Source organism: Homo sapiens, chromosome 17 (genome assembly GCF_000001405.40).
Source record: "Homo sapiens chromosome 17, GRCh38.p14 Primary Assembly".
NCBI classification, from domain to species: Eukaryota; Metazoa; Chordata; class Mammalia; order Primates; family Hominidae; genus Homo; species Homo sapiens.
In genome coordinates, this window is record NC_000017.11 from 77058376 (window position 1) to 77545962 (window position 487587).

General features: G+C 51.2%; 2 protein-coding genes, 9 long non-coding RNA genes, 3 other non-coding genes and 2 pseudogenes across 31 annotated transcripts, besides 127 other annotated features; 8 read left to right on the forward strand and 8 right to left on the reverse strand.

Annotated features, from left to right (window-relative positions):
* Positions 8412-8706: a silencer, noted in NCBI's record as "tiled region #11385; HepG2 Repressive DNase matched - State 12:CtcfO, and K562 Repressive DNase unmatched - State 12:CtcfO". NCBI's record gives its function as "represses a minimal TATA promoter and a strong SV40 promoter by Sharpr-MPRA in HepG2 and K562 cells {active_cell/tissue: HepG2 | K562}" and the evidence as "EXISTENCE:reporter gene assay evidence [ECO:0000049][PMID:27701403]".
* Positions 29674-30873: an enhancer, noted in NCBI's record as "P300/CBP strongly-dependent group 1 enhancer chr17:75084131-75085330 (GRCh37/hg19 assembly coordinates)". NCBI's record gives its function as "activates an origin of replication core promoter dependent on BRD2, BRD4, P300/CBP, MED14 and CDK7 cofactors, with strong dependence on P300/CBP, by STARR-seq in HCT116 cells {active_cell/tissue: HCT116}" and the evidence as "EXISTENCE:reporter gene assay evidence [ECO:0000049][PMID:35650434]".
* Positions 29674-31304: a biological region, named in NCBI's record as "P300/CBP strongly-dependent group 1 enhancer GRCh37_chr17:75084131-75085330".
* Positions 30140-30449: an enhancer, noted in NCBI's record as "active region_12820". NCBI's record gives its function as "activates an Ori minimal core promoter by ATAC-STARR-seq in GM12878 lymphoblastoid cells {active_cell/tissue: GM12878}" and the evidence as "EXISTENCE:reporter gene assay evidence [ECO:0000049][PMID:35858748]".
* On the forward strand, positions 30268-36611 carry SNHG20 (small nucleolar RNA host gene 20). Its single transcript, NR_027058.1, has 3 exons — positions 30268-30574; positions 30778-30896; positions 34869-36611. It is a non-coding gene; the product is annotated as a small nucleolar RNA host gene 20 (long non-coding RNA).
* Positions 30310-158726, forward strand: SEC14L1 (SEC14 like lipid binding 1). Of its 7 annotated transcripts, NM_001204408.2 has the most exons (20): positions 30310-30574; positions 30778-30896; positions 34869-34972; positions 84271-84375; positions 85192-85284; positions 132428-132577; positions 132806-132937; positions 135046-135174; positions 136302-136536; positions 137827-137936; positions 142109-142298; positions 145195-145283; positions 146901-146971; positions 147854-148025; positions 148353-148487; positions 150967-151101; positions 153575-153826; positions 154939-155117; positions 155543-155644; positions 158174-158726. In NM_001204408.2, the coding sequence occupies exons 5-20, from the start codon at positions 85222-85224 to the stop codon at positions 158187-158189; spliced, it is 2160 nt and encodes a 719-aa protein (NP_001191337.2). In that variant the 5' UTR covers positions 30310-30574; positions 30778-30896; positions 34869-34972; positions 84271-84375; positions 85192-85221; the 3' UTR covers positions 158190-158726. The 7 variants fall into 7 exon arrangements, with proteins under 7 accessions (NP_001191337.2, NP_001191339.2, NP_001034662.3 ...); NM_001204410.2 differs by having other exon boundaries at positions 155543-158726; NM_001039573.3 differs by lacking the exons at positions 30310-30574; positions 30778-30896; positions 34869-34972 and adding an exon at positions 82594-82732.
* Positions 30370-31304: an enhancer, noted in NCBI's record as "H3K27ac-H3K4me1 hESC enhancer chr17:75084827-75085761 (GRCh37/hg19 assembly coordinates)". NCBI's record gives its function as "activates a minimal SCP1, AML or CMV promoter by ChIP-STARR-seq in primed H9 embryonic stem cells {active_cell/tissue: H9 hESC(primed)}" and the evidence as "EXISTENCE:reporter gene assay evidence [ECO:0000049][PMID:30033119]".
* Positions 30640-30749: an enhancer, noted in NCBI's record as "active region_12821". NCBI's record gives its function as "activates an Ori minimal core promoter by ATAC-STARR-seq in GM12878 lymphoblastoid cells {active_cell/tissue: GM12878}" and the evidence as "EXISTENCE:reporter gene assay evidence [ECO:0000049][PMID:35858748]".
* SCARNA16 (small Cajal body-specific RNA 16) lies at positions 30932-31118 on the forward strand. The gene has a single exon (NR_003013.1).
* MIR6516 (microRNA 6516) lies at positions 31042-31122 on the forward strand. The gene has a single exon (NR_106997.1). It is a non-coding gene; the product is annotated as a microRNA 6516 (primary transcript).
* Positions 48277-48326: an enhancer, noted in NCBI's record as "active region_12822". NCBI's record gives its function as "activates an Ori minimal core promoter by ATAC-STARR-seq in GM12878 lymphoblastoid cells {active_cell/tissue: GM12878}" and the evidence as "EXISTENCE:reporter gene assay evidence [ECO:0000049][PMID:35858748]".
* Positions 48389-49053: an enhancer, noted in NCBI's record as "NANOG hESC enhancer chr17:75102846-75103510 (GRCh37/hg19 assembly coordinates)". NCBI's record gives its function as "activates a minimal SCP1, AML or CMV promoter by ChIP-STARR-seq in naive H9 embryonic stem cells {active_cell/tissue: H9 hESC(naive)}" and the evidence as "EXISTENCE:reporter gene assay evidence [ECO:0000049][PMID:30033119]".
* Positions 49167-49496: an enhancer, noted in NCBI's record as "active region_12823". NCBI's record gives its function as "activates an Ori minimal core promoter by ATAC-STARR-seq in GM12878 lymphoblastoid cells {active_cell/tissue: GM12878}" and the evidence as "EXISTENCE:reporter gene assay evidence [ECO:0000049][PMID:35858748]".
* LOC105371901 (uncharacterized) lies at positions 65372-83064 on the reverse strand. The gene is made up of 5 exons (XR_934988.3): positions 82981-83064; positions 78144-78369; positions 67315-67442; positions 66305-66463; positions 65372-65680 (listed from the first exon to the last, which is right to left on the reverse strand). It is a non-coding gene; the product is annotated as an uncharacterized LOC105371901 (long non-coding RNA).
* Positions 65604-66377: an enhancer, noted in NCBI's record as "H3K4me1 hESC enhancer chr17:75120061-75120834 (GRCh37/hg19 assembly coordinates)". NCBI's record gives its function as "activates a minimal SCP1, AML or CMV promoter by ChIP-STARR-seq in primed H9 embryonic stem cells {active_cell/tissue: H9 hESC(primed)}" and the evidence as "EXISTENCE:reporter gene assay evidence [ECO:0000049][PMID:30033119]".
* Positions 69365-69414: an enhancer, noted in NCBI's record as "active region_12824". NCBI's record gives its function as "activates an Ori minimal core promoter by ATAC-STARR-seq in GM12878 lymphoblastoid cells {active_cell/tissue: GM12878}" and the evidence as "EXISTENCE:reporter gene assay evidence [ECO:0000049][PMID:35858748]".
* Positions 74556-75057: an enhancer, noted in NCBI's record as "H3K4me1 hESC enhancer chr17:75129013-75129514 (GRCh37/hg19 assembly coordinates)". NCBI's record gives its function as "activates a minimal SCP1, AML or CMV promoter by ChIP-STARR-seq in primed H9 embryonic stem cells {active_cell/tissue: H9 hESC(primed)}" and the evidence as "EXISTENCE:reporter gene assay evidence [ECO:0000049][PMID:30033119]".
* Positions 81878-82087: a silencer, noted in NCBI's record as "silent region_9031". NCBI's record gives its function as "represses an Ori minimal core promoter by ATAC-STARR-seq in GM12878 lymphoblastoid cells {active_cell/tissue: GM12878}" and the evidence as "EXISTENCE:reporter gene assay evidence [ECO:0000049][PMID:35858748]".
* Positions 82238-82447: a silencer, noted in NCBI's record as "silent region_9032". NCBI's record gives its function as "represses an Ori minimal core promoter by ATAC-STARR-seq in GM12878 lymphoblastoid cells {active_cell/tissue: GM12878}" and the evidence as "EXISTENCE:reporter gene assay evidence [ECO:0000049][PMID:35858748]".
* Positions 82458-82907: a silencer, noted in NCBI's record as "silent region_9033". NCBI's record gives its function as "represses an Ori minimal core promoter by ATAC-STARR-seq in GM12878 lymphoblastoid cells {active_cell/tissue: GM12878}" and the evidence as "EXISTENCE:reporter gene assay evidence [ECO:0000049][PMID:35858748]".
* Positions 83072-83366: a silencer, noted in NCBI's record as "tiled region #40; HepG2 Repressive non-DNase unmatched - State 1:Tss, and K562 Repressive DNase unmatched - State 1:Tss". NCBI's record gives its function as "represses a minimal TATA promoter and a strong SV40 promoter by Sharpr-MPRA in HepG2 and K562 cells {active_cell/tissue: HepG2 | K562}" and the evidence as "EXISTENCE:reporter gene assay evidence [ECO:0000049][PMID:27701403]".
* RNU4-47P (RNA, U4 small nuclear 47, pseudogene) lies at positions 94186-94299 on the reverse strand (annotated as a pseudogene).
* Positions 104980-105481: an enhancer, noted in NCBI's record as "NANOG-H3K27ac-H3K4me1 hESC enhancer chr17:75159437-75159938 (GRCh37/hg19 assembly coordinates)". NCBI's record gives its function as "activates a minimal SCP1, AML or CMV promoter by ChIP-STARR-seq in primed H9 embryonic stem cells {active_cell/tissue: H9 hESC(primed)}" and the evidence as "EXISTENCE:reporter gene assay evidence [ECO:0000049][PMID:30033119]".
* Positions 127424-127925: an enhancer, noted in NCBI's record as "H3K4me1 hESC enhancer chr17:75181881-75182382 (GRCh37/hg19 assembly coordinates)". NCBI's record gives its function as "activates a minimal SCP1, AML or CMV promoter by ChIP-STARR-seq in naive H9 embryonic stem cells {active_cell/tissue: H9 hESC(naive)}" and the evidence as "EXISTENCE:reporter gene assay evidence [ECO:0000049][PMID:30033119]".
* Positions 127926-128425: an enhancer, noted in NCBI's record as "H3K4me1 hESC enhancer chr17:75182383-75182882 (GRCh37/hg19 assembly coordinates)". NCBI's record gives its function as "activates a minimal SCP1, AML or CMV promoter by ChIP-STARR-seq in naive H9 embryonic stem cells {active_cell/tissue: H9 hESC(naive)}" and the evidence as "EXISTENCE:reporter gene assay evidence [ECO:0000049][PMID:30033119]".
* Positions 140926-141168, reverse strand: CYCSP40 (CYCS pseudogene 40; annotated as a pseudogene).
* Positions 153690-153799: an enhancer, noted in NCBI's record as "active region_12825". NCBI's record gives its function as "activates an Ori minimal core promoter by ATAC-STARR-seq in GM12878 lymphoblastoid cells {active_cell/tissue: GM12878}" and the evidence as "EXISTENCE:reporter gene assay evidence [ECO:0000049][PMID:35858748]".
* Positions 154140-154189: an enhancer, noted in NCBI's record as "active region_12826". NCBI's record gives its function as "activates an Ori minimal core promoter by ATAC-STARR-seq in GM12878 lymphoblastoid cells {active_cell/tissue: GM12878}" and the evidence as "EXISTENCE:reporter gene assay evidence [ECO:0000049][PMID:35858748]".
* Positions 159420-159943: an enhancer, noted in NCBI's record as "H3K27ac-H3K4me1 hESC enhancer chr17:75213877-75214400 (GRCh37/hg19 assembly coordinates)". NCBI's record gives its function as "activates a minimal SCP1, AML or CMV promoter by ChIP-STARR-seq in naive and primed H9 embryonic stem cells {active_cell/tissue: H9 hESC(naive and primed)}" and the evidence as "EXISTENCE:reporter gene assay evidence [ECO:0000049][PMID:30033119]".
* Positions 162670-163171: an enhancer, noted in NCBI's record as "H3K27ac hESC enhancer chr17:75217127-75217628 (GRCh37/hg19 assembly coordinates)". NCBI's record gives its function as "activates a minimal SCP1, AML or CMV promoter by ChIP-STARR-seq in naive H9 embryonic stem cells {active_cell/tissue: H9 hESC(naive)}" and the evidence as "EXISTENCE:reporter gene assay evidence [ECO:0000049][PMID:30033119]".
* Positions 163172-163671: an enhancer, noted in NCBI's record as "H3K27ac hESC enhancer chr17:75217629-75218128 (GRCh37/hg19 assembly coordinates)". NCBI's record gives its function as "activates a minimal SCP1, AML or CMV promoter by ChIP-STARR-seq in naive H9 embryonic stem cells {active_cell/tissue: H9 hESC(naive)}" and the evidence as "EXISTENCE:reporter gene assay evidence [ECO:0000049][PMID:30033119]".
* Positions 174848-176047: an enhancer, noted in NCBI's record as "BRD4-independent group 4 enhancer chr17:75229305-75230504 (GRCh37/hg19 assembly coordinates)". NCBI's record gives its function as "activates an origin of replication core promoter dependent on BRD2, P300/CBP, MED14 and CDK7 cofactors, and independent of BRD4, by STARR-seq in HCT116 cells {active_cell/tissue: HCT116}" and the evidence as "EXISTENCE:reporter gene assay evidence [ECO:0000049][PMID:35650434]".
* Positions 177172-177466: an enhancer, noted in NCBI's record as "tiled region #14112; K562 Activating non-DNase unmatched - State 7:EnhWF". NCBI's record gives its function as "activates a minimal TATA promoter and a strong SV40 promoter by Sharpr-MPRA in K562 cells {active_cell/tissue: K562}" and the evidence as "EXISTENCE:reporter gene assay evidence [ECO:0000049][PMID:27701403]".
* Positions 188739-188914: a silencer, noted in NCBI's record as "fragment chr17:75243196-75243371 (GRCh37/hg19 assembly coordinates)". NCBI's record gives its function as "represses an EF-1alpha promoter that drives an FKBP-Casp9 reporter gene in an ReSE screen in HepG2 liver carcinoma cells {active_cell/tissue: HepG2}" and the evidence as "EXISTENCE:reporter gene assay evidence [ECO:0000049][PMID:32094911]".
* Positions 188739-189650: a biological region, named in NCBI's record as "H3K27ac-H3K4me1 hESC enhancer GRCh37_chr17:75243257-75244107".
* Positions 188800-189650: an enhancer, noted in NCBI's record as "H3K27ac-H3K4me1 hESC enhancer chr17:75243257-75244107 (GRCh37/hg19 assembly coordinates)". NCBI's record gives its function as "activates a minimal SCP1, AML or CMV promoter by ChIP-STARR-seq in naive H9 embryonic stem cells {active_cell/tissue: H9 hESC(naive)}" and the evidence as "EXISTENCE:reporter gene assay evidence [ECO:0000049][PMID:30033119]".
* Positions 195439-200970, forward strand: LACAT1 (lung adenocarcinoma-associated transcript 1). 2 transcript variants are annotated; one of them, NR_188629.1, is made up of 4 exons: positions 195439-196146; positions 196706-196775; positions 199249-199391; positions 200829-200970. It is a non-coding gene; the product is annotated as a lung adenocarcinoma-associated transcript 1 (long non-coding RNA). The 2 variants fall into 2 exon arrangements; NR_188630.1 differs by lacking the exon at positions 196706-196775 and having other exon boundaries at positions 199287-199391; positions 199958-200970.
* Positions 195751-196950: an enhancer, noted in NCBI's record as "P300/CBP strongly-dependent group 1 enhancer chr17:75250208-75251407 (GRCh37/hg19 assembly coordinates)". NCBI's record gives its function as "activates an origin of replication core promoter dependent on BRD2, BRD4, P300/CBP, MED14 and CDK7 cofactors, with strong dependence on P300/CBP, by STARR-seq in HCT116 cells {active_cell/tissue: HCT116}" and the evidence as "EXISTENCE:reporter gene assay evidence [ECO:0000049][PMID:35650434]".
* Positions 199198-199855: an enhancer, noted in NCBI's record as "H3K4me1 hESC enhancer chr17:75253655-75254312 (GRCh37/hg19 assembly coordinates)". NCBI's record gives its function as "activates a minimal SCP1, AML or CMV promoter by ChIP-STARR-seq in naive H9 embryonic stem cells {active_cell/tissue: H9 hESC(naive)}" and the evidence as "EXISTENCE:reporter gene assay evidence [ECO:0000049][PMID:30033119]".
* Positions 199856-200511: an enhancer, noted in NCBI's record as "H3K4me1 hESC enhancer chr17:75254313-75254968 (GRCh37/hg19 assembly coordinates)". NCBI's record gives its function as "activates a minimal SCP1, AML or CMV promoter by ChIP-STARR-seq in naive H9 embryonic stem cells {active_cell/tissue: H9 hESC(naive)}" and the evidence as "EXISTENCE:reporter gene assay evidence [ECO:0000049][PMID:30033119]".
* Positions 207606-208107: an enhancer, noted in NCBI's record as "H3K4me1 hESC enhancer chr17:75262063-75262564 (GRCh37/hg19 assembly coordinates)". NCBI's record gives its function as "activates a minimal SCP1, AML or CMV promoter by ChIP-STARR-seq in primed H9 embryonic stem cells {active_cell/tissue: H9 hESC(primed)}" and the evidence as "EXISTENCE:reporter gene assay evidence [ECO:0000049][PMID:30033119]".
* Positions 208108-208607: an enhancer, noted in NCBI's record as "H3K4me1 hESC enhancer chr17:75262565-75263064 (GRCh37/hg19 assembly coordinates)". NCBI's record gives its function as "activates a minimal SCP1, AML or CMV promoter by ChIP-STARR-seq in primed H9 embryonic stem cells {active_cell/tissue: H9 hESC(primed)}" and the evidence as "EXISTENCE:reporter gene assay evidence [ECO:0000049][PMID:30033119]".
* SEPTIN9-DT (SEPTIN9 divergent transcript) lies at positions 215409-223522 on the reverse strand. Its single transcript, NR_136503.1, has 3 exons — positions 223237-223522; positions 215815-215965; positions 215409-215666 (listed from the first exon to the last, which is right to left on the reverse strand). It is a non-coding gene; the product is annotated as an SEPTIN9 divergent transcript (long non-coding RNA).
* Positions 221206-221853: an enhancer, noted in NCBI's record as "H3K4me1 hESC enhancer chr17:75275663-75276310 (GRCh37/hg19 assembly coordinates)". NCBI's record gives its function as "activates a minimal SCP1, AML or CMV promoter by ChIP-STARR-seq in primed H9 embryonic stem cells {active_cell/tissue: H9 hESC(primed)}" and the evidence as "EXISTENCE:reporter gene assay evidence [ECO:0000049][PMID:30033119]".
* On the forward strand, positions 223124-442221 carry SEPTIN9 (septin 9). Of its 11 annotated transcripts, none has more exons than NM_001113491.2 (12): positions 223124-223179; positions 248766-248822; positions 343684-344328; positions 423769-423960; positions 429049-429177; positions 429865-429946; positions 430352-430489; positions 432367-432484; positions 434246-434341; positions 434605-434701; positions 438940-438991; positions 440148-442218. In NM_001113491.2, exons 1-12 carry the CDS (start codon positions 223161-223163, stop codon positions 440281-440283), a joined length of 1761 nt encoding a protein of 586 aa, NP_001106963.1. In that variant the 5' UTR covers positions 223124-223160; the 3' UTR covers positions 440284-442218.
* Positions 223455-223618: a silencer, noted in NCBI's record as "fragment chr17:75277912-75278075 (GRCh37/hg19 assembly coordinates)". NCBI's record gives its function as "represses an EF-1alpha promoter that drives an FKBP-Casp9 reporter gene in an ReSE screen in HepG2 liver carcinoma cells {active_cell/tissue: HepG2}" and the evidence as "EXISTENCE:reporter gene assay evidence [ECO:0000049][PMID:32094911]".
* Positions 227073-227637: an enhancer, noted in NCBI's record as "H3K27ac-H3K4me1 hESC enhancer chr17:75281530-75282094 (GRCh37/hg19 assembly coordinates)". NCBI's record gives its function as "activates a minimal SCP1, AML or CMV promoter by ChIP-STARR-seq in primed H9 embryonic stem cells {active_cell/tissue: H9 hESC(primed)}" and the evidence as "EXISTENCE:reporter gene assay evidence [ECO:0000049][PMID:30033119]".
* Positions 227073-228639: a biological region, named in NCBI's record as "MED14-independent group 3 enhancer GRCh37_chr17:75281897-75283096".
* Positions 227440-228639: an enhancer, noted in NCBI's record as "MED14-independent group 3 enhancer chr17:75281897-75283096 (GRCh37/hg19 assembly coordinates)". NCBI's record gives its function as "activates an origin of replication core promoter dependent on BRD2, BRD4, P300/CBP and CDK7 cofactors, and independent of MED14, by STARR-seq in HCT116 cells {active_cell/tissue: HCT116}" and the evidence as "EXISTENCE:reporter gene assay evidence [ECO:0000049][PMID:35650434]".
* Positions 227638-228200: an enhancer, noted in NCBI's record as "H3K27ac-H3K4me1 hESC enhancer chr17:75282095-75282657 (GRCh37/hg19 assembly coordinates)". NCBI's record gives its function as "activates a minimal SCP1, AML or CMV promoter by ChIP-STARR-seq in primed H9 embryonic stem cells {active_cell/tissue: H9 hESC(primed)}" and the evidence as "EXISTENCE:reporter gene assay evidence [ECO:0000049][PMID:30033119]".
* Positions 245347-246234: an enhancer, noted in NCBI's record as "H3K4me1 hESC enhancer chr17:75299804-75300691 (GRCh37/hg19 assembly coordinates)". NCBI's record gives its function as "activates a minimal SCP1, AML or CMV promoter by ChIP-STARR-seq in naive H9 embryonic stem cells {active_cell/tissue: H9 hESC(naive)}" and the evidence as "EXISTENCE:reporter gene assay evidence [ECO:0000049][PMID:30033119]".
* Positions 248672-248816: an enhancer, noted in NCBI's record as "145 bp enhancer 212 fragment used in the MPRA reporter construct; PK_construct_1709". NCBI's record gives its function as "activates an SV40 promoter by MPRA in HepG2 cells {active_cell/tissue: HepG2}" and the evidence as "EXISTENCE:reporter gene assay evidence [ECO:0000049][PMID:23512712]".
* Positions 248737-248750: a transcriptional cis regulatory region, noted in NCBI's record as "HNF4 motif; enhancer activity is reduced when this motif is scrambled". NCBI's record gives its function as "necessary for full MPRA enhancer 212 activity {active_cell/tissue: HepG2}" and the evidence as "EXISTENCE:site-directed mutagenesis evidence [ECO:0005528][PMID:23512712]".
* Positions 250261-250805: an enhancer, noted in NCBI's record as "H3K4me1 hESC enhancer chr17:75304718-75305262 (GRCh37/hg19 assembly coordinates)". NCBI's record gives its function as "activates a minimal SCP1, AML or CMV promoter by ChIP-STARR-seq in naive H9 embryonic stem cells {active_cell/tissue: H9 hESC(naive)}" and the evidence as "EXISTENCE:reporter gene assay evidence [ECO:0000049][PMID:30033119]".
* Positions 251686-252187: an enhancer, noted in NCBI's record as "H3K4me1 hESC enhancer chr17:75306143-75306644 (GRCh37/hg19 assembly coordinates)". NCBI's record gives its function as "activates a minimal SCP1, AML or CMV promoter by ChIP-STARR-seq in primed H9 embryonic stem cells {active_cell/tissue: H9 hESC(primed)}" and the evidence as "EXISTENCE:reporter gene assay evidence [ECO:0000049][PMID:30033119]".
* Positions 255978-256813: an enhancer, noted in NCBI's record as "H3K27ac-H3K4me1 hESC enhancer chr17:75310435-75311270 (GRCh37/hg19 assembly coordinates)". NCBI's record gives its function as "activates a minimal SCP1, AML or CMV promoter by ChIP-STARR-seq in primed H9 embryonic stem cells {active_cell/tissue: H9 hESC(primed)}" and the evidence as "EXISTENCE:reporter gene assay evidence [ECO:0000049][PMID:30033119]".
* Positions 258486-259321: an enhancer, noted in NCBI's record as "H3K4me1 hESC enhancer chr17:75312943-75313778 (GRCh37/hg19 assembly coordinates)". NCBI's record gives its function as "activates a minimal SCP1, AML or CMV promoter by ChIP-STARR-seq in primed H9 embryonic stem cells {active_cell/tissue: H9 hESC(primed)}" and the evidence as "EXISTENCE:reporter gene assay evidence [ECO:0000049][PMID:30033119]".
* Positions 262264-262476: a silencer, noted in NCBI's record as "fragment chr17:75316721-75316933 (GRCh37/hg19 assembly coordinates)". NCBI's record gives its function as "represses an EF-1alpha promoter that drives an FKBP-Casp9 reporter gene in an ReSE screen in K562 erythroleukemia cells {active_cell/tissue: K562}" and the evidence as "EXISTENCE:reporter gene assay evidence [ECO:0000049][PMID:32094911]".
* Positions 265209-265382: a silencer, noted in NCBI's record as "fragment chr17:75319666-75319839 (GRCh37/hg19 assembly coordinates)". NCBI's record gives its function as "represses an EF-1alpha promoter that drives an FKBP-Casp9 reporter gene in an ReSE screen in phorbol 12-myristate 13-acetate-treated (for megakaryocytic differentiation) K562 erythroleukemia cells {active_cell/tissue: K562(+PMA)}" and the evidence as "EXISTENCE:reporter gene assay evidence [ECO:0000049][PMID:32094911]".
* Positions 266669-266938: an enhancer, noted in NCBI's record as "active region_12827". NCBI's record gives its function as "activates an Ori minimal core promoter by ATAC-STARR-seq in GM12878 lymphoblastoid cells {active_cell/tissue: GM12878}" and the evidence as "EXISTENCE:reporter gene assay evidence [ECO:0000049][PMID:35858748]".
* Positions 267049-267358: an enhancer, noted in NCBI's record as "active region_12828". NCBI's record gives its function as "activates an Ori minimal core promoter by ATAC-STARR-seq in GM12878 lymphoblastoid cells {active_cell/tissue: GM12878}" and the evidence as "EXISTENCE:reporter gene assay evidence [ECO:0000049][PMID:35858748]".
* Positions 267550-268468: an enhancer, noted in NCBI's record as "H3K27ac-H3K4me1 hESC enhancer chr17:75322007-75322925 (GRCh37/hg19 assembly coordinates)". NCBI's record gives its function as "activates a minimal SCP1, AML or CMV promoter by ChIP-STARR-seq in primed H9 embryonic stem cells {active_cell/tissue: H9 hESC(primed)}" and the evidence as "EXISTENCE:reporter gene assay evidence [ECO:0000049][PMID:30033119]".
* Positions 271502-272079: an enhancer, noted in NCBI's record as "H3K4me1 hESC enhancer chr17:75325959-75326536 (GRCh37/hg19 assembly coordinates)". NCBI's record gives its function as "activates a minimal SCP1, AML or CMV promoter by ChIP-STARR-seq in naive H9 embryonic stem cells {active_cell/tissue: H9 hESC(naive)}" and the evidence as "EXISTENCE:reporter gene assay evidence [ECO:0000049][PMID:30033119]".
* Positions 272080-272655: an enhancer, noted in NCBI's record as "H3K4me1 hESC enhancer chr17:75326537-75327112 (GRCh37/hg19 assembly coordinates)". NCBI's record gives its function as "activates a minimal SCP1, AML or CMV promoter by ChIP-STARR-seq in naive H9 embryonic stem cells {active_cell/tissue: H9 hESC(naive)}" and the evidence as "EXISTENCE:reporter gene assay evidence [ECO:0000049][PMID:30033119]".
* Positions 295817-295886: an enhancer, noted in NCBI's record as "active region_12829". NCBI's record gives its function as "activates an Ori minimal core promoter by ATAC-STARR-seq in GM12878 lymphoblastoid cells {active_cell/tissue: GM12878}" and the evidence as "EXISTENCE:reporter gene assay evidence [ECO:0000049][PMID:35858748]".
* Positions 298148-298649: an enhancer, noted in NCBI's record as "H3K4me1 hESC enhancer chr17:75352605-75353106 (GRCh37/hg19 assembly coordinates)". NCBI's record gives its function as "activates a minimal SCP1, AML or CMV promoter by ChIP-STARR-seq in primed H9 embryonic stem cells {active_cell/tissue: H9 hESC(primed)}" and the evidence as "EXISTENCE:reporter gene assay evidence [ECO:0000049][PMID:30033119]".
* Positions 305283-305941: an enhancer, noted in NCBI's record as "H3K4me1 hESC enhancer chr17:75359740-75360398 (GRCh37/hg19 assembly coordinates)". NCBI's record gives its function as "activates a minimal SCP1, AML or CMV promoter by ChIP-STARR-seq in primed H9 embryonic stem cells {active_cell/tissue: H9 hESC(primed)}" and the evidence as "EXISTENCE:reporter gene assay evidence [ECO:0000049][PMID:30033119]".
* Positions 305472-305766: an enhancer, noted in NCBI's record as "tiled region #9876; HepG2 Activating DNase matched - State 1:Tss, and K562 Activating non-DNase unmatched - State 5:Enh". NCBI's record gives its function as "activates a minimal TATA promoter and a strong SV40 promoter by Sharpr-MPRA in HepG2 and K562 cells {active_cell/tissue: HepG2 | K562}" and the evidence as "EXISTENCE:reporter gene assay evidence [ECO:0000049][PMID:27701403]".
* Positions 305942-306598: an enhancer, noted in NCBI's record as "H3K4me1 hESC enhancer chr17:75360399-75361055 (GRCh37/hg19 assembly coordinates)". NCBI's record gives its function as "activates a minimal SCP1, AML or CMV promoter by ChIP-STARR-seq in primed H9 embryonic stem cells {active_cell/tissue: H9 hESC(primed)}" and the evidence as "EXISTENCE:reporter gene assay evidence [ECO:0000049][PMID:30033119]".
* Positions 314574-315073: a silencer, noted in NCBI's record as "silent region_9034". NCBI's record gives its function as "represses an Ori minimal core promoter by ATAC-STARR-seq in GM12878 lymphoblastoid cells {active_cell/tissue: GM12878}" and the evidence as "EXISTENCE:reporter gene assay evidence [ECO:0000049][PMID:35858748]".
* Positions 317262-317951: an enhancer, noted in NCBI's record as "H3K4me1 hESC enhancer chr17:75371719-75372408 (GRCh37/hg19 assembly coordinates)". NCBI's record gives its function as "activates a minimal SCP1, AML or CMV promoter by ChIP-STARR-seq in primed H9 embryonic stem cells {active_cell/tissue: H9 hESC(primed)}" and the evidence as "EXISTENCE:reporter gene assay evidence [ECO:0000049][PMID:30033119]".
* Positions 318054-318113: an enhancer, noted in NCBI's record as "active region_12830". NCBI's record gives its function as "activates an Ori minimal core promoter by ATAC-STARR-seq in GM12878 lymphoblastoid cells {active_cell/tissue: GM12878}" and the evidence as "EXISTENCE:reporter gene assay evidence [ECO:0000049][PMID:35858748]".
* Positions 319077-319687: an enhancer, noted in NCBI's record as "H3K4me1 hESC enhancer chr17:75373534-75374144 (GRCh37/hg19 assembly coordinates)". NCBI's record gives its function as "activates a minimal SCP1, AML or CMV promoter by ChIP-STARR-seq in naive H9 embryonic stem cells {active_cell/tissue: H9 hESC(naive)}" and the evidence as "EXISTENCE:reporter gene assay evidence [ECO:0000049][PMID:30033119]".
* Positions 324172-324709: an enhancer, noted in NCBI's record as "H3K27ac-H3K4me1 hESC enhancer chr17:75378629-75379166 (GRCh37/hg19 assembly coordinates)". NCBI's record gives its function as "activates a minimal SCP1, AML or CMV promoter by ChIP-STARR-seq in naive H9 embryonic stem cells {active_cell/tissue: H9 hESC(naive)}" and the evidence as "EXISTENCE:reporter gene assay evidence [ECO:0000049][PMID:30033119]".
* Positions 324710-325247: an enhancer, noted in NCBI's record as "H3K27ac-H3K4me1 hESC enhancer chr17:75379167-75379704 (GRCh37/hg19 assembly coordinates)". NCBI's record gives its function as "activates a minimal SCP1, AML or CMV promoter by ChIP-STARR-seq in naive H9 embryonic stem cells {active_cell/tissue: H9 hESC(naive)}" and the evidence as "EXISTENCE:reporter gene assay evidence [ECO:0000049][PMID:30033119]".
* Positions 329005-330377, reverse strand: LOC124904062 (uncharacterized). Its single transcript, XR_007065918.1, has 2 exons — positions 330014-330377; positions 329005-329437 (listed from the first exon to the last, which is right to left on the reverse strand). It is a non-coding gene; the product is annotated as an uncharacterized LOC124904062 (long non-coding RNA).
* Positions 331040-331770: an enhancer, noted in NCBI's record as "H3K4me1 hESC enhancer chr17:75385497-75386227 (GRCh37/hg19 assembly coordinates)". NCBI's record gives its function as "activates a minimal SCP1, AML or CMV promoter by ChIP-STARR-seq in naive H9 embryonic stem cells {active_cell/tissue: H9 hESC(naive)}" and the evidence as "EXISTENCE:reporter gene assay evidence [ECO:0000049][PMID:30033119]".
* Positions 333232-333961: an enhancer, noted in NCBI's record as "OCT4-NANOG-H3K27ac-H3K4me1 hESC enhancer chr17:75387689-75388418 (GRCh37/hg19 assembly coordinates)". NCBI's record gives its function as "activates a minimal SCP1, AML or CMV promoter by ChIP-STARR-seq in primed H9 embryonic stem cells {active_cell/tissue: H9 hESC(primed)}" and the evidence as "EXISTENCE:reporter gene assay evidence [ECO:0000049][PMID:30033119]".
* Positions 333962-334692: an enhancer, noted in NCBI's record as "H3K27ac-H3K4me1 hESC enhancer chr17:75388419-75389149 (GRCh37/hg19 assembly coordinates)". NCBI's record gives its function as "activates a minimal SCP1, AML or CMV promoter by ChIP-STARR-seq in naive H9 embryonic stem cells {active_cell/tissue: H9 hESC(naive)}" and the evidence as "EXISTENCE:reporter gene assay evidence [ECO:0000049][PMID:30033119]".
* Positions 334693-335422: an enhancer, noted in NCBI's record as "H3K27ac-H3K4me1 hESC enhancer chr17:75389150-75389879 (GRCh37/hg19 assembly coordinates)". NCBI's record gives its function as "activates a minimal SCP1, AML or CMV promoter by ChIP-STARR-seq in naive H9 embryonic stem cells {active_cell/tissue: H9 hESC(naive)}" and the evidence as "EXISTENCE:reporter gene assay evidence [ECO:0000049][PMID:30033119]".
* Positions 338609-338679, reverse strand: MIR4316 (microRNA 4316). Its single transcript, NR_036200.1, has one exon. It is a non-coding gene; the product is annotated as a microRNA 4316 (primary transcript).
* Positions 339552-340270: an enhancer, noted in NCBI's record as "H3K4me1 hESC enhancer chr17:75394009-75394727 (GRCh37/hg19 assembly coordinates)". NCBI's record gives its function as "activates a minimal SCP1, AML or CMV promoter by ChIP-STARR-seq in primed H9 embryonic stem cells {active_cell/tissue: H9 hESC(primed)}" and the evidence as "EXISTENCE:reporter gene assay evidence [ECO:0000049][PMID:30033119]".
* Positions 346799-346848: an enhancer, noted in NCBI's record as "active region_12831". NCBI's record gives its function as "activates an Ori minimal core promoter by ATAC-STARR-seq in GM12878 lymphoblastoid cells {active_cell/tissue: GM12878}" and the evidence as "EXISTENCE:reporter gene assay evidence [ECO:0000049][PMID:35858748]".
* Positions 347719-347838: a silencer, noted in NCBI's record as "silent region_9035". NCBI's record gives its function as "represses an Ori minimal core promoter by ATAC-STARR-seq in GM12878 lymphoblastoid cells {active_cell/tissue: GM12878}" and the evidence as "EXISTENCE:reporter gene assay evidence [ECO:0000049][PMID:35858748]".
* Positions 350839-351343: an enhancer, noted in NCBI's record as "H3K27ac-H3K4me1 hESC enhancer chr17:75405296-75405800 (GRCh37/hg19 assembly coordinates)". NCBI's record gives its function as "activates a minimal SCP1, AML or CMV promoter by ChIP-STARR-seq in naive H9 embryonic stem cells {active_cell/tissue: H9 hESC(naive)}" and the evidence as "EXISTENCE:reporter gene assay evidence [ECO:0000049][PMID:30033119]".
* Positions 358809-376999, reverse strand: LOC112268199 (uncharacterized). The gene is made up of 2 exons (XR_002958141.2): positions 375904-376999; positions 358809-372927 (listed from the first exon to the last, which is right to left on the reverse strand). It is a non-coding gene; the product is annotated as an uncharacterized LOC112268199 (long non-coding RNA).
* Positions 361226-361893: an enhancer, noted in NCBI's record as "H3K27ac-H3K4me1 hESC enhancer chr17:75415683-75416350 (GRCh37/hg19 assembly coordinates)". NCBI's record gives its function as "activates a minimal SCP1, AML or CMV promoter by ChIP-STARR-seq in naive H9 embryonic stem cells {active_cell/tissue: H9 hESC(naive)}" and the evidence as "EXISTENCE:reporter gene assay evidence [ECO:0000049][PMID:30033119]".
* Positions 363898-364563: an enhancer, noted in NCBI's record as "H3K4me1 hESC enhancer chr17:75418355-75419020 (GRCh37/hg19 assembly coordinates)". NCBI's record gives its function as "activates a minimal SCP1, AML or CMV promoter by ChIP-STARR-seq in primed H9 embryonic stem cells {active_cell/tissue: H9 hESC(primed)}" and the evidence as "EXISTENCE:reporter gene assay evidence [ECO:0000049][PMID:30033119]".
* Positions 364699-365503: an enhancer, noted in NCBI's record as "H3K27ac-H3K4me1 hESC enhancer chr17:75419156-75419960 (GRCh37/hg19 assembly coordinates)". NCBI's record gives its function as "activates a minimal SCP1, AML or CMV promoter by ChIP-STARR-seq in naive H9 embryonic stem cells {active_cell/tissue: H9 hESC(naive)}" and the evidence as "EXISTENCE:reporter gene assay evidence [ECO:0000049][PMID:30033119]".
* Positions 367466-367555: an enhancer, noted in NCBI's record as "active region_12832". NCBI's record gives its function as "activates an Ori minimal core promoter by ATAC-STARR-seq in GM12878 lymphoblastoid cells {active_cell/tissue: GM12878}" and the evidence as "EXISTENCE:reporter gene assay evidence [ECO:0000049][PMID:35858748]".
* Positions 368188-369096: an enhancer, noted in NCBI's record as "H3K27ac-H3K4me1 hESC enhancer chr17:75422645-75423553 (GRCh37/hg19 assembly coordinates)". NCBI's record gives its function as "activates a minimal SCP1, AML or CMV promoter by ChIP-STARR-seq in primed H9 embryonic stem cells {active_cell/tissue: H9 hESC(primed)}" and the evidence as "EXISTENCE:reporter gene assay evidence [ECO:0000049][PMID:30033119]".
* Positions 370316-370375: an enhancer, noted in NCBI's record as "active region_12833". NCBI's record gives its function as "activates an Ori minimal core promoter by ATAC-STARR-seq in GM12878 lymphoblastoid cells {active_cell/tissue: GM12878}" and the evidence as "EXISTENCE:reporter gene assay evidence [ECO:0000049][PMID:35858748]".
* Positions 375496-375645: an enhancer, noted in NCBI's record as "active region_12834". NCBI's record gives its function as "activates an Ori minimal core promoter by ATAC-STARR-seq in GM12878 lymphoblastoid cells {active_cell/tissue: GM12878}" and the evidence as "EXISTENCE:reporter gene assay evidence [ECO:0000049][PMID:35858748]".
* Positions 376078-376891: an enhancer, noted in NCBI's record as "H3K27ac-H3K4me1 hESC enhancer chr17:75430535-75431348 (GRCh37/hg19 assembly coordinates)". NCBI's record gives its function as "activates a minimal SCP1, AML or CMV promoter by ChIP-STARR-seq in primed H9 embryonic stem cells {active_cell/tissue: H9 hESC(primed)}" and the evidence as "EXISTENCE:reporter gene assay evidence [ECO:0000049][PMID:30033119]".
* Positions 378633-378892: an enhancer, noted in NCBI's record as "active region_12835". NCBI's record gives its function as "activates an Ori minimal core promoter by ATAC-STARR-seq in GM12878 lymphoblastoid cells {active_cell/tissue: GM12878}" and the evidence as "EXISTENCE:reporter gene assay evidence [ECO:0000049][PMID:35858748]".
* Positions 379334-380147: an enhancer, noted in NCBI's record as "H3K4me1 hESC enhancer chr17:75433791-75434604 (GRCh37/hg19 assembly coordinates)". NCBI's record gives its function as "activates a minimal SCP1, AML or CMV promoter by ChIP-STARR-seq in naive H9 embryonic stem cells {active_cell/tissue: H9 hESC(naive)}" and the evidence as "EXISTENCE:reporter gene assay evidence [ECO:0000049][PMID:30033119]".
* Positions 382853-383142: an enhancer, noted in NCBI's record as "active region_12836". NCBI's record gives its function as "activates an Ori minimal core promoter by ATAC-STARR-seq in GM12878 lymphoblastoid cells {active_cell/tissue: GM12878}" and the evidence as "EXISTENCE:reporter gene assay evidence [ECO:0000049][PMID:35858748]".
* Positions 383303-383412: an enhancer, noted in NCBI's record as "active region_12837". NCBI's record gives its function as "activates an Ori minimal core promoter by ATAC-STARR-seq in GM12878 lymphoblastoid cells {active_cell/tissue: GM12878}" and the evidence as "EXISTENCE:reporter gene assay evidence [ECO:0000049][PMID:35858748]".
* LOC112268198 (uncharacterized) lies at positions 386542-388790 on the forward strand. The gene has a single exon (XR_004837547.2). It is a non-coding gene; the product is annotated as an uncharacterized LOC112268198 (long non-coding RNA).
* Positions 386799-386888: an enhancer, noted in NCBI's record as "active region_12838". NCBI's record gives its function as "activates an Ori minimal core promoter by ATAC-STARR-seq in GM12878 lymphoblastoid cells {active_cell/tissue: GM12878}" and the evidence as "EXISTENCE:reporter gene assay evidence [ECO:0000049][PMID:35858748]".
* Positions 387399-387658: an enhancer, noted in NCBI's record as "active region_12839". NCBI's record gives its function as "activates an Ori minimal core promoter by ATAC-STARR-seq in GM12878 lymphoblastoid cells {active_cell/tissue: GM12878}" and the evidence as "EXISTENCE:reporter gene assay evidence [ECO:0000049][PMID:35858748]".
* Positions 387819-387928: an enhancer, noted in NCBI's record as "active region_12840". NCBI's record gives its function as "activates an Ori minimal core promoter by ATAC-STARR-seq in GM12878 lymphoblastoid cells {active_cell/tissue: GM12878}" and the evidence as "EXISTENCE:reporter gene assay evidence [ECO:0000049][PMID:35858748]".
* Positions 388954-389454: an enhancer, noted in NCBI's record as "H3K4me1 hESC enhancer chr17:75443411-75443911 (GRCh37/hg19 assembly coordinates)". NCBI's record gives its function as "activates a minimal SCP1, AML or CMV promoter by ChIP-STARR-seq in naive H9 embryonic stem cells {active_cell/tissue: H9 hESC(naive)}" and the evidence as "EXISTENCE:reporter gene assay evidence [ECO:0000049][PMID:30033119]".
* Positions 390553-391460: an enhancer, noted in NCBI's record as "H3K27ac-H3K4me1 hESC enhancer chr17:75445010-75445917 (GRCh37/hg19 assembly coordinates)". NCBI's record gives its function as "activates a minimal SCP1, AML or CMV promoter by ChIP-STARR-seq in naive H9 embryonic stem cells {active_cell/tissue: H9 hESC(naive)}" and the evidence as "EXISTENCE:reporter gene assay evidence [ECO:0000049][PMID:30033119]".
* Positions 391461-392367: an enhancer, noted in NCBI's record as "H3K27ac-H3K4me1 hESC enhancer chr17:75445918-75446824 (GRCh37/hg19 assembly coordinates)". NCBI's record gives its function as "activates a minimal SCP1, AML or CMV promoter by ChIP-STARR-seq in primed H9 embryonic stem cells {active_cell/tissue: H9 hESC(primed)}" and the evidence as "EXISTENCE:reporter gene assay evidence [ECO:0000049][PMID:30033119]".
* Positions 392368-393275: an enhancer, noted in NCBI's record as "H3K27ac-H3K4me1 hESC enhancer chr17:75446825-75447732 (GRCh37/hg19 assembly coordinates)". NCBI's record gives its function as "activates a minimal SCP1, AML or CMV promoter by ChIP-STARR-seq in naive and primed H9 embryonic stem cells {active_cell/tissue: H9 hESC(naive and primed)}" and the evidence as "EXISTENCE:reporter gene assay evidence [ECO:0000049][PMID:30033119]".
* Positions 393355-393654: an enhancer, noted in NCBI's record as "active region_12841". NCBI's record gives its function as "activates an Ori minimal core promoter by ATAC-STARR-seq in GM12878 lymphoblastoid cells {active_cell/tissue: GM12878}" and the evidence as "EXISTENCE:reporter gene assay evidence [ECO:0000049][PMID:35858748]".
* Positions 394182-395089: an enhancer, noted in NCBI's record as "H3K27ac-H3K4me1 hESC enhancer chr17:75448639-75449546 (GRCh37/hg19 assembly coordinates)". NCBI's record gives its function as "activates a minimal SCP1, AML or CMV promoter by ChIP-STARR-seq in naive H9 embryonic stem cells {active_cell/tissue: H9 hESC(naive)}" and the evidence as "EXISTENCE:reporter gene assay evidence [ECO:0000049][PMID:30033119]".
* Positions 395324-395663: an enhancer, noted in NCBI's record as "active region_12842". NCBI's record gives its function as "activates an Ori minimal core promoter by ATAC-STARR-seq in GM12878 lymphoblastoid cells {active_cell/tissue: GM12878}" and the evidence as "EXISTENCE:reporter gene assay evidence [ECO:0000049][PMID:35858748]".
* Positions 395997-396903: an enhancer, noted in NCBI's record as "H3K4me1 hESC enhancer chr17:75450454-75451360 (GRCh37/hg19 assembly coordinates)". NCBI's record gives its function as "activates a minimal SCP1, AML or CMV promoter by ChIP-STARR-seq in primed H9 embryonic stem cells {active_cell/tissue: H9 hESC(primed)}" and the evidence as "EXISTENCE:reporter gene assay evidence [ECO:0000049][PMID:30033119]".
* Positions 396904-397810: an enhancer, noted in NCBI's record as "H3K4me1 hESC enhancer chr17:75451361-75452267 (GRCh37/hg19 assembly coordinates)". NCBI's record gives its function as "activates a minimal SCP1, AML or CMV promoter by ChIP-STARR-seq in primed H9 embryonic stem cells {active_cell/tissue: H9 hESC(primed)}" and the evidence as "EXISTENCE:reporter gene assay evidence [ECO:0000049][PMID:30033119]".
* On the reverse strand, positions 398163-402517 carry LOC105371903 (uncharacterized). The gene is made up of 3 exons (XR_934990.3): positions 402472-402517; positions 401948-402007; positions 398163-401846 (listed from the first exon to the last, which is right to left on the reverse strand). It is a non-coding gene; the product is annotated as an uncharacterized LOC105371903 (long non-coding RNA).
* Positions 398460-399073: an enhancer, noted in NCBI's record as "H3K4me1 hESC enhancer chr17:75452917-75453530 (GRCh37/hg19 assembly coordinates)". NCBI's record gives its function as "activates a minimal SCP1, AML or CMV promoter by ChIP-STARR-seq in naive H9 embryonic stem cells {active_cell/tissue: H9 hESC(naive)}" and the evidence as "EXISTENCE:reporter gene assay evidence [ECO:0000049][PMID:30033119]".
* Positions 399074-399688: an enhancer, noted in NCBI's record as "H3K4me1 hESC enhancer chr17:75453531-75454145 (GRCh37/hg19 assembly coordinates)". NCBI's record gives its function as "activates a minimal SCP1, AML or CMV promoter by ChIP-STARR-seq in naive H9 embryonic stem cells {active_cell/tissue: H9 hESC(naive)}" and the evidence as "EXISTENCE:reporter gene assay evidence [ECO:0000049][PMID:30033119]".
* Positions 399113-399192: an enhancer, noted in NCBI's record as "active region_12843". NCBI's record gives its function as "activates an Ori minimal core promoter by ATAC-STARR-seq in GM12878 lymphoblastoid cells {active_cell/tissue: GM12878}" and the evidence as "EXISTENCE:reporter gene assay evidence [ECO:0000049][PMID:35858748]".
* Positions 401532-402145: an enhancer, noted in NCBI's record as "H3K27ac-H3K4me1 hESC enhancer chr17:75455989-75456602 (GRCh37/hg19 assembly coordinates)". NCBI's record gives its function as "activates a minimal SCP1, AML or CMV promoter by ChIP-STARR-seq in primed H9 embryonic stem cells {active_cell/tissue: H9 hESC(primed)}" and the evidence as "EXISTENCE:reporter gene assay evidence [ECO:0000049][PMID:30033119]".
* Positions 402146-402759: an enhancer, noted in NCBI's record as "H3K27ac-H3K4me1 hESC enhancer chr17:75456603-75457216 (GRCh37/hg19 assembly coordinates)". NCBI's record gives its function as "activates a minimal SCP1, AML or CMV promoter by ChIP-STARR-seq in primed H9 embryonic stem cells {active_cell/tissue: H9 hESC(primed)}" and the evidence as "EXISTENCE:reporter gene assay evidence [ECO:0000049][PMID:30033119]".
* Positions 403172-403291: an enhancer, noted in NCBI's record as "active region_12844". NCBI's record gives its function as "activates an Ori minimal core promoter by ATAC-STARR-seq in GM12878 lymphoblastoid cells {active_cell/tissue: GM12878}" and the evidence as "EXISTENCE:reporter gene assay evidence [ECO:0000049][PMID:35858748]".
* Positions 403312-403371: an enhancer, noted in NCBI's record as "active region_12845". NCBI's record gives its function as "activates an Ori minimal core promoter by ATAC-STARR-seq in GM12878 lymphoblastoid cells {active_cell/tissue: GM12878}" and the evidence as "EXISTENCE:reporter gene assay evidence [ECO:0000049][PMID:35858748]".
* Positions 404012-404211: an enhancer, noted in NCBI's record as "active region_12846". NCBI's record gives its function as "activates an Ori minimal core promoter by ATAC-STARR-seq in GM12878 lymphoblastoid cells {active_cell/tissue: GM12878}" and the evidence as "EXISTENCE:reporter gene assay evidence [ECO:0000049][PMID:35858748]".
* Positions 406890-406949: an enhancer, noted in NCBI's record as "active region_12847". NCBI's record gives its function as "activates an Ori minimal core promoter by ATAC-STARR-seq in GM12878 lymphoblastoid cells {active_cell/tissue: GM12878}" and the evidence as "EXISTENCE:reporter gene assay evidence [ECO:0000049][PMID:35858748]".
* Positions 407550-407679: an enhancer, noted in NCBI's record as "active region_12848". NCBI's record gives its function as "activates an Ori minimal core promoter by ATAC-STARR-seq in GM12878 lymphoblastoid cells {active_cell/tissue: GM12878}" and the evidence as "EXISTENCE:reporter gene assay evidence [ECO:0000049][PMID:35858748]".
* Positions 407550-408382: a biological region, named in NCBI's record as "H3K27ac-H3K4me1 hESC enhancer GRCh37_chr17:75462088-75462839".
* Positions 407631-408382: an enhancer, noted in NCBI's record as "H3K27ac-H3K4me1 hESC enhancer chr17:75462088-75462839 (GRCh37/hg19 assembly coordinates)". NCBI's record gives its function as "activates a minimal SCP1, AML or CMV promoter by ChIP-STARR-seq in naive H9 embryonic stem cells {active_cell/tissue: H9 hESC(naive)}" and the evidence as "EXISTENCE:reporter gene assay evidence [ECO:0000049][PMID:30033119]".
* Positions 408383-409135: an enhancer, noted in NCBI's record as "H3K27ac-H3K4me1 hESC enhancer chr17:75462840-75463592 (GRCh37/hg19 assembly coordinates)". NCBI's record gives its function as "activates a minimal SCP1, AML or CMV promoter by ChIP-STARR-seq in naive H9 embryonic stem cells {active_cell/tissue: H9 hESC(naive)}" and the evidence as "EXISTENCE:reporter gene assay evidence [ECO:0000049][PMID:30033119]".
* Positions 410281-410833: an enhancer, noted in NCBI's record as "H3K27ac-H3K4me1 hESC enhancer chr17:75464738-75465290 (GRCh37/hg19 assembly coordinates)". NCBI's record gives its function as "activates a minimal SCP1, AML or CMV promoter by ChIP-STARR-seq in naive H9 embryonic stem cells {active_cell/tissue: H9 hESC(naive)}" and the evidence as "EXISTENCE:reporter gene assay evidence [ECO:0000049][PMID:30033119]".
* Positions 412389-413588: an enhancer, noted in NCBI's record as "BRD4-independent group 4 enhancer chr17:75466846-75468045 (GRCh37/hg19 assembly coordinates)". NCBI's record gives its function as "activates an origin of replication core promoter dependent on BRD2, P300/CBP, MED14 and CDK7 cofactors, and independent of BRD4, by STARR-seq in HCT116 cells {active_cell/tissue: HCT116}" and the evidence as "EXISTENCE:reporter gene assay evidence [ECO:0000049][PMID:35650434]".
* Positions 412389-414181: a biological region, named in NCBI's record as "BRD4-independent group 4 enhancer GRCh37_chr17:75466846-75468045".
* Positions 413468-414175: an enhancer, noted in NCBI's record as "H3K27ac-H3K4me1 hESC enhancer chr17:75467925-75468632 (GRCh37/hg19 assembly coordinates)". NCBI's record gives its function as "activates a minimal SCP1, AML or CMV promoter by ChIP-STARR-seq in primed H9 embryonic stem cells {active_cell/tissue: H9 hESC(primed)}" and the evidence as "EXISTENCE:reporter gene assay evidence [ECO:0000049][PMID:30033119]".
* Positions 413552-413691: an enhancer, noted in NCBI's record as "active region_12849". NCBI's record gives its function as "activates an Ori minimal core promoter by ATAC-STARR-seq in GM12878 lymphoblastoid cells {active_cell/tissue: GM12878}" and the evidence as "EXISTENCE:reporter gene assay evidence [ECO:0000049][PMID:35858748]".
* Positions 414052-414181: an enhancer, noted in NCBI's record as "active region_12850". NCBI's record gives its function as "activates an Ori minimal core promoter by ATAC-STARR-seq in GM12878 lymphoblastoid cells {active_cell/tissue: GM12878}" and the evidence as "EXISTENCE:reporter gene assay evidence [ECO:0000049][PMID:35858748]".
* Positions 414176-414881: an enhancer, noted in NCBI's record as "H3K27ac-H3K4me1 hESC enhancer chr17:75468633-75469338 (GRCh37/hg19 assembly coordinates)". NCBI's record gives its function as "activates a minimal SCP1, AML or CMV promoter by ChIP-STARR-seq in primed H9 embryonic stem cells {active_cell/tissue: H9 hESC(primed)}" and the evidence as "EXISTENCE:reporter gene assay evidence [ECO:0000049][PMID:30033119]".
* Positions 415567-416067: an enhancer, noted in NCBI's record as "H3K4me1 hESC enhancer chr17:75470024-75470524 (GRCh37/hg19 assembly coordinates)". NCBI's record gives its function as "activates a minimal SCP1, AML or CMV promoter by ChIP-STARR-seq in naive H9 embryonic stem cells {active_cell/tissue: H9 hESC(naive)}" and the evidence as "EXISTENCE:reporter gene assay evidence [ECO:0000049][PMID:30033119]".
* Positions 416068-416568: an enhancer, noted in NCBI's record as "H3K4me1 hESC enhancer chr17:75470525-75471025 (GRCh37/hg19 assembly coordinates)". NCBI's record gives its function as "activates a minimal SCP1, AML or CMV promoter by ChIP-STARR-seq in naive H9 embryonic stem cells {active_cell/tissue: H9 hESC(naive)}" and the evidence as "EXISTENCE:reporter gene assay evidence [ECO:0000049][PMID:30033119]".
* Positions 416646-417486: an enhancer, noted in NCBI's record as "H3K27ac-H3K4me1 hESC enhancer chr17:75471103-75471943 (GRCh37/hg19 assembly coordinates)". NCBI's record gives its function as "activates a minimal SCP1, AML or CMV promoter by ChIP-STARR-seq in naive H9 embryonic stem cells {active_cell/tissue: H9 hESC(naive)}" and the evidence as "EXISTENCE:reporter gene assay evidence [ECO:0000049][PMID:30033119]".
* Positions 438052-438601: an enhancer, noted in NCBI's record as "H3K27ac-H3K4me1 hESC enhancer chr17:75492509-75493058 (GRCh37/hg19 assembly coordinates)". NCBI's record gives its function as "activates a minimal SCP1, AML or CMV promoter by ChIP-STARR-seq in primed H9 embryonic stem cells {active_cell/tissue: H9 hESC(primed)}" and the evidence as "EXISTENCE:reporter gene assay evidence [ECO:0000049][PMID:30033119]".
* Positions 438602-439149: an enhancer, noted in NCBI's record as "H3K27ac-H3K4me1 hESC enhancer chr17:75493059-75493606 (GRCh37/hg19 assembly coordinates)". NCBI's record gives its function as "activates a minimal SCP1, AML or CMV promoter by ChIP-STARR-seq in primed H9 embryonic stem cells {active_cell/tissue: H9 hESC(primed)}" and the evidence as "EXISTENCE:reporter gene assay evidence [ECO:0000049][PMID:30033119]".
* Positions 444013-444513: an enhancer, noted in NCBI's record as "H3K4me1 hESC enhancer chr17:75498470-75498970 (GRCh37/hg19 assembly coordinates)". NCBI's record gives its function as "activates a minimal SCP1, AML or CMV promoter by ChIP-STARR-seq in primed H9 embryonic stem cells {active_cell/tissue: H9 hESC(primed)}" and the evidence as "EXISTENCE:reporter gene assay evidence [ECO:0000049][PMID:30033119]".
* LOC400622 (uncharacterized) lies at positions 468626-478223 on the forward strand. Its single transcript, NR_148967.1, has 3 exons — positions 468626-468770; positions 476080-476312; positions 477865-478223. It is a non-coding gene; the product is annotated as an uncharacterized LOC400622 (long non-coding RNA).
* Positions 469251-469751: an enhancer, noted in NCBI's record as "H3K4me1 hESC enhancer chr17:75523708-75524208 (GRCh37/hg19 assembly coordinates)". NCBI's record gives its function as "activates a minimal SCP1, AML or CMV promoter by ChIP-STARR-seq in primed H9 embryonic stem cells {active_cell/tissue: H9 hESC(primed)}" and the evidence as "EXISTENCE:reporter gene assay evidence [ECO:0000049][PMID:30033119]".
* Positions 469752-470252: an enhancer, noted in NCBI's record as "H3K4me1 hESC enhancer chr17:75524209-75524709 (GRCh37/hg19 assembly coordinates)". NCBI's record gives its function as "activates a minimal SCP1, AML or CMV promoter by ChIP-STARR-seq in primed H9 embryonic stem cells {active_cell/tissue: H9 hESC(primed)}" and the evidence as "EXISTENCE:reporter gene assay evidence [ECO:0000049][PMID:30033119]".
* Positions 476684-477185: an enhancer, noted in NCBI's record as "H3K4me1 hESC enhancer chr17:75531141-75531642 (GRCh37/hg19 assembly coordinates)". NCBI's record gives its function as "activates a minimal SCP1, AML or CMV promoter by ChIP-STARR-seq in naive and primed H9 embryonic stem cells {active_cell/tissue: H9 hESC(naive and primed)}" and the evidence as "EXISTENCE:reporter gene assay evidence [ECO:0000049][PMID:30033119]".
* Positions 477186-477685: an enhancer, noted in NCBI's record as "H3K4me1 hESC enhancer chr17:75531643-75532142 (GRCh37/hg19 assembly coordinates)". NCBI's record gives its function as "activates a minimal SCP1, AML or CMV promoter by ChIP-STARR-seq in naive and primed H9 embryonic stem cells {active_cell/tissue: H9 hESC(naive and primed)}" and the evidence as "EXISTENCE:reporter gene assay evidence [ECO:0000049][PMID:30033119]".
* Positions 478224-487587: the final 9364 nt, after the last annotated feature.

The window sequence follows — 487587 nt, forward strand, 5'->3', positions numbered from 1 at the left end:
GTCTGTGGGAATCTCAGGTGTGTGTGTTACCTATGTGTGCAAGTGCCTGCGTGAATGTGTGTGTGTTTCCCGTGCTTAGACTTGCCGTATAAGTACTCATACTTCCTAGGAATCTGTCCAAAAGAATTGAAAACAATAGGCCAGGCATGGTGGCTCACACCTGCAATCTCAGCACTTTGGGAGGCCAAGGCGGTAGGATTGCTGAGGCCAGAAGTTCGAGACCAGCGAGGCCAGAAGTTCGAGACCAGCCTGGCCAACATGACTAAACGCCATCTCTACTACAAACACAAAAATTAGCTGGGCGTGGTGGCGTGTGCCTGTAGTTTTAGCTATTTGGGAGGCTGAGGCAGGAGAATTGCTTGAACTCTGGAGATGGAGGTGGCAGTGAGCCGAGATCGCACCACTGCGCTCCAGCCTGGGTGACACAGTGAGATTCCATCTCAAAAGAAAAAAAAAGGAATTAAAAACAATAGAAACAGCTGGGCACAGTGGCTCACACCTGTAATCCCAGGACTTTGGGAAGCCAAGGCGGGTGGATCACATGAGGCCAAGAGTTCAAGACCAGCCTGGGCAACATGGTGAAACCCTGTCTCTACTAAATTACAAAAATTAGCTGGGCATGGTGGTGTGTGCCTGTTGTCCCAGCTAGTCAGGAGGCTGAGGCAGGAGAATCACTTGAACCAGAGAGGCAGAGGTTCCAGTGAGCCGAGATTGAGCCACTGCACTCAGGCCTGGGCGACAGAGTGAGACTATGTCTCAGAAAAAAAAAAGAAACAAATACATGTAATATATATGTAATAACCAAAAGGCGGAAACAACCCAAATGTCCATCAATGAATAAAAAGATAAAATGCAGTATAGACACAAAACAGAAGCTTATTCAGCTATAAAAAGGAGAGGCTGGGTGCAGTGGCTCACACCTGTAATCCCAGCACTTTGAGAGGCTGAGGTGGGCAGATCACGAGGTCAGGAGATCAAGAAGAGCCTGGCCAACATGGTGAAACCCCGTCTCTACTAAAATACAAAAATTAGCCGGGTGTGGTGGCGCGTGCCTGTAATTCCGGCTACTCAGGAGGCTGAGGCAGGAGAATGGCTTGAACCAGGGAGTTGGAGGTTATGGTGAGCCAAGATCATGCCACTGCACTCCGGCCTGGCAATAGGGTGAGACTCCGTCCCCCTCACCCCCCCAAAAAAGAGAAAAAGATGGTTAATGTTTTTTATACAGAGACAGAGTCTTACTCTGTCACTCAGGCTGGAGTGCAGAGGTGCAATCTCAGCTCACTGCAGCCTCGAGCTCCTGGGCTCAATCATCAATCCTCCTACCTTAGCCTCCCAAAGTGCTGGGATTACAGGTGTGAGCCACCGTGCCTGGCCCAAGAGGGCTAATTTTATGTTATGTAAGTTTTGCCTGAATTTAAAAAAAAAAGTCATACTAATGGCATCTATCAAGCCAGGCTTTCACACAAAATAGCCCTTTATAGTCAAATTATTATTATTTTTTTAGAGACAGGTTCTCACTCTGTCACCCAGGCTGGAGTGCAGTGTCGTGATCATGGATCACTCGAATCTTGACCTCCTGGGCTCAACTGATCCTCCCGCCTCAGCCTCCGGAGTAGCTAGGACCACAGGTGTGCACCACAGCACCTGGCTAATTTTAAAATATTTTCTAGAGACAGGATCTCACTATGTTGCCCAGACTGGTCCCAAACTCTTGACTTCAAGCGATTCTCCCGCTTGTTCGTGTCCCAAAATGTTGGGATAATGGGCGGGAGCCAGTGTGGCCACTGATGGTCCAATTCTTTCTTCCTCTTTTGCTGCCCGTCTCTCACAGCCTGCCCCTTAGCCTCCGACTGTGAAGTTTAGACCCGAATTGGTCACACGGCACCTGTTCTCATCATCCCATTCTCTCCCCTTCCTTCGCTTGGTCCATAATCTGTATTTGTCAGAGAAAGGACTTCAGTTGCCGTGGGGATCTGAATGGACTTTGCTGAGGATTTTGGACCTTATTTTTATTTTTCAGACCATGTCTAAAAGAAACAAACGGCCCCAAGGCAGGGTTTGGGTGGCAGCCAAGCTACTGTGAGGTTCAGCTCTCCTGCTCACGCAGGACAAAGGGATGCACACACGGGTGGAGAAACATGGGGGTACTTTTTGCAATGGATGTGGGAAAGGGAACCACCAAGACTGTTATTGGCTGGGCACGGTGACTCACGCCTGTAATCTCAACACTTTGGGAGGCCGAGGTGGGCGGATAACTTGAAGTCAGGAGTTCGAGACTAGCCTGGCCAACATGGTGAAACCCTGTCTCTACTAAAAATACAAAAATTAGCCGGGTTTGGTGGCGCACACCTGTAATCCCAGCTACTGGGGAGACTGAGGCAGGAGAATCACTTGAATCCGGGAGGTGGAGGTTGCAGTGAGCCAAGATAGCACCACTGCACTCCAGCCTGGGCGACAGAGCAAGACTCCATCTCAAAAAAAAAGAAAAAAAGACTTCTATTTGGTGGCCTGTTTGCCTTCCCCATTACACTTTCACTGTGAGCTCATCAAGGGCTGGGACAGTGTTCTTCACTCCATTTCTCCAATGCCTGGGTCGTATCACGGACTTGGCACATGGGAGGAACCTCGTCAGTGTTTCATGAGTGAGTGAAGCCCACTCAGCGTTTGATGATGGATGAATGTTTGGATTCATTAACGAATGTGAATCACACCTCAAGCCGAGCTCCACATTAGATTCACCTGGGGAGCTTATCAACAGCCCTGTGATGGCTGCACCTAAAAGCAATTAATTCTGAATCTAGGGGTAGGGATGGGGCCCAGGCCTTAGGATTTTTTTTTTTTTGAGACGGAGTTTCGCTCTTGTTGACCAGGCTGGAGTCCAGTAGCGTAGTCTCAGCTCAGTGCAATCTCTGCCTCCCAGCTTCAAGCAATTCTCCTGCCTCAGCCTCCCGAGTAGCTGGGATTACAGGCACCCACCACCATGCCCGGCTAATTTTTGTATTTTTAGTAGTGATGGGGTTTCTCCATGTTGGCCAGGCTGGTGTCGAACTGCTGACCTCAAGTGATCTGCCCACCTCGGCCTCCCAAAGTGCTGGGATTACAGGCGTGAGCCACTGTGCCTGGCCCAGGCTTCAGGATTTTTAAGAGCCTCCCAGGTGATCTCAAGGTGCAGCCAAGGTTGAGAACCACTCACAGACAGAATGGGACATCTGGGACCTTAAAATTTCACACTAACATTTAGACACCGAAGTCCATGCAGAGGACATGGAAACCAAATAGAAACTAACAAGAAAGACACGAAAAACGACGGAAGCTGTGAATCAGGGCATAAAGATACAAGATATTGAGATCATACATAAAGAACCAGCGGGCATGGAACCGAGGGAAGGGCTAGCGCCTGTCCCGTGGGCCAGCACTTGCTAAGAGCCTGTTTTGTTCATGACACTCCCAGGAGCTGTGCTGTCTCAGTGAAGAGCATTACTTAGGAAAATCCCATTCTTCCCCCTTGACATCTCAATGACTTGGCTCCTGCCCAAACCCCCTGCTCAGGGTGGCTCTGGCCTTTGTTTTTCTCAGATTTGGTCTAAACAGTGAGGTTCTGGCGCCAGCTCGGACAGGCTCCCAAGGCTGTTCAAGTTTCAGGACGTTGGCAAACCAATTGTTCCATGGGACCATTATTTAAAAATAAATTATGTAAACTTAGAGTTACATCAATTACATAAAAAGATAGTAGATGCTCAAAACATCACTACTAATTATTTTACTACATTTTACTGCTATCTATGCTCTTTTAAAAATTTTAAGTGGGGACAGTTTCATTTTTTTTACTTTATTTTATTTATTTATTTATTTATTGAGATGGAATTTTGCCTTTGTTGCCCAGGCTGGAGTGCAGTGGCACCATCTCGGCTCACTGCAACCTCCGCCTCTCGGGTTCAAGTGATTCTCCTGCCTCAGCCTCCTGAGTAGCTGGGATTACAGGCCTGCGCCACCACGCCCGGCTAATTTTGTATTTTTAGTAGAGACGAGGTTTCTCCATGTTGTTCAGGCTGGTCTCGAACTCCCGACCTCAGGTGATCTGCCCGCCTCAGCCTCCCAAAGTGCTGGATTACAGGCATGAGCCACCATGTCTGGCCTGTTTATTTAGTTTTTGAGACAAGATCTTGCTCTGTTGCCCAGGCTGGAGAGCAGTGGTGGGATCATAGCTCACTGAGGGCTGGGTGTGATGGCTCACGCCCCTAATCCCAGCACTTTGGGAGGCTGAGGCGGGTGGATCATTTGAGGTCAGGAGTTCAAGACCAGCCTGGCCAACATGGTAAAACCCGTCTCTACTAAAAATACAAAAAATTAGCTGGGTAGGGTGCTGCACACCTGTAATCCCAGCTACTGGGGAAGCTGAGGCAGGAGAATGGCTTGAACCTGGAAGGGGGAGGTTGCAGTGAGCTGAGATCACACGACTGCACTCCAGCCTGGGCGACAGAGTGAGACTCCACCTCAAAATAAATAAATAAATAAACAAACACATATATACATACATACATACATACATACATACATACATACATACATACATACATAGCTCCTTGTGGCTTCGAGCTTCCAGACTCCTGCCTGAGCCTCTGGAGTGGCTGCGATTACAGGCTCAAAAGGTCCTCGGCTCCAGCCATCTTGCTTCGGTCAGACCTGCATCAAATCCCAGTCTTTCCCATCCTTTCTCAGTTGGTGACACATTGATGAACTTCCTATATGATCAGGATCCACCAGGGATGGCGCACAGCTGCAATAGAGCAGTATCTGTCAATTGCCATTGAACCCCAAGGCCAACCCTGCCTGTTGAAGTGTGTGTCACTTGGATGCTGGGGAGAAATTGTGCTTTATCTGTAAAGCTGGAACACCTTTCCTCTAAACAGCAAATGATTGTTCACGATACCCAATTATTTCTTTCTAAATAATTATTTTTTTCTAATTTACTTTTGAAGCATAATGTACATACATTGACATGTACATATCTTTTGTTGTTGTTGTTGTTGTTGAGATGGAGTCTCAGGCCGGGCGAGGTGGCTCACGCCTGTAATCCCAGCACTTTGGGAGGCCGAGGCGGGCGGATCACGAGGTCAGGAGATCGAGACCATCCTAGCTAACATGGTGAAACCCTGTCTGTACTAAAAAATACAAAAAATTAGCCGGGCGTGGTGGCGGGCGCCTGTAGTCCCAGCTACTCGGGAGGCTGAGGCAGGAGAATGGCGTGAACCCGGGAGGCAGAGCTTGCAGTGAGCCGAGATTGCGCCACTGCACTCCAGCCTGGGCGACAGAGCCAGACTCCGTCTCAAAAAAAAAAAAAAAAAAAAAAGAATCGCCTGAACCCAGGAGGTAGAGGTTGCAGTGAGCTGAGATCATGCCACTGCATTCCAGCCTAAGGGACAGAATGAAACTCCGTCTTGAAAAAAAAAAAAACCGGGTGCAGTGGCTCACACCTGTAATCCCAGCACTTTGGGAGGCTGAGGCGGGCAGATCACTTAAGGTCAGCAGTTCAAGACCAGTCTGACCAACAAGGTGAAACCGTGTCTCTACTAAAAATACAGAAAATACAAAAATTCGCCAGGTGTGGTGGCATGAGCCTGTAATCCCAGCTACTCAGGAGGCTGAGGCACAAGAATCACCTGAACCCCAGAGGTGGAGGCTGCAGTGAGCCAAGATCGTGCCACTGCACTCCAGCCTGGGCAACAGAGCGAGACTCTGTCTCAAAAAAAAAAAAAAGAAAAAAAAAAGAAACAGGGTCTTGCCGTGTCATCCAGGCTGGAGTGCAGTGATTCAAACATGGCTCATTGCAGCGTCGATCTCCTGGGCTCAAGCAGTATTCCTGTCTCAGCCTCCTGAGTAGCTGGGACTACAGGCACTGACACCACAGCCAGCTAATTTTTTTATTTATATTTTTAGTAGAGATGGGGTCTCGCTGTGTTGCCCAGGCTGACGTTGTACTTTTGGTCTCAAGTGATTCTCCTGCCTTGGCCTTCCAAACTGCTGGGATTACAGGTGTGAGCCACCATGCCTGGCTGGCTTCTAGATTTTGAATCTCTATGTTGGAATTCAAAATAAACTTCGTTTGGCCAAGCAATTATTCTCTGCCTGTCTTCCTCTGGCTCCAGGTTTCAAAGACCCCTGAGGACAGAGAACTTCAAAAGGACCTCTGAATTTTGACCCTCAGGCCTCACCTTGGCACTAAGGCAGAGAGTGACAGGCCCTGAGGGGAGGGCCAGCGATCAGACAGCTTTGTCTAGGACATGGGATTGGAGAAAAGTCATGATATGTGAGTATAGTAATTTCCTGTTGCTACTGTAACAAATTGGCCACAACTTCAGCAGCTTAAAACAACACAAATGTATTAATTAGTTCACAGGTCGGAAGTCCAGGTTGGCTTGGCTAGTTTCTCTGATCCAGGTTTTATAAGGTCAAAGTCAAAGTGTCAGCCAGGCTGGGTTCTTATCAGGAGGTTCTAAGAAGAATCCATTTCCAACACCATCAGTTCCTTGAAGTGGCAGGATGGGGATCCTCTCTGTGCTGGCTGTGAGCCGGGGTCACTCTGTCCTAGACGTAGGCAAGCAAGCCCAGCCGCAAAGAACCCCGCTGCACTTTACTTAAACTACAGCTTCCCAACCCATTTTAGCCATGGAGCTCTTTTTTCACATAACCTCTCTCTCTCTCTCTCTTTTATTTATTTATTTATTTTTTTGAGACAAGGTCTTGCTCTGTCCCCCAGGCTGGAGTGCAGGGGTGTGATCACAGTTCACTGTGGCCTCCCAGGCTCAAGCAATCTTCCTGCTTCAGCCTCCCATGTAGCTGGGACCACAGGCACGCGTCACCACACCCAGCTAATTTTTATATTTTTTGTAGAGATGGGGTCTCGCCATGTTGCACAGGTTGGTCACAAACTCCTGGGCTCAAGCAATCTGCCCTCCTCAGCCTCCCAAAGTGCTGAGATTATAGGCGTGAGCCACCACGCCCAGCCCATAATCTTTTTTTTTTTTTTTTCCAAGATGGAGTCTCGCTCTTGTCGCCCAGGCTGGAGTGCAATGGCACAATCTCAGCTCACTGCAACCTCTGCCTCCCGGGCTCAAGCGATTCTTCTGCCTCAGCCTCCAGAGTAGCTGAGATTACAGGTACCTGCCAGCACGCCTGGCTCATGTTTGTATTTTTAGTAGAGATGTGGTTTTGCCATGTTGGCCAGGCTGGTATTGAACTTCCGACCTCAAGTGATTTGCCTGCCTCGACGTCCTGAAGTGCTGGGATTACAGGTGTAAGCCATTGCGCCCAGCCCATAATCTTTCCTAAGGTTCCGAAAGATATTAATATTTGGGGAAAAGTGAAATGGGAGCTTGTGCAATTTTTGTATCCCTAAAGTTTCATTGCTTCCTCTAAACTCTTTCTCACGACAATTTTAGCTCCCCTTCTCTTGTCCTAAGGTTTGGCTTTTGCACAGCTGGAGGGCATTTCTTGTACAGGGTGGGCTAACCAGGCCCAGGTCCTGCTTCAGCCCTGACTCCAAGGCTCTGATTCGTGACATCATGCAAGTTTCTGAGCCTTTCTGAACTTGGTTTCTTCTTCATTTTGTTTGTTATCTCAAGGGTGGTTGTGAGAACTAAATTGGGCAATGCACGCAAAATGCTTGGCCCATCATTTGCGATTGATAAATGTTACTCATCATTATGGGTTTTTTTTTAAGAACTAAAAAGTCTTCACTAACCTTCCCCTTTGCCTTTTTATCGCTGTCAACATCAGGTACCAAGAGCCTGTGAAGCATCTTACAAGGTGGCTGCAATTTTGGCTCAGGGAAACTAGATGTGGCCAGACTTGCACATAAATGACAATGGATGCTTCTCCCAAAGTTTCCAAAAATCTGGATGAACTAACCCAGAAGGATCCTGTCTGAATAAAGAACACTGCTCCAAGTGACCAGGAGGCCTCGATCTCTTTCTGCACTTATGGAGAGGGAAGGCTGTGCAGAAAGCTGCCCGTGGAAGGGACACACAGGTCCCTAATCTGACCCATAAGCATCCCACCCACCCCAGGGACCCACTGCAACCTGCTGCTGTGGCTCCCCACACACCTCCCTGGGCCTCCTTGACCTGACAGGTGAGCACTGCCTGACCCAGCAGCCTCTGGCCAGGTAGCCCCTGTGGGGAAGAGCTGCAGTTCTGGACAGCTGCCTGCTTCAAAATGGAGAGCCCAGGTGGCCTCCCCAAGGGCACCTTCTTCCTCTTTCTAAGTCAGAGCCAGCTAAGATGAATTTCTCTTGTACATGGTGGGCAAACCAGACCCAGGGCCAGTTTTGGGCTCTGTGTCCAAGACACTGATTTGTGACATCAGGTAAGCCTCTGAACATTTCTGAACTTGGTTTCTTCTTCACGTGAAAGCTCCTGGGCTTTCAAACCTCCATCCTCCCTGAATAGTGACTTTTGCCCCTGCCTTGTCCCTCACAGACACAGCTGGCTGCGGCGTCCTCCCTTTCCCCTCCCAAGGGGGCCGCCCTGCCTCTGCCCACCATGGGCATGTGGCCATTGCCGCTGGTTTAGACTTGGTCCAGCCTCAGTCTTGACTGCCATCTAGTGGCTCCCAGACTCCTGCTGGGATTCAAGTTCTCTGGTGAGAACTAAACTGATTTTTGTATCTTGCCCAAATTCCTAAGGGGTCTGGGAGTCATGACCTATAAATCAAAAATTCTCATCAGATGGGTTTTATTTAACCCTATATATTGTGATTTACTTTCCAACCTGACTCTGGCATAACATTACGAGACAAGGAAGAAAATCAAAATACTTTACCCCAAAACATGTTTCTTTGCCATATCTTGAAATGGCCCTGCAAAGCTGTCCTTTGTGGGGGAAAATTTGCATCTGTAAAGAATCTCTATTAACATAGCTAGCTCTTTTTCTTCCAGGCCCTCCCAATCCGAAACAGATTAACTAAAGCATCTTTTAGGTCCGGCGGGCATGATGGCTCACACCTGTAATCCCAGCACTTTGGGAGACCGAGGCAGGCAGAGCCCTTGAGGTCAGGAGTTCAAGACAAGGCTGGCCAACATGGTGAAACCCCGTCTCTACTAAAAATACAAAAATTAGCTGGACGTGGTGGTGCACGCCTGTAATCCCAGCTACTCAGGAGGCTGAGGCAGGAGAATCGCTTGAACCTGGGAGGTGGAGTTTGCAGTGAGCTGAGATCGCGTCACTGCACTCCAGCCTGGGCAACAGAGACTCCGTCTCAAAAAAACAAAACAAAAAAACCAAACACTATTTGTTAGATTTAGGGCCCACCTTTAGCATGACCTCGTTGTGAACCCAGAAGTACCTGAGAGACATCTCAATCAATTTGGAAAGTTTATTTTGCCAAGGTTAAGGACGCACCCGTGACACAGCCTCAGGGGGTCCTGACAGCATGTGCCCAAGGTGGCTGGGGCACAGCTTGGTTTTACACATTTTAGGAAGACATGAGACATCAATCAATATGTGTAAGATGTATGTTGATTCGATCTGGAAAGGTGGGACAACTTGAAGCAAGGGGCTTCCTGATTATAGGCAGATAAGAGAGAAACAGTTGCATTCTTTTAGCCTCTGATTAGCCACCTGATTACTGCATACACCATTTACCTGTGAGAGTAGTGTAACGGAATGGTCACTTATACCAGCGTCCAGCCTGGCTCAGTGAAACGATGGCGGCAAGGAAGCAGATATGCGTTTGCCTCAGGTGAGCAGAGGGTGACTTTGAGTTCTGTTTGTCCTTTGTCTACCGAATTTTCGTGTGGGAAAATTGTGAGAGAGGTGTGTAGCTTTTTTTTTTTTTTTTTTTTTTTTAAATCTTTGCAGTTCCCAGCCTTTGGCTTAGTGATTTCAGGGTCCCAAGATGTATTTGCCTTTTACATCATCTTTTTCTTTCTTTCTTTCTTTCTTTTTTTTTTTTTTTGAAACAAAGTCTCACTCTGTTGCCCAGGCTGGAGTGTAGTGGTATGATCTCAGCTCACTGCAACCTCCGCCTCCCAGGTTCAAGCGATTCTCCTGCTTCAGCCTCCTGAGTAGCTGGGATTACAGGCTTGCGCCACCACATCCAGCTAATTTTTTATATTTTTGGTAGAGATGGGGTTTTACCATGTGGCCAGGCTAGTCTGGAACTCCTGACCTCAAGTGATCTGACCACCTTGGCCTCCCAAAGTGCTGGGATTACAGGCGTGAGCCACTGTGCCCAGCCTACATCATCTTCATTACAGCTGCAAAGACCCTTTTACCAAGTAAGTCACATTTACAGGTACCAGCGATTAGGACTTGAACATATCTTTTGGAGGATACTGTTCAGCCCAAATCAGCCCTAAAAGACAGACCACTCAAGCCCCTCAGCTGAGTGGCACCTCCTCTTGGGCAGTGGATACGGGAGAAGATGCTCTCACACTGGCCTCTGAGGGACCAGTGTCCAGACAATTATTCTGAGTGTGAAAGAATGTTCTAGAAAGCCAGGCTGTCTTGGGTAAAGTGGTTAGCCTTAAATATGTAAAGGAAATGTTTACCAGATTAGCTCCAGAGCCCCTGGGAAGACAACAGCCAGGCAGTCAGGGATGTGCTGGCCAGGGGAAGATGTTGGATTCATCCAGGGCATTGGGGATAGCCAGAGCAGGGCCCCACAGTCTGGAGGATCTGGTGCTGAATGAGCAGTACCAGAGGGAAGGCTGCTGTCCCCTCCCCAGTCTCCCGGCCTGCTGCATCCCAACAGGTATGAGTCAGGTGGGTGGGGTGGATGCTAGAAGAAGCATGAGAAATCTTGGCCGAGTAAAGCTCACCCTGTTTCAACCTCATCTCTCTTAAACCAAGGTCATGCTCAGCCACACTGGGGAAACTGAGGCAGCCTTCTGCACTCTCCAGACCACAGGGGCTTTTTCAATAACTGTTTGGTTTCCTGTGGCTGCCATAACAAAGTAACAATAACTGAGTAGCTTACACAACAGAAATTTCTTCTGTCACCACTCTGGAGGCCAGAAGTCCAAGATCAAGGTGTCAGCAGGGTTGGTTCCTTCCACGGTTTCTGAGGGAGGCAGCTGCTCCCCGACTCTCTCTTTGGCTTATAGATGGCATCTTCTCCCTGTGTCTCTGCACATCAGCTTCCCTTTATGTGTATAACTGTGTCAAAATTTTACTTTTTTTTTTTTTTTTGAGACAGAGTCTCCCTCTGTCCCCCAGGCTGGAGTGCAGTGGCATGATCTTGGCTCACTGCAACCTTCGCCTCCCAGGTTCAAGCGAGTCTCTTGCCTCAGCCTCCCAAGTAGATGGAATTACAGGAGGCTGCCACCACACCCAGCTAATTTTTGTATTTTTAGTAGAGACAGGGTTTCACCATGTTGGCCAGGCTGGTCTTGAACCCCTGACCTCAAGTAATCCACCCGTCTCGGCCTCCCAAAGTGCTGGGATTACAGTGTGAGGTACAGTGCCTGGCCCAAATTTTACTTTTTTTTTTTTTTTTTTTTTTAGACAGAGTCTCGCTCTGTCGCCCAGGCTGGAGTGCAGTGGTGCGATCTCGGCTCACTGCAAGCTCCGCCTCCCGGGTTCACGCCGCCATTCTCCTGCCTCAGCCTCCCGTGTAGCTGGGACTACAGGTACCCGCCACCACGCCCGGCTAATTTTTTGTATTTTTAGTAGAGACAGGGTTTCACCATGTTAGCCAGGATGGTCTCGATCTCCTGACCTTGTGATCCGCCCACCTCGGCCTCCCAAAGTGCTGGGATTACAGGCGTGAGCCACCACGCCCGGCCTAATTTTACTTTTTATAAGGAAACTGGTCTTTGGATTAGAGCTCATCTTGATGACCTCATCTTAACTTGATTACTTCTGCAAAGACCCTATTTCCAAATAAGGGCAAGTTCTGAGGTCCTGAGGGTTAGGACTTCAACATATGAAAGACAGCAAGTGACACCTTTTCTCTGATGAGAACTGACCAGGAAGGTACAGGTGCTGCCCTCCAGCCAAGCACCACACCGTCAGACAGGCCTTCCACGAGGCTCTCATGAAATGCTGATCTGTGAGAATGTTCCAGGCAAATTAAATATCCAGCACCGAAGAAGCCAAGTGGCTTGGAAAAATGCATGTAAGGCTTCAGAAAAGACGGAGCAGTTGGACAGACAAGTGAGACAGCGCTAATTGGCAGCCACGTTTTGTTTTCTCCCCACAGCTGCCTCATGAAATTGTCAAACAACCGTACATGTTGAAGCCGTGAAATTAAAGACGTTAAAAAAACGGGCTAATGTTCTCAGAGACCACGCTTTAAAGACAGCTTTTGTTCCATATTCTGGGTTTTCTCAATCAGCAGAAAACACTGTGTCTCCAACTGACAGGGGCACAAAGAGATAAGAGGGAGACACCGTCATGAACATTTCTAGAGCAATTTTCTCTTCTATCTTATCACTGCCTTCAAGACACATTATTTTCATCTGAAGTGTGGTTCCAATTTGGGGAGTAAAAAAGCCTTTTCGTCTCTCTCATTCCTCTTTTTTTTTTTTTTTTTTTTCCTCTCTGTCTCCTGAGGGAAGCTTTGGGGAAGAACGTTCCTCCACTCTCCATGGTTTTGGAATCCCATAAAATATGCCAATGACTGGAGTGTTTTGGATTGATAAACGCCTTTCCAACCCACCATGCGGCTCCAGTACAAGCTGTCATGGCTACTATGCAAACCTGGTGCGGGGATGACCAACGTGGCTCACAGAAAGCAGGTGGGAGATGCAGACATGAAGAGGAGCCTGTCTGCCACTCTCTTTCCCCACTCCTCCCACCTCCCGAAAGCTGAGGGTGCTAAGGGCTGGGCAGATAGCTGTGGGGGTCCCATGTATGCCATTTTTTTTTTTTTTTTTTTGAGATGGAGTCTTGCTCTGTCACCCGGGCTGGAGTGCAATGGTATGACCTCAGCTCACTGCAATTGTGAGCTTCCCAGGTTCAAGTGATTCTCCTGCCTCAGCCTCCTGAGTAGCTGGGATTATAAGCACGCACCACCGCACCCGGCTAATTTTTGTGTTTTTAGTAGATATGGGGTTTCACCATGTTGGCCAGGCTAGTCTGGAACGCCTGACCTTATGATCCGCCCGCCTGGGCCTCCCAAAGTGCTGGGATTACAGGCGTGAGCCACCGCGCCCGGCCTCCATGTGCGCTTTATCCACCATTCCCTTCTCAGGCATTCCTCGCTTTCTCAAAGCCAAGGCCTGCATTTGTGTTTTCATCCGCCCATCACCAGTGACATCTGTGAAGCCAGCTTTATCATTCTGGCTTCAGAAGCGCCTTGTTCTTTGAGTACTTTAAAAACAGAAGTGGAGGGCCCGGAGGCCAAACCTTCCCTGTTCTTTTTCGTATCTGCCCCTGCAAAACCGGATAAAGGAGATTTCAAGAGCAATTTGGTGGGTGACAGCAACGGCCAGCCTCAGGGATGGTCTGAGCTCCTGGGACCTGGAGGCCACCCAAACTACTTGGGCAGATGAAGACAAGATCAAGATAACTGACTGCAACCTGGAGAAAGCACTTCTCACAGAATAGAAAAAAAAAAAGATTCTGGGTCCTCTTCTTGTTAGGCTTTCTTCAGATGGCTCTTGAGATCCACCTTGATGGAGTGGTTCTATCTTCCCTTCCCCTTCTCTCCCCTTTCTTTCCCTTCTCCTTCTTTTTTCTTTTCTCCTTCCTTCTTTCCTTCCTTCCTTCCTTCTTCTTTCCTTCCTTCCTTCCTTCTTCTTTCCTTCCTTCCTTCCTTCTTCTTTCCTTCCTTCCTTCCTTCTTCTTTCCTTCCTTCCTTCATTCCTTTCTTTCTCTCTCTCTCTTTCTTTCTTTCTCTCTCCTTCCTTCCTTGCTGTTCTGCAAATGGAGCAGGTTCTATCTTTCTGACTTTGCCTGAAAGGACTGAAGCAAGTGAACACTAGGGATAACATTTTTTCCTTGAGTAAAATCACCCTAGAAGGAAGATAACTGTGGTTACATCTAACTCAGGGGAGTTCCAGAAATAAATAGTGCATGCTGGACTTAAGTGTGTCCTTGAAAATAGCCATGACACTGAGCTTTTCTTTCTTTCTCTCCCCTCTTTCCTTTTCCTTCCTTTCTTAAGCAAAAGTGTGAAACCAGCTTGTGACATTTTCCCACTGGCAGGGGAGCTAGGGAGATGGGGTGAAGGGAAAACATGAGGATTGTAATCAAATGTTTAACTGGTTTATTGAGCAATCTCAGACTCAGGGGATATAAACATAAAATGGTTTTATATTTTCTCTAATCAATGCCTTCAGCCACACTCTGTCAAATTCCACTTTCTATCTCCAAATGACATTTTAAGCAGATCCTATATTTTTTTCTGATCATTTTCAGTTATTAGAAAGCTTTCCAGTTTTAAACCACAACCCCATGTCTAATTCAAAGCTCTGAGGTCCCATTCCCCCTGCAGCAGCCCAGCTGTGGCTCTGAGATAAGAATGGAGGTGCTCTCCATCTCTCTCTGAGGCTCTGGTACCACCTGCCCCCGGGTGGTCTCCATGGAGATGGTGTGCCCATCACTCCCCACCCGCCATGTTTCCTGGAGTGATGTTTAGACTGACACTGGACTTCTCCATTACTGAAGATACCTTCAGAAAGGGATGTCCAGCCAGGTGCGTGGCTCACGCCTGTAATCCCAACACTTTAGGAGGCTGAGGCAGGTGGATCACCTGAGGTCAGGAGTTCGAGACCAGCCTGGCCAGCATGGTGAAACCGCATCTTTCCTAAAAATTAGCTGGGCATGGTGGCAGGTGCCTGTAATCCCAGCTACTCAGGAGGCTGATGCAGGAGAATCGCTTGAACCCAGGAGGCGGAGGTGGCAGTGAGCTGAGATCACGCCATTGCCCTCCAGCCTGGGTAACAAGAGCAAAACTCTGTCAAAAAGAAAGAAAAAGAAAGAAAAAGAGAAGAAAAGAAAAGTAAAGAAAAGAAAAGAAAAGGGATGTCCATATTTCCCTTCAAGCTCTGCCAGTGGTCCATGCCCTTACCACCTTCTCTGGGTGAGATGTCCCTCACTGAGGGCACCCTGGGCGGGTCACGGCTCCTGCTTCCCTTTGGTATCATGGTCGTTCACACGGAGCCACAGGTATCAATGAGGTCCTCTGCAATGTTTTCTAAGTGCTGTAAACATATGGGTGGGGGACTCCCTATCCTTTTCTCCTGGGCAATTGCATCACAGTCCCTACCTGCGCAGCCATCACCAGCTGCTCCAGTCGGATTCTTTCAAGATGGGAAGCAGACCCCGGTCTCTACGCTCACATATACACTATACTCCTGGGAACCCAGGCCAAGCTCCTGGGCACACCTTCTCCATACCCCAGGCTGTCCTGAGAGCAGGAACAAAGGAGACTGCAGACTTGGCAGCTCTGTAAGCATCTGGCAGGGAGTGAGCTGCCCATGGCCTCTGCTTGCCGGCACCCCCAGTCTTGAAGAGTTATCTTCCTGGAGCCCCACTTGTTTGACTTGGCTGAGAGGGAAACACAGCCTCAGTCGACTTAGGTTTGGGGGAAGAACTCCTGTCCCCTCCCTCTACTAGAATGACAGTATGTAGAATAACACCATAATATATTAAACATCTATAATTAAAACAATTCCTGTACATGATTTCATTTACAATGAGAATATTCTACTGTTACCTCCATCTTATGATAAGAAAGTTGAGATTTAGCCAGACATGGTGGCTAACACTTATAATCCCAGCACTTTGGGAGGCCAAGGCGGGCAGATCACCTGAGGTCAGGAGTTCGAGACCAGCCTGGCCAACATGATGAAACCCCATCTCTACTAAAAATACAAAAATTAGCCCCACATAGTGGCACGTGCCTGTAATCCCAGCTACTCGGGAGTCCAAAGCAGGAGAATCGCTTGAATCCGGGAGGTGGAATTTGCAGGGAGCTGAGATCGTGCTGTGGCACTCCAGCCTGGACAACAGAGTGAGATCAGTCTCAAAAAAAAAAAAAAAAGAAAGAAAAACAGAAGGAAACTTGAGATTTAGGGGGGGATAAGTAATTTGTTCAAGATTGCACAAACAGAAGGGTATATTAGTCAGTTTTGCTCTGTAACAGAGAAACCTCACACATCTCAATGGCTTACAGCAAGTCTGGGCAAACTACTGCCACATCTAGCCCACTGCCTACTTTTCTGTAGCCCATGAGCTAAGAATAGTTTATGTTTTTAAATGGTTAAAAAAAGAATCAAAAAAGGAATATTTCCCGACACAAGAGAATTATGTGAATTTCCAATTTTAGTGTCCATGAATAAAGTCTTATTGGGCCCAGCCATACCCATCTGTTTCTGTGTTGTCTGTGGCTGCCTTTGTACCACAGGGGCAGAATTGAGAAACTGCAGCTGAGACTGTCTGGCCCTTTACAGAAAAAATTATGCCAACCCCTGTCAACATTTATTTTTCTCACGCACAGCTCTCCGGGTTGGCCGGGATCATCTCCAGGTTGCAGGTTGGGTTCAGGTTGGCCCCATCTTCATCATTCTGGGCCCAGCGGCCACCCAGGGCATAGTCTTCTCGTGGCAGATGGAGGAAGCACAGGAGAGATGAGCAAGAACACGTGAGCCCACTGCAGGCCAGGCGCGCCGTCGTTTCCTCGCTCACCACACACTCTGCACTTTCTAGCAAGAGTCACTGCAAGATCACGTTTGGGAGGATGGGAATTTATCATTCATAGACCAGGAGGGAGTAAAGGATGGGAAGTAAGGATCTCAGGGACTGCAGTTGGGGGATTCAGGACTTGAACTCAGGGCTGCCTGACTCAAGAGTCTGTGTGCTTGTTCCTCTGCTACATGGACTTCTGTCCTAGGCAAACTGTTAGGTTAAGAAAAAAAGAGTGGGCTGTGTGCAGTAGCTCATGCCTGTAATCCCAGCACTTTGAGAGGCCAATGCGGGAGGATTGTTTGAGCCCAGGGGTTCAAGACCAGCCTGGGCAACATAAGGAGACCTCCTTCTCTACAAGAAATACAAAAATTAGCTGGGTGTGGCTGTGGTCCCAGCTACTCGGAAGGCTGAGCTGGGAGGACTGCTTGGGCTCAGGAGGTAGAGGCTGCAGTGAACTATGATCACACCACTGCACTCCAACCTGGGTGACAGAGCAAGAGCCTGTATTTAAAAAAAAAAAAAATTGCCAGGTGCAGTGGCTCAAGCTTGTAATCCCAGCACTTTGGGAGGCCAAGGCGGGTGGATCACGAGATAAGGAGTTCAAGACCAGCCTGGCCAAGACGGTGAAACCCCGTCTCTACTAAAAATAAAAAAAAAATTAGCCAGGTGTGGTGGCGGGTGCCTGTAATCCCAGCTACTCAGGAGGCTGAGGCAGGAGAATCTCTTGAACCCAGGAGGCGGAGCTTGCAGTGAGCCGAGATTGCACCACTGCATTCCAGCCTGGGCAACAGTGAGACTCCATCTTGGGGAAAAAAAAAAGGGGCCGGGCACAGTGGCTCACGCCTGTAATCCCAGCACTTTGGGAGGCTGAGGCGGGTGGATCACAAGGTCAGGAAATCGAGACCATCCTGGCCAACATGGTGAAACCTAGTCTCTACTAAAAATACAAAAAAATTAGCCGGGCATGGTGGTGCATGCCTGTAATCCCAGCTCCTCGGGAGGCTGAGGCAGGAGAATCGCTTGAACCCAGGAGTCGTAGGTTGCAGTGAGCTGAGATTGCACCACTACACTCCATCCTGGCGACAGAGCGAGACTCCCTCTCAAAAAAAAAAAAAAAAAAAAGAAGAAGAAAAGAAAAGAAAACAGTGGGAAAAAGAAGGCAGAGAGATTCTCCTGTCATTCTCTACCCGCAAAGTCTATTCCTGGACATCCTGGGCATCATCCCAACATATCACCATCTCCAAGTCACCAAACAGGCCAGCAACTGTAAACAAATCAAAATGGATTCGAAAGACCCTGGAAAGCCCCAGCAAGTGCTTGCAAGAGCAATATATTCTTCAGGAATGCCACCATCGATAACTGCATAGTGATAGAAAGTTGAGCAATTCTGAAGAGCCTCATTTCCATCACCCAGCAGGCATCCTTGGAGAAGCTTCTTTCAGAGTCCGACTATCAGTAAGTTATGTGTGTCTGGAAGCCCTTACAAATGAGCAGAAGAAGACAGGAGAATAAAACTTTACGATTATGCCTCTGCCGGTTTTTCTGCAAACACAGGGAGGAACAGACCCACTACAGACCATAGCCCATCGAGTGTGAAATATGAAGCCTCACGGAAGTCGGGAGCCATTAAGTATTTGTTGTGCTGACTGTCAAGGCTAGAAGCAGCATGGGAGGGGATGATGAATAAACGCCCAGCCATTACAGCAGCTCGATGAGCCTCCCGCGGCCCAAAGTTGATTCTCCATGTCATAATGAAATCAAACACTTGCCAGGAAGTCAACAGGAGAGAGAAAGGAGTTATAAAACACAGGCATGCGACTCCTTCTGTAGCTGCTGTTTTTAAAGAAAGATGCGAGAAGAAAAGAACTGTAATGAATGGCACAGTGACGCTGACATGTTGTAGAATGTGCTGGGATGGAGATTTTTCTTTGCAAGCATCACTGAGCATCCAAGAAGCTAAGAAACAGTAGATGTAGAGAGTCTTTGAAGAACCACATGCCCTAAATATCGTACTTGATGACATGTCTTCTGGGTTCAAATCCCTATATATATTGTCCTTCTGAGTGACGCTCCAGGTACAATCGAATTTTTCTGGGCAAGTATCTTTGCTTACATGTGTAAAGGTATAAAAACTACCATTTGGGCGGGGCACGGTGGCTCATGATTGTGATCCCAGCACTTTGGGAGGCTGAGGCAGGCGGGTCACCTGTGGTCAGGAGTTCAAGACCAGCCTGGCCAACATGGTGAAACCCTGTCTCTACAAAAATACAAAAATTAGCTGGGCGTGATGGCAGGTGCCTGTAGTCCCAGCTACTCAGGAGGTTGAGGCAGGAGAATCATTTGAACCCGGGAGGCGGAACTTGCAGTGAGCTGAGATTGAGCCACTGCACTCCAGCCTGGGTGACAGAGTGAGACTCTGTCTCAAAAAATAAAAAAAACCCACAGTGAATTGGGTGCTGATGAAGTGACCTGGGTAATCCATGCTGGTGACCCATGGGGCGAGGCTCTCCAGAAACATTTATTGAGCACCTCCTCTTTCCCTGACCCTGGACCAGGTGCAGTGAATACAGACGTCACAAGACCTAACCAGCAGGATGAAGTGCAGGTTCCCAGGACCCTAGCGTAGCTGGGGAGACAGTACTGTGTGATAGAGCCACAGCCAGGTGGGGTACCGGGCACGGAGGGTTAAGGAGGAAGGGGCATGGCTCTCCCTGGAGGGAAGCCAAATGGTACTTTTCAAAAAGTTGCAAACATGGCTTTCAACTATAAAATAAACGTGTAAATAATTTCATTCAACTTGTGAATTAATGAGGGAACCAATGAGATGTGGAGAGCAGTTGAAAACAGAATTTGAAAATCAGCCATATACAGATGCAGTTAGGAATGCTAGGATGGATTTGCTAATAGATACCAAGTGGGTCAGTGTCCTACGGGGCAATAAAATGTAATGTTTACAGTCATCTTTTCTATGGGACGGACACCAACTGTATCTCTGTGGGACAAAATCCATTTACATTGTTATGGACAATCATTATTTCCATTTTCTACCATTTAATGTCTCCCCTATCAGAGAATTAAAAAAGCCTGGTCAGGCTGGGTGCAGTGGCTCATGCCTGTAATTCTAACACTATGGGAGGCCAAGGCAGGCAGATCACCTGAAGTCAGGAGTTTGAGACCAGCCTGGCCAAAATGGCGAAACCCCGTCTCTACTAAAGATACAAAAATTAGCCGGGCGTGGTGGCACATGCCTGTAATCCCAGCTACTCGGGAGGCTGAGGCAGGAGACTCTCTTGAACCCAGGAAATGGAGGTTGCAGTGAGCCGAGATGGTGCCAATGCACTCCAGCCTGGGCGACAGAGCGAGACTCCATCTCTAAATAAATAAATAAATAAATAAAACAGCCTGGTCAACAGAAAGACAGCAAACAGAGTCCTGTGTAAACAGGCAATCCCTGAAACCCGGCCCTGAACCCCATGGGAAGCATGCCCAGAATCCCTCTTGTCCATCTCCAAGTCTTGGACAATTTCTCCTGACCGGGGACTATCCCAGTCTGTTCACACATCTGCAGGACCATGTAGGGCACCTCTAATCTAGCACACTGGAATCACCCAGGGAGCTTCGAAACATCCTGCTCCCCAAGCCACACCCACACCCATAAAATCAGAATGTCAGTACTTGGTACCCGGCTTCGGTATCTTTTTTTTTTTTTTTTTTTCCTTGAGACAGAGTCTCACTCCGTTACCCAAGCTGGAGTGCAGTGGCACAATTCCGGCTCACTGCAACCTCCACCTCCTGGATTCAAGCGATTCTCCTGCCTTAGCCTCCTGAGTAGCTAGGATTACAGGTGCCTGCCACCATGGCCAGCTAATTTTTGTATTTTTAGTAGAGACAGGGTTTCACTATGTTGGCCAGGCTGGTCTCGAACTCCTGACTTCAAGTGATCCTCCCAAACTGCTGAGATTACAGGTGTCAGCCACCACACCCAGCTGGCTTCAGTTATTTTCAAGCTCCCAGATGATTCTGATGTGCAAACAACGTTGAGAACCACAGCTCTGAGGACATCCAAGCAGGAACTCCAGGCTGTCCTCTACCCTCCTCCCCAGCCTTCCCACCTCTCCCTCCTCCTCGAAAGGCTTCCTTTGTGTCTTAGGGGGTAGTCACTGCAGCCTCTTCGGGCTCCTGAAACGTCCCTGCTATTTTGCAGAAGTGACTGATGGGGCAGCCCAAGGGCAGCTTTGAAACCCCCTTTTGAGTCCCAGGAGATAGCATCTTGTGATTTGCTCCACAACACGGAAGGAACCCACAGCTTGAGAGCAACAAATGAGAAGAAATCTATCATCCTCAGAAAATTGGCTCCTGGCTGTCCCGCCGAGTGACAGTAATCACAGAGGCCTCTTAAAGTGCCCGGCTAAATAAATAGTTTTAATAGTAACGAACCAGCTGCCAGCCTGAAAGCTTGTAATCATGATGCAGGTGGGCTCTGGGGCTGCCTGTATGTGCCCGCCAGCCCCTTTTGCAAGAGCATAAATCCAGGCACCATAAGGAGACACTTAAGCTCCCAGCTGGATCTTTGTACAGAAAGTATAACCGAAGATGTCTGCTTTCAGCTGCCCAGGTGAGTTTGCAGCCTGGGGAGAGCTGCAATCACAAAACTCCCCAGGCCTCCTAGTCTCACCCAAAGAGCAGCCCCAGGGAAATGGTCTGGGAGGATAGGACTGGCCATTACTGGAATTGGCCAGATATCCTGGCAGCCAAACCCCTGAGCAACCTGTAATCCCAGCACCTTGGGAGGCTGAGGCAGGAGGATCGCCTGAGCTCAGGAGTTTGAGACCAGCCTGGGCAACATAGCAAGACCCCATCTTAAAACACACACACACACACAGACAAACACACAACCTGAGTAAGTTGTTGGGCCAGAAGCCAGGGGGTGGCAGTTGGGAGTTGGGAGGAATGTGTTACAGGTAGAAAGGAATGGCCAGCTTGGAGAAATGGCCACTGGGATGACTTTGAGGACATCATTGATTCCAGCAGACCATAGGGAGCAATCAGGGATTTGGAAGCTTAAAATCTTTTTTTTTTCTTTTTTTTTTTTGAGATGGAGTCTCGCTCTGTCACCCAGGCTGGAGTGCAGTGGCGCGATCTCGGCTTACTGCAAGCTCCGCCTCCCAGGTTCACGCCATTCTCCTGCCTCAGCCTCCCGAGTAGCTGGGACTACAGGCCCCCGCCGCCACGCCCAGCTAATTTTTTGTATTTTTACTAGAGACAGGGTTTCACCGTGTTAGTCAGGATGGTCTCGATCTCCTGACCTCGTGACCTGCCCGGCTCGGCCTCCCAAAGTGCTGGGATTACAGGCCTGAGCCACCGCGCCTGGCCTGGAAGCTTAAAATATTGACCATATTTCTTGTTTCCTGGGTGGCCTCAAGCAAGTCACTTAGTCTTTCTGAGCCTTTAAAACATGGCCAGGTGCAGTGGCTCACACCTGTAATCCCAGCACTTTGGGAGGCTGAGGTGGGAGGATCACCTGAGGTCAGGAGTTCTAGACCATCCTGGCCAACATGGTGAAACCCCGTCTCTACTCAAAACACAAAAATTAGCTGGGCGTGGTGGCATGCACCTGTAATCCCATTCACTTGGGAGGCTGAGGCAGGAGAGTTGCTTGAGCCCAGGAGGCGGAGGTTGCAGTGAGCTGAGATCGCACCATTGCACTCCAGCCTGGCAACACAGCGAGACTCTGTCTCAAAAATAAAACAAAAACAAAACAAACAAAAAAAAACATAAGCACAGGGTGCGCGCAGTGGCTCATGCCTGTAATCCTAGCACTTTGGGAGGCCAAGGTGGGTGGATTGTGTGAGCTCAGGAGTTCCAGACCAGCCTGGCCAACATGGTGAAACCCCTCCTTTACTAAAATACAAAAAAAAAAAAAAAAATTAGCCAGGTGTGGCAGTGTGCGCCTCCCGAGTAGGCTGAGGCAGGAGAATCACTTGAACCTGGGAGGCGGGAGGCGGAGGTTGCAGTGAGCCGAGATCACACCACTGCACTCCAGCCTGGGTGACAGAGCAAGACTCTGTCTCAAATAAAAATAAAAATAAAAAATAACAAACTAAAACATAAGCACAACAATACCTCATCCCTAGGGTTGCTTTGAAGTTAAATGACATACTGCACAGGAAAATAACTAGCACAAAGCCAGATACCTGGCCAGCCGAGGCGATCATGCCAATTTCCTCCCTCCCTTCCTTCCTTTATATCCCAAGATTTCAAGGATTGGGCTTGGGGAGACAAAAGCTCCTAGCTCTGCGCCATCCACTGTGGCAGCCATGAGCCCCATGTGGCTACTAAGCCCCTGACCTGCGGTCAGCGTGAATTGAGAGGTGTCATAAGCAGGAACCACACACCAATTTCTGACTTAATACAGAAAAGAAAGTAAAATTGGTCTAACAGTTTTTATATGATTACATGTTATGATCATATTTTTATCTCTTAAATAAAATAAAGTTTAAAAAAAATTTTTTGAGACAGAGTCTTGCTCTGTTGCCCAGGCTTAAGTGCAATGGTGCAATCTTAGCTCACTGCAACCTCTGACTCCCAGGTTCAAGCAATTCTCATACCTCAACCTCCTGAGTAGCTGGGATTACAAGTGTGTGCCACCATGCCTGGCTAGTTTTTGTATTTTTATTAGAGACGGGGTTTCATCATGTCAGCTAGGCTGGTCTTAAACTCATGGTCTCAAGTGATCTGTCCACTTCAGCCTCCCAAAGTGCTGGGATTACAGATGTGAGCCACCTGTTTCTTTTTCTTTTCTTTTCTTTTTTTGAGACAGAGTCTTGCTCTGTCACCCAGGCTGGAGTGCAGTGGCATGATCTTGGCGCACTGCAACCTCCATCTCCGAGGTCAAGCAATTCTCCCGCCTCAGCCTCCTGAGTAGCTGGGATTACAAGCGTGTGCTACCATGCCTGGCTAATTTTTGTATTTTGAGTACAGATGGGGTTTCACCAGGTTGCCCAGGTTGGTCTTGAACTCCTGACCTCAAGTGATCCACCCACCTCAGTCTCCCAAAGTGCTGGATTACGGGTGTGAGCCACCATGCGTGTCCTTAAAATTAACATCATCTGTTTCTTTGTATTGTTTACTGTGACTACCAGAAAATCTAAAATGACTTATGTGGCCTGCATTATATTTCTATTGGATGGGGCTGCCCCCACTGGAATCAAATAGATCCATCCCCAAAGCCATGATGCAGGCTCTTAATGGGGTCCCATGAGCCTGTGATGTTGAGGGCTTTTCTGAACTGTGAAAAACAGTGACTATTTAACCAGGGCACCCCAGAGGCTCCTGTCTACCTCCCTAGGAGAGCCAGCACTTCTCACATGACTTCTGAGTGCTTTACACGTCAATCCTCACTGAATCCTCAGAAATCATGTGAGATTATGAATTATGATTCCCATTTTACAGAAAAAGTAACTGAGGCAAGAGGTTAGTAAACTTACTTTAGAAGAGGGAGGGACGGAGAGAGAGAACATGCATGAGTGGGAAAGCTGGAGATCTGGGGGATTTGAAGCCAGTCCAGTGCTCACTTAGTGCTATGGCCTAAATATGTTCCCCAAAAGTCATCTGTTGGAAACTTAATCCTTAATGCAACAGTGTTGTGAGGTAGAGGCTAATGGATTAATGTTGCTATAAAAAGGATTTAAGGGCCAGGCACGGTGGCTCATGCCTGTAATCCCAGCACTTTGGGAAGCCGAGGTGGGCAGATCACCTGAGATCAGGGGTTCAAGACCAGCCTGGCCAACACAGTGAAACCCCACCTCTACCAAAAATACAAAAATTAGCTGGGTGTGGTGGTGCACGCCTGTAGTCCCAGCTACTTGGGAGGCTGAGGCAGGAGAATGGTGTGAACCTGGGAGGCAGAGCTTGCAGTGAGCCAAGATTGCACCACTGCACTCCAGCCTGGGTGACAGAGCGAGACTCCGTCTTAAAAAAAAAAAAAAAAGACTTAAAGAAGTGAGTTCCCCCTTCCATCTTTGCCTGTGAGGACACAGCAGGAAGGCCCTCACCAGATAGTGGAGGCTTGAACTTGGACTTCCCAGCCTCTAGAACTGTGAGAAATAAATTTCCCTTTTTTTTTTTTTTTGAGACAGTTTCGCTCTTGTTGCCCAGGCTGGAGTGCAGTGGTGCAATCTTGGCTCACTGCAACCTCTGCCTCCCGGGTTCAAGCGACTTTCATGCTTTATCCTCCTGAGTACCTGGATTACAGGAGCACACCCCTACTCCCGGCTAATTTTTGTATTTTTAGTAGAGACGGAGTTTCACCATGTTGGCCAGGCTGGTCCTGAACTCCTGACCTCAGGTGATCCACCTGCCTGAGCCTCCCAAAGTGCTGGGATTACAGGTGTGAGCCACCATGCCTGGCCTAAATTTCCTTTCTTTATAAATAACCCAGTCTCAGGTATCCTGTGATAGCCGCACAAAACAGACGCAGACACCTGGACAGAGGCCCTCCCCATGGTGTTCCCTGGCACAGCTTGGCTGCCCTCCTGCAGTGCTCCCTTGTGGTACGTAGTTACCATGGCTAGAGGCTCTAACAACGTGACCTTATCGAGTCCCCATCTGTAAAATGGAAAACTATTAGTGGCAGCCACCTCCTGGGTTATATGAGGACTCGATAAGGTCACTTAGCATCAGAGGGCAGGGGTGGTGCATGAGCTTTGGCCTCAAACCACAGGAGGCTCCTGCACACAGGTGCCTCTGAGAGTCAGGTTCCTGCCTGACAGCTGTAGGCACAGCTGCAGCCTGAGCCCAGCACTACCCAGAGCTATCAGGGCCAGAGGAAGGCCTGCTTCCTGGCCCTGGTTCCTCAATGGGTCCTGCCAGCCACCACCCTGCAGAGCTCAAAACGACTGTGGAATGGTTAGCACCACACACTGTAACCCAACCCCCCTGCTCTCCTCTGCCTCCCCTCAAAAGCATTCCAGATGCCAGGCAGCAGCCCCGTGGCCACCTCTGCATAGGTGAGCAAAACATCAGGAGCTGCCAGCCACAGGCTGCCAAGCCTTTGCTGTGGAGGGCTTGTGGCTGGCCCTAGGACTGGGATGCCTGTTCTTTAAAATGGGGTCCTGAGGCCGGACGCAGTGGCTCACACCCATATTGCCAGCACTTTAGGAGGCTGAGGTGGGAGGATCTCTTGAGCTCAGGAGTTTGAGACCAGCAACATAGTGAGACCTTCTTGTCTCTACTAAAATAAAAATTAAAAAAAAATAAAATAAAAAATAGGCCAGGTGCAGTGACTCATGCCTGTAATCCCAACATTTTGCGAGGCCAAGGTGGGTGGATCACCTGAGGTCAGGAGTTCGAGACCAGCCTGACCAACATGGTGAAACCCCGTCTCTACTAAATACAAAAAATTAGCTGGGCATGGTGGTGCATGGAGGCTGAGGCAGGAGAATCACTTGAACCCAGGAGGCGGAGGTTGCAGTGAGCTGAGATTGTACCATTGCACTCCAGCCTGGGCAGCAAGAGCAAAACTCTCAAAACTCTGTCTCAAAAAAAAAAAGAAAAAAAGAAAAAACATTAGCTGGGCATGGTGGCACGTGCCTGTAGTCCCAGCTGCTGGGGCCAGGGGTGGGGTTGGGTGCTGAAGCGGGAATATCCCTTCAGCCCAGGAGATCAAGACTGCAGTGATCCCTGATTGTGCCACTGTACTCCAGCCTGAGCGATAGAGTGAGACCGTCTCAAAAAAAAAAAAAATTAAAGTAAGTAAAACATAAATAAAGTGGGTTCCTGAACCATGGGGACTTTGAGGAATGTCTTCCACTAGCTCTGCACATCTGCAAACTGCCGGCACCTCTCCTGCCCCCACCTGCTTCCTCTCAGCCCTGTGCAGGGGGATACTGTGGCTTTTGCCTTGCAATTAGGGCTGCCAGATAAAATATAGAACACGGGTTATATTTGAATTTCACAAAATCAACGAAGAAAACTTTTAGCGGGGCGCGGTGGCTCACACCTGTAATCCCAGCACTTTGGGAGGCTGAGGCAGGCGGATCACTTAAGGTAAGGAGTTCAAGACCAGCGTGGCCAACCTGGTGAAACCCCCATCTCTACTAAAAATATAAAAATTAACTAAGCGTGGTGGCGCATGCCTGTAATCCTAGCTACTCGGGAGGCTGAGGCAGGAGAATCGCTTGAACCCAGGAGGTGAAAGTTGCAGTGAGTCAAGATCGCACCATTGCACTCCAGCCTGGGTGACAAAGCAAGACTCTCTCTCAAAAAAAAAAAAAAAAAAAAACCCAAAAAAAGAAAGAAAGAAAATGTTTATATAAGTGTGTCCCTGACTCCCTGCATACAAAATTGTAACAAAACTATTTATTTATGTATTTTTTGAGACAGAGTCTTTCTGTGTCACCCAGGCTGGAGTGCAGTTGCACAATCTCAGCTCACTGCAACCTCCGCCTCCTGGGTTCAAGTGATTCTCCTGCCTCAACCTCCCGAGTAGCTGGGACTACAGGCGCCTGCTGCCATACTCGGCTAATTTTTGTATTTTTAGTAGAGACGGGGTTTCACTGTGTTGGCCAGGCTGGTCTTGAACTCCTCACCTCAAGTGATCCACCAGCCTCGGCCTCCCAAAGTGTTGGGATTACAGGTGTGAGCCACCATGCCCGGCTTCCCTATGCTTTCTTTTTTGTCTTTTTCTTTTCTTTCTTTCTTTTTTTTTGAGATGGAGTTTCGCTCTTGTCACCCAGGCTGGAGTGCAATGGTGCGATCTCTGCTCACGGCAACCTCCCCTTCCTGGGTTCAAGCAATTCTCCTGCCTCAGCCTCCTGAGTAGCTGGGACTACAGGCACCCACTGCCACACTCAGCTAATTTTTGTATTTTTAGTAGAAACAGGGTTTCACCATGTTGGCCAGACTGGTCTTGAACTCCTGACCTCAGGTGATCCACCTGCTCAGCCTCCCAAAGTGCTGGGATTATAGGCATGAGCCATCATGCCTGGCCTCTCACCACATTCTCTCTGGCAGCAGTGCCAGGACCTGCTGGCAGGGTCTGTGATGTAGCAAGCATCTGGCCAGGAAGGAGATGTGTATCTCTGTTTCCTGCAGCCCTCCCAGCTCCGGGGGATTCATCCTCTCTCGTCTGGGGAGGTGGGGGCAAAGGTTCCTGCTGCAGACCTCATCTTCCCGATAAGGCTGAGGATGCTGACAACACCCTGCCTTTAGAGAGAACAGCCCCACTCAACAGAGACCAGATGTGTTCATCGAAAGGTGTGTAACAAATAGCCCAGGGGACACAGGATATGTCAAACAATTGGCACCGGAGAGCATGTGAGAAGAAACTGTCACCTGGGACCAGAGCTGGCTTCAAAGGGCAGGTGTGCTCTGCTGGAGTGCGGATGCGCGGAGTGTCTGGGAGCTGGGCTGGGCAGAATGGCTGGAGCAGGGGTCTGTGTGGGCACCAAGGTGATGAAAGGCGGTCAGATCAACAGGGCCAGGACAGGTAAGGGTGATTTGTTGAGTTTTGTTTTTTCCTAATGAAGCAGAAATGGAAAAAGAGGGGGAAAGCAATCGTGTGGACTCTATCCTGCAGGTCAGACAGGCAGCCCCGGAGAAGACCTGCTAGGTGCACGGCTGGCTTGTTTCTAACATCACCTGTGGTCAGCAGCGCCACCAAGAGCCACCACCAGGGGGCAGAGGTAGGGCCATGTAGTAGACGCCTGTAGTTTTCGCCTGTCCAGGACGCCTTCACCCCTGCTTCCTTTGAGAAAAGTCCCTCTCCCACTCCAAGTGGTACTGACGGGGATCACCCACACAAAAGAAACCTGGAGGCTCCCCTCCTGGGGCACCCGGCTTCTGCTCCAACCAGGTGAGCCCAATGCCTGCCTGAAGCCACTTGCGTTGTTTACAAACCTGTTTACTCCAGTTAAGCTGATTATACAATTATATCCTTTCATTCTTATGTAAACTCATGAAATATGGTAAAACAAAACAGAACTGTAGCTCCTCCATCAAAACAAAAATGTAAGTTAAATATTTCCAAGTTAATAAAACTAACAGTATGTATTGTTGAATGTGAGTGAGACAACTCAAAGACATTGTGAAGGAGGTGCGGTCATAAAAATCTCGCTCTGTCACCCAAGCTGGAGTGCAGTGGCACGGTCTTTATTTTATTTTATTTTATTTTATTTTTTGAGACGGAGTTTCTCTGTTGTTGCCCAGGCTAGAGTGCAATGGCGCAATCTCGGCTCACCGCAACCTCCACCTGCCTGGTTCAAGCAATTCTCTTGCCTCAGCCTCCCAAGTAGCTGGGATTACAGGCATGCACCACCACGCCTGGCTAATTTTTTGTAATTTTAGTAGAGACGGGGTTTCTCCATGTCGGTCAGGCTGGTCTCAAACTCCCGACCACAGGTGATCTGCCCGCCTTGGCCTCCCAAAGTGCTGGAATTACAGGGTCGAGCCACCATGCCTGGCCTCAGTGGTGCAGTCTTGGCTCACTGCACCCTCCGCCTCCTGGGTTCAAGCGATTCTCCTGCCTCAGACTCCCAAGTAGCTGGGATTACAAGTGTGTGCCACCACACCTGGCTAATTTTGTATTTTTAGTAGAGATGGAGTTTCACCAGGTTGGTCAGGCTGGTTTCGAACTCCCAACATCAAGTGATCCATCTGCCTCGGCCTCCCAAAGTGTACCTGGCCTTTTTTTTTTAATGGTTATTTCTTGGTGATATGTTAAACAAGGGGTGGATTATTCATGCCTCCCCTTTTTAGACCATGTAGGGTAACTTCCTGACGTTGCCACGGCATTTGTAAACTGTCATGGCGCTGGTGGGCGTGTACCAGTGAGGGCAACCAGAGGTCACTCTCATAGCCATCTTGGTTTTGGAGGATTTTGGCCGTCTTCTTTACTGCAGCCTGTTTGATCAGCAAGGTCTTTATGAGCTGTATGACCTAGCAATGCATCCAAGTAGGTCTCAGCTTTATTTTACCCAGCCCCTATTCAAGATGGAGTTGCTCTGGTTCAAACGCCTCTGAGACAAGGTCCAGCAATTCTTCCTTGGTTGTGGGATTAGACTCAGAGCAAGATTCCTGTTCGTTGCTTCCTGTGCCCACAGACAGTGAACTGTCGGGAATCTACCAGGTCTTTTGGAGCAATAGGCTTTTCAGGGGGTATCCCAATAGGCCAGGACGGCCTGCATCTTCACGTAGCCCCTCTGCTCTTGAGCTTTCTCCTTCCTGCCACCTGGGGTGGTGGAAAGGGCATTGGGTTTGGAGCAGAAATGACTTAGGTGTGAACCCAGCTCTGCCACTTCCTGGCCGGCTGTGCTTGGAAAAGTAACCAAGCATCTCCGGAGCGCCCCACTTCTCATCTACAAGACAGGAGTGGTCTTTGCACTTAATTCAGAGGGTTGCATGAGGAGTAGAGAGATAATGCTTTCACGGCTCCAGGAACCCAGCGGGCTTTCAAGAAATGGGATGTTCCTTCTGATTCCCTCGCTCCAGGGCCCTCCCCTCTGGCCCAGGCTCTAGTCCCCATTAATCACACCGCGCGGGCTGCGACCCCTTTAAGTCCGGCTTGGATGACCCAGATCCAAAGTCATCGACTCTCTAGCTGCTATCTCTATGGTAAGTTATCACTTCCGGCCGGAAGTTGCTGACGGAGCTACTTCCGCCCAGGGGAGTGGGAAGTAAGTGGAGACACGTGCTTTGGCCTGTTGGAGGGGAAACCCGCTCTCGCCTCCTGGTGGTCGCCGACTCGCAGTCCGCAGGATGACTCAGGGCAGCCCTGACCACAGTTCCGCCGCCATCGGCCCTAGCCTGCGGAATTGGGCTCGCCCCGGGACGATAACAGAGCTCTGCCGGGGGCTGGAGGCACTGACCGGGTGACCAGAGACCCAGAGACCAGACCCCCTCCACGGCGCCCGGGATTTCGGGGACGGCTTCTCCCATCGCAAGTAGGGCTTGGACGGGAGGCGACAAAAGAGAACTTGGTCCGCACACAGCCACCGAAATTGGAATGAGGAGCTGTAGGGAGGCCCCGTAGCCAGCAGAAAAGCATTGGGGTCCCTGGCTGGGTTAGCCCAGGTTTCTAGGAGTGTGGTAAGCGTCGAATGACTTTTGTCCTTTTAAAGCACATTATGTTACTTTTTCCCCCAAGGTTTCAACAGAAAATGAGAAATATCCCCCGACGATTGGCTGAAAACATGCAGCAACCACTATTTTCTTCCTGCCCCTCGTTGATGAGAGCATTCGAAGTGACCTCAGCAGGGCATCCAGGTATGTCAAGCATGGTGACAAAGTGTTCAGGTCAGACGGTCTGGGGAAAGGCTCCTGTGTTGTTGAGCCTGCCAAGTTGTGGGTGCAGCATGGTACCAGGCAGCCCAACCCTGACCTAAAGTAAATTCCCGGAAGAAGTCTTTCCTGGGTTTTGAATTTGCAGTAACAGGTGTGAGCATTCTAGCAGCAGTTTGATGATCATGTATGATACTGCAAACAGGACCTACGTTTAAAGAAAATGGTTGTAGTTAGTATCAGAGAGCCCTTGCTTTTCAAAACTTCATAAACAATGTTACTGTCATGTCTTTCATTCAATAAACATTTGTTGATACATTGGCCTGACATCATGTTAAATGTTACGGATACAGAGATGAAGAAAACAGTCATGGCCCTTGTTCTCTGGGAACTACAACCCAGTTAGGGAGACAAGGTTAAATGATCACACTTAAGAGGGCATAATTCAGCCAGGTGCAGTGGCTCATGCCTGTAATCCCAGCACTTTGGGAGGCCGAGGCGGGTGGATCACCTGATGTCAGGAGTTCGAGACCAGTCTGGCCAACATGATGAAACCCCATTTCTACTAAAAATACAAAAAATTAGCTGGGCATGGTGGCATGTGCCTGTAATCCCAGCTACTCAGGAGGCTGAGGCAGGAGAATCGCTTGAACCCAGGAGGTGGAGAGGTTGCAGGGAGCCGAGATCACACACACCACTGCACTCCAGCCTGGGCAACAAGAGCAAAACTCCGAGAAAAAAAAAAAAAAGTCATAATTCAGGCCGGGCACCGTGGTTAATGCCTGTAATCCCAACACTTTGGGAGGCCGAGGCAGGCAGATCATCTGAGGTCAACAGTTCAAGACCAGCCTGGCCAACATGAAATTAGCTGGGTGCAGTGGCATATGCCTGTAATCCCAAGAGGCTGAGGCAGGAGAATCGCTTGAACCCGGGAGGTGGAGGTTCCAGTGAGCCGAGATCGCGCCACTATACTGCAGCCTGGGTGACAGAGCAAGACTCCATCTCAAAAAAAAAAAAAAGGGCATAATTCAAGCCAAAGTGAGTGCTCTGAAGGAAGGGAACGTAAGAACATATATCCCAAGGATCTGGCGGGTGTGGTGGCTCACACCTGTAATCTGAGCACTTTGGGGTGCCAAGGTGGGAGGATCACTTGAGCTCAGGAGTTCGCGACCAGCCTGGGCAACATAGTAAGACCTCATTTCTATGTTTTTTAATTATTAAAAAAAAAAAAAAAAAAGATCCGATGGAGACTAGAAGGCTTTTCTGAGGATGAAACCCTCGAGCTAGAATCTGAAGGATGGGTAAAAGTTTGCTGGGCACAGTGCCCCAGCAGGTGCAGCTGGTGAAGGAACTGAAAGAAGGCCTTTGTAGCCCAGAAAGCAAAGTGGAGAATGGTGGGAAATGAAGCTAAAAAGGTGAAGAGCTGGGCGCGGTGGCTCACACCTGTAATCACAGCACTTTTGGAGGCTGAGGCTGGAAGATTGCTTGAGCCAAGGAGTTCAAGATCAGCCTGGGTAACACGAGACCTTGTCTCTATGCAAAATCAAAAAAGTAAGCTGGGTGTGGTGACCCATGCCAGTGATCCCAGCTACTTGGGAGGCTGAGGTGGGGGGCTTAAAGCTGCAGTGAGTCATGATGGTGCCACTGCAGTCCATCCTGGGTGACAGAGTGAGACCCTGTCTCAAAAAAAAAAAAAAAAGATAGGGAAGGCCAGGCCATACAGGGCCTTGCGGCTCAGGCGAGGATGTTGGTCTTTGGCCTAAGAATAATGGGATACCATTATGGGATTTTTGGGGTTTTTGTTTTGTTTTGTTTTGTTTGAGATGGAGCTTGCTCTGTCTCCCAGGTTGGAGTGCAGTGGTGTGATCTTGGCTCACTGCAACCTCCACCTCCCAGATTCAAGCGATTCTCCTGCCTCAGCCTCCCAAATAGCTGAGATTACAGGCGCACGCCACCATGCCCGGCTAATTTTTGTATTTTTAGTAGAGACGGGGTTTCATCACGTTGGCCAGGCTGGTCTCAGACTCCTGACCTCTGGTGATCTGCTCACCTCGGCCTCCCAAAGTGCTGGGATTACAGGCTTGAACCACCTTGCCCTGCCCCTTTATGGGTTTTATGTAAGAGGATGATACAGACAAATCTGTAATTGCAAAAGAGCACTATGTGCAGAACATAGATGATGTGCTGTCCAGCAGCACTTTCTGCAATGATGGAAATGGCCTATCTGACCATTTTATGCTATCCAGAGCAGCCGCAAGCCACATGTAGCTGTTGAGCATTTGGTGACTGTGAGTCCACATTTTTTATTTTAACTGTAAATAGTCACATGTGGCTAGTGGCTGCTGTGTTGGTCTACAGTGCATTAGAGGGAGCAGTGCCACCTTTCCGGGAGTCGTGGCACACAGAACCCTTTTGCATCTCCTGCTCTTCCTCCCGTCTTGGCTGAAGGTTGAGATTATGCTTCTGGGAGAACCTTCATGTTGATTTCTCCTGGAGGTCTCCAACAGAGACAATAACAGTTTATGAAATTTTTTTTTTTTTTTTGAGAAGGAGTCTTATTCTGTTGCCCAGGCTGAGTGCAGTGGTGCGATCTCAGCTCACTGCAACCTCCGCCTCCCGGGTTCAAGCGATTCTTCTGCCTCAGCCTCCCAAATAGCTGGGATTACAGGCACATGCCATCACACCCGGCTAATTTTTGTGTTTTTAGTAGAGACGGGGTTTCGCCATTTTGGCCACGCTGGTCTTGAACTGACTTCAGGTGATCCGCCTGCCTTAGCCTCCCAAAGTGCTGGGATTACAGGCCTGAGCCACTACACCTGGCCTGTTTATGGAATGTAATATTGATTTTCTCGGCTGTAGTTTAGCCTGCTCCTTCATGAAGCAGCGTCTTCCTTCTGTCTTTGCCTGTTTTTTGTTAGCACACAGATTGAGAAGTGACATCATCAGTGCAATTAAGTACCTACAGGGGTAAGCACATTGAGTCATACGCCGTGGAGGGAATATAAAGAAAAGTATGGTCCCTGGTGTTAGGGGCTTAGAATCTAGCGATGTCAGTAGGCACTATGGAACAACAGGAAAGGACATTTTCTGTTGAACCCTTCAGGGGATGGGACCCTCTCGGGGAAGTAAAGGCTGTTTCCATCTGCTGAAATGTGACAAAAGGCGGGAAGCATGGAAGAATGTGGGGAGCTCCCTAGTGAGAGCTGTACTGAGTAATATGTGGCTGGAGGGAAGGGAAGAAAAGTAAAGTTGGAATATGTAGGTTGATAACCAGGTTGTAGGGCCCTTGAATGTCAAAGTTCAAGTGGCTTTTTTAACAAGCAGGTTTCTAAGGGCAACGTGGTGGTCTACAGATGACAGCCTGGAGAAAGATGGGTTAGAGCCGGGCGTGGTGGCTCACACCTGTAATCCCAGCACTTTGGGAGGCTGAGGCGGGCGGATCACCTGAGGTCGGGAGTTCAAGACCAGCCTGACCAACATGGAGAAACCCCGTCTTTACTAAAAATACAAAATTAGCTGGGCGTGGTGGCACATGCCTGTAATCTCAGCTACTCAAGAGGCTGAGGCAGGAGAATTGCTTGAACCCGGGAGGCGGAGGTTGCGGTGAGCCGAGATCACGCCATTGCACACTCCAGCCTGGGCTAAAAAGAGTGAAACTCCGTCTCAAAAAAAAAAAAAAAAAAAAAAGAAAGGGAAAGATGAGGTTAGGAAGTCCTTGTGATGTCTTTGAGTAGGAGGTGACCAGCCCTTGGCTCAGTGGTACCTGTAGACTTGGAAGAATGAGGGGTGGCTGGGGGCCCATTCCCCGCAGGGCAGAATCCCAGGGTACCTCCCATGTCATGTTCTAGGTGGAAGGTGGATTTTAGATTTTAGAGAGTATCTCATGGAGCTCACAGTTTTAAATATTCAGACTTGGTAAAGTAGAATAAGAACTGATGCATATACTTTTCTTTGCAGGTCAGTTTCTGGAAGACTTGTGTGTGTGATGAATGAATATCTGGTTTTGTCTCTGCTGGGCCTGTGTGCCTGGAAAGGAATTGTTTTGGCCTAGGATCATCCAGGTTTGTTTGGTTTAGTTCTTGACCACATATTTTTTGAATGGTGACTGCTTAAGACCCTGTTGTGTATGGCTATAAATAGATACACGCCAAGGTGACCACATACTCTGTGGTTCCTGTGCCCGCCGGCCATGTGTCTGAGTGTGTAGCCTCTCATCATCTAAAGGAACTTTGGCTGCAGAGGGGAGGCCTGGTCCCATGGGAAGTTTTGGGAGCGCAGCAGCAGGTGGGTTCAAACGACCCAGCAAGTGCCTCCTTAGCACTTAGAGGCGGAGGCCACCACGTTGTCCACGTGGGGTTTCTGATCCCAGCTCCCCACCAGCCTGCTGGACCTCGGGCAGGTCCCTCCCTGTTTGTACCTCCATTACTTCTTCAGTAAGATGGGGACACTGAAGATGACCATGCCTCCCACCAGATTGGTGCTTTTTTTGTTTTAATAAGGGACAGAGTCTCACTATGTTGCCTATAGGCTGGTCTCAAGCTCTTGGCCTCAGTTTTCCTGCCTCAGCCTTCAAATATGCTGGGGTGACAGGCATGAGCCACTGCACTGGCCCAGATTGGTACATTTGAGGGTTAAATGAGCAAATCCTATAAAGCACTCAGGAGAGGGCTGTGGGGTTTGGGCTGGGGCCTGGGAGCACTTTAGACGTGGTAGCTATGTTGTTGTCACCTTTCTCCTCTTTCAAAGCATTTTTTGTTTGTTTGTTTTTGTTTTTGAGACAGAGTTTCGCTCTTGTGGCCCAGGCTGGAGTGCGGTGGTGTGACCTCGGCTCACTGCATCCTCCGCCTCCCGGGTTCAAGTGATGGGATTACAGGTGCCTGCCACAACGCCCAGCTAATTGTTTGTATTTTTAGTAGAGACGAGGTTTCACCATGTTGGCCAGGCTGGTCTCGAACTCCTGACCTCAGGTGATCCACCTGCCTTGGCCTCCCAAAGTGCTGGGATTACAGGTATGAGCTACCGCGCCCGGCACAAAGCATTTTCAGCTGTGAAATTCCCTGGGGTGCTGCAGTAGAGGAAGGTTTGGGGTCTTGACGGGTGCTATTTGCCACGGAAAGATGCCTTCCTGCTCCCAGGGCAGGAGAGCCGAGGTAAGACTTACTGTAGGCTGTCGTTTTTTTTGTTTGTTTTTTGTCTTTGCGATGGAGTCTCACTCTGTCGCCAGGCTGGAGTGCAGTGGCATGATCTTGGCTCACTGCAGAACCTCCACCTCCCAGGTTCAAGCGATTCTCCTGCCTCAGCCTCCCAAGTAACTGGGATTACAGGCACATGCCCCCACAACCAGCTAATTTTTTATTTTTAGTAGAGACAGGGTTTCACATGTTGGCCAGGCTGGTCTTGAACTCCTGACCTCAGGTGATCCGCCCGCCTCGGCCTCCCAAAGTGCTGGGATTACAGACATGAGCCACTGCGCCCAGCCAGGCTGTTGTTTTTTTACCTCCTTGTTTGCACAATTTGGGCCACTCACAAGAGTGTATACCCTGTGATAAACAGTTACCTACATTCTCCTCTGCATGCTTGTCTTTAGAGGAAGGAAATGTATTAATTGCCCAAAGTAATATATTGTGTTAAGATGTGATATATACTGGGGAAAAAAAAAGTGTATATTGACATTTCTGGAATAAACCACTTTGATTCCCAGTTACTGACTCGTTCTCCTGTGTGGTGTCTTTCCTGTATGCAGAAGGCCGGCTTCCCCACAGGGGCTGGGGGTGACTTGTCTGTCCTTGGAATATGAGTCTTTGCAAGCAGCTGCTGCCCATGTGCACAGTTCCTCGAGGAGTTGGTTCAATCTTGGTTTGGGAGTTTGATTGGAAGGATTAGATCCTAGGCTCCCCTGAGCAGTAACATCTTATTTATAGCGTGGAAAATGGACAGAGCTGTTGATACTTAGGAGAGCTTTCCTCATTATCACCCCGAGGAGAGTGCCTGAGTCTCCAAGAGGTCATTGTTGGTCTGCAAGCTCTTAAGGCAGAAGAGTCTGCCAGTAACAGGGAAATCAGGACAGGATGGGAATGAGTGTCCCAAGGCAGTGACAGAAGCTGAGGCTGAACCTTCCCAGGAATCCTCCACCTTCAGGGTGCCACCTTGTCTCTGCATGAAGTGTCTGCAGACACACTGCCTGAAAGTGGCTCCTTAACAATGAACCTGCTTGCCTTTTCTCTGTCACTAGACCCCAAGACAATGAAGAGCCTTCATTGGCTGGGCATGGTGGCTTGCGCCTGTAATCCCAGCACTTTAGGAGGCCGAGGCGGGTGGTCAGGAGTTCGAAAGCAGCCTGACCAACATGGTGAAACCCCATCTCTACTAAAAATACAAAATTCAACCAGGTGTCGTGGCAGGCACCTGTAATCCCAGCTGCTCGGGAGGCTGAGGCATGAGAATCAGTTGAACCCAGGAGACAGAGGTTTCGGTGAGCCAAGGTCACACCACTGCACTCCAGCCTAGAAGACAGAGCAAGACTTTGTCTCAAAAAAAAAAAATTAACTAATTACTGAAATAAATAAACAGCCTTCACTAATTCTCCTACACAGTAATGGGCGCGCTCCTCCTACACAGGACTGGCATGCTGGGCATCTTTCTGGGTGATGGGAGGGAGGCCTAGACTCCATGGGTGGAGGCCTAGGAAGGTTTTGTGTGGCTGTCAGGAACATTCCCTGGCCTTGGCTGTCTCCTGCTGTCATTCAGTTCCAGCTCCTTGCAGTCAGTCTTTTTTTTTTTTTTTTTTTTAAATAGAGATGAGGTCTCACTGTCTTGCCCAGACTGGTCTTGAACTCCTGGGCTCAGGTGATCCTCCCACCTCAGCCTCCCAAAGTGTTGGAATCACAGGCATGAGCCATCACGCCTGGCTACAGATGGTGCTTTCAATATTAGCAATGGATAATTAAATATGTGGTTAAGAAGTTGTATTTAAGGTTAAAAATCACTATGAGGCTGGGTGTGGTGGCTCAAACCTGTAATCCCAGCACTTTGGGCCAAGGCAGGCGGATCACCTGAGGTCAAGAGTTCGAGACCAGCCTGGCCAACATGCTGAAACCCTGTCTCTACTAAAAATACAAAAATTAGCCAGGCGTTATGTTGCGTACCTATAATCCCAGCTACTCGGGAGGCTGAGGCAGGAGAACCGCATGAACCTGGGAGGCAGCGGTTGCAGTGAGCCGAGATAGCGCCACTACACTCCAGCCTGGGTGACAGTGAGACTCCATCTCAAAAAAAAAAAGTCACCGTGGGACACAAGCCCTGTATCAGAAAAGGTATAGAAATTAAAGAACAGTTAAGTCAAGATTTTGAATTTCTCTCTTCGTCCACTAGAGGATGTAATCCAACACCAGACTGTGTTCTCTGATGTAACTTGGTATAGAGTTTGGGTTTTGGGGCTTTTTTGTTCTGTTTTGATTTGTGTAATTTAGCCAAGACTTTCTGTGACCAAAAAGTTATGTCTGTTGTAACTTGGTACAGAGTTTGGATTTTGGGGTTTTTTTGTTTTGTTTTGATTTGTGTAATTTAGCCAAGACTTTCTGTCACCAAAAAGTTATGCAGAAGATTCATCTGCGGGGCTGGGCTCTTAGTTACGAATCTGTCCGGTTGTCCCAGTGGAATCAGTCCAGGTGTCTTGGTTCGTGATAAGTGCTTTCCTTGGAAGCGTTTATCATGTCAGGAACCAAGCACAGGCACTGCACGTGGAGATAAGAGCGTGTTCTAATACATTTCTCCGTTCCAATGTACTCCCAGTGCCAGCTGGTGAGAACATCGGGAAAGATTTTCTTTGTAAGGAATCCAGTGTTAACACGTACCAGTATTTGAAGTCCCAGACAGTGTGCATTAAGGGTTTAGAAGTGTCTCTGGCATGAACATTGCTTATAACTTGAAATTGACAGGTACTTATCAAGACCAAACAAAGTTTGCACAAAGCCAGCACAGTTAAGAGTGCTGATTGTGGCCGGGCACGGTGGCTCACGCCTGTAATCCCAGCACTTTGGGAGGCCGAGGCGGGCGGATCACAAGGTCAAGAGATCAAGACCATCCTGGCCAACATGGTGAAACCCCGTCTCTATTAAAAGTACAAAAATTAGCCGGGCGTAGTGGCGCACGCCTGTAATCCCAACTACTCGGGAGGCTGAGGCAGGAGAATCTCTTAAACCTGGGAGGCAGAGGTTGCAGTGAGCCGGGATTGTGCCACTGCACTCCAGCCTGGCGACAGAGCAAGACTCCATCTCAAGAAAAAAAATTTAAAAAAAAGAGTGCTGATTGTTAGCTGGTGGGAAAGTGGACTTGCTGGGTGGGGGCGGGGGAGTGGGGAGAATGACCATTCTGAAAGTGTAATCTTCAACAGAGTACTGTACGTTCTCTGGCTTATTAGCCCGGTGAACAGCTTTCTGATGGTTTTAGTTGAACAAGTATTGCTGGATATGTTAAAATACAGCCAGAGGCAAAACATACTCCCTCCTCTCAGAGAACTTATATCCCAGGATAGGGGAGACTGGAAACAGGTCATTAGAATATGCAGAATAACAGATGAGTGCTATGGAGAGAAAGACAGCAGCCCCACTACGGAGGAGCACGGGATGGGGTTTGCAATTTTAGATGGGTGGCCTTTAACCAAATCCTTCAGTGAGAGTAAGTCACATGATGACCAGGAAGAGCACCCCAGCAGGGGAGGCAGCCAGTGCCCTGGCACACAAGCAAAAGGAGTTGATGAGAGGGCTGGGGGGCTGAGGCCAGATCTCATGGGGCCTCACATGGAGGAAAGTGTGGGACTTCTGCCTTTTCTCTGAATAGTGTCCGTAGCTTACATATTCTATCTACTCTTGCCTTTTAGGAACCATTTTTCCCTCTAATGGTAGTTTACGTTAGAAGTATTTCCTGTTCTAGGCCCGGTGCAGTGGCTCATGTCTGTAATCCCAGCACTTTGGGAGGCCAAGGCAGGTGGATCACCTGAGGTCAGGAGTTCGAAACCAGCCTGGCCAACATGGCAAAACCCCATCTCTACTAAAAATACAAAAATTAGTCAGGCGTGGTGGTGCATACCTGTAATCCCAGCTACTCGGGAGGCTGAGGTACGAGAAATGCCAGAACCCAGGAGGCAGAGGTTGCAGTAAGCCATCGTCGTGCCACTGGACTTCAGCCTGGGCGACAGTGAGACTGTCTCAAAAAAAAAAAAAAGTATTTCCTGTTCCTACACATTGGCCCATTGAGAGGATCCCAGGTCTATGCATGGGGACACCGTCTTTTTGGCTCATGTTGAGCCACATGTCCTGCAGTATTTGGAAGTGTTCTGGGACAGACTTTGTTCACATAAAGATCGCGTGCCCTTCACTGCAGTGATGAAGCTGGAGACTGTCTTTCTCTGTGACAAGGACCTCAGCCCTGGATCTGTCCTCTCCTAGTGCCCACCTCATTCATGGAGCTCACCCCGTGGTTTTGGAATTGTTTCCTTCCCTGTGCCTTAGCTTCCCTGAACACTACTTCTACACTAGCTCCTTGAGAGTGGGAGCCCTGGACTTATTGCTTTTTCAACAGAGTAGATATGTGTGTTTCATTTATATCAGTATTTAAATTGCTAGCAACAAGACCACAAAAACTACATTCTCATAGAAGCCTGTTTGGGTTTGATGTGGTTACATGTGATTAATGTATTTGAAATAGTTATTTGTTGTGATTTTTTTTTTCAGATCAATTATGCAGCTACAGCCAAAACCAAGTTCTTTTTATTGCAATGGTAATGAAAGGAGCCCCGTGTAAGTCACTGGAAGGTCACATGTTCACAGACTGTCAGCTGTGGAGGGTTATGTAACAGTGGTTATGCAATGCCACGTTAGAACTACAGCCCGAGCAGCAAAACATTTAGATAATTTTATTGAATTAAAATAAGACTTCCACTCTCTTTGAATGACAAATCCCTTTTAACAAAACCAAGACTTGGGTTTTAATGTTGACTCCCACACGAGGCTCCGTAAGCCACATTTTACCTTCTATGCGTGGCTGGCCCCATTGAGTAGATTTCTGAAAGTCAAATTTCTGACATGAGCCTATTTGAAAACTTTGCTCAGTTGTCATCTTCTATCAGGATGAGTTATGGACGAAGCCCCCCATAAATCCTAAGGCACATCTTGAAGCCCCTAAAATCCAAAGGCATGGCCGGGCTCACATCTGTAATCCCAGCACTTTGGGAGGCCAAGGCGGGTGGATCACTTTGAGGTCAGGAGTTCGAGGCAAGCCTGGCCAACATGGTGAAACCTCGTCTCTACTAAAAATACAAATATTACCCGGGTGTGGTGGCACACTCCTGTAATGCCAGCTACTTGGAGGCTGAGGCAGGAGAATCACTTGAACGTGGGAGGTGGAGGTTGCAGTGAGCTGAGATCACCCCACTGCATTCCAGCCTGGATGACAGAGTGAGACTCTCTCAAACAAAAACAAAAAAAATCCTAAGGTACGTGAGTCTCCTTCACTAATGTACTGTCTTTGTTCCAAGATACTTCACCCCTTCGAAAGTTAACGGGGAAGATCAAAAGGAGGTATTAAGAGATCAAAATGAAATAAAGGCTTCATGCGTTTTTTGTTGTTTTTTTTTAACATGCCCCAGCATTACAACAAAAACATGTCTTTTTGTTTAAAAAAATTTTTTTTCCCAAAGTAATACATGCATTAGTTCAAAAAATTCATAGAACTAAAAGGCTTCTAACACTAGGCTAAGCTTCCCTGCTCTGGCGCTCCCAGCGGGAGCCATTTTCCATTCCTTCAGCTTCGCTGGTTTTGTTTCCGAGGAGCGGGCGTGCTGCGCTGCTTCTCTTTGAGTCATCTGGGTCCTCGCCTGTTGACTTTCTTCCTGGTAGATGTGGACTGACCTCTTCCTGGTAGATGTGGACTGACTTCTGCCTATTCACCCTCTGCTTCCCCTTCTGCACCCTCCGAGCACTGTGGTCATCTGTACATGCGGCATTCACGTTAGTGCGCATGCGCAAAAGGTGCCTACCGCCCTGCGCTGCAGTGTGTGCATTCTGTATTGTTGTCCCTGTTAATTTCCCCTTCCTTGGCTGGCTTTTTCTTTTTTTTTTTTTCTTTTCTTTCTCTCTCTCTCTCTTTTTTTTTTTTTTTTTTTTTTTTTTGAGACAGAGTCTCACTCTGTTGCCCAGGCTGGATTGCAGTGCTGTGATCTCGGCTCACTGAAACCTCTGCCTCCTGGGTTCAAGCAAATCTCCTGCCTCAGCCTCCAGAGTAGCTGGGACTACAGGCGCCCACCACCACGCCCGGCTAATTTTTGTATTTTTAGTAGAGACAGGGTTTCACCATGTTGGTCAGGCTGGCCTCAAACTCCTGACCTCAAGCGATCCACCCACCTCGGCCTCCCAAAGTGCTGGGATTACAGGAGTGAGCCACCGCGCCCAGCCTGGGCTTTCTCTGAACCTGCTGCTAAATTCTTCCCACACTTCCTGGTGGCCTCTCAGCGTAACTTTACGTAAGGTCAATCAAGTTAATTTATCCATTCCAATTTTTTTCTTAGATGAGTGAGAGAAGACTTTTCATACAATTGATTAAAGTTTTGTTACAATATTGTATGCAGGGGTCAGGCTGTAGTAGTCCAATTCATAAGTTCACATTTAGGTAGGGATATTTTATAGGAAAATATAAGAGCTGGATTATTGTTGTTAGGCCAAATCTAGAGTCACAGGCTGATGGTTCTGACAGGCAGCTGGTTGGGTAACTGGTTTCCCAGAAAACTCCTTCCCAATCTTGCCAGTCTCTACCCAGAAGCAAGTTATGAATTTATTAATTATATCAGGTAGAAAGGGCTCTGTCCCAAGCCTGGTTTAGTGTTAAGCATATAGTCCCTCTCTTTTTTTTTTTTGAGACAGAGTCTCGCCCTGTTGCTCTGTTGCCCAGGCTGGAGTGCAATGGCACAATCTCGGCTCACTGCAACCCCAGTCTCCCAGGTTCAAGCAATTATCCTGTGCCTCCTGAGAAGCTGGGATTACAGGCGCACACCACGCCAGGCTAATTTTTGTATTTTTAGTAGAGATGGCGTTTCACCATGTTGGCCAGGCTGGTCCCGAACTCCTGACCTCAGGTGACCCGCCCACCTCAGCCTCCCAAAGTGCTGGGATTACAGGCATGAGCCACTGTTCCCGGCCCCTCTTTTTTGACCAGACATAATAACTGTCATGGTTAAATCCCTGTCTTGGTTCAGAAGGCCCACGTTGTTGCATTTTTGGTCTAAGAATATAAGTGAATTTGTTGTCTAGTTGAGTGCTTCCCAAACAATTTGCAAAGGACTCCCCTGGGGATCCCATCAAAATGCAGCTTCTGGTGGTTCTGTGGGTCTGGCCTGGGCTGGAGATTCGGCAGTTCTCACAAGCTCCCAGGCCATGCTGATACTGCTGGTCTGAGGACCACTCGGTCCTTTCTCAGGGATGGTGGGACTTAGGCGTGGACTTACTTTGTAGAACACATCATCCTGACTATTGGTGGTGCTCATTTACACGTTGATGTAATTCCTTTAAACCAGCGTCCTGTGTTAGGGAAAACGTTCCCAACAGTCCCGTTGCGGTCACCATTTCTTGTAGTTTATTCACCAGGGTCTCTATGTCATGCAAGCTGGGTTCTCTGAGGTCTCTTATTTACATAGGTACATCAAGAGGCAATGATTAACATCCAAAGACCTCTTTGCTATTTGCTTAACAAAACTGCAGTCATCTGTTGGGGAAATATAATTTAAAAACAAAATCCCCCAACCCAGAAAGCCTCGCCACAAAAGTAAAAGCAAAAGAAAACAATTTTATGATTGAATAAGCATTAAACCAAAACGCGTTGAGCATCACAGGCAGCCCACTGAAAGAACTGCAGAGACAAATCTCCCGCTTTGATACAGCTAAGTGGATACAGCCCATGCACTGTGTAAGTGGGTTTTGCCATTTAGAATCAGGTGACAGCTGAAGTTGGGATCATCCCCTCCGGAAAACAGTTATCTTCCTTGATGATTACAGTTCACGTGGGTGGCTCAGGTCCTTGGGGAAACATGACTTGAGTTGGGGGAAACTGGCAGGAGACTCATTTAACCACTTGAAAGCTGTATACACTTTTGAAAAGGACAGAGAAAGAAATTCTGAAAGGATATGGAAGTGAAGGGTATCTTCCCTTGTTTTCTTTCTCTTCTTTTTTCTTTTTTTCTTTTTTTTGAGAGGGAGTCTCACTCTATTGCCCAGCCTGGAGTGCAGTGGCGTGATCTCGGCTCACTGCAACCTCCCCCTCCCAGGTTCAAGTGATTCTCCTACCTCAGCCTCATGAGTAGCTGGGATTACAGGCACATGCCACCACACCGAGCTAATTTTTGTATTTTTAGTAGACACAGGGTTTCACCATGTTGGCCAGGCTGGTCTCAAGCTCCTGACTTCAGGTGATCCTCCCACCTTGGCTTCCCAAAGTGCTGGGATTACAAGCATAAGCCACCATGTCTGGCCTTTTTTGTTTATTTTAAAGACAGAGTCTTACTTTGTGGCTCAGGCTGGAGTACAGTGGTGTGATCATGGCTTGCTGTGACCTCGAACTCCTGGGCTCGAGGGATCCCCCCTACTCAGCCTCCCAAGTAGCTGGGACTATACAGGTGCATGCCACCATGCCTGGCTAATTGTTTTACTATTTTTTAGTAGAAGCGAGGTCTCACTATATTGCCCAGACTGGACTCGAACTCCTGGCTTCAAGTGATCCTCCACCTCGGCCTCCTAAAGTACTGAAATACAGGCATGAGCACTGCTTGGCCTGAAATGATTTTTCTTTCTTTTTTTTTTGAGAGGGAGTCTTCCTCTGTAGTCCGGTCTGGAGTGCAGTGGCACGATCTCAGCTCACTGTAACCTCTGCCTCCCAGGTTCAAGCAATTCTCCCACCTCAGCCTCCTGAGTAGCTGGGATTACAGGCACATGTGACCATGCCTGGCTAATTTTTGTATTTTTAGTAGAAATGGGGTTTCACCATGTTGGCCAAGCTGGTCTAGAACTCCTGACCTCAGGTGATCCACCTGCCTCGGCCTCCCAAAGTCCCGGGATTACAGGCATGAGCTACCATGCCCAGCCAGATTTTTCTTTTTTGTTGTTGTTTTTTTTTTGTTGTTGTTTTGTTTTGTTTTTGAGACAGAACCTCACCCCAGGCTGGAGGGCAGTGGTGTCATCTCAGCTCACTGCAACCTCTGCCTCCTGGGCTCAAGCGATTCTCCTGCCTCAGCCTCCCAAGTAGCTGGGATTACAGGCATGCGCCCCCATGCCCAGCTGATTTTGTGTATTTTAGTAGAGACGATATTTTGCCATGTTGGCCAGGCCAGTCTTGAACTCCTGATCTCAAGTGATCCTCTTGTCTCGGCCTCCCAAAGTGCTTCTCCATGGCAGTAGTTACTGTCCCCAGCCCTTGCAGTCATCCTTTCCAATAGTCTCTCCTCCTACGCCTGGATTTGTTTTTCATTTGACACTGAGCTGCCAGAAGGCCCGGCTCCATGGGGTTATGAGGATACAATGCACAGCGGGAAGACCGTGGATCCAGGCGGCACCGGGCGGGGTCCCAGTGCCACCTGCTTATGACCTGCTCCAGAGCCTGTGCACTCGCTGACCCTGCCACCTGGCACGCCCTGCCCCTGTCCTTCCCACTCCCTCTTGTGAGTCAGCTCACAGCTCAATACCACCAGGGAGGCCCTCCCTCTCTTCCCACCGTAAAGTAGGAACCCCATCTTCACTTTGTCCCAAGATCATCAAAGCAGAGACCGTATCCAAAGGACTCTTTTTTGTATTTACTTTTTTTTTTTTTTTTTTGAGACAGAGTCTCCTCTGTCACCCAGGCTAGAGTGCAGTGGTGCGATCTCGGCTCACTGCAACCTCCGCCTTCTGGGTTCAAGCAATTCTCCTGCCTCAGTCAGCCTCCTGAGTAGCTGGGATTACAGGTGCCTGCCACCACGCCCAGCTAATTTTTGTATTTTTAGTAGAGACGGGATTTCACCATTTGGCCAGAATGGTCTCAATCTCCTGACCTCATGATCCACCCGCCTCAGCCTCCCAAAGTGCTGGGATTACAGGCGTGAGCCACTGCGCCCGGCCTTGTGTTTACTTTTTTTTTTTTTTGTCTCCCTTTGTGAACCCAGAAAATCTGAGACAGTTCTCTGTTAATTTAGAAAGTTTATGTTTTTGGCCTGGTGTGGTGGCTCACGCCTATAATCCTAGCACTTTGGGAGGCCGAGGAGGGTGGATCACGAGGTCAGGAGATCAAGACCATCCTGGCCAAGATGGTGAAACCCCCATCTCTACTAAAAATACAAAAATTAGCTGGGCCTGGTGGCAGGCACCTGGAATCCCAGCTACTCAGGAGGCTAAGGCAGGAGAATCGCTTGAACCCAGGGGGTGGAGGTTGCAGTGAGCCGAGATTGCGCCACTGCACTCTAGCCTGGGCAACAGAGTGAGACTCCATTTCAAAAAAAAAAAAAAAAAGAAAGTTTTTTTTTGTGTGTGTGTGTGTCAAGGTTGAGGACACGTACCTGTGACACAGCCTCAAGAGGTCCTGAGGACACATACCCAAGGTGGTCAGGGCACAGCTTGGTTTTATACATCTTAGGGAGACAGGAGACATCAATCAATATATGTTAAGAAGTACATTGGTTCGGTCTCTGGAAAGCCAGGATAACTTGAAGCAAAGGAAGGAAGACTCAGGAAGGGAGCTTCCAGGTCACAGATTGGTGAGACGCGGTTTCATTCTTTTGAGTTTCTGATGAGCCTTTCCAAAGAAGGCGATCGGATATGCATCCGTCTCAGTGAGCAGGGGGGCGACTTTGAATAGAAGGGGAGGCAGGTTGGCCCTAAGCAGTTTCCAGCTGGATTTTTCCTTAGTGATTTTGGGGGCCCAAGATATTTTCCTTTCACGCCTTCAACTGGAAAGTCCACTCCAGGGCCATGGTGACTGTCTTGTTTACCCCTATACCCAGACAGGGCTCAAGTGTGTGGTCAGTGTTCGTGAACAAGAAAGTGACTCTAGCCTGTGACATGCTCCTCGCTGACCACCCCCCCCCCCACCCCACGTAAAAAGAGTTCAAGGAGGTCCCATTTGCAAAGTACTGGGTACCTAGTAAGTCTGTAATATTATAAATTGTGCTTACCACCCTCTTTCCATGATATAGTCCCATTCCCCCATGTTTTAGAGAACATTCAGATTAACCTCCGAAAGATTAAATGATGGTAAGGATATAGTGCAGAGATGTGAACTCCTGTGTCAGGGAGGAAAAACTTTACCCTCATGTTCATGGTTGGAGGCCTGCAAATTAAACTGACCAAAGAAAGATTCACAGGAGAAAAGACTTTTAAACATTCATGTACACCAGAGTTCACAGAAAAATGTGACTCAAGGTTAAGTGGTTAGGATCTGGGGCTTGTATACCATCTTCATGAAGCAGGGGACTCTTAGGAAGGATGAATGGGCCCAGAGGAGCACAGGTGGGATTTATGTTAGTCTTGTGACAACAGCTGTTTAGGTGATTGCTTATCCTGGTGAGGGACTGGTGAGAGGAGACAATCTTCCCTAGTGCAAAACTCCCTAAAAAGCCCCAGGGAGGGGATTTGTGACAGTTGAATTATTTTGAGAGATTCTGTTTTTAAGCAGATAAGTAGAGTTCAGAGGAAAAAAAAAAAAAGGAAAAGTCAGTCTGGATATCAGTTCGTCTACCTAATTTTGCCACGAATCAAGGAAATCACCCTGTACTTTCCTTCTCCGTGGCCAGGGGACATTGAAATTATTTGGTTCTGGCAGGGCATGGTGGCTCTCGCCTGTAATCCCAGCACTTGGGGAAGCCGAGGTTGGCGGATGGCTTGAGCCCAGGAGTTGGAGACCAGCCTGAGCAGCATAGTGAGACTGTCTTCTACAAATAATTTCAAAATTATAGGAGGCCAGGTGTGGTGGCTCACACCTGTAATCCCAGCACTTTGGGAGGCTAAGGTGGGCGGATCACAAGGTCAGGAGTTTGAGACCAGCCTGGCCAATATGGTGAAACCCCGTCTCTACTAAAAATACAAAAATTAGCTGGACGTGGTGGCACGCACCTGAAGTCCCAGCTACTCGGGAGACTGAGGCAGGAGAATCGCTTGAACCCGGGAGGCGGAGGTTGCAGTGAGCCGAGATCGTGTCACTGCACTCCAGCCTGGGCAACAGAGTGAGACTTTATCTCAAAAAGATAAAACAACAAAAAAATTATGGGAGGCTGAGGCGGGTGGATCACCTGAGGTCAGGAGTTCGAGACCAGCCTGGCTAACATAGTGAAAGCCCATCTCTACCTGGGCAACACAGCGAGACTCCATCTCAAAAAATAAATAAATAAATAAATTAGCTGGGTGTGGTGGCCCGCACCTGTGGTCCCAGCTACTCAGGAGGCTGAAGTGAGAAAAATCACTTAAGCCCAGGAAGTTGAGGCTGCAGTGAGCCCTGGTGGCGCCACTGCACTCCAACCTAGGCAACAGAGTGAGACCCTTTCTCAAAAAAAATAAAAAAGAAAAATTATTTGGTTCTCAGGAGAGAAATAGGCTGCGTTCTCCTTCTCCAGCCCCGGGCTTTTCTTTGCTGTTCACCTTGCTGACTCCCCATGAATGCTTGTATCCGGCCACCAGGGTGGCATTTTGCAGAAAAGCAGTAATTTGCATATCACCTAAAAGAGTTCACACATCCCCCATGGGGTGTAATATACCATCAAGGATCACTTAAGTACTGGAGAGAAGCAGCTGATCAATGAAGAGCTTTAATGACTTGAGAGTCTGGGGCAGGGGAGAATCTAATTTATTCAGCCAACCACCGTGGACCCACAGGGGAAAGAACAAAGAGCCACAAACAAAAACTCACTTCCACTTCAGGACCACTTAGCCCACGCCAGGCTCCGGGCTCCGGGGTCCAGGCTCCAGGCACCAGGCTCTGGGTATTTAATCCTCAGAACAGTTTCTGAGACTGGCATCCTTATCTCCACTTTAAAGACAGGGATGGAGGCTCAGGGACGATCACTTGCCAAGGTCACACAGCTATTGAGCGCTGGGTAGGAACGAAAAGAAAGAGTCTCCTTCGTGTAGTTTCAAACTAATGAAAAATGGAAAAAAATTCAAAAGTATTTTCAGTAAACAAAAAATCTATTATATATTTCTATTCTATGTTATGCTAGTTAATGAAGACATAGATGAAAAGGAGAGAGGGGGAGAGAGATTGAGAAAGTCCAAGAAAACAGGAAAGAGAAATGAGATACAGGAGTCCGTAGACCAGGTCAGAAGATCCCCACCCACAACGGTGGATGGCAGAATAAACCGCAACCTCCTCACACACCGAGGGGCTTGGGGGATTCCCGGTGACGTAAAGGTGCCCTCCTTGACTTTCTTGCAACAACAGCAAAGGCTTCTCCACAGTGGCGTTCTAAAGGTTTCCCACGCGCTGACGGCTGAGTTGGTTTTCAAGCTTTACTTGGAGCTTGCTGACACTATCACAGATGCCTGAAAGTCCCTTTGAGAAAGGAGCCATGCTGGCTGGTTTTAGCCCACAGTCTCTGAACACAATTTGGTATTGACTTTTTATTTATTTATTTAAAAACAGAGACGGGGTCTCACTATGTTGCCCAGGCTGGTCTCAAACTCCTGGGCTCCAGCGATCCTCTCACCTCCGCCTCCCAAAGTGTTAAAATTACAGGTGTGAGCCACTGCTCCCAGCCAGTATAAATGTTTGTGTCAGTTTTCAGCCCCCTGTTCCATGCCCCCCCATACCATGCGCACGCACACACACACGGACTTAGATTCTCCCCATTTGAGCAGCTTTCCTCCAGCTGTTTGGGCGAGTGTGCAGTGCTGCCATATAAATGTGCTCAATAAAGCCCATGGTGATGACTCATCTCGGCACTATCTGAGCTCCACTTTCCCCATCCAGAGTCCCGAGTTTCTGCATTAAACGTGGTCGTCATAACCCAGTTCTGTCCGGCAGGAAGCCCTTGCTACAGACCTGGGTCCAGTGTGTCTCCTCTGGACAGTTGGGAGGTGGCAGCCCTATGGTTCGTGTGGGTTCTTCCCACAGGTAACTGAAACAGAGGGCCAGAGGGATGGGACCCCAGCATAGAATATGAATGTATAGGCCAGGTGTGGTGGCTCACGCCTGTAATCCCAGCACTTTGGGAGCAGAGGCGGGCAGATGGCTTGAGGTCAGGAGTTTGAGACCAGCTTGGGCAACATGGCGAAACCCTGTCTCTACTAAAAATACAAAAATATTAGCCAGTCATGGTGGTGCATGCCTGTAGTCTGGGCTACTCAGGAGGCTGAGGCAGGAGGATCGCTTGAACCTGGGAGGCGGAAGTTGCAGTGAGCCAAGATCATGCCACTGCATTCCAGTGTGGCCGACAGAGCCAGGCTCTGTCTCAAAAAAAAAGAAACAGCTGACATGTATATATACATTCATCTCTGTCTCCAAAAAAAAAAAAAAAAAAGAATGTATATGTCATCTGTTTCTTTTTTTTTTTTTGAGACAGAGTTTGGTTCTGTCACCCAGGCTGAACTGCAGTGGCTTGATCTCAGCTCACTGCAACCTCTGCCTCCCGGTTTCAAGCGAGTCTTCTGGCTCAGCCTCCCAAGTAGCTGGGATTACAGGTGCCAGCCACCACACCAGCTAATTTTTGTATTTTTAGTAGAGATGGGGTTTCACCATGTTGGTCAGGCTGGACTCAAACTTCTGACCTCAGGTGATCATCCTGCCTTGGCCTCCCAAAGTGCTGGGATTACAGGCGTGAGCCACCGCACCCAGCCTGGGGTTTGGCTTTATAGACTAAGGGCTGAAGAAAGCAGAAACAGAACAAAAAGCATATTGGTCATTTCAAAGTTAAATTCTTTGTAAGGCAGGAAGAGATACAGGACAATACAAAGACAACAAGAAAAAGATAACCAGTCACAGTTACATCTCTTTTTTCTTATAGAGATGATATCTTGCTATGTTGCCCAGGCTGGTCTCAAACTCCCAGCCTCACGTGATCCTCCTGCCTGGGCCTCCCAAAGTGCTGGGATCATAGGCGTGGGTCACAGAGCCCACCAAGTTACTGTTTGTTGTAAGGGTTAAAACAGAGGGAACTTCATTAGCATGCTGACTTGAGACTGAAACTGGCCTCCTTGGGAAATTAGGCTGCTATTTCTCTCGCCTGATTTCTTGGGAAGTCAGATAACAACTCAGTGTTGGTTTGCTGAGCACGGGTGACTCCATTTTGATTTTTGTCTGGTCTTTTGGGGCCTAGTGCAGGAGTTTAGTCCAAAACAAGGGCCTCCTATGATTTTTGTTTAACACTCTGAAAGAGAACGAACTGAAACTAACTGTTCAAAGGTATATTTTCTCTTTGCTTTCTGTAGCTTTTATTGTTTAATGCTCAGCCTTGGAAGGATATGCCGTTCCATATGTTCTAAAAGGAACAAAACAGTCTACCAGTACTTAGCATCTACTCATTTCCAGCCACTAGAGTCCCCAGCCTCACCACAGTTTAGCAGACTGTTAGCTGTTACATTAACTAAATGCGTAAAATGCTGATATCCTAATATGCCTCTTTTTTTGAAAATAGCATCATAATTCATCATAATTTGTAGGCTCGCAAACATTTTCTTGGAATCCACTGGACTCCCCCATGCTTTTTAATTCCGTACTTTCTGTGCAAGCAACACAATAGTTGGAACTGACTTCAGGCCAACTGCTTCCTTTTAACTTTTGTCATGTTACCCAGAATAGAGGCATGGAGTTGTTTACCCGGTTTTCATTGAGGAACATTCTTTGTCTTCCAAGGAATACATAAGAAGCCTTCCTGTCTCAGAACACCAAGCTCTGAAAGGTGACTTTTCTGCTCGAGTAATTACACTGGTTGACTGAGCTCCGGAAAGGAAACGCATTCTTGGTTGCAGAGAGAGGAAGTGGCTTGCATTGTTGGACAAAAAGAAAAATGATTGTTTCCTAGGGTCACTGTCCTCAGCCTCCCTTTAGAGAGCCTGGATCTTGCAGCCATCAGTTATGGAAGTGGCTCTGGGAATAACTTTGCCCTGGGTGATGATTGTTGATGAAAAGAGTCGAAGTGTATAAAATATTTGAAGAGATTTATTCTGAGCCAAATATGAGTGACCATGGCCAGAGACACAGCCCTCAGGAGGTCCTGAGAACATTTGCCCATGGTGGTCAGGACGCAGCTTGGTTTAAACATTTTAGAGAGGTATGAGACATCAATCAAATACATTTAAGAAATACATTGGGGCTGGCTGGGCGCGGTGGCTCATGCCTATAATCCCAGCACTTTGGGAGGCTGAGGTGGGTGGATCATGAGGTCAGGAGATTGAGACCATCCTGGCTAACAGGGTGAAACCCCATCTCTACTAAAAAAAAATACAAAAAATTAACTGGGCGTGTTGGCAGGCACCTGTAGTCCCAGCTACTCGGGAGGCTGAGGCAGGAGAATGGTGTGAACCCGGGAGTTTGCAGTGAGCCAAGATTGTGCCACTGCACTCCAGCTTGGGCGACAGAGTGAGACTCTGTCTCAAAAAAAAAAAAAAAAAAAAAAGAAATACATTGGGGCTGGGCACAGTGGCTCACTCCTGTAATCCCAGCACTTTGGGAGGCCGAGGCAGGAGGATCACTTGAGGTCAAGAATTTGAGACCAGCCTTGCCAACATGGTGAAACCTCATCTCTGCAAAAATACAAAAATTAGCCGGGTATGGTGGCAGGCACCCGTAATCCCAGCTACTCGGGAAGCTGAGGCAGAAGGATCGCTTGAACCCAGGAGGCAGAGGTTGGAGTGAGCCGAGGTTGTGCCATTGCACTGGGTGACAGAGCGAGACTCTGTCTCAAAAAGAAAAAAAAAAAAAAAAAATACATGTGTGTGGTCCAGAAAGGCGGGACAACTCAAAGCCGGGGGTGGGATTCCGGGCTATACGTGAATTTAAAGATTTTTTGGTTGACAATTTTTTGGCTGAGTTTGTCTAAAGACGTGGGATTGATAGAAAGGGAATGTTGAGGTTAAGATAAAAGATTGTGGAGACCAAAGTTCTTTTGAAGTGTTTTTTTTTTTTTTGAGACAGAGTCTCGCTTTGTCGCCCAGGTTGGAGTGCAGTGGGGCAAAAGCCACAGACACTCAAGGCCAGCCAGTGCAAGCAGCCGGCAGCCGGGAGGGGGGCTGAACCCCAAAAAGCCACAGGGATGGAGCTGCCCAAGGCCATGGGAGCCCACCTCTTGCATCAGTGTGACCTGGATGTGAGACATGGAGTCAAAGGGGATCATTTGGAACTTTAAGGTTTAATGACTGCCCTATTAGATTTTGGACTTGCATGGGGCCTGTAGCCCCTTTGTTTTACCCAATTTCTTCCGTGTAGAGTGGGTATATTTACCCAATGCCTGAACCCCCATTGTATGTAGGAAGTAATTAAGTTGCTTTCAATTTTACAGGCTCATAGGAGGAAGGGACTTGCCTTGTCTCAGATGAGACTTTGGACTTGGACTTTTGGGTTAATGCTGGAATAAGCTAAGACTTTGGGAGACAGTTAGAAAGGCATGATTGTGTTTTGAAATGTGAGGACATGAGATTTGGGAGGGGCCAGGGGCAGAATGATACAGTTTGTCCGTGTCCCCCACCCAAATCTCATCTTGAATTATAGTTTCCATAATTCCCAAGTGTCCTGGGAGGAACCCGGTGGGAGGTAACTGAATCATGGGAGCAGTTACTGCCAGGCTGTTCTCGTGTTAGTGAGTGAGTTCTCAGGAGATCTGATGGTTTTATAAGGGCCCTTTCCCCGCTTTGCTCAGCACTTCTCCTTCCTACTGCCCTGTGAAGAAAGTGCCTTTCTTCCCCTTTGCCTTCCACCATGATTGTAAGTTTCCTGAGACTTTCCTAGCCATGCAGGACTGTGAGTCCATTAAACCTCTTTACTTATAAATTAGCCAGTCTCGGGTCTCTCTTCATAGCAGTGTGAGAACAGACTAATGCAGGGGGGCTATTATGTTGCCAATCACAGGTATATAATAAAAAGTTAAGAATTATAATTTCTAAGTGGTAGGATTTCCCTTAATCCTTTTCTCTTATCTATATTTTCAGAAGTTTTCCCAGGAATACACATACTGCTTTTGAAATGAGAAGAATGAAATCTCATTTATAGTCTATATTGACGTCTTTGCAATGTTCATTAATCCACCTCTCAGGACAGCCCTGAGAAGTGCATACTGTTCCTGAACAGTTAACAGTTACAAAGATGAATTGAAAAGTATTTAGGCGGCCAGGCGTGGTGGCTCACACCTGTAATCCCAGCACTTTGGGAGGCCGAGGTGGGTGGATCACGAGGTCAGGAGATCGAGACCATCCTGGCTAACACGGTGAAACCCCATCTCTACTAAAAATACAAAAAAATATGGTGGGCACCTGTAGTCCCAGCTACTTGGGAGGCTGAGGCAGGAGAATGGTGTGAACCTGGGAGGTGGAGCTTGCAGTGAGCCAAGATCGCGCCACTGCATTCCAGCCTGGGCGACAGAGCGAGACTCAAAAAAAAAAAAGAGTACTTAGGCATAATGGGTCATGCCTGTACTTCTAGCACTTTGGGAGGCCGAGGTGGAAGGATCACTTAAGACCAGGAGTTCGAGACCAGCCTAGGCAGCAAAGCAAGACTCTTTCTCTACAAAAAAATTAATCAGGCATAGTGACATGTGCCTGTAGTCCTAGCTACTTCGGAGGCTGAGGTAGGAGGATCACTTGAGCCCAAGAGGTTGAGGCTGCACTGAGCCAAGATCGTACCACTTCACTCCAGCCCAGACATTAGAGCAAGACCTTGTCTCGAAAAACAAAAAAAAGAAAGAAAAGAAAAATAATGCTTTTTACTAGGATTTTTACAATATGTGAAACGAATTCTATCTTGAGAACAGAGTATTGGTATTGCCAGTAATATTTTAAAGTTCTTTTGCTTCCAAAAAGGAAGGTCACCTTCCCTGTCTATAAGAAGTCAGTGCCACCTTGGCCCACAGAACCTCAGATTCTCACCTCTGCCTTCCCAGCCAGCCTTCCCTTCTTGGGCACTTTTCTGGGACACAGGCTGAATGCACCCAAAAATGCATCAGCAGGCTTGATAAAGAACGAGTTAAGGCTGGGCTCAGTGGCTCACACCTGTAATCTCAGCACTTTGGGAGGCCGAGGCAGGTGGATCACCTGAGTTCAGCAGTTCTAGACCAGCCTGGCCAACATGGTGAAACCCTGTCTCTACTAAAAATATAAAAAAATTAGCCAGGTGTGGTAGCACATGCCTGTAGACCCAGCTATTCAAAAGGCTGAGGCACGAGAATTGCTTGAACCCAGGAAGCAGAGGTTGCTATGAGCCGAAATTGCGCCACTGCACTCCAGCCTGGGTGACAGAGTGAGACTCTGTCTCAAAAAGAAAAGAAAAGAAAAAGTTGAAACACCAACCAAGGTAAGTTCATCTCCCTTCTAAGCCACCCATGAGACACTGCTGGGGTGAAGAAGTCACTGTCTGTGGCAAAAACCATTTAGATGAGAAGTGGACACCCTTAAAGCTTCCGCTTCCCTCTGCAGTACAGCAAAGAGTTAAGCATGATAGGTTAGTTTCTATTATTCCCACCTTGTGCAGAGATTCAATGTCCCCTACCCTACTCACAGGCCTAAAATGCTCCCCAGGCACAGCCTTCTGGTCCCAGGAGAGAGATCCCGGCTGCTAAATGCGGGTGCAAATAAAATCAGCAAAGGGCGCCCTGGATGTGAAGGAGGTGTGGGTGTCAGCCTGCAATCCCCACCTGCAGCAAGATCATTTTTATAAAACCCTTTGTTTGGCCACCTGGATATCTGTGACAAATGATCCCAGGAGCCACTGCCTTCCCTCCACCCCACCACATGATTCAAAAGGCAGGCACTGGCTGGGCAAGGTGGCTCACGCCTGTAATCCCAGCACTTTGGGAGGCCAAGGTGGGCAGATCATGAGGTCAGGAGTTCGAGACCAGCCTGACCAACATGGTGAAAATCCTGTCTCTACCAAAAATACAAAAATTAGCTGGGCATGGTGGCGATCACCTGAAATCCCAGCCACTCAGGAGGCTGAGGCAGGAGAATCGCTTGAACCTGGGAGGCGGAGGTTGCAGTGAGCCGAGATCGCGCCACTGCACTCCAGCCTAGGTGACAGAGCTAGACTCCATCCCAAAACAAACAAACAAAAAAGGCAGGCACTGGCCAGGCACAGTAGCTCACTCCTGTAATCCCAGCACTTTGGGAGGCCAAGGCGGGCAGATCACCTAAGGTCGGGAGTTCGAGACCAGCCTGGCCAACATGGTGAAACCCCGTCTCTACTAAAAATACAAAAATTAGCTGGGCATGGTGGCGCATGCCTGTAGTCCCAGCTACTTGGGAGGCTGAGGCAGGAGAATTGCTTGAACCCAGGAGGTGGAGGTTGCAGTGAGCCGAGATTGCGCCATTGCACTCCAGCCTGGGCGACAAGAGCAAAACTTCATCTCCAAAAAAAAAAAAAAAAAAAAAAGGAGGCAGGCACACACTTGAAACAAGCCATTAAGTCCCAGTAGCATTTTCTGGAGGCTCCCAGCTATAGCAGGAACACAGGTCTCTTCTCAGTTCCTGAGAAGAGAACTGTTTTCTTGTTTTGCCTTTAGTCATTTACTTGAACCACTCCAGAAAACTGCCCGTCCTGCTGCTGCCTGCCTCTGACCATGTACCAGTCACAAATAAACTGGGAAATGCAAACGTGGGTGTTTTATATAACTTGCAGCCCCTGCATCTGCAGCTGTGTATTTTGTTTAAAGCTGCAAGCCCGGCCGGGCACGGTGGCTCATGCCTGTAATCCCAGCACTTTGGGAGGCCGAGGTGGGTGGATCATGAGGTCAGGAGTTCAAGACCAGCCTAACCAACATGGTGAAACCCCATCTCTACTAAAAATACAAAAATTAGCTGGGCGTGGTGGTGTGCGCCTGTAATCTCAGCTACTTGGGAGGCTGAGGTGGAAGCATTGCTTGAACCCGGGAGGCAGAGGTTGTAGTGAGCTGAGATCGTGCCATTGCACTCCAGCCTGGGCAATAAGAGCGAAACTCCATCTCAAAAAAATAAATAAATAAAAAAGCTGCAAGCCCTTCTGCTTTTCCTTTGGTGGCAAAGTTTGGTCAAGGGTGTTTTCAACAATAATTCCACTTGTTTCAGGCCCCTTTTGGGGCTCAGACCCTTGCTCCTGACTGTGGCTGTGAAGGGGTGGAGGTCTAGGGCCTTCATTCTGGGTGGCTGCTGTTCTTCCCTGATGCTGCCCCCTCCAAGAGAAGGGATATTTTAGGCGCTGATTACATTGTGAGTTGTTGCAACCAAAGGAGCATGTTCTCTTGCTTTCAAAACACAGGAAACAAATCACTGTTTTCTAAGTGAAAAGGAACAAAATCAGCACTGAGAGAGGTCGTGGGAGCTGTTTTCCAAGTATCTCAGAATACTTGGCAGGATGAAGCAAGAAGACCTATATTTAAAATCTTCTTTATCAAGGCCTGTTTGAAGTCAGTTTATTGTTTGGTAAAGAAAAGAAGACAAAAGTTTTGACTCTCCTTTTTTTTTTTTTTTAAATTTTGAGACAGAGTCTCACTCTCACCCAGGCTGGAGTGCATTGGCACCATTACTGCTCATCGCAGCCTCCAACTCCTGGGCTCAGGCGATCCTCCTGCCTCAGCCTCCTAAATAGTTGGGACTACAGGTGCACACCACCAGGTTCAGCGAATTTTTATTTTTATTTGTAGAGATGGGGTCTCACTATGTTGCCCAGGTTGGTCTCAAACTCCTGAGCTCAAGCATTCCTCCTGCCTCAGTCCCCCAAAGTGTTGGGATTATAGGGATGAGCCACCACACCCGGCTGACATACATATTTTTAAATGCTGTAAAAATTCACATTGATTTAAACGTTTTAGGGGTCTTTGCTGTTGCAAGAAATTTGTGTGCCTGAGGAATCCCTAAATAAGGCAGCCTGTTGTGAGAACTATAATAATGATGTGAGTAAAACCCGGAGCCAGAACCCAGAAGAAGGAGAAATTAATTCTGACCCTTAAATCTCGGTGTCACACAGAGGAAATGAACCGGGAAGGATGGTGTGGGATTGTGGAGGGCAGAGGTTGGGAGAAAAGACCTTCCAGTTGGAAGAGGCTCAAAGTAAAGTTCTGGAGTGGGAACTTGGGAGGAGGCACCTGCTCCTGTCTGAACAGAGAGCCATGTGACGGACCTGGTTTTCAGCCCCTGGCTCTTGGGGCAGAGTAAAACTGAAAGGCTCATATTTTTCATCATTGTTTGCATATTGTGTTTTACAAGTCTGAGAAGTAGTACAGACATAAATTTGCTACAAAGCCAATTTGGAATTTGAAGGGACATTTTTATCAGTAACAGGATGTTTGAACAAACTTGGAATTTCATGGACTTTTCCACAACCCTCTTTCATGTCTGTAAGGAGCTTACCTGGCAGGATGCTCTGGGGTAAGTGGGACTGTAGAAGTCCCCTGTCTCATCCACCACTGCAGCTGTGAGAGGGGGCTGGGGCCATGGGTGGGAGGATTTTTGGACCATGATTCCAGGCGGACACCCCATCTTTACAAAATTAAATGGTAAGCATCCTCTTCATTTGCTGTAATTGGCTGTCTCTGGTGTTAGTTGAGTTCCATTTACCCAACAGTTTTCCGTCTTTATCTATTCCCTGCAGTAAATGCAATGGAAGGCCGGGCGCAGTGGCTCATGCCTGTAATCCCAGCATTTTGGGAGGCCGAGGCGGGTGGATCACGTGAGGTCAGGAGTTCGAGACCAGCCTGGCCAACATGGTAAAACCCTGTCTCTACTAAAAATACAAAATTAGCCGGGCATGGTGACACATGCCTATAGTCCCAGCTACTTGGGAGGCTGAGGAGGGAGAATTGCTTGAACCCGAGAGGTGGAGGTTGCAGTGAGCCAAGATCGAGCCACTGCACTCCAGCCTGGGTGTCAGAGCGAGACTCTGTCTCAGAAAAGCAGAACAAAACAAAACAAAAAAAATGCAGCTGAAGTAAGCTCTACACAGAGGCACCGTTGGGGTGCACGTAGAAACCCAATCGACATCTTTCCAAGAGATTGGTATTTTAAAAAGAAATAATAAGCTATTCTCACAGGCCAAATGAATGTTTGACAGCCTAATCAATTGCCCTGAAGCTTTTAGACAGGGCTGATGAATTAGCATAACTTCACAGATCAACTCTTAGATGAGAATTTTCCCCATGGAGTTGGCCTGTCACCAATGAATTGCTCAAGAAAACCCAGCCCTACTGACCCTGGCCAGCTCCTGCAGGAAGAAATATTTGGTAGGCTTGAGGGATAAGAAAGTCTTTCATTCCAATGAAGTTGGGCAAAGGGGCTTCGTTTGGGGACCTTTTGGTCTTTGAGACTCCCTGAATATTATCTCCTGTGCCTCCTTCTTCGTTCCCACCACTTTAAGGGAGACTATGCAGAATGACAGAATGATTTGGCCTTTTGCAGTGGGCCTCCATGGGACCCAGCATGATAAGAAGGCCCTAAAAACAAGACTGCCCTGGTGGATCCCTCACCTCCCCCTACACAAGGCTGGCACTGAAGTTCTCTCGAACCTAGGACTGGGAGCCCAAGGCTTGGACGCCAAACAGCAAAGCTTCATCTAATCTCAGTCAGCTTCAGGGTCAACTGGACAGCGGGAATCATTTGATTTTTTCCATCTGGGCATACTGACTAGGCCATCAGGCCCACCTGGCTCATGCTGTTCATGCCAGTGTCCCAGTAGCTGGGAGCATGTGCTCAGAGCCATTAAGGGTGAGTGCGGCAGGCCGCACTGTGGAAGGGGCTGGAACAGCTTTTCCCTATCGTTTATCCTGAAGCCTTCTTACCTAGGCGGTCTTTCAAGGGTGCCCATGGCCACCTGGGCGTTGTCTCCGTCCTCCTTGAGGATTACAAATCAGTGATCTCTGAGTTTATCTCCCAGTCAGGTCCCTTCGGAGAGTGAAGGAGGCCTTGTTAATTACCACCTTCGTTCAGTAGGCACATATGGAGACTGTCCTGGGCCAAATGGAATGTATGTCACCCTAATTATAAAGGATGGAAAAGGGAACAAAGGTGACTCATTAATGAGACCTTGTAGTCTCCACCGAGTGGAGGACTGTCCCCGAGCCTCATACGTTCCAAGGGCAATGGACATGCTTCTGTTATGTAATATTCCAGATGCTGCCACGTCCAATGTACGGAGCACTCCAGTTGCTGGTCTGGGAATGCGCTTAACGTAAGGAAAGCCTCGGCCCCAACCAGAGAAGATCATGCTTTTTCTAAGTCAAGGTTATAATTATGCATTTCGACAGCCTCCTTCCTGTAATTGTTCAGATGTTCGTAGCAGGCGTGCATGCAGGCGGTGCACCTAGAAGCTGCTGTCAATCACCATCGCCTCTTTACAGCATTCCTCTCTGATTATGCAGGGAGCACAGGCTTTGACTGGCAAAGTGATCCCAAGAGGCTTAGCATGGGAAAGAAATAGCTAGTACTTTCCAGAAACCATCCCACCACCTTCAGCGGGATGAAGGAAGCCCTGGCTTTGCTGACTTCCCAAGAAGCATCCCAAAAGCTTGCTTAACATCTCAGAAAACAAACCTCTGCATGCATTGATGAAGGAAGAAAAATACAGCCTGTACAGGCCGGGTACAGTGGCTCATGTCTGTAATCCCAGCACTTTGGGAGGCCGAGACGGGTGGATTGCCTGAGCTCAGGAGTTTGAGACCAGCTTGGGTAACATAGTGAAACCCTGTCTCTACTAAAAATACAAAAATTAGCCGAGTGTGGGCATGCGCCTCTAATCTCAGCTACTTGGGAGGCTGAGACACGAGAACTGCTTGAATCTGGGGGGCAGAGGTTGCAGTGAGCCGAGATTGCGCCACTGCACTCCAGCCTGGGTGACAGAGTGAGACTCCATCCCAAAAAAAAAAAAAAAAAATACAGCCTGGACAATCACTGGGTCACCTGTCCTTAGGGATTACGGGCGAATTCCAGACTCTGTCCTACCCAGGAAGGAATACCTTTCAGGGGTTGGAAGGATGTTTCAAATCACACCTGGTCCTCATTGGCGTTAAATTAAACAAAGTTAGATGGAGGAGCACCATCAAGGAGCCGGTATCCCTGTGAAAGAGCAGACGTGGCTGTTGTCAAGGAGGTAATAAGCTCTCTGGCAGGATGAGAAGCAGTATTTATTTTATCCACCTACAGGATCAAAGAGTATGTATTTGATGAAATAATTTATGCTGAGTGAATGTGAAATATCATCTCTAATTGCAGGCAATTAATATTTTCACTGATAAGGAGAGGGCCCCAGGCTGGCTTGCCTCAAACGGCCCTTACACTCCAGCAGTTCATACTTCTATTATGTACATAATCCCTGGATTACATAAACCCACCTGCACTTAAACCTACCAGCTCCACCCACCCTTGCCAAAGCTGTCACTATGAGAAGAATTAGAACCTTCGCAAATACATTCTGAACCAATGCCACAGAAAAGGCAGCAGCTTGGAATGTCAGGAACAACTTCGGGAATCTGACCTTTGGGACATTCCCCAGGCTGCCCTGACCCTCAGTCTGGATTTGCCCTAAGAATACTTTCCCGTATTGCACTGAAAACATTTTCAGCTCATTTGTTATACTGCCTGAGAGCCCATCGACTGGAGATTAGACTGACAAACATCGTCTTAAAAATGTGAATCATGGCCAGGTGTGGTGGTGCACGCCTGTAAATCCCAGCACTTTGGGAGGCTGAGGTGAGCAGATCCCTTGAGCTCGGGAGTTCAAGACCAGCCTGAGCAACATAGTGAGACATCCTATCTTTAGAAATAAAAAATAAATTTAAAAAAAGTGAATCATGAAGTGCCCATTAGACATGTACATCTAGGCATGAAGCGTTCTAACCGCCTTGTTTTGCCACTCACGTAGGAGCTCAGCTAGGGATTTCCTGGAGCATGTCACAACCACAGTGCCATCACAGAGGGACGAGGACAGAGGTCTAGAACGTCGCTGTGTGTCTGCGTGTTCTACTCCCCAACTAGGGAATGCATCCACAACCTGAGGCTGCCCCGGAGTTTCTGATCCTTCTCTCCACATTCTTTTTTTTTTTTTTAATGAAGTCTTGCTCTGTCGCCCAGGCTGGAGTGCGGTGGCACGATCTCGGCTCACTGTAACCTCTGCCTCCCAGGTTCAAGCGATTCTCCTGCTTCAGCCTCCCAAGTAGCTGGGATTACAGGTGCGTGCCACCACGCCCAGCTAATTTTTGTATTTTGAGTAGAGGTGGGGTTTCACCCTGTTGTCCAGGCTGGTCTCAAGCTCCTGACCTCAGGTGATCCACCGGTCTCGGCCTCCCAAAGTGTTAGGATTACAGGCGTGAGCCACTGCGACCGGCCCCTTCTCTCCATATTCTGATTGTAAGCATCACCTTTCCAACACAGAAATGTCAGCCCTGCTGGGGCTCCGATGTGTGACTGAGATTCAGCTAATTGCATGTCCCCACAGGAGACTTGGACTCGGAACTCACTTAGGTGAGAGAGAGGCAGGGAACAGAGCATCGTTTTGTTATCGTGGGTTGTGGCAGAGGGAGCTTGGCTCTGGAGGCAGGAACCAAGGCAGCAACATCCTGACTTGGCAGCTGCCTAATCCGGGTGAGGTGGCAGCTCCATCGGTGAGATGGTTCTTCAGTGTGATCCTGAGAGTTGGTTGTCCCTGGAAGCCTGCCTAGTGCCTGTATTGCTGGCCCTCCTGCCAGTTACATGAGCTCTCTCTATCTCTTCCTAAAGCCCTTCTGGCTTGAATTGGCTAGGCTGGATCCTGTTGTCTGCAGCTAAGAACATCCTGGCTACTGCCGACAAAGCAAAGACAACAGCGGGCAGGGAAAAGAGATGTGGAGAAGTGGTAGGAGAGGCAGAAAGAGATTCGGGAAGTTGGCAAATATTTTGAATAATGGCCACTATTTATTGAGGCCATATCATGTGCACTATCTTTTTTTTGAGACAGAGTCTTCCTCTGTCACCCAGGCTGGAGTGCAGTGGCACTATCTCGGCTCACTGTAACCTCTGCCTCCCAGGTTCAAGCGATTCTCCTGCCTCAGCCTCCCAAGTAGCTGGGATTACAGGCACGTGCCACCATGCCCGGCTAATTTTTGTATTTTCAGTAGAGACAGGGTTTCACCATGTTGGCCAGGATGATCTCAATCTCCTGACCTCGTGATCCACCCACCTCGGCCTCCCAAAGTGCTGGGATTACAGGCGTGAGCCACCGCACCCGGCCCATGTGCACTATCTTTAACCCTCACCACTCTGTTAGGCATTATTCCCATTTTACAGATGAGGAAACGGGCTCAGAATGGTTAAGGAGCCTGCCCAATGCCACACAGCCTTTAACGGTGAATCAGGAGCTGGGACTCCAATCCTTTGTGCTCAAAGCCTAGGCTCTCCCTAGTTTGTTACTTTGTCCAGGCCAACGCTGCCTGCAGAAAAGAGTGGACCCTCCTTTCCCCATTCTTTCTGCTCCTCTTGTCTTCCAACTCTCAGGGCCCAGACATTCAGCTAAGCCTGAGGAACACCACAGTTTGCTCATCTGGGCTTAAAAGGCTGTGTAAACATGCATTAGTCAGCAGCAGCCCACACACTGGAAAACATTGATATACTGGGGCAAACATTCCCAGAATAGATGACAAACTACCGAGTCCACCACTCAGGGGATGGGATTCCAGGAGCTATTTGCTTTCTGCCTTCAACAATTGTGCTATTTGAATTTTTTACACACAGTAGGTGGATTGCTTCTGTTATCACATCATATATTGCAATTAGTGACACCAAATCAGTTGTTTAAGAGAGAAGGGCAGGCAAGAAAACATAAATTGTGATTATCATTGGATAGTGAGATTATCATTAATTTTTATTTTCTTCTTCATCTTCTTTTTTTTTTTTTTGAGACAGCGTCTCACTCTGTCACCCAGGCTCAGTGCAGTGGCACAATCTTGGCTCACTGTAGCCTCAACTTTCCGAGCTCAAGTGATCCTCCTGCCTCAGCCTCCTGAGTAGCTGGGACTACAGGTGTACACCACCACATCCAGCTACTTTTTTTATTTTTTGTAAAAACAGGATCTCACTCTGTTGCCCAGGCTGGTCTTGAACTCTTGGGTAACATAGGAGCAATCTTCCTGCCTTTGCCTCCCAAAGTGTTGGGATTACAGGCATGAAGCACCATCCCCACCCTATTTTCTTCCTTTGGCATTTCTGCATTAGACATATTTCTAAGATGACCGTGTGCTCTCGTTGCTTGTAGCTGCCACGAACAGATAACCCTGACTCACCCTGGGTTGTGCCATGAGGACACTGATAAGAACACACAACTGCAAGGCAGAAGGAGGGCCTGGGCCTGGCCAGAGCAGCAACGCCACCCAAGGCCACCCAAGGCAGAGATGCTCTTTCTGCCTCTCCTCTCTGCAGTCCCCGTGTCTCCTCCATCACAGGTTGCATCCCCTCATGGGTACCGCATGTCTGCAGCAGCCTGAGAATCACACAGCATCCAGACAGAGAATCACACAGCATCCAGACAGAGAATCACACAGCATCCAGACAGAGAATCACACAGCATCCAGACACAGAAACAGGGGCTTTCTTTTCTGGTGTCTCCTTTTTTGTTGTTTTGTTTTTTTGTTTTTGTTTTTTTTTTTTGAGATGGAGTCTCACTCTATTGCCATGCTGGAGTGCAGTGGCACGATCTCGGCTCACTGAAACCTCCGCCTCCCTGCTTCAAGCGATCCTTCTGCCTCAGCCTCCCGAGTAGCTGGGACTACAGGTGCTCGCCACCATGCCCAGCTAATTTTTTGTATTTTTAGTAGAGATGGGGATTCACCATGTTGGCCAGGATGGTCTTGATCTCTTGACCTCATGATCCACCTGCCTCGGCCTCCCAAAGTGCTGGGATTACAGGCATGAGCCACTGTGCCCAGCTGGTGTCTCCTTTTTAAGACTGTGGGAACCCTTCCAGAACCCCCTGAAGTGGGTCCCAGGCCCACTCTTTTTTTTTTTTTTTGAGACAGAGCATCACTGTGTTGCCCAGGCTGGAGTGCGGTGGCGAGATCTTGGCTCGCTGCAACCTCCGCCTTCTGGGTTCAAGCGATTCTCCCACCTCAGCCTCCTACGTAGCTGGGACCACAGGCACACATCACCAAATCTGGCTATTTTCTTTGTTTTTTTTTTGTAGAGACAGAGGTCTCACCATGTTGCCCAGGTCTCGAACTCCTGGGCTCAAGCGATCTGCCCACCTTGGCCTCCCAAAGTGTTGGGATTACAGGCGAGAGCCACCACACCCAGCCACCCAGGCCCACTCTTAAGTCAGTCCCTGGCAGGGGGGATGTGTTAGAATCAGGTCCACCTGCTGGCCAGGCAGGGGCCAGCTTCCCCGGCTTGTGGAGTGGGGTGGACACCTGGACAAAGTTGGGGCCTTGGGAAGGAAGATGTAGCGAAACGGATGCCATGTAGACGGTCTGTGTGTCCTCTATGGCAGATTATTTTATAATTTTAAAATTTTCATTGATATAAAAACATTTAAAAAATTATGCTTGCTGTGTTTCGAAGCCCTGTTGAGGACTTTGGCAGGAGCCACGTCGATGGGTTCCTCTATGAAAGCTTCTGCTCCTTGTGGACGATAATCTCAGCCTGCACACAAATAAAAACCATGTCTTGGCCAGGGGTGGTGGCTCACACCTATTATCCTAACACTTTGGGAGGCCAAGGCAGGTGGATCACTTGAGCCCAGGAGTTCGAGACCAGCCTTGGCAACATGGCAAGACACTGTCTCTACAAAAAATATGAAAAGTAGCCAGGCGTGGTGGCGTGCGCCTATAGTCTCAGCTACTTGGGGGGCTGAGGGGGGAGGATCATTTGCGCCCAGGAGGTCGCGTCTGCAGTGAGCTGTGATCATGCCACTGCATTCCAGCCAGGGTGACAAAGCAAGATTCCGTCTCAAAACAAAAACAAAAACCGGAAACCACGTCTTGTTTCTGCTTCAGGATATTGTTCTCTGGGAACGTCAGGAACCAAACAGGTCCCACAAGCCCCACACTTCCTTAGCTGTGTATCACTGGGTCACGGGAGGTAGGCTGCTGAACTGGGGCCCCTGTCTTGGCTAATAACATCCCTTTTTTCAGCTGTGGTGGTTCAAAATTACGTTTTGTTCTTTGCTGTGAAAAGCGCTAAGCTTTTATCAGACATTATTTGATGTAGACCTAAATATTTAAAGGCTTGGCCAAGATAAATGAAATGATCTTAAAGGTGACTCACATTCCAGCATTGCAAAGTTGAGGGTTGGAGTGAGTGAGGCCATTGGAGGCAGCTCAGGTTTACTGAGTCCATATATTTTCTCAGTGTTCCTTTCAGCAGGTTGGAACTGGCTGCAGGAGAAATCACTGATCCCTTTCAGCATGTCGTACAGTCGCTTAACTGTTTAAAGCAAGTGACACAGAAATTAAGGTGGGGGATCTGATGTCTTCCATCAGAGAATAAGCTTTATCTTATATTGAGATCCAAATTGCCCTAGCAGCCTTGGCTGCTAGAACATAAGAATAAGTGGATTTACTATTATTATTATTATTATTATTATTTTTATTATTATTATATATTTTTTGAGGTAGAGTCTCGCTTTGTTGCTCAGGCTGGAGTGCAGTGGCACAATCTTGGCTCACTGCAACCTCTGCCTCCCGGGTTCAAGCGATTCTCCTGCCTCAGCCTCCCAAGCAGCTGGGACTACAGGCGCCCGCCCGGCTAATTTTTCTATTTTTAGTAGAGACTGGGTTTTGCCATGTTGGCCAGGCCGGTCTCGAACTCCTGACCTCAAATGATCTGCCCGCCTCGGCCTCCCAAAGTGCTGGGATTACAGGCATGAGCCACCTTGCCCGGACAGAATAAGTGGATTTAAAGAAAGAAAAGAAAAAGAAAAAAAAACTCTTCTTATTATTTTCACCAATGATGCACACCTTTTGATTCACTCAGCATTCTAAAATTTTAGCTTAGTCCTTAGATTCTGAAGTTGCAGGTTTTTTTTTTTTTCCTTTCCCCTATTATGTCATGCACATGACACTCAGGAGCTATGCTATAAATCACAGAACAATAAACGGATAGAGGAATAAATGGAACATTAAGAATCATCCAGGTTATTTGTACTTGCTATTTAAAGAATGCATGAGTCAAACCAATTCAACTGCTATACCGGGACCATATGGAAATATTTTGGAGCTGAATGTGTCCGTGGTTTGCCTGCTCAGTAGGATGTCCCAGGACACACAGGCACCTACCTCTGCTAGGCTTTCACTCGGGGCCTTCCTGTGCTGGAGGCCCCTGGCCATCCCACGTGCCTTATGTGCTTGCCACCAATAGGCTTTTCACCGTGACACCAGGATGTACAAATCTTGAAACTGGTGACCTGGAAGGAAGAACAAAAAGCCAAAGAACTGTGAGTTCAACAGAAGGAATGGGGCCGGGCGGGGTGGCTCACACCTGTAATCCCAACACTTTGGGAGGCCCAGGCAGGCAAATCACCAGAGGTCAGGAGTTTGAGACCATCCTGGCCAACATGGCAAAACCCCATCTCTACAAAAATATAAAAATTAGCTGTGTATGGTGGCGCATGCCTGTAATCCCAGCTACTTGGAAGGCTGAGGCAGGAGAATCGCTGGAACCCAGGAGGTAAAGGTTGCAGTGAGCTGAGATCGCACCACTGCACTCCATCCTGGGTGACAGAGCGAGACTCCGTCTCAAAAAAAAGAAGGAATGGGAGTGCGATAGGAAGAGCTCTGTGAACACTGGAGTCAGACTGTTGGGTTTGGATTCTCTGCTCTGAAAGTCACTTATCCTCTCTGTATCTTGGTGTCCCCATCTGCGAAATGGGCTGTGATGAAGATCATCGTGATGCTTGTGAAGTGCCTAGCACAGGGCCTGGGCCTGATACAACTGGTAGAAAATAGAGGGAACTGTGTTCGTTCTTCAAGGAAACTGTAACTGAATTCAATAGGGTGCTGAATTTAGGCATCACATGGGGAGGCAGGAACCATGAACTGGCTCCTAAGTTCTGAATGATCGGTAGGGGTTAAACACGCAGAACTCTTTGTGCCTCGGTCTCCCTGATATGGAATAATAAACTCAGGTTGCCAGAATCATAGCGGTTCCTTGCATGCTCCTGGAATTGCTAAGAGGCTGGTTCCCAGAGAAGCCCTCTGTGTGCCCGAGTGTGCCATGTGAGCCAGGTCAAGCTCTTCTCCAGGTGCACGGGAACCTTGGAACAAGGCCAGCCCTGCCAAGGACAGCAACATCCTTTGTTCTCTGGCTTTCTCAAAGCCCAGAGTCTACAACGTGATGAGCAAGCCAGCCTTGCCCTTCCCTTGGCATTATTTGCTTTGTGGGCAATGGTGATGGGTGGGTCAGGCAGGAGTGGGCACCCTCGGGGTCCAGGAGGCTGACTCTGTGGGGTGCAGGCACCTTTTTCACTGCTCTGGGCTTGACGAGGCTGATACCACTGCCGGGAGAGTGAGCAGGGGCGCCTCCCTTCCCTCCAACAGGGATTTCTTTTTTTTCTCTCTCTCTTTTTTTTAATTTTTATTTATTTTTTTTCTTTTTCTCTTTATTTCTTCTTTTAAAAAAAAGGGATACATGTGCAGAATGTGCAGGTTTGTTATATAGGGGTACACGTGCCATAGTGGTTTGCTGCACCTACTGACACGTCCTCTTAAGTTCCCTCCCCTCACCCCTCACCCCCAACCAACAGACCCCAGTGTGTGATGGTCCCCTCTCTGTGTCCATGTGTTCTCATTGTTCAACTCCCACTTATGAGTGAGAACATGCGGTGTATGGTTTTCTGTTCCTGGGTTAGTTTTCTGAGGATGATGGCTTCCAGCTTCATCCATGTCCCTGCAAAGGACATGAACTCATTCCTTTTTATGGTTTCAAGGGGTCTGTTTTCTTTTCTTTTCTTTTTTTGAGATGGAGTCTCGCCCTGTCACCCAGGCTGGAGTGCAGTGGCGCGATCTCAGCTCACTGCAACCTCGGCCCCTTGGGTTCAAGCAATTCTCCTGCCTCAGCTTCCCAAGTAGCCAGGATTATAAGCACCCACCACCACGCCTGGCTAATTTTTGTATTTTTAGTAGAAATGGGGTTTCACCATGTTGGCCAGGCTGGTCTCGAACTTCCGACCACAGGTAATCCACCTGCCTCAGCCTCCCAAAGTGCTGGGATTACAGGCGTAAGCCACCACGCCTGGCCAAGGGGTTTTTTTTCTAACCAGCTGTAGAGGGTTGAATGTGGGTCCCCAAAAGATGTGTCCAAGTCCTAACCCCTGGTACCTGTGAAGGCGATTTCATTTGTAAAACAGTGTCTTTGCAGATGTCAGTAAGTTAAGGAACTTGAGATGAGATCATCGTGGATTTAGGGTCTACGATGATCTCATTTTGGTGGCTTTATAAGAGAAAGGAGAGAGATTTGAGACACACAAGGGAGAAGGTGGAAGTGGAGACTAGCGAGAGGTGGCCGCAAGCCAAGGAACACCCAGGGCAACCAGCAGCCGGAAGAAGCCAGAACAGACCTTCCCAGAGCTGCAGGAGGGAGCACAGCTCTGCCGACACTTTGATTTCACCTCCAGAGCTTACGGCCTCCAGAACAGTGAGAGAATGAGTTTCTGTTGCCCTCAGCCACCAGTTCGTGGTAATTTCTTGGAACAGTGCGTCAACCATGGGTGCTTCCTGAGCCTTGTGTGGTGAAAAGTTCAGAGCCGTACCTTGTATACCCGGGGGTATGGAGGAAGGTCACACAGGCTCTTGGTTTTGCGTCAGCGTGGTTGTTCCTTCCTGGGGCACACCAGTTCTCCCCGCTAATGTCTAGTAGGCAGCTGGGGGTCACCTCTTAGCACCAGCACGGCGCCTGACCAGAGGCCACAGGGGTGGGCGGGGGTGCAGAGCTGGCAGATGCAGTGCCTTTTAGGACAAGTTATGCATTCACACTTGAGCATTTTATTTTATTTTATTTTATTTTATTTTATTTTATTTTATTTTATTTTATTTTATTTTATTTTATTATGTTTTTTTTTTTTTTCTGAGACATAGTCTCGTTCTGTCGCCCAGTCTGGAGTGCAGTGGCACTGTCTTGGCTCACTGCAACCTCTGCTTCTCGGGTTCAAGTGATTCTCCTGCCTCAGCCTCCTGAGTAGCTGGGATTACAGGCACATGCCACCAGGCCTGGCTAATTTTTGTATTTTTAGTAGAGATGGGGTTTCATTGGCCAGGCTGGTCTTGAACTCATGACCTCAGGTGATCCACCTGCCTCGGCCTCCCAAAGTGCTGGGATTACAGATGTGATTCACCGCGCCTGGCCACGCTTGGGCATTTTAAAGTAGAGTGAGCTTTCTGAACGTGAAGGGGTGATAGAGACTGTTGTGCCCAACTAAGCCAGATGACCATCTCCCCATGCACCCCTAGCCCCTTGGAGTCCATTTAGCTTATGTAGCTCATAATTATAGACAATGGTTTGCCAAGAAATTCCTTTGTATTTTTTTCAGCCTGTCTGTGCCAAGAGCCGTACAAATGAGCATTGGTCTTTTAATCATATTTTCATGTTGGTCTTTTGAACAATTTTCATATTGTTTTTCTGTTGGGGGAAATTTAAGATGGGGAAGGATTTATCTAAATATAGACGATGTTGCTGGCAACCAACTAGAGCGGTAGGCGGGACGATAATAATAATCTATGTGTACAGAACATTCCGGAGGCAAAGCTGTAGGATGCCTGGCGGTGGGAAGCATTTACATAGAGTCTAACCATTTACAAAATGTTTTCATCAACATTTTCTTATCCAAGCTTAACAACCCAGTGAGATTTTCTGACACCAAATTCCATCAGCATCCAATTAGTATTTTTGTTTTTTTTTCCTTTGGAGGAGGAAAACCCTAAAAGCTGCTTTAGGCTACTGAGGTGGCTCAATCAGACCCACAGGTCCTGCCAACGTGGGGAAGGGTGAGAGATGGAATTTTCACTGCAGTGTGAAGTGAGCACATGTGTGATTCTCAGCTGGAGGTCACACTGTGTATATAGAACCTTCCCGGGCAGGGCTGTAGGGTGCCTGGTTATGGGATGCATCCCAAATAAGGTATTGAACTGAAACCCTCTGAGTTCGAATCTCCTGGTGAAACAGGAGATTTGGGGGTCTGAATGATCTTCTCTTTCACCCACATCAAGGAGGACGTGGGAGAGCTCTGGCCTCTGATGACCCCTGTGTGTCTTCAGTTCTGCCCGCAGAGCTGAAGGTGGAGGAGGGTTTTCTTTTCCATGGTTAGCCTTGAGACTATTGCTTTAACTAAATGGATTGAGGCTGCTTGACTGTTTATTCTTCACCCAGTCGCGCCTTGTGATGTGGCCTCTGGTCTATACCCTGTTAGCGCGACATTCCTTCCTGGGGGTTAATTAAAAGCAGCAAGTCGAGCCTCCCTCCAGCTGTTTATGACCCGCAGCTGCACAGCCAGGGGATTCATTGCTGGACTTGCCAACCTAAGTCCTGATCCAGCAAAGGAAAGGGAGTGCCAAGCAGCTGCATCAGTCGGTGAAGTGAGGACTATATTTTGTGAAACAAACAAGCCAAAAAGAAATATGATTGGGTAGGCTATTTTTATTTCTCTGAGTGGGAAGCTGAAAGGCTTGGTGGCGCTCCTTTGTCACCCTAAATCTCATCAGATGCAGGCTGTGCTTTCTGCTACAGAAACTCACCACCTAAGCCAGGCCGCTTCCCTGGACTTGATGTCCTCGCCTGGTGACACGAGGTACAGTGCTGTCTAAAGGTGCCAGTGTGGGGTGGAGGGGTGGTGAAAGCATCAGCCCCAAGGATGCTTCAGCTCAGTCCATGTGGTGGGGGGATGTGTTTTTTATTTATTTAATTAATTAATTTTTATTTATTTATTTATTTGAGACAGCGTTTCGCTCTGTCACCCAGGCTGGAGTGCAGTGGCGCTGTCTCGGCTCACTGCAACCTCCACCTCCTGAGTTCAAGTGATTCTCATGCCTCAGCCTCCCGAGTATCTGGGATTACAAGTGCGCTACCACACTCAGCTAATTTTTTTGTATTTTTTAGTAGTGACGGGGTTTCACTTCACCATGTTGGCCAAGCTGTTCTCGAACTCCTGGCCTCAAGTGATTCACCTGCCTCGACCTCCCAAAGTGCTGGGATGACAGGCGTGAGCCACTGAGCCCAGCCTATTTATTTATTTTTGAGACAGGTTCTCGTTCTGTCACCCAGGCTGAAGTACAGTAGCATGATCACGGCTCACTGCAACCTCCCTCTCCCGGGGTCAAGTGAGCCTCCCAAGCAGCTGGGAATGCAGGCACATGCCATCATGCCCAGCTAATTTTTGTATTTTTGTAAAGACAGGGTCTTGCCATGTTGTCCAAGCTGGTCTTGAATTCCTGGGCTCAAGGGATCCGCCCGCCTCGACTTCCCAAAGTGCTGGGTTTACAGACTGCCTAGCCTGAGATGTGTGAAATGCACTCAGAATAAAGGCCTCATCAAAAGTTCATTTAGTTCAACCCAACAGATATTTAATAGGGTTCTAGAAAATGCCAGGTGCTATTAAAATAGGAGAAAATTAGTGACGATGGTACCCAAGCAACTTACAGTTCAACAGAAGACACAGATCCCATTCTTCTACGGACAGTCTAGTTTTAGCCAACATGCCTTATGATGGAATTGTGAAGTGCATGGGCCAATGGAAAGAGGCATCAGAAAAGCCTTCAGGGAGGAGCTACATTGGGCCGTTGTGGAACCGAATAGGCTGTGTTTCAACTGCTAGGTGTCTGTCCTATAGAGCAGGCTGGCACCTTGTAGGAAAATCTGCTTTTTTGTAGTGGATCTCTCTTTTTTTGAGATGGAGTTTCGCTTTTGTTGCCCAGGCTGGAGTGCAATGGCGCGGTCTTGGCTCACTGCAACCTCTGCCTCCCAGGTTCAAGCGATTCCCCAGCCTCAGCCTCCCAAGTAGCTGGGATGACAGGCACCCACCACCATGCCCAACTAATTTTTGTATTTTTAGTAGAGATGCAGTTTTACCATGTTGGCCAGGCTGGTCTCAAACTCCTGATCTCAGATGATCCACCCGCCTCGACCTCCCAAAGTGCTGGGATTACAGGCGTGAGCCACCACACCCAGCTGTAGTGGGTCTTTCTATACCCCAGTGCTCACTGTGTTCAGAGTAAATTAAGGTGCTCAATAAATGTTTGTTGAATCCACAAAGGAATGAGTAAATAAATGAATAGAGTGGAGATGAATATAAAATCATTCTGGACAAATGAAGTTGGGGACGAGATTTACAGATGATCTTGAATGGTAGGCTTTGAAGTTTAAATTTAATTCTGTAGTCAATGTACTTTTTGCACAAGGGAGTGAGTCTGTATTTTTGGGAGAGAATTCTGCTAGTAGTAGGAAGGGTGTCCTGAAGGAAGGAAGACTCTTAGGTAGATAAACCAACTAGTCATAGGGAGTTTGCCTCTCCAGATTGAAATGAAATATTTTGGAAATATTGAAGGTTGGATGATAACTTTTGCAGATCCAGCTTCTTGGCCCGAAGTTTTCCCAGGTCGGGAATGATGCACTGTGTTAGCTCAAGGCCACTGGATTATTGCCAGGGCTCAATTAGGAAATCGTGCCTGTAGGGTAACCTACATTTTCTGTACTTTTCCAGGCTGGAAACTTTGCCAGATGGCCCATGTCAGGAGTATCAGTCATGCCTTGCAAGGCTGTCTTTAACTCTTTTACCACCAAATGCCAAAGTGGTCTCTTCCTTTATTAGGCCTTTATTCTGCATGGAATTTTTTTTTTTTTTTTTTTGAGCCGGAGTCTGGCTCTGTCACCCAGGCTAGAGTGCAGTGGCACGATCTCACTGCACCCTCCAACTCCTGGGTTCAAGCGATTGTCCTGCCTCAGCCTCCCAAGTAGCTGCGATTACAGGCATGCACCACCACACCCAGCTAATTTTTACATTTTTAGTGGAGACGGGGTTTCACCATGTTTTGGCCAGGCTGGTCTCAAACTCCTGACCTCAGGTGATCCACCCGCCTCTGCCTCCCAAAGTGCTGGGATGACAGGCGTGAGCCACTGCGCCTGGGCAAGTCTGCGTGCATTAAACACAACCCCCCAGCATGGGCTCTGACATGTCTCTGTAACTGACTGAAGTGAAGCACAAATGCCAGGGCGTATAAGGCCACCAGAAAATACGAAGTAAGTGCCCCTGGGTCTCTTGGCACAGCCTAGATAATTAGCTGGCCCTGACTCTCAGCATTGTTTAAAGGCATTATTGAGCATTATCTCTTGTTTCTTTTGCTATGGTAGTGAAGGGGTTGGGCTCTGGAGGCTGAAATTTTAGTTTAAGATTGTCACTTGCCTTCCACTGTCTTTCTTGGAGTGACACTCCCCTAAACTATACCCCAATCCTCCTTTTTTTTTTTTCTTTTTTCTTTTTTTTTGAGACAGAGTCTCACTCTCTCGCCCAGGCTGGAGTGCAGTGGTGCAATCATGACTCACTGCAGCCTCAAACTCCTGAGCCCAAGTGATTCTCCCACTTGAGGATCAGCCTCCCGAGTAGCTGGGACCACAGGTGAGTGCCACTACCCCCAGCTAATTTTTATTTTTACTTTTTGTAGAGACAAGGTCTCACTATGTTCTCCAGGCTGTTCTGGAACTCCTGGGCTCAAGTGATCCTCCTGCCTCACCCTCCCAAAGTGTTGAGATTACAGGCATGAGCCACTGCACCTGGCTGCGGTCCTCTTATGCCACAGGTTCCCATGCTGCTTTTGTTATGGTAGAGAAGAGGTTGAGCTCTGGAGGCCGAAATTTCAGTGACTCCTGATATTTTGCTAAGAGCAATGGAGAAGATATGGCCTGAGGACCCAGCAACGGCCCCCCTACCTCAGGTTAATCCTGCCGGGGGCGGGAATGTGTCCTGCCACGATGCTTCTGCCCACCTGTCGGTGCCTATGCAGGTGTGACCAGGCTGCTGACACTGCGTCCTGAGGTCAGCTCGAGGCGGCCAAGTGGAACGGCAGCTTCAGACTCAGGCTCCTAATGGGGGCTTGTCTGAGCAACTCACAGTGTCTTGCTATGGACTCTTGGGAATCCTGTGCTTCGGTCCCAAGGGCACCTGGTATGTGTAGCCTTTACGCGGCACCCATCAAGGCTTCCATTCACCAAATGAGAGGCGACAACAGACAGGTGAGGAGAACTCACTAATAAAGATGCTCTGTGCTGGGCACGGTGGCTCACCCCTGTAATCCCAGCACTTTGGGAGGCCGAGGCGGGTGGATCACATGAGGTCAGGAGTTCGAGACCAGCCTGGCCAAGATGGAGAAACCCCGTCTCTACTAAAAATACAAAAATTAGCTGGGCGTGGTGGCAAGCACCTGTAGTCCCAGCTACTCGGGAGGCTGAGGCAGGAGAATCACTAGAACCCAGGAGGTGGAGGTTGCAGTGAACTAAGATCATGCCACTGTACTCCAGCCTGGGCAACAGAGTGAGACTCCATCTCAAAAAAAAAAAAAAAAAAGCTCTGGAAGCGAGGGGCACAGTCACGGTGTTTCAGAGTGCCCACTCTCGTAATTCGACTTTAAAGGGATCCTGTCTGAGGAAAACAGGAGGAGTGCTGCAAGACAAGGGCAGCAGCCTTCTCTTTCTCTGCTGCAGCGCTGCGGTCCCACCAACCTGCCTTCACTGTTTGTTACCTGATGTCACTTACCCTGCCCGGTGTTGACTCCACCCTGTTCAGCCTGTGGATGACTATTAGCCCAGAGAACAGAGAAAGGAACAGTGCCACTTGAACACAACATGCAACACACACACACTTTTTTTTTTTTTTTGGAGACATGGTCTCTCTCTGGCACCGAGGCTGTAGTGCAGTGCTGCAATCATGGCTCACTGCAGCCTCAACCTCCTGGGTTCAAGTGATCCTACTGGCTCAGCCTCCCAAGTAGCTGGAACTATAGATGCGAGCCACCATGACCAGCTAAATTTTAAATTTTTTGTTGAGGCCGGGTGCGGTGGCTCATGCCTGTAATCCCAGCCCTTTGGGAGGTGGAGGTGGGTGATCACTTGAGGTCAGGAGTTCTAGACCACCCTGGCCAACATGGTGAAACCCCATCTCTACTTAAAACAAACAAACAAAAAATACAAAAATTAGGCAGGTGTGGTGGCGCATGCCTGTAATCCCAGCTACTTGAGAAGCTGGGCAGGAGAATCGCTTGAACCCAGGAGGCGGATGTTGCAGTAAGCCGAGATTGTGCCACTGCACGCTAGCCTGGGTGACCGAGCAAAACTCTGTCTCAAAAATAAATTAAATAAATAAAATAAAATACTTTTTTTGTTGTTGTTGAGACAGGGTCTCACTGTGTTTCCCAGGTTGGTCTTGAACTCCTGAGCTCAAATAATCCTCCCACTTCAGCCTTGTAAAGTGCTGGGATGACAGGCGGTAGCCACCGTGTCCAGCTGCAAACAATTCTTATGTTCTGTTTTTGTTTTTTGTAAAAAGATTGTGTCCTGTCACATTGGCTTGAGTATTTACACTCATTGTCCTGGTTTCCATTCTCTCCTCAACCCACTGCTGCCTGTCTTCTGTCCCTGAAGCCTGGTGAATTCATGTCTAGCAAGGACACCAGTGGCCCTCTTATTACCGAAGCCCAGGAGCTATCTTATTTCTCGTTCTGTTACCCATCTTTTGGCTCTATTGACCCCATACCACTTGACACTGTTGGGGAGCAGGGCATCACTTCTCTCTCCTGGTTCTCCTTCCACCTCTCTGCTTATCAGCATCCTTCCCTGGTTCTTGTTCACATCCTGACTCTTAATAGTTGGAGTTCTTTAGAATTCTGCTCTTGGTTTTCTTTGCATCTGAGTGATACCATACTCCCACCAGTAACTTCATTCAGCCTTGGATAAGTTCCTGCCTAGTCAACTGTTTCTGTTCTGTGAGGCTTTCCTCAACTCCCCAGAGACTGGCTCCATAGCACTGTCCCTATTTCTCATTTCTAGCACTTATCACACTGTGTATAGACTTAGTTTATTCTGTAATTCTTTCTTTCTCTCTTTGTCTTTCTCTCTTTCTTTCTCTCTTTCTTTGTCTTCCTTCCTTCCTTTCTTTCGAGACAGTGTTGCTCTGTCTCTCAGGCTATCTCTCAGGCTGGAGTGCAGTGGCACAATCAGGGCTCACTGCACCCTCAACCTCCTGGGTTCAAGTGATCCTCCTGCCTCAGCCTCCCGAGTAACAAGGACTACAGGCATGTACCACCATGCCTGGCTAATTTTTTAAAAATTGTTTGTAGAGATAGGGGTCTTGCTATGTTGTCCAGGCTGGTCTGGAACTCCTGGGCTCAAGCAATCCTTCCAACTTGGCTTCCCAAAGATTGCAGGCATAAGCTATGTATCTGGCGCCTCTCTCTCTCTCTTTCCTTCTTTCCTTCCTTCCTTCTCTTTCTTTTCTATTTTTTTGAAACAGAGTTTCGCTCTGTCACCCAGGCTGGAGTGCAGTGGCACTATCTTGGCTCACTGCAAGCTCCATCTCCCGGGTTCATGCCATTCTCCTGCCTCAGCCTCCTGAGTAGCTGGGACTATAGGCACCAGCCACCACGCCCGGCTAATTTTTTTTTTTGTATTTTTAGTAGAGACGGGTTTCATGTGTTAGCCAGGATGGTTTCGATCTCCTGACCTTGTGACCTGCCCGCCTCGGCCTCCCAAAGTGTTGAGATTACAGGCGTGAGCCACTGCGCCTGGCCCCTTCTCTTTCTTTCTTTCTCTTTTGCTTTCTTTCTTTTTCTTTTCTTTCTTTTCTCTTTCCTTCCTTCCTCTTTCCTTTCTTTCTTTCTCTCTTTTTCTCTCTCTCTTCCTTTCTTTCTCTCATCCTCACCCTGCCCTGCCCTCCCTCTCCCCTTCCCTCCCTTCCTTCCTTTCTCTTTCTTTTTTCTTTCTTTCTCTTTCCTTCCTCCTTCTTTCTTTTGAAATTTTTCAAACACACATTACCACTACATTTTAATAGTTTGATTGTATCCTTGATGAGAGAGATTGTTAGTCGCCACCAATATTATACATCCTTTGCTTCTTTCTTAGCAACAGAACTCACCGTTTGTAGCTGGGTGTGTGGTCACTTGGCACAGGCTACATTTCCCAGCCTTCTTTGCTCTTGGGTGTGCCCATGTGATTAAGTTCTGGCCAATGGGAAGTATGTATGTTTGCTTATGGGTGTGCACGCATGTGTGTGCACGTGTTTGTACATGCATATCATTTCCAAGGAAGCGTCGTTCGGGGAGCAGGTTTGCTCTTCTTCACCCTTTCCTCCGACTTGCTGGCTGGAGGGGGAAGACACACTGTGGTAATGGCAAAGTAGCAACACAGAAGGGGCCCGTGTTAGGCCATTCTCGAATTGCTATAAAGAAATACTTGAGACTGGGTAATTTATAAAGAAAAAAAGTTTAATTGGCATTCTTAAGAGAAAGCAATAATTTCTTTTTCTTTCTTTTTTTTTTTTTTTGAGACAGAGTTTCGCTCTTGTTGCCCAGGCTGGAGTGCAATGGTGCGGTCTCGGCTCACCGCAACCTCTGCCTCCCAGGTTCAAGCAATTCTCCTGCCTCAGCCTCCAGAGTAGCTGGGATTATAGGCATGTGCCACCATGCCTGGTTAATTTTGTATTTTTAGTAGAGACGGGGTTTCTCCATATTGGTCAGGTTGGTCTTAAACTCCCAACCTCAGGGGATCCACCTGCCTTGGCCTCCCAAAGTGCTGGGATTACAAGCGTGAGCCACCACGCTCAGCCACAAGAAAGCAGTAATTTCTTAGTATCATTATATGTTCAAATAGTGCTTAAGAGGTTCCACAGGCTGTTCAGGAAGCATGGCGCTGGCATCTGCTTAGCTTCTGGTGAAGCCTCAGGGAGCTTTTAGTCTTGGTGGAAGGAGAGAAGGGGGAACAGGCAGGTCACATGGTGAAAGCAGGCAGAAGCTCCAGAGAGTAGGGGGAGGTGCCACCCATTTTTAAGTGAGAAGATCTCATGTGAACTTAGAGAGAGCTCACTTATGGCCAAGGGGATGGCCCAAGCCATTCATGAGGGATCTGATGACCCAAACGCCTCCCACCAGGCCAGACCTCCAACACTGTGGATTACAATTCAACATGAGATTTGAGTTCAGACTATCTCAGGGCCTACATTCCTGATCATGAGGAATAAGACCACCTGCATCCACACAGCTTAGCCATCAGGACTGAGACCTAAGATCTCTGTGTCAACATGACTTACTATTTGATCCAGGAGATTCTTGTTCAGGAATATTAGACTGTAAACCAATACGTGCTTTCACTGTTTGCCTCAACAAATTCCTGAAAAAGCATTTATTGTAACAAAAGATTGCTTATCTTTACATATAACCCCCTTCTCTGGATAACAGTATAACCACCCAAGGGGTTCACCTTCCCTGCTGCCTAGAGAGAGCTGATTCATCAGGACAGGAGGATTGCAATAGAGTCATTCACACAGAGCTGGCTGTGCAGGAGATTGGAGTTTTATTATTACTCAAATCAGTCTCCCTGAACATTCAGGGAGCAGAGTTTTTAAAGACAACTTGGTGGGTCGGGGGAGGCCAGTGAGCCAGGAGTGCTGATTGGTCAGGGAGGAAATCATAGGGAGTCGGAGCTGTCTTCTTGTGCTGAGTCAGTTCCTGGGCGGGGGCCACAAGATCAGATGAGCCTGTTTGTTGATCTGGGTGGTGCCAGCTGAGCCATCAAGGGGAGGATCTGCAAAATGTCTCAAGCACTGATCTTAGGAGCAGTTTAGGGAGGGTCAGAATCTTGTAGCCTCCAGCTGCATGACTCCTAAACCATAATTTCTAATTTGTGGCTAATGTTAGTCCTACAAAGGCAATCTAGTCCCCAGGCAAGTAGGAGGTTGGTGGGCAGGGTGCTGTGGTTCACTCCTGTAATACCACCACTCTGGGAGGCTGAGGCAGGCAGATCACAAGGTCAGGAGTTTGAGACCGGCCTGACCAACATGGTGAAAGCCCGTCTCTACTAAAAATAAAAAAATTAGCTGGGCACTCGCCTGTAATCCCAGCTACTCGGGAGGCTGAGGCAGGAGGGCAGGAGAATCACTTGAACCCAGGAGGTGGAGGTTGCAGTGAGCCAAGATCGTGCCACTGCACTCCAGCCTGGGCAACAGAGTAAGACTCCATCTCAAAACAAACAAACAAACAAAAAAACAAAAAAAACCTAAGGAAAAAAATAGCAAAAAGTAGCCAGGCGTGGTGGCACATGCCTGTAGTCACAGCTACTCAGAAGGCTGAGGTGGGAGGTTCACTTGAGGCCAGGTGATGATGCTGCAGACGGCTATGATTATGCCACTGCCCTCAAGCCTGGGGAACAGAGTGAGACTGTTTCAAGAAAAAAAAAATGGAAATAAAGTTTTTTGTGATTGGTTGATGTCTCAAGTCTGTTTTTTCTTCAAAATGTTTAACTGAAGTATAATATACATATAAAAGCTTGCAAATCATAAATGAATGTATGGCTCAACAAATTTCCCAATCTCTTTTAATCTATAGATTGACCATTCCCCTCTTTTTTTCCTTTGGAATTTGATAAAGAATATATTTGTCTTGTACCGTTTCCCACAGTCTGTACTTTGCCAATTGTTTTTCATGGTGTCATTTAGCATGTTCCTCTATTCTGTATTTCCTGTAAACTGGTGGTTGCATCTAGAAGTTCAGCAGGTCAGGTGAATTTTTTTTTTTTTTTTTTTTTTTGACACGGAGTCTTGCTGGAGTCCAGCCCAGGCTGGAGTGCAGGGCAGGTGGCGTGATCTTGCCTCACTGCAACCTCTGCCCAGGTTCAAGTGATTCTCCTGCCTCAGCCTCCCAAGTAGCTGGGATTACAGGCATCTGGCACCACACCCGGCTACTTTTTGTATTTTTAGTGGAGACGAGGTCTCACCGTGTTGACCAGGATGGTCTCAAACTCCTGACCTCAGGTGATCCACCCACCTAGGTCTCCCAGACTGTTGGGATTACAGGCGTGAGCCACCGCAACGGCGTTAAAGCGTCTTTTGAAGGTGGATGTGATTTTTTTTTTTTTTTTTGGGACGGAGTCTCGCTCTGTCGACCAGGCTGGGGTGCAGTGGCGCGATCTCGGCTCACTGCAAGCTCTGCCTCCAGGGTTCACGCCATTCTCCTGCCTCAGACTCCCAAGTAGCTGGGACTACAGGCGCCCGCCACCACGCCCGGCTAATCTGTTGTATTTTTAGTAGAGACAGGGATTTCACCGTGTTAGCCAGGATGGTCTCGATCTCCTGACCTCGTGATCCGCCCACCTCGGCCTCCCAAAGTGCTGAGATTACAGGCGTGAGCCACCGCGCCCGGCCGGTGGATGTGATTTCTACAAACAAGCAAAAGCCAGTCAGACTGAATGTAGTGAATAATGTAGGTGACCCAGCTGGAAGATGATGGTTTGACGTGGAACACAAGGGGTGATGAGGCCATGAATGATTTGCTTGTGTGTCTGGTAAACTGGCTTTGATGGAAATTCCTAAACAGGTCCAAAAACGTTCTGTCCAATGGCAGCATGAAATGTACAGCCACTCAGGGTGACTAATGTGAACGGAACAACAGTGACTTTGACAGTGAAATTGCATGTTGGTTATAAAACCAGCTTTGCTGTGTGGGTGGGCATGCGAGGTGCCCCTTTCTAGTCATGAGCTCCTCTTAAGGACCCCAAAATGTCTCAGTGGTACCGGATTGAAAATTGGGGCTGGACGGTGCTCTCCTGCTGAAATTCGGGAGCTACTTAGCAGCCCCACCTTGGCACCCTCGTTTCCGAGGGGCAGGCCCTGGGCGCGCGTCTCAGTTTCAAGCCCGCGGCCCGACACTAGAGCCGTCTGGATGTGTTGACAAGGATGCCGCTGGGCTCCACCCGGGCTCACCCGGGCCCTCCCGAGCCCTGGGCCGCGCAGCACCGGCGTCCGCCTCCTCCCCATTACTCGGCGAGAATGCGGTCGGGGCACTGGCGCGAGCAGCCTGGTGCTCCTGAACAGTCAACAAGAAATGAGGAAGCACGGGGGCAGCCGCCAGGGCGACCAGAGGCAGGCCTCAGAGCAGCAGCCATACGGGAGGGCCCCGGTGGTTTTGACCTCCCGCAAACTTCCCTTTTCCCGCTCAGCCGAACCCCTCCCCTGCACGCCGGCAGCCCCTTGGGGCTTCACTCCGCCTCCGCCCGCTACTCGCGAAGCCCAGCCCGGCCCCGCCCCCAACAAGTGACGCAAAACTGGGAGGGGCCACGAGGACCTCGGGCACATCCAGCAGTGCGACGGGGCCGGCGCCTTCTCCGAGCTCCTCCCACGCTCGCGGGTCGGAGCTCGCGCCTGCGCAGTTCGGGCCCCGGGTGTCCTCCCCCCTCCCCTTTCTTAGCAACCATCGCCCGCTCCCGCCCCCGCTCCCTCGGCCGCGGCCGCGCACGCGCGCCCCTCCCGGCGCCCGGCCCCGCCCACCCCGTCACCCGTAACAACCACAAGTGCCGTCGCCGCGCCCCTTCCCCCTCCCGCCTCCCCGGCCCCCTCCCCGGAACCGGCGGTCGAGCTACGGTCGCGGAGCAGTGGAACCGAGACTGCCCCGCGGAGCCGCCGGTATGAGCGCCCCTCGCCACCCCGTGTCCCAGGCCCGGCCTTTCTGACAAGAGGTAGGCGCGTCGTCGCGGCGGGTCCGAGTGCGCCCTCGCCCCGGTCCCGGTCTCCGTGGAGTCCGGCGCCTCTCGGGCGGGCCCCCCGGAACTCCCGGCCGCCCGCTTGCTGAGCCTGTCCCTCCCCAGCCCCGGCTGCCATCGGCCCGGCACCCGAAACGGGCCGTGCCCCCGCCCCCCTGCTCGCCCTCCGCCCCCCTGCTCGCCCCTCGCCGCCCCTCGCCCCCCTCCCCCGCCCCCACCCCCACCTCGCCAGGCTTCCAGTTCCCGGGAGCCGCTTTTTGCTGAGAGCGGAGTTTCGGGTCCGGAGCCAGTGCCCGCCCCTCTCTCCCGTCGGTCGGGGCTTTGGCCCCGTGGGGCTCAGCCGCGCGGGACCCCTGCTGAGCAGCCCCGGGCGCCGGCCGCCCCTCGAGCCTGCTCGGGATGCGTTCAGTGGGTCTGGCCTTTGGCTCCTGTTTAAACAGCGATTGTCATGCAATGGAGGCCGTCCGGCTCCTGGATGCCACTTGGTCGTTGTCACTCCGGATGCCCGCGTAGGGCGTTTATCTGGACCAGAGCATCGGCAGCTGAGACCTGGCTGTGGTTCACAAGCTCGTGAATTAGCAGGTTCTTAAGTGAGTGTAGCCAGTTCTGCCAGGCGGTGGAATCCTGAATGGATGTTACCGTTTCTTAAACGAGCATTACGCTTTTTTGCTTCTTCCCCCAACTCTTGTTTGTACCCGGTTATCGTCCTCATATCTGGGAGAGTACCCTAAAATTAATATTCCCAATTAAATTTTTAAAAGATGATTGGATTCCCACTGTGCACCAACACTGTAAGGTTTGCAAAAGAAAAAGAACGTGGTCCCAGCACATCAGGATGTGTCAGTCGCATAATCAAGATGAATATTAGAAAAGCTTCAAGTTGAGTTTGGAGAACTTGGGAGTTTGGCTCTCATTCTCATGGTTTTAGAGGTGGAAGTCTTTCAAGATCATCTCCCCGAAAACCTCATTTTACAGAGATGAAACTGAGTCCTAGGGAAGTCAAATGGCTTACTCGTGGTCACCCAGAGTCATTCCTTAGCCGTTTTCACACTGTCAGATGGCGATGTTTTCCACCATGACCTCTCCTCTGAGAGGTATGCCAGACATACCAGAGAAAGTTCCAAACCTGTTTAAACCTTAGTACTATAGATGGGAATTCTATACCAGGCGCCGTGACTCATGACTATAATCCTAGCACTTTGGGAGGCTGAAGTGGGCAGATCCCTTGAGCCCAGGAGTTTGAGACCAGCCTGGGCAACATGGGGAAACCTTCTACAAAAAATATATATGGTGGTGCGTGCCTGTGGTCCCAGCTACTTGGGAGGCTGAGGCAGGAGGATCACTTGAGCTTAGAAGGTGGAGGCTGCAGTGAGTGGAGATTGTGCCACTGTGTTCCACCTTGGGCAACAGAGAGACACCCTGTCTCAAAAAAAAAAAAAAAAAAAAAGGAATCTTGGAAGTTTCTGAAATAAAATACATCTTGGTAATTTGTCTCTCTCTTTTTTTTTTAACAGCTAGACTTCGGGCTCCTTGAGGATATTCAGTTTTGTATGTTTGAATATCCTCTCACCATGTTCAGCATAAAGTACCATTCTTAATGATTATCCTCAACAAGACAGGTAGGCTCATTCGATTTTTCTTTCTCACTTTAAATAGGGGAGACAGAGGACTGGCAAGTCCAGGTGTGTTTTTAGAGCAATCCGTGTAGGCTGGCGCTAGAGAATGATTATGCACCCATAAGGAGGGCTCCTTGACTGTGAATTAGGTGTGAACATTTAACCGATTACTTACGGATATTAGCTATCTGAGGCTAGAGATTTCAGTGGAGCCTGTTTAGCCAGAATACTTGGCATCTCTGCCACTCGAAGACAGGTCGCCAAAGCTGTAGTGTACACAGTTAGAAAATAGGAATTGACACGTTTCCTTTGAAGCTAGCTTTTGAGGAGTATTCCATAGTTTGAGATACAGTAGTATTTTTTTCCAGTTTTATTTTTGTTTTCCCAGAGCTAATATCTTAACACGAGATCATTTTTATTTGGCTTCTAGTAGAAGTTGTTTAAGAGAAAATGATCCAAGCATTAATTATATTGGTTATTAGAATAATAGAATCATAACAGTTCATTGCTGGAAAGGACTCAGGTCAGGTCATGTAATGAATGCAGAGTCCCAGTAAGCCAATGAGAGGATTGGACCCCTCTCACACCAGTACTGTTTGCCTCATTGCATTGGGGCTTTGTCTGCTTTTTCTTATTGTTTAATTACCTCCCCCTGCCCTCATGTATTTAAATATCATCTTTTCATTTTTGTGTGCATAGAATTATGACCTATTGTGGTCTCTTTCTGTCGTTAGAGTGTGGTATGATGTGTCAGTGCAGACTTACTAATAATTTGTTTCTGCATTGTGGTTACTTATCACATATATTTATGTTTTGCAGGTGTGAGAGGGTTGCTGTTGTATTGCAATCATGGTGCAGAAATACCAGTCCCCAGTGAGGGTGTACAAATACCCCTTTGAATTAATTATGGCTGTAAGTACTTGACATTTCAATTTACTCTTTGGCTTCTTATTTATAAAGTACAGTGTTAGAATTTGATGATCTATAGATTTATTGTTCGTCTCCATGGCATCACTTGAACTTACTCTGTTTTTATGCTTATGAACCGTATCTAGAGTGTGTAAAATGTTTTTAAAATACAAGCCTCTGAAAATAAAAATCTGCTTATTAAAAAAAATGCACCTCAGGGTAATGTATGAATTGAAGTTAATTCTCCCTTTGAACACACAGAAGTGGGATTCTAAGCACTTCTTCCTCGGGGTTGTGCTCTTTTTTTCCTTCGTTAGAGTAGCAAAGGGACATGGAGTGTGGTCTTTGCTGCTCGTGTGGAAGAGTGCTCTGCCTATGGGTGAATTCACTTTAGGTGGTGTTAGAACTGAGCACTGTGCGATGGAGTTTTACTCACGATTCAAATGACTCTGTTGAATGAGTTTTTCCGTTATTTACCTGAAGAATTTGGCTGAAAATAAGCATTTTACTAGATGCAAAGCAAACCTTTTCCAGTCATTTTTAGATTACCGTAGGGTATTTCTTCTTTTCCTTTCTCTTTTGTGTTATTATTAAGATATAACATACATACCAGAAAATATAATACAGACAGGAGAATGTGTCTTTCATGAGCACACACCTGATGAAAACGTGTGTCACACTCAGCACACCTGGGATACTGGCACCAAGGTCAGGAACCAGAACATGGCAACCCAGGAAGAAGTCTCCCCTGGTTCAAGTGAGCCACTGTTTTGACTCCTAATACACAGAGGACTGTTACCTGTTTCTGTTCCTTCTATAAATAGAAACGCAGGTGTTTTAGCAGCTGGCTGCTTCTGCTCAGCGTATGTTTGTGGGATTTATATAGATCAATAGTTTTGAAAAACAAGAAGTCCTCTTACGGGAAGAATTTACATGACAGGGTTTGTTTTAAAATTTATTTTATTTATTTTTTTGAGACAGCGTCTCACTCTGTCACTCAGGCTGGATTGTAGTGGCGCGATCTCAGCTCACTGCAACCTCCATCTCCTGGGTTCAAGCGATTCTTCTGCCTCAGCCTCCCAAATAGCTGGGATTACAGACCTGCACTACCATGCCCGCTAATTTTTGTATTTTTAGTAGAGATGGGGTTTCTCTATGTTGGCCAGGCTGGTCTCGAACTCCTGACCTCAGGTGATCCACCCGCCTTGGTCTCCCAGAGTGCTGGGATTACAGGCGTGAGCCACCTCTCCTGGTCTATTTTTATTTTTATTTTTTGAGACGGAGTTTTGCTCTCGTCCAGGCTGGAGTGCAGTGACGCGATCTTGGCTTACTGCAGCCTCTGCCTCCTGAGTTCAAGCGATTCTGCATCAGCCTCCCGAATAGCTGCGATTACAGGTGCCTGCCCCCGCACCTGGCTAATTTGTGTGTGTGTGTGTGTATGTATGTGTGTGTGTGTGTGTGTGTGTGTGTGTGTGTGTGTATATATACACATATATATTTGTTTTGTTTTGTTTTTTAGTAGAGATGGGGTTTCTCCATGTTGGCCAGGCTGGTCTTGAACTTCTGCCCTCAGGTGATCCTCCTGCCTTGGCCTTCCAAAGTGCTGGGATTACAGGTGTGAGCCACTGTACTTGAGATATAATTTACATACAGTGAAATGGTCACGTGTCAGGTGTACAGTTTGATTAGTTTTAACAAAAGAATCCCTCACACCTTTGTGAAAACACAGGACATTTGAATCCATCCCCCTGGTGAAGGTTCTGTGGTGCGCCTTCCCTTTCAGGTGTGAGGTTTTGGTTTGTGTGTGTGGGTAAGAAGCTCTGTGTGTTAAGATGTCTGTGTGTTAAGAAGTTACGTGTGTTAAGATGTAGTTACACATCTTAAATATGTGTAGCTAGGGCTGTTAACAGTATTTTATGTTGTTGACTTACCATGTTTGCCATTTGCATGTTATCTGTGCTGTTTTGGCTTTTGGTTGTATGAGGCAAAGACCCACTCCAGCCAGCTTGGGAAGGAGTTTGGTGAGTGGGAACATGTATAGTGTGATAGGAATCACACAGGAATCCGGGAATTCGAGCTGGGATGGGCTGAGCTCCAGAGCCTGGTAGTGGAGGGAGGTTCCTGGCTGCTCTGGGGGCCTCAGCCACAGTTTTTCTCTAGGATTTTGCCCTGTGGGACTGTGCCTGGCTCCATGTGCTGGAGCCTTCTACCCCGCCACCAGCTGGCTGCTTTGCTCACTCCTAGTTTTCCATGTGGCTTCAGCTCGAGGACGTGCTTAGCTGTCTGAAAGCCCTCTGGCCCCAGTTCAACTCTGTGGCATTTCTTGTTGCATTCTTTCAGTTTCTAAGTGACCAATTCCTGTCACATTTCATAGTTCACATCCTTGAGAGAAACTTGATCTAGTTCATTCCCCACCCCGACCCCTGCCCTGGTCCTGGGTTTGAGGATATTGGCTAGCCTGTGGATTGTTTGCCTTAGGTGGGAGGCCTGACCCTTGTTCAGTGAGCTGGGCTGGTGGAGCTGGGGAGGAGGCAGTGGGGGTGGTAGGCAGTGGGCATCGCCAGGTAAAGTAGAGTGGCTGCCCACGGCCCGGGGTGGACACAGGGCAGAGAGTTGGGCAGGGTGGGGGATGTTCTCCAAAACACTTGAGTGTGGCTTAAAAAGTTCATGCAACCCTGATAGTTTGAGGCAAAGGCTGGTTTCTTTGCCAAACGTTAGATTTAATAAAAGAGGAGGTGTTTGGATTGTTTAACGTTCAGACTTCCTTATTTCCCTTACTTCACTATTTTCAAAATTGTGACGTTTACCTTGCCAGTTCATGCAGGACTTTACAGAAGAACTCGAAATTCAAATTCTGAGCTGCCACCAAGTTTTTACAATTAAACCATTTTAAAACTATTGTTCTGAGGTAGTGGTTAATTTCCCTTCTTTTTCTTTCTTTCTTCTCCTTTTTTTTCTTTTTTTTATGATTTAAAACTTACTAGTTAGAAACTTTTTTTTTTGCCTCACCAGCTTCAGGAAATTTTCTTTTGAATTGTTAGAAAAACAAACAAACAAACACACAGACGCACACACACGCACGTATATTCTTCCACCCTGTAGTATAAAGAAAACATTTTTAAATCCGAAAATGAAATATGTTACCTTTTTCCTTCCAAAAGTAGACTGTGAGTGATGTTTGTGTGGTGTCCTTTGCCCCCATTTCTTACTGTAGTTTTATGGTATAAAATCCTCAGTATTTGCTTAATTTTTTTTGTCATTGAGGAAAACTAACAGTAAAATGAGTTAACCTGAAAATGCCCTTTTCAGTTCAGCATTCAGAGTGAGGAAAGAGGTATATATGCAGTTAAGGTGAGAACGGAACCGTAGCTTCCGCCGGCGGACTTGTGAGCACGTCAGAAAGCGAATGTGCCTCACTAGAACGCACGGTGGCGGCAGGAGTGGCCGGCAGTGCCCGGCACGCAGTCACGGGAGGTGGGTCGAGTCCTGGTTTATGTGAGTCCTGTGAGGTGAGAGAGTGGGAGAAAACGCCTCACTCAACTTAATGCCTTTGTTTGTTTGTTTTAACCAAGAGTTTACTTGTAATTTAGTATTGCCGGAAAATTGTTCAGGTAAAAAGTGCCTAGTATAAATAGGTACACAGTCAGGTCAGATATGTTAATTGCATCTCACTTGATTTAATGAAAATTTACCATTTGTTTTGAGGTCAGTACCATTAAAAAAAAAACATGTTAAAGTTCTCATTAACTCGCTTGAGTGGTATTTACATAAGCAAAATTGAAGTGGAGGTTTTTCAGTAGGCATTTGCATGGTGTTGTTTTGTTAGATATCAGCCCAGAAACAGAATGTCAGAGCTTTCAGCGAGTTGGAGCAATCACCTAGCTCAACCCTCCCTTGGAGGGCGGGGAATCTGAGACTCCGAGGTGGTGAAACTTACACAGGTAGTGCCGAGATCTGATTCTCGAGTTTAGTGTTCTTTTCTCATACTATGCTTCTTCCTTCTACCCAGGGATGTGTACCTGAAACATTTTATGAAAGAGAAATCAAAACTTCTTGGCCACACACAAACGAAAGCCTCACACCTGACAAGGAAGGCGCACCAGGGAACCTTCTGGGGGGATGGTTGCAGATGTCCTGTGTTTTGACAAAGGTGTGGGGGACTCATTTTTTAAATTGAGTTATAATTTACATACAATGAAGTGGTCACATGTCAGGTGTACAGTTTGATCAGTTTTAACCAAAGGGCTGCTCTTCCTGGCTTGCGGGGAGGAGAAATTAATCAGTGAAGGACACTGATTGATTGTGCCTTAAAGGGTTTAAGATCTCACGGGAGCATAGTGATATGATCCCACAGATTAGGAACTTAGAATGGGATGTATAATTCTAGGGTGCTTGAGTTGAAGTGTTTCTTTTTGAAATTTCTAAGATAAAGCACAAACTTTAAAAGTTAAACATTGTCAAGTGCATCTCCCCCTCCCCCTGCATGTTAATGGTTCCTTAATAAAGGCTTCAAAGGGAAAATGAAGGAGGCGGGAGGCCACCTAGTGTAGGAGGGCAGGGTGGGAGAGGTCAAGGTCAGGAGCCCTTAAGGAGAGTTGTGGGAGAGAGGGAAGAACATGAGAGGCCACCTTCTGAACCCGATTTTTGTGGTGACAGCCGCAGGCGAGATAGTGGCTTGGACTCTGGTCTTTCTTCTGCTGAGGACAGCTGTCCTCATTGTGACCAGTGGGAACACACGATAGAAGAGGCTCCATTAGCTCCTGTGCATCCCAGGAGTTGCCACCCTGTCCAGTGCCGTTTCTGTCTGGGCTTATTTCCATTACACAGCAGATGTGGTCACCTCATTCTTTGCTCTCTCCTTTCCTCGCCCTCATCCCAGTTTCACTGTGCCCTAGGAGTGCTGGCTTTCTCCAGGAACCCCTTCAGTGTCTCTGTCCCTTCAGCAGACACACCCTTTAGACTGTGCCTTCAGGAACCAAGGCACCTGGTTCTGTCCCTGTCTGTCCCAGCACTGCCATCGTTGCAGCGTAAGCCCCTCCCTTTGCAGGGAAAGACCAGGGGTCCCTTGTTCCTTTGCGCACTCACATCTTTCATCCCTTAGGTCACTTTGTGCTCCCCTGCCACACACTTTCCATTGTGTGTGTCCTGTGTTGAAGGCTTTCCTGTTATCCGTCCTCGCACGTCTCAGCTCCTGTGCTTTTTTCGGCAAGGCCATTTGTGGCTGTGTTCTGCCTGGTCCGTTTAACCTTATTTCATAATTATGCACACTTCCCAGCTTGAACTTGAACATTTGTTTCTGTCTTGTTCCCGTTGGCCCGGACACACAGTGCTGTTTCCTGCCCCCTCTTTTCTTTTTTCTTTTCAGACTTCTTTGCCTCAGATGTTTGCCATTCCCCATCTGTCTCTCCAGATCTTACCCATCTTGTCCTTCCACACGTCCCCGATGCCTCTGAAGATGCCATTCATGTTTCTCTCCCTTCCCCGGGACACATTCTTAATGTTGGAGTTGGTGTTAGGTACTTTCACTTGCAATGGGAGTTTCTTTATTCACAAAGCCTCTTGAGTGTTGCTCTCATACTATTTTGTGTGTCCTTCCAGGGCAGTGACCTTGACAGTTATTTGTCTTGTTCTCCCAAGCGCGGGTGCTAAGGACATAGTCTGTGGGCATGCAGATGTGTGTGACTTGTTCACACGAACTGTGAGGATGAGGACTTGGTGAATGGTGGAAATTCAGATCCAAACTGTATCTCCAGGGCATGATGGCGCCTGTCTGTAGTGCAGTTACTTGAGAACTTGGGAGGGTGAGTTGGGAGGATTTCTTGAGGTTCCAGGAGTTCGAGACCAACTTGGGCAACATAGCAAGATCCTGTCTCTATAAAAAAATAAAATTAAAATAAATGGTCATGGTGGTGTGTGCCTATAGTCCTAGCTTCTCAGGAGGCTGAAGAGAGAGGATCCTTTGAGCCCAGGAGTTCAAGGCTGCAGTGAGCTATGATCACACCACTGTACTCCAGCCTGGGTTACAGAGCAAGACCCTGTTTCAAAAATAAATAAGGAAATAAAATGCATCTCTAATTCTGTTTTCAGACAAGAGATTTATGTTTTCTACATGGAACAGAAGTAACATGCTATGGTCTTTCAGTTAACCAGTGGGTCACCTGGGAGCAAAGCCCTTTTGTGATAAAGTTGGCTGATTTGTGTTTTTTTTTTTTTTTTTTAATTTTCGTAAACGTTGCAAAACCTTGTTGGTAAACACTCTCCTGGCAGTTTAAGTGGTGTGCTTTTCCAGGTTGAATAACCAAAAAACCTGCTTACCAGTGTATAGGTTTTGTTTTTGTTTTTGTTTTTAAATACTGCTCCTTGCGGAGCAGGGCTGACCCACAGGCAGTGCTCTCAGAGTAACCACAGTTGTCGATTAAATGGCCCGAGTACAAAAGAATTTGTTTCGCTCTCCTGCTCCTCTTGCTTTATTTTGTTTTGTACTCTGGCATTTGGGGTTTTTTCCCCCTTTCCTCTCAGGTGTCTCATGTCTTCCCATTAAGACCGGAGGAAGGAAGAGAAAGAGATTTGCTTTGAGGCCAGGTACAAACCTGTGCCTGCCACAGACCAGCTTTGTAACCTGCTAGGCCAGTGACTAGTGTAAGACTGCTGTGAGGAGGTGCTGGAGTGAAACAGACAGCAGGGGTGAGGGTAGGCAAGGGCGACCTGGTGATGCCACAGTCTCCCCCTCTCCCTTCCAGATACCCTGCCCCTTCTCACCTCCAAATACCAGGGGAACTGAATCAGTTTATAAGTGAGTAAATGACTATGAATGTGCATCTCTGTTAGATCAAATAGGCATTTATATTGAAGCTCTTTCATCCATTCCAATTTCATATACAAAACAGGGAGACGTGAGGGATCCCAGGATGGACTCGCGACTCATATATCTTACTTCAGGGTGAGGAGACACTGCTCTTCCTTAATCAGGGCCTCCGTGGAGTGCGAAATGCCCGAGGGAGAACACTTTCTGACGGGCAGCTGTGCCCATGTTGGGCAGCTGTGCCCATGTCGTTCCTCTGGTTGGTTGGGCAGGGGGCACAGGTCCTGCTTTGCCCTTTCTCCATCTTTGTGGCAGCTAGCTGCGTTCAGAAACCATCCATCCGCCCACCCGTACCTTGCCTGAATATTCTCTGAGCTGCCTGTCCCCTTTTCTCTAACTTTTTCTTCCTCTGACTGAGGTCCTGTGCACGTCAGATTTTCAGCATTGTTTTAGTTACAGGAAATATTTTCAGTCCATCGTTCATCTTCTCAGAGCATGTCTTCTTTCTCTCATCCTGGATTTCATCCTTGGGCCTTTTTGTATTTCTGATTCTGGTTTTTTTAGTTTCTGATGGTTAGGTGTGATATTGAAATACATCTTTTCATTCATCAAGGTATTCTTAGATCTTCCAGCAGCCTAATGTGCAGTAGAATTTGTTTTTACCCAAACGAATAAGCAATCTACTTTTTGGGGTAGGTGACTTAAAACCCAACTTTGTTCAAGTCTGGAAGTGGAGGGAAATGTTCCATTTTCTCCTATGACATATAAAAGGACCTGGTCAATCAGTGGGAGACTGTGCTGCCCTCGTTTGTAAAGTTGTGAATGCCATCGCGTGAGTCCTATTGCATTTCATCAAAGCTGGGGTGGTGTAATTAGTCAGATTTAGTTGGTTTTGAAAATGGACAATTAGAGTGAGCTTTCATCACGTGCTCCTTTGTACAGAGCCAGACCTTCTCCCTTGTGTTCCGTCTCAGCATTATGCATTCCAGTTGGTTTTTCCCCATGCTTTTCCTGAGCTGTATCCAAGTGTCTTTAATGCGCTAGAGTGAAGGCAGTTGTGGTGCAGTAGGAAAATATTTCAAGCAGAAATAAGATGTATCAGATTCAGCTTCTCGCCTCTCTGATTTACCTGGTTTTTATAAAAACAAACAAACCCCAAAACCTTGTTTTATGGAAAATTTCAAGCATACACAGGTAGAGAGAATCATATAATAAATGCCATTTACCCATCACCCAGTTTCAATGTTACCAGCATCTTGCCGGGCCTGACACAGTGGCTTATGCCCGTAATCCCAGCACTTTGGGAGGCCAAGTGGGGAGGATGGCTTGAGGCCAGGAGTTTGAGACCAGCCTGGGCAACGTGGTAAGACCCTGTCTCTAAAAAACAAAACAAACTCTTGCCAATATTTTTATCAGTTGTACCCACTTTTTTCTTTCCTGGTGTATTAAAGCAGATTTCAGGTATCTTGTTAATTTGTTGACAAATACTTCAGTGTACATCTCTAACCTTTTGCTTATATTATTTTTATTTTTTTGAGATAGGGTTTTGCTTTGTCACCTAGGCTGGAGTGTAGTGGCACGATTATAGCTCACTGCAGCCTCGAACTCCTGGGCTCAAGGAGCCCTGCCTCAGCCTGCTGAGTAGCTGGGACTACAGGCTCACACCACCATGCCAGCTAATTTTTCTTTTTTTAAATTTGAAATTATATTCCTGTTGCTTAAGATTACTAAGGCAGACTTTTTTTTAAACCAAAATATTCAGTCTCCATAGAGACTGTCAGAAATGGTCAGTGCTGGCTGGGCACGGTGGCTCATGCCTGTAATCCCAGCCCTTTGGGAGGCTGAGGCGGGTGGATCATTTGAGGTCAGGAGTTTGAGACCAGCCTAGCCAACATGGTGAAACCTTGTTTCTACTAAAAATACAAAAATCAGCCGGGCGTGGTGGCAGGCAGCTGTAATCCCAGCTACTTAGGAGGCTGAGGCAGGAGAATCGCTTGAACCCAGGAGGCAGAGGTTGTAGAGAGCCGAGGTCATGCCACTGCACTCCAGCCTGGGTGACAGAGCGAGACTCCGTCTCAAAAAAAAAAAAAAAAAAATGGAAATGGCCGGTGCCAGCTCTATTGCAAGTTATCTTGTGGTATTGGGAAGTTTTCAATGAGCAATAATCACGTCTCGGGTAAACCTCACTGACTATGATGGGGCCACTGTGCAGAGAGCCTTTCTCCTTTTTAAACACAGCCGCCATGTTGTTATCCCACCTAACAAAAGTACTAGTGATGCCTGATGATCATCTAATACACAGTTCACGTTCATGTTTTCTCACTTGTCTAAAAAATGTCTTTCATAAGTTGCTTGGATCCTGCTTCAAATAAAGCCATTTGTATTTGGTTATTATGTTTCTTGGGTCTCCTTTATTCTCTAACATTCTCCCTTTCCTTTTGTTTCCTTTCATGCCATTGATTTGTTAGAGAAACTGGGTCATTTGTCCTGTTCAGTTACCTTAACCTTTTGCTGATTTAATTGTTCCTTACAGCAAATAGGCTGTAAGGAGAAGGTGTGGACCTAAATTCAATCAATGCAGCCACCCTTTAGCAGTTCTCTTTATTTATTTATTATTATTATTTTTTTGAGGCAGAGTTTCACTCGTCACCCAGGCTGGAGTGCAGTGGCGCAATCTTGGCTCACTGCAACCTCCGCCTCCCGGGTTCCAGCGATTCTCCTGCCTCAGCCTCTGAGTAGCCGGGACTACAGGCATGCGCCACCACGCCCGGCTAATTTTTGTATTTTTAGTACAGATGGGGTTTCACCACGTTGGCCAGGCTGGTCTCAAACTCCTGACCTCAAGTGATCCACCCTCCTTGGCCTCCCAAAGTGCTGGGATTACAGGCGTGAACCACTGAGCCTGGCTAGCAGTTCTGTTTAAACATTTGCTGGCAGAGATGGAAACTAATAGTTAAAACCAGCTGCTCCCCTTTTCTTCCTAGGATTGTTCTATATAATTTTGAGTTGCAAATAAGATGCAAAATATTTTTTTCCCAAATTAAACTAGGCCATTCTATTTATGGTTACTCCTTATTTATTTATTTTTGTAGTTACTTTTTAACACTGAATGGGTCCTCATTTTGTACTGAAAGCAGGTGAGAGGGATTAATTTATTGGCAGCGTTTCTATGTAGTGCATGCAGCAGGCACTTGGCAGGAGTCTGGCCTGGGGCTGAGGAGGTGGGTGGTGTTTGTGGTCTGAGGTGTCCAGTTGTGCTGGGCAGTCAGTCCTTGCCCTCTTCTGTTGTCTCTTTTATTAGAGCTCTGGATAGGGCTGTTGGGCTGCCTGGGGAAGCTTCCCCAGAGAAGTTCACTGTAGAGAGGATTTTGGTTGGCAGATGTTATAATTGATCCATCTCTCTTGATTTTTGACCTGTACGCTAGTGAAGCAGACACTTTTATATAGTTCTAGTGGAATTATTTTGCATGTTGTAACAAGAAGCATATATTGCGTTGTAATTTTCTTGCATGGTACAAGTTGATGTAAGAGGACAGCAGCCCTCTGTATCCTTGTGTTCTGCACCCACAGATACAACCAACCGTGGATCAGAAATGTTCAGGAAAAACAACAAAAATAATACAACAATAAACTGTAATACAAATAAAACGCATGCAACAACTATTTACATAGCATTTACATTGTATTTGGTATTATAAGTAATGTAGAGAGAATTTAAAGTGTACGGGAGGGCTGGGTGTGGTGGCTCACATCTGTAATCCCAGTGCTTTGGGAGGCCAAGGCGGGAGAATCACTTGAGGCCAGTAGTTTGAGACTAGCCTGGGCAACTTAGCGAGACTCTGTCTCTATGATAAACTGAAAAAAAATTAGCTGGGTGTGGTGGCGCATGCCCGTAGTCTCAGCTACTCAGGAGACTTGAGACAGGATTGTTTGAGCCTAGGAGTTTGAGGCTGCAGTGCCACTCTGGCCTGTGTGAACAGAGCGAGGCCCTGTATCTAAAAGATGTGTGTCTGTGTATATGAGAGGATGTGTGTAGGTTAAATATAAAATGTAAATGCCACTCCATTTTTATATCAGGGACTGGGGCATCCACAGGTTTTGGGATTGGAGGGACATCCTGGAACCAGTCCCCTCCAGATACCGAGGGAGGACTCTACTGGCCCCTTCTGGTTTTTTTTGTTTTTTTTTGGTTTTTTTTTAAGAAAAGTCTGTCTCTATAATTATGTATCAATATATGAAATAATTGCTATGTGTATCTTTATATGTACTGGATCCATTTTCCATTCAGACATCTGCCCTGTTTTTCAGTGATCTGTACTGCCATGTGTATCAGTAGAATATCCGAGGTACTGATAAGCGTCCAGTTTGTAAATGTCTTGTGTATTTCAGTAGATGGCTGCGTCCTTACTTCTTTTCCTTTTAGGGGTCCGGCCTTCCCCTTCTGATCTGGACTTTCTTTATTCCACTTTCTTGCCTTATTAAGGTGCGGATGGATTGTTTGTTCCTTTTCCTCTGATTTTGCTGTTTGGGGACCCCCAGTTGTATATTTTGCATTTTCTGGCAATAATAGGTGTTTTAATGAGCAGTTAATGCTATTTTAGGCATAGCTATCTGGCTCTCTTACTGGGCAGCACTTCCTGGGCAGCCCCATTTAAACCTGTGGCTTCACCTGTCACTTTATAAACTAAAGATCTCAAAGCTTTGTCTTCACCCGAGATGCCCCCCAGGAGCTTCCAAACTCCAAGCCAGGTGTCTGGCAGACATCTCCATTTCACTGTCCCAGGCAGATTTAATGCCTCTGAAACAGAGTTCATCTCCTCTTGCCTGCGCAAAAAACACACACCCCAACAGAAACAAACACACACCCACACCCACACACCCACCCCAGTAAAAACCAAACCAATAAAACACCACTCAGAAGCTCTCCCTTTCCCCTGAGCTGCTGCTTTAGATGTGTGGCCCCGCAGGTACCTTACCCTCAGAGCAGAAATCCAGGCATCCCTGGCAGCCTTCCTTCCTCACCCCTCAGTCTTGCTGGTGCCCAGATGGGAGCTGGCAGAGATGTCTCCTGGATGGGCGCTCACTTTGCTCTTCTGTAGCCTTGGTGGCTTAGCCCCAGACCACTCCTCCTTACAACAGCCTCTGGACCCTGAGTCTACCCCTCACTCTTCTGCTCGTCCTTGGGGCTGCTGCCAGAGAGATCGGTACATTGTAAACTTGACTGTGCTGCCTGCAAGTTTCAAATGATGAAGTGCCTGCACCTCATCTTTATTTATTTATTTATTTAATTTTTTTGAGACAGAATCTCGCTCTGTTGCCCAGGCTAGAATGCAGTGGTGCCATCTCGGCTCACTGCAGCCTCCGCCTCTCTCCTGCCTCAGCCTCAGCTGGGATTACAGGCGTGAGCCACTTCGCCCAGTCCACGTACCTCATCTTTAAGATGAGGTTCCCAGCTTAAGCTTGGCTCCCAGAATCCTTTGTCATTGGCCTTCTGCCTGTCCTGCAGCCTCCTCTCCATGGCGAGGCCTCCACACCCACTGCACAGTCTAATTATGTCGAATTTCTTGCTGTTTCCTAGGTATACCATTTTTTGTCATGATCTTGGTGCCTTGACCACATACTTGCCTGGAATACCTTTCCTGCTTTCTCACCTGGCTGACTCTAGCTGGCTGCATGCAGTTGCTCCTGGTGGAGGTTCCTCTCTGTGCACTGGCAGCCGCTGTAGGGTCCTGACACTCCACTGGTCTCTCTGCCTCTCTCTGTCACCTTCCCTGCAACTGCCAGTGTTCCCAGGGTGAGAATCAAATCCTCATGCCCTCAAAAATAGATTTCTCGGCCAGGCACGGTGGCTCACACTTGTAATCCCAGCACTTTGGGAAGCTGAGGCAGGCGGATCACTTGAGGTCAGGAGTTTGAGACCAGCCTGGCCAACATAGTGAAACCCCATCTCTATTAAAAATACAAAAATTAGCTGGGCGTGGTGGCGTACATCTGTAATCCTAGCTACTGGGGAGGCTGAGGCACGAGAATTGCTTGAACCCAGGAGGCTGAGGTTGCAGTGAGCTGGGATCACACCACTGCACTCCAGACTGGGCAGCAGAGCGAGACTCCGTCTTAAAAAAAAAAAAAAAAGATGTCTATGAAGAGTAGAGGGTCTTGCAGTGTATGCTTTCGTTTCTTGCATCACTTCTTCTCTGTCAGTGAAATTTTGTTTTTTGTTTTTTTTTTACTCTAATCCCATGACATAATGAAAATTTTGACAAAAGGTTACATTGGAACATAGTCGTTTGGTCGGCTGTATTTACTATTTATGGTTCAAAAGAATCTGATGCAAATCATGTTTTGTGAGTAAAATAGTTCAGTGAACTGAAGCTTATAATCCCTCTAGTTGCCTGAAAAGCGTGTCCTGGTTTATGTGTCACTTAGTGTTTTGAGTGGCTTTTCTCCTGTAGTGATGAATACAAAGTATATACAAAATCCTATTTCTTTGGTTCTCCTACAGAACATAAATTTATTTTAAGTAAAATTCTTGACTCTGGTGGAATGGTAATCTGACTTTAAGATTTCTCCAAATTTAAAACCCAAGAGTTATTACATAATTCTTGTTTTCTTAATAAATAAGTTATTCCATAGCATGAGGTAGGCCTAATCACAAAATGTGTGTGTTTCTTTTCTTTTTCCTAGTTTAATGCTTGTGTATGTATTAAAAATCAAGGCCCAGAACTAAAAGCTACAGGGTACATATTTTAAGAAGTAAATTGATTTAAGTGGTCATTGGTATGTTGCAGGATTTATGGCATTAATATTTAGAAAGCTCTTCTCCAAACACGTATTATCTTCATTTGAATTTTCTCACACAAAGTTGGTTTATAATGTAAATTCGAAGAGTTCCAAATCCTAATTCTTCACTGAGTCAGAATTTCTGGAGGTGAGTCCCGCAGTCTGTGGCTTCACAAGGCTTCCAGGTGATTCTTAACGCCTGCTCAAGCTGGAGAACCCCTGGTGTGGATTTGCATCATTTGAATTTGTAGTACATGGGATAGGAAGAAAGGAGGGTGGTTTCTATTATAACTTTTTTTTTTTTTTTGAGATGGGGCCTCGCTGCGTTGCCCAGGCTGGAGTGCAGTGGCATGATCTCGGCTCACTGCAGCCTCCACCTCCCAGGTTCAAGCGATTCTTCTGCCTCAGCCTCCTGAGTAGCTGGGATTACAGGCATGCGCCACCATCCCCGGCTAATTTTTGTATTTTTAGTAGAGACGGGGTTTCACCATGTTGGTCAGGCTGGTCCCAAACTCCTGACCTCGTGATGCGTCTGCCTTGGCCTCCCAAAGTATTGGGATTACAGGCATGAGCCACCATGCCTGGCCATAACTTTTATTTAAAAGTTTTTCAAACGAATGGTTTTTTTCAACAGGCTGTATAAATAGGCTCTTATTACATCATGTTTTCATGTGACGGATTTAACATACACTAGAAGGAGACTGTTTGCTTTATGTACTTCTCCAAATTGCTGTTCTTGAGTTTATTTAGTGATGTCCACGTTATATTAACAAGCATGTGGGCTGGGCATGAGCCACCGTGCCTGGCCATAACTTCTATTTTTGTATTTTTAGTAGAGATGGGGTTTCACCATATTGGCCAGACTGGTCTCGAACTCCTGACCTCATGATCCACCCACCTTGGCCTTCCAAAGTGCTGGGATTACAGGCGTGAGCCATCGTGCCCGGCCTGTAACCACTTTTAAGTGCAGAGTTCAGTGGCACTAACTAAATTCACATCGTTGTGCAGCCACCACCACCATCCATCTCCAGAACTTTCTCATCTCCCCAAATCGAAGCTCTGTCCCCATGAAACACTCATTCCCCATTCTTCCTTTCCCCAGCCCCTGGCAGCCACCATTCTTTCTGTCCCTATAAATTTGACTACTCTCGGTACCTCTTATGGGTAGAATGACACTTGACCTTTTGCGTAACTTGGTAGTTACTTGACCTTTTGTGTAACTGGGTTTTTTCACTTAGCCTAATGTCTTCAAGGTTCACCCATGTTGTAGCTTTAGTTTTTGGGTAGTACTTGACCTTTTGTGTAACTGGGTTTTTTCACTTAGCCTAATGTCTTCAAGGTTCATCCATGTTGTAGCATGTGCAGAATTCCCTTCCTCTTCAGGGGTGAATTGTACTCAATTGTATATGCCACATTCTGAATTGAATTGTACTCAATTGTATCTGCCACATTCTGCTCATCCATTGACTTACCGATGGACGTTGGGTTGTTTCTACCTTTTGGCTGTTGTCTGTACTATACATTTTTAAAGTTTCAATTACATTTTATAGCTTTCTTTCCTTTTTTTTTTTTTTTTTTTTTTTTTTTTTTTTTGAGACAGTCTCACTCTGTTGCCTAGGCTGGAGTGCAGTGGCACGATCTCGACTCACTGCAACCTCCACCTCTGGGGCTCAAGCAATTCTCGTGCCTCCCAAGTAGCTGGGATTACAAATGTGCACCACCACGCCCGGCTAATTTTTGTAATTTTAATAAAAACAGGGTTTCACCATGTTGGCCAGGCTGGTCTAGGACGCCTGGCTTCGTGTGATCCACCCAACTGTAGTATTTTTTTTGTTTTGTTGTTTCTGAAATAAACTTTCACTCTGTCACCCAGGCTGGAGTGCAGGGGCACAATTTTGGCTCACTGCAGCCTCCACCTCCTGGGTCAAGCAATTCTCCTGCCTCAGCCTCCCAAGTAGCTGGGATTACAGGTGTGAGCCACCACCACCTGGCTAATTTTTGCATTTTTAGTAGAGATGGGGGTTCGCCCTCTTGGCCAGGCTGGTCTCGAACTTCTGACCTCAGGCGATGGGCCTGTCTGGGCCTCCCAAAGTGCTGGGGTTACAGGCATGAGCCACCACACCCGGCCTCTTTTCTTCTTCTTCTTTTTTTTTTTTTTTTGAGACAGAGTCTCGCTCTGTTGCCCAGGCTGGAGTGCAGTGGTGCGATCTCAGCTCACTGCAACCTCTGTCTCCCAGGTTCAAGCGATTCTTCTCTCTCAGCCTCCCAAGTAGCTGGGACTACAGGTGCCCACCACCAAGCCTAGCTAATTTTTGTATTTTTAGTAGGGATGGGGTTTCACCATATTGGCCACACTGGTCTCAAACTCCTGACCTCATGATCTGCCTGCCTCGGCCTCCCAAAGTGCTGGGATTACAGGTGTGAACCACCGCTCCCGGCCCTTGTCTTTTATATTTGATAGATTCCAGATCCAAAAGACAAGTTCCTTGAGGAATTCAACCACCACTATTTTATTCCATCTGTTGAAAATACAGCTTTAATTTACAGCTCATGATTGCCATTGTTGTTAATTTTTTAACAAAGAAAGAATAGCATGTAAAAGCTGGTGTGGAATGATGAGCTGAGTGGTGACCCACTTAAATAAAAGGGTGAACTCCTGTGCTAAGGGAATGGAGGTGGTAGAGAAGATAGAGAATTCTGTAGATGACCCTACCCCCTGTTAAGTGTTCAAGTCATAGTGTTACTCCTGATTTTCTTTTCTTTGTTCTTCAGAGTGTGATTTAAATTTTAAGTGCTTCAAGGTCTATGAAGTACAACCTGCACAGTAGATATTTAATAAACAGTGAGTGATCAGTATTTTCCTGATGGATTAAAGCACTCCTATTGGCAGCCTACTGACTCTGTGGAGTTATTATTCTGGTTCATGAAACCAGATAATATTTCCATAGCTCATTGCATTCCTTTATGTGGGCAAACACATGGCATCTTTAAAAGCTGACAGCTGCAGTTCCCTAGAACACCAAATGCTTTTCTGAAGTCCACAAATTTCTCTTTTACACTCTGGAAAGTAAAACCGTACTCTGCCAAGTCCAGGCGGATCTGAAGGGGAATATGCACACTGCTATTTTGTTGTTAGAGAGAGATTTGTACTCAGTTTGCTCTTTATTAGACCAAAAATTTTTCAGATTAGGAATGGTTTTTGAATATCATGCATGTTTTGGTTTCCTTTGGATGCTTTCAGCATCATGTGATTGCTTTAAACACATGAAAAGCAAAGAGAAATAAAACCTTTCGTAGCCCTGTAGACATTCTTGTTTGCCTAGGGCTTAAGTGATTGTGGCATGCAAAGTATTTGACATTCAAGATTTATTGACGGAGACCAGGTATCTTAAGTATAAAGATTTGTATTTAAAGATGTGTATACCTCCATTTTTTTCTAACTAGTGTCTTTATAATTCTCTAACAGGGATTGGTTGTCTTTGTACTTTTATTTTGATAATCGAAAAACTACATGGATGCGTTGAGATCATCTGTATAGCATGCTTACAGCTGAGCACTATCAGCACATGGTTAGCTTTTATTTTTTGTGGACAACAAATAATACTGTTTTAATGGCTGAAAGTAAATACAAAAAGAATAGGGATGAAATTACTATGTAAGTGATGTGTTTGAGCGAACTATAGACTGGGGTGCTTACTTTGCAGATGGGGAGCTGTACAAATAAAGATTTAAATAGAGTAAAACGATGGGAGTAGTGAGTCATCAGACAGCTTCTGTCCAGTTTGAAAGAAGCTGTGCCCCTCCTGTTCAGTTCCATATTCATTTTGAAGGGGAAATTGGTCTTCAACAAATTGTCATTTTCCCCATGAAATGTATGTTGTTTACATTTTATAATTGTATGAGCTTTTTTGTTTTAGAAACTAGTTTGTTTGCACCTATTTAAGTAACGTTATAATAAAAATAACTGGCCAGTCAAGGTGGCTCACGCCTATAATCCCAGTCCTTTGGGAGGCCAAGGCAGGCAGATAACTGGGGGTCAGGAGTTTGAGGCCAGTCTGGCCAACATGGTGAAACCCTGTCTGTACTAAAAATACAAAAATCAGCTGGGCATGGTGGCACCCACCTGTAATCCCAGCTCCTGGGGCGGCTGAGGCGAGAGAATCACTTGAGCCGCGGGGATGGGGGTGGGATGGAGGTTGCAGTGAGCTGAGATTGTGCCACTGCACTCCAGCCTGGGCAATAAAATGATACTCTATCTCAAAAAAAAAGTTAATTAAAAAATAAAAATAACTGGTCAATAGACTGAGTTCTGCAAGGGGGAAAAAGTAACTGGTCAACATTAAAGGTTCAAGGACACGTTTCTCTTTTAAAAGGAGGGTTTGTACATGACTCAGGCTTCATGAAGGATTTCTTTGCCATAGAGATTTTGCTTTACTTTCATGAATCCAAATCAGCTGGGTCCTTAAATTGGTTCTTTTTTTTTTTTTTTTTTTTTTTTAAACAACCAGAGGTTAAGGAAGGGAGGGGAATAAACATCCTTGTATTTTCCTGTTTGTGTTTAACATGAGTGCCTGGTTGGCTCAAGTACTATATTTTAATTTTTGTTTGTTTCCCTTCCCTCCCCTCCCCTCCCCTCCCTTCCTTCCTTCCTCTCTTTCTCTCTTTCTTTCTCTTCTTTTCTTCTTTCTTCTTCTTCTTTTTTTTTTTTTAAACAAACCCTTGTGTTGAGGGCTGACTTTCAATAGATCGCAGTGAGGGAGGTGCTCTGCTACATACAAATCCCCGACCCAGAATTCTGCAGGTCGTCTATGAATGGTTTAGAGCCAGGTTCCCCACGAACATGGGTGGCCCAACGGGCAAGGGGGCGACTGCCTTTCCCAGGACGAGGGGCTTTCTGCACCGGACCCCAGTCCTGGCGCTCGGCGGGGGAGGGACCGGCTCTCTGAGGCCATTGGAGGCCAACCGAGGCCCCACGGGCACTGCTGTATCCGTCTGCCTGGGTGGGATTCTGACTTAAAGGCGTTCAGTCATAATCCCACAGATGGTAGCTTCGCCCCATTGGCTCCTTATTGTGGCTCAAGTATTTTTAAATATGGGCAACCCTTCAGTGCAAGGAATCAAATTAGTACTGATTTGACAGCCATTTTAATTGAAGTTGATATTGACTGGTAAGGCTGAGATGAGAATGGAAAATAGGAATGACAGTGTCTTCAATTTCTTCTGGGTGTAATTTAGATCTGTGCAAAGTAACATGATGTATATTTTGACTGCATTATTACCACATGGTGGAAAGGTTAAAAAAATGTGTTGTGGACCAGGTGCGGTGGCTCACACCTGTAATCCCAGCACTTTGGGAGGCCGAGGCAGGTGGATCACCTGAGGTCGGGAGTTCGAGAGCAGCATGACCAACATGGAGAAACCCGTCTCTACTAAAAATACAAAATGAACTGGCGTGGTGGTACGTGCCTGTAATCGCAGCTACTCGGGAGGTTGAGGCAGGAGAATCGCTTGAACCGGGGAGGTGGAGGTGTCGGTGAGCCGAGATGGTACCATTGCACTCCAGCCAGGGCAACAAGAGCGAAACTCTGTCTCAAAAAAAAAAAATGTGTTGTGGATTCTCATAGTCATGTTTTCTTTTTCATGAAGGACATTTTGGAGTGCTTTGTAGGTGATGTTAAGATCCTCACCTAAAACTATATCATGTTTTTACCTTTAAAAGCTTAAAACACTTAAAGCTATTTAGTTTGAGAATATTGGCCACGTACCAGGGAGACAGGGGAGTTCGGTATGCCATCGGCCAATAGGACACAATTCTCCAGCAGCTTCTGCCTCCTGGACTCTTGTTACTTCCTGGAGGGGATTGACGTAGCTCCTGCCGCTGTGCTTGGTCTGGAGCTTGCAGTGGCAACTGAGCCCCTTGAGTTCTGCTCTCAGCGAGTATAGAGTCTGTGAAAATCGATGATACGAATTGGACTTACCCTGTCACACCCAACTAAACTGGAGTCGAGGGACCAGGGGAGAAGAAAAGCTGGGACACAGAGCGTCTGCCCCGGGATTATCTTGAAGGCCAGCTGCCAAAGTGACCTGCTGTAACTTTAAGACCAGTGTTAACTCCTTGCTGCTGAAATGAATTACTGTGACTCTAAGACTGGTTCAGTCAGAGCTTGCCAGCTCCCAAAAACTTCACTAGTACCAATGAGTTTTCAAAACAGTATGTCACCTTTCTTTCTTTTCTTTCTTTTTCTCCTCCTCTTCCCTCCTCTTTGGTTTTATACTTTAGCTATGAAGGCCATTTACCAGAGTCAAACTTGTTGTTAACAAGCAGAATTTTTAAGTTCATTCAGAGAGTCCCTCAGACTTTTCTGAGCCTGTTCACTTGCAGAGAGCAGACGCTGTCACCATGTTCTTCGTGTCATGCATTCACATGGATATTCAGTCTTCATATGCTGTCAAGTTTCTTTAAGATCAAAGGAGCGGCTCGCAGCGGGGCCACATAGATGATGACTTTTCTCTTTCTCATAAAACCCCCAGCCTTCCGTTTTTTCTTCGCACATACCGAAGAGCACCTGGTCTTTCTCTATGCCCCAAGTTGCAATTCTCTTTTCCCAAATGAAACTGTTTTAGGGATTCAGCTTTATATTTTTATTTGACCTTGACAAGCCCAGGGTGAAGATGATACTGCTTGGCCTGGAGAGGAGCCTGGGCTCCTGGGTGGCAGCCAGGGATCCTGCCACTGAACCGCAATTTGCAAAATACTTAAAGAACATATAACAGGTCTAAGAACAACATTTAGAGAGTGCTTGTGTGGCAATATCTTGTTTATTGCCCACACTTACTTTGTGGGTAGGCTCTTTCATCCCACTTTACAACTGAGGAAACAGGTTGAAATTGGTTACTAAGTGATTGCCCTGACCTGGCTGCCTCGCCTGCTGACAGCGGTGTGGGCTGACCCGGTACCGTGCCCCCGAGCAGGCAGAGCGCCTGTGCCCACCTGGAGGCCATCAGCCCACGGCGCTCAGGCACTTGGCTTTCATAATTCCCAACAGGGCCAGTTTGCAGTCTTTGCTTTAAAAGACCTCTCTGGGAGTCACTCTGAACCAATTCTGGTTTGAGGGAGGACTGCCCAATTTGGTCAATTAAACTCAATTTTTTGAAAAACCTCCCAATTTCCCCCCACCTCTTTTCCCTTTTGCTCTGTCTGGTGTGATCCGTCTCCCTGCTGGGCAGTAACCCTTTTTCCCAGCGCTCCCCCTTTGTTGGTGGCTTTCCTTCTGTTTGCTTGGACAGGAGGCCTTTGCTTCCAGGTTGTCCAGCTGGGATTCAAATCAAGGTCCATTGACACAAGAGCCCAGGCTCTAATTTGCTCTGCCATATGCCTCCCCGGTTTGTGTCTTAGTCCTAGAATGACAGTGCTGGAGGAGTGGAGGGAAAGGACACTTGGATAGCTGAGTTGCAGACATGATAATTGGGTGGGTGCGGGTGAGGGTGGTGGTGATGCGGAGTGGGAGGAAGTTGCTAGGAAAGCTGAGCTTAAAATAGCTGAAGGCCATAGATACTGGTACAGTGTGGAGTCTGGCAGATAATTGTGTGGCAGAGAAGGCTTTTGTCCTGAGAATAGTAGATGACCTCCCAGAACTGTGGGAACAACAGTCTCATGTTTACATTTATTCAGGCCACAATGGAGCTGAGCAATTCGCTTCCTGACATGAATTCTTTCTCTTCCAAGTAGATCGTGTTTCCTTATTCTGTGGAAAACGTTAATGCCATTAGAAGCCAGATTGAGGGCTACCTGTAACCGGAAACCTCTGCAGAGAACATCCTGTTACTCAGTACCCCTTTTTCTTCATTTATTTTATGAAAGTTCCCTTTCCACTTGACTGATATTTATCTTCAGGGCCATATTTTCTCCTTCTGTCAACCGAATATAGTATACGTAGCTAATCAATGAATTAGATAACTAAATCCATATATTTCCTCTTCTTCTGTGAACCCCGAATATCTGAGACAGGTCTTAGTTAATTTAGAAAGTTTATTTTGCCAGGATTGAGGACGTGCCTGTGACACAGCCTCAGGAGGTGCTGACAACATGTGCTCAAGGTGGTCAGGGCACAGCTTGGTTTTACTTATTGTAGGGAGACAGGAGACATCAGTCAGTATATGTAAGATGTACATTGGTGCTGTCCAGAAAGGCGGGACAACTCGAAGCAGGGAGGGGGTCTCCAGGTCGCAGGTGGGTGAGAGAGGCAGCCAGAAGCATTTTTCTCAGTGAGTAGAGGGGTGACTTTGAGTGGAATGGGAGGCAGATTTGCCTCCCAGTTTGACTTTTCCTTTTAGCTGAGTGATTTTGGGGCCCCAAGATTGATTTTCCTTTCACAATTTATATGATAAGGGGAGTGTTTTATTCCCAGTGCCTGAACTGAAGTATGATCATTTTTTTTGCCATTATCTTCCTTTGGCCTTTTCTTTTCTCTGTAGAAGGCAGGAGACCTAATATGCTCCTATTTATACCTAGTTCCTTTTTTTAGTCGGCTAATTATTTACTTAAAATAACTGGTTCCTAGCAAAGTCTCATGAGATTTACATCTTGTAATTTTAGGGTCATGAGTGAGATAATTATTTTAGTTTGGTGAACACATGGATTTTATTTGGTGCATTTCCAAAGTTTAGTAGAAAAGATAAATGTCAAATGAAAATGTTTAGTGTTTTAAACTGTTTGCATTCAGAAGGTCCCCCTCCTCATCTTGTGCATAGCTCAGCTGGTTCCTGGACTGTGGGCCTGACAGCGGCTTTACTTCATTGCCAATAGTGTCTTCCTCCTTGAGAGGTTCATGTGTTGCACAGAACAGTAGCCACACTTATTGAGTATTGTACTTATTCTTTGTTTTTGAGATGAGATCTTGCTATGTTGCCCAGGCTGCTGTCGAACTCCTGGGCTCAAGTGATCCTCCCACCTTGGCCTCTCAAATTGCTGGGATTACAGGCCTGAGCCATCATGCTTGGCCCCCTACTTATTCTGTGTCAGGGCCTGCCAAACATTTTATGTTTTCTTATTTAATCTTTCAACAATGCTGCAAGTTGAAGATGATGAAGAAATTGAAGCTTAATGAAATTAAATAGCCTCCCCAAGGACCACTTTTAATGGTGGAACTGGGATTTGAAGCCAGATCTGCCTCTTCTAAAGCCTGTGCTCTGAAATAGAATGGTAACTGGAGTGGGGCAGACCTGGGTTCATATCCTGGGTTCAAATTCTCTCAGCCTCTGTTTTCTCATTTTAAAATGGGAGAAACACTTATGTCATGGAAAGATGAGACCTATTAAGGGCCGGGTGCAGTGGCTTATGGCTGTAATCCCAGCACTTTGGGAGGCTGAGGCAGGTGGATCACTTGAGGTCAGGAGTTCAAGACCAGCCTTGCCAACATGGTAAACACCTGTCTCTACTAAAAATAAAAAATTAGCCAGGCTGGGTGGCGCACACCTGTAGTCCCAGCTACTTCAGAGGCTGAGGCAGGAGAATGGCTTGAACCTGGGAGGTGGAGGTTGCAGTGAGTGAAGATCGTGCCATTGCACTCCAGCCTGGGTGACAGAGCAAGACTCAGTCTCAAAAACAAAAAACAAGAAAAAAACAAAAATAAATAAAGATTGTACCTATTAAATGCAGTAATCTTTGGGAAGCTGATTAGGGTGCATGCGTACTAGGCTCTCCATATATACATGTTGGTTTGATCATCCCTCTGATGTGTTTCTCCCCAGATGAAAGCTCTTCATGGGTAGGACCCTTGTCTTGTGTTCATGTGTCCTCAGCCCTGTGCCTGTTGGAGAAGGGAGTGAATGTTGAATAAGTAATGTTAGAAATTTTTCTAGGTTCTTAAAAGAAGCTTGTTTGTCTTTCTGTTTTCTTTTCTTTTTCCTTTTTTTTTTTTTTTTTTTGAGACAGTTTCCCAGGCCAGAGGGCAGTGGTGTGATTACTGCAGTCTCCACCTCCCAATTCATTGTTGAAGCAATTCTCCTGCCTCAGCCACCTGAGTAGCTGGGATTACAAGCACGCAGTACTACACCCAGCTAATTTTTGTATTTTTAGCAGAGAAAGGGTTTTGCCATGTTGGCCAGGCTGGTCTCAAACTCTTGGCCTCAAGTGATCCACCCACCTTGGCCTCTCGAAATGCTAGAATTACAGACATGAGCCACTGCGCCTGGCCAGTTTTCTTATACCATGAGCACAATAGGTTTTTACCTTTGGCCAATGGGTTACTTGATTGCTTTTGTTTCTTTTTTTCATGTTTAATGGAGTTTATTTTTTAGAGCAATTACAGGTTTATAGAAAATTGAGCAGCTAGTACAGAGAATTACCATATACCTTCTCCTTCCACCTTACAAATTTCCCTATTATTAACATCTTGTGTGATACTGATGCAGGATTTTTTGCTTAGCTCAGCTAGGTCTGGGTTCTTGTCTCATGACCAGGAGGAAGTAGACACACGGACACTCAAAGAGTGAGCAAGGCGGGAAGTTTTATTGAGTGATGAAGCAGTTTTTAGTGGGGAGGGTACACAGGGTTACTCCCTCTACCCAAAGGCAAGAGAGTTCTTTGTGTTGGGAACAAGTAAGCGGTGCTGAAGAGAAAAACCAGTATTGAGACAAATTATTTCTCAGCAAGGCAATTTACTTCTGCAGAAAGGTGCTGCCTGTTACAACCGCAAGAGTACACCGAGCAAAGGAGGGAAGGGGTTTTTATCCCTAATGCAGTTCCTGTCCCTGTGTCCTTCCCCTGTTGGCTAGGGTTGGACCATACAATCTAAACTGATGCCAGTTGGCTAAGACTTAAACTTTTTCTAATAGGTAAATGCGTGATTTGTAAGAGAAGGAGGGGGTAGGAGTGGTCTGTCCATTACGGTACGGGGCATGTCGGGCCACAAGCGTGGGAGGGTTGTTCGGAGGCTAGAAACAAGGGAGTATAAGGAGGTTGGGCTTCTGAACAAAGAGCAAGAACGTTACACAGTTAAACCCTTTGAAGAGGAATTCATCATCTCTGGCAATTTCCCCCTTTGTCTTTTGATAATTCTTCCTCTTCACATTTTTTTAACATGATTTGGCTCTGCTGTTCTTCTCGATCACCTAGGAACAAGAGCCTATTTGAGTATAGAGGAGGAGAGGTAGGGGAGGTTTTGTGAGAGCTGTTTCTATAAGTCCTTGCATTAACCCATGGATACAGGGTATGATGCAGCATCCTACATATGAGTACACCTGTAACAATTGCAAGAGAGGTTAATATTGAAGTCATAATCCCTTTCCATTCACCAAACCACTTTTCCATGAGACTTGTGATGGGGTCATTTATTCTGGAATTTTTGGCTAACTTATCTGATATGGAGGTAAGGCCTTGTAAAGCCTTCATAATTGTTCCATTGGGAGCTGTGTTGTTAGGGCTGAAAGTACAGCATTGGACTCTGGTCTTGACACAGACTTTGCCTTTTTTTGCTAACATTATGTTAAGGGCTCTTCTATTTTCCCAGGGCATTTGGCTGGTGGGCCTAATTGTTCAGCTATCCCTTTAATGGCATCGTCTGCATAATTGACAAACCGCTGTTGATTATAGTAAATGTAATTTATCCAGTCTACATTTTTGTTTATAGTTGACCACCAGAACAGTGCAGATTTGAATCTGAATCCTGCAGCTATTTGGTTTCGGGGTTTAAATTTATCTGGTACCTCTTGTGGGACCCCAGTAGCAGCTACATAAATGTGAGGGTCAAAAGACCCGTGAGGAGCATCTTTTTTTTTTTTTTTTTTTTTTTTTTTTTTGTGATCCTCTGTCCTGTTATGTTGACGGAATGCCAGAGTGAAAGGGCCAGTTGGACTAGGGCTCACGTGCCGCTCCAGTTTCTCAGCAGAGTGCCTAATAGTTTACCGCAGTACCACCATACATTTGCTTGAGAATAGACAAAAGGCAGCTTGACTGGTAAGCTCTTGGGAAGGCTTGGTTTGACTACACCCTGTTAGGTCTCCGAGGGACGTTAATCTTTCCCCTTGCCATGAGAGAAGACACGAGGTAAAATTAAATCAGAAGCTGGAGGCCAGATGGCCCTCGGGGGCTGACCTGCGGGGTCTTTAACTTGGGGGAATAGCAATGAGAGAGTCTTGCATGCTCTCTCCCAGGCTGTGAGATTTTGAAAGAGACTTACCATGCAGCTTATGCCCGGTCAGTCAGAAGACCATCCAAGTGGGAAGGGGACTATCTGGGCCTCTGGCCTGCCTGCCGCACAAGCCTAACAGTCAATTTTGTTTAATGTGCGAGCAGAATATTTAATCCATTCCAGCCAGGCATTCGCATCTTGGTATCCTGTTCTAAGCACTAAAGTTTGTTTTAAATCTTTAACCTTTACAGTGCCTACTATAGTTTCGTCATGGGGTATGGAAAGAACAGCTGTTTGATTGGAAGAGGGTTTAGAAGGAGAAGAAGGTGAAGGGGGTTGAGGAGTAATGAAGTGCATTTCAAAGGATCCTTTGGGGTCCTTTCCAGGAATATTAGCTCCTGGGCCATAGAAGTGACCTAGGGTAGGCTTGGTGTCGGTAGAGGTGGGGACATTAATAGAGATTTGCACAGGGTTACACTGTTGGAGTTGACAGGTGGAGGGGGTTGTACCTTTGGTAAAGTGAATGTAAGGCTTTAGATAGGTACAACCTATTGAGGAGGTCCAGCCTTGACACTTGGTGGTATAGATTACATCTCCCTAAGTATCACAGAACTACCAGTTATAGGATCGGCCTCAGTCCATGCAAAAGTCAGTTCTGTAGGCAGTTTTATTTATCCTGGAAGGGCAAAGGTACTTTTCTGAAGAGGCCAGCTGTCTTTGGCTTTGGAGATCCCCACAGGGCATAACAAGACAAGCATTAAAAGTAATGGTTTGAGGGGAGCTAGATCTGGTTATATTAATAATAAGATGTGTGGTAGCTGGGGAAAGGAAGCTAAGAAGGAAGAGACAGATTAAACTTTCTTTTTTAACGTGACTCTGGTTGGGGTGGGTCCTGGAACGGCAGTCCATGACTCTGGAGAGGATGGTGCTCTTTTGACTTGGGTGTGATGAGTGCAACCGTTTTTGGTGGTCCTGACTGCCGTTTCAGTTTTTAGAAGTACTAAATAAGGTTCTTCCCAAGTAGGTTTGAGCTTTTCTTCTTTCCAACTTCTGACGAGGACGTAATCTCTGGGCTGGTGATGATGGCCTGCAAATTCAAGGGGTGCAGTTTGTGCTAAAAGGCCTTGAGTCCTAAGAGAGGAAAGGGTGGAAGACAGACCTGATACATAGTTTTTGAGAAATTCATCCTTTGTTTCAAAAGTGGGAATGTCAGTATTAGAGTTTAAGTAAGGCAGTCCATAAAGCATTTCATAAGGAGAGAGGCCAGTGTCCTTTTGCGGGGCTGTTTGGACTCTGAACAGGGCAATAGGAAGGCATTTTGTCCGAGGTAGCTGGGTTTTTAAAATTAGTTGGGTTAAATGATTTTTTAAAGTTTGGTTCATTCTTTCTACTTTTCCTGATGAGGGTGGATGCCTTGGTGTATGATATTCCCATTTTATTCCTAGTGCTTGAGTGAGCCCTTTAATAACGAGGGCAGTGAATTGGGTTCTATTGTCTGAATCAGTGTTTTCTATAATTCCAAACCTAGGTATAATTTGTTTTAATAAGGTTTTAACTACATGTTTAGCTGTTGTGTTTGGGAAAGGGATGGCCTCTACCCAGTGGGTGAGATGATCTACTATTATTAATAAATAGTTAACATGGCCTACTGGGGGCATTTCAGTGTAATGAATTTGAATTTTTTGGAATGGCGTTAACCCTGAGTTTTTTCCCCCAAGGGCTTGCATCTTATTTGTTGATTTATTAGTTTTTTTTGCATATTATACAACTATCCACAATTTACCTAGCAAGGGTATAGATTTCTATACACCCATAAACTCCGAGAGCGGCATCACACATAGCCTGGGGACCCCAGTGAGTTCCTTGATGGAGTTGAGACAACATCCCTCTTATGAGAGGTTTAGGCAACATTTCCCTCTCATCTGGTAATATTCGTTTTTCTTCTGAGCTTTCTTTGGCTCCTATTTCATTTAACTTTTCTTGTTTGTTATGGGAAAAGACGGGGACTGTGGCTGGGGGAGGGAGACAAGGAGTTAAATGGAAAATGGGTTCCCGTTGGGGAAGAGGCAGCTTGCTTGGCTATTTGGTCAGCAAGATTATTCCCTCAGCTTCTAAAGGAAAGATTTCTTTGATACCTGGGACGTGAACAACAGCTATTTGTTCTGGCAACTATAGATTTTCTAATACTTGAATTATTATGTCCCTGTGGACTAAGTTACTGTTAATGAGGCCTTGCTCTGTTCAAATTTTTCCAAGGTGTGGACCACTCCAAAAGCATACTTGGAGTCTGTATAAATAGTTCCTTCCTGGTTTTGCAGAAATTTTAAGGCTTGATTTAATGCAAACAGCTCACATGTTTGCGCAGAGCAGGTGCAGACCCGTTATTAGGTAATCTTCCCGATTTTATTTCTGTGAGGATATCTCCGTTTACTACTGAGTACCCGTTATGCCTTTTTTCTTTTATTACTTGCCTCGATTTCCTTCTTTTGACCATACATCTGGATGGATGTATCCTTTATCTAGGGTAGTGAGCAAATTTAGGGAGGGGAGGAATTTTTCTTGGTTAACATAGAGGTCTGGGTTTAATTTTAGCATTAAATCTCTTCCTAAATAGGTTTGTTCCTGCCTCCGGGATTAACAGAAGTTTAATATTTACTGAGCGGTCCTTATATTTAATTTCTGTTTCTTCTAAGATTTTTGCTTTAAACCCCTCTTCTTTTACTCCCGAAATAAAAAGTTTTTCCTGTGAACAAGTTACACCAGGGGGAAGATAACAAACTGAGGAGCGAGCAGCTCCTGAATCAATGAAAAAGGTGATAAGCTCAGGTTTGGGTCCCACCTCTAAATTTATCAAGGGCTCTTGGTGGGACTTGAGGTAAAAAAAAGAGTGGAGCCCTTGACCGCCGTATTCTTCCTCCAAGGTCATGAGTAGAATGACTTCTTTCTCTTTTTCCCATCTGGGACATTCCTTTTTAAAGTGGCCTATTTTTCCACACTTGAAGCATTTGTTTTGCCCTTTTCCCTCTCTACTTTTGGGTTCTTTGGCTGTGCTGTTTTATAGCCTTTATATGGCCTGGAAAGTGGGGGCTTAAGTTCTTTATAGGTTTTGGCCCCTGAGTGTTCTGTTGTGGGGCGGACAGCATGATCCTTGCTTTTTGTTTTTGCTTTTCTTTTCCTCGTCTTTTCGTACATATACCTTTTGAGCGTCTCTCAAAAGCTGCTCTATAGATTTATCTTTCCAGTTCTCTATTTTCTATAACGTGTTTTGTGATGTCTGGCCAACTATTGGTAACAAAATGGAGCTTTAACATCCCCTGCCCAAGAGGGTCTTCTAAACCTAGACCTGCATATATCCTCGCTTGCTCCTTGAGCCTTTCTAAGAACTCTGTAGGTCCTTCATCCTTCCCTTGTTGTATATAGAAAGCTTTGGGAATGTTTTGGATGCGGAATACAGATTTTTGAGTTCCTTTAATTATCAGTTCTCCAAGGTCTTGCATATTCCTCCAGTAGGCTGCGTTGTTACTATCCCATTGAGGATCTGTGGCCGCAAGTTTTTGCTCAGCTGCTGGGACGTTCTGACCTGGGGGATGCTCACGTTCCCAAATTGTCATAGCAGCCCTGCGAATCATGCTCCTGTCTTCTCCTAAAAAGCGAATACCTAGGATAGACATTAGCTCAGCCCAAGTATATATCTGGGGTCTGAGAAATTGATTAATCTGGTCAGCCACTATATAAGGGTCACTTAAGAGTGGTTTGAGCTCCCTTTGTAGGTTTCGGACCTCTGAGCTAGTTAATGGAGCATTTAGCCTCCTCTGAGGGGCACTTCCCTTAAGGGGAAGAGAGTTGGAGCTAACTCTTTAGAAGTGGTGGGGAAAGGGAAGTTTTGAATATCCTTTTTACATTGTTCTGTCTCGCACCGAAGTCTTCCTGGGGGAGGGCCCTGAGGCTGGGAATGATTCCAGGAGTTAGGATTATAAAGAGGGGGCACAACGTGAGTCGGGGGAAGGGTCCAGGGCGGCTGCCTGAGGGGGAGGGAGGTGAGAGGTATCTGGCTGAGGCAGATGGTCTAAAGGATCCCATGTGGGTTGCTTAGGGGTGGGGGCCTTAGTTTCTATAGGGTAAGTAGTTTCTGGCTTATTCTTACTGGCTTTGAGGGGGTAGAGGTGGACAGGCCCCTGCCGTCAGCACAGGGCATAGCGTATCTCCTCCTGAGGGACAGGACTCTTGTTATTCACATACTCTATTAAAAGTTGACAAATCCAATCCTCATTTGACCCAAACTGTAGCCAGAAAACTGATGGTTTGAGGATAGTTTCCTTAGTCCAAATAAAACAACAGTATTTTATCATTTGTTGCTTTTTCTTATTTTTAGTCCTTTCATTATCTTTCCAGTATTTTAGCAGGAGACCTAAGGGGCTGTCCCGGGAAATTCTATTGTCTTGCTTGGGGTATTTCGCATCCTGGAGAAGGTGTTTTTTTGAGTTTGTGAGGCTCAACCTCTCTTACTAGAGATTTCTTGCACCCTTTCTTTTTTTCTTTTTTTTTTTTTAAGGTGGAGTCTTGCTCTGTTGCCCAGGCAGGAGTGCAATGGCACGATCTCCGCTCACTGCAGCCTCTGCCTCCTGGGTTCAAGCGATTCTTCTGCCTCAGCCTCCCAAGTAGCTGGGACTACAGGCACACACCACCACACCTGGCTAATTTTTTGTATTTTATTTATTTATTTATTTCCTTGGTAGAGATGGGGTTGCACCATGTTGGCCAGGCTGGTCTTGAACTCCTGACCTTGTGATCTGCCTACCTCAGCCTCCCAAAGTGCTGGGATTACAGGCATGAGCCACTGCGCCTGGCCTCTTGCACTCTTTCTTTAGAGGCCCAACCCCCCTTACTTGAGATTTCTTGCATTCTTTTGCTTCTGCTTAATCCTTCTCTGGCTGCTTCCTTTGTGGGAATTTTCAGGTCCCCCTTAGCGTTGGTGGGTCGGTATGATCCCCCGACAGGCAAGACAGGCAAGCTGTCCTAAGCTGTATGAGGTGACCACGGAACCACAGATCCGGACTCCACACTCAATTGTGCGTCTCATTCACACACTTTCAACCTCCAGGATGTCCTGACCACCAAGGAAATACTGCACTGCCATTGTGTTTTTTCTTAACCTTTGTCTCTGCACAGAGTTACCTGGTCACTGTGGTATTTGTAGGCCTTTTTCTCCCGCGTTGCTAAGCGTCCGGGTTTATTCGTCACACCAGGTGGGTCTCGATCCCTAACCCTTGAGGCCACCACAACGAGGCAGTGGGACCTGTCTCCTCACGAGTGAGGACTGGAGACCCTTCCCCAGAGGAGAATGGGAATCCTGGATGGGCCCCCAGATTGTTGGGAACAAGTAAGCTGTGCTCAAGAGAAAAACTAGCACTGAGACAAAGGATTTCTCAGCAAGGCAATTTACTTTTGCAGAAGGGTGCCGCCTGCATCTGTTACGACTGCAAGAGCACACTGAACAAAGGAGGGAAGGGGTTTTTATCCCTAACGCAGTTCCTGTCGGTGTCCTTCCCCTGTTGGCTAGGATTGGACTGTACAATCTAAACTGATCCCAGTTGGCTAAGACTTAAAACTTTTTTGAATAGGATAAACGCATGATTTGTAAGAGAAAGAGGGGATAGGAGCAGTCTGTCTGTTACAGTACAAGGTATGTCTGGACTTGTGTGAGCATGTCAGGGCACAACAAGAGCAGGAGGGTTGTTTGCAGGCCAGAAACAAGAGAGTATAAGGAGGTTGGGCTTCTGAACAAAGAACAAGGACGTTACACAGTTAAACCCTTTGAAGAGGAATTCATCATCTCTGGCGCTAGTATTGTTGCAGGATTCAGGAGGACGAGAGAGAGATCTCGGGTTAAAACAGGAGAATCTTTTATTGAGTGCACTCAGGCCCAGCAGATTCACACCCAAAGGTTGGGCTCAGAACAAAGACAGCACTTGACTTTTATACACACTTCACAGAAGGGGGTGGGCTAGCTAAAGCAAGCTTATAGTGGCGTGAAAGCAGGGATACAGAGGTGGGACAAAGACAGTTAATTAAATCGTTACAGGTTCATAACTCAGGATTGCACATAACTGTTGCTATGCAACCCAGATGTCCGTTATCTGTGTTTGCCTAGGCATGGACTTATCCTATAACCTTCACTGTGGTGCCCGGGCAGCTGTAGTTCCGGCCTACTCAGGCTTTTCATGACCTTCATTGTATTTCTTAGATAAAACAATACTTGAAGTCACTAGTTACAGAGAACAGGAATCTATAAACTCATTCTATAAAACAAAGAAAAATTTGTTTTTTCTTCTCCCTGTGTTGAGGGAGTGCTGGGAAAGTCTCCAGAGCACATTAGATAATATTATCAAGACTTTTCCTGGGTCTCGGCTGTGCCTGTTGCTGCCTCTGGGACAAATCAGCCTAATACAGGAAAACTTATTTCTCTTTCTTTTAAATTTTATTTTTCTTTAATTTCCGGCCTCCGTGTAGCTGAGCCCAGGGCTTTTTATGGGCTCAGAATAGGGAGTGTGTGCTGATTGGTTTGTGAGTATGCAAAAAAGGTTAAAGTGAAGACACCACTCAAAGGTGGGCATGATAGTGTAGAAAACCAATTAGGAGACTGGACATGGTGGCTCATGCCTGTAATCCCAGCACTTTGGGAGGCCAGGGTAGGTGGATCACCTGAGGTCAGGAGTTTGAGACCAGCCTGACCAACATGGTGAAACCCTGTCTCTACTAAAAAGGCAAAAATTAGCTGAGCGTGGTGCTGCACACCTGTAATCCCAGCTACTCAGGAGGCTGAGGCAGGAGAATCACTCAAACCCAGCAGGCAGAGGTTGCAGCGAGCCGAGATCATGCTATTACACTCCAGCTTGGGCAATAAGAGCGAAACTCAGTCTTGAAAAAAAAAAAGTAAACCAATTAGGAAAGGATAGGTATATGTAAAATAGGTGAAAGACGGATCAATCAGAGGAAACTGTGCCAAATGAGAAGGTGGGTTCTCAGTCCCGTGTGAGGATTTACCCAGGACTCTCTCCAGATTGAAGGTTGGATTTCACTGGGGACCTGCTCCTGTCTGCCTAGGCATTTGTCTGCCTCCTGCCTCTATCAGTATGTTTGTTAAAATTGATGAACTAATATTGACAACATTATTTTTTCCCCACTGGATGTCTCTTACACAATAATTATGGTTTTTTGTTTGTTCGTTTGTTTTTGAGACAGAGTCTCGCTCTGTTGTCCAGGCTGGAGTGCAATGGCAGAGTCTTGGCTCACTGCATCCTCCACCTCCCAGGTTCAAGTGATTCTCCTGCCTCAGCCTTCTGAGTAGCTGGGATTACAGGTGCCTACCACCATGCCCGGCTAGTTGTTGTATTTTTAGTAGAGACGGGGTGTCTCCATGTTGTTCAGAGTGTTCTTGAACTCCCAACCTCAGGTGATCCGCCCACCTTGACCTCCCAAAGTGCTGGGATTACAGGCGTGAGCCCCTGCACCTGGCCAATTATGTTATTTTTAACTAGAATCTGTAGTTTAGGTTCACTCTGTGTTGTACATGTCTTTGGATTTTGACGATGCAACTTTACACATCCTTAGAAATCCTTCTGATTAAGAATGAAGCAAAGACATTTTTTCTTCAACTTAAGTTTATTATTTTTTCAAATGGTTACTAAGTTATTAGGACATAAATGCTTTTTAAATTGTTTGGACATAGTAACTTAATAAATCATCAATTTTTTTGGTCTTGAGGCACCATGAAAGTTACTGAGACATCAAGGAACACATGTGACAGTGCTGAAGGACAAATGTACCCAGATGAGCTGGTCAGGAATGTCTGAGATGATTATGTTCAGGACAGTGAGCAAATTTAAAACATAGAGCCCCCGGGCTGATGTCTGAGATGTCCGTATTGAGATCGTTCAGAAATGTAACAGACAGTAGAATAATGATGGGCCTTATTTTTCTAATTTAAATTTAAATGCAAAAGATACAATTGATCAGGCATACTAGATTATACTTTGAATTTCATTTGAAAGCTCAGTAACTCTATGTCAGCCTATTAAATAGTGTTAACAAAAGTTTCCAGGTAGTCTTGGCTGGAAATTCTTGAAGAAGAATACATTAAAAGTACTTTAAGAGAAAATATTCCAGAAGACCTTGTTAAACCAGTTTTAGCTATGGTTAGTTGCATGTATGTTAGTTTCAGCAAGGAGAGAGGGAATAGTGTTTGTCTTTAACTAGAACAATCTGAAACTGACCCCCTCTTAAAACATTATATCTAATGCTAGATCTGAATAGTAGTCTTGCTTTAGCCAAATGTAGACATGCTAGTGTTTTAGCAGATGATTATTTTTCTTTTGAGCATAATTTTTTGTTTTTATTCTTGTTTTGTGCTTATAGCAGTGGTTCAAAACTTAGAAGCTGTAATCCTCTGCTGGATACTGTGAAATAACTGACATATACCTAGTTCTTTTGTATGGACCAGGAACAATTTTGACAGGACACATGGCTGTCCTATGAAGAGTATAAAATCATAGCCACTGTCATTGGGGGACAGAGTTGGGGGTGTCACAGAGCTGTCAAATTAGGTTTGGTGGGTAATGCCCTAGTTCTTTGCTAAGATTTGCTTGCCTGCCCCTTTGTACTCGTGGCTTTTTCCCTTTCTTCCCCTCCCCCCCCCCTTTTTTTTTTGAGTGCAGTGTTCATGCACTAGCACTTGTTTCTAGGACCCAAAGGTTTAGGGAAATTTATGGCAGAAAATCTTAAAGCGGATGGAGCTGTATTTAGTAGCAGCTTCTCTTGCTCTTGAGGAGGAGACCGTCGTCAGTAATTTTGGTTCATAGCACTCCCATCCCACCTGCCACTCAGAGCTGCAAGAACACGGCCTTCCAGAATAGAGTCAAACACAGTGTGGGTGTCACTAACTTGAGTTATTTTAAGAGGTCAGGAAACAAACCTACTACTGTGTGTTTTTTGACATTATTTTAAAATATAATGTGGATAAATCAGATGAGTGACCTCTCTGTGGAATTAAAACTTTTTACGTGTGAAGTTTTTAATTTTGTGGGTAATTTTTTCAAGGTCCTTTAGAATTGTGTCACTGTTGCCTGCTAATAAAGTCATGTGAAGGTCTCTGTTAAAGCAGTGGTCCCCAGCCTTTTTGGCACCAGTGACTGGTTTTGTGGAAGACAGTTGTTCCACGGATTGTGGGGTGAAGGGGGATGGTTTCGGGACGAAACTCTTCCACCTCAGATCATCAGGCATTGGATTCTCTTACGGAGCATGCAGCTTACAGAGCGTGCAGCCTCAATCCCTTGTGTGTGCAGTTCACAATAGGGCTCTCACTCCTGTGAGAGTCTGATGCTGCCACTGATGTGACAGGAGGTGGAGCTCAGGCAGTAATGCTGGCACGCCGGCAGCGTGGCCACGTTCTCAGCAGCGCACGGACCGGTAGGAGCTGGGGACTCTCTGTGTGTTAAACGAAGGTAGTCCAGGTGAAGTTCAGCATAGGCTGGAGGGTGGAACACACAGATGGTCGCTGGATGTAGTGACCTTTCCTTGTCACAGGCTTAACACCCCAGGTGGCACGGATACCTTGAAGAGCCATGCTGTTTCCTAAGAGAAAACGTGGAATTTGGAAGAGATTTTGAAGTTTCTTTCTCCTGTCCTCTAGCAAGAATATATATCATGTCTGGAACTCTTGGAGCAAAGGAGTGGGTGTACGAATGGAAGAAGCTCCGATGGGTTGATGCAGAATATCTCACAGCCCTCCCGGTGTTGGCCCATTCCCTGTCTGTTGTGTGGTATGATGTGTGTTGAAATGGCTCCTTGATCAAAAGTAAACATAGCTGCTTTATACCATTGCGTGGTAAACTGTGAAGGCAGGCATTGAGAGAGGGGTGGTAAAAAGAACCTATTCCTGGTCAAAAATGCTAAAATACTTGGAAGTGCAAATGTTTTGGTGCGTGGCATGTGAGCAACATGTTTACTGTCTGTTCTTTCAGCTATAATTAATGCCTTCCACGATACTCATCATAATCATACCTTAATGAGAAGGCCCTAGAAAAGAAACCCAACCTTTTTTGTTGGGTTACTTCGCATCTATCATGATACTTTTTCCTTTGATTTTATAGCACTTTAGGATGAACTTACTTTTCCGTGCTAAATGTTAGCTTTGGAGAAAGTGTATCATCAGAACCATGGAGTTTGAGGTCTTCTAAGATGAAGTTCATAATTTAAGCTTTATATGTGTTTGATCTCAGAAATGTCTTGGATTATGTCAAATTTTTACTTTTTTTCTTTTTTTTTGAGATGGAGTCTCACTCTGTCGCCCAGGCTGGAGTGCAGTGGCGCGATCTCGGCTCACTGCAAGCTCCACCTCCCAGGTTCATGCCATTCTCCTGCCTCAGCTTCCCGAGTAGCTGGGACTACAGGCGCCCGCCACCACGCCCGGCTAATTTTTTTTTGTATTTTTAGTAGAGACGGGGTTTCACTGTGTTAGCCGGGATGGTCTTGATCTCTTGACCTTGTGACCCGCCCGCCTCAGCCTCCCAAAGTGCTGGGATTACAGGCATGAGCCGCCGCGCCTGGCCTACGTATTTGTTTTTAGGTTTTTATTTTGTTTTGTTTTGTTTTGTTTTATTTTGATGTTATGTTTTGTTTTGTTATGTTATGTTATGTTATGTTATGTTATGTTATGTTATGTTATGTTATGTTACTTTATGATGTTATTTTTTTGAGAGGGATTCTCACACAGTCACCCAGGCTGGAGTGCAGTGGCGTGATCTTGGTTCACTGCAACCCCTGCCTCCTGGTTTCAAGCGATTCTCCTGCCTCAACCTCTCGAGTAGCTGGGACTACAGGCACCTGCCACCATGCCCAGCTGATTTTTCTGTTTTTAGTAGAGACGTTGGCCAGGCTGGTCTCTTAACTCCTGACCTCAGGTGATCTGCCCGCCTTGGCCTCCCAAAGTGCTGGGATTATAGGAGTGAGCCACTGCACCCGGCTTGTTTTTAATTTTAGTATTGTCATTGTATTTTCTTGTTTTTGTTTGAGATAAGGTCTGGCTCTTTCACCCCGTTGGGAGTGCAGTGGCGTGATCATGGCTCACTGTAGCCTCCATCTCCTAGGCTCCCGCGATCCTCCCACCTCAGCCTTATTTTCTGGTTTGATCTAAGCGCAGATTACCAGTCTGCTGTTGTGACTTGATGCGTTTATCTCACTGAAGACTGGTACCCGAGGCAGCTGACTTTGGTTGAGGTGTGGCACTTCTTTCCCTAGTTAATGTGCATGCCATGTACCATTGTGAGTTTGCCAGAAGCGGCCTTTGATCCTAGCTGTGGTTGCTCTGGGCTGTCAGTATTTGGACAAGTGGACGGGTATGCCGTAACTGCTGGGATCCTGACTTTTCTTTGAAAGGGCTCAAGTTTTTATGAATTTTAGTTTTTATAAATACCTTATTAGGTATGAACACATATTCACAAATAGCATGCAATTTGAAACCTCGGTTTACCAGTGAACTAAACAGAAGTTGTTTCTCTTGGTAGCCTTCTGATGAGGAAACGAGGTGGGGTACAGGAGCCTACAGAGGACTGAATTGTGATTACAAGTAGTCTTCCTGTGTCCTTGTCACTCTTACGGTCTAGAAGTAGCTTCGATGTTTATTTGCTTGGAGTTTCAGCAGCAGACCGCGGTGCTTGAAGCTGTTCATGGAATGACCGCTTGTGTCTGAGCCAGCGTCTGAGGAAACTGATGTTCTATAAGTAGGTCTGAGAGGCTTCTCTGGAGTTGGCCCATGTCTTGCTCCCTCTTGCTGATGCTCTCCCTGCCAGGAATGTTCTTCTCTCTCTGGGTTTCTCTTTAGAGCCCTCTGCAGACATCACCACCCCAGCAAAGCCCTCTGTAACCATCCAACCTGAAGTGGTTTCCCCCTGAATAGCTTAAGCAGATTTCTTTTTGTTAATACAGTCCAGTTGGTATTAATCACCTTCTTTCTCAGTCTTCTTTTCTATTGCTGTATATAGTTATACATTTGTTTTTGTTTTTGAGACAGAGTTTCGCTCTTGTTGTGCAGGCTGGAGTGCAATGGCACAATCTCAGCTCACTGCATCCTCCGCCTCCCGGATTCAAGTGATTCTCCAGCCTTGCCTCCTGAGTAGTTGGGATTACAGTCATGCACCACCATGCCCAGCTAATTTTGTATTTTTAGTAGAGATGGGGTCTCACCATGTTGGCCAGGCTGGTCTCAAACTCCTAACCTCGGGTGAGGTAGTCTACCCACCTCAGCCTCCCAAAGTGCTGGGGTTACAGGCGTGAGCCACCCCACCCAGCTAGTTATGAGTTTTTCTGTCTTGCCTCTCTAAATAAGCCATGTTCCTGTGCCTTCCACTTGTATATTCCTTAGAATTTTTAGTATAGGGCCTGCATGTGGTAGGCCCTCTGTAAAGAGCTGTTACTTTGATAGTGTGTGAATTATAGAATTAGAACTCTGAGGGACTTTGGTCAGTTTGCCACGTTTTCTTTCTTTTTTTTTTTAATGCAGCCTACAAAGTTGGACACATTTTCTTGATATGTTGAATACTTGTTTCTTTGAGCACTGGCAGCTTGTAGAGAGACTGAGGCCGTAGTTAGTTGTCTTACTTACTGGTTCTTTCCAGGGTAAAACCAGATCTGTGTATAAATGAGTTTGAGGGTCGTGTCTGATGCTGTAGAATATCCCAGTGGTTGCATGGAAAACAGCTGGCTTGGTGTGTTGGCTAAACTGGGTATGAACATAGCTCATGTTAAAGGTAGGCTCTTTAGGTTGAGTTTGTTTTGAATGGGTTTTTCTGGTGGAGTGCAGCATTCAGCTCATTAATTTTCAAGTTGAAATGTCGTCACAAAAATATGGCTTTCTTTAGCACAGTACTAGCTTTTAATATGTCAAAATTGCATTCAAAGGTTGGTTAAAAGCTGAAAGTGCTGTTGCCAGCCTTCCAAATTGCAGGCTCAGAAATCCCTTTTGAAAGAGGAAGAGTGGGTGTAGGAAGGTGGGAGGAAGCAGTTACCCGGGAGGAGCTTCCTCTCAGGGTCAGGTTGATGAGGCCCTAGTTTTGTTTTTATTACTGAAACAATTGCTGTGTAAAAATGAGTGAGCAAATGATTACAGTAGTTATTTGTCTTACAGAAATAATTTTTCCTTTAAAAAGGATACATCAAAGAACCTTTCTCCCTCTCTGAGGAACTTACTTCTGGGAGAGTTCATTTCGTCCAGCCTTTCTTGACTGTGTGTTTGGTAAATGTTGGGCGTGATTAGGAAATGGCTGGATGACACTGTGGATACCTGGAAATTGCTGCTGCTCTTCCGGCGCAGTGATTTGAACCTGGGAGAGTTGAAAAAGGGGTTCTTCCCACATTCTTTTAGTGCAGAGATAAAACGTGAAGGCCTGCTGATGTGGGCTCTGTGGCTCAAACGGGGTTTTAAAAATAGAGAAGCTTTCCAGAAAAGTCCAGGTTGCTGGCTTTGCTTGAAAAGCATAAGCTCCCCAGGCCGCTGCTCCTCCTAGCCCCAAGGAGCTGGAGCCAGTGCTGAGGCCCCAGGAGAAGGCCCCGTCCCGCTGTGCTGCGCACCAGGCCTGCCACCACCTCGACCAGAGCTTCGGGCAGACCTAAAATTTGTACACGTTTTCACATCTAAAACGTGGCAGTGTTGTATTTAATGAGTTATTGCAAAAGACAATAAAAACTGTAGGTTGATTTCTTGGTTTGTACCAATCTGTGTAGCCTCTGACTCTGTCATAAAAGCAGGTTTTATTTTACATGTGGACTTTCTCCCCTAAAGCTACCTTTTTCAAACTATTAATGGCTTTCCAAACTTTTTATTATGAGTAATGCTCATTTTTTAAAAAGTTGGTAGAAAAGTACTGTGAACACCTGTATGCATGTCCGCTAGGTAAATTAGCACATTTGCTTTCTCTGTCTCTTTCACAAACACATGTGCACATACATTTTGTAGAAACATTTGAAAGTAAGTTGCTTTATGTCATGACACTTTACCCCTACATACTAAAACATGTATTGCCTAAGAATAGATATTCTTCTGTCTAGCTGTGATTATTATCACAGGCAAAGAATCGTGCACCTGTGGTCCCAGCTACTTGGGAGGCTGAAGTGGGAGTATCGCTTGAGCCAGGAGGCGGAGGATGCAGTGAGCCAAGACTGTGCCACTGCACTCCAGCCTGGGTGACCAGAGTGAGACCCTGTCTCAGAAAAATACAAATAAAAAATAAAAAAGTGTTATTCAATATGAAACGCATGGTTGCATTTCCTTGGTTGTTCCCCAGATGTTTCGATAGCTATTTTTATTCCAATCCAAGAGCTAATGCAGCATTGCATTTGGTTGTTCTCTCTTTAGATGCCTTTATTCTAGACAGTTCCTTGCTGCTTCTGTTTATCTTTCAAGACTCTGACATTTTTTTTTTCGTTTAAGCGTCTAGGGTGGTTGTGTAGACTGTTCCATAATTTGGGTTTGTCTGATGATTTCCTCCCGAGTAGCTGGGATTATAGGCATGCGCCACCACGCCCGGCTAATTTTTGTATTTTTAGTAGAAACATAGTTTCACCATGTTGGCCAGGCGGGTCTCGAACTCCTGACCTCAGGTGATTCGCTTGCCTTGACCTCCCAAAGTGCTGGGATTACAGGGGTGAGCCACCATGCCCGGCCTTATTTCCCCATGATTAGCTAAGGGTCAGCCATCTTTGTCCTGAGGGCCGCAGAAGCCTGTGGTGTTTGTGTCTGCTTCCGCTGCATCACGCCAGGCTCTGTGGCTGTCCTGTTGCTGGGGCTCAGTTCAGTCATTTGGTGAAGGTGGTGCCCATGAGATCTTTCCATTGTAAAGGTACCCACCTTTGTTCCTTTGTTAAATTTATCTGTAACCTGCAGGATGATAATTTGAGGCCCTGTCTCTTCTGAATGCCTTACGTTAGCATTCATTGATGATCCTTGTCTGAATCAGTTATTGTGCATTGGTGGCTAGAAAATGGTGATTTCCTAATTGGCAATCCTTCTGTGTTGATTAGATTTTTTTTTTCCTGAAAAATTTTCTCCCCTGTTGAGTATCACTATGTGGTTTATAATGCTTTGCCACCCTTTTTTCTTTCTGGTGTTCAAATTATCCCAGACTTGGTGAGTGGAGCCCCTTCAGGCTGGTTCCTCTGTCCCTTGGGCATATGCCCATCTGAGCACTCCCTTGCCTCCTGGTGAGAAACGTTTCTGCCTCGCCTTGACCTTCCCTTGCTCCAGACTTGTAATCAACCGCACGGATTCCTTTGTAATAGGGACTGGTATTTGGAAATCAAGATCTGGTTGCCAGGTTTGCTCATCATGAACTGAGATGTCATTGCTTTTCACCCCTTCCAATGGAAAGAGCTAGGAGCTAGTACATAGATTGATGTTTTTAATCAAATTAGAATGCTTCTGTTTTTCAGGGCCTGCTTACATACTTTGTAGAAACTCGCGTGGCTTGTAGCTCATGCTGAAAAACTCAGGTTCTGGTACCTAAGCCATCCCAGAGATGAAAGTTACATCTACTTTTTGCAGTCTTTTCATTTCCAGAACCCTCCACAGTTAGAATTGTGTATGCTGACAGTATGCAGAATCTACTGACCTTAACATATCTCTGAAAGACGGGTCAGGGTAAGAGAGTGCAGAAACAAAAGGCAGGACTTATCTTTTTATTGAGTAAGATTGTATTGTATGCTTCAAAACATGTTTTTTGGACAAGGACTTTGTTTTAGGCATTGAAGTCCTCGTTCTCCTGAGGATAAAAAGTCTCTGCCCTGCAGCCTAGCAGTGCATTTGGTGGCAGAGTGACAGGCTTGGAAGAGAATGTGGAGGGAGTAAGGGAGGCGCTTGCTAACTGCCCCTGACGCTGACAGAGCTCTGGAGAGGTCAGTGCAGCTTCTGAGTTAGCTGCTCCTTAGCCTGGATACCTTAAATGCCATCTGGTTGGGCATGCCAAGGTAAAGTGAACGTCTGTGCAAATATGAGTCTACGTGGATGGAGAATTTTACAGGGAAGGGAACGTTTTTAGTGTGGTTGAAATTCAAGGTGAGGCTGCGTGGGTGACACCTTATGCTGACCACTCTTGTTTCAGGAATTGGAAGGATGGTGTGTGTATTTTGAAAATGGCCTAGTTCTAGCTAAGGCTACCTCTTAGTAAGTGCTTACTCTGCCCTATATGTCACTTAAAAAGATTCATTTTGTTTGAAACCTTTGTAAGTCTCAATTTCTTGGTACGTCACAGTACTGGAATGTACAAAGCCAGTTTTTTTTGTTTTTGTTTTTTTAATTAGAGTGCAGTGGAAGTCAGTTTAGATGGTTTTCAGTGTCCGTATAGAACAAATGGTAGCCAACCTGTTTTCCTAGGAATTGTTCGTGTTCGGTACTTAATAAATTCTTAGGGCTTTGAATGGGACTTATCTGTGGTGGGATCTGAGCAGGTGATTAAACTGCTTAAGTGTTGTTTACATAAAGTGTATGAAGAGACAGATACTGAGTGATTTTTCAAGATTCTGGCAGTAATGGGATTCAGAACATGTTTGAGTAGAAGAGGGGAGCAGATAAATATAAAGAATATATTTTTAACTTCCAAAGTAAGAACATTTAAGAAGCAAATATAATTGGCTACCACATGTGGGTTTTGCATCCTTTCCAGACCATCCTGCGCATGAGTCTCTTATTAATTTTCTGAAAATGTGACTCTGGCCACCTGTTCGTGCTCCCTCCATCCCAGCTCCTGGAGAGGAAGGCCAGGGCCTTCTGTCTGCACCCGGCAAGGCATGGTCTATGCCACATCGTCATGCACCACAGTGACCCCTGGCCTCACCTCTCACCACTTCCCTCCCCTGGGGGCTGTGGGTCCTGCCGCCACCTGAGGTTGCCTTGCAGTCGCACTCCTGAGTTCTTTCCTGGAAACGCTCTCCGCCTCGCTGGCTGTGAACAGACCCTGGCACGCTTTGAGGCCCAGCCTGCATGCCTCCTCTCTCTCAAAGGCTTTCCCCACGCTGCCTCTCCACGCAGAGCGTGTTCTCCCCCTTCTGCCTCCTGGCACCTGCTTATCCTTCTGACCCTCATGGATGTCATTGACTCCCTTCCCTCCCTCCTGTACTGACTACCATGGTCCCTTGTGCGTAGGCAGCTGGAGTGTAGCATGTGCTTTTCACATCGATTTAACCTTGTAACGTTGTGGAGAGAAAGTGAGATACAGGCAAGAAAACTGAGGGTGACTTTGAAGGAATTGTAGTAAAAACCCAGGCGGAGGAATTCCTGTGATTCTCTAGTCCTTCTGGGATCTTGATGGCAGTATTTGTGATCTGTGTATTACTTCTGTTCAGAAGGGCAGTCCTGTTGAAGGTAAACATCAGGGAATTGCTGCCAGAAAGGGAGTGTTTTTAGTATAATAATGGTCTGAAGCTACTTGTACCTTGTCAGAAGTAAAATCAAAGCCATTTGTGCCATTTTCATTAATATTTTTAACACCAAAGGTTTCTTCCTTAACTCTGTTTTTGGTTGTGATTAATTTAAGATGGGAATTCACAGTTCTAACCTCGCCTCATTTTTAGTACAGGTTGAGCATCTCAAATTTGGAAGTTCAAAGTCTGAAATGCTCCAGATCAAAAACTTTTTGAGCACTGATATGATGCTCAAAGGAAATGCTCATTGGAGCATTTTGGATTTCAGATCTGTGGATTTGAGATGCTCAACCAGTAAGTATAATAGAGCTATTCCCAAGATCCGAAAAAATTCTGAAATCAGAAGCACTTCTGGTCCCAGGCATTTTGGAGAAGGGATGCTCAACCCATACAACCTTACAGAGGGGTGACATCTATCAGTCAAGCAAGAGTCATCCTGCAGTACCTTCCTTTATAATGGGGCCGACCACAGGGGCAGGCACTGGGTTTCCTTTTTCAGGTTCCTTCTTACAGCCTAGATTCTTACTACCCTATGCCCCCCCCCCACACCCCTTTTTTCTGAGACGGAGTCTCTCTCTGCCGCCCAGTTTGGAGTGTGGTGGCACCATTTTGGCACACTGCGGCCTCTGCCTCCCAGGTTCTAGTGATTTTCCCACCTCAGCCTCCCAAGTAGCTGGGATTACAGGTGTATGCCACCGTGCCCAGCTAATTTTTGTATTTTTGGTAGAAATGGGGTTTCGACATGTTGGTCAGGATGGTCTCAAACTCCTGGCATCAAATGATCTGCCTGCCTTGGCCTCCCTAAGTGCTGGGATTACAGACGTGAGCCACTGCACCCGGCCTTATTCTTATTACCCTATATCCTATGACTTCCAGTTCACATGCACCATGGGCTACTGGAATTTTTTTTTTTTTTTTTTGGAGACAGGGTCTTACTCTTACTCTGTTACCCAGGCTGGAGTGCAGTGGTGCAATCACAGGTCACTGCAGCCTGCACCTCCTGGGCTCAGGTGGTCCTCCCATGTCAGCCTCCTGAGTAGCTAGAACTACAGGCATGTACCACCACACCTGGCTAATTTTTATATTTTTTGTAGAGATGGGGTTATGCTATGTTGCCTAGGCTGGTCTCAAACTCCTGGGCTCAAGTGATCTGCACGCCTGGGCCTCTGGATCGCTTAGGTTTTAATATGAATTCTGCAACATCTTTAGTTTGGTAATCTTTGTGGATTGCTACAGAGTAAATTAAATTATTTACAAAGAATAATATTGAATAATTTAATTATTCACAAGGAATAATCTTGAAAGATCTCATGTGTTCTTTACTCATCTTCCCCCAGTGATAACGTCTTGCAGAACTGTGTGCACCAGCACAGTCAGGATGCTGCCGTGCGCATAGTCGAGACGCAGAGTGCTTCCCAGGCATCTCTCTCATGGCCCTTTTACAGCCACACCTGCTTCGCTCCTGTCCCCACCCCTTCCTTAGCCCCGGCAACCACTCTTCTGTTTTCGGTTTCTCTAGTTTTGTCTTTTCAAGAGTGTTATGGACAGGGAATCATACCGTATGTAACTGCTGAGGCTTTTTTTTTTTTTTAGCTTAGCATAATTCTCCCACGATTCATCCAGTTCCTCACCTGGATCAATAGTTCATTCTTTTTTTTTGCTGAGTAGTGTTCCGTGGTGTGGCTGCAGCGCAGTCCATTTAGCCTCACTCAGGAAGGACATCTCGGAGTTGTTTCCAGTTTCTATTATGAGTAACGCTGCTATGAATGTTTGTATATGGGGTTTTGTGCGAACATAAGCTCTCATTGCTCTGGGATAAATGCCCAGGAGTGCATTTGTTGGGTTGTATACCGTTGCATGTTTAGGTTTTAAGAAGATACCTGTTTTCTGGAGTGGTTGCACCATTTTACATTCCTGCCAATGATGTGGAAGGGATTCAGTTCTTCCACATCCCAACCAGCACTGTGTTTTATTTTAGCCATTCTGATAGTTGTATAGTGATACTCCTTTGTGATTTTAATTTGCATTTCCCTAATGGCCCTTTTCTCTAATGAACATCTCTCGTGTGCTTATTTGCCATCTGTGTGTCCTCTCAGGTGAGATATCACTTCCTGTCTCTTGCACATTTTCTAATTGGACTTTTTAAAACTCTTGAGTTGTTTTTTTTTTTTAATCATGGTAAAAGCACATGAAATTTACCATCTTAACCATTTTTAAATTTCAATTGTGTGTCAAAAGACAAAATTACAAAAAAATTTAGTGTATGGATCTTAATTGGCTTTTTTGATTCCAGAATCAGGCAACACCTCATTCTATAAAACAGAATTCTGTGAAATAGAATGAGTGTTCTCATGAGCTGAGCAGGGGAAGCTGGCTTTGTAGACAGAAAAGGGGTGAGGGAAACAGACACAGAGAACAGAGAGCAGATGGGTGGTTTCAGAGTGACTTCCCTTGTAAAGGTTAACGCAGAGGGGACTTCCTTACCACGCTGGCCCAAACTGGCCCATTTGGGGGATTTGCTGTTCTCTTTCTCCTGACTTCTTGCAAAGTCAGATAAACAACTTACTTTTGGCTTGGTGGTATGGAGGTTACCAAGAGGGACTCCATTTTGGTTTGGTCTGCTGGGCCTGGTGCAGGAGCTCAGTCCAAACCAGTGTTCTCCTGGCTCACTGTATTTATGTTGAGTTTTAAGAATTTTTTATGTATTCTAGGCACTAGTCCTTTGTCAGATACATGGTTTGTAAATCCCTCCTCCCATTTTGTAGTTTGTTTTTTCATTCTCTTAACAGGGGTTTTGTTTTGTTTTGTTTTGAGATGGAATCTCACTCTGTCGCCCAGGCTGGAGTGCAGTGGCGCGATCTCGGCTCACTGCAAGCTCCGCTTTCTGGGTTCACGCCATTCTCCTGCCTCAGCCTCCTGAGTAGCTGGAACTACAGGCGCCCGCCACCACGCCCGGCTAATTTTTTGTATCTTTAGTAGAGACGGGGTTTCACCGTGTTAGCCTGGATGGTCTCAATCTCCTGACCTCATGATCTGCCCACCTCAGACTCCCAAAGTGCTGAGATTACAAGCGTGAGCCACCGCGCCCGGCCTTAACAGGGTCTTTCGCTGAGCAAATGTTTTTAACTTTGAGGAAGTTCATTTTATATATTTTTTCTCCTGTGGATTGTGATTTTGTTGTCACATCTAAGAATTCTTTGCCTAGCCCAGGATCCCAAAGATTTTCTATTTTTTTTCCCTAAAAGTTTTAGTTTTGTGTTTTACATTTAAGTCGCTGATCTTTGAGTTAATTTTTATACAAGGTGTGAGGTTTAGATCAAGATTCATTGTTATTATTGTTTCAGCCTATGGATGTGTAATTGCTCCAGTAACATGTTGAAAAGACTGGCGTGCTTTCTTTCCCTCATTGCTTTTACATCTCTGTTGAAAATCAGTCGGTGTTCCCTGACAGGTGCAGATACTAAAAAATAAATCAGTTGGGTGTATTTGTTTGAGTCTATTTCTGGGTTCTGTATTTTGTCCCATAGATCTGTATGTCAGTTACCCCTCTCCTAATACTAGATGGTCTTGATTACTGTAGTTATAGAGTAAGCCTTAATACCGGGGTGACTGATTCTTCCCAGTTTATTCATCTTTTTCAAAATCGTTTTAGTTGTTCTAGTTCCTTTGTCTTTCCATATAAATTTTAAAACAATCTTGTCTATAATTACCACAAAGTCTTGCTGGGGTTTTGTTAGGAATGATGTTACTTATGGGGAGAATTGAGATCTTTACTAGGTTGAATCTTCCGATCCATGGACATGGAGTGTCTTTTTCTTCTTTAATGAAAGCTTCAGATGTGAAGACAGTTGTGGCGCTGCCTGTTGCCGTGCACCGAGAGGTGCTGTTCCAGGGAGAACACAGTCAGCGGCAGGACATCAGGTTGTGTCTTTGCTCACTTCTGCTTTCTTGGTTTTTAAATTTATAGGCCTATGAAAGGAGGTTCCCTACATGTCCTTTGATTCCGATGTTCGTGGGCAGTGACACTGTGAATGAATTCAAGAGCGAAGATGGGGCTATTCATGTCATTGAAAGGCGCTGCAAGCTGGATGTAGATGCACCCAGACTGCTGAAGAAGGTAAAGGTCGGAAAGGACGTCTTGGAGGGAAAGGGCGTCCTGGTGGGAGAGGGCGTCCTGGTGGGAGAGGGCGTCCTGGAGGGAGAGGGCATCCTGGAGGGAGAGGGCGTCCTGGAGGGAGAGGGCGTCCTGGAGGGCAGCCCCCAGAGACAACATGAACTTATACTATAGCTTCTGTGCTATTGGTTGTTATTAATAAACCCATTTCTCTTTCTTTTTTTTTTGAAGATTGCAGGAGTTGATTATGTTTATTTTGTCCAGAAAAACTCACTGAATTCTCGGGAACGTACTTTGCACATTGAGGCTTATAATGAAACGTTTTCCAATCGGGTCATCATTAATGAGCATTGCTGCTACACCGTGAGTAATCTGTCACTCGGCGGAAGATGTTCTGCCGACATATGGCTTCTGAGGATTGTTTGATCACCATTTTAAACAGTGCATCTTTTTGTCTTAGAGGGCAGTTCTTCATTAGATGTTGTCACTCATTTCTCATGTGTAGGAGGAAGGGTAGCAGGTGTGGTCTCCTGCAGAGTGTATTATGTTGTCGTGGCAGTTAAGGCAGCCAAGTGATGCCTTGATTTGGTTTTGTTTTTTTTTTCTTTTTTGAGACACAGTCTCCCTCTGTCGCCCAGGCCGGAGTGCAGTGGTGCAATCTCGGCTCACTGCAACCTCTGCTTCCCGAGTTCAAGTGATTCTCCTGCCTCAGCCTCCCTAGTAGTTCGGATTACAGGCAAGCGCCACCACGCCAGGCTGATTTTTGTATTTTTAGTAAAGATGGGGTTTCACCGTGTTGGCCTGGCTGGTCTGGAACTCCTGACCTCACGTGATCCACCCCTTGGCCTAATTTTTTTTTTTTTTGAGATGGAGTCTCACTCTTGTCACCAAGGCTGAAATGCAGTGGCACAGTCTCAGCTCACTGCAACCTCTGCCTCCCAGGTTCAAGTTATTCTCATTCCCCAGCCTCCCAAGTAGCTGGGATTACAGGCACTCGCCACCACGCCCGGCTAATTTTTGTATTTTTAGTAGAGACAGGGTTTCACCATGTTGGCCAGGCTGGTCTCCAACTCCTGACCTCATGATCCGTCTGCCTCGTCCTCCCAAAATGCTGGGATTACAGGCGTGAGCCACCACGCCTGGCCTTAAATATTACATTCATATGCCACTTCTTTTCTGGTCTTACTGTAATATGTTAGAAATATCTAATGAAGGACTAAGATGTGTGCCTTTAAGAATAGTGCCGAGAGTGTTTGTCTGTCTCAGTATCTTCACTGCTTACCACCCTGTTTCAAGAACTTCTTTTATCAGATTTTTAGAATACTCTCCTGACAGATTGCTGTATTTCTGCCCTTCTCCCCTGCAGTGTATCCTTAACACTGAATTCAAAGTGATCTATTTAAAGTATGTCAGATTAAGTCACTTCTATGGGCTCAAAACCCTGGAGTGTTTCCACAGTTCGCCCAGAGGAAGAGCCCATAGTCTTTATGGTGACTTGCAAGGGCCTGAGTTCTCTCCTGGTTACGCCTTTCCTGTCCTTGCTGTCATGCAGTGGGCCTCCCCCAGGGGCTTTGGCTCCAAGGTGCTCGCTGTGCCGTGCTATTCTTCCCTACGTCTCTAGTCTCACCTCCTCCCATCTCGGCTCAGGTCACCCCTTCTTGGCCAGCCCCAGCCACCCATTTAATTCTGCAGCCTGACTCCCCAACCCCCAGGCTTTTTTTTTTTTCTTCAGGGATGGGATCTTGCCCTGTCGCTCAGGCTGGAGTGCAGTGGAACAATCAGTTCACTGCAGCCTCCACCTCCCAGGCTCAAGTGATCCTCCTGCCCCAGCCTCCCAAGTAGCTGGGACTATAGGCACATGCCACCGTGCCTGGCTAGTTTTTAAATTTTTTTGTAGGGATGAGGTCTTGCTCTGTTGCCCAGGCTGGTCTCAAACTCCTGGACTCAAGTGATCCTCCCACCTTGGCCTCCCAAAGTGTCGGGATTGCAGGTGTGAACCATCATGCCTGACCCCCATCCCTGGTTCTTTTAGCCTGTGCTCCAAGTTTTCTTTTTTCCATAGCACTTACTTATCTTTAATTTCCTTGCATACTGTGTTTCTGGCTGATTGTCTCCTCTGTTAGACTCTGTTGAAAGCTTCCAAGGCCAATACCTCTTTGTTCATGATGGAGAAGACTGTTCAGTGAGTATGTTGAATGAATGAATGAAGCAAGAATGAAAATGAAGCTCTCCTTTTATAGTCATCTTTGAAATGTTTTTGAACAATTATTTGGATCTCTTCATGATTTAGAATGTGCTTTTGATCCTGATTTTGAACATGATTTTGGCATTTTTTCCATCTGCTGTCTTTATGGTAGTAGCATTGTTAGTAACGTAAGTGTTTTTTTCTGGTTACTGGTTAAACTGAGGAGCAGGCAGATGATATTCTGTTGTCAATTCAGTCAGTGAGAGTGCTTTCTCTTTATCTGCAGGTTCACCCTGAAAATGAAGATTGGACCTGTTTTGAACAGTCTGCAAGTTTAGATATTAAATCTTTCTTTGGTTTTGAAAGTACAGTGGAAAAAATTGCAATGAAACAATATACCAGCAACATTAAAAAAGTGAGTGTATCTTGGGATTTTGTGGCAGAGGGTGGGCAGGAGTCTCTGAGATGACCATCTTTTTGGAAGGCTGGGGATGGCTTAGCAAGGGATTTGCAGCATTTCTTGGGTGGAAGATGCTATGATCCCTACCCCCTGCCTCATCTTTAGGTATAGGGGTTGAGGTTGTGCTGGTTGCTGATGGAGGAAGGAGGTGCCTGTAGCTCTAGCAATGGCACTGTCTGCCTGGAGTTGCTGAGAGAGTTAGAAGTTGGGGAGAGGCAGCAGCAGCTGGCACACAGCCCCCAGGCCTTGCTGCAGGATTGGGAGGAGGCCTGGGGGCCTGGGGAGGTGCTTGCCGAGCAGGCTGCCCCCCTTGGATTGTCAGTTCTTCCACAGAAGACCTTCCTTTCTCGTTTTTGTGCTGTTGTTCATCAGTTGTTAGGGAATTGTGGTTTTGAAATCTATCCGTGTGGGATTATGGAGTGGTTTTTGAAGGCTCATTTTCAGGGTACTGTGTTGGAAAGAATTGAAATTGAGACAGAAATCATATATTGAGTACAAGTACCCTAAATCAGCATTTTAAAATAGTCATATAAAAATTCCATCTCATTAGATACCATTTCCTAAACCTTGGAAAATAACAAGTAAAATAAACAAAAACACAGAAGCATTTGGCCTTTTCTTTTTTTCTATTAATTTTGTAGCAATTCAGTTTTATTGGTGTTTTAAAAGCTTGTGAGGGACTGGGCGCACTGGCTCATGCCTGTAATCCCAGCACTTTGGGAGGCTGAGGTGGACAGATTGCTCGAGCCCAAGAGTTCGAGACCAGCCTGGACAACATTGCGAAACCCCGTATTTACAAAGAATACAAAAATTAGCCGGATGAGGTGGCATATACCTGTAGTCCCAGCTACTGGGGAGGCTGAGGTAGGATGGCTTGAGTCCAGGAGGTCAAGGGTACAGTGAGCTGTGATCATGCCACTGTGCTTTAGCCTGGGCCACAAAGCGAGACCCTGTCTCAAAAAAAAAAAAAGATTGTGAGGCTCACCATCTTCCGTTGGCTAGAAAAAAAGAAAAATCTTGGGAGAGATGAGTAATTTGAATGTTGAATATATACTCACCTTTAAATTGGTTTTGTTTTAAAGGGAAAGGAAATCATCGAATACTACCTTCGCCAATTAGAAGAAGAAGGCATAACCTTTGTGCCCCGTTGGAGTCCGCCTTCCATCACGACCTCTTCAGAGACATCTTCATCATCCTCCAAGAAACAAGCAGCGTCCATGGCCGTCGTCATCCCAGAAGCTGCCCTCAAGGAGGGGCTGAGTGGTGATGCCCTCAGCAGCCCCAGCGCACCTGAGCCCGTGGTGGGCACCCCTGACGGTGGGTCTGGCAGGGGCTTCATCCCGAGAGCAAGGCTAGGGAAGTCGGCGTTGCCGTTTTCTCTCTGTTTGCTCTGCCTGTTCCCGCTTCCTTGGAACATTAGATAACTCAGAAAGGAAAGACCCGTCTCTCGTTTCTGGCCCTTGTCCTCTCGCTTATGTAATACATTCATTTTACCTTTTATTAGATTTTTTGTTAATAGGAAGGATTATATCAAGTTATTTTTATTCTTTTATGGATACCAGAAGGTGTTTGTTTGTTTGTTTAAGAAATGGGGTCTCACTGTGTTGCCCAGGATGGTCTTGAACTCCTGGGCTCAAGCAATCCTTCTGCCTCGGCCTCCCAAAGTGCTGGGATTATAGGTGTGAGCCACCACACCTGGCCTAAGGAAGGTGTTTTTTTTTGTTTGTTTGTTTGTTTGTTTTGAGATAGAGTATTGCTCTGTTGCCCAGGCTGGAGTGCAGTGGTGCCATCTTGGCTCACTGCAACCTCCGTCTCCCGGGTTCAAGTGATTTTCCTGCCTCAGCCTCCCGAGTAGCTGGGACCACAGGCATGTGCCACCACGCCTGACTAATTTTTTTATTTTTTTATTTTTGAGATAAAAAAGTCTCTGTCGCCCAGGCTGCAGTGTAGTGGCACAATCTCGGCTCAGTGCAGCCTTCGTCTCCTGGGTTCAAGTGATTCTCCTGCCTAAGCCTCTTGAGTAGCTGGGATTATAAGCCTGCACCGCCACGCCTGACTAATTTTTATATTCCTAGTAGAGACGGGGTTTCACCATGTTGGCCAGGCTTGTCTTGAACTCCTGATCTCAGGTGATCTGGCCACCTCAGCCTCCTGAGTAGCTGGGATTACAGGCGTGAGCCACCAGATTTCTTACATTCTCCAACACAGTAGCTCCATTCAAAATAGATTTAGATTTGCTTGGCTTTTTTTTTTCCATAAATTTTATATCTTGCAAGTCCTTTTTGTGTTATGTTCCTCTTGGAATTAAAACAGTCATTAATATCTATTATAGTCATGAATAGTATTGTGATTTGGCAATAGAGGTAACTCAGTGGTAATCAGGGAAAGATAATTGAGTCAGAAAGTGTACCTGTGGTTTAGTCAGTGATTTGATCTCAGAGCCTATCCCTCAAGTCCTCTAAGGAATCTGGTTTACATCTGCCATCTCTGCGGTTTCATGTGCCTCTAGGACTCTAGGACCACACGTTAACTCCACTGAGCACAAAGACTTTGGGAGCCTAAAGCTCCAGTGTTCTTTGTTGTAAATAAATGTCACTTACATTCCAGACAAACTAGATGCCGACTACATCAAGAGATACCTGGGCGATTTGACTCCGCTGCAGGAGAGCTGCCTCATTAGACTTCGCCAGTGGCTCCAGGAGACCCACAAGGGCAAAGTGAGTGTCAGCACCACACCCAGTGTGCAGGGCCAGAGCTACGTGAAATCATGGAATCTCTTTCTGTCATAGTCACCAAGAGTGATATTCCCAACTTCCACGGCTGGGAATGTTTCTTCCAGTTTAGAAGTCATTGAATTTATGTCTCTGTGGAATCTAAGTCGTTTATAGCAAGTGATAATGCATGACTAACTGCATTTTTCTAGACTTTACAGAGCAAGGTCTGGCTACAAACAGTGTCACGTCACAAAGCAACATGTGTTCCAAGTATTCACACATTCAAATTTTCAGAAGGTGTAAAAAGAGTTCAGAGATTTATCAGAGATTAGAAATGTTTGAGCTTTAATTTTCAGGTTTTTGGTGAAATTTTAGCCTCATAAAGGTGTAAATTTTTATGGTAAGCCTTATGTAGTGAGCAGAGCCTGGTATGTGTCTAGCGAGTTATTGGCATTATTTAGTAAAGGGAAACTAGGCATTGCATGTATTTGGCCTGATCTCTAATTCTGTCAGCCTGCTTACTAGAAACCAAATAACTGAGTGCTGTTGAATACCAGTCATCAAGAAAACCACTGCAGTGATGATGGCCACCGTTTGTTGTCTTCTTACCATGTATTAGACACTGTTTTCAGGTCTTTATTCCATCCTTCCGGCAGCTCTCTCTGCTGCTGTTTTTCTCACTGGTTTTACACGTGAGGAAACTGAGGCACAGAGCAGTGAAGTAACCTGCCTGAGGTCTCACAGCCAGCGAGTGGTGGGGTCAGGATTTGAACCCAGGCCATTTTGTTCCAGAACCTACATTCTTAACCACTTCCACGTAACTGTGGTCCTTTCTGAGTGAAGATGATGCCACGTCAGTAGGCCACATGCTTTTGAGTTATTTCGCAGGAGTTGGGGTCATGAATAGCTCATGTTCCCACCCCCTTCTTGTTCTGACGGACCAGCCTCTTGAGTTGGTAAACACATGGCCACGGAGGAAGACACTTGGTCCACGTGACACTCGGAACACGGCCTTGGCCTTGTTCTTTATTCAGGGAGGCCAACCTGTTGATTGACAGTAATGGAACCTGGAGAAGATTCCTGCGTGTTAGTCAGCAATACTGCCACATCATGAAAACCCAACATGCTTTTTTTGTATTCTTTTTCTTTAATCTGTAGTTTTTGTTTTTAATTATCTTAAGTCTTATGATCACTCATAATTTTTAACTTTGTGTATATCTTCTCTACTTTAATCTTTCTAATGAGTTGGCAAAAGCACCATTGCCAGTCACGTAGACACATGGTAGTTCTACAGTTTTATGTTTTTGAATTTTTTTTTTTTTATATATGTATACAGAGTCTTGCTCCGTCACCCAGGCTGGTGCAGTCTTGGGTCACTACAATCTCTGTCTCCCAGGTTCAGGCTATTCTCCTGCCTCAGCCTCCTGAGAGCTGGGGTTAGCTCTGCCACCATTGCTGGCTAATTTTTGTATTTTTAGTAGAGAACAGGGTTCCACCATGTTGGCCAGGCTGGTCTCAAACTCCTGACCTCAAGTGATCCGCCTGCCTTAGCCTCCCAAAGGGCTGGGATTACAGGCGTGAGCCACTGGGCCCAACCTCGAATGACTTTTTAAAGACAATGCTAAATTATAACTTAGTCTGACTTAAGTAGTAAAGAATTCAAAAGTAAAGTTTAACTTGCTACTATTTCTTGTCATACTGACTTTTAAAAGCATCTGACCTTATAGATTGTCTATAAAATGTGAGAAGTGTTAAATATTCCTTATTTGATATTACACATAAACTACACTAAAATGCCTTTTAATAAATAAAGGGAACCATTTTAGATACAGGAAATTCTAATTAGATTGGCATAGTTAAGGCCAAAAATATAAAGTAGATATTGCTGCCTTATCTTCAGCCTTTGCCTTTAAGAGGCAAATAAATACAAAATACAGGTGAGTCTTGCTTGGTTCTGAGACAGTGAAGGGATTTCCTCAGTATTTAAATAGAGTCATATGGCCAGTTATGTAAACCCAAATATAAAACCAATCTCCAATAGGCTTTAAGATGGCATTTACGATCTTTGTGAAAGTTGAACATTACTAGCGAAGTCCAGTCACATCTTTAGAAGGGGAAAGCAGTGTAGCGTTACTGAATCAGAATTATTAAAATTCAGAAAACCGAACATAGTCCTTTAACCACAAGCCAGCCTTAGTTAAATCAGGATTGCCCAACCAAACTATTCTGATGATGGTTCATGATCTGAATTCTGGTGTATGAGATCTCTTTTTTTTTTTTTTTTGAGACGGAGTCTCGCCCTGTCGCCCAGGCTGGAGTGCAGTGGCGCGATCTCGGCTCACTGCAAGATCCGCCTCCTGGGTTCACGCCATTCTTCTGCTTCAGCCTCCCCAGTAGCTGGGACTCAGGCACCCGCCACCACGCCCAGATAATTTTTGTATTTTTAGTAGAGATGGGGTTTCACTGTGTTAGCCAGGATGGTCTCGATCTCCTGACCTCATGATCCACCCGCCTCGGCCTCCCAGAGTGCTGGGATTACAGGCGTGAGCCACCGCGCCCGGCCATGAGATCTGTTAAATTATGATATGCATTAAAAAGTCATGACATTTCTGTTTTGTAATAAGACAGTGACCAATTATTACTCATTAGAAGGTTTTTTGAGATAAACTTTCAAGTCTGCCCTTGCCGTCTTCTTTCTTTTTTTTTTTTTTTTTGAGATGGAGTTTCGCTCTTGTTGCCCAGGCTGAAGTGCAGTGGCGCGATCTTGGCTCACTGCACCCTCTGCCTCCAGGTTCAAGTGATTCTCCTGCATCAGCCTCCCAAGTAGCTGGGACTACAGGCGTGCACCACCACGCCCGACTAATTTTGTATTTTTGGTAGAGACAGGGTTTCTCCATGCTGCTCAGTCTGGTCTTGAACTCCTGACCTCAAGCAATCCACCTGCCTTGGCCTCCCAAAGTGCTGGGATTACAGGCCTGAGCCACCACACCCCGCCAGTGAAGACCATTTTTGTTCCAGGGATTCTCCAAATACCCCATCAGTGTGTCCTCACTCCAGGTGATGCTTTTGTTCTTATTGGCATCTGTGTATAAGAGAATCCAGCAGCCTGACCTGTCGTCTGCCCGGAGAGACGGTGGAGATGTGGCCCAGTCTTGTGCTTGCTTCCCTTTTCCATGGTGTGGCACTGGGCGGCACCCTTTGGAACAAAAATCTTGCCTTTCTCAACATCATCCATGTTTAATTCTCTTTTGTCTCTGGCACTACGAAGGTTTCCATTCAGAAGCCAGGTGTCCTGCTCTCTCTTTATTCTAACTTTTTATTTAAATGCAGTATGTATACAGAAAAGTGCAAGGATCATAGTCATTCATAGATCCGTTCATAGAGTTGAAGCATTTGATGTTTAGGGAATTATTTATGCCTTTGCTCTACTTTGCGGAAACGAAAATGAAATACTATAAAGATTATTCAAACTGATAATGCTGATTTTCTCTAGAGTAGTAAGGGAGATGTTTCTGGTACCACCTCATTTTTAATAGTATAATAGTGCAGCTCACTGTTGATTAGAAGTGGGAGTTTCAGGCCAGACATGGTGGCTCATGCCTATAATCCCAACACTTTGGGAGGCCAAGGCAGGAGGATTGCTTGAGCTCAGGCGTTTGAGACCAGCCTGGGCAACATGGGGAAACCACATCTCTACAAATACAAAAATGAGCTGGGCGTGGTGGCGTGTGCCTGTGGTTCCAGCTGCTCAGGAGGCTGAGGTGGGAGGATTGCCTAAGCCCAGTAGTTGGGGGCTGCAGTGAGCTGAGATCATGCCACAACACTCCAGCCTGGGTGGCAGAATAAGAGTCCCTGTCTCCAAAAGAAAAGTGGGAATTTTAGGGTCTTATTCCCTTAGCAACTTTTTTTTTAGGGCAGTAATGTGATCTCGGCTCGCTGCAGCCTCCACCTCCCAGGTTCAAGTGATCCGCCTGCTTCAGCCTCCGAGTAGCTGGGATTACAGGCATGCACCACCATGCCTGGCTGATTTTTGTATTTTTAGTAGAGATGGCATTTCACCATATTGGCCAGGCTGGTCTTGAACTCCTGAGCTCAAGCGATCCGTCCACCGCAGCCTCCCAAAGTTCCCTTCACAACTTTTAACATTGCTTAGAAATGTCTTTTTCTCTTAATAGATTCCAAAAGATGAGCATATTCTTCGGTTCCTCCGTGCACGGGATTTTAATATTGACAAAGCCAGAGAGATCATGTGTCAGTCTTTGACGTGGAGAAAGCAGCATCAGGTAGACTACATTCTTGAAACCTGGACCCCTCCTCAGGTCCTTCAGGATTACTACGCGGGAGGCTGGCATCATCACGACAAAGGTACCGGATGGAGTTGAAACTGTGTTTCCATCGTTGTCTTGATGTGTGGTTGAAGATATCTTCCAAGGCCTCCTTCCCTGGAGTTGAGTGGGGCCCCCTTGAGTGCATCGTTTCTCCTCACTCTGAGAATTTGGCACCTTTCCCAAGTTGAACAGACTGATACGTGTCACCACGGGCACACTCCCGTCCCGCCCCGGGCAGCCAGGAAGGGCCTGGGACTGCTCTTTCCTCATGGACACACGTCATCCTTGGGCAAATGACTTCACTTGCTCGGTGCAGTACAGTTTGTTTTGACCTATTAAAAAGACAGCAGTGCCTCTGGCAGAGTATTTTCAGTAGTGCAGTGTTAATAAAGGGACTTTTCAATGACTTAAACCCTATGATAGCTTAAAACGGTTCAGCCCGGTTTTCTACATCACAGCCCTGAGCACTTCAGTTCTGCTTTGGGAGTAAGTAAGGCCTGGATGAAGGGGGGCGATGCACCTGAAATGAAGAGTGGTTTAAATGAGAACCTTAAAACACAGTTCCCCCAAATGCCTTCCATACCCTGCCTTGCAGGAAGACCTGCACTGTCAAAAATACACTCTTTCCTGAGCCAAAGTTTGAGAGCCGGGCAGGATGGAATTGGAAACGTCGGCGAGAGGGAAGCACCGTAGAACTGGTTCTTTTACCCTCTGAACAAGTCCTTGCAGAACCGAGCAGCTCAGCTTTGTCTGTGATTATGACTTCATCTTTTGTATTGTTAAAAAGTTTGGTAGTAAGACATTGACAAATGTGTCTTTTTTTTTTTTTTTTGAGACAGAGTCTCGCTCTGTCCCCAAGGCTGGAGTCCAGTGGCAAGATCTCAGCCTACTGCACCCTCCACCTTCCGGGTTCAAGCAATTCTCCCGCCTCAGCCTCCCGAGTAGTTGGGACTACAGGTGTGCACCACCACGCCCGGCTACTTTTTGTATTTTTAGTAGAGATGGGGTTTCACCATATTGGCCAGGCTGGTCTCGAACTCCTGACCTCGTGATCTGCCCACCTTGGCCTCCAAAAGTGCAGGAATTACAGGCGTGAGCCATTGCGCCCGGCCTCAACAAATGTGTCTTATTAAACGTTGGGAGAAACTTTCTGTAAATAGGCCTTTCCGTAAGATTTTGGAGCACATAAAAATGTTTTGCTTTAAGTAGACCAGGTCTAGAGCTAGACTCTCCTGGGAGATGAAGTTCACTAGGTGACAAATACAAGATAAATGTTACCCTCTAACCCTCTGCCCCATGCTGGGACGACACTGCTGGTCTTCTGGTAACCACCGAAGACAAGTCTTGGTTCCTTTTCAGGAGCACAATCGTCTGTATTCCTCCTGCTGCGCCTTCTGGGACTGTGCGGCAGGAGGCTAGGCAGTGCTGACTCTAGGGATACACTATGGCCACCAAGCTCTTTTTCCCCTTTGTGTAGATGGCCCATGATGATAGGGCAGTATGATAGGAGTTAGGCTCCTCTCAGGCGGCACCCATTAGACCTCCAGGCTATAAAGAAGTAGAGTCAGGCCAGGCCCAGTGGCTCATGCCCGTAATCCCAGCATTTTGGGAGGCCAAGGCAGGAGGATGGCTTGGACCCAGGACTTCAAGACTAGCCTGGGCAACACAGTGAGTTGTTGTCTCTACTTAAAAAAAAAGGAGGCTGGGCGCGGTGGCTCACACCTGTAATCCCAGCACTTTGGGAGGCTGAAGCGGGTGGATCACCTGAGATCAGGAGTTCAAGACCATCCTGGCCAGCATGGTGAAACCCCGTCTCTACTAAAAATACAAAAATTAGCTGGGCGTGGTGGCACACACCTGTAGTCCCAGCTATTCGGGAGGCTGAGGCAGGAGAATCGCTTGAACCTGGGAGGCGGAGGTTGCAGTGAGCCGAGATCGTGCCAGTGCACTCCAGCCTGGCGACAGAGCAAGACTTCGTCTCAAATAAAAAACAAAAAAGGAGGCCCAGCACAGTGGCTCACGCCTATAATCCTAGAAGTTTGGGAGGCGGAGGCAGGCGGATTGCCTGAGCTCAGGATTTTGAGACCAGCCTGGGCAACACGGTGAAACCCTGTCTCTAGTAAAATACAAAAAATTAGCCGGGCATGGCAGCGTGCGCCTGTAGTTCCAGCTACTTGGGAGGCTGAGGCAGGAGAATTGCTTGAACCTGCAGGCAGAGGTTGCAGTGAGCTGAGATCGTGCCACTGCACTCCAGCTTGGGTGACAGGGAGAGACTCTCTCTCTAAAAAAAATAAAAAAATAAAAAAAAAAAAAAAACAGAGTAGAGCCAACACAGGCTGCTTGGTGGGGTTTTAAGGATTTTTAGAATGTTCTCATTTGTCTTGGTCCTTAGAGTGGGAATTGAGGGAAGCTGGCTTTTAAAAAGCTTTCATTCAGTTTTTAGTAATCTATGACATGAAAAAAAATGATTTTCTAAGAAAGAAAATTTTAAAAGTACTCTGTAGTCATAGAAAAAGTGTCTGGATAGTTTGATGTTCCCTTGCCGTTGAAAATCAGAGCTCTTGGGCAGCCCCAGTTGTTCAAAGTGAGCCCAGCTTATGGGCAGTTGTTCAGACTGAGCCCAGCACTTATGCAGCTCGAGCTGAGTGAGTCCCAGCCGGATTCCCCTCATCCCGGCACAGCCTTCTATTTCCAGGACCCTGCACAGCTACCCTGTCAGTTGGTTTTTATTTTTCTCGCTTACAGCTTTTTGGGGTAAATATTGGACACACACCCCCTATCACACAAATCAGTTGCCACTTCTAAGAATCAGAAAGACTTTTAAGCGCCCCTAGAACACAGGCGAACACATATTCCTGTTAAGGGTCTTAGAGTTGTATCCTCAGTTTCAACTGGGATGGTGCTGACAACTCATTCCTTCCCCTCCTCTGCAGATGGGCGGCCCCTCTACGTGCTCAGGCTGGGGCAGATGGACACCAAAGGCTTGGTGAGAGCGCTCGGGGAGGAAGCCCTGCTGAGATACGTAAGTGCGCGGCTGCGAGACTCCAGGTGCCACTGTGGCGTCACTTTTTTTCTCTGCCAGTAGGATTGGGGTGTTAACCAGCCTGTTAGAACAAACATGAATTGCTTATGTAGTTAGGACTGAAAATATATTAATATCGTCTTAAAATTTCAAAAGGAGACACAGAAGTTATAAAAGTGTTTCTCACAGTGGAAGCGTCAGTGAGGCAGTCAGGGTCTCCCCCGAGATGCCTGTGTAGCAGCAGTTTGAGTCTTTTCATTCACTCCCATGTGGAATTGCCCTCTCTTGGGACGCCACTCACAGCAGACCTCTTGATAGCATTCTTTCCACTGGCCCTTCGTTAACGCGAGCTCTTGGCGTCTTTCTCCAGACCCTCCTGAATGCCTGCTGACCCATCATCTCGCTGACTCCAGCCAGGCCCCGCTCCACTGCTGCCGCCATTGGCAGCTGTGCTTCCCCCTCCCAGAGAAGAAGATGGTCCTTCAATTTGAAAACAAACAGAAACTTAAAAGACGTATTTATAGCCCCATTATCCTGAAATACGCATTTTTGGCTTTATTTTTTATTATGTTTTTTGAGACGGAGTTTCACTCTTGTTACCCAGGCTGGAGTGCAATGGTGTGATCTTGGCTCACTGCAACCTCCACCTCCCAGGTTCGAGTGATTCTCCTGCCTCAACCTCCTGAGTAGCTGGGATTTCAGGCACCCGCCACCATGCCCAGCTAATTTTTTCATATTTTTACTAGAGACGGGGTTTCACCATGTTGGTCAGGCTGGTCTCGAACTCCTGATCTCAGGTGATCCTCCCGCCTTGGCCTCCCGAAGTGCTGGAATTACAGGCTTGAGCCACCCTGCCCAGCCAGCTTTTTTTTTTTTTTTTTTTTTTTTTTTAAAGAGACATCGTCTTACTCTGTTGCTGAGGCTGGGGTACAGTGTACAGTGTCTATTCGTGGGTGTCATCACGACTCACTGCAGCTTCAAACTGCTGTCCTCAAGCAGTCCTCCCACCTCGGCCTCCTGAGTAGCTGGGACTACAAGCACCACCACTGAGCCTGGCTCACTGTTGGCATTCCCTTGTGTATTGTGTTAGTCTGCCCCCACCGCTATGTGTGTTTATATATCCCCACATGCACACGTTCACACATAAAGATAGGGATGGACTTTATCTACAGGGGAGGGGTTTATTAACCTAAAGCAAAGGATCGCTTGAGCCATGCCTTACATCTGTTCTCAGGCTGCCTTTTCTCTTGGCGGGCACATGTGGTATCAGAGTGTTCTCACACTCACAGACATTCATCTCCTGTTCCCATGCACTTGTTCTGAAGACAGAGCCCCAGAGCCAGGCCCCTGCTCATCTGGGGATACCTCTGTGCTTCACTTTGGATAGCCGTTACCTTTGCCACACATGACAGTGTTTATTCTCTTTCAAAAGTAGAATTTATTTGTTGGTGGTGATGTGTTTAGCGCATGTGAATGTGTAAGAAAATCTCCATAGGTGACTTTTTTGATTTACATGCTTATCTGTAATACGCTGTTAGTGTCCCTCTTCCATAGCTGGACGCGGTAGTTTTAGCCTTAAACTAATCATGGTAAATTTTCATGCCCTTTTGTATGTAGGTTCTCTCCATAAATGAAGAAGGGCTAAGGCGATGCGAAGAGAATACAAAAGTCTTTGGTCGGCCTATCAGGTAGATGTGGGATTTTGTTTTTCCTTTCAACTTACTGAGAAAACGAATTAAATATTTCTAGTTGATTTTTGGAATTAAAATCTACTTATTATTTTCCAAGGTGCTCTAAAAGGTAGACAAGAAGTGAACATGTAATATGCCAGTGACGAGGGACAGACAGTTAGTGTTTTTTGACCCCAGGCATTGCTGTGACGTCAGCCAGAGTGGGTTGGCCTGTCTGCTTAGTCTGTGCGGGCCGCAGGAGCCCAGGGCTGCAGATCGTTTGCTTGTTTTTGCCTCCCCTCCCCACCCAGATGACTCTGTGTTCTTAAACCAAGCTCTAAGTTACAGTAAAGAGTTCTGAAAATGTTTAGTGATTCAGAGGTTGACATTGATAAGGGTGTAGATGGTTCACTGGGATGTAAGTTCCATGAGAACAGGGTTTTTGAGGGCCTTTTGCTGACTGCTGTATTCTCAGCTCCTGGGACAGTGCTTGCCTCTCTCTCTGTTGAAGCATAGCCCACTGCAGTTCAGATGCAATATGTGTTAAAATACCAGCTGTGTGCCCTGTTGATGGCAGGTTGGGGGGTGGTTTAGCACGTCGAGGACAGCACACTGTGGCTTTGCTTGCCGGCTCACTGAGCATATCTGAGAGAGCTTTTCGTGCATTATCAGTCAGCCTTAATTGCAGTTTCAGGCCTTGGTCCTACCACACTGATCCTGTGTGTTTTGTACAAGTAGATATAAACAGGGTTCATAGCACTATACATAGCACTATAATTTAAAAAAATTGATTATGATGTATTTGGAAATAGCTATAAATGACCAAAAAGGAAGAAAATAAGACACAGTTTGCTAAGTGTGCTGTCTGTTGAATGAAACACATCTCTGCACAACCTGCAGCTCATGGACCTGCCTGGTGGACTTGGAAGGGCTGAACATGCGCCACTTGTGGAGACCTGGTGTGAAAGCGCTGCTGCGGATCATCGAGGTGGTGGAGGCCAACTACCCTGAGACACTGGGCCGCCTTCTCATCCTGCGGGCGCCCAGGGTATTTCCTGTGCTCTGGACGCTGGTGGGTTGAGATGCTTTTTGCAGTAACTGTGAGCCATTTGGAAAGCAGATAACATGCATTCATATACACGTGTCTGTGACCTAAAGTCTTAACTTCTTAGGAAAAAAAACAATAACATGCAAAGATATAAAATTTCTCAAATTGTTTAAGAAAGGGGAAAAACAAAATGTGAGTGTCCTAATGCCATGCAAATAGACTTTACAGAAGAAGTATATAAACTTGAATGTCTTCCCCCCACCCTCCCACTCAGAATACCACATTGTCATTTTAATCTTGGACACTCAGGCAGCAGAGAAATATGACTGCATGGTCTTCTCCTCCTCACAGGTTAGTCCGTTCATTGATGACAACACCAGAAGGAAGTTCCTCATTTATGCAGGAAATGACTACCAGGGTCCTGGAGGCCTGCTGGATTACATCGACAAAGAGATTATTCCAGATTTCCTGAGTGGGGAGTGCATGGTATGTCCTGAGGCGAGGAACTGCACATTTGGCCCCTTATGCAGGTGGGAGAGGTCGGTGTCGATTTGCACAAATGATTTTCAGAACTTCCAGTTGTTTGGATGTTTTGTTTTTGTTTTGTTTCTTTTGGCCGCCATTTCTCTGATCCAGGGTTAAGCTAAAGAGAACCATTGAAGTAATTGTTGATACTGTACATTTCTTCATTGTTAAATACGAATGAGAATTCGTAGAATCAAATACGATTGCAGCTTGCTTTGATTCACACGGCTTTGTGTGAATCAGATCTTTAAACAATTTTAGAGGAGCTGTCATATTTTCTAAAATACTGTTAAAAAATTGAATCAGTTCTCAAAATTTCCCACCCGCCCCTCCCCGTCCTTTTTTTTATGGAGACAGGGTCCGGCTCTGTCACCCAGGCTGGAGTGCAGTGGTGCGATCACAGCTCAGCAGCCTGACTTGGTGGGCTCAGGTGATCCTCCCACCTCAGCCACCCAAGTAGCTGGGACTGTAGGCGTGCACCACCATACCCAGCGAATTTTTTGTAGAGGCAGAGTCTCACTATTTTGCCCCAGACTGGATGACATTTTTGGTTTTTTTTTTTCTTCTTGAGATGGAGTCTTGCTCTGTTGCACAGGCTGGAGTGCAGTGGTGCAATCTCAGCTCACTGCAGCCTCCGCCTCCCAGATTCAAGCGATTCTTCAGTCTCAGCCTCTGGAGTAACTGGGATTACAGGCATGCGCCACTACCCACAGCTAATTGTTTTATTTTTAGTAGAGATGGGGTTTCACCATGTCAGCCAGGCTGGTCTCAAACTCCTGACCTCAAGTAATCCGCCCACCTCGGCCTTCCAAAGTGCCGGGATTACAGGCATGAGCCACCATGCCTGGCCTGGATAACATTTTTAAAGTAAAAAAACGAAGGGAAGTGGTTCTCAACATACGTTTGGGGTTTTTAATATACTGAGTTGCTGGGTAATGAAGCAGAGGCCTCCACTTCTATATCCTGTACTCAGAGAAGCTCAGAACCTTGGGGTCCTTATAGGCTTCTAGCCCATGGTGCACAGTTGTGTCTTGGGAGCATTACGGAAGCCAGAGCCTCTAGAAGTCCCAGTGACTTGTTCCATGGCACACGGCGGTGGCTGAACTCAGCAGGGAGTGAAGCTCCTTTTCAGAAGGGCTCTCTAGTCATCCTTCATATGAAAAGTTACCCGTTTGGAATGTGTACCCACTGGGTTTGACTCAGGTATTTAGCTAATGAATTGGACATTCAGGGGACTTTGGACTTTCTGAATGGTTAGAGAAATTTAGAAAACAAATGAATTTAGCTTTCACTTCATCAGTTCCACTTTAAGGAAATTACAGGCATCATCACAGTACAATGCAAAGAGCAAGTAAGTTACAGTAAAGGTTATAGGACCAGAATTTAGCAAGCGCCTATGAGGTTAAACCGCAGGCTCAGGTTCGTAGAAACCTCTGAACTCCTTTCATGATATGAGCTAGCCATCCCGTGTTGTTGCTGCTTCCAATTATGACACGAAGAATTGAGCTGGAGCCCAAGGAGACCTGCCTCACCGCGTTGTGCCTGTTTGTCACATGCCGACCTCCGTAGTGTGTTTGCGGTGCTGAGCGTCTTTGTGGTTAATTGAACTGTCCAAAAACTTGGGCCTTCTAAGGCTTCTTCACCTCTCTCCTGAGCTGCTGTTGAGGCTGATTGTTGAAAGGAGGTTGTTCCCTCCTGCTCTCTGGTGGCCGGAGGTTACTAACCAGCGGGCAGTCTGGTATTTTTCCACCACGACATCACTGCTTTGACACTTATGCTGTACTGCAGGCTGAAGACTGAAATGTTTATTTTCTATGTAGTTGCTTCCCAAGGCTAATAGAACGAGGACTTCGATTTTATGAACTTTAGTGTGGAGTCATTGTGTCAAGGTCAATTAGGAGATTTATGTTATGTACAAGTTCTAATTCAACTTGTTTCAGGCAAATTCAAAAGAAGTTCTTCATTAGTTTTTGGCTGGTGTTATAGACCAGTCATTTGACTTTAGACAGAAAACATTATTCATTGATTCTGTATCTTCACTATAATTCCCTATCATAAAAATAATGCCTGTGGCTATTGAGAGCAAAACTCTTTTCTTAAAGTAATACTTTTCCTTTACAGGGCAATATAAATACCCCTAATGCTTATATGAGTCAGCTTTAGTAACTGGGTGCAGTGCCTCACGCATTTTAGTAGGAATTCTGTGGTACATCAGCTTCAACTTGTTCCCGTTTATGCAGAGTAAAACACATGTATTTAAGTGGTTTTTAAAAACATATTGCTCAGTAGTGCAGAGTGTTTTACGACCCTGCCAGTGTTTTCCATTTTCTCAGCAACCTCCAGAAGTTGAGTGCAGGGGGATAGTGCTGGCCGGTGTGTCTGGGTTTCGTGGGGTTGGTTTGTGTTTGCACAGGTTTCACTGCTGTGTTTCTTCTTCCAGTGCGAAGTGCCAGAGGGTGGACTGGTCCCCAAATCTCTGTACCGGACTGCAGAGGAGCTGGAGAACGAAGACCTGAAGCTCTGGACTGAGACCATCTACCAGTCTGCAAGCGTCTTCAAAGGAGCCCCACATGAGGTACGTCCTCCGCCTTCCTGCACCTGGGCCGGCCCTTCCTCCGCAGAGGGCCTGGCCCTCGCAGGGCTTCCTGGCAGCCTTTCATTCAGAACAGTCCACTCGTTTTTCTGCTCTTTGTCTTTAGGCTTTTGTTGACACTCGATATTTAGTTTCAGTAAATGTCAACGTCGAAGAATGGGTCTCTCTCAGAATAGAAACTAGCTGTGCTTGATCAGAGTGCCTGGAAAGGAAATTGGATCTCTTGACCTCCATTTTACTAAAGCCACCAAACACAGAGATAGGAATAGCTAATCTTTCCTTGTTGGAGCACTTAACTCCTGAATTTAGTTTATTTCATGGTTATATTGAACAAGTTTCATGTGCTACTTTTTCTTTTTTTTTTTCTAGACAGAGTTTTGCTCTGTTGCCCAGGCTGGAGTACACTGGCATGATCTCAACTCACTGCAACCTCCGCCTTATGGGTTCAAGCAATTCTCCTGCCTCAGCCTCCCAAGTAGCTGGGATTACAGGCACCCGCCACCACGCCTGGCTAATTTTTGTATTTTTAGTAAAGGTGGGGTTTCACCATGTTGGCCAGGCTGGTCTCGAACACCTGACCTCAGGTGATCCACCTGCCTTGGCCTCCCAAAGTGCTGGGATTACAGGTGTGAGCCACTGTACCTGGCCCGTTTGCTACTTTTTCTTGGCTGGGTTTTGGTTATTTATAGATATCTTGGGGATTTTCCGATTTCTGTAAGTCTAATGGAGCAAGGAGGGTGTTCCTGTATTCCTTTTTTGCTGTCACTTTTGGTAGAGAAGCAAGGGCGTTCCGTGTTCCTGTGCATGCCATATGTCTGTCCTGTAGCATCACGAGTGACCTGAAGCAGGAGGGGCCTGCAGCGGAATCTCCCTTCTCAGCTAGGACAAGGTTCGTGGCCCAGAGTTGTTGGAGAGGATGGTGGCACTCTGTGCAGAGCAGGTGTCAGTGAGGATGTGGTGCTGGCTTGGGCAATGGTGCTGGCCGGGAGCTGACTGCGGCCTGCTTCCTGCCGTGGTGGCACCTGGGTCAGCCATCTGCCAGTGGCTTCTGCTGGGGTGTCTTCCTGAGTGGCTCACCTGGTGCTTGCAGGGCAGGTGGATAAGGGAATGCTGTTGCCATGGTTTGAACAAGCAGAGACAGATTTGGTGTGCCTTACTTGTAGATACATACATAGAGGAATCTCAGATTTCATAACGTCTTGAGGATTGTCTGTATTCATTTCTTACCGGGAGGGCAGGCTCCAGGGACCGAGTCCTTGTTCCTTGTTTGTTAGGCACTATCGCTCTTGTCCATGTTTCAAGAACTTGGGGTGCAGTGTGTTTCGTGTGAATCGGGGGCATCTGTAGACATCCACATGGTAAAAACCTCCGTTCTGCTTTGGGTATTAAATAAAGCACAGATCCGAGATGGCAACAAACTGAAAGGAAGGCTGAAGCGGAGGCCCCCACTGTGAATGCAGGAAAGAGGTTCCGTCAGCACAGGGGGCCGAGGCCTCAGGATGGAGCTGCCTGGGGAGCCACTTTGCTGAAGAGGGGGCCGTGCCACGTGGTGCCGCCTGCTGTTCTTAGACAGGACCCTTGTACCTCACTGAATCTGCTGTGGAAGGACATTCTGAAGTGGCGTTTCAGTGGTGAGGTGGCAGTGGTGGGATTAAAGGGGCCCGGCTCGTAGAGCAGCCACGCGCTGAAGGGCACAGCAGACAGCGTGCATGGGCTGAGAGGGGCCGTGGGCCTGGCTCTGCTGCTTCCTTAGGTGGAGTTTTCAGTGACTGCAGAACTCTGCACAGCTGCTTTTCATTCTCACGTCCGCCCCCGCCCAATCTTTGAAACTAACTTTGATTATTCCCTCCTGGGTAGCTCTGTCGGTGCTGTGTAAGTTTGGTTTTCAATTGGTTCTCAGCACCCAGGGGGTGACCACCTCAACCCCATCTCTACTATGCCAGGGGCTCATCCCGCTCACCCAGCCTCGCCACTGTTCTCTCGTGTGAGCCTCACACGGCAGGCCCGGTTCCATGCCCCTGCTTCCCCCTTGCTGGGAACGCTGTCCTCAGGCTCCCCTGCCTGCTCTTTCTTTAGCTTTCACCTTCTCCAGGGCCTTCTGTTCTGTCCAGCCCAGGGCAGTCCTCTGAACCACTCATGTACGAGCTCACAGTGTTTGGTGTTTCTAAGACCTGGCCTCTTAGAGTGTGTGTGAAGATGGTGTATGGGAGATCTTGGACCTCTAGGTGCAGGTCACAAAGAACACAGAGCTTGGTGCATGACATGTAGCAGGATCCAGCGGTTGAATGGATGGTGGTGTGTGACTCTGGGGAAAGAGATCCGTCCATACGCATTCAGCGTTTCCCTCCCCAGCTTCAGCACCTGCACCCTGGATCCCCTGGAGAGCACGATGCGCTCGCAGCATGCCGGCCTGGTGCTCGTGGATCGTGGCTGCCTAACGCTGCCTCTTTTTCAGATTCTCATTCAGATTGTGGATGCCTCGTCAGTCATCACTTGGGATTTCGACGTGTGCAAAGGGGACATTGTGTTTAACATCTATCACTCCAAGAGGTCGCCACAACCACCCAAAAAGGACTCCCTGGGAGCCCACAGCATCACCTCTCCGGGTGGGAACAATGTGCAGCTCATAGACAAAGTCTGGCAGCTGGGCCGCGACTACAGCATGGTGGAGTCGCCTCTGATCTGCAAAGAAGGAGAAAGCGTGCAGGTAAAATCACACACAGGTCAAATCGCGCATCCGTGACTCCACACGGCCAGGTGATTCTGTCTTGAGTAGACTCTTTGCTTCGCTCCTTGAGCAGCCCTGTGTAGCTTTTGAGGCCCTGCTTGTGGAGGAGCAGCTTGCCTGGAGGAGCAGGAAGCCAAGTGGGTCTCGTAGGAAGGAGTTCAGGCCTCGCAGTGGTTTTGGACAGAATCTGCGACTTTTCCCAAAAGCAGCCTGTGACAGGAAGGGAAGGCATCGCACGCACGGGCCCAGCTGGGCTTCATAGGATTTTTCCCCCCCGCCTCATTTCACCGGGTTGTGTTTGTCTTTTTCAAAGGAAAATCACCCTAAATAGAAGTAAGAGGGACAAGTACTTAGAGAACTATTAGCTCTCATTACCAAACCTTCTAATTTGTTTCAAATGCTTTCAGTTCCCTTTTCACATTGTGGCTGGTTATTTTGGGTGCCTGTGCTCACAGTAGCCTCGGGGCGGGGGCATTGCTTCTGGCCTTCATAATAGATGCATCGTTTTGCTGCCTTTACAGTTTTCAGGGGTAAGGCTTGTCAGTGTTTCAGTGGTCTTAGAGGCAGAGTAAAAGAATCCTTTGTCCATTTTAAAAACAATGAACAGCTAAGCTGTGTTAACCAGTCATGAATTTCGGAGAGAATGGAGAAGGAGCTTTCCACGGATTGACGGCTCACTTTAGGGTGACGTGCCTTCAGCCCCGAACATGCTGGATGATTGGCAGCATGTCAGAGAAAGTGAGGCCAGGTCCAGGGAAGCTGTGCTGAGCCCTCCCTCCAGCATGGGTGCCACCAGCCTGCCAGGCTCCTGCCTCCGTAGGTGGGGTGGGCTGGGCAGGCCTCGTGAGGGCCACGGACATGGAGCTTGTCCCTCCGGGCTTCCCAGCACCCGGGAGTGACCACACTCAGTAGAGGGAAGGACATTGTCAAACCTGCTGCTGAAGCAAAATAGCAGGTTCTGAATCCCATTGAGATAGTTTCCGTAGCTACATGAAATCCTAAAGACAGTCCCCTTGGCGCTTGTCAGGCCTGTGGTAGGCCAGGGGTCGGAAGCGAGTCGCCCTCAGCTGCCACTGCCCTACTTGTTCTAGGGTTCCCATGTGACCAGGTGGCCGGGCTTCTACATCCTGCAGTGGAAATTCCACAGCATGCCTGCGTGCGCCGCCAGCAGCCTTCCCCGGGTGGACGACGTGCTTGCGTCCCTGCAGGTCTCTTCGCACAAGTGTAAAGTGATGTACTACACCGAGGTGATCGGCTCGGAGGATTTCAGGTGCGGCCACCCTCGCCACAGCAGGTGCTGCGGACAGCTGGGCATGGTTGGAGGGAGCCTGCAGTCCCACGCCGTGTGCAGGATCAGCAGTGGCGGCGGGTGTCAGGAATGCTTGGAGGGCCAGGAGGGAGTGGCTTTGGGGTCATTTGTTGGCACGGTGACTCCCTGCCTGTCTGCAGAGGGAGAGTGTCGGAGACAGAGCCGACTGACTGCCTTTGCTTTAGCTCACACTGCCGTCTGCGTGCAGGCTGTGGGAAGCCGGTCCCCCTGGTGGGTTACTCATGTCCATCCCCCGTTTGCAAGCACTGATGGGGATGAGAAGTGAGCAGAGAACAGGGTGGGCCACGAAGTCCAGCAGGCAGTGTGGGCCGGCGGGTGGTTGGCAGGGTGGTCCTCACGCCTCGCCCCTCCCTGTGCCATTACAGAGGTTCCATGACGAGCCTGGAGTCCAGCCACAGCGGCTTCTCCCAGCTGAGTGCCGCCACCACCTCCTCCAGCCAGTCCCACTCCAGCTCCATGATCTCCAGGTAGTGCCGCGCTGCCTGCACCTAGTGTGCAGAGGGGACGGCCGCCCCTCCTCGGACAGCCAGCTGCACCCGCCCACCCAGCGGCGACATTGTACAGACTCCTCTCACCTCTAGATAGCAAATAGCTCTCAGATGGTAAACGTAGTCGTTTGATCCCAAAACTACCTTGGCAGGTAGTTTTAACTCTGATCCTAACTTAACTCAATAGCCATAGATTTTGTATACGTTGTGCACAAAATCCAACCAGAGCGCAAGGGCTCTCTTGAAAGAAAAGTAGTTTCTGTACCAATTAAAGGATTGACGTGGTCTCAGATATTGATGCAAAAAATTTTTCCAACGAACTCCGCATTGTCCATTAGTGAATGAATTCCTGTGACATCCTCCAGAGATGGCCCCTCCTCACCTGGGACGGAAGCTGCCAGCTCGCTTCCCCCAAGCTGCCTCATGGCCCGCACGCCGCCTCACGGCCCCCATGCTTCCCGCCAGTCAAGATGGTCTGTGGACTTAGGGCCAGCCCTTGAGGTCCTTATCCTCTGAGGATTCAGAGGTTGCCTGCGGAGTACCTTGTCCCAGGGCCAGACACACCCACACCACCCACTGTCCTGCAGTGGGGCCGGGGGCTCAGGAGGGGCTCTCAGGGACTCCTGGTGACTCCAGGAAAATGCTGCCATCGTTAAACATTACTTTCTCTTTCCTCCTTTTCAAATCTTTTTGATACTTTTTAGAGCAGGATTTTTCTGTATGTGAACTTGGGTGGGGGGGTTCTTCCCGTTTCCTTCCGTGCGTCGCCCCTCTCACCTGCAGTCAGCTCCCAGCCCAGTGTAGGCCATCTCCTCTGTGCCCTCTGGTGGCTCATTGTCCTCAGAGCCCAGACAGTTCCAGCCACTAGGAGGCCGTCTTGGAACCAGCAAGTCGCATTTGCCACTTGACACTGTCCATGGGGTTTTATTAGTAGCTAAGCAGCAGCTCTCGCATCCACTTCAGGGTGGCGTGTGGCATGTAGGAGTCCTGCTTCTTTGTACATGGGAATTGTGGACTCATGCGTGTGTGTGTGTGCATGTGCTGTGTGTGTGCATGTGTGCATGACGGTGGGGGTGCTGGGGGGACGGGGTGAGTGGAAACTTAGTTTGAGTAATGAAGGAATCTTCACAGAAGCAAATCAGAATATGGGATTTGTTTGCCTTTTACATTTTGTTTAATTCCTGATTTTAAAGCCTGCTCTATCTGGTACAGGCCCTTATTTTTTCAGCTTTTTATGGGAAAAGCAGGTTATTTGAGAATCTGTCCAGAAGTTGCATAGGGGATGGCCTCCACGATAAGGACATGCAACACGTGTTTCTGTGTGCAGCAGAGGCCGTGTTTTTCATGCCAAACCCCACGCGGCTGTCAACTGTGTGCGTGGTAGGCATGGAGATCCTGGTTGTGCCGTCTCAGCTCCGCTCTGAAGGCACTGTGTGGGTGCTGCGTGACTGGAGAGCTGTGTGGAGGCCATGTGTGCCCCGTGCAGGGATCAGGAGGGCGGGGGAGGGACCGAGCAGCCCTCTTGCCCGGTCGGGTCAGCCCTAGTGGCTGCCTGCACACTGTAGACGTCCCAGGGCCTGTGCTGTGATCACCTGCCTTTGGACCACATTTGTGTTTGCTCTTAGAGATCGAGCTCCTCAGTGGTACCTGAAGCCTTTGCTTCCGGAAAGCGCGGTAGGGTTCGTAGGTAGGGCTAGTAGGTAGGGTTAGTAGGTAGGGCTAGTAGGTAGGGCTAGTAGGTAGGGTTCGTAGGTAGGGTTCGTAGGTAGGGCTGGTAGGTAGGGTTAGTAGGTAGGGCTAGTAGGTAGGGTTAGTAGGTAGGGTTCGTAGGTAGGGTTCGTAGGTAGGGTTCGTAGGTAGGGCTAGTAGGTAGGGTTAGTAGGTAGGGTTCGTAGGTAGGGTTCGTAGGTAGGGTTAGGTAGGGTTCGTAGGTAGGGTTAGTAGGTAGGGCTAGTAGGTAGGGTTCGTAGGTAGGGTTCGTAGGTAGGGCTAGTAGGTAGGGTTAGTAGGTAGGGCTAGTAGGTAGGGCTAGTAGGTAGGGTTAGTAGGTAGGGCTAGTAGGTAGGGTTCGTAGGTAGGGTTAGTAGGTAGGGCTAGTAGGTAGGGTTCGTAGGTAGGGTTCGTAGGTAGGGCTAGTAGGTAGGGTTAGTAGGTAGGGCTAGTAGGTAGGGCTAGTAGGTAGGGTTCGTAGGTAGGGTTCGTAGGTAGGGTTCGTAGGTAGGGTTCGTAGGTAGGGTTAGTAGGTAGGGTTCGTAGGTAGGGCTAGTAGGTAGGGCTAGTAGGTAGGGCTAGTAGGTAGGGTTAGTAGGTAGGGCTAGTAGGTAGGGCTAGTAGGTAGGGCTAGTAGGTAGGGCTAGTAGGTAGGGTTCGTAGGTAGGGTTCGTAGGTAGGGTTCGTAGGTAGGGTTAGTAGCGCGTCTGTGCTGCTTCCACCTGGTGCTTCCTGTTCCCAAATCACAAGGGCCTGAAGGTGGTCCCTGCTTTCTCTTTCTCTTTCTCTGTGTCTCAGATGGCGATTTTGCTGACAGCTGCCAAGAAAATGCTTCACTCAACAGTCCTCATGTGCCCAGAGATGTTTATAGAACTGTTTGAATTGCAGCCATCCCCTGCCCCCTCCCAGGCTGAAGATCTGTTCTTTTTAAGTTGATTCGGGAGTGGCATTCTTTTATACCCAAAGACTGTAGTGCATCTTGAAGAGCTCAAAGCACATGACCGCACAAATGCTTACAGGGTTTCCTCCCGAGTAATCCAATCTCACTCCCCTTGTAAGGGAATTCTGGGGCAGCTATGGTTTGAGTATGCAGTTTGCATCGTGTTTCTACCTTTAGTACCTTGCCACTCTTTTAAAACGCTGCTGTCATTTCCCATTTCTTAGTACTAATGATTCTTTGATTCTCCCTCTATTATGTCTTAATTCACTTTCCTTCCTAAATTTGTTATTTGCATATCAAATTCTGTAAATGTTTTGTAAACATATTACCTCACTTGGTAATACAATACTGATAGTCTTTAAAAGATTTTTTTATTGTTATCAATAATAAATGTGAACTATTTAAAGAAAAGAATGTCTTTTTCTTATTGTGAAACAACAGTTTCCCTTGAAGAGTTTGAGATTCTTAGGAGAATTTAGAGATTGAAGAAAGAAGAGAGCTTCTGAAGCCAGAGTACTGATGCTCTAGAAGTTCAAGAAGAGCTTTAGCTTGTGTGGGAGTGTTTCACAGGTGAGCGGTCCGGCCTCAGAAGAGCTTTAGCTCATGTGGGAGTGTTTCACAGGTGAGTGGTCGTTCAAGAAGAGCTTTAGCTCCTGTGGGATTGTTTCACAGGTGAGCGGTCCGGCCTCAGGTCACAGCCGTATGTTTGCTGATGCAGAAGCGAACCCAGTGTTTGTCCTCGCTTCTGTAAGAAGACATGATGTGGTTTTTCTTAAACGCAGCCAGATCTAACATCACTGTGATGGGGCGATCCCTGCTGTGATGTTTCCGTTGTGATAAAAAGGATTGCTTTCATCAGGCGCCTCCAAGAAAATAAAAGAGGCAGGTGTGGACCTTTAGAAGCCTGGATTACCTTATCTCCACTCCCCTGCCAATCAGTGGGTCTTCGGGGGGTCATAAACCAGTGGGCAGAGCAGGCTGCTGGCTCGGTGAAGCTCAGGGCAGGCCAGAAGGCGGCTCAGGGCAGCGTGCCAGGGTGCAGAAGCCAGTGCCTCCCTAACTGGGAACCGCAGGATCATTGGCATTCCTAGTAGTCCGTATCTGTCCTTGGTGGGACACAGCCAAGGGGTCTGGCTGGCACCTGGGTGGGAAGCAGGGGAGACCGAGGGTGCCCTGCACGTCCATGCTGGGCCTGGGCCGTCAGTGTGTCCACAGGCAGTCAGGACCTTAGCCGTGCCAAAATCTGATGATTTAGTCAACCTGCGATGGAAGGAAGAGGCTTTTTACCTGGATTCCCTTTATGCCCTCATATTTCTGTGTCTGTTGTCAAGTCGGACCTACTGTTACCAAGCTTTTGGCTTGGCGGTCCAGTTCTCAGGGTGGAAGCCAGAGGCAGCTTGGAAACTAACTGAGGGTCGTAGGATGATAACCCGCAGCCCGTCTCCTGACCACCTTCAGAAAGGGCCACACTGAAATGGAGTGTCTTGAACAGCAGTGTGTTTATATTGGGCCACCAAACCATTAGTAATGCGTTTGTTCTCTGTTGTTGTGGGTTTTTTTTTTTTTTTTTTTTGAGACAGAGTCTTGCTCTGTGCTCTGTCACCCAGGCTGGAGTGCAGTGGCACAATCTCGGCTCACTGCAACCTCCGTTCTCAGGTTCAAGTGATTCTCCTGCCTGAGCCTCCTGAGTAGCTGGGGCTACAGGCATCCACCACCACACCTGGCTAATTTTTGTATTTTTAGTAGAGATGGGTTTTTGCCATGTTGGCCATGCTGGTCTTGAACTCCTGACCTCAAATGATCCACCCACCTTGGCCCCCTAAAGTGCTGGTATTTCAGGCGTGAGCCACTGCACCCGGCCAATGTGATGATTCTTAAATATATCATGTTTCCTTTAATACTCCATCTCTGCAGAACTTTGGCAGAGCCCAAACCGTAGGTTGTCTTCCAGTTCTTAAGTTGTGGTGGAGGCATTCTTATTAATGTCACCATGAAACAAACCAGTTGGAATCAGTTTTGCTTGAAAAGTGAGGGCTTTGGAAAGCCAGGGATTCTGGGAAGATGGTAATACAACTAGACTGCAAAACCTAAAACCGGTGGATGACTGAATGGTCACTTTAAAATGGTTGAAATGGCAGCGTTTGTGTATGTGTTTTGGCACGATAGTAAGAACAGCCTATGGACATCATTTACGGCAACACTAGCTGATAAAGTATCCCCATAAACCCCAAACCAGGGGTGAGTCGGGGTAAACCACCAATAGTTTCCAGAGCTTCCGGACCCATAGGTTATCCGTGTCTGAGGGAGAAAGCAGAGGTTACATGCAAAACGTCTGATGGATGGGAGAGCAGGAGAAGCCACGAGGCCCCACGAACCCCAGTGGGAGGCCAGTGTGTGCTCAGCAGGTAACACGGCCCAGCTGGGCTGCACCTGGAGCCTGGGGACACGGAGGCTGTTGGGAAGAGGATCGGGTTGAGGGGAGCAGACCAGGCCCTCTGGACTCCCTGGACTGACCTGCCAGGGCTCACTTCTGGAAGGAACCTCACAGTGAGGAAATAAAGCATATTCCACTGCTTGGAGGGAATAAAGTCAAGCAGGATGGGGACCGAGTCTGTGCAGGTGCCTGGGAGGGTCATGGGCAGGGCAGCGGTGAAAGCAGACGGATGTGATGTTTTAAACGTTTCACAAAACAACAGAGGGAGCACCGCAAAATTAGAGCAGCTTTCTTGAAGCATACTTCATTCTGAATGTTTATGAAATACTTTTCCATAAAAATGAGCATCAGAAAAGTAGCAAAGTCAAACCTATAGAAGGCTCAGAGTAGGGAGCAGAATAATACTCCCACCAACAATGAAAGCAAGCCAGAAAGGCATGCCTGCAAAACAGACCAAAGAAAACACATTTAAAAACTATTTTTGTTTTATTTTTATTTTGTATTTTATTTTGTTTTTTATTTTTTGAGACGGAGTCTTGCTGTGTCGTCCAGGCTGGAGTGCAGTGGCATGATCTCTGCTCACTACAACCGCTGCCTCCTGGGTTCAAGCAATTCTTCTGCCTCAGCCTCCCTAGTCGCTGGGACTATAGGTGTGCACCACCACGCCTGGCTAATTTTTGTATTTTTAGTACAGATGGGGTTTCACCATGTTGGCCAGGCTTGTCTCGAACTCCTGGCCTCATGTAATCACCCTCCTCAGCCTCCCAAAGTGCTGGGATTAAAGGCGTGATCCCACACGCCCAGTCTAAAAACAATTTTAAAAATGAACTAAAAAAACTTAAAGAAAATGATATGAAACGTGAAAAGCATAATCAGAGTTAGAAAAACTCAGAAATGAAGTGACAGAACTCAAGAAAGATTAGAAATGCAGGAATCCTTTCAGAAATTGAGACAAAGTAGAGGGAATGCAAAGTGAAAAAACAATGCCAAGTGAAAATGAGGATGGTTTTTTTTTTTTTTTTTTTGAGATGGAGTCTCACTCTGTCACCCAGGCTGGAGTGCAGTGGCGTGATCTTGGCTCACTGCAAGCTCTGCCTCCCAGGCTCACGCCATTCTCCTGCCTCAGCCTCCCGAGTAACTGGGACTACAGGCGCCCGCTACCACGCATGGCTAATTTTTTGTATTTTTAGTAGAGACGGGGTTTCACCATGTTGGCTAGGATGGTCTCGATATCTTGACCTCGTGATCCACCGGCCTCGACCTCCCAAAGTGCTGAGATTACAGGCGTGAGCCACCGCGCCTGGCTGATTTTATAAATCGAAAAGGATGGAAAGCCTTCAAAAGTGATGCTGTTGAAAATAAGCAAACACATGAGTGCCACTGAAAGAGTGAGGGTCTGAGAAGGACCAACACCAAGAGTATTTTAGGAAAAGTTCTGGACTTAAAAAATCCTTGGGGCATCCTGGGAATCAGGTTTTTTGAGGACTGAGCTTTCTGCCAGAAGGAAATGGATTAATTAAGACTTTTCAAGGAAAGAGCCAAAAATTTTATGTCCAGCAAGACTGACCTCCACGTATAAAGGGTGCTGATACAGGCCAGGCATGTTGGCTCACACCTATAATCCCAGCACTTTGGGAGGCTGAGGCAGGCGGATCACCTGAGGTCAGGAGTTCGAGACCAGCCTGGCCAATGTGGTGAAACCTCATCTCTACTAAAAATACAAATATTAGCCCAGAGTGGTGGTGGGTGCCTGTAATCCCAGCTACTCGGGAGGCTGAGGCAGGAGAATTGCTTGAACCCTGGAGGTGGAGGTTGCAGTGAGCCAAGATTGCACCATTGCCTTCCAGCCTGGGCAACAAGAACGAAACTCATCTCAAAAAAAAAAAAAAAAAAAAAAAAAGTAAAGGGCGCTGATAAAGCTATCAGTGTGCAGCAGCTTGGGCCTACCACCCTTCCTGAGCTATCCAGCGACTAGGCTTCAGGTAGTGTGGTGGAGAGTCATGAGACCTGGCGGTGGGCTCAGGGTCCTGCCCATCTGTACAGCCGAGGCTAATGAGGGCAAGGGGGCAGTGTGTATTGGCTCCGACAATGTATTGATCACACGAAAGTTTTTGTTTGTTTTGAGACAGGGTCTTGCTCTCGCCCAGGCTGAAGTGCAGTAGCCTGATCGTGGCTCACTGCTATCTCAACATCCTAAGCTCCAGCAATCCTCCAGCTTTAGCCACCTGAGTAGCTGGGACTACAGGCATGCACCACTGCACCCAGCTAATTTTTGTATTTTTGGTAGAGATCGGATTTCACCATGTTGCCCAAGTTGGTCTCCAACTCCTGGGCTTAAGCAATCCACCTGCCTTGGCCTCCCAGAGTGTTAGGATTACAGGTGAGCCACCATGCCTGGCCTGTTTTTGTTTTTGTTTTTTGTTTTTTTTGAGACGATCTTGCTCTGTCACTCAGACTGTGCAGTGGCACAATCACGGCTCTCTACAGCCTCCAACTTGACCTCCTGGGCTCCAGTGATCCTCCTGCCTCAGCTGCCCAAGTAGGACTGCAGGCATGTGCAAGTACACTCAGCTAATTTATTTTTATTTTTGTAGAGATGAGGTCTGGCTGTGTTGCCTAGGTTGGTCTCAAACTCCTGGCCCTAAGCAGTCCTGCCACGTTGCCATCCCAAAGTGCTGGGATTACAGATTTGAGCCACCATGCTTGGCCAGCAAAATTGTGTTTTAAAATGGGAGGAGAATAGAGGGAACATTTGCAAATATCTGTTGTTTTAGTGGTTATATTAGGGGCAGTATTAACATCGTTATGCTGAGTTTTTGTATGGTAACAAGTGAGTAATTAGGGGCTGTCCTCAGCCAGCTTTCCCCAGGTCCTGTGTTGAAGGTTGTCTGTGTGGAAGATAGATCAGGGAGTGGTTAAATAGAAGCCCTGTAGTCGCCAGGTGTGGTGGCTCACGCCTGTAATCCCATCGCTGGGAGACCAGGGTGGGCGGATCACCTGAGGTCAGGAGTTCGAGACCAGCCTGGCCAGGTGAAACCCCATCGCTACTAAAAATAAAAAAATTACCCGGGCATGGTGGTGCACGCCTATAATCCCAGCTCCTTGGGAGGCTGAGGCAGGAGAATCGCTTGAACCCGGGAGGCGGAGGTTGCAGTGAGGCGAGATTGTGCCATTGCACTCCAGCTTGGGCAACAAAGCAAGACTCCGTCTCAAAAAAAAAAAAAAAAAAAAAAAAAGAAGAAGCCCTGTAGTCTCAGATTTGAATTGGAAGGTTAATATGAATTCATGAGGTATTTTTATCTTTAAATGTGTATGTGTGGTGAGTTTAAGTGAATTTACTTAGAAACAATGAGCAGCCCATTACAAAGAGAATCTCTAACATCCCGATTGAACCCAGGCGTTCCTGTTAAAATGACTCATTCCAAGTCTGGGACAGGAAATGGGCCAGATGAGCCTGGGACGTCTTGTCATGTATCACTTGGGAAAAAAGCGATCAAAGACTATTAGGGGGTGGGCACAGTGGCTCATGGAGGCAAACGTGGCAGATTGCTTGAGCCCAGAAGTTCGAGACCAGCCTGGCCCACATGGTGAAACTCTGTCTCTACTAAAAATACAAAATTAGCCAGGCGTGGTGGCAGGCACCTGTAATCCCAGCTACATGGGAGGCTGAGGCAGGAGAATCACTTGAACCTGGAAGCTGGAGGTTGCAGTGAGCCAAGATTGTGCCACTGCACTCCAGCCTGGGTGACAGAGACCATCTCGAAAAATAAAAAATAGGGTCATGTCAAAAGGACTCAGCAGACTCAAAGAGGCCTTCACTGGCCAGAAACGAGACAAGTTCAACTTGTCCCAATTATTATTGTCCTATAATAATAATTGCAGGACGCCATTGAATGTTAAGATTCATGAGTTCATAATTTTAATATATAACATAATTTTGGATGATAGGGAACCATTTATTTTGAAAACTGGTAAATAAGAAGCAAGCATTTATCCCAGCCTTTCCTAAATGCACGATAGATGAAGATGAGTATCTATAAAAGTATTTCAACTTTCACTAACTATAAAAATGATAGAATAACATCATTCTGTAATCCTGATGAATAAATAGATAGAAATATTAAGCATCAGCTGCTAACATCACACACACAAAAGACAAGCAGATGTCCTGTGTCTCCTAGAGATCTACAGTCTTGCCAGAGTTTTGTTATCCAGACTGAATAGATCCAGTCTCTGAATCCAGCTGCCAATTTGCAAGAAATAGAGACCAAGGAACCTGTTGAACTGTACTGTGGGAAACTGAAGTCAGAAGGCTCAGGCTCTTTATCTTTTTTTTGTTGTTGTTGAGATGGAATCTTGCTCTGTCGCCCAGGCTGGAGTGCAGTGGTGCGATCTCGGCTTACTGCAACCTCTGCCTCCTGAGTTGAAGTGATTCTCCTGCCTCAGCCTTCTGAGTAGCTGGGACTACAGGCATACGCCACCATGTCCAGCTATTTTTTGTGTGGTTTTGGTAAAGACGGACCTTCACTATGTTGGCCAGGCTGGTCTCGAACCCCTGACCTCAAATGATGCGCCCGCGTCGGCCTCCCAAAGTGTTGGGATTACAGGCGTGAACCACCCCGCCCGAACAGAAGGCTCAGTCTCTTTAATTTGTAGGAAATGTCCCACCCAATTCCTTTCTTTTTCTTGGAGCAGATCTATTGTAAGTTTTAAAACACGAGGAAGCGATCATCACAGCAGCCGGAAAGCGGCTCCTCCCTGGGCAGAGGCTGTGGTGTGGTGTGGGGTCGGGGCAGTCCTGGCTCCTGGGGTCCTCTGTGCGCTTGTGTGCATTTCCGTGTTTACTTTACAATAAAAAGGTTTATTATTGTTTGGTTGTTTTTTGTTTTTGGTTAATGGCTTTAGACAGGTTAGCTTGCCTTGAAGAAAAGTTAACACTGGTTATTAGGAACTCAGGTCGTCTTCTATCCAAATCACGGGGCTGCTGTGACCTGTGGCACAGGTGCCATTGAGGACATGTCCTGCACTAGCTCGTGTCTGGTCCGATGTGCGTGCCGGCTGTGCCGAGGGCAGCAGCTTCCGTGTTCCTGGTCGCTTCTGTTCCCCAGGAGAGAATCTGAGGTTGTTCCAATTAAAGCTCTGTCCCCTGTGGTGTACTGTCTGTGACCTGTCCTGCCTTCAAATAGAAGCAACCAGACTATTTCCCACTCCGACCTTGCCTTTGGGCTTAAGAAACTGTCACCAGGACCCAGTTTTGACAGTGACAAATCATCATGAGCCCTTACTGAGTCTCTTTGCACTGTCCCCAGCCACTTTATGTCCGATTAGAGACACGAGGGAGAGAAAAACCTGCTGCCTGCCCTCTCTGAGCTGAGAACCAGTGAGGGGCAAGAGGCCGGTGCAACTCCTGAAGGAGAGAACGGGGTGCAGAGAGAAGGGGGACCCTTCCAGCTCCATCTGCAGAGCCATCTCGTTTCCGTTGGGTGAATGTTCAGTCCCAAGTTGAAAGTTAAGTCCTTGTCTGGCTGCCAAGCCCTGCCTGTCCTTTCCACTTTGCCAGGGCGGTGTATTAGTCTGCTCTCGCATTGCTATAAAGAAATACCTGAGCCTGGGTAATTTATAAAGAAAACGGGTTTCATTGGCTCACGGTTCTGCAGGCTACTGGAAGCATGGCGGCATCTGTTTCTGGGGAGGCCTCGGGGAGCTTTCACTCATGTGGAAGGTAGAGCGGGAACAGGCTTCTGATATGGCAGGAGCAGGAGCAAGACACAGCCAGGGGAAGGTTGCCACACACTTTTTTTTTTTTGAGATGGAGTCTTGTTCTGTCACCCAGACTGGAGTGCAGTGGTGCAATCTCGGCTCACTGCAACCTCCGCCTCCTGGGTTTAAGCAACTCTCCTGCCTCAGCCTCCCGAGTAGCTGGGACTACAGGTGGGTGCCACCACACCCGGCTAATTTTTTTGTATTTTTAGTAGAGAACGGGATTTCACCATATTAGCCATGATGGTCTCGATCTCCTGACCTCGTGATCTGCCCGCCTCAGCCTCTCAAAGTGCTGGGATTACAGGCGTGAGCCACCGCATCCAGCCTGCCACACACTTTTTAACAACCAGATCTTTTGGTAACTCACTCACTATACAGTACCAAGGGAGGATGGTGCATTAGTCCATCCTCATTCTGCTAATAAGGACATACCCAAGACTGGGTAACTTATAAACAGAAAAGGCTTAATTGAGTCCCAGTTCAGCATGGCTTGGGAGGCCTCAGGAAACTTACAACCATGGCAGAAGGGGAAGCAAACACATGTCCTTCTCCACATGGCAGCAGGAAGGAGAAGTACAGAATGAAAGTGGGGAAAGCCCCTTATAAAACCATCAGATCTCATGAGAACTAACTCAATATCATGAGAACAGCATGGGGGAACTGCCTCCATGATCCAATTGCCTCCCACTGGGTCCCTCTCACCACGGGTGGGGATTATGAGATTTGGGTGGGGACACAGCCAAACCATATTAGATGGTGCTAAGCCATTCATGAGAATGCCACCTGCATAATCCAGTCACCTCCCACCAGGCCCCACCTTCAACACTGGGGATTACAATTCAAAATGAGATTTGGGTGGGGACATGGATCCAAACCATATCAGCCAGTTTACACCCAAGAGTGAAGCCAAGCAACAGCCCCCTAAGGCGGAGGCCCCTGGAGGTAGTCCTGGCTCTGCCAAGAGTCACTCCTCCTCTGGCACTATCCTGTGTCTCTTGTAACCTGGCTGAAGCTCTCAGAGCTTGGGGCAGTGACAGCCTTTGCCCCCTTCAGCTCTGCCCTTGGAGTCAGAGCCACGAGGGGAGACCCTCCAGCCCTCATGTCCACTGGAGTCCTACCCGGGTCCCTTTTTTTGTGTGTGGGTTGTTGGTTCGTTTGTTTTTTCTTGATATGGAGTTTCACTCTTGTCTCCCAGGCTGGAGTGAAATGGCGCGATCTTGGCTCACTGCAACCTCTGCTTCCTGGGTTCAAGTGATTCTCCTGCCTCAGCCTCTTGAGTATCTGGGATTACAGTCACCTGCCACCACTCCCGGCTAATTTTGTATATTTTTAGTAGAGAGGGGTTTCACCATGTTGGCCAGGCTGGTCTCAAACTCCTGACCTCAGGTGATCCACCCATCTCGGCCTCCCAAAGTGCTGGGATTACAGGCTTGAGCCACTGCGCCCAGCCTTACCTGGGTACTTTTATGTGTCAGCTTGACTGGGCCACGGGGTTCCCAGATGTGTGGTCAGACATTATTCTGGGTGTCTGTGGGTGAGTTTAACATTTAAATCAGTGGACTGAGAGGAGTAGACTGTGCTCCCTAGTGTGGGGGGGCCTCATCCAGTCAGTTGAAGGCCTGCATAGAACAAAAAGCCTCACCCTCCCCCGAGGAAGAGAATTCTCCGGACTGCCTGCCTTCAGACTGGGACACTGGCTTTTTCCTGCCTTGGAACTTGAATGCTGGCTCTTCTTGGGCCTCAAGCCTCAGACTGGAACCCTGTGGTCCGCTCTCCTGGGCCTCCAGCTTGCCGACTGCAGCAGATCTTGGGACTTAACCTCTGCAATCACATGAGCCGAATCCTTGTCATCTCTGTGTGTGTGATTCTCTGTCTCTCTACACACATGTACATACACCCTGTTGTTCTGTTTCTATAGGAGATGTGCTCCAAAATCCTGGAACTGCAAAACCTTTGACTTCTACAAAAAATGGGTTAATCTGGAATCATCTCTCCTTGGTTCGTATGTGTGTGTGTATGTGTGTGTTTGGGGTTTTTCTTCCCATCAATAGGCTTATCCCAACCGGTTGCAGTGGCTCACTCCTGTAATCCCAGCACTGTAGGAGGCTGAGGCAGGCAGATCGCTTGAGCCCAGGGGTTCGAGACCAGCCTGACTAACATGGTGAAACCCCATCTCTACTAAAAACACAAAGATTAGCTGGGTGTGGTGGTGGGCGCCTATAATACCAGCTACTTGGGAGGCTGAGGCACAAGAATCAATTGAACCTGGGAGGCAGAGGTTGCAGTGAGCCGAGATCGTGCCACTGCACACCAGCCTGGGTGACAGAGTGAGGCTCTGTCTCCAAAAAAAAAAAAAAAAAAAAAAGGAAAATAAAATTAAAACATTTTTGTGGACACCTAAAGGATCATGGGCCCAGTGGAGAAGGTGGCCCTCCTCCCTTCCTCAGAGCCCCCGAGCCCTGCCCTGTGGGGTGGGAAAGAAGGGGACCTGCCCAGTGTCACGGTCAGTGGCCAAGCTGGACGACAGGTAATCCCTGAGTCCTGCCCCAGCCAGCCCTGCCCTCTGCTCTCCCAGAACCTAGAATCTGGGGGAAGATTGAACAAGCTCTTCCTTGAAGGGAGGGCGCCGCCTCCTCTCACCCCCTGCCACGGGCATCGGTGTGAGGCTGTGCTGGGGGCTGTGCTCACCCTCTGCGTCCCCGATGGGGCAGTGTCTGGTACCTGTGGAGTTCCTGGAAGAATCTGTGCCCTGATTGCCATTGTGAGCTGTGCCGGGGAGGCTCTGTAGGAGAGGAGGAGCAGTTAGCCGACTATTGGGGCGTGGGACAGGCTGGTCACGGGGCTCCGCTTCCTGGAGGGCTGCTGCTTTCGTAGGCCTGGCATCCGCCCCTCCAGCCGCATGCTGTCTGATTGTTCCCTGCAGGAGGTGCCAGCCCCTAGCTCTGGCAGCATCAGAGGAGCACATGAACCGAATGCTTCCAGAAGGCTCTGCGGCTGGTGGGGAGAAGGCTCTGGAGACCTTCAGTGAGTTGTGGCCTGTTCCCCGCTTCTCTCCGCACCGTTGGATGAGCCTCCTGTGGCATGGCTGGAAGGGCTGGGCGCTGAGGGTGTAGGCATCAGGACAGCTTTGCCTGGGCTGCCCACATTCTCTGCCCTGGGGGGACAGGGGCAGCTGGCGAAGCCCTCGTGTGGTGTCTCAGTGAAGTGCCCAGTGATGGGCTAGGGCCACCCCTGTCCTGAGCCTCCCCATGGCCCTCCAGTTCTTCCCTCCCTCCCACCTGCTCCTGTCTCCTTCGTTTTCTGTTTCTGTCTGGGTTGACTCATGACATACCTGAGAGCCTCCTGGCTTCAGCCTCTCTGCCATCCCCAGAGCAAGGAGGGCTCGGGGGGCACACAGTGTGGGAAGAGGCTGGACGGGAAGGCCAGAGGGTCACAATGGGTGGCGGGCGCCCTCCCTGCTGCCCCGTCTCGCCCGGCTCCCAGAGTCACTCATTCGGGCTCACTCTGGGCCCTCAGCTGCTCCCTCTGATCCCAGCCTCAAAGGTGCAGCTGGTCTGGTTAGACACGTGTTCTCAGAAGGAGCAGAGAGTGATGCATTAATTTATCCTTTGTTGACTCTGAAAGTCAAAAGCTCCCGGGGAATCTGGACTAATCTCTCTCCTAGAAGTGGCTGATTATTTGTAAAAGGATCTGAGCTTGCTGAGTGTCACATGGCAGTGGGACCTCCATGCAGGTCCCTGAGTGGCCATGCCGCTCTCCTCCCCTTCCCGCCCAGGCCAGGCCTCCAGTGCTGTGCTTCCGCTGTTTCGTCTGCCTGGGACGCTCCCGCCCCTGGAGAAGGAGAACTCAGGAAGCTCTTCCCTGAAGACATTTGTGGGGGCTTGGCCAGCCTCCCTTCCTGTCCCCCTTGTCCCCTGCACAGACTTTTGTGCAACGCTGCGATGATTTATTTTATTTTTTATCTCTTGTAGTGATGGGGTCTAACCATGTTGCCCAGGCTGGTCTCAAATTCCTAGGCTCAAGCGATCCTCCCGCTTCGGCCTCCCAAAAGGCACAGACACAAGCCACCGTGCCCGGCCCTGTGATGTTCATGGAACTGACTTGTCCCACGTCTGTCTCCTTCTCCTTCCTACCTCTGTGTGACCGGGCCCTCGAGCTGTGCTGGACACACAGAAGGTGCTGGTGCATGGAAGGTGGAGGTCAGAAGGGCCTCCCTTCCCCCGCGAGAAGGGCAGGTCCTACCACAGCATGGGTGGGCGCCTGGGATGTGGAAGGAAGCTGAACTGCTTCTAGTCCAGGCTTCTCAGGCTGCATTCACAGGCCAGAGCTTTTTTTTTTTTTTTTTTTTTGAGACAGAGTCTCTACCTGTCTCGCCCAGGCTGGAGTGCAATGGCGCAGTCTTGGCTCACTGCAGCCTCCGCTTCCTGGGTTCAAGCGATTCTCCTATCTCAGCTTCCCGAGTAGCTGAGACTACAGGCATGTGCCACCACGCTCGGCTAATTTTGTATTTTTAGTAGAGACGGGGTTTCACCATGTTGGCCAGGCTGGTCTCGAACTCCGGACCTCAGGTGATCCACTGGCCTTGGCCTCTAAAGTGCCGAGATTACAGGTGTGAGGCACCGCACCCAGCCCTCCCGCAGTTCTGATTGGATAACCCAGCCCAGGAGTGCCCCGGAGCCCTCCCTCTGGCCGTATGCTGAGCTCAGTGCCTCACCCCCACCATTTTAGTCCCCACCCATCCCTGCAGGGTCAGTCCTACTGTCCCCACTGCACAGATGGGGAAACTGAGGCTCAGAGGGGTTGGGGAAATTTGCCCACAGTTTCAGCCAACAAAATGGAGAACAGGATCCAGTCCGGCCCCAGGCCCTGCTCTGCTGACCTCTGTTTTATCTTCCCACCCGGGACCCAGAGGATGGGGTGCTCCTCAGGACTCGCCACAGAGCCCGACCGGAGGACTGGGAATGTGCCCACAGCTGGGACAAGGAACCAGCCAGCAGCATTCCTGGCAGGCCCATCCCAGCCAGGTGAGGCCCCAGCTCCTCTTGGCTTCTCCCACTGTGGGTACGGGGACGTGACAGCAAATAGACTGTCCAATTTCCCTGCCCTCGCGGAGTAAGATGGAGAGGAACGTTCTGGAGCAGACAGTGATGGCTGCTTCTGGGAGACACAGCAGGGAAGCGGTGAGCCATGCAGAGAGTCGGGGGATTGGCGTCGGCCTCTCCCCTACATGCTCCTGCCCGCCCCAAAGCCCTCAGTGTCTCAGTGCTAGTCTGGACTTTCCCTCCCTTCCTGGGACTCAGGGAGGGATTCTTTTGCCTGCTGGCCACAGCGGGAAGCAGCAGATGCTGCCCGGGCCGGCCTGTGGGGACGGCACCCTGCCTCTGGAAGGCTCGGTGATGCTGCGGCCAGCCGGTGTCCACCAGGCCTGTGCCAGGTGAGATGGGCCTTCACGGTGGCCTGGCTCCGTGGACCAGGCCCCCGGATGCATCCCTCCCCCAGCAGGCAGTGGATTGGAGAGGAGCCCTAGGAGCACGAGGGACCCCAACTGGGGGGACTTCAGAGGTGCCTGCCTGGGAGGGGGCAGGTGCAAGAAAGATACTTCCAGGACCCCGAGGGAGGAGACAGCCCCGGACTTCGAGGCTCATGGCCAGAAGGCTGGGAGCTCCCTGAAGGCAAGCACAGGGAACCCAGAAGACAGCAGCAGGCAGGGGCCATGGATGGGGGCCTTGGGGCCAACCACCCGGTGAAGGCTTGATGGAAGGAGGGAGGGAGCCACCGACGGTCCTTGAGGGTCCTTGGATGCCTGCTTATGGAGGAGTAGCCTGACACTGAGAAGTGAGGGGGCATCCAGGTCCCAGGTCTGGGTGAGCCAGGTGATCTGGTTTGGCTCTGTGTCCCCACCCAAATCTCATCTTGAATTGTAATCCCCACATGTGGAGGGAGGGAGGTGATTGGATCATGGAGGCAGCTTCCCCAGTGCTGTTCTCGTGATAGTGAGTGGGTTCTCACGAGGTCTGATGGTTTTATAAGGGGCTCTTCTCCCTTCCTATTCCTTCTCTTTCTCTCCTGCTGCCTTGCGAAGAAGGCGTCTGCTTCCCCTTCTGCCGTGAGTGTAAGTTTCCTGAGGTCTCCCCAGCCATGTGGAACTGTGAGTCAATTAAACCTCCCTGGCTGATAAATTACCTAGTCTCGGGTAGTATCTTTATGGCAGTGTGGAAATGGACTAATACAGCAGGTGATCTGGGAATGGAGGGGAAATACTTCTGGGAATGTCACTGATCTAAAACCTGTCTGTAGTGGGGTTGGATGACGAGCCACGCTGGTGAACCGATTTCCTGATCCTCAGGGATTCCTGCAGGGGTGGCCCAGGTTCCTGCTCTAGGACATGGGGATGTATGGGCCCGCTTGTCTGGTTCCAGCCTTTGGGGCCTGCTGAGATTTGCTGGGGCCGCAGGAAGAGGAGCAGTTGGCTTCTTGCTTGAGAACTTTTCAAGAACATTTTCAGGGTGTAGATGAGTGAAGGACCCACATGCTGCTGTGCTCCTAGTTTATGAACTACTGATCTTTGCTGACTCTATGGAGAGAGCAATGGATGGAAGGGATGGAAGGCCCTTTGCTTTTGAAAGCAAAATAGAGAACATCTGAGCTATGCAAGAAGAGCAAGGACAGGGACCTATTGTAATTCTGTGCACGGCCCCCTCTTGACATTCTCCACTCCTGTGGAATTTGGTTTTACGACCACAGGACTAAGCTAATTAGGACTTAGCTGAGGAGATGGGCCGTGTTTCCCTGTGCTCAGATGGTGACGGTGTTGTGCACCTTCTCTTGCCACAAGATCCAGAGTCAATGAAGACAGGACTCCAGAGTGTTTGCACAGAAGCCGGGTCTTCCAGCCAAAGTGGATTCTGTGTGATTACAAGTTTGCTAGTAATGCCACCCTGGTTTATTTATTTTAATTTATTTTATTTTTTTAAACAGCAAAACCAAAATGAAGCAATTGAATTGGGTTTCACAATAATGAAGGAAAAGCCTTGTGTCTATTTTGTTTGTTTGTTTGTTTGAGACGGAGTTTCGCTCTTGTTGCCCAGGCTGGAGTGCAGTGGCGCCATCTCGGCTCACTGCAACCTCCGCCTCCCAGGTTCAAGCGATTATTCTCCTGCCTCAGCCTCCCGAGTAGCTGGGATTACAGGCACTGGCCACAATGCCCGGCTAATTTTTTTGGTATTTTTAATAGAGATGGGTTTTCACCATGTTGGCCAGGCTGGTCTCGAACTCCTGACCTCAGGTGATCCGCCCACCTCAGCCTCCCAAAGTGCTGGGATTACAGGTGTGAGCCACCACGCCCAGCCCTTGTGTCTGTTTTTTAATTAAAATTTTGATGGAGATAATTGTAGATCCACATGCAATTGCAAGAAATCACACTGAGAAATTCCTTTGACCCTTTACTCATTTTCCGCCAATGGCAACATCTTGCAAAATTATAATTCGCTACCACAACCAGGCTATCAATGTTGGGACAATCCACCAGTCTTATTATTTATTTATTTATTGAGACAGAGTATCACTCTGTTGCCCAGGCTGGAGTGCAGTGACGTGATCTCAGCTCACTGCAACCTCCGCTTTCCAGGTTCAAGTGATTCTCCTGCTTCAGCCACCCGAGTAGCTGGGATTACAAGTGTGCAGCACCACGCCCAGCCAATTTTTGTATTTTTAGTAGAGACCGGGGTTTCGCCATGTTGGCCAGGCTGGTCTCGAACTCCTGACCTCAAGTGATCCACCTGCCTTGGCCTCCCAAAGTGCTGGGATTACAGGCATGAGCCACTGTGCCCAGTCCCAATTTTTTTTTGATGCCTGCTCCTTCTGAGGCAGGTGTACTGATTTTTATGTGGACGTAAACTTTCGTTTTTCCAGGCAGTACAATAGCCGCCGTGTCATGTGGTAGTTAGTTGCGTGTTTTGTTTGATAAGAAACTGCTGTCCTGGCGCAGTGGCTCACGCTTGTAATCCCAGCACTTTGGGAGGCCAAGGCAGGAGGGTCACATGAGCTCAGGAGTTTGAGACCAGCCTGGGCAACATGGTGAAATCCCATCTTTACTAAAAATACAGAAAATTAGTCAGGCATGGTGGCATGTGCCTGTGGTCCCGGCTACTTAGGAGGCTGAGGTGGGAGGATCACTTGAGCCCAGGAGGTCAAGGTTGCAATAAGCCGACATCACACCACTGCACCCCAGCCTGGGTAACAAAGTGGGATCCCGTCTCAAAAAAAGAAAAGAAACTGCCAGACTGTTTTCCAGAGTAACTGTACTGTTCCCGCCAGCAGTGTGTGCGTGATCTTATTTCTCTGCATCCTCATTAGCATTTGGTGTTGCCACCATTTTTTGTTTCAGCCGTTCTGATAGTTAACGCAGTGATATCTTATTGTAGTCGTAATGTGAATTTCCCTAATGGCTCACGATATTGAACGTCTTTTCACGTGCTTATTTGCCATCCGTATATCCTTTTTGGTAAAATATTTCATATCTCTTGCCCATGTTCTAATTACATTCTTTGATGCTTTTCTGTTGAATTACACTGAGGGAGGTAAGGGAACCAGCCAAGCAGATTCCCTGGAGAAGAACATTCCAGAAAGAGAGAAGAGCTAATTTAAAGGCCATGAGACAGGAGTTCAGGGTGTTCAAGATAAAGCACCAGAGTCAGTGTAGCCGGGCGAGTGAGCTGCGGGAGAGGGAGGCACATTCACCAAATAATTCATGGCCACCCCCATAACCGGCCCCGCTACAGACAGGCGGCACCGCGCAGTTGGCCCAGGCCCCCACGACGGGAAGGAACGTGGGCCACTCCTGGGCAGAGGCATGAGGAACAGGTGAGCGATGCCTGGCCTGCCTTCTGCTTCTTGATGATGGCTGGAGGCCACGCATTGAGTTTGTTGAAACAAGATTGTGGCAGCCTGGATGGGTGAGTCACCGCGTGGAGCCGCTGCTGCTCTGGGGAGCTGCCTGGCTCGCTCTGGACTTAGCGTGAGCGAGAAGTAAATCTGTAGTGTATCGTGTCTTGGAGACATCAGGGCTTATTTGTCACCACTGCAAAAATGAGTTCATTCTGACAAATACAGGGATGAGGTCAGCAAAATGAGTTCATTCTGACAAATACAGGGATGAGGTCAGCAAAAATGAGTTCATTCTGACAAATAGAGGGATGAGGTCAGCAAAAATGAGTTCATTCTGACAAATACAGGGATGAGGTCAGCGGGACTTGGCGGGTGTGGGGGGCCGGTCAGGTCCTGCAAGGCCTTATGGGTCTTGGTAAGGACACCAGCTTTTTGGCTTGAGTTCTGAGTGAGATGGGAAACAGCTGCCTTTTCTCATTTGACTTTGACTTCCTCCCCTCAACCCCACCTGCTGCAATGAAAGTCGTAATATTTATGAGGTCAAAGGTATTCTCTTTCTCAGTAGCCTCTGGGTTTTGTATCAGCTTGGAAACGACTTTTGCATGTTTAATTCTCCTCCTACCTTTTTTTCTCGTACTTTCATGGCTTTTTAAAATTTTATTTTTATTTTGTTTAGAGGCAGAGTCTCACTCAAGGCTGGAGTGCAGTGGTGCCATCTCGGCTCACTGCAACCTTCCCCTCCGAGTTCAAGTGATTGTCGTGCCTCAGCCTCCCAAGTAGCTGGGATTACAGGCACGTGCCATGATGCCCAGCTAATTTTTGTATCTTTAGTAGAGACAGGGTTTCACTGCGTTGGCCAGGCTGGTCTCGAACTCAAGTGATCCTCCTGCCTCGGCCTCCCAAAGTGCTGGGATTACAGGCGTGAGCCACCGCACCCGGCCTTCATGGCTTTATTTTTTTACACTGAAATCTCTGATGCATCTGGTGGGTTTTGTGTAAGGAGTGAGGTCGAGCTTTTAATGAGTCCTAAATGGTCCTCTAGATTCAGTGTCTGCATGACAAAGCTTATGGCCAGCTCTTTGAAACTCTGGAGAAACCCTTTAGGGAACTGATGCTGGGTCTAGGGTGGGAAGGGCATCGGGGTGGTGAGAGGAGCCCCAGCAGATCACCAGGGAGGGCCAGGGCCGGCTGGGTGGCTGCCTGGGACAATTAGACAATTATGAGGAGTGTGGTGGCCAGGCGTGGTGGCTCATGCCCGTAATCCCAGTACTCTGGGAGGCCAAAGCGGGTGCATCACCTGAGGTTAGGAGTTCGAGGCCAGCCTGGCCAACATGGTGAAAACTCCTCTCTACAAAAAATTAGCTGGGTGTGGTGATGGGCACCTGTAATCTCAGCTACTTGGGAGGCTGAGACAGGAGAATCACTCGAACCTGGGAGGCGGAGGTTGCAGTGAGCGGAGATCACACCATTGCACTCAAGCCTGGGCAACAAGCGCGAAACTGTCTCCAAAAGAAAAAAAAAAGGAGTGTGGAAATAACCCAGGAATAAAAAAAACACAGTGCTAACATCACATTGTGTAGCCCCAGCGTGAAGGGGTTTTTGGCCACCACAGGGAGCAGAATGTCCTTTGGTGGACATGACAAGAGTCTTTTCTGAGGCACCCTGTCTGCGGCACAGCTGCCTGGGTGCCCGAGGAACAGCCCTGTGTCAGCATTTAGTCCGCTGAAACATGCAGCTAAATAACCAGCCGGCTGTCTTCCGAGAACAAGTGATTTATTTTTATTGCTTCATTTTTAAACACTTCAACATGCCTCCCAAGAAGCTGTGTGGTTTGGAAAAGCGTAAGAGAAAGCTGAAGAGAAAATGCAAGCTGGAGAAAAGTGGGGATGCTTTGCTGACACATTCTTCCGGAAACCAGCTCGGCTCTGCCAGGCGTGTGTTTTTGGCCAGTGCCATTTCCGGGCCCCTGGAGTTGATGGACATTTCCTGTGCGGGGTCTGATTCCCACTACAGATTTGAAAGAGGCATGCAGATTTTTATTTTAAAAAAAACTAAATAGAACCTGGTAGCCAGACATGGTGGCGCGAGCCTGCAGTCTCAGCTACTTATGAGACTGAGGTGGAAGAATCGCTTGAGCCCAGGATGTGGAGGTTGTAGCGAGCCAAGATTGCAGCACTGCACTCCAGCCTAGGTGACAGAACAAGAGACCCTCTCTCAAAAAACAAACAGGCTGGGCATGGTGGCTCATGCCCATAATCCCAGCAGTTTGGGAGACTGAGACAGGTGCATCACCTGAGGTCAGGAATTCGAGACCAGCCTGGCCAACATGGCGAAACCCCCTCTACTAAAAATACAAAAATTAGCCAGGCGTGGTGGCAGGCGCCTGTAATCCCAGCTGCTCAGGAGGCTGAGGCAGGAGAATTGATTGAACCTGGGAGGCGGAGGTTGCAGTGAGCCGAGATTGTGCCACTGCACTCCAGCCTGGGTGACAAGACCGAAACTGCGTCTCAAGAAAAAAACAAAAAACAAAACAAAAGCCCAAAACAAAAAACCCAAAATAAAAAAAACAAACTAAAGAATATTGGTTTTTCTGTCTCTCAAAATATGTAGTGAACATCTCTCAATCTAAGGGGCATTGTAGTGTTAGCCAGCTGAGGTAAAAAGGCAAGACCCATTCGTCTCCAAGTGTCCTAGCTGGGGCTCTTAAAGAACCAGCAAGGCCAGGTGCAGTGGCTCATGCCTGTAATCACAGCACTTTGGAAGGCCAAGGTGGGAGGATCATTTGAGCCCAGGAGTTCAAGACCAACCTGGGCAACATAGGGAGACTTTGTCGCTACCAAAAAAATACAAAAAAATTAGCCGGCCATGGTGGCATATGCCTGTAGTCCCAGCTATTTGGGAGGCTGAGGTGGGAGGATTGCTTGAGCCTGGGAGGTCAAGGCTGCAGGGAGCTGTGATGGCACCACTGCACTCCAGAGAGAGACCCTGTGTCAAAAAAGAAAGAAAGAAGGAAGGAAAATGAAGGAAGGAAAAAAAAGGAAGGAAAGAAAGGAGAGAGAAAGAAAAGAGAGAGAAAGAAAACAGAAGAGAAAAGAGGCTGGGTGCAGTGGCTCATGCCTGTAATCCCAGCACTTTGGGAGGCTGATGCGGGCGGATCACCTGAGGTCAGGAGTTCAAGACCAGCCTGGCCAACGTGGCGAAACCCCATCTGTACTAAAAATACAAAAATTAGCTAGGCATGGTGGCAGGCGCCTATAATCCTAGCTACTAGGGAGGCTGAGGCAGAATTGCTTGAACCCAGGAGGCAGAGGTTGCAGTGAGCCAAGATCACACCACTGCATTCCAGCCTGGGTGACAGAGCAAGACTACGTCTCAAAAAAAAAAAAAAAAAAAAAAAAAGGAAAAGAAAGAAAGAGACTGATTTAGTGATTTAGTTTGGCTCTATGTTCCCACCCAAGTCTCATCTCCAATTGTGATCCCCATAATTCCCATGTGTTGAAGGGGGGACCTGGTGGGAGGTGATTGGGTCATGGCAGCGGTTCCCCTATACCGTTCCCGAGATAGTGAGTGAGTTCTCAGATGATCTGATGGTTTTATAAGGGCCTCTTCCTCCTTCGCTCATTCACTCTCTCTTGCCTGCTGCCATGTAAGACATGCCTTTGCTTCTCTCTTGCTTTCTGCCATGATTGTAAGTCTCATGAGGCCTCCCCAGCCATGTGGAACTGTGAGTCAATTAAACCTCTTTCCTTTATAAATTACCCAGTGTCAGGTATTTCTTTAGAGCAGTGTGAGAACGGACTCATACAGAAACCAAAAAGAAGGCAGAATGGAGGAAAGACAGCAGGTCCAGGACTTGGTCACCTTGATGCCCCAGTGTGACCTTTTGTCCCACTGAGTTCCCAGCGCTGGCTGTCACATGCTCAGGGCTCAGCCATCTGCTCCTCATGCAATCTCCAGTGTTTGCAGAGCAGGAGGATGTTTCCAAGGAAATCCTACTGGAATATCACCAGAGTTCCCTGGAAGGCATCAGGGACAGTGGTGAGCTTGGCAGTGAGCCTTCTCCACCTCCCTAGTTCAGGTCCTGCCCACCGAGAGTTAGGGACGGTCTTGGTGCTGTTGGGCCGTCCTGACCACCGTGGCAGCCAGCAATGGGCTGGGTTTGTCTATGGCAGGTTTCTCAGCAGGCACGGCTGACATGCTGTGCAGGGTCATTCTCTGCGGGGGGAGCCGTCCTGTGTGCACTCTAGGATGTTTAGCAGCGTCTCTGGCCTCTACCCACCAGATGCCACTAGCACCCACCCAGCTGTGACAACCAACAATGTCTCCAGACACTGTTTTTTTTTTTTTGTTTTTTCAAGACGGAGTCTTGCTCTGTCACCCGGGCAGAAGTGCAGTGGTATGATCTCAGCTCACTGCAACCTCCACCTCCTGGGTTGGGTTCAAGCGATTCTCCTGCCTCAGCCTCCCGAGTAGCTGTGATTACAGGCACCCACCACCACGCCTGGCTAATTTTTAAATTTTTAGTAGAGAAAGGGTTTCACCATGTTGGCCAGGCTGGTCTCGAACTCCTGATCTCAAGTGATCCTCCCAACTCGGCCTCCCAAAGTGCTAGGATTGCAGGTGTGAGCCACCGTGTCCAGCCAGACACTGTTTAATGTTCCCCATGTGGGCAAAACTGCCCCTAGCTGAGAATCATTGATCTAAACTAGCACTTTTATGACTGAGAGGATGAAACTGAGGCCCGGAAAGGTTAAGACACTTGACTGAAGTCACACAGTGAGCCCCTGGGATGGAGCTGGGGCTGGGCCCCTAGCACAAGCTCCCAGATTGGGGCTCCATCTTCGGAAATGGGGCAGCAGGTGTGGTGTGCGTGATTCTGATGAAAGATGAGACTGGAATCCACCTAAGGTTGAAATCTCCCACAGACGACCCTGAGATCACAATGCTCAGACAGGACAGACATTAATCTCCTTGGTGGTACAAAGAGCCAAGGTGATTCAATTCCAGGCCCCTGCAGAAGCTTTTTCCAAGGGCTTGGCAGGTGTAGACACTCTTCCACCAGATCCTGCCCTCGTTAGCATAATCTGAGCAGCTTCTCCTAAGATGGAAGGTCCACGCCCTGATGGGGCAGAGAACACAGGCTTCCAGATCAGGAACTGGGACTCTGGGGCCAGATGGCAAAGGGTTCACTTCTGAATAATGCCAGCATCCATCCTATTTCTCTCGCTTAGCTTTATGGTGGTGTCTTCATTGTCAATATAAAAAACACTTCAGGCCAGGCGCGGTGGCTCACGCCTGTAATCCCAGCACTTTGGGAGGTTGAGGCGGGCGGATCATGAGGTCAGGAGATCGAGACCATCCTGGCTAACCCGGTGAAACCCCGTCTCTACTAAAAATAGAAAAAATTAGCCAGGCGCAGTGGTGGGTGCCTGTAGTCCCAGCTACTCGGGAGGCTGAGGCAGGAGAATGTCCTGAACCCGGGAGGCGGAGTTTGCAGTGAGCCGAGATAGCGCCACTGCACTCCAGCCTGGGCGACAGAGCGAGACTCCATCTCAAAAAAAAAAAAACAAAACACTTCAGGCCGGGCATGGTGGCTCATGCCTGTAATCCCAAACCTTTGGGAGGTCAAGGCAGGTGGATCACGAGGTCAGGAGTTCAAGACCAGCCTGGCCAATATGGTGAAACCCCGTCTCTACTAAAAATACAAAAATTAGCTGGACATGGTGGCATGCACCTGTAGTCCCAGCTACTCAAGAAGCGGAGGCAGAAGAATTGCTTGAACCTGGGAGGCTGAGGCTGCAGTGAGCTGAAATAGCACCACTGCACTCCAGCCTGGGCGATACAGCAAGACTCCATCTCAAAAAAAAAAAAAAGAGCACTTCCACTCCACCCCCTGGTGCATACCATGTTGCTCTCATGAGGCAGGCAGACCGCAGTTTGTTCAATAAACACCTTTCCGGTGCGTGAACTCATATTTTAAAATGTGTTCTGGGAAAAGGCTGTTGAAAGAACCCCCAGTAAGAATTCTTCTCCAATGCCAGATTTCTCTTGTGATCGCTTCCTGATTTTCTGTTTAATACGTGAAATTACACATGGTGAGGAATTTTCTTTTTTTTTTTTTTTTTTTTTTTTTTTTTTTTTTTTTTTGAGACGGAGTCTCGCTCTGTTGCCCAGGCCGGACTGCGGACTGCAATGGCGCAATCTCGGCTCACTGCAAGCTCCGCTTCCTGGGTTCACGCCATTCTCCTGCCTCAGCCTCCCGAGTAGCTGGGACTACAGGCGCCCGCCACCGCGCCCGGCTAATTTTTTGTATTTTTAGTAGAGACGGGGTTTCACCTTGTTAGCCAGGATGGTCTCGATCTCCTGACCTCGTGATCCACCCGCCTCGGCCTCCCAAAGTGCTGGGATTACAGGCGTGAGCCACCGCGCCCGGCCTGGTGAGGAATTTTCTGAAAGCACACACGTATTTAAGAGTTCTGGAGAGAAGCAGTGTGTGTGCACTGGGGGATCCGACATACCCTAAGGATTGAGTTTGTCTGTACTAGGACAGGATCCATGAATTCATGCATGCATTCAATTTTAGAATCCTAGAGTTAGTGGCTCTGGCACAAAACAAGGAGATTGGAGAGCACTGGGCAGCAGAGGCTCTACTCCCAGGCCGGGCTCACCAGCCTCCCCGGGGGGCAGGCATGCAACAGAGCCCATGGGAGTTTCGGTTTTTTTTTTTTTTTGAGCTGGAGTCTAGCTCTGTCGCCCAGGCTGGAGTGCAGCGGCATGATCTCAGCTCACTGCAACCTCCGCCTCCTGAATTCAAGTGGTTCTCCTGCCTCAGCCTCCCAATTCCAGCCTCCCTCAGCTGGAATTACAGGTGTGCACCACCATGCCTGGCTAATTTTTGTATTTTTGTAGAGATGGGGTTTCACCGTGTTGCCCAGGCTGGTCTTGAACTCCTGGGCTCAAGCAACCCTCCTGCCTTGGCCTCCCAAAGTGCTGGGATTACCAGTGTGAACCTCTGCACCACGCCTGCATACTGTCATTTTAAAAGTCAGATCATCTCTTCCATGAGGAAGGGAGTAGAACATGGAGCCTCAACTGTGCGCATGATAAGAATCCGTGCTTCCCCCTGGGGAAATATCAGGCCTTATGGGCTTAAGTGCTCAAGCAAGAGGGACTTCAGCTTAGACGAAAGCATGAGCCTCAGTTTTGCATTTTCCTAAGGAGCGTCATCTGCGCCTCTAGGAGTTTTTACTATCTGAGCCTCCGGGTTCTTCTCCAGCCGCTGCTGAGGGCATGAAGCCATCTGGGGGTGGGGGGCGCAGGTGTGGAAGGAAGAAGCATATCCAGTCCCTTGGACGTGGCAGACTCCCAGTGTGTGTGGCGGCGCCCGCAGGAGGCAGTCCCTCTCAGCCGCATCCGCCTTGAGGTTGTTCTCAGTTCTGATGTGGCCCCAAAGAGAACCAGTTCCATTATGGATTAGTAAGAATTTATTTTGAACATGTTGTGGGAAGATGGTGACTGCAGGGGGTGCGGCGGGGGGAGGGAGCCCATTAGAGGCACCAGGTTCCCCTCCAGCGAGCCCCCCTGGACGTTGCTTCTCCCTGACCCAGCACCTTGGTAGACCCCCTTTGTTGGCCTGTCCACCCTGCTCAGCAAACCCAAACCCGAGGGTCAGCCGAGCAGTACCCCCACCCCGGCGTTCCCAAGCGGGCCCGGCGTGGGGTGACTCAGCTTGTTCCACTCCATCTGTTAGAAAAGGCACAGGACTGTCCAAGGCTGAAGCGGGGTGGGATTTTAGGGGCCCCTCCATGCAAACAAACATAAATCAACTTCCGTCCTGCCAAAAGCTCTGCTGATAATTGAGAGGCAAGCTAATGAACACAGCAGTTTAAAATTCACTCTCCAATATCTATTGCAGAATTGCATTGGATAGTTAAAAATCAAAGAGTCTAGCCCCCTAGACCCGGCCTGCTTCCTGGGGAGGCTGCCCCCGAGTTAGGATTTCACATGACACCTCCAGCACTTCTAAAGGGCCAACCCCAGAATCGCTCACTCCCCAGCACGTCTGGGCTGTGCGCGGCACCCCAGGTAAATGCAGCGGCCTCTGCATTAGCCCGCGCTGCTTAGAGACGCTGCCACGACACTTCTGCCCTTGAGTCCGGTTTTGGGGATGGTTGATGTGGGGACACATGAGCGAGTGTGGCTCCTTTTGTGGACTAGACTGCTCTGCACGCTGTGGGGTGCCAGCCTGGGAGGACCCTTTGGCCACCATCACCAGAAAGCCTTCAGCCCAAAGACCTTTCTCAGGCGTTTACAGTTTATCCACACTTTTCCTAACAAGACTCCAACACTTCCAGTCTCTTGGGAACTAATTGGGAGGGCAAGTAAACACCTCTTCAACAGAAATGGCTCAGGGGGGCCTGTTGTACACCCCCCTGTGTCCCAACAAACCTCTGCCAGCCTCAAACAACTGGACAAAATCCTCCTGAGGGCACCAGAAGTGAGCTGGGGTGGCTGGCGCCGCCTGGTAGGGCACAGGGCTGGTCTGCAGGGTCATGTGATTGGAGGAACAGCTTGAACTAGGTTGCCTGGCAGGTGGACAGGCACCTAACCCCGCAGCAGGTGCCATAAGCGATGAAGTGGGTGGAGGTCTTGGGGAGCGGTAGTGCTGTTCCAGGAGCTCACTGGGCTCCATACCGGCAGCTTCCCCACGGTTCCAGAGTCCTCCGGGCTGCTCGGAGCCTGGGCACCTCCCTGTGCCATTTCAGGGCCATTTCCCTGTGTCTCTCCCCCTCGCAGCACTTGCCGTGGGGCGCGTGAACCATGGCTACTGAGTGAACGCAAGAGCGTCGAGGGCTTTTGTCCTCTGACAAGTGCACACTCCCCCAGGCACCCACGTGGAATTTCAAACCCAGTCACTTCTTCCGGAAGACCCATAAATCGCTCCTTATTGTTGTGTGACTGTAAATGTGTTCTAAACATTGTCCTTTCACGCCTGCGTCCTCCCCTGTGTGCACACTTTATTAAACGTTGAAAACAACTCTTTATTATGGAAAATCTCAACCTCCGGAGAGTGCAGACAGCAGCCTTATGAACGCCTCCGGATCCAGCCTCTATATTTAACAATCGCTAACATTTTGCCATATTTGCTTCATCTGGTTTTCTTTTCTAAACTAATCTAAAGTCAGTTACTGTCTCTGTGACATTTCCCCCTAAATCTTTTTTAGACATTTTCTTTTAAAAATGACATTTTCTTTTACTGAACCACAATACCATGATCACAGCTAACAAAATTAACCCTGATTTTCTAATATCATGGCCTGCCCAGTCCATGTTTGTTTGGTTGTCTCCCAAATGGCTTTTCCAGCTGGGTTTGTTCAAAACAGGATCCCAGGCTGGGCGCGGTGGCTTATGCCTGTAATCCCGGCACTTTGGGAGGCTGAAGTGGGCGGATTATCTGAGGTCAGGAGTTCGAGACCAGTCTCACCAATGTAGTGAAATCCCACCTCTACTAAAAGCACAAAAAAAAATTAGCCGGGCCTGGTGGAGCATGCCTGTAATCCCAGCTACTTGGGAGGCTGAGACAGGAGAATCACTTGAACCTGGGAAGAGGAGGTTGAAGTGAGCTGAGATCATGCCACTGCACTCCAGCCTGGGCGACAGAGCAAGACTCTGTCTTAAAAAATAAAAATAAACAAACAAAACCCAGGATCCTGATAAGGTGCATGCGTTGCATTTGGTGGTTTCATCTCTTAGTCACCTTTAACCTGCTGCCTCCTTTGTTTTTTTTTTCTTTTAATTTTTTTTTGAGACGGAGTCTCATTCTGTTGCCCAGGCTGGAGTGCAGTGGCACAACCTCAGCTCACTGCAGCCTCCACCTCCCAGGTTCAAACGATTCTCCTGCCTCAGCCTCCTGAGTGGCTGGGATTACAGGTGCCTGGCACCACGTGCGGCTAATTTTTGTATTTTTAGTAGAGACGAGGTTTTGCCATGTTGGCCAGGCTGGTCTCGAACTCCTGACCTCAGGTGATCTGCCCGCCTCAGCCTCCCAAAGTGCTGAGATTACAGATGTGAGCCACCGCATCCGGCCATCCTGTGTTTTCATGTCTGACTGTGGAAGAGACTGGGTTGGCGGGCTGTGGACTTGCAAGGCATCCATTCAGGGTCAGCCTGGCTGCTTCCTCTGGCTGTGGTATACATACGCTGTTGCTTGTTGTGGCCTATGAAGTTGAAGTTAGAGCTAAACTAGGTCTGATAAGATTCAGGTTGTGCTTTCAGGCCAGAGGGTCTTATAGGTCATCAGAAGCACATTATGGGCCAGATGTGGTGACTCACACCTGTAATCCCAGCACTTTGGAAGCCCGAGGCAGGAGGACCGCTTAAGCCTAGGAGTTCTGAGACCAGCCTGGGCAATACAGTAAGATCCTGTTGCTACAAAAATTTTTTAAAAAGTGGCTAGGTGTGTTGGCATGTGCCTGTAATCCCAGCTACTTGGGAGGCAGAGGTGGGAGAATCTCCTGAGCTCAGGAGGTTGAGGCTGCAGTGAGCTGTGATTGCACCACTGCACTCAGCCTGGGCGACAGAGTGAGACTCTGTCTCCAAAAAAAAATGAAGGCACATCATGACTCTCGGGATTCTGAGGTTGGTCCCTGGTTTTGAGGTGAGAGCTGGTCCTCTCCATTGTTAGAGCTACCTCTTCCCTATTGGAGGCACCAAGTAAACCCGGGAGGACACATTGGCACAGGGTGAGCGCCGAGCTCCCTGCCAGCCTGTCACCAATATCCCCTCACCCCAAAACAATCCATGGCAACACATGGCTGGGCTTCCACAGTCTCTCCCTGCACACTCATCACACCAGGGGCTGAACCCCATGTGGGCTCAGGGCAGTCACCCCACTACATAATAAACGTTCCTCCAGCATTCAAAGCATTTCTTAATGGAAGGAGGTCCCCAGATGCATTTACAGCCTTGGTTCCAAACCTCAGGGCCGCCTGTGTGTAGTATTCTATAAAACTGGTTCCTTAAGAATCCACTTTGAAGGCCGGATGCGGTGGTTCAACCCTGTGATCCCAGCACTTTGGGAGGCTGAGGTGGTCGGATTGCTTGAGGCCAGGAGTTCGAGACCAGCCTGGGCAACACAGTGAGACCTTGTCTCTACAAAAAATAATAATAATCATAACTAAAAATAAATTACTTTTGAAAAATCCCCATAGTGAGGTTAGTATGAAACAAACAAACAAAAAAAAGAATCCACTTTGAAACCCTGTGGCCTACTGGGGTTTTGACATGATTGGAGCAGTGAGGCATGGAGGGTGGGCTGGGCTGGGGGGCTCAGCCAGGAGCGTGGAGCAGAGTGATAAGAATCAGAGCAGGGTGATAGAGGGGACGGGGAGGGGAGGGCAGAGGTGATCAACATTGTAGAAGACAGGAGGGTGGAGAGAAAAAGAGAGGGAGCAGAGGGAGTTGGGGAAAGGAGAGGGGATGTGGTTAGAGCTTTGGGAAGGAAATGTGGAGGGCCCAGCCAGACTCTGAGAGTCCGTGTAGGCGCGGGACAGGTGTCACAGTTCATCTCTGCAAAGGTCGGGTGCATGGTGAGGAGGTGACGTGACTGAGAGACAGCACAGTGCCCGGAAGAGAGAAGGGTTTCAAGTCATTTTGGCAGGACACGGCGGCACGCACAGCCCGCCCAGACCTAGACCCCTCGCTCTCCTCCACAGAGCCCCAGGGAGCAGCTGTGGGCTTCCCTGTGGCCGAGACCAGCCTTTGGCCTGGTGTGTGTGTGTGTGTGCATATGTTTATATGAGTATGTATGTCAGTATGTGTATGAGCATGTGTAAATATATATGTGTATATCTGTGTACACATTGTGTGCACACATGTGTATGTGTATATGTGTGCATGTATGTGTCCACGTGTATGTGCATGTATGTGTACATATGTGTGTATGGATGTGTGCATATGAGCATGTGTCTGTGTCTGTATGCCCATGTGTATGTGCATGTATGTGTACATGTGTGTATGAATGTGTGCATATGAGCATGCGTATGTGTGTGTGCGTGTTTACGTGTATGTGTGCATATGAGCATGTGTATGTCTATGCAAGTGCGTATGTGTCCACGTGTGTATGTGTACATATGTGTATATGTGTGCATGAGCATGTCTGTGCATGTCTATATACATGTATATGAACGTGTGCATATAAGCAGGTGTATGTGTGTGCATGTGTGTTTATATGTGTATGTGTGCATATGAGCATTGTATATGTATGTGTGTGCATGTGTGTTTATATGTGCATATGAATGTGTGCATTGAGCGTGTATGTGCGTGTGTCTGTGCATGTGTTTATGTGTATATGAATGTGTGCATATGAGCGTGTGTGTATGTGTTTATATGTGTATATGTGTGCATATGAGCATTGTATATGTATGTGTGTGCATGTATGTGTGCATGTGTTTATATGTGCATATGAATGTGTGCATTGAGCGTGTGTGTATGTGCGTGTATGTGCATGTGTGTTTATATGTGTATATGAATGTGTGCATATGAGCGTGTGTTTGCATGTATGTCTATGCATGTGTGTTCATATATGTGTGTATGAATGTGTGCATATGAGCATGTGAATGTGTGTCCCTATGCACATGTGTATATGTTTGTATGTGTGTTTGTGGCATGTGGCTCTGGGGACACAGGGCTATAGGTGGTCCCATGACTCTTCTCCATCTCATCCCCGTGACAGCTGCCCCTACCAAGTCCTGTGCTCCCTCTTACCTCTTCCCTGGGATGACAGTGGTCACTTTCCCCATGTTTTGGATGGGGCCTGCTTGTCCCCAACGTCCTTTAGCACGAAGGGGACAGGTGTCCTATTCCTGTGAATGGCCGGTTACCTTCCAGGTGCGTTAGAGTGGCTCCTCTAACCAGCCCTGCAGGGATCTTATTAGATCTTATTAGAGTGGCTCCTCTAACCACCCCTGCAGGGGGGAAGTGAGGAGCCGCAGGGCTGTGGAGGGGTCCAGGTGTCACGGCCAGGACTTGTACCCGAGCCCGACACGGGCGGACCCAGGTGTGCGGGGATCCAGCCCAGGTGTGCCGGTGGCGGCCGCCCCCACGGAACCACCTGGCCCGCTCGGGGACCCAGGTGTGCTGAGAAGGGGGTACTGGCGTTGGCCCGGCGTGAAAGGTCACCCTGCACCCCCGCACCCAGGTGAGGCGGGCGCGGGATCCCGGTTGCCACAGGCATCGGAGCGGCCGGGAGCGGGGGCAGGGGGAGGCAATGAGAACTCCCGGGGAGGGGGCTCGCAGGGGCCGCATCGGACGCCTGGGCCGGCGGGGCAGAGGGAGGCGCCCTGCTCTCCGGTCCCTCCCTTTGCCTCCCTCCCGCCCCGGGCGCCGCCTGCGGGAGCCGACTCGTTCCAGGGGAGGCAGCGCCACCTGCTGGAGTGTGCGCGTCTGCGCACCGGGCCGGGTTCCGCAGGTCCTGGGGCTGCGCCCGAGACCCCCGACCGAGTCTTCGGCGCCTCCAGCGCTTCCCCGGCGTCTTGGGCTGCGAGGGGCCCTTTCCGCAGGGCGATGTTTTAGCAGTTCTGGGAGGAAGGGCCCACTGCCGTTGCCCTCTGAGGACCGAGGCCGAGAGCCTGGAGGGCGTGGAGAAGGGTCTGACCGCCGGCTCTGGTCCTCGGGCTCTTGGCGACAGCGACCTCCCTCCTCCTCCGGGCGATGGTGACGGGCGCTCTCAGAGTGGCGGCCACACTAGGCGCAGGGCCGTCTTCCAAGTGTGTGGTCCTCTCAGACCTATGGAGTTGGTGCTGTTCTGGCTCCCTCTTAAAGAGCGGGAAACTGAGACACAGAGAAGTCCCACCGCCGGGGGTCGGGGTGGGGAGGGCCTGGGATTGGAACCCAGGCATGCTGGCTTGTGTCACCTGTGGTTCTCTCTGCCTGAAGATTTTTTCACCTGCCTAACTCATGAGCTGCTACTTACCCTTTGGGTAGCATTAGATGTCGCCTCCTCCAGGAAGCCCTCCCTCCCCCTCCATGTGAGGGTGGGCGCTCCTGCTATATGTGGGCCTACCGGCCCTCTGCGGGCTGGATCATCACAGTCTGTTCACTTGTCTGCCTCCTACCCCTTGACGTGGGCTCCCAAGGATCATTTGTGTCTGTCTTGTTCACCTGCCCTTTGTAGTGAACCAAACCTTTAAGTGCACATTTTAAAATTGATTTCCAAGGGGGCTGAGAGCTATGGAGGAAGAGCCAGGTCAGAGAGTCATCAGAAGCCCATATTTTACAGGATGTGGCTGGGGGCCCCTCTGGGGTGCCCCTCCAAGGAAGATGCTGAGCTGGACCTGGAGCACCGTGGAGGCAGGACCATGTCTGCCATGCTCAGAGATGGGTGCCAGGGGCGCTGGCTTGTCACTCAAGACTCCCCACTCCATCTGCCCTCCCCCACTCTCCCACTAACCAGGGGGGACCCACCTGCACCTCTGGTCACCACTCATGCTCCCTGGTGCTGGGCACCCCAGGGACAGGAAGAGGGCTGGGTGTTCCTGGCTCCTGCACTGCTTCCCAGGCCTGATCCCCATCTTTCTGCACCTGCCTCCCACCCATCAGCTTCCGCTAGACTGGAAGCCTCCAGAGGGCAGGTGCTGCCCCTCTTTCCCTTGTGCCTGGATTCCGTTGGCATCTAATCACAGACGAGGGACTGTGTCCCCTTCTCCACCTCCGTGGAAACTGTGTCTCACTCTCTATTCCAGGCCGAGCTGTCCATCCTCTGCTGGAAGCCTTGTGCCATCAGCCCTCACCTCCCCCTTCAAGCCTAGACATTCTCTCTCCTGGCGTAAATATGTTAACTCAAGGTTCTTTGCTCTAAAACCAAGGAGTTGTCTCCTCTCCCAGGTCCACCTCCTCTCTCTCGTGAACTCCCTGCCCCTCCACCTCATCCCTCCTCCATGACCTCCCCCTACTCACCATCTGCCCCTTCTGCCAACCCAGCGAGCTGCAGCTCTCCCTGGCATGTCACTCTCTAAACCTTCTGTCCCTTGGTTACGAGTGCAGTTCTCGCCTGGATTTCTTCCCGGCTCTTTGACTTCTCCCCAACCCTTCTTTTTCTGTTTTCCCCTTAAATGTGGACATCCCCACGTCCAGGACCTGGTCTCTGGCCCTTCTCCTCTGATTCATCTCAGTGGCGTTTCTCCCAAATCCCCGATTGCAGCCACAGCCACATGTCAATTAGGTCACCTCCATGTCCCGGCTAAGACGTGCCTCCTGGCCCCTGATGCGCCATCTCCCAGATGGAAATGCCATCATTGTATTTTTGCTCTGTCCCCACCAAAGGCAACACAAAGCATCTCCATCTGTTCCTTCATGTTCCCTACTCAGTGAATGACCGCTTATTTACCCACTGGCCCAGGCTCAGCTTGGATGTCCCCGGGCCGTCGTTTCCAGATCTCATCTTCAAATCCTGGCGATCTTCGCCCAGGAGCTGTGGACTCCTCTTCTCTGCCTGCCGCCCCTGCCCTGTCCAGCGTCCACCTCTCCCAAATGGCCCACTGGGTCCCTCCCTCCTGGCCCCCCTGCATCTAGGAGCAGCCCTCCTCCAACAGTTGGAAGGGTCTTCCCAAAACACAGATGAGACCTTGTCATCTTGAAACTCTTCATTGGCTCTGAATTGTCTTAGGATCAAGCCCAAACTCCTTCAGAGTCTGGGAAGGGGCCCCTCGTTCTGGGTCTGGCTCTGTCTCCCAGGGTCTCCCCCGCCTTGCCTGCTCTGTCTGGCCACACTGACAGTGCCCTGATGGGCCATGTCCTCTTCCCCTCAGCGCCTTTGCGTGTCCCAGCTTTCTGAGCCCAGACAGCCCTCTCCCCATTTTGGGGGGCCCACCTCACCTATCAGGGTGCAGCTTCTCCTCTGAGAAGACTTCTTTGCTCCCCAAGCCTGGATTTGATGCCATCTGCCTGTATTGACCTGGCTAAGCCAACACCCTAGCCCTAGGCTACCCTCAACCAACACCCCTGACCACACTGTGTGTGAATTACACCCCTGACCACACTGTGTGTGAATTACACCCCTGACCACACTGTGTGTGAATTACACCCCTGACCACACTGTGTATGAATTACACCCCTGACCACACTGTGTGTGAATTACACCCCTGACCACACTGTGTGTGAATTCCTCCTTTCCTTGTTTCTGTGCCCATTCAAGCTGTAAGCCCCTTTGGAAGAGACTGGGCCTTCACAATTATCATCTCAGCACCAAGCACAGAACCCACCTCAATAAATGGTTAATTTGAGACTTCTGTCTCTCTCTTTTTTTTTTTTTTTGAGACAGAGTTTCGCTCTTATCCCGCAGGCTGGAGTGCAATGGTACGGATCTCGGCTCACTGCAACCTCTGCCTCCCAGGTTCAAGCGATTCTTCTGCCTCAGCCCCCCAAGTAGCTGGGATTACAGGCATGCACCACCACGCCTGCCTAATTTTTTTTTTCTTTTTTGAGATGGACCTGACTCTGTCACCCAGGCTGGAGTGCAGCGGCGCAATCCTGGCTCACTGCAACCTCCACCTCCCGGGTTCAAGTGATTCTCCTGCCTCAGCCTCCCAAGTAGCTGGGATTACAGGCGCCCGCCACCACACCCAGCTAATTTTTGTATTTTTAGTAGAGATGGGGTTTCACCATGTTGGTCAGGCTGGTCTCAAACTCCTGACCTCACGTGATCCACCCGCCTCAGCCTTCCAAAGTGCTGGAATTACAGGCGTGAGCCACCACGCCCAGACGAGACTGCTCTCTTTTAATTTATATTTATTTATTTATTATTTTTAGAGTCAGGGCCTCACCACATTGCTCCGGCTGGAGTATGGTGGCTACTTACAGGTGCCAGCACAGCATACGGCAACCTCAAATGACTGGTCTCAAGCGATCCTACTGCCTCAGCCTCTCAAGTAGCTGAAACTAGAGATATCTTTATTCTTAATGTAAGTATTTAGTGCTATAAGTATCCCTCTCGGCTGGGCACAGTGGTTCACACAGGTAATCCCAGTACTTTAGGAGGCTGAAGCGGGAAGATCACTTGAGGCCAGGAGTTCAAGACTGAGCAACCTCAAAACCCTGTTTCTAGCAAAAAAAGAAAAAAAGCAAGCTAGGTGTGGGGGGCATGTTCCTGTAGTCCCAGTTCATCAGGAGGCTGAGGTGGGAGGATTGCTTGAGCCTGAGGAGTCGAGGCTGCAGTGGGCTGTGATCACACCACTACACTCCAGCCTGGGCAACAGAGCAAGACTCTGTCTCAAAAAAATAATAAAAAATAAAAATAAGAAAATTTCTTTCTCAGCATTGCCTCAGATGCATCCCACATATTTTGGTATGCTGTCCTTTAATTCTCATTCAGTTTTATAGATTTCTTAATTTTCTTTGAGACTTCCTCATTGACGTGGATATTTAGAGGTGTACTGTTCAATTTCCAAGTGTTTAGAGATTTTCCTGTAGTCTTTCTGTTACTGATTTTTTTTTTTTTTTTTTGAAACAGAGTCTCACTCTGTCACCCAGGCTGAAGTGCAGTGGCACCATCACAGCTCAACCCCACCCCCCATCAGCAGTCTTGGCCCCACAATCCCTAGGCTCAAGCAATTCTCGTGCTTCAGCCTCCCAAGTAGTTGGGACTACAGGCATGTGCCACCACACCCGGCTATTTTTTGTAACTTTAGTAGAGTCGGGGTTTCACCATGTTGGCCAGGCTGGTCTCAAACTCCTGACCTCAAGTCATCCACATCACTTCTGGCCTCCGTAGTTTCAGATGAGATAATTTGAACTGGTGTCCCTATAGGTAATGTGTTGTTTCTCTGGCTGTTCTGAGGAGATTTTTTGTCTTTAGTTTTCAGAAGTTTAATGATGATATCTCAGTGTAGATTTCTTTGGCTTCTTCTGTTTGAAGTTCAGTTTCCTGAATCTGTAAGCTTATGTCTTTTACCAGATTTGGAAAGTTTTCAGCCATTATTTCTTCAAATACTCCTTCAGCCTCACTCTCTTCTCCTCCTTAGCCCCTATGATGTGAGTGTCAGATTTGTTTGTTATGGTCCCATTGGATGTGGACGTTCTGTTTATTTCTTATCCGTCTATTTTCTCCCTGTGGTTCAGACTGGGTACTTTGGATTGATCTGTCCCCAGATTCACTGATTCTGTCGTCTGTCATTTCCACTCTACAACTGAGCCCATCAGGGAGTTTTTAAAATTTCTGCAATGACATTTTTCAGTTCTGTAATTTCCATTTGGTTCTTTCTAAATACCCACTATTTCTTTGCTGAGAATTTCTATATTTTCATTTGTTTCAAGAGAATTTGCAATTGCTTGTTGAATTTTTTATTTTTATGTGTTTTTTTTGATGGTTGCTTTAAAATCCTGGTCACATGGCTGGGCGCAGTGGCTCATGCCTGTAATTCCAGCACTTTGGGAGGCCGAGGAGGGTGGATCACTTGAGGTCAGCAGTTCGAGGCCAGCCTGGCTAACATAGTGAAAGCCTGTCTTTATTAAAAATACAAAAATTAGCCGGGTATGATGGCACATGCCTGTAATCCCAGCTACTCAGGAGGCTGAGGCAGGAGAATCGCTTGAACTCAGGAAGCAGAGGTTGCAGTGAGCTGAGATCGCACCACTGCACTCCAGCCTGTGTGACAGAGTAAGACTGTCTCCAAAAAAAAAAAAAAAAGAGTAAAATCCTGGGCACGTAACTCCAACGTCTGATTCATCTCAGGGTTCAGTTGACGGTCTTCCCACTCACATTGTGATTTTCGTAGTTCTTGGTGGGATGAGTGAATTTCACCATATCCTGGACATTGTGGCTATTAGGTGAGGAGACTTCAGGTCCTGTTTGCATTTTTTACTTTGGTAGCAGCGGCCCTGCTTAGGTTTAGCACCCAGGTCTTGGGCTACTTTTGGGGGCTGTGGTTCCAATGAAAATCTGATTTGCAGAGCCTCTGCCGTGCTATAGAGGTCAGCTCGGCTTGTGTGGTGCTGCTTAAGGAGGCAGAAGGAGCTTTCCCAGGCTGGACATTCATTGCCTCCAGGTGGGAGAAGGGAGTCTCCCGCTCACAGGGACAGACAGGCCTTCTGCTTGTGGTGGGCTTTCTCCCTGCCATCAACGTCTCCCCCTCTCTCTGCTGTGCCATGATTTTGGGTGGGGGAGTGGAATTTCAGGTCCAGTGAGGAGGAAAGGGTTAACCCTGGCCAATAATTAGCAGGAGGGTGCTGGGCCAACCCCTTTGGTGGTTCTGCCTGGCTTGCTTGGTGGGTTTTTTGTTGTTCATTTTTTTTTTTTTTTTTTTGAGTTTGTCGCCCAGCCTGGAGTGCAATGGCGCAACCTTGGCTCATTGCAACCTCTGCCTCCCAGGTTCAAGCGATTCTCCTGCCTCAGCCTCCTGAGTAGCTGGGACCACAGGCACCCACCACCACGCCCGGCTAATTTTTGTATTTTTAGTAGAGGCGGGGTTTCACCATGTTGGCCAGGCTGGTCTCAAACTCCTGACTTCGGGTGATCCACCCGCCTCAGCCTCCCAAAGTGCTGGGATCACAGGTGTGAGCCACTGTGCCCAGCTTTTTTTTTTTTTTTTTTTACAGGTCTTACTCTGTTGCCCACGCTGGAGTACAGTGGTGCGATCATAACTCACTGCAGCCTTGATCTCCTGGGCTCAAGTGATCCTCCCACCTCAGCCTCCTGAGTAGCTGGGACTGTACGCAGCTGCCACTATGCCCGGCTAATTTTTAAGTTTTCTTTGTAGAGACAGGGTCTGCTGGGTTACCCAGGCTGGTATCAAATCCCTGGTCTCAAGAGATCCTCCTGTCTTGAAGCGCTGGGATTACAGCTGTGAGCAATCGGGCCCAGCCTTGCCTAGTGTGTTGGGGCGACTTGCCTTTAATCTAGGAGAGAAAGGAGCCTACTTGGCTGCCTTCTGTTGCTAGGTCGGGAGTTGGGAAATGCACGCCTGGGCGGGTCCTGTATTGGGTGGGGGTGAGGGGTGTCATAATGCCCTGTTGATAAATATTCCTGACCCAGCCTTGGGGTCCTTTACCAGCTCTCCTGCTCCTTCCACCTCAGGGCCCTCTTAGGGTTGCCTCTTACATTCTTTCCAGGGCTTAGCAGACAGGAACAGGGAGGGTCGGGTTTAGGCCATCTTACCCAGACCGGAAGTCTCTAAGTGTTTGATTGAGTGTTTGTTTGAAGAAAGTGATGAACCCAGGACCTCGAGCCAGGAAGATTTTTCCCGGTGAAAAGCAGAGGGATTGACTCACGCTCGGTTCTGAGTTCCAGGCCTGACTCCAGGGCTCACCAGCTTCTTCCACAACCCGCACAACTTGAACGCTTGGTAGCATCTCCACGCAGCAGTGGGCACCCTGGCTTCTGGAGGAGCCCAGGCTGCATTTACCCCTCCATGGTGCATCTCATAGGATCAACTGGACCCGCGAAAGGCACTGGCTGCGGAAAAGCAGCCAACTGCTCCCCAGCGAAGGGGATGGCCGGAAGCGAGGAGAGGGAGAAGCCCCAGCAGAGACCCCAGGAGGAAAAGACCCCACAACGGGGCCACTGGGAACCCATGATGTTGGTTACCAATGTGATTGGAGGTTCGGAACGACGGACGTGTGGCCCTGAAGTGGGAAACAGAAAAGCTGAAGGGCGAGACCTGGGAGGGAGCCCCCCACCCCCGCGGACTCCAGAGACCCAACCTTCCTTCCCTGCGCTCCGGCCGGACGTTCTCCCTGCCCCTGTGGCCGAGCCTGGTAAGTTCGCAGCAAACAGGAGTTTGGGGCTTTACAAGCCTCCAGAGGGGTCCATGGGCATTTGGGTAGATTGTTATACTGCCCCTGGCAGGAGGGCAAGGCCCTTCATGGGAGCCATAAGCTGGAGACCTAACAGAGCTCGCAGCTCGGCCACAGGGCTCTGTTCCAGGGGCATTGGCCACTGGCTTCCAGTACCTGTTCAGCCTCCCAGCTCCTTGTTGCCTGGAATCTCCACCACTGATCAGCGTGTAAACACCTATGTGGGGGACACGGGGGCAGGGGGGTCCAGGAAGGCAACTTTTGGGGGATAGGGTGGGAAGAAAGAGGGACCTCAGAGGCCAGTTCTTCCCCATCCTACTCTATTTCCTCCTGTAACCATGGGAAATGTCTTTCTGTGCCCGATCCTGTATGGGGTGCGGATGGGGCACACAGATGAATCAGACCCGGCCCCCTCTTTGTGCCAATTCATAAGCACTTCATCCACGGCTCAGCCCTGTGAAAGAGCTCCTCGGGCCCAGGAATGCAATACAGTGAGAACACTTTCCGGTCTTGCCTCCAGGTGACGATTCAGCACACAGGAAGGTGGCCCTGCCCAGGGCCAAGCTCTCTCTCAGTTGGCACCTGGCCAGGTGAGGGGGCTGCTCCCTGTCACAGAATAGGAAGCTGAGGCCCGTGGGGCCTCATAGGCACACAGCATGGGGCGGCAGACTGGGCCTCCTGACCGTCAGCGCTGTGAGGCCGATCTTCTTGCCCACTGCGGAGGCTCAGCCCCTCCCCTGCCCTCCAGGCCTGTCCTGCAACCACTCCACCTCTGCTGCTGGGGCCTGTGTGTGTCCCCCAGCTCCTCCTGCTGGGGCCTGTCTGTGGCTCCTGGAAGGTGTGACCCGGGTCACCTGTGGGCAGAGGCCTCACTCACACCCCCGGCCTCTCATGTTGCCATCCAGCTCTGTCCTGCTCTCCCTCCCCCAGTGGGGGTTTAAGCTCCTCGTGGGCTGCCTCCCCGACCCCGGCGCCCTCTGTCTCCACGGAAGCCTGTCATTTCCGAGGCCTGAGTCACCACTGGCTGGTTGCAGCCGGGTCAGCGTGCCACCCGGCACGAGGCACAGACATGAGCTACTGGGTCCTGCACCCTGTGGTTAGGAGCTCAGAGGCCTCTTTCTAGGGGACGTTGCCAGTGAATAAGTCTTTCAGGGCAGAGGCAGGGTGGAGAAGAACCACTCCTCTATTCCCTTACCCTCCCACACCAGGAATCGCTGGGCTCCCTGTGACCAGGGACTTTCCCAGATGCCTGGGATTTTGGATGAAGCTGGAAAGCAGAGAATGCCCATGTGCCTACTCAGTGCAGACAGGGTGCCCGACGTGCCTACTCAGTGCAGACACGGTGCCCGACGTGCCTACTCAGTGCAGACACGGTGCCCGACGTGCCTACTCAGTGCAGACAGGGTGCCCGACGTGCCTGCTCAGTGCAGACAGGGTGCCCGACGTGCCTGCTCAGTGCAGACAGGGTGCCCGACGTGCCTGCTCAGTGCAGACAGGGTGCCCGACGTGCCTGCTCAGTGCAGACAGGGTGCCCGACGTGTCTGCTCAGTGCAGACAGGGTGCCTGACGTGTCAATGTTGGACATCTCAAAAGGTGGCATACGGTCCCAGCAGAGAGCTGCAGTGGGGTTACGGGCACAGACCGGGAAGCATGCTGCTGCCAGGAACTGAATTTGGGCTCCCCTGCAGAGAAGCTGTGAGACCTCAAGCAGGGGACTTAAGCTCTCTGTGCTTCTGTTTCCTCATCTGTGAAATGGGTGCTAGAGGAACTGTGATGAGGTGTCAGTGAATCTGCAGCATAAAGCCCAGAGCCAAAGCCACTTGCAAACGAGGGCTCATATCAGAGGGGCTTGCTGGAGGCAAGTTTTGAGGAATAGAGATGGGACTGTGAAGGGACTCAAGCCAGGATAGGGGGCCCCCCGAGCACCCCTGGCAAAGGAGCCTCTGCTGGTGGTTTTCTGAACTCGAGTCCTGGCCCCAGGCAGAAGTGGGGAGCTTTCTTGGGAGGGCTTGGCCACCTCGGCTGGGGCTGGGTGCAGAGAGGCAGCAGCCCTGCCCCTGGAGCCTTCTGAAGGGTGGCTGGAGCTGCCTGGGCAGGTCACCCTCCACATTTCCAGCGTTTCCCAGGGAAGGGTGCTCGAAGTTGCCATGCAACACCAGGAGGGTAGGTTCAGGTGGGAGGCTCATGAAGGGCTCGCTGCCTGGATGGCACTGAACCACAAGGACCAGCAGCTGGGGTGGGTGGGGCTGCCTGGGGGAGGGGTGCCCTGGAGGATGTCCTTTGCAGGGGATGGGAGAGAGGAGGCATGTATGAGGGTGGAGGGGAGCAAGGAGGTAGAAGGGCTGATCCCTACTACTGCCCCCTGCAGCTTGCCATCAGATGTGAGACGGAAGTTTTGACTTAGACTGGTTTGGTTATTTTAATATGGGACAGCAAGCCTGGATTGGCCAAGATGAGATGGTTCATTTGCTGAAGCTAGATGAACAGCTTTGGGAACTGCCTAAGTTGTTAACCAAAGTGATGAAGGAGGCCCATAGGGTATGAGGGAAGGCCAGAATGGAATCCATCCCCATCACCTCCTCCATCCCCATCACCTCCCCACTTCCTTCATCCCCATCACCTCCTCCATCCCCATTACTTCCTCCATCCTCACCTCCTTCATCCCCATCACTTCCTCCATCCTCATCACCTCCCCATCTCCTTCATCCCCATCACCTCCTCCATTCCCATCATCTCCTCCATTTTATCACCTCCCCCATCCCCATCACCTCCTCCATCCTCATCACCTCCTCCATTCCCATCATCGCCTTCATTCTATCACCTCCTCCATTCCCATCACCTCCCCACCTCCTTCATCTCCATCACCTCCTCCCCATCTCCATCACCTCCTGTCACCTCCTCCATCCCATCATCTCCCCACCTCCTCCATCCCCATCACCTCCATCCTCATCATCTCCTCCATTCCCATCACCTCCTCCATTCTATCACCTCCTCCACCTCCACATCCTGAGCCACTTCCCCTCAGCTTCATTTCCTGAAACAGCCCCTCCTCACCCTCTCCAGCTTCCTTTCCTTCACCTTACCATGCTCCTTTCTGGAAGGCACCACTCCAAACCGTCTCCTTGGAAAAGCAACTTCAGCCCCAGTGCCTGTCCCTGCTACACCCAACGTTCCTGTCTGGAAAAGAGTTGCTCTTTATTCAGCACGTGAGTTCCTGACCCCCAGATAAGGGCCAGTGCAGCCGGGGAGGGAAGCATTAGTGCTGCCGGGTGGAAGGTGGACGGCGCCTGGATCCAGACCCAGCAGTGCTCATGGGGCCAGGCCTGGTGCTCGTTCTTTCTCAGTCCTTAACGCCACCTTGCAAGGTGGGGATTGTCCTCCCATCTGGCCATGAAGAGCTGAAGCAGAGAGGTGCAGTCGCTCATCTGCGCTCACTGGTCAGTGGGTCGCTGCGTCCCCAGAGGCCCCTGGGCAGGGTGGGCGCTGCGTCCCCAGAGGCCCCTGGGCAGGGTGGACGCCTCTGCAGGTGCCCGCACAGGGGCTTTCTCCTTCACTTGGCCACACTCAGCCTTTGATCTGAAACAATGAAAGCCCCTGAGTCACTGGTCCTTCCCGAGCCCGTGTGTGGCCCACAGCAAGGAGCTGCCTGTCCCAAGTTCGGGGGGTTTCTTTGGCTTACGCGGATACTGTATGTGAGTGTTGGCAGAGCAGCGTGAGCCTCGGCCTGCAAACTCAGGACGGCACCAAGCCCCATCGCCTTGGTATCTTCCAGGTGGACCCTCAGCCTGCTGAGTGGACAGGAAACCATCTGTCATTTAGGGTTCCTGCTCCCAACTCCCCCCAACAGCTGTCACCACCACCGTGGTTGTGCAAAGGTCCCAGGCCTTTCAGAGTGGGCCCTGATCACTGTCCATCCTGGCCGGGTCTGCTGAAACAAACATGGTCACAATCTCGTGGTACTTTCTGCCTCGTGGCTCTGTGTCCACACTGGAGAGACTAGGACCCAATCCTGGGGCCCCTCCCACAGGCGCCATATGGCTATTCCCCTCAGAGACGCACCAGGCCAGCCCCACTGCCCTCAGGACCAACCTCCAACTTCTCCTCGGCTTGGGATCTCCGGTTTCTCTCTTTGTCAAGGCACCCTGATATGGTTCGGCTCTGTTCCCACCCAAATCTCATCTCGATTTGTATCCCCACGTGTCAAGGGAGGGACCTGTAATCCCCATGTGTCGAGGGAGGGAGGTGATTGGATTATGGGGGCGGTTCCCCCATGCTGTTCTCAGGACGGTGAGTGAGTGAGTTCTCACGACATCTGGTGGTTTTATAAGTGTTTGGCAAGTTCCTTCGCTCACTCTTCTCTCTCCTGCCACCTTGTGAAGGAGGTATTTGCTTCCCCTTCACCTTCCGCCATGACTGTAAGTTTCCTGAGGCCTTCCCAGCCATGCAAAACTGTGAGTCAATTAAACCTCTTTCCCGGCCGGGCGTGATGGCTCATGCCTGTAATCCCAGCACTTTGGGAGGCCGAGGCAGGTGGATCACTTGAGGTCAGGAGTTCGAGACCAGCCTGGCCAACATAGAAACCCCATCTCTACTAAAAATACAAAAAATTAGCTGAGTGTGGTGGCGGGCGCCTGTAATTCCAGCTACTCAGGAGGCTGAGGCAGGAGAATCACTGGAACCCAGAAGACGGAGGTTGCGGTGAGCCAAGATCATGCCATTGCACTCCAGCCTGGGCAACAAGAGGGAAACTCCATCTCAAAATAAATAAATAAATAAAAATAAAAACAAAAGACCCCTTTCCATTATAAATTACCCAGTCTCAGGGAATTTCTTTATAGCAGCATGAGAATGGACTAAGATACACCCCTCCTTCATCCGCCATGTGCAGCCGGCGAGCACAGCTCTTCTGAAGAGACAGGAGGTACCCACGTCTCACATCAGCTTCTGCCCTGTGCCCTGCACAAAATCCCTGACATCTTAGAATACGGCCTGGGAAAATATGGAGGGTATGAATAAATCAGAATCTTGAGAATCATCCCCGTGCAGGGGCCTTCTGCAGCCAGGTGGCCCCTGGGGGCTATGGGTGTCCCCTGGAGGGAGCAAGGGAATGGTCTGCCTTGGGGACAGTAAGGCAGTGCAGTTATGGGACTGCCAAGGTTGGTCTCTTCTAGGGCTCTTCGGCCTCTGGTGGGTTCCCGTGTTTGTAGGGGCTGCTCAGAGGGACCATAGCTGGGGTAGAGCGAGATGCCCCAGGAACAATGATCTCCAGCTGTCGCAGCTGTTAAATGGACATTTATGAAAACAAACCATCAGCGCCATCAGGAGCCAGGATTGTCCCTTCTTTCTATTCTGCAGGAGCGTGCATCACCTGTGAGCTTTGGATCACCGAGACTGTGGGTCCTGACCCATTATTCATGCATTTGTAGAATTTCCTGGGGGCCACAGAAACTGGCCTGAGGACCATACTTGCCAATCCTCAGTGCCCAGAGAACGAGGTGAACAAGTAATCCTGCTCCTTTTATCTTTTTGAGACGGAATCTCGCTCTATCACCCAGGCTGGAGTGTGGTAGCATGGTCTCACCACAACCTCCGCCTCCCAGGTTCAAGTGATTCTCCTGCCTCAGCCTCCCGAGTAGCTGGTACTACAGGCTCCCGCCACCACACCCAGCAAATTTTTGAATTTTTAGTAGAGATGGGGTTTCACCGTGTTGGCCAGGCTGGTCTGGAAGTCCTGACCTCAAGTAATCTGCCTGCCTCGGCCTCCCAAAGTGCTGGGATTACAGGTGTGAGCCACTGCACCCGGCCTGTTTCATCTATATTGTTCTTTACCACACTCTCGGTGACATCAGCCAACTAACTTATTCTCTCTTCAATGTATCCAGCCAACTACATTCTGTCTGTTGGCTTCTTAATTTCAATAATTACACCTTTTGCACACAGACCACAACAGGGTGAAAAATGTAATATATAAATACTAAAATGTAAAGCTTTTTTTTTTTTTTTTTTTTTGAGACAGGGTCTCACTCTGTCACCCAGGCTGAAGTGCAGTGGTACAATCATAGCTCACTACAACCTCAAACTTCTGGGATCCAATGATTCTCCTGCCTCAGCCTCCCAAGTAGCTGAGACTACAGGTATGCATCAACCACACCCAGCTAATTTTAAATTTTTTTTTGTAGAGATGAGGTCTCACTTTGTCACCCAGGCTGATCTCAAACTCCTGGGCTCAAGCAATCTGCCCACCTTGGCCTCCCAAAGTGCTGGGAATACAGGTGTAAGCCACCATGCCTGGCCCATGAAAAACATTTTTTAAAAAGAGAATATAAAAAAATTTTAGAAGGAAGAAAAAACTAAAATAAATAAAAATCATACCTTTAACTTCCAGGATTTCTCACTGATTATTTTTCGTGACCACCTGTTCTTATTTAAGCCAGTTTTTTTTGTTTTTTTTGTGTTTTTTTTTAGACAGAGTGTCACTCTGTCACCCAGGCTGGAGTGCGGTGGCGTGATCTCGGCTCACTGCAACCTCTGCCTCCCAGGTTCCAGCAGTTCTCCTGCCTCAGCCTCCTGAGTAGCTGGGACTACAGGTGAGCGCCACCGCACCTAGCTAATTTTTTATATTTTTAGTAAAGACGGGGTTTGCACCATATTGACCGGGCTGGTCTCGAACTCCTGACCTCGTGATTTGCCTGCCTGGGCCTCCCAAAATGCTGGGATTATAGGCATGAGCCACTGCGCCTGGCCTTAAGCCAGTTTTGGTTTTACAACTTCTTGTTTTCTTTGATGATCCTAAACATTTTAATTTGAAATCATTTTCAGATTCTTCCGTTATTTCCATTTCACCTGCAATGATTTAAGGGTTGATTTTTCTTAATTGTCTTTATTAGCAGCAGCTTTGCCATGTGGTTGGGGTGAGGTGTGTAGGTTTGTCTTGGGTAAATGCCTCTCTCATTTCAGTCAATCTCTGTCTCTCTTTCTTCCTCTTCCTCTTCCTCTCTCTTTCTCCTCTTTTTTGCTCTCTCTCCCCGCACCTTCTCTCCCCCACTCTCTCCCCCAAATGGTGAGGTCGTGTGTTGTTGGCTCAGAGTTCCCACCTCCCGGGGGCTACTGGGGATTTTGCTGTCCGGGTGCTGAGTCCCTGGGTGCCAGGGCTCTGAGGCCATGGCTGCTTTCTCCCCTCTCCAGGTACACAGCTGGGAAGCCCTGTCCCCACCCCTATGAGTGGCTCCAGTGCCCTGCCTCATTTTTAGTATCTGTTACATGGAGATGGTTATCTTACTTTTTAAAAAATTATGGCTATATCTTTTAATTTTTTCTTTTTAAAGTTTATCTGTCTTTGCTATACGGGATGACTTGAAAAATGAACTTAAAATGCCATCTTTTTAATGCTTTAAATATTTTCTTTTATTGTGAGCCCATTAAAATAGAAAAGCAGTGTAAATTTTTAGTTTTTTGGAATGTAATGGGTTTGGAGGTTAATTTTTAAAAATAAGGCCTCATCAAACCAACTCAAATGTGAGTTCAGCTGAGTGTTTTTTTTCCCCACAGTGGGGAGGCCCTGCCAGCTTCATGCAGGCCACAAATAATAAATTACTGTTCCCGGCCGGGCGCGGTGGCTCACGCCTGTAATCCCAGCACTTTGGGAGGCCGAGGCGGATGGATCACCTGAGGTCAGGAGTTCGAGAGCAGCCTGTCCAATATGGTGAAACCCCGTCTCTACTAAAAATACAAAAAATTAGCCAGGCGTGGTGGTGTGCACCTGTAGTCCCAGCTACTCGGGAGGCTGAGGCAGGAGAATTGCTTGAACCCAGGAGGCGGAAGTTGCAGTGAGCCAAGATTGCGCCACTGCACTCCAGCCTGGGTGACAGGGCAACACTCTGTCTAAAAAAAAAAACAAAAAACTGTTCCTATTTAAAAGTTGGAGGTAATAAAATTTCCCTGCAAGATAAATGCTATCAGTTTCTCTCTATTGGAAGCCTGCTTGCTAATTGAAGTTAATTGCTAATTTTTGATAAACTATTTTGTTGAATTATAACATCGACATAGAAAAATGCACACATTGTAAGTGTGCAACATGATGAACGTTCACATGTGGACATATCCATGTAGCGTCTGCTCAAAAATCTCGAACAACTCGGGCGTGGGGCGGGGGTCATTAACTCCACTTCATGGGTAATGAAACAAAATATCAGATAAGTCACGTGACTTTTTCTCCCCAAGGTTCTCAGCTAGGAAGAGACATGCAGCCTGGGCACAGTGGCTCACGCCTGTAATCCCAGCACTTTAGGAGGCTGAGGCAGGCGGATCACCTGAGGTTGGGAGTTCAAGACCAGCCTGACCAACATGGAGAAAGCCCATCTCTACTAAAAAAAAAAAATACAAAAATTAGCCAGGCGTGGTGGCGCAGGCCTGTAATCCTAGCTACTTGTGAGGCTGAGGCAGGAGAATCGCTTGAACGTGGGAGGTGGAGGTTGCATTGAACCGAAATCACGCCATTGCACTCCAGCCTGGGCAACAAGAGCGAAACGCGAAACTCCATCTCAAAAAAAAAAAAAAAAAAAAAAAAAAAAAAAAAAAAAAAGGAAGAGACATGCAGGGAGGGTCACAGGCCAGATCTGCAGCCCCACATTCAAGAAGTGGCTCTGAGCCCCTGCTGCAGCCAGGGGAGGGGCTGAGAAGGTGGGAAGTGCCAGCTGAGGGCAACTGAGCACAAAACACTGAAGTCAGTCAGATGGGCCCAGGAGGGATGAGGGGGCAGGGCTTGTGGGGGATGCCAGGGCTGGAGAGTGCCTGTGGCTGGTCTGACCCTGACCCTGGGGTTGGAACAGTCATCTTAGCTCCCCAGGCTTTGGAATTGGGATTTTGAGATCCTGTATCTCTTTTTTTTTTTCAAAACTAGAGGGCTTTGATGGGGTCATTCAGTTTTTATGTGACCAAAAAGACATGTATTTCTAAAGACACACACTACTTGCTACTGCCATGTTTTATTTCCTTATTTACAAAAATTTTCGGCCGGGCGCAGTGGCTCATCTCTGTAATCCCAGCACTTTGGGAGGCCGAGGCAGGTGGATCGCCTGAGGTCAGGAGTTTGAGACCAGCCTGGCCAACATGGAAAATACAAAAAAAAAAAAATTAGCTGGACATGGTGGTGCATGCCTGTAATCCCAGCTGCTTGGGAGGCTGAGGCAGGATAATCACTTGAACCTGGGAGGCGGAGGTTGCAGTGAGCCGAGATCGCGCCATTGCACTCCAGCCTGGGCGACAAGAGTGAAACTCCTTCTCAAAAAAAAATTCAGGCCAGGTGCGGTGGCTTATGCCTGTAATCCCAGTACTTTGGGAGGCTGAGGCAGGAAGATTGCTTGAGGCCAGGAGTTGGAGACCAGCCTGGGCAACATAACAAGACCTCATCTTTACTAAAAAAGTAAATAAATAAAATTAGTCAGGTGTGTTGGTACACACCTGTAGTGCCAACTACTCGGGAGGTTGAGGTGGGAGGATTGCTTGAACCCAGGAGGTCACGGCTGTAGTGAGCCACGATGGCACTGCTGTACTCCAGCCTGGGTGACAGAGTGAGACCCTGTCTCAAAAAACAACAAAAAAATTTTCAGTGGCCAGTTACTAGATAGCATTGTTTTATTTTTTGAGGACACTCTCTCTCTCTCTCTCTCTCTCTCTCTCACACACACACACACACACACACAAAGGAAAGAAAAAAAAGAATGAAGACCAGTCCTTTGAACACCTTCAGCTTTACAAAACAACCTCTTTGCGTTGTCTTCTTTTATCTCCTTTTGCCTTGGACAGGTGAGAACTTGTCACAGGCTGGCCTCGGCCCTCAGCCTGGTGTCTGGGAGCCCTGAATGGCTGGGAGCGGGGGAGGGGTCAGCAGTGATCTCTTTTAGGGCTAATTGTGTAGGTCGGGGTGGCGGGAGGTATGGGGGTGGTGGTGGTGAAGCCTCTGGGTTTCCAGACTTAGGAAGTAAAACTACAGGCTACGCAGTTACACCTGAATTTCAGATAAACAATCATTTCTTTTAGTGTAAATATGTCCCAAATATTTTATACTAACAGAAATTATTTGCCGCTTATCTGAAATTCAAGTGTAACTGGGCGGCCTGTATTTTATCAGGCAGTCCTCGCCAAAAGACACTTTCAAGGAGATTTGGGACTGAGCAGAGTGTGCTAAGGAGACCTGAGATGATGCCTGTGGGCGCCGAGTGGCCGAGTGACTCTCGTCTCCTGACTCTGCTCCCTGCGACCCGAGCCACCTGCAGCTGCAGCCCCTGTGGGCCTGGAGCCCGTTTCGCAACACCCCCACCAGCGCCGCTTGGCAGGGGTATTTATTTATGTTTTTAATGAAAGCAAATTAAGATTCACTTACTCTTGAGAGCTGTGCTACGATTGCCCTTGTGATAAGTGGAGACACCTGGCTTTTCTCTACCTGGCCGGTTGCCTACGAGAGAGGCCTGCGTGGGGTTCAGTTTCCCAGGCTGGTCCCGCAGTGGCTTTTCAATCCGTCATCAAATCTTCATCAGGCGTCTCTGCACACAGCACTGAGGGAAGCACTGGCGTCCAGGCTATAGTCAGGCTCCCTGCCCTCCATCACTCACCATCTACCTGGGGGTGCAGTAGCGCCCCAGGAAGAGTGAAACAATAGGTATATTATCCCCAACCCCACCCATGGCACGGGCATTGCTGTCCCCCACAGAGCAGATAAGAAAACTGGGGCTCAGATGTTGAAGGACCGTGTTGAAGAGCACAGAGCTGGTTTGTAGCAGAAGTGGAATTTCCACCTTGATCTCTGGGTTCCCTCTACCAGACCCATGGTTCTCAGCCCAGGGAGCACTGAAAAAAGCTCCAGGCCCAGATATTCTGATTTAATTGTTCTGGGGTGGGTACTTTTTAAAGTTCCTGAAGATTCCAGTGTGCAGAGAGACCTGGGCCTCCCCCCACCATTGAGACAAGTGCCTGCTCCGGCTGTTCAGAGGAGGCAGCCCCACAGCAGGAGAAGCCCCTCTCCACTGAGGACAGATCAGAGTCCGCAGAAAGAACATGCCGGGGACTGGATGGCTTGAGCAGCGCTGAGTGGGAATGCACGAGGGACACTAGGGCAGTGACTGGCCCCTCCTGCAGGTCCGGAGGGCTCATGAGGCGAGTAAGAGGGAAAGCTGAGATTAAGTGAGATTCTAGGCTGGGCGTGGTGGCTCACACCTGTAATCCCAGAACTTTGGGAGGCCGAGGTGGGCAGATCACCTGAGGTCAGGAGTTCGAGACCAGCCTGGCCAACATGGTGGAACCCCATCTCTACAAAAAATACAAAAATTAGCCGGGCGTGGCGGCGCACGCCTGTAGTCCCAGCTACTCAGGCGGCTGAGGCAGGAGAATTGCTTGAACCCAGGAGGCAGAGGTTGCAGTGAGCTGAGATCATGCCACTGCACTCCAGCCTGGGCAACAAGAGCAAAACTCCATCTCAGAAAAAAAAAAAAAAAAGGATGAGATTCTAGATGGAAGCTAAAGGATGAGATTCTAGATGGAAGCTGGAGGATGAGATTCTAGATGGAAGCTAAAGGATGAGATTCTAGATGGGAGCTAGAGGGAAGCTAAAGGATGAGATTCTAGATGGGAGCTAGATGGGAGCTTGCCTCAGGCTTTTCTGTTGATGTTTCTCAGGGATCCTCTCTTCCCCTGGAGCAAAAGGCACAGATGAAGTGTCAGGGAGGACGCCAGTCCCATATCTTCTTCTCACCCTGGAGTGGCAGTTTCCTCACAGAAAGCCCATCCTGGCTCCTCCCCCTGCAAGGAGGGATGTGGAGGGACAGAGGAGCAGCAGGCAAGGCCAGCAGGAGGTGACATAGGCAGGGAGGACCAGGCCAAGGTTGGGAGGAGTCTACATTTGGCGCTGGGGTTGGACACCTGGCTGACCTCTAGTGTGTGGCCTTGCGGTGGCTGATGGATGCCCCTCCACCCCCATCCCACAGTGCCTATGTTCCCCAAAGGGTGTCCCGTGGAACTGGCAAGGTGCCTTGTGATGAAAAGGTTCTGGGGTCAATACATTTGGGAAATGCTGCATGCTGTAGCCCTTATGGACACCCACAGCCCCCACGAGCCTCCTACAGGCTCTGAGAAGTCCAGCAATGAAGAGAAGCCTGTGAAGGTTTGTTTCACGTTCAACTGTTGCCACTTTGTGACCTCAGAGCCCTCTTTTCTGTGTGACATTGACACCTATGCACATGACGGAGGGCACCCTGCAGCAGGCAGGCGCAACGCAAGGGGCGCGGCTGCACCAGGCTCCCCCCGTGGAGTGATTCGCTAAAGAAGGTGGGAAGTGGGGGTGTCTCTAGCATCTGTGGTCCCCAAGTTAATGAGGAGGAGCCATGCCCTGCTCAGGCTGCTGGTGAGGGAGGGAAGTGCCTTCTCTGAGGATGCGCTTGTGATGAATCCAGGAAGGGGGCGCTCTTCGGGGGAGCCCAGCAGCTGTCAGAAGCCTGGTGTGGAGGACCAGGAGCGCCTGAACCTCAGGGCTTGAGGCTGCGCCCTGGCTCGCCTGGTCTGGGGGGAAGCTCAGGCCTCTGTGGGCCTCAGTTACTGACAGACCCAGAACCCTGCCTCGTGGGGAGGGAATCAGTGTGTGTGAGCTGCGTGATCTCAGACTCTGCATCATATATTCTATAGAATGCAGGCGTACATGGAAACCGCACATCAGGAGCGGATGGCGAAAGACTGCTTGAAAATTGGCTGCAGACCAAACCACCTAAATCCAGAAACAAACCGAAACTTGCTTTAGGTCCTAATAACAGTGAGTTTACTTGTAAAAGCTTTCATTAATTTAAGATAAAACAAAAGACCCTTTAAAGTATAATAACACTGGTTGGGCACAGTGGCTCACGCCTGTAATCGCAGCACTTTGGAAGGCCGAGGCAGGTGGATCATCTGAGGTCAGGAGTTCGAGACCACCCTGACCAACATGTTGAAACCCCGTCTCTTTTTTTTTTTTTTTTTTTTTTTTGAGATGGAGTTTTTGCTCTGTTGCCCATGCTGGAGTGCGATGGCACAATCTCGGCTCACTGTAACCTCCACCTCCCGGGTTCAAGTGATCCTTCTGCCTCAGCCTCCTAAGTAGCTGAGATTACAGGTGCCCACCACCACGCCCAGCTAATTTTGTTTTTGTTTTTGTTTTGAGAGACGCTCACTGTGTCGCCCAGGCTAGAGTGCAAAGGTGCGATCTTGGCTTATTGCAACCTCTGCCTCCTGGGTTCAAGCGATTCTCCTGCCTCAGCCTCCTGAGTAGCTGGAATTACAGGCACGTGCCACCAGGCCTGGCTAATTTTTGTATTTTTAGTAGAGACGGGGTTTCACCATGTTGGTCAGGCTGGTCTCGAACTCCTGACCTCGCAATCCACACGACTTGGCCTCCCAAAGTGCTGGGATTACAGGCATGAGCTACTGCACCCGGCTAATTTTTGTATTTTTAGTAGGGATGAGGTTTCACCATGTTGGCCAGGCTGGTCTCAACCTCTTGACCTCAAGTGATCCACCCGCCTTGGCCTCCCAAAGTGCTAGGATTACAGGCGTGAGCCACCATGCCTGGCCTGAAACCCCCTCTCTACTAAAAATACAAAATTAGCCAGGTGTGGTGGTGCATGCCTGTAATCCCAGCTACTTGGGAGACTGAGGCAGGAGAATTACTTGAACCCGATATATATAGTGTATGTATATAATAACACTGAGATAGGCACAGTGGCTCATGCCTGTAATCCCAGCACTTTGGGAGGCCAAAGTGGGAGGATGGCTTGAGCCCAGAAGTTTCAGACCAGCCTGGGCAATAGAGTGAGACACCATCTCTACAGAAAATTTGCAAATTACCCAGATGTGGTGGTGGGCACCTATAGTCCCAGCTATTCATGAGGCTGAGGCCGGAGGATCACTTAAGCCCAGGAGGTTGAGGCTGAAGTGAGCTATAATCATACTGCTGTACTCCAGCCTGGGAGACACAGCAAGACCCTGTCTAAAAAAATAAATAAATAAAATAATATACTAACATTGATTTCAAAAAATGTGTCCATGGATAAAAATATAATGAATATATTCATCACACATGGATATGTTCCTGGACATATCAGTATATATCATGTATATCTTTTTTTCCAAAATGTGAAAGTAAGTTTATTATAGAAAATATGGAAAACAGAGAAAAATACAATGAAGAAAATAAGTCACATTTGGTGTATTGCCTTCCTGTATTTTTATGTTTTACATTTATTATGTTTTACATTTATTATGTTTTATGTTTCTGTTTTCTACAAGAACAAAATCCGGCCAGGCACAGTGGCTCACGCCTGTAATCCCAGCACTTTGGGAGGCCAAGGTAGGTAGGTCACTTGAAGTCAAGAGTTTGAGACCAGCCTGGCCAACATGGTGAAACCCCGCCTCTACTAAAAGTACCAAAATTAGCCGGGCCTGGTGGCACGTGCCTGTAATTCCAGCCACTTGGGAGGCTGAGGCAGGAGAATCACTCAAACCCAAGAGGTGGAGTTTGCAGCGAGTTGAAATCATGCTACTGCACTCCAACCTGGGAGACAGGGTGAAACTGCGTCTCAAAATAAATAAATAAAGTAAAATCTTTATTTACATATAGTACCTGTTGCCTTCATTTTAAAAATGTTTTATTTTATTTTATTAGAGATGGAGTCTTGCTCTGTTGCCTGGGCTGGAGCGCAGTGGTGCGATCTCAGCTCACTGCAAACTCTGCCTCCTGGATTCAAGCAATCCTTTAGCCTCAGCCTCCAGAGAAGCTGGGATTACAGGTCCGTGCCACCATGCCCGACTAATTTTTGTATATTTTTGTAGAGACGTGGTTTGACCATGTGGGCCAGGGTGGTCTTGAACTCCTGACGTCAGGCAATCTGCCTGCCGCAGCCTCCCAAAGTGCTGGGATTATAGGTGTGAGCCACCGCGCCCGGCCTTAAAAAAGTAATTTATTAAAGTGAAATTCACATAACACAAAATGAACCATTTGAAAATGAACAACTCAGGGGCCTTTAGTTCATTCAGTGTTGTGCTACCACCATCTCTACCTGTTCCGAGATGGTTCCTCTGGTTTTCATTGACACTTGTCACAGTTGAGCACACTCTCCCACCCAGTCAGAGAACTTTTATTTATTTAACTCTCAACCTAGTATTGAAGACTTGCTTGTTTTCAATTTCTTGGTCTTGTAAATGGGGCTCCTACAGACACCCTTGTGCATACCTTTGGTCGGACTGTCTATTTCCTGACGGCAGGGCCCTGAGCAATCTCGTCCCACAGCTCAGTACCCCCCTCTACCTGGATGACTCACAGAGTTATATTTCCAGCAGAGACTCTGCCTCTGCACACCAACCCATATATCCCAGCGCCCACCTGGTAGTTCCCCTTGGATGCATTGAACACACAACACGACACGCCCAGAGCCAGCCCGTCCTCTCTCTGCAAGGTGCCACCTGCCATCCTGCTGCTCCCGCCGGAATCCTGAGAGTCATCCCTGGCGATTCGCGCCCCAGCTCAGCCTCCAGATGCAGCCCAACCCCAGTTCTGGGTGATTTTATCTTTGGAATTTTGCTCAAATACATTCCCATCTCTCCCTTTCCCCAACCTAGGTCCAAGCCAGCATTTCCTCTTGCCTGAAGCACAACCTAGACTCCTAACCGGACTCTGGTCCGTCCGGTCACTCCACATCTCACTGAGAACCAAGATTGCAAAATGCAGATTAGATCGCCTAGCCCTGCTTCCCTCTCAGAACTTTCTCTGACTTCCTACTCCTCTTAATATAAAAATCCAATTCCTTAATGTGTCTACAAGGCCTGGTTCCTCCACTATGTCTCCAGACTCTCTGGGCTCTGACCTCCAGGGCCCTCTTCCCATTCCTTGTGTGGACCACACTCCTTGCAGCCACAGGACCTTTGCACAGGCCATTCTCCGCCAGCACCCTCAGCCCTCTGTTTTTCCTGGTTAATCCTTGCTCATCATCCCATCTCAACCTGGTCTTCCCTGCCCTCCACCATGGGAGAGTCCCTGCTCTCTCCTTGCACCTACTTACCCTTTACCGCTGTTGTCATTTTATTTGGATTATATGATTATTTGATCAACATCTGTTCTCCCTACCAACGTATAAGCACTCCATACCGCTCTTGTTATTTATTTATTTATTGAGACAGAGTTTCCCTCTGTCGTCCAGGATAGAGTGCGGCGGCGTGATCTCCACTCCCTGCAACCTCCGCCTCCGGGGTTCAAGGGATTCTCCTGTCTCCACCTCCCAAGTAGCTGGGATTACAGGCCCCCGACACCACGCCTAGCTAATTTTTCTATTTTTTAGTAGAGATGGGGTTTCACCAGTTGGCCAGGCTAGTCTTGAATTCCTGATCTCAGCTCTTGTCATTTTATTTGGATTTATTCTAAGATTATTTGATCAACATCTGTTTTCCCTATCAAAATATAAGCACCCCATCCTGGGGCCCATAATGAGTAATCAAGAAATATATGTTGAGGCCGGGCGTGGTGGCTCATGGCTGTAATCCCAACACTTTGGGAGGTCGAGGTGGGTGGATCACTTGAGGTCAGGAGTTCAAGACCAGCCTGGCCAACATGGTGAAACCCCATCTCTATTAAAAATACCAAAAAATGAGCCGGGTGTGGTGGCGGGCGCCTGTAGTCCCAGGTACTAGGGAGGCTGAGGCATGAGAATTGCTTGAACCTGGGAGGGGGAGGTTGCAGTGAGCCGAGATGGCGCCACTGCACTCCAGCCTGGGTGATAGAGTGAGATTCTTGTCTCAAAAAAAAAAAAAAAAAAAGAAAAAGAAATATATGTTGAATCAGTAAATGAAAAAGCAATGTAATTACCAGGACAAAGCACATGGGCATTTGGAAAGCTCTGGAGGATATTTCCAGAGTGCTTTCCGGAAGGGTGGTAGCACGGAACACTTGCACCAGGCATATGGGAGGGTCTGCGTAGCCACGCCTTCACCATAAATTTCACACATGTAGCAAAGCTTCAGTCATCTAACAAGTGCAAGCCCCCGGGCCAGCCATAAAGTGAGAGTACAGTCAGCAGCAGACGCTGAGCCAAGCAGGCAGAGAGCAGCTGACTGAGTCAAAGATGAAAAGGTGGCCACAGACCTGGCGTGTCTGGGCCCCTCTGGAGCCAGAAGACAGGAACCATCTCCCTGGTTGCCTGTTAAAGCCACGTCTAATCATTCAGGCCTGGAAGTCTGGGGAAGCGGCAGAGGAAAGGACTGGAAAGAAGTTGACAGAAGAGGCTGAGCATGGTGGCTCACACCTGTAATCCCAGCATTTTGGGAGGCTGAGGTGAGCAGATCACAAGGTCAGGAGTTCAAGACCAGCCTGGCCAATATCGTGAAACCCCCTGTCTACTAAAAAAAAAACAAAAAACACAAAAATTAGCTGGGCGTGGTGGCACGCACCTGTAGTCCCAGCTACTCGGGAGGCTGAGGCAGAAGAATTGCTTGAACCTGGGAGGCAGAGGTTGCAGTGAGTTGAGATCATGCCACTGCACTCCAGCCTGGGCGACAGAGTGAGACTCTGTCTCAAAAAAAAAAAAATGTTGACAGAAGAGAAGAAAAGGCAGGCGGAGGTGGCAGAGCTCAGAGACAGAGGCAGGTGTCAGAGGCAGTGGCGGGCTCAGGAGGTCTCACATCTGCTGCCAGTGTGAGAAGGTCTGCTCTGGGGACCGTCTGGGGCTCATCGGCTCACACTTCTGGCACTGGGGCTGGGAAGATTTGAAGATCAGGACTGCTGACCAGGGCACCTACGTGGGGCTTCCCCATGGTGTGTTGATCCTAAGATGACTGCAGTGATCCTTGTCTCCTGGTACTCACAGCCTCTGTAGCTCCTTTCTAAGCAACAGAATATACCTCTGTGCAACAATCAGGTTGCAAGAGATTCTCATTTTCCTCTTGGCAGCAGACTCCCTTCCTTATTGGCTTTGATAGGCCGAGTGGCTACGTTGGGAAGGCCCACACAGGAGGAGCCCATTTCTAGCTGGCTAAGAACTCAGGTGCTCTGTCTTTGAGCCACCTTTTTATTTTTATTTACTTTTATTTTATTTTTGAGATAGGGTCTTGCTCTGTCACTCAGGCTGAAGTGCAGTGGTACAATCACAGCTCACTGCAGCCTCAACCTCCTGGGCTGAAGCAATCTTCCCACCTCCGCCTCCTGGGTAGCTGGGACTACAGGCATGCATCGCTGTGCCTGGCTAACTTTAAATTTTGTGTAGAGACAGGGTCTCACTACGTTGCCCAGGCTAGTCTCAAACTTCTGAGCTCAAGCTATCCTCCTGCCTCAGCCTCCCAAAATGCTGGGATTACAGGTGTGAGCCACTATACCTGGCCCTTCAAGACTTAAAGAAATGAAATTCTGCACCAGGTATGGTGCCTCATGCCTGTAATCCCAGCACTTTGGGAGGCCGAGGCAGGCGGATCACATGAGGTCAGGAATTTGAGAGCAGGCTGGCCAACATGATGAAACCCCCTATCTACTAAAAACACAAAAATTAGCCAGGTCTGATGGCAGGTGCCTGTAGTCCCAGCTACTCGGGAGGCTGAGGCAGGAGAATTGCTTGAAGCTGGGAGGCAGAGGTTGCAGTGAGCTGAGATCACGCCACTGCACTCCAGCCTGGGCAACAAGAGTGAAACTCCGTCTCAAAACAAAACAACAACAAAAAACAAAACAAAACAAACAAAAAAACAAGGCCAGGCGCGGTGGCTCATGTCTGTAATCCCAGCACTTTGGGAGACCAAGGTGGGTGGATCACCTGAGGTCAGACGTTCCAGGCCAGCCTGGCCAATGTGGTGAATCTCCATCTCTACTAAAAATACAAAAAATTAGCCAGGCATGGTTGTGGGTGCCTGTAGTCTCAATTACTTGGGAGGCTGGGGCAGGAGAATTGTTTGAACCTGGGAGGCAGAGGTTGCAGTGAGCCAAGATTGCGCCATTGCACTCCAGCCTGAGCAACAAGAGCAAAACTCTGTCACACACACACACACACACACACACACACACACAAAACAAACAAACAAAAAAGAAATGAAATTCTGCCAAGTACTGCATGAGCTTGGAAGCAGATCTTTCCCCAGCTGAGCCTTCAGATGAAACCCCAGCTTGAGAGGAGACAGAAGACCCAGCTAAGCCCCGTTCAGAATCCTGGCCCATAGAGACTGTGACACAGTACGTGTGTGGTTTTAAACCATGAAATCTGTGGTCATTTGTTACACAGTTACAGATGACTAATACAGTCCCTAGGGCATCCTCACGACATGAGGGCTCAGGTGGTCTGACTCCCACTTGGTAGCTCCGGGCTCTGAATGCAAGGAGCCCAGAGAACACAGTAGCAGCTGCAGCCCCTTCTCTGACACAAGCCTTGGGCTCCTCCTGTGCAGGACTTCCCAACATAGCCGCTGAGTCTATCAAAGCTAGCAAGGAAGGGAGTCTGCTGGAAAGACAAATGAGAATCTCTTGCAACCTTATCGTGAAAGTAACAGCCCCTCGGCATGGAGGTATTCTGTTGCTTAGAAAGGAGTTACAGAGGCCATGAGTACCGGGAGGCAAGGATCAGCATAGTCATCTTAGAAGCAACTTACCGTGGGGAAGCCCCCAAGTAGGTGCCCTGGTCGACAGCCCTGGTGCCAGCAGTATGAGCCCGATGAGCCTTCAGCTGGTCCCCAGACCAGACCCTCCATTCTTGGCAGGCACTTCTGCCTCCTCTGTCAGTTACAGTTGGACAGTTCCTCCCTGTGGGAGGAGTTTCAAGGTCACATGGTGGAGAAGCGGGTGGAATGGGAGATCTTGCTGTGGCTGTTCTGAAAAACCTGCTCTGCCACGGCCCATCTTCAGGCCACAACTCACATCCCTCCCACGTGCGAAGTCCACTTGCCCCATCCCAAGACTTCTGAAGTCTCATCCACTTTAGTTTTGGGCTCAGACTGGAGGTCCAGGATCCAGCTGTGTAAACCAAGGCCTGGTGAGGAGGAGACTCCTGGGCGTGGGGGCTCTTCAAGCCCGGGGGTGTTTTCTCCGTGCCCGTGGCTCCTTCCTGAGTTATTCTTCCCTTTTCTTAAAAAACTGAGTTTGCAACTGAGTAGCCCTCTCAGCCCATTTCCTTCCTTTAAAAGTTGAGGCTCTAAAAGCCTCTTTCATTTTGTCCTGTCTTCATCCCATTTAGTGCAAGAAATTAATTCCTTTAAAAACTTGGCTGGGCGCCGTGGCTCACGCCTGTAATCCTCGCACTTTGGGAGACTGAGGCGGGTGGATCACCTGAGGTCAGGAGTTCCAGACCAGCCTGGCCAACATGGTGAAATCCTGTCTCTACTAAAAATACAAAAATTAGCTGGGCATGGTGGTGGGTGCCTGTAATCCAGCTACTCGGGAGGCTGAGGCAGGAGAATTGCTTGAACCTGGGAGGCAGAGGTCACAGTGAGCTGAGATCACGCCACTGAACTCCAGCCTGGGTGACAGAGTGAGGATCTGTCTCAAAAACAAAACAAAACAAAAAACCCAACTTGGGAACTTCCTATGTACTAATCTAAAATTCATTCCGGCCAGGCGCAGTGGCTCACACCTGTAATCCCAGCACTTTGCGAGGCCTAGACAGGCGGATCACCTGAGGTCAGGAGTTCGAGACCAGTCTGACCAACATGGAGAAACCCCGTCTCTACCAAAAACACAAAATTAGCCGGGTGTGGTGGCACATGCCTGTAATCCCAGCTACTCGGGAGGCTGAGGCAGGAGAATCAGTTGAACCTGGGAGGCGGAGGTTGCGGTGAGCCGAGATTGCACCATTGCACCACAGCCTGGGCAACAAGAGCGAAATTCTGTCTCAAAAAACAAAATAAAATAAAAATAAAATTCATTCCATTAGACAAAAAACCTCCCTCAAAAAACTTAAAAAAAAGAATAGATGTTTTCTTTTGGAGCAGCTGTACGTTAACAAAAAAGTTACCTGGAGAGTACAGAGAATTCCCGAAAACTTCCTCTCCCCGCTCACCCCCCCGAAACTTTCCTGCTCATTAACATCTTGCATTAATGTGGTGCATTTGTTACAATCGATGAGCCAATATGAATACATTATTATTAGCTAAGATCCACTGTTTACAGTCAGTTTTACTCTGCGTTTTACACGACATGGGTCTTGCCCAATGAATAATGTCAGGCATCCACCATTACAGCATCATATAGAATAGTTTCACTGCCCCACAAATCCCTTGCACACCATCCATTCCTTCCTCCTTCCCTCGCACCAGCTCCTGATTACTGTTTTCATAGCTTTGCTGTTTCCAGAATATGGTCTGGTTGGAATCATGCAGTAGGCTGCAGCCTTTTCACGTTGGCTTCTTTCCCTTAGCACTACAACGCTTTCTGAGATAAGCTCTTCTCCACCCCACCTCCCAAAGTGCGGGGATTACAGGCGTGAGCCACCGCGCCCAGCTTCAAGTGAGAAAAGACCCTTGTGATTTGAGAAGACCTGCTCTTCAACAGAGAAACTCCGCAAGGAATGCCGCTAAGGTCCTCAGAATGCCTTTGTCTGTCCGAAAGGGTTTATGGGGCACTTTTCCTTTTTTTCCCTGAGGTCTTCATAAAGGATCTTACAGTCCCCTCTGGACTTCTTTGTCCTGAGGCCCTTTCTCACTTTGAGAATCATTTGCTGGCTGAAAAGCCTGTTCCGGTCTTTACATTTCCTCCCAGCTTCACTGGAAAATGAAATCGTTTGCTCCTAGTTCCCCTCTCTCCTTTTCCATTTTATTATAGGCAGAAGGAGCCAGGAGCACCTTCAACGACCTGCCTGGAAAACTCATCAGCTACAGCAACAAGTCAGCTAGGTATGCTCGGTGTCTACTTTCTATGCTATGGCAGGCAACAGTTTTATTAAACCTTCTGCAACCACATGAGAAAGGGTTCCTTTCCTCCAATAGCCAGTAGCATTTTCTTTTTTCTTTTTCTTTTTCTTTTTTTTTTTTTTGAGATGCAGTCTCGCTCTGTCACCCAGGCTGGAGTGCAGTGGCATGATCTTGGCTCATTGCAGCCTCCATCTCGCAGGTTGAAGCAATTCTCTGCCTCAGCCTCCCGAGTAGCTGGGATTACAGGTGCCAGCCACCACATCTAGCTAATGTTTTAATTTTTATTAGAGACAGGGTTTCATCATGTTGGCCAGGCTGGTCTCGAACTCCTGAGCTCAAGCAATCCACCCGCCTCAGCCTCCCAAAGTGCTAGGATTACAGGCTTGAGCCACCGCGCCCAGCTTGCGTTTTTCTTTTTTCTTTCCTTCCTTCCTTCTTTCTTTCCTTCCTTCCTTCTTCCTTCCTTCCTTTCTTTTTTTCTCTCTCTCTCCTTCTCTTCTTCTTTCTCTTTCTTTCTCTCTTTCCTTTTTTATTTTATTTTCTTTATTTTCTTTTTTTTTTGACGGCGTCTCGCTCTGTCGCCCAGGCTGGAGTGCAGTGGCTCAATCTCAGCTCACTGCAACCTCTGCCTCCCGGGTTCAAGCAATTCTCCTGCCTCAGCCTCCTGAGTAGCTTGGGACTGCAGACACACCACACCACGCCCGGCTAATTTCTTTATTTTTAGTAGAGATGGGGTTTCACCATGTTGGCCAGACTGGTCTTAAACTCCTGACCTCAGGTGATCCACCTGCCTTGGCCACCCAAAGTGCTGGGATTACAGGCCTGAGCCACTGCACCCGGCCTCTTTCTTTTTTCTTTTCTTTTTTTTTTTTTTTTTTAAAAGATGTGATCGTCGGGCATGGTGGCTCACGTCTGTAATCCCAGCACTCTGGGAGTCCGAGGCGGGTGGATCATGAGGTCAGGTGATCGAGACCATCCTGGCTAACACGGTGAAACCCCGTCTCTACTAAAAAAAAAAAAAAAAAAATGAGCCGGGCGTGGTGGCGGGCGCCTGTAGTCCCAGCTACTCGGGAGGCTGAGGCAGGAGAATGGCGTGAACCCGGGAGGCGGAGCTTGCAGTGAGCCGAGATCGCGCCACTGCACTCCAGCCTGGGCGACTGAGCAAGACTTCGTCTCAAAAAAAAAAAAAAAAAAAAAAAAAAAAGATGTGATCTCACTATGTTGCCCAGGGTGATCTTGACCTACTGGGCTCAAGTGATCCTCCTGCCTCAACTTCCCGAGTAGCAGGGTCATGCACTTTTGGGCCAGGATCATCTCTTAACCTTCCTGCAAGCCCTTGCCAACTTCCTCCAGGCTTCTGCCCACTGCCTGCGCCTAAAGCCAATGCCATGTGTTTCATATTTTAGTGACCAGAGCACAGTGAGGCACGTCAGACCCATTAGCTTTCTAATCACCACACCAGCTGTGTGAGTTGGGGGTTGGGTACTGCCCTCCCCTTTCATAGGAGTGGGCACTGAGAATTGGGGAAATTACACAACTGGTCATAAGCACTCAATTAGGAGGAGGAGGAGGAGGAGGAACAGAGTGTTTGAAAGACAATTTTTAAAAATTGGATAGCACAGTAGCCTGGGGACATTTGCGAAGGAGTAAGATGGCGGCGTGTGCGTTGATAACCGTTCAAGGTGCCATCGTGACGGTCCTGAGCCAGGAGGGAAAGAGTCATATGTTTGCTATGCTCTTCTCACCAAGGCAGGGGATTGTGTCATATGTTTTAGAGAGTTGTCTGTGAAAAACAATTAAAACTTGATGCTTAGGCCGGGTGTGGTGGCTCATGCCTGTAATCCCAGCACTTTGGGAGGCCAAGGCAGGCAGATCACTTGAGGTCAGGAGTTGGAGACCAGCCTGGCTAACGTGGTGAAACCCCATCTCTACTAAAAATACAAAAATTAATCGGGCCTGGTGGCAGCAGGCACCTGTAATCCCAGCTACTTGGGAGGCTGAGGCAGGAGAATCGCTTGAATGTGGGAGGCAGAGGTTGCAGTGAGCCAAGATCATGCCATTAAACTCCAACCTGGGTGACAAGAGCAAAACTCCATCTCAAAAAATAAAAATTAAATTAAAAAAATAAAAAAAAAATAGGCCAGGCGCAGTGGCTCACACCTGTAATCCCAGCACTTTGGGAGGCCTAGGCAGGTGGATCACCTTGAGGTCAGGAGTTGGAGACCAGGCTGGCCAACATGGCAAAACCCCGTCTCTACTAAAAATACAAAAATTAGCCGGTTGTGGTGGCGTGTGCCTGTAATCCCAGCTACTTGGGAGGCTGAGGCAAGAGAATTGCTTGAATCCGGGAGGTGGACGTTGTAGTGAGCTGAGATCATGCCACTGCACTCTAGCCTGGGTGACAGAGGGAGACTCTGTCTCATAAATAAATAAATAAACCAGGTGCGGTGGCTCACACCTGTAATCCCAGCACTTTGGGAGGCTGAGGCGGGGGGATCACCTCAGGTTAGGAGTTTGAGACCAGCCTGGCCAACATGGTGAAACCCTGTCTCTACTAAAAAAGAAAAAAATTACAAAAAAAAAAAAATTAGCCAGGTGTGGCGGGCACCTGTAATCTCAGCTACTCAAGAGGCTGAGGCTGGAGAATCACTTGAACCTGGGAGGCAGAGGTTGCAGTGAGCTGAGATCGCACCATTGCACTCCAGCCTCGGCGACGAGGGCAAAACTCCCTCTCAAAAAATAAAAAATAAAAATAAATAAATAAAAACAAAATTTGAGGCTTAAACAATTAAGCTTCGTGCATCTCTTTAATTTTTCTTTTTTTTTTTTAACTCTAATTTCATGACAGATTAAGCTTCATGCATCTCAAAAATGTGTAGAACCCTCATTCCCAGCCTTCCCTCCCTCTCTCTTGTCCTTCTTTCTGATTTCTTGGAATCGGAAGGAAAATTCGGATATCCAGGAACCATCACACAGGAGGCACCCATGTGATGTGTCCAACATCACTCCACGCAGGTGTCCTTGGGTCCTGGGTGCCCAGGTTCCTGTGAATTGTGACCCCAGGCAGAAGCGTGAGCATCCGCAGAGGAACCCACCTACCCAAAGCCAGGGAACAGCCAGGGCTGGCATCCTCAGGGTGACTGTGCTCCAGGGCACCTCTGACTTGTGCTGAGTAAAATGGACAAAGCCAGCAATGCACCCATAACCCAGATTCTTGAGACACCGCTGGACTTTGGGAATCCCAGGCATTAGGCTCGTGGCAGTGTCATCATGGCTAGGCTGGGGGCAGTGTCATCATGGTGCTTGCTGGCCAAGTCAGGACACGGCCTAAGCCGGAATCTGCTGGTGCTGGTACAAGCGGTGAGTGGGCGTGTGGGTGGGGGTTGCGGTTAGGGTGTGGACATCCCAGAATCCAGGACGCTGTTCACAATTCGTCCATACTCCCTGCTCCCCTCCCTTACAGCACTTCCCTCCCGAGGCCTCCTGAGCCTCTAACCCCCAGATAAGGAAAGGGGTGGACTCAGTTGAAGTCCAGTGTCCACTCCGGTCCAATCAGCTCTACCTGGGGTGAGGGGAAACTCCTCTGGCTGGGCTGCTCCCTCTGCAGGGCTGTGGCTGGACAGATTACTCAAGAAAGGAAGCAGGTGGGCCGGAACGAACCCACGGTGCCACATAGGCCTCCGTTCTCATGCATATAAGTTTCCCACACTCAGGCAGGAAATGAAAATGCTTCTTGGACCCCCAAGGAGAGTAAAGGAGAGGGGAAGAGGAGGAGGATTTTTCGGGGCTGTTAGTGACACTTTCAGCCTCCTGTGCATTTTTGGGAGGGCTGCAGGAGAAGGCAATGCTGCGCCCCTACCCAGAACTAGCGAGCGCTTCCCAACTGGCCTCCCGCCTTCCTCTCGTCCTCTACGGCCTCCATTGGCAGCTGTGCAAGGGCCCGGCCCTGCCTCTGTCTCTCCACACTCGCTGTGATACCTCAGGCCTCCCAGGCTCCGCCACGCCCTTCCCTCTTTCGGGAACAGCTGCCTTCCATCACCTTGGCTGCCTGGCTAATTCCTGCTCATTCCTTAAAACCCTGTTTTGATTTCGCCTCAATAAAACTCTGACACCACCCTCCAGTCATAATTAGTCACTTCTTCCTCTGTACGTTGGAAACACCGCTTTATCGTGGAGACTTTAAGGATATCCAAGTAGAGAGAATTCTTCCGTGCAAGTTTTGCATCCTCTCACCACTGCCTGCGTTACCCGAGTTGTAAAGGGCGGCTCCCTGTGTCTGCCCCGCTGCACCGATACACCGAGCTGCGCACGGTGCCCAGCGCAGGGAGAACAAATGATCATCTGTCCAACGCGCCCATTTACAGGTGAGGAAACTAAGGCTCCAACTCAATCGACGCACTCTGCCCTTTTGATTACCAGAAAAGTAGCAGGACAGGTGTCCTGTCCCGCCCTACCCCGGCCCACTAAGCCGGCACCCCGGCTCCGACCCCCGGCTGTGCCCGGCGCCGCCGCGGTGCCCGGCGCCGCCGCCTCGCCCGGCGGGGCCGCCCGGAGCGCCCGCACCTCCGCCCGCTTCCACCTGGCCGGGCCCGCCCCGCCCGGACTCGGGACTGGGAAGTGCGGCGACTCCCGGAACCAGCCATTGGCGCCAGCGCGGGGAGCTGGGGGTGCAGAGCTGCGGGCGCGGCGGGCCACGCAGGCGGCCCCCACCCCCGGCCTGGCCTGGTCTGGTCTGGTCTGCGCTGCCGCGCGGGGGCGCCCCCTCCCAGGCCCGGCGCCCGCCAGCCCCGCTCCGCCAGGTGCAGCGCAGCGCAGGGGTGGGCGGGGGTGGGGCTCGGCGCGCACGTTCACGGGGCGGGGAGGGGGCGGGTCAGGGGCGGGACCACAGCCGGCTGGGCCGGGGTTCTATGCGCATCTCCGGGGAGGGGCGGGGCGGGGGCGGGGCCGGGGCGGGGCCCGGTCGGTGCACTCCAGACGGCGGGCCGCCCCCTCTTCCCGCCTTCCTACTACCGGCCCAGGATTAGCGCCCTGGGAGCGCGCGCCCCGCTGCCTCGCCGCCACACTTTCCTGGGAGCGGCGGCCACGGAGGCACCATGAAGAAGTCTTACTCAGGTGGGCTTCGCGCCCGGGGTGGGGAGGGGTCGGTGTCCCGGGACCAGCGCTGCTCACCTGAGTGCCTGCGGCCGGGAGTGGCGAGGCGCCCCCGGAGCTGAGCGAGTCCCCGCGGCGGGCACACTGCAGGTCGAGTTCCTCCCAGGACAGGGCCGCTGTCGGGCCGCTTTCGACCTGAGCCGACCGTCCCCTGCGCTGTCTCCAGCCCTTGCTCGAGTGTCGGAGGGGCTGCCCTGGGGGACGCTCCCTCTTCCTCGCCCCTTGCACCCTCGCAGGAATCGCTGACTTTCCAGGTCGGCCGGGTGCTTTGGGTCCCTGTGCGTCTGTGTGGGTGAATGGGGTCGGGGCTAGGTGGAGGGGTGTCCTTGGGTTCAGCCTCTAGGGCTGGTGGTCCAGGCCGCAGCATCCTTTCTTCGGATTCTCTTCGGTTTCTCCTCTACTTAGTGGGGCACGGGACGGCCTCCAGATGGGACCGTCCAGCAGCGCCCAAACTTGGCGACTCGGGTTCACGTTTTGCGCTCAGGACGCCGCCCGCGGCTGACATCCTCACTCCACCCTAGCAGGGCCCGCCTTAAGTAGGCGAAGGGGGCCTGACTTGGGCCTCACCATGAGCCGGTTCAGGAGCTTTCATTTCATAAGAGGCTCCCGCTCTGGCACTCTGAAGTTCCATTTCACAGATGGGCACACCGAGGCCACAAGGGCAGGTTAAGAGAAATCCAGATCTTCATTATTTGTCTTTTCCTTCCTTTTTTTTTTCCTTTGTGGTTTTCTCCAAAGGATCCAGGCAGGCAGGATCCTTTGTCCTCCTCAGTCCTCAAATTATAAATAGCGTCTCCTCTTCTAAATCTAGAAACCGTTTGTTTAATGTCCCTCCTTTAATTCATTCAGATAGAAAGGTACCTGCCAAGGATCCATGAATTAATTTTTATTGATAGGAGAACAGAATCATGGGCCTTAGTTGGAGGTGAAGGAGTCATCGGGGCCATCCCCCTGCCTTTGGGCCATTGTCGGTTTCCTCTGGCTTTCCATATTTAGGAACCAAAATGAGTGATAAAGTACCTTGTCTCAAAGAGGATTACTCAGAACTTCCCCGAAAATACCCTTCTGGGTCAGTAGCTTAGAATTTCAACTTTCACCCGGTTGTTGCGAACAAGATGGCCCTCTACGCACCCGGAGCACAGCTCTGTCAGGAGCGTGGGTGGGTTGGTGTGCTGGTGGGCGGGAGCGGGCTTCCAGGTGGCACATGCTTGGTTTTGGCACCGGGGCTTCCTCCCCAACATGCTCCAAATACTTGAGATTGTTGTGGGGATCGCGCGGTGCATGGCCCTTTCCAGGGGATCTCTAGCCCGCCCAGGGAGGGCCCTTTGCCCTTGGTTTCTTACACTTTACCTCCCACTGGTGGGTCCAGACAGTGGGGGTGACCGGGGTCCTCCCAGGTCGTGGGTCCTGGGTTTTTTCTGCGGAGACCCTCCTGCACAGATGCCGGAAGGGCCCTGAGGCAGGCTTGGAGTCTCTGCACCTGCGGCTTACTGGGAGGTGGGGAGACCATCACTTGTCCTTTTCTCCTCTCCTCCACACACACCTACCCCACCCCTCACTGGGTTTCTTTTTTTTTTTTTTTTTTAAAAAAAAGGACAGAACCTTTTGCAGTAGGTGGAAGTAGAGTTTGTGGAGTGAGCAGGAACCAACTCTTGTACAGCAGCCTCGGTGCCTCCTTGTGTTTACCTAAAGGGGCAGGCCCCTCTGAGGATGGGGGAAGGGAGGGCTCAGACCATTTCTGGTTTGCTCCCTGCTTGGCAGTGGCCCAAGGTGTGCTGGGTCACTGTGTTGCAGTTGTATGGAGTGGGACTGGAGGGGGCTGATGGTGGGGGTGGCCTCTTGCCCTCATTCTGAGTGTCCTGGAGCTGTCTTGGCACCAGCCCTTTTCCGGGTACGGGCACTCGCAGGAGTCAGGCTGACCCCCCAACAAGCCATCGACACCATGAAATTAAGGAAAGCAGCAAAAGATGTTAAAAATCCCCCAAGGCTCTGACAATCCAAGGACAACAGGAAGGTCTTTATTTTTTCATCTAGACTGTGCGGGATTATTGCTTCCAGACCTGTATGTGGGCTTCAGAATAAACGGAATGACCATAATGTTGTTCCCGGTAGACCTGGTTTGAACATTCGTGAGCCTCTGAAAAGGAGAAAGATTTTAGAAGGATGTGTTGGGGCAATCTCAAGTACCGTGGGTCTATAGACAGTCATCGAAGACACTTTATGTGCTGGGCACACATGGCCAAGTCTGAGTGGGTACAGAAATGGTAATGAGATATAGTCCTTGCCTGCAGAGAACTTACATTCTCACCGGGAGTCAGGATGAGGGCGAGACACCAGCTCATTAACACCCTTCCCTCCTGAGCAGTTCAGCCTCCAAATACTACAGGAATGCCCCGGAGGTTTTAGGTGGAGGTGAGATTGAGCTGGGCCTTGAGGAAGGAGAAGTCTTGAGTAGTGGAGAATAAAAAGGGACTTGGCCAGGTGCGCTTGAAGTCCCAGCTACTCAGGAGGCTGAGACACGAGGATCGCTTGAGCCCAGGAGGCTACTCAGGAGGCTGAGACACGAGGATCGCTTGAGCCCAGGAGGCTACTCAGGAGGCTGAGACAGGAGGATCGCTTGAAGCCAGGAGTTCAAGGCTGCAGCCCTGTGACAGCGCCTGGAAATAGACACGGCACTCCAGCCTGGGTGGCGTCATGAGACCCCATCTGTAAGAAGGTCTTTTCCAATGCGGAAGGCAGCAAGGGCCCACACAGGGCAGCTGCAGGATCCAGGGGGACACTGGGGACAGGTTCTCTCTGGCAGCTCCACTGCTGCTCCAGGCTTTCCCGATTGCCTCACCCGGCCTTCCAATGGGGTGGAGGTAGTGGTAGTCTACAGGCAGTGTGGTCCAGTGGTTACACTTGGGGGCTCAGAGCCGCCAGCCCCTTGGGATTAAATCTCACCAGGCTGCGCCTCTCCCTGTGGCACAAGGTTCTCACCTCATGCATCTCATTTGCCTCATTTGTTTTTTTGTGTGTGTGGTGTTTTTTAATTTTATTTATTTATTTATTTTTGAGACGGAGTCTCACTCTGTCTCCCAGGCTGGAGTGCAATGGCATGATCTCAGCTTACTGCAACCTCCGCCTCCCAGGTTCAAGTGATTCTCCTGCCTCAGCCTCCTGAGTGGCTGGGATTGTAGGAACGTGCCACTGCGCCCAGCTAATTTTTATATTTTTACTAGAGATGGGGTTTCACCATGTTGGTCAGGCTGATCTCGAACTCCTGACCTCGTGATCTGCCTGCCTTGGCCTCCCAAAGTGCTGTGATTACAGGCATGAGCCACCACGCCCAGCCTGCCTCATTTGTTAAATGGGACAGTGCTATGTTGTTGTAAAGGTTAAACGAGTTCATATTTGAAAAAGCTGAGAAATGCCTGCTCTGTAACCTGTTAGCTGCTGTCATGATCATGATTGTCATTGACAGGAGGATGGAGAAGGCTGGGGTTACGCCATTGCTAGGACGTTCCAGAAGCCTCCATGATCTTCCCTTACTGTGGTCAGAGCATGGTGCAGGGTCTCTCCCCCAGCCCCTCAGCACTGGAGCCAGCTGCACTGTACCCGCCCTGGCTCTCTAGGTTCTGAGTTTTGGGACTCCCTTTGCATACTAGGTCACATGGAACTTGCCGTCATTCCCAGGCTCCCCTGGAAACTCTCTGTGGGTGGCAGCGGCAGGAGGACTTACCCGAGGCCGATGAGCCACAGAAGCGGGACTGAGGTTGCGTCACACCCCTACTGGCACCTGGGAATTACTCTGGAGATTCTTTTTTTATTTTTTATTTTTTTGAGATGGAGTCTTGCTCTGTTGCCCAGGCTGGAGTGCAGTGGCACGATCTCGGTTCACTGCAACCTCTGCCTCCCAGGTTCAAGCAATTCTCATGCCTCAGCCTCCTGAGTAGCTGGGATTACAGGCATGTGCCACCGTGCCCAGCTAATTTTTGTATTTTTTAGTAGAGATGGGGTTTTACCATACTGGCCAGGCTGGTCTCGAACTCCGGACCTCAGGTGATCCACCCGCCTCAGCCTCCCAAAGTGCTGGGATCACAGGCATGAGCCACCGTGCCCAGCCACTCTGGAGTTTCTCTGTGGCTTTCAGGAGATTCCTGAAGGGGCACCAGCCACGATTAAAAAGCTCTATGCTGTCGTGACTTCTGAGTCCTGGGCAGGGAGGGAGGCTGCACCCACACAGGAAGCAGCTTCTGCCGTGATTCAGTGTGCTGGCTCGCCGTGGTGGACAGGGCTGCACCCTCACCCAGCGCCCCGGGAGCTGACTTACGGGAAGGGCAAGGAATTGCACCCTCAGAGAACACTTCCCCAGTCAGCTAACCCGGTGACAGGCGAGCGTGGGAAGGGCACAAGCACAGGGTTTCTTCCTCTTCTCCCCCAGCCCCGTCTCCGCGCCTGTTCTCGCTGCCTCTTGCCTCCTCACGTCCAAGCTTGTCTGCTCTGGCGCATTCAGGGGACCTGGACTGGAGAGAAAAAGCCACCTCGTACGGTTAGTCTGTGGCTCTGTCTGACTTGTGTCCTCCGCCGAGGCCCCTCAGTTGTGAGACAGCTGGCTGAGCCTAAGTCCTGGGGCCAGCCCTCTCCCTAGTCTGTTGCAAAGGTAGAAAGGCATGCCCAGGCAGGGGCCACCTGCCCTGCCCGCTCACGCCAGACCGCAGGCACTTGCCCGTCAGATCTCCCCGGCCTGCCCAGAGGGATTCTGATAGCCGAGGGCAATGCACCTGGCAGCGGAGCATTGCGTTTGCGACAGTCCACCTTCTTCCTGGAACCACCCCCCACAAGTGTGACCAGCTCAAGCCAGGACAGGTACAGGGGGACCCAGGATTGCCACTTAGGGGCAGTGGTCTGGAATCCAGGTCCAGGTGACATGGGAGCCAACCCTCTGCTTGGAGATCCCAGGTGGGTGTTTGCAGAGGACATCTCACTTGAGGACCCATGGAAGGGGACACTTCCCACCCCCTACCTGGTCCTTGGGCTGCCCTCCTCTGACACTCTCCTGCCATCCCAGGCAGCCCTGACAGCCCCATGTGACTGGGACCTAGAGGTGGCCCCTGTTTCCGCCCCAGTGTTTGTCCACAGGCAGTGTTGCGTGGGCTCTGAAGTTTGCCTAAGATGGACCTGATAAGGGGAGTTCAGTACACATCAGTGCAGGCCCGGCCAGGGGGTGATGATGGCAGTTCCTGGGCAGATCCAGCTGGCTTTAGGGTAGGAGGGGCTCCAGAGAGAGGCTCCAGGCCCCTAGGGGTGTGAACCTTTGGGGTGAGGCGGGAAGTGACGCGCTGGGTTCCTGCGCCTCTGTTTGTTGGAGCTATTACCTTGGAAACATCCCAGCTCTAGGCGGTTGCCAGGGATTTATGGGGATCAGTGGGTGCCAATCCCTGGGTGAAGCCCTCGGGGCTTGTACACAGCACACAGCGCTGTGGCCCCATGGCTCACTTTGCTGTGTGAAGTGGCTCAGTCTCCGGGAGAGTCCTTAGCCAGGCAGGCCTGACGGCAACTGCCAGGTCATGGTGATCTGGAATCGCTGACCAAAGGGAGTCAGTCCTGGTGGGTGGAGGGACTTGGTGGGCAGCCATCGTGATGCCAGGCATGGGGATCGTGTGTCACCCAGGCCTGTGGGTGCCGAGCTTCTGTGGGAGCAGTGAAGTGCCCCCGTGGCCGATGGGCTGGTCACCCCTGCCCCTTTCCTGATGTGACAGTTGTGCCTGGGCCCCGGGAAATTTGCCAGGAGGCCTGGCATTGGCCTGCTCTACTGGAGCGGCCCTGCTGAGCTGTGAGCTGCCCGTCTCCCTGAGGTTCCTAGCCCATTTCAACTCTCCATGTGGATTTGGTCATTCATTCCAGAAGCGTCTGCCGGGCGCTGCTGAGTGTCAGGTTCTGTTTGCCTCCTCTCCTGTACGCTGGAGGCTCTGGGCACCAGCTCTGCAGGGTGGCCTGGCCTTGGGTCTCCAGGGTAGAGCATGGCACTCTCTGCTCCCAGCCCAGTTTCTCTCTGCTTTATCTCCCTGACCCCACCCTGGGCATGGGCCCATTTGCAGCCCCTGTGAAGGGAGACATTGAGCTGTTGCTGGCAGAGGAGGGGCGGCTCCTGGGCACTGCTTGCCAATGGCCTCTCGGCAGCTCTGTGACAGCTGAGCTTTGTTCCCAGCCTAATCTGACCTGGTTCTCCAAAGCATGACTGTTGGCAGCCTGAAAACCTCCAGGACAGGAAACAGGAGTGGCGCAGGGAATGTAAGATGATCCCAGCTTCAAGTCACTGGGCGGCCCTTAGACCCAGGCTGCCTGCTGTCTCTGGCAGGAACTCAAGTCGCTGGTCATCCTCAGAGCGGTGTTGGCCCGGGGCCTTCAGTGGCCTTTGTGTCTGGGTGAGAGGAACCCTGGATGGCCACTCTGCCCTGAGTGTGTGGGTCCCCAGAAGTGCTGGGTTAGGGGGCACGGAGGGCCAGAAAGTCCCCTTTGGAGCGCTGGACTCTCTCGCTGACTCCTACCCCACCCCGGCCTGGGGTTTCAGAGAAGGGGTCCAGGCAGGAGTGTCATCTTTTCTCAATGGGGATGTGGCTTCAGTCTCTGTCCAGGTGGGTGCATTGCTCTCTTTCCGGCTCCTCCCAGGCTGCTTAAATGACCTGTGACGAGGCCTGCGCCATGGCCGGGGCCCTCTGCTTTTCCCAGCGCTGCACCTGGGAACCAGGGGTTGGGCCCCGGAAGCCGAGGATGTCCCTGAATGCCATGCCTGGGCACCTGTCCTGGCCAGGCGAGGCGTGTTGGGGCAGCGGCTGAGATGGGAGCAGCAGCATTGCCTGCCAGGTTTGAGATGGGCCCCGGGTGAGTGTGGTTACCAGGAAGGGCTGGGCAGAGCAGGCGGGTGGGCCGCCCCTGGGGCCTTGTTCCGCAGATCAACCTGATCCGCACCCTGGGGCCGGGGCTTCCTTTCACAGCCTTCCCATGAACTATGGCTCCTGTTTCCATCCCAAATCAGATCCCAGAAGAGGAATAATGTCCATGTAACCCAAGCCAGTTGGAAGTGGGTTACATCCAACCCCTGTCATCTTCCAGCTTGTTAAGGACTTGACTAACTCAACCCAGAGGGATTTGGAGGGTTGTCTGCAAAACCCACTAATAACAGGGAACTTTAGCTCTGTAGCCACAGGGTCTACAGAGGTGTCGGGCTGTCGGGTTATTGCTGGGAGGTGAGCCGGTGGCGTAGACACCATGGAGGCACCGGTAGTGGAAGAGCTGCAAGTGCACACAGAGGCCGGCACCGAGGGGCGGGGAGGAGGAGGTGGTGGATTTCTCGCCAGTGTTGGCATCATGTTGCCTCCAGCATCAGAGACCCAAGGTGTGGCTGACCTTGGCTGGGGCGATGAGTCATTGGATAGCAGAGCCTTCCTGGTAGCTGGGGGTTAACGCTTTAACTGCCGGGACTTTGTATTATGCCGCTTCTTTTTTTTGTTTTGTTTGGTTTGGTTTGGTTTGGTTTTTGAGACGGAGTCTCACTCTGTCACCCAGGCTGGAGTGTGGTGGCTCAATCTTGGCTCACTGCAACCTCTGCCTCCTGGGTTCAAGCAATTCTCCTGCCTCAGCCTCCTGAATAGCTGGGATTACAGGCACGCGCCACCATGCCTGGCTAATTTTTGTATTTTTAGTAGAGATGGGGTTTCGCCATGTTGGCCGGGTTGGTTTCAAACTCCTGACCTCAGGTGATCCACCTGCCCCGGCCTCCCAAAGTGCTGGGATTACAGGCATGAGCTACCGCGCCCAGCTTGCATTTATGCTTTTTTTTTTTTTTTTTTGAGATGGAGTTTCGCTCTTGTTGCCCAGGCTGGAGTGCAAAGGCGCGATCTCAGCTCACTGCAACCTCCACCTCCCGGGTTCAAGCGATTCTCTTGCCTCAGCCTCCCAAGTAGCTGGGATTACAGGCCTGCGTCACCATGCCCGGCTAATTTTGTATTTTTAGTACAGACGGGGTGTCCCCATGTTGGTCAGGCTGGTCTCGAACTCCCGACCTCAGGTGATCCGCCCGCCTTGGCCTCCCAAAGTGCTGGGATTACAGGCGTGAGCCACCGCACCCGGCCTATGCTTTTTATTATTATTATTTAATTTTTTAAGGAAAGCAATCTAAACTGTACACTGTATCTTTTCTTTCTCTTTTGCTTTTTGTTGTCAGTTTTCTGTATTACTTATTGCCAAACAACATGAACAGGAAATTGAAAGGAAAACTTCAACAATCATTGGCTGTAGCATTTCTTCTGTGTTCCATTCAGTGCTTGTCTCCTCAGGAACATGACATAGGGTTTGATTTAATTATGAAAGGCGTATATTTTCAGAGTTTTATACTCCCCATAGAATGAATGTTGAATTCTGTTCTTTTCACTTGAAATTAGATCTCAGGCATGGATTTCATGATTATCACTATAATGGCTCTTCAGAGTGGACATTGCATCTTGTAGGGAACCACCCTCTCCCCAGCTGCTGGTGTGGACGCTCCTCCTTGATGGTGTGGGTCTGGGCCCCTGAAGGGTGGTGTCCTGAGTAAAGATGTTACAGTAGCCATGCTTATAGCTTTGGGCCTGGGGCTAGGTGGAGACTGGCTTCAACCCTAGAGCTTGCTGTCTTAAAATAAATTCTTTTTTTTTTTTTTTTGAGATGGAGTCTCGCTCTGTTGCCCAGGCTGGAGTGCAGTGGCGCGATCTCCGCTCACTGCAAGCTCCGCCTCCCGGGTTCACACCATTCTCCTGCCTCAGCATCCCGCATAGCTGGGACTACAGGCACCCGCCCCCACGCCCGGCTAATTTTTTGTATTTTTTTAGTAGAGGCGGGGTTTCACCATGTTAGCCAGGATGGTCTCAATCTTCTGACCTCGTGATCCACTCGCCTCAGCCTCCAAAGTGCTGGGATAAAATAAATTCTTAGGGCCGGGAGCGGTGGCTCACACCTGTAATCCCAGCACTTTGAGAGGCCGAGGCGGGCAGATCACAAGGTCAGAAGATCGAGACCATGGTGAAACCCCGTCTCTACTAAAAATACAAAAAATTAGCTGGGTGCAGTGGCGGGCGCCTGTAGTCCCAGCTACTCGGGAGGCTGAGGCAGGAGAATGGCATGAACCCGGAAGGCGGAGCTTGCAGTGAGCCGAGATTGCGCCAGTGCACTCCAGCCTGGGCGACAGAGTGAGACCCTGTCTCATAAATAAATAAATAAATAAATAAATAAATAAATTCTTATACCCACTTGCATTATTTATTATTATTATTATTAAACAGGGTCTTGCTGTGTTGCCCAGGTTGGAGTGCAGTGGCGTGATCATGACCTCCCAGTCTCGACCTCCCAGTTTCAATTGGTCCTCCCTTCTCAGCCTCCTGAGTAGCTGGGACTACAGGTGTGCGCTGCATGCCTGGCTAATTTTTTTTTTTTTTTTTTTTTTGAGACAGAGTCTTACTCTGTTGCCCAGGCTGGAGTGCCGTGGTGCAATCTCGGCTCACTGCAACCCCCGGCTCCTGGATTAAAGCAATTCTCCTGCCTCAGCCTCCTGAATAGCTGCGATTACAGGCATGTGCCGCCACACCTGGCTAATTTTTGTATTTTTAGTAGGGACGGGGTTTCACCATGTTGGTCAGGCTGGTCTCAAACTCCTGACCTCGTGATCCACCTGCCTTGGCCTCCCAAAGTGCTGGGATTACAGGTGGGAGCCACCGCGCCTGGCATGCCTGGCTAATTTTTAAAAAATTTTTGTAGCAGCCGGGCGCGGTGGCTCATGCCTGTAATCCTAGCACTTTGGGAGGCCAAGGAGGTCGGGAGTTCGAGACCAGCCTGACCAACATGGAGAAACCCTGTCTCTACTAAAACTACAAAATTAGCTGGGCATGGTGGCACATGCCTGTAATCCCAGCTACTCAGGAGGCTGAGGCAGGAGAATTGCTTGAATCTAGGAGGCGGGGGTTGCAGTGAGCTGAGATCGTGCCACGGCACTCCAGCCTGGGCAAAGAGAGTGAAACTCCGTCTCAAAAAATTTTTGTTTTTGTTTTTGTAGCGACAGGGTCTTGTTTTGTTGTTGCCTAGGCTGGTACTGAATTTCCAGCCTCAAGCGATCCTCCTGCCTCAGCCTCCCAAAGCGCTGGGAGTACAGGCGTGAGTCACTGTGCCTGGCCTCCACTTGCTTTGGCTGCCTTTCTCTGTCTTAGGTAACCATACATTTCTCCAGGTAATTAAGAAAAGATTGCGCATGATGAGTCCCTTTTCTGGTATTTCTGGGATTGCCCCCAAAACCAGACAAGTGTTCTTACCTTGACATTTTATTAAGACTTTAATGAACAGAATGCCGTTTGCCCTCAGTCTGCTGGTCCCCCTGCGAAGGCCCAGGGCTTCCTTGTTTGAAAAGTCATCCCCTTGTCGAGGTCTTTGATTCCTTTTCACCACGGCAGTCATGCCGAGGGTCCACAGAGCCACCCCTTCCCCATCTCTTCCTCGGCCCCTCAAGACGCATCTGTACCCCCGGAGATGTCTCTTTGTTTTCTTGGGCCACCTCTCCTGGCCGTCACTCACCCTGCTGACTCATTACTTGTGCAACAGTTTCTTCTGGAACCCTCAGGCTCCTGCCACCTACCCTCTGCAGTCCCCGTTTTGTTCCTCTTGCCTCAGTCTTCCTCCCCATCACCCCTCTACCTGTTGGTCTCCATCTCTGTCTATGGCACATCCCTGTGTTATACTCTGATGGCTGGATAAAGGTTGAGTGAAACGCATCTACCCCTTTGGTGACTGGGGTGCCCATTAATCAGAAGGGATCCAAGGCTGGCGTAGCCTTTTCCCGCATCCTGGGGTATCGTCCTGTGGCTCTTCCTTGTTGGAGTCTGCAGTTTTTTGTTTTTTTTTTTTTAAATTTTTTGAGATGGAGTCTCGCTCTGTCGCCCAGGCTGGAGTGCAGTGGTGAGATCCCAGCTCACTGCAACCTCCGCCTCCCGGGTTCAACCAATTCTCCTGCTTCAGCCTCCCAAGTAGCTGGGACTACAGGCGCCCGCCACCATGCCTGGCCAATTTTGGTATTTTTAGTAGAGACGGGGTTTCCCTACATTGGCCGGGCTGGTCTCGAACTCTTGACCTCAGGTGATAGGCTCGCGTCGGCCTCCCAAAGTGCTGAGATTACGGGCATGAGCCACCAGGCCCGGCCGTTGAGATTACCTTCATAAGCCACCAGGCCTGGCTGTAGTTGGCAGTTTTTGACCACTGGTCTCGCTCCACGTGATCTGTGATCTTCCCCTTGGCCCCCTGGCCCTGCCCTGTTCATCTGCTCACCTTTCTCATGCATGCGGTTTGTTCATAGGGTATGTAATGGGGTCTAACCAGGAAATGGAAACCGCTTGAGCATTTATTTATTTATTTATTTATTTATTTATTTATTTATTTTTCCCAAGACAAGGTCTCACTCTGTCACGCAAGCTGAAGTGCAGTGGTGTGATCACAGCTCATGGCAGCCTTGAACTCCTGAGCTCAAGCGATCCTCCCTTCTCAGCCTCCCAAGTAGCTCGGACTATAGGTGCACACTATATGCCTGCCTAATTTTTTCTTTTATTTTTGTAGAGACAGGGTCTTGCTTTGTTGCCCAGGCTGGTCCTGAACTCCCAACCTCAAGCAATCCTCCTGCCTCAGCCTCCCAAAGTACTGGAGCTACAGGCATGTGCCATCACGCCTTGCTAATTTTTGTATTTTTTGTGTGTGTGTAAAGACAAGGTCTTACTATGTTGCCCAGGTTGGTCTTGTACTCCTGGGTTTATGTGATCCTCCTGCCTGGGCCTCCCAAAGTGCTGGGATTACAGGCGGGAGCCACAGTGCCTGGTCCACTTGAGCATTTAGAACAGAAGGACTTAAAGGCGGGGAACTAGTTACACAGATGATGGGAGAGGTGAAGGCCAGACAGGGAACAGAGAGGCAATCAGCAGGAAATCAAAGTGGTGTGGGCTTATACAGCCCTCTAAAGGTATGGATGCAATGATTCATTTAGAATGAGAAAATAAATAACAGCAAATTATAAATTATAAGCAGCTGTTAAATATCACAAACATCACTACATGCAGAAGAGTACCAGTCAACTGTCAGTCATATCTCCAAAGTTCTATTTCTCCCACATTTTTGGCATTACTTCTTCAATATGATGACTTTGTAATATCGTTTTCTATTTCGAGAACAGAAAACTGATCAGGCTGGACACAGTGGCTCGTGCCTGTAATCCCAGCACTTTGGGAGGCCAAGGCAGGTGGATCACTTGAGGCCAGGAGTTCAAGACCGGTCCGGGCAGCGTGGCGAAACCCCGTCTCTACTAAAAATACAAAAACTAGCAGGGCATGGTGGCATACACCTGTAGTCCCAGTTACTTAGGAGGCTGAGGTGGGAGGATTGCTTGAGCCCAGGAGGTCGAGGCTGCAGTGAGCCGTGATCATGCCACTGCACTCCAGCCTGGGTGAGAGAGTGAGACCATGTCTCAAAAAAAAAAAAAAAACAACAAAAAAAAACATAGGCTGGGCGTGGTGGCTCACGCCTGTAATTCCAGCACTGTGGGAGGTTGAGATGGGCGGATCACTTGAGGTCAGGAGTTTGAAACCAGCCTGGTCAACATGGTGAAACCCCATCTCTACCAAAAACATAAAAAATTAGCCAGGTGTGATGACGCACGCCTGTAATCCCAGCTACTTGGGAGGCTGAGGCAGGAGAATGGCTTGAACCCAGGAGGCAGAGGTTGCAGTGGGCCAAGATCGTGCCATTGCACTCCAGCCTGGGCAACAGAGTGAGACTCCATCTCAAAAATAAATAAATAAATAAAGCGAATGAATCTCCTTAGTTGATCAAATTTTGTTTTTATTTTTGGTAGTTGGGATGTATACAAAAGTGGCGGTCAACATGGAGTTGGTGGTGCTGCTACAATTGTTTTGTTCAAGATACACAGGAATTCTGGTAAATCCTGTTTTTTTCTTTTTTTTTAAATGTGATTCCCATCAAGAAAGAAGTAGGAAAATGGGGGAGATTTCTAACTGCATATGAGGCATTTGTGCATGTATTTCTGACCAGAGAGACTTTTCTGTTTTGACTCCACATTGAAGGAACTGAATCCTTTGCTTACAACTTCACCTCTGGTGATGGGAGTAATTTTCCACAGATTTGCTTCTGGACCCGTGCATTTCAAATCTTGCTTCTCTCCACTGCGCACGTTTTTCCGGCGCCAGGCACCGCAGGATATGTTCGTGTCTTGTGATTTTTGATTCTGCGCGGTAGGTGGAATTGGAACGGTGAGTGGAGCGAGTATTGCTGGAATCCGTTTCCACACCGGGATAGCGAGCAGTAACTGAACTATACATGGAAATAAATGGGAACTACATAAATATAACCCGACCAAAGCCAAACTAAATATCTTTCCAGTTCAACTTCTCCTTAGCAGGAGCCCCCACGTGGCAGCAAGCCTCCGTTTCCACCTCACACAAGAGAAAATGTGACGGGCAGGAACTCAAGACTGGAAATGAACGGGGACGTTAATTGATTGTAGGGAAAATATTTTCCATTTTGTAAATTTTACAAAAAATGTTTGACCCTGTGGACATGTGGTTAGGGCCCTTCTCAGTGCCTTGAGAGGGAACCATGCAGGTAGAGGGAGGGTTCTTAGCATTGTGGGGGTGACCTGGAGATTGGCAGCAGGGTGCCACCACCACCCCTAGGTGGGGATGAGAGGGAGGAAGTCCTGTGACCAGAGTCCAGGGGCCAGAGTCACCTGCTGGGAGCCCAAACAAAGGTGGGACTCTGGCAGGAGCTGGAACTACACAGAGGACCACCTCTCCTGCTGGAGAAGCTGTCTGAGGCAGAGGAGGTGGAGAGCTCCCGCGCCCTCCCTTGCTTCCACCTCCCAGGTTCCTCCCAAGCCTCTCGTTGGTTGAACCCAGCCCAAAGCCAGCAGGCCTGGGGACCTGGACACCTGAGCCAGCAGAGGTCGGCGTTTCTCCCACACAAAGGAGGGCACAAGAAGTGGGAGGCACGGAGGGGGATCAGGCCAGGACCCACACAGGATGTGCAAACAGGAGCTCCCCTCTCTTCCCACCCCAAATGGCATCTGCAGCCGGCCTCACTTCCCTGCTGTTAGACAGGAAGAGGAACCTTGTTCCCGGCACCAGCTGCCCCCACCGCCCCCCACCCCACGGAGGCCCCTTTCCTCTCTGGCCTTTGCTTGCAATCATTGGCGACGCTGATGGACCATATCTTCTGGGGAGTTTGGTCATGAACATGGTTTCCCATTTGTTGTGGACCAAACTGTGCCCTTCCCCTTGAATTCCTGCGTTGAAGCCCTAACTCCCAATGCAGCTGTAATTGAAGATAGGGCTTTTAGGGAGGTAATTAAGGTTAAATGAAGTCATAGGGCAGGACCCTAATCTAATAGGATTGATGTCCTTATAAGAAGAGGGAGAGACACCAGAGATCTCTCCTCCCCCCTCACTTGTAAACAGAGGAAAAATGACGGAGGACACAGCAGGGAGGTGGGTACAAGCCAGGAAGAGGGGCCTCGCCGGGAACTAACCCTGACGGCACCTTGATCCGGGACTTTGGGCCTCTCAAACTGAGAAATACATGTCTGTTGTTTAAGTCACTCCCTCCACAGTAATCTGGATGGCAGCCTGAGCTTACCAAGGCACCGTCTGCATCAGCCAGGGCTCTCCAGGGAGACAGCCAATAGGAGATGGATGGATGGATGGATGGCTAGATAGACAGACAAGCGGACAGAGAGAGAGAGAGACAGGCAGACACAGACAGACAGGCAGACAAATGGCTAGATAGACAAGCAGACAGAGAGATAGAGACAGACAGACACAAACAGGCAAACAGACAGGCAGACAAATGGATAGATAGATGATAGATAGCCAGGCAGGCAGATAGACACAGACAGGCAGACAGACAGACAGACAGATGATAGGTTGGGTTCAGTGACTCTTACCTGTAATAACCAGCACATTGGTAGGCTGAGGCCGGTGGATCACTTGAGGCCAGGAGTTTGAGACCAGCCTGGCTAACAGGGTGAAACCCCATCTCTACTAAAAATAGAAAAATTAGCTGGGCGTGGTGGTGCATGTCTGTAATCCCAGCCACTCGGGAGGCTGAGGCACGAGAATCACTTGAACCTGGGAGGTGGAGGTTGCAGTGAGCTGAGATCACGCCACTGCACTCCAGCCTAGGCGACAAAGTGAGACTCCATCTCAAAAAGAAAAAAAAGATAGATAGATGAATGGATAGATAGCTAGATAGATGACAGATGGATGATAGGTAGATAGATAATTGATAAATAGATATAAATGACCGATGGACAGGCAGACATAGATACATTGATTAGGTAGATGATAGATGGATAGATAGAAGATAGATGGTGGATGGGTGGGTAGATAGGCAGATAGACAGTTAGAAAGATAGATGATAGATAGATAGGAAGGAATTTATTAGGGGAATTGGCTCATACCATTGTGGAGGCCAAGATGTACCACAGAAGGCCGTCCGCAAGCTGGAGGCCCAGGAAAGCCAGTATCGTGGCTCAGTCCAAGTCTGCAGGCCTCAGGACTGGGAAGCTGTTGATGTAACTCTTAGTTTAAGGCCAAAGGTTTGAGAGCCTGGGGAACTGCTGGAGAACTGGGAGTTCTAAGTCCAAGGGCAGGAGAGGAAGGCATCCCACCTCCAGGAGAAAGAGGGAATTCACCTTTTCTCTGCCTTTTTGTTGTCTGGCAATGGAATGGTGTCATCCATATTGAGGGAGGATCTTTACCACTCAGCCCACCAACTCACATGCCCATCTCCTCCAGAAACACCCTCACAGACACACCCAGAAGCGATGCGTTACCAGCCATCCCTTAATCCAGCCAAACTGACACCTGCCGTCAGCCACCACACAGGCTCAGAAGAATCGTGGTTGCATGGTGATGGTCTCCATCCCGTCTAAAGAAGTTGAAGATGAACTGTTGGCACAAGCCATCGTTCTTTCAGGCTCCTTCCAGTCGTTCATTCTTTTAAAAATGTATTCATTGAGCACCTGCTGCATGCCAGGTGCTGTGACAAGCACTGGGGCACAGCAGTGAGCAAACAAGGACTCTTGTTTCTTGGAGTTTACATGCAGTAGAAGGAAACAGAATCAATGAATTCATCAGTTCTAGAAACTATCAAAATAGGACTAAGAGCTGTGGTGAGAATTAAGATAAGGTGATTGCATAGAAAGTGACTGATGGCTGCTTTGGAATGAGTGGTGAGGGGTCACAGAGATGATGACAGCTGAGTTGAGATTGGGAAGACAGGAAGGAGCCAGCAGTGCAAGGACTAGGCTGGAAGCAAGCTTGGTGCATTCCAGGAACAGCAAGGAGGCCAGAGGGGCTGCAGTAGAGCAGGCGAGGAGGAGGAGGGAGACGCAGGTCAAAGAGGAGCCTGGGGCCAGATGGAGGACCCTCCCTCCAAAGCTCAGTCATTTCCTCCTTAAAGGAGAATGTGTTACCTCCAAAAGTCACATATGCCAGCACAGTGTCTGGCTCATCATATGCCTTCAGTAGGCGGTGAGCATGGCTGTTCTTGTTATTACTACATCACAATTACTAGGAATAATGGAGTCACCAGGCTTTGCATTTACAGCAATGTGAGGGAGTCAGCAAGCTTCCCTGGGGAACCCATCTCCCCTCACTAAGTTCATAAGAGCCTGATAACCAGGTCAATGTAGTGAGAGCTATAGCTGCCCAGTGTACTGGACTCTTTAGCCACGGGCCAGGACACTTTCATCTCAGCAGAAACCTCTAAGGGGACTGGGGAGTGTGCTGTGGATGTTTCTGGGTTACTCAGACCTCCTGGGGAGCCTTCCCCACCGCAGCTGCTGCAGGGAGCTCAGCTGCAGTGATGAACTGCGGCTCAGCCTTGTTTATGGGAAAACCCTACATGGGAGATGGGACGGTTTCCTGTTGGTTCTCTCGGCCTCAGGTTGCTTTCACAAGTGCAGGGATTCTCACCTGGGTGTGTGAATGGGGCTCAGGATGCCCCAAGGGTATGTGGAGATGGGGGTCAGCTGTCTTCTCTGATGCCTCTGAACCTCCTCCCCCTGCCTTTCTGCATCTCATTGCTTCCTGGCCTCTCTCACTTTGGGTGCTTTGGAACAACATGCAATCCAATACACAGGCTGACTTTATTATTTTGTTTTGTTTTATTTTATTTTATTTTGGAAACAAAGGCTCTGTCATTCAGCCTGGAGTGCAGCGGTGCAATTGCAACTCACTGCAGCCTTGAACTTCTGGGCTCAAGTGATTCTCTCGCCTCAGCCTCTCAAAGTGCTGGGATTACAGGCATGAGCTGCTGTGCCTGGCCTAGGCTGGCTTTAAAAGCTCCTCACTCTCTCTGCATCCTGATGATACCTACCTCCTGGAGCAGGCTCCCAGCCATTGGCTTCGGATACTTTGTAGCTATTATTGGCCAGTTGTGGCATGTGAAGCTGAGGCTCAGGAGAAGGGCAGTCCTGTCCAAGGCCACACGGCTCAGTGCTAACACTCAGACTTCAGTGTTTTTATCTCCCTCCTGGTCGCTTCCACCCTTAGTGCATCTCTGGAGGCCCAAGGGAGCTAAAGGCCAGGCTTTGGTCAGCTAAGAATTTAAAAAAGCTGTCTCTGTGCTCCTCTGTCAATCCATCACTCCATTATCTCCCCCGACAATGAATTCAGTTTGAATTTCAGATAAACAAGGATTAATTTTTAGTATAAGCATATCCCACAACAGACTTGGGATATACTTATGCCTAAAAATGATTCATTGTTTGCTGGCCTTAGTAGCTCATGCCTACAATCCCAGTGCTTTGGGAGGCTACAGTTGGAGAATTGCTTGAGTCCAGGAGTTCAAGGTTACAGTGAGCCATGATCATGCCACTGAGCTCCAGCTTGGGTGAAGCAGCAAGATCCTTATCTCTTCAAAAAATTGTTGATTGTTTATCTGAAATCCAGGTTTAACTGAGCATCCTGTATTTTATATGAGAACCCTATATAGGTGAGACCCAGAGTCCCAATGCCCACTGGTAAGCCTTTGCAGGGAGGCTCTGTGGGTCCTTGGCTGGCACTGATGCCCTGTGATGAGCAGGGCCATCTGGCAAGGTGGACGCCTGCTGCCCATGCAGGCAGAGCAAGGCCCTGGGCAGGTATGAGCTGATCTCACCTTCCCCAGCCTGGGAGCCAGATACTGTTGGCAGCTTGCCGTCAAGAGAGGGGCTGGTCACCAAGAGAGGGGCGGCCTCCATGGGCCTTCTTTGGCTTTTGGCTCTCCCCCAGCCCTCCTCCTACCCCAAACAGAGGCCAACGGCACCGCACCAGAACCAGTGTGCTGCCTCCTTTGGTTGGCATTTTGTAGTTGGGTAGACTGTTTCCTTCTCACAGGAGCTGGTGGTGCCCCTTCCGCTTCACAGGGAGGATGGCTGAGACCCCTGACCTTGACACAGGGTGCTGTTCTTTTTTTGTTTTGAGACAGAGTCTTGGTCTTTTCACCCAGGTTGGAGTGCAGTGGCATGATGTTGGCTCACTGCAGCCTCCACCTCCTGGGTTCTAGCAATTCTTCTGCCTCAGCCTCCTGAGTAGCTGAGATTACAGGCGTGCACCACCACTGAGAACAATGCCTTCTACAGTGTTTATTCTCCTGTAGGAGCAAGTTCCTAAGGCAAGGAGGTTGCTCCCCTCATGGATGAATAAATTGACTTTGATCCACAGCCCCACGTGTCAGCCTTGAGGGTGGGGAAAGGTTGTTCTGTGTCTAGGCAGGGGGTGGGGGCAAGGCCAGGAGGGCCTGGTGCCCAGTGTACCTCTTCAGGACACAACTCCAGGTAGCAGAGGCCAAGGACAGAGGGGAGGAGAAGAGGGAGGTGGCCATTATCTCCTTATCTCAGCTTCCTTTGGAGATAAGCTTGAGTATTTTAGTTGTCCACTAAGTCTGGAGATAAGTCTGGAATTTAAACCTTTGACTTTGATCCAGCCCTTCACAGCTCCTGTGAGCAAACTGAGCCTCAGAAAAAGGGAGTGAAGCCTGTGCATCCTGGACGCCCCCACCCCAGGCTCAAACCGCCCCCACCCCAGGCTCAAACCGCCCCCATCCCAGCTCAAACCGCCCCCATCCCAGGCTCAAAGCGCCCCCATCCCAGCTCAAAGCGCCCCCATCCCAGGCTCAAAGTGCCCCCATCCCAGGCTCAAAGCGCCCCCACCCCAGGCTCAAACCGCCCCCATCCCAGCTCAAACCGCCCCCATCCCAGCTCAAACCACCCCCAACACAGGCTCAAACCACCCTCAACCCAGGCTCAAAGCACCCCCACCCCAGGCTCAAAGCATCCCCACCCCAGGCTCAAAGTGCCCGCAACCCAGGCTTAAAGCGCCCCCACCCCAGCTCAAACCGCCCTATCCCAGGCTCAAACCGCTCCCACCCCAGGCTCAAACCACCCCCATCCTAGGCTCAAACCGCCCCCACCCCAGGCTCAAAGTGGGAAGGAGCCACAGGGAAACAAACGGGGGAGGCACGGATGACCAGGATGAGGGTCTCCATGACCCACCTTTCCCCAGGGGCTATCTCAAGAGCTTTTTAAACTTTTATTATTTTTTAATAGAGATGGGGTCTTGCTGTGTTGCCCAGGCTGATCTCCAACTCCTAGCCTCAAGCCATCCTCCCACCTCAGCCTCCCAAACTGCTGAGGTTACAGGTGTGAGCCACTGCACCTGGCCTCTCTCAGGAGTTTCAAGAAAAAAAATGGGAATAGATTTGTGTGTGTGTGTGTGTGTGTGTGTGTGTGTGTGTGTGTGTGTGTTTTGAGAAAGAGTTTCGCTCTGTCACCCAGGCTGGAGTGCAATGGCACGATCTCGGCTCACTGCAACCTCCGCCTCTCGGGCTCAAGTGCTTCTTCTGCCTCAGCTTCCTGAGTAGCTGGGATTACAAACATGCAGGCTGATTTTGTATTTTCATTAGAGACGGGGTTTCACCATGTTGGTCAGGCTGATCTCGAACTCCGGACCTCAGATGATTTGCCTGCCTTGGCCTCTCAAAGTGCTGGGATTACAGGCCTGAGCCACCGTGCCCGGCCAGGAATAGATTCTTTTCTGTAGATGACTTCTGTCATTATTGAAAATGGATGTTTATGCACAATTGAATTGTCATAACGCCTCATCCTAAAAAGCTCCTTTTTGAGAAAATGTGACTTTTGATAGAGGAGAGACTGTCCAGGCCTCATTCATTGTCAGCACAAAGGCAGAGCAGGGGTGTGGCGGTGTCACCCTCCTCTGAGACAGCCCCATCCCTGCTCTGCCCAGGGGTTCAGAAGTCTGGTCTATTCGAGCCCACAGAGGGGTTTGGAGTGGCTGTCTTACATCACAGGTGGGGTCTGTAAGGATCTGAAATGACCTTTGAGAAGGCGGGTGTGGTGGGTGCATTTCAATCATTAAAGTAACAACAATGATACATCAAATAGTGTCTGCTCAGATTCTGAGTGCCTGTTTAAACATTTCCATCTTGTGACTTGCCAGATTCTAGCATAACAACCCAGGTAAAAGAAAAAATAGCTGGGCGTGGTGGCTTGTGCCTGTAATCCCAGCGTGAGGCCAAGGCAGGAGGATTGCTTGAGACCAGGAGTTTGAGACCAGCCTGGGCCACCTGAGACCCCACCTCTGAAAATAAACAAACCAATAAAAGACCTTCATGCTCTATGTCTTTCTTATATCTAGGTTCCCCAAATTATATGCATTGGGGAAAGTCCATTAAGAGAAGCCCCTGGCCGGGCGTGGTGGCTCACGTCTGTAATCCCAGCACTTTGGGAGGCCAAGGTGGGAGGATCACAAGGTCAGGAGTTCGAGACCAGCCTGGCCAACATGGTGAAACCCCATCTCTACTAAAAATACAAAAATTAGCCGGGCGTGGTAGTGCATGCTTGTAATCCCAGCTACGCAGGAGGTTGAGGCAGGAGAATCACTTGAACCTGGGAGGTAGAGGTTGCAGTGAGCCAAGTTGGTGCCACTGCACTCCAGCCTGGGCGACAGAAAAAGACTCCATCTCTAAATAAATAAATAAAGGGAGAGAAGCCTCTGGGCTCCTAGATACATGGGTCAGTGTCCACCCCTGCAAAGCTGCTGTGCCCAAAGAGGGGCTGTACTTGGTGGAATTGGGGCAAAAGAGCAGGGAGGGCACTGGGCAGTTGACCTGGTCTCCACTACTGGAAAGGGGCTGTGCTGCTGGTGCCCTGAGCTGGTTCCACAAGGAAGACACTGCACAGGGCGCCCTAAGTTTGCTCTTTCTGCCTAGGCTCACCCTTTCCTCTCCAGGACCAGGGAGCCCCGCTCGTCTCCTGTCTTCGGCATCTGCTCTCTGGCTTGTGAGCACTGCATTTCTTTCTGCTTGGAACGCCGGCCCATGGTGGGTCCCCGGACTCCTGCCTTCTGCTGTCTTTTGCCATATCTCGTCAAAGTGTGTTTTATTTATTTATTGTTATTATTTTTTGAAACAGAGTCTTGCTCTGTCGCCCAGGCTGGAGTGCAATGGTGTGATCTCGGCTCACTGCAACCTCCGTCTCCTGGGTTCAAGCGATTCTCCTGCCTTGGCCTCCCGAGTAGCTGGGATTACAGGCGAATGCCACCACGCCCGGCTAATTTTTGTATTTTTAGTAGAGATGGGGTTTCCCTATGTTGGTCAGGCTGGTCTCGAACTGACCTCGGGTGACTGGCCCACGTCAGCCTCCCAAATTGCTGGGATTACAGGCGTGAGTCACCATGCCTGGCCAACTATTATAATATTGATATTATAATAATATCACAGCCAGATAACGGTGACTAACGCCTGTAATCCGAACACTTTGGGAGGCTGAGGCAGGCAGATCACCTGAGGTCAGTTCGAGACCAGCCTGGCCAACGTGGTGAAACCCTGTCTCTACCGAATATACAAAAATTAGCCGGAGCGTGATGGCAGGTGCCTGTAATCTCAGCTACTTGGGAGGCGGAGGTTGCGGTGAACTGAGATCGTGCCACTGCAGTCCAACCTGGGTGACAGAGCAAGACTCCATCTCAAAAGTAGTAATAATAATAATAATAATAATAATATCACTTATTGAGTTTTAATTTTGTGCCAGGCACTGTGCTAGTACTTGCGCCATGTGACCTCATTGACTCGGAACAACCTATGAGTAAGCACCATCTCTGTCCCCAAGGAAGCTGAGACTCAGGAAATGGAAGTCATCTCCCAGGGCCCACAGCAAGGGCCTGGCGAGGTCTGCGTTCAAATTCTGATCATCTGACTCCAGGCTTTCCTGCCTCCTTTGCCTCCCAAAAACTCAAATACTTTCATCTGGGATGACTCCAGACAGCTAGATTTCAATTGTCTTCTCTCCTTCTGAGTATGTTTTATTTTAAAATCACATAAAGATAACTCACTTCTCAACTGGAGCCACGGAATCGTTAGATGTCTTGGAGACTTTTCTAGCTACCTCTTTGCTGGACTCAGACACAGGCCTGAATAATTAGGTCCAAGGAGCTGAACTGGAGCCGCTCGTGGCCAGAGGTCCCTTCCTGGGAACAGCAGTGGCGGCAGCGGCTGCGCTGAGCCTGGCAATTTGTTCAAGAGCAGGGGATGCTCAGGCTGCGCTCGCCCCCTTCTTATGAACGGTTTGCTTTGCGTCTTCTCTGTGCCAAGGGCTGCCAGGCACCAGATGCCCATTTTAGGAAATCAGAAAAATAAACAGTGTAAATAAAACAAAAACTCCACCCAAGAAATCTGAGACAGATGCTGTTTTCCCCACCGTTTCTCCACCCCCATGCTGGGTTTGGAGAGAGTGGGCCAGCATGTTTCCTACGGATAAGAGGCCCTGGGGTATTTAACCTGGATGGAACCTCTTCTATTTTCCTTTTGCCTGGTGCTAGGGGGCAGAAGGCAGGGGTGGTGTCCATCTGGCCCAGGGAGGAGGATAGGGCAGCCTTTGTCGCCGGCATCCCCTGCAGAGATGTCTCAGCCAGAAGTGACTCCATCCTCAGGAACGTGTGTCCTGTTCTTTGCTGGGCGGCCCCTCCTTACCCCCCATTGTTTCCACAGTGGGGTGTGCTAGATTTATGGGCAGAGTTCTGGTTCACTCTCAGCCCCGGACAGCAGAATGTCCCAGTAGTGCACTGATGGTGTGTGCGTGGGGATGTGTGGAACAGGGGATAGTGACCCCGTGTGCGTTATATGCAGTGCGGCTTCCAGTCGGGTGTGTGAAGGGGGTGCTCATGGCCATCGTGGAAGTGAGCTCAGCTGGGGCTGGAGGGTCCAGGCTCACTGTATGCCACTCAGCAGCCTTGGGAGTGGGGTTCATCCTCCTCCCCGCTCCTCTCCCCTCCTGGTCCTGGGCAGCCCACCGGAGCTGCACTCTGGGCCATCTCTCCTGGTCTTAAGGAGGCTGTCATTTCTGGGAGGCAGATGCTGGCCCTTCCATCCTTGCTTCCTGGAGATCTGCGCCGAGGTCTGCCTTTCTGTCTGGAGGGACTGGCCAGGAACCCCTGGGTTTTCCTGGTGGGGTTTTTGTTGCTTAGCAGTGAGCAGAGTGAGTGGGCACCAAGAGGAGGATGCTGGGTGAGGTCACGGACATGGCTGGGGCAGGCTGGGGGTGCTGGAGGTGAATTCCGCAGCTGTGCGACCTTGGGCAGTTTGCCCAGCCCTGGGCCTCGCTTCCTCCTCTATGAAATGGGGCGGGAGCACCTGCCTGCTGGGGTTGTGGGTTGGGTGAATCGGAGCTAAGGTACAGCTCACAGCCTGCCGTCAGACCCTCGCAAGCAGAAGTGGGTGTCCCTGCTCAGCGTCCTCCGGTCCCTCCTTCAAGGCTCAGCTTTGTCCTCATCTCCTCCATGAAGCCTCCCTGGTTACTCCAGGAGTCACGACCCACACCCTCTTTGGAGCCTTGTGTCACACGCATTTCTCACGGTGTTGCTTTCCCTGGAGGATGGGTTCAACTAAAATTGGGGCCCATCTGGGGGTTCCCTCCAGCACCAGAGAAGCTCAGGCTTAGTAGAGATGGGTACCCTGTCAATACTAGTTCCGCGAAGGATACACTGTGCTCATTCTGCTGCCAGTTGCTGAGTCTGGTGTCCTGTAGTTATGGAACATGTGTACAGGCCTGGGCTGCTGGACACGAAGGCCAGATGGGCAGTTCACTCTGCCTCCGCTCTGAGCCTTTAGAAACAAGCTGGCTGCACCCATTTCCATCTGGTCACAGTTTAGGAGTGGGGTTGTGGAATGGATGGAAGGAAGGATGAGTGGGTGGGTGGGGGGGTGGGTGGGTGGGTGGATGGATGGATGGATGATGGGTGGATGGGTTGATGGATGGGTGGATTAGGTGGACAGGTGAATGGATTGGTGGGTGGGTGGGTGGGTGAAGGGCTGAATAGGTGGGTTGGGTGGATGGGTGGATGGATGTGTGGAGGGGTGGTGGGGTGGATGGGGTCCATGGGTGAATGGATGGATGGATGGGTGAATGGAGTAAATGAGTGGGTGGATGGATGGATGGATGCTGCAAGAGCCTTTCTGGAGGGTTCCAGGGAGGAACTGGCATCTTTGACCAGCAGCCAGCATGGTGATCAGATACAGGGAGGTGTCTGGGTCTGCCTGATCCCTTATCTCACTGTTGGTGGGACTGGGCTGGTTATGTGTCCCTGAAGCTCTCTGAAGGGTGGCTGTATGGCATTGCCCAGGGGACATCCCCAGAGTGCCGTGCTCTACAGCAATAGGGTGGCCGCCTGTGCTCCCAGGGCCGCTCCTCCTGGCAGCCTTTCGGGTTTGCTTGGCTTAGCACCTCAGCAAATCTCCTCGAGTTAGGACTTGCCTGCCATGAGCCTCTCCAACAAGCAGCCCCAGGCCAAGGCCTGTGTGTGGGCAGAGGGAGCGCATGCCGCGGGAGGCTGCATTAATCTGAGGTTCTGTTTTTGTTCCCTCCTGGGGCAAAAGGTAAAAATAGCCTGTCCCACTCCATCCCCAAATCCAGCCCGGCTGCACCCAGCCCTGGGAGTGAAGGGGGCTGGGTCAGGACTGCCCGTGAGTTGTAGACCCTGGTGTAGGGAAACCCTGATTCATAAGACGGGTGGACATGGAGGAAGGAGGAGACTCCGTCCAGCAGAGACACGCTTGGGTGCAGCCCAGCTTGGAGTCTGATGGACGTGGGCTCACCTGTGTGCAACTCTCATTCACTGTGTGGCCACAGGGAAGTGACACTCTGTGGAGACTCAGATTCCTTATCTGCAAAACAGGGGTAGTAGGGCTTGGGGGAGGATGTGTGTGAAGGTTTGGCCCAGGGCCCCTCCAGCAGCCAGACAGCAGTGGCTGTCATCCCTCCAGCGTCCAGGGTTACCTGGGGGAGTAGGGCCTCTGTCCCCAGATGGGCCCCGTTTCTGGCTCTGGAACTCACAGCAGGAGCAAAGGCGAGGACATTCCTGGTGTTAATCATCCACCCGGAGGGAGAGCGCCAGTGGCCTTGTGTGACCTTTGCCCTTTGTCTCTGTCTTTAGGAGGCACGCGGACCTCCAGTGGCCGGCTCCGGAGGCTTGGTGACTCCAGTGGCCCAGGTAGGTGGCTCGCTCCGCTCTGGCCCCACCCAGCTCATGGGTGTGTTTGTGCTGGGGTCCCTTCATTCTGGTCTGGGACCTGCCTCCCCACCTGGCTTCCCTGGATGAGTGGGGCCACTTGCCCATTTCCCAGGGAGACGCAGTCTTTGACGGCTTTGGACTCAGGTGGCTTCCAGGCCTGTCGACGCTGCCCTGCTGGAGATGATCCTTGTGGGGGCAGGGGCAGCCACCCCCAGGCTCAGGGAGCAAGCCCGTGTGTGCGGGACAGAGGAGAGAACAGGAGATAGATAGGGCTGGATGATTTGGTTTGAGATGCTGAGGGGACAGATGTGCCATGGACAGGTGGCTTTGGCCGTGAGCCTCTCGGTGTTGGTTCAGTATCTGTGGGCTCCCTGCAACCTTGCAGGATGGAAGATGCTCCAGGATAGAGCAGATACGTCCGGTGTTATCTAGGAGGAAATAAGTGGGCCTCTGGCAGTGGTCACTGTGCTACTCCTTGTGCTTTTTCCATGTGTTTGGAAATTTTCCACACTAACCAGTAGGGAAGGGAAACAGATGCACCCATCAGAGCTCTGGGGCTGGCCGTCCAGGACACGAGTTACAGCTTATAGGCTTGAAGGGACTCTACCAACACTGGGTGCAGCCTGGGCAAGGGAGTGGGACAGAGAGGTCAGGGCTCTGCCTCCAGCCCTTGCCCCCCAGGGCTGAGTCTGCGCGTCATCTTCTCCCCACTGGGTGTCCCTGATCTCCCCTGCCTGACCCCAGTGTGGCCATGCTAGTGCCTCTGTTTCTGGGAGCCTACGTTGTTCTTGGCTGTCACTTCCAGCGGCCAGGCTGGGACAGGTGCCCATCTAGTGGCTTTTCTATTTGGAGAGGATGATGGGTCACAGCAATGAATGGACTTACCTCCCCTAGGAGACGAGGAGCTCTGAGAAGAGCAGAGATGGCGTGGTCACCTGTGCATATGTGCTGGGGGCCAACTGGGTGCCAGACCCCTGGCTGCCATCATGGTGGCAGACAGGCAGGGACTGTGCCTTCATGAATTAGCCATTCTAGAGGAGACAAAGTTACCAAAGGACACGGACCCGGAGTCAAATCCACACAAATAGAGCGCCTGTGGACCAGGGCTGCCTTCAGAACAAGGTGAGACAGCCGTCCTGCCAGGACAAGGCGCCTACGGGGGCAAGGGCATGTGCCCATCTGGAGCCGCCACCTCCATGCTCTAGACCAGCTCCGTCTAATAGAACCTTCTGTGATGGTGGGTCTGTTCTATACATCTGCACTCCGCCATCCTGTATGGTAGCCGCTTAGCCGCCTGGGTCTATTGCACACTCAAAGTATAAATGTTTACGTTTACTTTATTCACTCATTTACTTGCATAGAATTATTTATTTATTTTAAATGGATTTCCACTTATATCTACGTGTGGCTAGTGGCTATGAAACTGAACAGTTCCAGACCACACTGGCACCTGAGACCTCAGAATTCTAGACCCAAAGCCTGCTTCTGATCCTGAGCTTGCTTCTGTGGGGACAGCACAGACGCCTCCTAAGTCTGCCTTCCAGAGGTGGATGCAGTGCCCGTGGACTGTGCACCACCAGGCCTGGACAGTGGAGAGGGTGGCTTTTTACAGGGAGTGGGAGTGGAGGGGATGCCGTGTCCACATTGAGTGCATGTGAGGCCCCTTGCAGTACAGGATGGGACTGTATGTGGGAAGAGGGGGGTGATGCTCTGGCTGGAGGCCCCTGGGCAGCTGCATGATTCAGCGCTGTGGTTAAGAGGGGCTCCGCCCATCGCAGTCATGTTGGGCACTAACCACTGGACAGCCCAGCCGCTGCTGTGTTTCTGGGGAGCTTTTCTCCGGCTCCGCATCTGATCTGCCTCTCCATCTCCTTCCCTCTCATTGGCCAGCTTCTGGTGGAATGGGTGGGGAGGGTCCCCCAGTTCTTGTGGGGGTTGCATCTTGGGAACCTGGCACCCTGGGCTGCATGGACACAGCCTCCCCCGGCGGTTGCTTCCCTCTGCTCAGACTGGCTGGTTCTGTGCTGTCAGCACTTGGCAGCCACGATCACAGCTCAGCTTGGAAGCCTAAGGCATAATTTGCTGAATCCCAAAGCTGCAAGCTGGTGATCTGGGTTTGCGTGGGACTGCCTGCTGACACACGGGGTCCTCCCTCTGTGGGCCTCTGTGGGCTCTGGCCCGAGACACCCTTTCCTCATCTTCTTGGCTTCTTTCTTTCTCCCTGCCTCCCTTTTGCTAAGACCCTGGTCCAGGCAGGAGTTCATTCCTAGACGCCCCAGCATCTCCGGCCTCCCCATTTGACACTCCCCAGACGACTGTCTGCCATCCCATCCTCCCAGCCCAGCTTCTCTGTAGATCCACATCTGGCCAATCTCCTATGTCTGGGACTCTTGCCCTCCCCAGAAGGACGAAGGCTCTTCTCGAGGTTGTGTTTGGGACTGGGCCAGGGATGACATTTCTGGCAAAAGCTTAAATGACACCATGATCAACGCTTTGGTCAGCTCACACACTTTCTTTCCTTTTAAAAAAAAAATGGAATTCTTAGAGCTACAAAACAAAAATGTAAAGAATAAGGTAATAAAACACCTGTGTACTCACCATCCCGCTTAAGAAGTGAGACATTGCAGGTGTAGCCGCAGCCCTGGGTGACCTTCTCCATCCTAGCCCCACTCCTGCTGCGGTGCCCGCCCCTCTGGATTGGGATCTGGCCCCGGGCAGGCACATCTGTGCTGGGCAGTGGTGTGTCTGAGAAGCCTAGGTCTCCTTTTTTTTTTTTTTGAGATAGAGTCTCGCTCTATCGCCCAGGCTGGAGTGCAGTGGCACCATCTCGGCTCACTGCAACCTCTGCCTCCTGGGTTCAAGCGATTCTTCTGCCTCAGCCTCCTCAGTAGCCAGGATTACAGGCACCCGCCACCATGTCTGGCTAATTTTTTTTGTATTTTTAGTAGACACAGGGTTTCACCATGTTGGTCAGGCTGGTCTCATACCCCTGACCTCAGGTGATCCACCTGCCTTGGCCTCCCAAAGTGCTGGGATTATAGGTGTGAGCCACCGCATCCGGCCTGGTCTCCTCTTGCATACGGTCATCAGCATCGTGTGACTGAGCAGCCTAGGTCTGTCTCCTCTTGAATGCCGTCATCAGCATCACATCCTTGGTGCCTCACTGGAGTCAGTGGCTGCCCTGCCTGTGCCCACAACGTGACGGCGTGGAGACTTATCCGTGTAGATCCACGAAGCCTTGGTTCACTTATTTTGGCAGCTAGCGAGTGTTCCTCTGTGTGGGGAGGCAGAGTTTGCCCGTCCCGTGGCCCACTGGTGACATCGCCGAAGGTCTTCTCTGTTACTAGTGCTGCCGGGAACGTGTGTTTCCCCAGGTGGATTTGGCTGGGCTGTGGAGATGCGCTTCTCAGCCCTTCTAGATGTTACCACCACGCCCTCCCGAGTGGCCTTCTGGTAGGCTCTCCCATGTTCGCTCATTTTCTGTGCCTCAGGCAGCCGCCTCTCTGACTGAGCGTCCAGCGGACTTTTGCCCTGTTTCCCACGGTGCACGGAGCATTTCATCTCAGTGGTGCCTGAGCTTCCCTCCCTCTGGCCCTCAGACCCCGGCTGGGATCCTTGGAGCCAACTCCTCTGCCTGACATCCCGTGTCGCTAGGTCCTGCTCTTCCATCTTCCAATACCTCTGGGGTGTGTGGCCTTTTCCCCAGTGCCCCCATCATCCCTTCTGTCCTAGGTTGAACCGTGTCCCCCACAAACTCATGTCCACCAAAAACCTCAGAATGTGACCTGGGAGTTGGAGATGGGGTCTTTGCAGATGTAAGTAGTTAAGGATCTTGAGATGAGGTCATTCTGGATTAGGGTGGGCCCTAAATCCAACAACTGGTGTCCTTAAAAGAAGCAGAGAGGCCACAGACACACCGGGGAGAGCCACGTGAAGGCAGGAGCAGATGATGGAGTGACGCAGCCCCAGGCCAGGGAGCGTCTGGGAAGAGGCAAGGAAGGACCCCCCCCCCACCCCACCCCAGAGCCTCCCTAGGGAGTGTGGCCTTGCTGACACCTTGATTTTGGACCTCTGGCCTCCAGCATGGGAGAGAACCCGCTTCCATTTTTTCAAGCCCCACAGCTGTGGTCCATTATGGCAGCCACAGGACACTGATGCACCTCCCACCTGGCCGCTGTGGATGGACGACCCCGCCCGCAGGAAGTCTCCCTCAAGCACTGCAGGTGTCTCTGCCCTCACAGGGGACGCCTGCACAAGTAGGTGTGAAAAAAGGGCCCTGTGGGGGCAAGGCCTGGGCTGGTGCTCGCTGCCTCCCTTCATCCTATGCTAGTTCCCATGCCTCTTCCGGCAGGAGTGCCTGGCTCCACCTGGTGAATCAGAGCCAAACTCTCCTGACAATTGGCTGTCACTTATTTAACTGCCACCATCCCCAGGAGACAGAAAATGCCAGAAGGGTGGGGCCTGTGCAGTGCCTCCTCGCTATTTCCCCAGGGCACCGTGCCACGTTGCCTCAATGCACAGAGTAGCTGCTCAAAGTGTGTCGGACGAACAGGTGCCCCATGCCCAGCCATGCAGACAAAAGTGTGCCACGTGGAGGGAGCTGGTCGTGGAAGAGACCACCAGCATCTTGGCTGCCCGAGGACCTTGCCCCTGGGCTCTTGCAGGCACCCCTAGTTCATTACTTCCTCTCTCACCCATAGCTACCCACTCTTCCTCTATTTCTCTGATATCAGCCTTGCCACCCACCCAGGTTTGCAAGCAGGAAATCTCAGAGTTGACCTTGACCTCTGCCTCCCCAGCACCCCCAGGTCTCAACAGGCTGCCAAGATCTCATCAACTCGCCCTCTGCATACTGACCCTTGGACAGGCTGCCCCGGTCACGGTCATGTCTTGGTTGGGCCTCCATCATCCCTCCTTGGACCAGCAGGTGCCATCCTCCCCACCCCTGCCCTGCTGTGGCTCCTTCCCCTCCACGGCCAACATTTAGAGGACGATTACCACTTCCCTCCCTGTGTGCTGGGGACCGGGTGATAGGATCCCTCCACCCGATCATTTCCATTAGACCTGGGCCGGGTCTTCTTACTCATAGAGCCCTTAGTTTCCGCCCCCAAAGCCTCGAGGGTGGATTCGTGCTGCCGCCCAGCCTGGCCCTGATACCGCTTTCCAGCCTGGAGCCCCCTGCTTCTGCGCTCCTGGCTCTGAGTGCTCGGGCCCCCCCTGGATGGGTTGCCACTTGTCCTCTGGAAAGCAGGGCTTCCATGCTCCTGGACCTCCTAGCTGACTCAGTGACTTTGGGCCATCTTGTCACACCCCTTCTATCAGCTTGGCCTTGGTTATTTCTGTGTCCTCCATAGCCTCGGACCAGAGCCACGGCGGGATGCTTTCCTGGTGCGTGGCAGGCAGTCAGGAAATATTGCTGGACTGACCTTGATAGGAGATGCTTGGGAGAATTGCCCAAAAAACTAGCTTAAAATGCAAATATTGGCCTTCTTTTGCGTTGGCTAAAGAGTAGCATTTCTCCGTTTGCCTCCCGGGTAAGAAATTGATGGCGAATGCAATGTCTCTAGGGAGGAGAAGAAGGTGACAAAAAGGGTCTGTATAACGGGGCACACGCTAGGCATTTGTGACTATTTAAGTTTAAATTATAACATAAATGCGAAACTCTTTGCCTTGGTAGCCCTTCCACATTGCAAGCGTTCACTGCCACATGTGGCTGCCATATTGACTACGGCAGATACAGAACATTGACATCATTGCGGAGAGTTCTATGGGGGGGCGCTGGTTTAGATCATCTTCACGTTGGATCCACAAATTCATTGTTTATCCAGTGAACGGTTACTGGGCACCTACTGAGCAAGCAGGATGAAAGACACCCGCTCTCGGGGGAGTCTTCCGTTGGCTGCAGAGAAGCTTAAACTCAGGGGACCTGGGGCAAACTCTGCAAGGGCCCTTGGCCTCTGCACCCCCAGACCTCCCTCGCTCTGCAGGGGCAGTCGGGGGCCCCCTCTAGGAATGGAGCGCCAGCTCCAGCTCCTGTCAGGCTACAGCCCAGATGGTTGGCTGAGCACGAGCATGTGAGAGTGGAATTGGGCCCAACCGGGCTGCTTCTCCCCGTTGTCTTGGTTTCCTTCCACGCTGACCTGGAAGGACTCCTAAAGCAACAGGCCTGCCCAGGCGGTTTGCACCAGTAAACCCTGCAGCGGCCCCAAGGGCAGAGATAGCTGGATTGTATTTATTTAGGAACAGCCAAAGTCTGAGGCACAATAAAAAGTGGAGAAAGATTCCAGAGAGGAATGCAGCTGGCCTCAGCCTGGGAATCCGTCTTGCTTGGGAGGCTGTAGGCGGGCCAGGCTGGGGCCAGCCTGGAGGGTCTTGGCTGGCTCTGCTGGCAGGTACAGTAGCAGGGTCAGCAGGAGGGAGTCCAGGACGGAGCTCCTTCATTTTTAATTCAGGGAAGCAAACTTCAGTGGTTGAGTCTGAGGATGAGCAGGAAATGAATGGAAAAGTCTTTTTTTTTTCTTTTTTCTTTCTAGGCAGGGTCTTTCTCTGTCCCCCAGGCTGGAGTGCAGTGGCACAATTATAGCTCACTGCAGCCTCAACCTGCCAGGCTCAAGGGATCCTCCTGCCTTAGCCTCCTAAGTAGCTGGGACTACAGTTGTGCGCCACCATGACTGGCTAATTCTTAAAAGAAATGTTTTCAGGCTAGGCATGGTGACCCATGCCTGTAATCCCAGTACTTTTGGAGCCGAGGTGGGAGGATCACTTGAGCTCAGGTGCTCCAGACCAGCCTGGGCAACATGACGAGACCCCGTCTTGACTAAAAATACAAAAAGTTAGCTGGGCGTGGTGGTACAGCCCTGTAGTTCCAGCTACCCGGGAAGCTGAGGCTGCAGTGAGTTGTGATCACGTCACTGTCCTCCAGCCTGGGCAAAGGGAGTAAGGCCCTGTTTCAAAAAAAAAAATTTTTTTTTTTTTTGAGGTGGAGTCTTGCTCTGTTGCCCAGGCTGGAGTGCAGTGGCATGATCTTGGCTCACTGCAATCTCTGCCTCCCAGGTTCAAGTGATTCTCCTGCCTCAGCCTCCCAAGTAGCTGGGATTACAGGCATGAGCCACTGTGCCTGGACTTTTTTTTTTTTTTTTTTTTTTTGTAGAGATGGGATTTCTCTATGTTGCCCAGGCTGGTCTTGAACTCTTGGCCTCAAGTGATCCTCCCACTTTGGCCTCCCAAAGTGTTGGAATTACAGGTGTGAGCCACCACACCCAGCAGGAAAAGTCACTTTTTAAAGCGAGAGGTTGTGCGTCCTCTATAGCTTGGCGCTCATCAGCATGGAGGATTTACTGGAACGTGTGTTAGGTGAGGGGACATGGAAGATGGCAGCAAATCCGAGCCCAGAGCATCAGAAAGCATGCTTTCAGCCAAAGATGCGTTCTCTCCACCTCCGCGCAGCACCCTTCCCCAGTGTGTACTCCTGGAGCAAGGTGGGGCCGATCCTACGAAGACCCTTTCCCGAAGGCCCCTGCTGCCCACATCAGTGTCACCTGGACCGCCTGCTCCCTTTTCTGGATGGCTGGACCAGCCCCAGGGCCTCCTGGCCTGGTGTGGGGAGCACAGTCCACCCTGGGGAATGCCTGGTATGTGTCCCCTCCCCACTGGGTACCAGGGGATGAAGCTGTGCTTCGTGGAAGGGGACAGAGGCGCTGGTGCCCAGGATGGTGCACCTGGGGCGGCTGAACTGGACCTGGCTCCTACTGGGCCCCTGTGGAGCCCAGATTGTTGTGAGAAGGGGTGGGGAAAGGCAGGTGATCCGCACCTTTCACTTTTGTTTCACATGGGAACAGGGGCTTATCCTGCACACATATTCAGTTTGGAGTATGAATTTCCATGAAGAGGAAAATCTCTATTAGGCTCTGATGTCAGGATTGTCCGTGAGGGCCGGGCCGTGTTCTGGGGCAAGGACAGGAGTGGAGGGGGCAACCAGGGAAGGCTTCCTAATGGAGGAGGCATTTGATAGCATCTTGAAAAAGAAGCAGTTCCTAGGCCAAGCCAGAGACTGAAGAATGACCACCTAACTTCTTTTTTTTTTTTTTGAGATGGAATCTCGCGCTGTCGCCCAGGCTGGAGTGCAGTGGCGTGATCTAGGCTCACTGCAACCTCCACCTCCCAGGTTCAAGCAATTCTCCTGCCTCAGCCTTCTGAATAGCTGGGATTACAGGCATGCGCCACCATGCCCAGCTAATTTTTGTATTTTTAGTAGAGACGGGGTTTCACCATGTTGGTCAGGCTGGTCTGGAACCCCTGACCTTGTGATCCACCTGCCTCGGCCTCCCAAAGTGCTGGGATTACAGGCATGAGCCACTGCACCCGGCCACGACCACCTAACTTCTTTCTACAAGATGCCCCCTGGCTGACGCAAAGCAGGTTGAGTGAGTGTGACACTTCCTTCCTGTCTGTGGGTTCCGGCCTTTCCAGAGCCCGGCCAGTGCTATTGGAGACAAAGTGGCCTTCGCTCTTCCTTCCCGCCCTGCCAGGCCCAGCCTGTGCCGCTGAGCCCCACTTTGCAATTAAGAGGAGCTGTGAACCAGTGATGCTGATGTCGCAGAAAAGTGGCCAGGGGTCTATGGGGGGTGAAGGACAGGGATGCCGCCCTGAGAACTGTCTGGAAGGGGCTTTTGGGTAACAGTGCCCACTCCAGGGTGTGGGCAGGCTGGGGTGGCTGGGAGCTGGGCTCATAGGCTGGCACAACCAGAGTTTCCCAAAGCCGTGGGCCTGAGGGCCCTGCCTTCCTGGGACAGCAACCTTTGGTCCAATTTGGGAAAAGGTGGGTTAAACCAAGCCCGGCTCCCTCACTGTAGGATTACTCAGTGCGTTTAGTATGCAAATGTGCCTCTGAATCTAAGACAGGACCACAGAAACCTCTTCAGTGTTCCTCTGGAGGGAGGGACCGCGGGGGATCCACCGCAGGGGCCTGGGTCTGCACTGGCCTGGTGAAGTGCCCCCTTAGTGCTTACACCATGCGCGGTGAGAGGTTGGCCCTCGCCTCCCCCACCCTCTGCTGGCCTTACCTCACCACCTCTGCACTCGCCTCCCAGCCGGCTCATGACTAACTCCTGCCTCTTCAGAGCCAATCGGTGCTGCCAGGTTTTCCATTTCAAGTGATCCCCCGCCTGGGCCAAAATGTTTGGATTTTCAGGCACGGAGGGGAGATGGACCTCAGGCCAAACCATGCTGGGTAAAACTGAGGGTCAAGGCTGTGCTCAGCAAGTGCTCCAGCCCTGGCCGTCAAACCCATAGTGTGCACAGCGTGCAGGAGGTGGCTGGGTGAATGAACTCAGTCATAGCCCGGCCCCTCACTCGGGGCTGTTCCCAAGTTCCCACCGCCAGCCAGGCTGGGTCAGAGCCTCGTGGGGCCTTCCTGGGCTTCCCTGCCCCACAGCAGGAGTTCGTATGGAGAGTCTCGAGTGAGGTTAATGGGTTTTCTTCCTCTTCTTTTTTTTTTTTTTTAATTTGAGACAGGGTCTCACTCTTTTTACCCAGCCAGGGTGCAGTAGTGCAATTATAGCTCACAGCAGCCTCGAACTCCTGGCTTCAAGCAATCCTTCCGCCGCAGCCTCCCAAAGTGCTGAGATTACAGGCACGTGCCACCTTGCCCAGCTGGGGTTTCTGCTTTTTACTTTTTCTCTTGTTTCTAAACTCAATACAAAGAAAGATATTACATTTATAATCAGAAAAACCAACAAGGAATATTATTTCAAAATTGGAAAAGGGATTAAAGAAACAAACCAAGAAACCTCTGCGATTCCTGCCCATCGGAGTCAGTGGTTGTTAGTGGTTGGCTTAACACAATGTTTTAGGAAGAAATAGAATAACAGAAAGCAACTCCAGTGAGCTGAGCCCTGGCTCCGTCTGTGGCGCTGCATCAGTTTCCTGCAGCTGCTGTAACGAGTGGCCACAAGCTGGCTGGGTCACAACAACGCCCAGCCATCCTCTCACAGCTCTGCAGGCCACACATCCGAGATCAGGGTCACCAGGCTGAAATCAGGGTGTCCACTGGGCATAGCCCTCTGGAGGCTCTAGGGCAGGGGTTCCCAGCCCCGTGTGTCCTATTAGGAACTGGCCTGCACAGCAGGAGGTGAGTGACTGGCAAGCGAGCGAAGCTTCATCTGTATTTACAGTCACTCCCCATTGCTCGCATTACTGCCCAAGCTCTGCCTCCTGTCTGATCAGCCATGGCATTGGATTCTTATAGGAGAGTGAACCGTATTGTGAACGGCACATGTGAGGGATCTAGGTTGCGTGCTTCTTATGAGAATCTGATGCCTGATGATCTGTCACCGTCTCCCATCACCACCAGATGGGACCGTCTGGTTGCAGGAAAATAAGCTCAGGGCTCCAACTGATTCTACATTATGGTGAGTTGTATAATTATCTCATTATATATTATAATAATAATAGAAATAAAGTGCACAATCAATACAACGTGCTTGTGGCCGGGTGCAGTGGCTCACACCTGTAATCCCAGAGTGAAACTCTGTCTCAAAAAATAAAAAATAAAGGCCAGGCACAGTGGCTTATGCCTGTAATCCCAGCACTTTGGGAGGCCAAGGCTGGCGGATCACGAGGTCAGGAGTTCAAGATCAGCCTGGCCAATATGGTGAAACCCCGTTTCTACTAAAAATACAAAAATTAGCCGGACACGGTGGCAGGCGTCTGTAGTCCCAGCTTCTTGGGAGGCTGAGGCAGAAGAATTGCTTGAACCCAGGTGGCGGAGGTTGCAGTGAACTGAGATAGTGCCACTGTACTCCAGCCTGGGTGGCAGAGCGAGACTCTGTCTCAATAAAATAAAATAAAATAAAATAATAAATATAATACACTTGAATCATCTCAAAACCATCTCCCCACTCCCTGGTCTGTGGAAAAATTGTCTTCCCTGAAACCGATCCCAGGTGCCAAAAAGGTTGGGGGCCACTGCCTTCATCGCCTGCCCCTTTGAGCCTCTGGTGGCTGTGGGTGTCCCTTGGCTTGTGGCTGCATGGCCCTTACCTTCAACACCAGCATCTACAGATCTCTCCGGGCCCCATCTCCACTTGGCCATCCCTGTCTGTGTCAAATCTCCCTCTGCCCCCGTCTTGTATGAGCACCGAGACTGCCTTTAGGGACCACCTAGACCATCCAGGGTGCTCTCGCCACAGCAAGATCTGCAACTGAATCACAGATGCAAAAACTCTTGTTCCAAACAAGGTCCCATTTGCAGGTCTAGGGATTAGGACATGCTATCCCTGGGGCCATTATTCAGCCTTCTCTCGTGACTATGATCCCTCCCTTCCTCCCCAGCCTCCCACCTCGGCTGAGATGCTGTCCCCACCTCCCTCACTGTCTGGCTGCCTGTGGGGCTGTCCTCCAGGCTCTTTGGGAGGAGGTGGTTGCTTGATGTCTCCCAGAAGGCTGGGAATGGTCCTCCCCACCCCCCAGGAAGATGTCCTTTCTGCCAAGGAGATTGCATTTGGGGTCCTATCCCAGGCAGAGAGCGGACGGGACTGTGGCCTGAAGTGGCACTTCAGGGCCTTTGGCTCTGTCATCTAGCCGAGGGCTGTGCATGGGCCTCACCTGGTCACAGGTAACTCACCTGGCTCTGTGGGGCAGGGATTGTAAACTCAGAGGCCTGCGGGGTGTGTCGAGGTAGAGGGGTGCAAATATTGTAAATTTGTTGGGGGCCTTGGGGAGCAGCACAGACTGAAAAGTGTTTTGTCTGAAGAGCAGAACTGTCTTATACCAGCCCTGTGCGGCCAGGCAGGAAGGCTTCCGTGGTGCGGCCACGCGTCCTCCCTTTCTCAACAGAAGCTGACAGTCTGGAGTTTTCAGAGAGATTGCCTGAGTTCTCAGCCTTGGCACAAACACACATTCTCTTTAAACAGGCTTGGGCCAACAGAACCAGCCTCCGTGTCTCGGGTTTGAATGAACCCTTGAGGTGAAGCTTAAAGACAGAGAGGATGCCCCTGATTCCCACCCCAGGGACCCACATTGTAAACCCCCACCTGCTCTGCTGAGCCCTTGGCCTCAGCATGGACCCTGACCATGTGCTGGTGGGGACCCCCCAGGTAAGTAAGCAGCCTCTGAGGACCCCGGATGAACAGTGGGGAACAGCACTGATCCCCCAGTGGGGCCCCGAGTTCCCGGAGAGGAAGACTCGCTCCCTCCCAGGGGACGGCTAGAGACTCACTGACTCATGCGTGTGTGGTAGGAATCTTCCAGGAAGTCCCCGTCCCGTTCGCCCTCTCTGCCTGGGCGGGGACGGCAACTGCCTCTGTCACTGCAGACTAATGGGACGGAGGGGGGTGACTTCTCAGGGTTCCTCCTGGGCAGGTGCTCCGGAACCTTTTCTCAGCACGCTGGCCTGGGGCACGGCCGTTCCTCCTGCCCAGCCACGTTGGGGTACAGGGTGAAGAAGGGCTGGGGCCAGCCCAGGACAGAGGAAGGCGAGGCAGGCACGCAGGAACTGGGCTTTTTAAACCCTTAAGCCCAAGGAAATCGTAGCATCGCGGGACAGGGAAAATGAAAGACTTTGGAAGTCGTCAGGAATTTGACTCTGTGAGTTGGTTTCCAAGAGTCTAAGTTAAGCATCTCCAAGTGGATATTAAAAAGGAGCAGCAAGCCTCGGGGCGGCGGGGGCTGGAGGAGGTGGAGAGAGGAGGCTGCCGGAAGCCGCACTCGGGACCTCTGCAGCCACCGACCAGACCGGGCGGCCGGGACTCTGGGACTCTCGCAGGCAGACCCGGTGGTCTGCCGGACTCCTCGGGGCCCACTTCGGGCCCTCTCTCCTGCCTCCTATTTTTGGATTTCTCTCCTTTGCTCCCTTTTTCCTCCCGTTTTGAAGAGACAATGCTACTTCAGTTTGGAGCACAAACATATGATCAGCACATGGAAATGTGGTAATTCGGATGCATTCGTGATTGCAACAGATTGAAGAAATTAGACCAGACAAAGAGTGTTTTTAGAGGAGGAGGAGGAGGAGGAGGAGGCTGAGAGAGGGAGGGCGACGGGGGTGAGAAAGGGGAGGCCGCCTCTGAGCGGGACGCCGGGACTCCCGCCGCTGCTAAATATATCCGTAGGAATGGAGAGGGACCGGATCTCAGGTACGCAGACAGCCCCCTCCCCATCGGCCGCCCCCCACTGCCCTGGACTCGGGGCTTTATTTATGCCTGGGGGAATAAGCATGCAAAGGGCGCTTTTGCTCATTTTTCACAGAAATATTTCTTTTCTTTTTGACGGTTCCAAGCTCGTGGGATGAACTCCGTCTCAGAAGCTAAGCTCTCCTGAGTCTGGCTTTTATTTAAACTCGGCTCTCCTCTCTCCTGGCTACTTCCCTTTCATTTTCCAGTGTGCCATTCTTGCATGTCATGGCCACTGTCAATGCTGAGGCTGTTGGCGCCGAAACCTTGGGAGGGTGTGGGGGACCTGCCCCCCTGGCTCGGGTCTGGGGCGGCGGCGCTTGGACCTGGCTGGTGGTTGGTTTGTCCACTGTGTGGTTTGTTTTTTGCTTCCAGCCAAAGTCTGTCTTCAAGGCTGCCTCGGTCTCCTACCTAAAATAGCATTTCTGTGCCTTCCTGGCAGTTGATTATAGAGGGGGAAGCTCCCGGCGCTCAGAGGAGCCTGGCGTGTGTGTGCACGTGTGTGTGCATGTGTGTGCGTGTGTCCATTCACGCTGGCAGCCCCCTTGCCGCAGGCACAGACCCATCAGGGCGTGAACAGGCAAATGAAGAGAAAGGGGGCTCCCCTGCCTTTAGTTCACCCCAGCTTTCCAGGCCCTCCCTCCCAGGCCCAGCCTCCTTGGTCCCTTCACTCACATGCGGTGCCGTGGCTGCCATCTCACGTGGCCAGCGCCGTCATCGGTAATTAGCAGTGATGACAGTTTCTGCCGCTCATGCCGCCCTCTGAGCCCAGCGCTGGGAGACATGGGGTGGCTGAGCCAAGCTCCAGGCTTTGGGTATTCTGAAGTGACCTACGGGCCATGGAGCGGGAGGTCGCTAAGAGTGTCAACCCCTACGTGCCTTGGGCCCTGGTCTGTTGGTTGCCACTATGTGTGTGTTGGGGGGTCCCTGAGAGGCCTGAGAGAGGGAGGCCCATCTCGGTGGCTCCTCTCTAGGACGTGTGGTCCCCTCCACCACTGCTCCCAGGGCCACATCTTTTTTTTTTTTTTTCTTTGAGACGGAGTCTGGCTCTGTTGCCCAGGCTGGAGTGCAGTGGCGCGATCTCAGCTCACTGCAAGCTCCGCCTCCCTAGTTCATGCCATTCTCCTGCCTCAGCCTCCCAAGCAGCTGGGACTATAGGCGCCCGCCATATTTTTTTGTATTTTTAGTAGAGATGGGGTTTCACCGTGTCAACCAGGATGGTCTCGATCTCCTGATCTCGTGATCCGCCCGCCTCAGCCTCCCAAAGTGCTGGGATTACAGGCGTGAGCCACGGCGCCCGGCCTCAGGGCCACATCTTGATTGTCACGTTGGGACTGGTGGAGCGGGTGTGTGTTGTGCCGCTGAGCACACCCAGTCGGGCACAGCAGGCGGACCTCAGGAGGGGGCCAGGGGAGACGGCAGAAGGCTTGGGTGGCAGTGAAACTGCATCTTATCTGTTTGAGCTCGGGGGCTCAGGCCCGCTGGGACGGGTGGGTGTGGAGCCCAGCGTCCTGCTCTCCGCCCAGCAGGAGCCGCAGGGCAGGGAGCGCTGAGAGGGACCTTCGTCAGGCTTGCACAGTGGAGCCGTCCTCGGAGTGACCACCCCACCAGGCAGCCTGGGCAGACCACAGTGGGTCCCCTGCCTCCTGGGCCACCAGCCCCAGGAGGACGTCACTCCACCCGCCTGGCTGGCAGGGGCCTCGGGGAGCCTCGGGTTCGGCCTTCACTTTATAGATGATCTAGCCGAGGCCCAGATGGGTGACCAGCAGGGGATCTGAGAGCTGAGCAGAGAGGCGTGGGTTTGGGGGTGGTGCTCCCTGGGGAGCTGGAAGTGATGGCACCCTCCCAGGCTCACAAAACACGGGCTTTTCATGAACTGAACAAAACACTCTTTGAAAGCAGCCAGTGCTGTGCCCCAGAGACCACTCTGATCCCTGCTGCCCTTGGCTGAGGACAGCACAGCCAGGGATGAAGCGGGGACCTCCCCTCGGGCTGTGCCTTGATGAAAGATGCTTTCTACAAAATCCCATTCGGATGTGTTTTCATGTAAGAAAACGTACATTTTTAGAAACTCAGTTGTAAACTGGCTGCCTTCCGAATGAACACGACAGTCCCGGAGCTGTTTCCCTTAATGAGGTTCTCGTCCTGGGCAAACTTTAGCGCTGGTCTTTAATTGTCACTGAACTCCCGCACAGTCCCTGGGGAAGTGACTTCCTTCCTGTCCCTGCTGGGTGGCCTTGAGCAAGCCACTTGGCAGCTCTGGGCCGCAGTTCCGTCATCTGCAAGGTGAGGGGTGGGAGCGGCACGGCCCCTAGGCAGCGCCCCCACCTCCTGCGGGTTTCTGCGCGTGTCCTGAGTTTTGTGGGCGCCTCTTCCCTCACTGAGGGGCTCTTCTTCTCTGCAGGGCATGGCTCACGCCGCGTTGTCAGGCTGCAAGCCACTGCGAGAGCTGCTCTGATCCCCAAGCATGCTCTGGCCTGAGGAGGAGCCATGGGGAGGACGCTGTGCCTGTGTGACAGAGGCCTGCCCGGCAGATGCCGGCCCGCTGACTTCCAGACGTGGCTGTGGGTGCCTCATGCCCCACTGGGCTGGCGTGTGAGGCGTGTCCAGCTCAGGCTGCCCTACAGCTGCCCAGGAAGGGTTTGTGGGAGGGGGTGGTCCTACCCTGGTGAGTCCACGGTGGTCTGCCAGCCCCAGGGAAGGCTTAGGAGCCCCAAGACCTGCCCTCTTGTCCCTCCCTCGGCAGTGTCTGGCTCCGGTCTGGTTTGTGAACGGGGGCCTGGGTACTCTCCCGCCCTCCCTGGGGGCTGTGGCCTTCCCCTGGGAAGGTGCTGGAGGGTTTGTCAGCAGGGCCGGCATGAGTCATGGAGTGGTGACTGGCCGCTGAGGCATGGAAGGCCACTCCTTCCAGCCAAGGGTCGGAGCTTTTTTTTTGTTCTGGAACGGCTTTGTGGCTTTTACAAATTAAGCAGTTTTATCTTGTTCCAAGAGCTTGTATTTCAGCAGGGAGAGAGTCTCCAAGAAGGGAACTTTCCACTGGGGAGCTCTGTTGGGCTGGGAGGCTAGGAACAGGCCACGAGGGAGGGCTGCAGGCAGGGGAAGTGGCCGTCTGTGCATGGTCATGAATGCAGGCCCGGGGTCCTGGAGGGGGCTTGGCCACGCTGTCGCTGGACGTCTGTCCCCACCAGGGTCCATCTGATGCAGTACGGCACAGGGTAAAGCCCAGCTCCTCTTACGGGGTTCCTGGGTCATCAGTGGGCGGGGAACCGAGGCCTCCTGGAGGGCGGTGCCTCAGCCCTCACCCCTCCCTCCTGTCCCTCGCTGTGCTGTCCCCGATGGCCTCTGCCATCCCCTGGGAGTTCTTACCCCTGGACGCTCGGTGCCTGTCCGGTCTCAACCTCTCCAGCTCTGCTTTTCCATCTCCGAGGTGAGAGGCCTGGCCTGACGCGCTCTGCACCCGCTTCCTGCCCAGCCCCGTGGGAACTCTGGTCCCTGTAGTGGTTTCCTGGGGCTGCCATCACCAAGTGCCACAAACTGGGTGGCTCAAAACACCAGACATTTCTTCTCTCGCCGTTCTGGAGGCCAGAAGTCCGAAATCACGGCATCAGCAGGCCTGGTTCTTTCCGGAGGCTCCGAGGGGGAGCCTGCTTCTCGCCTCTGGCAGCTTCTGGCGGCTCCCGAAACCCTTGGCGTTCCTTGGCTCGTGGCCACACCACTCGACCTCTGCCTCCGTTGTCACGGGGCCTCCTTCTGTGCCCTAAATCTCCCCCTGTCTGTCTCTCATACGGACAGTCTTTCTCGGATTTAGGGCCCACTGGGTAACCCAAAATGGTCCCATCTCAAGATCCTTAACTTCATAACGTCTGCAAAGACCCTTTTTCCAAATAGGCCATGTTCATAGGCTCTGGGGTGGATGTAAATTTTAGGGGCCACCTTTCATCCCCCTGTTGTCCCCGTGTGTCTGGATGCACAGCATGGTTCCATGTCCCAGACTCCTTGCTGGACCCCTCTGGCCCTTTGGGGTGGCCTTTGGCCTTTTCCACTCGTTTCTGTGCTCCTGGTGAGGTGTCGGGGTCGGGCTTAGCCCCTGCAGGAATTCTGGGGACAGCATGGAGCCGGCAACTCCCCACCAGGCGTCTTCCTACCTGCCCAGAGCTCATGGTTGTGAGGGGTCTCTCCTTGTGGTTTTGATTTGCAATTCCCCAGTGGTTAGTGATGTTGAGCATCTTTTCGTGTTTATTGCTCATTTGCACATATTCTTGCAGAAATGTCTGTCCAAGTCCTTTACCTGTGTTTGATTTGGATGATTGTTGTTGCTGAGTGTTAGGAGATCTGTAGATTAATATCCAGATACTAATCCCATATCTGACCTATGATTTGCTGCCATTCCATGGATTGCCTTCTCCCCACGTTGTTAGTGCCCTTTGATATGCAATTTTTTTTTTTTTTTTTGAGATGGAGTCTGACTCTGTTGCCCAGGCTGGAGTGCAGTGGCATGATCTTGGCTCACTGCAACCTCCGCCTCCCTGGTTCCAGCGATTTTCCTGCCTCAGCCTCCTGAGTAGTTGGGATTACAGGCACCCGCCACCACACCCAGCTAATTTTTGTATTTTTAGTAGAGACGGGGTTTCACTGTGTTGACTAAGTTGGTCTCGAACTCCTGACCTCAAGTAATCCACCCGTCTCGGCCTCCCAAAGTGCCGGAGTTACAGGCGTGAGTCACCGCACCCAGGCTGATATGCAAATATTTTAAACTTCTATGACGTTCCACTTTATCTATTTGTTCTTCTGTTGCCTGTGCTTTTGGCGCCATATCCAAGAAATCATTGCCAAATGCAACGTCAGGAAGCTTTTCCCCTGTGTTTTCTTCTAAGAGTTTTGTGGTTTTAGCTCTTGAGTTTAGGTCTTTGATGCAAGTTGAGTTGATTTTTGCATGTGGTGTAAGGGCTGGTCCAGCCTCATGCTCTGGGCTCTTGATTCACTTCTCTTCTTTTCTCACGCCCAGCTGGTTCCGCTGGGTGGCGGGGAGGAGTGGGGAAGTCCCGGGCTGGGCCTGCACTCGATCATCCCCTCTCAGGCCAGCCAGGGAGTCTCAGCTCCTGCCCAGGACCTGGCTGGACGTGCTCCCTACCGGGAAAGCCTGGGCCGTCTTTCTAGGCTGATGGCAGGGCCAGCCCGGGGCGTCCTGAGGCCTGCCCTGCGGACATGCCCCTTGTTCTAGGTGGTGTGGCTGCCCGGCCTGCGTGTGAGACCAGCTGTCTGTGCTTCAGGCCATGGAGGCTGAGTGTTTCCAGCCTGTCCCCTTGCTCGGCTCTCCCTCTGGGGAAGCCCCTGCAGCCCATTCTCTGCCTCCGCTTCTGCCATCTGTGCCTTTGTCTGCTTCCTGTTTGGAGGTGGTCATCCCTGGGGCCACCCCTCATGATCTGGACACAAGTCTCCATCCTGAAGCCACCACCCAAACCCCTGTGCCTCAAACCCCTCCCACCCACCACATGGGTTTCCACTGTGACCAACTCAGCAGCTGATGAAGCTTCCCTTGGGGCTCTCCTAGCAACGGGGAGCTGGCTTTCCCGGAGGCCTGGCCTCTCCCTAAGTGGAAGTGGGGCGTGAGGGTGTCAGCCTTTTTCTGCTGCCTGGTGCTCTAGGTTGGCTTGTCACCCCTGGAAGCACTTGCCATCCTTATACAGCACCCCACACCCACCTCCCCGCCTCCTACCCCTTCTTCCAAGGGGTCATCTCTGCTTCCCTCCCCACCCAACCTCACCCATGTGGTCCGCCCAGCAACCTTTGACCCCCAACATGACAAAATAAACCTCCCTTGCCGGTCACTCATTCATTCATTCAGCATTGGGTGCTCCCTGTGGACTTGGCGCTGGGGTCCCGTGGAGGACAAAGCCAGACACAGTCCTTGCCCTCATGGGACTGCACAAGTGCAAGACCACATCAGTAAACGTGAAACACAGGAAGTGACAGGTGTGACAAAGGGGACCAGTGGCAGGACAGAACCTGCGGTTCGTAGGACCAGGTCAGGAGGGCTGCCTCGGGGGGACACCTTCGGGCTGAGCGCAGAAGGATGAGGGGAGTAAACCAGGCTCAAACCCAGCAGGCAGAGGCGATCGCTGCAGGCAACCGGCAATGTGTTCAAAGGCCCTGGGGCGCGGGGGGCTGAGGCCGGCAGCACGGCAGGAAGTAAGACTGGGGTTGAAAGAGACTGACTGTCATGTTGTGAAATATACACTTGGTTTTCATCTCCATTTCCTGGCACACAACTCCTAAAATCCTTGGAATCTCCAAAGTGATGTCTTTTTGGATGCTCATGATTGACAGACCAGCTGGCAGCTTCAGGATGGTTCCCAGGGAAGACCAGGTAGAATCACAAGGTTCAGCACCACCCCGCAACCTCCAGGTAGGGGAGAGGGGCTGAAGGTTAAGCAGATCATCAGCGGCCAATGATTGAATCAATCATGCCTTCGTAATGAGGCCTCCGTGAACACTCAGAAGGATGGGGTTCCGGGAGCTTCTGGATGGATGAGCATGTGGAGGCTCCTGGAGGGTGGAGCGCCTGGGGAGCACATGGAAGCTCTGCGTCCCTCCCCCATACCTTGCCCTACACATCTCTTCCCCTGTATCCTTTGTAATATCCTTTATAATAAACTAGTAAATTCCATGAGCCCCAGGAACATGTGTAAAAGAAAAAAAAAAGAATAAACCATAGCTGCTGTAGCAAGTTAATCCTACCAGCACTGGCTCTCATCTGCCGACCTTACCTCTGGCAATGCCTCCCTCTCCTGGGCTCCTGGGACCCCTCCGGCCCCACCACCCCTCCTGTAGTGGTCTCGCTGGCTGCTGCCCTCAGGTTAGTTTATTTTTACCCGGCCTGCTCCCACCAGGGGCTGAGGCCTCCTTGCTCACTCCAGCTTCCTGGCCCGTCTCTTGCTCTGGGCACCCCCCCACTCCGAACGGCCAGAGCTTCTGAAGCCGCTCGCTGTGTGCCCCCGCCTGGCCCCATGCATCCCGCACGGTGCTCCCCAGGGTCTCCCACTGGCAAGGGCATTGGCATAGATTCTGGGGCTGCCTTGGTTCAAGCCCACCCTGACTTGGAGCCTGAGGGTCCCTGAGGGGGTCCTGAAGGCCAGGGCAGGCAAGGCTGGCATGCTCTGGGCAGTGGGGGCTGGGTATGGGAGGGGATCGTGGGTGGGGAGATTCCTCTTAACCAGCGGCCCACGTTTGGAGACTGATTTGGGCTCCAGGCTACGCCTTGAAATTGGGACAGAGAGTGGCGCAGATCTCAGCCCGGAGACTCCCTCTGCCTGTGGACGCCCTCATACCTCCATCCGTGGAGCCACCCTCCTCTTTTTTTTTCTAAATGGGGAAACTCTGACTTGAACACTGAATAAACAACACACCCTCGAAATCAGCGAAGAGGCACTGGCTCTGAAACTTTGCCATGAAAGCTTGAAAATGCTCTTTGGACCGATTTGCTGGAACAGACGGGTGTGATGGGGCTGCGGGGTTTCAGGTGGCAGGAGGCGTCCCCGTGCCTAGGGCATCCCGATGCTCAGAGTTTCCCCGTGCCCAGTGTGTCCCTGTATCCAGGGCATCCCCATGCCCAGGGTGTCCCCGTGCCTAGTGTGTCCCTGTATCCAGGGCATCCCCATGCCCAGGGTTTCCCCGTGCCCAGGGTGTCCCTGTATCCAGAGCATCCCCATGCCCAGGGTGTCCCCGTACCCAGGGTGTCCCCGTTCCCAGGGCGTCCTGTGCCCAGGGTGTCCCCGTGCCCAGTGTGTCCCTGTATCCAGGGCGTCCCCATGCCCAGGGTGTCCCCATGCCCAGGCACTGCCTCTCCCCACTTTCCTAATCTCCCTCCACCAACAGGTGTCAGCTGTGAAATGCCTGCTGTGTGTGTCCTTTGGTTGAGTTCATCTTGTGCTCTTAAGTTCCTGTTAGACACAGGCAGGCTGCTTTAGTTCTTCTGGCAAATGTTTTGTTGTTGTTGTTTGATACGGGGTCTCACTCCGTCACCCAGGCTGGAGTGCAGTGGCGCCATCTCGCCTCACTGCAACCTCCGCCTCCCAGGTTCAAGCGATTCTCCTGCCTCAGCCTCCCAAATAGCTGGGATGACAGGCGTCCGCCACCATGCCTGGTTAATTTTTGTATTTTTAGTAGAGATGGGGTTTCACCATGTTGGTCAGGCTGGTCCCGATCTCCTGACCTCAAGTGATCCACCCAGCTTGGCCTCCCAAAGTGCTGGGATTACAGGCATGAGCCACCGTGCCTGGCCCGTCTGGTGAATGTTTATTGAGGCCTACTATGTGCAGCCCCTCTCTTAGGTGCTTGGCCTGTAATGAGGAGCAACAAAGACACAGTCGCTGGTCGCTTGTTACTTAACAGTTGGAACTGAGAGGCAGTCCACAAATGAGCAAATCCATAGGTGGTTTTAGATGAGGACTGTGAAGAAGCTAAGAACAGGTTGCTGGGGGTGCATATCTGTGTGTGTGGCGAGGGGATTAATGGAAGCCCTTTCTGAGTGGTGACACTGAGCTGAAGCTGTAATGACCAGAAGGACCCAGCCAGGCCAAAATCCAAGGGAAGAGCAACCTGGCAAAGGAAACAGCAGGTGTGAAGGCCCGAGGCTGGAGCCTGGGGAAGGTGGGAGTGGCTGGAGTGTGTTTTCAGAGACGGGCCATGGTGACACCAATGCGACAGGCAGGGCCAGGTCGTGCCGGGCCTTGGAGGCCCTGGTGAGGGCTTGATTTTATTCTCACTATGGTGGGACCTCAGTGCCCTGTGGCTGCTGAGAATGGCCAGGGGCAGGCAGGGAGGCCTGCTAGGGAGGAGGCTGCTGCAGGCCCTGCAGCTGGAGAGGGAGGATCAGGATCTCTTTAGAGAGGAAGTTGGAGAGGGAGGATCTCTTTGATTGCTGGATGGACCCACCTGCCTGGCTGCCCCCGTCAGCATCCAGCAGAGGCCACTGGATGCTGACAGGTGGCCGGCCCTGCCCAGCCTTGCACTGCCCTGTGCTGCCCTGGTGGCTGCCGGCTTTAGGAGGAGCGCTTTTGGTGTCTGAGCCCAGTGGTCCTGGCTGTGGTTTGGTACACTTGGCCGTGGGTGAGGCCAAGGTGGTTTGGATCCTGGGAAGGTTGGGTACCTGGCAGCCTCAAGGCAGGAGCTGGGGTGTTGGAGGAGGAAGCACGCTCATCCCTCGTTCCTTCCTGTTTCGTGGGATGCTGAGTCTCTGGGCAGGGACATGGTGAGCCCTGGTGTGATGCACTTAACACCTGCTGGTGCCCCCATCCCCAAGCAGGAACCCTGGTGCCTGGTGCCTGAGGACTGCTGTCCACCGTCCCACCATCCTTCAGGTTTCTTCCCAGCCTCTGACTCGGGGCAAGGTTCAGATATCCAGAACATTCTTGGCTGGCTCTTGGAGCTGGGGTGAGGCAGAACCTCCCTCCCATATTTACAGCACCAGCCAAGGCTTCGGGGTTTGGACACCATCCCTGGGAGGGGTGAGCAGGACAAGTGAGGTCTCCAGACTTGGGGTGGCTTCGGACTGGCCAGGCAGGTGGGTGGGGGCTGCAGTCCATGCCCCCGCTCCAGGCAACACAGTCGAGCTGCAGCCCCCGCTCCATCCCCAGCTGGGGCTCCCTGTGCTCACCTTCTGCTTCCTTCCTCTCCCTCGGAATGGGGGGTGGACACTCCAAGACTAGCCTCCCAGCCACTCTCCCTGCCTCCTGCCTCCTCTCCTTCGGGACAGACCCCTGTGATCGCTGGGTGTTCCTGATGCTCTGTCCCCTCTGCGTCCTGTGCCGTGGGTGAGAGAGGGCTTCGGGGGGACTTCCCCCTCTTGGAGCACCTGCTGCTCCGGGTGCCTCTGGGGGCGGGCCCCCACCTCACATTGTGGAGCTGGTGTAGGAAGGAAGGTGCCGGGAGCCAGCTCCAATTCACGTGCTGGCTGTGGCCCTCAAGGTGTGGATGGCAGGAGGTGGTGAGACAGGGACTCATTGATCATGGGACTGACACCCCCTCATGTTGATGTGGGCCCTGAGCCATAATCTCACCAGCTCCTGAGTTTTGGCGCTGCTCTTGGCGATGGCGTGGACTCAGCCAGGCTCTCGGGCAGCCTTTCCTGGATTCTTCCTCCGTTCTCCCCTGGGCAGTGTTTCTGTTCACCTGGAAAGGATGGGTAGGACTTGGAGACAACAGGGATTCAAAGAAGTCGGGAGTGGGGGCACCTGTGCAGCTCACCCTGCAGAACAGACAATTTGGTTAAAGCCTAAAGCCTGCTGTCAGGAGCCTCGCTTGCCTCTCAGAGAGCACATGGCTTGACCATCACGGGGACTGGGGGAGAGGCACAGGCATGCCTGTCCGGCAGCAGAAGGGAACCCCGGGCCTGGGCCTCTCCATTCTGTGGCGTTGTCTTTCCTCAGAGTTGCACTGTCTCCTTCACTGTCCCTGCCTGGCCCCAGTGCTCATGTGGCTTGTGGCCCTCAGTCTGGGCTTGGTCTCCCGCAATTCACCCTGCCCAGCCCCACACAGCTTGTCCCTCCAGCTGGGAATCGGAGCTCACCTGGAGTCCCAGGCAGCAGATTCGATGCAGTGATGCAGGGCTGTCAGCCATGCCAGCAGGCCCTGCTGCTCACAGAGGGATGGGTATTGCTGTTGACAATAATTAAAGAACTACGGCTTCAGGCTGGGTACAGTGGCTCACACCTGCAATCCCAGAACTTTGGGAGGCCGAGGCAGGAGAATCAATTGAATCCAGGAGTTCCAGACCAGGCTGGGCAACATAGCAAGGCTTTGTCTTTACAAAAAATAAAAAATAATAATAATAATAAAAACTACAGCTTCAGAATGATTGACTTCAGCATGTTTATAAAGTCAAGGGTCTTCAGTGTCCTGGGCCTATGTCACTGCGTCAGAGGGAGAGAGGAAGAGGCTGGGGTGATGGGCACTGGGGCTTATGCTCCTCCTGGAATGGGTGGTCTTGGACTGTGCCTGTGTGATATGTTTGTCGAGCGGGGGCGGTGTCCACTGAGGACTGGATGTTGAGGTGTGGGTGGGGGGAGGTTATGAAGCACTGGGCATTTCCCGTGCACCAGTGCCCCGAGATTGCAGAGAGGGGACCCGCCCAGCCTGGGCAGGGAGGCGGGTGGCAGCGAGGAAGGGGAGAGGAACTCGGGTGCAGAAAGCCTTTCCTCCAGCAGGTGGCGCCGCAAGCTCTCGAGAGTCCAGCTCCTGCGGGGTTTGCATTTTCACTGAATTTGTGGGCAGAGGCTGCCTGGGTGTAGTTTCCGCCAACTGTGACTGCTCACTGCGGGCGAGGGGAAGTGGAGTGCAGAGAATGCACCGGAGGGCAGATGACCAGCCCCCGCACAGGCACGGGGGTGCCTCCTTCCCCGCACAGGCACGGGGGGCCCGAGCCCTTGGGGTTCCTGTCCTAACTGGGCGGGGAAAGGGAGGGTTGGAAGCTGAGTTAGGGGGAAAGGGGGTGGTCTCCTGCCATCTCTTTTATTTTATTTTTCCTATTTTTGGTTGATAGGTTTCAATCTTTTTTACATTTTTCCAACTTTTTGCCGTAAAACTTTTCAAACATAGAAAAGATGAAAGAGGGCTGAGTGTGGTGGCTCATGACTGTAATCCCAGCACTTTGGGAGGTTGAGGTAGGAGGATCACTTGAGCCCAGGAGTTCAAGACCAGCCCGGGCAATATAGTGAGATCCCATCTCTATAAAGGATACAAAAAATTAGTCAGGCATGGTGGTGCAGGCTTGGAGTCCCAGCTACTCGGAAGGTTGAGGTGAGAGGATTGCTTGAACCTGGGAGGTTGAGGCTGCAGTGAGCTGGGATTGTGCCAATGCACTCCAGCCTGGGCGACAGAACAAAACCCTGTCTCAAAAACAAAACAAAACAAAACCACAAAAAAGAAACCATGAAAGATTCTAAAGTAAACACCCATGCACCTACCACCTAGATTCCACAGCAACCATTTTGCTGTTTGCTTCACCACAAATCCCTCTGGCCACCAGCATCCACGCTGGTTTTGATGCACTTAAAATAAGCTGCAGAAATCAGCACACAACATCCTGTCAACACCTCAGTTTGCATTTCATTAACTAGAGTCCGGCATTTGTCTGTGATTATTTTTGTTTTTCTTTGAAGTAAAATGTATATACCCTGAGATGCACAGGTGTGAAACGTTCCGTTCTTTGAATTTTAACAAAGGTATCCACGTGTATCCCAGCCTGACCAGAACATAGAACATCACTATCACCCCAGTAAGTTCCTCATGCCCCTCCAGGTGCATCACAGTCCCCACCTTCCCCAGGGCAACCACAATTGTGCTTTTTTTCCACCACGAAATAATTTTGCCAGTTTGAGTGTTTCTTAGAGCTACCCATGTTGCTGCAGGTGCCAGCGATTTGTTCTGTTTTATTGCTGAGTAACGTCCACTGTGTGAACATTCTGTGGGTTTTTAGTCATTCTCTTGTTGAAAGACCCCTGGCTGTTTCCATCTGGAGGCTCTTATGAGTAAACCTGTTACGCTGGTTCTTCTTGTACAAGTTTTTCTGTGCATATGGGCGTTCATTTATTCTGTAGAAACACCTAGAGTAGGTATAGGGTAGGTATACATTTAGTTTTATAAGAAACTGCCAGATCTTTTCCCAAAGTGGCCCTTCCATTTCACACTCCCACCAGCAATGGATACGAGTTCTAGTTGCTCCACATCCTGGCCAACATTTGGTGCTGTCACTCTGTGAAATCTTAGTCATTCTGGTGGGCGTGTAGTGGTATCATCTCATTATGGCTTTAATTTGCTTTGGCCTGATGACTAATGCGGTTGAGCACATTTTCATGATTGGCTCTTCATATATTTTTCCTTTGTGAAATGTCTTTTCAAATCTGTTGCTCATTTTAAAATTGGGTTGCTTGACTTTTTCTTCTGGATACTGATCTTTTGTCAGATACGTGTTTTACAAATATTTTATTCCAGTCTGTGGCTTGCCTGTTCATTTTCTTTCCTTTTTCAAGAACAAGGTCTCGCTGTATTGCCCAAGCAGGTCTGAAACTCCTGGGCTCAAGCTGTCCTCCTGCCTCTGCCTCCCCAAGAGCCGGTTTTACAGGCATGAGCCACCATGCCCGGCCTGTTCATTTTCTTAGTGGTATTTTCCAATAAGCAAAAGTGTGTCACTTTAATTTTTATGAAGTCTAATTTAACAAACTCCTTTCTTTGTGGTTCTCTCTCTGTGTTCTTTGTAAGAAACCTTTGCCTACCCTGCCAAATTGCAAAGATATTTATGTTTTCCTTTAGAAGGCTTAGAGTTATATAGCTTTTATGAATTAACTTTTGCATATGGTGTGAGGTAGAGGGTCAGGGTTCATTTTGTTGTCGTTTTATGTGTTTATTCAGTTGTTCCAAACTTCATTTTTTTTTAAAGCTTTTATTTTGTATTTTCTTGGTGACTTATGAGGTCGCACAATTTTCCAAGATCCTTGTTGGTCATTTACGTATTTTCCTTTGTAAAATTATCTGTCCACGTCTTACTTCTTTTTAAAATTATGTTGTTTCAAGATCGAGTGATTTCTGAAGCCTTCATTTTATAATGCTTGAAAGAATGAACACCTTGTTCCCCAGCTACAGGCTTCTGCTCTTTGTCCTGCAGCTGCACAGTGGGGTAAGACTTGGGTTTTGTTTTGTTGCTGCTTTGTTGTTTCTTCATTTGACTGTTTCCCCATGGGTCTCATTTAAAAAAAAAATTGGCCGGGCACAGTGGCTCACGCCTGTAATCCCAGCACTTTGGGAGGCCGAGGCGGGCAGATCACGAGGTCAGGAGATCAAGACCATCCTGGCTAACACGGTGAAACCCCATCTCTACTAAAAATACAAAAAATTAGCCGGGCGTGGTGGCGGGCGCCTGTAGTCCCAGATAATCGGGAGGCCGAGGCAGGAAAATGGTGTGAACCTGGGAGGCGGAGCTTGCAGTGAGCCGAGATTGCACCACTGCACTCCAGCCTAGGTGACAGAGCAAGACTCTGTCTCAAAAAAAAAAAAAAAAAAAAATGTTGTTTCATATGTTTTTTATATATTCTGGATATAAGTCCTTTATCAGATATATGTATCATAAGTTTTTTTTTCCACATTGCTCCTTTCCTTTTGGTTTTCTTAATGATGTTATTTAATGAGCAAGAGTATTTTGTTTTCATAAAGTCCAATTTATCAACTTTTTCCAGTTTCGATTTATGATTTTTGTGACCTATGGAGGAAATCTTTGCCTACACTAAGGTCAAAAGAAGTTCTCTTATTTTCTAGAAATTTTATAGTTGTATATTCTATGATTCCTTTTATTTTTTAATTTTTTAAATTTTTACATTTTTTAACCTATTATAGCCGTCAGGATGTTGTATGATCCATTTTAAATCAGTTTTTGTATTTGGTTTGAGGTCAGGGTTAATTCTTGTTTTTCTATACTCATATCCAGTTCTAGCACCGTTTGTTGAAAAGACATACCTTACTCTATTGAATTACCTGACACCTTTGCTAAAAATCATTGACTGTATATGTGGCCCTATATTAGTATATGTACGTATATACATGTAGGCCCTGTGTTGACTGTATGTGTGGTCCTATATTAGTATATGTACGTATATACATATTGGCCCTATGTTGACTGTATATGTGGTCCTGTATTAGTATATACATATCAGCCCTATATTGACTGTATATGTGGTCCTGTATTAGTATATGTACATATATACATGTAGGCCCTATGTTGACTGTATATGTGGTCCTATATTAGTATATGTACATTTATACATGTAGGCCCTGTGTTGACTGTATATGTGGTCCTGTATTAGTATATGTACATATATACATATAGGCCCCGTGTTGACTGTATATGTGGTCCTGTATTAGTATATGTACATATATACATGTAGGCCCCATGTTGACTGTATATGTGGTCCTGTATTAGTATATGTACATATATACATATAGGCCCCGTGTTGACTGTATATGTGGTCCTGTATTAGTATATGTACATATATACATGTAGGCCCCATGTTGACTGTATATGTGGTCTTGTATTAGTATATGTACATATATACATGTAGGCCCTATGTTGACTGTATATGTAGTCCTATATTAGTATATGTACATATATACATGTAGGCCCTATGTTGACTGTATATGTAGTCCTATATTAGTATATGTACATATATACATGTAGGCCCCATGTTGACTGTATATGTGGTCCTGTATTAGTATATGTACATATATACATGTAGGCCCTATGTTGACTGTATATGTGGTCCTGTATTAGTATATGTACATATATACATGTAGGCCCTATGTTGACTGTATATGTGGTCCTGTATTAGTATATGTACATATATACATGTAGGCCCTATGTTGACTGTATATGTGGTCCTGTATTAGTATATGTACATATATACATGTAGGCCCTATGTTGACTGTATATATATATGTGGTCCTGTATTAGTATATGTACATATATACATGTAGGCCCCGTGTTGACTGTATATGTGGTCCTGTATTAGTATATGTACATATATACATGTAGGTCCTATGTTGACTGTATATGTGGTCCTATATTAGTATATGTACTGTATACATGTAGGTCCTATGTTGACTGTATATGTGGTCCTATATTAGTATATGTACTGTATACATGTAGGCCCTGTGTTGAGACACTATTGTGTTTTCTTGATATTTTGTCCATTCCTTTGCTGATGCCACATCTTGATTAATGTGGCTTTACAGTAAGTCTTAATATAAAGTCTCTCAAATATCTAAAATATTACTTTGAATATTCTAGGTCCTTTGAGTTTCCTTATAAATTTAAGAAGTAGCTTGTTGATGTCTACAAAAATGCAGTGTGAATTTTGGTTGAGATTGTGTTGAATCTGTAGATCAATTAAGGAAGAATTGGCATTTTAACAATATTGAGTCTTTTGTATAGATGGTATATCTCCGTTTTAAAGGTCCTTTTGTATTTCTTTTATTTCTCTACTGAAAAAAAATCTCTACAGAATTACATTGTTTTGTAGTTTTCAAGAAAAAGATCTTGCATGCCATTTGTTAAATTTATTCCTAAGAATTTTACTTTTGGCACTATTTTAAGCTGAAATAGATTTTAAATTTCATTTTTAATTATTTGCTGCTAGTATGTAAAAATACAATAGATTTTTGTATGTAAATCTTATATCCTATGATCTTTTCCAAAGTCATTTATTACTCTGGTAATGGTTTTGTAGGTCTTTTAGGATTTAAATACATAGTTTTACTTCTTTCTGATCTTGATGCCTTGTTTTTTTTTCTTGCTTTATTGCACTGGTTAGAGCTGCCAGTTCAGTATTGAATAGTAGTGATTAGTGGACATCCTTGCCTGTGCCAAACTTATAATGTTAACTTTAGATTTGTCATATATGACCTTTGTCAGATTGAGGAAATTCCCTTCTATTCTTAATTTGCTGAAATTTTTTAACATGAATGGGTATGATTTTAGTAAATGCTTTTTCTGCATCTATGGAAATGATCATTGTTTTGTCTTTTATTCGTTTAATAGGATAAATTACAATGATTGATTTTTGCCCCCCGTTTTTTTTTTTTTTTTTTTTAAAGAAACAGAGTCTCACTCTTGCCCAGGCTGTAGCACAGTGGTGCCATCGTAGCTCACTGCAGCCTGAACTCCTGGACTTAAGCAATCCTCCCACCTCAGCCTCCTAAGTAGCAGGGACTATAGGCACATGCCACCATGCCAAGCTAATTTTTAATTTTTAAAATTTTTTGTACAGATGGGGTCTCATTGTGTTGCTCAGGCTGGTCTGCAATTCTTGAGCTTAAGCAATACTCCCACCTCTGCCTCCCAAAGTGCTGAGATTACAGGTGTGAGCCACTGTGCAGGCCTGATTTTTTAATATTGAACCAACCTTGCATTTCTGGAAGAAGTCCAACTTGCTTATGAGATATCATCCTTTTTATATATTGCTAAATTTGATTTGCCCAGTTTTTAAGGATTTTTGCGTGTTGATTCATGAGGGATATTGGTGTGGTATTTTCTTTGTTTGTTAGTTTGTTTCGGTAATGTCTTTGTCAGCCTCATTTTGGCTTCATAAAATTAGTTTGGAAGTGTTCCCTTCTCTTTGTTTTCTGTGTTTTCATAAGGTTGATGTTGTTTCTTCCTTAAATGTTTGATAGAATCCACCAAGAAAACCGTCTGGACCTAGAATTTTCTACTAGGAAAGGTGATTGTTTGTTTTTAATCACAAATTCAATTTAATGTATAGAAAGAGTTATTCAGGTTTTTTTACTTCCCCTTGTCTTACTTTTGGTAAGTTGTACTTTGAAGGAATTTGTCCCTTTCAGGTAAGTTGTTGAATTTACTCATTTAAAGTTGTTCGTAATACAAGCATACCTAGGGTTTGCTTCCAGACCTCGGCAATAAAGCAAATATTGCAATAAAGCACGTCACACAAACTTTTTGGTTTCCCAGTACATATAAAAGTTATGTTTAGGCCAGGCATGGTGGCTCATGCCTGTAATCCTAGCCCTTTGGGAGGCCAAGGTGGGCGGATCATTTGAGGTTAGGAGTTTGAGAACAGCCTGGCCAACATGGTGAAACCTCATCTCTATTAGAAATACAAAAATTAGCTGGGTGTGGTGGCACATGCCTGTAGTCCCAGCTGCTTGGGAGGCTGAGGTGGGAGAATTGCTCGAACCTGGGAGGTGGAGGTTGCGGTGAGCTGAGATCACACCACTGTACTCCAGACTGGGTGACAGGGCGAGACTCCATCTCAAAAAAAAAAGAAAAAAGTTATGTTTACACTATACTATAGTCTATTAAAGTGTATAAGATCATTATGTCTTTTTGCTAAAAAATGCTAATAATCATCTGAGCCTTCAGCAAGCCATAATCTTTTTCTTGGTAGAAGGTCTGCCTCAATGTTGATGGCTGCTGACCAGGTGGTGGTTGCTGAAAGTTGAAGGTAGCTGTGGCAGCAGTTTCTTTGTTTCTTTTTTCTTTTTCTTTTTTTTTGAGACAGAGTCTTGCTCTATTGCCCAGGCTGGAGTGCAGTGGCACGATTTCAGCTCACTGCAACCTCTGCCTCCCGGGTTCAAGCAATTCTCCTGCCTCAGCCTCCCGAGTAGCTGGGACTACAGGTGCCTGCCACCACGCCTGGCTAATTTTTGTATTTTTAGTAGAGACAGGGTTTCACCTTGTTGGCCAGGCTGGTCTCAAACTCCTGACCTCAGGTGATCCACCTGCCTTGGCCTCCCAAAGTGCTGGGATTACAGGCGTGAGCCACTGCACCTGGCCGGCAGTTTCTTAACTGAAGTTTTTGACATGGGTTGACTCTTTCTTTCATGAAAGATTTTTCTGTGGCACGCATTATGTTTGATAGCATCTTACCCACAATAGAGCTTCCTTCAAAATTAGAGTCAATTCTTTCAACCCTGGCCACGGATTGATCAAATAAGTTGATGTAATATTCTAAATCTTTTGTTGTCATTTCAACAATGTTCACAGCATCTTCGCCTGGAGTAGATCCCATCTCCAGGAACCACTTTGTCTGCTCATCCATAAGAAGCAACTCCTCATCTGTTCAAGTTTGATCATGGGATTGCAGCAATCCAGTCCCATCTCCAGGCTCCACTTCTAATTCTAGTTCTCTGCTATTTCCACCACATCTGCAGTGACTTCCTCTGCTGAAGTCTTAAACCGCTCATCCATGAGGGTTGGAATCAACTTCTTCCAAACTCCTGTTAATGTTGATATTTCAACCTCTTCTTGTGAATCACAAGTGTTCTTAATGGCATCTAGAATGGGGAATCCTTTCCAGAAGGTTTTCAATTTACTTTGCCCAGATCCATTAGAGGAATCACTAACTATGGCAGATACTGCTTTATAAAATATATTTCTTAAATAATAAGACTTGAAAATCAAATTTATCCCTTCTCCATGGGCTGCAGAATGGGTGTTACATTAGCAGGCATGAAAACAACATTCATCTTTACATACATCTCCGTCAGAGCTCTTGGGTCACAAGGTGCATTGTCAATGAGCAATAATATTTTGAAAGGATTCTTTTTTCCTGAGCAGTAGGTCTCAATGATTTTTTTTTTTTTTTGATGGAGTCTCGCTGTGTCACCCAGAATGGAATGCGGTGGCATGATCTCGGCTCATTGTAACCTCTGCCTCCCGGGTTCAAGTGATTCTTGTGCCTCAGCCTCCTGAGTAGTTGGGATTACAGGCACACACCACCATGCTTGGCTAGTTTTTGTATTTTTTGTAGAAACAGGGTTTCACCATGTTGGCCAGGCTGGTCTCGAACTCCTGACCTCAGGTGATCCACCTGCCTCAGCCTCTCAAAGCATTGGGACTACAGGCATGAGCCACTGCACCGGGCCCTATTTGTTTTTTTTTTGTTGTTGTTTTTTAATTGAGACAGAGTCTCGCTTTGTTGCCTAGACTGGAGTGCAGCAGCGCTATCTCAGCTCACCGCAGCCTCCGCCTCCCAGGTTCAAGTGATTCTCCTGCCTCAGCCTCCTGAGTAGCTGGGACTGCAGGTGTGCACTACCATGCCTGGCTAATTTTTGTATTTTTAATAGAGATGAGGTTTCACCACCATGTTGGCCAGGCTGGTCTTGAACTCCTGAACTCAGGTGATTTGCCTGCCTTGGCCTCCCAAAATGCTGGGATTACAGCTGTGAGCCACCGTGCTTGGCCCTTTTTTGTTTTTTTGTTTTTTTTCAAATTGAGACAGAGTCTCCCTCTGTTGCCCAGGCTGGAGTACAGTGGCACGATCTCGGCTCACTGCAACCTCCGCCTCCTGGGCTCAAGCGGTTCTCCTGCCTCAGCCTCCCAAGTAGCTGGAATTACAGGCGTGTGACACCATGCCTGAATAATTTTTGTATTTTTAGTAGAGATGCGGTTTCACCATGTTGGCCAGGCTGGTCTCGAACTCCTGACCTCAAGTGATCCCCCCGCCCCAGCCTTCAAAAGTGCTGGGATTACAGGCGTGAGTTGCCGCACCAGGCCTCAATGGGTTTTTAATATTCAGTAAACCATGCTGTAAACAGATGTGCTGTCAAGTAGGGCCTGTTATTCCATTTCTGAAGCATAGACAGAATAGATTTGGCAGAATTCTTAAGGGCCCTAGGATTTTTGGAACGGTCAATGAGTATTGGCTTTAACTTACGGTCAACAGCTGCGTTAGCCTCTCATGAGAGTCAGCCTGTCCTTTGAAGCTTTAAAGACAGGCATTGACTTCTCCCCTCTAGCTATGAAAATCCTAGATGACATCTTCTTCCAGTAGAAGGTGGGACATCTATGCTGAAATTCTGTTGCTTAGTGTAGCCACCTTCATCAGTGCTCTGAGCTAGATCTTCTGGGTAACTTGCTGCCGCTTCTCCATCAGCACCTGCTGCTTCACCTTGCACTTTTACATTATAGAGATGGCTTCTTTCCTTAAACTTCATGACCTGACCTCTGCTAGCCTCAAACTTTCCTTCTCCAGCTTCCTCACTTCTCTTAGCCTTCATACCATTGAAGAGAGTTAGGGCTTTGCCCTGGATTAGGCTTTTGTTTAAGGGAATGTTGTGGCTGATTTGATCTTCTATCCAGACCACTCAAACTTTCTTCATATCAGCATTAAGGCTGTTTTGCTTTCTTCTTCTTCATGTGTGCACTGGAATCGCACTTTTAATTTCTTTCAATAACTTTTTCTTGGCATTCACAACTTGGCTAGCTATTTGGCATAAGAGATCTCACTTTTGCCTGTCTTGGCTTTCGACACGCCTTCCTCACTCAGCTTAATCATTTCTAGCTTTTGATTTAAAGTGAGAGACGGGTGACTCTTCCTTTCACTTGAACACTTAGAGGCCATTGTAGGGTTATTAATTGGCCTAATTTCAATATTGTTGAGTCTCAGGGAATAGGGATGCCTGAGCAGAGGGAGAGAGAGCGGGGAACAGCCAGTCAGTGGAGCAGTCAGAACATACAACGTTTATTGAATAAGTTCACTGTCTTATCTGGATGTGGCTCGTCATGCCCCAAAAACAACTGCAATAATGGCATTGAAGATCACTGATCACTGGGCGCGGTGGCCCATGCCTGTAATCCCAGCACTTTGGGAGGCCGAGGCAGGTGGATCACCTGAGGTCAGGAGTTTGAGACCAGCCTGGCCAACATGGTGAAACCTCGTCTCTACTAAAAATACCAAAATTAGCCAGGCGTGGTGGCGGGTGCCTGTAGTCCCAGCTACTGGGGAAGCTGGGGCAGAAGAGTCGCTTGAACCTGGGAGGTGGAGGTTGCAGTGAGCCGAGATCACACCACTGCACTCCACTGCACTCCAGCCTGGGCAACAGAGCGAGACTCCATCTCAAAAAAAAAAAAAAAGGGCCGGGCGCAGTGGCTCACGCCTGTAATCCCAGCACTTTGGGAGGCCGAGGCGGGCAGATCATGAGGTCAGGGGATTGAGACCATCCTGGCTAACACGATGAAACCCCGTCTCTACTAAAGATACGAAAAAAATAGCCGGGCGTGGTGGTGGGTGCCTGTAGTCCCAGCTACTCGGGAGGCTGAGGCAGGAGAATGGCGTGAACCCGGGAGGCGGAGCTTGCAGTGAGCCGAGATCGCGCCGCTGCACTCCAGACAGAGCAAGACTCTGTCTCAAAAAAAAAAAAACAAAGAAAGAAAAAAGAAAAAAGAGATCACAGATCACCATAGCAGATATAATAATAATGAAAAAGTTTGAACTATTTCAAGAATCATCAAACTCCTACACAGAGACACAGTGTTAACATGTTGTTGGAAAAATGGTGCCAGCAGACTTACTTGATGCAGGGCTGCCACGAACCTTCAATTTGTAAAAAGTGCAGTATCTGTGAAGCACAATGAAATGAGGTGTGCCTGTGTTCCTTGTCACTGTAATGTCGGTAGGATCCGTAAGGAAAACACTTCATTCCTTTTATTGTGACTTTATGTTCGCCATCTCCCTCTCATCAGCAGCCTGGCTAGGAGGTTATCAATCTAGATCTTTTTAAAGAACCAGCATTGGACTCCCCTTTTCTGGTGTCCATTTCCTTGAGTTTCTCTGTTATCTTCATTACTTCCTTCCTTGTACTTGCTTCAGCGCATTAGTCAGGGCCCAGTCAGGAAACAAAAACCACACCGGCAATTTGAATAGCAACTTGTAATATAAAGTGTTCTTAACTGTAAGAGGTAGTTAACTATTAAAGGGATCACAAAGGGGTGACATTGTGATATAAGAAAGATGTATTTGGGCTGGGCTCGGTGCAGTGGCTCATGTTTGTAATCCCAGCACTTTGGGAGGCTGAGGCAGGCGGATCCCTTGAGCTCAGGAGTTTGAGACCAGCCTGGGCAACATGGTGAAACCTCATGTCTACCAAAAATACAAAAAATTATCCTGGCGTGGCGGTGTGTGCCTGCGGTTCCAGCTACTTGGGAGGTTGAGGTGAGAGGATAGTTTGAGCCCGGGAAGGCAGACGTTGTGGTGAGCCGAGATTGCACTACTGCACTCCAGCCTGGATGACAGAGGGAGACTCTGTCTCAAAAATCAATGTATCTGTCTGTCTGTCTGTCTATCTATCTATCTATCTATCTATCTATCTATCTATCTAGTCTCTGTCCCCCAACTTTGTTTGGCATGTAGCTCCTAAAACTCTTGAAATCTCCAAAGTGATGGGTGTCTTTTTGTTTGCTAAGGAGGCGACTGGTGGCTGGAGGCTCCTGGACAGCCTGGGGATAAGGGCTGGTTGCCAGGGGACCCAGCCTTGTGATTAGAAGGCTAGAACTTGCAGCCTTTCCCATCCACCTCCTGCGAGGCAAGAGGGGATGAAGGTTGAGTTGATCATCAATGGCCAAAGATTTCATGTCATGCTTATGTAGTGAAGCCTCCCTGAAAACCCAAAAGGATGAGGTTTGTAGAGTTTCAGGTTGTTGAATACCTGCAGGTGCTGGGAGGGCAGTGTACCCTCCCGTGGAAGCTCCATGCCGCTTCCTTCATACCTTTCTTATGCATCTCTTCCAGTTGGCTGTTCATTTGTATCCTTTGAAATATCATTTGTAATAAGTCAGCAATTTTAAGTAAACTGATTTCCTGGGTTCTGTGAGTCACTCAAGCAAATTATTGAACCTGAGAAGGGAGTTGTGAAGACCTCAAATTTGTAGCCAAGTCAGACAGAAGTTATGGGTAACCTGGTGTCTTACCACTTGCGACTGATCTCTGAAGTTGAGGGCAGTCTTGTGAGATGGAACCCTTAACCTATGGGATCTGCACTAACTCTGGTTGGTGTCAGAATTGAACTGAATTGCAGGACACCCAGTTGGGGACTGCTGAGTATTGGAGAATTGCTTGGGGGTCGGCGGGAGGAAACCACACATCTGGTGTCAGAGCTGAAGCACTGAGTGTTGTGAATGAGAGTGGAGAGATAGAGTTTGTTTTGCCTTATGCAAGAGGACTCTAAGGAGTATAGAAAGAGCAAATATGAGAAGCAGCTACTTTAGAAGAAAACATAGGAGGAAAGCTTCGTGACATTGGAGTTGGCAATGCTTTCTTGGATGTGACACCGAAAATACAACAAAAGAAATAAATGATAAATTGGACTTCACCAAAACTTAAAACTTTTGTGCATCAAGGAATACTACCAATGGCGTGAAAAGGAAATCCACAGAATGGAAGAAAGTATTTGAAAATCGTATATCCGATAAAGGACTAGTATCCAGAATATATAAAGAACTCCTACAACTAAGCCACAAAACAAAAAAAAACAACCCAGTGAACAGACATTTTTCCACAGAAGACATACCAATGGCCAAGAAGCACAGGAAGAGATGCGCAGTGTCACTAATCATCAGGGAAATGAAAATCAAAGCCACAATAAAATATGATTTCACACCCTTTAAGGTGGCTGTTAGCCAAAACATGGATAACAGCAAGTGTTGGCAAGGATATGGAGAAATTGGAGCCCCGTGCACTGCTGGTGGGAATGTAAAATGGTGCAGCTGCTGTGGAAAAGATATAACAATTGCTCAAAAAATTAAACTCAGAATGACCATAACATCCAGTGATTCCACTTCTAGATGTATACTCCAAAGAACTGACAGCAGGGACTTGAACAGGTGTGCTACATTCTTGTTTGTAGCAGCACTTTTCCCATAACCAAAAGATGCAGGCAACCCAGGTGTCCACCAGCGGATGAATGAACAGACAAAATGTGGTCCATCTGTACAGTGGAATATTATTCTGCCTTAAAAAGGAAGGAGAGGCCAGGTGTGGTGGCTCACGCCTGTAATCCCAGCGCTTTGGAAGGCCGAGGTGGGCAGATCACTTGAGGTCAGGAGTTTGAGACTAGCCTGGCCAGCATGGCGAAACCCTGTCTCTGCTAAAAATACAAAAATTAGCCAGGCATGGGGGCATGTGCCTGTAATCCCAGCTACTAGGGAGGCTGAGGCAGGAGAATCGCTTGAACTAGGGAGGTGGAGGTTGCAGTGAGCCGAGACCATGCCACTGCACTCCAGCTTGGGCGACAGAGCAAGACTGCCTCAAAAAAAAAAAAAAAAAAAAAAAAAAAGGAGATTCTGACACATGCTATAGCATAGATGAGCCTTGAAGACATGCTAAGTGACAGAAGCCAGACATGAAAAGACAAATACTGTATGATTTCACTTTTATGAGGTCCCTAGAGTAGTCAAATTCAGAGAGACAGAAAGTGGGATGGAGGTTGCCAGAGGCTGGGGGAAGGGAGAATGAATGGGAAGTTGGTGTTTAATGGGGATAGAATTGCAGTTTGGGAAGATGAGATGGATGGTGGTGATGGTTACACAACAGTGTGAATGTGCTTCATGCCACCAAACTGCACACCTGAAAATGGTTAAAATGGTAAATTTTCTGTGATGGATACTTTAAGGCATGTATGCAAACACACAGAAGCAGTTACTACCACTGGGGTTGATGGAAAAGAAACCAAGAACTCGGAGCGTCCTCCACACCTTGCCACGTCTTACGTTCAGGCCTTGTTGGAGAGTGTGTGACTGCCACAGAAACCTGCAGCCTACTGGTAACAAAAAGGTTCTTGCCAGAAGGTGTAGAAAGAGTGGATCTGCAGGATCAGCTTACTGGGTAGCCGAGAAACCTACTAGAGGGTATGGGTGGGCAGGAGCTGGGTGTCTGAGAAGTTTGCTGAGGTCCCATTGGGCTAGAGCTGGGGTGCTGGAGAAACTCAGTACAGAGCAGGCCCCACTGGGCACACGCCACTGGCAGCTGTGCCTTCAGAGGAAAAAGAGACCCTGGAACCAGGAAGAGAAGCTGCTACCTCAGCAAGGCCTGGCAGCTCCCCACAGTGTTGTCCCCTGTGGATAGAGCCTGACATGACTGTATTTGGCCAAGGAGAAAGACTCATAAGGCCTCGGTCCAGTATCACGGAGCGGGGCCTGGCAGGATGTATGCAGAGTTAAGAGGCAATACATGGGTAACTGGCATATTTTTCCAGATTCTTTGTTTTTTTTGTTGTTTTGTTTTGTTTTGTTTTGTTTTGTTTTGTTTTGAGAGAGCATCCTGCTCTGTTGCCCAGGCTGGAGTGCAGTGGCATGATCTAGGCTCACTGCAACCTCCACCTCCCGGGTTCAAGCCATTCTCCTGCCTCAGCCTTCTAAGTAGCTGGAGATGCCCACCATGCCCAGCTAATTTTTGTATTTTTAGTAGAGACAGGGTTTCACCATGTTGGCCAGGCTGGTCTTGAACTCCTGATCTCAGGTGATCCACCTGCCTTGGCCTCCCAAAGTGCTGGGATTACAGGCGTGAGCTACACTGCACCTGGCCCATTTTTCCAGATTCTTAAAGCAGATCCTTAGGTCTTTTTTTTTTTTTTTTTTTTTTTTTTTTTACTTCTTTTCTAATATAAGCACTTACAGTTTCCCTCTAAGCACTAGCTTCAGCCTACGTATTTTAGTATGCTGTGTTTTCATTATCATTTCATTTGAAATATTGTAAAATTTTTCTTGTGATTTCCTCTTTGACTCATGGGTTATTTAGAAGTATGTTGTTTAATTTGCAAATAGTCAAGGCTCCTCTGAGTATCTTAGAGCTATTGATTTCTAATTTAATCTTACTTTGGCCAGACAAGCATATTTTGCATGCTTTTAAAATTTGAGACTTATGGCCCAGAATGTGTATCTTGGTGAATGCACTGTTTTCACTTGAGAAAAAAATATGTATATATATTCTAGACTTCCTGAGTATAGAGCTTTATAACTGCTGATTAGGTCAATTGCTAGTTACCAGTGTTCTTCAGATTATCTGATGCTTGTTTCTCAGATGTTGAGAGAATGGTGTTTGCTATGGCCTACCTGTTTGTGTCCCCCAAAATTCATATGTTGGAGCTTAATCTCTGGTGCAGTGGTGTTGGGAATTGGGGCATCAGGGAAGTATTGGCTCATGAGGGCAGAGTCATCGTGAATGGGATTAGTCCCTTCTGCCATGTGGGGACACAGCAGGAAAAGGACATCTCTGAAGCAGGGAGCTAGCTCTCACCAGACACTGAGCACCCTGATTTTGGACTTCCCAGCCTCTAGAACTGTGAGCACTACAATCTGTTTATAAATTACCCAGCCTAAGGCATTTTGTTTTAACATCCTGAATGAACTGAGGTGGTGTTAAAATCTCCAACTATGCATCCAGGCGCAGTGGCTCACACCTGTAATCCCAGCACTTCAGGAGGCCAAGGCGGGTGGATCACCTGAGGTCAGGAGTTTGAGACCAGCCTGGACAACATGGTGAAACCTTGTCTCTACTAAAAATACAAAAATTAGCTGGGCGTGGTGGCAGGCTCCTGTAATCCCAGCTACTCGGGAGGCTGAGGCAGGAGAATCGCTTGAACCCAGGAGGTGGAGGTTGCAGTGAGCCGAGATTGCACCATTGTACTCCAGCCTGGGCAACAAGAGTGAAACTCCGTCTCAAAAAAAAAAAAAAAGAGTCTCCACCTATGATTGTGGAATTGCCCATTTCTCCCTTTAATTCTTTCAGGTTTTATATCATGTATTTTGAAGCTCCTTTGGTTAGGTGCATACACATTTATGATTATAATGGTGTCTCGATGAACTGATCATTTAACCATGATGAATGTATTCCTTTATCTCGTAATAATTTTATCTTGGACTCAACTTTATTGATATTTATGTAGCCTCTCCAGCCTTCTTAAACATGCTGTTTGGGATGCATAAGAAGGCTGGAGAGGCTTATGGAGAAACTTATGATGGTTTGACTTACAGTTTTTCAACTTTACCATGGTGCGAACGTGGTATGTATACAGTAGAAACTGTACTTTAAGTATGTGTGAAACCATTGTGTTTCTCACTTTCAGTACAGTATTCAATAACTTACATGAGATAGTCAACACTTTATTATAAAATAGGCTTTGTGTTTGTTGATTTTGCTCAACTGTAGGCTGAAGTAAGTGTTCTAATCATGTTAAGGTAGGCTAGGCTAAGCTAGAATGTTCGGTAAGTTAGATGTATTAAGTGCATTTTTGAGATGATATTTATTTTCCACTTATGATGGGTTTGTCAAGACATAACTCCATCATCATTCAAGCAGCATCAGTATGTCTTTTTCCAAACAGAAAATTTCAACCTGTGTTTATACTGAAACAGCATCTTTTGTAGATAGTATATAGTTGAGTCTTGCTATTTTATTCATTCTGACAGCCTCCGCCTTTTAATTGGAATATTCAGGCTATTTCTGTTTAACATAGTTATAGATATGACTGGGTTTAGAGCTACTACCTTGCTCTTTGATATTTATTTCTTTCATCTTGCTTTCTTGGCTTCTTTTATGTTAATTAAGTATTTTTTAGAATTCTATTTTAATTTATGTTTTTTTTTTTTTTTTTTTTTTAAGACAGAGTCTCACTCTGTTGCCCAGGCTGGAGTGCAATAGCATGATCTTGGCTCACTGCAACCTCTGCCTCCTGGGTTCAAGTGATTCTCCTGCCTCAGCTTCCCTAGTATACTGGGATTACAGACGCCTGCCACCACGGCCGGCTAATTTTTGTATTTTTAGTAAAGACGGGGTTTCACCATGCTGGCCAGGCTGGCCTCGAACTCCTGACCTCAGGCGATCCGCCCACCCTGGCCTCCCAAAGTGCTGGGATTACAAGCGTGAGCCACTGAGCCCGGCCTGTTTTGACTTTTTAATTGTATCTCTTTGTATTGCTATTTTAGTAGTTACTTTATAGATTCTATTGCACATTCTTAGCTTTTCACAGTCTACTTAGAATTAACATTGTTTTTCTTCATGGAAAAAAAGTGTAAGAACTAGGCAATCCTATGGGTTCATTTACCACTTTCCATCCTGTATGTGATGGTTGTTAGATATTTACTACATCCATACACATTGTAAACTAGACAATACAATAAGGAAATTTTTGCTTTAAACAGCCCCATGCATTTTAAAGAAATTAAAAGTAAAACAGAATCTTTTCTATTTGCCCATGTATTTGCTATATCCTGTGCTCTTCATTCCTTCCTGAAGAGCTGAGTTCCCATCTGGTCTCATTTCCCATGATCTTGGAGAACTTGCTTCACGGTTTTTGTAGTGCAGGTTTGCAGACAGCTAATTCCCTTTCATTTTCACTTATCTGCAAATCTTTATTTTGCTGTCATTCTTTCTTTTTTTATTTTTATTTTTATTTTTGAGACAGAGTCTCACTCTGTCTCCCCACAGGCTACAGTGCAATGGTGTGATTTCAAAACTCCTGCCCAATCTCAACTCACCAACCTTCTCCTCCCGGGCTCAAACGATTCTCCTGCCTCAGCCTCCCAAGTAGCTGGGACTACAGGCATGTGCCATCATACCCAGCTAATTTTTGTATTTTTAGTAGAGATGGGATTTCACCATGATGGCCAGGCTGGTCTCGAACTCCTGACCTCAAGTGATCTGCCTGCTTTGGCCTCCTAAAATGCTGGGATTATAGGTGTGAGCCACTGTGCCCAGCCTGCTGTCATTCTTGAACCATAATTTCACTGGTTATAGAATTCTGAGTTGTCAGTTTTTTCTTTCAGGACTTTAAAATATAGGGTTCCAGTGTCTTTGGCCTCCGTTGTTTCTGTCAAGGAATCAGCATTCATCTAGCTATTCCCCTGTAGACCACATGTTGTTTTTCCCTGGATGCTTTTAAGACTTTTTATCCAAGTTTGATTGCTCAGTACCTACCTCTGGGCAAAAAAGCCTCCAGAAACCAGAAACTTATCTAGTTTTATTCCCCTCTGTCAGGTGTAGACTCTACTCCAGCTTCTACCTACTTGAGATATTCTATACTGACTCCAGGCTGTTGTTATTTTGTTCTTTCAAATATTTTGTCCAGAGCTATAATGTTTTCTGCAGAATTGACCAGATAGCAGCTACTCTCTGTGACCAGGAGCCTTGATCTTCCAGACTTGCTGATGGGCTCACAAAGCTCCTGCCCGTGGCCCTCAGTTGGCAGTGGCCTCTCTGCCTTGAAGTTGCCATGAGTGTGTAAAACCTACAGGCTCAACCTTCCTCATTAGTACAGTCCAGAAAAGTGGAATTCCTGGTCTGGGTGGCTATGGTGCCCTAGACCACTGGCTAGACCAGGGTGGTGACTGCCAGCTGGCCGAATGTGGGGTCTCCAGCCTAGCACCCTTGGACTCTACCCCAGGAGTTATGGCTGTTTCAGGGCCAGGGGCCTGGCCTCAGCCCCTGTCCCCCTTCTCTTCTCCTCAAGTTGCCCAGCATCAGGTCCCAACCAGCATCTTTTGCAGACAGGGTGGGTCGGCTCCTCACTAGAGGGGCAGGGTTGGGCGGGAAGCCTGTTGAGCCCTCCTTCCTGTGCAGCCCACAGCCCTGGGGTTAGCTCCAGAGGGGTGCAGAAAGGAGCCCCCAAAGGCAGAAACTCACCCTTCTCTCTGTTCTTGTGCTTCCAGGGATAAAGGAGAGGTGGTCCTAGCTGGGGGGCTACCAGTGGCATGCAGGAGGCCCACATGACCACTGTTTGCTGGGGCCTTTCCTTCTCTGTGAGAGAGACGAGAGAGAGGAGAGAGAGTGTGAGTCAGGGTAGTGTCTTCTTCCAGTAACGCAGACTTCTGCACGTGTTCTCTAGGAGAAATCCCGTCACTCGCTAGAGCTCTAGATCTGGAAGAAGCTCTGCCTCTCTTCTCTCCTCCAGTGCAGTGTGTGTGTGTGTGTGTGTGTGTGTGTCCCCACATGCATTACACCCTTCTACAGAGGAAATAATTCCCGTCCAAGTGCAAAGGTTGGGATTGGAGCAGGCAGCATGTGGGCTAAAGGAGCAGAGAGGAGGAAACGGGGGCGGGGGTGAGGGTGGGAACAGGAGGTGGGTAGATGCCACGAGGCATGCCTTCCACAACTAGAAGGGCTGGTGGAGATGACCAGAATGCTCCAGACAGACCTTTTATCAAACTTCCAAAATTCAATCTTGTTTCATGAAGCCTGAGGACCCTGCAGAGTGAAAGACAAGGAAGGGCTTTCCTGCAGGGGGGTGTGTGTGCCTGTGTGTGCCTGTGTGCTGTGTGCCCCCATGTGTGTGCACGTGTGGACCTGTGTGGTGTGTGCCTGCACATGTGTGCACGTGTGGACCTGTGTGGTGTGTGCTGAGTGTGTATATGTGTGTGCCTGTGTGCTGTGTATGCACTTGCACATGTGTACACAGATCTCATTTTCCTTTTTTCTGGCTTACTAAGTGCCAGAAAGAATTTCCGTGAGCCTCTCCACCCTTCCCAAGGCTGCACATGGAGGGACTTGCGCAGGCACATGTGCGCGTGCACACAACACACACACACACACACACACACACACACACACACACACACGAGTCAGGGGCGAGCACTCCTGTGGATTGTACCTAGGCCTGGCAGGAAACCGGGTTCTGGGAAACTGTAGGCCCCACCTTTGGCAGAAAACCATGTTTTTGTTGCTGCTCGTTGAAGGGAACATTAAGTGGGGCTGGGGACAGTTTATGTTGAGAAGAGCAAATTTTGCCTATGGCACTGGGGACATTGAGTGGCTCCTGTCCCGGGCTCTGGAGGGCTTGGGAGACACGTCTGCAGCTCTGGGCATCTCTCAAGGTCACGGGCGGCCACACTCAAGGTTAGGCCCTCCTCTGTGTGAGCTGCGGTCAGCAGGAAGGCTGACCTCAGAGGCGGCCCCAGGGCCCTTGGAGGCCCTGCCCCTGAGACATGGGCCAAGGTCAGAGAGCCGAGAAGGCTGCTGCTGAGGACTCTGGTTGGCGCCCAGCCCAGCGGCCCTTCAGGCGGGCCCTGTGCAGGGGCTGATGAAGTCAGCTGGGAAATCTGTGAAATAAAGCACAGGTCCCCCAGGCTTGCCCAGAGCCCCGGCATCAGATGAGGTGCAGAGAAGGGAACTGAGCTGCCAAGTGTGAACAGGAGAGAGGAGCCCCAGGACCACACAGGGGCCCCGACATGGCAGGTGCTTGGTCAGCAGCGGTGCTGCCCTTACTGCTGGACGTGGGAAAATGCACTGACACTTGCTGACCAGAGCCGGGGTGAGCATCTGGGTGACCCTGCAGATGAGACAAAATAAGGGCTGCCGTGGGGGAGGGGCCCTTGCCGGGCCACCCTGCTGAGGCCCTGTGTTACTGTCCTGCGGCTGTCATAACAAAGGACCACAAATGAGGTGACTCAAAACATCCGAAATCGGCCACGTGCGGTGGCTCATGCCTGTAATCCCAGCACTTTGGGAGGCCGAGGCGGTTGGATCACGAGGTCAGGAGATCGAGACCATCCTGGCTAACATGGTGAAACCCCGTCTCTACTAAAAATACAAAAAAAAAAAAAAAATTAGCCGGGCGTGGTGGTGGGTGCCTGTAGTCCCAGCTGCTCAGGAGGCTGAGGCAGGAGAATGGCATGAACCTTGGAGGTGGAGGTTGCAGTGAGCCGAGATCGCGCCATTGCACTCCAGCCTGGGTGACAGAGCAAGACTCCGTCTCAAAAACAAAAACAAAAACAAAAACAAAAACATCCGAAATGTCTTCCCTAAAGTTTCTGGAGCCAGAAATCCCAGACCGAGGTGTCTGAAGGTTCATTCCTCCTGGGGGTTCCGAGGGAGACTGTCCCATGCCTTTCTCCGAGCTCTGCGGCGGCCAGCAACCCCTGGTATTCCTCGGCTTGCAGCTCGGCCTACCCCCCACCTGGCCTTCACCCTGTGTCTCTTCTTGTGTCTCTGTCCAAACTGCCCTCTCTGTTGTCTTTTTAATTTATTTTTAGGGACAGGTTCTCATTCTGTCCTCCAGGCTGGAGTGCAGTGGCGTGATCATGGCTCACTGCAGCCTCAGCCTCCCAGGCTCAAGCAATCCTCCCACCTCAGCCTTCCAAGTAGCTGGGACACAGGCGCACGCCACCATGCCTGGCTAATTTTTTAATTTTTTTGTAGAGACGAGGGCCCAGGCTGGTCTCAAACTCCTGCGCTCAGGCAATGAGACTTTGCCTCCCAAAACACTGGGATTAGAGACATGAGCTGCTGTGCCCAGCCTACCTCTGTCTTATAAAGACACCTGTCATTGGATTTAGGGCCCACTCTGATTCAATATGCCCTCAAATAACCCAATTACATCTTCAAAGACCCTATGTCCATATAAAGTCACATTCATAGGTACTGGGGGGTCAGGACTTGCATATGTCTTTTGGGGGAACACAATTCAACCCACAATGGGTCTCACCCACAGAACGAACGGCCTCTCCAGGGTGTGCGCAGGTGGGTGAGGGGCCCAGGAGAGGGACCTGCGTGGCAAGAGGGCTTGTGTTCACGTCAGAGATTCCAGAAGGAGACTGGATGGGGTGGCTGCATGGAGCAAGGGGCTACAGCCACTGTCTCCAAGTAGTTGGTGGGTTGTCTGGTAGAAAGGGAGCATTTATTTTGAGTTCCCCCAAGATATGAAGCTAGTACCAGGTACCTGGAAGGTGCTAGCGAGTAGAGCTTGACTCTTTACAGAAAGAGGTGTTTTTCTCACAATGTTCACTTGAGGACGGTGGAACAGGCTATTTCACAAGGTAGTGAGTTCCCCATGCCTGGAAGCATTCAAGCAGGGGCCATGTGGGAGTTGTTCAGGAGTGCATAGAAGGGACCTCAGAGGTCCCTGCCAATACCATCTTTGCTTGTCTTATTTTACGACAACTTGAATTTCAGAATGTAATGTTATTGGGGATATGTCTACTAGAGGGGCCTCCAGCATCAGGCCCCACACACTATGCATCATTTTTAGGGCAGGGAATGAGAGCAGGCTCCATTCTTTTTGGTTGTCTGTGAGGACCAGGAGGCTTGCTGCTGAGGCAGCTTCCTGTGGAAACAGTGTCTCAGCCCCGCAATCCATTCATCGGAGCTCCAACATCTTAATGAAACACTGTGTCAGATGGGTTCTGGGCATGTGTGTGCAGATTGTCACAAGTCCATGAGAATGCACACACGCACATTGCATGTGTGTGCACACATGTATGCACACATGCACAAGAACACGAAGACCCGAGGCAGGTATAGTCCGTGAGACAGATCCCTCTAGGCTGAAAGACTCCCCACAAGGGTCCCTAGAACAAGGCTCCAGCCTCGGCAGTCCCTCCCACTTCTGGTGGGAGGATCTCCACAGAGAAGAAGGGTCAAGAAGCACAGCTCTTGATGCTCACGGTGTACCAAGCTCTGCTTTAAGCTTGTGTCTTATTTTTTACTTATTTAGCAAATCTGTCGCTCTTGTTTTGTGCCAGATGCTGTTCTCAGCACTTTACAAATATTGATGCATGTTTGTTTCATGACAACCCTGTGAAGTAGGTAGTGTTACCCCGTTTTATAGATGAGGAAACAGGCGTAGAGGGATAAAGGGACTTGCCCAAGGTCTGTCTCTACCTTACACGCACATGAACGCTCACTCATGCGGCAGGCGCTAGTTTCCCTCTGATGTGAGTCAGGCCTTGAGCTGGTTGGGGTCTGGGTCCCACTTTGGTTGTGTTTTGCTGTGGGCACCAAGGAAGCTTCTAGCAGCCTCATCTCCCTGGTATGACCTAGCTCCAGGGACTGGATTTCCCCAAATGCTCCTGCCCAGCCTGGAGCCTCCTTTCCAGCTGGGGGAGGGCTGAACGACCCCTCACTCTTGGAGGCTGCCGGAGCCCCTCCTGCCTGCATGCGGCCGCTGCCGGGTGGACAGGCCTGCTTGTGGGTTGAGGCTCCCAGCAGCTGGGGTGGATCATTTCTCCTCCCAAGAAGCTTTGGGAGAAGCAGCTGAGGGGGCCAGCGTCCTCCTGAGGCCAATTCCCTGCCTCCCCCAGCGCAGGCGCGAAGCCATCTTTGCTTGTGTGTTTGCCACAGACAGTGGAGGGCGGTGCAATCGTGACGCCTGCTTGTTGCACTTTGCGTCCTTGAGGACGTTGACCCCTGGCCGGTGCTGGGCGCTTGCTCTTCAGTCATCTTGCCCTGACCTGGCGTGGCAGGCCCGAGCACTGCTCTTTTACAAGGAAACAGGCTCAGAGGCCTTGAGTCACTTGCCCGGGCTCCCCCAGCCAATAATTGGCTGAGCCAGGATTTCCATCCAGCTCTGTGACTCCAGAAGTCCAAGTTCTTCCCATCACGTCAGGGCCAGGAAAGGATTAGAATGCTTTTCTACGTGCCGATTATTTGGATGATCTGTGCAGCTTAGCTCGTTGTAGTTGCTCAATAAAAATGTGGAATGAATGGGCCTATATGTCCCATTGTGTGACTCAGAGCCAATGACTCTGGCTGATCCTCCTGTTTTCATTCCGTGGCCCAGCATCTCCCTTTGGGGTGTGTGACCTTGGAAGCAGTGACTCTCTCCATCCCACCTTGAATGGTGTCTGCGCCGCAGCAGGGGAGCAGCTGGGGATTGCCAGCGCCTGTTGCTGGTGGGCTGTGCGCCAGATCCCGTCTTGGATGTGTGGGTGATTGTCAGCCACATGTGTGTGAAGGGCTGTGCGTGTAGGATTTGTGCAAATGTGCCCCTCCCTGCTGCCAGCCCATGGGAGGCTGTCAAGATTCTGCCCCTGCACATTAGCCCACACTCTCTTTGTGGCCCACTGCTGTGGCTGTTCCCTTGTGTCACGTGGCTGCAGGCACAGCCCCCAAGTGGATGGGGATCGTGGGCTGAATGTGCATCAGATGCTCCTGCTTCTTGGTGGGTGGAGACCCTCAACCCATGCACCGTGGCTGCCGCATCTGAAAGGCCTTCCATGGTGAAGGACTTGGACCTGAGCAACCCTCCGCAGAGGTCTTAGAAGTGCTCCCTGGCCGGGCGCGGTGGCTCACACCTGTAATCCCAGCACTTTGGGAGGCCGAGGTGGGCGGATCACAAGGTCAGGAGATCGAGACCATCCTGGCTAACACGGTGAAACCCCGTCTCTACTAAAAATACAAAAAATTAGCCGGGCGTGGTGGCGGGTGCCTGTAGTCCCAGCTACTCGGGAGGCTGAGGCAGGAGAATGGCGTGAACCCAGGAGGCGGAGCTTGCAGTGAGCCGAGATCGCGTCACTGCACTCCAGCCTGGGCGACAGAGCGAGACTCCGTCTCAAAAAAAAAAAAAAAATGAAGTGCTCCCAGCTCTTCCTCCTGTGGTGAGGTTCTGAGTTTCCATCCTCAGAAGAAAACCTGGCTGGGGAGGGCATCTCTAGACCCGGACATAAACGCCAGGAGACCAGGGCTGCCCTCTCAGGTGACCAATCACAGAGACTCAGGGAAAGTCACGTTTGGAAGAGGCGACACTGTGTCTCAGCCTCATTCATTTCTCCATCCTACAGACACTGCCTGGTGCCCAGCCCGCACCGCGAGGCTTCCTAAGCAGCTCTGGGCACCGTGCACCTGGCATGGCCTCCAGCCCCATCTCCCTGCCTTGGGAGACCCGGTGGGGACTCCGGGCTGAGCTCCTGTGGCTGTGGAACCTTGGTGGTTTATTGTGGTGGCTGAGAACAGGGACGTGGGGTTGGACGGGTTGAGTGTAACTCCCAGTGGCTCCGTGAACTGCCTGGGAGCCTTGGGCAGCTCTTTCTCACTCTGTGCCTCCGCTTCCTGATGGAAAAATGGGGGCCAGGGGGGAGCGACCTTGAAGGTATTCGTGGGAACCAAGCGAGGTGATAAATGTAGTGTCCTTGGTAGAGAACTGGACACAGAGTCCACCCCCATGAAGGGGGCTGCTCCTCCTCCTTCTATGTTTCCTCTTGTTCTTATTTCTCCTCTTGTATCTTCTCTTCCTGCTTTCCCTCCCCCTCCCCTCCCCCCCCACATGCAGGCACACTCCATTTGGTGCCCCAACTGCCTTTCTCCATTGTCCTTCTGTAAGTGGTTCTCTAAGTGGGAACTCAGGCCTGGAAAGGGTGGGCACCCTGTCTGGTGGGCTCTGGCAGGCCAGGCGCTGAGCAGCCTCAGGAGACACAACCCTAGGAAAAGGCTCATGCAGGCTGGCTGTCATGACGGACTGTTGGTGGGAGAGGGGAAGGCGCCGTGGTAGGGGAAGCTTTGGAAACATCCACTAGTGGCCTTATTTATGACTCAGGACACCTGCCAGGTCACTAGAACACAGCTGAGGAAGCTGTCGGCCAGACGTCCAGAAGCATCAACCTGGTGGCTGGGCTGTGGGGGGACCTCTCTGGACAGGCAGACAAGGTGTCGGAGGAAGGGGCTGACACTCACTCAGTGTCTGTCATGCACTGAGGGCACAAAGGGCAGGATGGAGAGCTGGCCCACGCCACCTGTGGAATCTTCCAGGTGTGGGGGCAGATGGGGAAGCAAGGGGGCTTGAAGACACATGCGCTCATTAAATGTCCTTAAATCCCAAGAAGAAGAACAAGGACACATCCACAGGGGCAGGGCTGAAAGTCTGATGCATGGTGTTTTGGGGTCTGCTCCTGCTGCAACAGCTACAGTGGCTCCCTCTTACCTTTCTCTTCCCTCCATTCTGTTGTGAAAATGTTCAAAACACATGGTCAAGTTGAAAGCATTTTACAGGGAACACATTCAGCCATCACCTAGATTCTACCACTAACACCAAGCTACACCTGCTTTATCACCTCACCGTCCATCTATCCCTCCTTCGCCTGGCCATGAATCCATTTTATTTTTATTTTTTGGTGCATTTCAAAGTAATTTCAGGTCATCCTGATTATCTCTGGAATCACTGTCAGAAATTCCCTCCCTTCCCCTCCCCTCTCCTTTCCTTTCCTTTTCTGAGATGGGATCTTGCTAGGTCACCTAGGCTGAAGTGCGGTGGTGCAGTCATAGCACACTGCAGCCTCCAACTCCCGAGCTCAAGCAATCCTCCTGCCTCAGCCTCCTGAGTAGCTGGGACCGCAGGCATCCACCACCACACCCAGCTTCATTTTCAAAATTTCTCACCAACTCCTCACTCCTTGTATTCACCCAGGACCACTTCTCACAAAGCCAGGGTGCTGCAGGAGGGGTCAGAACCCCAAGCCCTAATCCTGGCTCTGTCATTAACACTGTGCGACCCTCAGCAAATCATTTTGCCTGTCTAGGTCCTGTTTTCATTCCTATGAAACGAGGGCGTTAAACTGTATGTTATAAATAATGAGGGCTACCAGTTACCAAGCTCCTATTTTAGGCCAGGCACTTTTCACATGTTATTATGAGTCCTTTCAATCTAGGTATTGTTCTCAATGGACAGCTTAGTCAACGGAAGCTCAGAGAGGTGGTGTAACTTGCCAAAAGTCCCACTACCCAGTGAATGTCCCCACGGGGTCTGCACCCAGGAGTCTGACACAGAGCCCAGGCCTCAGCACCTGGCGATGTTTTGGGGGTGTGAGCAGCCCAGCCTACTCTGGGCACGTGTTTACTTGCTGTTCCTTCTGCCTCATGTTTGTGTTTGTCCCCTCTGAAGCTCAGACTGTTATTTTCCAGTTCCAAATACCAAAACTGGCTAGGCACGGTGGCTCATGCCTGTAATCCCAGCACTTTGGGAGACCAAGGCGGGTGGATCACTTGAAGTCAGGAGTTCAAGACCAGCCTGGCCAACATGGTAAAACCCCATCTCTACAAAAAATACAAAAATTAGCCAGACATGGTGGCGTGCACCTGTAGTCCCAGCTACTCAAGGAGAACCCAGCTACCCAGCTACTGAGGCACGAGAATCACTTAAACCTGGGAGGTGGAGGTTGCAGTGAGCCGAGATCGCACCACTCCTCTCTAGGCTAGGCAACAAGTGTGAGACTCTGTCTCAAAAATAATAAATAAATAAAATAAAATAAAAATTAAAACCAAATGCCAAAACCAACCCACAAAATAAACCTTGGTTAAAGTAGCCTGTTCATTTTGCTTTAACTATGTATATTGCACCAGATTCTGCCAGGGGCTCAGCGTATAAAGATGAGACCCCTGCCCTGCCAGACAGGTGGGATGATGGCCATACCTTGAGTTAGTCAAGGCACCATCTGGCTGTGTAACAAAAGCTAAAACATCAGAGGCTGAGCAGCACTCGGACCCACGTCCCAGTCCAAGTGTCAGTCGTTATGGGGGCCCAGGACAGCCCGGACCTAGTTCATTCCTTTGGTGCATCCTCGACACACAGCTTCCATCTCTTGAGCTGAGATGGTTCCAGCTCCTGCCGTCATGTCTGCACTCCAGCCAGAGGGAAGGGAAGAAGGGAGAGGGGAAAGGGCAAGTGTCCCTCTTTATTTTTAAGGGCATGACCTGAAAGTTAAACACTTCAGCTCCTTCCCACTGGCCAGAACCCAGTTGTATGGCCGCTCCTGTCATCAGGGAGGCTGAGCAATGTATTCTTCAGCTGGGCTTCCCTGTGCACAACCAAAACTTCAGTTACTATAGAAAAAAGGGAGCTCAGATATTGGGGAAACAACTAGCATCTGTACCACATGCACTGATAGCTCTCTTTGTATGAACAGAGCTGTGGCAGGCCCTATGCCAGGGAGAAAGTAAGATTGGAAAAGAGCTTACCAAGGAGGTGGCATTTGCACTGTGCTTAAGGGGCAAGAAAAACGTCTTCCAATCAGGAGCCACAAATGCTTGGCTGAAGTGCTACTGCTCTTTCATCCTGGAGCTGGAACAGACGTCACCAGTCAATCATGATGGCTGCTGGGTGCACTGGCTAACATCTATAATCCCAGCACTTTGTGAGGCTGAGGGTGGGAAGATTGCTTGGGGCCAGGAGTTTGAGACCAGTTTGGGCAAATTGCAAGACCCTGTCTCTGCAAAAAAATATAAAATGTAGCTGAGTGTGGTGGCACCTGTAGACCCAGCCCCAGCTACTCGAGAGGCTGAGATGGGAGGATCGCTTGGGCCTAGGAGTTCGAGGCTGCAGTGAGCTATGATTGCACCACTGCACTCCAGCCTGGGTGACAGAGCAGGACCTGTCTCTAAAAACAATAAAATAAAATCAAAGTTTTAAAATGGAAAAAAAATCATGAGCACATAACTCCAGATGTATCCTCAAGATAGCAAACCCGGGTGGGCGCAGTGGCTCATGCCTGTAATCCTGGCACTTTGGGAGGCCAAGGTGGGTGGATCACCTGAGGTCAGGAGTTTGAGACTAGCCTGGCCAACAGCCCCATCTGTACTACAAATACAAAATTAGCTGGGCATGGTGGTGGGCACCTGTGATCCCAGCTACTTGGAAGGCTGAGGCAGGAGAATTGCTTGAACCCAGGAGGCGGAGGTTGCAGTGAGCCAAGATCACACCATTGCACTCCAGCCTGGAGAAAAAAAGCAAAACTCTGTCTCAAAAAAAAAAAAAAAAAGCAAACCCAGGGCCAGGTCTGTAGCCACATGGCCACCTTCTTCCCTGAGCATGGAGGCAGCCTCAGAAACCTGCCCCACATCACATCAGTGGGCAGTTGATTGGGTCAGCCTGCCAGTTGAACCCTATTTGCCACAGTCATTCTCCATAGTAAGGGGCATTCTAGACATACCCCCCTTCCCAGGGAAGAATAAGCCGTAGCTGCCTGAGCGTTTTATCCAGTGGTGTGCATGTCTTTTCCCAACTCTGTGTTTAGTGATGTCCTGTTTGTAGCTTGAAATTTGCCACAGTGGGTGTGTTTACACCACAGGAATTGGCAAACACTACATATCAGGCCTTACCTCCTGCTCCCTACTAGGGTAGGTTGTTTTTTTTTTGTTGTTTTTGTTTTTTGTTTCTTTTTTTTTTTGAGACGGAGTCTCGCTCTGTCGCCCAGGCTGGCGTGGAGTGATGCGATCTCCGCTCACTGCAAGCTCCGCCTCCCTGGTTCACACCATTCTCCTGCCTGAGCTTCCAGAATAGCTGGGACTACAGGCGCCCGCCACCACACCCGGCTAATTTTTTGTATTTTTAGTAGAGACGGGGTTTCACCGTGTTAGCCAGGATGGTCTCGATCTCCTGACCTCGCAATCTGCCCTCCTCGGCCTCCCAAAATGCTGGCATTATGCCACTGCGCCCGGCCTAGGGTAGGTTGTTAGAAATGTACCAGCCTGCCAGTTTCAGCCTTGTTTGTCTTTCATCCTTTTTTTTTTTTTTTTTTTTTTTGAGACGGGGTCTCTCTCTGTTGCCCCCCAGGCTGGAGTGCAGTGGTGTGATCCTGGCTCACTGCAACCTCTGCCTCCTGGGATCAAGTGATTCTCCTGCCTCAGCCTCCCAAGTAGCTGGGATTACAGGTGCCCACCACCACGTCCAGCTAAATTTTGTATTTTTAGTAGAGATGGGGTTTCACCACATTGGCCAGGCTGGTATCGAACTCCTTACCTAAGGTGATCCACCCGCCTTGGCCTCCCAAAGTGCTGGGATTACAGGCGTGAGCCACCGCACTGGGCCTCTTTCGTTCTTTCTTAATGAAAATCTTCCTGAAAGATTTGCCTACTGATGTCTGTGTCAATAGGTACTGCCTGCGGGACAGAGCCTGCCCTCCTTTTGAAGGTCTTTCTCTGTCTGGGTGACCATCTGCATGTCACTCCCTGCTGCTCAGAACTAAAGATGTAGCTATGCCTGGGGTAGGTTGGGAAAACCTGTGGGAATCACAGAGCTTGCTGTCATGCTGTGTTCTGGATACCTGAAGCTTGGCAGGCAGGTGGGATCGAGGGTGGGCATTAGGAAAGTGATGTGGCTCTATAGGAAGGGGACATAGGTCCTGAGATTTTAGGTCCCCAATTGGACAAAGCTGTTTTTTTTTTCTGGATAAATGTTCTAGCTTATTCATAATCGAGTGGTCAGTTTTCTTTTCTTTTCTTTTCTTTTTTTTTTTGAGATGGAGTCTCGCTCTTTCGCCCAGGCTGGAGTGCAGTGGCGCTATCTCGGCTCACTGCAAGCTCCGCCTCCCAGGTTCACGCCATTCTCCCGCCTCAGCCTCCGGAGTAGCTGGGACTACAGGCGCCTGCCACCGCGTCCGGCTAATTTTTTGTATTTTTAGTAGAGACAGGGTTTCACCGTGTTAGCCAGGATGGTCTCGATCTCTTGACCTCGTGATCCGCCCGCCTCGGCCTCCCAAAGTGCTGGGATTACAGGCGTGAGCCACCGCGCCCGGCCAAGTGGTCAGTTTTCTCAGCTGCCGGGTCTTGCACACCTTGCTGGCTCTGGAGACCATATGCACCATGTAGACCCCATTTGTTTCCTACCCTCAGTGTTGGGGGAGGGGCCAAGGGCCTGTCGATGTGTTGACACCTGGCCATTCACTGGCCTTGAATGTCCACATTCACCTCCTTGAAATCGATGCCCCGTATCGGAGGCTCCATGTGGATTTGGGGGCAGAGGCCTGTACTCCAGATGGTGGGGTGGCCTTCACCAATCAGGCAGATTCCCTGCCCTGCCCTGCCCTTTGGGCTCTGTAGCTCCAGATGTGTGCTCAAGATCTGTGGCCACATGGATGGGACAAGCCACAGAGACTCAGACTCCGTGGTCCCTGTGACCAGAGTAGCCGTGGCCCTGTCTGGGAATGTTCCCACCCTGTTGCTGAAGGTGAGAAATTTCTCTGTGCTGGAGAACAGCTGTGCTGAGAAGTTGGCCCATCTGGCTTGCAGGACTGCTGGGGCAAGGGAGGTCTGCTGCCGGTCTCTTCCTTCCTCCTCTGACTGGGTGCTCCTTGTCTAGGTTCCTTGCAGCAAAAGAATTCTCTAATTTATTTTGTTCCCTTATTGAGTCTCTACTCCATGAAGCCCACCTCCTAATCCCAGCTGACTGGCTCCCACCTCCTCAAGAGGAAGGCCAGGGGCAGACGAGGCTGAAGGAGGCTGACTCCCCTGTGCCTTCGCAGTCTGAGCTGATGCTGCTGTATGTTCACAGGGCTCCTTCAGCTTTTAAAAAGGCTTCAACACGTTCGTCACACGCTTGTGGCTCTCCTGGATGCCACACTAACTCAGTAAGGCCTGAGTTAGAGGCTGTTCCTGAGGCTGTGAAAATAGAAGAAGGGTCCAGAGGAGAATCCCTTCATCTGACGATCCCAGGAAGGCTTCCTAGAAGAAGCAGCCTCTGAGCTGAGACCTGAAGACAGATCAGGCCTGAGTCAGGCCAGGGAGGGTGTGAGGGGCCCACCAGGCAGAGGGAACAGGATAGGGCAGGCACAGAGGTCTGGCACCTGGCTTGTGGGGAAGTGTGAGCCCCTGGGCATGACCAAGGCGGGGAGAAGTGGCGTGAGAGGAGGCAGATGTGGCTGGCAGGAGATCGGCGGCCCCGGCCTTGCTGAGCTCCACTCTGTATGCACCAGGTGACAGAGGCTGCCCAGGACGGTGGGCAGGGAAGTGACAGGTCACATGGTCATCCCACCAACAGCCGGGAGTCCAGCTTGGGGGGACCCAAGACCCTGGGGAAGGCACGAGTCAGGGGCCTGCTAGAGCCAGGAGCTAGTGGGAGAAGGAAACAGTGTTGCTTATGAATTATAAACAGACACTCCCGCAACTTTCTCTGACGTGATACAATCTCAAAGTGGGCCACCCAGAGGTGGGAAGGTGACTTCTGGCTCTCCAGGCCTTGGGCCTGTCTTTTTTTTTTTTTTTTTTTTTTTTTTGAGATGGAGTCTCACTCTGTTGCCCAGGCTGGAGTGCAGTGGTGTAATCTTGGCTCACTACCACCTCTGCCTCCTGCGTTCAAGCAATCCTCCTGCCTCAGCCTCCTGAGTAGCTGGGATTACAGGCACCTGCCACCACACCCGGCTAATTTTTGTATTTTTAGTAGAGATGGTGTTTCACCATGTTGGCCAGGCTGGTCTCGAATTCCTGACCTCAGGTGATCCGCCCACCTTGGCCTCCCAAAGTGCTGGGATTACAGGCATGAGCCACTGTGCCCAGCCGAGCCCATCTTCAAGTTCTCCCTGGCCCTCAGTGTTTCTGTATTAGTTCACCCTTTTGGCTCCCTGCTTTTAAGAGTCTCCCTTAAGACTGTCCCCAAGTGGACAGGTCCCCAGAACCAAGGAGCAGCCTTAGGAGTCCCCAGTTACAGACACTCCAGGGGGTCCGTGTGGCCCTCAGCCTCTGGCCTGGTTCCGGCAGCCTTGGTCCTTTGTGCTGTCTCTCACATAGCCTGGCCAGAGCTGGCCAGGTCCCTTGGCTGGGCCGAGTCATCGTGGCCAGTGACTCATGCAGGGGGAGAAAAGTGAGGAGGGGGAACAGAGTGCGAGGGGGACTGTGTTAATAACAAACCCATTAGGTCCCTGAGGTCACTTCACAGGAGGGACAAATGGTTCATTTAGGTTGATCTGGCTGCCGGCTGGCTTCCAGAGACACTCAGGGTGGGGAAGATTTCATTATCTGGGGAAAGCAATACCAGATTGTCTGGAGGGGCCCAGCCAGCGCACCCCGCGCTTCCTGTCTGCCTCCCACGCAGAGCGTTCTGTTCCCAAGGCGGCAGGCCAAGAGCGCGAGCCGAGGCTCAGGTGCAAAGAGGGGTGCGGCATGGGGGCACTGCAGGGCACGGGGTGCATGCATTTTTATTTATTTTTTTACTGAGTGTTAGGGTAATTTGTTAATGGGGTATATTTGGTGACATAAAACCTTCTGTCGATTCATGGCAGTCTGGAACGGAGTGGAAGCGTCCCACTCCTGGGGAACCCCCACACACATTTGGCTGTGAACGTCGGTGCCTTTGCACTGGAGCCTCTTTGGAGTGTGCTGGGCAGAGCGGAGAGGTTCCTCTTCTCTCTTCTCCATCATCCTGTGGAGGTGTCAACATGTAGCCAGAGATGGTCAGTGGCAGTGAGGAGAGGGGGGCAGGAAGAGACCAGGGCTGGGGGCTTGCCAGCCCACAGTTCTACCCCTGAACACCCATGGCCTCCCTGTTCAGGTCAGCGAGGCTGGGGGCAGAGACGGGCAGGGGTCCCCCAATGTTGGGCATCTCCCCGCTCCCTCATACTCTGGATTTGCCCTCTGGAGAAAGCTCTGGAGCACCCAGAAGTCCTGGGGCTGCTGGCTGAGGTGGGGAGCAGAGCCCAGCTGTGCCTGGAGGCTCCCCACTTCCACTCAGCTTCCAGGGACAGTCTCAGCTGTGCAGGCCCAGGCCGCTGAGGCTGGCTCCAGAAATTTCTTCACAACCACCACTGGATGGAAAACCAGTTCTCTAAAGGGCCCCAGAGCCAGTTTTGTTTCTTCTTCCACAGGTTCCCATAGTTAGAGCATCGGGTCTTTGTTAGAGATGCAGAAGAGACGATGTCCCCAGCCCTTATGTGGTTCGGTCTCCACTGTGGATGTTGGTGATCTTAGTCTCCTTCTCAAAACCAAGAGGGCTGATGCCCCACATTCCAGGCCCCCAGAAAGAGCCGCCACCCACCCACACCGCTACATCTTCTTTCCACTTTTCTGTTCCGGAAAGAGTAGAGTGGATATGCGCTCCTGTAGAAATCCATCTACAGCCTGACTGCAGATGTATTTTGCTCCCTTATTGAGTCTCTGCTCCATGAAGCCTGCCTTGTTTGTACCTCTTTCTCTCTCTTTCTCTCTTTCTTCCCTCTCTTCCTTCCCTTCCGTTCCCTTCCTTTTTCTTTCCTTCCTGTCTTATTCTTTCCTCTTTCTTTCTTTCCTCTCTCTCTCTTTCCCCCTTTCTCTGTCTTTCCTATCTTTTCTTTCTCTCTCTTTCCTCTTTTTTGAACAGCCAAAGATAGAATGAATGGCATAGGTAGGTACTGAGCTCCCTGTAACTGGAGGTGTTCAAGTGTAGGGTGGATGGGCATTTATAGGGCAGGCATTGAGGAAGGATCTCCCTGGGATTGTGGATGGCAGGACAGGCCCTGTGGAGCCTTCTGAGCGGGTGCAGAAGAGGGAGGGCATGTTCCTGCTCCCTGCCCTTCCCGGGTTGCCAGGCCGCCACTCCCAACCTCCACCCTCTTTCCTTCCACCTGCTGGGCCTTACGGGATGGGCAGAGGCATTGTTAGAACATGGAGCCGCGGTCCACAGAGGGCCAGCAGGGAGGAGAGCTCCCTGGGGACCACGTCGCCTCAGTCACTGTGGTGACTTTGAAAATAAATGCTTTCTTCTCTGCTTGAGTCCCTGTTGTTCCTGCTGACGTGGAACTAGGGCAGGCTGGTGACTCAGCCCTCATCCCTGCACTGCATCGGTGGCAAGTTGCCTCCAGCCTCAGACCCCACAGAGCAGGGTGCCTTCTTCAGAAAAACAGTAGGGAGGCCAGGACACCAAGGGCCCCAGGGACAGCCTGTTTCTCCTGGCTGGCATGAGTTCTAGCCAAGCCTCCTGGTACCCTGGGGGTGAGGAGGTACCAGCTGTGTGCTTTAGTCACTGGCTGCTTTGAGGCTGGGTCGGTGCCAGGCTGGCCACTCCTTCTTGTCCCCTAGTGTGACTTTGCAGAGCTCCCGGAAGGGTCAGAGGGTTTTTTTCCATCACTGGTGTCCATGGGATACTGTGTCCCCATCTCATTTTTGTACTCCAGTCTCAGACGGGTGCTAGGAAGTTGGAGACTTTAGCCATTTCACGACTGTGTCTTGCGGGGCTGGAGTAGGAACAGGAGTAGGAGGAACGCTCTGGTCATGGGACTGTGTGAAGAGAGAAGGATCAGGAAGAAAACATGAGCTATCATGTCTGGGTTATACCTCAGCAGAGCCGCTGGTGGCCTCCCAGGCATCTGAATTTACTAATCACAAAGCTCACCAGGTGTGCAAATAAACAAATGCTGTTCAGGAGGCACAGCCAGGGTTCTGCTGGAGAGGGATCATCTTGGAGGGGTCATACTTTCCACCCAGTCCTTCAGTCCTTCTGTCCTGTGTGTGTGCAGCCCCTGACCACCACCATCCCTGCCCCTGCCACTTGCTCCCAGGGTTCCATCAGGTTGGATGTTATTGCAATAAAATGTAGCAACAGAAGGTCCAGGCAGTGCTGCAGTCCCTGGTGGTATCATCAGAGCCAGCAGGCAGCAGGGCTGGGGAACTCCAAGCTGATTCAGTCCCAAGTGCCGGAGCGGGGAGCTCGGATGAGGTGGGGGTGGGGAACCGGGGAGCCATGGAGCAGAGCATTTGCTGTGCTGAAGGCCAGGAGCCTCCTTGGGAGATCATGAATTTAGAACACTAATACTTTGTTTAAAAAGTCCCCTGCCTTGGAGATAAGAGCTCAGGCCGCTGTGGTCAGGTTTTGCTGTAAATGTTCTGCACAAAGCAGGCTGGGGGGATCACTGGGAAGTCTGGGGAACAGATTGGTCATGTGCTTCTTTGAGTGAAACCTTATGGTTGCATTGAAGCGGCCAGGCAGAGGGTGTGATGGGGTGTGGTAGCTGCACACCGGCTCAGTCAGGCTGAATGGGGAAATGCAAACTCAGGTGGCCTGAAAGAGACTTAGTGGTCCACAGCCTGGTGGCTGCTCCCAGTACAGGTGATGTAAAGAGAGAAGGGGTTCCGGGGGCTTGGCCCAGGTGGAAACCATGCACTGTCTGTGATCCTGGGCATGTCGAGGCTGGAGCAGGTCTGCTTGGTGGCTGGCAGAACGCACATGAAGAATCCATGTGTGTTCTGAACGTCCCCTCTGCCCCTTTGGGCTCATGCCCCATCAGGAGTCTCCCGACTCTGCCATTCTGCAAAGGAAACTGCGCTTTGTCATTGCACAGGATCGAACAGGTGTGTGTGGAGTCCCTAAAGCCACTGTCTCAAGGGGTCTCATGGGACAATGGGAGAGTTGCTGTGATGTTTAAGACTAAAGTGATGGCTGGGCGCAGTGGCTCACGTCTGTAATCCCAGCACTTTGGGAGGCTGAGGAGGATGGATCACTTGAGGCCAGGAGTTCGAGACTACCCTGGCCAACACGGTGAAACCCCATCTCTACTAAAAAAACAAAAATTAGCCGGGCATGGTAGCGGGTGCCTGTAATCCCAGCTACTCGGGAGGCTGAGGCAGGAGAATTGCTCCGATCTGGGAGGCGGAGGTTGCAGTGAGCCGAGATCACGCCACTACACTACAGCCCGGGCGACAGAGTGAGACTGTCTAAAATAATAATAATGCTAATAATAAATAAAATAATAATAATAAAATAATAAAAGCAAGGACTTGAACAAATATTTGCACACCCATGTTTGTAGCAGCTTTACTCTCAATTGCTCAAATGTGGAAGGAATGGATATACAAAGTGTGTGTACACACAGTGGAATATCATTCAGCCTTCAAAAGGAACGGAATTCTGTCACTACATGTGAACCTTGAATAATGAACCTTGAAGACCTCATGCTACGTAAGCCTGTCTCACAAGGACAAATATTGTATGATTTCACTTATGTGAAGTCAAATTCATAGAGAAATTGGAATGACGGTTGCCAGCAGCTAGGGGAAGGAAGGATGGGGAGTTATTGTTTAATGAGGACAGAGTTTCAGTTTGGGAAGTTGGAAGAAGTTTCGGAGGTGGATGGTGTTGATGGGTGTACAATGTGAATGTACTTAATGTCACTAACATGGAAACTTGGTTAAAATGGTAAATTTGTCTTTTTTGTTTTTGTTTTTTTTTTTTTTGAGACGGAGTCTCGCTCTGTCGCCCAGGCTGGAGTGCACTGGCGTGATCTTGGCTCACTGTAACCTCCGCCTCCCAGGTTCAGGCGATTCTCGTGCCTCAGCCTCCCAGAGAGCTGGGATTATAGGCGTTTGCCACCACGCCCGGCTGATTTTTGTATTTTTAGTAGAGACAGGGTTTCACCATGTTGGCCAGGCTGGTCTTGAACTCCTGACCTCAGGTGATCCACCCACCTTGGCCTTCCAAAGTGCTGGGATTACAGGCGTGAGCCATGGTGGCTGGCCAAAAATGGTAAATTTTATATTACATATATTTTATCACAGTAAAAATGCATTGCTCTATTAGAAAAATGATAGATTTTTACAATATGAATTAAATTACAAGTTATGAAGGAAAAATTAAGCAAAACATTAAAAAATTACTTATAAGTAATTATATTTAAAACAAAAGATAATAAATACACAACTTTCATCACCTCTTAGGTTTTTTGCAACATTTAACTATTGTCTGTCCTGTTGCGGTTATGTTCTTGAGGTTGTATTTGTATGATAGAAACACTATATTCGTGGTGACTAAACATCTCTTCTCAGTCTCACCTCCAATGATGTCATACAGATAACTTGAAATTGGCCGGCTGGGCACGATGGCTCATGCCTGTAATCCCAGCACTTTGGGAGGCCAAGGCAGGCAGATCATCTGAGTTCAAAACCAGCCTGGCCAGCAGGGTGAATCCTCATCTCTAGTAAAAATACAAAAATTAGCCAGGAGTGGTGGCGGGTGCCTGTAATCCGAGCTACTTGGGAGGCTGAGGCAGGAGAATCACTTGAACCTGGGAGGTGGAGTTTGCAGTGAGCCAGGATTGCCCCACTGCACTCCAGACCGGGTGACAGAGTGAGACCCTGTCAAAAAAGAAAAGAAAAGAAAGAAATTGGCCAAGGCAGGAATATTGACACCACAGGAATAGGCAAGCGCTACAAATCGGGAAACTGAGTGTTGTTGCTTTTGCTGGCCCCAGGTGGCCGGTTGTTGACCGTTAACTGGCACACTACTGGAGGAGGGAGGTTCAGACTGATTCGCAGAGAGACTAGAGGTAGAAACGCACCATGGTTTGGATGCTGAGGGTGAGGGAAAGAGAGGAGTCAACAGTGGTGCCCGGAGACTTGGCTTGAGCAACTAGGTGGATGGTAGCACCGTTTCCTAAGATGAGGGGCTGTGGGAACTTGAGGGGCTGTGGAAGGCTCTGCCACTGACGGACCCAGGGCTCGGCAGCTCTGGGAGGCCTACTTTGTGTCAGGCCACGCAGAGATAAGACCATCTGGGCCCTGCCCTTGGGAAGTCTCTGTCTATGAGGACACAGCCTGCCACCTAATGGGGTGTCCCGTCTGGAGCCTCAGTGTTGCTGGGAGAAAGCCCCTCACCTTCCTTCGCTCTCCGAGCCTCTTTTGCTTCCCTGCCAGCTGAGCCTCTCCATGGAGGCTGTGCCTGGAGGGGGGTCATGGATATGGATGTGTGCGCCAAACGCTGCTTCCTCGTGGATTTCCTCCCCACTCCGTTCCCACGCTTTGTAAGCTTCATTTCCCCGGGGCCTGACCTGTGGGGTTTCTCTCCAGACCTGCTCCTTCCCATTTCCAGAAAGGCGTGCAGGGGTTTCCTATGGCTCTCTTCCCTGTCCCCATCCCCCTTCCCTTGGGACAGTGATCTGCTGGACGGGTGGGCTACCCACAGGGTTTGTGATTGCTTAGACATCTTTGCTGTATGAAGCTTTGACCTCAAGGCATGATGCAGATGGGAATAAGGCACGAGTTTCTCCTGGCTGCTGTAACAACTGTCGAAACTGGGTGGCTTATAGCAAGGGGAATGTGTCCTCTCACAGTTCTGGAGGCCAGAAGTCTGAAATCAAGGTGCCAGCAGGGCCAGCTTCCTCTGAAGACTCCAGGGGAAAACCTTTCTTTGCCTCTTCCAGCTTCTGGTGGCCCCAGGTGTTCCTTGGCCTGTGGCTGCATCACTCCGGTCTCTGCCTCTGTCTTCACAAGGCCTTTTTCTGTGTCTCTGTACTTTCTTTTCTGTCTCTTAGAAGGACACAGCATTGAATTTAGGGCCCACCTTATCTTGAGATCCTTGCCTAAATTCTTTCTGCAGAGACCCTTAAACAGAATCAGGTCACATTTGAGGTTCCAAGTGGGCATATCTTTGTTTTGGGGGGGATCACCGGCCCACTGTAGGTCTCGTTGTGCACTGAAGACGCAGGCGGTCCCTTTGGCCAGGCCTGCAGTCGGTCTTGCCTTCTTTTGTGACCGTGGAAGAATGCACCTTGCTGGATGCACAGGCCTTTATAGTTCTTTTGTTCTTGCCAAATTTCAGCTCAGTTTCCTCTCTGCTGCCGGCGTGCATCTTCTCTGCCCAGTGCCCCTTCTGGGACTGTGTGTCCAGGCCCTGAGGCCCTAGAAAAGGGGGGTGGAGGGCCTCCTCACTATCCTGTAGCAATGAGGCCTCATTAAAATCCTGGAGCCCCAGACTGGACCCAGCCCTTAGCTATGATCAAAGGACAGCTCGGGATATGATTAAAGGGCTAGAGAAAGATGATTTAGGCTGAGAAAGAGGAGGCCAAGGAGCAACTGGATTGTCCTTGAATGTGGAAAAGGTAATTATGACTTGAAGGGTGGTGCCCAGCTGTTTCCCATCTCCTCTGAGGACAGGAAAAAAAAGGAAATAAATGATGTACAATTAGAGCAGTTGGTTAGATACGAGGGTGAACTTCCTGGCTGGGAGTATGGCCAAGCCCTGATTTGGGTTTCCTGAAAGAGCTCGGGGAACCTCCTTACCTGGAGGTTTCTAGGCCTGGTCATGTGGCTCTGAGTGATTACATTGAAGGGGCAGTGGCTGGGGCTGGAGCCGGTGGGCTCTGAGCACAGTCACGAAGGCATGCGCACTTTCTGGCTGCTCTCCTGCCATTGTCCCTTGGGTTCCCATTTTGGTGAGGCGTGCACCCTGGCGGCGCTCCCCAGGGAACTAAATATGTTTGCTGCACTGTGCGTGGAGATGGAGAATGTACAATTGGCTGACCCTGTGCTAATCTGGTGGAACTCCATGCCAGCCCTGGGAAAGAACAATTGCATGGGTGTGTCCACACTCACCAGGTGCTTTTTAGAAAAACACTCGAGAATAATGCTGTGGCTTAGGATGGCTGTTGTGCCGGACCCGGCATCTTCCCAGGGGGGCTGTGTTGTTGGGCTGAGTTTCTTAGGTACTGGACCCCCAAATCCCCAAATACGGCGTGGACAGGTGGCCCAGTAGGGGCTGGACTATCCGATAGGCCCAGGTGCTGGAGTTCAGACAAGACATACCCTGGCCTGGCGTGGAAGATACGGGGTGCTATTAATGGCAGCAATGGCTGCATTTCTGAAACCCGGGCTCCCAGGCCGACGAGGGTGTGCACGCATCTGAAATGTCTGTGGTTTTGCAGTTCCCATGTCCACAAACTCACTTGGTTGAAAATAGTTCAAAATATCCAAAGCATGAGGGAGGGAGTGCCTGCTTTTCTTAAAAAGGAAGGACTTGATTTCATCTACTTAAAAAGCCACCCAAACCTAGAACATTTTCCGCAAGAGACCCCCTGCCCCCCGCCTCTCCAGAATGGCTGGAGAGTCTCAGCACTCCTGCACATTTGGGATATTTCAGAGGGGGTGGGGAGGGGCAAGTGGGCAGCGAGCGACCTCAGACCCAGGATGAGCTGTCAGGCGCTCCCCGGCCACACATTCAAGGGACCGGAGTGCAGTTGTAGCGTTGCGGCCTGCTGCTTCGGGGGTGGGGGTGTTGTTCCATGCTGTGAATTCTCACATGGCCCCTGACTCTGGGCAGAGGCCGAGGGTCTAAGGGACGGGGTGACAGGGAGAGCATGCAGGAGTGGGTTTCTGGCTTTCCAGGGCGAGTGGAAGAAGCGCCTCTCTCTCTTGTAGGTGACAGACCTGGGGGGCCCTTCTTGAGGATGAGAGCCTGTTGCTTCTCAAGTTCTGTGTCTAACCCAGGTCCCCAGGTCTACCCCAGCCCCTCGGCCCTGCCTGCCTTGTGGATGATATAGTTTAAGGGTAGAGACCGCTGGCCTGGAGGGAAGGCTAGGCCTCAGGTTAGGGCCCAGAAGGGAGGGAGAAGCCCTTGGGGCAGCTCCCTTTCTGCTCACTCACTGCCTAGCTCCTTCCTTCACACCTTCCTTCGGAAACGTCTGCTCCTGACAAGGTCTACTTCCTGCTCTCAGGAGGCCCTTATTGTGGAGGAAGGGAGGCGTCGCCCGTCCCTGGCTTCTCTGACAGCCGTGTTCCATCCCCGCCCTGTGCCCCTTCTCCCGGACAGTGCCTTCTCCAGGGCTCACCCAGGAGGGTGCAGCGGTGGCCCCCGGGGCGGTGGTCGTGGTGGGGGTGTTAGCTGCAGGGGTGCCCTCGGTGGGTGGGAGTTGGTGGCCTCTCGCTGGTGCCATGGGACTCGCATGTTCGCCCTGCGCCCCTCGGCTCTTGAGCCCACAGGCCGGGATCCTGCCTGCCAGCCGCGTGCGCTGCCGTTTAACCCTTGCAGGCGCAGAGCGCGCGGCGGCGGTGACAGAGAACTTTGTTTGGCTGCCCAAATACAGCCTCCTGCAGAAGGACCCTGCGCCCGGGGAAGGGGAGGAATCTCTTCCCCTCTGGGCGCCCGCCCTCCTCGCCATGGCCCGGCCTCCACATCCGCCCACATCTGGCCGCAGCGGGGCGCCCGGGGGGAGGGGCTGAGGCCGCGTCTCTCGCCGTCCCCTGGGCGCGGGCCAGGCGGGGAGGAGGGGGGCGCTCCGGTCGTGTGCCCAGGACTGTCCCCCAGCGGCCACTCGGGCCCCAGCCCCCCAGGCCTGGCCTTGACAGGCGGGCGGAGCAGCCAGTGCGAGACAGGGAGGCCGGTGCGGGTGCGGGAACCTGATCCGCCCGGGAGGCGGGGGCGGGGCGGGGGCGCAGCGCGCGGGGAGGGGCCGGCGCCCGCCTTCCTCCCCCATTCATTCAGCTGAGCCAGGGGGCCTAGGGGCTCCTCCGGCGGCTAGCTCTGCACTGCAGGAGCGCGGGCGCGGCGCCCCAGCCAGCGCGCAGGGCCCGGGCCCCGCCGGGGGCGCTTCCTCGCCGCTGCCCTCCGCGCGACCCGCTGCCCACCAGCCATCATGTCGGACCCCGCGGTCAACGCGCAGCTGGATGGGATCATTTCGGACTTCGAAGGTGGGTGCTGGGCTGGCTGCTGCGGCCGCGGACGTGCTGGAGAGGACCCTGCGGGTGGGCCTGGCGCGGGACGGGGGTGCGCTGAGGGGAGACGGGAGTGCGCTGAGGGGAGACGGGACCCCTAATCCAGGCGCCCTCCCGCTGAGAGCGCCGCGCGCCCCCGGCCCCGTGCCCGCGCCGCCTACGTGGGGGACCCTGTTAGGGGCACCCGCGTAGACCCTGCGCGCCCTCACAGGACCCTGTGCTCGTTCTGCGCACTGCCGCCTGGGTTTCCTTCCTTTTATTGTTGTTTGTGTTTGCCAAGCGACAGCGACCTCCTCGAGGGCTCGCGAGGCTGCCTCGGAACTCTCCAGGACGCACAGTTTCACTCTGGGAAATCCATCGGTCCCCTCCCTTTGGCTCTCCCCGGCGGCTCTCGGGCCCCGCTTGGACCCGGCAACGGGATAGGGAGGTCGTTCCTCACCTCCGACTGAGTGGACAGCCGCGTCCTGCTCGGGTGGACAGCCCTCCCCTCCCCCACGCCAGTTTCGGGGCCGCCAAGTTGTGCAGCCCGTGGGCCGGGAGCACCGAACGGACACAGCCCAGGTCGTGGCAGGGTCTAGAGTGGGATGTCCCATGGCCCCCATCCAGGCCTGGGGATATCCTCATCCGCCTCCCAGAATCGGGCCGTGGGGGACAGAAGGGGCCTGCGTGCGGGCAGGGAGAGTATTTTGGCTCTCTCCTGTCTTCGGGGTTTACAAAGTGTGTTGGGACTTGCGGGGCTGCTCTGTCCAAGCCTGGGTCTGGCGTCCGCGTCTCTGAGCCTGTGAGTGCGTGCGCTTTCCTGCGTCCTCTTGACTGCCGGTGCTGGGGCTCTGCGTCCTGCGTCCGCGGGAGTAAATACAGCAGGCGAAGGGGAAGCTCACACAATGGTCTCCAGCGCTCTGGGGCAGGGCTTCTGAGGGGCGGGCCTGCCTCTGCCGGGACCTGGAGCCCCCGCCCCTCGGAGAGGCTCCTAGGCTGACTTGGGCAGAGCCCTCTGGTGGGCCGGGAGGGGGAAAGGCTGTGTTGAAATGAGCAAACTGTCCAGGTGTCAGGCCAAGCTGGGAGGTGACCAGCCTGAGGTCCTCCCCGCTCCATGGCCAGAACCAGGGCTGACATCTGGGTGTCCTGAGCCCAGCTGCCCACACGGCCCACCTGGGGTCAGCCCTATCTGAGTGGGGGAGGCGGGGCCTCCTGGGGGACCAGAACTTTGGCTGGACGCCAAGCAGAGTGCCAGTGGCTGTTCTTCAGGGCTGGGCCTGAGGAGGGTGTGGGGCGGCGAAGGGACGGGAGGGGGTTGTGATCCAGTGGCCACTGGCGCTGTGCAGAGTGTGAGCTGGAAACATCGTAGTTACTTTGTCAGCTTAGTGGTGAAAGCCCTTTTTCAGGCTCTATCCCTTTGCATCCCTGCTTCCCAGAGGGAGGGGAGGTCTGGGTCTGCAGAGCTGGGAGGGCTTGCTGTTCCCGCCCCCCTCCCCCACAACACCTCCTCATCTGGACATCTTTGGGCACATGCTCATACTGGGGTCTCCCTAGGTCCACTGTGTTCCGTTGAGCCTCCTGCAGTCCCCGAGTGAATGTGACCTCCCTGCCCCTGCCTCTTTGCAACTCCTCCCTGCGACCGCTCCTCCAGGGGCCTTCCTTGTCCCAAATGTCCAAGTGGCACGACTTAGCCGGTCTGACCACTTTCCAGTAAGCCCTTATGGAGAGAGGCCCTGTGTTGTGCAGAGCTCTCCTCCTGCCTGCGGGATCGAGGTCTCTGCTCTCAGTTCCTAACAGAAAGTGTCGGGCCCCCAGTGGGATTTCTGGGGAAGAACTCTCGTGTCTCAACGGGAGCCCTGTGGCGGGAGGGGAGGCCAGGGTTTGGGGTTGTGTTCGTTGTACAGCTGTCACCATTTGCACTATGAAAGTTGTTAGTGCCCCTTCCTTGGGTCTCTGGGTGTAACTCCACCCTTGCCCCCATGTGCCTCCATCTGGAGCTGCTTCTGCGGCTGTCTCCCAAGCCAGTTTTGTGACCCTGTAATTTAGTCCAAGACAATGGGCTCATTGAGACCATCCTGGTGCAGCAGTTGGCAATCCTTTGGCTCTGGGGGAAGGTTTCTCAGTCTCGGGGAGTGGGGCCTCAATCTGCTGGTTCCCTGTGTTTATCAGTCTCCCCCTTGTGTGTCCTGAATGGTTTTGCTGGGAATTCTGGTCTTAGAGCCATCAGGTGGCCCGAGTCGATAGGCGTGAGAGAGTGTGTGTGTGCATGAGTGCGCATGTGCATGGGGGCTGACCTGGGGTATGGAAAGGTGGCCCTCCCTGGTGCCCAAGGAGCCTGGAGTATAGTTGGAGGGTGTGGGGGTGTGTATATGGGAGTTGGACAACCTTGGGTGGACAGACAGACGTGGGGAAGGGATGATTGAAGGAGGTGGAGGAGAGAGTGTGATTCAGCCCAGCCAGGGGTGATGTGGACAGGCAGCTTCCGAATCAGGGTAGAGAAAAGTCACCACTAGCTAGCAGGGGAGAAGTCAGTATGGAGGAGGCGGACCTTGAGGGAGAGTAGGAATTGGATTGCAAGAGGAAGGAGAGCCTTCTGGCCAGCAGCAGCCAGCAGCAGTGGGGGAGGCTGGAATGAGCTGGCTGGAGAGGGGGCTGGGGCATAAGGAGGGGCCTGCCTGTGAAGATCATATGGGCCAGGCTGCGGAGGGCCAGGCATGCCCGCCGGGAGTGCAGCTGGTCCACGGGAAGCATCTGGAGTGGCTGGGAATGGGCGCAGGAGCAGCGCCGTGGGAGCACAGGTCTCTTTCCCGGGGCGGCTCACCTGGTGTCTTGGTTCCTGCAAGGTAGGCCGAAAGGGTGGGGAGGAAACTGCCAGCTCCTTACAGCGCTGGGATGGTGGCCCCAGGGTTCCTGAGGCCAGCGGATGTGGGTGCCTGTCACCATGTGGGTTGCTGAGGGGCGGAGACTCCAGGGGCCACCCCAAAGCAGGACGAGCTCTGAGCCACGGCATCTCTGGGGGCAGTTTTCCAATCGAGCAGACGTCTAGGCCTGGAATCCTGTAACAGAGGCCACAGGGCCCTGATCAGGGTGTTCTGGGAGGCTTAGAACTAGTGGCAGTATACAGGGTAGACGGCAAGTGACCTGGCATGGGGAAAGAGGCAGGTGCCCAGGCCGGCACAGCACACCCGTAAGGAACAGGTAGACGGGAAGCCGTCCGTGGGCCTGTGTGTGTGCTCGGAGTTAAAATTCTGCCAATGTCCCATGTCCTGGGCACATCTACCCCCTCCCTGGGGAGCACCTTTCTCTTCACCTTTTCCTTCCCCGCCTGTCCCCTTCACCCAGGGCCTTCCCCATCCCTCCCGTCTTGGGGACCGAGGGCACCATGGCTTTATGTTCCATCACCGATGAGTTGCACAGGGATTCAGTCCTTCCGCTGTTCAGGCCGGGTCCTTCAGGCTCAGGGTTCCCAGGAATGGAGAGGGTATCAGTGTCTTCCATGGACTCAAACTTCCCGCATCCCGCCTTTGCTCCCCCTTCAAGATAGGTCTCCGAGCTTCAAGGTTTTAGGGCTCTGTGGAGGCCGCCACGTAGCAGCAAGGAGAATGTTTTGTATTTGGCTGATGAGATTTTTAGAGTCTCATTTTCTACTTTTCCACTGTACAAACGGGCCTCCAGGCGACTGCAGCACCCGCCACTGCCCGTAATAGGGTGACAAGAGGGATGACCCTTTCCTCTTTCTCCCTTCTGGTTGGTGGAGGCACGGGGCTGGCGGACGGCATGTGCTTTCGTGAATTCAGGCCAAATCTGTTATCGCAAACACGATTACAACTCGGGTCTTTGTGTAACAAAAGCCTTTCCAAGTACCAGCTGTTGGCCTGCTTTGCTCAGCGGTGTTTGCTGTAACCAGATTTGCACACCGAGAAAGAATCCAAAAGTCCTTGATGTTTGTTGAAACAATCTGGCCCAGGACCCACGTGCTCAGATCCCAGAGCTGTGTGGCATCTGAGCTTCTCCCGAGCCCCCACTGTCGCCCGAGGAGGACCCCCAGATCTGTGTTCTGGAGGCAGAGCAGGCTGTGGGACGGGCTTCTGGGTGGGAAGGACCATGTGGATATGCCTTCTTGTCTGAGAGTCCCAACACCTCCGGGACGTGGGAGCTGGCGCGCTGGCAGGATTCAGGTGCCTCTTTCCTCTCTAGAGAAAAAGGCCCCGTTGCTTGGTAATAGGTGCAGACCTGTCCCTAATTAATGCCAGTAGGCCTCTTGCGTGATGAACCCTGCCTTTCAGCCAAGACTCAAGGCATCCTGTGAATACTGCCTCTCTGCAGTTTGAGCTTTTGTGGTGGGAGGCAGGAGCCATGGGGAGTGGGGGCAGGCCTCTTACACGGGTCCCACAGCCACTGGCAGCACTGACTTGATGCTCTTTGAGTTCAGAGCCCAGGGCCAGACAGACCCACTGTCCCGACTACGAGTTGGTTCATTTAGAGGGGGGCGGACACAGCACCCAGGCAGCAGATGCACTGTGATCAGCCTTGCAGCGGGGCTGTGGGTTCTCTGGGCTGGATGTCCGGGAAGAGGCAGGTGGAGGTAAACGCCAGGACACCCCTGCAGTGACTGGGTGACTGCAGGCTGGAAATGCTTTCTGTGGGCTGTGGCTGTCCAGGAAGGTTTTGAATGGGGCTAGTGGACAGAGTTTGCATCCAGAGGGGCAGTGCTTTGGAGGAGTGAGGGGTATGGCAGTGTAGGGATGCCCAGGCCGCCCTCACTCTGCCATTGGAAAGCTGGGCGGCTTCGGTTTCTTCAGTTTCTTCGCCTGTTTCCCTGCCTGCAAAGTGGGGTTAGAAACAGCTCTCTTTGAGGGTTGCTGGGGGACTCTGAGATGCAGCCCATGGCGCTGAGCACGGGTCCTGCCTCCTACGGGTGTGGTGGGTGTCGCGGCTGGTGTGGCATCTGGGCGGGAAAAGGGGGCATTTGCAAAGGACAGGTAGGTTTGGATGCTTAAATATGCAGATCTGGGGATGGGAGGTCTCAGGCAAGGGCCTGTGTGATGCCACTGTATGAATGAGGCCGGACAGCATGGTCACCACTAATTATGGAAAGCACGGCAGACACTAGTGCCAGTAGCGCCCGCCTGGGGGTCCCTCTGAGCCCGACAGGTACTCAGGCTCCCAGTGCAGCCATGGGACCCCCCTTTTCCTGCCTGGCTGACATTCTGGAGGCTGGCGTCATGTTGGCTGCAGGTTCCTCTTACTGGGAGGTTGTCCTGGTCTTCCCTGCCACCATCTACCCCCACCCCCACCCTGGAGTGTCACAGATGGGTGGACCATATGCCCATCTGCAGGGCCAAGCGCTGACAATGAGGTGAGCACTTGCTGGATGACCGGACCATGAGGACAGCGGGGGCGCTGGCAGCCTGCGTTCGGCTCTGCAGGCTGGCCTTTCCCTGAAAAGCGGTTGTGGCAGAGTGTGCATCCCAGGGAGTGGTGCCTGCTGCCCTGAACATTCTCATCCAGCAGGCCTCTGCAAGGGCCCAGTCAAGTGTGGTGCAGAGCTGGGCTGGCAGCTGGAACAGTCTCATCTTGTCTAGTGGTGAGACCAAGGGCTGATGGGCCAAGGCTGCGTGCTGCTTGCCCAGCCCGTGGACCCATCCACTGAGCACCCCCATACCCCTACACTGGGCCCGGGGTGTCAGGAGGTGGAGGGGGGACTGGGTGCCTGGAAAAACAAGCCCACCGAGAGCCTGAGCCCCCAGGGGTCAGTATCAGGCAGTCACCACGGTGCCCGGTACACAGTGGCCACCTGGTCTCGTCGGCTGTCTTGGTGGTGGAGAGCGTGCATGGTGGCCGTACGTGATGGGCATCACCCAGGGTAATACAGATATGCAGACTGTGCATTTGTCTGTAGGAGCCAGGGACTTCTCAGCCTGGCAACCTGTGACCTCTGCCTACCCGTTGGGAGAGAGGTGCTGTTCCCTGATAGCCTGGTGCCGGGAGAGCAGAACTAGGGTCTCCTCCTCCTTTCTCCACCTCCCATTTCTTACATGCCCAGGCATCAGGGGAGGTCACACTCAGGGATGAGTCTTGGCCACTGGGTTCAGGGCCTCACTGTTGCCATCTCTTCCCTTTGCCAGCCAGCCAAATGCCCGTCCATCATCGTGCCGGGGATGGGGCTGGCCTGCTCCTCTGAAGTCTCCTTGGTGTATAGCCTAGGCTGGAGCCCCGGACGATTCCGCCACCCCCTCCCCCGACTTTTTCTTTTTATTTTGATTCATCCCAGAAACCCAGCCAAAAACCAAGTTCCTGTGCTCTCCCTTGACAAAGCCACTGAGGAAAAATGGTCAAACACTGCCTTTCTTTCCAAAGCCCTCTTGGTTTTTCCCAAATTTGGAGGCTCTGAGTTGCTTATGAGACCAAAGGGTCCGGAACTCTCTGGAACACAGTCCCAGAAGTGGGAGGATTTGTCATCTCTCCAGCCAAACAGACCCACCAGTTGGCCCCTAGACACCCCCAGGCGCCTGGGGCATTTCTGGGCTCAGGCTGTTTAATTTGGTCTGCAGAGCCCCGAGGCTCCGTTTAGACTGGGCCAGCAGACAGTTCTAGAGACTTCAAGTTTGTTGTCGTTTTTAAAAGTCCTGCCAATGCCCAGAAACTTAGAGGGACAAGAAGATGACCTCGATGTCAGCCGGGACCATAAACAGTGAGGCCCGCCCCCCCCCCCACCCATGCCTGCCTCCACTGCTCCCGTAGCTGGGTCTCCAGGGGATTGCCCGTGGCCATGGGGGAGGCCGGGAATGCGGGGCTCAGACTCTACTGGGCTTCTCGTATTTTTTTGTTTTTCCTTGTCCATCTTCTTTCTCGGAAATTTCTGAATATCCCCCTACAGCCTTTGGCATTCTGTCACTCCTGGCATCTCTGGGCCAACTGGGAAAGCCATCATTTGTCCAATATCCAGAAAATCAAGGGGCCTGGCCTTAAATACATTGCAGTGCCCTCCTCCCCACATGGCATCGAATTTCCTGTGTCCTCAAAGCCAGGAGCCTGTGCCTTGGATGTGGGCGATGGAGCCTTGCAGACACCTGGAGCGGCTTTCCTGGGAGAGTCTCCCTCGCCTTCCCATCCACCCGCTTCCCCTCCCCTGCCCCAAGCTCTGGTCACAGCCTCGGAGGGGTCATCTGAGTGTAGGTTGCCTCCAGGTGTACAGTTGGAGGGGGGCAGTTACCCCACATCCCCCTGTCTGCTAGGGGCACCCCCAGGGACTCAGGTCTTGAGGGACAGCGGAAGGGTGGGGTGGGGAGTAGGCCGTTGTCTCGTGCCACCTGGGTGTTATGTAGACTCTGAATGGGCAGTTCCTGGGAGCTGGTTTTTCCTTCTCACCCCTTCTACAGTGCTGCCCCTCTGAGGGGCTGGAGCTCTCTGGAGCCCTTTGCAGCCTGTGGCAGGTCTTTCTGATTCTGTGCCTGGTTTCGCAGCCTCCAACCCATAGCCAGTGGCATGAAGAACATTCCTGGCTGTCTCTACCTGTGGCCTTTGCAGGCAGCAGTTCCCTGGGGCAGGGCCTGGGGGTCCTGGCACCTCCTTGTGGGACCCCTTGGGTATGAGGGAGGGAGCCACCTGGGCCACAGATAGACCCCCTTCCTGTATCCAGGAGGTTCAGGATGGACCTGTCTCATCTTTCTTTCTGGTGGGAAGAGAGCATTCCTGGCCATGGGGAATGTGGCCTGGACAGAGCCACCTAGCCTCTCCCCTCCCCCAGGCAGGGCCCTGAAAGATGGAGATGGCTCTGCTCCTGCCAGGTCAACAGCCAGCAGTCTGGTGGATTTCCATGCAGTCCAGGCAGGATCTCCTTCTGTCCCCACCCCCCACCCCATGTGCAGGAAGCTGGTTCCAAGCAGGGACCCTTGGCCCCGCTTTCCACGTGGGTGGGCAGTTTCCCTGCGAGGGGCAGGCCAGGCCCCTGCCCTATGTCCCCCAGAGACCGATGTTATCTACAGTAAGAGCATACAAGTCTTTTTGGCTCCAAACCAGGCCTGGAGGGGTGGTCTTCTCCTCTGTCCTCTGCCTCTTGCCCCCCATTAAAGGTCAGGGAATGGAGTGCTCTGTATGTTTGCTGGGGTTGGGTTTTTTCCTTTGGTTTAAAATGAAGGGCTGGAATCCCTGGTGCAGACTGCACGGTGAGAGGTGCTCCTTGGGATCCACTCGAGGAGCATTACTGCTGAATGCCCTGCCAGGCCAGGAGCATCGCTGGGGGTGGGAGAGGCAGTTGGCTTATTTGTTTATCCAACAGCCATCCATGGGTACCCCAAGGGCCAGCTCTGTTCTAGGCACTGGGGGTCTAGGCATGGGCTCAGGAGAAGGGGTAGAACGGGAGGGCTTCCTGGAGGAAGGCTTCCTAACCAGAGACCGGGGTAGGAGTTTGCCAGGCAGGTGATGCTGGCCAGCTTCTCTTGCCATTTTCCTTTTCTTTTTTTCTTTTTCTTTCTTTCTTTTTTTTTGAGACAGAGTTTCGCTCTTGTTGCCCAGGCTGCAGTGCAGTGGCGTGATCTCGGCTCACTGCATCCTCCGCCTCCTGGGTTCAAGCGATTCTCCTGCCTCAGCCTCCTGAGTAGCTGAGACTCCAGGCACGCACCACCACGCCCAGCTAATTTTTTGTATTTTTAGTAGAGACAAGGTTTCATCCTGTTGGCCAGGCTGGTCTCAAACTCCTTACCTCAGGTGATCCGCCCACCTTGGCTTCCCAAAGTGCTGGGATTACAGGTGTGAGCCACTGCGCTCGGCCTTCTCTTGCCATTTCTGCAGACTCATAGTGTGTGTGGAAGACTGTATGTCTGTGCCTGGCACAGCTGCCCTCGGCACTCAGGTGGGAGGTGGGGGAGAGGGCTGTTGGTGCCAGCACAGGTCATGGCATGAGACAGGCTCCCGCAGCCAAGCGGGGTGCACCGCAGCATTGGAGGGGCCCTGCTGCGCACGAGATCCAGGCTCTGCATCTGTCCTCCTCCCCAGGAGGCCTGGAGGGCTGGGAGGGACCAGGGTGGTGAAATAACCCAGGTGGGAGAGAGGCACTGTTGGAGAGGCAGAGGGAGCTGCAGGTTTGTAGCAGCGAGCTTTAAACCCTGGGCCTCCACCAGAAAACCTCAGAAAGGGCTGCTTTGCTTTTTTTTCTAAACTACAAAAGAAACCCTTGGCCGCCTGGGCCCCTTGGGGTCGGGTGGGGGAGGAGATCCTTCATTCGCACCTTTGCAGGCCCAGTACTGTGCAGAGGGAGGAGGGTGGAGGCAAAGGCGAGGGAGGAGGGTGGAAGCAAAGGCGGGGTCCCTCCCTAGCCCCGCTGCCCTGCCTGGTTGCTGCTCTCAGACCCCTACTCCTGGCCCGGAAACATGGAATCTTGGGACAGCTGGGGTAGGGGGCACAGAACGGAGACCCTGGTGAGGGAGGAACTCTTTCTCCAGCCCTGGCTGTGGCCACAGCAAGGCCAGGCTGGGAGGACCTCACTCAAATATTTACATCTCTCCTAATATTTAAATGATGAAGCAGGCTCCTGCACACAGCTGCCCTGGAGCCAGCTGTTGCCTGCCCTACCCTCCCTCTCTCCCTCCCTCTTTCTTTCCCTCCCTCTTTCTCTCCCTCCCTCCTTCTCTCCCTCCCTCCCTCTTGCATTCTTTGTCTCTGACCCAAGTCCAGGCCCTTCCAGCTGTTCTCTCCTTACCCACAGGCACCTCCTGTGACTGAGCTTCTCCTTGTTATTTTTCATAACCATTTCCTTTAATTGAGCACCTCCTAGGTGCCAGGCCCTGGGCTGGTACTTTGTATACAAGGTGTCTTTTAATCCCCACGAGAGCCCAACAAGGTAGATTGGGCTGCTGAGGCTCCAGCGCTGGAAGGCCGGCCCGGGTCCTCCCAGTCCGCACCTGCATCCATCCATCACTCCCCCACTGTGGAGACCTGTTCCCTGGCCCCTGGCTGAGCACGATGGAAATCTCTGTCTACTAGTCCTTGGAGAGTGGGGATGGCTGAGGGTCCCGACCCTGGGGTCTGACGGGGGCTGCCTCTGCCCCACTTCAGCCTGGCTGCTCTTCCACTCAATGACTGAGTTTGCAAAACCAGAATAACAGTGCTACCTGGCTGGTACTTTGGGTGGCTGGGAGGCGTGGGAGAGGGTGCACGGAGGGGCTGAGCGAGGTGTCAGCATCGTGGGGATCTCCGAGGGTAGCCTTCCCAGGCCCAGGGCGGAGTGTAGGCAGAGGGCGCGATGGCCCAGCGTGCCGGCTCACATCTGGCCTTGCCCTTGCCCACACGGCAATGTGGGGGAGTCATCAGCCTCTCAGTGCCTCAGTTTCCCATCTGTGCAATGGGGACAAGAGTAAATCACTGTCTTCAGGTATGGTAAGCACTCATACACATTGACTATTGCAGAATGAACACAGTGAGCCCTTCTTAGGCTTCTACTACATGCCAGGCAGGGTGCCAGGCCCTAGTGGAGAGGGGACAATGATGGGCAAGCTGGCTCCTGCCCTCAAGGGCTGTCGAGCAGGGAGGAAGGCGGCGGCTGCCCTGACTGTGACCCGGAGTGGGGTGATTCGCAAAGAGGCTGGCGGGAGGCTGGCTGGGGGCTGGCTGGGGGCTGCTCCCTCTCCTGCCTGTGTTCCGTGGCAGGGTATTAAACTGGCTTTTTTCATGGATTTCCGAGGCCCTGACTGTGGGACCTCGGGCAGGTTTTGGGACCTTGTGACTTTGTTCCCGCTTGTCATTCAGGCCTTTGTCCTCAGCAGTGCCCAGCACACGGCGACTTCTGCATGTCCTTCAGTGTGTGACTGACCCTGGAGCTGAGACTTGGCAGCTGAGGCTGGACATTGTCCTTGGATAACTCCCGGGGAGGTGGGGGCAGGGTGGGGCTGTGAGCTGGCAACTCCGAGTCCCTAGCAGCCTCCGAATGGAGGCTTTCCTCTTGTAGGATTCTCGGGGAGGAAGGAGGGGATGGGGGAGATGAGGCTTGTGAGTCTTCAGGAGGGCAGAGGTTCACACCTGCAGCGCCCCAGAAACACTCCGGGGTGCCCAGGCTTACCCAGCCCTCCTGAGCCAGAACCACCAAGAGTTGGGGACCAGCAGTCCATTTTTTAGCAAGATCCAGAAATGATTCTCCTGAACAGTCCGAGCCAAGAATGACATATCTGGAATCAGAACATCAGAACTACAGAGGAATCGAGAGAACGGGCCCAAAATGTGTAGGGACCTCAGCCACATGGCGCCACATGGAGGAAAGCACCCAACATCATCACTGTATGAACCTGTTTAAACACACACACACACACACACACACACACACACACACACACACACACTCCCCAGTAAAGAGTGGAAAGACATTTGTCAGAATATTGATGGAAGTTACCTGGGTTGTGGGTTTATAGATTTTTTCCCTTTGTTTTTGTGCATTTTGCAAATTTTCGGCTTTGTGCCTAAATTCCTTTTACAGTCAGGAACAAAGCAATAGATGTTATTTTTTAAAGTTCATGGGCTCGTGCCCGTAATCCCAACACTCTGGGAGGCTGAGGCAGGAGGATTCCTTAAGCCCAGGAGTTTGAGACCAGCCTGGGCAACATAGGGAGACCCCCACCTTTTTTTTTTTTTTTTTTTGACAGAGTTTCACTGTGTCCCAGGCTGAAGTGGCGGTGGCACGTTCTTGGTTCACTGCAACCTCTGCCTCCCAGGTTCAGGTGATTCTCATGCCTCAGCCTCCTGAGTAGCTGGATTACAGACACTCATATTTGTAGGATTTGAGAATCCTACAAGAGGAAAGCCTCCATTCGGAGGCTGCTGGGGACTTGGAGTTGCCAGCTCACATATTTTTTAGTAGAGACAGGGTTTCACCATGTTGACCAGGCTGGTCTCAAACTCCTGTCCTCAAGTGATCCATCCATCTCGGCCTCCCAAGGTTCCAGGATTACAGGCGTGAGCCACTGCGCCCGGCCATGGGAGACCCCCTCTTAAAACAAGAATAAAAATAAAAATAAATAAAAGTTTACTGTCAAAAAGAAAAACACATCACCCAACCTAATCTCCCCCTAGGATTGAGAGATGAGGAAGCAGAGGCCGGAAAGTGTCACATTCCCTGGTCGCTGGCAGTCAGGGGACCTGAGGCCTGGGCTGGTTTTCTCGTGCTCCAGGCCTGGGGTGTCAGGTGGAGCCCCTGCTTTGCCCAAAGGTCTAGGTGCCTCTGCCAGCACTGCTTGCTTCTGCATTTTTGGCCACAAGGAATGTGGGCCAAAGGCAGGGTCCTTGACCTCTGCCCAGGAGGGTGAAGTGGGCTGGTCCTCCTTGTCCCTGCTCCAAGGCCCCTGCGGCTGTGCCTTTGGAAACTGCTGGCCCGAGCTAGTGTGCGGAGCTGGGACAGACCTCACCGTGGCCCTCGTGGGGTCATTCCATGTCCGGGCTGGAAGGGATCTTTCGGTCCAGCCCTTCCTGTTCCTCATCAGGAAACTGAGACCAGAGAGGTCATCTGCCTGGCCCGGGGTGGGGTGTAGATGGCGCTTGTGACTCCTGCATGCCACGTGCAGACAGTCCCTCAGCTGTGGGCTTCCCACGCAAGCAGCCATGCTGGGGATAACTTGGCTGAAACCTGCGATTTAATGAAGAGAAGAATGACTCCTCCTGCAGCCCTGTGCCCCACAGGCTCCCTCCTGCCCCCACCCCTCCTGCAGAGGGGCCTCATGCTGGTGGGTGGGTCCCTGTTGCTGCAATGGGCCCAGGCAGTTTCTGGGCAGTGGAGGCTTGGCTGTCTTCCTGCCCAATGTCCCCTGTAGCCCACGCTGTCCGGGAAGGGCGGGGAAGCACTCAGCCACTGGGGACTTCACAAGATGGGTATCTGGGAGATGCTGATTGGCAGGCCAGGCTCCCGTGGCCCACAGGCAGGTCAGAGGTCACAGTGCTGAGCTGGGCTGAGTTGGCAGCTCAGGGCAGTGGGGGTGGGGGTACCTTGCTCAGCCATGGGCCTCTCTGGCACAAGGGTTTGGAGTTTACTGTAAACAACTCCTTCAGTTTTTCCTTCTCTCATAGGCCACCAGCAGAATTGAGGGGCCCTCTGTTGATGAGGTGTGGCCTGGGAGGGGCTAGTTGTCTGTCCACCTGATCCTTGCGGACAGGTGACCACAGGCTTCCTGCCCCAGGGGGCTGGGGGAAAGATCGGGGAGGCCTCTCTGGCTTCCCCACTTGGAAGGAAAATACGGGCATAGGGGAGACACTTTACAGGGACACATTTCAGCCAGTACCCTCTGGCTGTGCTGGGGGCACAGTGCCTGCCCTGCCCACAAGAGGGGTCAGTTCTCTCCAGGATTTAACTTCAGCCTTCAGTGCAGGGCAGATGAGCACTCAGAGGCCCAGAGGACTCATATCACGAGAGAGAAGCTGTGACCACACAGGCACTGAAGGTTAAGCAGAAGAGTGGGACACACGGGTGACCTGAAAGTCCCAGGGTCAGTGTGGTTAGCCCCAGATAGCTGGGGAGCTTTGGGTACCAGGCTTAGCAGGGGAGGAGGGCCCCCGTGACAGTTTGCTGGGGCTGCTGCAACAAAGCCCCACGAACTTTGGGGGCTGAAGATGGTTCTAGAGGCCAGAAGTCCAAAATCAAGGTGTCGACCAGGCTGATCCTTTGGGGCCTCTGCGGGAGGCTCCGGCCCAGGCCTCTCTCCCAGCTTCTGGTGGCTCCCGGGTGCTCCTGGGCATGTAGATGCGTCACGCCACTCCCTGCTCCGTCTTCACATGGCCTTTTCTCTGTGTCTCTGTGTCTCGTAAGGATGCTTGTCATTGCATTTAGAGCCCACCCTAAATCCAGGATACTCTCCTCTTGAGATCCTTTATTGCATCTGCAAAGACCCTATTCCAACTCCTGTCACATTCACAGGTCCGAGGGCTAGGGCTCTGGCATGTCTTTTGGGGGTCACTATTCAGTCCACTGCGGCAGCTGATCTTAGGGGAAGCAGAATGTTCTAAGCTTGGGGTGAGCGGAGGGAACGCTGCTGGGTGGGGAGTGGGAGACCAGGCTCGGAGACACCGCGGATCTCCTCTGTCTGATGAGGGCGTGATGAGGTTCTCATCTCAGGTCCTCTGAATGGCGGCTGCTTCTGAGGAGACCCTTTCCCCTGGATCTGCCCCTCCAGAAACCTCCACTTAGGTCCAGGTCCCAAGGTGGATGGTAAGAGGCGGCTGTCCCTGCCACACTTGATGGGTGAGTGTGTGAACGGGGCTGGGAGCAGGACACTTGTCACTTCTGTGGACAGATTCCAGAGGCTCATGAATCTGCTGCTGGGGAAGGTGCCTGATCTAGCCTGACCCTCCACCCCCACCTCCCCCTTCCCGCCCCCCTTCACCAGCCCTGTTCCCAGAGCTTCACTTCCCCAAAGGCAGGCGCCGTTTCCTGGACTTCTCAGCAGCTACCCCCTACCCCAGACCCCTCTCTTGTAGGCCCCTCTGGTCTCAGCGCCTACTCCTCCCTGGGCTTCTGCCCCTCTACCGTGAGGCTTCTGGGCAGAAGTGTGGGGCCCCCTCGCTGTGTCTGGCTCTCGCGGTATACCAGGGGTCCTCCCAGGGGCCCGCCCTGCCCGCTAGGTTTCCAGGGAGCTTTTCAAGTTCTTAGATGGGCTTGATGGAGTTTCCCAATGCGTTGTCTCAGAGCAGGAGGGGCCCCGGCTGAGTCCGAGAGTCCCCTCAGTCACACCCTGGGCTGTTTGGGGCAGCCAGGCAGCCCGTCTTCTGGAGGTGCTGCCTCTCTCTGGTTACCCCTTCTGGAATCTTCTGCGTCCAGTTGCGGCCCCTCCTACACAGCACACCCACCACCCCCTTTTACCTGTGACTCTTCTTTGTCAACCTCTTCATGTCTTTGAGAATGGAGACCAGGTCCTCCTCACCCTGGAGTTCAGCAGAACCTAAACCAGGCAGATCCGTGTAGGTTCACGTGGGGGCTCTGTGGCCACTGTGGCTCTGCCGTCACCTCCAGCCCAGCTTGGCGCGCTTTGGATCATGTCATTCAGTGCCGGTCCTCCAAACCTCTCCCCTGGCTCTGCAGGTCTGGGAAGCAGCTGGCTCCTGGGTGCAGCTGTGACCGGAGCCTGAACTCTGCTCCCTGGGGTCACCGTCCCCTGTAATTAGGCTGCAGCTCATATTGGCTCGGGCAGAGGCCATCGGCTGCCCGCCTTGGGGCCACAACACAGAGAGCCCCGTGATTAATGGAGGCTCCACCTGGGCCAAGTGGCCCCTGGTGTTAGGCGCTTTTTTTTTTTTTTTTTTTTTTTTGCATTTTTTAAGTGCTTGTAACATTTCCCCTAATGGACAATGAGACGAGGAGGGAGGGAGGGGTGGCTTCTCTGCCCAGGCAGATCAGGAATGGTCACCGCCTGTGTGTGCAGTGACAGGTCTGGGAACAGACAAGGGAGAGCTTGTCCGGGAGGCTGGACCCTCACACCGATGCTGCCTGTGCCTGGCAGCTCTGTCCCGGGCCTCAGAACAGACACTGACCAACACGCTCCTCAGGGTCTCCAGGTCCGGGTCCTGGTCCCCGGCAGAGCTTCCCATCCATGGGAAGAAGCACCGAGCAGCCTTGCTGGCTCCTCGCAGGGAGCTGGGATGCATTTCTAAGAGCAGCATGCGTGAAGCCCGGGGTCTGGGCAAAGGAGTGTTTGGGGAAGAGTCTGCTGTTGTTGGAGGGTCGGAAGTAGAGGGGAAGGAGGGGCACGCGGTAGGCTGAGGAGGTGGCTGGCGACCCTGTGGTGGGGACGAGGGGGCTATGAGCAGACCAGGAGCCAGCATCACGTTTCTCTGTCTCCAGAATCGAGGACGGAGAGCTGCCAGAGAGGCCCTGGCGGGGTGTCTGGGGCCACCTAAAGGGCGTGGGTGGATTAAAGCTGAGGAAAGCCTCATTTTGGGGGACTCCGTACTTAACCTTTGAGGCCCTCAGAGCTGCAGCCTGTGGTTTTTCGAAGTCAATCACCTCCCAGGGCCTCGCTCCTGCCTTCAGCGACAGCCATTTATCAGGGAGTCTTTGACCCAAGGAGACCTGAAAGGTCATCTGGTCCCTCTCCTACCCCCAGGCAGGCCACACCTAGACCCTCCCACACAGATCCGTCCCACCCTTCTGCTGCCTTCCACCAGGGACGGAGGGTGGGCGGCCCTCCCACCCAGGCCCTGGCGGCCCCACCCCAGCCAGGAAATTCTTCCTCTTTATCTGCCTCACATCTCTTCCCCTGCGGCTTCCGCCCATTTCCCCTCAATCTGCTCCTAGTGGAGCAGCCAGCAGCTGGTTTAGAACCCGGGGGTGGGGGGAGCGCTAGACCAGTGCAGCACATCTGAGAGTGTGCCAGAGGTGCTCCCATTCCCATAGCTGATTTAGTAAAGAAAAGAGGAAGTCCAGCAACTTAGCGCCACTTTAAAGTCCGCCTGGAATGACCCTGTGGCTGCCGGAACCAGGGGCACGCGGTAGATGACGGGAGCAGGCACAGAGAGGCCTTCGTCCCGGATCAGTCGCTGTTGCCCTCTTGGAGGCTGGGCTGCCTTTCAAGAAGAGGACCCAAGGCCCTGTGAGCGGTGGCCTCCTCTGGAGCCTTTACTGTGGTCCTGGTTCTGCTCTGCGTAAAGAGAGATGGCTTGAAGCAGAAGCTGCTACGTGGCTGTCCCAGGCAGGCGCCCGTAGTCCCAGCTACTCGGGAGGCGGAGGCAGGAGAATGGCATGAACCCGGGAGGCGGAGCTTGCAGTGAGCAGAGATGGCACCACTGCACCGCAGCCTGGGCGACAGAGCAAGACTCCGTCTTAAAAAAAAAAAAAAAAAAAAGGAGTAGAGAAATCTTTCCCAGAAGGCCTGCAGTCACCTCCCCTTCATGTTTCAGAGGTAAAAAAAAAAAAAACTGCACATTTCGCTTTTTTTTTTTTTTTTTGAGACGGAGTCTCGCTCTGTCGCCCAGGCTGGAGTGCAGTGGCGCGATCTCGGCTCGCTGCAAGCTCCGCCTCCCGGGTTCACGCCATTCTCCTGCCTCAGCCTCCCGAGTAGCTGGGACTACAGGCGCCCGCCACCACGCCCGGCTAATTTTTTGTGTTTTTAGTAGAGACGGGGTTTCACTGTGTTAGCCAGGATGGTCTCGATCTCCTGACCTCGTGATCTGCCCGCCTCTGCCTCCCAAAGTGCTGGGATTACAGGCGTGAGCCGCCGCGCCCGGCCACACGTTTCTGTTCTTGAACAGGTGGCTCCCTGACCCTGGGTGTGGTTACTCCAAGACCTTGCTCTGGTGGGGCACAATTCTGGCCCCAGGTAGGGCGACCGTATAACTTACTGTCCCTTGGGGGACACGTTAGTGAAAGGGACCCTTGAATGACTACGGTGGGACAACAGATGTGAGCTGGGTTTGTCCCAGGAAGGCTGGATGTATGGGCCTCTTGAGCCAGAGGAGACAACAGCAGAAAGCTCTGCGGCTGATGGGACCGAGCAGGAGAAGGGCCGGCGGAGGCTGGGGCAACAACGCACTTGCCCACTGTGAAGGGCCTGTGTGAGCTGATGGCTGATGAGAGGGCAGTGGGGCGAGGCTGCCTCCTGCCAGGCTAGACCAGCTCCAGGACACCCATATCTCCTTTTCAGAACCGGTGACTCAGTGGCTAGAAGGGGCTTCAGAATTGACGGGACACTGAGGGAGTCGAATGGAATGGCTGGAGTGGCCACAGCAGGCTCTAGGCCTCCTCCCGTTTCTTTTCTGTGTTCTGTTCCTGGGGTCTATATCCTGGGGTTGCTGTAACAGAGTGCCACAACCTGGGGGCTTACAAACATAGCTTCCGGCGGCTCCTGGAGATTCCTGGCGTTCCTTGGCCTGCAGACGCATCACCATCATCTCTGATCTCTGGCCCCTGTCTCCACGTGGCTTTCTCCCCCTGTCTGTGTGTCTTTCTCCTTTTCTGTCTTTTATAAAGATGCTCACCATTGGATTTAGGGCCCACTAAATTCAGAATGATCTCACCTTGAGACCCTTACCTTAATTACATCTGCAAAGATCCGTTTTCCAAATGTGATCATGTTCGCAGGTTCCAGGAGTTAGGACTTAAGACATATCGTTTTGGGGGACACTGTTGAACCCACTACATTTAATAAACCCAGAGTTGGTGCCAATGTCCCCTGCGGACACCATAGCAGATTCTGGAGGTTCCTTGTAAAGGAATCCGTAGGACTTCTTTTCCCTTCTGGAGGGATGAGACTGTAGCTGGGCTGGGGAAAGCTGCTGGTTCAAGCTGGGGCTGGTTCAGCTGGTGCTGGCTTGCCAGGTTGTTAGAGAGCTTTATCCAGGGAGAAATTAACATCACAAAGTTGGGGGATAAGAGAAGGTTTGGAATCCCAAGGGCTGGCTGTTGAGGTCAGCTGCCCACCCCTTTGTGTTCCATCTTACAGGGACCCAGGCCTGCCAGTGCTCCGTTTCTGGAAGGAATGCTGTGGGCTGCTGTGCCCCATAGGCAGGGTGGAGGGTCCCCTTGCAGCCAGCGAGCTGCTCTTCCTGTAGCGTGCAGAGGGAAGGAGGAGGCTTGTTTATTTCTCTTGGCCTCAGCCGAAAATCCAACCACAGGCTCTGGCACTAGGCAGACCTGCTCATTCTCACATCATCATTGCAGAGTGAGCCAGGCCTCTTGGGTGGGGCTGTGATGAGCAGGAAGGACCTCCGGAGTGCCTGGGACTTCTTGGGCCCAGGGTTGCCAGAGGCAGAGAGAAAGAAGCCTCCTCCTAACACTTGAGCAAAGATAGTCATCAGAATCCATCAGAGTGGCCTCCTGTGGCTCTTCCCTGGGTGCTGACCCCCCTGGTGCATTTGAAGTTTTCAGGGATACTATTGACGCTCCCTGCACCTCCATCCAGGGGTTAGTGGAAATGGTTCTTTTCCTCCTTGTCCAGAGGTACTGTGGATGATGACCCCAGGTCCCAGACCTCAGTCATTGGGCCACGTGTGCAGATAAGCCTGGGCAGTCAGTAACCTTTGGCCACCAAGCTGGCCTCCTGCGGACTGGGCCGGCACTGGAGGCGGGTCTTAGCTGCTAGCACTGTGGCCCAGCCAGGCCTGGCCTTGGGAAGGCAGAGGGGGAGGGGACTGGGAAAGGGATTGAGCTGGGGGTGGGGTGGTACCCTGGTTCTTCCCTCCCAGACCTTTGGCAGGTTTGAACTATCTGGCTGCGGCTCTCTAAGGAGGGAGCGCCTCCTCCGCCTTGATGTGGACTTTGCCTTCTGTTCACGTTGTCCCTGTCCCTAAACAAATGTGGCTCTCTGTGGGGAGCCTGGGGGCCGCCCTCCACTGACACTGCTGTTTCCTGGCTTCCCTTTGCAGGCTCCGCTCAGCTTCACTGCGCCTATTTTTAAGCCTTTCCTTTTGGACGGTTTTGCTTCCTGAGAACACACCCCTCCCCATCACCCCAACTGTGTCCTCCTCCCTATCCGGAGCCTGCTCCACCTGCCCCAGGAGCCACCTCCCTCCTCCACCAAGCAGCCCAGGCCAATTCTGGAGGGCTAATTTGTGTCCCTCCAGAAGCAGGTCCTGAGACAGGGATTTCAGTGGGAGGGGACACCAGGGGATGCCTGAGTGTGGGAATGGGCCAGGCAGGGAATCCAGCCAATAAAGGGTGCCTCACCAGCTCATTGTGACCACAGGTGGCTGCCCAGCCCCCATACCGGGCAGCATGGGGAGACTGCAGACCGTGCCCCCAGCCTTGTCCCACCTGGGGTTGGGTAAGGGAGCTGGGGTTTTTATACTTCAGTTCTTGGCCAAGGACTGCACTGCTCACTCCTTCCAGCCTTCCGAGGGCTTGGGCACTAGGAAAGGCTCTGGGTGGAGACACGGAAATAGGCCATGTGAAGTCAGTGGGCGTGATTGGTAGCAGTAAGGCCAGGACAGCCTTGGTCACCAGCAAGGTGACCACACATTTCAGCATGCACAGCCCCCACAGACACACACCCAGGAGATGGTAATTACACCAGCAACAGTCACCCCTGCCGCGTGCCATGCCTGCACCCAGGGAATCTTATTTTTTATTTATTTATTTATTTTTATTTGAGATGGAGTTGCGCTCTTGTTGCCCAGGATAGAGTGCAATGGCACAATCTCGGCTCACCACAACCTCCGCCTCCTGGGTTCAAGCTATTCTGCCTCAGCCTCCCGAGTAGCTGGGATTACAGGCATGCACCACCACGCCTGACTATTTTTGTATTTTTAGTAGAGATGGGGTTTCTCCATTTTGGTCAGGCTGGTCTCGAACTCCTGACCTCAGGTGATCCACCCACCTCAGCCTCCCAAAGTGTTAGGATTACAGGCATGAGCCACCGCGCCTGGCCTCAGGGGCACCTTATTACCCCATCACCTCCTACAGCAGGTGACACTGAGGACACTGAGGCTCAGAGTAGACTGTGGTTATGTCACTCTCCTGTTTGGTTCTCCTGCTCTCAGCCCTGAAATAAAGAGCACGGTCCCTGTGCAGGCCCATACGTCCTGTCTCCAGCCCTGGAGCAGTCCTTAAGCTCCTTGAAGGCACACCAGGCCTTTGGGCCTCGTCCCCCAAGTCCTGGATAAATAGGAGGTGAAGGAGCCTTTGCAACTGGACCCCACTCTGCCAGCGCCAAGGCCCTGCCTGACTACCCACCCCACCCTACACAGATCAGGGACCTGTGCCAAGGTCCAGTGTCACAGGAGAGTGAAGACAAGGAGGTGCCCATGGCGTACATGCTGCTGGACTCACTCTGTAGATCCTAAGGGTTATGGGGAGTTATCTGCCAGGTGAGGTTTTCCCGTGGCTTTTTCCTGCAGGCTCAGGGTAGCATACAGGGAGGTGCTTCCCTACTCCTTGGCACCATCTGTCCGGCTTCCCTGAGCCCTGACCCTGGCTCCTAGATAGCCAGTGTTTCTTCAGGGACAGAACCTGCTTTGCTGCTGCTCAGAGGAGACCCAGTTTGACCAGGGCTAGCGTTCCTGGAACCTGAGCCTGGAATTCCACCCTGCCCTGGGCAGAGGCCACGTTGCTCCCTCCTACGAGAGCTGAGCTGCGCATGAGATTATTCTGACCTTGGGCTCTACCATTTCTTTGCATGACATTTGTCCCAGGCTGGAGCAGGGCTCTGTGGCTCGCTTGGTGTTCCCTCCCCAGACTGAGGCCTGATATGTACACCAGGAAGTGCTTGATCTGGTTTCAGGAGCTGGGAGCGGTTTGCCAGGCAGCCTGTGGTCAGAGCAGGGGCCTTAACAATGGTCCCTTGTGCGGCACATTCCTCTCTAAATAGGCCCAGGTCCAGGCTGCTCCTGTTTCGACCCCGCCATGGGCCTGGAGGGGAAAGTTTGCATCTGGAGGGTGGCCCACTGTGGCCTCTTTTTGTGTAGCAGCTGAGACCGTAGGTGCTTGAGAATAGGAGAAGCCCTGTGCCCATCCTGGGCTGTGAGATGTTTTTCCAGAGGTGGGGATGGGGATGGGCCAGCATGCAGTTACCCACACCCTCCAGCTTGTTGGCATCAAGGTCTGTGTATGTGTGTGTTTTTTTTTTTTTAATTTTGTTTTTCCAACATGGAGTCTTGCCATTTGCCCAGGCTGGTCTCGGACTCCTGGCTCAAGCGATCCTCTAGCCTCAGGTTCCCAAAGTGCTGGGATTATAGGTGTGAGCCACCATGCCCAGCCAGTACCAAGGTGTGTTTTTTAAGAGCAATATTGGCCGGGTGCAGTGGCTCACGCCTGTAATCGCAGCACTTTGGGAGGCCGAGGCAGGCGGATCATGAGGTCAGCAGATTGAGACCATCCTGGCTAACACGGTGAAATCGTGTCTCTACTAAAAATACAAAAAAATTAGCCAGACGTGGTGGCCGGGCACCTGTAGTCCCAGCTACTCGGGAGGCTGAGGCAGGAGAATGGCGTGAACCTGGGAGGTGGAGCTTGCGGTGAGCCGAGATTGCGCCACTGCACTCCAGTCTGGGCGACAGAGCGAGACTGTCTCAAAAAAAAAAAAAAAAAAGAACAATATCGATGGTTTTATTCCCTGAACATGCTAAGTGATCCCCATGTAGTATAAGCATCTCAGAAGGCAGGAAAATGTAATGAACAACACCCACCGCCATTCATTCCATCCAGAGATCGTTATTTTCTGCCCGGGTGTGAGTGTGTGTGTGCGTGCAAACTGCACATGTGTGTATGAAATGGAATTAGGATCTTTGTATACATCTTGTGTCCTGCTATTTTTACTTAATATTCTCGGCATTTCTCATCTTCAAAAATGTGATTTTAATGATGGTGCAGGCCTTTGACATATGGGTTTAGAAAATCTGCGGAAACCCGGACTGTTTCCAGGTTTTGTCAGTTTAATGCTGATGCAAATGTCCTCGTACGTAAATCTTTCTGTACTTCTGATTATTTCCTTGGGATAAATTCCCAGAAGTGGGCCAAAGCACATGAACGGTCTTCAGGCTTTTGGAGCAAGTTGAGATCGGTGGGGATTGGAGAAGGGACCCAGGGAGGCTTTTGGGAGCTTGCGAGATTGGAGTCTGGCTTTAGGGGACTTGAATTCACAGATGAAGGAGATGGCTGGCAAAGGTGGGAACCTCCTGCTCTATGGGTGGGGGGGTGACACTGCTTTACCTTCCAGTGACAGCATGGGGATCCTCCCAACATGACCTGGCTCCGCATCTTTCTGACACTGTGCACGGTCCACAGTTGTGATGCTCAGCTGGGAGCCTCTTCTGTGTCCTTCAGTTGCATTAACTCCTTGCAGACAGAGGAGGAAGCTGTCCGGTGCTCCTCCCTGCTGCGTGGGTCCTTTGAATCTGCCCAGTTGGGCCTGTGGATCTGTGCAGTCACGTACGGGGTTCTAAAATCTGCAAAATGACAAGCTCACGAACACTCTCGCTTCTGTGGGTGAATGTGGATACCCCTTGGCTGCGTCTCCCTCCACAGGGAAGATGGAGACGTGTAAAGTGACAAGGACCTGCTACCCCTGGGCAGGTTATGCCGGTTCCACTGTGAGGATGGTGGCAGGGGGCTTCCCAGGAGGCCTGCACATTGGGAAGAGAGGGGCGACCGTGTGTGACTGCAGGACCCAGGGCGCAGTCTTAGGACTCTGATGGGGGAGGAGATGCTGGGGAGCCCTGTTCTGCCAGCCTGGTGACAGACATCTCCTAATGTTTCCCGGCTGGGTACAACTCACAATGTCCTCCGTGGGGAGGCAATTGCCCATGAGGCATCCCTGGCAGGGATGATCTTGTTTCATTGCCACATATCCCAGCAATGAAACAAGAATCTAGAGTGATGTGATTCCTCCGATGACTTCTCCAACCATCTGGGGTTTTTGTGCGACTCCAAGAAGGGGGAAGGAGGCAGCTCTCGCTCCTCTGGGCTCCTGATGTGGCAGCTCTGGAATGGCCACGTGTCCGTTGGCCCACAGTGGGCCATTTGTCGAATGTGGTTGTGGTGGGATTGGGGCTGGGCTGGAGAGTGGGTGACCACACCAGCTAGCCTCACCCTGGGCCACTGTGCAGCCAGGGGTTTCATCTTCCCAGGGGTCTCGTTGTGAGTGTCCTGGGGCTGCTGGAACAAATTACTGGAAACCAAGTGGCCCAACAAAGATTGATTCGCTCATGGTTCTGGAGGCCACAAGTTTGACATCAAGGTATTGGCAGGACCACACTCCCTCCGACAGCTCGAGGGGAGGACCCTTCCTTGCCTCCTCCAGCTTGCGTTGGCCCAGGCGCTCCTTGGCTCTGGCAGCATCTGCAGTCTCTGCTCTCATCACGTAGCCCTCCCCACCGTGTCTCTTTGTGTCCCAAGTCCCCTTCTGCCTTTCTCCTATAAGGACACCGAGCACTGGATTTAGAGCCCATCCCAAATCCAGGATAGTCTCATCCCGGGATCCCTAATCACATCTGCAAAGACCCTTTTTCCAAATAAGGTCACATTCGTGGGTTCTTGGGGTTAGGTATTAGACATGTCTTTTTGGGGGTCACTAGTCAACCCTCTACAGAACCTCAGACGAAAGTGAATCTTCACAGGCTGAAATGGGGGTGAAGGTCTAGTGCGTCCCTCCTCCTTGGGAGCTCCCTCAGGGCTTGTGCCTATCCTGTGATCCTGTGATCCAGCCTTTTTTTTGAGATGAAGTCTTGCTTTGTCGCCCAGGCTGGAGTACTGTGGCACGATCTGGGCTCACTGCAACCTCTGCCTCCCGAATTTAAGTGATTCTTCTGCCTCAGCCTTCCAAGTAGCTGGGATTACAGGCGCCCACCCCCATGCCTAGCTAATTTTTTGTGTTTTTAGTAGAGACAGGGTTTTACCATGTTGGCCAGGCTGGTTTCGAACTCCTGACCTCAGGTGATCCGCCTGCCTTGGGCCTGCCTTGGCCTCCCAAAGTGCTGGGATTACAGGCATGAGCCACCACGCCTGGCATTTAGTAGGTTTTGGTTGTTTTTTTTTTTTGAGACAGAGTCTCACTCTGTCATCCAGGCTGGAGTGTAGTGGTGTGATCATGGCTCACTGCAGCCTTGATCTCCTGGCCTCAAGTGATCCTCTCACCTCAGCCTCTCGAGTAGCTGGGATTACAGGCATATGCCACCACCCCTGGCCAATTTTTGTATTGTTTAGTGGAGTCGGGGCTTTGCCATGTTGCCCAGGTTTGTCTTGAACTCCTGGGCTCAAGCGATCTGTCCACCTTGGCTTCCCAAAGTGTTGGGGTTACAGGCGTGAGCCACCACGCCTGGCTTAGTAGGTTTTCTAGAAGCGCCTGAGGCCTGGTGAAGGCATGGTGTCATGGAGTAGAGAACATTCAACTCTGTTCCCGGGGAGCCGGAACACACCCCTCGTAGCCAATCTCAACAGTCATGACGTGGCCAGGATGACATGGGGAGGGGGTGGTGTGGACTGTGTGGGAGGCCAGCTCCCCGGGAAGGGGGCTGGAGTGGGCTTGGCTTTGAGGAGGATTCCCAAGAGGAGGAGGAGGCGGTGGCATGCTCGTTTGGGGGGATGGCGTGAGCCAGGGTGGGCACCTCTTCATTTAGGTGTCACCTTCTTGACATTCCAGCCGGGACATGGTTTCCTTGGGGAAGATGGACACCCCCAGAGTGGGGCATCTCCTGGGGAAGATGGACACCTCCGGAATGGGGCGCCTCCTGTTCTCACTGTTCTTCTAGCACACAGTTGTATTCTCTTGCAGTTCTGGAGGCTGTGAGATCTCCTGGCTGTTATCTAGAACAAACTCGCCTTTGAGCAGCGCCGTCCTGATGGTGGGGTGGCCCCTGCGGGTGGAACAGCCCCTGCTGTCTCAGAGCTTACTGAGAGCTAGTGGGCATGGGAGTGGTGCTGGACCGAAACACCCAGAGGGATCATAGAGCCAGGCAGTAAGCACAGAGGCCAGCTAGTGGGGAGGGAGGGACCCATCCATGAAAAGACACCAAGCATTGAAAGAGAGGAGAGGATGGTTGGGGACCGGCACACATGTGCATTTTGCGCAGATGGCCAAGGTGGTGAGGCGCCAGCCACGCAGACAACTGGAGGAAGGAGGAGTGCCCTAGGGGAGGGGCCAGCTCCGGTTCTAGAATGATCCGCTTGTGCACGTGGGCCTGGCTGGAATAAATCATTGCATCCGCACCGTAGACTCAATCGTAAGCTCACACCAGGGCAGCCTCTGCTTTGGTGCAGTGTCTTCGATCATGAGTTGGCCATGGTGGGGGTGACTCCAAGGGGACTCCCAAGGAGGGGGTTCACCGGATCTCCCAGGGAAGGTCATTTGTTTTCTTGGGTTGGACCTGGGACAAGGCCTTCTCCTGTCTAGTTTCTGTTCTCCAACTTGACCGCACGGAAGGATGCTGAGGACACCTGGAAGCCGGCCCCTGCTCTACAGCACCCATAGGACAGAGGCACACCATGTGGGGACAGTTTGGACAGTGCTCAGGAGGCAGGGAGCAGATCAGAGGACCGCGGGAGGCCCTGGGAACCGCACGAGGACCCAGGCATTGAGCTCTGCACTTTCTGGCATCAGCCCGATGTACAGTCTGGCTCTGTGTCTACCCCGTACTTCACTTTCCCCATCTGTACGGGGGCGGTAATAATATTCTTTACAGCCCAGGTTTAAGCGGGTGTAGATGTGATGAGCTTGGTAAGCCCATCTCATTACATTCAGTTCTGGGCATTGAACCCTGGACTTTCTGGCTGGTAGAAGTGGACATTCAACCTTTCCTTGGGGCCCTGGGGCTTCTGCAGAATCAGAACACAGCCAGCAGTTTGCATGCAGGGTGCAGAGGGACAGAGGGACACCATGTCGGGAGCCCACACCTGGCACACCCCTGACTCTGGGGCTCAGTGTCCTGCTGCCCTGCGGCCACGTGATCAGCTAGAGGTCATGGCTGGACCCATAGGCGAATACAGCCTGTGGATTTGATTTTGTTTGGCCCTGCGGTGTTTTATTTTATTTTTAGTTTTAGTTTGTGGAGACAGAGTCTCGCTCTGTCAGTCAGGCTGAGTGCAGTGACACGATCTCAGCTCTGCAACCTCTGCCTCCCGGGTTCAAGCGATTCTCCTGCCTCAGCCTCCTGAGTAGCTGGGACTATAGGCGAGTGTCACCATGCCCAGCTAATTTTTTATTTTTAGTAAAGATGGGGTTTCACCACATCAGCCAGGCTGCTCAGTGTTTTAAAAAGGGCTTGTTTTGCTTTGTGCCAGCATTTAAAGATCAGGAGATATCATATAAAGATCCAGATTTCTACTCTCTTGAGAAGTGAACAGCTCTGGCCACGCCGGGCCCATATCCTCTAGGGCAGTGACGGAGCTGAGACAGGGCCTGTGACAACTGAGAGTTCTCTGGAGTCCACACGGCTCCTTGCCCAGCTTCTGGTGGAGGTTGAGCTTAGTGACCCAGGATTTCGTCTGTGTCCACCAAGAAGGAGAGGTGCCTGTGGCTTAGAGAGGGCGCCCACAGGAGTGCCTTGCCCAGGAAGCTGGCAGCTGAGGCGGCCAGGGTTAGGGGGTTGGGCTTCCTCTTCCCCTCCCCAGTGCCTGAGTGCATTTGGAGGAAGAGAGACGGGTGAGGGGAAGGCACTGAAATTGGTCCTGGAGCGCTATTATTGGGGGCTGGGGACCAGCTGTCATCCCTTTTCCTGTGGGCAGGGGAGGCAGTGGTGGGATCCCATGAGACCCGGACTCTGTGGCCTGGTGAGGCAGGGAGCGGCTGGGGAGACACTGTGGGTCTCCACAGGGGTGCGCTGTGGGTCTGGCCTGGGGAAGGAGCTGGTGAATGTGCCTGCCATGTGGGTCCCTCCCTGCTCTGGCCCTGATAACCAGGAGCGGCTGGCTCTCATTTGGAGTGCGGTTGTGGGGACTGTGGAGGTGGCAGCTTCCCAGGTACCATCCCCACTGCCTCCGAGGGAGCAGACCCTGGTGGAGAGGCAGGATGGCTGCAGGGCGGGAGCTGGTGGTTGGCATCACTGCACGGGCTTGTAGTAGTGGATGGGAAGATGCAGGAGAGGCTGATGACTGAGAAAGTTGGTTCCTGTGGACTAAGCTGGGGGAGCCGGACAACCAAGTGGTTAGAACCTTGGGCTCTGGTATCAGCCTGATGTACAGTCTGGCTCTGTGTCTACCCCGTGCCCCACTTTCCCCATCTGTACTGGGGGTACTGGTATTCTTTACATCCCAGGGTTAAGCGGCTGCAGATGTGATGAGCTCGGTAGGCCCGGCGCCTCGCCGGCACTGAAAGCTCCAGTGTCCGCCCTTAGTGTCATTGATGGGGTTTTGTTCCTGCTGCGGTTCTGATTGGTTACAGTTGCGGTCACTTATTATTGGAGGCATGTCCCCCGCTGTGGCTGATGGTAGAGGTGTGTTTGCTGGTGGTGTCCCAGTGTGTGCCTTGGCTGGAGGTGAGGAGGGATAAAAACAGCCGCGACAAGAAGGAAATCAAGGCCGGGCACGGTGGCGCACGCCTGTAATCCCAGCACTTTGGGAGGCCGAGGCGGGTGGATCGCTTGAGGTCAGGAGTCCGAGACCAGACTGACCAACATGGTGAAACCCCATCTCTACTAAAAATACAAAAATTAGCCAGGCATGGTGGCCCGTGCCTATAATCCCAGCTACTGGGGAGGCTGAGGTAGGAGAATCGCTTGAACCCGGGAGGTGCCGCTGCACTCCAGCCAGGGCAACAGAGCAAGACTCCATCTCAAAAAAAAAAAGAAGGAAATAAAAGTCTTCTCTGGAACTAGAACGTTCCTATGTAGACGTAGCTGGAGGGGGAGGCTGTGTGGTTTGCGCCGTGGCCATGGCAAGACACGACGGGCAGCATCTTCCCACTCCAGCCTGCATCTCTGCCCCAGAACTCATGATGGTTCTCCTAGGATGGGGCTGTCCCTTCCGCTTGCTGAGACATGAAGGACGGGAAGAGACCCCCGGCCCTCACCGCCGCATCGCCTGCCTTCCTCTGCTGCTCCTTAGCAGGAAACATGCCGGAGTGTTCCCTAGCCATCCATTCACCAATTGCATCCCCTCTCTTTATTTTTCAGCCTTGAAAAGATCTTTTGAGGTCGAGGAGGTCGAGACACCCAACTCCACCCCACCCCGGAGGGTCCAGACTCCCCTACTCCGAGCCACTGTGGCCAGCTCCACCCAGAAATTCCAGGACCTGGGCGTGAAGAACTCAGAACCCTCGGCCCGCCATGTGGACTCCCTAAGCCAACGCTCCCCCAAGGCGTCCCTGCGGAGGGTGGAGCTCTCGGGCCCCAAGGCGGCCGAGCCGGTGTCCCGGCGCACTGAGCTGTCCATTGACATCTCGTCCAAGCAGGTGGAGAACGCCGGGGCCATCGGCCCGTCCCGGTTCGGGCTCAAGAGGGCCGAGGTGTTGGGCCACAAGACGCCAGAACCGGCCCCTCGGAGGACGGAGATCACCATCGTCAAACCCCAGGAGTCAGCCCACCGGAGGATGGAGCCCCCTGCCTCCAAGGTCCCCGAGGTGCCCACTGCCCCTGCCACCGACGCAGCCCCCAAGAGGGTGGAGATCCAGATGCCCAAGCCTGCTGAGGCGCCCACCGCCCCCAGCCCAGCCCAGACCTTGGAGAATTCAGAGCCTGCCCCTGTGTCTCAGCTGCAGAGCAGGCTGGAGCCCAAGCCCCAGCCCCCTGTGGCTGAGGCTACACCCCGGAGCCAGGAGGGTGAGTCGCAGAGCGCTAGGTCTTGGATGCTGTGGTAATGGGGGGCCTGGTTGCTGGCTTTGCCACAGAATCTTGGAGGAAGAAGCTGGATATGGGGTGGAGGGTGCTACCCTGGAGACCCAGAAAGACCGGAATGCATGGGGGTGGGGGTCTGCAAGCTCAGGAGAGGTGGCTCTCTCTGTCTGATGGGAACATGCCAAGATGCCCCAAGCGGGACTTGAATGAGAGTTTGGAAAGATTTTCTGGGTTTCAAGGAGCCTCCTTTATGGGTCACCGTGGGCCTTGCTGGGACCTCTGTCTGCTGTGTGTCCCTGGAGGGCCTGGGAGGCTTAGAGAATGAGGAGCCACGCAGGAACCAGGGCAGGCTCATGCAGGGGTGTAGGACAGGGTGGAGTTGAGACCCCTAGAAGGGCTGTCACATTCTGGTGGCTCCTGCTTGAGGAATTGCAGGCTGCCTGGATATGCCCAGCAGAGGCCGAGGGCTTGGGGAAGGGAGGAGGGACGTATGCCTCCTGAGGCTTGCATTGGAGCCCATGGTCTGGTCCTCCTCCCCCAGGAGGGATGGTTGTGGCAGAGGGAGGGGAACATGAGGAGCACCTTAGCCTGCAGGACAAAATTCTCAGGGCACTGGGAAGGGGTGCCTGGACCAGGGGGCTGTGTGATAGCTGCACACGGTTTTATTTGGGGGTGCCCTTCTGGCGAGAGGAGAGAGGCCATGGGGCTCCAGCAGCGTCCTGGGAGGGCTCAAGCCCACAGCCGTGCTGACATGGAGCTTACAGGCAGGGGATTGGTGCCAGTCCTGTGGGACACAGGGCCTGTTTGGAAATGCCAGGCTGTGGGACATGGTTGGGTCCCTTCTCAGAAGCGTGCCCCCTGGCCCCAGCAGGGATCGTGGCTCCATGGGGCTATAGTAAGGTGCCAGCTGGGTTAGAAGCCCCTCAAGAGCCAGGTCTGATTCTGGGCACAGGATCAGAACTCAGTAATGCTCAGTAAGCCTTCTTTAGGTTGGACAAACAGCACAGTCTGGGTTTTTGATTTAGCTGCTGCTTCTTATTTCTAACCGTGGTGAAATACACAACATACAATGTGCAATTTTAGCCACTTTGCAGTGTACGTTTCAGCGGCATTCAGTACATTCACGGTGTTGCGCAGCTGCCACCGCTGTCCATCTCCGGTACCCTTTTCATCCTCCCAAACTGAGCTCCGTCCCCGTTAGACCAAGCTCCCCATGCCCCTCCCCCAGCTGCTGGCAGCCACCATTCTATTTTCTGTCTTTATTATGAATTTATTTGACCACTCTAGGAACCTTGTGTGTGTGGAAAAATACAATAACTGCCCATTTTGTGTCTGGCTCATTTCACTCAGCATGACGTCCTAAAGGTTCATCCGTCGTGCTGTAGCATGGGGCAGAATTTCCTTCCTTTCAGAGGCTGAATAATATTCTGTTGTGCGATGCACTTGTGTTGTGTAGCTGTTCCTCCATCGGTGGACCCTTGGGTTGCTTCCACATCTCTCTAAGTCCCTCTTTCCATCTTCTTTGACTTTTCTTTGACTTTTTTGAGACAGGGTCTTGCTCTGTCCTCCAGGCTGGCGTGCAGTGGTGTGATCACTGCTTACTGCAACCTCTGCCCCCTGGGCTCAAGTGATTCCCCAGCCTCAGCCTCCCAAGTACCTAGGACCACAGGTTGCGCGCCACCATGCCTGGCTAATTTTTAAATTTTTTTTGTAGAGACAGGTTCTCACTAGGTTGCCCAGGCTGGTCTCAAACTCCTGGGTTCAAATGAGCCTCCTGCCTCGGCCTCCCAAAGTGTTGGGATTATAGGCATGAGCCACCCAACCCCTTTTTGGTTTTTCTTTTTGAATGAGAGTTCTCCAGTGGTCAGTGGGCTTGGGGGCTGGGAGGATGTGGGGCCTGGAGAGGGTGTGGGTTTGGGGGGAGACCAGTGCTCCTCATGCTTTCATGGGCATGTGGAGTGCACATTTGTCTTGGCGGGTCTGGGGCCTGGGACTCTGCATTTCCTACAGAGGGGGCATCGGAACACACTGAGTAGCCAGAGGCTAGTGGGCCTTGGAAGGTCCTTTCCGGCCCTCAGTGTGCGAGTCCCGTGTTCCCTCTCCCATCTCTCTAAGCTTGACTCTGAAGAGCCACCCTGCCCCAGCCACCCAGACTCAGTGACAGTGGTTGCTGGTGGCATGGTGTCAGGCCAAAGGCATGGGCAGTTTGCAGAGTGGCAGGAGGCTGTTTCCTCCCCTGCCTTCTGTTGGTGCAGGACCTTTGTTTGACGTGCCGGATACACCCCCATCCTGGGTTGATGTGTTCACACTCAGCTGAGTCAAACAGGATGTGGCTGGGGAGGCGGTTGTCACCGAGCCATCTAAATCTCGGTGATGGCTGGTGCTGGATGCACAGGGACGTGGTCCTGGCTCTGGGGGACAGGTAGGGGGATGTCCATGGGGATGTACAAGAACATTCTCCTCCAGGGGCAGACACAGTTTAGCCCCTAAATTGTGCCAGAGACTGTGCCGGGAGCCAGGCCCAGGGACACAACCTGCGGGCTCTGCTTTCTGGAGCTCACCGAGCCGTGAGCAGGATGGCTGGGACACAAGGAGTGTCCAGGGAGCTTCCCCAGCAGTGGAAGTACAATTTCATCAGGCCAGGAAGGGGAGAGAAAGGCAGGCCACGTGGAGGCAGCAGCGTTCAGAGCTGCCAGGAACCTGGCGCTCTGGGGGGACGGTGGCTTTCTCCATGGAATAGGATGTACACGTTGGAGCCGGGGCATGGGAGAAAACCATCAGCATCCCAGACCCGGCCACCCACGGACAGGGACCTGTGCAGGTGGGAGTCCAGCTCACGTGGAGAGGTCCGTGGGCTGGGCTGACAGTCCTGAGGGCCTAAGCAAGTCCAGGTGGAGGAAATGCAGGGACAGACGAGGGCAGGGCCTTCCCAATGGAGGAGTGCTCTTGAAATCCGATGGGAGTGGCTTCTCGGGGGGCCCAGGCCTGAGCCCCACTAGTTCTTCCTCCGAGGCACCACCTGCTTGCTTCTCCGTCCTCCCTCTCTGTGTCACGACCGTTCTGGACACGGATCCAGTTCTCTCCAACTCAGCTTCCTGCCCATCTTTCCTTCAGGCCCATCCCCTTCTGCCCCTCCATGTGGGGCTGGGCTGGGAGTTCCCTGAGCCCCGACATGCACAGCTCTGACCAATCTCTGCGGCCCCTCTGTCCCCCGAGCACCAGGGATCCAGCTGGCACCATGGGGAAAGGAATCATGGAGGGAGTTCCGTGCCCTCTGAGCAGACGCCCAGCCCCTTGGCTTCTGCCTGCGGGAGGGCATCTGTGCTGTGGTTTGTCTCCACCCCAGAGCTGTGGGTGCAGGGCAGGGTCTCCTGGGGCCCCAGCTGAATTGCTCCCAGACTGACTTCCCCAAAGCACAGCACTGCTGAGATCTCTTCCCGTGCTGAGCCTTCTCTGCTCACTCACCATAGGCCCCTCCACGGTTGATTCACTCTCCTGCTCAGCTCACACCTCTCTCCTTCCCAGCTTCTCCTGCTTTGGTCTTCCCTTGGTCTCTCACACCTTTCCTCACAACCCCTTTGCCCTGACCTCCTGAACCCTGACCTCTGCTTCTCTTTACATCACTGCCTTGGTGAACTCCTATGCATCCCTCAAAACCTGGTCCAAATACCTCGTGTTTGGCTTGGGATATAAATGATTTGTGTATAAACTTTCTTTCCTCTGCTAGACTTTTTTTTTTAAATGTGAAAGTAGTTTTTCAGATCATAAAAAGTAATCGAGTACCCTTTCTTTAAAATGCAGGAAGTACAGAAATGAGAAAGAACCTAAAATTCACCTGTAAGCCAGCGATATCCATGCTTGAGGTTTTGCTGTATAGTCTTCAAAATTCCTTTCATGCCCCCACTAGATTCTGAGGGTAGGGCTGTTGTCTTTGTTTTTTTTTGTGTTTTTTTTTTGTTTTTTGTTTTTTGAGATGGAGTCTCTCTCTATCACCCAGGCTGGAGTGCAGTGGCATGATCTCAGCTTACTGCAACCTCTGCCTCCCAGGTTCAAGCGATTCTTCTGCCTCAGCCTCCCGAGTAGCTGGGACTATAGGCGTGGGCTACCACGCCTGGCTAACTTTTGTATTTTTAGTAGAGACGGGGTTTCACCATATAGGCCAGGCTGGTCTCGAACTCCTGACCTCGTGACCCACCCACCTCAGCTTCCCTGACCTCCCAAAGTGCTGGGATCATGCCACCGTGCCCAGCCTGTCTTGGTTTTTATAAAGAATCCCATAAGGGGCCAGGTGCAGTGGCTCATGCCTGTAAATCCAGCACTTTGGAGGCCGAAGCAGGCAGATTGCTTGAGCCCAGGAGTTTGGGACTAGCCTGGGCAACATAGAGAAACCCTATCTTTACAAAAAATACAAAAAATTAGCCAGGCATGATAGCATGCGCTTGTAGTCCCAGCTACTGGGGAGGTTGAGGTGGGAGGACCACCTAAGCATGGGAGGTTGAGGCTGCGGTGAGCTGAGATTGTGCCACTGCACTCCAGCCTAGGAGACAGAGTGAGACCCTGTCTCAAAAAAAAAAAAAAAAAAAAAAAAAATCCCATAAGATACCAAGTAAGTGACTTGGACATAATAGGTGTGCCATGAAATTATGCTGAAGGAGTGAGCCACTGGTGGTGAGTTGGGATGGCTTTTTTGTGGTTCTTGTAGGCAGATGTAGTGACCCCCATGGGTCGTCCCTAGAGACCAAGCAGAAACTTTCCTGGTCAACTTTACCCCCAGGACACCTGGTCTCTCCTCTGGAGGTTGTGCTGGAGGGCTCAGTGGGTGGGTGTTGGCTTCAGTGTGGGGGTTCTGGAAGGAGTCAGCATTTCAGGAGGGAGTGTGGGCACCTAGATGGTTGAAGGGGAGGGAGAGGAAGAGAGGCGCTGCAGAGGGCAGAGGCATCCCTGCCTGCTCCTCCGCCCCAGGGCCTGGTGAGGTCTGAGCTTTATGCTGGTGGGGTGGATTCTCGGTTTCCGAGGCTCTGGCCCTGCCCCTGGACTTGGCACCCTCCTTGCTGTCCTCCCACAGAAGGGCGCTCATCCTTTGGGGTCATCCCTGGTCCTCTCAGGCTCTGGGTGGGGACGGCCTTGCCTCCTCTCCTGGATCCCTGCTCTTTTCCTGCCCCCCAACATGGGTGCCTCTGGGTGGAGTGGGGTGGGGCTGGGCTGCAGCACCCAGTACTGAGCCTGCAAGGGCTGGCTGCTGGCTCAGAGCCCCCCCCACCAGAGTTACCCCCCTCCGGCTCCTCAGCCACACCAGCCAAGTTTCTCCAGAGCTGCCTTATAAGGCGGGTGCTCAGCGCTCGTTCATGGGTCTGGTTCTCTGCCTTCTTGGGATGCTCACTGGGGGCAAGAGGGAGGCCAGGCCCAGTGCCCAGCTCAGTTCTGGGCATGTCCCAGCTCTGCCCCATGAGTCAACTGGTTCTGAACTATCATTCCACCCCTCCCAGCCTCAATTTCTTGATCTGTCAAAGAGGCATCTGCAGAGGTGGCTGGGGGCTGAGCTCTCATGTATCCACCCACCCCAAGAACCAAGAAGGGAGTCCACAGTGGTTCTGGGGCCACTTGTGAACATGGATGTGAAATTGGGGCGGGGTAGACATGGCAGCATGTCTCAGTAGTTTTCCTGTGACCCAGAGGGTCTGGAAATCTTTGTCATGTGGGTGGAGCGTTGAGGGAGCAGGGGGTCAGGCCCCCCCGAGCTGATGATGGTGGGCGTGGCTCTTCGCATACTTGGTCCGCACCGGGCCGTGTGTTCCAGGGGCAGAACAGGGAGGAATCTCAGCACAGACAGCAGGGCTGCCAGTACAGCGTTGAGTATAGGGTTAATCAAAGCACAGGGCTCCCTGGAACCACCCAACACAGAGCAGTGAAGAGGTGGCTTTGGGGAAAGTGGGGTCAGAGCTGAGCCTGAGTGGGGGGTGGGGAGGGCGGGCATCAGCCTGCAAGGGAGGGACACCTACTGGGCCCCAGAAGTTCCTGGTGGGGATCAGGGACTGTGAAGTTGGGGAGAGGGTGACCACTGTGATTTAGGGAGGAAGGGCCCCATAGACAGCCCAGCTTCTGGCCCCGTGTTTACAGGACACCCCACATAGGCTCTGAGCCTATCCCTGGACTGTGGACTCCCTGAGGCAGGGTGTGCAGGTTCGTCCAGTACCAGGTGTAAGGCAGGGGGCCTTGGTAAGCGTCGAGGGACTCACTGGTGTCTGATGAAGCAGTGAGTTTGGATCGTGTCATGCCTCGGGTCCTGAGCCTGCAGGATTTTTCTGTGGGGCTGTGTGCTTCTGCTTCTGGAGGTGTCCAGAAGGCACTGACGTTCCTGCCGGGATGCCTTACTCGGAAGGTCCCGCTGCTCCCACCTCCTCCCATTTTCCTGAGCTGCTTGCAGAGGGCACCCAGGTCCCCTTTTACTTTGGGATTGGGTCTCTTTCTCTTTCCCCTTCTAAGAACAAGTACCCTCCTTCTCCGAACTGTCCCTGGAGCCTCTCAGACCTAGGTCTAGAGTGGGAAGTCCCGCATGTGCTGGGGGAACAGGAATCAATGCGGGAGGATTGGCCAGGCCCGGTGTGTCTCCTTCGTGGTGGGACGGGGTGGGGCCAGAGAACAGAGCCTGGCTCCAGAGCCCAGGAAGAGAACCCCTCCCCTCGCCGGCCTGCCAAGCACCGTGCAGTGGTGAGAGGAAAGGAGGGCTGGTCCGGGAATGCAGCGGGTGCCGAGCAGCTGTGGAATACCTTAAATAGAGCGCAGCTGCGGGGAAGGGTGGGGCCAGGAGGCAGGCGCTGGGGGCGGTTTCTCTGCTCCGCCCCCTGCAGCTCTGTGGCCCTGACCACCCAGCCTGGCCCCAGGATGGAGCCCCGGCCCCCAGACACATGGCACTGGGTGAGGCCGCCTCTCAGCACTTGTCCCAGGAAGTCAGAGCAGCTGCCAGAAGAGAGAGGAGCTGTGTCTGTACCCGCCGCCTCCCAGGCCCGGGACAGCTGCCGGGATTGAGGGTCTGCACAATGGCGAGCCTGTCCGGAGGGGCGCGCCGCGGCCAGACAGCCATGCTCTGTGCGGTGTGGACAGAGGGCACATTCAGCCCTGGAGGAGCGCACTCAGACTCCCCGCCTCGGGGCCCAAAGTGTGGGCAGCCCCTAACCAGACCCTGGATTCCAGCAGACAGCCTGGGAGGATGCCATGTGGTCCACCCTGACACACTGTCTCACCTGTGACCTCATTTCTGAGAGCTGCAGGGAGGCGCTTCCTCAGTTGGACTCCACTTCCTCTCCGGGGTTTTCTGTGGGTGTTATAAGTGACTCTGTCTCCTTCAGTCCAAGGGGGGCTCCTGGGGTATGGGCTGTAACTGACAGGCTAGAGTAGCCCATGGCCAGGGCTGAGCTTCCTTCCCGTTCTCTCTGAACACTGGGCCCAGGAAGGGGTTAAAGTGGAGATGCTCTGATTAAAGTTGAGGGAGGCATGGAGCTCCCCTGACCCTGTCCCCCCATCCCACTGCTGCTACTGGGTGTACTCTGTGGAGCCCCAGGACTCTTAAAGAACCCAGAGTGGAGATTCCCGGTCTCATCCAGTGCAGGTGAGGGGGAAAGTGATTTGTCCACAGTTACATGGCTACCATCAGCACACCTGGGTCAAGCTCGATTCCACTCCACGGCCCCTGTCTGAAACCTGGAACTGGAAATGGCCCTGGAAATCACTGATTCCATCTGCCGCCTTCCAAAATGGCCCGCAGAGGTTAAGATATAGACTCCTGTAATGCCTTGCCCACTCGTGTGTGGGGAAATGGCAGAGGAGCACCGGCTTTGCCCTCACACTGCCTGGGCTGCCGCCCCTGCCCTGCCTAGTGGCTTTCCTCTCTGGTCCGTTTTCTCATTGTGGAAGTGGGCACAATTCTTCCTGTGCAGCGTGGTTAGAGTGGACAGTGATGATTCGTGAAGCAGGGTGGAGCGCCTGGGGGATTCGTGTTAAACAAGCACATAAACAAAAGCCAACACAACCCTTACTTAATCAGCAAGCAGGCCTTGTCTGAAGCCCCTGGGCAGCACCTCATGCCATCCCTAGGTTCCAGGCCGGTGGTGTCGCCCCGTGTCTCTCTCACCCGCAAGCTGGTGTTTAGAAGCCCTGCTCTGTGTTCTGGCTCCCATTCTCCCTGTGACCTTTCCCTTTCTTCATCCTAAAAAGCAATGCACGACGGGGCGTGGTGGCGGGCACCTGTAGTCCCAGCTGCTTGGGAGGCTGAGGCAGGAGAATCACTTGAACCCAGGAGGCGGAGGTTGCAGTGAGCTGAGATTGTGCCAGTGCAGTCCAGCCTGGGCAACAGAACAAGACTCCCATCTGGGAAAAAAAAAAAAAAGCGATGCCCAGTCATTCTTAGATAGAAAATGAAGATCACATGAAATTTGGAAAGAAGTTTTTCTCTCCCATTCCCCAACTCTCTCCCAAGGGGTGGCCATGTTGACAGCTGGGTGTGGCATTCTCCTGAATTTTATTCCTGCAGAGTCATTCAGGGCTTGTGTAAAAAAAGTCAATGTGTAAATATAGACTTTTCAAGAACACAAAGGAAATCAGACTTCTGCTACCAGCTTTTATTTTTTCCATTTAACAACACTGTTGCCACTTGTAGATGTAGCACGTTCCTTTTTCTTTTTCTTTTTTTTTTTTTTTGACAGAGCGTGGCCCAGGCTGGAGTGCAGTGGTGCGATCTCAGCTCACTGTGGCTCACTGTAACCTCCACCTTTCGCCTTCCGCTTTCAAGCGATTCTCCTGCCTCAGCCTCCCAAGTAGCTGAAATCACAGGTGCTTGCCACCACACCTGGCTAATTTTTGTATTTTTAGTAGAGACGGGGTTTCACCATGTTGGCCAGGCTGCTCTTGAACTCCTGACCTTGAGATCCGCCCACCTCGGCCTCCCAAAGTAGCACGTTCCTTTTAATGGTTGTGTCATCAGCTGTCCCATGGCCCTGCCAGGCTTGTCCAGCTTCCCACTGTGATTGAGAGGCTGCAACAGATGTTCTCGCACTTGTACATGTGCACACATGACTGAAGGATGAGCTCTTAGTGAATTTCTGTGTCAAGGATGTGTGCATTTAAGTTTTGATCTGCTGGGCACAGTGGCTCACACCTGTAATCCCAGCACTTTGGGAGGCCAAGGCGGGCTGATCACTTGAGGTCAGGAGTTCAAGACCAGCCTGGCCAACATGGTGAAACCCCATCTCTACTAAAAATACAAAAATTAGCTGGGCATGGTGGCTTGTGCCTGTAGTCCCAGTTACTCAGGAGGCTAAGGCAGGAGACTTGCTTGAACCCAGCAGGCAGAGGTTGCAGTGAGCCAAGATCGTGCCATTGCACTCCAGCCTGGGTGACAGAGCGAGACTCCCTATCAAAAAAAAAAAAAAAAAAAAAAAATTGATCCTTGTTCCTGAATTGGCCTCTAAAGTGGTTACTAGAATTTTTTAGGACCCCTCCCCTCGTCGACCTGCTCAGCTGTCTGCTGGGCCCTGTGCAGTGATGGTCCAGCAGGGAGGTCCTATGCCCCTTACCCCTGGCTGAGGGCCAAATGCTCTCCAATTGGTGTTTTATTTTGTGCATCTCGGTCAAGCGAGAGGGATTATCTCTTCGTATGTTATAGGCCAGGGCCCTGTGTTCTCTTTTCATTTGGAAGGTGTATCCTTTTCTTGTTGAAATTTTTTAAAAAGAGTTCTTTGTAAGCCAGGCGTGATGGCTAACACCTATAATCCCAGCACTTTGGGAGGCTGAAGTGGGCGGATTGCTTGAGCTTAGGAGTTCGAGACCAGCCTAGGCAACATGGCAAAACCGCATCTCTGCAAAAATTAGCTGGGTGAGGTGGTGCGCCTGTAGTCCCGGCTACTCGGGAGGCTGATGTGGGAGGATCATTTGAGTCTGGGAGTTTGAGGCTGCTGTGAGCTGTGGTCATACCACTGCACTCCAGCCTGGGTGACAGAGTGAGATCCTGTCTAAAAAAAAAAAAGAGTTATTTGTACATCTTTATCACAGCAGGTACGAGTATCTTGTCCCCAGCTGCCTACTTTTGATTTTGTTTCTGGGATGTTCTTCTACACAGAACATTTTAATCCTGATATTGTCAAGTCTCTGCTTTCCCTTTTAGCTTTTGGAATTCACATCCTGTTTAGAGGTCTCCTGCGTTCTGAAATTATAGGAAAGAATTTCACCCACGTTTTCTTCTAGTACTTCTGTGGTTTCATTTTTACATGTTGAAATCATGAATCCATTGGAATGTATTTTGGTTTCAGCAGCGAGGTAGGGGTAGATGGTATTGCTTGGATACACAGCAGCGAGCTTGGTCTGGAGCGGGTGGGGCGTGTGTGTGTGTGTGTGTGTGTGTGTGTGTGTGTGCTATTTTTATCAGTTTTGGTGTCTGCATTGTGCTGGCTTAGCAAAAACAATTTGGATGCATTTCTTTTACCCTCTGCCTTCTGGAACATTTTAAGCAGCAACATAATAATCTCTCTGTTAAAACTTTTCAAGAATTCACTCGTGAAACCATCTGAGCCTGATACTTTTGGGGGAGTCTAGCACTTTAAAAACTTAAACTTTTTCCATGGGTCTGTGAGTTTGGGAGTTTTTCTTTCTTCTTAAAATTCATTACTATTTTTTTCCTAGAAAAGTGTCTTTTAGCTTATTTAAAATCCGTCAGCTTATTCCGAGGGGGTTGCTTTAGCTCGCTTAGTGAGGACAGTGTGCAGCGCGGTGATTGACATGATTGATCAGCAGAGCACGATCGATCAGTCGGTGTGCAAACATGACTGACTGTGGCCAGCGTCCTGGGATGCTCCATGTTGAGGCACATGTGTGCAGTGCAGGGTGATGTGTATTCTGAGAGGGGATGAAGCCACAGGACCCCTGCACCCTTAGGAGAGAGCCCCCCTCCCCAAGGCTGCAGTCTTGAGTAGGTAGTGACGGGACTGGGTCTAGGGGGCTGAGTGGTCCCAGCAGGCCAAGGGCTTCAGGAATTATGAGAAGTTTGGAGTTGCCCAGAGAGCAGCTTTCAAAACCAGTCTGGACTGCAGCCTCCAGAAAGACATGCGATTGACACCACGAACCAGGACACACCTATATATGGGGTGGGGGTGGGGATGGGATGTATTAATGAAACCAAATTTCCGTGATGGAATTCTTACCTTTACCATGCGTGTGCTACACTCAGTATTTTCTTTTTTTTTTTTTTTTTCCCCTCTCTCTTTTTTTCTTTTTGTTTGTTTGTTTTGGAGAGAGGGAAGGCTTTTTTTCATTTTTTTTTAAACAGCTTTATTGAGATCCAAGTAAGCTACTATACAATCCACCAATTTATTTATTTATTTATTTTTTTGAGACGGAGTTTCACTCTTGTCGCCTAGGCTGGAGTGCAGTGGCGCCATCTCGGCTGACTGCAACCTCCGCCTCCTGGGTTCAACCAATTCTCCTGCCTCAGCCTCCCGAGTAGCTGAGATTACAGACATGTACCACTACGCCCGGCTAATTTTGTATTTTTAGTAGAGACGGGGTTTCTCCATGTTGAGGCTGGTCTCGAACTCCTGACCTCAGGTGATCCACCCGCCTCAGCCTCCCAAAGTGCTGGGATTACAGGCATGAGTCACCGCGTGGCCCAATCCACCCATTTAAAGTGCATAATTCCATGGTTTTCAGTCTATTCAGAGAGTAGTGCAACCATCGTCACCACAACCAATTTTAGAAAATTGAAAATTTGAGAAATTTAGAAAATTTTTTTCTTAAGAAGAAACCCCGTAGCCTTTAGCTATCAATCCTGCCCTCCTCCTCCATATTTCCTTCCTATCTGTGTGGATTCTTTTTTTTTTTTTTTTTTTTTTTGAGATAGGGTCTCACTCTGTCACCCAGGCTGGGGTGCAATGGCTCAATCTCTGCTCACTGCAACCTCCACCTCCCAGGCTCAAGCCATCCTCCCACCATGGCCTCCCGAGTAGCTGAGACTACAGGCCTGTGCCACCATGCCCGGCTAATTTTTGTATTTTTTGTAGAGATGGGGTTTCACCATGTTGCCCAGGCTGGTCTTGAACTCCTGGGCTCAAATGATCCTCCTGCCTTGGCCTCCCAAAGTTCTGGAATTACAGGCGTGAGCTACTGCGCCTGGCCGATTCTAGACATTTCTTGTACAGAGAATTGCACGTTTGGCCTTTGTGTCTGGCTTCTCCACTTGGTGTCATGTTTCCAAGGTCCATCCACATTGTGGCAGGTGCCAGTGCGTCCCTGAGTAATATTCCACCATGGCATGGACCATTCCATTGTGGACAGACATGTTGCCTTCATCAGCTGAGGGACATTGGGTTGCTGCCACCGCTGGTGAGTGTATTCTTTTCAAATTAAAAAAAAAATGCTGGTCACCACCCACTAGATCGTTTTCTTGGCCCACAGGGTGGGACAAGCCGGCCTGGGTGAGGGCCAGGAGGTGGCCAGGTGGAGGCGGCTGGAGCGGCCCTGGGTTGCCTCTGGGCGCAGCAGGCAGAGGTGCAATGGCAGAGTCTGAGCAGGTTCCCTGGGCGGATCTCCATGCCGGTAATGTTTGTTTATTCAAGAAGTCTCGGCCAGGCGTGGTGCCTCACACCTGTAATCCCAGCACTTTGGGAAGTTGAGGCAGGCAGATCACCTGAGGTCAGGAGTTCGAGACCAGCCTGGCCAACATGGCAAAACCCCGTCTCTACTAAAAATATAAAAATTAGCTGGGTGTGGTGGCGTGTACCTGTAGTCCCAGCTACTCGGTAGGCTGAGGCAGGAGAATCTGCTTGATTCCAGGAGGCAGAGCTTGAACCTAGGAGGTGGAGGTTGCAGTGAGCCAAAATTGCGCCACTGCACTCCAGCCTGGGTGACAGAGTGAGACTATGTCTCAAAAAAAAAAAAAAAAAGAAAAAAAAAGAAATCTCCAGTGCTGCCCTGTGCCCGGCACCGAAGCCGAGGGAAGGCAGCATTAGTATGAGCTCCCAGCCCACCGGGCTCCTGTCTGGAGCTGACGTGCGACCAAGGCACACGAGGGAAGCATGGCGAGGTGGACGGTGCGGAGGCATAAGGAGCAAAATAAGGCAGATGCAGTGGCTCAGTGGCTCCTGGTGGCTGCGAGGAGCGTGGGCAGGACAGCCCCAGGAGGGCACCTGGAGAGCAGGGCCGGCTGGGGCAAGGTGTGTCAGGCACTTGTCAGGAGCAAAATGTAAGGGGACACCAAAGAGCTCAGGAATCAACACAGATAGTATTTAATGCAGTATTTTTCAATATCGAAATGATGCATAGTAATCTCTATGATGAACAAATGTTGGAATTTTAAATTAAGACAGGCCCAGCCCTGCACGTGCACAGCCCTGTCAGAGTTTGTTCAGCGTGGAATTTGATTTGTTTAAAATGTTGCTTCAAAATATTGTTTGATTCCTGGATTTTTTGGCACTGCCTTAACTTTTGCACCTGGACGAAGGCCTCACCCTAATCCCAGCTGGAGAGGGTCAAGGGCTGGTGAATTTGGCTTTGGACCTGCAGAGCTTGTGGTACCTGAGAGGTGGGGCCAGGAACAGGAAGGAGCTGGTGAGAACGGCACCCGGTATGGGATGGGGCCAGATCAGAGCAGCACTGTGGCTCTTTCCAACCCGTGGTTTTGCTGCTGGATGCTTGGCGTTGGTGCTGAGCCCCCGGCCCTCTGAACGGAGTGTGATGAATAACGGGGCCGGGGAGCTCTTGGGCCCCTCCCTGAAGCAGCAGTGAAGCCAGGGACATGCCGGCAGCAGGCAGGGAGAGGGACGTCTGGTCTGTGCCTGGAGCCAGCTGCCCCATGGAGGAGCTGGGTGAGGATGCGGTGGGAGGAAGACCTTCCCAGTCCTGCATCCTCCGAAGCATAACTGAGTGCTTGTGTGGCTTGGGGGTCACTCTGGTCCGAGGACAGTCTTGCTTTGCTTAGCCAGGCTTTGAAGAGCCACCGGGATACGGACAGCAGCCCTGCTGGGTGGCAGGTTGTCCACCCTCGCCCACTCAACGCTGGAACTGGATGCAGAGCACCTGGATGGCCAGTCCCAGAGTGTCTCTGACACTCCCAGTCACCTCATCCCTTAGACCAGGATAAGATGCGGGATCCCAACCTCGAGCCTCCCATGGGCTCCATTCCATGTGCTCCCATAAGCCACTGGGCCCACCTCCTGGCTCCAGGGCTGTCTGGCCATTTGGCATCTTGGTTTCCTCATCTGTACAATGAAAATAATAGTCCCAGCCTTCTCGAGGAGTTACAAGATGCCTTTCGTGTGAAAAACTGGGATTTGGTACCAGACTATCTGGATTTGAATTTTGGCCCTACCCCTCCTAACCTGTGGCTTTGGGCCAATCTGGCCTCCCTGTCCTCAGTTTCCCCATTTATAGAGCCATCTCATTGAGTTGCTGGGAGGATGAACATAAGGAAGTGTACTCATGTGCCCAGAGCATTGTGATTTTACTTATTATTACCAAACGAGGCACACAATAAGTGCCTAATAGATGCTCAGTGTCATTTCACGGATTCTGTGTGCCTTGTGTGTCTCCAGCAGCCAAGCTCTGGAGGTGGGGAAGCTGTTGACGAGTTGCACGAGGTAATTAGAAAGAGGAGGCCACAGGTGCAAGGGTTTGGGTGACACCTGTGGACAGAGAGAGGCCGATGGACCCTGGCAGAGGGGAAGGGGGCCCTTGCACATAGAAAATGTTTCCTGCATCCAAGATCCTTGTGACTCTGGAACAGAGGCAGCAGAGGTCTGCAAATTCCAAATCATAAACCCAGAAAGCATAGAACATTCGTAGAGAGGACCAGAAACATCATATATCTTAGTGTGTATAGAATTTTCCACATAGCCAAACAAAAGCACGTTTCTAACTGAAGCTGTTGGAGAGTTCCTGAGGACTTTATACCAGACAAGGGCCGGTAAGTGGAAGTTCAATACGCAGGAGCCATTCCTTTTGTTCACAAATGTTTGCCGTCTTTTCTGTCTATATCCGCATTCATGTGAGGGCACTCATAGGTCCACCGTCCAGCCCCATGCTTTGTTTGCTACCAAAAAATTTCTTAAGAATTCCTCAGCTGCAAATCCTCCTACCGGAGGGGGGGTTCCAGGAACCCAGCCTTGCTCGGGGTTGGGGCACCTCAGCACCTGCTGCACAGGCGTTGGTCATTAAAGGTCATGTGCCGTATCCGTGGGCCCTCGGGGTCTGGTGGCACCTGGGCACACAGTCCAGTGGCGGCCTCCTACCTGCCAGACACTGGGAGTGGGGGGCTCCTCATTCCTGTTCCCTGGCGGTGGGGGGAGTGCCCCGAGCTGTCACACATCAGAACCCACCGACTCACACGTTGCGGCACCTTACAGCCCCTTGACAGCCTCTCAGCCTGAGAGACCATCAAACTGAGTTCCTGGAGAGGGTGGCTGTTGAGGCCTGGACACAGGTGTGGACAGGATAGCCCTGCCTCATCTCGGAGTCCCGCTCCGGTTCAGCCTCTTGTGGGTCTGAAGCTCAGGCTGGGCCAGTCCCTGCCCCTCAGATGGCCGGAAAGGCAGCCCAGCCCCACGGCCTCCTTGTCAGGCTCTGAGAGCCGCCTGGCCTCCAGCTCTGCTCTTTTTTTTTCTTAAGATGGAGTTTTACTCTGTTGCCCAGGCTGGAGTGCAGTGGTGCCATCTTGGCTCACTGCAATCTCCACCTCCTGGGTTCAAGCAATTCTCCTGCCTCAGCCTCCTGAGTAGCTGGGACTACAGGCGCGTGTCACCATGGCAGGCTAGTTTTTGTATTTTTAGCAGGGACCGGTTTTCACCATGTTGGCCAGGCTGGTCTTGAACTCCTGACCTCAAGTGATCTGCCCACCTCGGCTTCCCAAAGTGCTGGGATTACAGGTGTGAGCCGCCACGCCCAGCCTCCAGCTCTGCCTTGATTTTCTCTTAAGGCCGTGAGGATGTCCACGCCTCCTCCTTTCCTCACGGCCCATTGATGTCTCCAGATGCTCTGCAAAGCCACCCTCCCCTCGGGAGCTCCCCAGCTGGTGACGGGGGACCTTTTGGGGATCACTGCCCAGGTAGTCATGTAGGTCTGTGGGCCGTGCTTCCAGGCTGGACCGAGACCCGGTGCATGGGGTGCTTCTGGTCTGAGCTGAGGCCCCTGGAAGCCACAGCCAGGAGGCAGCAAGGGACGGCTGTCATGTCCCCTCTCCCCTGTCTCCCAGGGTCCCTGCGGGACAGATTTCCCTGCCTGAGCCTCCTGGTTGCCCATACCCTGGCCTCCCAAAGCCCAGCCTGAAGCCTTAGGCACCCTACAACCTGCTTCCTCTAGCAGCCTGCCCTGTCTCTTCTCTGCCGATGTTCCTGAAACTTTCCTGCCTCTCCTTACCTCTTGGCCAGAGAGAGACTGGAGACCCTGTGGGAACCCCCGAGGGGAGGGAGAAGGCCGCTGTTTGAACGGAGGTGGTCTTTCCCTCTGCCCCTCCCCAGGCGGGTCACACTTGCAGGCCCAGCCTCCTGCTGTGGCAGCGCTTGGGGTGTCGGCTGCCTCCTGGGCACGAGTTGGGAGCTGAGGGAGGCGCTTTCAGGACCGGAGTGGCAACCCAGCTGGAGGAGGAGTAACAGGCCCGTGGTCAGCAGCAGCCGCCGCAGGGACCCCGGCGCTGTACCTGTGCCCCAGCTGACCCCTCCCGCTTCCCTAGGGTGGGCCGGGGATGGTGGTCTGTTGCCCAGCCCAGGAAGAAGAGGGGCCGTAATCAGCAGCAGCCACCTCAGGGGACCCCAGCGCTGTACCTGCGACCCAGCTGACCCCTCCCCCTTCCCCAGGGCTGGCTGGGAATGGTGGTCTGTTGCCCAGCCTAGGAGGAAGAGGGGCTGTGGCTTCCACTCTAGAGGTCTCTCTCCCGGTCCCTCCCCCGGTGCTGGTCTAACTGCAGGCCTGCCTTAGGCCGTGCCGGCACCTGCTGACTGACGCTTAGCGGATGCTGATAGGAGAGGGCTGGGATGGGGAAGCAGCAAGTCCCGGTCACTGTGGGCTCGGGTTACAGATGGTTGAGGCACCTCCTGGCCATCCCCAGGAAGCAAGGCCCCACGCAGCCTCCGACTCACCCACTGCCCGTGTGTATTTCAGGAGGCTGCATCCCCCAAGGCCCCCACCAGGTAACTTCATTGGGCTGGGTGTCGCTGCAAAACCACCCATTGGGTGCGGTGGTCTTCTGGTGGGGGGCATGGCTGGGGAGGATGCGGTGGAGGAGAAGCCAGCTCCGTGGTTGGGGGGAGGGCGGACTATCCGTTTCCTGTCTGTCCCCTGAACTGGAGCTCATGGTCCCTCCCCCAGGTGCCTGGGCCATGGAAGAGGTCACAGCCCTGCCTTATTCCTGTGGCAGCCTAGGGGAGCCCTGGCCAGTCCCGTGTCTCCTGGGAGGGCGACAGCCTGGTCAGGCTGCAGGGCAGGACTGGAATGCAGACCCCTGCTTGGCCATGCTGTTGCCTGGCTGCTCTGTCTGGGGACCTTCTGTTCAGGAAGAGAGAAGCGGGCCGGACAGCCCGGCTCAGTGATTGGAAGCTCAGCTCCCCATGTTCAGTCCAGCAGGAAGTTTGCCTCCTCGGAACACTTGCGTGCTTCTGCATGTGTCTTCTTGGCTGGTGGTTCTGCGAGGCCCCTACTGGGCTGCGTCATGTCCTCTGGCCACCCTGGCCTTGGTGCCTGGCCCCTGTGAAACAGAGATACCTGGGCAGTCCCCCACTTGTGCTTGCAAGCCTGTGTGGCTTCAGTGATGGCTGATTCTGCTCCACCCAGAGGACCTGGGAATCCTCAGCCCAACTGTCCAGAGGAGTCTTTCTCAGTGGGGAGAGCCTGAGCTGTCCTCCTGGTGGACAGTCCTTTAGATCTCAGGCGGACTTCCCTGCCGGCCGTTCCTCCTGCTGCCCCTGCTCCTCTGTCCCCCATCTGTCTCCCACCCTCTCCCCTGCAGCAGCCAGCTGGCACGGGGACCTCCCCTTCCCTCTGGGATTGTGAATGAGACGACTTTCCTGGTCCTTCTGGGTCTAGATCTTTCTGGCAACAGTCAGTGAAACCCTTGTCTCAGGTGGGAGGAGAAGGCTCAGTATGTGGTCACAACAACGGTCCTAACCACATCACTCTCAAACGCTGGCTTTCACTTACCCCTTGCCCTGCCCAACAGTTACTTTCATCATCCCATTTTCCAGATTAGGAAATCAAGGCGCAGAGAGCTTCAGCCACTTGCCTGAGGCCCCCACAGTTAAGTGTCTGGATTTGAACCCTGGAGCAGCCTGGCTGCTGAGCTGTCCTGGAGACGGGGTACTGTGCAGTGGTCGGGGTAGGGGTGGAGCTCTGCCGTCGCTGACTCCCGGGCTACCTGGAGTGATAACACAGCCCAGTGTCTGGGCCCCTGCCTGAGACTTTGGCTGGATGCCAGGAGCCCGAGACCTTCCAGCTCTTTCCTGTGTAAGGCGCCATGGGGTGAAATGAAAGAAAACCCCAGTTAGAAGGTGTCCCCCTCTTCCTTCAGTCCCTCAGCTGCCCTGGATTTTGAAATAAGACACCGCCCGTCTGTGGGGTGAGCAGGAACAGATTGGAACCGCATTTCTCTCCCCCCAGTCACAGCTGCCAGGAGCTCATCTTTCTCTGTCTCCTCCCCCTGCCGCCTCTCCCCACAAGACTGGGCTGGATGCTGCTGGGAAAGTCAACAGGAAGTCTTTTGGCTGCGGTGGAGGTGGGGGTCTGTGCTTCCCTGGGGACCGAGATGAGGGCTCCAGGTTGGCTCCGGCAAGAGCAGGGAGGCTCACGTCTCTGCCTGCTGGTTTTGCTTCCTGTCCTGGGAGAAGGTATCCACATGTCCCAGAATGCACCCTCTGCGTGTACAGGGATGGCTTTTGGGCCATTCACCTGAGGTTTATTGATCTTTCTCTTTGGAACTGGAGTGGCTCCTCCACGGTGGATTGGGCTGAGCTCTCTGCCTCGGCCGACGTCTTTCCCCAGGCACTTCCTCTCACCGTGCCAGGGTGCAGGTTGCTAGTGGATGGGTCTTCACCCTCGGGGATTGGCAGCTGCCACGCTCATTTCACAGTCGAGACACCCTGGCCGAAGGTTCTGCTAAGCTCCATGGAGTGTAGGGATTTTTTTTGAGACGGTCTCTCTCTGTCGCCCAGGCTGGAGTTCAATGGCCCAATGTCCCGCTCACTGTGATCTCGACCTCCTAGGCTCAGCAGTCCTCCCATCTCAGCCTACCAAGTAGCTGGGACTACAGGTGTGTGCCACCATGCCTGGTTAATTTTTTAATTTTAATTTTTTTTTGTAGAAATGGAGTCTTACTATATTTCCCAGGCTGAACTCCAACTCCTGGGCTTAAATGATCCTCCTGCCTTGGCCTGCCAAAGTGCTGGGATTCCAGGCATGAGCCATTGTGCTCAGCTGGGGTTTTCCTTTAACCCTTCCTGGCCCTTCCCAGGTGCAGGACCCGGGCCTCAGCCTTATGTGTTCTTGAACAGCTCTGGGCTCTGTCCTGTACCTCCTGGGCGCGTGGTCAGGCCTCTCGTGACATCAGCAGGAGACTCAGGTGAAGAAGCAGGCAGAACGGAATGCTTGCTCACCCAGCCTCGGGGCCAGGCGGGGCGGCCAGGACAGTAGCAGTGGCTGGTGTGGCTTCCTGGGAGGTCAGCCCATTGGCGTGGCCAGCGAATGGGGAGGGGAGCTTCTCCCCTTGTCTCCCCTCATTTCTGGTCTCTGGGCCTCCAGGGCCAGGTCTCCAGAGTTCTAGGTGGAGGATGGAGGTCAGGGAAGCTGGGGTAAGAGCGGGCTGGGGGTGGGTGGTCAGGCGGATCCTGGAAAACCATCCTCTGCAGGTCCCGCTTTCCCCAGGGAGCACTCAGGGCTGGTCCCGGGGAGCCGGGCTAATGGTCACCTCGGATGGTGCAGGGGTCCATCCCCATGAAACCGGGCCCATCCCCATGAAACTGGGCCCACAGAAGCTTTTGGTTCCGGTTCTGTTCTGCCCCCTGGCTCTTGCTTCCAAAGTAGGACTCAGGATAGCTCTGAATTCCCTGCCGAAATGCAGCTTCCTGGGCCCTAACCCAGCCCTCCAGAACCAGAGTCTCTGGGGTGGGCCCTCTGCTTGTCTAGCAGCCTCCAGGGGACACTTGTGCCTGCCAGAGCAAGTCTAATAAGCACTGCTGTAAACCCCTCGTCCCCACAGCCTTCTGGTTCGTCTCCCTTTTCCTGCTGGGATCTGCATCAGGATTAAATGCCAACATCAGGGATCAGGTTATACTTGTGAACCCTGAGACAATACCTGCATCTTTTTTTTTCTTGAGGCTGTCTTGCTCGCTCTGTCATCCAGGCTGAAGTACAATGGTGTGATATCCACTCATGGCAACCTCCACCTCCAGGGTTCAAGCAATTCTCCTGTCTCAGCCTCCTGAGTAGCTGGGACTACAGGCTCACACCACCACACCTGGCTAATTTTTGTATTTTTAGTAGAGATGGAGTTTCACCATGTTGGCCAGGCTGGTCTCGAACTCCTGGCCTCAAGCGATCCGCCCGCCTCAGCCTCCCAAAGTGCTGGGACTACAGGCGTGAGCCACTGCGCCCGGCCTGATACCTATATCTTGACCAAGCTGCTGTGGAAACATTGAGTTCCCCTTGATAGTTTTGTCCACAGAGTGAATGTTTAGGAACCGGCGAGGCATCTCTCACCCCCACCCAGATGGCGGCCTGGAGGCAGCGTTTCTGACCCTGTGATGGGATTTGTCTCTCTTGTCCAAGAGACTTTAGAGATGTGGCCCCTGAATGTGGGGGCCCCTGTTGGGGTGGGAACGGGAGCTGGCCCTGGCCATTGTCCAGTGACCCCATCTCAGTGCCTCGATCCTAGCACCCTCGATCTCAGCGCCTCCCCTTCCCCGGCTCCGCGCGGAGATCACGTGGCTTGCGCTGAGCAATCCTCCACTGCCCCCGTCGCGTTCCTGCTGCAGGGAAGCCTTTCCAGGGAGCCAGCTGACACATTTGGCCTCCATTATTTGTTTTTGAACAGGAATGAAAGGAGAGAGTGAGTAAGAAAGTGGCAGGAGGTGGGGGTTGCAGAGTAGGGGAAGGTCAGAGAGAGGGGAGGAAAGATCTGGAAAGTCCAGGCATGTGCTCTGGAAGCAGGTGCCAGCGATGAGCTCATCTGGAGGGTGGCCGCCCGCCCTGAGCCCTGCCTGGGGCCAGCAGGGAACACTCTGCCAGGGCATGTCGCTGGGAGCCTGTCCTTGGCTCACTTTCTGCTGCTTTGAGCGCTGAGCAGATTTGTTTCCATTTTAGGGACAACGCAAGGAGGCTGTCATTCCACCCCTCACCTTATTAATATTTCATGAATCATAAGTGACCACTTACTGCGTCCTGACGTACTCCAGGCGCTGGGCTCGAAGCTTTATGCGCTTCATGGGATGTATCTGCACTATCGCCGTAGAAAACGGTTCCTGTTACTACTGCAGAGAAGGCACCGAGGCACAGAGAGGTTGAGGAACTGGCCTCAGGCCACACAGCTAGAAGCGGCTGACCCTGGCTGTGAACACAGGGCTGCTTGACTCCAAAGCCTGAGCTGGTTTGCAGCGAGGCTCATGGTTTCTGTGCCACTGTTTGAGCCTCTGGTCGAGCCCCTTGGCTCAGTGGGGGGCCCAGTGACCTACCAGCTGTTCCATTATATGTTGTGGACACCTCCACGGCCCACCTGGGTGGGAGGGAAGGGGCTTCAGGAGGTGGGAGGGGTACAGGGAACACAGTCCAGCCTGCTTGGGCCCAATACCTTGACCTTCAAGGTACCCCTTGAGGGTAGCATGAGGCTAAGCTCTTGTTCTCCTCCAGGACTCTGTTCCTGTGAGGGCCTCGGGGTCCCTTGCTTTTTTCTGGGGGCCTTGCTGGTCAGGATCACAGAGAAGCTCTTTGCTGTTGATCTTTCTGCCTCTGTATCTTTTGGCAAGCCATTTTATGACTCAGTTGCTTTGTCTGTAAAATGGGTTGAATAACATTGTCCTGCCTCGGAGGGTTTTTGGGAGGATCAAATGAGACCTGTTGCACAGAAGCCCTTTGTAAGCCATGCTGACTGGCGGTCGCCGGGCCCCCAAGTGAATGGGCATCCGGGCACTGAGTGTGTGGACTCAGTACTCGGAAGGAGGGGCTGGGGGGTACCTAGAACTCCTGGGAGGCTTGGACCCCTGCTCTGCTCAGATTCTGAGCTTCTCCTTGGCCAGTTTAATTCCCATCAGTAGGGTGAGGGTAACCAGGACTTACGCATAGTTGGGCGAAGTCGAGTGACCACATGTGGAAGTCTAGCGTCCTTCATGCAAAGTGGGCAGGCGGCCAAAGTGAGCTCTGCTCCAGTCCCCCCACCCCCGGGGCTGTTCCTGGCGCCCTGCCCTCCCCCAGAGCCCCACTGACCTGCACCATGTGACCCGGGCCTGGGAAGATGGGCCCAGCTGTGGGAGGTCGTGCGGGCTGGGGACTGAGAGTGCCGGAGGAGGGCCTCCCAGGAAAACCCAGCTGCACAGGAAGCCGGGCCAGCGGCCTCCGGAAGCCTCTGGGCTTTGCAAGCTGGACTCCCCAGATCTGTGGCTGTGGGGCCCTCTCCTGCCTGCAGCTGAGAGCCCTTGACCCGCACCTGAGGGCTTCAGAGGTCCGGGAGGGGGATGTGACCGTGTCCCCAGGGTGAAGCCCACCCGAGTGTCACTCTGGATACAGCCCTCACCTCTTCCTGGCCCCCTCTCTGGTCATGGGGACGCTGCCTGGGGGGGGTTCCCTTACATGGAAGGAGCTGCAGCTGAGCTGGCGGGCCTCGCACACCCCCAAGGCCGCCTGACTTCCAGCCTCCAAGTGGGGTTGCATTCACCACTCAGGACCTGGAGCCTCAGCCAGAGAGGGACCCTCCACTGCCTCTTTCTCTGTCTCTTGGGAAAGGTAGGGTCTTTGTGCCCCCTCCCACCCAGGGACCTGGCATGTTGGGAGGCTAAGAGGAAGCTGCCCCCCGCTCATCTACCCCCCAACCCTCCCAGCCAGCAGAGTTTTACCTGTGTGCTTAGAATCTGTGCGTGGAGCCAGAAGTCACAAGGTTGGCCCAGCTGTGTCTGACCCTGGTTGTGCGGTCTTGGACAGTCCCAGCCCTCCTGGAGCTGAGCATCCTGATCTGTAGAGGAGAGGCTGCTGTGCCGGCCCCGCAGGGCCCTGTGCAGAGGGGAGTGTGTGCGGCTGTGAGTTCAGGCCATGCCCTCAGACTGGAGGATAGGATCGGAACAGTGGGTCAGGATGGCCAGAGGGTCCCAGCCTCAGGAGGAGGCCTCCACACCTCCCAGCACCTCCACACCAGGAAATGCAGCCAGGCCCCCAGGCCTCCCATGTCAGGAAGCAGCACCCCGCCCCCCACCTCTGGTTGCCTGGGCCTGAGAAGTTGAGCACTCCTCCCGAATCCGAGTGCCCTCTGACCCCTGCTTGGGTAGTTGTCCCTCCTGAACTGACCGCCTGTCCTACACAGTCCCCTGTGGTTTGCCCGACAGGGTGGCCAGCGAGTCCCCTGCACAGCACACCTCCCCCAGGAGTGCTGCCTGTGATGATGGTGTAAAGGGTGCCCCCCCGAGCCCCCGGAGGCATGCAGTGGCGCAACAGCGTGAGCCCAGGAGCCCCGGTGAGCTCCTGGATGGAGAATCTGTTCAGATCACTCCCCAGCCTAAACCTTCCCTGGGTGTCTGCTGTGCTTGGGGCGCTGACTCATCGTGGGGCGGCCTGTGAGACCCTACGTCACCTGGCCACTCCCCTCAGCCCCTGTTCACTGCACCGGTCCCCTGGCCTGGCTGCTCCTGGAACATGAGGGCTCATCCTCACGGAAGAATATTCACTTGTTCCCTCCTGGAAAGTCCCTCCCTAGACCTCCTGGCCGCCTCATTCAGGTCTTGCTGAAGCGCTGCCATCTTGGAGAGGCCTCCCTGTCACCCGCAGTTAAAACAGCCCTCCCATGCCTGTGGGTGGCTTTCTATGGGGCATGGATGAGTATTGGAGAGTCTTGCCGTTTATTTGTTCATATGCCCTCTGGGAGGGCAGGGGACACTGACTTGTGTTGTGGGTGCCTTGCATGTCACGGGTGCTCAGTGAATGCCTGTTAAGCATTAGGGGAGCACAAAGGAGGGAAGCCTCTGTCCAACTGGAGCAGTCAGGGAAGACTTCCTGGAGGAAGTGGTATCTGGTCTGCTTAGAATGTGGCGATTTGTCTGTATGCAGACATTAGATTAGAGGGCAAAGGCCATTATCATAACTTAGCAGACAGCTACAAGCAGCTAAGGAATTGCTATGACATGGACTGCTCGTGATTGGAGCTAAGAAGGAGTCAGAGACAGAGGTCCCTGTGCTCTGGCGTGAGTCCTTGGGGGAGGCTGAGCTCCCAGAATGTGGGGCCGCCTGTGCAGAGGCCGGAGGTGGGAGACACACCTGTGAGTGCCGGTGAGTGTGGGGTGAGCCACTGGGGCTGGATCAGAAGATGGGAATCCCTAAACCCACCAACCAGCCTTGGTGCCCTGGGAGTGACAGGAGACGGGGCTTCTGGGGGACTAACCCAGCACAAGTGGACGAGATGGGATGCAGGGGAAAGGACAAAGCTCTCTGAGGCTTTGGGAAGCTGAGTTAGGGTAGAGCCATGACAGGGTGAGTTCCAGAAGCAACACAAGAAAAAATAGCTAGACTGGGTTTTCCCTTCACTGTGGGAGATGCCCCACCTCACTTCCCCCGTCCTCCGGGCTCTGGCAATGGGCTGGGCACAGTGAATGGGTTCCATCTGCAGGAGTGGTCACACCCCTTGGGCACAGCTGCCTCATACACTGTATTGAGATGGGATCCGAGGCCGGGAAGAACAGCTTCTTCTGTAGGTTGACATTGTCAGCCTTCGGGGAGGGAAGGACGGCAGGGGGCCTGGAGCATCTCCTTTTGCCATCCACACTCTGTGCCTGCCTGCAGGGTCTTGAGCCCTGTCTGTTCTGCCTCAGTCCTGGTCAGGAACTTGTTGGAGCCCATAGGGGCAGTCAGGCTGGAACAGGAGGAGACCAGGCCGGCAGGGGAGCCGAGAGGGGGCCCTGGACAGCACCCAGGGCTGAGTCATCCTGGGCCTGCCCGACTTGCTATTTGGAGCTGTTCCCGCTTGCTCATCATGTGCAAGGTCCTGATCCACTCGGGTCTGTTTAACCAGCGCCCCTCCCCAGGCCCAGTTAGCCTGGTTTTCGTTCGATTCATTTATTGTCATCAGTGCCATCCTTGCACCACGTAACTAGCCTTTGCAGCATGCCAGCCACCAAGCTCAGGGCCCTCTGTGCATCTCCTGTAACCCTCACAGCAACCCGGGAGGCACAGAGAGGCTGAGTCGCTGGCCCATAGTCACACAGCAGGTATGGGGCATTGCCAGGATTTAGCCGGATCTCTGACTCCAGGGCCTTTCCAGGGCCTTGGGTGGGACACTGGCAAGGAAGCAAGGTATGAACACTGGCCCTGCCTTGGACAGAGCTCGGGGACGGTGGCCTGGCAGGCCCAGCTGACACAGTGACCCTGGTGCAGGTTCAACCATTGGCAAAGTGTTCAAGTACACACAGAATCTCAACTGGGGAGACAGGCGAAGCGGTCAAGGGAGGGCTGTGAGTGACAGGTGGACACTGTACCTACTGGCAGATCAGCTGACCTTGGTGCCTTCTGGAGCCTTTCAACTTCCTTATCCAGAAAAAGAGGAACTAACAGTTCCACCCCCAAACTGGGTGGGAGTACCACATTCGAAATTGAAGCAAAGCTGGTCGTGTCACAGGCTCGGCAGATGTTAGCTGTGCAGGCAACTTAGTGACCATTTGAAGTAGGCTGTGCGGCGGCATCCTCATCTTGCAGATGTAGTCCAGAGAGGTTAGGGCACTAACCCTGGGTCACACAGCGACAGCTCAGGCTACAGAGAGCAGTGCTGGATGGGAGGGTGTTGGCAGCTTCAGGCACAGGCTGGGAGGGCTGTGGGGTCAGCAGAGGGAGGGCACACTTCCCAGCTGGTGGGGTTCCCTTGTGCCTCAGTACTCATGTGGGCCCAAAGGAGCTGGAAGGAGGGAGGTTAGAGCCACCCATGGGTTCAGAAGCTGATAAGCAGGTTATTGACTCTGAATTTGCCTCATCGTATGTAAATTGGGGACAAATTTGGGGATTTAATGATATAATGTAAGAAGCAGACATGTCACAGCCCTGGTTATACAGTCAGTGTATAATAAGTGGTAAGCCGTCAGAGGAGGCAGCCGGTGAGAATGGGAGCATCTCAGCAGCCCTCCGCCCCCTGCTCCTGGTTGCAGATGTACCTGTTCTTGGCTATTTGTGCCCCAGCTCCGTGTCCTCCGGTGTGTGTGAGGCCAAGCTCCTGGGGTGGGGACTTGGGGGTGTGTCTGCAGCTCCTGAGGCCAAGACCAAGGCTGAGGCCGAGGCTGAGGCTGAGGCCACCTTGGTGAGGAGGAAATTGCAGGTGGAGAAGCTCGTTGACCGTGACCTTGATCTGACCGTAATTTTGATGGTGCCGATGCCGTCAGCACGCAGGCCTCCTGCCCTCGCCACGACTGGCTCCTGCAGCCCACCTGGCTGAGAGGTGTGCTGGCTCTCGCAGGTTGCAAAATGGGGACATCACCGTCCGCCTGGGCTACAGCGTGCTCGCCGATTGCATTTGGGGAGGGACTGAGGGCTGATTGTGTTGTGGGGATGTTGGCAGAGAATCAGAGAGGGCATCCAAAAAGGCCAACAGTTCGGTGGGGAGAGGAGGCGCAAGGCTGGTTCCTGTTTTCTGGGCTTTGATCGAAAGGGAACAGGGGACACATCTGGGGACAGTCTCCTTCCTGGAGGAAGAAGGGCTTAGGGTGCTGGTGTGGAGTTTGCACAGATGGGGATAATGAGCTGGAGGGTGCTGGGCAGGAGCTGGCCAGTAATAGGCTGACGAGGGAGGCCCTGCTGGCTGGGCCTGGTTTTCAAGTGAGCATCCTGAGCTGCGGGGACCCAGGGGGTCTTAGAGACCTCAGAGCTGAGACTCGGGACCACAGAGGGGTGGGCTGTGCTCAGGGCAACACAGCGGATGGGGCAGATGTTGCGAAACCTGTCTCTCTGCCTCTCTTTCTCCTGCTACAGAACTGGATCCTCCCAGCTCATGGCTGTCAAATCCTTTAGATGCTTCTGGGTTCCATGGGCGCCTTACACTGGCTTCCCTGTAGGACAGCAGACCCTGGGGGTTGGCTCTGATGGTATTCACCATGGGGTACCCCATGCAAGCACAGTGCTTTCACGCCCAGCCTCCCAGCCTGTGGAGTAGGCCTGTGTCTGGCCAGCCTCACTTTGTGGCCAGAGGAGGGAGACAGTGGTTCTGGAGACAGGAGCTGGCCTGGGGCTGCCCTCCCAGCCCCTGTTCTCCCAGCTCATCTCCTTGCCTTGCGGGTGCTGGCCACCCTCCCCCCGCCAGCTCCATCCCCAGCTTTCTCTGCCCGAGCCGTGACCTGTCAGTAGGGGGCAGTGGAGGCCTTGAAAGTCCTTGGAGAGGACTTTGAAGCAGTTTTTACAAATCTGTCCCTGGAAAGTCTCTCCTGTCACACCCCCAGCGGCTCCCTCCCTCCTAACATTTTTCCTGGGGTTGTCATGCAGCGGGGGGTGGAGGAACCCACTAGGCCGTGGATAGAGCAGAGCCATGTTGACACAAACCCTGGCTGAACCCACATGCTCCCTACAGCCAGCGGCCGATCACTGGAACCAGGGAAGTGACCTCATAGCAAGGGCCCGCAGAGCAGCCATCACGCATTCCCGATCTTGGTTTCTGGACCCAGCTCTGGAAAAGAAGCCAGATCCTAGCCACTTGGAGCTGCCTAGGGAAGACCCCAGCCTGGTGCCGGCTGACAGCTCACTGGAACTTTTCATCTGCTTGGCCAGGTGATGCCAAGGGGCAGAGGTTAGAAGTGCTAAGAAGCAGGCCGAGGGTGGTGGCTCACGCATGTAATCCCAACACTTTGGGAGGCCAAGGCGGGTGAATCCCTTAAGGTCAGGAGTTCAAGACCAGGCTGGTCAACATGGCGAAACCCCATCTCTACTGAAAATACAAAAATTAGCCAGGTATGGTGGTGCACGCTTGTAATCCCAGCTACTCTGGAGGCTGAGGCAGGAGAATCTCTTGAACCCGGGAGGCAGAGGTTGCAGTGAGCCGAGACTGTGCTACTGCACTCCAGCCTGGGCAACAGAGCAATACTCCGTATCAAAAAAAAAAAAAAGAAGAAGAACAAGAAGTGCTAAGAAGCATCTGTCTTCCTGATTGAAAAGCAATCTTTGCTGGGCGTGGTGGCTCACGCCTGTAATCCCAGCTTTGGGAGGCTGCGGTGGGAGAGTCGCTTGAGGCCAGGCGTTCGAGACCAGTCTGGGCAACAGAGGTGCTAGGGGTAGTGGCGCTTGCCTGTAGTCCCAGCTCCTCAGGAGGCTCAGGTAGGAGGATTGCTTGAGTTAGGAGTTTGAGGCTGCAGTGAGCTATGACCACACCACTGTACTCCAGCTCCTGGGTGACAGGATGAGACCCTGTCTCAAAAAACAAAACACAAACAAAAAACCAACGTTTATCTTTTGTGATTTTAAAAATCACACCTACTTGTGACAAAATAATTAAATTAGAAAATGTAAAGGAAATGATCAATAATAATTGCGTCCTCCAGACAAACACTGTTAACATGTTCACGTTTCCTTCTAGTCTTTTTCTACATAGACACTCAATACTTATTAATTTGTTTTGAACTAAAGATGGTTTTCTCTGCTTTGTATGAGAACCACCTCAGCCAGGCACGGTGGTTCACGTCTATAATCCCAGAAAGCTGAGGCAGGCAGATTGCTTGAGCCCACGAGTTTGAGACCAGCCTGGGCAACATGGCGAAACTCCATCTCTACAAAAAAACACAAAAATTAGCCTGGTGTGGTGGCACATGCCTGTGCTCCCAGCTCCTCAGGAGGCTGAGGCAGGAGAATAGCTTGAGCCCGGGAGGTAGAGGTTGCAGTGAGCCAAGATCGTGCCACTGCATTCCAGCCTAGGCAACGGGAGTGAAATGCTGTCTCAAAAAAAAAAAAAAAAAAAAAAAAGTTGCCACGTTGTCACCTCTCTCAGGGATTTTCATCCTTTCTACTTTTCGCCCAAGACTTGCCCTGTAAAAGGATGAGGCCAAATAGCCATGGGAGGGTGGTACTGGATGTTCAAAAAAATGTTTCGTGGCTGGCGGGACTTAGAAACAGGTTGGGGAGGTTTCAGCAGAGGGTGGACCCCAGCTGGGGGTGGGGGGCAGCAGGGGGGCCCCTCACATGCTCTCTCTGCGTGTTTCATGGGGCTGCCTGTGAGGCCGTGTGAACCAGAGCCCGGCTGGGAAGCCACATGCTACCTGGACTCTGACCTTTCCTGGCAGCATGACCTTAGCCAATACGCTCAACTATGTTCCCCTCTGTAAAATGGGCTAATAGAAATGTCCACTCGAGACATGATGAGAAACAAAGGTGTTCATAGAGCAAAGTGCTTAGAACGGTCCTGGCATGACAGGAGCCCACATGTCAGTGCTGCCGTTGGCATCGTCATCATCACGGCGGCATTGGCTGCTTTGTTTCTCCCTTGTCCCTGTCACCTTCTTCCCTCAGCAGGCTCTCATTCACTTGTTCATTTATTCATGGCCGAGGCCCCGTCTGTGTCAGGCCTGGTGCTGAGAACGGGGGTAGAGAGATGGGGGCTGTGCCCTGCTCCCTGACCCAAGGGTTCCCTTTGCAATGTGAAGTTCTTGGAGACTGGACCCTCAGGCTGTTCCACCAGCCCCTCCTCAGGCCAGCTTAACCCTTCCGTGCTCGTTTTCTGAGCTGTTAGAGGAAGAGAGCGGGAGGAAGGATGGAGTGGGGTTTTTGTGGGGACTGAGCGGGGGGTGTGTGAGGCCCTGGAAATGGTGCCTGCGGCACTCACGCAGCATTAGCTTTTGCTGCAGTTGCTGTTTGGAGAATATTCTTGGATTTCAGGACACTGATGACAGAAGGTGGAACGCTTTTTCTGGAAGCCATCAAGAGGGGACCACCGCGGCGGCTGAGCAGAGTTGCTGACTTGTGAGCTGTGGCCTGACCACAGTCACTGTTCTCATGAGCGAGGCCCCCTGTGGTCCCCCTCCCAGGAATTTCTGGCCCCTTGGCAGGGGACAGTTCAGGGCTGGGGGTGGGTAGTGGTGTCTGCAGGCCCTCTTGGAGTCAGAGAATCCCCTGTCGCCGTGGCGGGGCTGTTCCCTCCTGCCCCTCCCCTCCCGCTGTGCTCTCAGCTGCTCCGACAGGATGCTTTTGGCCTGAGAGACAGAAACCCCAACTCTGAATGGCTTCAGCCCTCAAGAGAATTTGGAGCTTTTTTGTGCAAAATGAGATGTTCTGAGCATCGAGGATGCTGTGGGGGATCCTCCATCCCACCATCTCCAGCCGTGGTGTCCCTCTCGGTCACAGGATGCTGCAGCCACGTTGCAGGGAAGGAGAGCCTCCCTTCCTGTGAGCCTAGGGAGCCCCTCCATGCAGCCCCTTCACTGGCCATTGCCTGAGACCCGACCTGGTGGCTCCTGCCCCAAGGAGCAGAAAGGGGGTTCGCTAGGTCAGGGTGGGGCTGGGTGCGAGGACCCCCCCCGGCCAACAGGGTCTGCTTAGGTGTCCGTCCTGTTGGGGCAGCAGGGAAGGGACCCACATGTGGCACTGGGACACGGAGAGGCTTTTGTGCCTGTGACGGCCAAAAGGGATGGCGCCCCAGCCACGTTCCCACCCACCCCGAGGCCCAGCATGGCCATGCCGGAAATAGCAGCATCGTCCCCCTCACTGTCCTGGCTTGCTTTCAATAGGCCAGAGGGGTGGGGCTGGAGCGGGCGTCTGACCTGTGGCTGGATCTAGCTGCCCGTGGACAGGCTGTGAGTGAATCTGCAGAGGAAGGGAGATGGGAATGCCGGGACCTTCTCCTGCACCTCCCGAACCCCCGTTCCCTGTGAGTTAGATGGGGAGTGCACCCCTGCCCTCCCCTCCTGGGTATCCCCTGCGCCCCCCGCCCCAGGCACTTGATGTTGCCTGTTCATTTTCCCTCTCTGCCCCTCCCGCTGGCCCTTCCCATATGGTCCTAATTAGGACCTTCCGCCCGTTGGTGGATGGGCAGAGAGGGGAGCTTGCTGTGGGGCCTCCCCCGATCGGGGGACTTCCCAGCACAGAGCTTTCTGGCCTCTGCAGGGACGCTGTGTGTGCCTGTGTGAGTCTGGCGTGTTAGAAGCGCTAAGCTGCAGCTGTTCTGTGCGTTTTTCACATTTCTCACTTCTCAAAGGCCCTGGGTTTGGTGTCTGTGGGCTGGGGATCTGTGTTGGGGTCTCCAGGAGGCCCTTGGTGGGAGAGGCAGGGCCCCTTCCCCTTTAATCTGGGCAACCTTGCTTTGGCCTGCTGTCTGCGGAAAGTGCCCTAGGATACGGTGGCAGGACTGGCTGGGGTTCTGGCTCCAGGCCCAGCCCCAGCCCCTGTCAGACTTACCCTCCTTGTGCCTCCGTTCACCCTGTCCACCCGCAGGGCCTGCAGGAGCATCCTGAGAGTTGGTAGGGTGGCCTGCCCGGCGTCCGCACAGGGTCTGCTGGTGGGTGGCTGAGGCTGCGGTGAGGTCTCCATGGCTCCCTCGTCCTGCACATCCTTCCCTTGTTGTGTTGTCTCGCTAGCATATGAGCCCGTACTGCCTCTGAGTCTGCAGCCTGTTTTCCTTACCAGGTGGCTAAGCAGGGTGGCAGCCAGGGTGGCAGAGTCCCATTGGCCTGCAGGGGACCCTCTGTGGGCTGCAGGTAGTCCCCTGTGGTTGAAGGTGCCCTGGCAGGACCTGCACCATGACCCCCGTCAAAGCTCACGTCCAAGGCATTTGTGGGCACCCCCGCCCCAGACGTGAGGGTTGGCATCTTCTCTTGCACGTGAAGCAAAGGCCTGTTTGAAGGAGCGTGTGGAAGCCTGGGTGTGATGAAGGCAAGGACCGGTGGCTCACCCCTCTTGCACCTGGACCTTGGGTGGCAGGCCTGGGGCCTTCAGTCCTTAATTCAGGAGGGTAGCCAGTCGCTGGAACTAAGAGTGAACTTCAGCTGTTGTTGCCATAGCTGGAGGGAAGAGGGGAAAGGAGGCGCTGCAGGGGAGCAGAGACCTCACCCTTCCTCTGCCGACATCAGGCTGCCGGTGCTGGACGGGGCCCTGGCAACCGTGGCAGGAGTGGTGATGTCCGATGATGGTAACAAGGGCTTCCTGAGGACCCCGAGCTGTCTTAAGGGCTCTTTACCTGGAGTAAGTATCCCCTTTAATCCTCCCAACAACACTGTGAAATTGATTCTGTTGTTATTCCCATTTCACCGATGAGGAACCCACAGCCCAGAGATGTTAAGTAACCTGCCCAAGCCTCCCTCTGAGCATGGCAGAGGGAGGGTCCGAATGCGGAAAGTCTGGCTTCAGTGCCCCCATCCCTAACCACTGTCATTTACCTCTTCGGCCAGCCCTCTGATTGCAAAACCTGAGGCCCAGAGGAGTGCAGTGACTTGGCCAGCTTCGCACGGCAGGTTAGTGGCAGAGCTGAGCAGTGTCTCCCATGCCCTGATTCTGTGGCTTCTTGAGGTGGCTCACCCCTAAACACGCCCCCCATGGTGGCTCTGTTTCCTCCTCTCCTCTGAACCTGCCAGCCTGTGCTCAGGCAGGGGGAGAAGTAGAGCAACCATGCCGGGCGGGTCGTCGTGCCCCAGTGCCGCCTGCCCTACACCTGATTGGCAGCAGAGTGGCCCCTCCTTGGTGTGGTCTGGAGGTGCCAGTGGTCACTCATCAGCACAGCCCAGTCTCACACATGTCACTCCCAAAGGATGTTGACACAGAATGAAGCAGCTAGGGGAGGCGGACGCTTTGGCACGAGGGTGGCGTTTCTGGTAATCCGTAGTGCTGTTGTCTGTGGCTGCCTTTGGCTGGCATCTCACCTCCTCCTGGCTGTCCTGCAGCCACCTGAGGGAGGTCAGCATGTCGCCTTCATCCCAGGACAGTGTGAATGCAGCAGCGCAAGCTTGCCAGCGCCGCACTGCGGGATCTGGAGGCCTTTGCTCCTGAGCCCTGCCTCTGTGTAATCCCTAAAGCACGGACTTCTTAGGGGCTTCCATTCCTCCACCTGGAAAAACCTTACACCGTTTAGGGCTTGAGGCAGGGCTAGAGCATGGAGACGTTGCTGGAGGACCAAGGGAGAACTGAGCGCGTGTTCTCTTGGCCTCAGCCTCGTGTGTGTGTTTATGCATGGGTACTTTGCCATCCACACTGGCTTCCACGGCTGGGTGGGAGTTGAGTTGAGCTCGGCGGCTGCCTTTCCACCCTGCGGGCCTGGTTGGGGAGTGTGAGGATGCCTGCTGGAAGCCAACGTGCACGAAAGAGTTAATGGTGGATCCCATTTCCTCAGCCCCCTCTCCAGCTTTCCCAGGGAAAGGGCAGGAACAGAGAGGCCTTATCTTCAGAGGAAGGGGTGGGCGGGGACACAGCGCTGTTCGGCACAGTCCCCTCTGAGCCACCCTGCATGTTTCATTCCACCGACTTCTGCAGCCCAGCTGTTCAGAGCGGATCCAGAAGGTGGAGAGAGGGTTTCCAATAAGCAGAGGATGGAGTGAATGTGAGATTCATTACTGGGATTTGGCAAAGCAAAGAGCCTCACTTTCTCCCCGCAGATGGGACGGGGGCGGGGCTGGAGCCAGCGGGGTGGGGGTATCCAGCAAGAGCTCCTTCCCATCCTCCCACTTCCTTTGCCATGGGCCCCCTCCTCCACGCAGACCCTCAGCCTGGAATGATCAGTGTCCAGCTTTTCTCGCCCCTCTCCTGCCCCGCTGGAGGGAGTGACCTGGCCCCTGGCCCCGGCCACCTACACCTCCTGTTTTGCTGCACTAGCCTCGTGGTAGGGGCTGCGGCGGAGGTGGGCAAAAGCCGCTTCCGGGCAGCCAGCCCCCATCCTGGGAGTGACTGAAAGTCCTTGGGGGTTCCTGCAGGGTGAGCTGCCCATTCTGGCCCTGGTAAGGACACCCAGGAGAGGGCCAGGGTGCCTGTATTTGGGGCACAGCATAAAGAACAGCCGTAAGTGTTTCTCAGGCAGGAGGGTGCCGAAGCATTGGGAAGCTGGGATTTAGAAGCATTGTTTGGGGTGGTGAGTGGAAGATGCAGGACACAGATTCACGCGATTGTGCAGATCACCTGGCCTCACTCCCTCGGTTTACAGTGGAGGAAACTAGAGGCCGAGAGAGGTGAAGTGAGTTCCCTGGGGTCACACAGCCTAGCCAGGCCCAGGGCGCCGACCTCCTGCTCTGCCTTCCCGTGCCCATTCGGTTGGCATCAGCATCCCTGCCTTGACACCCCCGTGTGGCAGCTGCTGTGATTCTGTGACTCCTCCTCACCCCACCCCAGTGGGGCCCTGCGAGGGAAAGAAGAATGCCCTATGCAGAAGTGGTTGGAAAGCAAGAAGCCTGGAGAGAAGTGAGGCCTCTGTGGTTTGGCCTGAGTCCAGGACTCATGGCCTGGTTCCCAGGGATGGAGCACCGACCCCTCCCTTCTACACCCCCACCCCACGCCCCCAGGAGCTCCCTATGGGGAAGCCGGAATGGACCTGGGCTCAGAGATTGTAAATTCATCTTGCTGGATGTGTGGCTGCCTTTATGTAACCAACTCTCTCACGGAGAAGCCAGGGGATGGCTCTCAGTACTCTCGGGGGTCTCTCAGTGAGGTGGGAGGACCTCGAGAGGTCAGGAGGCTGCTCAAGACCTTCTGCCCCTCAGGGACCAGGTGAGGGCTTGTCGACTGCTCTGACCTCCTGATGCTTCTGGTGGGGAGACCTCAGAGGGGCCTGCCGTCACCATCGCCAGTGGCCCTGGCCTGCCCAGTCATCCTTCTGGGGTGGCCAAACTCCATGCTGCAAAAGCCCAAGTGAACCCCAGTAGTGGCCTGGGAGAATCATCTGTCACGAGCCAAGGATGGAGTTTCTGGGGAGGACTTTCTGCTGCCCCCCAACCCCTTTCGGGTACATTCTCCTGTAGCCCCACTCCCTGTAAGAAAGTCAGGTGCCTCCCGAAGCTTCTCCCTGGCCCCAGGCCAGAGGTGACAGTGGGGGCCCCTTGCTTGCGCTGGTGACTGTGGCTGGTTGTTGGTGCCTGGCCCTGCCCTGCACTGTGCACCCATTGAAGGCGGCATCATCCGGGCCTCTCCGGTGGCCATGCATGGGTGAGCAGCCCACGACACATCTGCTTCCAGCATCGTGTGGGCCGGGGCTTTCAGAGGGGCTGAGGGCTTGGATGGCCCTGCAGGGGGGTGCTCCTGGCCTTGTGACCGAAAGGAGCTGAAGGTTTGGAGAAGCCGTTGGGCCGAGGTCAGTTCTTATAGATTTGGCGAGGAGGGAACAGATGCTCACGGAGCTGCTCCAGGCACTGCACACACTGCCTCACTCTGCGCTGACAGCCAAGAGGCTGGTTCCCCGCCGACCCCCATTTTACAGATAATGTGCTCCCCCAGTTCCTTAGTGGTGGAGCCAGGATTCGAACCCACGCAGGCAGCCTCCTGGGCCTGTAGTCCTACCCTTCATCTCCCTCCAGGACCTATGTCTTGGGGTTGGCAGGATAATGACTCCCAGAGTTGAGCACATCCTAATCCCCAGCACCTGGGACTACGTTAGGTGACATGGCAGGGCCAGCTAAGGTCACTAATCAGCTGGTCTTAAAATAGGGAGATGATCCTGGATGATCCACACGGGCCCGCTGTCATCACAAGAGTTTTTAAAAGCGCAATAGACCATCTGAGGGGTGCAGTGGGAGAGGCTTGGAAGGAGGAAGGAGGCCACAAGCCAAGAAATGCAGGTGAACAGAAAATGCAGGAAAACGCAGTCTCCCCTGCAGCCTCGGGAGGGTGCGCAGCCCTGTGGACACCTTCCCTGTAGCCTAGTGAGGTGGAGTGTGGGACTAATCTGTGTTGTTTGACATCACAAGTGTGTGGTCATTTGCTACAGCAGTGATGGGAATTGAATGCCATTAGGCAGCAGTGCTTCTATCCCGGAAGAATTAGGATAAATTCCCCTGTGGATCTCAAGCTCTGGGAGATTCTGGGCTCCTCTGGACTGCTCCAGTTCTGCAATCATAGGAAAGGTCTCCCATGTCTGTTTGGGAGAAGAAAACCCCGTAGCAAATCCATTTCCCCTTTTGACAAATGAAGGCGAGGGTGTGGGCTGGACACATGTTTCCTTTTTGTGGATTTTTTTTGTTTTAACACTTAGAATTCTGTAGCTGAAGGAGACTTTGGGGGGTTGTCTGCCTGATTTGCAAGTGAAGAAATGGAGGCCCAGGGAAGTTAAGTGACTGGCCCAGGGTCATGCAGAGTCATGCTGGAATATCAAGCTAGATAGCCCAGTTCCTGCTCCAAAGTGCTTTCCTCCCTGGTTGGGGAGGAGGGTTGGAGGGAGTGGACCCCGAGCAACAGCAGCATTGGCAGGGGTTGGAAGAGTAGCTACTGTATCCAGGTGCTGGAGCCTCTGGCCACTTCCTGCAGGAACCAGGTGACCCACCATGGCACAGGCCTCTCCCTGTCTATCTGCAGCCCTGGGGGCCCCAGGGACCAGAGGACACTCTGGCCTGAGGGCTGGGGCCTGAGAGAAGAGATGGAAGTACCCCTAGTCTGGCCTGCCCCCGTGGCGTCCTGCAGGCATATCCGGCAGCCCAGGGGTCCTAGAGAACTTGGCTGGTGGGCGTCCCCACCTTGCCGCAGCTGCACCCTGTGGCCAGCAGCTTGCAGGACTTGGGCTGTTGCCTGTGGCCCTGAAACAGTCATTTTCTGAGCTGAGTGGGGATCAGGTGAGCAGATCCCCACACCTTAACTGCTGTGATCTTTCTGTCCTGGAGGCTGGTGGGCAGCCTGGTTGGTGCTTCATGGCACTTTATGACCGGCCCTGTCACCAGGCTCGTGAGTTGCTCCCCTCCTTTCGGGCATCCTGAACGGCTTCCCTGAGAGCCCCGCCCTGGGCCTTCGCCTCTGCAGGCCCCCGCTGCCTGGGGCGCCTCCTTCCCCTGGAAGCTGGGCCTCTTTGGGGACTCATTAAGAAGGGCCTTGCCGAGTGCTGCCAAATTGCCCCATCTGGTCCCCATTTGTTCCACTTACCACCCTATTTTAACTTTTATGTCTCCTCCTTGGCTCTAAGATCTGAGCAGGCAGGGCCTGTGAGGCACCCCAGGTCCCCTGATGCTGCCAGCACCCAGGGGACTGTTAGTACATATGCAGGGAGGGAAGGAATGAAGGAAGAGATGACTTGGGGAGTCCTCCAGTTCCCATTTGTAACTGGCACATTGCGACAAAACACTCATGGCATTTTACCTTTTTCATATACCTTTTTTTTAAATTTATTTTTATTTGAGATGGAGTCTCGCTCCGTCACCTAGGCTGGAGTGCAGTAGCACAATCTTGGCTCACTGCAACCTCCACCTCTCGGGTTCAAGCGAGTCTCCTGCCTCAGCCTCCTAAGTAGCTGGGATTATAGGCGCCCACCACCACGCCCGGCGAATTTTTGTATTTTTAGTAGAGATGGGGTTTCACCAAGTTGGCCAGGCTGGTCTCGAACTCCCGACTTCAGGTGATCCGCCTGCCTTCGCCTCCCAAAGTGTTGGGATTACAGGCGTGAGCCACTGCACCTGGCTTTCGTATATCTATAAAAGAGAATTTGCCCAGAAAATCTTTCAGATGCACCTTTAGGGTTTTAAGGCACAGATACATGAAGCTTGTCAGTGAGCAGCTGCTGCTTATTCCTTTTTCTCTTCCAATTCAGAGCGGCCTGCGTCCCAAGCGGACAGCTGCTCCCTTCCTCTTGGCTCCCTGCTGCCCACGCTCCCACAGAAGCAGGGAGAAGAGGCAGGAAGGTGACGCGTGATCATCCGCTGGGCGCCCGCACAGTGCCGTCTGCACAGGTGCCATCTCCTTTACTTGTCACTCTCCTCGCTGAGCCCTTTCCCCTTTTTGCAGATGAGAGAGCATTGCCTCCCAGAGGTTAAGAAATGGGCCCAGAGTCACTCAGCTGATCAGCGTGCAGCCAGATTTGAACCACATCCTGCTGATCTCCATGCCTGCAGGCCTGGCCTGATGAGATGGACAGCTGGGTGGTGGAGACCTTGAGACCCTGGATGGCTCCCAAATAGGGCCTGTAGCTCCTGGACAGGGAGAGTCTGGCACAAAGGGTTTGTGGAGTGAGCTGGGGGAGAAGGTGGCTTAGGGTCCCTGTCTCTGAACAAACAGATGGAGGGGCTATTCCAGCGTTTTCTCAGCCTCTGGTGTGCTGGGCTCCTGGTTCTGGGAGGAGAGAATGGAGCTGGCCTCCATTCTGGGCTGGGCTGGTTTGGGCCCAATTCAGACAAGCTTCTTAGTTTGCCATGAGTGACACTTTTGCCTGCCCTGGTGTCTCTGCCAAAAATATGAAGGGTTTCAGAACCCCCACCCCGGCCTGCTTCCCTCCCAGACTTGGAGTGGGTCTGGGGCTGACAACAGTCTCATGCCAGATAGCCTGAGCAGCCACCAGTGCCATCAGGTCTGACACTGCGGCCCCTGCCCCGGAGGGAAAAACAAGGCCCTCTCTGGGGGATTTTCTGCCAGCTTGTGAAAACAGGCCTGGAGTCAGCCAGCGCCCCCATGCTTAGACACTTCGTGTGGTTTTCAAAGTGCTTTTATGTTGCTAGCTCATATGATCTTCCCCAAAACCCCATAAGGGAGGGCAGGAAGTTTGAGCAACAGCCTGTCAAGCACCCATACAGCAGGTGGTTTCATTGCCCTCCATTTACAGACAAGTAAACTGAGCTTCAGGGTGGCTACCGCTTGTCTCCCAAGCCACCCAGCCATTTAGCCACGGAAGAGGTCATGACTTTTTACACCCCAGTGAAGCTGAAGATTTTTCTTTCCGTTTTTAAAAATGTTTACTCCCCAGGGCAGTGAACACCTGGTGCCTCTGTCTAGCGCAAGAGGTGAACGTTTGCCACTTCCGTTTCTTTCCTCCTACCAGACCTGACCCTCCTTTTGTGACGGGAACATCCTGCAGGCAGTCTGTCCTGCTTTCATAGACTTTGAGAAACGGGGTCCAAATTGCCGGCTGTGGGTGGGACAGGCGACACTGCAGTGAAGAGGTGGAGTATTTTTGTAGCGGGGAAGAAATACATTTCCTCTACCCTCTTAGGTTCAGTGTTTGGGGGTCTGTGAATTAAACTCACTCAAGATAAATTAATGAGAGAAAAGACAGATTTAATCACATACGTATGGGATTTCACTGAAAAACGTGACTCAAAAGAGCAGGTAGAAGGTGGGGCCCGTGACTGGTCCGAAGGTAGTGAGTTATCTCAGTTGATTGTTCACAGTCAGTTACAGATTAGACTCCTTGTTCCACTGTCTCCCCTCTTCCCACTTGTTTTGTTTTTTTTGAGTCAGAGTCTTGCACTGTTGCCTGGGCTGGAGTGCAATGGCACGATCTCGGCTCACTCTAACCTCCGCCTCCCGGGTTCAAGCGATTCCCCTGCCTCAGCCTCCCGAGTAGCTAGGATTACAGGCACCCACCACCACGCCTGGCTAATTTTTTGTATTTTTAGTAGAGACAGGGTTTCACTATGTTGGCCAGGCTGGTCTCAAACTCCTGACCTCGTGATCTGCCTACCTCGGCCTCCCAAAGTGGTGGGATTACAGGCATGAGCCACTGCACCCAGCCAACTAGTCTTAAAAAAAAAAAAAAAAAAAAAAGAACTTAGGGCCCGTATACTATCTTAATAGGAAAAAAGGAAGGGGTGAAAGCACATATTATGGGCCGGGTGCGATGGCTCACGCCTGTAATCCCGGCACTTCGGGAGGCCGAGGCAGGTGGATCACCTGAGGTCGGGAATTCAAGACCAGCCTGGCCAACATGGTGAAACCCCGTCTCTACTAAAAATACAAAAATTAGCCGGGTATGGTGGTGCACACCTGTAATCCCAGCTACTTGGGAAGCTGAGGCAGGAGAATTGCTTGAACCCACGAGGCGGAGGTTGCAGTGAGCTGAGATCATACCATTGCATTCCAGTCTGGGCAACAGAGTGAGACTGTGTCTTAAAAAAACAAATAAAAAAAAAAAAGCACATATTATGGCAAAACAAATGAGTTTTTGGAAAGATAAATAGGCCCTTAGGAGCTGAGATGGGAGATGTGAAGTCTTGTGACAATGTCTTCTTAGGTGTGGTGTGGAAACTACTCACATCTTCCAGGGAAGAGTCAGTTGCTCCCAGGGAGCAGATTTGGGCCTGTATACCATCTTAATAGGGGAAATGGAAGGGGCAAAAGCACATATTATGGGCTGGGTGCAATGTGCCCAGTGCAGGAGGCAGACGTGGTTTATGGTTGCTGTTGAAACCAGTGCAGGGCCCGATTGCTTTGTATTGAGTGTTGAGGATCCTGGTTTTGTATCAGCCATGAGTTTGCAGCTCTGGGACACACTTGATGTTGGCTCAAGGGGAAATGAGGTTGGAGGGGCAGGGTGGTTGGATTGGATGTGGGCCTGGGGCCATTGCTGATCTACAAAGTGGTCATCACACGGGAATAATAGAGCTGGCTACAGACCACAACCAGCAATATTATTTAAAAGTAAGGTCACACTTTTAATAATAAGTCACATTTTAAGTTATTATCAATTTATAAAACACACTGTTGGTATAATGATAGCTTTTCAAGAAGGATATAAAAAGGCATGTTGGGCTGGGTGCAGTGACTCACGCCTATAATCCCAGCACTTTGAGAGGCTGAGGTCGGCGGATCACTTCAAGCCAGGAGTTTGAGACCAGCCTGGCCAACATGGTGAAACCCTGTCTCTGCTAAAAATACAAAAAAAAATTAGCTTGGCGTGGCGGCGCATGCTTGTAATCCCAGCTACGGGGGAGGCTGTGGCAGAAGAATCACTTAAAACCTGGGAGGTGGAGGTTGCAGTGAGCTGAGATCGCGCCACTACACTCCAGCCTGGGCAACAGAGCCAGACTCCGTCTCAAAAAAAAAGAAAAAAAAGAAAAAAAGTAAAAAGGCATGTTGAAGGTACCTGCTTGTGGAAAGTTGCAACTTGACGGGAGGTAGGGCGAGCACTTCTTAGAAAGGTGGAAATGGGCCCTCCTGCTACAGAGACCCACAAACATAGACTGAGGCCTGCAGCCTAGGAGACTCAAAAGAGGCAAAGGTGAATAAGAGTCAAGGTCTCCAAGTCAGGGTCTGACTCTGGGGGTGGGGGTCACATATGATGGAGGATGTCAGGAGGGCTTCCTGGAGGTGGTGACATTTACCAGGGGGGATTTTAGGTGGGGTTTGCGAGACAGTAGGACCTGGCTGAAGAGCGTAGGCTCCTTAGACAGGAGTGGGAATTCAGGCTTGAAAATGAGTTGGCCAGATTGCAGGGGTCCTCGAATGCAAGGGAAGAATTTCAACTTTAACAGAGGAGCCTGGGAAGCTGTTTGGGAAAAGGAGTGATAAAGCGGGAGGGGTCCTCCAGCAGAGCCCTGCATGGGCAGGAGGGAGCGAGATGGGAGGTGGGTGTTGGTAAGGGATGATCCCAGTGGTCCAGGGGAGCAGTCATAGGGTGGAAACTAACCTTGTGGGGTCTGGGCAGGAAGGGACTGATTTGAGACACCGGGAAGAAACAGCCAGTAGGACTTTGGTGAGAGGGCTGGGGGTCGGGGAGGGGGGTGTGGAGAGTGGGAGCTTGAGTCTCTGAAAACAGACAGTGTTCCAAGGGGGAGACCTGAGGCAAGATGTGGAGAGGCAGCTGAGCTGGGAAGCTGGAACGGAGGTGTGGTCACTCCAGGAGACTAAGTCAGGGGGCGAGGGGACCCTTGGGAGCTATCTAGACCCCAGCACTAGGGAATACGGAGGGGAGAAGGAGGGGAGAAGAACCAGCTGGTGCGTGTCAGGCACTGCCCTCGAGGTCAGATGGGGTGGGGCTGGATACTGGCCATGAGGATTTTTTCAAGAGCTGGGTTAATAGTGAGACGGGCGGACACCAGATGGCTCGGGCTAAGAAGTAAGTGGGCGGTGGGAAGCTAGAAGCCGTGGTGTAGACCTACTTTGAGAGGTTGGGCTGTTCAGACAGGGAGAAAGTTCACAGTTTGAGGAGGTAGATAGGTCAAAGGAAGAGGGTTTGCTTGTTTTTGAGATTGGGGCATCCTGAACGTTCTCCCAGGCCAAGTGAGAAGAAACCAGAAGAGGAACATGTCACCCAAATGTGCTGAAACAGCCCAGCAGCTGCGCTGCCTCACAGAAAATGTGCAGAGGCCCCTCTGTCCCACCATGCCTGCCTGGGGACGGCCTTCACTCGGGCTACTCAGGGTTTCCCCAGCCTGCCAACCCAAGGGTGGCAGGAGCTGTGGGTGCTCCCAGCCCCTTCTCAAGGTTGGTCTGTGGGTAGAAATGTGGGCTGCCTCGGGGCGTCACAGCTACAAATGCATACCAGCCCTCAGAACCACATTCCTGCTCCCCAGCCCTTTCCTCCGCACCCCCATGCAGAAGCGCGGCCGCCAGCTCACAAAGGATAGGGAGGGATATTGCTCTTGGCATTTGATGGGAAGCATCTGCTGCATCCCATTGGGGTGTTGCCCAGGATGGATTGGAAAAGAGTTGGCAGGAAGGCTGAGCTCTGTGCTCACAACCTGGCTTGGTGGTGGCCGAGGAGCTTGGCAGGAGCAGAGTGCAGGACCTGGGAACTGGGGGTTGGTGCATGTGTGCACGCACGTGTGTGTGTGTGTGCGTGCGTGCTGGGTGGGTAGGGAGGAAGCTGTGAAACCACATCCCCTCCTCTCTGCTGCTGTGTTGCTGTGTGTTTCAGCAGCACGTGGGTGTCACCACACTTCCTAGCAGGTGTCAACCTCCAAGACTGTTCTGGGCTCTTCTCCCAGTTGGCTGAGTTGGAGGTGGGAGTCCCAACTGTCCCCTGTGGCTTCCAGAGTGGGACCTTGCTGTGGGATAGGCTGGCCAATGGTGCTCCCTCCCCTGTGACCCTTCTGTTGGGTGGGTCACGAGGAAGGACTGTGGGTGTTGCCCACAGACAGGTGGACATGTGGCAAGGACACCTTGGGACCTTCTTTCTGACGCCCCTTGAAGGGGGCACTTTCTCAGCTTTGAGATGAGTCTCTGTGGATGTGGGAAGTTCACTATCTCAAGAGCAGCAGCCTTGGAAAATCCAACACAGAACCCCGAGTAGGGGCGGGAAGGGGTCCTGTCCCGCTCACTGGCTGCCTGGCAGAGTTCTGCACAAGGAAGCGCCTGTGTTGCTGTGGGCGGAGGAATGGACTGAGGGCTACATTCGCTTCCTGTTGCCGCTGTAACTGCTTATCACAAACTCAGTGGCTTAAAGCAACAGAGGCTCCTTCCTTTACAGTGCTAAGGGTCAGAAGCCGATCAGTCTCACCGGACTAAAGTCAAGGTGTTGGCAGAATCCATTCCTGCCTCTTCCAGCTTTGGGTGGGAGGCTCTGCTGGAGTTCCTTGGCTTGCGGCTGCATCCCTCCAGCCTCTGCCTCCATCCTCCTACAGCCTCCTCCTTCTCTGCAGTCAGATCTCCCTCTGCCTTCCTCTTTTTTTTTTTTGAGACGGAGTCACCCAGGCTGGAGTGCAGTGGCACAATCTTGGCTCACTGCAGCCTCCGCCTCCTGGGTTCAAGCGATTCTCCTGCCTCAGCTTCCCGAGTAGCTGGGATTACAGGCATGTGCTACTACACCTGGCTAATTTTTGTATTTTTAGTAGAGACAGGGTTTTGCCATGTTGGCCAGGCTGGTCTTGAACTCCTGACCTCAGGTGATCTGCCTGCCTCAGCCTCCCAAAGTGCTGGGATTGCAGCCATGAGCCATCACACCTGGCCTGCCTCCCTCTTAAAGGACGCTTGTGATTTGGGGCCCACCTGGGTAATCTCTTCATCTCAACATCTTCAGTTACATCTACAGAGTCCCTGTTGCCACATGAGGTAACACAGTTTGGGAAGGGAGAGTTATTCAGCCTACCCTAGGGGCCTGTGGTGTATCTCAGGGCCCTTCTGATTTTAAGATATAAAGCAAGAAAACAAACTGGCTCAAGGGGAAAAAAGGACACGTTGAATTCTGTTGCTTTAAATGTATATTTTTTTATTGTGCTAAAATGCACAGAACATAAAATTTGCCATTAGTAACACTGAGTACATTCACAGTGTCGTGCAACCATCAGCACTGTCTAGCGCCAGAACTTTTTCATCACCCCAAAGGGAAACCCCGTATCCATGAAGGACTCACTCCCCATTCGCCCTCTCCAGCCCTTGGCAGCCACCAGAATGCTTTCTGTCTCCATAAATTCATTTTTAATAAGTGCAATTCTGTGTGACTTTAAAATAAATAAACATGAGCACGATGAGTTGCTTATTGGAAGGATATCCATGCGGGGAGGCCGGCGTGTGGAGTGCGTAGGCCTCCGGACGGGCAGGAGTTGAAGGGGCGTGGATGTGCCGCCCTCTCCTCCCCTTGCTCTTTCCTTGGGGTCACTGCCTGAGTATCCCTCTTTGCAAATGGCCCCAAATAATGTCTCAGCCCCCACGTCTGCATCGCCTCCTAGCTTCAGGACCCTCCACCAAAAAACATTCCAAGCTTCAGACTCACTCCTGGGAAAATTCCAATGGCCTCACTCTCCCTTTTGAGCCAGCCAGATCCCATGGCCTGTGGCGGGCTGCCTTTGAGTCCTGAGCACCTGTGAGCTAGGGAAGCAGGACAGGCACACCCAGGGAAGGGGAAGAGTCGTCGTCAGTCACAGTAATTGATATCTTTGGAATCGTCTAAGAGATACTTAGCGTGTGCCTAAAACATTCATTTCTTTTTTTGTTTGTTTTTTGAGACGAAGTCTCGCTCTGTCGCCCAGGCTGGAGTGCAGTGGCGTGATCTCAGCTCACCGCAACCTCCTCCTCCCGGGTTCAAGCGATTCTCCTGCCTCAACCTCCTGAGTGGCTGGGACTACAGGCACACACTACCACGCCTGGCGAATTTTTGTATTTTTAGTAGTGACTGGGTTTCACCATGTTGGTCAGGCTGGTCTTGAACTCCTGACCTCAGGCAATGTGCTCGCCTTGGCCTCCCAAAGTGCTGGGATGACAGGTGTGAGCCAACACACCTGGCCACATTCATTTCTTAGGAGAAGCTCTGCATTTTCTGAAAGTGAAATGTCCCCAGGCGGGTGACACTGATGGTGGGATCTGTGGCCTCACCAGTGTCTTATGAGAGATGCCGCTGTGTGTTTCACCAAGCTGTATCCTATTGTCCTCTAAATGTGGCTTGTAGACATGGTGCCGAGAATGATCTGGGAGGTTCAAATCATAATATGGTCCAAATCAACAGCTCTCTGATGACCTGGTATTATCCTAGGATCAAATTGAGACTATCCGAGGATGGGCGTGGTGGCTCACGCGTGTAATCTCAGCACTTCAGGAGGCTGAGGCGGGCGGATCAATTGAGGTCTGTAGTTTGAGACCAGCCTGGCCAACATGGTGAAACCCCATCTCTACTAAAAATACAAAAAGTAGCCGCCGGACATGGTGGTGTACGCCTGTAGTCCCAGCTACTTGGGAGGCTGAGGCGGGAGAATTGCTTGAACTCAGGAGACGGAGGTTGCAGTGAGCCAAGATCACGCCATTGCGCTCCAGCCTGGGTGACAGAGCAAGACTCTGTTCCCCGGCAACCAAAAAAAAAAAAAAAAATTGAGACTCTCCGAGCTGCACTGTCCAGCATGATAGCCACTGGCTGCACGGGGCCATTTGAACACCTGAAATGTGGTGATTCCAAGTGGAGAGGTGCCGTGTGTGTGAAGTGCACTCTGGGTTTCAGAGTCCTAGCAAGGGGGAAAGAAAAGAATATCAAATATCTGTCATTTTTACATTGATTACATGTTGAATTGATAATATTTTGGGCTCTGTTAAGTGAATGATATTAAAATTAATATCACCTGTTCTTACATTTTTTAATGATTTCCTTTTTCTTTTCTTTTCTTTTTTTTTTTAAATATGGGGTCTCACACTGTTGCCCAGGCTGGAGTGCAGTGGCACGATCTCGGCTCACTGCAACCTTTGCCTCCCAGGTTTGAGCGATTCTCCTGCCTCAGCCTCCCAAGTAGCTGGGATTACAGGTGGCTGCTACCATGCCTGGCTAATTTTTGTATTTTTAGTAGAGACAGGGTTTTGCCATGTTGGCCAGGCTGGTTTTGAACTCCTGACCTCAGGTGATCTGCCCACCTCAGCCTCCCAAAGTGCTGGTATGACAGGCGTGAGCCACTGTGCCTGGCTTGTTCTTACATTTTTTATTGTAGGTGCTGGAAAATGTAAGGTTGCGTCTGTGGCCCATGTGCCGTTTCTGCTGGAGGGTTGGACCGAGGGCCAGCCGAGAAGGCTCTGGGGCTGCTCTACCTGAATGCTGAGTGTGTGCTGAGCGGTAGAGAACTTTGAGAAGTGCTGAAGGACAGAGGCTTTGTGTGGGGGATGCAGCCCCAGGCCGGAGATGCCTTCTCTGTGCTCTGGAGACCCTCATTTGGTGACAGCAAGAGGAACCACTGCAAGAGGGGCGGCCACCTCAGCAAAGCACCCAGGATGCTGGCCTCCCAGCTCAGGAATCCAGAGGCAGAGGAGGGGAGGAGGCTGGGCTTGGAGGAGAGCAGGGTCTTGGGCCCTGGGAAAAGCCTGGGGGGCCAGAAAGCTGGGGGACAGATTGAGGCCAGAGGCAAAGAGAAGAAGGTTCGGAGAGGAGGGCCAAGGAAGAAGGGTTCTGCCCACGGGGAGGGAGAGGCCCACGGGGCAGGGGCGTGGTGGGAGCTGCATCCTCGAGGCTTTCTGTTGACCCTGACACCTGGCCAGAAAGGAGTTCCTTCTGGCATCCTTTGTCAGCGGTTTCTGGAGCTGCCCTTTAGGGGCCAGTGATGAGGGTGCCCTGGGCTGGGCTGCAGACAGTGGAAAAGACAGGCTCTTCTCACTCCCAGTGCTGGGGAAATTAGCTTCTTGGAGGAAGGGGGAGCTGTATTTTCTGAGTGGCCGCACTTCCTGGCCTAGACGTGTGTGTCTTGCTGTAATTTTGGCGACTGGTGTTGGTGGTGCCCATTTTATGGATGGGGAAGGTCAAATTCCACAGATATTGAGTGACAGGCCCAGGGCCTTGGATTTCAGTGTTTGACTCAGAACCCAGGTCTCTGATCTGCCACCAGCCTCCCTCCCATTCAGATGGGAACAGGGACTCCGGGCATGCAGTCTTCTCCCAGACACTCCCCCGGCTCTGGCCTGGCGCCCGGAGACCAGTAGCAGCAGCTCCCCACGGCCGTTCACTGTGAGGGTGGGGAGGGCCGTGGGACCAGGAGGCCTTAGGGGGAAAGTTGGCCATGAGGAGTGGGAAGCGACGGGTCAGATGCCAGTGACTGCTGGCTGGGGAGCCGCTGGACGTGGCTGGCCTGTTTGGCCAGTGTGGCGGGTGCCCCGGGGCTTCAGTCACCCCCAGCCACGTGTGGGGGTGCGGGATGGGAAAGGTAAGAGTGTGTGGAGCCCAGTCAGCACTCAACATGAGGTCCCGTGGGGGCTGCCTGAGGGCGTAGCTTCCAGAATTCAGCCCCTGGCCCTCAGAAGGTGTCACCAAAGGCTTCTTTCCATTTGAGTGAATCCCTCCCAGCCCCCAGCAAGCCCTCGGAACGAGCCCACTCCCAGGCGCTCTCTCCTAGTGTGGGAGTGGCCACGCCCCTGCTGGGAGTGACTCACTTGGGTTCAGAGGTCGTGGCACTGAGATGGGTCTGGCAGATCCCAGCGTCCAGGCCCAGCCCCTATAGTGTCAGCTCCCTCCTCTGGGGACCCCCTTGCTTGTGCCCCTCTGGGTCCCAGCACATCCCAGGCCTGCAGGGAGGGGGAGAGGAAGAGACTGACTCACTGGCCAGGTCCCCCAGGGGCTGGAGAGGCTGGAGAGGCAGGAGCTGGATCAGATCTGAATCCAGAGGCTCTCGGAGGAAGAGCTCAGGGTGAGCTGCGCCCCCATCCCCTGCCCCTCCTCTCCTGCTCCTTCTCCCTTCCATGGTCCCAGCCAGCAAGCACCTGGGGTAGAGGGGACAAACCCAGGTGGCTGTGTTCCAGCCCTGGCTGCAGGTCTGAATGGCTTTCTGGGGTGGCTGGCCATGCTCCCTGAGAGCCCAGCTGTGGCGATGTCTGAGCAGGTAGGTGGGGGAGCACCTAGGAAGCAGGGGTGTCAGGCAGAGCACAAGGAGAGAGGGTGTCCAGGTCAGTTTCAGGACCTGGCTGAGAGGAGGGGGCTCCTCACGGGCACCGCCTCTGGCAAGCACAGGGACAAGGGCAAGGACGGCATGGCCAGAGGTCCCTGGGAGCCTCTTCCCCTCTCTTCTTCCTAGCAGCTCCCCCTCACTCTTCCCAGGGACCCTGTCACTTTCCTTTAGCGTGTGGCAGCTCCTTGGCGTCCCTCCCGTGCCTTCAGGTTGCTTCTGCGCCGGGCCTGCCGCTGGGCGCCCCTATCTCTGCCTGCCCCCTCCTCCTGCTCCCCTCGCCCTGCCCCCTTGGAGCAATTCCCCACCGAGCCTCCCTTCCCAGGCAGTCGAGGTCCCTCCCTACCTCTGCCCCGCGCTCTGGGAGGCTCCTTGTTCCGCGACCACAAAGCCCCTTTGATCCTCTGCTCGGCTCTGAGCCATGTGACCCGGTGGGCGGGCCGCGGCTCTCGGCGCGTCCAGCGCAGCCCGACGTTCCGCTGCTGGGGTGAGTCCTGCTCCTTTGTTCTTCCCAGCCTTGCACCACTGGCTCGGGGGCTCTCAGGTGGCGCGGCCGCGAGGCGGACCCTGATGGCCATGGTGGCGGTGCCGGGAGCCACGCTGTCCCTGGGCCCCGGCCCGAGGCCGGCAGGACCGAGCGGGGTCCCCAGGAGAGGGGTGGCGGGGAGCTCGATCTCCACGCGGGGACCAGATTTTCGGCCTCAAAATAGAAGAATAGGGCTTTGTGTGGTCACAGCTATCTCTTTGTAAATATTTGGCCAACTAAGCTGAGTGGCTAAGTTCTCCTGCTGCCCGGAGCTTCTTGGAACATGTTTCCTTTTCGCAAGGGGTTTCCCTGGCTTCCAGGAGGGCCAGGAAGAAATTCGAATTGGCCACCGCTTTCTCTAAAATCACTCCGCTCAAGTTATCACCCCTCTGGGCTCCCGAAGACCGGCTGGCTGGAGGCTGGAGATAGTCTCAATGCTCGAAATGCCGTAACCGAAGCTCCCCGCGGCGCCGGCACTGGGATCCAGGGAGCTGCTGCTACAGCGCAGCTCTGGATTCCTGGATGTGTTGGATATGTGCAGGGCGTTCCTGGGAGGAGCGGGGAGGGAGGGTGCTGCTGGCGGGGCTGGTCTGCGTGTGCTTTGCTTCTCTACAATGGCATGCTGCGTGTCGGCCATGCAGAGGCATGTCAGTGAGCAGGGGCTGAGGGATCTCCCTAACGGACCTGCTTTCAGAGGGTCTTTTCATGCTGGGAGAACCCCAGAGACTAAATCATGCAGCCAACGGGGTGGTCCCCGGCCTCAAAGCAGGGAGGGGCGAGGAGCTTTGTAGGCAATGCCATCTGCTCCTGAAACGCCGTCCCAGTGACTCTGGGGACTGACTCAGCCTCCAGCCTGCTGCACTTCATCCCTGGCCCCTCTCTCTTTGCTTTTTCATGTGAAATCTGCTGTGTTTTGGTCAGAGGTTTGGGGAACAGCTCTCTGCTCATCTAAGATAAGTTTGTAATTCCTTTCCTGGAGAAAAATATGCCACCCGGAAGCAGGTTGAGCAGTGGTTTTCTGGCAGGTCTGTTCGGGGCTGTGGAGACAGCACCTGCTGGATCAGGATGGAGTTGGAATTTGGTTTGGATCCCACATGAGAAAACCCGTTGGAAGAGGAGGAAGCAGAAAAAGGCCCCATTCCCTAATAATGCTGTGGGTTTTCCTCCTCCATTCATTGCCACCTTGCCTTGAAACTTAATGGGGCCACGTGTGTTTCCATGAATGTCATTCTCTTTGGCCAACTCCCCCGGCAGCCCCAGGAGCTCCTTTTCAGGAAAAGGAAGAAGGTGTTTGCTTAGCATCTAGTATACGAGTCCTTGTTGGAAAGGTGGGATTCTTGTTTCTCCTTGGGTCTCTTTTAGGCTGAGATGTGGTCAAGGAAGGCCTGTGGTGTGGCTCGCCTTTTTTAATGCTCGTCTCTGGAGACCTGAGTTGCTGCTGACTCCCAGCTTGCCCCTTCTGTCCCCTGGCCATTTCTGTGTCGGGGTGGCTGAGACACTATTGCATTGGCCACTTTGTGTTCCCACTAGCCCCCGCCCCTGTAGGCTGTCATTGTGATGGTGATGGGGCCAATTCAGCTGCGGTGGGGAGGACCCACTGTGTGCGCCTGGGGGGTGGCGTGGGGCACTCTGGGATGAGAAGATGCGACTTCTGCCCTGAGAGCCCTGCTTTAATGGAAGGCGGGGGCATAGTTGCAGGCAGAAGCCATCAAGCACTGTGGTCAGACCAGCATTCCATGTCAAAAATGGCCTTGTTGGCCGGGCGCAGTGGCTCATGCCTGTAATCCCAACACTTCAGGAGGCCAAGGCAGGCAGATCACCTGAGGTCAAGAGTTCGAGACCAGCCTGGCCAACATGGTGAAACCCTGTCTCTACTAAAAATACTGGCTAATCCGGGCATGGTGGCGCGTGCCTGTAATGGCAGCTACTCGGGAGGCTGAGACAGGAGAATCACTTGAACCTGGGAGGTGGAGGTTGCAGTGAGCTGAGATTGTGCTACTGCACTCCAGTCTGGGCAACAAGAGTGAAACTCTGTCTCAAAAAAAAAAAAAAAAAGCCTTATCTGGGCCTGGGATCTGTCCTCCGAACACTGGGTCCACTGTGCTCCACAAGGACTTTCACCCCGGAAGCCCTAGACCCACTTGGGCAACCAGAGTCTCTGGGTTGACCACTCCCCAGCCCTGGCCAGCCTCCTGGGCCACCGTATTCTCCCAACTTCCTGTTGTGCCACGGCTGGTCCAAGCTGCTCTTATCAGACAATGCGAGGCACTTCCACAGGAGGGGACAACCCCGTCCTTAGGAGCCCCTTCTCCCTGCCCCCAGGCCTGGTGCAGTGTGTGGCTTCCCTGCCGGTGTCAAAGGTCTCAAGGCCCCTTTAAGAAGCCTGTCACCACCACCAGCAGCTTCCGTTATCTGGTTCTTCTGTACATGTAAGCCTTTCCCATACACCCCGGATGTTTAGGGCTTCCGCCCTCTCTCCCTGGCCGGGAGTGTGGGAAGAGGGCTTTATTTCAATGCTTGAGAGTAGGGTCAATGGCCAGGGTAAGCTGTGGGGGCTCCTCCCCGCCGGCCCCTCTCTGCAGCCCTCACCTTAACACAGAGCATCGATACCACCTGGGCTTTGGGAAGACCTGGAGGCTGACCACCCTGGAGGCTCCCAGCGTCCCACAGCCACTCTTTGGGGAAGAGGCTTCCTGAGGGACTTGTGGCCCTTGGCTGGGACTCTAGTCCCAGAGTTCTGCCTTCCGGCGCCGAGCTTTGATTTGTTTATTGAGTGCCAGCCCGGTTCCCGGACAGGTAGGGACCTGTTCCCGGAGCTCAGCAGAGCCTTGGGAAGCTTTCCCAGGAGGGCTCCCGAGGGTGGCGGCCATGCCCAGTCCGCTGTACGTGTGAGTTTGTTTGATGAGGAATTGGCTGGGAAGGCGCGGGTCTAATTACAGGCCCATGAGGGTCCCTCTCGCCCCCACCCAGGAAGCAGCGGAGATCCTGGCACACTCAGCACCTGGGCCTGTGCCTGCCCAGCTGCTGGTGGAATCATGGGAGCCTTGCTCCGGGGCCTGTAGAGCAGCAGTGGGAACCTTCCCCACCTCAGCCCCTCCCAGAGTTGGCTGTTCAAACTCGCCGCCGCTCAGCCTCTTCCTCCTCTCTTTCATCAACCCTGGGAATCGCACACTGCCCACCCCACCGGGCCCCGGAGCGGGTGCAGGAAGAGAGAGCTTAACACCCAGAGGTCTGGGCCTTCTGCAGGCGCCTGAGCTGCTGTGGCCTGAGCTGGGTTCCCTGCTGGAACCATCACAGTAGACCTAATGATCTGCCTGCAGGAGTTGCTTCATCCCAGCCGACTCCGGGGCTGCGGGAAGGGGCTGGGCCTTGGTTTTGCTGGGGGTGGGGGGTCAGTGCAAAGGGCCTGAAAAGTGGCAGAGGTGATGGCCCATCTGTCCTCCCCCTGGCCGGCCGGCCTAAACGCGATTGGCTCTCTTTCTTTTTTTTTTTTCCCTCCCTTTTCCCTATAAATAACACTAAATGCGATTTGTCAATGCATTCATTTGGGTTCAGTAGTTGGACCATGGGCAGAAGCACTCCAGATTTGTCACTTTCCCTAAGCTAAGGGTGGGGAACACCCTCTGTGAGATCTTGGCTCCTGAGCGCCCAAGACTGCTCTTGGAACCCCAACTCTGGGTCGGTCTCAGGGGACTGACGTTGATGGAGTTGCTGACATTGACCTCCGGCCTCTGCATGGCCTTCAGGAAGGGGGCCCTTCGCTCTCTGTCCCGTCGAGCCTGGCTGGCAGCACTCCCTTCTCAGGCCTGTGCCCCCGGCAGGGCCTGCTGCCCCCGCCCTGCTCTGTGGGTGCCAGGCTCCAAGCACCAGGTGACTCGGTCACTGAATGGTCACTGAACAGTCATCCTTGCTGGTGTCCCCAGTGGAATGTGCATGGACGTCCTCCCTCCCCCAGATCCTTGTCTTTTATCTCTCAGCCTTTGTTCCAGGGGCCACCACAGGACCAGGAGGTACGCAGACGTGGGTGGCACATCCACTGGGCAGATTCAGCCCTGAACCTGCACGCCCCCTCCAAGGGGGCCCCCAGCGGGCGGGGTTGATGGTGCCGTCTCTCTCTCTGTCACTAGAACGGACATGAGGATTGTGTCTTGTCGATCCACGTCCTGAGTTCCCAGACGTCATAGGTGCTTGCTCAACGAGTGTTTGAATGAATGGTCAGCATTGTGTGACCGCAGATTTTCAACTTTTATCCAAATAGTTTGTGGTTTCTGTGAGGCTATCCCGAGACAGTCTCACAAGAATCTCCATTCTCCCTGCACGCTCCGCACAAGGTCTCCTTGGGGGGTTTTTCAGAAAAAGGGCCAAAGAGCAGCATTTCCTCGGGGATTTGAACACGATCTCCCCCGGGGCAGGGGACTGCCCTGGAAGATTCCCGGCACCGCTTCCCATGCGCCACGTGACTAGGAGGGTCTTGGGGCAGGATGGTGTCTTTTGTGCCTTGTGTGCTGGGGCCGGAGGAAACACTGCCCGTGGCCGGTGTCATCTGCCAGCCCTGAAGACTAATGATGGGCTGGACAGTGGCCCCATTGAGTGGGAGGGAGAATCGCTGCTGTCTGTAGCTGGGGGGCCGGGTGGGTGGGAGCCGAGGCCAGGGAGAACAGCGCAGACCTGGCACGGAGAGGCCTGGAGGAGGAGCAGGGGGTCTCAGCCACCCAGGGTGCAGGGACGCCACACGAGGAGCAGGTGTGGTGTGCGTCCTCCTGCGGGTTCTCCACCTCTTGGCTTCGTTACCTGCACTAGGCTTTGTGGTGAGAGGGCACAGAGTGGAGGAAGGTGCCGTGGCTAGGGCAGGCCACACGCTGTGCTAATGGATTGCTGTTACCTGTCGCCTCTGTGGTTTTGCTGTCAGGATCCTCCAGCACCAGGTCCCCACCACCAGGTATGGGCCCCACAGGCACTACTGGCTCCCCGAAGCCAGGGACAGACCCCATAGACAATACTGAGTCCCTGCAGCCAGGGATGGGCCCCCACGGCCAGTACCAGATCTCAGGGACCAGCACCGGGTACCCACAGCCAGGGACAGGCCTCCATGGCCAGTACCAGGTCTCAGGGACCAGCACCGGGTACCCACAGCCAGGGACGGGCCCCCATGGCCAGTACCAGATCTCAGGGACCAGCACCGGGTACCCACAGCCAGGGACGGGTCCCCATGGCCAGTACCAGGTCTCAGGGACCAGCGCTGGGTCCCCACAGCCAAGGACAAGTCCCCACGGCCAATACCAGATCCCAGTGACCAGCACTAGATGTCCACAGCCAGAGATGGGCCCCTATGGCCAGTACCAGGTCTCAGGGACCAGCGCTGGGACCCTGGATGACTGAAGGAGGGCACGGTTGACTAAAGCTGCAGGAGCCAGCCTGGCCATCCTGAGGCACTAAGCCATCACTGCGGTCTCAGGGGACTCAGACTCCTCTACTTGTCTTCTTGAATTCTGGAATCAGACACACCTGGGTCCAGCCTTTGCCCCCGGGGCTGTGTGCCTGGGATGGTTGCCTCACCTCCCTGAAGCTCAGTGAGATGGGGACGGCTGCACAGGGCCCGGCACAGATGGCACCCGATGGCACAGGGTCACCTGCTTGCATCCATACAGCCTCGGCCCTCGCTCTGGCTGCGTACCGAGAGTCCCATGCCCAGACCTCTGCTGAGTCTCCAAGCTCCTGGTCATGCCTCAGGCCTCCCGTGAGAAGCATCACTGCATGGACCATGCCTCGGGACCTCACCTTGGGCTGGGAAGCTTGCTCCATCTCCCCAAGTCTCCCCTAGAGGCGCCCCATGTCCCATCACTCTCACTGCTTGAGGGGTCAGATAGGGGAACCCAGTGTGGGAGGCCCAGAGGTGCCGGAGCAGACGTTAAGCGAGTTCCGTGTTTATGCGCTGGGCCTTGGCAGACACCCTGAATGAGCCTCTTCCCCAGGAAGGAGATTGGGGTCCCAGTCCAAGTTGTGGCCTCAAACCCTGTGACCAAGAGTGGAGAAAAGGCAAGACCCCTCCTCCCAGTCTTCCAGAACAGCCGATAGTGGTGGAAACATGGGGTTCACACTGAATTTCCTTGTAACTTGTTGAAGAGAATTTAGCCCACATTTTCAGGGGTGGAGGTCTGGCCGATTTGGCAGTGTGCCCGTCCCCCTGGCCACAGTTTACTCTGGACCGGGCACCCTGGTGCCCTCCCTCAGTGACGCAGTGAAGTCACTATGACGTGTTTAGTTGGTGAGAAAGTGCCTCCTGTAATGTTTTACTCTTCTTAGAGGGTGAATAAGCCTTGTTTATTATAAATAATTATTTACAGAATACATGAGGTTTAACCTAACTCTGGGCCACGGCAGCGTCCCCTGGGTAAACCCACGCGCCACCCTAGCTAGAGCCTGTGCCCCCACAGGCTTCCTGGACTCACCCTGAAGGGGGGCTGGATTTTCTGCCTGTCCCGATGAGAGGGCTGCAGGACAGTCCCCAGCGAGCCCTTCTGAGGGCTGTAACCTCTTCCCCTGGTATTTTCCTGCTCGCCAGGAATGTTTCAAGCTTCCAGCAGAAGCCTACCCACCATAGTCGCTTTCCACCCTGCTCACCATCCCTCCTGCCCTCACTCATTCAGCAGACCCCGTGCACAGCCCAGTGCAGGACTCAGGGTGGGAAGGTGTCCCGGGTGGGCTGGAGCAAGGTTCCCAGCCAGGGCGGGGTCCCAAGGTGGGTCCACAGCCAGGACTGTGATTTGGGAGGCCCCTCCCTGCCTTGTTCCAGCCCCGGCACCGCCGCTGTCCTTGTGCTCAGTGGAGACTCACTGGCTCCAGGCTCTAAAACCTCAGCGAGGTCTGCAGACAGGGAGGAGCCCCACTCGAGGGTAGAGTGACTGCCGGGTCCATTTGCCTGTTACGAACCACGTGGCCTCAGACCTGCCATTCCTCCTCTCCTAGAGCTATGGTCTTTTGTCTGAAAAATGGATAATGATGGTTACCATGTCAGGGACCATTTTGAGGACAAACGGGGATGAAACTGAAGAGGCTCAGCACGGAACCTGGACACAGAAGTGCTAATTGTGTGTTACCAGCTGCGGTGGCTGCCAAGGCCCAACCACATGGCAGCCACGGGCTGAGTGGCGGGCGGGAAGTGGGGAGCAGGAGCATGCAAGATGGGCATTCCTGAAGTTTCTGATCCAGTGAGATAAGTACACACCCAGCTCTAAGATGGAGTGTCCCAGGAAGGTGGAGACTGCAAAGGCCTTGTGGCGCAGGAGTGTGAGCTGCACCTCTGGGCTCTCTAGAATTTCACCAGAGCTCAGGGAGGAGGTCAGCTCAGATATAGGGGCAACGGGAGAGATGGGAGTGAGAAAATGGCTTGGCGTCTGGAAGTGGAGCCTGGAAAGGTGGGCGTGGGGACAGAGGAGGGCCTTGGGGGCCATGGGCCCATGCGTCCAGGAGGTGGAGGCAGTGAACGGGGCCACGGTCGGCCCCACACGTGGCACCACCAGCCCTGCTGAGCCTGCACCTGCTCCTCAGGCCCCCTGAGTGCCACTACCACCTGGCACCCCTTGGTCTGATTCCTGCTTCCTGCCCGCCTGGGAAGAGTGAGACCACTTGCCTAAAGTCCCTTAGCTGTCCTTAACCATTCTGGCTGCCTCCTGGCCCTGTCCAGGGTTAGCCGTTGACCTGAACTGCCTGGTGCCACCTCCCCAGACTCCTGGGGCCTTGCCCTGGCACCAACAGCCACCTCCATCTTCATCATTCACTCGCACATTCACCCAGCAGTGCTTTTTGGGCATCCACTCAGCAATATCAAGGCGCTGAGATGCGGCTGTGGTTAAGACCCGGGCCCGGTCTGTGAGGACCTCGCAGTTGCCATTTCCCCAGAGCACAGCCCCAGCCAGGCACACTGTGGGGTCCAGAAAGAGAAACTAATACATTGTGTTCGTCCATTTTGAGTTGCTATAAGGAATAGCCGAGGCTGGGGGGTTATTTGACTCACGGTTCTGCAGGCTGTACAAGTGGTGCCAGCATCTGCTTGGCTTCTGGGGAGGCCCCAGGAAGCTTTTCCTCATGGTAGAAGGTGAAGGGGGAGCTGGCACGTCACATGGCGAGAGAGAGAACTCCCAGACTCTTTTTTTTTTTGAAATGGAGTCTCGCTGTGTCAGCCAGGCTGGAGTGCAGTGGCACAATCCTCGGCTCACTGCAACCTCAGCCTCCTGAGTAGCTGGGATTACAGGCGCATGCCACCGCGCCCGGCTAATTTTTTTGTATTTTTACTAGAGATGGGGTTTCACCATGTTGGTCGGGCTGGTCCCAAACTCCTAACCTTGTGATCCACCCACCTTGGCCTCCCAAAGTGCTGGGATTACAGGTGTGAGCCACCTCACCCAGCCCTCCCAGACTCTATAGCAATCAGATCTCCCGGACTTTGTGACCGTGGGGAGGGCACCAAACCATCCATGAGGGATCCACCCCCATGACCCAAGCCCCACCCCCCCCAGGCCTTACCTCCAACATCAGGGATCACATTTCAGCATGAGATTTGGAGGGGACAACGTCCAAACCATATCACACGTGACCTCTCTGTGCGTGCGTCAGTTTCTACATCTGGTTAAGCAGTAGAAGCTCCTTCTCTGTTCCTTGTTGAGAGAGCGGTGGGGGAGAAATGACTCAGGGATGGGAGGCTGGTCCCCCGAGGGGCCCTGGTGTTTGTGGAGTGGGAGTGCGGGAAGGCCCCTACGTTGTGTGTGCCGTGCTGGGCTGGCTCCTCACAGCTCACCGTGGTGCTCCCCGAGGACTGCTGGGGAGGAAAGAGCTAATTAACTTGGGGACCCAGCTGCTGAAGTTATCATTAAACTTGAGCAGTCCAGGGGCCCCTCTCCTTCTGGGTCCTATGTCACCCAGCACAGTGGGGCTTAATTGAATTTTTTCTCATCCCCCAAGGCTCCTGGCTGGCGTGGCTGGGGTTTGGGATACGGGGAGCGAGAGGGCTTGGGCCTCTTCCAGATTTGGAGTGGGTTCACCAGAAATGGCCCAGGAAACCGCGGGGGCCACCCCCAGCAGCTGGGGGCTCCTGTGGTCATTTCCTCTTGGTCCTGTTGAGCAGCCCTGGCCCCTGGAGCCCTCAGCAAGGGATGTGGGGGCCTGCCAGGCCAGGGTCCTCACTGCTGCCGCTATGCACAGCTGCATCTTGCATCCGGGGAGTGGGGTGCCGAGTGGGGTGTTTGGGAGGCAGGTTTTCCCTTGTCCCTTCTGCCCAGAGACCTTGGGGATGAGTTGAGTGAGACCCTTCCGGCTTCTGACTGGCTGTGTTTCTGTTGCCATCCCCCACTCCTTTTAAGTGGAGGTTTATGACTTCCTTCTTTATTTAAAAGGGTCATTTAGTGACTTAGCAGATCCCAGTCTGTGTTACCCAGGGCCCTTTTAAAAATCTGTGGGGAGGCTGGGCTTGGTGGCTCACACCTCTAATCCCAGCACTTTGGGAGGCTGAGGCGGGTGGATCACCTGAAGTCAGGAGTTCGAGACCAGCCTGGCCAACATGGAGAAACCCTACCTCTAGTAAAAATACAAAAAATTGGCTGGGTGTGGTGGCACGTGCCTGTAATCCCAGTTACTCGGGAGGCTGAGGCAGGAGAATCACTCAAATCCAGGAGGCGGAGGTTGCAGTGAGCCGAGATCACACCACTGCACTCCAGCCTGGACGACAGAGTGAGACTCTGTCTCAAAAAAATAAAAATAAATAAATAAAAATAAAAATCCATGGGGGGACCTCTGTGTCCATTGGCTGGTGTGAGGAGAGGGTGAGGAGCTGCAGAGAAGGTACCAGGCTGAGGACCGCCCCCACCCTTGGGCTACAGAATTGAAGGAGGGGACACATGAAAGATGTTCCTAGACTCGGGCTGGAGGCTGGGGACATCCGAGGGCAAGGACGACGCTGTCCCTGCTCTTGTTTGCAGAGGAGTGCACAGGGCTCACCAGCTTCTTGTTGCTGTTTAAGTGATAGCTTTATGGAGATAGAATTCACATACTGTGACGTTGACCTTTTTAAAATCTACAGTTCAATGGTTTTGCTGTATTCACAAAGTGATTGTATTAGGGTCATCCAGAGAAACAGAACCAATAGAAGGTGTGTACGTGTGTTTAGATAAAGAGATTTATTATTATGAGGAGTTGGCTCACCTCATTACAGAGGTTGGCAAGTGCCAAGATTGGCAGAGTAAATCAGCAGGCTGGAGACACGGGAGAGCCCATGTTGCGGCTCTGGTGTCCACCTGAAGGCCCAAGACCCAGGAGAGCCAATGGCGTCGTTCCAGTCCCGAGACCCAGGAAAAGCGCATGTGTCAGTTTGAGTCTGAAGCAGGAAAAATCTGATGTTCCAGGTTGAAGGCGGTTAAGCGGGAAGAATTCTCTCTCACTCAGGCCTTGTGTCCTCCTATTCAGACCTTCAGGCCTTTGTCACAAAATTACAAAGACCTGATCAGAACAAAATCTGAGAAAAAACCCTTTCCTTCTATCGGTTTTGGATTCATTGGCTGGGACCCTGGAAATTAGACTGACAGAGATTAACAGGAAACAAGCATAACAATTCAAGTAAGTTTTACTTGACACCGAGCCTTCATAAGGAAATGAAGACCCAGAGAAACCGTTAGCCTGAGCGGTTTTTGTTTTGTTTTGAGACAAAGTCTCACTCTGTCGCACGTCCAGGCTGGAGAGCAGTGGCCCGATCACGGCTCACTGCAGCCTTGACTTCCTGGGCTCAAGCTGGGGCCCAGCTGCCGGCCCCGGGAGCTGCTCTGAACCCACTCTTAAGTCCCAGCTCAGACTCCCAAGTAGCTGGGACTACAGGCATGTGCCACCCCGCCTGGCTAATTTTTTATTTTTTGTAGAGACAGGGTCCCACTATGTTGCCCGGGCTGGTCTCAAACTCCTGGGCTCGAGCAATCCTCCTGCCTTGGCCTCCCAAAGTGCTGGGGTTACAGGTGTGAGCCACTGTGCCCGGCCTAGGCCTGAACAGTTTTTATTTGTTTTGCTTGTTTTTTAAATTTGTTTGTTGCTTGTTTTGAGCAGTTTTTTTGTTTATTTCTTTTGCTTGTCTTTTGCCCAGGCTGGAGTGCAGTGGCATGATCTCTGCTCACTGCAACCTCTGTCTCCTGGGTTCAAGCCATTCTCATGCCTCAGCCTCCCAAGTAGCTGCGACTACAGGCGTGTGCCACCACACCCGGCTGATTTTTGTATTTTTAGTAGGGATGGGGTTTTACCATGTTGGCCAGGCTGTTCTTCAACTCCTGACCTCAAGTGATCTGGCCACCTTGGCCTTCCAAAGTGCTGGGATTGTAGGTGTGAGCTGCTGTGCCTAGCCTAGGCCTGAGCGTTTTTATGCTGGGTTTGATGAAGAGTGGAAAGTCGTGGGAAACTGTGACAGAGCAACAAAAGATGAGCTGAACAGTGAGCCCGTGGGGGTCTCGGCAAGACCTGTGTACTGGGGCCCCTCTCAGATCCTCTGTCTCTGGAGATGAGGCTGTTCCTTTCCGCTGGGTGTAGGGAGGGCACCTCTTACGTGAGGGGCTTATGATCTACTTCAGAGAAGGGGCAGGTCAGTGAGTTCTTCTTGGACCTGCCATTTCTTAAATTCCTTCAGCTGAAAATATTTACTATGCCAAGGCACTGTATCTTGGAGTGTGCGTTCCAAGCCCTGTTGCCTTCAACTGATCGGGTGAGGCCCACCCCCATCAGAGCACACAGTCTGCTTTACCCAGGCTCCTGATTGCACCCTTTTCCTGTTTGCCCCGAGAATACTCACCAGCAGTGCTTGTGGCTGCAGCGTTCACCCCAAGATAAATTTGCCGGGAAGTATCTTGCTTTTATTATTATTTTCACATCACTCTAGTATATCGACTTTGGAAACAAAAGACATCATTCTGTTTATAGCATTCCATTTTTAGTAGTGGTATTTCCTTTAAAAAAAAATGGTAATTCTCAGCTGGGTGTGGTGGCTCATGCCTGTAATCCTAGCACTTGGGAAAGCTGAGGCAGGCTGATCACCTGAGGCCAGGAGTTGGAGACCAGCCTGGCCAACATGGTGAAATCCCATCTCTACTAAAAATACAAAAATTAGCCAGGCGTGGTGGTAGGCACCTGTAATCCCAGCTACTTGGGAGGCCGAGGCCGGAGAATTGCTTGAACCCGGGAGGCAGAGGTTGCAGTGAGCCGAGATCGCGCCATTGCATTCCAGCCTGGACGACAGAGCAAGATTCCATCTCAAAAAATAAATAAATAAATAAAATTTAAAAAAAAATAGTAATTCTCGATCGCTGAAAATGTCAAATCCTAGAGAACACAGCATTCCTACAAGTGATGTTAACATTGTTCTTGATCAGTTGTTGGCTGAAGATTCATTTGATGAATCTGATTTTTCCAGAATAGACGACTCAGATGACTCTGTTGTTTTGCTTAGAAATAACTGCAGGAACAATTTAAAAAATTTTTTTTCTTTTTAATTTTTTTGTTTTTTGAGACGGACTCTCTCTGTTGCCCAGGCTGGAGTGCAGTGGCACGATCTCGGCTTACTGCAACCTCTGCCTCCTGGGTTCAAGTGATTCTCCAGTCTTAGCCTCCTGAGTTTAGCTGGGATTACAAGGTGCCTGCCACCACACGTGGCTAATTTTTTGTATTTTTAGTAGAGACGGTGTTTCACCAGGTTGACCAGGCTAGTCTCGAACCCCTGACCTCAAATAATTGGCCCATGTCGGCTTCCCAAAGCGCTGGGATTACAGGCGTGAGCCACCACGCCTGGCCAGTTTTTATATTTAATTTTCACACAGAGCATCCAGTCAGATTTGCTTCAGCCTCAAAGAGCGTGTTTATGTAAAATTAAGTGAGTGCTGGCAGTGAGCTGAACTTTCTAAAAGGTAAAAGGGTTAAATATTAAACTCATCCAAAAACACCTTCACAGACACACTCAGAATAATGTTTGACCGGTTACCTAGGTGCCCCATAGCCCAGTCCAGTTGACACAGAAATTTTTTTTTTTTTTTTTGAGACGGAGTCTCGCTCTGTCGCCCAGGCTGGAGTGCAGTGGCGCGATCTTGGCTCACTGCAAGCTTCGCCTCCCAGGTTCACGCCATTCTCCTGCCTCAGCCTCCCGAGTAGCTGGGACTACAGGTGCCCACCACCACACCCGGCTAATTTTTTTTTTTGTATTTTTAGTAGAGATGGGGTTTCACCGTGGTCTCAATCTCCTGACCTCGTGATCCACCCGCCTCAGCCTCCCAAAGTGCTGGGATTACAGGCATGAGCCACTGCGCCCGGCTGACACAGGAAATTAACCATCACAGTTACACAGCCATCGCCATTAATCCCAGCACATTTCATCATCCCCAAAAGAGACCCTGCCCCCATTAGCCAATCCCCATTCCCAACTCCGGGCTCTCAGCCCCTAGCCACCGCTCATCTGCCTTCGTCTCTATGAATTCACCTGTTCTAGATAGTTTGTATAAGTGGAATCGTACAGTATGTGGCCTTGGTGTCTGGCTCCTTTCACTTGGTAGAATATTTTCAAGGCTCATCCACATTGTAGCAGGTGCTGGTGCTTCATTCTTTTTCATGGCCGAATAATATTCCATCGTGGATAGACCACACTGTGTATCTCTTCATCTGCTGATGGACATTTGGGTTGTTTCTGCTTTTTGGCATAATTCTGTTGTGAAGAATTCTGCAGTGAGTGCTGGTCTACAGGTTTTTGTGTGAACATGTTTTCATTTCTCTTGGGTAATTGCAAGATCATGTGGTTTAGCCAACCAGCCTTTAAGCCATGTGTCTGCTGAGGGACCCAGGCCTGGTGGGGGTGCATTGCTGTGCTTGGCCAGCCAGGTGCTGCGAGTCCGTGTCGCAGCCATTTCTCTGTGCTGTGCTCTGAGGTTGTCTCGCCGGCACCGGGCACTGTGAGCCCCAGGAGGCCAAAGCCCCCTTTGTTTTATCTTGAGTCCAGGCCTCGCTCCATGAACTAGGATGAATGGACATTGAATCAACGCAGGGATGGGTGGGGCTGGGGTGGGGACGCAGAGTGACCCCGGGGGCCTGCAGCTGGGTCCTGGCTGCTGACTTCCAGTTTCCTTTGCCTGTTGGAGCCCAGAACAAGTCAGAAAGGGGAAATGCAAAGTTCGAGTGTCTTTTCTGTGGTAGACTGGCAGGCCTGGGTGGGTGAGCCACTTGCAGCTAGTTGCAGCGTGAGAGAGGAAGTGGGAGGGGAGGGAGAGGGTGAGTTTGGTGTAACTCACCCCTGGAAGGAGGCTGGGCTGAGGCTGGGGGAAGTGACTTTTATTTTTCTGAGAGGATTCTTCCCTGGGGCCAACTTCAAACCAAGGGAGACAAGACCTTCCTGGGGGAGGCTGGAAGTGCTGGGGCCCCCAGGTGGGCAGGTCTCCCAGGGCCAACGTCTTGGGGAAGCTATAAGTTACCATGTTTCTGGACTGTCACACACACACACACACACACACACACACACACACACACACACACACACACACGAGTAAACTGTAACACAAATGTGTGCCCATGAAAGTGCCCACTTTAAACCACCACACAGCCTGTAAAGCGAAGGCCCTGGCCCGCATCTGGGCACCCACTGCCCAGCCAGCCGGTAGGCAGTTTGCACTGTAGTCTGTTACCATCCCTCAGAGATGCAGCCGAGGAGCCCAGCTGGCTTGGAGGGCCCAGTGGGCGCAGCCTCAGGAAAGTGGTCAGGCCCGGGCCAGGCCCCTTCCCCCTCCCAGCCTTGGGAGAAATTACCATATGAATGTAGCTCCTTCCCGGAGTTCGGGCTGGAAGGGCCTGGGAGGGGACAGGCTCCCACCCCAGGAGCTTCCAGGTTCCGGCTGCTGCCTGTGTTAGCTGCGTGAGCGTGAGCGAGCCAGGGGTCACTACTGGGTGGAAGGAAGAAGCGGGCATTTCTTCCAGGAGGTCACCGTTGGAGTCCCACAGTAGGTCAACCCCAGGCCCTGGGTCCTCGGGAGGAGGAGAAAGAAGAGAAGCAGGAGGTGTGGAGGGTAGGCCAGGACCAGAAGGCACACAGGGTCGGGGCAGTGTGGGAGACCCTGGGGGCTCCCTCATTTAACCAGCTAACATCACAGCGTTCATAAGAACACGCTATTACTGCAGTTTTATTACTTTGCTCTGATTTCAGAAGGCACAACTGATGACTTTAGGGAACGGAGAATCTGAGGAAGGCCTCGCAGGAGAGGGTCAGATGCGATCGAGTAAATGTGAGCCGTCTGTAAACTGTAGAGTGCACGCACAGCACCGGTCAGCCCTGGGGTCAGTGTTCCCCTGGTGCTCAGCTCGGCCTCTGCACCTTTTAGTGCTCGGCTGGGCTCTGTGGGGGTCAGGGCTGGGTCTGGTACATTAGAGGACTTCTACCAAGCCCCTGGCAGTGTCTCAGTTACTAAATCCAGTTTGCCAGTTACTAAATCCGCTCTGCCGGTTCCCGAATCACTCTTCCGCTGGGGCCGGCCATGTCACGTCAGGCTTTTCATGCAGGACGGCAGATGGATAGACGCTGGGACCAAGTCATCCTTGGGCCGCGAGACGTCTGACCTTCTGCTGGTGTCTCAGAAGATGCTAGCTCTCCGTGGCATGTCTTCCACGCGGTGCTTGGGGACCAGTGGCCTCTAAGGGGCCCCCCTGCCTCAGCGTGGGGAGTGGCCTGGCCAAGGTCTCAGTGTCTGGTTGGAGCCAGGCATAGGCTCAGGTGTACTGGCTGGAGGCCTCCTGCCCATGGGCTCTGCCTGTCCTGTGTCCCTGGTCCTTACTGTGTCTTCTGTGTTCCTGGGAGAGACCCCAGGGGCCCTGAGCCCAGCACTGGGGTTGGGGAGTGGGCGGGGAAGAGGGTGGGGATTAGGGTCCCTGGCTGCAGAACAGCCAGGCCCCAAGTCCCCACTCCACTCCCCTCCCACCGGGCGCCTCATCCCACACTGACCATTTCCTGAAGAAAATTTCCTGAACCGGCCTCCCACCCCGGCTGTCCCAGGAAGCCCATCCATCCTTCCGCCTTAATGCTTTGTGGCTCCAGAAGGATGGTGGAAGCCGGAAATCATGAGTCTCATTCACAGGCGGCCACACACCGAAGCCGCGGAGACGCCGTGGGAAAGGACTCTGGCCAGCGCGGCCGGCACAGAGGGAGCGGTGTTACCGGGGTAGACGGGAACCGTGGCTGCCCCCATGCTGGTCTGGGAGAGACGAGGGGCCGGACGAAAGGACAGCAGACTGGCCATTCATTCATTTATTCATTCACTCATTCACAGCGTCTTACTGGGTGCTTCGGACGTGTAAGGTTTTGTGGGTAGTGAATGCGACAGACCCCAGACAGCAATCGGAGGGCCACGTGTGTAAGAACTGAGGGACCTAGGCTGGGCGTGGTGTCTCAAGCCTGTAATCTCAGCACTTTGGGAGGCAGAGGCGGGCGGATTACGAGGTCAGGAGATCGAGACCATCCTGGCTAACACGGTGAAACCCCGTTTCTACTAAAAATATAAAAAATTAGCCGGGCGTGGTGGCGGGCGCCTGTAATCCCAGCTACTCAGGAGGCTGAGGCAGGAGAATGGCGTGAACCCGGGAGGCAGAGCTTGCAGTGAGCCCAGATAGTGCCACTGCACTCCAGCCTGGGCGACAGAGTGAGACTCCATCTCAAAAAAAACAAAACAAAACAAAACAAAACAAAAACTGAGGAACCCAGTGTAGATGAGCTATCCCGGGAAAACAAGTGGGAGTTCTAGGAACAGCATGGGGAAGGGATGGTCCCGGCAGGGAGGACCTCTGTGGGTAGCCTTGTTGGAAGAGCTGAAAGGCAGCCAGAGAGGCTGTGCGTGGATGGAAGCTGAAGAGTAGGTTAGGGGCGTGTGTTTTGTTAACAAAGACTTCAAGCATTTACTGACCAGGCACAACACTATGTGCTTCATAAATAAATATCTCATTTGATCCCCAGCATTCTTATGAGACAGATGTTATTATCCCATTTCACATGTAAGAACATTGAGGCACAGAGTGGTTAAGTTACTTGCTCAGGGTCACACAGCACGTCGGTGGTAGGCAGGATTCTGGAGCCACAGGAATCTGGTATATCCCAGGTGCAATGGAAACCAGTCACGGCTTCATAGAGGGAAATCATCAGATTAGTAAATTTTACACACGCCCCCTGGTGCTTTGAGGAGGAGGGATTCGGACAGGGGCAGCTAATGGTGGTGGCTGTGAGATGTGTTGGGTTAACATTGATGAGAGTTTGGGATGGATGAGTGGATTCGGAGTAATGGAAATGGAGGGCCCAGGCCCGGCCCCTGGAGATCTAGCTGCAATAGCTGTTGGCTGGAGAGGCTGTTCACTTAGATGGGGGATGGGGTGGGAGGCAGGTGAGATGAGAGCTCCAGAGTTCAGCCTGGGGCACGGTCATTGGGTTCAAGATGCCTTCAGATGTTGGGGCTTGACAGTGACAGTGGCTGCAGATACCCAGGACCCAGCAGAGGGCCTGGCACAGCGGGGCCCAGGGACACGTCTGTGAGTCAGGCTGGCACTCAAGTGTGAATCTGGACAAAGAAGGTGGCATTGTTGGCATTGAATGCTCAGGGGCTGGGTGAAGTCAGCTAGGGAGAGGGGCTCTCAAGGCACCAGGACTGACTCCGTGGGTGAGGGCGGAGGAGGAGACGGCAGAGGCTGAGAGAATAGCCAGAGACAGGAGGAAGGTCAGCAGAGCCATGCACAGAAGCCTGGAGAAGATTTGAGGAAAGGAAGGGCTGGGTGGTCGTCATTCCCTGCAGCTAGGAGGCAAGGGTGACCCCTGTGTGTTTCATTCTTCAGAGGATTGGTGGCTCCATCTGGTCAGAACCCCAAGTCCAGAGATGCATCTGAGCTTCATGCCATGGTGCAGGCAGCAGGAGCCATGGAGCAGGCCTGCGGGGTCACGGCCTGCCTGCTGCTTCCTGGTGTCTCTACCCTGAGCTCAGGGGTTGCTTGGATGCCCTGTGCTGCATCCCCCCAGGCGGTGTTCCAGAGAGGATGAAAGTGGCTATCTCAAGGTGTGACCAGGTAGCGGTCCATGCACACTGCTTTTTCCTGGGGAGAGTCTGGGATGGAAGGGTATGTGTGTGTTTCTGAGACTCCTTGAATAGGCTCCATGTACCTATCCACCCATCTTACCACCCACCCACCCATCCACTCACTCACCCATCCACGCACCCACCCATCCACCCATCCACTCATCCACCTGTCAACCCATCTATCCACTCATTCACCCATCCACTCATCCACCTATCTACAGTCATTCACTCATCCACCCATCCACTCATTTACCCATCTATCCATCCACTCATCCACCTGCCCATCCACTCACCCACCCATCCACTCATCCACCCATCCACCCATCTATCTATGCACTCATCCACCCATCCACTCATCCACCTATCCACTCATTCACTCATTCACTCATCCACCCATCCACTCATTCACCCATCTATCCATCCACTCATCCACCCATCCACTCATTCACTCATCTGTCCATCCACTCATCTACCCATCCACTCATTCACCCATTTATCCATCCACTCAACCATCCACTCATCCACCCATCCACTCATCATCCGTCCACTCACCCATCTATCCACCCATGTATCCATCCACTCATCCACCCATCCACTCATCTGTCCATCCACTTATCCACCCATCTACTCACCCACCCATCCACTCACCCATCCATCTACCCATCCTCTCATCTATCCATCCACTCATCTACCCATCCACTTATCCATCCATCCACTCATCCGTCCATCCACTCATCCACGCATCCACTCACCCATCCATCTACCCATCCACTCATCCACCCATCCACTTGTCTACTCATCCACTCACCCACCCATCCACTCATCCACCCATTCACTCATCTACTCATCCACTCATCCATCTATCCACTCATCCACCAATTCACTCATCCACCTATCTACTCATCCACCCATCCATCCAGTCATTCATCCATTTGCTCATTCATCCGCCAACCCATCCATTCACCTGCCTGTTCATCCACCTACCCATCCATTCATCCATCTGTCCATCCATCCACCCACCCACTCACCCATTCACACACCCATACACCCATCCATTTATCCAACCATCCATCCCCATCCTTACTTCAGAAAGCATTTGAAGTTGCTGGGGTGTGCACTTGGAAAATGCGTCATAAGCTTTCATAGGCCTCTCTTTGGCTTCCTCACTTCTTTGATTGGTCTTTCTTTCGGACATGCAGGATTCTGAGCAGCTCTTCTGGGAGGTGGGTGCAGTCCAGGTAGGCTGCCTGCAAAGCTAGGACCGAGGGAGCCACATCCAAGGCACTGTGGGTTCCCAAGGCGATGGCACTGTGGGCCCACTGCTTCCAGACCTCCTCAACTCCCAGGCTCCTGAGCAGGAGGACTCCTGGGGCAGGGCCTGGAGACGGGAAGAGAAAACAATTCCAGTCTCTCAACTCTTGTCAGTCCAGGTGGGTGCTGCATGGATTGGGGGCACCTGGAACAGTTGGCCCCTTCACCCCTTTCCCCCACCTTTCCAGCCCCTCTGGCTATAATCAGACAGTTGTGTGCGATGTCTTTCTCCCTCCTGAAGGGGTCATTTAGTCAGGCTCCTACTCATGGCCCAGGAATGTGCCCCTCCCTGCCTGTCCCCTACCCCCAAGCAGGCCGTGCCTCCAGCCCCCTGCTGTCTCTGAAGGGCCTGGGCATGGGGCAGCCTCTGCAGCATCCCCAGGGCCCGAGCTGATCTGCACAGCAGAAGGGAATTGGGGGAAAGCTTTTTTTCTACCCAGCACCTGGCAGGGGGCCACCCTGTTGCACCCCAGAGACCCTTGTCTAAGTTTTGTTATTTCAGATGATTTCATAAGTTGGGGGAGGCGGAGCCCCAGCCCCCACAGCCCCTGTTGTTGCCTCACTGCTGAGCTCTGCTGTGTATCTGCTGACAGGTCTGCTGATAGCAGAAGGGGCTGGAGAGAGGGAAGCTCTGGGCCCTGCCCTCCCCAACCCCTGCTTAGGGGACATCCCTGATAAGAGGAAATTCCAGCCTGTGACAGATGGCCAGTGTCCACCCACCCACGGGGGAACTTTTCTTTCTCTTTGTAAGTTTGCAGATTTGCCAGGAACTAAAGGAATCTCTGGTTGACAGGCCACTGTGGACATGGCTGGAGGGCTGGCACGGGCTGGATCTTGGGGTTGCTTTGAGGTAGGGGCCGCTCCTGCTGGAAGGTTCCTTGGGGTGGGGAAGGCATCAGGGCCATTCCCTGACCCTCCCTCTGCAGTGGATCCACTTCAGAGCCTGAGACAAGGCAAGGGGGCAGCAGAAAACAGAATATAAAATAGCCCCCCCCACCACACACCGCACCAGAAGTCAGAGGATTCATCCTTGGCCTGCCCTCCCTGCAGCCTAAGTTCTGAGAGTGGCTCTTTAGGAAGTGAATGGTGATGGTTTGCAGGTCAGAGCTTGCTCTGGCCCAAGATTGATGTCTCAATAGGCCGCGGAGCCTGGGTGAAAAAACTCAGGCTAGGGAGGTGGTGGGTTGCAAATGAAAGAACAGAGGAGGGCCTCTTCCAGAAAGCGGCGGGTGGTGTGAGGAGCCCTTGGACCTTGTCCAAATTTGACTTTACCGACTGGGGCCAATTGAAACCGTGCTGGCAGAAAGGCAAAACTGCTTGAGATTCCTTCCTCCACAATAGAGGAGAGGTTTGCTTGAAAGGGTTTGGCGAGGGAAAAGCTGGAGGAACCTTGGCCGGCAGTAAAAGTGGGGACCCCCGCCCCCTGCCTCGGGGGCGCCTCGGCCCCTGAATGAATGAAAGAGGAGGCTGGATGGAGACAGACTCACACCACCTGTCCCTTCCAGGTCCTGCAAAGGAGCACACAGGGTTCTTGTTGGCTCTTCCACCTTGTTAGTCACCAAGAAGGAGAAAACACCAACAGGGGAACTGTAAAGCTGCAGTTTTGTTTAAGCCCCATAGTGGAAACCGGAAAGAGCTCCAGCTCGGAGAAAAATGCAGCTCTTTGCCTTTGCAAATCCGTGTCTTTCTCTGGGAGGCCAGAGCCATTGTGCTCGATTTCTAAGCAGGGTTTCAGAGTGTCTCAGGAGGGGAAGGCAGAGTCTCAGATTTCCGGCATCCCAGGTCCTAACCAGGCTTTGAGGAGACGCTTCCTGTCCCATACAAAGTGTGAAGTGTAATTTGATTTGGAGTTAGTTAACAAATTAGATGAGCTGTGTGCATTTTAAAAATTCAGTCCTTGATCCCCCACCCACACACATTTGCACAATTTGGTCATTTATATTCAGTGTTTCCATCTTTAGAAGAGAACAGGAAGTCCCCAGTGACATTTATGGAGTGTTTGTAGTAGCTTGGGTAGGTCAGTAGGAACACAATGCAGTGAAAAGCAGAGTTGAGATGGGAAAATATCCTGTTTTCAGAGCCCCCCAGGGATGACATTCCTTATCGTCTCTGTCCACCCGCTCTGGAGTCCACTCCGCAAACAGCAACTTGTTCTCACTTGAGAGCTTCCTCCTGCCGGAGCTCAGGGATGGAGAGCAGCTGGCCTCAGTCTTCTCCTCTTACCTCTTTGTTTCTCAGACTCATCTTCCACCTTGAATAATTGTTTTTAACCTGCTCTCCCTCTTCTCTAGCTGTAGAACCCAGAACTTTGTGTGTGTGGTCAAAAGTTTAGAGAGTGCTGCAGGTAATGCTGAGATAACCCTATTAAATTCTGTAAGTTCTCATCACACCAAGTTTGTTTGTTTTTTTTAATTCTCATTTTATTTTATTTCATTTTATAGGGATGGGGTCTCGCTACGTTGCCCAGGCTGGTCTTGAACTCCTGGGCTCAAACGATCCTCCCGCCTCGGCCTCCCAGAGTGCCAAGTTATTTTTTTAACTGGGATCCACGGGCCTAGGGATTCTTTGATGAACCGTTCAAAATACGTGTGTGTCTGTCTGTCTGTCTTCAATGTATACTTTTCTAGGGAGAGTCTTTACTTTTCACCAGAGGTTTGTGGCACACACATGTCCTGTACTACTGTATCAGATTGTGAATTCCTTACATGTTAAAGACTGCTTCAAATCTGTCCGGAAGTCTCGGCTAATAAACATTTAAATAAATGAACTTCAAATTCCCATGTGCCACCACTGTTTTCATTCTGACTACTCTCAAGCCTGTAGTGTCATCTTTTTGTTACTGTGAAGTAGACACTCAATAAATACTTGTCAAATGAATCAATGTTATGGTCCTGGTCCACTAGGACCCCAGGATCATCGTCTACCATTATTGTCTATAGTTTCTTTACCATCTTGTTCCAGAGCAGTTCTTTCTCTGAGGTCTGCTCACCTCTGCACGTGTGTCTAGTTTCCAGCCCTGTCGCCTTACCATTCTCTTTCCTTTACCTGCATTTCCTGAACTGTTAATAGTTAACAATAGCTTCTCCCTCCACCCACTCACTCATACCTGAAGTGAGAAGTCATCATTGAGGTCTCTGTGGATTTTGTCAGCCCAACCTGGGGCGGCCTCCTGGAGGTGGAGTTTTCAGATGAGGGATGGACATTTTGGTGTCTGCTGGGTAGATCTACCTGGGAGCTTTGGCAGGGGCCCCAGGGCAGCTCTGCCTCTTTATTTTGGCTGTGGGACCCCTGGTGCACTAGGGTTTCTCAAGTAAGCATCTGTGTCCTGGGAGAGCCATAGGCAGGCCTGAGAGGGCCCCTGGAATCTGGGACCCCCAGCCCGGCCCAGTAGCTGGTACCATCATCTTTCTTGCAAGGGAAGTTATGGAAACTAAGATGCTAATGTGCTTTGATAGGCCTGGGGTGGCTCTAAGCCCTGGGAAGAGCCCTGGCAACTTTCCCTGGCTGGCGGGTAGAATCTTCTCCTGGCAGTTCAGGGCTCTGCCTCCAGCTCCCTGGGGGAGAGCAACTGAGGGAGGAGCTGGAGGCCAAGGCCTCAGTGCTGAGCTGCCTGCACCGCAGCTGCACCTTCTGGGTCCTGGCTGCAGGAACCCCATACTTCTCCAGCCTTTCCATGGTTCCCGAAGACCTGGCCTGGGGAGGGGGTCAGCAGCCTGGGGCTCACCTACCTGGCTTCAAATCCTGGCTCTACCGCTTACTCGCTTTGCGACCCTCATAATTGACAAAAGCCCTCTCGGTCTCGGTTTCCTTATCTGTGAAATGGGACAATAACAGTGGCTACCTTATAGGATTGTGTGATGATCCATCAGTTATAATAGCTCCTGAGCAGCGTTTAGAGTAACACCTGGGGCTCGGTGCAGTGGCTTATGTCTATAATCCCAGCACTTTGGGAGGCCAAGGTGGGAGGATCGCTTGAGGCCAGGAGTTTGAAACCAGCCTGACCAACATTAGTGAGACCCACTCTCTAAAAAAAAAAATTAGAGTAACGCCTGGCACAGAGAGCCCCCAGTAAACCTCGGCTGCTGTGATGAGCTTTGTTTCTTCATTTGTTCATTCATTCACCAGACTTTTTGCCGGGGCTTGCCGTGAGCCCTACGCTGCTCTGAAGAAAGCCGGGCTGGGGTGAGCGTGATGGATGAGGTGTCTGGCTTCACAAACCCTGTGTGGGGGGGTTGTGGTGAGAGGAAACCGCACACATCATTATTCAGTTACCATCGTGGGGAGACTGTCTGGACGCAGAGAGCAGGCTCTGTGTGGGAGCGGGGAGGGCAAGCCCTGGTTGCGAGGCAGGGCTTCCCCAGGATTCAGCAGGGATCTGAAGGACTTTGCAGGCACCCAGGGAGATAGGAGAGGAGGAGGGAGCAGCCCTGGCCGGACACTGTCCTCCTAGCATTGCCTGCATCAGGGACTCACTCAGCTTTAAGAAGCCCCTTTGTGGGGGACAGGGAGCATCTGTTAGTTTATAGGACCTGAAGTGCCCCCATGGGCTCAAGTTTCTGGGAAGGCCTGCAGGTGGCCGTAGGGCTGCCGCAGGGGTGCTGGCCCCAGGGTCTGGATTCAGGGGAGCCTGCAGAGGGAGGGCAGCTGGAGGCTGCTCCAGTGTGCATTGTTACGAGGCAAAGTAAGGAGACTGCTGGGCCCACGCTGGGCCGGGGTGGATGGAGGCAAGGAAGTCTTCGCCGGGGCAAGGGCACCAGCTGTAGATGCCGGCAGCTTTCTCCTGGACACGGGCCTGGAAGGCTGACAGGGTGTGGTGAGTGCCACCGGCTCCCCTGCCGTGGCCTGGTCAGTGGCTTCACAGGCCTCCGTGGGCAGGAGGAGGATGACCTTGCATTCTGCTTGGCCACCATTGGCAGTGACAGACAAGGTGTGTGGGGATGTGGCCATTTCGGTCCGTGCTCTGAGAGCCAGGTGTGGGTTGGGTTTGGGGAAGACAGGGGAATGGCATTGACTTGACCCTGAGCACTTTGTCCTGGGGTGCAGGCCCGGCTGTCACTCCCCTGGAGCTGGGAATGGCATTGGGCGGTGGCTCAGGGTCCCTTGCCCCAGCGGCACCATCTCTGCATTTGGCCAGCAAGGCTGATGGGACTTGTGTGGACATTTCTGGGACGTAGACCAGGCAGCATGACACACAGGGAGGGGTAGGCAGAGAAGGGCGGCCCCTGGGTCTTGGTTTCCAAGTCAGGCTTTGCAAGCCTGCTGTGTCAAGCCCTCTCTCGGCACCAGGCCAGGTGGGCCAGGGTCAGCCCTGGGGCTGTGATGAGTGTGAGTGCCCCTAAAGTGTGTCATGTCCAATAGCTGCCTCCTCTCTGGGCACTGCCTCCCAGCCAGATATCCTACAGCCCCCGTCCCAGCCACAGACAGCAATCTGATTCCCTCATCCTCGGCAGGTCCTGGGGTTGGGGTAAGAATTTGTCACTAAGTGCAGATGTTCCCAGAGGGTGCTGGCTCAGGGCTGCGTGGATTACAGCCCTTTCATCCCTGCCTTAGACCCACCTGCAACTCTGGAGAAAAGATGGCCCAGTGGACGCCTGCGGGGAGGAGGGAGCTGGTCCCCAGGATGAGCAGATTTGGGGGCAGTCCCCATCACGGGACCGGTGACCTACTGCCACCAGCGCCAGTGAATGGCAGAGGGGCCCTGGCATAAGGCCTGGGTTCAGAATGGGAACCTGCAGAGAAACTGTCAAGGTCTCCCGCCACCTGACACCTCCGCCTGGCTGCCACCCTAGAAACACCCTTGCTGCAAGAAGATGGGGGAGTTTGTCTGGGGCATGGTCTGGCGACACCAACTTGAGAACCTCAGGCCTAAGTGTTGGCCTCTGGGCCTCAGCTGTCCTCTGAGCTGTAAAGCTGGCTCCTGGGCACTTGTGGAAAACACTGGACTCTTTATTTTATTTTACTTTACATTCTGGGATACATGTGCAGAACGTGCAGGTTTGTTACATAGGAATACAAGTGCCATAGTGGTTTGCTGCACCCATTGGACTCTTCAATCCAGCTCCACTAGAAATGACTGCCTTCTTTCCCTTCTTCCGTCCCTCCCTCCTCCCCTCCCTTTTTTCCTTCCTTCCCTGTTTCCTTCCCCCTCCCTCCTTCCCTTCTTTCCCTTCCTCTCCCGTCCTCATGGGGATATAATTTCCATATTACACCATCCGCCGATTCAGAAAGCACAGTTGAGTGGCATTTTTTCACAACCTTCTATAAGCATCACCTCTAATTCCAGAACGTTTTCCTCACCCCAAAAGGAAACGCCATCCTCGGTACACAGTCACTCCCCCTCCCCCAGCCCCTGGAAATCACCAATCTGCGCTTTGTCCCTACAGATGTACTTATTCTGAACATATGACTAGAACCCTAAAAGATGTGACTTTTTGTGCTTGGTTTCTTGCAGTTGGAATGTTTTCAGAGTTCATCTGTGTTGGCGCACGCTCGTGCCTTTTTATGGCTGAGAAATAGTCCGCTGTGTTGACTCAGCACGTTGGGTTTCTCCACGCATCTGTTGGCGGATGTGTTAGTTATTTCTGGAGCCGGGTGTGTTGTGCTACTCACGGGCTGCACTAGGAGCTGGGGATATCACTGAGTAAGCCACAGCCTCGGGCACCCAGGAGCTCGCAGAGCAGGAGCTGGGAGGGAGGTCAGGAGGTGCATGGCCTGTTTGCCAGGCTGGAGAGACTTGCAAAAAGTCACTTTGAGCCAGAAACCAGAGCCTGAGGCCTCTGACTCCCAGCTGCGGAGCCGGGAGGGAAGCTCTGCATTTTGCTTTGACTGTGGGGTGACGTGTCAGTTACTGTCCAAATCAGAACCTTTCTGAGAGTCGACGTGGGTACTGCTGATAATTAGTCTGGATACCCGAAAGAATGGAAAGCAGGGACCCAGACAGATCCTTGCACAACCGTGTTCGTAGCAGGGCGAGGCCTGGAGGTGCGATGGGGATCTCAACGGGGCAGCTGCCGTCTTGCTGGAGCCCACGGTCTTTGGGGGGGGTCACAGGTGTTAACCGCATATCATACAAGCAGGAGTGTGAAATTTCAGGGTTGCCAAATTCAGTGAGGGTCTTGTGCTGGCCTGGCCACTTACAGTGGCATTTCAGGAAAAAAAATCACTCTATGGACCTCAGTTTCCCCATTAGTAAAGAGTAGGTTGGACTGGAATTCTGTACCATCCAGTATAGTTGCCATTTATGAAATGTGGCTATTTAAATTTAAATAAAAATAGAAATTCCGTTCCTCAGTTGGACTAGCTCAGTGTCAAGTGCTCAGAAGTCACTTGTGAACACACTGTGGCAATTCCTCAAAAAACGAAAACTAGAACCACCGTAGCATCCCATAATTCCACTTCTGGGTGTGGATTCAAAAGAATGCACAGCATCTTAAAGAGCTAGAGATATTTGTACACCCACATTCATAGCGGCTCTGTTCACAGTAGCCAGCGGGTAGAAACAACCCGAATGCCCGCGGTCAAATGAATGGAGAAATCAAAGGCGGGACAGGCCGGGCGTGGTGGCTCACGCCTGTAATCTCAGCACTTTGGGAGGCCGAGGCGGGTGGATCATCTGAGGTCACAAGTTCAAGACCAGCCTGACCAGCATGGAGAAACCCCGTCTCTACTAAAACAAAATTAGCCGGGCATGGTGGCGGGTGCCTGTAATCCCAGCTACTTGAGAGGCTGAGGCAGGAGAATTGCTTGAACCTGGGGAGGCAGAGGTTTCGGTGAGCCGAGATCGCGCCATTGCACTCCAGCCTGGGCAACAAGAGCAAAACTCTGTCTAAAAAAAAAAAAAAAAAGGGTGGAACATACAAGGAATTTGACTCAGCCGTAAAGAGGAAGTTAGGATACCTGCAACAGCAAGGGTGAACCTTTCGGGTATTACGCTAAGTGAAATAATTTGGTCACAAAAGGACAATCCTGTAGGATTCCACTTATACCAGGTCCGTAGAGTAGTCAGATTCAGAAAAACAGCAGAATGGAGGTTGCCAGAGGCTTGGGGGATGGGGCTGGGGAGTTGTTTAATGAGGACAGTTTGTTTTACAAGATGAAAAAGTTCTGGAGATTTGTTACACAACAATGCGAATGTACTTAACACCACTGGACTGCACACTTCAAAATAGTGACCGTGGCAAACGTTATGACAATTAAAAGGAAAAGTCACGTGGCCAGTGGCTACCACGCTGAGCAGCGCAGGCCTCGGACGGTGTCGTGGTCACAGACAATGGAGTGGGTGATCTTTACCATTGTTTCCAGCTGTCTGAGCACCATGGTGTCCTGGGGCCAGGATGAAAGTGTCTCTGGGTATGGGGGTCTCTGCTTTTCCCACTTGGGAGTCCTGAAGGCAGACCCCAAAGCTCACCTGGCCAGGTAGGAGAGCGAGGCGGGCTCTTGCATTGCTCTCTGCGTGCGTGCCTGCCTGCGGGCCAGCCGGGGCCTGCAAGGCCGCCTCTCGAGGGAGGGGTTGCAGGAATGGCTCTCACCTGTGCAGAAGGCAAGCCACTGCCCTACGTCAATGGCAAAGATGGGGCTCGGCTGCGTTGTATTATTATTTCTCAAGCGGGGCCCCTGGTGGGCAGGATGTTTGGTTTGATTTGAGTTTCTGCAGTGAGTGCTGGTGCCTGTGGAGGGACCCAGCTGCAGCTGAGCCGGCCCCTCCCTCGCTCTGGGCTCCAGGGGCGTTGGGGGCGAGAAAGGAGAGTTCAGGGGGCAGCGCCTCCCCCCAGGTCCTGCTGGGGAGGGTTGAGGGATGCTGGGGGGAGGTGGGGGCGGGTAGGGGCTGGTCCCAGTCCCAGGCAAAATGGCTCTCAGACCCACAGGCAGATGGAAGCGATTTTCGGTCACGTGGGTGGGGACTGAACTGCTGCCCCGCAAGGCAAGGCCCCATGTCTGGCTTCAGGAAGCGGCCCCAAAGCCACATGGTCCATGGCCAGATGCAGGGCTGTGTCTTTGTTTATTTAAAGGTCCTGGAAGCCCAGGGGAGAGTATTTCTGAAGGGGGAGCAGGAGCAGGAGCAAAGCCCTGAAGGCTTCCAGGCTGCGTGGCCTGGGTGGGGGCCACGTGGGGGCACAGAGAGAGGAGCCCTGGCCTCCAGGTCCGCCTGTGGGTATTGCTCTCAGCAGTGGAGATGTGTGGACCCCCCCTTGGCATTTCCCAACAAGGAATTATATTGTTCCTTTGTTCCCCCAATTCCATAAGATAGGAATTCCTGTGCCCTGTGGAGGCTGAGAAGACGGGGAGGTGCCTGTGAGGATAAACCAGCCCCCAGTTTCTGGCTTCCAGAGTCTTTTCCTCTCTCACCTCTGATGCCTCAGGCCTGGGGAGCCTCCCTCCGACACCCTCTGACCGCTCCAGTGAAATAGGCCGAGAGGGATGGCTTGAATCGGCTGGGGATGCAGGCTGCAGCCAGGGGGCTCAGTGGGCATTTCCTGAGTTCGGTTCTTGCCCCGCAAGTGGAAGGGCAGTTGAACTGAAGTCTCCCACTGCCCCTCCTGGCCTGGAAGCCTGCCTCCCACCTTCTGGGCAGAGTGAGGAGTGGGCGTGGGCCGGGAGGGCTGCCTCCTGTCTGGGAGGGCTGCTCACTTGCCTGTCACGGGGGATGAGCCCCCTGCAGCCTCCCGTGCTGTGGCCCTGGCTCCCACGCCGGCTCCACTCCCCTGTGGCTGCCCCTGCTGGGTGCCCACCGGTCCCAGGGAAAAGCCACTCCCCTCCCGGAGGACTGGCGGGAGGGGCCCTGCCTGGGAGCGTGCCGTGTGGTCCCTGTCTTAGCGCAGGATGCCTGAGGCCAGATCCTCCCTGGGAGGCAGGATGGGGCAAAAGTCTCCCCGCAGGCAGAGCAGGGCCTGGATGGGCCCAAGCAGGGACGGGGGCACAGAACAGCAGCCGCCCAGCCTGCGTGGGAGCTGAGGGCCACCAAGGGCAGCTCCAGCCTGTGGGGACTAGCAGAGGCACCACCTCTGTGACCAGCGAGTTGTCTGCACCTGCATGCGCATGCACCAGTGAGTGTGGCGAGTCTGAGGTGTGCTGGGACCTGGCCCGTGTACCAGCCAGCCCTGATGGGAACCAGCCCCATCCTGGGTACCCCTGGAACCCCACTGTGTGGGAGCACCTGGGTCCTCAGCAGGCGTCTTCCGGGCGTCCGCCCCCAGCCCCAGGCCTCTGACCCGTGTGTGGTGTCTTAACAGCAGCCAGGAGCAGGGCCATCGAAGGGACCTACAGACAGAAGAGGCTTTAGTGATTTCGGGAAGTTCAGCTCCACGTGCCCCACATACCCAAGAGTAAAACTTGGTCTTGGCCTGTGGGTGTGCAGCCCGTGGGCGCTGGCCAGGCACACAAGACGGCCGCCTGGGTCAGTCCAGGGGGAGGCAGATGTGGTGCAGGGGCCCCCCTCCTCCATGAGCCCAGGAACAGCTCTGCATCCAGGCACCCGCCCTGCACCCAGCACTTTTCCTTCTCCCAGGACTGCTGGCTCGTTCTATGGGATTGAACACACAACTCCATGGGGACCGACGCTGGTTCTATCCCCCTTTCTTACAAGACCATCCATGGGGATGTGGGAGGCGGGGACACACGCTGGTTCTATCCCCGTTTCTTACAAGACCATCCCTCCTGTGTCTTGGCTCGTGGATCGGCTTCTAAGGCCTTTGAGTGGCAGCAGGCGGTACAGCTTATCTGAGTAGAGGTGAAGGAGAGGGCCAGGTCCACCTGGGTGGCCCGAGGCAGTGTGGAGGGCCAGGAGAGGAGAGCACCCTCCACCCTTGTCTGAGCAGCCCTCCAGGGTACGGAGACAGGAGTTCAGGGTCAGCCCTGCCTTGGAGCGCAGGGGGCCCCCAGCTTGGCACAGCTCCTAGAAGAGGAGATGAAAAAGCCTGGCCTTGGGAGTCTGGGGATGGAGCTTTGCTGGGGAGGCAGCGTGGCTGCAGGATGGCAGCTTTTTAGAGGACACCACGGCCAGGGACATCCACCCGGGGGAATTCTCAGGGGTCGCCTGGGCAAGTCGCTTAGCCTTTCTGAGCCTCAGTGCCTCAGTTTCCCCATCCAAGGATGGGTGTGACAACCACCTGGCAGGCGCCTGTGTGTGAGCCCCTGTTCCGCTCTAACTCCTCTGCTGTTCCTTCCCCAGCCACTGAGGCGGCTCCCAGCTGCGTTGGCGACATGGCCGACACCCCCAGAGATGCCGGGCTCAAGCAGGCGCCTGCATCACGGAACGAGAAGGCCCCGGTGGACTTCGGCTACGTGGGGATTGACTCCATCCTGGAGCAGATGCGCCGGAAGGCCATGAAGCAGGGCTTCGAGTTCAACATCATGGTGGTCGGTGAGTCCTCACCTTGCATGCCACTCAACCAATGCCGGAAACCAGCCTCAGCCCCCAGGGCGGCCCACAAGCCTTTGGGCTTGGTCTTCCCTTCTGTAAAATGGGGCAGCAACCCTGACCTCAAGGACGGATTGCCAGTGACATTGCGTGTGCATGCATGCGCCTGGGAGGAGCCCACAGCCTCCAGCGGCTCCTCAGAGGGGCCTGTCCTGCACATCCAGGGCCCCTGAGATGACTTTGGGGAGCCCAGGCCGGCCTGGAGCAGGTCCTGATGAGTGGTCGCTGCCTCTGAGCAATGACGTCAGCTTGTGCAGAGGGTTCTGTGGCAGCTGTCCCCTCACTGTTGCTCCAGCCTGGCCCTCCAGGCTCCCCACCGCACCCCACCGCACCCCGGCCAGAGGCTTCCCAGCAGCTCAGCTTCAGCTCTGCCCTGGAATTGGGGCCTCGTGGCTTCCACACCCCCTGGTGGCCCCGGAGAGCTGGAGGTCACCACGGGAGGTCGTCGATCAGCACGACCTGGGCAGGGTGAGGGGGCCAGGCTGGAGTCTACAGTGGGCCGCCTGTTGTTTCCAAAGCCCCCCAGGTCCCATTCAAACCTCACAGGGACCCTGTGAAGGGGGCGTCCCGTTTTCCAGGCAGAAGCGAGGCTCAGGGAAGGCTGCCAAGGTTCCTTAGCTCACAGGGCAGAGAACCGCAGCCACCGTTTTGACTCCCAGAACTGTGTTCTGCCCACTCCACGGGGTCCAGGGAGGGGTCTGGGGAAGTGCCCCCGCCAGGTCACACCCTAAACAAAGGTGAGCTTGCGGGGTTTCTGCAAGGTGTCTGGGCACCTCTCAGGCCGGGCCTGTTTCTCTGACCTTTGCCAGCCGTGCACGTCCTTCCTGCCCAGCTCTGTGGACGCAAACCCACACCTGCCAGCCCGACACCTTTCTTTCCTCTTCTGCACTGATCTGGGCCCTGGCTCCCCTGGGGTCTTGGTGTCCTCTCTGCTTCCTGTAGCCTCATGGGACCCGGCTGCTCATGGCCCTGCTGTGCTCACAGCTGCCTGGAAGCTGGCAGCCTGCTTCAAGGGAGGGCGGAGGTGTGGGGTCCCCTCCTACGGCCCCCACCCTGTTCTGCCTGTTGTGGGGGACGTGCTTGTACCCTGAGGATTCAGGGCTGCCTCCCGGGAAGATGGCTGGAGAGAAAGAGAGGGGAGAGGCCCAAAGGCAGTGGCCAGGCTGGGACTCATCTCTGTGGGCTACGGAGGGGCTGCCCTGCTCCCTAGCCAGGGACAGGGTGAGAAGGACCTGGGAACCTCTGCGTCCCAGCCATGGCACAGGCCTTCTTCCGGAGCTTTGGCCCCAAGGAGAGGGAGAGGCAGCCCAGCAGCCCTCGCCTTCCGTGGCTGCCACTGTGACAGCCTTGCCCTCTGGGAATGGTGCGCAGGAGGCCACTTCACCTGTCTGGGCCTCTTCGCCCTTTCAACCCTGAGAAGAACAGTGGTCCTGATTCCCCACAAAATCACTCCCTCCCAGGGATGCCGAGTGAGGAACAAGACGTGGGGCAGCTCTGCTCTCCTCCCTCCTCCCTCCCATGGCAGCTGTGCCCACCTGCAGAGGTGCAGGCAAGGTGGAGGGGCACCTGTTTGGAGGTCCACAGACCCCGGGGAGAATCCCAGCTTTGTCCTAACTCAGCGGGGTGAGGCTTGTGTGTCTTCCCCTGGGCTCCTCCTCTGTGAGCCTTAGCTTCCTCGTCCATAAAATGGGATCATCCCATAAAGTGAGATCAAGCGAGCTAGGCCCCGGGCAGGGTCCCCAACAGGTTGTGGTTGTTCGAGAATTTGCAGCAGTGGTGATGGTGGTTGTGGTGATGAGGATGATGGGGGTGGTAATGACGGTGATGATGATGGGGTGATGGTGCTAGTGGAGATGATGGGGATGATGGTGATGGTGGTGGTGATAGTGGTGGGATGGTAGTGGTGATGTGGGTGATGGTGATTGTGATGGTGGTGGTGGTGGTGATGGAGGTGATGGTGATAGTGATCATGAGGGTGATGGGGATGGTGGTGGTGGTGATGGTGACAGTGGTGGGATGGTAGTGATGATGTGGGTGATGGTGATGGTGGTGATGGTGGTGGTGGTGATTGTGGTGGTGGTGGTGATGATGGTGGTGATGATGGTGATTGTGGTGATGGTGATGGTGGTAATTGTGATGGTGGTGGTGGTGATGGTGGTGATGATGGTGATTGTGGTGATGGTGGTTATGATGGTGGTAATTGTGATGGTGGTGGTGATGGTGGTGATGGGGATGATGATGGTGATTGTGATGGGGGTGGTGGTGGTGATTGTGATGGTGGTGATGTGGGTGGTGGTGGTGATTGTGATGGTGGTGATGTGGGTGGTGGTGGTGATTGTGATGGTGGTGGTGGTGGTTGTGATGGTGGTGATGTGGGTGGTGGTGGTGATTGTGATGGTGGTGATGTGGGTGGTGGTGGTGATTGTGATGGTGGTGGCGATGGTGGTTGTGATGGTGGTGATGTGGGTGGTGGTGATTGTGATGGTTGTGATTGTGATGGTGGTGGTGGTGATGGTGATGATGGTGGTGATTGTGATGGTGGTGATGGGAGTGATGCTGGTGATTGTGGTGGTGAAGGGGGTGATGGTGGTGATTGTGATGGTGGTGAAGGGGGTGATGGTGGTGATTGTGATGGTGGTGAAGGGGGTGATGGTGGTGATTGTGGTGGTGGTAATGGTGATGGTGGTAAAGGGGTGATGGTGGTGATTGTGGTGATGTGGGTGGTGGTGGTGATGTGGGTGGTGGTGGTGATTGTGATGGGGGTGATGATGGTAATGTGGGTGATGGTGATTGTGGTGGTGGTGGTGATGGTGATGATTGTGATGGTGGTGAAGGGGGTGATGGTGGTGATTGTGATGGTGGTGATTGTGATGGTGATGTGGGTGATGGTGGTGTTGATGGGGGTGATGATGTTAGTAGTGGTGGTGATAGTGATGGGGATGATGGTGGTGTTGATGGTGATAGTGGTGGGATGGTAGTGGTGATGTGGTTGATGATGGTGCTGGTGCTGATGATTGTGATGACAGTGGTGGTGGTGATGAGGGTGACGGAAGTGGTGATGATGGCGGGAGTGATGGGATGATGGTAATAGCAGTGATGGTATTGTGATGATGGTGCTGATGGGGATGGTGGTGATGATAAGGGTGATGATGATGGTGATGATAATAATAAAAGTAACAATAATAAAGGGATACACCTTGCAGTATCCCAGTTGGCATCTCCTAGATCTAAGGTGTCGTGGCTGGAACATTGACATAACTCCTGACCTGAGGTTGGCCAGGACACAGACCTGGTGGACAGAGAGAGATGGACGAGGAGTGTCCGTCCTTGGGCTACTAAACAGTTCAGGCCAGGGATTCCCAGCACCAGCCTCTGTCCTCCCAGGAGCCCACACTTTTCCTAGAAAGGTGTTATCAAAGTCAGAACATCAGTGTAATTTAGGGTGTTTTTTGTGTTGTGTTTTTTTGAGACAGGGTCTCATTGTTGCCCAGGCTGGAGTGCAGTGGCATGGTCTTGACTCACTGCAGCCTCCACATCCTGGGTTCAAGTGATTCTCGTGCCTCAGGCATGTGCCACCATACCTGGCTAATTTTTGTGTTTTTTGGTAGAGACAGGGTTTCACCATGTTGGCCAAGCTGGTCTCGAACTCCTGACCTCAAGTAATCCACCCTCCTCAGCCTCCCAAAGTGCTGGGATTACAGGCGTGAGCCATCTCGCCTGGCCGATTTTTGTTTTTTTAAAAGACAGGGTCTCTGTCACTCTGGAGTGGCAATGATCCTAGCTCACTGCAGCCTCGCACTCCTGGGCTTGAGCAATTCTCCTACTTCAGCCTCCTGCGTAGCTGGGACTATAGGTGCTCGCCACTACACCTAGCCAATGTTTACATTTTGATGTAGAGACAGGGTCTCTCTGTGTTGCCCAGGCTGGTCTTGAACTCCTGGGCTCAAGCAATCCTCCTGCCTCAGCCTCCCAAAGTGCTGGGACTACAGGCATGAGCCACCACACCTGGCCTAGGGTATTTTTTTTGGTGTGTTGCTAGCGTAGCCCAAGGCAGCTCTGTGCAGGGTAAAGCAATGGGGCTCCGAGTCTGGAGGGGTGTGTGTGTGTGTGTGTGTGTGTGTGTGTGTGTGCGCGCACGCGCGCGCGTGTTATATGTGATTTGTTTGTGTGTGTTGTGAGAGTTGTGTGTGAGGTATGTGTAAGAGGTATGTTTGAGGTGAGTTGTGTGTGTGTTGTGAGTTGTGCATGTGAAGTGTGTGTGTTGTGAGGTGTGTGTATGAGGTGTATGTGAGTTGTGTGTGTTGTGTTGCATATGAATGCTACTTCCTCATCCTCGTTTGTCTCAGTCACCTGTGGACTGGCTGTCTGCACACACGGTCACTGTCCCTCGAGTGGCACCACCCTGCAGGCCAGCGCCCCCTAGCACATGGCCCCACAGACCCCATGGGACATGCGTGAGCCTGCCTGATGCTCACACCAGCTCCACGGGGGAAGGACTGTTTATCCCATTTTGCAGATCAGGAAACTGAGACACGGTGAGGTCAGGTGACTTGCCCAGGCCCTGGCCGGTCAGGGAGGAGCAGTTTGAACACCTGGGCTTTGGTTGCAACCACCCTGGTGAACTGCAGGAATCCCGGCCACCTGGTGCACCCTGGGCAGCCCTGGGCTCCTCCGCCAGCCCGGCCTCTGTCCTGTCCAAAATCTGAGCCACCAGGAGACCTCCTGTCCAGAAAGCACAAGGGGCACAAGAGATGCCGACTCTCCCAGGCCCGGCTCACCTCTCAGGAGAGGACTGTGGCCTGGGTTGTGCTGGCATCAGAGCCCGGCTGTGTGGGTTTACACAGTCACTGGACACCCGGCTCGAGGGTGAAGTCCTCGGGGGCTGCTTGGCAGGGATATTGCCGGGAGGTAGCCCAGGCACTGCTGAATCTCAGACTGGAGAGCCTCGTGCCTGGGTGGGAGGGGCCCCATGTGCAGACCCTGCTGGTCTCTCCGGAGAGACCCCTGACCGGCCTCCCATCCTCTCCCCAGGGCAGAGCGGCTTGGGTAAATCCACCTTAATCAACACCCTCTTCAAATCCAAAATCAGCCGGAAGTCGGTGCAGCCCACCTCAGAGGAGCGCATCCCCAAGACCATCGAGATCAAGTCCATCACGCACGGTCAGTGGCCGGGAGTGGGCTGGGGGTGCAGGACGCCCCTGCCTTCCTGGAGCACAGGGGTTGGGGGTCAAGACCATCACACACAGTCAGTGGCCAGGGGCGGGCTGGGGGTGCAGGACTCCTCTGCCTTCCTGGAGCACAGAGTGGGGGGTCAAGACCATCACACACAGTCAGTGGCCGGGAGTGGGCTGGGGATGCAGGACGCCCCTGCCTTCCTGGAGCACAGGGGTTGGGGGTCAAGACCATCACACACGGTCAGTGGCTGGGGATGGGCTGGGGATGTGGGATACCCATGCCTTCCTGGAGCACTGGTGCGGTGTGAGGGTGCCCGAGTCAGGCAATCCCAGGTCCCCAAGACGGGGACTCGCTGTGCCCACCATCCCCAGCATGTTGAGCATGTTGGGGCTCTGGCTGTGATGGGTCAGTGTCCCGGACCCCTGTGGGCCCCGTCACACTGAGCTCCCCACAGACAACTGAGTTTTCCACCAAAAGTCTGACAGGCAAGGGGCTCCCAGGGGAACCGTCACCGGCCTGTGCCGGAGTTGGCTGAGGAAGGCCATTAATTTCCCGGTGTCTCCTTGGTTGTCATCGCTGCCTACCTGGGGTTGCCCCGGGGTCAGTCAGGTGTGGGGTGTCTGTGAGGGTCTTCCGTCTCCCCTCTGACTCTGCGTCCGTGGCTCTGTGCAGATATTGAGGAGAAAGGCGTCCGGATGAAGCTGACAGTGATTGACACACCAGGGTTCGGGGACCACATCAACAACGAGAACTGGTGAGGCCCCTCCAGGGGGAGGAGCACTAGCGGGGGCTTCAGGGCTCCCTGGACCCCACCCAGAGTCAGCCCTAGAGGTTTCCCGGCCCGCGGGGGTGCAGGGCCCACCTCCTGGGACCTGACATGCTGCCAAAGCCGCACGTCTCAGGGGCCTGAAAATTCTGGACCAAAGCAGAATTACCTGGGGAATCTTGCTGTCCCCAACTCATCACCTGAGGCCAGCCCGGGGAGGCTGGTTTGGGAGGCCGAGGGTAAGGCTGTGGCATCTCCGCTCAGCAAGCCAGACCTCCCAGGGCATGCATTTCATTGGAAGGTGGGGTGTTGGGCTCTGAGTCCTGGGAATGCACGACCTGCTTGGGGAGGGCATCTCATGTGCCTGCTGACTCGTCCCCATCCCCCACGCAGCTGGCAGCCCATCATGAAGTTCATCAATGACCAGTACGAGAAATACCTGCAGGAGGAGGTCAACATCAACCGCAAGAAGCGCATCCCGGACACCCGCGTCCACTGCTGCCTCTACTTCATCCCCGCCACCGGCCACTCGTACGTCCCTGCAGTGTCGGCGTCCTCATGCCGGGTGCCCTGGGTTCCCTCTGTCCCCTGGGACTGCAAGACGGTGCTGTCTGCCCTGCTGCTGGGTGCAGAGGGGCTGAGTCAGGGGCCATGGCCGCCAGCTATGAAGTTGGGGGTGTGCCATGTCTGCACCTCCAAAGCCTCACACTGACCCCTATGCAAGTGTCCTGCCCAGCCCCCATCCTTCAGCTGCGTCTTGGGGAGCTGAGGGTCAGGCAGGCCCTGGGCTGTTCTGGAGCCTGGTGGTCTGTGTCCTGCCTTCTCAGGCCAGGCTCTGGCAGGTGGAGTGGGAGCCCCCAGCCAAGCACCCGTAGCGGTGACTGACCTTCTCATCCGGGCCCTGCCTCATGGGACCCCTTAGAGGGTTTGGTGCGTTCTTAGACGGGAAGCACAGAGATCAGTGCTGGCCCCTTCCAGGGCTGGACGGGGCTGCTGTTGGTGTTGGTGAGAGCCCTTTCCTCCCGCCGGCTCTGTCCGCACCTGACGTCGCCCCTAGAGATCAGCAAGGGCGGGAGGCTGCATGTACCCTGGCAGGTGGACTCTTCATGGCCTCACGGACCCTCTGTCCTCAGCTCCCTGTGCACCCCCTGCCAGACACCTGTGGCTCACCCTGAGCCAGGGCTGGGAGGAGGAGGACCAGAGGCCAGCAGGAGTGGCTGGTGGAGGCAGCCGTGGGTGGCTTGTCTGCATGGGTGGGTGGAGAAGGTCCTTCGCACCTGCTGTCCCAGATGTACTTCCCTGGGCGGAGGAAGCCCAGGGGTTTGGGGAAACCATACTCTGTGGGCACCAGGTGCAGGAAGGAGCCTGGCTGGTGGGCAGCGGGCCTCACCCAGAGTCTGTGGGAAAACCCAAGCCGGAGTTTTCGAGCCCACCCTCTGGCATCATCCTCTGTGGGCCAGCAGGAGTCAGGGGCAGGGGGCCAGCCCGCTGTCCATGGGCCTCTCCTGAACTGAACATCTGCCCTCCCAGGCAGAACGGCTCACCTGCGGTCCTGTGGCAGCTGTTCCAGCTGCTCCAAGCTTTGCCTCAGCTGAGGCTGATGGCAGGAGGCAGAAGCCTCTCCTGATGCCAGCTGGGCAAGCCGAGGGCGGGCGGGCGGTCTGTGGCACTTCTGCCACTCCCCAGCACTGACCCTTTGGCTGGGACTCCAGCTAGGCATGTTGCCTGGTCCCGCCCAAGGCGTCCAGTCCCATGGGGCAGGGGCGGGCCTTGGCCATCTCTGCTTAAACTTCTGCCCGGAGCGGGCTTCTCCCCAGCCATGTGTGTGACCGATTTATTCTCACTGTGGGAAAAGCTCGGCTCCAGAACTGGGGAAGATGGTGCCCCAGTTCCAGGGCCCTGCCAGCCCCTGCCACCCACAGCTTTCCCCACATCAGACCCCAGGCTCACTGGGGCCAAGCAGGCAAGGGGAGCAGCCCGCCTGGTGCAGGGGAGCAGCCCGCCTGGTGCAGGGGCACCGCACACTGGTGCTAGCTTCTATTTCTCTTGCCTCTCCCCTCCCAGCCAAAGCCCCACAGCAAGACGGCTGCTGAGCCAACGACAGCCCTTCTGTGTGGACATGTAGGGGTGTGGTTGGGACCCCAGAACTCATGGACGAGGGTGCTTGGAGCTGGCCCTGGCCCGCCTGGCCTGTGCAGTGGTGTCACCTGTGTCTGGGACACACCCGTGTCCTTCCTCTGCCCCACACTCACAGCGTGGCCGACTCGGCCCGGGGCCCTGTCCTTGCCAGCAGGGACCCCCGTGAGCCCCGAGCCAGCACCTGAGAGTGTCGACACCTGCTTGGGGGTGGGTGCCCCCCCACTGCCCCGCTCCCCCAGATGAGCCTCACGCACATCCCTCTGCTTCAGCCTCAGGCCCCTGGACATCGAGTTTATGAAACGCCTGAGCAAGGTGGTCAACATCGTCCCTGTCATCGCCAAGGCGGACACACTCACCCTGGAGGAGAGGGTCCACTTCAAACAGCGGGTAGGGTTCCATCTCTACTTGCCCCAGCCCTTCTGTGCAACCTGGAGACGCTGCAGGCCTGGCAGGGGCCACCCCGTCTAAAGGAGTCACACTGTCAGGGAGACCGAACCGCTGGTCACTCTCCCCAGCGGGTGGCTGGCCTGGTGGTCCCTGGCCCAGGTGGCTGCTGGGGGCCGTCCCTGAGATGGCCTCTCCAGCTCCCCCATATCTCAAAAGCAGCTTTGTGGGAGTGCCAATTCTCCAGCAGAGTCTCTGAGGGGGGTTTTGGAGAAGACCTGGACCAGGCAGATGGTGAATCTCTCTTCCAGGGAGTGAGGCCGAGCAGGGGCCGTGCGACATGGCCCACCTTGTTTTATGCCCCCCCTTTTTTTTTTTGAGAAAGGGTCTGGCTCAGTTGCCAAGGTTGCAATGTAGTGGCACAATCATGGCTCACTGCAGCCTCCACCTCCCAGGCTCAGTCCCCGAGTAGCTGGAATTACAGACGCACACCACCATGTCTGGCTAATTTTTGTATTTTTAGTAGAGACGAGGTTTTGCCATGTTGCCCAGGCTGGTCTCTAACCCTTGGGCTCAAGGGATCCTCCTGCCTCAGCCTCCCAAAGTGCTGGGGTTACAGGCATGAGCCACCTCACCTCGCCCTGCCTGGTTTTTATTAGATGGAAGAGAAGCTGGGCCAGGTGTGGTGGCTCACGCCTGTAATCCCAGCACTTTGGGAGGCCGAGGCGGGCAGATCACTTGAGGTCAGGAGTTTGAGGCCAACATGATGAAACCCCATCTCTACTAAAAATACAAAAATATTAGTCGGGCATGGTGGCGGGCGCCTGTAGTCCCAGCTACTTGGGAGGCTGAGGCAGGAGAATCTCTTGAACCCGGGAGGCGGAGGCTTCAGTGAGCCGAGATTGAGCCACTGCACTCCAGCCTGGGTGACAGAGCGAGACTCCATCTCAAAAAAAAAAAAAAAAAAAAAAGTTTCAGGAGGGATGGTCTCTGCCACCTTCTTCTCCGCCACCGTCTGAGGCCCCTGCTGTGGGATAGGGAGGGGCATCCAAGCAAGAGGGCAGCCCTGGGCTCTTCCTCCTGACAGGGCAGCACATCAGAGCCACATGGGGTGCCTTTCAAAATGAAACCGAGGTGCCTGGGCTGCGGCACCACATCTGCCTCGGTGGGTGTGGGTGGGGCCTGTAACCTACTCCGTCCTGGGGCCAGGTGTCAGGGACCTTCCCAGCATGTGCAGGGGAAGACAGTCCACACAAAGTGGGTGTGTCTGCCGGAGGCTACACACGGGCTGTGGTCTGTGCCTGGGCAGGCGAGCAGCCGCTCACTGGGATGTTTCTGTTGCACGTACCCATGTCGGGCTGCTGGCAGGGAGCTGAGAGGTTACTGCAGGCGGGGCCCCTGCTGGAACTGGGGACTGTGACGAGGGTTTTTTAGGAAGGGTTTCAGGAGGGGAGGTCTCGGTAACCCTGAGTACTTTCTTGGGGCTGTGATGAGCAGGAGAAGAGAGGTGGGAGGTGCTCAGGACGATGACCTTAAGCCCCTGGGGAGTTGCAGCGTCGCTCAGGACAGCAGGTGCACCTGCAGCTGCCCCTCTTCCCTCCAGGAGGCACAGGAGTTGGAGGTGATTGGTGTCACAGCCCCCCAGAGCCTGCCCTTGAACCCGAGCCTGGGGCAGCACACAGTGTGGAGGTCATGTGGCAAACACCAGTGGGTGGGTAGAGCTTGCCACAGGGATGGGCCCATCTCTCTCCCTCCTTATCCCAGATCACCGCAGACCTGCTGTCCAACGGCATCGACGTGTACCCCCAGAAGGAATTTGATGAGGACTCGGAGGACCGGCTGGTGAACGAGAAGTTCCGGGTGAGTGGATCCACTAGGATGTTGTTCCCAGGGGACCCCCAGTTCCTGCTGAAGGGTGGGTTGGGGGTTTGGAGGACCTTAAGCCATGAAATTATATTCTTGGGGCCAGAGGGCACTGAGCCCAGGTGTCTGTACCCAGTGCTGTCAGGCTGAGGCTCTCGTTTTTGGGGGACCCCAGGCTCAGGGCAGCTCCTCCCGGGGGCCCAGGGGAGGGAATTGCCTTCCCGCACATGTGTAACCAATACCGTCTGCCCGTTCCCCAGGAGATGATCCCATTTGCTGTGGTGGGCAGTGACCACGAGTACCAGGTCAACGGCAAGAGGATCCTTGGGAGGAAGACCAAGTGGGGTACCATCGAAGGTACTCGCCGCAGGCGCCGGGGCTCCAGACAGATGGGAAGACAGTCTCTTCTGCTGACCCAGAGCCTGTGGGCCACGCCTGAGCCAGGGACTCGTGGAACCTCATCCACTGCCTTGCCCCACCCAGAGGGAGGGGTCTCCTTGTCCCCATTCAACCCTTGGGAAAGTGAGAGGGCAAGTGGCCTGTGCAGATGCCTCCACCCCAGACCTCCCCCCGGGCAGGGAAAGATTCAGGGAGACAGGAGCTGGGATGGGGGCCGCCAAGTTCTGGATCCTGGTGCAGGCTCTTTCATAGGCACCTGTGTGGCCCTGGACAAATCGCCCAACCTCTCTGGGCCTAGAAAAGGGGTGGGCTGTAGCTCTGTGAGCCAGATGGACCCTCGGCCCCTTACCCTGCTGAAGTTCCTGGGACCCTCACACCTTAGTCTCTTGAGTGGCTGTTGTAACCAATTAGCACAAACGAGGGGACTTAAAACAACACAAACGTATTTTCACAGTTCCAGAGGCCAGAGGTCCGAAATCAGGGGCTGTTTCCTTCTGAGGCCCTGAGGACCAGCCTCATCCATGCCTTCCTCCTTCTGGTGGCGCCTGGCATTCCTAGTTGTATTGTAAAGGCATCACATGCTCTAATCTCTGCCCCATTGTCACAGGGCCTTCTTCCCTGTGTCTCTGTCCCGTCCCTCCTCTTCCTTTTTTTTTTTTTTTTTTTTTGTTTGAGACGGAGTCTCGTTCTGTCACCCAGGCTGGAGTGCAGTGTTGCAATCTCAGCTCACTGCAACCTCTGCCTCCTGGGTTCAAGTAATTCTCCTGCCTCAGCCTCCCGAGTATCTGGGATTACAGTCACGTACCACCCACCTGACTTAATTTTTGTATTTTTAGTAGAGACAGGATTTCGCCATGTTGGCCAGGCTGGTCTTAAACTCCTGACCTCAGGTGATCTGCCCACCTTGCTTGGCCTCCCAAAGTGCTGGGATTACAGGAATGAGCCACCGAGCCTGCCCTCTTTCCTTCTTGTCTTTGGACAAGGATGCCTGTCTTTGGACTTAGGGCCTACCCTAAGTGGATGATCCCATTTGGAGATCCTTAATGAATCTATAAAGAAAGACGTTTTCCAAGTAAGGTCACAATCATGGGTTCCAAGGCCTGGACCTTGACCATGTCTTTGAATGGATGGGAGCCCCTGGGGGGCCACAGTTCAACCCACTCCTGGCGGTGACACCCCGGGAGGGATGGGCCCGAACGTTTCCTTCCCCTTCCTCTCTCTGTCCCTTCATTTCTCATTAGAATGGAAGAGGGGAAGGTGCAGAGGGAAATGCAGCAGGAAAAGCCACTTTGTTCTGGGAGAGCACTTGGCTGAAAGGCCCAGTAGAGCAGGAAGCACAAGTCTCTTAATCTTCCAGGGCCTCAGTTTTCATCATCCACAAAGTGGGTGCAGTGTGCCAAGATTTTAGTGAGTTGAGAGACTGTCCCAAAGACCACAGAGCTTTTTGGGAAGCTGTTGCTCTAAAAAAATGGTCATAATGACAATTACCAGGAGGCATCAGACACTCCTGTGCCACTGGCTAGACATGGGTTATCTCGTTTCATGTCCGAAGCTCCCCGCACCCACCCTCCTTGCAGAGTTGAAGAGGTGCTGTGAGCAGAAAACCTGCCAAGGGACCCAGAACGGGAGGCGGCTCTAGAATCTACAGCTCCAGCCCTGCACCAGACTCCCTCGAGATGGGAGTTCATGCCTGGAGGAGGGTGTGGAGAGGCACACGGGCCTTTCCCCTGTCTGCACTCCTCCCCTACCACCACCCCTGCCGGGCCCACCCTGCGGGAGCTGCCCAGCTGGGTGCAGCCTGGGTGTTTTCCAGTATCCGCCTGTGGTGTCAGGCTGGCTTGCCTCCCCTTGGCCCCTCTGCCTGCAGTTCCTCTCTTCCTCTCTGCCCAAAGAGTTCTTGCTGTTTAGGAAACTTTTTATGAAAGGCAGGTTTGGGAGAGTTAGGGATGGATGGGCCTGGGACGGGCCGGCGGCTTTGCTATGGGCGTGCCTCTGCTGCACCCTGGTGGCCAACCTTGAGTACCGCAGGTGGCCGGTGACAGAAACTGTCAGGAAATGCACAAGAGAGAGGTCCCCGCACCTCTCTGACCTGTGCGTTGTTGAGCACCACTGGCTCCAGCTGAGGAAGAGTCTGGAACCTGTCAGGACAGTTGTGAGGTGGTGGGGCCCACTTTCCAGCAGTCTTATATGAGGACCCTGGAAATGTGCCTTCAGCACTGCTGGGTTTTTATATCAGGGGCCCCATGAGTTCATAGCTGACCTGACACCCGGACTAGTAAGGGCTGTGCCTTGTTCTTGCCTCCCACTTGGTGAACAGCATCTTGAGGTATCTTTCCCATCCTTAGAAACCACCCCAAGTATTGTCAATAGAAATGTGGGGTGTAATTGATCACGCCATGAACTCATTTAATCCTCATGTCCCTGAGAGGCGGGTGACGTTATTATCCACATTTTATGGATGAGGAAACTGAGGGAATGAGAGTAACTTGCCCGAGCCAGGGAGTGGCGATCACACACTCCAACTCCAGCCTGAGAGCCCCATTCTTCCTGCCGGCTCTCGCTGCCCGTCAGTGTTAGATGAGAGTGCTGCTGGTCAGTCTGCAGGAGGTTCTAGTGTGGACACCGCCCTACACAGGGCCGTGGCAGGAGGGCCTAGGCAAAGGCAACCGGCATAGCACTGAGAGCACTTGAGGGCTGGGCAAGGTGGAGGCCCCGGCCCTGCCTGCTGGCCTACCAAGTAAAAACTAGACATTTTTAACTTGGGGAAAAGCCATGTGGCTCTGCGATGGGGCAGCCTGGAGCCAGGTGTATGGGTTCTGCATCCCGCTCCAGCCTTATGCACTGTGGAGCTGAGACAGACACAGTTCTTGCGTTCTCTATGCCTCATTTTCTTTTCTTTTCTTTTTCTTTTTCTTTTTTTTTTTTTTTGAGACGAAGTTTCACTCTTTTGCCCAGGCTGGAGTGCCGTGGCGTGATCTTGGCTCACCACAACCTCCACCTCCTGGGTTCCAGTGATTCTCCTGCCTCAGCCTCCTGAGTAGCTGGGATTACAGGCGCCTGGTACCAGGCCTGGCTAATTTTTGTATTTTTAACAGAGACGAGATTTCATCATGTTGGCCAGGCTGGTCTCGAACTCCTGACCTCGTGATCCACCCACCTCAGCCTCCCAAAGTGCTGGGATTGCAGACGTGAGCCGTGGTGCCCAGCGTCTACGCCCCATTTTCGTAAGATAATGGGGATAACAAAGGAATCACAAGAGACACTTGCAGGTGTGTGAAGACGAAGTTCATCACATGGGAGGGCACCGGGTGTCTTTATTTGCCTTCCCTGCCCGGCTCCCCACCTCCAGTGATGCCGTTCACTGCCCTCCTTGTTAAAAGGCCTTCTGTTATATAACAGTTACACATGCCAGGCACCGCGTGTTCATATAGGAGTTACGAAGCACAGCAATAAAATGACCACTCTGAGATGGCCACCAGCTCGAGCCCGAGGGCACTTGTGGGTGCCCGTGGTCTCCTGCCCAGTCTCCCTGAGAAGTGGCCACTGTCCCGAGCTTGGGCTTGTATGTATTGTGTGAAGTGCACATGTCCCTGAGCAATGTTTAGCATTGCTGATTCTTGAGCTTGTGAATGGTCGTCCACAGTACGTAGCCCCTGTGTGTGTCCCTGTGTGTGTGTGCTCTGAGCGCACACAAGGTGGATGGGGCCGTGGGGGTAACACCCTGTGGGCCACAGGTTTTCTTTAAAATCCCAGCTCCGATTCCTGCTTCATCCCATTCCCAGCAGCCCAGCCCCCTGCCTGTCTTCAGGCCCCTGCTGGGACGTCCTGCTCTCCCTGGTCACCCCAGTGGTGCGGGGGCCCACTGCCCTGGCTTCTCCACTGTGGCTTCCTTCCATGCTCCTATTTGGCCTGGTCACTGTGCCATCTCCCATTAGCCAGGAACTTTCTGGAGAGCAGGAGCTGAGCTGTCCAGGAGCAGGAGCTGGTGCTGGTCACTCCAGTATCCCCCAGACTGAGGGCAGTGCCAGGTGTCCTATACTCAGCTGCAGAGCAGGTGGTTCCCCTGCCCTCCTGCCCATGGGGCTGCCCTCAGACTCTGCTTTTGGCACCAGCATTTCTGGGCAGGGGGAGAGAGGTGGGGTCCGGGCAGAGTTTCTCCACTGGGACATTAAAGCCCCTCCTGTCTCCTCTCCTAGTTGAAAACACCACACACTGTGAGTTTGCCTACCTGCGGGACCTTCTCATCAGGTGAGAGACAGGGTGCTTGGGTGGGGCTGACGGCTTCACCCCTAAGAGGGCCCTACAGCGGGTGGGGGCAGTGGGTGTGGGGCCGAAGCCCTGGGCAGAGTGGGTGCCCCCTGCCACCTGCCTGCCCTGCCCTCGGGAAGATCTTGGAAGCCCATCTTCTGAAAAAGAAAACCCACTGGGAAATGAAGCAGGCAGTGAAGATCCTTTTCAACCCCTGCGAAGTTGGCTGGATGGGAAGGCTGAGCTTTGATCCACTGTGGTCTGGCCCGTTAGAGCTGCCCGGTGGCCACTAAGGGCCCAGTGAGGCCTCATGTGCAGGCCCTGCCGGCAGCGTGGGGCGTCTCCAGCTCCGATCCCACTGGCCTCTGACCCCTACCCCTTTCACCTGGCTGAGGCTTCTCCTTGTTTCCCTTGAGTCCAGGCAAGGAGGGGAAGCCCTGATGGAGAGGGTGCTGGGTGGGTGGTCCCTGGAGTGTGGGCCCTGGCCTGGGCAGGTTCTTCCTCAGCAAGCAGCTGGCATGGATGATGGGAATGTTATCAAGAGGAGGGGCCTCCAGGTTGGCGGGGGCAGGGGTGGGGGGATTCCGGGAGCCGTTCTGCCATTGTGGGGATACTGGGCTTTCCAACCTCCCTCCAGATTATTCCTCCTGAGCTGCAGAGGAATGAAAATCCGAGCCCAGGACTTTTTTTTCCTGGGGACAAGGGCAACCCAGCCCTTTGCCCCAGGCCACCTGCCTGCCACAGGCCATAGTCCTGGAGGCCGGTGGTCACCCACTGCTTCCACCCTGCCAGCACCCTGGACACCGGCCTGGAGCAACAATGCTCCAGCCCTGTCCCTCTGAGTCTATGCACTGTCCCTGGGCCCTGGACCCAGGGCCATAGGGTGGACCCAGAGGGAGACACATGCACTGGAATATGTGTGTTCTGACCGAGTCTGGGCTTACCAGGGGGACTGACCCTTCCCCCAAAACGTGTACCAGATCTGGTCCAACATGGTGGGCCTGGGGGACCCCATGGGGAGCCAAGCAGTCGGGATGGGGAGTGGGGGTGGGGGCAGGCGGGCCTGAGTCCGAGGCAGGCCGAGCAGGGCCCCTGCCCCGCTGCCCCCACCCCGCTGCGCCCACCTCACTGACCCGCCCGCCCCCCACCCCCACAGGACGCACATGCAGAACATCAAGGACATCACCAGCAGCATCCACTTCGAGGCGTACCGTGTGAAGCGCCTCAACGAGGGCAGCAGCGCCATGGCCAACGGCATGGAGGAGAAGGAGCCAGAAGCCCCGGAGATGTAGACGCCACCCTGCCCACCCCCGGGATCCTGCCCCCAAGTCATTTCCGTCCCCCCCCAGGCCCTCCCACCACCCCATTTTATTTTATATGATTTTCTCCATTTGTCATCGTTCCCCACCCCTTCGACATGCTGCCAGGAAACAAGGGAAGGGGCCTCCCTCCGAGTGAGTCAGTGATGAGGCCGCGGCCTCCCCGAGGTTGTGGGGAGGCTGCACTGGAGCCACAGGCAGGGGTGAGAGCACCCACTGAATTGACATGACCCTCTGTCCCCAGGCCTGGCTCCCCGAGGGCTCAGAAGAGCAGCTTCGGTGTGCAGATCATCCGTCTGTGTGGGGTTCTCAGTGCCGGAGGCCTTGGGGTGGGGGCCAGGCCTCGCACTTGCAGAGGAGCCCAGTGGGCTGCACGCTCCCCTCCATCCCCATCGGCCCTGTCCCCTGGAGTGTGTCAGAGCCCAGGGGAGAATGCAGCCCACCAGGAGCACCTGGACCCCCTGCCCGCCACATGGTGTGGCCATCACTCAGCCCCTACCCCTGCCCTGCTCCTAAGGGTAGAAAACTCCAGGGTCCCCTGCCACCGACTGCCCAGCCACTCCAAGCCCCCTGGCAGCTGCCCCTCCTGGAGCAGAAAGTGCCTTTATCTCAGCCATCCGCAGACTGCTTGGCCAGATGCGGGGACAGGCTGGAATGAGGGAGGCGTCTTCATCTCCCTGCCATCCCCCTCTCACGCCACCCCCGCCCCCACCGGGCTGCAGGTGCTGCTGATGCGCTGGGATCTGATTGAGGATAAAAAGGAAGGAGAGATGACCCCTACCCCCTCATCCCCCAGTTTTGAAAAGGTCTAAGCAAGTGAGTCTGGTGGAGGAGCTGAGGGAGGGAGCCATGGAAGGTGCCAGAAGGAAGGTTGGCGGGGGCACGTGTGGGCCGTGGCTTGGGCTGGTCAGAGTGGCGTGAGCTGCCCGGCGCCTGCCCTGCCCAAGTGACCAGGGAAGTGTGTGTGTGTCCATGTGTATGCGTGTCCGTCTGTCTGTCTAGTGTCTGGGTTTGGCCCAAGACTGGGCTGTAGTTACATTAATGCCCAGCCAGCCACCCCTGCCACTCACCCTTCCTGGCCCAGGCCTTGCTGACTCTCTGAGCTGGGGAGGTGGGAGGCCAGGCGAGCCTGACTCTGTTGATCTACCCGTGCCTGGGCCCCTCCCCTCAGAGCCCATGGTAACGAACCCCTAGAAAGGAGAGAACGGGCGTCAGGGGTGCACAGTCCACAGCTGAAGAGCAAGGTTTCGTGGCAGCACGGCCCGGCCCCTCACCCTCTGTCCCCACGAGGGGACCCATGGGGGCTGTCTTTGCAGGGCACAGATGACCAAAGTCCCTTCCTGCTTCCTGTTACCTGTCTTGCTCCTGGGGAGAAAGAGGGGCCTGATGAGACTCCACTCAGGTGCACACATCACCAGGTGCATCTGCAGGCACCGGGCTGGCTGCTTGCAGCCAGGAGAAGGTCAGCGAGAAGGAGTGTATGAGTGTGAGTGTGTGTGCATGGAAGTTGGGGCACTGGGCGTCTGACTCCCTCCCCACCCAAGAGAGGAAGGACCCCTCACCACCCCCACTGGTGAGACAGTTTACTTTGCCAACTTGCCATGTTTTTGCCAAAACCAAGATTTTGAAGGAAATGAGTGGCCAGCGCCAGGGCCCAGGCCATGTGGCCTGCCCAGCCTCAATGTCACTTGGTGGCGGGGTGGGGTGGGGGTGGGCAGCAGCATCCCAGCCTTGAGATGCTTCACTTTCCTTCTCTGTAACCAGACTTTGAAAAATTGTTCGTTTCATCAGGCTCTGTTCCTCAATGGCCTTTTGCTACGTGCCTCCCGAGAAATTTGTCTTTTTGTATAAATGACAAAGTGTTGAAAATGTATTTCCTGAAATAAATGTTTCAAATGCAGAAACCCAGAAGGCTCCTGAGTGAGAATGTTTTTTCTGCCCCTGAAGTGCAGTTCTTTGGGCCTCGGGACAGGTTGGGGTCAGCTGCAGGTGGGCAAGAAGCATGGGCAAGAAAAGGTAGGCCGGGCGCGGTGGCTCACGCCTGTAATCCCAGCACTTTGGGAGACTGAGGCAGTTGGATCACAAGGTGAGGAATTTGAGACCAGCCTGGCCAATATGGTGAAACCCCGTTTCTACTAAAAATACGAAAATTAGCTGGGCATGGTGGTGGGCGCCTGTAGTCCCAGCCACTCGGGAGGCTGAGGCAGAAGAATCGCTTGAACCCCGGGAGGTAGAGGTTGCAGTGAGCCAAGATCATGCCACTGCACTCCAGCCTGGGCGACAGAGCAAGATGCCATCTCAAAAAAAAAAAAAAAAGAAAAGGTAAGGCCAGGTCAGATCTCGAATTCAGACTCCCAAGATTTGAAACTAACAAACTCCCTGAGAACTTATAATTCCAGAGCACTGTGAAGAGTGAGAATAGCATCAAGGCGATTGCTGGGGCGTTGTTTAATCTACCTGGGGTAAAAGTTCCCAGGGCTTGAGAAGCACTCAGCGGAGATGACTGAAAAGTGAATGGCAGATCTGAACGCTTTCATTAAAGTGGGGGATCTGAAGGGCGTCCACAGGGGGCGCTGTGAGCTGCTTCTAGTTAGTGTATCCTTGAAAATAACTTTTTCTGTTTTATTTTTTGAGACAGGGTCTTGCTCTGTAACCCAGGTTGGAGTGCGGCGGCACGATCACAGCTCACTGCAGCCTCTACCTTCCAGGCTCAAGCGATCCTCCTGAGTAGCTGGGACCACAGGTGTGCACCACCACACCTGGCTAACTTTTTCATTTTTTGTCAAGATGGGATCTCACTATGTTGCCCAGGCTGATCTCAAATTCCTGGCCTCAGGTGATCCTCCTGCCTTGGCCTCCCGAAGTGCTGGGATTATAGGCGTGAGCCACTATGCCTGGCTGACAGTAAGTTTTTCTTTTAGAAATTTATATTAGATTGAACTCCAGACTGGTCAGTATTTGACAGTTGTTTTATGCCAACCTAACTCATTCCAAGAGAACTTGATTCCAAATAGATTAGAAGTCAGAGCCTTGGCTGAGTGAGCTTTTCTTTGCAGGTGAGCTTAGGAAGTAAGGTTCAGGGAGCTCTGGTCCGTATGCCCTTTGCGTGTGCAGAAGGGCCTCACCCGGATCCCTTCTCCCACGTGTATTAGTGCCCTGCAGCTGCCTTAACAGATGACCATGCAGCAGGGCTGAAAACAGCGGAAATTTATTCTCACAGTTCTAGAGGCCAGAGGTCTGAGATCCAGGTGTCCCAGGGCCTCGCTCCCTCCAAAGGCTCTAGAGGAGGTTCCTCTCTCCTCCCCCAGCTCCTGCTGGCCACTTCACCCCATCTCTGCCTCCGTCTTCACAGCCTTCTCTCTCTCTGTCCTGGAGGGTCAAGAGGGCCAAGAGGGCACTCTTCCAGGACTGAGGGCCCACCTTGATTCAGTTCGATCTCATTTAGATCCTCACCTTCATGACATCTGCAAAGACGCTCTTTTGAAATCAGGTCACATTCTAAGGTCTGAATGGATGAGAATTTGGTGAGGTGGGAGACACGGTTGGACCCCCTACATCCCCTTCCGCCCCGCTGTTTCAGGACCTCCAGGACAACATGGGCAGCAGAGTGGTGGGTGGGAAAGCCCTAATTTGGGACTCGGAAGGTCTGGGTTCCAGGGTGACTCTGCCACCAAAACTTGGGGTTGTCTCAGCCTCTCTGGGCACCCCCTGGCTCTTCTGCCAGGCACCTGACTTCTGCATGTTTTGGAGAAAGCAGACAGGTTCCTCTCTCAATGAACTGATGGGCGTTGGCCCAGTGGAGCCTCTGTGCCATGGGCCGGTGTCTGCCATGAGCACAGGCAGGTTGAGAGTCAGGTCAGCCCCTGTGGGCGGCTGCCAGCCTGCAGCCTGATTCCAAAAGAGGGTCTTTGCAGATGTCATTAAGGTAAGGATCTAAATAATCACTAAGGCCCTTCCAGCTGTGATGGCTTTGTCCATCCCCCATCTGAAGTTCCTGGCAGTCCCTCTGCCTTGAAGCCCTCTTCCTGCAGACTGAAGTGTCTCCATTTTCACCCCCAATTTCCATCCTTGCACACAGGGAGCCTGTCCAGCGGCTGCCCTCTTTGGGACCGACCACCCTCTCCAAGTCCTGGCCTCAGAACTCCAGCTCCTCCCCACTTGGCCAGCATGATCCTCCCAGGCGTCTCGTGCCTCTAAGCCATACCCAGCCAGCCCCCTGCCCCCTACGCCATGGTCATCTCATTGACCAGACCAACCCCGGTACCCAGCCACCCTGCACGGCCCATCCAGCGATGCTGGCAGGGAGGGCCTCCTGCCACCCAACCGAGCAAGTCTCCTGCTGTAGAACCAGAGTGACCACTGTTACAATTTGCCTGAAAATGAGCGCTTTCCAAGCACACAGGACTTTCAGTGCTAAAATCAGGAGAGTCCTGGGCAAAGTGGACAAGTTGGCCACTCTGGGTGGGATCCCCGTGCCACCCCGCCGCTTCTCCTGCCTCTGGGAGCCCTGGCCTCTACACTTGTTCAACCCCAGAGGTTCTGAAGGAGCTGCATGGACCAGGCTGTCCCCAAGGAGAGACCCAGGGAGAGCAGGAAGGCCCCAGGAACAGGCACCATTCTCACACTGGCTCTGAGCTCCTGCGTGGGAAGTGGGGAATCTCGTGGGGGCTGTGGAGACCTTGTGTCCCTGCTTCCTCTCCTGCTCCAGGCGGCAAGGTTTGAAGCCAGGAAAGAAAGTAAAATCAACAAGCAGGCTTTGGGCTTTTCCGGACCCAGCCTTGTAGGAGTCCCTGCATTCTCTGGAGCTCAGGGGCCAGGTAAGGATGCTGGCAGGTGGGCTCCACTCAGCTCCACCTGGATGCGCCTGGGAGAAAGCCGGATGGGAACCCAGTGAGCCCACTGGGCGGGGGCTGTGCTTGGCACCTCCTCTTAGATGTGCATGTCCTTTCTCCTATTTTATTTTATTAATTTTTTTGAGGCAGAGTCTCACTCTGTTGCCCAGGCTGGAGTGCAGTGGCGCAATCTCGGCTCACTGCAACCTCCGCCTCCCAGATTCAAGTGATTCTCCTGCCTCAGCCTCCCGAGTAGCTGGGATTATAGGCACCCACCACCACACCCAGCTAATTTTTGTATTTTTAGTAGAGACAGGATTTCACCATGTTGGCCAGGCTGGTCTTGAACTCCTGGTCTCAAGTGATCTGCCCTCCTCAGCCTCCCAAAGTGCTGGGATTACAGGCGTGAGCCACCGCGCCTGGCCAACTCTCTCACATTTTAAAACACTACTTTCTGCTACAAAAGTGGCGTGTACAATGGGAAATGTCACAAATAAATACCCCAGGAAGACACTCAAAAGCCCCTGTGATGCCCCCCCAGCCCTGGTCCTGGGGTGTCGGCCTTGGGTCTCCCTCCTGGTGCGGCATCCTTTAACCACTGCAGTTAACTGGGAGGAAACGATCCCCATGCATTGCTCTAAATCCCGCTGGATCTGGTTTTGGGGGTGCTGGGCTGCTGCCCAGGAGACTGGAAGGGGAGGAAGGTGTGTGGCCCCTGAGGGCTTCCAAAGCACTCTGTGCTGTGAGGATCCCACCCCGTGCGCTCCCAGAAAGTGGCCGGTGTTTTTCTGCTCCAGCAGGGAGCCCAGGTGAGGTTCTCTAGGTAGGTGGAAAGGTAGGTGGAGCAGGCTTCAAGAGCAGAACCCAGCAGAGCGCCCCGGCTTCCTCCCATCGCCCTCCTACTCCCTCTCCTCCCCTCTCCTCCCCTCCCCTCCCATCCTTTTGGAAGCAAGGAGGGGAGAGGCTTCCACCGAAGTTGGGCCCAGCTCAGGTGTCCTGAGTGGTGGGAATCTGTGCAGGGCCCAGGCGCATTTCCTGCCCGGGAGCAGGAATGCTTTACAGATGTTGGAGCTGCCTCAAGGCATGGCCAGGAGGGGCCGGAGAAGCAGAACCAGCTGCATAGGGGATGCTGGGCTGGTGCCTGCACATGGAACAGTCATTGATTAAAATGTCACTTGTAAGGTGCCTAAATCTTCGGGTCCTCCTCCTTGGAGAGTCCCAGGTAAGCTGCGTTCCCTGGGCTGATTCCAGGCTGGGCCAGGCGGGGCTGGGCTGCAGACCTCTGGGGACTGCCTACCCAACCCCACACCACCAGGCTCCCTGCTCCTCCTGAAGGCCTTGGCCTTCAGTAAAATGCAAAAAGTTAAATGCTCTGGGTTTTCTCTGATAATAGAAGCAATGCCTGTCCATTGTAGAATGTTGGGAAAATAGAGAAGAGCAAGAGCAACAACAGGCACGGAACTCCACCCCTGCCGGTCAGCCTGCCTGTGCGTGGGAGTTAAAACAAAACGCTTCTGCAAACATTTGGTTTTTTTTGTTTTTCCAAAATTAAGCTCCGATTGTGCATATCACTTGATAATCGAAATTATTTTTTGAAAAATAATTTTAATAGCTATGCAGTACTCCATCCTGTCAACATATGGAATGAAATGATGATTTCTAAATTCTTACTCTTGTCACCTGGGCTGCAGTTGGAGGCCTGGTGGGGGTCCGTGCGGCGACTGGCTGGGCCGTCCCTGTCCCTCCTCCCAGATGACAGAGGTGCCTGGTGTTTGGCAAACTCACTTAGAAGGAGCAAGAAGCAACTGGGATGGCTCAGAAGCCCATGGTGGAATAGTCTGTTGTAAACGAAGAGACAAGAGGAGGCCGAGGACTGGTTTCCCCTTCTCCTTCCCGCTCCCAGCCCTCCCCTCTTTCCCATCGAGTCTCTGGTCTCTGCCTTCAGGCCCATGGATGGGCAAAGCATCTTTCGAGAGCTTGCCTGCCAACCCTCAGAGTCACATACACGAAGGTCTCCTGGAGCTCAGAAGGTCAGGCACAAAGTCACTCCTTGACCCTATTTATTGAAATATCCGTTTTTTTGAGCACTTTTCCCGTGTAGACTCAACAGGGTCTCCCTCTGTTGCCCAGGCTGGAGTGCAGTGGTGCGATCATGGCTCACTGCAGACTTGAACTCCTGAGCTCAAGCAATCCTGCTGCCTCAGTTCTCCGAGTAGCTGGGACCACATGTGTAAGTCACTAAGCCTGGCTAATTAAAAAAAAAAAAAAAAAAAAAAAAAGTAGGCCGGGCACAGTGGCTCATGCCTATATTCCCAGCACTTTGGGAGGCCGAGGCAGATGGATCACCTGAGGTCAGGAGTTCGAGACCAGCCTGGCCAACATGGTGAAACCCCGTCTCTACTAAAAAAAATACAAAATTAGCTGGGCATGGTGGTGCACGCCTGCAATCCCAGGTAATCCCAGCTACTCAGGAGGTTGAGGCAGGAGAATCACTTGAACCCAGAAGGTAGAGATTTTAGTGAGCCAAGATCACGCTACTGTACTGCAGCCTGGGCGACAAGAGCGAAACTCTGTCTCAAAAAATAAAAATAAACAAATTTTAAAAGTAGAGGTAGGGTCTCTCTGTGTTGCTCAGGCTGGTCTCAAACTCCTGGCCTCAAGTGATCCTCCCACCTTGGCCTTCCAAAGTGCTGGGACTCCAGGCGTGAGCCACTGCACCTGGCTCAGCTTGGCATTTCTTGAATTTGGGTCCATGTGAAAGAGTCCAGGAGGTCATTCCTCACAGATCGCTTATTGAGGAACCCCTCAGAGGTCAGAGTGGGGGTAGGTGAGGGGAGAGAGGGGCTGAAGGGAGATGCAAGGGGCCCCTGGGATGGCTGGTGTCAGTCCCAGGCCCGGGGACACAGCCAGGTGGAGAGAACGTGCGATCGGAGCCCAGGGGCTGGGCTAGAGGCCTGCTTTGCTGTGTGTGCTTGGGCCTGGGGTTAACGGTTGGAGCCTCAGTGAGCTCATCTGACAGATGGGGATGAGGACCAGCATGTAGTCATCATTCAACACTGTGGGGGAGAGAGGCAAGAAGGAGCCCCCCGGGGCGGGATGAATTCTGACCCAAGCCAAGAGCCACCGTGGGGCCAGCGCCCACCTGCACCAGGTTCTATATCCGCCATCACATTAGCTCCCCCGAGAGCCCTGAAGGGTGGGCCGCGCCTGCTCCTTTTCCGGGTCCACTGAGCGGCTCTGGAGCCCGGGTTTGTGTTTAGCCGAGGCTCTCCCCGCTGCACCCTCTGCCTTCTGCTCCCAGCAGGGCGCTGCAGCATCGTCCGGTTTTAACAGGGTGAGGCGGCTCCCACAGACATGTGATGCAGAAAGTCCTCGACACCCCCAGCCAGCTCTCCGTGGGTCCAGTCCAGGGCCCTGCCCCACGGCGCCCACTGCTGCTTCCAGGCAAGCCTCAGATTCCACTGGGATTCGGAGAAGTTGCAGCTGATTCAATGCTGAGAGCCCATCAGAGAAAACATCTTCCTTCCCTTTCAAAGAGGACAGCTATGCATAATCAGAATACAAAGGGGTATAAATAATTAAAGCGGCCCAGAGTGAGTGGTTCTTGAACCATCTGCCTGATTTACAAACTAATTACTCAGAGGCTGGTCGCTGCACGGGAGCTGTGCACGCTCCTCAGGACGCTCACCGCCTCCTCTTCGGGCACCAGGGGTGGCGGCATCGGCCTGATCAGCCAGTCCTGGCACGTAGAGCAGTGCCACGGCCTCCTCCATCTCCCTGATTAATAACTTCATCAGAGCCCGGGACCAGAAGGAAATGTAAGTCCTCTGAAGGAAACGGCCACACGGAGGAGCCAGCAGCAGTCTCTCCCAGCAGATGAGCTGGGAGGTGGGGACCCAGTCTCAGGCAGGTGAGTGGAGCCCCAGATTCAACCCAAGGGATGACCCATTACAGGGGCTCAGCAGGACCTAAGGATCTTTACTCTTTATCTAAGGGTCCAAGGCACACTCTCCGCATACACCCATCACCGTGTCCCTGGAGGGAGGGAATTGGATCTCTGCTCTGATTCTTCTGCAAGAAGAATCACCAGGCGTGGTGGCTCGCAACTGTGGTCCCAGCCACTCAGAGGGCTGAGACAGGAGGATCACTTGAGCCCAGGAGTTCGAGGCTGCAGTGAGATATGGCCACACCACTGCACTCCAGCCTGGGCAACGGGCTGACCCTGTCCAGTCTACATGGGAAAAGTGCTCAAAAGACAGACATTTCAATAATATAATAATAATAGTTATATTCTGCCCTGCAGGGGAGTTGAGGAATCCTGCAGGAAGCCCCTCTCCTCATCCAGCCCCCATCCCTTGCCCTTCCCTACTCCTCTTCCTTGGAGACTTGCCTGGACCATCAGTCCCTGCACAGCAGCCTGGGAATGGGGCAGGGTGGGGTCAGGGGACAGAAAGACCCTGTCCTAGAACAATGAACCCTGACATTTGCTTGGCACAGATTCTCATCCTTGTGTTCCCTCTGAAGAGGGCACATCAGGGGCTGCTGCTCCACTTCACAGATGAGGAAAGAGAGGTCAAGAAGGTTCAAAGTCATGCAGTGGAGAGTGTGGAGGTGACCTGGACTCCAGACTTCCTCCTTCGGGAGCTTTATGTTCGGGTGCTGCTTGGGGACAGCTCTTCCTATGCCCCCACCTTCTCTGGAAGGCAGCCAGGACTGAAGCACGGCCACCTCACAACGCATCATGCTGGGACATGTAGGGTCTCAGAGTGAGGTATGTGTGTGCATGAGTGTGTTTATGAGTGCGCATGTGAGAATTCCGATAAATGCACACACCCTCACAGCACAAGATGTGGGGAAAGACATAGGGTCCAAAACAGCCCACCAGGCTGTGCCTTGTGTTTGTGGGTTTAGCCCTGAGTGGGGAGGTGTTGAGATTAGCTGCACTCTTGGATGAGGGTGGAGAGGTGCTGCCACTGCCACTGCATGGCACCCAGCTGTGAGATGACCCCTCTGTTGGCACAGGCAGAGTTACAAAATCAGCATTGCAAAACTGAGGAATGGGAACCAGGGACATCCATCTACACACATCAAAATGGTTAAAGGGGAAAAACAAACACACTGTCCATTTGCAAACTGCCTGCAGTTAAGCCCTCAGTGAGTCAACCCTTCAAGGTGGCATCAGCAGGGGAGAAAATTTCAGCTCCAGGCTCTCTGGGTTTTTCTTATCTCCACTGTACTTTCCTAAAGCCTGATTTCTTTTAGGTAATGCGCATCCTCCTCTCTCCATCATATTTTCTTTGTAAGCTCTTAGACTGTGTTCATTTGCAAAGGTCATCAAAGGGCAGTTTTCTCTGGAGCTGGTTTTGAATCCTGGTTCTTCTACTTACCAGCTGAGTGACTTCAGATGGGTGACTTAACCTGGGTCCATGCCTCAGTTTCTCCATCTATAAAATGGTAACAACAGTACCCAATTCATAGGATTGTTATGATTAAATGAGTTAGTTCATGTGAGGCACTTACAATAGTGTCTAGCCAATGAGTGTTTCATAGATGTGAGCCATCATTATCACCATTGACATCACCGCCACCATCATCATCACCATCATCATCATCACTGTAATCACTATCAACATTACCATCATCACCCTCACTATCATTATCATCACTATCACCATCACCATCACTACCATCATCACCATGACCATCATCATCACCATCTCCATCATCATCATCATTGTTATCATCACATCATCAGTATCATCACTACTATGATCGCCATCATTACTACCATCATCCCTTCATTACCATCATCACCATCATTATCAGCATCACTATCATGATCATCACCATCACCATCATCAATATCATTACTACTGTGATCACCATCACCACCACCATTATCCCATCATTATCATTTTCACTATCACCATCATCACCACTACCATCATTATCATCTCATCACCATCATCAACACCATCACCATCATCATCATTACCATTACCATCATCACCGTCACTATTATTACCATTATCATCATCACCATCACCATGATCATCACCATTACCATCATCACCATCTCCCTCATTATCATCATTATCATTATCATCACTTCATCAGTATCATCACTACTATGATCACCATCACCACTACCATCATCCCATCATTATCACCATCATCCCATCATTATCATCATCACCATCACCATCATCAGTATCATCACTACTGTGATTACCATTACCACCATCATCCCATCATTATTTCTGTCACCATCATTATCACCACAACCATCATCATCACCATCATCATCACCACCATCACCATCATCATCACCACCATCATTAGCATCACGATCATCACCATCATCACCACCATCACCATCATCTCCATGAACATCACCATCACCACCATTACCATCATCATCACTACTACTACCTTACCATCCATGTAACGTACCTACTGCCTTACCTAGCACCATCAATGTCACCATAATTATTATCATCACCATCACCATCATCATCACGATTATCACCACAACCATCAATATCATCGTCATTTTCTCCATCATCACCATCAACAACATCCTGAAACTGAAATAAAGAAAAAGGCCCTGCTGTGGCCTCATCTTGCTCCTCTGCTCTGGAATCAGAAGGAGTAAAAACCAGCCAAGTGGAGGGCAGAGCTGACAGCAAAGGAGAAGCTGGGCTGTTTGCTGCCCAGGCCTGGCTGGCACCCCTCCTCCTGGGACGTAGCAACTTTCTGAGCATGTCCTCAGTACGAGGCTTCCCTGCACTGCTTCTCCCTGAATGTTCACAATAGTCCCACGGGGCAGGTGCCATCACGGTGAAGTTGAGGTACAGAGAGGTCAAGGAGCTTGGCCAGGGTGCACAGCTGGTGAGGGACTGAGTCAGGATGTAAAACACTGTCTGATCTGTGGTCCAGTGGCATCCACTGCACTTCACTGCCCACAGTAGGGGTGGGGGTGGGGGTGGCAGGCTCCCTGTTGCCTCAGACTGAAGAAGTGCTCAAGGCTGGCTCTGTGTACTGGGACCTCTCTCCTGGGCCATGAACCACAGCATCTATTTTTAAATGTGGAGCACCTATTCACGGAGGCAGCACCATGCTGGGCCCTGGAGGAACAAAGCAGGCAAATAAGTCAGGACTCTGAACCTGTGGGCGGCCGGTTGGGTGGGGAGGACAGACATGTACACAGAGCATCATAATACAATGAAGCCAGTGCCATGACAGAGGTACATGGGGGCCACCGGGGAAGGTTCCCAGAGGAGGGGCACCTACCCTTGTTGGCAGGGCCAGTGCTGAGTGTCAGTTACGCCCTTTATATTCTTTATAAATTACACAATCTTAGATTTTTTTTTTTTTGAGACAGAGTCTCACTCTGTTGTCCAGGCTGGAGTGCAATGGCGCAATCTCACCTCACTGTAACCTCCGCCTCCTGGGTTCAAGCATTCTCCTGCCTTGGCCTCCTGGGTAGCTGGGATTACAGGCACATGCCACCCCGCCTGGCTAATTTTTGTAGTTTTTAGTAGAGATGGGGTTTCACCATGTTGGTCTGGTCTTGAACTCCTGACCTCGTGATCCACCCACCTTGGCCTCCCAAAGTGCTGGGATTACAGGTGTGAGCCACCGTGCCCTGCCTCAGATACTTCTTTATAGTAGTGTGAAAATGGACTAATACAGTATGCATTCATTGAGTTTCTTGGATCTATTGGCTGATCTTTTTAGATTTTGGAAAATTCTCAACAACTATTCCTCAAATATTTACTCTGCCTTATGCTCCTTTTCTTCTCTTTCTGGTGCTCCAATTTCATGTATGTTAATATTTTTCCACAGTTCTTCAACACTCTGTTCTTTTTTAAATTTTTATTTTGTTAATTATTTTTCTGTTTGAATTTTAGTTTGGATAATTTCTATTGACTAGTCTTTAAGATCCTTTCAGTTTTATTGATCTTTTCTTCTACTGTGTTCAATCTGCTGTTAAACCCATCAAACAAACTCTTTGTATCTAATATTACAGTTTTCATCTCTAGAATTTCCATTTGGTTATTTTATAGTTTCCATTTCTGTGCTGAAATTTCCCATCTGTTCACACATGCTGTCTACCTTTCCCACTAGATCTTTTAACATCTCTATTTTAGTTTATTTAAGGTCCTTGTCTAATAATTCCAACACTCAGTCATCTGTGGGTCTACTTCTATTGGTAATTTTTCCCCTGATTATTAGTCTCATTGCCCTGCTTCTTTGCATGTCTTGCAATTTTTTTAGTCTGAAATGTAGTATATTTTTTAAAAAGTAGTGCCTATAGTAAGTATATGTCTCCTGGAAAAAGAATGTACCCTTCTTCTATTGGGCCATTAGTGTGAGGGACTGAGTCAATCTAATATGCAGTTGACTTGGATCTGGGCTTTAGTGAAGCTTCAGTTAAAGTCACTTAACCACTCACTTCAAATGTTTTGAAAGTAGGATCAGGTCTTTCCCTTAAGTAAGTGTTTGAGAGAGAAGAGGACAGTATGAAAAACGTAATGTGTGCCTGTATTAGAAAGGTCAGAGGGCTTTGAGGATGTAAACATGGTGTATAAAGGTGAGTGTTGTTAAACAGGATATTGCAACAGTGCAGAGATGGGTGGTAACTTTCAGAGGATGAAAGATCTTATTCTTGAAGCTTTCAGCTGGGAATGGTAAAAATAATAACAGATACTATCCTGATGAAGGGCATTCTGGGCCTGAACCCAATCACTTCAAAGACCCTGAAAGAATTCTCAGGATTCCATAGCAATTGGCCATAGGCCACTGCTGCTTCCACATATGAAAAAAATGCTAACATCCCAGTCCTACTTCCAAACCCCAGCACAGGCTGTATTGCCCCCCAGGGTAATTTAACACCAGAAAACAAAAACTTCATTGGTCCTGGTCCAGATTTCTGTGTCCTGGCCTCGCCCATAAAGGGGGCTCCCATTAGCTAACCTGCTCAGCTCCCCGCCACACTTCCCACAGAGCTTTCTAGCTTTTGTCAGCTCAAGGCAGCCCTTGAAAACTGTAGAATCTGAGGGGGTGTGTATCTAATAAAGTTGGAGCTCTGTAATTTAGCAATTACTGTAACCCACACTTGTAATTTAGGGGGTTTCTTGTAATTCTTTGTACTCTTTCTTTTTGAAAAAATATGCAGCCTTAATAGCTTCCTCTTTAATGCTCCAAAGGCCGATATTTGCCACTCCCCATCCCCTGTCAGCTGCAGAGCACAAAGAAGTGTGCAGATCGTGTTGAGGCTGCTTTTCAGGTATTAGAAAGTTTAATTTAATGCTCAGCATCTCCGAAAGGAAACTGAACTTGCTCCTTGTAATCGTGCATGTCTTCAAAGCTCTGAATTCCTCTTCTAGGTTGGTCATCAGTATGGATTAAAATCTGCTGAGAGGTGTAATCTACCCACCTTTCTACATTCTACTATTAGGCCAGTCTCCTCACTGCTTCCTGAATGTGCTAGTGTTAATTTTGCTCATCTGTCTTTATTTGTGCAGTTACCTATTTGTTCATTTAAGATTTTTTTTTCTTTTTTTGAGAACCTCTATGTGCTAGACTCTAGGCTCACTACCAGGAATCTAAGTCATAAAGGACAGGACAACCTCTGTCCAGGAGTTTGTAGTCTGGAAAGACAGATGACTCTATCATAACTACACTCAAGATATTAGGTGTGATGACAGAGCTGGCATAGAGGGTGATGGAAACCAGGGGGTGGCACCTAACTCAGACTGAGCTGTGAGAAGTAGCTATTTGGAAGCCAGGCTATGATGGTAAAAAGAGGCGAGAGAGGCAAAGCGTGGGAAAGAATGGTCCACAAAGCACACAGAGACTTGTGCTGGAATGCTTCTATTCATAAAAGCTGGATTTAAAATAGAGACAAACCGGAAAACACACAGATGTTCATCAATAGAAGAATTTTGATATATGTATACAATGGAATTTGACTTAGCAATTAAAAATGAACTACTGGTACATGTAACAACATGCTTCATTCTTTAAAATGTTATGTTGAACAGAAAAGCCTATTGCAAAGGGCACATAGTATTTAATTCCACGGAGAATGAAATGCAAGAAGAGGCAAAACTGGCCAGGTGCAGTGGCTCATGCCTGTAATCCCAGCATTTTGAGAGGCCGAGGCGGGTGGATCACTTGAGGTCAGGAGTTCAAGACCAGCCTGGCCAACATGGTAAAACCCCGTCTCTACTAAAAATACAAAAATTAGCCAGGTGTGGTAGTACGTGCCTGTAATCCCAGCTACTCAGGAGGCTGAGGCAGGAGGATTGCTCAAACCCAGGAGATGGGGGTTGCAGCAAGCTGCGACTGTGCCATTGCACTCCCCCGGTCTGGGCAACAGAGCAAGACTCCGTCTCAAAATAAATAAATAAATAAATAAATAAATAAATAAATAAATAAATAAATAATCAAAAAAAGAAGAGGTAAAATTAATCCATAGTGATAAAAACCAGAACTCTGGTTGCCTATGGGGAGGTGGAGACTCAATGTGAATGGCCTGGGATGATGTAAATAGGCTATTGGTTTTCTGGTAGCATGTATTTACACATTTACCAACTCATTGAATTTTACACTTAAGATCTGTGTATTTCACTGCAGGCAAATTTTGCCTCGATAAAAACTAACCAGTAAAAGAAGAAAAAAGAATCTGAATGTCTCTATCTTTTTACAGAGGGTTTTAATCCATTCGCATTATTTGTGAGTATTGAGATTGATGTTAGGACTTATTTCTGCTAACTTGCTTTATTTTTAAAACTATAGTTAACATACTTTCTTGTTATTTCTTATTTTCCTTAACAATAATAAAGTTTTGAATTCACGTCTAAATTCAACTGTGACTGTATCCTATTATTTTCTAAATAATCTACAATAGGTTTTGATTTCTTTGTTGACTTAATCATTATTAAAAGAAGGTTTTAAAATTTCCAAACCACTGAGTGTTTCTGTTAGGCTTTGTTAAAACTTGACCATTAATTTCTGTTTTTCCTATTTTAAACAATTGTGGTTAGGAAATGTAGACTGTGCTCTCACTGCTTTATAGAACAAGACAGAAAACAGACTGTTCTTGGATTAACAGATGTGTTGTTTTGGTTTATTCAGATGGCCTCAAAATGTCCTCTGTTGGTGAGAGGATTTTTAAAAATCGTTACATATAAGCCTTTTAATATCAAGGTATATTAGTCCAATTTTAATACTGCTATGAAGAAATACCCAAAACTGGGTAATTTAGAAAGACAAAGAGGTTTAATGGACTCACAGTTCCACGTGGCTGGGGAGACCTCACAATCATGGAAGAAGGCAAAGGAGGAGCAAACGCACATCTCACATGGCAGCAGGCAAGATAGTGTGTGCAGATATCATGATATCTGATATCCTGAGACTTACTATCATGAGAACAGCACAGGAATATCCCACCCCCATGATTCAATTACCTCCCACCGGGTCCCTCCCACAACACGTGGGGATTATGGGAGCTACAATTCAAGATGAGATTTGGGTGGGGACACAGCCAAACCACATCACAAGGCCAGCGACTTGCGTGTAATGGGTATTTAATTGTCAAAAATTCATACAGCCAAATAACATTTGCTACTAAAAGCTTGACTCTGTTTTGTGTTCCTGGACCACATGAACAGGGTGTATTTGCCTCTCCTCCTGGAAGGAGCTTGGTGCCTGGGTCCCATGTATCTTTAAATACATATTGCTTGCTTCAGCAAGCAAAGACAGCCCCTACCACCCTACTTTGCCACTGTCAGACTAAGGCAAATATAATGATCTCTTATTTGTGTCCTTGTTCCTTGTGTGGAAAACCCAAATGCAGCAAGAATGAAAAGTGTTAAAGGATTTTATGTGTTCAATGTATTTAGGCCATGTCAGCAGTAATACAAAATCAAGTGTATCTTTTTTAAAAATAGATATATTTAATGAGGGAAAAAAATCCATAAAACCACTATCAGGTATTAGAGCCAGATGTTATGATTCTGACTTTCAGACAGACCCTAAGGCCTACATCTCAGGTTCTGCCCAGTAATTTTCATTTTTTGACCTGGATCTATACATTTATCAAATTTTAGCTGTGTACAGATAGAAAAGAAAGTGGTTAGAAATAAAAATGCTGGCTGGGCACAGTGGCTCAGGCCTGTAACCCCAGCACTTTGGGAGGCCAAGGTGGGTGGATCACCTGAGGTCGGGAGTTCGAGACCAGCCTGACCAACATGGAGAAACACCATCTCTACCAAAAATACAAAATTAGCCTGGCGTGGTGGTGCATGTCTGTAATCCCAGCTACTTGGGAGACTGAGGCAGGAGAATTGCTTGAACTCGGGACGTGGAGGTTGCAGTGAGCTGAGATCGTGCCACTGCACTCCAGCCTGGGTAACAAGAGCAAAACTCCCTCTAAAAAAAAAGAAGAAGAAAGAGAAAGACAAAGAAAGAAGACAAAGAAAGAAAGAAAGAAGCTGTGATTCAACGTATAATCAGTTTTGTAACTGTTCCATTGATGTTTGAAAAGATGGCATATTATAGCTATTACAGCAGTAGGATGTAAGTGTAAAATCTTTCTATCCATCTATCTATATATTAGTTACCTATTGCTGCATTCAGCACATAACAGCCAAAACAACAAACATTTCTTTGTTTTTTCTTAACTTTTATTTTAGGTTCAGGGTTATGTGTGCAGGTTTGTTATGTAAGTAAACTCATGTCATGGGGGGTTGTCGTACAGATTATTTCATCACCCAGGTACTAAGCCTACTGCCCAATAGTCACTTTTTTCTGCTCCTCTCCCTCCTCCCACCCTTCATCCTCAAGTAGGTTCCAGTGTCTGCTATTCCCCTCTTTGTGTCCATGAGTTCTCATCATTTAGCTCCCACTAATAAGTGACAACAAGAGGTATTTGGTTTTCTGTTCCTACATTAGTTTGCTAAGGATAATGGCCTCCAGCTCCATTCATGCTCCCACAAAAGACACGATCGCATTCTTTTTTTATGGCTGCATAGCATTCCATGGTGTATCTGTACCACATTTTCTTCATCCAATCTGTCATTGATGAACATTTAGGTTGACTCCACGTCTCTGCTACTGTGAATAGTGCTGCAATGAACATTTGCATGCGTGCGTCTTTAGGGTACAATGATTTATATTCCTTTGGGTATATACCTTGTAATGGGATTGCTGGGTTGAATGGTAGTTCTGTTTTTAGCCCTTTGAGGAATCACCACACTGCTTTCCACAATGGTTGCATTAATTTACACTCCCACCAACAGTGTCTAAGTGTTCCCTTTTCTCTGCAGCCTCACGAGCATCAGCTGTTTTTCGACTTTTTAGTAACAGCCATTCTAACTGGTGTAAGATGGTATCTCATTGCGGTTTTGATTAACAACAGACATTTCTAATCTCACAGTTGATGTGGGTCAGGAGCTCAGAAGCAGCTTAACTGGATGGCTCTGACTCAGCGTCTCTCATGAGGTGGTCGAGGTGGAGGCTGGGGCTGCAGTCATCCGAAGATTTGACTGGTGCAGGAAGATCTGCTTCCAAGGTGACTCATATGTGTGGCTGTTGGCAGGAGGCTTCAGTCCTTGCCATGTGAGCCTCTCTTCACATCATAACTGGCTTCTTCAAGAATGAATGATCCAAGAGAAAGAAAGAAAGAGAAGCTGCAGTGTCTTTTATAACCTAACCTTGGAAGTGACATACCATCATTCCTGCATATTCTATTGGTTACACAGACCAACCCCAGTACAGCGTGGGAGCAGACTACACAGGTGCGTGAATACTAAGAGGTGAAGGTCACTGGGGATCATCCTGGAGGCCGGCTATCACAACCTACCTTTTTATCTGTTTATAGATACAGGTAGAAAGTTGTTCAACCTTATGAATTATATTATTAAAATAATTGGTCTATATTTTGTCCACTTGACTATCAAAGACTGAGAGTGGCTGTCACTGTTGTGCTGCAGAGGTAATGCTGTTTTGCATTTTGACCATTTCAAAATATCTTTTGAGACAAATTATATTTTATGTTATGTTTTCATTGTGGATTCTGCCCTTAATATAAAATAACTCCATTCATTTTAATATCTTCTGCTTTTGATTCTGTGATGCTTAATAAGATTTTTATCTCTGTTTTCTGTTTTCTTGCATTTACCTAATAATTTTTGCTGGCGTTTTAATTTTTAAGCTCTAATATTTTAAAATTATAAATTGATAATTTATAATTGTGTATATTATGGGGTAAAGATTTCTATACAAAATAATTCATGAATGCCATGTGGAATAATTAAATCATGTTAGTTAATATACCAGTCACTTCAAATACTTAATATTTTTTGTGGTGAGCACATTTAAAATTTACTCTCTTAGCAATGTTGAAATGTAGAATATGCCATTATTAACTATATTCACCATGCTATTCAATAGATCTCAAAAAGCCCTCCCCCATATCCTTTCTGTCTAACTGAGATTTTGTACCCTTTAGCTATCATTGCCTCATTTGCGTATCTCTTTAATACTGAATTTCTTTCGGGTGTGTCTCTTGTAAACAACATATGCTTCTATCTGATTTTTAATAAGAAAATTTAAATAACTCATTTTTATTGTTATAACAAGTATATATGTATATGTGGGGGGAAATATATATATATATTTTTTCTTTTTTTCTTTTTTTTTTTTTTGAGACAGTCTCACCCTGTTACCTAGGTTGGAGCACAGTGGTGTGATCTTGGCTCACTGCAGCCTTGACCTCTTGAGCTGAAGTGATTCTCCCACCTCTGCATCCTGAGTAGCTGGGACTACAGGCGTGGGTCACCACACCTGGCCAAATTTGTGTATTTGTAGACACGAGGTTTTGCCATGTTGCTAGAGACTGGTCTTGACTCCTGGGCTCAAATGATCTGACCACCTCAGCCTCCCAAAGTGCTGGGATTACAGGTGTGAGCCACCGTGCCTGGCCCAACTTGTCATTTTAACAGCATCTAAGTTCTTTAGTTCTTTGAACATATTTCTAGTACCTACTTTAAAATCTTTGCTAAATCCAACATCAGGGCTCACTCAGAGAATCCATTTCTATTGACTGCTTTTTTTTTTTTTTTCCAGATATGGGTTACATGTCCCTGTTTATTTTCATATCTCATAGTTTTTGGTCAAAAACTAGACATTTTAAATATTATAATGCAGTAGCTCTGGATTCCATTTATTTTTATTTATTTTTTTGAGACAGGGTTTCACTTTTCTGCCCAGGCTGGGGTGCAATGGCATGATCTCGGCTCACTGCAACCTCCACCTCCTGGGCTTAAGCAATTCTCCAGCCTCAGCCTCCCAAGTAGCTGGGACTACAGGTGTTCACCACCATGCCCAGCCATTTTTTTTTGTATTTTTAGTAGAGATGGAGTTTCCCTATGTTGGCCAGGCTGGTCTTGATCTCCTGACCTCAAGTGATCCATATACCTCAGCCTCCCAAAGTGTTGGGATTATAAGTGTGAGCCACTGCGCCTGGCCTGGATTCCATTTATTTTTCTGAGTTTTTTTTTTTTCCTTTCCTGGACTTACACTGGGGGATGTCCCCCTTGTGGTATGTGTCTGCTGATAGCTTTGCTCAGATTTTTTATCTTTCAGCCTGCCTTCCCAGGAATTATCCTTGAGTCTGCATTGCCTAGTGATCAGCCAATAATTCAGGCACAGTTTGTGCCCAAACGCCTAGGCCCTACCTAAGCCTTCTTTCCTCGCTGCTCTGTGTGTGTGTGGATTTGGGAGTGCATTTGAAGCCGAGTATCCCTTGGCCTCCACTCTGTGCTGGGCTGGTTCAGGCCCGCCCCGAGGAGGCTCATAGTTTCCCAGTCAGCGCGGTGTTTGTGGAAAGTTTGTTTCAGCCTTTCCAGTACTCTCTTATTCCTAGGTTCTCCCTGTGAAATTTCTTTTTTTTCTTTTTTTCTTTTTTTTTTTGAGATGGAGTCTTGCTCTGTCGCCCAGGCTGGAGTGCAGTGGCCCTACCTCGGCTCACTGCCAGCTCCGCCTCCCGGGTTCAAGTGATTCTCCTGCCTCAGCCTCCTGAGTAGCTGGGATTACAGGTGCACGCCACCATGCCCAGCTAATTTTTGTTTGTTTTTAGTAGAGATGGGTTTTCACCATGTTGGCCAAGCTGGTCTCAAACTCCTGACCTTGTGATCCGCCCACCTCGGCCCCCCAAAGTGCTGGGATTACAGGCGTGAGCCACCGTGCCTAGCCATGAAATTCCTGACTGGTTTGCTGCTTACCCCAAACTTACCATAACTGTTCTTGCTGATCCAGCTTGGGGAGGATAGAGCATCCCTAAACAAGAAGACCACAGACCTTTACTACTCTTGCCAAAAGCTCTGCAGCTTCTCAATAATGGAAGCTTCTCAACTCATTGTCTGTCTTTGGTTGACTAGCCCCCAAAGGTGGTTGATTTTTAATTTTGTCCATTTCGTACTTGTTTTTTTGTGGAGAGAATTCACCAACCTTTTCATGCCAACATAGTCAGAAGTGCCTCCAACAGATTAAGGTTAAAAACCAGATGACTGGTGACTGGACAATCTCAACACACATGGAAAAGGTACAGGATTAAAATTTAATGGTCACTTGTGAATAATAATAATAACTTCATCTAGTAATCATGGTTGTCTACCAAAAACTCATAGCAAGCATTGTACTTAGTGATGAAATGATAAAGACTGTCTCTTTAAAGTCAGAAACAAGACCAGGAAGCACACTCTGGGTGTTCCAAGCCAAAAGGGCTTTTTTTTTTTTTTTGACAGGGTCTCACTCTGTCACCCAGGCTGGAATGCAGTGGTGGGATCTTGGCTCACTGCCGCTTCTGCCTCCTGGATTCAATTGATTCTTGTGCCTCAGCCTCCCAAGTAGCTGGGATTACAGGTGTGCACCACCACACCTCACTAATTGTTGTATTTTTTACTAGAGACACGGTTTCACCATGTTGGCCAGGCTGGTTTTGAACTCCTGGCCTCAAGTGATCCACCTGCCTCGGCCTCCCAAAGTGTTGGGATTACAGGTGCGAGTCACCATGCCTGGCCTCAAAAGGGATTTAATGTAAGAAATTAGGTGCTTTCAGAGTTAATGGAAAGCTAAAACAGAAGACATTAGGGTCCATCACTAGCTTCAGGGTCACGGCACTGTGGCTATGAGAGGGAGCCCCTAAAATGACTGCTAGCCATGCAACAGGAGGCAGCCACCTGCGTAGACAGGGATGGGTGCCTGGTGAAACCCACCTTCAAGCCAAAAACAGCCTGAAGGCTGAAAGACTGGACCGCTGGTGCCGGATGAAACCGAGACGCAGAGTGAGAACTTCTGTTCCTGTTTGCCCGCCCTTCCCCGATTGATTCTTTCTGAATAATGCCTTTCAACCAATCAAATATTGCCTTTTTCAATACTACCTACGGCCTGCCCTCCCAGCCTCTGAGCCCATAACAAGCCCTGGACTGAGCCATATTAGGGGAACTTTCCTGCTTTCGGGTAAGGGGACCACCTCCATGTCCCCACCTTTGGGTAAGGGGACTACCCCCACATCCCCGCCTTCCGGTAAGGGGGCCACCCTCCGTCCCCTCTCTGCGGAAAGCTGTTTCATCACTCGCTAAAACTCCCTGCCTTGCTCACTCTGAGATTGTCAGAGCATCCTCATTCTTTTTGAGCGTGGGACAAGAACTCGGGAACTAGTGCACAAGCCAGACTCGGCCCAGGGTGGAGCATCGTCAGCCGGAGGTCCCTGGCTTCCAAAGTGACCGAGAAGAAAATCCTGACTAGCATCATCACTGCTTCCCACCTCCCGGTCCCAGGATCTGCAGTGGGCAGGCTGGAGATCAAGGAGAGCCGATGATGGAATTCCAGCCTGAATCCAAAGGCCTGAGAACCAGGACAGCCCACAGTGTTAAGTTTGAGTCTGAAAACTGGCAGTCTCAAGACACAGGAGAGCCAATGTCAGTTCAGGTCTGAAGGTGGGACGAAGCTGTTGTCCCCGTGAAGCTGGAGACTAGACAGTGAGAGGGGATCAGGAGCTAGATATGCTGGGGCTCGCTCAGGAACCACCCCCGCTGCAGGAAAGAGTTAGGACTGCTGTGTCCCTGCACCTTCTAAATACTGCATTCAGTGTATCTATGGGTAGACCCTAAATTACAGCTGTGTGAATGGAAAATAAATCTCAGGACCCCCAAATCACCAAGCCAAAGGGGAAAGTCAAGCTGGGAACTGCAGCTTGGCAAACCTGCCTCCCATTCTATTCCTAAAGAAGATAGTTACAAAGGTGAAAAAGCTAGGCCGGGTGCGGTGGCTCACGCCTGTAATCCCAGCACTTTGGGAGGCCGAGGCAGGTGGATCACAAGGTCAGGAGATCGAGACCATCCTGGCTAACACGGTGAAAACCCGTCCCTACTAAAAAATACAAAAAATGAGCCGGGCGTGGTGGCAGGCACCTGTAGTCCCAGCTACTTGGGAGGCTGAGGCAGGAGAATGGCATGAACCCGGGAGGCAGAGCTTGCAGTGAGCCGAGATCCGGCCACTGCACTCCAGCCTGGGCAACAGAGCGAGACTCCACCTCAAAAAAAAAAAAAAAAAAAAAGCTACAGACCTCCCTCACAATTTGCCCACAAGGAAATTCCTTGTGGACAAAGGACAGATAAAACTCAAAGTCATCCCTCTGCTCACCTGAGACCAATGCAGATCTGATGGCTTCCTCTGCCCTACTGTTTCACTGAGCCAGACCAAGGCATGAGTGACTATTACTGTCAATTGTGTATTCAGTGAAAGGCTAATCAGAAACTCAAAAGAATGCAACCATTATCTACCTATGACCTGAAAGGCGCCTCCCCGCTTCGAGCTGTCCCATCTTTCCGGACCAAACCAATGTACCGCTTACATATATATATATACACATATATATATATATATATATATACACATATATATATATATATATATACACACATATATATATATATATACACACATATATATATATATACACATATATATATATACATACATATATATATATATACACATACATATATATATATATACACATATATAAAATTTTTTTTTTTTTTTGAGACAGAGTCTTGCTCTGTCGCCCAGGCTGGAGTGCAGTGGCCCGATCTCAGCTTACTGCAAGCTCCGCCTCCCGTGTTCACGCCATTCTCCTGCCTCAGCCTCCGAGTAGCTGGGACTACAGGCGCCTGCCCCGACGCCCAGCTAATTTTTTTGTATTTTTAGTAGAGACAGGGTTTCACCATGTTAACCAGGATGGTCTCGATCTCCTGACCTCATGATCCGCCTGCCTTGGCCTCCCAAAGTGCTGGGATTACAGGCGTGAGCCACCATGACCGACCCAGCTTACATATATTGATTGATGTCTCATGTCTCCCTAAGATGTATAAAACCAAGCTGTGCCCCAACCACCTTGGGCACATATCGTCAGGACCTCCTGAGGCTGTGTCACAGGCAGGTCCTCAACCTTGGCAAAACAAACTTTCTAAATTAATTGAGACTTATCTCAGATGCTTTTTGGTTTACAGCTGGTATCCTGTAAAATCAAGGTGGTCTGGGAAATGTAGCATTTAGCCTTCTAGCTCCCATGCTACAAGGTGGTGGAACTGGATGCTGAATGCCATAGAGAGTATCTAGCACAGACATATAGAAAAATTCTCTTCTGGTCTTTCAAGATAAAAACAGGATCTATTTTATTTTTGTTTATTTTTAATTTTTTTTTGTTTTTTTCTTTTGAGATGGAGTCTCGCTTTGTCACCCAGGCTAGAGTGCAGTGGCGCGATCTCAGCTCACTGCAAGCTCCACCTCCTGGGTTCAAGCGATTCTTCTGTCTCAGTCTCCCAAGTAGCTGGGACTACAGGCGCCCGCCACTACACCTGGCTAATTTTCGTATTTTTAGTAGAGACGGGGTTTTGCCATGTTGTCCAGGCTGGTCTCGAACTCCTGACCTCAGGTGACCCACCCACCTCAGCCTTCCAAAGTGCTGGGATCACAGGCGAGAGCCACTGCTCCCAGCCAGGATCTACTTTAGCTCCAAACCCATCTTGAATTTATGTCCCCAGCCCAGATGAAGCAGGGGAAATCGCTGGTGAATATTCGCATTAGTCAGGGTTCTCCCCTCTGTCTATATCTCTGCCTCTCCTGTTGGTCCTGTTTATATAAAGAGATCTATTATTAGGAATCGGCTCACGTGATCATGGAGATTGGAAAGTCCCGTGATCTGCAGTGGGCAAGCTGGAGACCAGGAAGAGCTGATGGTGGAGTTCCAGTCTGAATCCAAAGGCCTGAGAACCAGGACAGCCCATGGTATACGTTCTAGTCTGAAAGCTGGCAGTCTCGGGACACAGGAGAGCCAATGTCAGGTCAAGTCTGAAGGCAGGACAAAGCTGTTGTTCCAGCTTGAAGACCATCAGGGAAGAGAAATTCATTCTTGCTTGGAGGAGGGTCAGCCTTTTGTTCTGTGCAGGCCTTCAACTGATGATGAGGACCCCCTCCACACTAGGGAGGACAAACTGCTTTATTCTGTCCACTGATTTAAATGTTAATCTCAGCCTGGCTCGGTGGCTCATGCCAGTAATCCCAGCACTTTGGGAGGCCTAGGTGGGAAGATCACCTGAGGTCAGGAGTTCCAAACCAGCCTCGCCAACATGGTGAAACCGTGTCTCTACTAAAAACACACAGAAAAATTAGCTGGGTGTGGTGCCACACACCTCTAATCCCAGCTACCCAGGAGGCTGAGGCAGGAGGATCACCTGAGCCCAGGAGGTCGAGACTGCAGTGAACCATGATCACACCATTGCACTCCAGCCTGGGTGACAGAGCAAGACTCTGTCATAAATAAATGTTAATCTCACCCAAAACACCCTCACAGAAACACTCTAATGTTTGACCAAATTTCTGGGCACCCCGTGGCCCAATCCGGTTGACACATAAAATTAACGATCACAGCATTTGTGAAATGTCTGACATTTTATGACTGGTGCTTTTGAGATGTTCTATATCTGGCAGACAGAATCCCTAATAAACAACACCTTACAGCTAAGGAGCATGTTTGACTCTGGCGTTCTGACTGATGTTCACATCAAGGAGAGAAAAGAACGCGAACACTTCTCGAAGAGGAGGGGGCATGATGGGAGCCTCCTTCCTCTGCTCCTCCCTCTCACTCCCCTCCCCCAGCCTGGTGACTCTGGCTTCTACCTGCAGCCCCATACCTGTCTCACTGACTGATGGTTGTGGCTTTAGAGCCAAAGTTCCTGAGCCTCTGAGCCTATCCAGCCACATCAAAAGCCACTCCTGCTGCTGGCTTCCAGCTCTAGTTAGTTGCTCACACTCCTTCCCAAACCTCATGTCTTGTGGACTTTTTGCTCCCTGGCCTTCCAGGATCGGTCCTGCCTTCACATGGACCTGATTCTCTGCTGCCTGGACCCACACCTCATGTGTTTAGGGATCTCCAGATGACCCATAGCTCATGTCACTGTACCTGCCAATCATCTTCTCATTTGAACCAGACCCTGCCTGGTGGCACCCAGGAATCTACCCCCTACCCTGGGGACAGGTCTCCAGTCCGGGTGAGAAAGGTGCTATGTATCTAGGGCTCATCCCGCTTCACGCTGAAGGTGACGGGGGGTGGCAGTGTGTCCGGAATTGGTGGGTTCTTGGTCTCACGAACTTAAAGAATGAAGCCACCGACCCTCGCAGTGAGTGTTACAATTCTTAAAGGTGGTGTGTCTGGAGTTTGTTCCTTCTGATGTTTGGACATGTTTGGAGTTTCCTCCTTCTGGTGGGTTCATGGTCTCTCTGGCTTCAGGAGTGAAGGTGCAGACCTTCACCGTGTGTTACAGCTCTTAAGGCGGCGCCTCTGGAGTTGATCCTTCCTCCCGTCAGGAGTTATTCGTTCCATTCCTCCTGGTGGGTTCATGGTCTCGGTGGCATCAGTAGACCTTCACAGTGAGTGTTACAGCTCATAAAGGCAATGCGGACCCAAAGAATGAACATTTATTGTAAAGAGCAAAACAACAAAGCTTCCACAGCTCAGAAGAGAACCCCAGCAAGTTGCCCCTGCTGATTCGGGCAGCCTGCTTTTATTCCCTTATCTGGCCCCACCCACATCCTGCTGATTGGTCCATTTTACAGCAAGCTGATTGGTCCGTTTTACAGAGAACTGATTGGTCTGTTTTGACAGGGTGCTGACTGGCACGTTTACAAACCTTTAGCTAGACACAAAAGTTCTCCAAGTCCCCACTAGATTAGCTACACACAGAGCACTGACTGGTGCATTTACAAACCTTGAGCTAGACACAGGGTACTGATTGGTGTGTTTACAAACCTTGGGCTAGACACAGAATGCTGATTGGTGTACTTACAATCCTATAGCTAGACATAAAAGTTCTCCAAGTCCCCACCCGCCTCAGGAGCCTAGCTGGCTTCACCTAGTGGATTCTGTGCCAGGGCCGCGTCAGGCGCCTGCACTCCTCAACCCTTGGGCGGTCATGGGACTGGGCGCTGCCCAGCAGGGGGCAGCCCCCGTCGAGGAAGCTCGGGCCAAGCGGAAGCCCACCAGGAGGGGGTGGGGGGTGGGGCTCGGGCAGGGCGGGCTGCAGGTCCCAAGCCCTGCCTCATGGGGAGGCAGCTGAGGCCCGGCGAGAATTCCAGCATGGCTCGGGCGGGCCGGCAGTGCTGGGGGACCCGGCGCCCCCGACCCCCCCAGCTGCTGGCCCGGGTGCTAAGACCCTCACTGCCTGGAGCCGCTGGCAATAGCCAGCGGATCAGAGTGTGGGGCCCGCCAAGAAATCGCCCTGGCCCGGGGAGCCCCCTGGGCAGCCCCGGTTCCCGCCCGCGCCTCTCCCTCCACAACTCTCCCTCAACACCTCCCTCTCCACTCCTCCCCGCAAGCAGAGGGAGCCGGCTCCACCCTCGGCCAGCCCAGAGAGGGGCTCCCACAGTGCAGTGGCGGGCTGAAGGGCTCCTCAAGGGCAGCCAGAGTGGGTGCCGAGGCCAAGGAGACACCGAGAGTGAGCGAGGGCTGCCAGCACACTGTCACCTCTCAGCAGCATACAAGGGCCACCTGGGAAGTGGCCACTGAATCTGGGCTCAGGCTATAGGCCCCCTCTCTTGATCTTCAAGTTCAGTCTCCCATTTTTCCTTGTCATTTTTGTTTTGCCAGCTTTCAGTGGCAGCAGCCCCTCCCCCTGGGGCTCAGAGCTGGAGAGGGAGTTTTAAGTGGTTTCTGCAAAATATTTTGGAGGAGAATGATCTGCCTTTAGTAGTCAAGGACTCTTCTTGCAACACTCAGGCTCTGTTTTATGGACAGAAAGAGTCCAGGAGGCTCTCTGAGCCACACAAGGCCCTTTGCAACCTTCCTGGGCTCGGGCTGCGAGCAGCCATTTTGGAACATGTGAAACGGATTTTAAATTCCCTCTTTGCAGTTTGAGAAGATGGCGGCCTGAACCGGAGTCCTTCTTCCCCTCCTCCCTCTCCGCTGCTGCAATGCCCAGGCCCCCCGCAACGTTCCTCGTCTGTAATGGTGCCAGAGGCTTTAAATCTTGCAGAAGCCACATCTGCTGCCTGCAGGTAAACCTCCCTGGCTGAGCCCACTGCGCACGCCTCCACGTTCTGGAGCCAGAAACAATGAGAAGCACAATTCCGGCAGCATCTCTCCTCCCGGTCATTTGCATAGCACAACCTCTCCCTCCACCCCCTCCTGTCTCCCACGTGGATCTTCATGTAATTAATTAATATCGCGTTCATCAGAGCTTAATTCATGTTCTTGTAATATACAAGGATTAAAAAAAAATCCTACCAAGAGAGCAGTAATAGGCTCCGGCTTTTCTGGTCTGGGAGCAAATATAATGAGCCTCCATGAAAATATTGAATCGCTTCCCGCAGTCTCCACACCTCAGAGCACTGGCATGTTTACTGTGGTAAGCCACCCCTGTGTTTAGAAACATCACGGCCTGCTTTCCTACAGGGGTAGCCATGCTGGGGGCCTCTCTGGAGCCTCTCCTAGGAGTGCATTCAGCAGGGCAGAGGCTCGGAGCTCTTCCCGGGGGTACATTCAGCAGTGGCAGAAGCTCAGCAGATGATGGGGTTCTGTGTGGGTGAGAGCTGAGGGTTGGGTTTCCTGCACAATGCCAAGAGTGCCAAGAGTGGCATTGCAAGTTACTCCTTCCCTCCCAGAGCCCATTTATTTTTAAGCCACCCTCTCCCCTCCACTACAGTGTGATGGCTTCTCCATGCTAATCGCCCTATAGAACAAGGAGAAAAGGAAAGGTGGGCCCTTCACGGTATATATTTTGCTCTTTGATTGGAACGAAATGAACTCAGTGTAACGTCCAGGCTGTTGTGGGGGCTGGGTTGTTTCTGGACAGAAAGTCCCATCTGTGTCCAGGGGGCCGCGTCTGAGTTCGGGGCATCCACACTGGCACGCTGTTTTGCTCGGAGCTGGGACATAACACGTGGGCTGTGTGAGCGCTCTTGGGGGCTGGAAACCCAAGGGGCCGATCAAGGGTTCTTGATTCAACCAAACCTCCCCCTTGCCATCCTCCATGCAGAACGCGTCCCTGGGGCCTTCACCCTGTCGTGAACAAAGCACGACTATTTTGTAAAGGGAAGATCAAAGAGCCAGAAGTCGCGGATGAGTGTGTGGCAGGTGGGGACTCAGAGTGACAGTGGCCATGCGGTGTGTCCCGTGGTCGCCCCAGAGGCGGATGGGCCAGGCCGCTGCACATACCCTGGGAGGAGGCAGGTGGGGAGGGAACCCGAGGACCCTGCCTATGTTCACCCCTCTGTTCCTCTCTGGGACCCACTATGGCTGGAAGGGACTTTTTCCTTCTCCCCCCACCCCTCCCCTCCTCACCTTCCCTCCCCCTGCTTTTTAATTTCTTCCCTTTTGCAAGGCTTTTTGTCCAGCTGGGGCTGGGAAGAAGATGCCCCCGACCCCCTCTCGTGGTCGCCAGGGTAGGGGTGGGAGGAATCTGGAAGCCACGTGCGATGCTCGGAGCTGCGTCCTCTGTCCTGGGGCGTGGGTCCGCGAGCGCCGCGCAGCCTCCCGGACCGCCCTGAGCTGCTGCGCCCGGCGCTGCTCCTCCTTCCCCAGCTCCGCGCCTTCCCCTCGCGATCCCCCTCCTGCCTCTTCGGTCCTGGAAGCGTCCCAAGATGGGGTGGGGGCATGGAGGGAGAGAGGGGAGGAGGGAGCTGCCCGGGGGCAGTGCCGCCAGGAAGTGGGACGGGGACTCTGGCGCCCCTCCAGGCTGCTGCGCGCGGGCTGGGGACCGTGCACCGCTTTGCGCGCCAGACGATGCATCTTCTGGAACGGCAGCTGAGGCAATGCGGGGTGTGAAGTGGCGGCGGGCAGAGGGGCTCGCAGGGGCTGGGATCCGCGTGCCCCTCTCTGCCTCGGTGCGGAGCACGATGTGCCCGGGCGGGGGCGAGGACGTCCGGGAGGGGCTGGGCTGCGCACGCTCGCGGGGCCGTCGCAGATGGGCGGTTTGGAGGCGCTGCAGTCCCTGGGAAATGGGAGCCTCCGTCCTGTTCTCTCTGCTGCTTGGCTGGGCTGGGCTGGGCAGGGCAGGAAAGCCAGGGTCCCCACCCCTCCTGGAGCAGAGCACTCCGCGCTGGCTGTTCCGGGGGCCCGGGAGGGCAGAGCTGTCAGAAGGTCTGTCTGGCATCATTAGGGGAGCTGTCTGTCTCTCTATCCCTGGCTGGCGTGGCCCGGCAGGAGGCGAGGCTGATATTTTCAGGAGACCTGGTGATTTGACCTGACACCTGTCAGTCAGGTAAGCGCTGGCCTCCTGCCTGCATCCCCCTGGGGAAGAGCCGGTTCTGCTCCCTGACCGGGAACGGGTCCCTCAGTGCTGAGGATGGCAGTTAATGAGCCCGCCGAGGGGCTGCCCACCGGGTGCACAGGCAGGAGCAGTGGGCATATCCCCTGCTTGCCAGGCCCTGCAGAGGGGCTGCCTTCTCCCCCAATGCCTTCTGCCCCCTTCTAGTGTCTCCAACATTGACCCTGGAAATCACTTTCTTGCTTCTCTTATCAGGATAGTCCTACATGTCTGGAACTTTCTGGGATGTTCTCTGTGCCTTGGAAGTGTTTATTTATTACTTTAAAATCACCTTTAGGGTCTTTATCCTTAAAGATAAAGCCAGTACCTAGAACCAGGTGTCCTTCCCGCAGGGCTTTAGGCCCTACCTGACTTGGGTTCTCAGTCAACCCTTTCCTTCCCTGTGTAACGTGGGTTTTGGCTTTTGCGGAAGTAATCTGTTATGGTCTAAATTGTGTCCTCCCCAAATCCATATATTAAATCCCTAAGCCCCTGGCTGGGCGTGGTGGCGAGCACCTGTAATCTCAGCACTTTGGGAGGCCGAGTTGGGGGCGATCACCTGAGGTCAGAATTTCGAGACCAGCCTGGCCAACATGGTGAAACCCCGTCTCTACTAAAAATACAAAAATCAGCGGGGAGTGGTGGTGGCTGCCTGTAATCCCAGCTACTCCAGAAGCTGAGGCTGGAGAATCACTTGAACCCGGGAAGCAGAGGTTGCGGTGAGCTGAGATCGCGCCATTGCATTCCAACCTGGGGGACAACAGCGACACTCTGTCTCAAAAAAATAGATAAATAAAATAAAAATAAAATAAATCCCGAAGCCCCAGTATCTCAGGATATGATTGTATTTGGAGATACAGCCTTCTATGACCTTCTATAACCTCAGTCCCCAACCTTTTTGGCACCAGGGACTGGTTTCGTGGAAGGCAATTTTTCCACGGACCCGGGTGGGGTGGGGGGTGGTTTCGAGGTGATGCAAGCACGTTACATTGATCGTGCACTTTATTTCTGTTGTTATTACATTGTAATATATAATGAAATAATTATACATTTCATCATAATGTAGAATCAGAGGGACCCTGAGCTTGTTTTCCTGCAACTAGATGGTCCCATCTGGGGGTGATGGGAGACAGTGACAGATCATCAGGCCTTGGATTCTCATAAGAAGCACGCAACCTAGATCCCTCACATGTGCCGTTCACAACAGGTTTCATGCTCTTGTGCACATCCAATGGTTCCTAAAGGGCCACAGACCGGTACTGGTCCTTGGCCCAGGGGTTGAGGACCCCTGTTCTATAAGGTCGGGAGAGAGGCCTCAGAAGAAACCAACCCTGCCGAGACACCTTGATCTCAGACTTCAGCCTCCAGAACTGCGCGGTGATGCGTTCCTGTTGAAGGCACTCTGACCGCAGTGGCTTGCCGTGGCAGCCCTCGACAACAAATACAGGGTCTGTTGAACCAAATGAATCCAAAATGTATGCCCAAAGATAGCCGCCAGGTCTATGAAAACACCTGCTCTGATATGAGGGGACGTGGACCACAGAGGTGAGTGCTGGAATTCAAGTTGGTCTCCTTAGTCATTCTCCTGCCCCACGCCCCCTGCCCCTGTAACAGTTACATTGTCTTAAATCGTACTCGTTTAAAAAGGTATTTACACAACAGATCAACATTTAAGTACATGTTTAAAAGCAATTATGAATGTGCTCACCTGTCAGGGCAGGATGGTTTTGCTCATGTGTTTCCAGTTGGTTGGGTAAATAATCAGCTCGGGTGTTGTTTTGTTTTACACCTACCCCCTACTGTAATTGTGTGTTTACTTTTATGATAACGTCACATCACTCTCATATTTAACTACTAGCAGGGATTAAGTTATTCCAATAAAAGACAGAGAAATAAATTTCAGACCCTGTTTCCTGCCTATCCCCACCCCCATCGTTCAAAAATTGGACAATTTTCCAAGATGATCGGAAGCAGTTTTGAGCATTTGGAAGCCATGGATGCCCTGGCCCGTGGCAGTGTTTTTCAACAGTAACCCACTTGCCGATAAGGTCTCCCTGTGTGGGGTCAAAGGATGTGGCCCCTGCCATCCTTGTGGTCACTAGGGAGGGTACAGGCCTGTGTGCCACACCCCAGCCTAACTCCTCCTGGGGCCTGGGCAGTTTTGATCACTAAGTCCTGACTCTGCCATGGAAGAGGCATCTTCTGGGCGGACACTGATGTTCAGTGGCCTCCAGGGGACTTGGCGGGTCCCCTTGACACACTGGAGGCTCCCTGGCTAGATTCCCCTCCCAGACACCCTCATTCCTGTATCTCCAGGACTGGAGAGGCCTGCTGGCCATCCAGGAGGATGTTTCTGTTGTCGGGCAGATGGTCAGCCCCATGCAGAGGATGGGAAAGCTTCACCTGCCACAGTTGGTAGGTATCTCAACAAGGAGACCGTTTAGTAACTCACTGTGTTCGTGCCAAGATGGCCATGTCGGGCAGCACAGATCCACTGTGGCCAGCAAGCTTACAGACACTGTGTGTTGTCAGAGCAGAGACAGTGTGGAGTTAACATCGTCTTCATCACCACAAACTGCCCTTGCAGGAGCTTGGAGGGGACCCAGGTGCTGGTAGTGACCTTGGCACATTCACAGGGTGACGGCAGAGACAATGGTGGTGACGATAGTTGGGATAGTAACTCAGACTCACAGCTGCGTCCATGTCTTGCAAAATCACGTGGTCTCAGTTGGTCCTCACAGTCCTGGAAATTGTCATATTCTTGAGCTGTAGGGTGGAGGTGGGCAGGAGGCAAGGTCTAAAATTCACTTCTCTCTGCCCGACAACAGAAACATCCTCCTGGATGGCCAGTAGGCCTCTCCAGTCCTGGAGATACAGGAATGAGGGTGTCTGGGAGGGGACTTTAGCTAGGGAGCCTCCAGTGTGTCAAGGGGACCTGCCAAGTCCCCTGGAGGCCACTGAACATCAGTGTCCACCCAGAAGATGTCTCTTCCATGGCACAGTCAGGACTTAATGGGTCCTGAATGGGTCCTCTCTTCCTTTGCTCACAGAAGGTTTTGTGATGATGCCAACAACCAGGACTGCCCTTGCCTTCCTTCAGATTGCCAGAGCAGTCAGGAATCTTCTGCCCTTAGAGTATATCGCGGGGTCCTCCCTCCACATCCTTGCTGATAGAGCTCTGGAGAGGGCCTTTGGGGAGCGTGTGACTATCCCCGGCATAGTCGCCCCCCATCAACACTTATTGTAGGGAAGGAAAGAAGCCAAACGTCTTACTGTCCCATTTTACAGATGAGGAGATGGGCACAGAGAAGTTCAGCAACGTGGCTCAGGTCGAATGCTTGTGATTTTTATTTTTGTTGTTTTTTTGCTTGTGATTTTTATGTCTTACACATTTCCTGGTGCCCTTCTGAAAAAATTCCACGTTGGAAACTTTGGGACATGAAGCCATTTACCAGTCAGGTCATATGTCTAGGGAGACACTATTGCTACAGGTGTCAAGAAGTTTTGCTCCAGAAAAATGTCCAGACCAATTCTGCTTCCCAAGTAGGCCAGGATATCCACAGGACACCTTGAAACAGTGACTCCCTCCTGCATTTTGTTGATTGATTGATTGATTTTTGAGACAGGGTCCTGCTCTGTCACCCAGGCTGGGGTGCAGTGGCTCAATGTCAGTCCACTGCAACCTCCACCTCCCTGGTTTAAGTGATTCTCTGGCCTCAGCCTCCCGAGTAGCTGGGACTACAGGCATGCACCACCACATCCGGCTAATGTTTGTATTTTTAGCAGAGATGGGGTTTCACCATATTGGCCAGGCTGGTCTTGAACTCAAGATGATTCGCCCAACACAGCCTCTCAAAGTGCTGGGATTACAGGTATGAGCTGCTGCACCCAGCCCCGCCTGCATTTTAAATGGCTGCAGCCACACACAACATGCTTTCCTCCTTTGCAAGCTCAGCTGGGGGGGTGGGTAAGGGAGGGGCTCAGGGGCGGTGCTGTTGGTTCTTTTTACCTGGGTTTTCTCACGCAGAGTAATTGTGAGAAGAACAGGGTTTCCTCTCCTGAACTCGGAGGAAACAGAAAAAAATTTCCTACTAGCAAAAGCAGGCAGAAAAGAAATTTTAGAAGTAAAAGAAGTTTTACTTCTTAATTAGACTTTTCAATTTATTTATTTATTTTTATTTATGTTGTGAGATGGAGTCACACTCTGTTGCCCAGGCTGGAGTGCAGTGGCACGATCTTGGCTCACTGAAACTTTCGCCTCCCAGGTTCAAGCAATTCTCCTGCCTCAGCCTCCTGAGTAGCTAGGATTACAGGTGCCTGCCACCATGCCCGGCTAATGTTTGTATTTTTAGTAGAGACGAGGGTTTCACCATGTTGGCCAGGCTGGTCTCAAACTCTTGACCTCAGGTGGTCCACCTGCCTCGGCCTCCCAAAGTGCTGGTATTACCCAGGAGGCTGAGGCAGAAGAATCGCTTGAACCTGGGAGGCGGAGGTTGTGGTGAGTGGAGTGGAGATTGCGCCACTGCACTCCAGGCACTCCAGCCTGGGCAACAAGAGTGAGACTCCATCTCAAAAAAAAAAAAAAAAAAAGACATGAAGCCAGACAATGGGCCCAAAATGCCAGGGATGATCTGAGGTCCTCAAAAAGGGTCCAGGAAATGCTATATATAAAGAGTCAGAGTTGTGTACCAAGAAACATACCCATCCACTGTGTGTATACCCTGCACTTCCTGGCCCTCCATGCTTGGGCATGGACGTGTGATATGGTTTGGCTGTGTCCCCACCCAAATCTCATCTTGAATTCCCATGTGTTATGGGAGGGACCCGGTGGGAGGTAATTGAATCATGGGGGTGGGATTTTCCCATGCTGTTTTCATGATAGTGAATAAGTATCGTGAGATCTGATGGTTTTATAAGGGGGAGTTTCCCTGCACAACCTCTCTCTTTGCCTGAGCCATCCATGTAAGACATGACTTGCTCCTCCTTGCCATCCACCATGACTGTGAGGCCTCCCCAGCCATGTGGAAGTATAAGTCCATCAAACCTCTTTTTCTTCCCAGTCTCCGGTATGTCATTATCAGCAGTGTGAAAATGGACTCACTCCCACCCTGTCTGGATCTGGACAAGAGCCCACCACCCCGTTGGCAGTAGTCAGGCAGCTCTGCTTCTAAGAACCTGCAGCTTTTGGAAGAAAGGCACCCTGTGGTTTCAGAAGCCCAAGAGTCCCTGCAGCTCAGCACCCCCAGCCTGGTGCTTGGCAGATGACTGCCTCCTCACTTAGCAGAGGGAGCAGGTGAGCATGTATGAAGGGCCGCTCTCAGATCCTTTCAAAGAGAAGGGTGTCATGCAGATGCCAACAGGTTGATCATCAGAACCAGAGGGTGCTTTAACATGCAGATTCCCGGGCTCTGCCAAGGTGATTCCCAAGGTGATTCCTGGGTAGGACTGCCAAGGTGAGGCCCGGGAAGCTGTTTCTAAAAGTTCCTCTTGTCTCTGATGCACAACTTGGGTGACAGCCACAGCTGATTGCCAGAAAGTTATGGCGGGAGGGGGAGATACTGACACCAAGCCTTGCCTGGGACCCACCCAAGAGGCGAAGTGCCTTTCTGGCTTGACAGTCTTGGAAGGAGGGGTCGGGACGTCTGGCCTGCATGGGAACCCTGGAGTTTCCATGCTTCTCTCATAGGACAAAGGCATGGAGTTGTTTTTTTTTGTTGTTTTTCTTGTTTTTTTTTTTTTGTTTTTTTGAGATGGAGTCTCACTCTGTCGCCCAGGCTGGAGTGCAGTGGCGGGATCTTGGCTCACTGCAAGCTCTGCCTCCAGGGTTCACGCCATTCTCCTGCCTCAGCCTCCCAAGTAGCTGGGACTACAAGCGTCCACCACCACGCCCAGCTAATTTTTTGTATTTTTAGTAGAGACGAGGTTTCACCAAGTTAGCCAGGATGGTCTCGATCTCCTGATCTCGTGATCCGCCCGCCTTGGCCTCCCAAAGTGCTGGGATTACAGGCATAAGCCACCGCGCCTGGCCAGGCATGGAGTTTTATCAGCAAAGAGTAAACCAAAATGTATTCTCTGAACACAAAACTGGCTGAGAGTGCCAGGCTGAAAGCCGTTGTGCTGGGAGCTGTGGGTGCTGACGTCATCCCCCTCCCTGCCCGATGGCTCCTCTTCCAGGGTCTGAACCAGACAGCCAGGAAAAGTGGCGTTCAGAGCGCTGGGCCTTCAAGGTGCCCTTGGTCTCTTCGGTAGAAAACAAGGAAGCAACGTCCTTGTGTAGGGGTACTGCTCTCCTCCTGGGAGGGGAGGAAATGAGACGCAGCCACGTGTGGTGTGGGGAGTGCAGTCCGGGCAGAGGGTGGTGGCTCCTCAAATACCCACCCTTGGTTTCCTGCATACCTAAGGGGGTGTGTGACTCAGGGGTCCTTCCTGTTGTCTATGGTGTCTTTACATTCACCACCTGAGGGGAAGTTTTAATTTGTAATAAATCTGTATTACGGTGGATGTCCAACTGCCCCAGTGGCTGTAAAAATTAATTCCTTATCCTAAACATTATTACATAGCTTTCGAAATGAATCGACTTGTGGTTGGGTTCTTGGTTTGGGCCATTATTTCCAATTAGTATAATCAGATAGCATCATCCGTAATACTTCCCCTCCTATCCCCAGCCCTCCCTGGGCCCCACACCCTGGTCTTGTCGGGAACTGGATTCGATGAAGTCATCAGAATTGTCAATGGCATACAGTGGGTGGAGACTGCCTGCTGATTCTGATGGCTGAGAAAGAGGTTTTCTTTCCATTCTCGAATAGTCAATTTTGCTCACTGTTGTTGTGGTTTGTTTCTTTCAGAAAACTGTGTATTCTTCAGAACATCATGATAACCTGGCACTCATGGGTCTATGGAGAGAATTCAGGGGGTCTGGGAGCTTGGATGGAATAAATTTGCATCTTTATTTTCAGGAAAGTTTTACTGAAGTTTAGCATTTTCTTTCATTATAAATGGAATCAGTATAACCCAATAGTATGAGCAGTTACTTCTCCGCAACATCAAAGTGGCTGCAGATATCTCAAAATAGTATTTACATTTATCATAACTTAGAAATTTGGGTGGTAATTAAACCAGCAACTATTCTTTGTTTAATGCATTAAGAAAGAAGTATGTATACTATCATATCTCAATTAAAAATATTTTAAGAACTGGATTTTAACTTTATTGGTTTCCTTTGTAACTCTCTGTATTTCATTTTAGGCATTTAAAAATATTATTTTGAGAAGGGCTTCCGCAGATGTCAGAGGTGTCCATGGCAGAGCCATGATTAAGATCCGCTGGTGTAGACTACAGCAGGTGTGTGCGTCTGAGGTTGGTATGGAAGTTGTGTTTGTGTTCAAATCCTAGTCTCCCATCTCATAGCTGCACAAGGTGTCCCCTGATCCATCACTTTATTATTATTATTATTATTTTTTCTTGGGATGGAGTCTTGCTCTGTCACCCAGGCTGGAGTGCAGTGGCACAATCTCAGCTCATTGCAACCTCTGCCTTCTGGGTTCAAGCAATTCTCCCTCAGCCTCCCGAGTAGCTGGGACTACAGGCATGAGCCACCATGCCTGGCTAATTTTTTTTTGTATTTTTAGTAGAGATGGGCTTTCACCATGTTGGCCAGGCTGGTCTCAAACTCCTGACCACAAGTGATCCACCTGCCTCAGCCTCCCAGAGTGCTAGGATTACAGGCATGAGCCACTGTGCCCGGCCTCATCACTTTAAAATAGGAATAATAGCCACCATACAAGGGTATTGGGAACGATTAAAAGTGTTAGTACTACAGGAATAATTCTAGGACCTAACCTCATACAGCTGCAGGAGCACTGAATGAGATAATCCATGAGGTTAGGTCCTAGCATTATTCCTGTTTTACAGATGGGGAAGTTGAGGTTTATTTCAAGTAAGTGCCCAAGGTCACATAGCTAGGAAGTGGTAGAACTAGGATTCGAGCCCCAGCCATTGGACAGCGGATCCCATCCCAGATCCTATATTGCCCTCCAAAAAGTCAAGCACCCCTGGGTCAGTGGAAGTTGCAATCTGGGTCATACAGAGTCTGGAGGCCAGTCTCCAATTTCTAGGCTCTTAGAGCCCTCATTTGACCTTGAGCTCTAACAAAGTGCTCACAAACATGTGCCAGTGACTTGCCACAATGAAGGACAGTTGTGTGGGTCTATGGTGGGGTGATGCGTTGCTTCTTACTGAATGTGAAATAAAGCTTAGGAACACTAGATCTGTGTGCTTCAGGAGTGGTGGGGATTGCCCTGGTTGAGTGACTGGAGCATTAAGTGAGATGGGATCTTTGGTGTCATCCTATGATGATGGTGACAGTGGCAGTGATGATGACGACAATCACTTTCTTCCTCCTCCTCTTCCTCTTCTTCTTCTGCTGCTCCTCCTCCTCCTCCTCCTTCTTCTCCTTCTTTTTTTTTTTGAGAACAAGTCTCTCTCTGTCACCCAGGCCGGAGTGCAGTGGCACAATGTCGGCTCACTGCAACCTCCACCTACCGGGTTCAAGCGATTCTTCCGCCTCAGCCTCCTGAGTAGCTGGGACTACAGGCGTCCGCCACCACGCCCAGCTAATCTTTGTATTTTTAGTAGAGACGGGTTTCACCATGTTGGCCAGGCTGGTCTCGAACTCCTGACCTCAGGTGATCCACCCGCCTCAGCCTTCCAAAGTGCTGGGATTACAGGTGTGAGCCACTGCGCCCGGCCGGCAATCACTTTCATGCAGCATGCCCTTTGGGTGCCTACCGTGTGTCGGGTCCTGATGCTGCCCTTGAGGAGCTGACAGTCGGGGAGAAAGGACCAGGAATGTGCTGTCTTACCCCATCACAAAACAAGAGAGAGAATAATGGGTGTCACAAGAGAGGTGCCAGCAGCAGGTGATGGGAGGTTGTCACAATGATAATGAGCTTTAGGTTCAGTGCAGACTTGGCTGGTGGGGCTGGCAAAACCACAGAGATTCAGAGCAGCTGGGGAGAGGCAGTGTACATTAATCTGAACGAATATTAATGTAAGATCTTAATAAAATTACATTTGTGTCTATTTATCTGGCTGTATGAGTTTCCCTAAATTTGGATGGGCATGTTTCAGATGGTTTGGCTTAAGACAGATGTTTTCCTTTTATATAATTCCTTTGTATCTGAGGTCATACTCTGTGAGATTTTGATCTTCAAAATTGGTCCAGACTTATTTTATGTCTCAGCATATGGACTATCTTGGTGAGGGCTCCACGTGCCTTTGTAAAGAACATGTATTCTGTAATCACGGGGTGTAGTGGACCTTAAATATCAATTAGGTCACAATAGTTGTTAGAATGCTCAATGTCCTTACTGATTTTTTGATTTTTTTTGTTTACTGACTCTGTCAGTTGCTGAAAGAAAGGTATTAAAATCTCCAACTGTAATTTTTGGATTTGTCTATTTCTCCTTTTAATTCTGACAGGTTTTGCTTTATTTATTTTGAAATTGTTATTAGATGCATATACATTTAAGATTGTTAGGATTTCCCAATAAACATATCCTTTCGTCATTATGCAGTCTCCCTCTATCTCTTTGGCAATACTCTTTGTCTTGAGCCTATTACAGTAACATAGCCACACCTGTTTTTTGCACTTATTGTTTGCCTGTCATACTTTTTTTTATCCTTTTATTTTTAGTCTGTCTGTGTCTTTATATTTAAAATATATCTCGGCCAGGCACGGTGGCTCACGCCTGTAATCCCAGCACTTTGGGAGGCCAAAGTGGGCAGATCATGAGGTCAGGAGATCGAGACCATCCTGGCTAACACGGTGAAACCTTGTCTCTACTGAAAATACAAAAAATTAGCCAGGCATGGTGGCGGGTGCCTGTATTCCCAGCTACTTGGGAGGCTGAGGCAGGAGAATGGCATGAACCCCAGAGGCAGAGCTTGCAGTGAGCCGAGATTGCGCCACTGCACTCCAGCCTGGGCGACAGAGCGAGACTCCGTCTCAAAAAACAAAACAAAACAAAAAATAAAATGTATCTCTTGGAGATGACACATAGCTGGATCTTGCAGTGTTATTCAGCCAGATTATCTCTGCCTTTTAAGTGGGATGTTCAGTGCATTTCTGTTAAGCGTGATTATAGATGTAGCTGGATTTAGATCTGCCATTATGACATTTGTTCTCTTTTTGTCCCTTCTGTTTTTTTTGTTTTGTTTTGTTTCCCTGTTTCTCTTTTCCTGACTTCTTTTAGGTTAATCATATTTTTTGGTATCCCCATTTTAATTAGTTTATTGGCATTTTAGCTGTACTTTTGCATTTTTAATAGCGGCTAACTTAGGGATTATAATATGTGATACTGTGATATAATAAACAATATATATTTGGACTTTGTTCCTGGTAGAAGAGCTTCTAAAACTTTTAGAGTTTCCTGAATGATAGGGGTGAGAGTCTTGTTAGCCTTAATAAGCCCCTTTCAACCATACCTGAGTTTCTGCTTAGGAGGTGAATCTTGGTGGGCCCCTCCTAGGTAGCAAGACAGGGTCTTGCCCTGTCCACCAAGCTGGAGTGCCGTGGTACAGTCTTGGCTCACTGCAGCCTCAACCTCCCAGGCTCAAGCAATTCTCCCGCCTCAGCCTCCAGAGTAGCTGGGACCACAGGTACATGCCACCATGCCCGGCTAATTTTAAAAAATATTTTTGTAGAGATGGGGGTCTGACTATGTTGCCCATGCTGGTCTTGAACTCCTGCCTCAAATGATCCTCCTGCCTTGGCCTCTCAAAGTGTTGGGATTACGAGCCCCCACACCCAGCCTCAAAGGTGTTTAAAGAACATCTACTTTGTGCTCAGTTTCCTCACTCCTCCATGGAAAGCCTGCAGTGGCTCTCCTTTGCCCTCAGGATACAGCCTGACTCCTTAATCTGGCTTGAAGGCTCATCCTTACCTGCAGGGCCAGGGCGGCTCCTCTCTTGCCCCTTCTGTTGTGTATTTTGCGCTCCAGTTTCTCCGAAGCACCAGGCTGGCTTTGCCATGAGCCATGTCCAATGGCTCCTTCCACCCGGACCCCTGTCCCCACTGCCATCAGCTGACTTTCCCTGTGGCACTCTGCTGACCTTTATTCACATCCTCAACACACCTGCCACCTTCTAGGTGTGGCACTTCCTGCTCCTCCAGATGGGCTTAAGTGGGCACAGCCAGAGCTCCCATGCCTCATCCTGGCAGTGACAACGTGTGGCACCTAAGGGAAGCCCTGACCCCAGTCCTGCCACCGCCTTGTTCTGGTGGGCTCTGTGAGGATGCACTGGATGAATTCACTAGTGCAGCAGTGCTTCGCCTTCCAGAGGGACCGTCGGAGCCAGCCCCGCGTTGCAGGGACCTGACGACCCTGAGGTCCAGCCTTCCCCGATGCCCAGCCCAGCTCAGTCCACTGTGTCCTCTTTGGCCTCTTCCCATCCTGGTTTCTCAGTCGTTCTCAGCCAAGCCACAGGACTGGAAGCTTTGTCGCTTTCTATAAGGACTTGCCTGTCAGGGGGAGTTAGTTCGAAAGGAACGGGGAGTGAAGACTCAATGTGAATTTCAGGTAAAAATCTCCGGGTCTGAGGAGACTGGGTCTGACAGCCAGTGCTGGCCTCGGGGACCCTGATGGAGACGTTCACACAGGTGCCCAACTGCAGGACGACCCTGCCGAGGAGGCACCTGCTGGGGCCAATTAGAATTCCTCGTTCTGGGCTGGGTTAATTTGCATAAACTCTGAGCCCCCAGGAAAAATCTTCCGCGAGGCCTCTTCCTCTTTGTTAATTGAAAAAGGCTCTTTGTCTGTCTTCAGCTGTCAGCTCACATGCGGCCTCCCCAGGCAAGCCTTTCCCAGCTCCTCAGACCAGGCAGGTCGCCCCTGCGGTCTCCGCGTCTCCTCCCCACACCTCAGCTCACCCACTCGGAATTATCTGTGAGTTTCCTTCCAGCTTCAGCGCCACAAGGACAGGGACCTTGTCTCTTCCTGTGGTGGTTGTTTCTATCATCACTAAATCCATACCTAGTGCACTAGCGCACGGTAGAGGTTGTTTGCTCAATGAATGAATGCATTTCCTTGTAGGACCCCCGGCTGCCCCGAGTGAGCCACACTCCTTACAAAGACCAGGCAACTACGTTGAAGAAATGTTGATATTTATCAAGAAACACTCTTCCAACCATTTTTAATTTTTTTTGGACGTTAAAGTATTTATTGGGTCGGGTGTGGTGGTTCACGCCTGTAATTCCAGCACTTGGGGAGGCCGAGGCGGGCGGATCACTTGAGATCAGGAGTTTGAGACCAGCCTGGCCAACATGGTGAAACCCTGTCTCTACTAAAAATACAAAAATTAGCCGGGCATGGTGGCTCGTGCCTGTAGTCCCAACTACTTGGGAGGCTGAGGGGGAGAATCGCTTGAACCCGGGAAGGGGAGGTTGCAGTGAGCCGAGATTGAGCCACTGCACTCCAGCCTGGGCGACAGAGCAAGACTCTGTCTCAAAATAAGATAAAATAAGATGTATTAGACAAAAACTGAGAGTTCTTACTTTAAATTGATTTGGAATTTTGGGTACACTTATATATTTTTTTCTAAAATAAATTGAAAGTGAATCATAGGAGAAATATTACTTTATATAAATATTATTAACTTGTTTTAAGTACTTATTAAAAACAACAACAACAAAGGCCAGGCATGGCCCCTTCCACAGAGAGCTGGTCAGCCAGCATTTTCTGCAGCTCTTACCCCAGCTGCCTCTCTTCTGGTTTCTGAGCCTCCCCACCCCCACTTAAGGAGCTTACAGCTGAGCAGGAGAGATAAGATGTTAAGTGCGTGGAAAGATTATTTTTTATTTTTGGAAAGTTGAACATTTTAAGCCAACATCCCATGAGGCTGTGGGATTAGGCTGGAGGTAGAACTTGCTTATCCCATTTGGAATTGCTGAAGCTTCCCAGAAAGGCTTACTTCTTCCTCTTTTTTTTATTTCTAAAATTCTGCAGAAATTCTTCCATGCCCAGGCTAGCCTTGGGAGAAGAGTGGATGTCAAGATGTCAATGATGTATTGGAACGATGGGTGGGAAAGAGAGCCAGGGGGAGCTTTTAAGATAACATCAGAGGAATTGGCTTTCAAGGGCGTGGTGGACGATTTTGAGGACTGGCTAATGCATTTGATCAGAAGACGGGTGGTGATGGGCTGTGTTCCTATCCTGGCTCCCGTTTCTAAAAACAGCAGGCACTCAACCAGCCCTCAGGTGTCCCCTTTGTCCCAGGAAGCTTGGCAGAAGGAGCCAGGACGTCTCCAGAGGAGCAGATGGCCCTCAAAGCTGGAGGACCATCAAGAAAGAGCCTCCCTGGTGAGGAGAAACTTAGGTTACTGATATGGGAACTCAAAAACTCTCACTTCTGTGTACCCAGGAGTTCCTATTCATCTCCCCAGGAATCTTAAGTATCTGAAGGACCCGGGGCAGTTGCACAGAGTGGCCATCGGGTGTCAGTGTGGAATTAGAAGCCCTGCCTGCGTTCCTTCGCTCAGCTGCTTGGCTTTGAGTTAGATGCTCCTGGAAGCTGGGCCCGCAGCCCCATGCAGGCTGGGAACGGGGATGGAGCCGTGAGGATTCTCCCTTAATTTAATGGCCCCGTCCACTGAGCTGAGAACATGGCTGTGATCCTCAGCTTGGGCAGTTCCTATTGTATTGAGGCTTTGGAGTGCTTATGAGCTGGGCTGAGTCACGCTGATAAAAAGTTAATTTCTATTTGCTGTGGCTCAGTAATTGGATGAACATGAAAGCAATTAAATATTAAAACATACAAACAAATAACTAAGTCACTGTAATTAGCCAAAGTTTGATCACTGTCATATTTATTTAGGAAGAGGTGATATGTCTCAGCAGGTGACATTTTAAATACCCCGGGCCTCTCTGGTGTTGTCTTTGGAGAATGCTGAATAATGTACAGAGAATTTAATTAAACCCTGTTGTAAATCAGCCATGATGACAGGGAAATGACAGCCACATGTTGAAATGAGAATTAGTCCACAGCAAGGGATATTAATTAACTCTTTTTCTGAAGGCCTCTGGCACAGAGTGGCATTAAAAAAAAAAAAAGCCAGCGCTTTGACGTGGGGAGGGGATTGTGCCTGTTATTATTTTTATAATCATCATTATTATTTATGGCTTGAATTTCTTCAATGGCCAAAGTGCAGCTAATAATCACGATGCCACACAATGAGATTAAACAATTCTTTCCCCAGGCGCTTTGAGACCCAGGTAGAAAATAGCGCCATAAAAGGATGCCAGGGAATGAGAGAGTCCCTTTGGAAAACACCAGCATTTTTATAAGCAGCATATTATTTTCTTCCGGATTTGGACTCGGGGAGAATAGGTAGGGTGGTATTAGCAATGAAAGCACAGACCTCGGAGCCGGGAGAGACCACGGAAATCCGTAGCCCGATCCCGCTCACTTTATAGAAGAGGAAACGAGGCTCAGGGAGATGTACAGATTTGCCCAAGTTCATAGGGCTTGTTGAAACAGAGTCAGGGTGGAGCGTGACCCTGACCCCCGGTCAGTGGAGTTTCTGCTAACTGCCTCGCCCAGGTTTTAAAATGCAGGAAGCAGAGGACAGAGATGTGCCAGGAATGGTAAGCTGCTGTTGTGAAGACTGGGGAATAGAAACGCTGCTTTTGTTCCCGATGCTAAAAAACTCCCTGTGCAAATCGGAGCAGACGTCTCTCTTCACCATGAAGACAGTCTGGGGTCTTCCCCCCATGGTCTCGGCTGGCCTCAGCCCTGGAAGGAGCTTGCCCTAGAGAAGCTGCTTTAGTCCTTCTTTGTGAATGCAAACTCCTGACAAATAGGACGCGTCTTGCCCAGTGCCCCTTCAAGGAGGGAGGCTTCATCAATCAGTGAACCAGACCCCTGGCCAATGGCTGGGGCCTGCAACATGCCCTCAAGCATCCCACAGCCTTGCAACGATTATTACCTTGCAGGATTCAGCTCACACATTCCCTTCCTTGGCAAAGAAGAACCAGGTCAGGGCAATGCATTTGCCTTCCAGCAGGAAATGCTGCAACTCCGATGTGTCTCTAGGTGTGTGGACACCATGTCTGTGCACAGTCCTGGGCACTTGCTCGAGTAGCCATCAGCCAGAGCAGCCCCACGCGGGCCACAGACCATCACTCTATTGGCCCCCTGGGGCTGGTTATGGACAACTGCACGAGCCAATCAAGAGCTCGAAAGGATGGGATGTCAGTTGCAGTAGACACAGTCCCAGTTGATCCTGACATCATATATAGGCAGAGGTATGGCTTCTGGAACGCTCTAGAAGATCTCTTTTAGTGCCCCATAGAGGCAAGAATCTGGCCATGGAGAGATTACAAAGCACAGCCTTTATTATCCTCCAGATTGGAGATGGTTGGTGTAGCACAAAAGGCTGGTGATTCAGAGAGGCAGCTGCCCTGGCTTTAGGGTTTCACGTGTGCGTGAGCATAAGTGTGTCCCCAAACTCTGGCCCCTACCGATCCTTAGAGGAAGGGTGGCTGGAAGCAGATGAGGAAGTTGTTCTGAGGGCTCTCTCGGCAGGTCTGAGAGGCATTTTTGTTGAGAGGAGAACCTCTCAAAATGTCCTGTGAGTTTGGTTTGGATGATGTTACCTGGAAGGTCAGGGACTCAACAGCAGCTTAACCTCATCCCCGGGGACCAGCAGTCCCTGTGTCAAAGTCACTAACGCAGAGGCACAGGGATCTTGGCTTGTCATGGGGAGCCCATCATATCTGGGTCAGCCAGAGCCTTCAACACAGGGCATTTTCACCACTTCCAAATGAAATTTGATTGGCAGTTAGAATGAAAGGTTCAAGTTACTATTTTCACCCAAGCCATGGTTCCGTCCAAGGAGTTCCAGAGCTCAGACATGATATGGCCTTGGGGGAGATCTTACGGGGCCTGGGAAGGCTGGGATGGGGAGGGAATAGGGAAGACAGAACGGGTGGGAAGCTCCAGCACCGTATTTCCTAACCCGGTGGGCCTGCAAAGCTCTCTTATGGAGGTGCCAATGGTTATCTAAACAAAAAGGGGTTCTGGGGCCACATGTGTGCAGCCAAACTTTTGCAAAAGGCTGCTCACTATAAGCCTGTCTTGAAAATTCACCATGCTTATTAGCATAATACAGGCTCTGAGCAGTCCTGCCATGTGAAATTGTGTTTAAATTTGCTTAATGGAGTGACTCTCACATTTGTACGATCACTGAGCCCACCTACCCCATTTTTGTGTGTTCATAGAACACTGTGGTGGGCAGAGTAAGGGTTCCACAAAGGTGTCCATATTCCAATCCCCAGAACCTGTGACTGTGCCCCCTGACATGGCAAAAGGGACTTTGCAGATGTGAGATGTGACGAAGTTAAGGATCTTGAGATAGGAGATGGTTTTGGATTATCCTGCTACCTAACCTACTCATGAATCCTTAGAAGTAGACATTTCCTGTCTGTGGTTAGAGACGTGGCCACAGAAGAAGGGTCAGAGAGAAGCAATGTTGCTGGCTTTGAAGACAGAGGAAGGGGCCATGAGCCAGG

Excerpts from the sequence above, each read along its gene's own strand:
- SEPTIN9 (NM_001113491.2), top strand. Across the intron at positions 344,329-423,768 it reads TACACCCCGGAGCCAGGAGG|CCACTGAGGCGGCTCCCAGC; the intron begins GTGAGTCGCAGA and ends TTCCTTCCCCAG. Across the intron at positions 432,485-434,245 it reads GGGTCCACTTCAAACAGCGG|ATCACCGCAGACCTGCTGTC; the intron begins GTAGGGTTCCAT and ends TCCTTATCCCAG.
- SEC14L1 (NM_001204408.2), top strand. The coding sequence starts at position 85,222 with ATGGTGCAGAAATACCAGTCCCCAGTGAGGGTGTACAAATACCCCTTT. Across the intron at positions 132,578-132,805 it reads CACCCAGACTGCTGAAGAAG|ATTGCAGGAGTTGATTATGT; the intron begins GTAAAGGTCGGA and ends TTTTTTTTGAAG. Across the intron at positions 155,118-155,542 it reads ATCGGCTCGGAGGATTTCAG|AGGTTCCATGACGAGCCTGG; the intron begins GTGCGGCCACCC and ends GTGCCATTACAG.